Raw genomic sequence first — 494,828 nt, 5'->3', positions numbered from 1 at the left:
ATTTTTATAAAACGAGTAAGAATAAATAGAAACACATGATTATAGGGCAATTTATATTTAGACAGAATTTCAGTACTTTTAGGGATTTAAACATTCGCATTTGCCCCTTTGTTAATACATATTGCCATAATATGTGCGTAAAAAGTAACATCTCCTCATTCCCTCAACTCATGGGTAATTCTTATAAAACGACTAAGAATACCAAGAGACACATGGTTTAAGGGTGATGCATTTCTAAAATTCCACACAATTTCAGTATTTTTAGGGATTTAAACATTCGCCGCGGATCCTTTTGTTAATGCATATTCCCATATGTGCGTAAAAAGTAACATCCCAATCCCTCTATTCATGGGTAATTGTTAAAAAACTAATAAGATTATCATGAGAGACATGATGTTAGGGTGATGCATTTCTATATTTAGACAGAATTTCAGTACTTTTAGGGATTTAAACATTCGCATTTGCCCCTTTGTTAATACATATTGCCATAATATGTGCGTAAAAAGTAACATCTCCTCATTCCCTCAACTCATGGGTAATTCTTATAAAACGACTAAGAATACCAAGAGACACATGGTTTAAGGGTGATGCATTTCTAAAATTCCATACAATTTCAGTATTTTCAGGGATTTAAGCATTCGCCGCGGCCCCTTTGTTAATTCATATTGCTATATGTGCCTAAAAAGTAGAAAATAGGTTTTTTGACCTAGGATCGCAAGGTATTTTCGACCATCTAAATGACGTCTTAAAACATCTTTTTGACCAACCAGAAGACATTGTGATTAGGGTAGAATGCCCTATTGCTGGCACCCCCCCAGTTATTGGCACTCTGTAATAAACTGTGTGATATTAAGAGACAGAGAAGCGTTGCATTGTTGATGCTTCTGTATTTAGAAGCAAAGGAGTTTACATAATATATATCAGCAGTACCGTCCACCTTACACCATTTGAGAAGTGACTGTGGACCATATAACCAAGTGATGCATTTTCTTTGGAGAAATTGGAGGTTTTCTTAGCGGAAAATTAAGAATATAACTTCATTTGGATGCATTTTTTTTATCAATATCAACCTATTAAATAGTATGAAACTTAGATATTTGTAATGATAGTAATACCTCAATGAGTGTGTTTTTTACTTAGAGCCTGTTATCGTAATTAAAATTGATTTTTATGGGGTGCCAATCACTGGTATGTGAATTTTGTTCGGCAAATTCATTGTACTGCTAGTACATATAAATGAGCTCATTTTCCCCGTTAATCAACTATCATCTATCACAAAAACAATGTCTTAAGTCTTTCGTCATTGAATCTCATCGTTCACTGGCATTGGAAGAAAAGTCGCACTCACACCTGTCAGGGGCAGAAATTTACCAATGGTATGTGTAACCGCACTGTGGGGCAAAAGAAGGTAGGAATTGTATGCAGCAGTTGCAAGAAGTTGTATCACCAAAATTGTGTCCCAAAAACGCACCAAATGCATCTTCCAGATGATACCAATTACAATCTATTTGTTTGTCATGAATGCTATGAGTTTCCAGAGGACAGCACTTACCAAAGTAATCTATAGATGTTTTGAAGAGACAAAACAAATATTAATCTAAATACATTAATAAACATGTAAAGTTCTACTGTTTCGGTCAAAAAATAATTTGTTTTGAGCGTAAAATGATTAAAACGTAAATTTTTAAAGTTACATCATTGGATTTTCATTTAATTATATTTTACCACCTCTCACTGTTTTAATATACTTACAGGTAAGATAATGATCAATTCAGTAGCTGAAAAAGGCTATATTTCTTTAGCCCTTTCCGTGCGGCTGGACGTGAATTCACGTCCAGCGATTCCTAGCTAATGGCGGCCCGACGTGAATTCACGTCCCATACCCGGCAGCTTTAATAGCGGCACCACTGCATCCAAGTCATTCGGAGGGGCTCTTGCGGGCTCACAGCTATCAGTTACACTCCTACCATCGCTTGGGGAAGGTCAGTTCCTCTTGCTGGGGTGAATATTACGGTCGAAGACGCTTTCACTTGGAGGTACATAAACATTTTTTTTCCTTGTTCTATTTCATTTTCTGTTGTAAATATGCGTGATTTGCCTTTTATTTACCTAATTGTGTGTTGATATATGTGTTATAGATATGTATTTTGATAACTAGGTTTATGTTTTTCAAGTTAAAAGAAAATGAAAATTTTCAGTTAATTTTTTTTTGACTTTTACGGCGATAAATTGTCGTTATCCAAAATATTCTTCGAATATTCTTCACTAACTAGCGATGAAGCATTGAATGCATTTTTTATCATTTATTGTGCATAGATCCTATTTTTATTTAAAACACCCATGTACCGTGTATTCATTATTTCTTCTTATTACTCCCTACACAAGATACTCCAGCACCAAATAGTCGATTGCAGAATTCAGGAGCTGTAAATATCCCGATCCTGTGTTTTGATCTTCTTTGTTTCCTTCGTCTCCCTTCAATTAATGAATCATTATGTTATACTTTTTTTACTTCAAAATATTTTTTTGCGAAATGTAGCTATTTTCTATTTTTGCTCAAGTAACATTTTCATTTATTTTATTTTTCAAATGACAGTTATGCGCTCCTAAATTTTTATATTTAATCCTCGGACCAGTGCATTACAAATTCATGCATAAATTGTTAATTTTTCTTCGTAAACTCGTACCTATTACTAGTAAATATAAGCATATAATGCCTTCATTACTGAAGGTTGAAAGTGCTGTTGCTGTTATTTGTGATTAATTACCACTATCATAATGCTGTAAACATAAAAAATAAGGCACGATATCAAAGAACATTTTGGTATTCTTGTTAAAATTTTGCGGTACTCGCTTGCTGCGTAACAAAAGATCTTTGTTCATTGCGAATGAAAATAACTTTGTGTTCTTGGTATCTGCATAATCAGGAAATCAAGAAAAAGAATTATCCGTGGAAATGTTGTCATTCCCGTTAGAGATTTGGCTGTTCAGGAAAGGATGTTTTGAAAGTTGGAGTTGAAGTGGTCGCTAGCAATATGTTTAGTAGTCTTCGACATTTCACTCTTTTCAGATACCTTTCACTCTCTCCATATATTCTGTTGTTTGATCAATTTCCCGGGTGCCGCGCGACCTTCTTGGCCCTGCTTTCGGAAGTATAGCAGACACAAAGAGGGTTTATTGCCACGTGAAAAGCATTAGGGATGAGGGTGTTGGGGCGGAAGAACCCTCGAGCAGGACAGCGTCAGAGGATATTTTCTTATTATGAAGCAGAGTTCAATGGTCTACCGACTGGCTCGGGGATTCCCTCTGAGAATATTTCGGAATGCATGTCATCTCCCGGAGATAAATAGCTCTGCCCATGCTCTGTGTAAAACGGAACGGTCGTTGGTCTCCGGGTACCTGCAGGTCCGACCCTTATAATCCTCCACAGGCAAACACCCTACCCCGGCCTATGACAATGGGAGTGGAGTAGATCTGAGTTATTCTTCGGCATTTAATAGCATAGCGATACAAGCTTAATGTTTTATAATTAATGCTATACATACCATATTTAGAAAGTTTTTTTAAAATGATGGAAAACGACACCAAACTCGCCATAGTTTTTTAAAAATAAAAAAAGATCATTTTGCTATATTCGCTAATTTATTCATTCATCATTGAACCAATATGTTACTAAAATCAGGTCTTTCTTTTTTTAATCGAGATCTTATAAATAGTGGGAAATTATATTATTATCCAATATGTTTTTTTAGTCCATAATAGTATACCATTGTACTATGCTTTCATTTATCATGTTTCAGAATGGTTAAAACTCGGGGAGGAAAAAAAAAGAGGTGTGGAGCAATCCACCCTTAGGGAGAGTCCTCAACCCTCGACTTCTCAAGTCAGTCCCCCCCCGTACTCCTGATCCTCATTTATTTATCTGATCCACGGAGGAACTCCGGAGGCTGCTAGAAGAGGAAGATGATAGTGACGAAGACGATAGTATCTTCTCCGGTGAAACGGTTTACAGCGGGAGTGATGACGATGATTCGGAGGAGGAAGAGGATCCCTCGCAGGGTAATGACTTACTATCCCCAGATTCAGGCCTCCCGAGCACCTCTTCGCAAGCCACCACTGCCAGACTAAGACAGACCACCTACACCTGGACTTCTGACAGACCGACAATAGACCCCATTCCATTTACCCAGACCCCTGGTATGACTGCTTCACCTCAAGGAGACCAACTTTTTTAATCTTTTACTGACTGACAGTATCCTCGAATTGACTGTGAGAGAGACAAATAGATTTGCCGACGAGCTGAAGGCGCAGAATGTAGCCCCGAAAGCAAGGATTGTTAAATGGAAATCCTTGACGAAAGAGGAGTTCCTTATATTTTTAGGCGTCCTGTACCACATGGGAACAATCCGATTAAATAGGATATCGGACTTCTGGAGCAAGGACTTCCTATTTAACTTTCCTTGCTTTCGGGGATGCATGAGCCGTGACAGGTTCTCGGGTATTTTGCAATGTTTGACTTTGTGAAAAACCCAGAACCTGGTCAGCCTCAGCCAAATGACCGACTATATAAAATTCGCCCCCCAATAGACCTCTTTCATGACTCAATAAGAAATGCCGTGACTCCGATGCAAAAACTTTGCGTTGATGAGTCAATGCTTCTCTGGAGGGGGCGACTTGTTTTCCGAATGTTTTTGAAGGGGAAGAAACATAAATACGGAATCAAAATTTATATGCTAACGGAACCTTCCGGTTTAGTTCTCAGATTTATCGTTTACACAGGATCTAGTGACGCTGATGTAGGAGGCCGAGGCCACGTTGACACTGTTGTGAATAAGCTAATGGAGGGTCACCTTGATGCTGGCCATTCATTATTTATGGATAATTATTACAACAGTGTCAATTTGGCCCACCAACTACTGGAGCGGAAGACCTATTGTACCGGAACTTTGAGAACTAATCGGAAGGGTAATCCTCCCCAAATTAATTCAAAAAAATTAAAGAAGGGGGAAATTGTGAATGCCTACACTGATGACGGTGTCTGCGTCATGAAGTGGAAAGACAAGAGAGAAGTACTGATGATCAGTTCGCAGTATAGTTGCGAAATGATCGATGTCCCCCGCCGAAGGGGAGGGAGAACCATACCCAAACCTGAGGCAATTGCAAGATACAACGAGGCAATGGGGGGCATTGATCACACTGATCAGATGATGTCCTATTATCCAATTGAGCAAAAAACTCTCAAGTGGTACAAGAAGTTGGGCATTCACATCTTCCACCTTCTCCTCCTCAATAGCTATTATTTGTATAAGAAATTACATCCCAGATATTCATTTTATGACTTTCGGTAATCAAATCTTTACTTTCACCTGCCCTTTCACTCGCCCTTCAGGCCCTTCCCCTTCAGTCCCTTCCAGAGGCGTAGGCTTATCAAGGCATTTCCCTCACACCCTTCCAATTGACGAAAAAAGCAAGAGGAACAGAACGGTGCAAAGCAGGTGCCGGGAATGCCAGAAGAAGGGGATAAGAAAAGACACAACGTTCTTTTGCCCTGCTTGTGAGGGACACCCTCCCCTCTGCGTCGACACATGTTTCATGGCCTTCCATGAAAATATGCGATTATAAATATTTGTACATAATAATTTCAATGATGGAAACTGTATTTTTTTATTTGTGTATAATTAATATGTTTTCTTGCTCTGCAGTCTGATGAAGTTGTAATTTCTGTACTATTTTTACGTTTTTCAATTTGTAAATACATAGCATAAGGATTTTGTGTTAATTTGGAATTTGTGCGATTGCATTTTGTGTATATTATTTATATGTTTAGTGCTATGTAAAAATAAATTATACTTGTTTTAAAAGTTTTTTTTTCATTTATAAATCCTGCTAGAAACTGTGTTAGTTCTTTCTGCAAAATTTCGTAACGAAATTTAAAAAATATTAAATTCAAATGTCAAAATAGCATACAACATATTTCATTCTATTATTTCACAGAACATAAGAACGAGTGCGGGAAATAGCTACTTAGCCGTTGTAGTTTTAGCAGATCGCGTTTTTAGCAGAAAAATATCAGCATTTGCAAAATAAAAGTATGACTATGGAATTTTAAATCAAAATAAAAATAAGACTTCATATTGCATTATTATATTCGAAAGGCTTTGCATATTTTCCCAGCAATAGGGGTAGCTAAAAACTTAGGAGAGATATATGGTCGTAAAGGGGCGTTGATACTAGCCTGCATAACTCAAAGCGGCCTCAAGCGTATGGCTGAGGACGTGAATTCACGTCCGTTGAAAAAATTCAAATTTTTAGCACTAAATTTTTTTTTTTTTAATTCCTGAAGAATAATTGTTTCTTAGGTACAGTATTCCTGAAAAACCCAAAAAAATGCATTCAGTCAGGGAAAAGCCATACAAAAAATAGCCTCAGCGTTGAAAGGGTTAATACATTATAACTTAAAAGAAATTGTGCCAACATAAGCAGTGCATGAAAATTCTGGTGTGCCAATAACTGGAAAACTGTGTGCCAATAATTGGATAAAGGGTGCCAATAACTGGGATTATTGGACTTTTTAAACAATTATTTTTAGTAAATAGCTGTATGTAGAATATAATTCGCTGATATTGGGAAACTAAGGCAACATGTCTCTCAGATTTAAGGCAGTTATAAATAAACTGAAGTTGTGATACAACGGTCACAAGAGTTAATTTTCTTCGACGAGGCCCTTAAAATGCCAGTAACTGGATAGTATGTATACCCTAGGTCACGGTGGAGGGAAGGAAATAAGTTTTTTGACCAGGGATCGCAAGGTTTTTTTTGACCATCTAAATGATGTCTTTTTGACCTTGGTGTTCTCCCTGGGTAGCGGCAGTGGTCAACAACATCTGATTTTGAAAAAAATAAGATCGAGACCCTGATATAAGCTGGCAACTTTCCCGCAAAGGAAAATTTATAGGGAATATGTATTATTAATATGAGATCGAGAGGATTTTCTGACCATTTACATGACGTTTTTTGACGTCTTTCCGACCTCTTTTGAAGACTTCTTATTCGACATTTTCTAGACCATTTCAAAACCAAACGTAGACCATGTTAATGATGAAGTAAATACATTTTGAAATAACAAGTAATCTTCATTAAATGGATTCCAGAATGTCCTAGAACTGCTAAGCCAACTACTTAAAAAACTTTTGCTCATCATTTTTACTGGTCATTATTTTTCTTTTTAAAACCAAAGTAAAACCATTGACCATATCATGACCTATAAGATGCCTAGAAAACGTCTTTTTGACCTTAGTGTTCTCCCAGGGTGAACTCACCGATTTTTTTCGTTATCCAATTTATTGTCAGCAAGAAGTCTCAAACAGACTGGTAAGTATTCCCACAGTGTTCCAGAGCAATGCAAAACACACTAGCATGTTACATTATGTTGATGAACGCTCTCTACTGCCTAGATAGGATGTTCTCAAATGTTCGTAAACGCTTCAAAATTCTGAAGCTGTCACTCACACTAAATGACACAATGGATGTACTAGTATGTACTTCCATGCTTGCACTAAATACATTCTGGCACCAGAACAGAGTTTTTAGTTTTTGCCTAGCTAATTTCAATATTATGTGGATATCTATACAATATTATTGGATGAAAATTAGTTATTAGCTAATATCCAAGTTGGATATAATATAGATGGCATTTGATGGAAACTTCGGATATTATGTGGATATCTAAGCAATATTATTGGATTAAAAGTTGGAAATTGTTTGGATGTTATAATAATAATAATAAATATTTTATTGGTCCCGTTGATATGTAGTGACATATATAGGCCCCGTCAATAAAGTGACAGTACATGTATAAAGAAATTTAAACAAAATACAGCAATATTACATGTCTTTATACAAGTATTCTTTTACATTGTAAAAACAATTGTCAAGTAAATATTCTTTTAATTTATATTTAAAACATTCTAGTCTTTGCACATTTTTTATTCCATCTGGTAAATTGTTAAACAATTTGCATCCCATATATGCAGGCCCTTTGCTGAACAGAGAAAGGTTGTGAGTACTAGTTATATAATTAGATTTTTTTCTCGTATCATGATTATGAACATTTTCATTTGTCTTCAAGTTAAATTTACCTCCAAAGTTTTTTACCAATAATATTGACTCATACATGTAAATACAAGACAGAGGCATAATCTTCAGTTTTTTAAATAGGTCTCTACAACTGTCTCTTCGTCTTGCATTACAAATAATTCGTACGGCCCACTTTTGTAATTTGAAGATTCGTTCGGATTTAGGGGAATTTCCCCATGCTACAATGCCATATTTCAGTCTACTATATATGTGAGCATAATATAGCGTGATGGCTGTGTCAGTATTTGTTAATATTATCATTCTTCTGATCAAGTAGCAACCAGAGGCAATTGAAGAGGCAAGATAGTCAATATGACTGTCCCAACTGAGGCTTTCATTTAAATACAAGCCTAGGAATTTAGTATCTGTGGTACGTCTAAGACTACTGTCCATAAACTTAATGTATGGACTATGGTCAATTTTTTTCTGAAATGGATGAAATAACGTATAGGATGATTTAGTCTTATTTATTACAACCTTATTCAGGGAACACCATCTCTCCATATTTGAGACAGCCTCCTGAGCTGGTAGAACAACATTTCCTGCCTGCTTTATCAAATGATTGGTATCATCTGCATACATAAATACTTCACCATTTAACGAGTTAGGTAGGTCATTAATATAAACCAAAAATAGCAGTGGTCCCAGGATGGAGCCTTGGGGAACCCCTCTGACAACTTCCCGGTAGGAGGAAGACCATTTTTTCATATTACTACTAGAAATAGTTACACATTGCATTCTCTTTGACAGGAAAGATTGTATTAAATCTGCTGCAATACCTCTTAGCCCATAGCAGTGAAGTTTATGAAGAAGAATCACATGGTCAACCGAGTCAAAAGCTTTCTTAAGATCGTAGGATATGCAGAGTGTGTGAACGTGCTTGTCTAGACCATCAAGTACAGAATCAAGAAATTTGTAAAAAGCAAGCTCAGCAGAATGCCCTTTTAAGAAGCCAAATTGGGACTTAGATAAGACACTATTTTTTATTAGAAATTCCATTATTCTGTTAGCAATTATAGTTTCAAATATTTTAGAGAATACAGAGATTTTTGATATAGGGCGATAATTATCCATTACCTCGTGATCCCCATTTTTGTATAGAGGCATGACAACTGAAAATTTCAATTTCTCGGGAAATACACCTGAAGACAGAGAAGCATTGATAATGTGGGTAATGGGAGCTAAAATATATTTACTGCAGTTCCCCTTAAGGAGTGAGCATGGCACCTCATCCCAGCCAGCTGAAAATTTTTTGCTAATTTTGTTTATAATTTGTTCCACTTCTTTTTCACAGGTTGGATAGAGATAAATGTTTTTGGCTACTGATGTGACTATGTTTTGGCCTCTAGGTGATTGGGGAGCAAGATTTGTGGGCAAGGAATTTTCAAGGGAGCTAAGAAAATGGTGATTAAGATGGTTGGCTATATCACTGTGTTTAGACACCAGTTCCTCATCAACAAGGACTGAGTCAATAAAATTTTTTCTCTGTGATTTACCAGAGTAGTTGTTGATGATTTTCCAAGCTGATTTGGATTTGTTTTCAGAAGAAGAAATGGAGTTAACGTTGAAATTTCTTTTAGTATCAGTTATTAATTTGGAGTAGAACTTTTTACAATTTGAATACTGGTGTTTTATTCTATTATCATTAGTATCTCTAAATCTTGACCAAAGGAATTTTAATTCCTTTGATATACGAGAAATCTCTGGGGTTACCCAAGATTTATTATGGAGCTTTCTTGATTTGGTTGCTTGTAGAGGAAAGCAGCCATTGAAAATAGTGAGAAAAATATTGAGAAGAGTGTCAAACTTTTCATTGACAGAATTAGTGCCATACACTAATTCCCAATTGGTTTTTTGCAAAATATTACAAAATTCATCCTTTGCTTCTTTTGTAAAGTACCTTTTTTTAGGGCGAGTTTCACTGTTGGTTGAGGAATTTGTAGCAACTGGTATATTAACAGATATTATTAAGGCTTTGTGATCAGAAAGATGGGATTCTATCACAGTACCACTATATTGAAGGTCAGATTTGTGAATATGTTATCTATTATTGTTGAAGATTTAGACGTTTCTCTAGTAGGTAGGAAAATGGTTTGTTTTAGATCAAATGACGAGACTAAATCCACTAGATTATCCCTCACATTGTCATTCTGATCTAGATGAATATTAAAATCCCCACACACAATCATGAAGTTGGTTGTACATAAAGATATCTCTAAAACCTTAGCTAAATTATTTAAAAATAGCTGTTGATCACCTGTTGGTGATCTATATACACTCATTATGTAGACATGTTGCTTATTGATGAGGAGATCAACTACACAGCATTCAAAATCCTTATCCAAACATAAATTACCAATTATCTTGCAGTCATTGGAACATAATCCATTACGGACAAAGATAAGGACACCACCACATTTGAAATTTTGCCTACAGTATGCTGCGGCAATATAAAAACCATCAATGTTCACACTAATGAGTTCCTCCGGCCTGAGCCAATGTTCAGTAATACACACTACATCAGCATAATTCTCATTTATTAATAACTCTAAACAATCTATTTTATTTCTCAAACACTGAATATTAAGAGTCATCACTTTTATGGGCTGTTCTAGTCAGAATGAGGCACTTTGTTTGGACAGAACACCAGCTGCAGAACCATTTACTTTACTTAACATAAGGTTTCTATTAAATTAAAATTTTTCAATTGCAGCATTCTCTGGCCACAGACTAGCATCTAGGACTTGGTTTAACTTAGAAAAATCGACAATAATTTTGAATGAGGCATAGGGACCCCTGGCATTTAGAGTCTCTACATTTACGGTAGAATTCAGTTTTTGTTCAAGATAATCTTTAATTTCCTTATCTTTGGTTAGTGGTTCTAGCCTCCAAACGTGGATATACGCCTTCCTCTCCAACGCCTTAAAGGGACAGCCCGAACTGGCGTTTGCAGTTCCGAACTTTTTTGGCCTCCGCCGATTTCTTTTGCTCTCGTACACAGTGTACTCCAAGTCGTTGTTTTTCTCCTTATTTATGTCCTCCCGCAAAGAGGTTCCATTAGGGGATGGAGATGATGCCCCCAATTTTTCAGAAGCGGCGTTGTTTGTCTCATCAGTAGACTGCATCGGAATCTTTCGCGCAGATGTCGAAAGCACAAATGCATTTTCCCTGGATGTAATTGGGTCAGCCGATGTCTTTAGGTTTTCTTTTGATTGGTAATCTACTCTCAGCATGGAAGAGTAAATCTTCTTAGTGTCACTATTTTCAGATGCCACATTCGAGGGGCAGCGATCGTCAAAAGATACGGATTTTACGATCTTTTGCTTAGTGCCAGACTGGTTGCCACTATTGTTTTTTAAAACACGAATCTCATCTTTGAGTTGCCGTATTTGATTGTCTTGAGCTGAAATGGTATCACAGCACTGTGAAACCTTAGACACTGCAATGTTATAGTTGGATATTATAGATATTGTATGGTTATCAATTGCTACTAGGGAGGTAACCATTCACAGACTGTATTTTTGGGCCATTTATGTATTATGAACCGTTCAATTAAGTTGTTTATGAGGCATTTCCCAGCTGTTCTTGAGCTGTTTTCCAGCTGTTCATCAAGCATTCTCTAACCGTACGGTAGCATTCACAATAATACCATCTCAAGTAAAAACTTTTCCCTTGAAATAGAGCTGATGTTCTTGAGCTGTTTTCCAGCTGTTCATCAAGCATTCTCTAACTGTACGGTAGCATTCACAATAATACCATCTCAAGTAAAAACTTTTCCCTTGAAATAGAGCTGATTCTGGGCTGAAACTCCACTGAATGTGTGAAAACTGCCTTGGAACAACCTTGTAACTGCACTGCACTGCCTTGTCCTCAACAAGAAAAAGGGCACTCTACTGAAATTCTGATGCCATTCTCCCTTGCAAGTCCATTGCATTTGAACTGCTTCTCCCTTGCTGCACATGAGCTCTACTGACACTGAACTGGACGGTAGGCTCATAGGCCAGGCCAACTTAATAACTCCACCGATTCTCTCTTGCCAAATACCTTTACTGCCTTGCCACAGAGCTGCTGCAGCATTTGGGTATCCCCTCTCCCTCATGAATTTGAACTGCTACACCCTAGCTGCACGTGTGCTACCCTTCGTAAGTTTTGCCAACATACGGAACCCATCTACCGGACATATAAGCGACCCCTGTTTTCAGCGGCAATGTATTTTTTTAATTTAGCTTTTGGCAACACATATATCTTTTCCCGCGCGTAAAGCTGTCGGTTGCCGTTATTTCTCTCCCAGTGAGAAATGGTTAGTGGAATCCACGTGGAACCCACGTGGAGATGTAACGTGGATACCACGTGTTTTTGGTCGTGGAACCCACGTGGAAATTTGGTGGAAAAATTAAAACAGCAGTAGGTGCTGTCCTAAAACCATTAAAACCTCAACCACTCTATATCTAAACCTTCTATATATGTGTCTACGATTTTTCATGTGCTCTCATAGCTGCCTTTCCACGAATTATATAAAAAAATAGAATAAGCAATACATTTTCACATAACTAGCGAGGTTTCAGGATGATAAATGACGCATTGTCACCAGAGAGTTAAGTTCCACAAATTAGAAATTCTGTTTAACATTTTATGCTAATCACCACAAATCCACTTGAAATCAACGTGGACTCCACGTGGGTCCAACCACTCAATATCCACCACCACCATATATCCACGAGTCAACGTGGATTCCACCACCCATTTCTCACTGGGCTCAAGTTGCTAGGAGCGAAAGATGAGTGGTGAGCGTGGGTTTTGGCTTGAAAAGATTGATGGTATAATTATTTTCCTAGTACTTCGACGGTTGTTAACGGCAAGAATTAATCGAAGTTAAGGTGAAGGGGAGAACGAGGTCGGTGCTGGTGACTGCAGTCAAAATTGGAGGTAAGCGTTTTAACTTCTCTGATGGCATGTTTAATCCTTCCATGTTTAGCTATGAGAACGTTGACGTTGATTTCGTGTTTTAATCCAGGCAGGTTTAAGGATTTCGAGCTCCTTTTTTGGGGTTCATGCCGCCAATAACAAATTCTTCTTTCAACGCCTTGGTGACTGCCGTCGACTTTTCCTGCCTCATGGATACCCCGGATGAGAAGGAGAATACACCGACCTGTCATCAATGCCGTGCCTTCCGTTTGTCATCCTGCGGAGTCCCTAACGGACTCTATGAGCTCGAGCGGGTTTTCGAAGAAATAAGGAATGCGGGAGGGTATTGCTATAGTGCAATGTAAATTTACTGCTTACACTTATTAGTTACTGCTGATAGTTTTAGAAGCTTGCATGGTTTTCTTTTGGAGTTCACACATAGCCTAAGTAACGAGTCATTGCTTCGTTTTTTAATTGAACTATGATGCAAAGTGCATGCTTCCTCAGTGATAATTTAAGTTTTGCTTTCTATATTTTGAATGCTTCACATTAATGCACCATATAACTAATAAGCCAAGTAAACTAGAGTTATTTTAAATGTGCAATTTTGCTAATTTGATTTTGAGTTAAGTCGTTTGGGACTCTCATCAGTCATGTTTCTTTTCTATTGCAGGAGCATCTCCGTGACCTCTTTCATTTAGAAAATTTTTGTATGTGCTTTTAACAGTTATTAATTTATTGATGTATTTTCATGTTCTAATAAAATGTGTCTTCAAAAATGTTGTGGTCATTGCAGTAATAACTATTGTTGATCGCAATCACCTGTACACCCTATTTCTTTTATCATGCATGCAAAATTGTGGGAGAAACCTGTTATGTGATCATCCACTGTTGGCTGGGTTACTCAAGTTGTTAATTTACTGTGTTTCATATGATTTGACGAGGGAATTTTAATGGATTGGGCAGGGGAATTGTATTCAGCCAAACAAGGGAGTTTCAGCCTGACATGCAAGGGAGTTTCACTCTAGCTAGCCAATGGAGTTTCAGTCTAGCTGGCCAAGGGAGGTTCAGTCTAGCTGGTAACCAAGGGAGTTTCAGTCTAGTTTGTAGCCAAGGGAGTTTCAGTGTAGCTAGCTGTTGTATATCTATTTTATTTATGTTGCTAAGTGTCTCTAGTAACTTGCCTCTTGGCAACTGTTTTGTTTGTGTTGCTAATTACCTGATTGTTATGCCAAGGAGGCTGATGTGGTGCAATAGTAAATATCCATATATACAGATGGAATTAATAAATAATGAGTTGCATCCAGATTATGTAATAACTCAGATACTTGATTTACCACATATTTGGCGACGAGGATAAACTTTAATATTTTGTGAGAAGTTTCTAATACCTGAACATAACCAAGATGAGTAATCCAGTCGGAAGTAGTGTGAAAGTTTTCGGGAATATCGGAACTATGCCTGAATTCAACACAAAGGGTGATTGGAATATGTACCATGAACGCTTGGAAATGTATTTTTTAGCAAATGGTATTGAGGAGGAGCGTAAAGTGGCAGTGCTGTTGACTGTTATTGGTGAAGAGGCTTTCAGAACGGTACGTAACCTATGTGATCCAGTATCTCCAACAACAAAAACTTATGAGCAGTTATGTTTAATATTGAGAAATCAGTTTTCACCGTTTGTATCAGTTTATCGCAAATGGATTGAGTTTTACAAGATGCAACAAAATTCACCTGAGTCGGTGGTGGAGTGGTTTGTGCGTTTAAAACAACAGGCGATGGACTGTAAATTTGGAAATGAGCTGAATAATATTTTAAAAGACAAATTCATCTCTGGACTGTTTCCTGGGCCTATTCTGGATAGAATTTGCGAGGAAGAAGAAACTAAAACACTACAGCAAATCGTAGACATTGCTATAAAGAAGGAAGGCTGTATGAAAGAGGCAAAATCAGAATTTTTTGTTAACAAACTTTCGGAAGGCAGAGCAGCTAGGGTAGTTTCTAAAGAGAAAATTGAAGCTGGAGTGCAAGTTAGAAGTGATAATTCTTTAAAACAACAGGTAAATTTTGCAAAAGTTTGTTATGCTTGTGGCGAAGCTAATCATGATTTTACAAAATGTAAATATAAGGCTTATAAATGTAAGAAGTGTGGTAAAATCGGTCACTTGGCAAAGGTTTGTAAAAGGAATAATGGTAAAGAAACTAATTTCATTGATACTAATCAAACATCAGGATATTCAAATAGTGAAGAATTTTCAAGCTATGAAAGTATTGAATTATTTAATGTTACTAATGTGAATATTAATCCTATATTGGTACATGTTGATATTGGAGGTACACCTATTGAAATGGAAATTGATACAGGTTCTGGAATCTCTATAATTCCTGAAAACATTTATAAAACTTTATTTACCAGATTTATACTGCTTCCAACTGGTGTTAAACTCCAAACTTATGTGGGTTCAGAAATCATTCCCATAGGTAAATTTGTTAGTTCAATTACGTTTAATGGTTTGATAAGGAAAGGTACATTCACTGTGGTTAAAAAGGGTGTCAGACCATTACTTGGTAGGGATTTAATACGTTTATTCAAGGTAAATGTTTTTGAAATTTGCAATGTAAATTTTAATGAGAAGAAAGATGAATTGATAAAAGAGTTTAAGGATTTATTTGAGAAAAGTTTAGGTTGCTACAAGTTGAGAAAAATACAATTGACTTTAAAAGAGGGTGTAAAACCAATTTTTTGTAAGCCACGGCAAGTTCCTATTTCATTTAAAGCTAAGGTTGAGAAGGAACTTGACAGGCTAGTTTCTGAAGGTTGTATTACCAAGGTAGATAATAATGAATGGGGAACACCATTAGTTCCAGTTCTTAAACCTAATTTTAATGTTCGGTTATGTGCTGATTACAAGGTTACAATTAATCGTTATCTTGATGATGTTAATCATGTCATGCCCAGAGTGGAGGAAATATTTCAAGCAGTTCAAGGTGGAAAGAAATTTTCAAAACTTGATATGTCAAATGCTTATAATCAATTAGAGCTAGGGGAAGAAACAAAACCTTTGTTGGCATGGAGTACACATTAAGGTATTTATATTCCTAATAGATTGCCATTTGGTGTGAAGCCAGCTTGTGCTATTTTTCAAAAAGAGTTGGAAAAAGTGTTGCAGGGTTTGGATGGTGTAAAAAATTTCTTGGATGATGTCATAGTCACTGGTAAAAGTGATGAAGAACATTTACATAACTTGAGGTTAGTTTTTTTCAGGCTTAGAGAAGCTGGATTTCGATTGAATTTTGATAAATGTAAATTTTTTGAAACAGAAATTTCATACTTAGGTCATATTATTGATGCTGCGGGAATTAGGAAGGATCCTTGCAAGGTGAAAGCTATAGTTAAGGCGGCCAGGCCTACTAATGTGACTGAGGTTAGATCTTTCGTTGGTACCTGCAATCACTATGGGAAATTTGTTCCTAATATGTCAAAAGTATTAGGTCCATTGTATAAATTGTTGCAAAAAGGAGTAAAATATGAATGGAATGATGATTGTGAGAGAGCTTTCATTCAAGTTAAAAGAATTATGTCATCAGATGTGATATTAGTACATTATAATCCTGATTTACCAGTAAAATTGATTTGCGATGCCAGCAGTAAGGGAATTGCTGGGGTGTTGGTGCATATTTTTGAGAATGGTGAGGAAAAACCTATATGCTTTGTGTCAAGAGTTCTATCACCTGCTGAAATGAATTATTCTGTAATTCACAAAGAAGCCTTAGCAATTTATTGGTCAATAAAAAAATTTTCTCAATACTTGTTGGGAAGAAAATTCATTTTGGAGACAGATCACAGGCCTTTGATAGCATTATTTGGTGAACATAAAGGTATTCCACAAATGGGAGCTAATCGGTTGCAGAGGTGGGCATTGTTTCTGTCTGAATATGACTATACAATAAAATACATTAAAGGCAGCAGTAATTTGGCAGATGCATTCTCTCGACTACCAGTTGATGAAAATGACATTAAGGATGAAACTGAGAATTTTGTGAATGATTATATAAACTTAGTTAGTAATTGTGTACCTATTGATAATGATCAAATAAGAATTGCTACAAAAAAAGACAAGGTTCTTAGTAAGGTTTTGTATTACATTAAGTCAGGATGGTTAGATAATTGCGATTCATTGGAATTGAAGCCTTATTTTGTACGGAAAAATGAATTGTGTATTGAAAATGGAGCAATCATGTGGGGTTATAGAATAGTCATTCCAGAGAAGTTTAAAATTCAGTTATTAACTGAGCTGCATTCTACTCATATGGGAATGTCAAAGATGAAAAATTTAGCCAGAGGTTATTTTTGGTGGCCAAATTTAGATGATGAAATTGAAAAATTTTGTAAAAGTTGTAATGTTTGTATGTCAAATAGCATAAACCCAAAGAAATGTGAAGTGATCAATTGGCCAGAAACTAAAGAGGTATTTGATCGAATTCATGCAGATTTCCTAGGTCCAATTAAAGGTAAGCAGTATCTCATTGTAACAGACAGCTTTTCAAAATGGCCTGAGGTATATGAAATGGCAAAGCTAGATTCAGAAACAACTATTGAAAAATTGAGAGACATATTTGCAAGGTTTGGAATACCAAAATTGCTAGTGAGTGACAATGGAAGGCAGTTTGTTTCACAAGAATTTGCAAACTTTTGTGCTGTGAATAAAATTAAACATGTTACTTCTGCTCCATTTCATCCAGCAACCAATGGTGCTGCTGAAAATGCTGTTAAGACTTTCAAATATTCTTTATGTAAACTGTTAAGTGATGATAAACACAAAGGTTGTTCATTAAATACACTGATAAATAGATTTTTGTTTAGCTATAGAAATACTCCACACTGGATAACCAATGAAAGTCCTTCTTATAGGATGTTCAATAGGAAAGTTAGAAGTAGATTTGATTATCTGAAAGAAACTACATTAGATTGCAAACCTTCTCGGAAACCAAGTGGTAGGGAGGTATACTTTGATGTAGGAGAAATTGTTTATGCTAGAGATTATCGGATTGCTAACAGAAGAGTATGGCAAAAATGTAGGGTGGAAGAAGTGTTGGGCTGCAGAAATTATATTGTTAAACTTGAAAATGAAGATTTAATATGGCGTAGACATGCTGATCAGATGATTAAAACGTGCGAGTTCAATTCAGGTTTGGAGCAAGGGCATGTTATGAATAGTGACTTCGAAGAAATTAACACTAAAAATGAGTTGTACAAGGAACCTTTTTATGGTAGAATTGAACCTTATTCAAGTCCAATTGATTGTGAAACTAATGACAAAGTGATGAACCCAATTGAGAGTGAAAGTGGTAGAATATTATTGAAACCTGTTGATGTTAAGGGTAATGAAGGTCCAAGTAAAGATTTGGATTGCAGGATTGAGAAAAATATTGGGTGTAAAAATAATGAAGAGATGACAACAACAAGTAGACCAAAAAGACTTATAAAACCACCAGATAGGTTAAATTTGTAATGCATAATTGTATTGTTATGTAATATGTAATTGTGATTTAAGGGTGTAAATTGAAATGTTATTGTAAATTTAATTGGAACTTGATGTGGGAGTGTTGTATATCTATTTTATTTATGTTGCTAAGTGTCTCTAGTAACTTGCCTCTTGGCAACTGTTTTGTTTGTGTTGCTAATTACCTGATTGTTATGCCAAGGAGGCTGATGTGGTGCAATAGTAAATATCCATATATATAGATGGAATTAATAAATAATGAGTTGCATCCAGATTAATAACTCAGATACTTGATGGGAGTTTCAGTTTAGTCGGCCAAGGGAGTTTCATTGGAATAGCTGGAGTTCTTAATTGCACTGCTACTGCACTGCCATCCCTCTTCCAAACTCCACTGGTTTTGTTTCAATTTCAATACAGTTTCAGCATAGAAGCAAGGCAGTGAGTTACAAGGTAGTTTCCGCCCAGTTTCAGCCAAGTTTCAAGGGAGAAATTTTTACTTGAGATTGATGATTAACTTCCTGGAGTGTAGGTCTGAGAATGGCGAACAAAATTGTTTGCCAAAGTTTCGATATATTCTTTATATCTTATTCAGGGCTATGGTATGATAATGGCTAGATGAAATTTAAATGTAAGATTATAACAATGTTTTCTTTGCAATAAAATAGTATAAAATATAAAAAGTATTAAATTTTGAAATACAAAATTCTCGTCTATTTTCCATTCCTGTACAATTTAATTCTTTTTTTATTTTCTATCATTGTAAAATTTTGTCATAATCTTTCATGCCGCTATGTATTAATTTGATGTAACCATTATCATTCATAGCCATGTAGAAAATATAAGGAGTACATGTATCAAAACTTTGGCAAACAATTTTGCATTTCATTCTGAGACTTATATCATCATTAAAAAATCAAGGTCATGAAATTTTCAATCAAAGGTTGATTTAATAGCACCAATTTTTGATCGGGGAAACTGTTGAAGATCTGTTTACAAACCGCGTAGTTGGCTGAACTGAGATGTTGCATGCCAATGAAACTGCACTGCTCAGGGGAAGAGTTCTTGAGTCATTTGGAAAGCATTTTCAAGCTTCTTTTGGGATTATTTGCAGTACTTTTCATTTTAATGCAAGCTTTGGGTTGTATTCGAGGTCCTACAATCACCACTTCATTTGCTTTGCTCTAATTATTCAGCGTTCAGCTACTGAATCCACTAGGATACATTGCATGAACGGTTCAGCTATTATATAAACTGGTAGAGTTCAGTAGATGTTCAGTCCAGCTACCGAACCCGGTTAAATACAATATGTTTTCGGCTCAGTTATCAAACCCAGTTAAATACGGTATATTTTCGGCTGAGCTACCGAACTCGGTTAAATTCAGTATGCATTCGGTTCAGCTACCGAACCCAGTTGCGTGTTTCAAAAAGCAGCTTAGTTACCGAAACCGGTTGTTAAAATTTTCAGCTGGGCAGGCTTAACGACCACATCCAAAATCCTTATAGCTGAATGCTTATTTAACTTCACAATAGAAATTACGTTACCGACAGAGTGTTTTCCTCAACATCAGATGCTCCCTTAGTTTTCAAACTCTCAGCTAAAGCATCTTCCACAACAGCACTTTCAAGACGTTGTTCCCTCAGTGATGGTGCCTCCCTGGTCTACTTCGAAGCAGTAAAGGACATCGAGGAAGACCCTTGGGATATGGCACCATCCATCAGTTTTAGCCGTTCAGTAGTTTTCCTGACTTCTCATCGAGGCACGAGCTTTCATGTAGGTACCACATCTTCAGCCAGGCAATACCGGATGAACACCTTAAAATAGAGATAATTTCATTAGTACACAGACAAACAACTGTATTTCAAGTGAAGATTAACCTTCGTCCGATAAGGATGTCGTGAAAGAAGGCTTAAATGATTCGCTGTGCACACAACGGTAGTTAGAATGCCCAGCATCAATGTCAAATGCTAACCCAGTCACGGGTCATGTTTTTCTTCCTTTTAAGTAGTCATTTATTCATCCAGTGCTCCATATCCTTCCACAATAATTGTAAGTACCAAAATAATTCATTTAATACCCACGAAAAATCAAGTTCTTCTTGTAACAACACCTAAGAATACCAGGATATGCGCCGTGTACTGCATTATAATGCAGTACACGGCGCATAGCGTTATAGCGCTATAGCGTTGGTGTGCGAGAATTTCAAAAGCATTTAAGTCTGTGGTAAGACATTTATTGAGAAATAATTAGAACTATTAATTATTGAAGCAATAACACAAACAGTATTAAAATCAACCTGCAAATACACGATCGCTCGTATAATTTTTTCAAGACACCAACACCAATTCGTCCACCGATCGATGCTTACATGAAATCTCTTTGTAATTCACTTTTAAGGCGATTGAAATTACCAATTTACTAGCATATCCCTGAATAATCCCGGAGATCAAAATGAAAGAAATAGATAAAAACCCACCTAGGAATTTTTGTCGGCTGGAATTCGTTTCTTGGAATGGCCATGGAAGAATCTTCCGTGGAATGGCAAGTATCACTAAATATCTTCCAGATGCATAGGAATATGTCTATTTTATGAAAGTATTTCTACTGCTTAATCCACAAAAAATACCGAAATTTTCAATACTGAAGGTAATTACTTAAAAGATATTTGAAGAAATGATACATACTTCAAAACAAATTGTGATGAAGAAGCATCCTTCGAAAGATTCTGAAGAATTTATTATCATATAAAGCATTTATTTATTCAAAAATGATAGATGAGTGTTAACTGTCTCAGTTCCACGATGGTTCTACGTATCTACGTCCTTTGGAAAATAGAAAACGCTTCGTTACGTACTTGGGTGTCGTACGTATATTTTTCTCGGAATCGCTGTGATCGCAGTGAATGCGGAAAAAAATACGAATCTCTTATTTCATTGGCCGTGTAAGTTCAAAATGTCGCCGCCAGGGGGGTAAGATGAGTTTCAGTACTCATTTGTTTTTAGTTCATTATGTCGCCTTAAGGTGGCGTAAGGGGACATAAAAGCGGGCATTTCAAAACCTCATTTGTTTTCAGTTAACAATGTTGCCACAGGGGCGCTGTTCCCTAATGATAGATTCCTCGGATTTCATATTGTTGGCATGGGTAGGTTTTGGGTGGCGTTGAGTAGGGTTGGGTTGGGTTGGGTTGGGTTGGGTTGGGTTGGGTTGGGTTGGGTTGGGTTGGGTTGGGTTGGGTTGGGTTGGGTTGGGTTGGGTTGGGTTGGGTTGGGTTGGGTTGGGTTGGGTTGGGTTGGGTTGGGTTGGGTTGGGTTGGGTTGGGTTGGGTTGTAGTAAAGGAAATTCATATTTAATGCCTCTTTTTTAATGTCGCTGAAGCATTTTGAAGAGTAATTTATGTTTTATGGTACTGATTTTGAAAAATAGATGGCAGCACTCGTACGTATAAGTTGAGTCTGTGCCCGTCAGGTGGCAGCACTTTCGTGCATCCACTCCGCAACTCTATGATTGGCGGTATATGTGTAGCTATGTATCCATTCCCAAGCTGTACGGCATATGGAAGGCATTTATATGAAAATGGCGATCCATATGATTTGAATTTTCTAATATATCCAAATAGTGACAAGGATTTTATGATAACTATCTTTGAATGACTCTCGTTTCGAAGGAATTGATTGTCATGGCAAGTCCTCGGTCTAAACCATCCAAATAATTTTTTATCCCTTCATTTTTTCGCAGTTTAAATAGTTAGTATTGCATGATCCGTAAACTGTTTCGCACATTCACTCGTCAATTGGCCTAGTGATTATGACTTTATTGTGAGTGTGAGTATTATTTTAATGAGTGATTCCTATATTTTCCTTCTGTGAACTTGTATCTTATAAATGGTAATGCGTTTCGGTGAACCTAAAATTCCAGCGACTTAACAATCCAATATTGATAAGTGATATTATTTTGAAGATATAGTCACTTTTTACTTCTTGGAATAGTTTTCTGCCAGCCTCTCGAAAACCTGGGTTAAAAACCAAACACGATTGGCGTTTGTGTTTCATGGAAAATATAATTATGTGAAAAGAAAGTGATTACAAATAGTGATACACTATTCCAATTCAAAGAAATCAGTTTCTGTCGGTAGTATTTAATTGATATGTTTGAAAACCCCACCTGTTCGGTTGGGATTTAATGATGGGAATTCATGTTTAATGCCTCTTTTAGAATGTCGTCTTAAGTAAGTATGTCGTCTCTACTTAAATGAAGCTGGTGGCACCTACACTACCACCTTAAATAGAGAGCCAACTTAAGTAGTCACTTTAGTTACTAGTGTAGACCCGGCACAAGGCCCTTGTATTCCTATCTTTTATACTACGCATGTGTCGACCATGGTCACAACCATGGCCCACAACAAAGCTTTCCCATTTACACACCACAATGGTTTTATCATAATTTCCCGTGTACACAGCGCGTATACCGGCCGTACCATTGTTTCATAAAACGTCATGCAAAAGGCGCAGATCGTCTTTCAGCTGACATTTTTCGTTGGTATGTCTCGCTCGACTGCACGTTGAGGAAGCGATAAATATAATTGATAAATTAATCTAGCATAGCAAAAATCTGTTGCAAGGATTTAAGGAAGTATTTAACAGGTGATGGTAGGAGATATTGAAAAAAAAATCTTTTCCCTGTCAGATGATAGCTGATTTGATGTTTGTAACATATCCACACAGTGACTAGGATTTTTGATAACTTTCTTTGAATGACTCTCCTTTTGATGGAATTCATTGTCATGACAATTCCTCGGACTAAACCATCCAAACATTATTTCAACCATTTTCGTATACTGTTTTGCACTTTCACTCGTCGTGTGGCCTAGTGTTTATGACCTTCATTTTAATTATTTTATAGAGTGTTTCCTATAATTTCCTTCTGTGAACATGTATCTTATAAATGGTAATACTTTCAGTGAACCTTAAATGCCAGACTTGCAATCCAATCCATCGTTTTTATCCGTATGTTTCGAAGTTTATGTTCAATATAGTTATTATTTTGTTCGTAAACAAAACGGCAACGTATGTGTTTTGGTTTGTGTTTACGGAACATTGTGCTTGCGAACGTTGAAGTTGTGAAATAGGCAGAGCGGTAAAATAGGCTTTAAATATTTGTTGATATAATTAAAATGAGCTGAAATCCATCGTTTATTTACCGCATCAATGGGTATTAATTGAAATGTATTAATTTTACCATCGGCTTTGCCGACAGAGGTTACAGCTGCGGAAGTCTGGTTATAATAACTAAGGAAGTGCTATATTGCCCGATGTGTTAACTTGCATCGCGAATGCATTAGTATTCCAATTGATTCTTTGACCAATTTCCCATGCTAAATCTCATTCAGTTTGAATTGCAGCTTGCGATAATGGGAGATACACCACTGATCGAAGATGTTTCCAAAGAGAGTGAACGTGTCCATCTACTTTTTATGCAGTTCGGTGTACTTCGGAAGATTTTAGCGAACTTATCAGCTAGAGATCTTGGAAGAGCGTCTCTAGTTAACCATGCTTGGAATAACGTTTGCCGACTTATTCGACGAGAGCGTAGGTGTCTGCATTGGTTTGAGTGGTTCAGTCCCAATGTTAGGGGTAAATGGACAAGGACCTCCCCGAGGTCGATAATAAATGAGGAAATGGGGAGAGTCTATTGTGTTCCACATTTATGTTTATTCTTTTCGTCAGAACTAATCAACTCGATTGATTATGGAGAAGAAGAAAACAAAGAGATAAATTTGAAAAGATGTAGATCTCGGCCGTCATATCATTGTCCATCATCTGCGGAAGGTGTACCTCATGGTTAGTATATAATGCAATACTTGTCATTTTATGAGGTTTCTTTTTCACCTGTTTATAAGAATAAATTATCTATATCTATGTAATTGAGATTTCATCCACCTCGGTTGCCTGTATTTATTGCTAAACGAAGTGAAATGCAGAATGTCGTCTCAGAATGAGCCATCTCGATGTTCATAAGACTCATCTCTCGACCGCGCAGGGATATGATTGTGGTAGAGGGGCTGTGTTCTTTTTGGGACTTCTCCCCCATACCTCCCTGAATAGATATCGTTATGAATTTTTATTTACTATGGAGTCCCGAGGCTTCATCCCAAGCAAAGTGCCTTGTATCTGCTAATATTGCCTGAAATTAGGGATTCTAGCAGTAAAGTAAAAATATTGTAGTCCTCATCATTTTATTGTGTATATATAAGTTCTCTTAATATTTTATTTATTCTTTGGTTGTTCAGGAATGTTATGAAATACCCTCAGCATTGCCAGTTTCAACTCGTAGAGGTGGTTATGAAAGACACCTTTATGCCAAAATTACCTCTAAATTGGCCACTTTTTTATGCACTATTTCTGTTATTTTTTCTCGCACTATTCCAGTATTTTAAACTGCAAATTGGTTTATGTTGACTGAATAATATTATCTCAACAGTGATTGAACATCTAATGAAAATGATGCCTAACACCTGCACCACCCTTGGACTAAGAGCCTATGGGACCGTGGGGACTGCCTGGGACATGAGCAACACAGTGGAATTGAAAGACAAAACATCTTTTTCAGTACTTTTGGTTCCTGATATACCTGGTGTCAATTTCATTCCATTTTTTGTCCAAAGTGAAGATTTTATCAATTTGAAGTCTTCCAAGGTATTGCTTATTCTAAATTTTAATTTTGTTATTCTGTATAATTCTAGAAAAGCTTTCTATATGTGTTGTGTCAAACATACTATCTCTGGATATGTTCTATTTGCAATAATCCCTAAATTACATGACTCTTTTTCTAATAATTTTTTAGTCATTTCCCTATTAAAAATGCCTCAATTGAGAGACTTGCTACACAATCATCTTGGATTAAAAAAATTGTATCACAGGCTTGCATGAGGGGCCATTCCACTCCAAATGATCCAGTAAATAGTAGACTTGACACCCAAGGCTCTTGGATGTTAATAAAATTTTGTATGCAAAATATATATGTATTTAGATAAGAATAAACCCTAAATTTCAGCTCATTCTGGCAAATAGCTCCAGAGATGTGGTAGTTTAAAGTTTTAGTCTATTCCAATTTAAAGCATTGTGTGCATGCTGAATGAGAGCGCATGAATTCTAGTTTTTACATGACAAATCAACAATTTTGAAGCTAGAGGCTTCTAAATTGATTCAATTGTTCAAAATTTAATGGAGAAACATATGATACTAAAAAATTGAATCATAACCCTCTATCACAATAAAAATTGATCTCAAAAACATATATTTTACACAAATGTGATTTGTGTAAAATACGTGCATTGATACAGAAAAAACTTGTAGCAAAAATCTCTCTCCAGATACACCTAAACAATTATTATTACTGAAAAAAGCATAAAAATTATCTTCAAAATGGTGTAAAAATATGAGGGGTTTTGAGTTATAACATTTTTATTACACAATGAAGTTTAAAATAAAATGTTTAAAAGCCGAAATGCAATTCAACGAAAAGAACTTGGGTAATTAAATAAAATTTATATTTATGTGGTTTAAAAGTGAAAAATATTTAGTCACAAAGACTTTCCATTGTGTTAAATGATAATAAAATAATGCACTATTTATTTTGAATTAATTAAAAAAATAAGGATGTTGGAATTAAAGATGAGTTGGCAAAAAAAATTAGACTAAAACTTCAACACATCTGGATCTAATTGTCAGAATGAGCTGAAATTTAGGATTTATTCTTATCTATACCAATATAATTTTAGTACAAATTTTCATGACAATGTGTGACTAGTGGATGTCAACCCCTGGATGACTTGACCTGGAATGGCCCTGAGTTATGCTCATATTGATTATTTTCAGATTTATTTAAGGAATAAGTAGACTGAATAGATTCAAAAAATACTTTTTTAAATATGTGTTAGCCTATATTTTTTTTACTCCAGCTTCCAACTCATCCCACGCCTCACCATTTACTCAGTGTACATGATAAAAAGGAATTGCGACAGTGGATAGGCTTGCCTCACTCCTCAGCCAACGCTCGTCCTCCCAGATTCTGCATCCTGTATGCTTTATTGCTCAGTCTGGATAGTGGGGTAGCCAGGAATTTCAATTAAGGGGGGGGGGGGTCCAACACCAGTGAGGAAAATTTTTCAAAACAGGGTACTAAGTAAAGGGTTTTAAGTTTATTTTTCATGATTGAAAATTCTTCATTTGTCAAGGAAATCTTTTGTAAATCATGATTTTTCAATATTTTGTTTTCTTTTGTAAAGGAAAAAATTGTTTTTTTATAATTTGGGGGGTAGGAAGGTTGAATCCAGACCTCCCCCCTGGCTACACCAATGAGTCCGGGAAATATACAAATAGGGTAGTTTCCTTCATCAAAGAAAACAAAAGGCATTAATTGCGATTCGTTACCCACCATTAGTGTATTCATAATATACAAATTATTTGGTTTTAGAAATACCGGTTTAGACGAATGGCAATGGTCAATTTTAACCTGATTTGAAAAAGGACAGATTGGCGCACATGCGATTCCATTTCGCGTGACGTCACAGGGACCTAGTTTCTACATGAGAGGATAGGAGTTTTACATCGTCTGAGATTACCGATGCATGCATGAGTCACAGAGCTCAGGGAAACATCTCTTAATAATCACTTATTAAAATTATCTAAGGTCGGAAAGTTTCCTACGTTTGATAAGGTAGTTATAATCCATATCTAAGCCAAGCGCTACCTGCTAACAGGGTACTCAGCTATCTGCTAACAGCCTGTGTTGTATCAGCGCTCAAGCCTAGCCTCAAGGTCACCTCATAGGGCGGCGGCGGGAACCAGAAATACGTCACACGGACTTTTTCCCATCATTCCTACTTAGCCGTCGCATTTTCGCGCGCTTGAAAATTTTCACTTTTCGTTTAGTTGCAAAAAATGGATATCGTCATTCAAAAATCTAAGAGCATGAAATGCGTTCTCCAGGAGTTATAACCTTTCGATTTAGGCAATAAAAAAATAATATGAAACCACCCTATTGCACCAATTTAAGCCTCTTCTTGACAATATGTATTAACTTTATTCATTCCACTCCATCAAGTGCTTTTTTTCAAAATCCACGAAGCAGGTATACACATTGTAGATATATTCTAGGTTCCTCTGAACTGGGGACCTGCTTACCGCTGTTATATATTGAGTTGACTTTCCTTTTATGAAATCAAACGGATCTTCGCTTAAATTGCCTGTGCCTCCATTCATTTGTTTCATATCCTCAGACCACTTTTGCCAGGCATGATATTAGGCTAATACATAGTCCTATAATCTCTGCATTCTGCAGATTTGTATGTGAAAGGTTATCCTCCTTTCATTGAGTTTTATGAGAAGTGTAAAATTCTTCCAAGACCTTGAATACACCGTGGATGGAGGAAGATTATTCCGGGTGGGTGTCTATCAGTGCTGAGTAGCATGTGGCTGGGAGGGGTTGGTATTTTTCCTCACTGTTGGCTAATATTCATGATTCCAGAGGGACACAAATTTATGGTGTATGGTTAAGGGCAGGGAGGATGTTCTCGTTGGTATTCCTATACTCAAAGGTTCACTAAAGAAGCTCAGAATGGGAGAGTAGTCCAAGGGTGTGGTACATGTACTCTCTGAGGAAAAGTGAGAGAGATCTCCGATTCCTCTCAACCAATCAAAAACTAATAAGGTGTTTGTAGACCAATTTTTACACTGATATCATGGTAATAATGAGATACAATTAGCCCTTTGAGCTCGACCTTATAGCAGCTTTTATGCATCATCGTTATTTTCATTGTAATTTCTGAAAATGCCATGCAAAAACTGACATGACCATGAACTTTTGCTTGCCTGGCCATTAAAAGTTTACCTTAGGTCTTTGATTGTACATATGTTTTCTGATTATAAAAACATTGATGATGACCCTTAAATTAATGTAAATTTTAAGCCTCAAGTGTTAAAAACTGCCTGAAAAATGGGGAACATTTCTAAAACAATTTTATAGCATTCTTTACGTAGCTAATAACTTGTTTTCTCATTTTCCAGGGTGACCTTTTCTCTCTGTGTTATGAAATTATGTTTTTTTAATTAAGGAAATTAAACTATGGTTTTAAATGATCAGATAAATCCATAAATGCACTTTTGTATTCATAAGTTTTTCTTTTACATGATTTTCAGATTTTATCTGATGAAGAGTTGGAGAGCTTGACAGGAATTCCTTGCCAGGAGCAAATTAGGAGCCTAATTTTTTTCTGTGACCAATCGTCTTCTGCTGCAGAGGATGCTGCGGGATTGATTATTCAGACTCTGCTGAAGAGGTAACCTCTTAATTTTAAAATTTTCAGGAAAAATAAAATTAATTTTCATAGAAACAACACCACCAAGTTTTTAAATTTTTAAAAATATTTACACCTATATTGAGCCACAAAGGTAAATGAGACCTCTGATAAGTCATCCCTCAGAGCTAGAGGAAACTTCTTCATTGTTAGATTGAAGGTTTTGACATTGATGGTTTGAACTTCGTATTTTTTGGGATGTTTTCTGTGTCAGTTGGGTTGTGGACACAAAGACACTTCCCCAACTGATATGGAAGAAAACCTGGGAAAAATGCAGAGATCAAGCCTCTTCATTGCCTTTATCATCAGTTAGCCTTTTTAAAGTGGATGCAGCAAGAGGATAATCAAGAAGCAGGGTTGGGAAGGAGGAGTGGTAGGGGCGAAAGAGCACGAGGCATGGTCTGCCCCGTCAAGTGGGTATTGTATGAAAGTGATTTGACTCAAATGAAGGGACTGACCGTTTCCTCGGCTTACAGGCGTTGTGAATGTAACCGTCCTCATATCTTTCAGATCGTCGTTGTCGTACCGAAATTATAACTTGATTGTGGATCAGCACCGCCACATGCAACATTTGCAGTACATATTTTAAATATACTTACTGGTGAAAAATACTTGCTTTTAGAAGTACTTGAAAGGTGTTGCTTCATATTACCCTCAGAACATGAGTTAGTTACCTAATTCATATTAGGTGATTGGCTGTTTGTTAGGGAAATCTCATCGCTATTCTATTCAAAATTTGATATGTACTTCATGAAAACTTATTCATTGATGTCCTATAGAATTCAAGAAAAAATGTAAATGAGAGACTTTTGAAGTAGCAAATGGCATAGAACACTAAGCTGAGGACATCAACTTGAACATTAATTGGTTTTGTCAGTATATTATGAGCATTAGGCCCTGAGAGGAGTGGAAGGTCAATCAAAATATATTTTTCAGTATTTTTCCATTGATCAGATTGTAAACAAAATTATTGGTTACTTTTATAATTCTATAACAGAAAAAACATTTCTTTAGACCTACACCAGTAGCCAATATCACTTCAATTGTGCCTTCATCTCAACATAAAAAAAAATAAAAATTAAGACAGCTTCATTAAGCCATAAAAAAGAAAAAATCCTTAACCCCTCAAGCGTGACATTAAATGCCAGTGGTTGTTCTCTCAGTGTGCGCGACGCAACATCTGCGTCTTTTGAATACCATGCCTAAAGCGTGTATGACACACCGTATGCGTTCGAAAGTTTCATTAGGTATTCCTATCCCTTAATCTTCCATATTGTAACAACATGAGGTCGCTGGGTGATTACGAGAGCGAGGGCACGAGCGGTAAATAAGGGTTGGAAGGAGACGGAACCCGTGTGCGGTAAAGTTTACCTAGCCAAGGCCGGCGTAAGCGAGGAAGGCGGAAAGGAAATCAGCTGTGCGACAGGCGATGGAGGGGAAGGGAGAAGAGAGTGAGGCAATAGAGGGGAAGAAGGAGACCGGTTGCCGCAACGAGGAGAGGAGTTCTCTCTCTCAACCGCTGATTGCCGAGGAGTAAGGAGGTTGGTGGCATGCTATGCCGGCTGCTAGACAAACAGGCGGCGAGACGACCGGGCAGTACCCACAACCAACTTCACGGTTCCTCCAGAGACCTCAGCCGGGGTCACCTCACCTGCAACAGCCTGGGGCCTCCCAAACTCCAGCCAATACCATCGGACCTTCCAGCCTACGTTGGTAAACTCTATCGCACTGGGTCATTGAAATTGATTACAGAACTGGGGTGAAGCATGGGTTTTCCGTCCTTTAAACTTTGTTGGGTCGCAATGGCACTTTGCTTATGTTTCCGTGCTTTAGCTCTCGTAATAACCTGCAACCGAGCTCAGCCCCATAATTTGGTTAGTTTTGTTCAATGAGGGGATTATTTGTGGCATTGTTTCTTTTTGTTGTTACGTATGATATCTGTTGGATCAATAAATGGTTATGCTAAAACTTAGAGTCTTGTGCATCCGCTCCTATTCCTACCACGTGCTCCAAGAGAACCTATTTCACGGCCCACCGCCGGCAATGCTAGCCCGGCATATTAATTGTAGTTTATTGTACCGGAGGGAACGTGCCCGTACGGTTACAATATATGTACTTTCAGTGAGGGTATATGTGAGACAAATCTGCCTGATTTCATTCTGTGCCTCTTAATTGCCTCTGTTTGTGTGCTTGTATTTTTTTAGAATATTTTTTCCAGCTGATGCCAGGATGCTTCCTCTAGGAGAGGCGTTTGGTGGACACTCATGGAACTTATGCTCCGATTTATGTGCTTTCTTAGAGATTGTGTGTTCTATGTTGGGACGCTGAATGCCTTCCTCTGTGGTTCATTATCATCTGCTCTTCTGCCTCATCTTTTCCTTTCTCTTTCATCGTGGCAATGATAGTGAAGGCTTGGACCATCCAGGCATTGTCACTCAATAGTTCTCGGAACCTAGAAGACCTGCCAGCATCTGATATCTTATTTATGACGTTGGACGCTAAGGGTTGGAGTTTTTTCACGCCTATGTTTGCTTTGGTGGTTTTATTTTTTTCGGCCTTGGGCCCCTTCCGTATCTAAAACCCCTCCTTAGTTGACCATGCCTTCTAGCTCTCGTGAGTGGTCCAATGAGCCTGTGCTTGACGCTCTGGAATAAAAGAATGTTCAGAATGTTATGATATGACTTTGGAAGTTTAAATTGGATACTTGGATATTTAGTTGAAGAAAAATATCGCCTATTCGTGTAAAAAGTATCCTTGGAATTGCAGTTATTTTTTGATGATGAAATGATTACAATTATAGTGACTGCGACAAACCACTACGTGGCATAGTTTCTTGAAAATTTACAAAGAAAATTCCAAAGCAAAAAAATTGCGCTTTCAAGGGTGGGTTCCCACAACTCTGGTGGAAATAATATTATTTCTAGGTTTGCTCATATCGATGGAAATAAATAAGAAACCAAGCTTCAGAATGTATTTTATCGGAAAACATGTATTCGAAACTCAATTTTTTCTCAATCTAATAGGAAAGGAAAGGTCATTGCTCACCAACTTTCTCTGTTTTGTAGATAGAAAGAGGAAGGAAGTTGTGAAAAACCACTATAACATTTCGCCCATTAGTGAATATTTGAATCTTAGAGAACAAAATTATAGCAGGACAGAATTTAGAACATCACAAAGGGCAGCTCTCGGCTACCGATACGGAATGTGCTCGATCGACCAGATGGCATTTTGTACAACAAAACCCACAAACTGAAACATATAGGGTTGAAAGAAGAAAGTGTGTAGTGAGTGAGAAAAACATAAAGAGATATGAGACAAGATACAGATGTAAAACTTCCCAGGAACCTGTGTAGGACCCTGTTTTGAGAAACACCACAGACTGTTCAACTACTAAACACGGCATACAGGGAGCAGACAAAAGTAAACGGCTCTGAAAATTGTAAGTACGTATTAATAATAATCAAGTTCAAACAATTTTTTAGATAATACAATTTTTTGAAATTTTTGTGGTGATCTATTAAGGCGCTAAAAATATTTTAATTAATGTTTGCACTAAAGCTTCAGTGCCTCCGAATTAAAGAACCCTGTGCGATTTAAATACCTACGATTAAAGCACCCTATAGGAACGGAATAGCAAGGACACTCATGCTGCGTCGTGCACGCTTGAGGGGTTAATAATGTAGCTTTTAAGATATCCCTAAATTCATTTTTATGTTTGAAGTTTCTTCATCTGTGTAATATCAACATTTATACTGTTACATATGGTTGCAGTTTATCATTCCATCATGTATGCTGTGTAGCTAATCAAACTCTCCGTGTTATGCTGGCTATTGCTTATTTTTCCTTCCCGACAACCAGGAGTTCCACGGTGCTCATGTCTCATCCAAACCCAGATCCCCTGAACTTGTGCAAAGTGCCCAAAAAACTGGAAGCAGAAACTTTCCAAGTACATGTACAACTGCATAAACCATCTTATCTTCCAAAGCCACCAAAAATCTACATTGTAAGATAGCCTAAGTGGTTTTAGCTTCTGGTTTGGTGAATCTGGCATCTTGTCCTGGTCAAAGCAAATGATTTATGCGAAGTGAATTTTTTTTCAATCGAAGTGGATCGCTCTTATAAAAACTGATTTCAAAGCATTTCAGCTGTAATTTACCGCAATTTAACGATTGTGCTTACACATTACTATTAATGTACATCACTATTGGCTATACATATATTAGAAGATCTGAGCAGTTAAGGTTGAGAAGAATTATTTCTCATGATCCTTTTTATCTGTACTTATTGGTTTATAATGTGCTGTATTTCTCTGAATATAGTCCCCCTTAGACCCGTGCTGGGCCGCCAGGACATACGGATGTAATCCGGTGCACCCTCCAGCCTGGAAATCATTGGTGCCCCCCGGTAGTACTCCCTGTGCATAGTGCTGGCGCCCTCTGGCTATGGTCTTCCAGCACCCTAACCCTAAGGGGTCTAACACAGGCCTGGTCCCCCTCTGAATGTCACCCCCCCCCCCCAATTTTTATTCAGCTTCAGTTTTGGGAAAAAAAATTTAAAAATGCAAAGGAATATAGTGCCCTCCTCTACTTTTACCACAGGAATTTTTGAAAAAAACAGGGGACTATATTCAGATAAATACAGTATTTGAGTCATTCCATCAAAATTCAAGACATGATTTACCCCACTAGGGTCTGACGTCATGAAATTTGTGACAATTTTCAATTACATATTTTATTTCTCTCCTTTTCATAGTGAATGTAACTGAAGAGTATAAAATTCAATTCAAGGTTCATTTACTCATTGTCTAGCTATGGACTGGTCATATATGCTTTCTTTTTTGCCAAATTTATAGAATGGACTGCAAGATGGCTGTGGGAGGTGGATTAGGGGATGAATTTTTTACCAATGCATCACATCCACATCCCATTTTAATGGGTCTGGCTGTATCTGGGGCTTCAGTTCGAACTCTTTCTGCTGTGATTCCACAGGATATTACAAAGGAAGTCAAAATTCGAGAAATTTTGGAACAGGTAAAATACATTTTGGATTTTGAATTGAATATTCTAGAGATGGGTCGAATAGCAGATTTCTCAAACTTGAATATCGAATTCGAATATTAAATCATTGCTCGAATATTCGAATACCTCGAATACTAAACGATGAATGCAGGAATGTTTGGCTAGGTTGCCTATGCAGCAGGAAACCCAAGATTTTGGCGAGTAATTGTGATTTCCTTTAAAGGATTCAAACAGGAGTTTAGCTGAATTTAGGAATATTTTAATTTTATGGATACAATAGGGTGGTGTCTTATTATTTTTTTATTGCCTAAATCGAAATATTATTACTCCTGGAGTACGCATTTCATGCCCATAGATTTTCGAATGACGATATCTATTTTTCCCGATTAACCCTCGAACGCCCAGAGATTTTTTTTCGTATAAATGTATTAATTTTGAGTCATTTCTATTTAAATAGACTTCATGCGATGGAATACATATAATTTTTGATGATTAATAATATTATTTTGACATAAATATGGGTTGCGTATACGCAACCGTGGGCGTTCCCCATGTCAGCGAGTGTCAAACTCCATACTCTAAAATAGGCAACATATACCAGTTGTAAATATTTATTTTTCATTAAATAAATTTCAACCATACAAACTAATTGCAGCATTTATTTATATATATTTGTGACACAAATATTTTCAAATTGTTCATAAAATAAACCAGTAATTAATTCTAATGATACAAAATACATATAATTTCTAAGAACTCTTCACAAAAAGGTGGTACTTTTCAAAACAATACACGCACAAACCGACATTGCACTTCTTGCAAGATGTTTGACATATTGTCTTACAAAATTCTCCTGCACATTTACGTCTTCTCTTATCACCATTCACGATTACAAAATGGCCAATCAAGTCAAATCGCAGTTCTTCTGTAGCGGCTCTATTTCTTACATTCCCTCGTTTTCCTTTCTGGTAAGGCTTGCCATATTTCAGAAGGTAATGTTGGACAATGCTTCTCCTAAAGTGAACTTGCGTCAAAGCCTGCCCTGAATGCCGCATTGAAACCCACGCATTCTGGACCGCAGCATCAATGATCCAAGTTAGAATTGGCCAGTACCATTTTTTCCCTCTGATAGCGATTCGACAATTGCTTATATTTTCGTCCATTCTATCAGTCCCTCCCATGAAAGTATTATACTCTCGAATCATGTGTGGCCGTTGTATTTCAATGCGTTTACCTAGTTTTTTGCACCAGCGTTTCACTTTTTCTGCAGGGTGAATACCATGGCACGTTGAATCAACAGTAACCATGGAATTATCTACCCACTTGCACACGATTACGCCCGAGTTTGTCTCACAACGATATGCATAACTTCCCCGAATCATCGTTTTCATTTCACCCTTGGATGGTAATGGGCAGTCTTTAGGGATTCTATTTTCTCTTAGAGTTCCCGTACCACCATATCCCCGGTTTTTTAGTTTTTGTAGGAGAGGAACACTAGTAAAAAGGTTGTCAAAATATAGACTAATAGGCAGGCCTTTTGCTTGCTCAGGTAGACGGTCTAGCATTACCATCATCGGTGCAGCACATTTCCCAAACTCTGTTTCATATTCATTATTCCCAAAAGGATTCTTACCTTGATACACATCGAAATCAATTAGATAGCCAGTTTTTGTATTCAGACACCATGTCTTGTACCCGAAACGGATAGGTTTTCCGCGAATAAATTGCTTACAAGAATGTCGGCCATAATATGCAATCATGCACTCGTCATAATCAATTTCTCGTACCGGTCTAAAATGTTTGCGGCAATTTAGGCTAAACTTCTCTAGAATAGGGCGCAATTTCCACATTTTGTCACCTGTAATTGGACTATTGTTATCCGCACAATGCAAGAATCTACATATTTCTAGGAAGCGATTCCGTCGCATAGCCCCAGCAACCATTTCACAACGGGTATCACCGCTTTCTTCCCAAAACATTCTCTTATTGGGTAAACGGTGATAACTCGAAAGCAAAAAAAATTCCAATAAAAACTTTGAGCTCATCTTTCTCGATATTTGGATGTGGCAAATTTAGGAAGAGCGCATATTTATTGCTCTCGGTCACTAAATGGTCCAAAATATCACTATCAAAAAATAATTCAAACATTTCCACGCATGATTTATTACTAAACTCGGAGTAATTTTGTTCCGGAAAAGGGGGCAAGAAATCGCGGATGTCTTTTTCCTCCCAAACAACGTCCTTTTGATCATGAACACATTTTCTTTTCTTTTTGTAAATATTTCTTCTGTCACTCAAAGACAAATTATGTGCAGCAGTTGACTCACTCGGCGTTGCGGATGTGTAATTCTGCTCTCCACAAATGACGGCAGGCACAGTCCCATATCAGGTAAAAGGTTGCCAGGTATCCTGCATAAAACAACCTCAGCACCTGCACCCAATTGTCGACCAGATAAATTGTCAACTTTGCCGGCGTCATCTTCTTCTGCGGAATCTTCATCAGACGCGACGTTGCATTCCGGAGGATCTATGTAAATGGCCTCTAAATCACCATCACTATCATCAGCTTCAAGGATATCAAGGGCTTCTTTCAATGTAATATCACTGAAAATTATAACTAATGCATAATGATACTCGTCACTGCCTTTAATAATGCAAATCAATAATACTTATTTTTCAAAAGATCATAAGAAATGTATGAAGTAAATAATCCATCAATAATTGGGGAGAACCTATAAATAATTTACTTCCAATATATGCACAAAAATATTTCTTTGTTGTGTTAAACATATAAACAAATATATGCATCATAGCTGTGAAACTTATCTTAAAAACGACATAATAATTTAAAAAATCGCCGATATTTGAGAAAAATTCTTATCGCTACCATTACCGCCCGTGGTTGCGTATACGCAACCGCATGAATCAAGACCAATTATTTTGAACATATAGTCATTAATTTGCCAAAAAATGATATAGTTAGTATCATTATAGTATCCGTCAACAAATTATTGCAAAATATGTGCCGGAAAATACAAGGAATAAAAATTAGACTTCTACTTACACGAAGCGTACATCCATATTGAGCGTAGACTGCACCGCGAGCTATGTCTGCCACCTTTTCTGCCGTTTGCTGGACTGGTTGCCGAAAGAAATCATTGGAACACGTAGATAGAACACTTACGCACAATGTAGTAGTTTCATTAGCTGATAAGAATTACGTTGTGGCGTCAGGGACTGTATTCGCGACATTGTAACTTCGGTTGCGTATACGCAACCGTGGGCGCTCGAGGGTTAAACGAAAAGTGAAAATTTTCAAGCGCGTGAAAATGCTACGGCTAAGTATGAATGCTGGGAAAACTCCCGTGTGACGTCGTTCTCGTTCCCGCTGCCGCAAGTGAGGTGACCTTGGGGCAAGGCTTTGAGCGCTGATACGATGCAGGATGCTAGCAGGTAGCAGAGTACCCTGCTAGATGGTGCCTTGACGAACCCTGTGCGATCTGGTGCCTTTTGTTTGATTTCAAAGAAGCGGAAAGCGTCAGAGGAGTGGCTGGAGGCTGACGGATGGAGGGGTGGGGGATTTTGAGAATTGTGCTATGTAGTTACAATCCCACGGCTCTGAGGTTCTCCTGGTGGGGGAAACTGGGGATTTTCGGATTTTTTTCACCCGATCATTTTCGGTTCCCCACGTCGAACTCTTTTCATTGCTCCAATCCGCGAATTCGATGTAGTTCGTAAACTTGCCTATAACGGTGCTGCATGCACTAAACGACTCGTTCTTTACATTATTCCGAGTCGACTACCAACGACGTGCGTGCGACAGTGTATGGCGTGAAATTCAAAGTATTCGAGGTATTCGAGAGCGTACTTTAGCATAATTATTCGAGCACTCGAATACCGAATACTTTCTAGTATTCGAGGTATTCAAGTATTCGTGGATACTATTCGCGCATCTCTAGAATATTCACTTCTGTAGGTTTTGAGTAAAGTGGTTTGCTATTGAGAACTCATTAGACTTAAGTTGTGTTCAAACAACGTAATCTGGATGAGATTGACATCATGTAACTTCCCTTTTTGAATTCCATTTTTTTAAATAATTTTCCTGAAAAGTGGTATTCTGTGAATTTAAAATTTTTTTAGCGGCCAATAAAGCAGGAGCTTTGCACTATCTAGAGCTTCACAAATAAAATTATGAAGGCTGCATATGTACTATATGTATATCGATAAAAAGAAAAATGTTTGTGGTCATCAATATCAGCTAATTCAAACCACAGTGGATGCTCGTTTTACAGAGTGTACAGAGTATGTAGTGTGTCAATCATGTTTTAATCAGAGATTTGCAGTGTACCATCGAAAGGCCTATGATCAAAGTGTTAATAAATATAGATAGATATAGTGAGGCCAAGATATCACATCATGTACTTGATAAGCTATTAGACCAGTGCATAAATAGAAAGTAATCGGGGTCATGCTTTTTTCTGGTGATGGCAGAAATAATAACTCCGAAAAGATAGTTAATGACCTTTATTTTGCTAGCCAATTAACATCTAAGCATCATGAATACAATGAAGAAGGGTATTGAGGGGCTTCATCCTTTACTTTTGGACAAAATGTGCACCCTATTAAGTGAGTGATTTTCCAGGGATTGTGTGTGCTTATTGTATGTACTGAGCTTCCACTATTTATATTTTTATGTTGACTTCTTGGCTACTATTCTCCAAAATTGGTTTACTATGAAATATGGAATTGTGACTTAACTTCTAAATTTTTATAGTTTATGTATTTTTATCATGATTTTTTTTCTTACTTCCAGCTTAAATCGTGTGGTCTACCATCAGAAAACAGTGTTGCATTCATGTTTTCGTGCATGGGACGTTGTGTGGGGAGGCCAAGGAGAGAGAAAGGTTTGGAATCAACCTTATTTAGGGAGTATTTCCCCACAGTTCCCCTGTTAGGGTTTTTTGGGTCAGGAGAAATAGGTTTTGACTTCATAATGCCAAATGATTATCAAGATGCATCAAAGAATGTGAGTAGTACCAAGGAACCATTACTTAAGAAGCCAAGAGCCAGTGAAGTAGAAATTATGCACCAGTACTCTACTATTTTGGTTTTGATGCATCTTGGCAGAGGACCTTGATTTTTTATAATTTCCTCGAAGTGATACAGCTGCAAACATTTTTGAAAATATTCATGGAAGACCTTTCTTGTTGTGGAGATCACTTAAGAATGTAGCTGACAAGACCGCCCAAAGGCACTGCGGCACGTTCGACCAAACTCTCTTTGGGGCTCTTTCACTCACCTGATGTATGCAGAAAATGTTTTAAGGACTCCATCAGCACTCCCTGAAAATGTGGGCCTATACCAAAGTGCAGATTAAAATCTTATTAGCCATTAGAGTCATCCAGAAAAGAAGCCCTAAGTTGCTCATACTACTTCTTAAATCCTCATGTTTCTATGATTACATTCATGTGTTCTGCGTTGTATGAAGTACATTCAAAGTGATTGAAAGTTTAGGTGTAATCTTCTAATGAAACTATTTGGAGCTCAGCATTGTGCGTATGGGTTCATTTATTTATAAATATAATTTTAGAATGCATTTCTATTTCTAATTTAGATTAACCCCGCAGTTGTTTGATTATTATGTAAAAATGAGGGCATTCTTGCAATGGGGAACTTGCTTAAACTTTTTTTATTTCACAGGCGGACAACAAATTATTTTCTGAATTCAACAAAGAAAACCACATGTAAATCTGAGTTTTCCTTTGCGAGATATTCAATGATAGATATAACGAATTTTAAAGCATGCCGAAAACTGCCTCCCCCCAAGGCACTGCTGACGTCATCTGTGCAGAAACATCGCCCAAAGCAGACCACTGCTGGGTTAATAGCGCACCAATACGGGTGATTCAAGAGTGCCTACTCAACCCAAGTGTGTCCACCAATGATTTTTAATTGAGTAGGTGATAATTTAATGGTATACAGTTGATATTTCACTTAAATAAAGAGAAATAGGTTGTTCAAATCCCAAAATTTCATCTTGCTTTTACAGTGCCCACTACATACATCCACCCAACTCCCTAGCATTGTAATTAGCCAGCAAGATGAGTTCCAGGTGTGTTCGAGGTAACACCTGGCTGTAGAAATATCACAACCAAGATGCCTAATAAACTATTTATTAGTTTTCTTAAAAATGCAAGAAGGAGAAGCTTGTGGCTGAGGCTTTCGCAGAAATCCAGGGGATTTTTCAAAGAAAACTGCGATTCGTCTGTGAATATCATATCAACACACGTACTGACGTACACTCAATTTATGTGAAAAGCCAACCTACTATGAATATGTTGTTAAAAATACTACGGATTAACTTGATATTATGAAAATGACTTTTTAACGTGCGAGTTTAGGCCCAAATTGGTGGAATTTCCTCTGTGCCAGAAAGGTCAGTCTTTTGGGAAAGAGATAAAAATTTGTTTGACCAATATTTGTTTGCAAATGAATTAATTATTTTTGCAAAGGTCTTCAACGTGGCACTCGTCTCCATTTCTGAGTAATATACATTTCTTAAGGGTATTGGCCTAAACAAGCGAAGTAAATTTGCTATTGTGACCAAACCGTAAGAGGATTTGTGTTATAAGTCTCTTGAAAATCTATTGAAGCTGTGATGAAATGCATAAAAAAGACTTGAAACTACTTAGAACTGTGTTGTAGTGATGGGCACTGTGCAAGTGAGTCAGTTCAAATGTGCGACTTGGCTGATTTAGCTGTGAGGTGAGAGAGTCTTATTTGGTGAGTCACAGCTCCCTCTGCTCATGACTCTCTCTGGGCTCACTGTGGGCTCAAGTGCTGAAATTTTGCGAGGGGAAATCAGACGCACGGCTCTCACGACTCCCTCCCTCTGTGCTTGTTGGAGTCATGAGTGGCAGGACTCGGACTCCATGTGCACATGACTCCCGCATACATTGTGCATGTTAGAGTGGGAGGCTCATCGCACGTTTGGAGAGTCAAGGGAGCACATCGTCTCCTGTATATTCCTCTTAAGCATTATTTGTCAAAACTCAGTAACGGAAATTTCTAATTTACAAACATACTAAATTATGCTAAATTTTTAGTTAAGTTGTAATGAGTTGCATCCCTATAGCTTTAATCAGTGGCATAGGTAGCGGGGTTCCCACTCAACCATGAAAACCTTAAAACCGTGAATTTCGTCTACCATGAAAAAACCTGGAAAAAGCCGTTAATTTCGCCATGAAACCGTAAAAATATCTCAATCTTGATAATAATACCATGATTGACTGATCAAATTCCATATGTTAATCATATTTCATGGTCAGGCATACGCAGACTCTTAGTCTACGCATTTCTCTACACACGAATATTCGAAGTGTAATAATTGGTCCGTACTATATGACGATACATTGACCGATATTTTCCATTTTAATGGCGGAAGTCTGTTATTTTGTCTAAGCGTTTCAATTTCAGTGATAGCTTGTGATGGACTTGTATTAAAAAAAGGACGAATGAAATAACTTACATTTCTAATGGACCCAGAATGAACCATTTACGAAAATTATCTGATTTGTAACTCGAAGTTCGGTTCCCACAAAAAATTCGGGCTCATGCCATATGCTTCAAAAATATGAGTTTGCCATTGGAATTTTACTTGAGGAAACATTTCTACGGCAAATAGGCTTTCAATTAATGGCAATAGCTCTCAATAGACTACGCTCACCTCGTTTGAATTTATGTGAATAATAACGTGAAAGTGAAAATAACGTGTTTCAGCAGGTATTTATTTTGTCTTCATATATTTAAAACAAAGTGCGTTATAATTATATGAAATTGATTTTTTCATTTATTACATTCTATAAACAATTTTAATAAATATTTTCCCCGATCTCAGAAAGATTGGGTAAGTGACATTTCGTTAATGCGCGGTAATAACAACGTGTGCAAAAAACAATCTCTCGGCGAGGAATTAAAAAGGACTTCCAATGTTCAGACGGAAGAAGATCCTAAGGGCATTCGCATATTAAAGGAGGCCACATGGCCTGGCCATGTGGTATTCTGTGTCTAGGCAAGAACGCGGTTGGGTTGGGCCTTTAGTTGGCCCTGAATTTTCCAAACGTTGACGTCATAACAGATCACTTTTCATTGCTGCGTTTACATTCACGGCGTATGTCGCATACGCTAATTTTTAGTTAATATACCAGTGATTGTCCTGTTGCTGACTTACAAACGGACCATGAATTTGACGACATTGAGACTGTGAAAACCTGAAAAAACTGTGAAAACTTGGAAAAAAAACCGTGAAAACCTGGAAAAAACCGTGAATTTCATTATTTAGGTGGAGTGGGAACCCTGGCTGGGTATGTATGGGCTTCGTTAGGTTGGTAGCTCAGTTCCCAATGAAAGAATCTTTTCTAAATCTTGGCAAATTATCTCTGCAAGACAAAATAAACTTTCAGAGGAGAGTTTCCCAGGTTTTGTTTCTAAATGCTAGTATGTGATACATTTGGAATAAATATTTCAATAGTGTTGTAGGAAATTTTGCATTTCAAATGTTCACTCAAAAATCCCCCCTCACCACCTTCCCCTCCTTTTCTTCCTCCCCCTCTCACCCCCACAACCCAGAAATGCTTTGCTCAGTCGCACTGTGCGAGCACACTGAAGTGTGCTGTGAGTGGTGAGGCACCTCACCAAAAGGAGTCATTTATGACATCACTACTGTGTTGAACTCCCTTGCTCCTACGGCAGGGGCTATTGACTCTGAACCCTGGATATTGAGACATTCATGCATAATTAAACCGATTGTTATCCTCCGATATTACGAATTTCTTTTACGTTGTGATTTTCCGCCAACATATAGCAATAATTTGTCATAACAAATTCCATGAGGGTCATGGCATCAATTACTATCCAAACTAGTGGCAATGTTATCATGCATTTTTCTGATAACTGAAATATACGAGATAAAAGCTTGTATTTCATCATCCTAATGTCGCATTTTAATACCCCAGGTAATAATCGTGACACAATAGCAATAGGAAAACTAACCTGAAAATAATTGCATATAAAAAAGTGACGATTAGGGCTAAATCCTCCCTCAAAACAATGTTTGCAGCTTGTACTCAGTGTATTTCCTCCCAACAGTAGTTTTGGCACATATGACATCACGCCTGGCTTGGCAGAGCTTGGTTGTCTTCGCTCAGTGGTCAGCTCAGAGAAATTTTGCTCAAGTTTTAAAGTGTATTTTTTTATTTCTTTTGACAAAGAATTGAGAAACAAGGTGTTTTACCAAGCTAATATATCCGTTTTACCTTTTCAAAATAGTTTTCACAGCAATTGACGACCTATGCAAGTTCCCTATTAACTTTTAGAGGTCCACCCTAATCAGGGGCACCAGTAGATGCCAGGAAGCAAACACAAGGCTTGAACTCCCTGGTTTGGGACCCATGTCTGCCAGAGTTTGAGTTCAAACCCAGCCAGATTAAGGAGTTCCTGTTCGGGGCTGTTTGCTTTGCATTCACCTTCCTAGCTAAGCTATTGGCTCTCTGCCTTAACTGCCTTGAACAACCCCAGTCTTTCCAGTGTTATACATGTGAATGAATGAAAAGTGATTGTGAATGGAAAAAGAAATGCTGTGAGACCTATTCTCAAAAATTCAGGGCAATTAGATAAGGCTTAAATGAGCAAATATCAATGAGAAAATCCATTGCATATTTGACTGTAAGTTGATTGTCGCTCCAAGTTTGCTTGGTATTGGACAAGATTAATGTATCACATTTTATGGTGTCTCGCAGTTGTGGTTAAGAAATTTGGCATAAATACTCTGACATTATTCTGCTAAACTATTGCCACTGACAAATATTTGCCACCAATTTTAGTCAATTTTGGCCAAATTATTTAGCGTTTCTGAAATCAATGTTTGTAGCTCAGTAAAAAAAATTGATTGAATCTTACGTCAACGTTTAACTAATAACTATTATTCTCTCCTCTTAATATCTTTTTTCATCAGGAGCAACATTTCAAGAATGATTAAAATGGACTAGACACTTACAAAATCTTCCAACTAAAGAATGAAATAATGATGCATTTTTCTATAATTTCTAAAGTTTTGTCTGGATAATGTCAAGTTTTCTTCTTTCTCTCTCGCACTCTTGGGTATTTATTAATGGAAACCATGTTAAATTAATATTTCTGCTTTTCAACAAATATAAAAAATTTATTCATCCTAACCAATGTATTCCATTTCACATAAAAAGTTTTAACAAAACAATTATTTTTAAAATTACAGTTATAACACTCTATCACAGTATCTCATAGTTAATAATACTTAAGCCACAGTGGGAAGTCTAGAGCCTTGCTCCTTGAAATCTGAAGCTTAATTAACAAAAAAAATTCCTTAAAACTTAAATATTTTTGTGGCATAGAGTGGTGCCCAAGGAAAGCGGCATCACTGCCAATATCTCCAGTGTCAGAGATGTGACTACTTAAAAAAGAAATATCATTTATGCTGTCCCCAGCATTGTTATTATTTCCGTATTAAGCTACCCTCTTTGACATTTTTTTGTTATTTTCTTCATCATATTTTCATTGGCAATATTTTATGCATTCACTTTGCCTGGTTTATTTCTCTCTTTTTTGGGGTTTAAGGATGTGCTGCATTTTTTCCTATTTCATATATTAACATAAATTAAGGCCTAGCTTCGAAAAATAGAGTAAAATGCCATAAAAACATAATGTGCCAAATTTTGATATGCTGAGTTATACTAGAATTTAATTTACTTGAATACAAAGTGCCAAATATCATTTAAAATTGTCTAGGACAAATTATATTGTGTCCCATAGAATACCTACTGTCTGCGAAAGCGCATCAATCTGCACAAAAACACTCAAATCACTGAACCCACAGCAGCCCATCTCTCATAAACAGGTAAGTTATGGGACTACACATGCAAGCCTTAATAATATGCAGCTAAGTACTGTGCTTGTAAAAACTTAATAACTAAGGGAAAGGAATTTTAAGAATTCATCTTAAAACCTTTCCTGATTATCTTCTCTGGTAACTTTATACCACCAAGGGGCCTTTAAGACCTATTTACTAAACTATTTTTAACAGCTTAATCATTAGCAAGTAAAAGTACAATAAACATAGGTCATGGATATCCTATTTTTTAAATATTTATGCCTGGCTGTGCTGGACCAAATTACGGAAGCAACCTTTGAGAAGGGATATTTTCATTACTAGTTTTATAATTCCTCACTTCCTTTCATCTTGGCAGCTCATAAGCTGTTGTGAGGTAAATGACTATTCACTTATTGAGAAAAACTTATAGAAATTAGTAACTTCAAAATGTAACCTATTAGCATACCATGGTAAACAAATTGTATTTATGCAAAGAAATTATTGCATAAATATTAGCAAAAGACATGAATGTTTCCAATATTGCAGTGTATTGGGATCCTAAATTACACTTATAAACTTTTCCAACATAAATATTTATATTTCTTGACATCTTCATAAAAGTTGTTATATTAATCCACTTCTAGCTTCCTAAAACTTCCAGAAATCCCCGTTATTACATCAAGATCTTCATCATCAGCCAAATCTCCCAGAGCTGCTACCACTCCTTTACTGTCTTTTGCTAAGGTAATATTCATGTCTTCCAAGGCTTGAATGGACTCTCGATGTTTAACCATGACTCTTTTGAAGTCAGCTGAAACAAATTATGGATGTTTGTATGAAGTCCATGCTCCAAAATTCAAGGGTTCATATCACGTAAAACCTTTGTCTAAGGATGCTACATTTAGTAATTCACAATAAAATCTTCATTTTCGATTATACTAAGGGCATAATTTTGTAGATAAGAGACAAGCATGGATAAACAGAAAAAGTCGGAAGTGATACAGACGTTTGATTTTTAGTATTGACCATTTTTCAACCATTTCAATTATAGCATTAAAAAAATTAATCTACCATCCACGTCATATATACCTACACCTCCTTTTATTGATATTTAACTCTTAAATAATTTGTAGTAGTCTACTCTGAAATATGTGCATGCAGTAAATTGAAAGGAGAGAAAAAGCATGTATAATCTGCAAATGAGATGCTGACATATAAAATACACTGTACAGACATACCTATCATATCCGAGATGGGTGTTATTCCTCCATATTCCCTTGGTAATATTTTTGGATCAATGTGTTCTTTCAAGTCGTCTATTGTGTTGTGGAACTGAAATGAAAATTAAATCGAAGTAATACACTGAAAAACGTGGATGGAAGCTGATGGCATTCTTCTCATGATTTAACTCAATCAGTGATTCTAACCAAGAGTCAGTTTGGTGAGGGTAGAGCTCACTCCCAACTGAGTCACAAGCATGTAAATTTCATGTGCATATTTAGGGAATGGGGGACTATTCCTTTCCTTGAGCCACCTTGCACTTAGAGGATTTTGGTTTAGGGGTATTGGAAAGCTTCACCCAAGACTCGAATCTGGGATCCTTTGATCAGTGGCCCAATGCCTGTTAGCTTCCTGCTATATTTGTTATCCATGAAATCCAAAAGATGCTGAATTAGAAAGCATTTTAGACTATGCTGGTGTTCTTGCCTCTGATGAGCTACAAGGCTCCACTTTAAGCCAAATCAGATGTGATAAAAAACTAGACTTTAGGGCATAATGAATAACTATGGGGAAAATGTGGAATTTTGAGGTAAAATGGCATATAATCACTTGGTAAATACATACACAATTTCTGAGTGAAAAATTTTGCTGTTCAGAGGTCTTTTTCATATCTGAATCCGCATTCAGACTTTGATATTGGTTTTATAATTGTAAATCTAAAATGAGGTTCGTCACGGTAGGTTATTCTCTGAGCTTTATGTATGGGAAGGGACCAGGGCTATGACTTTGTGATAAGGAGAATTTTGTTAAACTTCCGCTTTATGGAGGTTTGGTTTTGGGGGTTTTACTGTAAATGTGGGCACCTTTCTTAGGCAGATAAAGGATAGAAAGTACATGTAAATTTAATGTTTTTATAAAGTGCCTGAAATTGTTTCAAATATATGATTGATATATTGTATTAGAGACTCAGACTCATTGTTAATATACTCACTTTTACCCTTTTCTTCAATTTTTCACTGAGAATTGAAATGACAAATTCAATCAGTTTATTTGCAAAGCTCGGAATATTTATAAAATGTGTCTCCTTGTGTCTCATTGGAGTTGAGTTCTGTAATGAAAAGAGCAATACTTGTCATTTTTCATTTACTAATATGCAGAGAGAGGAAGAAACATTTCTGTTTTTGTAGATATTCATAGTATGTGCAAATAATTAATGATTAATGGGAACTCTCGGTAGAGAAACAAACATTCTTCAATCAATTTCAAGAATTAGAAAATTAAAAATGACCGGCAATTTTTTACAAATACTTAATTTACTCTTCACGATCCCTTTCAATACATTTTGTACTAACTTCTTGAAGTTAAAAGTTACTGGCAATTTTCCTCGTAGGTTTCCGTGCTTGTTCCGCATCAACTCATTTTTGGTGGACAATAGTTTCGGGCGCATTCCAGCTCCCGTCTTCGGGTCCAAATGATTTACAGGGCTGCAATCCTTCATATATAAGGCTAGTCAGGTACCCGTTGATTTGAATTCAGTTGTTGGAAGAGCCGTTTGAATGATGAAGCTAACGGATAGCCGTCCTCCCTATTGAAGTTCTTTTCATGACTTGCTATTTCTATAGCTTTGAACGTAGGTTTTCACAGCGAGGGTAATCGTTGCTAATGGCTTCCGGGTGCAGCTGCGTGTTGCGCTTTGTCTTGCGAGCTTTCGCATCCGTTACAGGGCGCATCATCAGGCGATGAATCATCAGCCTTCATCGCCTGATGATGCGCCCTATAACGGATGCGAAAGCTCACAAGACAAAGCGCAACACGCAGCTGCACCCGGAAGCCATTACCAACGTTGCTATTTTTATTTTTTAAAAAGAACTTCTTATGTAAAGGATTGCAGCTCTGCAGATCATTTGGACCCGAAGACGGGCGCTGGAACGCACCCGAAACTGTTATCCGCCAAAAATGAGTTGATGCGGAATAAATCCGTAAACTAATCATCAATTTAATCACTGCAGAAGCCTCCGTTATAATTTTCCTCATATACTTCAATTTCACTTCATGACTGGTTTCATTACATATGGTATTACCTTCATAATATTGAAACCGTTCATGAAGTGAAAAAAGTATTTGTTTGAAAATTGCTTGTATGTAACAATTAATTTACTAATTTATTGCAATTCTCCTAGATGCAGCTTAAAACAATCTCTCATGACAATTAATTGAAAAGGTGATAAAACTATATATCAGAGAAATTTCATTTGTTCTTAGCAGTTACAATCTAATTGTATGTACTAGGTACTGCATGGAGTTTATTGGGATTAAACCGTTTACTATTGATAATTTACAGTTACATATATAGTCTACCTGAATGCATTTTGTGATTCTTCGTAGTTCACTAAAAGACCACATGCTGAGATGACTCATCTGGAGACCACTTTCATCATTTATGTATACAAATCCTTTAATTTGTGATTCTTCTTCATCCATGAGAACCTCAACCACAACACTATGTGTTCTTATCACATCAGTTGCACTGTATTTGTACGAGTCTAAACGGCCTGTAATTGGTGTATTTTTATTAGGATTTACCAATATCTCATTTTTTTCAGAATCCACAAAACATAAAAATCAGTCAGCCATACCTGGAGATGACAAAATCACTTTGTAGCCATTCTTATCTCGCTGTGGTAAGGGAACTAGGTATCTGAAAGTAAATACAGAGTTAAAGGATTATTTGCAGATTTTCTGGTTGAGATTTGGCATTTAATGATTTTAAAAAATAACTTCACAAAGAATAGAGTGTGATGATGCACTCATTTCTGTTATGGCATTTTATTCATTTTGCAACTTTTTTTATACATATCGTGCAGCCATATGTGGCAACTTACCCGCTGTCTAAGATGTCATTGACCACTTTGTCATCAACACTGAGTCCACGAAACCATGTAGGGTATGCTTGCCTTATGGTCAGGTAGCGTTCTAAAATCTCTTGCGTTTGAGGTATGCTAAATTTTTTAGTCCTTAGAAATCTCAGGAGGAAAACTGAATCTGAAATCCAAGGAAGAAATTCAGATGAAAGTTTCATGGTTCATCATCAATTTTATCACAAAATTATTCTTGTATAAAAAAATCACTGCATGAAAAACTTGTCATGGTTATTGATTGATATAGGTCCTTTCTTTACCGGCCATAGCAAGAAAAATAATTGGGTGGCTCTTTTACAGTGGGGGCATGGTGGTGGCTTACATTACACTTGTCATTGGGTCCCATAAATGTTGGGGGTATTTGAACCCTGTGACAGTGCCCTTACTATGTCCTTGCTTTTTGAGGATCGATTCAGATAAGATAATCAGTCCCTCGTAGAATACTTATTGAATATTTTAAGTATGCTTTATAGGCTGTGCGAGCTCCTGCCCTTAGGTAACTGTCTAAAAGAAAGGGAACTCCTCTGCAGCCTAACAGAGGTGAGGGACTTCTTGGCAGTCAACCCATAAAATCCAGAATGATTTTTTTCCCATTCCAGCATTGCAGTTTTTTTTAATGTCATTAATGGAGGGTAAAATGCAAGGACTTTGCTATTTGAAGATTTTATAGTGATTGATTATTCCCCCTTTATTGGTTTAATCACATTGAATTAGTAGTGAATTGTTCAAGGCCTCGTAACATTGCATGCAGTTAATATAGTAAGCTTTGGTTTAGTCATTTCTTAGTATATATCTGACTTCTGGATTCATCTGGCCTCTATTTTATTGCTGAAAATCAATATCTTCCTGCTATTATAAATTGAAATCAATGAAAAACTCTTTCTCTTATTGAGTATTAAAGTGAGAACATTCTTTGTGATTAACAACCAAGAAAATGATTTTTACCATAGGGGTGTTCAAGTAGGGTAAAATCTCTCTCTCAGCCCAAAAACGTTGTCCTCTCCAGTTTGGATGTTAATACAGTGACTGACTAGATGTTTAATTATATATTACTTGTGATATCTTTGGTGTTTCCTGTATCATTTGCATGTTTTTAGTTCTTGACATGTAGAAATATCATTGCAAATGAATTAAAGATGAATTTTCTCTCATTTGAATTACTGTGGTTATAGTGACCTTTAAGGTCACAATCCATTCCTAAACAATTGGTTCAGGGTACCTGTGACATCAGTGTGAAACCAATACTTCATAATTTCATGTATGATGTTAAAGTTTTTGACTAAAATGTTATTGACATTATAAACAGTTTGCGAACCAATTTTTTTCTTGGTAACCATCTTGATAAAGCTGTCATGAATTGAAGTGAACCTATTCAGTATAACATTTCATTAAAATACTTTACCTGTGCGACATGATTTGATTAATGGATGAGAATGAATCCAGGTACGAAGTTGAGTCAAGGCAGCTTCTCGTGTGGCGTCATCTTCTCGCAGTTCTGTCTGTGCAACTGAACGGAAGTCCTCACTTAACCTCCATTCGTATGCTGCTTCAGCTTCTTTTCCAAAAAAATCCGTGTTCAGTGAACCTGAATCATTTCCATTTTCCAAACCCATGTTTTCAGCGAGTTGGATATTCAGTGGATTTCAAAATACCTATATAAAAGAATTAGTAGTCAGTGAAAATAACCCAATCAGACTTTTTAATTATATATATGTACTTATAGCTAAGAAGATAATATTTTGCTTCATTTAATGCTATGAATTTGATTTTTTGTGGCCGTAACCCTTTTTCTGCCACCGGGGCGATATATTGGCCCTTGCTGGTGGTGTGAAAATTGCCACGGGCCGATAAATCTTTACTCTTTTTATTTCCTGATTGTGGCCTTTTGTATGGCAATGGCTGCCGTCCCATTTACACACGTATGCTTATCTCTACTGCTTACTAAGATGGTTTCACTGTAAATAATAAAATTAAGTAGCTGAAATAATTTAAAATCTGAAATGTCGCAAATTCTGGAAAATAGCCTTGGCAGTGTTCGCACATCCCACCTGAAATGGGCTGGCATTAAAAGGGTTTACAGAACTGAACCCAATGAAATCACTCAGTGCTTCAACCCAAATGTTGGCTTTGGGTAAGTTAAGGTAGAGTTAACTCCAGACATAGCCACAGGTATGTGAATAACTCACATTTAGGATAGGGGGGCCAGTTCCTTTCCCTGTGCCACGTTGCTCTTAGAGGATTTTAAAAGTGGTATTGTAAGAAGGCTTCACCTGGCCTTTGAATCAGGGTACTAGATGCAAGTGCTCTTTCTCCACACCCAATGGAGATAAAATCTTCATTACTCATGAGGAAGGCTCAATTTTTTTTCCTCTATAAAGTTCTAATAGCTCTCAAAAATTGTATATTCTTGTGTACAGTATGACTTATTATTGATTATATTTTTAGTGCTGACACCCTTACTTTACTGATGGTTACATGGATGACAATGATTCCCTAAATAGATACGTGCCCATAGACAGATTTAGTGGGGGGGACACTTGTCCTCCCTCCTCAGACGCCTAAAAAATAGACAACATTTTTAATAAGGTTATCATTACATTCGTTTTGTTTTGTGTATAGCAGAGCCTCAACTTATTTAATTTCATAAAAAGCAATTACTTCCATATTAAAATAAAGTACATTTGTACAAATAAGTAAATTGGTACAGTAATTGTTGGGTCATTTTTAATTTCAAATATGTGAAGACGGCCCTGTAACCCAAAAGTGTTGTAAAAACATTGCGCTGTAACCAACATGGAGTTGCTGCAACGTAATCGAAATGTTGCAAAATCAGTCAAAAGTCCTCTCTTCCACATTTTTGCAGTGTAATGGCAACATATTCGCAACCTCTGGTGAGACATAATGGCAAAACTCGTGCAACGCACTTGAAACATTTATACAACTCCTGCAACATTTATGCAACTCTTTAAAATAATACTCACAATATGCCTTTTAAGAAAAAAATATATTTATTTATGACATGACAAATTTTACTTATAGATATTCTTCAAGATTCGCAGAGCACAAAACCACACCAAAAAATGCAAGTGTGGAGGGAAAGAGCTAAAGTAGCAACGCGTTCGATGTTTCGATCATAGGCGGATCTAGGGTGGGGGGTGCCGGGGCACGTGCCCCCGCATACCCTTAAAAATATGTAAGATCTTTAATATGGACCTATAATCATTGTGCTCATTTTTGTATTACGAGGTATCCTTGTGCCCCCTGGAACAAAATCTTGGATGTGGCCTTGCTTGTGCCCCCCCAGAAAGAAATCCTGGATCCACCCCTGGTTTCGAATATGCAAATATCGATATTTTTGATGCACCGAATATACGTAACGATATCGTGCCATCTTTCCGTTCTTTATCTCATTTGCAGGGTTTCTGTGTACATTGCGCCCCTGCTCATATGCTTCAAAATTTTCTAAGTGTGACAAAATTGTCTTAAGGCCAAAAATTTTATTCTTGTGAGAGGCAAATTGCTTCAGAAGATGAAAATACACTTTAAAAACCACATATTTGAATATATGTTTGGGGAAAACTATGTCCAAATAACACTCCGCTAAGTGACTGGCAACATGTCGCAACCTAGTGAATATTCCACCCTCACTTACAATCAGTGTCTTACGAATAGGATGAATGAGATTTAAATATGTATATCCTCAGGCTAACATATTACGCTATAAAATTTTTCAGACCAAATGAGTGTATCAGCGACGTAATTAAGATGTTGCAGAAATGTTGCCAAAAGCCTAGCTGCTTCCTGCAACCTTGTGCAACCCTTTTGCAACGTTTGCACAACACATTGTGTTTACCGGGGGTTGGTATGTCGGACCCTTTGTGCCCCTCTGAAAAAATCCTGAATCCGGCCTTGCCTGTTGGACCCTTGTGCTACCCCAGAAAGAAATTCAGGAATGGCCTCTGTATGTGACTATTAGTATTTGTGGATTAGAATGCACTTCCAGAGGCAATTGTAGTGCTAGTTTGCTATTGACACCAAAGCAGTCTTCCTGCATGTACACTTGTCTTCTTTTACATGTTTTTATTATGGTGAAGATCCAAGAGGTAAATATTTGTTTAGGATGTTTTATAAATGTAATTTAAAAGAATAACTCTAATAGTTCAACTAATATAGCATTTTTACCAACTAATTAGTTAGTTATAATTATGAATTAACTAATGATTAGTTTTCTCAGAGGCCTCAGGAGGAAGAGAAAATTTTCTCTCTCTTAAGAGATTATGTTGAAGTAGCAGAAATGGAATCCGCTGGGAATCTACTCTGGTGCAATGGTTTGAAGCGTGTGTATCATAGAGGTACTAATTGTCAGAAAAGAGTCTCAAAAACTTGTGTGTTGTCTTATGCCTAACTTTACTATTGCCGTGGTCGCCGTTTTTTTATTGCCATCGATTGTGATCGTTTGAAAAATGAATGGACCCTTTTTTTTTTCTTTTTTTATCCGCCGCGTGCGTCTCGAGTTATTCGCGGCGAAAAAAAATTTACGGTCTTAACCCTTTCGCAGATAAGTTGATGACGTCACGAACTCATGCTGAATGGATAATCACTTATTAGCTACTCCCCTGTCTTGCATAAAGGCCTCGTGTGCTTCGTTGTTTTTTTACTCTTGTGAAAGATTCTCTCCCACGAAGAAAGGTTCTACCTGAACAAGTAGATGAACCAGAACTCTATAATGACGTCATTAACGTCTGAAAAGTGGTCGGCTAATATCGTATTTTATATTTACGAGAAAACGGTGGAATGAGGATTTTCTTCGTCGTAATTTAGGTATCTTTCCCTTCCATCTACCAAACTCATATAATGGATTGTGAAAGGTTACTCGGGATTTCCACCGGGTCATGTTCTCCAACTACATATCTTGGCCGACGTTTCGATGAACGAGTTGTCCACCGTCAGCAGGGCATCTGGGAAAGCCTGCGATCATTCTTCTTAAATTATAATGGATCGTTAATTCGGGTCTGAGTGATAAATTTCTTTGAATTTGGGAACTCTATGGAAAAGACGAATTCTATTCGAATGGCGCCGCTTAAATAACTCGCAGACTGGTGACATTAGAAAATCTTTGTTAGTAGAGGCGGCTTGCTCTGGCTATTGTCGGCTCTTTGAGGATTTGAAGATCTCGGCTACCGCTTTCCCGCAATAATCAAGTCCAACATTTCATCCTTTTGGCATAACATGCCATTAAGAGATGAAACCTTATTGAAACAAAATGTATCCGTGATCGACGCCTAAGCCTATTCGAGGGTTCCTAGAATTCACGTGATTCTTCGTAAATTCATTTTCCCTGTCTAGGCCGCAGCCCAGGGAGAGATGGGGGCTAACCAGTGGCGCAGCGAGGGGGGGGGGTTTAGGGGATAAATCCCCCCCCCCCCCCCCGACCTCCAGAAGGCCGTAAAACTCACCATTTTGAACCTTTTATCTGTAAAATTTCTAGGGGAGGGCCCCCGCACCTTACGCTTACCCTGGCGGGTATTCCACACCCTCTGACACCCCAGTGTTTTGCGCCTGAAACCCCCCCCCCCTAGCCTTAATTCCTAGCTGCGCCTCTGGGGCTAACAATCAGTGGGCGCTAAAACTTATCAATCAATTCTAAAGAAAAAAAATGAATAAATTGAATTGAATCTATTCCTTCAATTTTCGACCTTCAATCAGAATTTAACGTTGCCAATTCCTTTTCCAGATAAATCCTCTGCATGGTTTGTTGTGAGACCAATAATTTCCTTGGCCCCCGAACAGATGTTTGAATAATTCGTACAAAAAGAATTGTGAAATCTAATATGAGCCACTCATATATATTGAATCAGTCAGCACGTTTTTAGACCTTTATAATTACTTAAACCCATAGTCATCGGAATATCGTAGCGAATGAATCGGAGGCAGTCGAAATATTTTGAGGGAAGGGTCGAGCTACTTTCCTGAGTGTGCCGAAAAAGTGACCTGCATAGAGGGCTCATCATTTGCTTGAGACCTGTAAAAATAACTTTCGCCGTGCTCACCCATTTGGTTATTTGTGTTCAACTTATAGGAAGGATATGGAGCCGGCCGCGGCGATGCGGGTGGATTTGATACCGTTTTCGCACTGCTCGGAACGTATTTTAGCGCGAGCGGTCTAATTAATGTGACGTTTAAAATGCCGGAGAAAGCGCGCGCACACTAATGATGAATGATTAGCAGGAACTTCTTGATTTAACCCCACGTTAAGATAAACTGGATCGGTTTAATGGGGCAAGAGGTGTTCCTATAGCATTTCATAGTGGTTTCAGTATTTTATTGCTCAAATGAACTCTTTATTTTTCTATTTTTAGTGGTGTAAAAAATAAAGAAACGACATTGTAGTGGCCCTGAGGCAGAAGAAATAAGATCTATTCAATCATTTAAGTTTTTGAAAGACTAACACTTACTTGGCCTATTGTGTTAAATTAGGAACATTAGTTAACTTTTTTCTTGTTTGAATCCGTAGTTACATTTATTTTGTATCAAGGAAAGCGCCTCTATTCGAGGTAGAATATCGACCGTGAAATTATATTTCTGCTCAACCTTGACCAGTGAGATCGACTTTATCTAGTCCACGGTCTTAGCCGTTACCTTGCTTTGCAAATACGGCATCTGTCGACAGAAAAACGCCTCTCTTGCAGTGCAAATGGCTCACTCTTTCCAGCTCTCTATTATTAGCTGCGTTATCAACGACTCGTTCTGGCTATAAGTGGAGCCCAATTTCGCATCTCCTGTTGTAGTTTTCAGCCCTTTCGATGGCGCGATGTAAATGTGCTTAAGTAAAAGCTGTGGCATAACTAGGAATATGCTTTGGGAAGGGATAGGGGAACCGGAGGAGACGACCCCACCCCAGACAACGGGAGCACGGATAATTTTTGAAAAATGACACGATTGGAAACATTTGCGCAGCGAGGGGGGGTTTTGGGGGAGCCCAGAGCTCAGATATTTTTTTTAGTTTAATTCATTTTACATTATCGGATCAATATTAATTATAGAATAGTGTAAGGATTAATATAATATCCCTCGGAGAGCAGTAAAACTCACCATTTTTAACCATTTTTCTTAAACATTTTCTGGGGGAGTGCCCCCGCACCTCCCGCCAAACCTGGCGGGTATTCTTTACCCCCCAGACTCCTATTACAACATGTTGGCACTTAAAATCTGGCTTTCCCTCGAAATTCCACGGGAAATCGTTATAATAGGGAAAACATTAGTGTACCTACTGCAAAATCCTCTGAGGCTTTGGGGGGGGGGGCTTTAATCCCCTCGATACGTGCGTGCTGGATAGAAGTAAAGGTATACTGGATTAAGCATTACCTAACCGTTTGAGAGCCAACGTTTTGGCATCCCTAAGACATATCGATTGCGGAGACCCAGGGGACTAATGATGTCATAGACACAGTGTACCAAGAATAACTTCTGATTTGAACTGAAGTGTATGATTGAGGAAATATTCTCTTTGCATTAAAACCGGTATGCACTTCTCGAATCACTCACTCTGCCCATTCTCGTGGCTCGCAAAAGTACGTCCCTTCAAAAATTATGCTGAGCATTGTCCCTCCCTGATATGCACTCGCGGTCAGGCTCTCTCATAAGAGTGAACGGAATTTTTTGAAAAATGACACGCCAGGAAACAGTGGTACAGCGAGGGGGGTAGGGTTTTGGGGGATAACCCCCCCCCCCAGAGCTCAGAACGGCGCAAACGCGGACCATCTCCTTCGCGTGTCTTCTGGCTCTTGGTACTGTATGAAGATAAATTTATTGGTACGGACGAAAATAAATTTTCACCTAAAGTTAAGGCTGCGGAAGTTATTTATTTTTTAATTATGTTATTTCAAGAAAATGGGTTAGACGTTTAGAAACAAACATTCCTCTTTGGCGAATGGAGGGTTGGGGCTGCGGTCCAATTTATCACGATGGCCCCTGTTCCTTACGCGTTTTCCTGGGAGGGGAACAGAATTCTCTGGGCGAAAGTGGTAAAGTTATCGAATAGTTTTGGTTATGCCCTCTGCAGTGGCGGATCCAGGATAGCGACAAAGGGGGGGTCTAGGGTTAACCTCCCAGCAGTAGTAGGGGTGCGAACAAAATTACCATTTCATCCAATGTAAATTGGATACCTCAGGGGAGGGCTAGTTCCTCTGTGGGTATATCTGGCCCTTTGTAAGAATGTCTTTACTGTCTGCCACGGTAAATGATTTGTCTCATTCCTCCAGTGAATCCTATCCGTTTGCTCCTATGCATCTACGAAGGCAGGCTGCTTTGTTTTCAACTACCGTTTTGAGAAAATGATTTATTTTTATTTTTCTAGCCGAACAAAAATAACTTTAGTGAGTGCCTCTCAATTACTCTTCTAGGAAACCTGAAACGTTTGATTTATTTTAATTTATACTCTGTATACAGGGAAATTAGTGTGGGGGAAAGTAGTGCATGATGTACTTGACATTGGATAGTAAATTTTGCGCACGAAGGGGACCCAGCCACTCATAACGGAAAGAATAAGAGACAACCGACCGCGACGTTTCCCAACGCAATCCCTCGTTGAAGATTTTTCCCTGGTGATAGCGGCATCTGCTAGACGTATTCCGGGAGATCGATTATCATGCTTACTTGAATTTCTAGGCAGAGATTTCATCCAGCCTATCAGAGCGTATACCCGAAATATCTTTCTCTTAATTGGTAATAGTTTCGGCGTCGGTAATCTGCTAAAACCAGAGGCACCATTCCGTACGCCACGAATTGTAACGGAACGCTCCAAATACATAGAATCACGTCATGAATCACGAATTCAGTTGTGTTCCACATTTCATGTTTTGCTGACCGAAGAAATAAGATCCATACGAACTCAGAGAGCTGGCCAATTTTCTATTGTGCTCCTCCCTCAGTTAAATTGTGAAACAGAGGCTTCAACGAGAAGGTAGGTATGCTAATATGTTTCACTTGAATGAGAACATTAAATTTACGAAGGAATGGAATGCCGTGATAAATTTCTGCGGGAAATTGATATCAATTCAGATATTTGGGAATGAGGATGTCATCAAAAGCAACTATATTTATACCAATAATTACAAATATTTTAAAATGTTCCATTTAAAATTACTTTATCCCTTGGATTAGTAAAAATATATCTGTATTAACACTTTCTGATGAGAAATCACTTGGATAAAAAATCCGAGTGAGTAAACGATTGAAGTTCAAAGTAAATTAAAAGTACTTAAGTGGATATCGCCATCAATTTCGTATTTTGAAACTCACAGGCATCAGCGGTTGCGAGCTAGTCCTCCAACCATTTCCATTTGCATTCGCTGTGTTGGACGAACGAGAATAGACAACGATAAGGTGTATGAAAATTCTACCATTGGTGCCATGAATGGCTATTTAAACGCAGTTATAGTTATGACGGGTCGATGTGTCGGTACTTCTAAATTTAGGATTCTATAATAACAATTAAAATACTCAATAACCAAAGCCACTGCCACACAAAACCTCTCGCCGCTTCACCTCGGAGGGCAGAAAAGCTGTTGTAACCATGCATCATCAATTTCAGAGAATTAGTTATGCCTGCTATTGCACTTCTTGCTACTCAAAATCACCTGTGAAATCCGTAACTTAAGTAACTACTGGTAAAATTATACTATCGCATCATGGCTATCCATTCCTGTTTTTAACAATGCACAGATACGTTTCACAAATGCAAAGATATATTCATTATTAAAATTTTGCCGTAAATTTCGATAGGTTTCACTTGCGTAGATGACGGCTGCATTGTGCAGGCTCTTATGCATACTCAAGCCACATTGGGCTTTGTATGTCCAGTAGTTTCTACTTCACGGATATTAAATGTTATCACATGCAGCATTGAAGGAGGTTTCCGCTATCATCTGCTGAGGAGGTTGCATCCATGACTGGTAGAAGTTCAAAACATCTCCGTTTCCGCGGGATATGCACACGTAGGTACCGATGACGTGCGCAAGTGGCGTGAAATGGGACCAGATTTTCGTAGCCCCTGCATTCAATTTTTTTCTAAAGCGCATGTTTCCTGGTACGTATTTCTCCTTCGTTTCATTTCGGCCAATTTCTGGAAAATCTTTGTTACTGCTGGGATTCGAACCCAGTCCCACGGGATGGGAAGGTATGTAATTCTTTCGGTGTTACTTATACTTTTACTTTACATTTATGTTTAGACACTCTACACTAGACGTACTGGCTCTGCAGTTTATGGCGAAGGTGGATTCTGGCAAAGTTCTAGGCCATTACGAGAGGGAGAGGGGTAGTTGTAATCCCCTACAGGAGTTGTAATACAAAAACGTGCCCCATCCAGCAGGAAACCCCCCCTCCCCCCCCCCCCCCCCCCCCCCGAAAAAGTTGTGACAATGCCCTTAGCATAGCTCACCCCGAACTAACAAGTTGCAAGCGTGTGATTTTCGCTCACTCATGGAAGGGTAACAGTTCGTTGCTCAATTCTGCTCCACTCTTAAGTCGTTTGTTCGGTAACTTATTAAAAAACCTGGGTCCTTACACACAAACTAGGGGTGAAATGAGGAGGTAGTTATCTTGTTCACTACCTCTCGCCTCGCATATGTGATGTGCAATACCTGGTATTCTGTGGTAGTTTGAGCAGGCGACTGGAAGCTAGAGTTATTTAACGAAGTTATCATAACGGCATGCCTACTATAACTGAAACATACGATCCATACCATAAAGCCAGTTCTCTGTGCTGATGATACCTTAACTTTATCATTTCAGTCCCCTCATTTGATAATTTGATACGCACTTATCAGCTTGTACCCAGATATACAAGAATAGCCATGAGAAAAAATTCCCCTGGATCGGGAATCGAACCACGGACCTTTGGCTTTCCGGGCCAATGCGCAGACCACTACGCTATCCAGGTTCTTTAATTCCCATGGCAATTATACCGAGGGTCATGGTACTAGGTGTTAGGCCCTCGCGGTCCATCAAGGATGGCAACGCGAGGGAGAAAGAACTTCCAAGAAGCCACAGCCGGTTGAGAGCCTCAAACCTGCGCTAAAGCCGCGCAAAGCGGTATGTGTAATATTTCGAACCCTGCCGCGAGAACGGCGGTGAAATATACAAGAATTGCCATGAGAAAAAATTCCCCTGGACCGGGAATGGAACCACGGACCTTTAACCTTTTCGTTTTTCGGGTTCATTCCGACAGTTTCGGGCGCGTTCCAGCTCCCTTCTTCGGGTCCAAAAATACCCGAAGGATCACCAATTTATTGAACAGTTTAAGACCAGTTGATCTAGATCCAAGAGCAGCACCCTTGGTCCTTATAAAACACCTTCGGACCTTATTTGGACCCGAAACCGGAAGCTGGAACGCGTCCGAAACTGTCGTCCGCAAAATATGAGCCAACGCGGAATGAACCCAAAAGAAATCACCAATTAACTCACCGCGGAAGCCTCCGTAATGACCTATTTAATAAATTGCCTTCATAATTGATAAGGATTGACTGTTACAGGACTTTTGCAAAAAAATTGAAAGTGTTTTTGTAAAACAAATTGTTTTACTCTGTGGATGAATTTATGCTGTGATCCCAATTTAATATATCCTTATATGTACTGAATTTTCCTGTGCATTTTAAATATCTCTTGGATTAAATAAATAAATTTGTGCCATCGGGAAGGGTATGAAAGTAAGGGTGAAACACAGTGTCGACATTAGCCTGCTCTTAACGAAAGGCGCCAAGGGGACCACGGCTTAACGTCCCATCCGACGGACGGAGTGTTGCACTTGAAATGTACTCCACGCAACCTTTAAGCAGGAATCGGACAGTCTTTGAAAAAGCTCCACCGCCGCCGGGATTTGGACCCGATCCCACTTGGTGGGAGGTTATACAATACTTTCGGCGTTAATTCCACTGCCTGCAAGACATTTTTACTTTCTTTCTTATTTAGGACAAAAGTGCCGTTTAGATGGCTTTTTCAAGTATCATTAACATTTTTTACTGAGTTAGCATAATAAAAACTTGCATTGGAGACCCACCGAGATAATTACTATCTTTTCTATTTTTTCCAGGAGTTACGGGTGGGGGCGGCCGCCCCATACTTTCAATCTGCCCCTGTTTAGATCTGACATAAACTAAATATTAAAATTGGTATCGATGTTTTCCTCCTCAAGTAAAAAATATAATTTAAACTTTTTCCGAAAATCGAAATAAACGGCTAAAAAAATGGGTGTTTCGAAAATGGGTTTTTCGTATGCGTGAAATTCACGGCCCCAAATTATTCGGGAAGGAATCAATGTTAACAGGTGTGTGACGACTTATATTTTTGATAAATACCTACTTTGAAGTATCCGGGTATGTAAAAATATAATGCTAATGTATTTATGAATGATTTATAGTTTAACAATCAAAATTGATGCATTTTAATTACTGTTATTTTAAATATTACCAGAGAGGAGTATAGAGAGTAGACAGGAGTCCTCGATATTACGTAGGTACATTTTACCGATATTACTATGTACTTTTGAGCATATTGCATCGAAAATTCGGGACGTTATTCTTCCAGTTTAGAGTGAAAAAATGTTTCAAATATCTCGGTATTTCAGGAAGTAAACATGCGTCCTGATTTTCGACAAAATCTGAGAGGCCGAGGGTCAACTGCAGTCCGAGTTTGCGCGCAATGACCCACCTCTTCATTAAATTCATTTGTGTCAATGTCAGTATTGTAATAAAAGAAATACTTCAAAGAGAATAAACGGAGCTGTGACGTGTAACTAAGGGGGGATAAGGTGGATAGATCCCCCTTAAAGCCTCAGAGAAATAAAAAAAATTAAAACTATTGTCTAGTTTTGGCATGTAATAACTGTATCTACTAATTAGTGCCAAAATGATGCCAAATGTATTTCCAGGCATGTCATTTTTTAAACAATTTCCCGGACCTCCCGTTGTCTGGGGGATTCCCCCCCAGACCCTCCTCTCCCCAAAGCATATTTATATAGTTACACTACTGTAGCGGAGAATATCATTTTAGCCAGTTTTTGTGCTCTTTATTCATTAAGTGTTTAAATGCGTTAGCCAGATTACCAAAGTAGTGACCCCTAAGACAGTAGGACTCTCATCTGTGTATTGATTGGAGGTGCAGATGACGGTCAACTTGTTTGATAGCATGATGATGGCAATGTCTCTGATACCCGGGAGTTAGATGTTACTTTGAGATGCATGTGGATAAAGGTTAAAACATATGTAACAGGAGTTGTTATCTGACGAGCAGCCTGACATTGGTCATACGACTAGTTGCAACGGGAAGGTATGTTGTAATTTCTACTCTTGAGATTTGTGTTGAGGAAACGAGAGAACAGCGCCTAGTATTAAAAGCTACAGACACATTCTACGAACGATTCTCACAGCCAACCAACAATTCTCACAATCGAAGAATGCAAACCGCACACCACCCGAAATTTTTGGAAGATAAGGTATTGGAAGCTCCCTCCCCTTGTATACGCGCCCTCCGAAATGCATCACCTCAAGGCAAACGCAAAAATGATGTATGGTTGCTGCACCCAGATAGCTCCTCGCCTCGAAAAACGATATTCAACTTATGAGTCGGCCCCTTCCCGCCCGAAAACTATTTTTTTGGCTTAGGCCTTATAAGTGAAGACCGATGGTCGAAGCATGAGCGTACGTATGGGGGGGAGGGGCAGCCTTAGAAGCCAAGCCCCACTCTAGAAGCAAAAGCAAATTTATTTCAAAAGGAAATTTTTGAACAATTTTTCTTAAATCCAAGAAAAGTGATATTAGTATTTAAAAAAACATGTAATTAAAATAAAAATATTTTTTTCCGAGCAAACAATTTAAAAAAATTAGTAAAGCGCTGTTATAATTTTCTTGAATTTTGGTTTAATAACCTTTTCTGAGTTACAACTTGAACGACCACGGCTTTCCCCCCTCTACTTTTGATTCTGGGTACGCCCTTGGGTCGATGATTAGATTAAAATCATTTACTGATTAACTTATCTCAATATTCGATGGCTTACGGTTTCGAATGAAAATTTCCAGATAGTGATCAAAAGTATGGTCTCTCTATCACAAATACTCCGACCTCTCGAAAAACTGGAGCCAAAGCCATACTTTCCGTGTCGGTGACCCTTCACACTCAATCACCTCATTCAAGGAATGCACTACTATTAATTTGAAATGTACGCATGGGCGTGTCTTAGGTGGGAGCTTATCACCCACACATTATCTCCAAGGACGCTAAAGTGGCCTTGAAAATCCAAACAATCTTATATGAAAAATAAATTTTTATCCCAAAAACAAAAGAGAATTAATACTCGGAAGCTATAGCTTACAAATTGTAGATAATAAACTACAATGAGTAAAGGGTAACACCTACAGAAAACATGACACTACAATGGGTAAAGTGTATAAATTTTCAAATTTGTATTTCCTTTGAAACTTTCTTCATTACCATTAATATAAAGGACTACATTTATTGGGAGGAGTGCGCTCATAAACTCTCTTCGGACCCACGCGAAAAAATCACGCACGTATGAAGGGCGTGCATCGATCTACCAATCGAAGACAACTGACAAACACAATGAAAGAGGTAATTTTTACGAATGTGGATCTAAACCTAATTTCAAGTGCATACCTACGTCTTGCCACTGCACTCGAGCGTATGATCTCTAGGTTGCGACCTGGAACGTATCGTCGGTTAAAGGACGGTTGCTTGAAGTCGGAAGGTCGAAATCTATGAGAAATGAGGACAACTGTAGGAAAATGGTGTAAATGGAAACCGAATAGAATTTTCAATTTTCAAGGTCAGATAAAATTCATGGATTTATCTCGGAGTGGATATTATCGCAGATTCAATTGATCGATGAATAAAAAAGGTATTGTGGTTGATGAAGTTTTTGCCACTTACTTCGGTGCATTAATTTAGTGTATTTTCTTGAGCAATCTTGGGAAGGAAATAATCGCTTTCATTGTAAAATTCTGTACATAAAAGAAAATAAACGATGAAGCTAACTCTTAGATATTTTTTTTCCTCTGTTCTGTATAAAGTTGTGATATCAACTGCGAGATAATAAAAATTTCGCGACAAAAAATTAACAACGTCGTCAAAACTTAAGATGAATTCGTCATACATCGGCGATCATCAATTCTAAATGGATGTTTCCTAACGTATGTGCAGTTAAAGTTGCCGACAGTAAGCCATGGGATGCTAAGAAAGGTATCGAAAGAAGTTCGTCAATTCAATTTTCAACTCCCAAAGCTAGAACCCTAACCGGGAAGAGTGGTTTACTTGGAGGGAGATACATTCCGAAGGGGGTTAATTTATAGGGGGCACACTGAATAATCGATTTCCGACAACATTTCCAGCAAATACACTAAAATTACTATTTGTCTAATATGCCACTTAAATATACACCCATAGGTTCTTGAAATGGTAATGTTACGGCAAAGGCAAATTTGCATTTAATGATGAAACAATTTCATTTACAAAACCTTATCTTATATAATAAGAAAAGCTATCAGTCGTAAATAATCCCGTGGTAACCTTTTACCCTGTCCATTAGGTCCTGCTATTGGGCCTCATTCCAATAAGCTGCCCTCCGATTTCAAATTAATGGTGATACAGGTTATAATTGTTTCCCCTAATTAAGTCCCTAAAACCTACTCTCTTGCCTGAGATCAACCACTAATCGTTTCTTAGATGCTGGACATTGGACGCTGATTTCTAATTTAAAGTGCATAAGCCATAAGACGGAAAATGCCGGGTCCACTGGGCGTGGAGAAGGTCACGCGTATAGGCCGTCGTACCAAAATCACAAGATCACGAATGAATTTGAATCTCAAATAACTCTTTGGTAGAGGTCCTGGTTTGGAGGACCCAATCATTTCGCGATATAGGGTACACGTAGACCATCGATAATTATCGTAATAACTGACTAAAGGTATATTTTTTTAGCATTCCGGAAAATGTCGCTAATAAGGTCATCAAAATGGCAATACATGCATTGGAAAGGCTTTTTCATCCACTTATTAGTCAGAGATTTTTGCGGATCATTCTTCTTGCGTTTCTTACATTCCATCTTCTATATTATTTCTACTGTATAGATACCTTTTTCTCAACTTATACGCAACCAAACTCTACAAATGAGGTACCAAAATGCACAGAATTTAACAGAGAACATGCGACGGCATATCTTACTTCCTAAATATTGCTAATGTTTCCTAAAATTGGTTTTTAAATAATAATTAAAAAAAAAACAAAAAAAAACGAAAACCAGTAAATATTCCTGACGTTAACGGCGCACAAACTGATACATTTGTTCATTTGCAACAATATCTCGCATTCTTTAAATAACTTTTATAAAAATGCGGCTGATTCCACATTCAAGTCTCCTGTTGATTCGTAAATATGAGTCATCGTGTGCGTTTAACAGAGGATAGGGTAATTACTTCCAATGTTGTGTTTAAAAACTCCTCAACCGTCCTCTGACCTCAATTTGTACATGAACATTCCAATTAAATTTGTACATAAGACCCTGCCTTTTTTTCTACATTTTAAAATTAGAAATTCGCCTATCCCTCTGTGGACCTGCATTGAAAAGAGCGGGGGAAGCCCGCTGGGAGCGGGCGCATCACGCTCGCGTTATGTTATTCTTTATGCTAATTGTTTTCCATGTCAGTTATTCCATTTCCTTTAGAACAGGGTTTCTCTACTTAGTATCTCGAATTAAGAAAGAGATACTAGGCTGTCTAATTTTTTACGCATCGTTTTATTTTTATCTTTTGCGAACGTGACGTAGCATGCGCAACTTTCTTAACCGTTATCCCGCTATCGCTTGCACCCGTACGCCCTCCTTTTCCCACCCACGCTATCCATTCATCTCCCTTCGGGAATTTTTGTTATCTCTTTACCTTTCGAATATCATTTCGCTTCAACGTAGCAAATTTTTCACTGAGTGGCATTCTACTTTCTCTCTTCCCGTTGCCAACTGCCAATGATGAACTCTGCCCAGCTCCAAGTTGATTTAGCAAGCAGGATGATTTTTGGATGGCGAAATGGTAAGTGCACGATAGTCTTGCAAAGGCGTGGGTGTCATTGATTCTCTTTAATTCATTTTTAACTGACAAGTCGTTAACTAATATAATGGATAAAGTTTTCGTAATCGATTCGTGTATTTTCCTCGAGGCTCTGAAACACAAAATCACCGCTATTTTTCCGGAATCGTAATTTGCTATGGGGCGGGTAATCGACATTAATTGAATGCTGAGGGAGGTATGAAAAATATGCTTCATTGAAAGGACCAGATTGCCCTATAAATGCTGATGCAAAAAAACTATCTCTGCACTGATACATACTGACAATTTGATTGACTGATTTTCATTTTTAATATGTTTTTTCATCGATAGGAAAACATAAAGCAATGTAATTTCTAAAATTGTATATTGAATCCCGCTTAGAAACAAAGTTAAGTTCTGTGAAACTTACTAATAAATGTATTTCCGCTTTATTAAAACACGCTTACGTGTAATTCAAACAGGCGATCAGGTCCTCCACGTTTTTTTGGTACTGTATTTTATGAAAATCGAGGAAATTTTCCGTAGAATTCCAAATTCTACGGAAAGATTGGGAATTGTTCTTGACGCTTTTTCTTCTGGTCGAACTGGGCTGATTTTTACTTTTTTTGAGGTCATATTTTACATAGCGGGACCTCCAAAATACAAGGAATCTCTTAAAATTTTCCGCGGGACTAAATAATTTCTGTTTGCCGTTGCGCGCCAAAGGGGTATGGGTTGCCCCTGACCCCGTAAAGGGGGAGCGCTAAAATTGAATCTTGAAATTCGTTGACACTTGAAGCTTTTAGTGTTGGGGGAGGAAGGAGGCTACCATATTGATAGTAAATTGACTTTGGTTCGCCACTTGTTGGGAGGGTATTTGCCTCTACTCGAATACAAATCCCAGAGGAGGCGGAGATCGATGCGGGAGTGCTCGATGTGGAGGGCACTTCACAATCAGCACTCCGTCCATCGGAGCGGATATTAAGCTGTGGTCTATTTGGCGCCTTTCGTTAAGAGCAGGCTATTACTGACGCCAGGTTTCTCTCCAACCTTCCTTCCTTCCCCTGAACTATGGCGCAAATGGCCTAAGTTGTTGATCACATACAGTTAATATCGAGCCATGCGTTTGCCTCTTTCCTTAAAGAAGGGTGGTTTGATAACTATTTTTATCAATTATTTTCTGAGTGAAGTGTTTTGGAAAAAATGATAGCCCCATAAAAATATCAGATTTTATTTCTTCCTGGTTGAAACCATGAATGTTACTCTTTATATGCAGTTTAAAATCGAATAGTTTGCATCCTCAACCGTTCTTCTTCCCGATTAAAAAAAAACTATCGCATTTTCAAGTGTCAAAGACATGCTTTTAGTAGATTCAAACTCCCGAGAGCTTTTCAGGCCCTGTGGGTAGTGTAGGTAATTTCTCCTCTCTGGTAATAGTAAGCGGGTCACCATTTATTCCTGGGGCCCGTGCCTTCCCGTCTCAGGAAATCTACATTTGCTCCTAGCCTCTCTCGGCTGCCGGCCCACGAAGAAATTGTCACCAGATATGTGCGCAAGTTTTTTCCACAGATACAGCTTACATTTGTAATTTTCAACCATGACTCCACAGGTTAATTATTCCGCATTCGCGCATTTATTACGTATTGGTACATGCCTATGAACGCCTCAGAACAGAATGGCTGCTCTGTTCATGAATTTCAAAAACTTGCCGGACCAAGTGTTTGCTCTCTCGGGGTCTTGTGATGGCAGTGACGCACTTATACATCGATTGGAAAAAAGCGAGTCGGCACCCCCTTTCTCCTTTTCTCTAAGTTAAGGCATCAGTGATTCCTCGGATGAGGTTCGACTTTCTCTTTCACTTGTAGACCAGCTTTCTCTTGCTGGGTCGCTGCGTCACTTTTGGGGAGGAATCATGAAATATCCTGCTACCTGAGTGATAGAATCTTGATTGATGCCATTGCTTATGAAGAAACCCTTAATAATTTATTCCTGATACCTGAATTTATTTTGGATGAAGACCACATGGATTTAAATTCAACAAAACATGTTATTTATCTATCCCGAATTCCTTAGGACATGAAATTGGAATATAAAGAGGAGCGAAAATAGTTAGCTTTATAGGCTAAGGAACATGACCACAGGAATTTATTTGCCGTTTACTTGTGATTTTAAATTCTAAAAGGCATATTATTATTATGGTATTAATTGTATGTACTAAAATACTAACTAAGGTTGGGTCTAACGGACGATCTCATCACATTCTCAGAAGCAGAACATAAAATACTCCAACCCTTTAAATTATTATTATACTCTGTCAGCATCAGAAATGCGTTGCTTAATTAATTTTTTTGGAGATGAAAACCATTTTAGCGCGATTCGGGCGGCGGAGTGGGGTCAGTTACTAACTGATTTAACACACCTGTATTTTGTGATTAATAATTAGCCTTGAATATACAAGATCCGGTAAATAGTTGATTTTGACATTTCTTGGCGGAATCAGAGAAAATATTAAAATATTGCCTTTTCCCGTTAAAAAAATTTCGGAGGACTTTTTTTTCCAGAGTGTCTCAGGACTCTTAGTATTTATATTGTACAAAAGGGGACGTCCCTCTAAAACACTGAAAGTATGCTACTAAAGTGAATCACGATTAATTCAGAGGAGTTTTTTTTAGAGGTTTCGTTAAGTTTTTATGGTAATCAACTTCAAGCTTAATTTTAAAATCCGTCAAATCATCAATAACCAATGAGAACGTGGAAAATAAGTCGCAAGACTGGAATCACCTCTGCTGGGCCACGTATGTTGGCACAAGCGACGTATGTAGAATGAGCGCGCGTTTAAAATTTAGATAATTGGTTAAAATATGAGATACTGCCAAGAGAAACTTACCAATTTATTACAAAGGTGACACTGCTACAAAGGGCGATTCCTCGGCATGGCCTATCTGGGGTTCTCGGACGATGGTGATATTATTTTTCTAAAGAGTGACGGCCACTGGTGTCTTCTTTGCGGGAGAGCAACCGAACGTCTGCTCGATCTCCACGCGCTACTTTATGCTCTCATCTCGAGCACTCGTTCCGTTCTTAAGTCTCAGCTCCTTCTACCTCTTCCGCTGCTTGTTCCTCTCTATTAACTCCATCCCTCTCACCTGTGACCCAGAAAAACGAGAAACTCGCGTCACCTCTGGTTGCGGGGAGTGCGGACACGACAGCCCACTTTCTCCCTCACTGCGGTGGTTCCTGAAGTATCCATCGATTCATTAAAAGGATTTAATGTTTAAAAAATCTATGAAATACCTGTAACAACTATACGGGAAGAAAATCAAATATGCTTAAATATTCAAGAAATATGCTTTAATATAAATAAGAAAGGCTTATAGTGATTCAAGGGTCCACCTTTATCAAAATACTTTCTAAAATGAAAGAAAGCTAAATGCCAGTTAAAATACAGGCATTTCTCCATGTTTTTTTGTCGAGAAAATATCATTTTACGCGGTCTTTCAAGAAGATACTTTAATTTTTGAGCCTATTGCGCGAATAGGATTTCTTCTTTTAATAATTAGAAGACTTGTGCTTAGATGGCGGCACTCTCTTCTAATTGTGAGAGAAAATAAATTGCTCATGGATCATGAACGTCAAATGTATAGTATTGTTCATATATTGTTTAAAGTGGATCATTTAATTTTTTATTGTCAGGTAAAGTTTGCTATTATTTCTTAAAGTTAAGTGTTGTGCGATTTTTATCCTTTGCATTTGCTAGCGGGTCGGAAACATCAAGTGCCATGCATGAGATTTTCATTTATTCAAATATTATTTGGTAAAATTGAGTCACCTTAGTTTTTTAAGGTGTTAATTTCGTGTACTCGTGTATTTATCCCTCTGTAAATTATAGTCCACTGTTGACAGAAGTTGTTGGTTACTGACAACATCGGTCTGTGAAAATTGACATTTGACGTTTTCTTCAAGGTGTTCAGACCCAGTGTTATTCTTTAAGTACTACGAAAAATTTCAAGAATTTCATATGGGACAGCGATGGCAGGAGAGAATAGTAGTAGATGCCCTCACGTCATCAGCATTGGAGACTTAAATTTGTCCGAGATTGAGAAGAAACGTGAGGTGAGTGAAGCAGTCTACTTTTTTATATCCCTTGCAAGCCATATTAGGTTTTTGGATAGAGGTAGGCCGCTTTTAATTTCCTCTGTTTAAGTGTACATTGAGGGATTAATATGATGGTTCTGCTGTGGCTGCATGCCATTCGTTGGAAGTAGTAATTTATGTGTGTGAACCTTATCCCGTTCACGTTAATCATTAGATCCACGGTAATATATGAATAGACACTGTTCATTGAATTACGAATTAATTAAAATACTCTAATGCTCCTCTACGATAATAATCTCAGAGGAGGAACTTCACATTTTAATAGTGAGGTTTAAAAATCAGATTTCTTGTCAGGGTAAGTAATATTGCCGCGCTGTTATATCTATAATGTTTTCATTTACCCCTTACTAATGAGAAAATTAAGTATTCGTTCTTTGTAATTTCGTTTGGGTTCTTATGCCGCTTTCTTTTATTAAGAAATCATTAGTATTCTTTCTTTTTTACTTCTTTCGTTTTCATTCAGATTCTAATCTACTTTATAATTAATACTGTGGTGAGAGTCGAGCCCTCAGAAAAAATTTTTGTCCGCATGCATCTGTATTTTTTTTAAGGAATCAGGGGTAGTTGTGGAACAAGGTGATATTAAACAGGTTTTTTTTTGTTTTACTATCAATTGTTACTAAATGTAAAACTATTTACTGAACTGAGTAACTGAAGCATTCCCAAGATCAGATGGAGTAGGAAGAAAAATATTAAGAAATAATTTTGGAGGCTTTTGGATAACTTTCGGAAAGAGTATGGTTGAGTGATATTGAATAGATGAGAAAAGTTTTGCTGATGAAGTACTCAGTACATTTCTCAGTTTTTAGTGTCTATCACCTTTGAGTATGGATGTCAGCTGTCAGCAGTTCTTGACTGTCCCCTTGATATGAAAACAAATTTTCTTAACTAGAGATCCCCTTTTGGTTTGAGAATGTGCCCCTCTTACCATCCAACAAGGGGAGGTATTGAAGTGACAAAGCAAAAAGAGAATTTGTAATATGCTGGAGGATTGTGCTGTTGGATAAGGGAAGTTGTTATCTGGTGAAAAAGAAAATAGGCTGTTCTAAGAAATATGGTTTAGTGGGTTCAGATATGAATAGGGGAGGAAGAGCTTGAGAATAGGTGTAGCAAACATGTTGGGGATCTGTTTGTCACTAGGAAAAGGTGTGAGACTGAAGACAAAAGAAATAGTAGAAGATGAAGATAATCCCTTGCTGTTTTTATTCAAATGTAATTAGAAATCGTATGATGGAGGGAGAATCTGGAACAATAATCGTAATTTTAAGTATACTTGGTCTAGCAACGGTGATACCTTTACAGAGTCACCCGCAATGCACAAGTTATGCAAAAATTCCACAGAAAAAGTCATTTGCCTTGACGGGTTCGAACCCGAATCCCCCAATTTTCTATTTGAGTGATTTGGCTAGTTGAGATACCAGAGCATCATTCCCCTCTAGAAATTTGTAGATTTCCACAGAAGGGAATGACGCGTAGGTATCTTAACGGGCTAAAGCACTCAACTGGAAATTGGGGGATCTGGTCAAGGCAAATGATTTTTTTTCCCTGTGGAATTTTCGCTCAATTAGTGTAAGTCCGAGTGCTGCGAAAGTGGTGCTGAGGAAGCTGTAAGGAGATAAATGAAGGTCCTTTTATGGCATCCTTTCAATATTATTTCATTTCTACCCTTGGCACATTAACATTTAAATTTTAAAACTCAAAAATTATTCACCAATTGTGTAATCACTCTCACAATTGCTGGCAAATTTTTCAAATATGTATCACAGGAGTATGAGCTAGCCTATCAATTTTGTTCTCTGTCTTCCCTGGTGTTCTTTTCGTCAAAACGTAAATATTGCCGCCAAAAAATGGAAACGTTTTTCTTGACATAACCACTGGAAATATCTCAATCCCCGTCTTATCAGAAGCCCAAATGTCAGCAGAGTTTAGGCGACTCATTTACGTACATCAGCTAAATAAAGAAGGCCAAATAATGCCCTAATTTCAATAGTATCTGTCTCTTCAGCATCTTGATCTAAGGTATAATGATCTCATATGGATTGAATAAGGATATTTGTATTTTCTGTGATTGTTGCAATAGTTACATCATCAAAAAAACTAGCCAGCAAGCTAAAATGCAATCAGCATTTTTAGCTTGACCCCAAGAAGTTTTGAAAATATGTTATGTGCTCTTTTTCAAATGTTTTTAGGGGGTGAAATTGTTACCCACTTGGTTACTTTGTCTTTACCGAGTAGTTGAGCTGAAGCACTAGTCTCAGATTCACTATAGTTCTCCTTACTGCTGTCCATTTCCTGTTTATCTCCAAACTGCATTCCCTTTCCTGGATTTTGTCCTCCTCATCTTCCAACTCCGCTTTGAAGGACTCTGGTTCAGATGGTTCAAGACACTGAGTAAGCAACCAAGTGATTTCTTTGGTAGAGAAGGCTATTCGAGTTATCCACCGGGTAATCTCCTTCATGGCTGCCGACATTACGGGGTATGAGTGGTACTCCATCTTCATGGCTGAGTGTCATTTCTCGGAAGGTGTTCGCCTTATATAGCGTGCCGGGATATCAGGTTCCCTCTGATTGGTCCTTGGTATTAGCCAATTGGATTTTATTCAGTATGGGTTTCCATACTTACTGAGGGAGTAACCGCCATCTCTATTGAAGTTCTTGTCCGTCAGCCGGATCTCTATGGCCTCCTTCGTAATCCTTTCCCAATAATTCTTTTCTCGAGAGATGATCTTCACATCTTCCCAATGAATGGCGTGGTTTTGGTTGATGCCGTGTTCGGCCACTGCAGATTTTTCCGGTTGACATAGCCTGAAATGCCTTTGATGTTCCTTTATTCTCGTGGCAATTGTCCTGCCAGTTTCACCCACGTAAACTTCTCCACATTCACAGGGAATCTGGTATATCCCGGGAGTTGCGAGGCCACAGGGATCCTTGGCTCTAACTAGTTGGTCCCTAAGCTTAGTACAGGGCCGGAAGAAGGATTCAATTCAGTATCTTTTCAAAATTCTGGAGATTTTGCCGGAAACCGTGGGCACGTATGGCATTCCGGCTCTTGCCACCAGTTCCTGACGTTCTTCATCCTCACGGGCGCCTTCTCGATCACTGAAGGCCCTTTTAAGGGCCGAAGATACCCCCTTGTTGTAGCCATTTAGGCGGAAGGTCTTTTTAAGATGATTTATGCTTGAGCTTCAATGAGATGTAATATAACTATGTTATCACTGTACAGGCAACTGTACTGTTACTTTACAACATAGCAATCAAGAATCTATAAGTGAAGGGAATAGCGTCCAAAATGGAAAACTGAGTGCACTCTTTCGTGTGAGTCACTCGCTTAGTGGTTCAACCTGAAGGTAGGTTTGGACAGATGAGGGAAGAGCTCACTTCACTGTGAGAGTATGGCATTGAAATTTTCCTCAGTTTAAACAAAAAGACTTTGCACATGTTTTACAACCTGTTTTTAAGTTGACTCTTGAGTGGATAATATGATGTAAAGGTGATAATATGAGAGGTAAATATTTACCCCTGGTAGATGCATAGCTTCAACAGTTACAGTTGGGTAAAGTATGTTAAGTTTTGCCACATGGAAATGTCACAGTTGTGAATGAAGCATGCAGACAAACATAAGAACACTTTAACAATCTTGAATCTCATTTTTGAAGGGATATCGTGCATATTTTAATGAAATGTAGAGGGAATATTAGACAAGAAAATCATCCCAAAGGAGGTGTAGGTTGAGGCTGTGATGCCATCATCAAAGTTTGCCCTAAAGGCACATCCTGTACATAGGGCAATGCAAATTACTATTGCTTTAAGAAAAATATGAGTAAATATTTTAAGAGCTACTATGGTGTTGGATAGTTGCATACATAAAATATGATTTTTAACCTAAATTATTAGTCCATAGCCTCTCCTGAAGTTTTATTATGTAAATTACTTCTTCAAACATTGTGAAAATTGAAACTTAGATTCTCGGAAAATGGTTTTTGAAATCCATTCACTGATATTTTATTGCCTGCCATGAAGTCATGTTTGTTAACCATTTTTAGCAATATTATTTAAAAAGCCTTTCCATCTTCAGATTCTAAAATGTGAGGATTGCACATGGGAGGGGCCAAACCTTTGGCTTTGCCTGTATAAAGACTGCCTGAGGGTTGGCTGTGGTGAGGCGCAGAATGATCACAGTATCAAGCATAACAAGGTATGTTATTCTCAATGTATTTTTGCTTATGTGCTATTGCTAAAGTGAATAATTTGTTTATACATAAATGTTTTTAGAACATATCTACTAGTTCATGAGTTTTTTTAAAAGCTGTATTCAGGCTATCTCTGACAGTGTGGAAGTGGGTCACTCTGGTCTTCACTGATTAGTTGTATAAAATTTTGGATTCAATTTGGTTGTCTGAGCTGTTTTAAGTATTCTACATTCATAATCAGAGTTGAAGTAATTATCGCCTTGTAATTTCAACTTTTAAAAACTAGGCCAAAAACTCAAAATTGTTTGAACAACCTCCTACGTTACTAACTGCAACAAAAGTAACATATTGAAATTAGCATGTCATATACTTTATCTTTAAGAGGTAAATATATCAGTGTTGATGTAATGCTAGAGTTTAATGGGTGTGAAAAATGTCTTTTTTCCCGAGCACAGTAAAGGTATTTAACAAAATGTGGTAAATCTAATTCATTTAAGTAGTTTTCTCAATTGAACTACTTTTGATATACATTTGGTGAACATGATTTTCAGTTTACGAATTCAACCATCAATTGGTGGTGAATGAAAGTGTTCGCTCAAACGTTTTAAGTGAAATAAATTTTTTTTCATGCATAGTGCCCACTCTCTTAATTCATAATTCTAGACCTGAAAAACATCTGCAGGCACGGAGGTCCACAAAATCCAATTCTCCAGTCACCACACCACCCCAATCCTTTGAGGTTGCATACTAGGCTTAGATTGCTTGAGCAATAAAAACTTATATCTTTCAGGGCGACTTGGAGAACATTATCTTAGAAAGTCATAATGTTTCTATATCTGTCAGAAATAATAAAATAAGGGAGATATGTATGTATATTGGTGAATGGATATGTATAGGAGTTAGTTTTTCTCTGAAACAGTGAAAGACTTTAATGATTGGGAGGACTTACTCTTCACTGGTGCGTTGATAATAAACTGAAATTCAACACTGAAAAGTCACATATTGTTCAATTTGGTTGTAAAAGTCATCTGGAAAGTATTTTAATTAAAATTGATAGAAAGTCCATGGAGAATGTTACTTCAACTAAATTTTTAGGTTCATATATAAGTGGTAATATGTCCTGGGTTAAGAATATCGAATATTTAGCCAATAAACTTAGCTCTATTTGCTACCTTTTATGCCACCTCCGAAACTCTGTTAATGCAGATATCTTACTGTATATTAAGGTGTTTTATTCCCTGATGTCGTATAACATAATTTTTTGGGGCTCATCACACCACGCATCCAAAATATTTGCAATACAAAAAAGGGCAATTAGAATTAATTTAAAAAGAATCTTATGATGCTCCCTCTAGCCCCATCTTTAAAACTTTGAAGATCCTCCCATTACCATGTGTCTATTTATTATATCTGCTAATATTTACACGTAAAAATATGGACATGTTTGAAATTTACTCCAGTTTTCGTAATTATGAAACCAGAAATAGGCAAAGCCTTCGCTATAATACAGTGAGGACAAATAGAACTGAATTAGGTCCAAGAGAAATGGGACTCCGAACATACAATAAACTTCCGCACCATTTAAAAAATCAATGTGAGTCATTGGTATCTTTTAAGAGGAAGTTGAAGGCATTCCTGCTTGAAAAGAATTATTATTCTGTTACGGAATTCCTGACGGATTCCACAATCTAGTGCTTCATTTTCATGTTTTGAAAATACATATTTTAAAAATATATTAAATGTGAAAATACATACTTGTACATAACATTTCAACTATATGTTTCTAATCTACTAAATTGTATGAATCTCCTCTATTTTTTTTACGTGTCTTATATCTTTTTGTAGATCCTTGGACAAATTAAATTATTATTATTATTATTATCAATCAAGTATCTCTTCCATGCACTTCTTTTGCAAATGGCTAGTGTCCTCCCCCACCAGCCTATTGAGGAAGCTTTAGGTGTTGCATGTTGATGTATTTTCAAAAGTGGAAATACATAACTGTGTATTAGTTTGTTAATTATGTAGTATTTAGGCTTTGTAACAAAGTATGTTGAAATCCAACGAAGAATACTATTTCCTGTGACTCTTGATTGCAGTTGATGCCCACTCATAGCTTGAATCTCAACTTATCAACCATGAGGGTGTGGTGTTATATTTGTGAGCAGGAAATTTTCTTGGATAATAATGATCCACCTGTACCTTGGTCGGGGCATCATGCTGTCAGTGCAAATCCAGCCTCACATTATGCATTTCTGCATTCATCGCGATCGAGCAATGGGTGCATTGGAAATGCTGGTGGAGTGCCATGTGATAGTGAATCTAGTGACTCGGATGAAAGTGGTGATGATAATTCTAAACCAAGAGGTAGGTTGATTTTCATTCCATTAATGGTTAATTTTGAGAGCTTTTGAGTATCACACTTTTAGTGTACGTTTTCTGTCCAGAAACTGGTGCTGTAGCTGAAACATGTGGGGAAAGGGTGTTGAAGGTATCCTAATAAACTTCACAAAAGAGAGTTCACTTTTGAGATAGGCACCAGCATATATTAACATAAAAAGAAATAACTACAAAATATACTGACAACAAAAGAGGGTTGGATAGGTATGGGTGTATAAGGCCAGTCCCTGCAAATGACTGGTGATCTCCATTAAAGCAGGGTTTATTTGGCTCCCCAACGATTTATTGAGCTCTCCTGTTTTAAGTCTTCTAAGCTCGTTAAATAAGTGAATTCAAATTGCTATTCAGAATCTTAATTTACTCAAAGATGTTCATCTGGGGATATGTGTAACTATGCTATTGAAGAAGGGAAATTCTGACTCAAGTCCCCTCAGCACTATTTTTCTTTAATATTTTTAAAATTATTTTTCTTTCCTTTATACTCCAAGATGAAATTACTCATAGCTTTAATTGACCTGGTTATCTGAAGTTAGCATTCTCCCTCATTTACTGTAGGATTGACTGGACTGCAGAACATTGGCAACACGTGCTACATGAATTCAGCTCTTCAGGCTCTATCGAACACACCACCCCTTACGCAATTCTTCCTAGAGTGCAGTGGCTCTGTGGCACGGGCAGAAAAGAAGCCTCCTGGACTATCACGGAATTATCTCCGTCTTATTCAGGAAATGTGGCACAAGCGCAGGCCTGGCTATGTGGTACCATCTGGCATCCTATATGGAATCCGAAATGTAAGTACGTAGGATCAAGTGAAAAGTATGCATGCAGTACACTCATGTAATTAAATACAGTGGAACCCTGATCTATCGTTCCCGCATTGATCGTTTTCCCGCATCCATCGTTCGCCGTTCCTGGTCCCAAATAAAGTTCCATACAGACAATGTAATTTTTTCCTGCATCTATCGTTCCCCGAAGAATCGTTTTCCCACATTGATCATTTGAAGATCGCAGTTCCGACGTATAATTTTCCCGCATCCATTGTTTGACAAAAATGAGACTAAATATATACGTGTCATTTATGGCTAATAATGACAGGCTCATAGTTTGAATCTTCCCCAGGAGATGACACTACCATAGGGAGAAGCTTAGTGCCGTGGGATAGTAACATTGGCGCATTTCCCAAGATCCGTTATCCCACTCCATTTGTAATTCGCTTCCCCCCTCTGATGCTTTCCTTTTCCCCTAAATCAAACAAAAGATTCCAGCTCGCGCAAAGATTGTATTACGAAGATCTTAGCTTCGAAAGAAAATATCAAGGTACTTGAGAACTAAAGAAACCTTTTTCAAGCTTCTCCCTTTCTCACCCTTTGATTTTTTTAGCCGACTCACTTCAAAGTTCCCTGTTTCTGGAGGTCAACTACTGCATGAATCACCAATTAGCCCTAAAGGTGTCCAACAATGAATTTCAGCAATTGCTATTATACTTTTATTAGAGTGAAATAATAGTAATGCGCATGTAATTTAAAGAAGAACAGGACCAAACACGACGTATTTCTAACGTTATTTAAGCATTTTAAGTCAGGAAATAGTTGGAATAATATGAAGGTGATTTTTGGCGAAACTCGATATCCTCGTGGCTGAGCTTCTTGGCAGTTGATGCGGCATTTTTTCCGAAAACAAGATATCAGGTTATTATCAGTCATCAATTTACGTGTTATACTATAAGTCTCAAGTACTTGTCCGAGCTACTGACGAAGGGATATCTTCTCAGGATATTTTGTTTCTCCCTATTAGCAATCTGAATTCATCTGCTCATCTGGCGCTATGTTAATCAGAAAATAATGGGTAAGTTGCCTTATCTTTAGGGCAAAAAATTTCATGGTGCAGTCATATGGTCATGCTTAACCCTCTGCAGTATGCTCTGCGTTAGTGCCTAACTTCACCTCGTACGAGTGGTTCCGTACTTTCCTGGGTGGATGGACTTCAAACTTGCGAGTGTTTTCCGTGTGTGGGTTTAATAAAGTCAGGTTTCATTTTTATTAGTTTTATTTTTATTAGTCTTCGGATCATGGCCCTTCCGAAGAAACAAAAGAGAACTTTAAAAGATGGACTGAAAATAATTGAAAATGAAGAAAAGAATCCGGGCTTGAAGTGCGTAAATATTGCAGAACGCCTCGTTTTGTCCGCTAGCATATGACAGTAGGGGTGGGGGTAGAGGGAGCTACCTGGTGAAAATAATAAGTGGGATGAAGCCGAGGATCAAGTGGGCGTGCCGCTGACGATTAACGTAACATTGTTCACGCTTTACCTATTACATCAATTATATGAAAAATATATTTATTAGAAAGGAACATTTCAAATAATCCTGCATTCATCGTTTTTTTCACCCATCCCCCTGAAAAACCATAGATCGAGGTTCCACTGTAGTCATATGACTAAACATTTTGGAGGGTTGTATTAACTAAATTGGCAAATATTTTATCCTAAAGTTTAAAATTAAATAATCAGTATTTTTTATCAATTTGATTTACCTTAAAGTTTGCTTGAACAGATAATTTTTTGGATTATAGTTGCGATGCACCAATTTTAATATTTGTTTTGAATTTTAGGTCCACCCTATGTTTAGAGGTTATCAGCAACATGACACTCAGGAATTTTTACGTTGTTTTATGGATCAGCTTCACGAAGAATTGAAAGAGCCAGTAGTTGAGCGACCTGGAATTGATGGAAAGGGACTTCACAATAGGATGGGTAAGTTGAGGCTCATGAAGTAATGCATTGCTATTTCCTATCTTCTTCTCATAAAATCATCTGTTGACTCTAAATTTCATCAATATTTTCTCCGTAACTTAGCAATTGAAATATTGAATAGCTTCATTGGAACTGCTTACTTGATCTTATCAACTTAAAACTGCAATGAAGTTGATCAATTTTTGAAATAAAATAGTTTTATGAGACTGATCCCTGATCTCTGAGACCCCCTGATTTATGATATATTTTCCTTAATCCCTTTGCCTAATCATTGTCATACTACATCACTTAATAGCCTGCTGTATCTCCTTTTAGCTCTGTAAATGACTGGAGTTGGCTAGTGATGTTGAATTAGCCCAATATGCTAGAGCTGCTATTTAGGTTTTGAATGGCTTCTAATGATACGGAGGGCTAAAAATGTGGACTTTGGCTTTAGTCTTAACTCTGCAAAACCCTTCAACTGTGGAAAATAAAATTATTGCTCCTCATAAGGTTAACTGTTTAAATTTTTAAACCTTTTGCACCGGACGTTGGGTGGAGCTGACAGGCATTTTCATGCATAAAAGACCTGACGTCGGGTATAGTTGTCACAGATTTTTTAACGCAAACAACCGGATGTCGTCTCTGGCTGATGCGAGGGAATGGTAGTGACTGCTGAGGTAGCAATTGTTGGATGCATTCAGGCCTGGCCTGAGACCCAGCTTAGAGAGTTCTTAGGACCACACCTTGGCAATTAAGCCTGACCTTACCACTCCATGACTATCCACACCACAGGAATTCGTTGCGAAGTGGTTATATTGTCAATAGTTTTTTCAATGATATAATTTGTTGCATGTAACAATTTTTTTCTTTGAAATGAATTCTTTGTTTTTTCTGTGCATAAGCAATTTTTAAACGAAATTTTAGGGCTAAAAATATCGGACTTCCGGACTTCTAGCCTTATTACTTTGTACGTACAATCTTTGTTGTTATCAACACTAGAAATCCGTTTCAAATTCCTTGATGCCATCACTGTCATGCATTTGTCTATTTTTCTCAGGTGATGGCACTTGCAGTCCATACGAGGACGTGAGTGATGAGGAGGGTGAGGATGAGGAGGAGAGTCGGGAGGAGGAGGCGGCGGAAGGATCGAAGAAAGGCAGCTGCGGTGGGCGCATGAGGGGGGACGGCATGCCGGGGATGTTAGGAGATGGCTCGGCAAGGGGTGAAGCATCCAGTCAGTCTGAGGGCGAAGAGTATGAGACGTGCGACTCGGGTGTCAGCGAGCAGAGCTCGTTGAGTGACGAGGGAGAGAGGCACCATGGGGGGGGAGGGCAGTCGGATTGCAAGCACAAGTAAGCCCCATGTCAAGCACAAGTTGACCCCATGCCATCAGTTGGAATTTTTTTACTTTGAGTGTAAACCAAGGCTGTAGCTAGCAGAGGAGGGGCCAGGGGGTTGGAACCCCCTGTACCCTAACTCCTATCCCCCCAAATTTTTCTCCTGGCTATGGCCCTGGTGTGAAGATAATAAAAGTGACCCATATGCATGCAGTAAAACCTTGTTAAAGCAAAATTGAAGGGAGACTCAAAAATATGGACTTCAAATTGGACAAGTTTGAGTTAAACATACTCTCCAAGAATTGGCTAATAACATTCAGATGTTTCTGGCAAATATTGTTCTGCTCTATATAAATTTACCGATTAGTATTAAGTATTGGGTAGTTGACCAAATATATCTTTTTTCGAATAATGAAACTAGACTTGTAGCAACTGGAGATTTCGTTGGTGGAGGCTTCTGTGTGTATTTTTATGGTATGTAGTGGCATGCCGCATTCCATGCGGTTGGTCTCTGCAGTGTGCATTGGTCACCAATAATTAATTGAGCTCTAAATTTTTGGAAATGGAAGACTATGTGATAATATTGATATTTTTATTTATTTTATTTTAATAAAGAGGTACACATTCAGCAATACTGCCAATTTAAAGTGCACTTATAACTACAAATATTAAATAATTAAAGAATAATTAATTGTTACAAATTTAAATAGAATAAAAAAGAAAAACAAACCTTTATCCGGCTATCTAGTCATTTATGCGATAAATATGTCAATGCCCGTTGAGTAAAATTTAAAAGTGTCAGACCAAACGGATCAATATCACCGGGGAGAGTATTTGTTAAAAAGGAAAGCCTATGGATAAGTGAGCGCTTAATTACAGATAGCCTGGGTGTAGGAATGTGGAGTAAAGAAGTAGATCGGGTGTGGCGGGAAGGTACTCTAATGTTGAGGAAGGAAACAATGTCAGGACTGTCGAAGTGGGAGTTAAGGGTATTATAAATGAATTTGATGTCTGATTGAAGTCGGAGAAGGGATAGACTACGGACTGATAAAGAGGATAATATATATGAATTTCTGTTAAACTTCCCTGCCTCACTAAGTTACCATATTTAACGGCTTATAAGACGCATCTTAATAGAAAAAAAAACGTAAGAACCACCTGCGTCTTGATTGTGAAGGTTGGACCTCTATGGCTCCAACCTTAAATACTAGAGATGTGCGAATAGTATCCGCGAATACTCGAATACCTCGAATATTAGAAAGTATTCGATATTCGAGGTTTCGAATAGTTATGCGAAAAGTACCGCCTCGAATATCTCGAATACTTTGAATTTCGCGTCATACACTGTCGCACGCACGTCGTTGGTAGTTGACTCGGAAAAATGTAGAGAACTGTAGTCATTTAGTGCTCGCAGCGCCGTTTTACGCAAGTTGACGAATTACATCAAATTCGTGGATTTTAGTGGTGAAAAGAGTTCGACGAGGGGAACCGAAAATGGTCGGGTGAAAAAATCCGAAAATCCCCGATTCCCCCCACCAGGAGAACCTCAGTGCCGTGGGATAGCAACCTTAGGGCATTTCCCATGATCCGCTATCCCCCTCCATTCAGCACTCGCCTCACCCACTCTGACGCTTTCCTCTTCTCCGAAATCAAACAAAAGGTCCCAGCTCGCGCAGGGATCGCATTACGAAGACACCTGCTTCGAAAAAAATATCGTGTTACGAGAACAATAAAAACGTGTTTCACGCCCTCCCCCATTTTCTCACCCACTGACCTTTTTCTGGCTACCTGCTTCGAAGTTCCCCATTTCTGGAGGTCAACTGCTGTGTGAGTACCGTGGGATACTTACATTAGCGCATTTCCCAAGATCCGGTATCCCTCTCCATTCAGCACTAGCCCACCCCTCTGAGGATTTCCTCTTCTTCGAAATAAAAAAAAGGTCACAGCTCGCGCAGGGATCATATTACGAAGACCTTACCTTCGAAAAAATACCGGGTTGCACGAGAACAATAGAAACGTGTTTCCGGCCCTCCCTTTTCTCCCCCACTGACCTTTTTTTTTCCTACCAGCTTCGAAGTTCTCCATTTCTGTGGAGGTCAACCGCTGAATGAGTCATCTATTAGCACAAAAGGTGTCTAAGAATGACTTTCGTCAATTGATGTTACACCTTTATTGAATTGAAATATTAGTAATGTGCGCGTAATTTCAAAAAGAATAAGACCAAACACGACGTATTTCTGAGTTTATTTAAGCATTTTACGCAAAGAAATATATGTGAAAATACGACGGAGACTTAGCATTCTGGCGAAACTCGATAGGAGCAGCAGAGCTTCTCGGAAGTTGATGCGGTATTTTTTTCCGAAAGTATATATCAAGTTACAATTAATGAGTGGTGCTATAAATCTTTATTGTTACAGTCCCAGACAAAGGGACATTTTCACAGAATATTTGGTTTCTCCCTGGTAGCAATTCCAATTCATCTTCTTATCTCGTGAGAACTCCCAAAGATGGACTGAAAATAATTGAAGAAAATCCGGTGGAAAAGAGCTTGTATTTTGCAAAATGCCTCAGATTGTCAGCTAGCACTTGGCAGCAGAAGTGGGGGTAAAGCGATGTTAGTTGAATTAATTATATGCCCAATTGTTTCCATAAAATTAAAATATTCATTAATCAGCTAAATTCCTGTTCGAATCATTTAAAGTAAATCAAAATTACTCCCCAAAATCTTGTGTTGCCTGCTGCATAGGCAACCGAGTCAAACATTCCGGCATTCATCATTTAGTATTCGAGGTATTCGAAATTCGAGGTATTCGAATATTCGAGCAATGATTTAATATTCGAATTCGAGAAATCTGCTATTCGACCCATCTCTATTAAATACTGACTCCATTTATTTTACTTATATATATTTATTATTCAATTGAAGAATGTTGTAGTTGTTATTGTTATTTTTAACCCTTTCGTGCTTGGCTCCTTCACGGAAAGTACCGTATAAGCGCGTGTAAGAGGCGCACCTTTTTTCCCAGACATTGCAGCCGAAAATGGGGGTGCGCCTTTTACACAAACTTCTTATCTCCCCCGCTCCCCTTCACCGGTCGCAAGTCCAAGGGGAACTGAGTGGCCTTGGTTTTCAGCGTGAGTCAGTCATCTGAAACCCTGGGTCAAAATCAAACGGCAGGCAGGGGAGTTTATCCCTTAGTGACGTATTTTTAAAATGCTCCTGTTTGAATTTCTTGCAAGCATCGCGCCGTCACGTCGGTACCCCAGAGGTGAACATTGAAAAGATCGCGTGGGGTTTTTCGCTCCGGAGCGCTCGCTAAATTTGCTGCCACGAGTGGGAATCCCGCGGCATTTATACTGCATAGTGTAATCGCTTATCAAATGTATAGAAACGCGTTGTTTTGAAGGACATATCTGGTTAATAGTCAACATCTGTCTTGCCGAGCAATTTCCATTACGTTGAGCACCTGATTTTTCAAAAATCATCTTCAGACGCTAATATGAGGATTTTTGCAACTGAAAATTATATTGGTGTCTAAACCTGCGGTTTAAAAAATTCGAACGAGTGTGTTCATTGTTGGACTAAATGGTGGATAGAAGAAATCGGAAATGCTTATAAGTGAAGAGTGCTGAAGGCGAGGTCGAGGGGAAGGAGCGCGCTCCCTCCCCACCGTATTTCAAGCTACGAGGCTATGAGCGAAGGAGCAAGGGAAGAACACGTCCGATCTTGCATGTGACGTCGTTGCCTTTAATGCGAAGGGGCGAAGGCGCAGCAATGTGATATACGCAGTTTGCGTTGCCTGAAGTTTCCAGTCCGTCTCGTCTTGTTTGAATGCGCTTATGTTACGCTTGTTTCTTCCGAAATTGTGCTGTTTGGACTATGTTGAATATTAGTAGCCTTGTTTTAGCTATAAATCTTTGTGTCAATCAATTAGAGCTCAAAAAACTTAAATGCTGTCAGATATACATCGCGTTAGGTCAAATTCTTTTTAGAACCTCGTGCGTGTCTTACGATTGCTGAAAGATATCGAGATATCTCCGAGCTCAAAAGGTGACTCACCTAGCATTTGACCTCCAGAAACTCGGAAAATTGAACCTGGTAGACCGAAAAAGGTCAGTTGGTGAGATAGGGTAGGGATGAAACACGTTTCAATTGTTCCCCTGTAACTTGAAATTTTCCTATTTTCCTGTGGAGTCTCGGAAAGGAAAAAAATGGCAGAGGCATTGGCTGATGGAGGGCCGAGTGTAGTTCCGTCAGGCCCCTTGCACGCACACCGATTTTGGACAGCCAGTAAAATATCGGCCGATATATTACCGGCGAAGCGATGCTTGCACGCACGCCAGATTTTTACCGGTCAAACGATAAGTTGCTATGTTTTTTAGCCGGCGCCGGCGATCCACAGTGACAATGGCCAGCAGCTAACCCGCATTTTGCCGGTGCCGGCGCGTGGTCGGTACGTGTGCAAGCTCCAATGCTCTTCCATTGTTCACGATTGGAATGTGGACGGCCGATATTTTACCCGCCGTCCAAAATCGGTGTGTGTGCAAGGGGCCTTAAATCTACGACGTGGTTATTATCCTACGGCGCTGAGATTGCCCCGATTGTTGTCCAATATCTTGGGAAGGTTCATGCTATGTGCCTGTCGTGTTTTGCCTTAAAATTTTCCACGGCTGCAATTCTATTGCAATACTTCTGCGAGAGCTTTTAAACAAAATTGTTCGTGAGTAGGACAAGCAACGTAGAGCGATGGCGTATGCAAAGAGAGGATCGGAACTCTTTCTACTCCCTCTTATGCCGCTATTACCGCCGCAGTTATCAAAATTTCCTCTTTCAAATAGCACTAAAAGAGGAAATTTCGATTACTGTCGAAATTCCAGGCATACATCTGCAACACCGCATGATAGGATAAAAAAAATGCCGCAAAATTTTTTCTTTATAGCTTCGATCCTCAAAATAGGGGTGCGCCTCTTACACGTGTGCGCCTCTTACACAAGCTTATACGGTAGATTTTGGCTGTACAGAGGCTTTGAGCATTTATTTTTCGCTCGGTACGGAGTTGTTTCTCGGGAAGGAATTGTCCAGGTAGTCGCTTACTCCTCTTAATGACCTGCCTAGTGGGGTGCCGGACCCTTTCCTTGGCAACTGGGCAAATATAATCCTCGACCCTTTTCCCGAAGGCAGCCAACATGGTGTACTTTTGCGGTCAGTTTATAGTTACTAGTGCAATTTTAATTTTTTTAAATTGTTACTATTGCAGCAAATGTCAGCTCATCAATGAATATTTTTCATTTTTCAATGCCTATAGAGCTTTTAACACACTCAATGCTGAGAAAATTTATCATAACATACCGCCACGCGGAAAAAATATTTTGCAATAATATCAGATATTGTGTCTTCCTTAATCGTATACAATCATACATAGTTGAAAATCATTAAAATTTTCACTATTAATAAAAAAAATATTAAATATAATAAAATTATAATAAATATATTATAATAAAAAGAAGGCAAAAAATCTGCTGCAAGCAAACGACATGTATCCAGTCACAGGAGAAGACACACAGAGACGCTGGGCACAATGGCAGGGTCTAGTAGAAGACGCGGAGGCAGATGGCGGGCCGAGAAACCTAACGAGACCGATGCCTTGTATTCCGCGCCCTAGGCTAGCGCGGGATGCCTTGAATTCAAGGCATCCGCATTGAGTGTGTTAAACAAAGTTCTACGATTATTTTAAGGGTTTTCAGCAAAAGGTCATTATATCATAGGCCAACAAATACTTTACCTTTCTATAATAATTTATCACTCCTATAAATTGGCTAGTAAGTTTAAAAATAACAGTTAAACATCTAACCTTAGCATCTACAAAATTTGTTCTAGGTGATGATGAACTCCGTTAATATGAACGCTAGATTTCCGTTCAAAATTTGGAACTGATCAGCTGAACATCCAGAATGTAATTCTTGACATTGATTTTTAATAAATGCATCATGTACGTTTTTAGTTATTCTAACTTATAAACAAATAAGTGACCATGAGCACCTTCCTTGAGTGGGACATTATGTGCCGGAATGGGCCGAGATAATCCCCACACGGACAATAAGAAAGGGTCGGACCTCTCGCCCCTAGGGACCCTAATGGAGCTTGGGACCCACTTGGAATGCTTGCCCGCAAAGCCGTGAAAACACGGCCTTCGGCCTTAAGCGTCGAAAAATTCAAGCCGTGGAAACACGACCTTCGGCCTTTAGCGTAGGAAAATTCAAGCCGTGGAAACACGGTCTTCGTAGGGAAAATGCTATTAAATTGTGTTATTTATCGTTTATTTACTATATTACTATATTATGACTATCATTTTGCTCACCTCTTCGATATCGAAGGAGTTGGGAGCGAGAAACGACCTTGATCGTAATTATATGTTTAATGCCTCGCTTTGATTTATATGATTGTGTAAGATCTAAAAGGGACTGACTTAAGTTGTTGGGGTGCCGTGCCTTCCCGCTGTCTTTTTTCCTTGTGCTTGCCATCCTGAAATGATGGTGTGTCTTATATGCCATTTTGCCTCACACAAAACATTTCATTCTATGTTTATCCATATTATTCTCCATCCAACGGTATGCCTTCAGTGTTAAATGGTAGAAGCAGCATGTTAGTAGCTTTGTATTGTTTTTATTTCCTTGTTACTTCATTTTATTAAAATACCCTCTGTATTTCTCGCCAGTACCCCAAAAATAAGGATAGCGCTAAGAGGGTTAAGGAGGGATCTCCCCACGAGTAAAGGGAATGAGCAATTTTTTACAATGCTGTTCCAAAGTAAAACCCAGAGATGGATGGTTTTTAACATCTCGAAACCATTTACAATGCCAGTAGTTGAAAGTGTTCTTCTAATATTTTGGTGGGGGAGCCCAGGACCACACCCCTAAATTGGGGGAAATTGTTACCCTACAATATGCTGGTTTCTTTTCACCTCCAAGTATCTGCTCTTACCCACAAATTTCTTTAATCTTTCACTGTTCAGCATATTTCTCTGTCCACTAATATGTGCCAATTATGTATATTTCAGGTTGTCCAGATCTCCCTCCCCCCCTACTAACGAGAGGGTTCGCTCCAAGTTGGCAGCAACTGCACACTGTCAGTCAATTAAAGGTACTTACGAGTGTTTAATGAATATTGTTAAGGCTGAAGGCCAGGATTTATTTCTCCACTCACCACTGTCCCCTTTCTCTTTCCAAGTTTATAGAAATCACTGCTGGGTTGATAAAGGTCAGGGTAATTAGGGGAAAGTCTAGGGAAGTTATCCGTTGCATTATTGAAAATTTATGTCATTACAAAATAAACAAAAGAATTGCAGTTCTATTACCTGGCCAAGGGATTACATTTTTGTGGCTTTCATTTTTCTGAAATTAGTTTTACAAGTTACAGTTTTTCTGTGTTAATTGTGAATGCATTAGTTTTAAAAAGCATTTGGATACATTTATGAAAGAATTTTTATTTTTATTGACTAGTTCTCTTCAAAAAATGTTATATAATAGTCGAGGGGGGAAAATGAAGAATTTAGGCATGGGCAAACAAAGGAAAAGTCAGGGAATTAGCACATGGGAATCTGGTAACAACCCTGAACTGAAATGCTTGAAGATTCCGATAGTTGGTTTAACCTTCATTGTAATGCTCACATCCACTGTTATCTGCTTTATCAAAATATTTGAAGGAATAAATGGTATGTGGTTGGTTGTACAGGTCTGTTTAAGGTGGAAAACAAAGATGAAGCCTGTCATTGACATATTCTGGCTCAAGGAAGAGTGCATTATGATGTGCATATTCCTTTGGAGAAAGGTGGGCACAGAGTAGTATGGACAATGGCTTTAGGCCAAGTATCCACTGCCCCTTATTTATTCAAATGAATTCACTTCAGGATTTGGATTGATTGATAGTTAATCTAATTTTAAGTTTGACCTAATTTATTCTTTAAGTCAACCATAAATTTTGTCCCACAGGTGCATCTCAAGGGTCCCCGACAAGGTCAGCCCGCAAAAAGCAATTAAAATACCGAAGCATTATCTCTGATGTGTTTGATGGTAAAGTTCTTAGTTCTGTGCAGTGCTTGACTTGTGACAGGGTACGTATACATCATTTTAATATATGCACTGTGTCAGCTCGTGAGGTTATGTGTATGAACTCATTTGAAATATTACTTTTAGATATCCACACGTGTGGAGACCTTTCAAGACTTGAGCCTGCCAATCCCCAGTCGGGATCACATCCACATGCTACACCAAGGTTCTTTAACTCCTCAGAAGGGAGTTTCTGCTTGTGCTGATGTGTATGGTGCCAATCAGGTATTCAGTCTCAGACATATCTATTTTCATTTGTATTCTTCATTGGTTTGTATATTTTACTGGGTTTTATTTTACAGATCTTTTTACTGAAAGACATTGTGAAATATGGTATTCATGTCTACTGTTTCAATTTGATATTATGTTTAGTGCTATCCCAGCAAACAGTAAAGATGAAGATCTCATGTATATGACATAAGGTTATGTTCTGCATTTCTCCTTCCAAGCTTAATCGGTTCCCATGGATTCTCTGATGGTGAAGAGCGTGTTACTTGTATAAATGTTGGAAGGAGATGTAGAGAAAGTTCCCCTGTGTGAAACCTGTGAGACCTTTGCCCAACTTGTGGAAGAGTTCATTCCATTCTGTCTCTTTTCTCTTCCCATTTCTGAATAATGGCTTGTGAAAATTTGATGTGAGGATGCTGCTTACCAGGGAGAGGATTAAAATGTGGGAAATGTGATGATATATGCTAGGTATTACCAATGCTGTTGATAAAATTTTTGTGTTTCACTGAACTATTGAAGAATCTTTGGGTATATAGTGATATGCATTTTAGAAATGAATGTTGAATAGTGATATGGAATTGAAGTAGTGGATGCAGTATGACAACTTAATTGCCTTATCAACTGAAATAACTGAAGCAATTCCCTTCAGAGCATTCAATTTATCTTTGATATCCTTTTACGCATTAATGTTAGAGTAATTCATACTTATTAGATCAATTGAGTAAAGTTTTTGAAATTGTTAAAAATATCATCAAAATCAGAATAAAGATTTAGGCAAAGAAAATTATGCCTAATACATATAGCCAATATAAGAGCTAGTAACATTTTAATTTCTTGCTCGAATATCACAAATATGTCATTAATCAAGAAATTTGATTTTTCAACCATTTGAGTTATCCATTACTAGTTTGTGTCAAGATGATCTGAATGCTATAGAGTGCAGGGACATATATTACACACATTATTTACCGTGGAAATGAGTATCAGAAAAAGAGAATGTTGATTTCACTGAAGACTTATCTTCACATATTTCCTCCTTGTTTTAACCAGGGCTGGCTGCTTTGGGTATTGGATTGGATACGCAGGTGGTTTCTTGGCCCTACTGTCTCTCTTCATGATTGTCTTGCTGCCTTCTTCAGTGCGGATGAACTCAAGGGAGATAACATGTATAGGTAATTCAGTGTCATCAAAACCTTTCTTTAGCTTTCTCATGAATTAGCCATGTACTTTGATTTTATAAATTTTAATATTGTCCTGATTTCAGCTGTGAAAAATGCAACAAACTGAGAAATGGTGTTAAATATTCAAAAGTTCTTGAACTTCCTGAAATCCTGTGTATCCACTTGAAAAGATTCAGGCATGAGTTGATGTTCAGTTCGAAAATAAGTAGCTACGTATCATTTCCCCTGGAAGGACTTGACATGCGACCATACTTACATAAAGGTTAGTATTTTTATTCTTTCTCTCTTGTTTTCTTCAGTGCATTTTATTGCTACCTTGAAAATTTATTTTTTGGTGATACTGCACTCTCCATGTTTTTATGAAGTAAAATATTCTTCAAATGATATTTTTTTAACCAAGTAGCTTGAGAATGCCTCGGAAAAGCGTTCTCTCCTAGAAGACCTTGCTAATCAAAGTGTAATGCTTCCCTTTGAGCATTCTAAGCATGAGTAAATTTTACCTTACTCTTCTGCCTCCTCGAATCATTTTTCTTACACCCGTTAAGCCATTTACCATAACCATTCAGGGTGTGGAGAAAGTTGGCAAAGACCCGTATAGATCAGGTAGATGGAATTGAAGTGAGGTCGATAAAAAGAAAATTGCACTGATAATAATATATTTAGATACTTTTCCACAAAAAAAGCCACAAGTCTGCTTTATGCAAGTAAAATGATTGTACAACCTAATGCAGTAACATTTCCAAAAGTTAGTGTGCATCTATGCTCCACTCACTTGTTGAATGACTGGGGAGAATTTCAGGAAAAAAACTCAGGAGGATTTGCGAACAATGCATAAGAACTTAGACCGTTGGGGAAGAGTCATGCGTCACTGAGAGTGGATGAGTTCCCCTTGCAACTGGGCTAGAATACCGGGAGTCAAACACCAAGATGAGGTGCCACAGTGGATTAAAACTCTGAGGTCAGGAGCCTAGTGTCCACGCTTGCAACGATTGGAGCTCTATCTTTCCGGCTACCAGTCCTGATGACATATATCTTTTCTTCTCTAGATTCTGAATTTAGGCTACCTTTTTAAGGAAATAGCTAGTCAATGCTGCAAACCTGGACTGTAAGTTCAGACATTCAAACTGGCAGTGTTTGCATCTTTATTGGCCTTCATAGAAGGACCATCATATCAGCTTTTGATGAAATATCAATTCATAATGTATTTTCTTCTTAAAAAAAAAAAAAGACATTGAATTCTCATTATAGATCATTATGGTTACAGTAGACTCTCGTTATTACGAAGTTCACGGGGCCGAAAAATCGGAGGTTCGTAATAACGAAGTTCGTAAGAACGTTTCTTTTAAGAATCGTCGAAAGAAATAGTGTATTATAAACGCTATTAAATTACGCGGAAATATATATAAACAAGAAAATCCGTTTCAGTTTTTCAACAGAAGACTGCGCCATGACGCAATCGAAGGTTGATATCTTCCCGAACACATGAACTCCGATGTTCAAACTAGATGCGCCCCAAGACCTTGTTCCAAGGTTGATAAAATTACAGTCCAGCCACCGAGAGTTGTGCAGTAACAGACAATGGGCTGGGTAGGGGGTATGGGAGCCAGGTAAGAAAGGGAAACGCTTGCAAAGTGTTCCATGAAGAAAATAACCGGAAGGGACGACGAGCGTGAAGGACCTAGAGGGATAATTACTTGTTCTTGTGATTCGAAGAATGGGCTTATTTTGGTTGGTCAGGCTCATTTCGGTGCTCGAATATGCATTTGACAACGTTGTATGACTAGACGAGGGTGTGAGGTGCGTTTGGGGGACAGCGATTGGCTTTAAACCGTGCTGACGCAGGATTATCCACCCCTCCTATTGTGCCGTAATCGGACACCCCTCGCCAGCCGGACTGCATGTAAGTTATCGAGGAGTACGGTTATCCTGCGGGATGCAACACTGCATTACACGTATGCGCTAACTCACGATTGTGGCGACCTGATCCATCGGGGCCTGCGATGCATGCGGAGCCGAGAAAATGTCTCCCCGCGGTAACGAAGAACGGGCGAAACGCTGAACAGTTCCTAAATTCACACCAGATTCAATGATACCTTATTCAGATGGTGATTACAGTGAGAGTTTCACAGCGCCAAACCGCGTAGTATCGGCCAAATCGAAAGGCGCCAAATTTGAAATTTGAAAGTTTTGAATGCTCGTATCTCTGAAAATTCGTACATCGAATGTGCATAGGAAGAGGATTGACTGTACATCCAATTTACTAACGGTTATGAGTGGGTCACCACGACTTCACAGGAATGAAGGCTGTTATATGATGTAGCGCGTAAACTGAATAAAGAACCATAATTGACGCTCTTAAGCATAGTACACGAGAATAACGTGGCGCGATCATTAAAACTTAAGTGTTGTGAATATCCACCTAAATGCCGTGACTTGTGCGTGTAACTTCGTAATAAAGTTCATATTGTAACCGCCGGGACCGGGACTTAGGTTCGTAATTTCGTAAAAACGAAAATTTCGTAATAACGTTTCTTTTACTATAGCTTGGATAGGCCTTTTCGACGGGACCAACGATTTGCTTCGTAATAACGAGAACTTCGTAACAACGTTGTTCATATTAACGAGAGTCTACTGTATTGGGTTGAAGCTGTAGTGTGCTCCCTGTCACACTTATTTTTAACCCCTTAACTGGGGAGAGTGACTATAGTCGCAAGCGGACTCCGCTCCCCATGTGGGGAGCGCGACTATAGTCGCACATGATGTCGCGTCGCAATGTTATGCGGAGAAGGCGTGAATATTCATTCTTTATGCATCATTGCATGTTTTTTGCTTTGTCAGAGGTTCTCTACCAATATATTTTAAGTATATTGCCATTTTTGTACAATAGCTTTACTATAATTTTTTTTTCGAAAACGGCATCTCCAAAAATCGGTGGATTTGCTCCCCACCAGGTGAAAGATAAGGAAATTTCTGCCCCCAACCAAGGGGTTAATACCACTTATATACGCTGGAGGTGCAGCTTTAGTTTTAGTTTGATTTACATTTCTTTTAAACTTTTGATGGAGAAGAATAATCTTCCCTTTGTCTGCTCTACCTTTTCGATTAGTCAGAAAGTTAAATAAATCACAGAATTAATATGTATTTTGACTCGGTATTAATTGTATTTACTAGGAGGATACAGTTTATGAATGCTCACATATTATTCAAGAAAGTACAGGATGAAAAAATATTTTAAAAAATGTGTTTGTCTAGAGAATATTATCAGCAATGCTCATGCACTGATCATAATATTTTTAAAATGTGTAAGAAATTTTATATTCATTTTCAGTTTGAACAGTTTTTACGATCACCTGCCAGTTCTTTAGGAGTCGGGAAAGATGTTCGTGCATATCCTTGTGTAGACACTCCTTGGCCATTACAGATTGTTTTTAGAGCCCAGCGAATTGCTCCATTACTGTTGTCATTTAGAAGGAAAGTGCTTTTTAGGTATTCAAGTTCCCTGGAGCCTGTGAATGTGGTTTTGGATTATGAAACATATCATGGCATAGCCTCACCAATGACCATCTTTTTAATTTTGAAAAGACCAATTGCTCCACAAGACATCAATGTGTTGAGATAAGACTCGCGAAAGAGTCTATGGAGATTAAATTTAATATGTAGCAATAACACAAACTGTTACTGTGGATTTGCCTTAAGTCCCACCTGGAGACCCATCTTTTATTTAATTAAGAAAAAGATGTGCTCTGCAACAGTCTAAGTAAACAACAGCAACTAACTTTCGAGTTCAAAAATGTCATTTTGCACCCTTCAGACTGTGAGAGACTTCATTAATACAAGCCACCAGAAAGTATAAAATCATGCCCAAAATTATTGTCCCCCCCATTTAAGAAAAAGATGCATATTGAATATCTGCATTTTCATGACCCTCGTAATAAAATGTGAATGTATAAAAATGTGAACAACATCAATTTGTTTAGGTGTAAATTAAAAAGGCTATTACTGAACGATATGTATTACTCTTGACTATTACCTTAATAATTGCGTTTAAACCTTTGTATATAGATTTTGAGAACAGATAATTATCTTCTTTGAATTGTGTATGTACATACTAATGATTTTCACGTGCCTTTTATCTTGTATATTTCAAATGTACTTGGTCTTTGGGCAAAAAAAATATGTGGGTGTAGCATTGCTTGGTGGAGTATAGAAGTTGTTCGTTTGGGCCATGTTGGGCTAAGTTGAGTGAACAAGGTTAGCAGTTTCTTGGTTACCCCACCCTACATTTGGTTGGAATTTTGTCGTGTAAAAAGCCATGAAAAAACATGAATTTGCAGTGTAACCTGCAATTGACACATTTTGCGGAGGAGGATTTTACAGTATTAATTGAAGTTGGTGGCAATGCTTCGTAAATTAGAAGCAATATTAGTAATTGCATTCGTACTTTAATAGTTGGCCTTCTTCAAGTGTATTTAATCATCTAATTCTGTGTCTAATTTATTTTTGTGAATCCAGATTGTACTTCAGAGGTCACAACTTATGATTTATCATCAGTCATATGTCACCATGGAACAGCAGGTGGTGGGCACTACACGTGCTATTCCCTGAACTGTATTAGTGATCAATGGTTTGAGTTTGATGACCAGTATGTCACTGAAGTTTCTCCTGAAGTAGTACAAAACTGTGAAGCCTATGTCCTCTTTTACAAGTAAGTTCTGTGTTTCCTGAAGTTGTTTTTAAATTATGATACTGCGGAAGCTTAAAATATAGTACTTGTACTGTGTTTCTAACATATAACTTATCATGCCCATTCTAATAGATATGTTAAACATGTGGTTGTTTTGACTATTTACAATGGTTTTAATATTTTTAAATATTTAGAAATTTCCTCCATCATTTAATGAAAAAAAAAAACAAGTCCAGGTCAATGACTTCCAATTTGGAAAGACAAAGGCTGTAGTGGCCTAGGGTGCAGCTCTCTTCCATGACAATAATTTCCATGGCTTCTTGGACCCATATTTATTTACTCAAAAGCTTCTTTATGTAAACAAGTCTGTATCTCTTGCCACTACGAATTCTGTAATTGTAAAGGAAAAGATGCTCCTTTCTCCTAACCTGACAGTGGTTGATGCTGTAATCTGTCACTTACTGTATGCCTAGTTCCTAATACTAATGAAGATAATAGAAGAACTTGAGCAATTAAACCAGCGACCTATGGGAAACCTTGAATTGTACATGCTCATGTGGTATTGTTTTGCTGGGCTTTTTTGTGTGTGTTTGCATATAATAACTGGGGATTGGTCGGTTCCACTTCTTCCGGTTCTGGATCAGTTTTTAGCTTTGGTTCTCAGTCCCCATTCTCATTTCTACTTCTTGTTTCTCTGGATTCCAGGGATTAATGGAAATGAAAAGCACATCAACTGAATCATCAACCCTCCCTCTATTCGAGTTATTAACAAAGGATAAGATTCCTTGTGTACACTAGGATGTTGACCAGAGGCATGCATGGAAATACCAGAATCTTACTAATGGCTTTAGTAGTTGATAGGTTACCATTGACTTAATCCCTATATGAACATAATAAGAAGAGTAATTTATATTTTGTGCTTGCTATTTTATTTTCTCTATTGCTTTGGAGTTCCACTTATATTTTTAGTCCTATTTAAGCATTAAAAAATGGTGTGATCCCTTTTATGAAAAAAATTAGAAATTCAAACAACCCTGTCAAACTTAATCTTTTTAAAGCAGGGCTCACTCTCAGCCACTCTGGGCCATCTGACTTTAGCCTCTAGTGGCGGGTACTTGCTGTTGCTGGCATTTAGTGTGTACTTTACAGGTGAGAAAATTTAGGGAAAAGTCAGGTAATTTGAAATGGTCAGGTTAAGACCTGACCATTTCAAATTCCCTAAAATTTACGAAACAGTCTGGGGAAATCAAAGTTCTGTTGGGGAATAGTCAGGGAAATTTAATTTGGGAATCTTGTAACGAACCTGTTGAATCTACATACTTGGCATCTTAAATGCTTGCATTGGGCCACATGCCGGAGCGGCCACCACAGCTCAGGCCCCATTGTTTCCTTTGTTCCTGGGTAGTGGAAAAATGTGGTAGCCACTTGTGATCGCGCGATTACTAGCAGCCACTTATGACCACAACTAGAAGATGACAGTGGAATCCTGTGGTGCTCATTTATGGCCTAGTGTGCTCTCTGCCTAAGGTCACTGACTTCTAATTGGACTGCACAATTATAACTTTCCATTTATTTCACCTTTACCAGTATTCAGTTTCTTAACAGTAGTCTTGCATTTCAGGAAATCATCTGAAGAGGTGAACAGGCTCCGCTTACGAACCGTGGAACTGATGGAACTGTCCAAAAATGAGCCTGGTCTGATGGAATTCTATGTCTCCAAACAATGGGTGAATCGATTCAACACTTTTGCTGAACCTGGACCAATAGATAATTCTGATTTCCTCTGTGCTCATGGAGGAGTGCATCCCTCCAAAGCTCCTTATGTCTTTGATCTCTGTACACCTATCTCGCAGAGTGTTTGGGAATACCTCTATGAGACGTAAGTTACTTTTATTTGTAAGTTGTTATAGGAAATGTATCGAGACAGGCTTTTAATGATGGTTAAAATGTCGTAATTACATTAATTTAATGATAAGATGAATGAATCCACAGAGAAAATTAATTAGAAAATACAGGAGAGGGATGCATGGAAATGATATCTCTATTGCTAGTGGCAGGTGGAGTCATGGCGAAAATAAGCAATGACCTTTGATGAGAATCCATTCAGTGGTAAGATAGTGTTTGGAAAATTGATGAATTAAGGAATGCAACATAATGTTGAAGACTTATAAGAAGATGATTACTTTACTGTATGGCTGTTAAACAACCCTTTCCTGCTGGCGCGTACAATAGGAAACATTTTCCGAGCTATGAGTAGCATAAGAATATTTGAAATCTGTCTGTGCAGAGTTCTTTTTTTGGGGTGGAGTTACCCTGGTATTTTCGTCCCTCAGATTTGGGACCCAACTCCTGCGCCTGTCCCTTACCCTGGCCCTCTAACCCTACCTTAGCGGGAATCCAGGGTCAACTTATTGTGTTACCAGTGTTTTTTTAAAACTATATACAGTGGAACCTCGATCTGTCGTTTTTCAGGGGGATGGATGAAAGAAACGATGAATGGGGGAAAACGATCGATGCGGGAAAGTTTGTCCGGGCTGCCTATGTCCCAGGATCCGCTGGATTTTTGCAAATTATGATATTCATTGATGGATTCAAACGAGATTTTAGCTGATTACAGGAATATTATTACTTTATGGAAACAATTAGGTCATATTGTTGATTCGACTTATCTCTCTTTCTAATATCCTAAGGGAACTAGCCGCCTTGCTAAAAAAATGTTTGCACTCCACTCGGAATTTTCACTGCTATTATGCATTTCGGTCTGATGTAAAAATTCTTGTCCATCAAATGCCATTTCAATTACATGTATTTACGAGAGAAAGGTGCGTGTTATGCCTCAAACAACTGATTTCGCCGTCGCAGTGATTGGTTATGAGATGGATCAAGAAGGCCAAAAATAGTTTATTATTTGAAATGTTCCTTTCTAGCAATTAAATTTTTAATGTGATTGAGGCAATGTGGCGTTAATCGTCAGCGGCACGCCCACCTGATCCTCGGCTTCATCCCACTTCTTGTTTTCACCAGGGATCTCGCTCTGCCCCCACCCCTGCCGTCATGTGCTACCGGACATACCGAGGCGTTCTGCAATATTCACGCGCATCTAGCCCGGATTCTTTTCTTCATCATGAATTATTTTCAGTCCATCTTTTAAAGTTCTCACTTGTGTCTTCGGAAGGGCCATGGTCCGAAGATGAATAAGAATAAAACTAATGAAAATGAAACCGGACTCCATTGAACCCACACGGAAAACACTCGCTAGTTTTAAGTCAATCCACCCCGGAAAGTATGGAACCACTCGTACGAGGTGAAGTCCGGCACTAATGCTTTCGCGTAGGGGGTAGGCAGAGCTTACTGCAGAGGGTGAAGCATGACCATATGACTGCGCAATGAAATTTTTTATCCTATAGAGAAGGCAACTTACCCACTCATTTCTAACAATAAGTAGCGTAGCTCTAGATGAGCAGATGAATTCAGATTGCTAGTAGGGAGAAACAAAATATCCTGAGAAGACATCGCTTCGTTAGCACCTCAGACAAGTGAGACTTGTAGCGTAACTAGTAAATTGTAACCAGACGCCCTGTTTTCGAAAAAAATCCGCATCAACTGCCGTGAAGCTCTCAATCAGCTGCGAGGATATCGATATTCGCCAGAAATCACCATCGTATTATTCCAACTATTTCCTTGCTTAAAATGGTTAAATAACGTTAGAAATATGTCGTAGTTGGTATCATTCTTTTTTGAATTACGTGCACATCACTAATATCTCAATCTAATAAAAATATACTACTAATTGCCGAAAATCATTTTTACACACCTTTTGGGCTAATCGGTGATTCATGCAGCAGTTGACCTCCAGAGGTGGGGATCTTTGAAGCGAGTCAGCGGTCGAGAAAGGGGGAGGCGTGAAAAAGGTTTCTTCTGTTCTCGAGTAACTTGATATTTTCTTTCGAAGCTAAGGTCGTCGTAATACGATCCCTGCTCGAGCTGGGACCTTTTTTTATTTCGGCGAAGAAGAAAGCTTCAACCGGGGGGAGGCAAGTGCTGAATGGAGGGGGATACCGGATCTTGGGAAATGCGCTAATGTAACTATCCCGCGGCACTCTGCTTCTCCCTATCGCATTTCAATCTCCTGGGTAAGATTCAAACTATGTGTCTGTTGTTATTAGCCATAAATAACACGTTGTAAACACTTCGTCTCATTTTTATCAAACGATGAATGCGGGAAAATTATTCGACAGGATCGGGATCTTCAAACGATAAATGCGGGAAAACGATACTTCGGGGAACGATAGATGCGGGAAAAAATTACATTGTCTTTATGGAACTTAATTTGGGACCAGGAGCGGCGAAGGATGAATGCGGGAAAACGATGAATGCGGGAACGATAAATCGGGGTTCCACTGTATTGCATTTGATTTTCAATAATTTACGCTTCTATAAGAATTACTAACATTTTGCTAAGAATTGTGGAATTTTAAACGGATTTATAGCATTAATAACGACAAAGTTAGTGAACATAAGGTACTAAGATCGACATCATGTGAACATAAGGGACTAAGAGGATGATCGTAAATGTGTGGGAGGGTCAGGCTTAATTGCTGAGGAGTGGCCCTAAGAACTCTCTAAGCTGGGTCTCAGACCAGGCCTGAATGCATCCGACAATTGCTACCTCAGCAGTCACTATCATTCCCTCACGTCGGCTAGAGCTAATGTTAGGTCGTTTCCCTTGAAAAATCCCAGACGGCTATACCTGACTGTATGTCTTCTGCATATGAAAATGCCTGTCGGCTCCACCCAACGTTTGGTGCAAAAGGGGTAAATGCTATAAAGTGGAAAAAAAGTCAAGAATTGAGAACAAAATTGGTGACATAATAATGGAACAGGCTGAGACTCAGAATTTGTCCTGCAAAAAAACTAGTAGAATCACATAATTTCCAATTTTATTGATCTTAATCTCTTGCTTTTAACTAGTAATTATGCAAGCCTAAGTATTCATTTTCACTTAGGTATTTTTGATTTTTAATATCAGTCAGTATTACATTCAATATATGATTTTAATTTATCCTGGTGAATATTTCTGACAAATATTTGTCGGGTTTGCAGCCAGGTTAATGCTTTTATACAAGCTGACATTTCGGGAGACGACTTGTCTCCCATCCTCAAGGCTGTGTTACTTTATGGAAGTCGGAAGTTACTTTTTTTTTTACTTAAACGTCGGCTTGTATAAAAGCATTAACCTGGCTGCAAACTCGAGAAATATTTGTCAGAAATATTACATTTTACTAACATTATCATACTGAGGTTGATCAAATCATTCAAAAACAGATTTGTTTCCAATGAATTGAAAGTTATGCATAAAAAATTCTGGCAAACTAATATGGAAACAAGCAGTCACATTTCTGTAGCAAAATTCTGCCAAATTAGTATAAAAAATTTGACCACAAATATTGAATTTTTGAATTCTTTTAACTTGGCAAGATCTTATGGTGAATACAGGTAAAAATACAGCTTTTGTAATACAGAAGAAAGCCTGCTATTATATATTTGGATTATAAAAAAAATCTCTTTAAAGTGAGTGATTGACTATGCACCATAAAAATCCATTTATTTAACAATGATAAGAAACTAGATATTGCAAGGCTAAGAAGTACCTGTGTCAGTATTAGTAGGCAATTACAATATCCTATTATTCTTTTTAGAGCAATGCACTTCTAATTAAGTTGAACATATATATGGATTGGTGTTTTTTATTTATGTTTTGTCGAATGTCCTTTCTTTTAATACATCAGAGCCTTCTCCATGCCTTCAGAATACAAGTTTAATATTGTTTAACGAGTAATTTTTTATTTTTAAGGAAAAGGAGTTGTTGCTAATGTTGTGAGAATCATATTTCAGAATTCATCCACAATTATTTAGGGCTGTAGGGTTTTATGATTTCATTATTTACAGGTTTGGGGGGGGCCCTGCCTGCAATAGACTTTATGAATGTTCCACTTGCCAAGCAGAACAGGAAGCCCTGCAATGTCGAATTGAGCAAGAATTAGAGGAGTTTTTGCAGCTTAAGAAGGACTTTCAAGTGAGTAAATTCTGAATGAATTACTTGTATCAGTGAACACTGTGACTGTGACATCATTTCACAATTTGCTCATTTAATGCCTTGGGATATTTCTGCAATTCTTTCATTTAGGCTGAAGAGTCACCAACATTAATATATGCAATAGCTATGAGCTGGTTTCGGCAGTGGCATGGCTTTGTGAAGGGCAAGGAACCTGAACCTCCGGGTGCAATTGATAATACATCCATAATAACCACTAAGAATGGTGTTCAAGTTCTTAAATTAGGTGAGAACATTTTCTTTAGACGTTTAGATTTTGAGATAGAAAGTAAAATAAGAGAACTAACACTAGAGATTGGTAAATTTTGCTTTAATATAATTTTTAACCTTTTGCAATCGTAGGCTTTGGTTCTCTAAACTCTAATTGCTTACTAACAACAAAGAAATCTTTGTACCCCTCATTGCCAGTATAATCCTGTATATTTGTTTCATAATAGAATAAAAAGCTTGTGATAGACATTTTATAAAAAAGCTGTGATATTTAAGTTTTACGTGTTATTAACAATAACCCAAAGCTGAGTGCAGTCATGCTTAAATTATCGAGCTTTTGACAATCTAACATCAACCTTATATTTGCGGACACATGGTGATATTTTTTCTCCTCTTCATTCCTGTCCTTCGAACCTCTTCTTTTGAATCATTTTGATTTGTTATCACTGTGACATTTTATTTAGGTTCCCTTGCACCATGAGCTGTTTTTACCAGTTTGATGATCCCTGTTTGAAGTTTGGAAGAGTCCACTAGAGTTTGAAGTCCCTGGCAGAAAAAAAATACTGTCTAGTAGTACTAACTTGGTGCTAAATGGGCAATAACTCTCTACTGTTCACTTTGTAAGGGAGAGCAACAACAAATCACTGCGATCTAGGAGAGAGACACCTTTCTTCCCTGCTGGTCGAAAAGGGAATAGGGTGGTTACCTAAAAATTTTTTATTGCCTAAATCGAAAGATTATTACTCCTGGAGTACGTATTTCACGCTTTTAGATTGTTAAATGACGATATCTATTTTTTGCAATCAAATGAAAATGAAAATTTTCAAGCGCGCGAAAACGCGACGGGTAAGTATGAATGCCGGGAAAAACTCCGTGTGACGTCGTTCTGGTTCCCGCTGCCGCAACTGAGACGACCTTGAGGCGAGGTTCTGAGCTCTGATACGACACAGGATGCTAGCGGGTAGCAGAGTACCATGCTAGCCGGTAGCGCTTGGCTTTATTAAGGATTATTATTACCTTATCAAACGAAGAAAACTTTCCGAACTTAGCCAGTTTTAATAGGTGATTATTAAGAGATGTTTCCCTAAGCTCCTCATGCATGCATTGGTAACCTCAGACGATGTAAAACTCCTATCTACTCGTATGGAAACTAGGTCCCTGTGACGTCAAGTGGAGTGGCATGGCATGGGCGCCAATCTGGCCTTTTTCAAATGAGGATAAAATTGACCCTTGCCATTCGTCTAAACCGGTATTTCTAAAACAAAATAATTTGTATATGATGAATACACTAATGGTGGGTAACGAATCGCAATCAATACCTTTCGTTTTCTTTGATGAAGGAAACTACCCTATGGAAACTCATTGAGGAAGGAGTACTAATGAGCTATGGGACTTTTCTAATAGGGAGGAGATGTGTCATATCTCTGTTTTTGCATATCCATGGGTTCAACAAAATTATTAGGTGTTATCCTCACTGACAACCTTGACTGGTCATCACATATTGATTATATAATGAATAAACTATCCACTGGCATATTTATTATAAGAAAGCTGGCTGAAGTAACTACCATTGATACTCTGAAGATGATATATTATGCCAAAATATATCCTCACCTAACTTATGGCATCATCTTTTGGGGTAATGCTAGCTGCTGCCACAAAGTTTTCTCTATGCAGAAACGTGCAGTGAAAGCCATGGCCAGAGTTTCTATGCGAGCACCTGGCTTACCTCTTTACAATGATCTGAAAATACTAACATTCCCATCACTGTACATACTCAACTGTGCCTCTTTTGTTAAGAATAACCCTGAATACTTTCCAAAAAATAGTTCTCTCCATAATCACGCTACCAGAACCACCAATGACATTCACCTCAAAGACTACCATAGCACTTTCTGCCAAAAAGGACCCCTTTTCTCCCTATCAAAAATATACAACAGGCTACCGTATGATATTAAATGTCTTCCACCTACACCATTCAAGAATGCTTTGAAGAAATATTTAATGGAAAATAACTATTATAGCCTGAAGGATTTTATGTTGAGCTTGGAGTAATCTTTGCCCATCAACCACTAAAATTGTAACTTTTTTTCTTTTATCTGTAAAAATTGTAAATGTTATATCACTTCATTTATTTGTAACTATTACTTTAATTATTTACTTTATTTTGACGACTTCCAATGTCACCGGAACATGTGATCTCTAGGAACAATAAAAAATTATTATTATTATTATAATTATTATTAGAGTACATCAGAATAGAGATGAAAACCACAATCAGTAGATGATTTTTTTGTAACAGTAAATAACTTTTTTACTGTTATTTTAACTATAATTTTCCATAACATAACAGTAAAACATACATATTACAAATTCTATGGGACTTGGGAGAGGGTGAGTGCTTCATAAGAGGTTATACAGAGGGTGATTGTGTTGCATGCGTCTGGTCGACAGCCTCCAATGCCTTGTGTATTGGGAGATCTTAACCTTTGTTAAATATTTGGATAGGGGTTGGAGGTTTTCTTTGGTTGGTATGATTTTCATTTCTTTTAACCGCTGGAATTCAAGTATATATATATACCCCATACAGAAATTCCCTCTTTTGCCTCTAAAATAGTCATAATATGTACATTCATTCTGATATTTCCATGCATACCTTTGGTCCACCGAGTCTAACTCGGGAAGCTCACTCATGATTGGGCATAGGGCATTCCTTTGCATTAGGTTGTCTTAAGGCTACCAAATTATTTCACTGACTAAGCTGGCATCTTTGGATTAGTACTATCAGACTCTAAATAATTATTGTATGAAATAATTTTGTGGGATAAAGACTGAATAAATACCTGATAACACCCTGTTAGCCCCCTACTAGATTCACTCTCCACAATCGTCTGGAAGATGCTGAATTAGAAGGCATTGTAGTCTATTCTGTCGTTCCTTCTTCTGTTAAAGTGCACCCATAATAGCAACGCCCAATTAGATGTGTGGAAACGAGGCTGAGGGACACATTAATGATTAACTCTAAGGATAATGTGGAAATTGGAAATGAAATTCCTTATAAATACATGGTAATGTAATTTCTTAGTGAATAATTTTGCTATAAAGAGGTTATTTTCGCATTACGAGGAGTTTTCGTAAAATAGAGGATTATTACAGGTGGATTTTCTCCATTCATTGTTAATGGGATAGATTTGGGAATGTGGCTATGATTTTATGGCAAGGTTTTCATAAATTTTTAGTGTGTGTAGGTTTATTATACAGGGATAGTTACTGTTATAATATTTGGAATTCCCTCAGCAATCTTGGCTAGGAGAGATGTCTGAATGTTTTGATTCTTGTTTTGCAAAAGGGACATAGGAGGTAGGGAAGAAAGGCTGTCGAATAGTCACTTCTCTGGATTTGCAAAAGTCATGAGTGTTTTAGAGTTAGTGCTTTGTTCAGATGCGATTTACCATTATTGTTATTACCATTGCTAGAATGTTTGCAGCCCTGAAAATCATAATAAAGTGATTAAACTGCATCAGTTTAATTTAATGGAAAAGTTATTATTGTGAAGTGAAATGTCCTACTTGCCTTAGATATTCCTTTATGAATAGCTTGTGTGTTTACATATATCATTTAGGATAAAGCTTATTTAGTTAAGTGTATCAATGTATTTTTAACGAATAGAAAAAGTAGATTCAGATAGAAGTCTTTAACATCTAATTTTTGCTGACAAAAAATGGAATGAAGCATGAATGCAGCAGACCTGTGCTTGGGAAGAAATGCCTTTTAAAGCCACTTCATTCTTGGGCCCTTATCCCTTTGGGTGCACAGGAATGGTATTTCTTCAACTGCTGAGTGGAGGCACCCCCTCATTAAAGTCCCTTTGCAGGTCTAGACTACTTGTTGACAAACATGAAAGAAAGCACCTTCCTCTATGTTCAGTGTGTTTGCTGTTACTGATTGTAGGGCCATGGTTTGGTGGTGAGCTCTAAAAAGTTTTTCCTTCCTGGTGGTAACTTTTTTTCTGTTCAGAACCATCATTTTGGATGTTGTGTAGCATTTTTTGGTCTTGTAATCTGCTTCTGTTTTTTTATGTGATATGATACCTATATGTATAGGCTTTCACCAATGATGATGAGACACACCATACACATTTAGAGTAGGTAACCTGTGATGATGCATTCTCTTCACATGCTGAGAAAGAGTTTATATTATCTTTTCTTCTTTTCAGTTTCAGATTATGCGCAGTTGTCTGAAGAACAGTGGCGCTTCTTTCACAGAATATATGGTGGAGGGCCTGAGGTGATGGTTCGACAGGGTGGCCTGATTGGTAGAAGCGTGCCTCCAATTGTAGGTACTCCAGGAGCTGCTAAATTCAATGGAAATAACAGCTTCATCCCGGCAGCATCATCCTTGTCAGACACAAGTTCAGGGATTGTCATCACAGGAAGTTTCACTGGAAGCCTTGATTCTGCATCCTCATTAAAGCAAACTCATACCAATAAAGCTCACAGTACAGAAAACATTCATCATCACTCTCAACCAATTGTAAGTACCAGTAGTTCCGTATTTCTCATAGGGATTGTTCACATATTTTTTTAAATTATCTATTGTGATGTAACCTACAAAAATAAAAATGCCTGTATTTTATCTGATGTCCAATCAGTTGTCCACTTCTCAAGCTATTTGCCTCAACAAGGGTATGTCCTTAACCCTTTCACGGAGAAGTTATGTACGATGTATAGAACTGTAGTGTGTAGAAGGTACATTCTTAGGAATCTGTGGTGATCTATAGGCAAGATGACAGTTTCACCAGTCTAACATCAACTTTAACCGTAAGAACTGTGCTGCAGCTCCGGTAAAACTGTTGTCACACCCAAACCCTATTAAATAGGTTTGTAGAAAATATCCTCAACACCTGGGTAAGCTTTCACACCTTAAGTGCTCAGGGTATTGGATGATGTTCACTTCTCACTAGTTGAATGTGTAAACATCTGCAAATCATAGTTAAACCTAGATTTTGTAGTTACTCATATTTTCTTATTTACAGATGCCAATACCACGTCCTCAGTCATTAGTGACGGCAGTGGGTGCGTGCAATTTCCAGAATGCAGTTGGTCTTCCAGGACGTAGCCTAAGCCTGAGTTCGGAAGGAGACAGTAATGTCTTGAATGCTGCCAAGAAGGTGCGGAGGAAAAGGCGAGACTCGAGTTCGGGTGGTTTTGGAGAGGTGTTGGAGATGACACAAAGCCAAAGTACAAGCAGTTGGAGTCCCTCGTATTCAGTGACAAGTGAGGAGGGGAAGGCAGGAGTAGATGCGATGAAAGGGGAGGGGCCAGAGGGAAAGGTAGATGCTGGAGAGGTGGCTGATGGGGGGGCAGCAGCAAGGCAGGCTGGAGTGAGCCATGATGTCGATGGCCATGCAGCTGAGCCCATGATTGTGAACTAAGGAATGAATGAATTTGCAATGTTTACATCTGTTTTCCATAGTGTGTTGAGTGAAATTTTGGAAGTTCTTGTTGTCAATTTCTACACATTGCAGTCTCTGTTGAGTGTTTCATTTCCCAGTGGTCTACCACTAGCCTTAACTGCACTGCTGTTGTTTCTGTTAGTGTAGGTTGACGTTTTGTTTTTATTTAATGTATATATAAAAGTGCATTGGTGATAAAGTGTATGTGTGTGTGTGTGTATATGTATGCTTGCCAATTTGGGTTTAAAAAATGTCATTATTACCTGACGATACATTACTCATTTCATTATCATTGTATGGTAATCAAAGTTATTAGATAACAGTTCATTTTAGGATTGCATTCCATTAAATTACTGTTGGTTCATGCATATGTGGTAATATGTAAATGGTTTGGTGAATTATATTACAGGCTTGACGTAAAAAATTGTAACAGGTTAAGAATTTTCATCAATGTTATTGTTGTTTAACATTATTTGAATGTTTTGTTAAGTTTCTTGCATAGTTTTTATTTAATTTTTTTACATTTACAGCTTTTGGGATTGTCTGTTACATAAAAAAGAAAAATACAATTATTCATCTGTCATTAAATACTTAGACGTTTAATGAACATTTAAAAGCAGCAACTCAACTCACTATGTTTAGTGAAAGACTTTGGACTGAGAGGGACAAATGGGGATTTAATTGCAGGTTTTAATAGCCAAATGGAAATCCAAAGGAGCATTTTTCTGAGATTTAATGCGTACTGCATTATGTGATGAGAAATAATGAATGCCCAAAGCAGTCAATGTTTTGTGATATTTGCCAAAATACTTCAGTATTGACTTCCTTACAATGTACAAGCAAATGTTATCTAAGTGCCCAACTTTTATTATAAACTTGACCAAATAACTAAGTGGTAGCGGACAATACAAGATTGAATGTGACATGCAGATCATTAAATGTGAAGTAATGTACATTTAATATCTATGTGATACCTTCTTAAATTTGTCTTGCCTACAATCTTGGATTTTTCGAATACTTTGAAGGAATAAACACAAATACAAAATGGTGAATTTTTATTTCTCAAATACATGATGTTAAAATTAAACACGATATAAAGCAAAATGTTGGCTTACTTAACATTAAATATTCAAATGTACTATGAAAAAATCACTTTGGCTTGCAAAAACTTCCTCCCCCTCGTGCTTTCTTTGCTGAGCCCTTCTTTTCATCCACCTGCGAAGAAGTACACAGTAAAGGTTAAGTAAATGGGGTTCCCTTAGAGGCATTTGACTACAAGGATATAAACATACTTCAACATTGTTAGCATCAAAAGTGACATCACATAAGAATTGGAAAATACTCCATGAGTACTTACCTTCCTCTTATTCTGAGGAGTACTACCAGCAGGAGGAGCAATGGTTTTAAAAAAGGTGTCCAATCTACCTTGAGTACCACTTCCTTTAGCTTTTAAGAGCTTTTTTGCTCCATTGCGCACACGGTCTTCGCTGAATCCTTTGGAACCACACAGGTATTTGACGAGACCTTCTTCATCTGGGCTTTCCCACTTCAGCTGCAATATTATGGAGGACAGTATGAGCAACAATATTTTTTGGCCGTTGTTATTTTTCTAAAAAGATCATTGACAATCAATCACCTCAATGCTATCTGCATTGGTCACTTCTGGTTTCTGGAATAATGATCTTGCTTGCTGATAAATCCAGTCTGATGGAGGGGGATACTTGGTTTTATCAATTTTTTCAAGCACAGTTTCCAAATTTCGATGAGTGCGAATCAATTCAATAGCTCGCTTGGGTCCTATTCCCCTAATGCTGTCACAGTAATCACACCCCAGAAGTATGCAAAGATCGATGAACTGAAAAACAAGCACACAAGATCCATCCACATCAAAGAAAGAAATCATATTTCCAAACAGCTGAAGGTGAAGCAAGTAGTGAACAACTAGGCAGTCTGAAGTGACCTGGTGATAAATAAATCTTACAGACTTCATGCCTTTCGATGATTTGAATTCATTCACACCTCCAGTAAAGCTCATTTTTATATCCTTATGAAAATTGTCTAGTAATCTATCCTTCAATTAAACTATTAAATAAACAAGCTTCTCAAAAGTACGTACAGGCATCCCCCGAGTTACGTATGTCACGACATACGTAAATCCGTACTTACGTAAGCGATAACCGTATTTCAAATGATTACGTTAATTTTCGAATGCGAGCGCGAAGAAGTAGATATTCGCTCGTACAACCTATGGTAGAAAAAATATCGAATAGTTATAGAGTTTTTTACGTGCTAAAAATAACAAAGTGACCCATTTTTGTCATTCCTCGAAGGAAATTTCATTAATTTCTGTAGAAAAATCGCTTATAAATCCCAAGTCAGCAATCAACGTGAAAATTTGCAGTTCTAGCGATGGATGTGGTGGCGTATGTGGTTGCGCTCATTCCTGTACGATACAACTTGTTATACAGCAATCTCTGAAGCGCCAACGCAAAGGTTCGACTTACGTAAATTTCGACTTACGCATAGTCTGCCGGAACGCATCTCTTACGTAACTCAGGGGATGCCTGTAATTAACTTCAGAGCTTGGATTTCATTAAAAAAATTTTAGCCTTCAACAATGCATACAACCCATGCTCAACAGATTTTGGGAAGTTGATTTTAATTTTCACAAGAAATTCAAAGATATGGGAGAACATTTTGAATACAGTGACAAATATACTTAGCCTGGCGATCAATATTTGAGTGATACCCCAACCTTTGCCATTTTTAATTGACTTTCAGCCTCACCTACCTAACCAGGTGAACCTAAAATAGATGACACGAGGAAAACCTGAAGTCATCCATGAGCCAACAAACTAACAGCTTTTGGATATGGCCAGAGAATTTGTCTGGGGATGGGGAAAGGAACTATCCATTCTCTGATACGTCTGGACACTTCAAAAAGAGCCATTTCTTCCTGGATATTTTTTATTTAGCCTTCTCAGAACGTGAATTAAACCTAATTTCTGATGAAATTTATGAATAATATTGAAAGAGGTAGCCAGCACTATGTGAAGGAAAGCTGCCACAATTATGATTTGTGAAATAATTACGGGGAACACGAGTTTCCTGGGGCGAGGGTACCCCCACGTCCTAAACCCCTCTAGCTATTCTCTTCAACAATTGCTTGGTAAGACAGCTATTCTCTTTTGCGCCACAATATGGAATGGCTATGCCTACAGCATATTCAGTAGGCCCCACAGAAATTGACTGATTAATGATTTTTGAATTTATAGAGTAACTGATAAGAAAGATTGGGAGACCAACTGGGAGTTCTTGGTTCAAATCTTGGGCATGTCTAAGAATTTCCATATTAAATCTTTTCCTTGGTGTTTTTAGCTTGGCAATGGAGCATGAGGTAGCAGTGGTGCCAACTCCATGGGGCCTGAGGGGGCCCGAGCTCCCTCAAAAATTCGTTACGGGTGCGAGGAAAAAATGTGTCAGGCTTGTCGATTTTCCCCGGAGTGTCCAGATATCGAGTTTCGAGATATCAGGGTTCTAATGTTGACCATATGACTCTTCTAAAATGCTCAAAAAAACTTAAAACTCATACTTATAAAATTACCCGGGGCAAGATCCCCGGTTTGGACCCCCCCAATATTTTTTGTAAGTCGACATCCCTGTGAGGTAGTAAATTAAATCAATTGTGAAGAAATATGTAACTTTATCGACCAAGTCGATTTTTTTGATGACACTTGTTATTTCATAACATTTCCTTGAAAAGATATTGTAAACCAGAAAAAAAAATTTCATGCTTCATATATTCTTCACTACAAGTTTTAAGTATATACAAGGTGCAACAAGATTAGTGCCAAATATCACCATCAAATTTTCTCCACAGGGAAAATTGTTAGGTGATGCAGGGATAAGGAGGAAGAGAACAATGCTCATGGTTAGATAGCGGTACCTCCACAGTATAAGTACTCAAAAATTGCCCTCTGGATCAACCCCTCTCATCTAGGAACCCAACAGTACGAATGCGCTCAGCTGTGAAAAGCTGGAGCAATGCTCACCTCCGAAGCTTGGAGGCAAGCATTTGTGCTCCAGCTTCTGTCAGCTGAGCGCATTCATATTCTTGGGCTCCTAGATGAGGGAGGGAGTTTGTGGGCGATTTTTGAGCGCTTTTGCAGTGGAAGTATCGATAGAAGAAATACAGTCCTATGCTGCACTGAAGAAAGAAACTTGAGAAAGGGGATTATTTTTATAGTATTCTACCGATTAAGGTAGATTTCCATGGAGTCCTAAAGAAGTTATATGCGAGCCTCCCTTTCCTTCCAGCACTGCCGTCTTCAATTCTCTCTAAGGCCTACTCCCTTTCAATCTATCTAATAATCCTATTCTCTTCCTTCTCCTCCCTCGTTTACCAAATATTCTACACTCTAACACAGTTTTCAACATCCTCTCCCCACTAAGTACTCCCAGCATCCATACCTTGTCTCCTCCTTTTCTCACCTAAAAGTTGCCTCTCCTCACCCACCATGTCCAGCACTTCGTCGTTCTTCCTCCTCTCTGTCCATTTCACCTTCTCCATACCCAAATCCTGAATGCCTCCAATCATCTCTCGTCCTCCTTCCTTAAGTGTCCATGTATCAGCACCATAGAGAGCTGCACTCTAGATCAAACTCTTCACTAACCTTTTCTTTAAACTCTTACATAACGATCCTCTCCGAAGCTCCTTCTCATTCATGAACGCCTCCTTTGCTAATGCAATTTGTTTCCCGATGTCCTTACTACTGTATCCTTTTTCCTCTTATGTGCTGCTTAAATAGTTGAATTGCTCAACTTCCTCAAATTTTTCCCTACCTACTTATATCTTGAGTCTCAAACAGGGATGGGCGGATCCAGGATTTTAATCGGATCCGGATTCTTGATTTTCGGAGCAGGATCTTTCGGATTGGATCCAAATGCATTTTCAAATTCCTGTTGCTGAGATTTCCCCGGTGATTGTTCAATCTCTTGGGTAGAGTCACACTATGTGCCACTCATATTTTGTTATTTTTATTTTCCACGGCTGAAATTCTCCTACGACCTCTGCAAGAGCTTTCAAACAAAACGGTTCATGAGTAGGACAAGAATCGCATGCAACGGCGCATTCGAAGATAGAATCGGAACTCTTTCCACCATTATTCATTGCATTCACTGAAGCTATTATTTAAAATTTCGGATCCAGATCCGATGTCTTCCGCGACTTTGGATCTGATGTACCCAATGAAGGGTGATATCCACGGATATTTGGATCCGAGGTATCCGATCTGACCATCCCAAGTCTCAAATTCCTCGCTCACTATGCTTTACAAAACCACACTACCTTGATCTTCTTATGATTAATCCTCATCCCACATTCCTCGCACCGCTCGTGTAACGCATCCACTAGAGCCTGCAGTCCCCTTGCTGACTGGCTAATGAGCGCCTGATCATCTGCGAACCTTACTGATTCAAACAAGATTCCTCCCACTTTCACTCCAGCTTCCAACTCGCCCAATGCTTCTCTTACCATATCCTCAGCCTATATGTAAAACAGCAGTGACTATTAAGGAAAACCTCTTCTCACCTGTCTCATTCCTCCCACTTTCACTCCAGTTTCCAACAGCTGTCTCTGACACTCTTTCTAAAAAGACTTCTTTTGAAAGAAAAAGGTTTTGAAAAAACTTTTTATTTGATACAGGTAAGTTTTGTACAATTTTGTACACATGTACTCAGGCACCCTAGATGCCAGTGACAGGTTTGATAATTTGACATAAATGTCATTTCATCCCCTGGTTCCACCTGAATGTAAGCTATACACTGTAAGCTACTGTAATTCTGCTCATCACAATCACAACGCTTGCCTAATGCATCTACTAAAGGCCATAACTGACTGGCTAATCAAAGCCTGATCATCCGCAAACCTCAATGATTTAAACATCATTCCACCCACTTTTCCTCCAGTTTCATCTCATGCTTCTTCTACCATCTCCTCAGCATGCACCTTGAAAATCAGCAGCAATACATGACACCCTTGCCTCACTCCTCGACCAATGCTTGCCCACCCAGATTCTCCATCCGCTACCCTCACTTGTGCAGTCTGGGCCATATACAAATTAAGAATCAGTCGCTTATCCCTCCAATCTACACCTATTCTCTTGATAATATCCAATAACTTTACCCAGTTCACCCTATCAAATGCTTTTTCAAAATCCACCAAACAGGCATACATGTCCTGGTCGTATTCTAGGCTCCTCTACACTAGGGACCTCATTATCGCTATTGCATCACTAGTTGACTTCCCTTTTCTAAAACCAAACTGATCTTTGCCCAAGTACTCATTTGCCCTTGCCTCCATTAATCTTTTCAATATCCTAAGTACCACTTTTGCCGCATGCGATATTAGGCTAATAGTCCCATAATCTCCGCATTCAACAGCTTTCTTCTTTTTCGGAAGCGGAATTAAAACAATCTTCACAAAATCCTTTGGCCAACATACCTCCTCATAGATCCTGCATACTAGCTCAAAAAACCTTTTCCTACTATCCCTCCCTAGATTCTTCAGCAGCTCACATGGGATACTGTCCACTCCCACTGCTTTCCTAGCCTTCATATCACAAAGTGCTTTCTCTATTTCCGAATCTAATATCCCTGGCTCAAGATTATCCTTCTCCACTGCACTTTCCTCCTCTAGAGTCAATCTCTCTGGTCTGTTCATTCCGTCATACAGGTCCTCCACGTCTTCCTTCCATCTACTCTGTACCTCTTCTCGCTCGCTTAGCATCCTTCCATCTTTAGCCTCAATTCTAGGCATGGTTTGCCCTCTTTTGCTGCCTGATAGTGATTAACTTTGACGTAATACCTGCCTCCTCCTCCATCCTTTTGGAACTTCTCCATTTCCTCACACAGCCTTTTCTGCCAAGCTTCCCTTGCCCTCTTAGTGTCACGCCGTAATCAATTATTTAGTTCCCTATACATTCTTTTGCCCTCCTCTGTGTCCAAGTTCTTACACTTCCTTCTCTCTTCCATTTCATTTACCATTGCCTATGTAACCCAAGGCTCCTTTATCCTTCTGCTGTCAACGTAGCCAAATGACTTCTCCACTGCTTTGAATATTACCATTTTAATATTATCCCACCCTTCCTCTAGTCTGTGTACTTCCAATCTCCCGTCTGCTAATGTCCACTAGCTCCTGATATCCTCTCCTCATTGTCCCCTTCAGCAGTCTTTTAAAAATCTCACGTTGTATTTCATGACCACTAGGTTGTGGTCTGAATCCGCATATGCTGCAGGGAAGCTGCGCGAGTTTTTCACACTATCCCTAAACCTCTGTCTTACCACAATGTAGTCTATCTGATATCTCCCTATATCCTCTGGACTTTTCCATCTGTTCACTGTTCATCTACTTCTTCCTCCCTATGATTACTAGCGGGCATATAAACTTTAACCACCATGAGGTAGGTGGGTTGCGCCTCGGTTTCTACCACCAGAATCCTATCGCTTACCTGGTCTATACCGACCACAAGCTTATCCATCTTCCCGTTTAATACTAAAGCTACCCCTCCTCACACGCTTTCCTCCCCACCACTATATATAACCCTAAAACCATCACTCCAATAGTCCCCCCCATCCTTCCACCTCACTTCACATAATCCTAAGATATCTATTCTCCCTTTTGATATTTTCTAACTTCCCCGCCCTCATTATTGTCCTCACATTCCACATCCCTGCATTTATAGCTGACTTCTTCTTCCCCATCTTCTTGGTTTTTTATTCTTCCTTCTTCATTGTAGCTGCATCTGATGATGATAAGTCTCTGCAAGGATCTTGCATGTTGACGTCCCCAAGGATCTTGCCGACCTTTCTCAAGTGAACGATACCCCCCCTTTGAGAACTTCAGATTAGATTCAGAGGCTCATTTGGTTGGTATATTCCATGTTTTCAGGGAATAGATAGTTGGTAGGGTTTCCCACTTGCATTACACAAGTGTTTTTAACTGACACCATCACGTGCAGGGGTTCAGCTAGGAATTAGGGCTGGGGGGTTTAGGTGCAACAAATACCAGGGTGTGTGGGGGTATGGAATACCCACCAGGATAAGCGGTATGAGTGATATTAATAAATATCAGAATTGTAAGATAAATGGTTGAAATTGGTGAGTTTTACAGCTTTCTGAGGGATAATTTATTAAACCTTAAACTATTCTATTAGTTATATCAATCAAATTAAGTAAAATGGATTAAACTTAAAAAATTTCCACCGCAACAAGGCTATAGTCCATGGGAAAGGGAGAAAGGGGATAGGCTGGGGTAATTCATAAAATGCTCCATGTAAACCTACTTTAACTGGTAGAATTGCAATGACCACAGCAACTTTTTAAAGACAACATGCATTAAATCATTTGCATAGCCTTCGCACAATAATAAAATGTTATTTGTAATTTTCAGCAGAATAGTTCTAAGTTTACTTCTTTATTGCTGATGTTTTGCCCTGATTGGTCGGTGAACAAAAATATTTATTCATGCAATCTCGGCAACAATACCATAAACTTTATTATGCAATGTACTTTCAATTATGAGTCAATAGATTTGAGTTGAAGTCTTACTATTCATTTATGCCATTACCAGTGTCTTCCAATGGGAATATAAGTTCGCATTAAGAAATTAACAAGCATGTTGTGACATGGCAAGTCTTTGGCAAAACATGCTGTTTGCAGGTGAAAATACAATGGATTACTCAAGAGATAGAATTAAGTCTCTAATAGAGGAAATGACTCGCATAAAAAGTCTGTTCCTTCTTCAAAAATACTGTAACATGATCAATAGATACCTCATCTTGATTTAGCTCCAGGCCTTGCAACACACGATTTAAATGGAATTCCTGGACAGGAACTTTCCTCGCTTCACTGAAAGTAAGGTGTCTTACAAGAACATTAGATCCAAAAGTTAATGCATCCATATCCTCTGTTGCGGTGGCAAAAACTTTGCCACCCTTCACTAATTCTGCACACTGAGCTTCGGCTTCACAAGGAGCCTGAAAATAAAGCAGCCATTAGTACTTGATTAAACAGGATTCCATATGCACCAACGTGAATAATAAGAAAGCTTACATCAACATATGGTATACCCATCAATGACAAAAGCTCTTTGCACTCCTGGGCATGTGTCTTGGTCACTTTGACGAGGCGACGGTTGAATTTATCCACCTGCTCTAAATCACCTGCCAATGAGACGAAATAGTAGTAAATATCATAAAATTATAGTTCCAAATTACGGGAGATTTGTGAGCAAAATATTACCAGACTCTTCAGCTTTCTCGAGAGCTTTCTGAGCTTCTTCTCTTTTTTCCTGTCTCTTCGACAATTCCCCGGACTTTAAAGAAGGAGGTTTGCCATCAAATACATACACTGGCTTGATTCCATTCTCGACCATACGTATTGTACGGTAGAAAGTTCCCATTAAATGACTACAAGAAATAAACAGATGAAGACATTGCTCAGTAAGTAATCTGGTACAAACTTGTATAATACTTTATTCAGCCTAAATATGCACTAAGTAATCGAACCTCGTAGTTTCTCCGTCTGCCGATGTTAATTGAGATCCTTCACTTCGAACGGCTATAAGAAACTGATATAAGCTCATGGACGCATCAATTGCAATTTTCCTTCCTAATGACAGAGGAATCATAAGACATAAAATATCTAAAACATTCACAACAAAGAAGAAACAACTTAAGTGAAAAATACACACCAAAGTAATTCTTGATATCGCTTTCTTTAACCGCTATTGGGGCTATATCAGCGATTAATTTGGACAACCCTAAAATACCCATTGTAATGGTAACTCAGTACGTAGAGAGAATAAATGCAGAGACGGTTGCTGATTTCTCCGGGACCTCAAAGAAACAACACACCTCCCAAACTCAGTCAATTCATCGACAATTCACAAACACAGCAGCACAATAGATCATGACAACCTAATGAAACTGCCGGGCTGCCGGGCTACTGCTTTCGGCGGGAATAAGAATGCTAGTCAAAACACACTTTCTATCATTACTCGCCGTAAAGATTCAAAGTTTTCCATTCCAGCCACAAAGAATTAAATTACTTATCTTTTAAATTCGTATTTGTAGGGAATTTTAGTGTCATGTCTCATAAAATAAAATTTGTAATGATTTATTTTCACTTGAATTTCGTTCGTAAACAAAAATTGTTCGAGAGAACAAACGAATTTTTGCATGCGCTCGCACCCCGTTGTAAACGGATGTAAACATGGCCACGAGGAAGGTCGACGTGATACGAACTATTGGCGATGATGATGAAGTACCGGATTATTCAGAAGATTCTGATAACGAAGCTGAGGTAAATATTTGGGCCAAATCCTATTTGAAATTTTTCTTTGTAGCTTCAAACCGAGGAATTTTTCAAATGAACGTTGCTGCTGGTGAAATCGTCGGTCTTTGGATCTACATTAGCTTGTAACCTGCTATACATAATTTAATAGGTGTATTTTTCGTTTGTCAATTTGTGAATAATTTATTTATCCCTGATAAATCTTAGTTTCAGCCCAGCAAGCAAAAAAATAAGAAGAATGCCGATTTCGATACAGCTTTCAAATTTGTCAGCAGCGCTAATGAATATAACCGCGATGTATGGGATGATATTACCAAGTATATAAAACGGAAAGTTAAATACAAGGTTGACGATAAGATCAAGGCTATAAGAAGTAAAAGAAAGGAAGAGGTATGTAATTTAGCTGTTGTTAAACTATAGGATGAAAATAAGCCGGCGTTGATGTCTCCCTTGACCTGCACTTGGAGTATCTGAATATGAATAATTTATATTTTAGGAGTCCGCTTGCCATAAAACTGAAGAGAATTTGAATGGAAACGAATCTCCTTCGGATAATGAAGATTCTGACGATGACATTTCTCTGTCTGAAGACGAGCTAAAGAAAGGTAGGAGCACATTTCTTGTTGAAATCGTTTTGTTATAAAGTTTCGACCGTGAAATTATAATTTAGAGCTCGGTGCATATTTATGTCACTCTATTGGAAAAATACTCCTGTATCAAGTGTTGCCATGAATACGTATATCTGCCAAACTATGGAGATCAAGGAATTTTGGCATAATATATTTACAATGATGTGTTGATTAAAAGTAAAGTAACAAAAATGGTGAAGTATTGTCTAAAAAAATTCCTACTTAATTTGGAATGAACAATTTTCCTTACAATCAAAGGGAGCTGCCAAAGTTGGGAAAGACTGGGAGTTGGCAAAGACTGGAAAGAGAGACAACCTCGCTGTCCAGTCTTTGCCAACCTATTTATTGAGGTTGAAAAGGAAAAGTCTTTAGATGCAGGGTGAAGTAAATCAAAGCTCTTTCTTTGATACTTGGAAGACGTGTTCTTCATTGAGCCTCATGGATATGGAGAATTTGAGAAGATCCTGACTCACCTGAGAAGCTGGTATCCTGCTATTCGATTGACAATAGAAGTGGAAGAAGGTAGATTGCTCCATTTTCTTGGCATCCACGTATCTAGGAAGGAAGATATAACCCTGGTGTGATGAGCCTTCCAGAAGAAAAGTCATTGGAATCAATATTTGAACATCTTACATTATTTTTCAAGCTATGCAAATCGATGGAAACTGATAGGGGTATATTTCAGTAGTGTCACAAAGATTCTTTCTTATGATTCTTGACCTCGAATTCTCATCGTAGTTACCAGATGTAATGGAGAAGCATACATTCCAATGCCATGTAGAATTTCTCCTGATATCATGGTTCCCCTTTCTCTTGGGCTACAACCTTGTCACGGTGGAAAGGCTTGCATGTTCCTATGACTCCTAGAGCTGCACTGGTGGGATTAATTCTAAATTATTCCCAGTAGGGCCACCCATGCCAGGAGGGTTGAAGGGTAGCAGCCACACGAAAAGCAGTCCAAGTGATGGTGTCACGAGAAGAACACTGTTGGAATGGAAGTGGGAAACCCTACCAACTACCTCTTCCCTGAAAACATGGATTACAACCAAATGAGCCTGGGAACCTCATCGACCGGGACCCCTTCGCAAAGAGCGGTTGTTGGTCATGGCAGCGAGGTCTGCAAGGTCCTCGGGGTCGTCAACATAAGAAATCCTTGCAGAGACTTATCATCATCACCAGCAGCAGTAGCAATGAAGAAAAGAAGACCAAGAAGATGGAGAAGAAGAAGTCAGCTATAAATGTAGGGATGTGGAATGTGAGGGTGGGGAAGTTAGAAAATATCAAAAGGGAAATGGATAAAGGGAGGATAGATATCTTAGGATTATGTGGGGTGAGGTGGAGGGATGGGAGGGACTATTGGAGTGATGGTTATAGGGTTATATATAGTGGTTGGGGGGGAAGCCAGCGAGGGGTAGCTTTAGTATTTTACGGGAAGATGGGTAAGAGTGTGGAAGGTATAGACCGGGTAAGCGATAGGATTCTGGTGGTTGAAATTGAGGTGTGGGCCACCAACCTTGTGGTGCTTCAAGTTTACATGCCCACTAGCAATCATAGGGAGGAAGAAGTAGATGAGGTGTATGAACAGCTTAAGAAAATAATTAGAGACGCCCCAGGTAAGAAAAATCTGGTAGTGATGGGAGACTGAAAATCAGTTTGGTTTTAAAAAAGAGAAGTCAACTCGTTATGCAATTGCAATAATGTGGTCTCTAGTGGAGAGGAACCCAGAATATCACGAGGACATATATGTCTGGTTTGTGGATTTTGAAAAAGCATTTGATAGGGTGAACTGGATAAAGTTAATGGATATCCTCAAGAGAATAGGTGTAGATTGGAGGGATAGACGACTAATTCGTAATCTGTATATGGCCCAGACTGAGGGTAGTCGATGGAGAATCTGGGTGGGCAAGCATTAGCCAAGGTGTGAGGCAAGACTGTCCTCTATCGCCGCTGCTTTTTAACGTATACGCTGAGGAGATGGTAAGAGAAGCGTGGGACGAGTTGGCAACTGGAGTGAGAGTAGGAGGAATGTTGTTTAAATCGGTAAGGTTCGCGGATGATCAGGTGCTGATTAGCCAGTTAGCTAGGGGTCTGCAGGCTCTAGTGGATGCATTAGATGAGCGGTGCGAGGAGTGCAGGATGAGGATTAATCACAAGAAGAGTAAGGTTATGCGATTTTCTAAAGTATCGCAAGCGAGGAATTTGAGACTCGAGATAAAAGTAGGTGGGGAAAAACTTGAGCGGGCTGAGCAATTCAACTATTTCAGCAGCACATTAGAGGAAAACAGACACAGTAGCAAGGACATCAGGAAGCAAATGGCACTAGCAAAGGAGGCATTCATGAACAGGAAGGAGCTTCTTAGAAGATCGTAATGCAAGAGTTTAAAGAAAAGGTTAATAGTGAAGAGTTTGATCGGGAGTGTAACTCTCTATGGTGCGGAAACATGGACACTTAGGAAAGAAGACGAGAGAAGATTGAAGTCAATCGAGATATGGGTATGGAGAAGGTGAAATGGACGGAGAGGAAAAGGAATGACGAAGTGCTGGATATGGTTGGCGAGGAGAGGCAGCTTTTAGATGAACTACGGAGGAGACAAACTGTATGGATGGAGCGAATCCTTAGCGGGGAGGGGATGTTGAAAATGGTGTTAGAGGGTAGAATGTTGGGGAAAAGAGGGAGGGGAAGGAAAAGAATAGGATTTTTAGATGATTGAAAGGGGGTAGGCCTTACAGTGAATTGAAGAAGGCTGTGCTGGAAGGAAAGGGAGGCTCCCAAATCACTTCTTTAGTACTCCATGGAACCTACCTTAAACAGTGGAATACTATAATAATAATAATCATGGTTGAATATATTGTTCTGGAAATAATTTTCCAGTTAGGAAATAGATGTGGGTGATAAGTTGTCAATATCTTGAATATTCTTTTCTTTGGTCTATTATCATTCCCACTCTAATATGGATAGTCTATTCATTAGCAACCCTTCAGCATCAAAGCACTGAGTGTCTTTTCATGTCACAGCATCTAGATGCCCAGTATTTTTATGAGTTATTTGAGGAAAATAGGAGGTTTGATGGTTGATTGTGATTTAATTTAGCTTGCTAACATCTCCATGAGAATTATCCTTCTGCAAAGAAAGAGAAACAGCCATAGACATAAACTAATCTCGCCCCTTATTTTTCAGATTCAATTCGTATTAAGGAAAGAGCTCTTAAAAATAGCCAGCGCCTTTCCAAAAAGGATCAATCTACCATTCCAGAGGAAAAAGAGGAAGAAGATGAATCTAATGAATTCTTTGATGATGCTCCTCCTTTTGATGAGAATGCATCATTTTACGAAATGAACCTATCTCGTCCCCTTCTCAAGGTAATTGCAAACTTGTTAAGCTAGAGTTCAGTAAGTGACTAAGTGAAATAATGGAATGAAGTATGGAATATCATGCATTAGGGTTTTGTGAATGCTAACGGTATTTCTTCTGAAGAAATTTATTACTCATCTATATTCTGCTTGAGGTGTAACTTATTTGAAATCAAGGTTTTTTTTATTATTCACTCTCTCAGGAACTAAATTATTTCAGTTTTTCAATGATATTGACTTTAGAAACTCCATGTTATATGAATAGCTTTCATCTTATAAAATGAAAGCATGCATCCGTTAAATGTAATACTTCATGTTACTCCAGACAGTTACAAACCAAATTAGGGAAGATGGCAGATATTCGTGGTTATTTTACGCCAAAGTAGAATATGTTTACATTTATTACAATTGACTTGCAATGTGTGAAGAGAAAGGGGTTGTGGGATGATGTAAAAGTGAACTCTTGAAATGATTCATCCATTATTTTTTGAAAGATTATTAGATAAACTTAAGACCAAGGATGGGAAGTTTTATATCACATGTGGTGATTGTTCATCTCTACTCTTGGTGTTAGGTGCTTTCTCATCATAAAATTGGTATGTTGTGACTTTCTTAATTTTTTACTCAATTAAGTTTATTTATTTATCATGTATTTTACTGTCAAAATCTGGGTTGTACAAATATGTTTGATAATTTTGGCTGCTGAAAATTTAATTTTGAACCAGCTGAAATTTATGAGGTAATCTTGAGGATTAATTTCTAAAAACGACCCTTTTTCATGAAAAGGAACCCCTAAGTTGGTAAAAATTGCTGTTAGTTGGAAGTGCCTCCTAAATCAGTTTTCTTATTTGCAGCACCAATGGCACGATTAAAAATCACAGAAAATCATTCTAGTAACATAATGCAAACTAAAATTTCCAATAATTAATTAATACTTTGAAATTATTTACATCTAGATGGAATTTGAAAAAGAATTATTGACTCTCAAGTTAGACAAATTTTTTCCCCTGGAGTTGGTGTCCCTTTCTTTTCTCGATAGATTTTTTCACCAGTTTTATTTATTGTGATATATCATGTAAAATTGATGTCTGTCTTTTTGTAATGTGAGGGCAACCAAATATTGTTGAAGTCTTCTGTCAAAAGCAAGGGAATTGTCATATGGATTGATGATGCTGGTTTTTTACCCAAGTAGCTACATAGCCCACAAGATTTTTCAGTGGCTGATAATATGAACCACAACGAATAGAAATGCAATTGACATCCTATTGGAATTGAATTCATTAGCTTATCAAGCATATTTTTTATTGGATCTCCAAGGGTGGCATTTTTTCCCTGTTATAGGCTTTAAATTTTATCTATAGATTATCAATGTATGGTTATTGCAGAGAGTGGTGTGTTAAATTATTTTTTGCTGCTAAATAATTATGTTTTTCTGGCAAATATTAATCATCATCATTAGTCAACAATCCTAAGATTGGTTTGACGCAGCTCTCCATTCCTCTCTCCCATCCGCTAACCTTTTCATAGCGATGCATTTCTTCTCTTTACATCCTTTATAACCTGTCTTATGTAACTCATTCGGGGCCGTCCCTTGCCCTTCTTCCCTTTTAATTGTCCTTCAACGATTGTCTTCATTAGGCCATCATGCCTCAAAATGTGGCCAACTGAGTTACAACTAGTTGGCCACAAATATTAATGTCAAAGTTCATACAAGCTAATAACAAAAAATCATTTTAAGCATAAATTTAAGATTTAATCATGCATATTATATGATTGATTACTGTTCACCAATTAATATTAGTGAATTTCAATGAATGAAATGCTGTTTTGGCATTTATTTAGGTTTTCCTTGAATATCTTTATCCTGTTGCAGTTTTTATTTTGTGAACACCTTCAAATGTTGACCATTTTTCTATTTAGGCTATTTCATCAATGAATTTTTCGCATCCAACTCCAATCCAAGCATGTGCCATTCCAGTGGCACTTTTGGGTCGTGATATATGTGCATGTGCTGCCACAGGAACTGGAAAGACTGCTGCATACATGCTTCCTACTTTGGAGAGGCTCCTCTATAAACCTAGAAATGGGCCTGCTGTTACACGAGTTCTAGTTTTAGTCCCAACAAGAGAGCTTGGTGTACAGGTATTTAAACTCTCTTTCCCTGTTAAGTTTGTTAACCATTTTTTGAAATGATGAATGTTTCTGAATACCTTTGCATGAATTTCAAGTGAGATATACCTTTAATGAGTTCATTTCTTTTCTAAATAACTTTTGGCGGCATACTTCCATATGCAAGCATCGAATTGCAGTTAAATGCTGTAAAGGTTACAGCAATGAAAATACATATGGCGTACACGTGTTTGAAGGGTTGCCTATCCTTAAACACATATTTTATTCCTTGTCCTCCTTAATGTTTTATAAAATATGCTGATATTCCACCCATGTGTAACTATATCCTAGCTATATTACTATTATTTCCCCATTATGTGCTCTGATCTTCCAACTGGAATATGTTGGTGGACTTCAAACTGTTGTCTCTTCATTCTAAAATTGATAATACCTGGGAACTATTAATAAACATGCTCCCCATCACTCAAATAACCTAACCCTACAGTCCAACTGCTGAGAGTTGTCCGATGACAGGTAGAAGGGTCTAGTTCGGGGTAGGGGGCAAGTTTGCCTGGTAAGAAAGGGAAATGCCCACGTCACATGTAAACAAAAGGCCTCCATGAAGAAAGGAGCCGGAAGGAACAACTAGCGTTAACCCTTTCACTCCCAAGCATTTTTCAATATCCATACCCAAAATTCCCAAGGGTTTTTTTATGAAATTGTTAGTACTTTTTGTAAAAATTCTTATGGATTTATTTTAGGCTTTATAGACATGAAAAAAATCACACATATGTAGAAATAAATGATGTGTTCAAAAATGTTAATTATCATTATATATAATTTTCAGTTTTGCAATAATAAATTTATAAACTTAATACTTTTAAAAATGTTTACGAAAAACACAACTTTATGGCTTATTTATTCATAGTATTGTTTTTATTTTGCAATTATTGAAAACTGTATTTAATTAAGAATTTAGTTTATGACAGATCTACTTAATTTTTTATGCATAAACAGAAAAAATGTTGCCATAAAAATTTAATTGTTTAAATCTTTCTCAATCACTTTCGACCAGTGCCTAAGCCAGTCTTCTGTAAAAAACAATGAAATATGTATATACTCATATATATAGGCCTTAATTAATACAAATTATTGTTAGTTTAAATTATAGCCAAAGGAATTGTTTAAATGTTAACATTGCATTTATTTATACATATGAATGACTTATATATGCAATGCTTTTTCTATAAAAACGAAGGATAACATATATGATGAAAATTGTTTCACGGAGGATTTTTCATTATTTGTTCAAGTTATTTATGTAATAAGTACATAGGTACACTTTTGATTAGTTTATAAAAATATCACGTAGGAATAAATTTTTCCTTTTGTTCACAGTCACTCTTTCAGCACTTATGCTTATGCAAACGCTCCCCATGCAAACCCCTGTTGTATCTGATGCACACTGTTCTGGATCTTCTTCTTTGTTCCTTTGTGCTGCAGACACAGCATCTGTATTCTAATGTCCCACCCAGTTTCCTTATTCTTTCTCCTTATTCTTTTCCTTTCATCTAAATATACATAGAGCATCAAGTCTGAAGAGTCCATACCTCCCATATACTTGTTATATTCCAAAATTACTTCAGTTTTCACAGTTTTTTTCTCGCAGCCTTGTCTCAATTTTGTCACTTCACTATGCTTTGTAGTCGCCTTGCTTGAAAGAAGGATCACAGGTCCTCATTGAGAATTTTTTTCCCTAAATGCACTGGCTAGAATACACCCGGAACGGCAAAACATTTTTTCCCCGATGGTGAACTTCTTTTTGAAAAATACGGGCAGAAATTTTCGTTTATTTGTAATAGTTCCGGTAATATATGTTCCCATTTGGTAAAGTTTGTTCACGAAGGGAACTGACATAAAAAAATTGTCCACAAAAACATGGTAGCCTTAGTATAAATAATTGTTCATCTGAAGGAGTTTCAATACCACTGTATACCCCAGCCCATGTTCCAGCCATTATGGGTGATATTTTCGGGAAAAATATCACACACCACTCAAGAAAGGCGCTAGACTTTTATGTGCAGATTTCGCAGCAACGATGAACTTTGACGAAAATTCAAATGACTCAATGCACAGAAAACACAACGCGAAGAAACGTATCCAAACCTCTGATACACGCGAGCTGATGCAAACATAAGCCGTCGGGACTCCGCATGCAAACCATTAGATTAGTAACGCATGACGTTAGATGACGCATTCTCAGGAGTTGCCCACAAAGTAGGTGTTAGCAAAGCAGTGATACAATGAATCACTTACGTAGATAAGGAAGATTAGGATAAAAAACTGTGAAGCCATCACTTTCACGGCGACGTTATCGGCCACTTGCTGAGGTTCGCTGAAAACATTTTATTCCCGCGCTACGCACGATAATCTTACTGTGTACTCTTCCTGTAAACAAGAAGTATGGTGCCGTGTGAATAAAATTTAGTAATTTGATTCGGATAAGAAGATTCCTTTGAAATGTATGTCGATACCGAAGAAGGATTTGATTGTAATGAGGAGACGCCAAAATATAATTGCAGCGGGCGAGAGATTAGAGGTTGGATAAAATGTTACGTCGTGGAGAGTACGAAGTCATAGGTACCAATGTATTACATGAATAAAGACGCACGTGATGTAGTCAAGTGAATACAATAAATCACGCGTAAAAGCGTGCAAAAGCTTGTTGAGAATATCATAAGGTCATAAGTCAGCCGCCGCGGCAATTTACGAGAGGAAAAAAAGAAGTTCAATAAGCTGTCAGTGTACATAAAAAATTATAGTCAAAGAACATTTAAATTAGAAAATTATTAAAATTTATCCTCTATATTACTTATAAACGAAAATTATAAACGAAAACTAGCATCAACGACGGACAAATTTTCTAATTTCGCATTGTTATAAAGTGGCGTAAGAATTTCGAAATACGAGTTACATTTTACAAAGAGTTGCCGAAATAACGGCCATTAAAATGTTAAAAGTATAAATTAAATTATATTAAAAATACTTAAGGATAGAAAAATATGTATACATTCATTATAAAAATAAATTAAATAATTAAACATTATAGTTTATGTGAAATATTGTTCTAAGCAAGCGGCCGATATATCGGCCGCTTGGGCGTATTGGGTAGGAAGGCCACGGCCGATATATCGGCCGCTTGGGAGTGAAAGGGTTAAGCACCCAAAGGAAAAATTCTTTTTTTTTTTGTGATTTGACGAAAGGGCTTTTTTTGGTGGTTCAGGCTTGTTTCGGTGCTTCAAATGCATGTGACAATCTTGTATGACTAGCCGAGGGTGTGAGGTGTGTATGGGGGGCTGCGATTGGCCACAAACTGTGCTGGCGCAGGGTTCTCCACCCCTCATTTTGCACTGTCTTCGGATAACCCTCGCTGGCCGGGCTGTTGTATGTGGCATTCTAGTTTCTATAACAGCTACCCTGGCAAAATAATGGTGTAACAAATAATGTGCAATATGTAATGGCTGTGCGATTTTACCATTTTCTACTCACAAAGTTACATTCAATATGTTGGTTTGTAGTTTAGATGTATTTTTAGTTGTTTAGTTTTATAGCTTTGTTGGTTTATAATTGGTAGGTACATTTATTACACCAAGAACTCAATTAATATGACAAATGTACCATATGCATGTGATATGTGTGAGATACCGATTTTGAGGCATATGAATTGTGTACACTGAATGTACAAACAAGATACAAATTCTGTTTATTTTATTTTACAGTAGACTCTCGTTAATATGAACAACGTTATTACGAAGTTCTCTTTTTACGAAGCAAATTGTTGGTCGCGACGAAAAGGCCTATCCAAGCTATAGGAAAAGAAATGTTATTACAAAAATTTTGTTTTTACGAAATTACGAATCTCAGTACCGGTCCCGGCGGTTACGAAATGAACTTTATTACGAAGTTCCATGCATAAGCTATGGCATTTAGATGGATATTCACTACCCTAAGTTTTAATAATCACGCCACGTTTAAGTTCTCGTCGTGTACTGTGACCAAGAGCATCATTTATGGTTCTTTCTTCACCATACATGCAACGTCATATAATAAGCTTCATTCCTAGGGAATCATGGTGATAGACTCATTACATCTCGTAAATTTATACGTAAAAATATAACTTGTAAAAATATACTGTTAAGGTCTGTTCACTTTATCTTTGCGGGTGAGCTGGTGTGGCTTAACCGAGTTGGGGTGAGAGGAGGGAAAGTTTATCTACACGTGACTTTCCCTCTCCCAATCAGCAGACAGTAGGCGTGGCCTAGCACTTCGGAATTTCAGTCGCTCTCAGACCTCCGTCGCGTCAACTTCGTGAATCTGCTAGCATCCAACTTATAACTTACTGTTCCTTATTCTTCCACCTCAATCCTTTTCCTTCGCCTTTCCAGAAAATTTTTATTCACCTTCTGCATTCCCATCAGCACCGACTCCCTCCCTCCACCTATTCCCTCTCAGTACTTTTCCGATCCCTTTAATACCAAACCCTAACCCTTTTCCTCAACTCCGTATTTACTTTTGGGTATTGCAACCTATATAGTTTTGTATACCTCTGATTTAAAAGAGTAACATCCGAGCGTGTTTATTGAAGGCTCCGAGAGTGACTCCGAAAATATGGACACTAACGGGAGGGAAGACGAGGAGGTTGATTTATTAGCCACACCACTCCAGCAATAAGTTACAAAATAAATTATTTAATAAAATACCCGTCGTGCTACTTTTCTCCATTCTTTTTGCATCCTCATCATCACGAATTCCCTTGTAATCCCCGTTTATCAGAATGTTACGCTTATGTATGCCTTTCACCAGCGGTCTCGCATTTAGCAGACAATATGCTGGCTTCTGAGATAGGATTATCCTCAATCCCTTCTAAACAAGTAGCTATACATTGTATGCATTGTTTCGCCGCCGGGCCCAAAATATCTGTGGCCACGTATGAGTCACACCTTTTCAGTGTGACACTAGGGCACCTGTGTACATTTGGCAACGTTAAGGTCGCTCCTGCTCTCTCTCTCTCGGTACTACCCCTTCCCCTTCAGCGAGGCCCCTCCCCCTTCAGCGAGGCCCTCCGATAGTGTCCGGGATCTCACGAAAGCTGACCCGCAGAGATAAAATGAACAGATAATAGTGTGGCATTTTTTTAGTGTTGCCCCCCCCCCCCCCAAAATTTCTGGTACCCCCCCCCCCAGAAATTCCTCGAACTTCCTCCGAACTTATCCGCAGAACTTCTCCCGCCAAGAACTTTTCGCGCTAAGGTTTTTTCGCGCAAAGGATTTTTCGCGCCAAAGGACCCTGTAGCAAAATCCTGTCTCTGCAAAATCCTGTCTCTGAAAACCCTGCCTCTGGAAACTCAGCCTCTGAAACAGCCCCGAAACAACCCCGAACCAACCTACCTGCAATGCAAGACTTATATAGGACTACTGCGGAGAAATACTTACTCCTTGGCAAGCAAGGGGAAATCGGTGCTAAGGCCTTAGTATTGCACTTGGAGGGAGAAGTTTTACCATTGTCCTATCACAACTCTCTCTCCCTCCAACACCTCACCCCAGTATCTCCTTCCCCTCCATGTGTTCCAATGAATATCCCTCTGATTCAACTGATGTCTCCAACCCAGAAGTTGAGGGGAAAATTCTGGCTGGTATGCTGTTGTCTCAAAACCAGGGAATGGTGTTTTGCGGAGCGGCCGTTTCTGCAGGGGCAGTGACGCATCAGTGGAGCAGTAGTTGAATTCGCCTGGCTACCCCTCCACTCCCTGGAAGAATCCCTCCCCTCAAATCCTGTCTTGTCCTGAACAGGCAATCTCTCTTCTGCTCGTGGCCTGGTCGGAGACACATGTCTAGTGAGGCATGGCAAATTTAGAGCAATTATTCTGCGGGTATTTAGCTGGTAATGTTTCCTTTGGGATCATGAATTACTATCATTGTTTTCTGTAATACTTGTGATTTTGAATACTCTACTTTTGAATAGATATCGAACGATAATAACTCGTAAATTGTTTTTTGGAATTTTTGTCTTGTGAGCTGATTTTCTTGTTTGTGGAGTCTTTCCCTGATCCAGCCTGTGACCGACGATTGGAGTATTTCCCTATGTCTTGGCTTACATGAACAATCAACTAGATTTACGACGTAACGTCACAATAGTTCTCTTCGTACGCACATTCGATTTACGAACTTTCAGAGATGCCAGCATTCAAAAATTTCAAATTTTGAATTTGGCACCTTTTGATTGGCCGTTGCTACGCGGTGCGGCGTAGAGGAAATCGTACCCTGTGCATAATCTGAACAAAGTATCATTGAATCCGGTGTGAAGTTAGGAACTGTTCAGCCCATTGTTCCTTGCCGCGGAGAGCGACTTTTTTCAGTTGTGGCTGCATTGCACACCCAGCTAGATCAGGCACGGCACAATAGGAGGTGTGGATAAACCTGCGCCAGCACGGTTTGCAGCCAATCGCTGTCCCCCAAACGCACCTCACACCATTGCCCAGTCATACAGCGTTGTCAAATGCATAGAGAGCAGCGAAATAAGCCTAATCCACTAAAACGTCTCCTTTCTTCACGGAGCCCCTTGTAGGCGTTTCACTTTCTTACCTGGCAACGCTGCCACGACCTGGATCATTCTACCTGTCATCGGACAACTCTCAGTGGCCCTTGATTACGTCATGCCTCATGTCGAAACTGAAACGAATTTTCCTGTTTATATATATTTCCTCCTAATTTAATCGCATTTTTCACATGCGGCTTTTTCCGACGATTCCTAAAAGAAACGTTCATACGAACTTCGTTTTTACGAGCGTCCTGTTTTTTGGTCCCGTGAACTTCGTAATAACGAGGGTCTACTGTATTCCCAAACCACTGACTACAGCTCATGATGGCCATTTTATATTGGGGTATTCAACAAATTTAACAATGCACAAACAACCATGCCTTGGGTGGGGGAAACCCATCAAGGCAGGTCTCGAACCCGCAACCTCTTGTTTGGCAGGCGAGGACTTTACCCCATTACCACCAAAGCCAGCAACTCCGCCACCACTGAAGTGGGTTACTCTCAAAAGACCACAATTTTACCACAGACAAGCCTACTCCAGTATTCATGCACCAGATATTACACAATTGGTACCCTATTTTACTCAGTATGAATTATCATTTGGATACGCAACTGTTTGGAAAAAATCCCTAGCATGCAATAACAATATAATAAAGAATTATAATAAAGAATATTTGCGGCATAGCCCTGAAGAAATTAGGATTCGTCAAGCGTATTGTGGGAATATTTTCGGATGAGAAAGTGAAAGAAAGGTACTATTTCGCTCTCGTCCGACCGCACCTTGAATATGCAGCAAGCGTATGGAATCTGGTGCAGAAAGACTTAATCCGCGAACTGAATAAAATACAAAGGAAGGCTGCGCGTTTCGTCAAAAACTGCTACGGGCATACAGACAGCGTTACCCAGATGTTAAGCGAATTAGGCTGGGAGCCATTGGAGACTCGGAGGCTGCACGCTAGGCTTAGATTGCTTGAACAATTGAGAATGGATATCTTTAAGAGCGACACAGAGAACATAATATTAGAGCCACACTATATTTCCAGGTCCGATAGAAGCGATAAATTAAGAGAGATGTTTTGCCGAACGGATAGATATGGGAATTCGTTTTTCCCCCGAACCATAAAGGACTTTAATAAATGCTAGTGCCAACCACGTTAGAGTTCTTCATTTTTTTTTTTTTTTTTTTTTAAAGCTGGAAACGGCTGGTGTCCTAACACCCCCTGCCACACGCCTTCTAGGCGGCTTGCGGGGTATTATATAGATGTAGATGTAGATGAATAAGTCCTGATTTGTACTTTTGATGATAGTGCTGTCTCATAAGAATTCAACATAGAATTTCAATTTATTTTGGGGCCAAAATTAATAGATTACATTTTCAATATTAATTCTTTGTAAATACTTCATCTCTCACCCATTAGTGGACAGTAGAAAATTCTGGTTTTTATATTAACTAGATGGGTCGAATAGCAGATTTCTCGAACTCAAATATCGAATACGAATATTAAATCATTGCTCGAATATTCGAATACCCCGGATACTAGAATTGCGCAAAGCATATTAGACGTAGGTACGTTTCGTCTTCTATTTCACTTGATGAATGTATAAATTAAAAGGTATACAGTGGAACCTCGATCTATCGTTTTTCAAGGGGATGGACGAAAAAACGATGAATGCGGGAATGTTTGACTAGGTTGCCTATGCAACAGGAAACCCAGGATTTTTTGTAGTAATTGTGATTTCCTTTAAAGGATTCAAACAGGAATTTAGCTGATTAATGGAATATTTTATTTTAAAGTAACAATTTGGGCATATAGTTGATTCAACTAACATCTCTTTCAAATATCCTAAGGGGACACACCACCTTGCGAAAAAATGATTGCATGCCGCCTCGGCATTTACACTGCTACGATGGATTTCTGTCTGATGTAAACATTCATATCTCCCAAACACCATTTCAGTGGCATGCCCATCTGATAACCGGCTTCATCCACCTTCTTATTTTCAACAGGTAGCTCGCTTTACCCCCATTCCTACTGTCAAGTGCTAGCAGACAATCCGAGGCGTTTTGCAAATTACACGTGCTTCTTCACCGGATTTTCTTCTGCAATTATTTTCAGTCCATCTTTGGAAGTTCTCACAAGATAAGCAGACGAATTCCAACTGCTAGCCGGGAGAAACCGAAAATCCTGGGAAAATATCCCTTCGTCTGTGACTGTGACAATAGAGATTTATAGCATAGCTAATAAATTGTAACTTCATATATGTGTTCGGAAAAAATACCGTATCAACTTCCGAGAAGCTCAGCTGCGAGTATATCGAGTTTCGCCAGAACGCTAAGTCTCCGTTATATTTTGACATTTATTTCATGCGTAAAATGCTTAAATAAAGTCAGAAATATGTCGTGTTTGGTCTTATTATTTTTTTTAATTACGTGCACATAACCAATATTTAAATCCGATAAAGGTGTAATATTAATTGCCGAAAGTCATTGTTAGACATCTTTTGGGCTAATAGATGACTCATGCAGCAGTTGACCTCCAGAAATGGGGAACTTCTAAGCAGGTGGGCAGAAAAAGGTCAGTGGGGTAGAAAGAGGGAAGGGTGAAACACGATTCTGTTACTCTCCTGTAACTTGATACTTTCTTTTGAAGCTTTTGATTTATGGACTTCGTAATACAAACCCTGCGCGAGCTGGGGCCTTTTGTTTGATTTTGGAGAAGAGGAAAGCTTCAGAGGAAGGGCTGATGGATGGAGGGGGTAGGGGATTTTGGGAATTGTGCCATGTAGTTACTATTCCACGGTACTGAGGTCCTTCTGGTGGAGGTTTTCAGATTTTTTAACCTGATCAGTTTGGGTTCACCATGTCAAACTCTATTCACCGCTCTAATCCGTGAATTTGATGTAGTTTGTCAACTTGCCTAAAACGGTGCTGCATGCACTAAACGACTTAATTTCTCTACATTTTTCCGAGTCAACTGCCAACGACGTGCGTGTGACAGTGTGTGGCGTGAATTTCAAAGTATTCGAGGTCGTACCGTAAGCGTAATTATTCGAGGTCTTGAATATCGAATACTTTCCAGTATTCGCGGATACTATTCGCACATCTCTAATATTAACCAATTTCATTAATTGAGTTAATTTTTACCATTTATTTTATATTTTAAAAAAGGGATTTCGTAAAACTGTCGCCTTAGTTAATGTGAAATAAATACATGAATTTATTTTTCCCTCGATTGACTGAAGTATAATTTGAATAGTACACCATTATTATTCCATTGTGTACAGAATCAGTAACTTTGTGGTGTAGCAGCCCAAACTGTGTAACAACTGTTGCTTTACTATTTAAAGTGTCTACATTACATATTTTGCACATGTTAGCACCAATTGTGACACTTAAGCTTTTAGTTACACATATTGTACACATTGGTACAGGTTACCCTTATCTATTATATACTATATAAGTGCACCATGTTTCTACTTTAATACTACCTTTTTTAGGTTAGCATTATTGTACGCACTTTACATAGTTATGCAACAGTTATTACTGAAAGCCTAGGCAGATTGGTCCAATTCACCACTAAGTTACTGAGACTGTACATACTGAAATAATAAAGCTGTACTCTTTTGTGACAGATATTGTCTTCCATAAATTGCCATTTTAGGAGATTAGTGGTACCTCTCTTAGTTACCACGACTCTACACAGATGTCACCACAAATTTTTGCCAGGGTCCTCATCTGAATCTATTTGATTCTCTCAAGTACAATATCAGTATGCATGTTTGAATTATTTTCAAAAGTTAGGCCTCTGAGTATGCATCTGAATTTAGGCTAATGAAGTTTTTATCTGATATTTAATGAACTTCAATGTTGTCTGTTATAGGTTTATCAGGTGACACGACAACTGTCACAGTTTACCAGTGTTGAAGTTGGTTTATCTGTTGGTGGTCTTGATGTCAAAGTACAGGTAAGAGTAGCCTTAAATATTTCCAATACTGATTGCGTATACTTTTATTTGTTGGATTATCTCTTAAAAATTTTGGCTTGTTATGTTGGTGAATAGCATATCGCTGTAAGTTTTCTGTCTTAAAACATATTTTAATTGGGAAAATATTAATTTTAGTGGCAGAATTTTATTTCCTAATATTTTATGAGTTAATTTGCTGCTGGTTTTAATGACCTTGTTGTTATGATATAGTACCCAGCGATATACATAATTATTACCAATAATTTTTCATTAGTGTAAGTAACCGAATATGGATTTTTATAGGAAGGAGTTTTGAGGAAAAACCCAGATATTGTTATTGCTACACCTGGTAGACTCATTGACCACCTACAGAACACTCCTACATTCTCATTGGAAAGCATAGAAATTCTGGTATTGGATGAAGCTGACAGGTAATTTTATGCATGTCCTATTTGTGAGATAAATAACAAGATAGTTTTAATAGAAGCCCTAAATAGCAAAGTTGGCAAATATTCTGTTCCTTTCTGTAAAATTTATGGGTGTGGAAATGAATTTTCTTGGTGGAGATCTTTTCCAATTTTATCAAGGAACGAGCAGGAAAACGTAAGTGAATTGATGTTCCTGTGTTCCACTAATCCAACGGATGCTCCTTCTTTTTGTCCATTTTAGCATTTTAACCTTCAACTTAGTTGTGCTCACGGAAAAGTGGAAGAGGGGGTTTATATATTATTATGGAATATGAGGGGTCCCTCTGCCTCCCTCTCCCTTTTATTATCTCCCCTGAAACATCTTTGAGTAAAATAAAGAAAATAAAATGAAGGCTTCATGCATGCTACTTTAGTTCAGTGATCATTTTGAAACATTTATCTCCATTGAATAGTAAGGGTAAACTGCTAAGTGGTAAGTGCTTTATGGATTCCTATGAGTGGATCACCTCAAGTGTTACATGAAGCTTTGGCAGTTTATGGTGGACATGGATGTTCTCGAGCTGGTTTGTTTTCAACATGTCTATCATGGGTCTTAAGACTGTGATTTTAATGAAAGATTCACAGTCATGTTGTTTGCTTGTCCAACTTATATTTCAAATGTTCGTTTTATTTCCAGAATGTTAGATGAAAACTTCGCAGAGCAAATGAAAGAAATTGTCCGGCAGTGCTCTCGCACTAGGCAGACTCTCCTATTCTCTGCTACAATGACTGAAGAAGTGAAGGATTTGGCTAGTATGTCACTGTCTCGTCCAGTTAGGCTATTTGTTGATAGCACAGGAGATGTTGCATTGAATCTTCGTCAAGAGTTCATTAGGTATGGCTTCATGAAATTCTTTTTTTATCGCTTTGATGTAAGTTAATGCTTAATCATTTGACCTTTATGTTCTCTAGTGATCTTGTTTTGAATTTGGTTGGAAACTAAAAGGGTAATATAAGAAAGAATAGCAATATTATTGGATTCTATTATCCTTACCATGCGTCTCAATAGTTTGAATGAATGCAAAGCCTTAGTTTGCTTTAGTTGGATTAATTTTAACATATAATCATTATCAGTTCTGGTATTTATATTGACGTGCATTTTTGTAATGGCATATTTGCATATTGTATTGGCATAGTTATCATTAAATCTTTGGAAAGTCTCGTCACAATAATAATCAGCAATTAATAACAATAGTTAAAATTATATGATTTATATTCATTGGAAGTTTAGGGTATGGCTTGTTTGCAAACTCAAAGAAAGGCATTTCCTGAGTTTTTCAAGTGTTGACTTTGAATCTATGTCTTACTTAATGACAAATGGTAACGAAATGATTAAAAATGATTCTGCTCATTGCATAGATTAGAATGTAAGCTCCAAAAATTTGAAATATTGGCTCAGAATAGCTTGCTGAAAAAGTCTGTGTCCACACTCTGATCATGTCAAGTATTGAACTGCCTCAGTATTTTATAAACTATTTTAATTTTCAATATAAATTAAATCACTGCTGATGCCTCATTACAGGAATCATCATTTACTCTCTATTGCACCACTTGCATTCTATTGTTGAATGCAAATTACAGTTTCATGTTTGGATGGAGAGACAGTTTTTTTTGTCTCATTTTTACAGAAGAAAGAAAATTCATAGGCATTAAATTATGGAGTAATTCTACTTTTTCTTTACTAAAATACCAAAATGCATTATGTATTTTTCATGCCCATCTGTTGTTCAACATATGGATAGATATTGATAGAAAATTGAGTGTAACATTGAATTTCTCTCACAGAATTAGGAATGGCCATGAGGGAGACAGAGAAGCTATTCTTGCCGCTCTAGTGCTGAGGACGTTCAGAGACCACACCATGGTTTTTGTGCAGACCAAAAAACAAGCTCATAGGATACACATCATTCTGGGTTTATTAGGTGTCAAGGTATGTTATACTGGAGGTTAATGTGGGAGCTTTTACAGTAGAACCTCTGTTATACGACCATCAGTTATATGATGACCTCACTTATATGCCGATTTTTTTTTGGTCCGGCGAATAACCCCATATGAACCCATGTATTTCCAACCTCAGTTATGAAACTTTTCACTTATACGACGACCTCTGTTAAGAAACGCATTTTTCCAGTCCAATTAGATGAAATACCTTACTTATACAACTTTTCAGATAACTGCTCTACAAGAAGGATGTGGTACGCGCGCCGTTTTAGTCACAGGAATGGGAGTAGTATGTGCTCATTACATAGATATGTCAATGAAGTATTAATAATGAGCGATGCTGTTTATTAAATATTTATTTTAACTGCAGTAGATGATCGTTAATCCGGAATATCTATCTCTAACGGAAGACTGCCTAGAATTTTCCTAGGTTATGTTTTCTGTCGCCCCAGCGAAATAACGCCTAAATGAGCCGTTAAAAATCCTCGCATACGAAAATTTTGGCTTCCAAGGTCATCCAAAAAAGATTATCGTATTTTCAGTATGGACGTAAGTCGATGGTGATTCAACATGATGGTAAAAACAGCATGCATGGTCTCATTCCGCGGGCTAATACCACATCCGCGGGACGAATTGAGCCGGGGGAAAGTGGGTTACGTGGCACTCAGATCAAAACTGACCCAACTTGTATCTCAGTGGGTTTAAATGAAACATTGTTGGATCTTGAGTAGCTATTAGCTTGAGACTGCCTGTTGGCAAGCGTTTATTTTTTAACTGGAAGAGAGTTAGTACAAATGCCCTCGGAGAATAACTCACATCGTCAGCAGTCATGTAATCATTAAAGTCAAATTCAAAATGCGAAAGATAAGGCAGTTCCTTTCGACTCAGGAAAGACTTATAACCATTATATTGAAGTACAAAAAGTGTCCGGTGTTGTTATCAGATATGGGGAATCAAAATATTATGTGAAGATGAGTCATGCGACTTGTGAGTCGAAGTTCCCGACGCTGAATTCGCAGAAGAATGCCGACAGAGAAGCTATACCCGTGGTAGATTCAATCTACTAATGCTAAAATTTCATGGGAAAATTCTTTTTTAGTGCGTAAACATTATTGAGAGGGGAGATTTTTCCAGGCTCTTAATCTATTTTTGTTCATTCATCACTGACGGCAGTTGCGCGATTATTTCAAATGCTCACTTAAAAGAAGTGATCTAAGTACCGGAAAAGTCTTAGTCACGGAATATCCCAGGTACCAGTGACGTCACTAGGAATATGCTTTGGGGGTGACGGTAGTACCTGGGGGGGCGGCTACACCACCCCCCTCCTCGAGGCAACGGGGATTCCCAGAAAATTAAAAAAAAGGCATGCCTATAAATATGCTTTACATCATTTTGGTGCTTAAAATTTAAATTTAAGTAGATGCAGTTGCTGCATATCAAAGCTAGACTTTTTGTTTTACATTTTTTAAAATTTCTCTGAGGCTTTGGAGGGGGATCTATCCCCTCATCCTCCCACCACAATTACGCCACTGCTGGGTGCTCCATATTGTCTATGGCATGGTATTTAGAGGGAGGAAACCGACAGCTGGGGTCATTTTCGCAATGAGGTAAGGGAGGGAGTATAGAAACCCTGTGTTGGAATTAGCCAGGTTGTAACAATAGGCTTAACCAGGGCTTAACATCCCATCTGCCGGACAGTGTGTTGCACCGGAAGTTCCGTCCACACTACTATCAAGCAGGGATACAGCCATCCCTGAAAACGTTCTGCCTCTGCCAGGACATTAACCTGGGTCCATAGGGTGTGAAGCCTTCGTGATGCATTAGTGAAATTTTGCTCCCTAATTACGGGGTTAATTTGGATGACTTTCCTCAGGTATTCTTTCATTTCTCATTGCTGCAATCTCCAATTCTTGGGTTTGCCTATAGGTGGTAAAACGAATTTCCTGAAAACTGCTTTTAACTCTCTTTTTTCAAACATTTTTCAACTTTTTTCAAAAATTGGCTTCTCTGTGAACATTTAGTATCACCATTCCGAAATTTTTCCAGTCTGATAGCCTTGTGGCTTGGTGCCAGAAATGTTAGACATTTAACCGTGGGTAATGTTGTTGAGGAATGCAAAATTATGTTTCTCTTAAAGTAACACATCATCTGTGGTGTTGCTTGTGAGTAAATAAGATTATTAGGCTTCAATTTCTTGCCTCCAAATGAGTAATTGCATCCTGGAAACAAACCGGCCCCTAAAGGAAAGGATTTCATGCTAAATACCGAAAAACCTCACACATGAAACTTCCTCACTTATGAAACTTTTTTTTTGGGTACTGTAATTAGTTCTACTGTAATTAGTTTAGATAGAGGTTATGGTGCAGACTGAGCATAGATGTTGGAAGTACAGTAAATACCCTTAAAATTGGTTCTTACTAACCTGAATTTCTCAAACTTTCTCATGTGCAATATCCCTTATTTAAATATTGATAGGTTTCTTAAGTTATGCATGGATCCACTCTGTGGCTAAAATATCATTGTAGACGTATTCCATCTGATTGACCAATCCATGAACCAGTTCAACAGCAAGATGTTGTCATAGATGGTTGACTGTCATCATTCTCCCTTCTTTTCTTCCCACTGCTCACTCTGGAATCATTGGGACATTTCAAGGAACCGCTGTGGGTGGCCCACAGTTCTCATAGAACTATCCCTTACTCTTGGAAGGGATATTTTAAATATAATAACCTTGCTAACCTGTATACTAACAATTATATGATAAATGTTACTCTTTATACAATTTACTGTCTGCAAAATAATTTCATAGGCATTAAGGTTGCCTTTAATTTTATATCCACAGGTATATGATTGTCTATTCACTTGTTTGACTATATTCTTGATTACTTGATTGACTTCTTGATTACTTGATTGACTATATTCAGACATATACGGTTTTTAAAATTTTCGATCTTCTTTTACATTTTTTCAAGATTTAAAATTCATTTATTCACTCTCAGGTTGGTGAATTACATGGTAACCTTACCCAACCCCAAAGACTTGACGCATTGAAAAGATTTCGAGAGGAGCAATTAGACGTCTTGGTAGCCACTGATGTAGCAGCCCGGGGCCTTGACATTAGGGGAGTGAAAACGGTGAGTTACTTATGTTTTAGTATTCATCTTAAAATCCATAATTTTCCACTATATTTGAGTTAATTTTTTTACTTGTGAAGTTGGTCACCATTAAGCACTTGCAGTTGTTGGTTGAAAATTCAATTAAACGCTATTACGAAATTTTTGTTAATACGAAATTACGAATCTCAGTTCCGGTCCTGGTGGCTACAGAAAGAACTGTTTCAAAGTTCAATGGATAAGGAACAGCATTCAGGAAACCCACTCATTTACTGCGTGCACTGAGGCAAGAACCGGTTAAAGGGACTAGTCGCTGGTAGCCAATTGGATTGCCTCTACCATGGGCAATTGGGCTCAGGGAAACTCTATAGTGTACAGAAACTCTGCGAGCACTATAGATCAGTAATCGTTCATTAACACAAAATTGTAATGGACTGTTGCATTCTGCAGGATAACCACACTTTTCAATGTCTTGCATAGGTTTATCAACTTACGAACAAGGTCTCAGAATGTATCTTGTTCGTATGTCAAGGGCTTACAGTATTCGAGAAGATATCAACCCTCATTTGCGTCGTGCAGCAACCCAGAAGTTTGTGTTTCACACACGGATGTTGTTGATAGTGGATGGTCATGAAAGTGGGAATATGATAAGAAACTGAAGTGTTTGAAGGGCAAGAGCTAGGCAGTCAAAAATTGTTTTCCCTATGATCACTTTTCAAGCAGATGACCTCAAAGCAAAACAAGAATTTTATGATACTATTTTGAAAGAAATATACCTCCTTAGTTGCAAATAATTCCAGAGAGTGCAATTAATGCTTATTTCATATAAAATATTAGAAGCAATTGTCATATCAGTGGTACCATTCGTCAATTTCATTTCTAAAAGAAAAGTTATTCCGAATCTCCAGTGTTTCCACCTGGTAAACTTCGTAAAATCGAGTCTATTGTATAATGAGAGTCTACTTGAAGACAAAGGACTTTCTTCTAAAATTCTATTAAAATCTCCTTTCCTCTTGGCAGGCACAATAATGTGCTGAGCTGAATTAACTATGAGCTGAGCATCCAAATTCAAACAAAATGGAAATAAAATAACATACCCAACTAATGCACACTCATGCCCTCATACTCATGGTGCATATTCCTCTTTTTGTAGACTTGTGCTGGGCCACTGTCTCTCAAGAGGAAGCAGGCATGGTAGTAGGAAGGGTTGACGTGAAGCATTGGAATGTGAGAATAAAGGCAGATGTGAACGGTGGAGGGAAGGAGGTGGTGTGGGATTTTTTTTTTTTTTTTTGAGGGATCGATTTGATAGATGGGTATTCTGAAGAATCGTGAATCAAATGTCAAGTAATCATTTGTGCACTCTAATTTTAGTGAGGACTATTGTGTGAGGATTGGCTCCCATCAGAACCAACCTTAACCAATAATGTTTCCATTTGAATGGAATGCATAGATTATTATTAATGCACTGTGCTATTTTTTGTCTAAGCCTTGTCTTTTGTCCTTTCAAGGTTATAAATTTTGTACTTCCGGCAACTTTAGAGCACTATGTCCACAGAGTTGGCCGAACAGCCCGTGCTGGTAGATTTGGAATATCAGTATCTCTGGCTGGTGAAGGTGAACGTCGTTTAGTTAAGGAGGTTGTGCGCCGTGCACGCAATCCTGTGAAAAGTCGTGCAATTCCTCTTGGTAAGTAAACCTTGTTTTTATAAAATGAATTTTTATTCTATGTCAATATAAAGTTTTTGTAAGCGTGAAAAAATAAAATTGTACCTTGGCAGTGTAGTTGTAGTTTCATCTATTCAGGTGTGTATTCTGTAAAACAATTTATGCTATCATTGCTTCAGTGACCTTTGCAAGGGGTCATTCCATGCCAGTTCAACTTCACCGTGGCACCTACAGAATCAGATTTTGATGAAAGTAGATGGGTCAGAATTCAACCTCGTGTTCTCTCTGTGGATCACTGATTTTACCCCAATTTAGCTAATAGGGTGGTTTCCTATTATTTTTTTATTGCCTTAATCGAAAGATTATTACTCCTGGAGTACGTATTTCACGCTTTTAGATTTTTAAATGACGATATCTATTTTTCGCGATTAAATGAAAAGTGAAAAATTCCAAGCGCGCGAAAACGAGACGCTCAAGTATGAATGCTGGGAAATATCTCCGTACGTCGTATTTCTGGTTCCCCCTCCCGCCCGGTGAGGTGACCTTGAGGCGAGGCTTAGCGCTGATACGTCGCAGGCTGCCAGCGGGTAGCTGAGTACCTTGCTGAATGGTAGCGCTTGGCTTAAAAAAGGTTTATTAATACCTTATCAAACGAAGAAAACTTTCCGACCTTAGCCAGTTTTAGTAAGTGATTATTAAGACATGTTTCCCTGAGCTCTGTGCCTCATGCATGCATTGGTAACCTCAGACGATGTATAACTCCTATCCTCTCGTGTAGAAACTAGGTCCCTGTGACGTCACGTGGAGTGGAATCGCATGGGCGCCAATCTGGCCTTTTTCAAATGAGGATAAAATTTGACCCTTGCCATTCGTCTAAACCGGTATTTCAAAAACCAAATAATTTGTGTATTATGAATACACTAATGGTGGGTAACGAATCGCAATCAATGCCTTTCGTTTTCTTTGATGAAGGAAACTACCCTATTGTCTTTACTTATTAGAAAATGAAAAATTCCAGTCTCTGTGTAATACATGTAATTGTTTACAAAATATTGCAACGTTCTAAATCTGCAATTTTGAATTTTAAAGGCCTTTATTCATGTAAAGAATGCAATTTCATATATCGAAGGCCTTGAATTGAAAAATATAATCATTGGATTTTTTTGCGTTTTAAATATTTTAATATTGTCTATAACTGTATTTAAAAAAATTAATTCTTGTGTTATGCTTGTTTTTTTTTTTGCTTTTTGTCCTCTAACAAATGTATTGGTACCTGGCCACTATAAAATGGCAACACTGCTGTATTTGGTTGTCTATCTTTAAAGTAAAAAGAAAGTTAAAAATTAAATGTTCAAATAATTTTTTGGCAATGTACAGTGAGTCCTCGTTTAACGTCACCTATTGTTCCTGAAATATGTGACGATAAACGAAATGACGTTAATCGAAGCATAATATCCCATTAAAACAATGTAAAAATTGAATATCAGTTCCTAGACCTCACAATTCCTATGCGAAAAAATTTTGGCGTACCATATCTGGGTCATTTTTTACGATGGGAATGCCAAACTATGGCATAAATGCGAGTTCCTGTCTTCATCGACGACAATAGCAGCAGTGACTTAAATCCTTCTCCATTTTTGTATCTTCCCGCATTTGCTTTTCGGCTTCGCTATAGTGCGGTCCAGTGAATGCTACCAAACGCTACAGACCGGGGATCCGGTGCTCCAGTCCATAGGCCCTACCCTCGCTACGAGAATTTCTTTTCGGACCAGTAAGGAGCGAAATCAAAATGGTGGAAATGAGCGAGGGCGGGCAAACTGGGATTATGAAATCGAAGAGATGGTTTTAATTGCGAATTGAGGCGGGCGGGCGTCGCCTGGGCATCATCATCGCTGAACCAAAATTATTGGGAACATTGTTCTCTTGGACATTGTCATGGAAATGTCTCTGATGCTAAAATTTGCCAAAACCGTAATCGCAATTAACAATATACACACCGTTTTACACTTTGAATAGACTGACCGTATTACCGCCCACGAAACAAACAACCTGTAACGCCTGCCACTTCGCCTTTTTTCTCGCGCGAAATTTAAAATACGTGACGTTATCGCGAGACGAAGGGACGATAAACGAATCAGCGTCGTAAAATTTTCGTGACGTTATTGCGAAATGACGTTAAACGGGGTGACGTAGAACGAGGACTCACTGTATGTAGCTACCTTTCAATTATTTGAAATAATTTTCGTTACAAATCATTTCAAATAATTTATTTTAACCATATTAAATTAACTAGGCTGCTTGACATTGATGCCATGATAATTGTGATAATTATTGATAAAAAAATATCCTCTGCAAGAAAATTTGTAACGTTGCCATGCGTGTTTAGAAAATAAAAGTTGCTAAGTATACTTCTAAAGTCCCCTGAGGCAATTCAGGTTTCTCAAAGTTTCTCATCTCTCTTCTTTTGCTATAATTTTATATTTCTCTGAAAAAAGTTTTTTGTACAGATGTATGATGTTCTAGCGTCAATTTTAAATTAGAATGAAGTGAGGAAATATTGAGATTAAATAATAATAATACTTATTTTATAGATATACTGGAGAAGTACAAAAAAAGAATTTCTTCTTTAGAAGAAGATGTAAAGGCTATCTTAGATGAAGAAGAATCAGAACGACAATTACAGAAAGCCGAGGGTCAAGCAAAAAAAGTTGAGAAGATGCTTCAAGAGAAGGGTGAAGTTTTGGAAAGGACACGCACATGGTTCCAAACTCAGAAGGAAAGGAAAGAAGAAAAAGGTAGGAGATGCTCCTTGTTAGGGAGCTGATACATTTAATTTCAATCCAGTTGTGTCAAGAATTTTACAATCCATTTTTGGTTTGCATTTTTTCATTGCTCATTAACTTTTTTTATCAAAATAATACGATGGAAAACCATCATGTACCATGTACTTATTAAGTTTAAGTTCATGCATTATTGCATGGAAAAAACCTCCCATATCAAATATCTATAAATACAAAACCCTCCATAAAGATCACAAATGGGCTCTATTTAGGAAAATGGCCTCGTTCGCAATATTTTTCTCATAGAGATTTTTTTTACTTTTGAGCATTTATTCAAATTCACTTCCAAATTCCACATTATTGTAAGAGATTCTCTATGTTGTGTTCAACGTCTGATTGGGCATTGTCATAAGCTGTGCAGCATATCAGAGGCAGGAATGCTAACATGGGCTTATTCGTAAATGCCTTCAACTTAACCAACTTTCGGCTTAACATGGATATCAAATCTGGCAGAGAGCTAGCAGTATGTTATCAGATATTTAATTATTCTAATTAACCCTAATGCAAAGGAAACCTGTTCTTGTGTACTTTTGACATTTGAGGCCATCGAACAGAGGTAAATGGTAAACTTCAAATTATCCTAGTTGCATGTTATCTGTGTATGAGTTCCACCCTCCATAAATTTTTTCCACCATCTTTCTGATCGATGAAATGAACAAACACACCAGGATAATCTCGTATTTTAACCCTTTGGCTGCTGGGAACATGATTTTAGCCACCAGCCTGTGTGGGAGAGAACCCAGAAATATTTTTCACTCTAGCCGGGCCGAGTGTCTCACAATGAGTGAACCCTTATAATCCGGTGCAACCCTTCTTTCTTTCTTACCAATGGATGGGCCTGCATTTGGGTGCTTGTTGTAGGCATATTAACAGTGTGGAGTGGGAAGGAAACAATACAAAATTAGCAGTACTGAAGGCAAGCCCTGCCGTGAGGGATGGGCAGGGAGAGTTGAGCTGCATTAGCGATCCCTGCAGTGAGGGAAAGTGCTCTTGGGCTCTGCCCATTTAGAAGTAAAAAATTTGGGAAACTGCCGTAGGTAGCCGAGCAATGGTCAAATGTTAAAAAACGTTTTTCCCGCAGTCAGCGTACAAAATGTTTAAAAACATTACACCAATCTAAGGGTCAATGCAAGGATACATGAGGATTATTATTTCCGTTAGAATTCCCTTTGTAAAATGTAATTATTTTCTTTACTTGCTGACAAGGAATGTATCAAGTTTATTTGGATGTCTGCTCGTATTGCAGAAGATGATGAGTGGCAAAAAATAATATTGATTAATTTTAGAAGATTTCTTCAAGGGATCATGAATTAATAAAATGTTATCTACGATATTTAAATGTATTTTTCGTATCAAAAATGCGCAATCATTGCTGCGGGATTTTATGAGGTTGAATACACTACATGGGAACTGGAGATTGGGCCACATTCAGGCATGTATACGCCACCACCATTTAAGGTCAAACGGGAGGGGAGGAGAGCAGTGGAAGTGAAGGTAGTGGGGAAATGGAAGCGGAGACCAAGGGAGTAGAGATTGCATGAGTCACAGCTATGTGCTTGCCTGTGTAGGCAGTTTGCTGGAGTATATGGAACATTGGGAATGACATTGACGATGATATAATTGCTGCTCAAAAGATCGAAGGTTGTGTGCAGAAAGCTTTCAATAAGTCATTGAAGCAATCTGAAATAACAGGCTATGGGCATAAATAATGATGTATGCATATTACGATTAGGTAAATTATGAACGTCATCAAACATTAAAGTGAAAGTTTGGATTGTCCTTGTTTTCTGATAATTTGTACCTCCTCTCCCCATCATTAGCCAGATAATGGGGAATGATGGGATATTCTATACTTTCTGAAAAAGTGCATCTGATTGGCATTGTATGGGCAAAATTTCTAATGTGTAGATGGAGTCATTGGAAAAAATTCTATAATTTTTTCACTTGGGTTGCATAAACTCTTAGGATGTTTGCGTGGCCCATCAAAAATCAGGTTGGAAGAGTTGTTTCTCCGAATCACCGATCCTCCTCCTTTGTGATTATTAGCAAAAGTGAAGATGCTCCCTTTGGTCTAGGCATCAACAGGCCCTGGACTGGAGGCATTCACAGGAAAACCAGAATTCTTGCCATTTTGAATTATTTTCATTGGGAAGGGTGCAGAAAGTCAGGGTTTCCAGGAGTTGGCTCCAAATCATTTTAGTCCCCACACCTCGGTGCAAATTGTCAGCTTTCCAGTTTTCGTGGAACTGGTCATGTCAGACTTATTCATATCTTCAATGAACGTCCCAACAAGAGGTTACTGCAGCTGCTTTATTTGTAACTCAGCTCTTTCTTCTTTTGTGACTTTCCTCATCCTATGACAATCCAATCCAATAAGAGGTACTTTTGTGGTTAAAATCAGTAAGAAGTCACCATTTTTCAGGTCCTGTAGTGTTTATTGTGTGAAGGTTATACATACTACGCTTTTGCAATTGGGCAATTGATGGTTTGCTCAGTCTGCGTATTCTGTAGTTCTTTTAAAGCATTTTGAATTGGGTTAGGAAGTATTTTAAGAGTTCTTACTATGAATTACTATTTATCTTGATCTCCATCCTTATTCCTAACCTGGAAGACTCCACCCCTGTAAATCAAGAAGTCCAAGTTGTCTCTTATATGTGAATTGATTGTTACTTTAATTTTAGAAAATTTTGGTGGAAATTTACAGTTTCAAATTGCTACAATATTATTTATCAAATTCAGTATGAATATCAAACTTCTTGATGCAGATTTATTTCTCTCAGTGAATAAATGAATGAAACAATATTTCAGTAATGCCAGGGGCTTAAAAACTTTTAAAAAATTTTTGTTGAAAAAAAAGCTCCTCTTGTTGATAATGATGTCAAAGGCTAGAATTGATCATTTGGTAATTGGTGTCAAAAGGAAATAATGTTGTTTAGGAATGCTTGTTTGTTTGAAATTTTCAAACTTAATTTTTCTCTTGTTGTTTTAGCTAAACTATCGTTGACTGTGAACAATACAGAGAAAAAGAAAAAAGGGAAGCGTAAGGGTGATATGGGTGGCAGTGATGATGACGACAGCGATGAGAAGCAGAAGAGAGGTGTGAGGGGTGGCAAGAAGAACAAAGCGAAGGCAGAGAAGAGAGCCAAGGGTGGGGGGAAGGATCCGTCAGAAATCAATGCCCTCAAGGAGCTGGAAAAAGTTGCTGCCCTGCAAGTGCGTTTGGCTAAACGTATGAACAAACCAAGTCGCATGCGTGCAGTCGCAGATTACGGTAACAACTCCAAGGAAACCAAGAGTAAATTTTCAGGTATGCTATCATTAAGATCTATTTATATTGGATTGTGGGGAGTAACTTTATTCCCTTCATCTCCCATGGCTTTCTCTGTATGTAATCATTGTAAAATCATGTTCAGCTTGAGAACAGTGATTACTGAGCTTTCAAAAATCAGAGAATTCCTTTTTAAAAATATTATATCTTGAGTATCTTTTGATAGTGGTGTGAAAAGAACCCTTCTCATAATAATTATTAAGAAGTAACATCGATGCTAGTTTTGTCTAATATACCCTCACATATCCTCTACGATTATTTCACATGTAATTATTAGACTTTCCATGCAAAATCAAAGTTAAGATATTCATTAATTATGATTAAAAGATACATAAAAAATTGGTGATGTAGGTGTCACGCTACCTAATGACTTCTATTGTAAGATGACAAATTGCATTAATTTTTATTTGTTGCCTATCTTAAGCCTTGTGACAACTTTTATCAGAACTGCTCATACATCTGGTCCATCTTAGTTCCTCCATAGAGCATTGACCCTTCTGAAGTTGATGACATTATTAGAATTGAGCTGCTGGAAAAATATTCCTGTTGGAAGTATTTGTCTTACCTGTTTTGGGCCTATTGCTTAGCATTAATGTTTTGTTGTTTGTTTTCTGATGAATAATTTTCTGAAATATTCCTGTTGGCTGGATGAGGTGATTCCATGTATTTAAGTTGTAGACCAGGGTAAAAAATTATTATTATTCCTGCATATATTTTCAAGAAGCAAGAAATCTGATGGAAATACGTGTCTTTGCAGGTAAAAGAAAATCATCCTTTGCAGAAGACTTGACTGATGTCAGCCGCAAGAACGTGAAACGCATCAGATATGAGTAAGTTTTTTCTATTTTTACTATCTAAAATCTCCATTCAGTTTTGTTTTTCTTTAATGCAGTAAAATCTCAAATTAACAATGTCAAAAGGGCCCAAATTCCCATCTATGTAAGTTTAAGGGTATGTAAAGAAGAGATTGTCTTATTGTGTTGCATGCATTAGTCATCCAATTGGCTTATGATTCCCTTAAAAATTAACTACAGCGAGTCCTCGTTTGACGTCACTTACCGTTCCTGAAAAATGTGACGATAAACGAAATGACGTTAATCGAAACATAATATCCCATAAGAAACAATGTTAAAAGTGAATATCGGCTCCTAGACCTCACAATTCCTTGGCGAATAAATTTTAGCGTATCATATCTGAGGCATTTTTTACGATGGGAATGCCAAACTATGGCATAAATACGGAGTTCCTGTCTTCATCGACGACAATAGCAGTAGTGACGTACATCCTTCTCCATTTTTCTATCTTCCCGCATTTGCTCTTCGGCTTCGCTATCGTGGTCGCCCGGGCGAGCGTCGCCTGGGCATCATCATATCTGAAACATCGTCGCAGTTACAGGAACCAAAATTATTGTGAACACGGCAAAAAAAGTGACGACAAAAACTCCGAGTTCTACACGGAAAAATGCCTTGAAATAACTTTTTAGGTTCCTGAAAACCATTATGTCAAGTAAAACCTTGCGCACATACCTAAGAATTCATTTAGCAGAAAATTTGCTAAAACCGTAATTGCAATTAACAATAAACGCACCACTTTTTACACTTCGTTTACACTGACTGTTTTACCGCCTGCAAAACGAACGACCTTTAACGCCCGCCACTTCACGTTTTTTCTCGCGCGATATTTAAAAGACTTGACGTTATCGTGAAGCGAAGGTGCGATAAACGAATGACGATCACAAAATTTTCGTGACGTTATCGCGAAATGAAGTTAAACGGGGTGATGCAGAACGAGAACTCACTGTAATGGCTAAATGAATATTTTTATGTGAGGCGATGGGCTGTCGGCACCATGCTGTTGTTGGCCAATACAGTCGGATCCGGATTTAACGTCTTCGCATTTAACGTTTTTCCGCATTTAGCGTTTATTTTTTGCGGTCCCGATTCATTCCCTATTAGAACAATGTAAAAATAATCCGTATTTAGTGTTTCCGCATTTTGCGTTTTTCCGCATTTATGGTCGTAAAAATTTTTCCCGCGCAAGATTTTTTTGCCCGATTTAACGTTTTTTCATGACGGTTCGTGCAAATGATTATCCAAATCTTCGAATTTCTGCTCGTCAACAAGAAGAGTCCCATTGAAGTTTACTAAGAGTCGATAGAATACCGGGGAACGCTTCTTCAACTGCTTTCTTCCGCGAATGCAGCGCTGGGACCTTCAACTCGCTAGCTGGGTGATTTGTCTTCTCGTAATGTTTTGCCCCCCTTCTAGTCCAAACACCGGGCACTTTTTGGATCAGATCCCATGTAATGGAGCAAAGTTATCCCTTAATAACCTCAAATTACCTTATCCTTCAATTTTCGAATTTGACTTCGATGATACGTGCGACTGAAGACACGAGTTTTTCTCCGAGGGCCGCTACAATGGCGGTTTTCTCGTAATGTTTTCAATTGATGGCTCGTAATGTCAATGACGGTTTTCTCGTAATGTTTTCACTTGATGGCTTATGCCCCTTTCAATTATACTCTCTACGGGTAGTCCATTTTTAGCCCAATATTTTCCAGTCATCTACTTTCTCTTTTCAAAAGAGGAGACACAATATCATTTGCGCAGTTCACCAGGTGATTCTTTCTATAGATTTCTGTTTCCACAGAGGAACAGAGAAAGAACCGAGGAAGCGTTTCCCCTGTCATGTTCGTGAAAGAAAGCATTTTCCCTACGGAACAACATTGTTTCACATCGTAATTTAGATGTCCCGAAGCCCATTTACCGACATGCGCCTGGTTGATATCGCTGTCGACTCAAAGATATTTATCTGGGGCTATTTTATGTCAAAGACCCATCTGGCAGTCCCCGGAGACAACACTTACCCTGAGAAATAAACTCAAGGCTTGGAAGCATTGGAAAAAACACCCCAGCCCCCTGTCCCGCGCCTTGTTCGTTACGCTACGGCGCCATGCTAGCTTCCTCATTCGCCGAGACTACAAAACCCACACACAGGACATTTCTGTCGGAATTCGTGACAATCCGAAGCGATTCTGGACGCTCATTAATGCCAAAAGAAAGTCACACAGAATCCCTGCCTCTGTGTCCTGCAATGGAAATATTTCTAATAGTGATGAACGCCCGGAGGTGTTCAATGAGTATTTTTGTGCAAACTTCAACTCTGCCACTCCAACACTCCCTCTCCCGAAGCTTCAACCCGTATGCCACCAGTCCCTTTCATCCATCTCCACCGATCCCAAAGAAGTTCTGTCCTTCCTTACGGCTCTGCCCTCCTCGAAGGCCACCGGGTCCGACAATATCGGCTCCCTCTTTCTCTCTCGCACCGCTAACACCCTTTGCATCCCTATATCCATCCTCTTCAATAGGTTCTTCTCCGTTGGCACGTTCCCTGAACAATGGAAGAGAGCAAATGTCACACCAATTTTAAAATCTGGCCCCGAAGGAATCGTGGAAAATTATCGTCCGATTTCCATTCTCCCTGTTCTGTCCATTATTTTTGAGAGAATCATACATAGCCGTCTTCTTCACTTCTCCCTCCCCTACATTTCTCCCCATCAGCATGGTTTCCTTCCCGGCGGGTCGTGTCTCTCTAACCTTGCGGTACTGCACCACCATATTACCAAATCTTTCGAGTCTAACTCACAGCTCGATGTTTGCTACGTAGACTTCTCCAAAGCTTTCGACACCGTTAACCACACATTACTAATACATAAACTTAAACACCGTTACAATATACATTCGAAGTTTCTATCTCTGATCAACAGCTTCCTCAGCTCACGTTACCAACGGGTATTGATTGACGGCATCTCATCCTCTTACTTACGAGTTAAATCTGGTGTACCGCAGGGAAGCGTCCTCGGTCCCCTCCTATTCGCACTCTTCATTGACGATATTACGGATGGTATCAGCCCTTTTGGCTGCAATGTTCTGTTGTACGCGGACGATTGCAAGATTTTTAAAAGAGTGGATCGCCCCACCGACTCACATTCCCTTCAATCGGCACTCAATTTTATCACCGATTGGTGCTCGACTTGGCTGATGCGGGTCAACCCCTCCAAATCGGTGATGATGACATTCACGTTGAAAAACAATCCCCTGAAGCACTCCTACTGCCTTTTAAATAAGCCTATCCCCCTTGTAACCTCCCACTGCGACCTAGGTGTGATTTTTGACGATAAATTAAAATTTCATGATCATATTTCGCTGATCGTGAGGAGAGCAATGGCCATTGTTGGTATGATTTATAGAATAACAGACCTTCACGACCCTACCGCATTAAGAACAGTTTTTTTGCGGTTGTATTCTCCCCATACTTGAATACTGCTCACCAGTCTGGTCTACCGCCTGCCCCACTACTCTAAGCTTGCTCAACCGTCCTTTAAACTTCTTTCTTGCAGTAGTCCCCCATCGAATCCCCACACTCAGATATTACGCCCGTGACGCTATCCTTTCCTCCCTCAGGATACCTAACATAACAAGCCGCCGTTTCTTATCAGATCTCATGTTTCTACATAAAGTCTTTAGTGGTCCTCTACGGACAAACGAAATTCTCCCTCTTTTCCGATTTCATATTCCTCCTCGCCCCTTACGAAACAACTCTCTGCTTCACATTCCGCGATTCCGTCTCTCCATCTCTCAACGCTCTCTGTTCTTCCGAATCCCCTCCTTGTTTAACTCCATCACTTCGAAAATCCCTTCCCTGGACCTATTTTCCTCTGCTACTAGTTACAAAGCCACCTTAAAATACCATCTCAATAATTCACCATTGTCTAATCAATAGTGCCCCTTCTCACGTTTAAAAATTTTGTTTACTGTTACTTTTCATTTACTGTGCTATTGTTTGTTATCTTTTATATATTATTTATTTAGGAACAGCCAATGTAAAGGCCTTTGTGCCGTTTTTGGTGATGAAATAAATAAATAAAGAGAATGACAATCGGAGTTTTGACGAATCATCACGGTCCATGGCTCTAAATAAATTGCTCGTTCCGGGAAAAATCACCGCATAATCACGGTAAAAAAAGATCGCGGAAAAATACGAAAATCCAGCAGGATTGCCCTTGGTGGTTGACTCCGACATCATAACTCGGACGAAGTTGCCAAACTCTAGAGGCACTGACAATTTTTCTGATGAAATCCAGTTTTGTTGAAGATTAAACCTTTTCACTTAACTTAAAGTTTAGCTAATCGCTATTCAAGGTCCAACCAAATTTCATTAAAAGCTGCAGAGAAACAAGGTGAGTCGGAGTCAAGGTGATCAGCGCGCCGCGTGAGCAACTTCTCCGGGCTCCATTCGACCTGCATGAGGCCGCGGATATATGACAACGAATCTGGTGTCATCATCGAGTTGAATCACCATCGACTTGTAGGCATACTAGAAATAAGATTCTCCTTTTTTGGATGACCTCGAAATCCAAAATGTGCACACAGGAGGCTTTTTAAAGGCTCATAAATCCCTCGTTTCGCGGAGGCTACAGAAAACTAGTTTTAAAGTATACCGGGATTTAAGTTTTAAAGGATCCGGGTTCGAATCCCGGTCAAGGCGAATAATTTTTTCTCTGTGGATCTTTCGCACGCTGCAGAAAACGTTAAGTTGACAAAATTCCAATAAACCTCCCTTTTACTAGTTATTCGGTAGTTTAGAATTTGGGATTAGCGATCTTCTGTTGTCCTTTTATTTAACTCATCTTTATTGTTGCAATGACGATTTTTTAGGACATACTTACACCTTTTCTTATTGTATTAGAAATGCTATACACCCATGTCTCGTATAGCGCAAGGGATGCGTTCTTTGGGGTCTTTGCGCTATACGAATTTGCGTTATACGAGAGCGTTTTAACATTGGGAAGATAGGGATGCGTTCCTGGTAGCATAGGTCTTGGGTATTGAATTTCCTCTAAAACATCTATATTCCCATAAAAAGCCTTAGAAAACATTATTTATAAAATGTTTATAGTTTAAAACATCTTTAAAGATAGTATGCACGTATTCAAAGACTTTTATTCACGTTAAAAAAAAATTCTTACGTGCTTTTGAAATTCCCTCCTGTCGTGCGGGTAGGCTAACATCTGCTATCTCAGGGGATCGTAATGTGTTGCCGGCAGTAGACGATTTTTCAAACTAGTCTAAAAACAACTATTATGTCACTCAGGCTCTTTTGTCGCTCATCGAAATGACAGGAAAATGCTACTTTGAACGCCATTTCATAGCTAGCGGAGTTTATGAATGATAAATCATTTTAATTTGAAGTCATCCGAGTCATTAGCAGCTACGTGAAACAGTCTTTAAATGCCTTAAAACCTGACCCAGGTTTTCCTTCCCTGAAAATGAATGAACGAGATTGCATTCTTTTCCAAAACAATATCGTCTCGTCAACACTAAAAACTGGTTGAGGGGGAAAGGAGCCACTTTCAATCACAGCTTGGAGTTCATCAGAAAATGCTGTGGTGACTGCGCTATCAACACTTGCAGATTCACCTGATATCGCCGCACTGAAAATACCTGCTTGCCGTTTAAATTCTGGAACCAACCGGAGCTTTCACTAAATGTCTCGGAGCGATTACCACTCTCGTCTTTTTGTCCTGATTCACTATTAATTTTCCGTATGTGTAGACCGCTTGGTTGAAGTTGGTGCCGCTGAGGTCACTTATGTTTTAACTTCGTCTTTATTCAGAATAAGGCATCGTGCGTTTAAACTTCTGCGAAATATCGCTTTGACGCTCTCCATTTTCAAAGCAATTGACCTCTTTCAATTCCTCTTCTAGGTTTATAGTTTTTCTTGATAAATTCTTGATTTTTCTACACGCATTCCTATTTTTTACCATATTCTCTTGGTTTTTACTCTGTATGGCTCTATCTATATCACCTTCCACTGCTGAACTGTATTCCTGAGACGCAGAAGGCCTGCGACTGCGGGGAGGGAACGAAGCCATTGTGTTTGAGACTATAGCGGACCCTTTTATGTGTTGATGCTATAAATGCGCCACTCGGCCACCGCTTCTTTTCTCCCCCGTGAATACCGATGACCTTGAAGGCTTTAGCGTAGACCCTCTACCTGGAAGTCAATCGCCCGATAACCTATGACGGCAAAGATACGTCTCAAACCGTATTGCTGAAAAAAAATCATTTCCACTAGCCCCATGCTTATGATCTAAATGATCTAAATTAACTCATTCTGTTAAGGAGACGAGATAAATTACTTCGGTAGGCCGGCCAATGGATTTCGATTAATATATAAACTAAAAAGAAGATTTGAGGCAAGCAATGATATTAATATGCGTAAAATGATAGAAATTTCGTGTGTACTTAGTGCAAGTTCACGTTTTATCACGAGAGCGTTTAAGATTTTTGATTAGGCTACACTGCGTTGCAATGTTTCCCCGAGGAACGAATTTGCGCTATATCGAAATTGCGCTAATCGAAATTGCGCTATACGAGACATGGGTGTAGTCACCTACATGTCACTTTTACAGAAAAAATTTTAAAATTTCATCAAGACGACTGAAATATGAGTAAAAATGGAATCACTAATGTCCATAATGATATTCCGTGTGGAAATACTTTTAAGTTGATGTACATTATAATTTTCTTAAAATATTTCATTAAAACAATTGTCATCCTCTCATTACCTACCTATTTCTACGACCCATTTTTTTAGCTGATTCCTGAAAAGTATTTTCCAACCCTCACTGGGCAGAGAACATTTAACCAATGAATTTTTTGCTGCATGCAGCACCTTTTAGTTACTTAAAATAATTTATTTTATTCATAAAAAGCCATTCCAATCATTACAGACCCTAAAACCTGAAAAAAATGGCATGTCCTCATTTAATGTTTGTCCGCATTTAGTGTTTTAAATTTTGTCCCCCCTGAAAAACCTTAAATCAGGATTCCACTGTATTTAAAAGTTGAGGTTTACTTTGAAAGGCTTAAAACTTGTACTGGTTTAACCATTACTTTTTTAGTATATGAAGTAATATCTATATTTATTTATAAGGGTAAAAACTTTTCAACCATTTATTCAATGCACGGTATAACAATAAATGTAATGGTACCAAAATCATAAAAATAGCTAAAAAGATTGGTTTTTATAAGTGTTCAAACTCAATTTTCTATACTTTTGGTACCAACAGTAATTCATATTTTTATTGGCTTTGATGGCTTTATGATGGCAGAGATGTCCAAGCTGAGGAAAATTTTGCCCCAATACTGTCCAAATCAGCAAAATCTCTTGTAAATTACTCTAAACTCATGCAAAAAAAATTTAAATTTTGATGGTGGAAAATTTTTCCATTTCTTGTTTACATCTTTCACTTCTTCTTTCTAGGGCCAACAAGAAACAGAGGGAAGACATGAGACCACGATCTAAGTTTGATAAAAATAAAAAAGTCTCAAAAGTATCAAAAAAGAAAGGCTTTGCCAAGAAGAGATAATGAATTTTGTAAATAATAAGGTGAAATAAATTTTATTCTCAAAAACTCACTTATTGGAAAATGCACATGTTGGTAATAGTACCTCATGAGAAGTCCGTAACTCATCCAATGCTGAGTGCAACACTGTGACAGACTACATATATCGGCTAACTGTGGTCAACACTGGAACCTAATCAGGAAAGCTCAACCTGCCAGAATGATAAGAAAAAGGTTCAAATGAAAGGGTTATAGATATGTATTATTTTTGAATCTGGTGAATTATGGTATCTTCATAATGCAAGCTGAAAGGACACTATGTTAATGGCTGGTTATGAAACCAGAAACAAGTAAAGTAATTTATTTGCTATTGATGACATGTTTTTGACATAGTAATATCCTTTCTGCACTGAATTGTTGAGGCCTTTACTTTGTAGAATTCCATATTTAATGTTTGGAAGGAAATTTCTTTTTGTAGAAAAGCTAAGAAATATCCTTTCTTCCTATGTTACACAAATGAAGCCATTTTTCATTTTTGCAAATGGCTGTTGTGTAGGAAAGGAAGTGATAAATAGTATTCATCATTGAAGCATTCGCACCTTGGAGGAGAATTCAAGGGAGCAGAAAATTTTGGGAAACTGGCCAGAAGACTCCTTACCCTAAATTGAGAGAAATACCATAGCAAATACAAATCGAATTCTTTGACAGTGTATCCTATTAAGCCACAATAGGGTAGTTTCCTTCATGAAAGAAAACAAAAGGCATTGATTGCGATTCATTACCCACCATTAGTGTATTCATAATGTACAAATTATTTGGTTTTAGAAATACCGGTTTAGACGAATGGCAATGGTCAATTTTATCCTCATTTGAAAAAGGCCATTGGCGCCCATGCGATGCCACTCCAGGTGACGTCACATGGACCTAGTTTCTACACGAGTAGATAGGAGTTTTATATCGTCTGAGATTAACAATGCATGCATGAGGCACAGAGCTCAGGGAAACATATAATAATCACATATTAAAACTGGCTAAGGTCAGAAAGTTTTCTTCGTTTGATAAGGTATTAATAATCCTTATTTAAGCCAAGTGCTACCAGCTAGCAGGGTACTCTGCTACCAGCTAGCAGGGTACTCTGCTACCTGCTAGCATCCTGCATTGTATCAGCACTCAAAGCCTCACCCCAAGGTCACCTCACTTGCGGCAGTGGGAACCAGAATGATGTCACACGGAGTGTTTCCCAGCATTCATACTTAGCTGGCGCATTTTCGCGCGCTTCAAAATTTTCACTTTTCATTTAATCGCGAAAAATAGATATCGTCGTCATTTAAAAATCTAAAAGCGTGAAATAAGTACTCCAGGAGTAATAATCTTTTGATTTAGGCAATAAAAAAATAATACGAAGCCACCCTATTTTTTTAGATATGAACTTTCTTTCAAAGCTTACCCCAGCATAGGTAAGAACAGAAGATGCACTCGAAAATACTGGAAAGAATTAATTTGTTAAGTGAGCAGTTCCAGGATAACCTAAATGGTCACTGTAGCTTTAGACTATGGTCTATCTACATATATCAGTTAATGAAAGAAATGTTTTCTTGAAAATTCTGTCACTGCTTGGCTGGGATGTGCAGCTATTTTACAGCTTTAGTATACACAGGCAAGTATGTAACTCTCTTTTATTCTGCCTCCTATGTATTTCTGCTGTTCCGTTGCTATCACGGCTACCCATTATTCATACTTGCTCTCTGTAAATATTTTTGGTCAATCAAGAGTTAATAAAATCTAGAAGTGTATCTCCTGAAGCAAATTAAAATAGGAACAATGTCTTTGGGAGTTATCGGAATGTGATTTTGAGTACTTCACCAGGTTTTCAGCCAACATAGGGGAGAGACAAGTTGGAATGTATGTCTCATTAATAGTATTCCGGTTTCATGTCTAAACTTCAAATTATGGCCATGGTTACAGTCAAGGTCAGGAAGTAGAGCCCTGCGAAGCACCTCCCAAACTTTCACTCGGCTGGTGGTGAAATTGAATGTATACACTTAGATGTACCTGATGTAGCTATATGCTCGACGTCTCACTCGCATCGAGTCCATGGTCAACCACGTGGTATAAATGGATTCGGGCGATTCGGTAGCTCCTGGGGAATTTGCTTACTTCGTTCTGGTTAATCTGTGACCAGATGGAGTAATCTGAGAAGGTGTGAAGAGTGGGGTATGCTTTCTTGGGTGGCCTGACATGTATGACTGTATGCAATGATTCATTATTGAGCCCAACTGTACTCTGCTGTAGGTTTCAGATTTCTTTGCCAGTTTTTGGGCTCTTTGCCCATTTCTCCATCAAAAATGTGGAATGGTAAATGACTTATGAGCAGCCAACCAACTGTGGTCAATCATGGTAGCCGTTTTACAGGACTCAAAGAAGCTGCTCCCCACCCCTCCAAAAAAATTTAGTTGATATATTTCATTCATGACCTGTAGCAAGCAGATATGGTCAAGGTTCTTAAACCTCCAGCAAAATGTCGGAAGATAGTCTTAAAAGTGCCTCCTCCAAATGAATCTCAAAATGCAACCTTCCCTCCGAATAAATCCCCTAAAATATTTTCTCGCTATTCCCTAGTCCAGAGGGGCAATGTAGAATACTGATTATGCCCATGGCTAGCTATGCCAATCGTTCAAAAAAGTGCAGTGCAGTCATATGACATTGTTAAAGTCATGGAGAAGGCCCTATTTCTTAACAATGTTACGTCATGTGGGAAGGACCCTATTCCAATGAAGTAAATGCTTATAAAATCTGTTACCTGAGAAGCATCATCCGTAGGCTATGGGTCCTTTCATAATCTCTCAGAGAGCCATGAGAGAAAGAAATAATTGCCCCTTCCTAACCAGTAGTGCCTCTTTCATGTTGGTTATAGCAGTTCAACAGTCAATGACAATACCATATGGTTCTACTATGTTAATACTGAAGCAACCCCACTCCAAGAAATCTTCTCAGCATTCAGTATATTTGGGTGACGATGATATAGATTTTCCAGATGCTTTTTCAGCAAATACCATCCAGTGAAAGGGCTTTGGGTACTTCAGCTCCCCGGAACTTTTTCACTTAACTCACATTACATCTGCTGAGGATACCACTCTAACATAGAGACATATTCTCACACAGTCTATTTTTCAATATCGTGTCCTTTCATAATGTCTGTCAATAGGCAACAATGAGAATAAATTACATCATCAAGCGAACGAAATGAGTAACTGATTTTTAAACGTAAGGTGGTAAGGTTTTCTGATGCGTGTGAATCAGTGTTAATTGACAAAAAAAAGTCAGTGTAGGCAGCCCGCATACCATTTACGCTCCATTCGAAGCAAATTTAAATTTCTGGCTAAGTGCCAGGCTCAGAGCAAATTAATTAGGTACTAAGCAGTATTTTTTGAGTATGTATTCGGAATTATTTCACGCGTGTCGTGGTCATAAAAATATTAATCGCCTGAATGGTAGACTTCCCTCACCAAAAGTTTCTTTTCGGGCTAGTTGTCGTGGATTCATCGTACGTTGTTTTTAATGGGATGGAATCTCTTGAACAGATCTCTAGTACAGATGAGATAAGGCCGGGATAAAACATTACATAATAAGTGGAAAAACTCATTATTTTTTATATAGACTCACGATTAGTACTTCTAATGTGGGAATAAGTAATTTTCTCGGAGTGAAATTCTTTAAGTTAAGTCTTCGGACACCCTTGTGGATGCCGTGTGTAATGACCGTCCTGTGAAACACTGACGTGATAGCGAACTGACTTTCTGTAATAAATAACCGAGACGTGAGGTTTGCTCTGTCAATCTCCCACTGGTGATAAAAGTTATCGCTACTTGGGTATTCAGTCAAATGAGCTAATACGCGAGGCTTCGTCGTAGAGCACACTCTCAGTGTCATATCGGAATTGAACTTGAGGTCATACCATTTTTAACCATTATGACAATGGTAATCAACCTCACAATTCTATCTTATATCGGTCTATTGGACTAAACTGTTTAATTTAAAATGATGATGGTTGTTCTTTCGTGGTACTTTGTTACAGGGTAAACTGTACGAATTTCAAGGTTTAATGGCCCCAGTTTTCACTCCCTTCTCGAAAGAAGATTATTCACTAAACTTGGGCGTGATACCGGCTTATGCGAAGTACCTAGCTGAAAATGGCATTAAGGGAATTCTCGGTAAGTCAACGCCCACGAAAGTGCATGAAATTCTTCATAGCTACCCCTATGAAAAAATTGTATAAACCTGTATAAAATTTGTATACATTTTTATACAATTGTAATGATAATGTATAAGAATGTATACAAATTTTATATAGGTATATACAATTTTTTCATAGGGGAATGGTGTGATTTTCCAATTTTTCCTGTTGCAGTTTTTTATTCCCAATTTTCTTGCTAAGATTTAATTACAGCTGCACAATCATGTTCATGAAAATCTCTGGTGAACGTTGCATAGAATTTATCTGGCGTCTGGAATTAAAATTACAATGTAGGAGGTATCATATATTTTGTATCTATGGCTCACATCAGATTTCTAATCACATGCTCATATTATATTTGTTTTTCATATCATTCATCACTATATGGCCATAGGTGGATCTAGGGGGGGGAGGGGGCACGGGGGCCCGTGCCCCTCCAGATCCTTAAAAAATATGTAAGATTTTTGACGTCCCACGGTCCCATTGTAATTGCACTCGTTTTGTATTACGAGATATCCTTGTGTCCCTCCCCCCCCCCAGAAAGAAATCCTGGATCCGCCCCTGACTATGGCCATTTGATAAGTGTATATGTGTTGTAGTTATTTTCAAAAGAAATGCAGTGAACTTAGCATTGCTCTGTTGGTTCATTTAAATTGAGGAATAATGGAACAGTGCTTTATAACTATAAAAGAATAATCTTAGGAGCTTGCTTTCATAGCCTACCATTTTTTCCTTGGAGTGGCGTGTGGCATTTAGTGACCACCCTATAATAGCACACAGCTTTTTGCAAGAAACTTGGCCCTTGGTAAAAGAAATGGTGACAGCAGGTTATTGAAGGAGGTGGTCCGTCAAAAGAATAGGACTTCATAGATACGCTGAGGAGATGGTAAGAGAAGCGTGGGACGAGTTGGAAGCTGGAGTGAAAGTGGGAGGAATGATGTTAAAATCTGTAAGGTTTGCGGATGATCAGGCGCTGATAAGCTAGTCAGCGAGGGGACTAGTGGATGCGTGAGACGAGCAGTGTGAGGAGTACGGGATGAGGATGAATCACAAGAAGACTAAGGTTATTCGGTTTTGTAAAGTATCGCAAAGGAGGAATGTGAGACTCGAGATAAAAGTAGGTGGGGAAAAACTTGAGTAGGTAGAGCAATTCAACTACTTGGGCAGCACATTAGAGGAAAACGGACACAGTAGCAAGGACATCAGGAAGCGAATTGCACTAGCAAAAGAGGCATTCATGAACATGAAGACATTCTGAGAGGATCGTTATGCAAGAGTTTAAAGAAAAGGTTAGCGAAGAGTTTGATCTGGAGACTAGCTCTCTACAGTGTGGAAACATGGACACTTTAGAAGGAGTGTGAGAGAAGACTGGAGGCATTCGAGATGTGCGTGTGGAGAAGAATGGAGAAGGTGAAGTGGACAGAGAGGAGGTGTAGCGATGAAGTGCAGGATATGGTGAGTGAGGAGAGGCAGCTTCTGGATTAGATACGAAGGAGACAGAAGGTTTGGATGGAGCGAGTTCTTAGTGGGGAGGGGATGTTGAAAACTGTGTTGGAGGGTAGAATGGTAGGTAAATGAGGGAGGGGAAGGGAGAGAATAGGATTTTTAGATAATTTGAAAGGGAGTACGCCTTACAGTGAATTGAAGTAGGCAGTGCAGGAAGTAAAGGTAGACCTTGGTAGAATGCTATAATAATGAAGTTGTTTCTAGGTGTAAGACTCAACATTTGCTACCAAAAGGAAATATGTCCACATGGTGTTATTAGCATGACAACGCCTTTAATATTGTGTACTCGAGGACTAGTTCCCTTTTTGCTACAAACAGCTGCCTGCTAGCCATGGCAGACACTTGAACTATCATCCATTTCACCTGACTTGCATCCTGTAACCCTTGTATTCCTATCCATGACACCTATTCTACATCTATATCTACACAATACCCTGTGAGCCACCTCTAGGGTGTTTGGCAGGGGGCGACCAATCATCAGCATGCAGCATGCATTTGGACTCCCACATGCACACCACACCGTCCAAAAAACGTCCCTAACGTATACTAACAAACTATACTTCTATATGCTGTTAGAAATAATAATTGAATTAAGAAACATAAAACTTTTTCATCTGAGAAGCACCACATGGCGCAGTGTAACATGAACATTGCTGGTGTGGCAATGGATTATTGCAGAATAAGGAATGCAGAAGACTCGATCTGGGCTCCTACCAAAAAAAGCCTATTCATCGTTACTTCCAATTAACATAAAAAAATGGACAATCATCAATAAAGTGAAGATATGTATATGTACCAAATTAAAAATGAACTTTTGGAATCTGATTATGTCATGGCGAAGGACAACAGCATCCAAAGAATAAGAAAACTGGAATTATGTAGTAAAAACAATGTTTTTCATCATTCAGATAAATTTTTACAAAATAATTTTTTGTATATTGATTGCTCTCCATGGAATGTCCTAAAACATTCTTGTTTACAGCAGAAAAAAACATATCCTCAATACAAAAAATCTCTAGCCAACTCTTTAAATATTTTACTTACTTCATTAGCATATACATGTTCCAAATGCCCAATCTAATGAAACAAAAATATTTTTTTTTAATTATAAAAGTGGTGAATATGAGTTTACAAGGTTTTTTCCCTCTTATAAAGTCAGAAAAATTGGACATGATGCCTTTCTGCAGTTAGCTGGTTGTATATTCTGTTTTTTGTTGCCATTATTTTAAGCTGTTTACAGTTCTGTTTGAAGTCTAGGTGGACTTTCAAAGGTATCAGGCATTCAGTTTTAAAAAAATACAGTACACTTCCGATTATCCAGGCTAATGATGGGGAGAGATGGCACCATAGATTAGAAAACATGGATAATAAAAGCATGTATAAAAAAAGGAAAAGAAAATGAAGTAGAAGTGGAGAAGAAGAAGAAATGGGAAAAAGGAAAAAATTGGAGGAAGATGAAAGAAAGATGAGAAAAGTAAGAAGGTAAGAAATACACAGAGAAAGGAGGAAAGAAAAATTAAATGAGAATTGGGGAGTAAACAGATAGATGAAAGTAGGGAGGTGGTAGGAGAAGTGAGATGCATAAAATGCTGTAGGGATCCAAGAATAGGCTTGTAAGCATTTGGATTCTTTATGACGTTGTTGAGCCAGATTTTTAATTCAAGAGGTGCATGCTGCGGAAGGGGGCAATGCAGAGAAGGCAATAGATGCCGCAGAAACTAACAGAAAATTTGAAAATAATTTCATTGTATGTTATGTGTAACAGCATTTTTTTATGAATGAAGAGATGAAGAGAAGAGAAGGAAAACCAGAAACTAAAGCTGCTAGATTACTGTGAAACAGGATTTGCTGCCATGTTGTTTTAAGCGATGAAAAAGATGGAGAAATTAGATGGGTATAATAATATAGTATTTCTTTAGCAACTCAGTTATTTTGTGTGTTCTATTGCCATAAAATATTATACAGTAACAAAGTATAAAACTGAAGAGGAGATAAATGTATAAATGATGATTAAGGTTGGCTATATATTAGTTCTTGGAGAATATTGGATTCTCTCAGCAGACCATGATTTTCCAAGGTATTTGATGATTGTGAAAAAGTGGATCCAATCTTTCGAGCTAATTCTGGTAGGCAAGGAATCAAGATATGAATGATAAGAATAGGAACAGCAAGAGGTATAGCCGGATAGAAAAAGGGTAATATGTATATCTATGTATCAAGATTTCAAATATTGTGAGATTGGAGTTGCATACTTTGTATCGTCAAGACCCTCTTCTTATGTATCCTTTTTCATTCTCTTCTCTTCTTTATTTACTCATCATTTTGAACCATATTCTGACTAAGCACATGTATTAACTGGAATTCATGAGACTGATCAATCCAGCAATAGTTTTTTGTACTTCACTCTTTGTTCCTATATTATATGTGGGTTGCATGGTGAACAAGTTTTAAACAAATATTTTTATTTTTAATTAGTGAATGGTACCAGTGGTGAGGGCATGTCTATGAATGTTGAGGAGAGGCAAAAGGTAACAGAGGCATGGAAAGAGGCTGCATCAAGTACACACCATAATATTATGGTTCAAGTTGGTGGGGCTCCTCTTCCTGATGTTCTGAAACTGGTCAGTCATGATTAGACAGTTTAATTTGTAGGGGATGATTTATGTACTATCTTCTCAAAATAGTTCTATTTCTTCCGTTGTGTAGCTTGTAGGTTCTATCCTAATCCTTGTCTCAATGTTATAGGCTGAACATGCTGACAGATGTGGGGTTGATAGTCTACTCTGTCTTCCTGATTTATTCAACAAACCGAGTAGTGTGAAGGAACTGTTGGAATATTTGCAACTTGTCAGTAATGCTGCTCCTAAGACTCCAATTTTATACTACCATATCCCTGCATTCACTGGAGTAAATGGTAAAATTATTTGGGTATAGCTACCTTGCATGTGTATCTTTAACTTAAGTGTGGGGAAGTTGAAGTACCTATTACATATGTATTTCCTTATGGTATTACTCATTATATGATTCTACTGAGAATTTTGCGCATAAGTTATGGAATAGTATGCAAGGCAACCACATGAAATGTAAGTTTACCAGGTTATTTTAATCAATGAATCATCTACTTTTGCTTTTCAATACCAAACTTGAGGATCATGAATGAAGTTTATGAAATTGGGAAGGATCAGGATGTCACGTCATAAGTTCATTTGCCTTCATAACTTACTCTTTTTAATGTGGTTTGTAGGTTTCTTTTTATGTTTAAGTTAGACACATTAATTATGTACTCCCATGGTTTTGCTTTTGTTCTTCCAGTCATTTTTTAGTCCTTTCTAATAGTATAAATACAATAGAAATTTAAAAACTCTTTGGATTATTGAGTTGTGAAAAATTTTGCTTTAAGAATTTGCAATGAGGGTGGAAAATGGAGTTGAGGAGAGGCAAATGCTTGTGACACTGGCTCACTGTCAGGACAGAAATGATATGTAACTACTGATTTGCCATAATCACTAGAAAACTAAATAATGGGAATTGAGTTCAACAGATTCATGCTTCAATTGGTGGAAGTTAGACATATATTTAAATAAATAAAAGATCGTAGCACTTTTCCTCAAAAATTTTTAATGCGTACAATGTGTTTCGGTTCACTGAGCCATCATCTGGTACAGGACACTTCAAAACATTTGAAAATCCCTTTTATACCCTTGAGAAAGGAGGGGGAGGTAGGGGAGGATTTGACATCTTTGAGGAAGGGGGTGGGAACGGGCGTACAGAGTAGAGACAGTGGGAAAAGATACAACTACGGGGATGTGGAGAACCCACATTAATGAGTCTATCAATGGTAGGTTAAATGTTGAAAGTTACTTTCAATTAGAAATTGAAAATAAATTCAATTTTTTTCCTAGATTTTTTGAGAAATACAGTACTTTTTCCTGATTTTTGGCATACGTCCAACTACATGAAATTAGGTTTTATTTTTATATTTTAGCTCTTTAATTTGTACTAAGGTTTCAAAAATCTAAAGCATTGCTTCCTTTACAGTGCTGATTACTGAATTGTTCTCAGAAGCGCATAGGAGTAATATGGTACCAAGATTTGCTGGTGCAAAGTTTACCTACACTAATCTTGAAGATGGAGCCACTAGTTTACGTGTTGGCAGTGAATTAAGTGGCCATTCTCCTTACAGTGTGTTTCTAGGGAGTGATGAGGTGTGTGTTGATTATTTTATATAGTCTCTCTCTTATGCTTGTCCATAGAAATAAATTGGTTAATACAGCATACTCCTGATTATCCGGGCTTATAATGGGGAGAGGTGGCATGAATAATAGGATTAAATATCATGTAATTTCCATAATTTTTGTAAATGAAAAAAAATAATTTTTACTCTTGCATATTGTTCGTTATTTTAGGTTGCTATGTTGAATCATTCACAGCTATGTATCTTTTCCTGATCTGATCTTTTTAGCATTGATAGTGTGATTGTACTTGTATTCCTACTGCTCCATGTAGCTGGTTTCCGAAAACTGCACACCCATGTCTGTGAGAACACAGATTCAGAAAATTGATTTGCGCAAGTTCATCAAAACCACTGCGCAACGTTGGAAACTACGCTGTCAGGCACCACGCCGCGTAGTCGTGCCTCGTGCAAGTTGCCCGGTATGCAACTGCTGCATCACGTGGTTCCGTGATCCCTGATCCCAATCACACACCGTGATGTTTACATAACTTTTGTATGAAGATTTTCACAGCGTCTTTTATCAATGTTGGTGGTTGCTTTCGGAAATGCTGCTTAGGTAACATTATCTGCTCGACGCTTCACTCCTAGTGGGAGCATTTTCAAGAGAATGGGAGGGAAACCATTCTCGTCCCGATCTTGTATAGGTTTCGTTAACCCATTGTTGACCTGATTTGAATTTTCACAGAAGGTGATGGCCGTTGGTCATTAGATTGGGCCAGGAACCCTCTCCATATTATGCGGCTGAGGTTAAGTCCATCCTCACTATCGAAATTGTTTGGCCTTCTCGCTATCTCGATGCATTCACGTATAAAACATAGATGATATTCTTCCATCTTCGCCAATACCCATGTAGTGTTAAACATTATTTTATGCCCAGGGCTGGAGGCGTAATGTTCAGCAACCGCTGATGCATCCCACTGATGTAGTTTCAATGCTCTTTCATGCTCTATAAGCCTTTGGGAGATAGAACGCTTGCTCGGTCCCACGTAGCTTCTGCTGCAGCAGCGGGGAACCTCATACACTCCCATGGATTGAAGGGGAAGATGGCTATCCGTCGTTGAAGGTAGGATATATTTTTAATTTTCTTCACCGTGCAGAAGCGAGTCTTGATGTTGCCTTTTTTAAGGATTCTATCGGTGACTCCGGAAATGTATGGAAGTTTAGCGTATGCTAATGGCTTCTTCCCCTTATGGTCGTCAACTTGAAGCGGGTGTCTTTCCTTCATCACTCTTTTTATGAAAGTGACACTCTAACCATTACCTTTCAGTGCCCACATAAGGTGTCGTATTTCACTTCGGATATTCTCTGCATCACACACGATTTTGCTCATATGTACTGTTATTCCTTGTACCCTTGCATTAAAATGCAAGTATCCTGGTGCTTTTGTATTCGATTTATTTTTATAAAGATCGCGGAAATTTTTGAAGAAGTGTAAAGCTCATGCACGGATAAGCCGCAACACCAATGAACCACAGCCGGATAAGCGGGAGTCTGCTGTAATTGAATATAATTGTGTCAACTCTAGGATTTTTGTATACATTTTACTATTTCAGACTATGCTGGGTGCATTTGCATTAGGATTTAATTCTGCTATCGGCACAACATTCAACATCCTACCTGAATTAGGAAAATGCATCCTATCTTCTTCAACTAAGAATAATTTTGTTCAAGGTCAAGAACATCAGTGGAGACTCACTCAAGCAGTGAGAGCTATCACTAAGCATGGTATGTCAGCTGTTTTCCTCTTTTCTATTTGGATTGGTTTTGTTTACTGTTGATTATATTAAATTTTAGTTTAGCTATTGATTTTGCATATCACATGTACAATTTCCCTCCAAAAAATTTTCTTAGGTATGATTTGTTGAAGTATCATATCAATATAAATTTGAATTCAGGTTTCTCAGGTTTTTCACTTGGTCAAGTCTTAATTCCAGAAAAGAAACTCGACTAGCTTGTGCCATAACCTAATATGGATGACCTCCAATTGAGAATGAATTTGGAGGAGTGGGGCTCAAATACCACTCAAGGCATAGGCATGTTTAGGGGAGGGGCACGGGGGCATGCCATGCCCCCCCCCCCCCCCCCTCCTGCAGACGCTTAAGAAATAGGCAAGATTTTTAATACTGTTATCATTACGTTGGTTTGGTTTAGTGTATAACGGAGCCTCGGTCATTTGATTTCATATTAATAACTTTCATATTAAAATGAAGAGAAAATATTTTGTACAGTTCATATGTTGTTTTTAATCTCAAATATGAGAATACCATTTGGCTGTGCCCCCCAGAAAAGAATTCTGGATCTACCCCTGACTCAAGGCAAACAAATTTTCCTCTGTAGGCCAAGTATTGACCTTAGAAACCATCATTCTTACATTATCCTTTGGAACATAGGGGCATGGGAACACGTACTCCCCCAAATGAAAATAAACAATATTATTGGTACAAATATTAATGAATTTTATATTTCTATATAAAAGTTATAAATATGTAATTTAAATCTTAGAGTATTTTCCTAGAGCAATTGTTGCATGTAGTTTTTAATCCCAAATATGAGATAACCATTTGCCCGTCAGACCCTGGTGCCCCTCCCCAGAAAAAATACTTTATCCACCCCGCTTATTCGATCCTTGCTTAGGAAAACACAAAGTCCTATTTCAATTCAAATTTGGAACTCAAAAAATGGAACAATTCTAAATATTTGTTCTTGATGAACAGTCAGGGCATATTATATATATATTACATATTTTCCATATTATTTCCTCTCTCCTTCAGCCCAAGCTTGAACAATAATGATGGAGGTGTATACTATTTCTATGTTTTGCTTTGGCACCTGGGAAATTAATATGTATTTGTCCTAGAAGTTTTTCCATATTCACTGCTGCCAATTTGGAAGTCCTTTTCCTATTGCTCTAAATTGCATATATGATTCAAATCTGCGGTTCTTCAATTTACCTCAATATTTTTTTATTGCGATTCTAATTAAAATTAATTTTGCGAAGAAAATCATTATTCTTAAGTAATTTTTTCCATCCTAGGAAAGGAAAATCCCATATTTCCATGATTTAAATGCTTCCTTCTACACCATTTAATTAGTCATTACTGTAGTATAGTTACAAATTTTTTCAGAAATTAGTTTCTTTTTTTGTGCACTGAAGGGAAATGGGTACCAACAATGAAAGCAGCCATGAATCTCCGTACAAAAATCAATGTCGGTCCTCCAAGGCCTCCATTAAAATGCATAACCCTGGCCCAAGAGGATGAAATGAAGTTGGAGTTAGCAAGAATCCTTTCGGATTGATGAGGTATGTTTCATGTGTTATCGTATTTTATATTCTCCCTTCTTTTTTGAAGCCAAACGTATTTGTGTTATTATTGTATTACATATTTGTGCAAGAATTTCAAAATTGAATTAAAAAGTATTCTAGTATAAATAAGCAGAAAAATAGGAAATTTGCTGAAGAAAAAACCATGGCAATTTGAAATGCTGGAATAGAACAAGACTATGTCAAATGATCTGGTCTGCACAAGTCATCATTTTAGGCAGAGGTGACTCACAGAGAAAATTCTCCTTTTCCTTTATTTCTGCCGTAAAAACCTGATGTAGGCATTTTTTTCCTTTATTTCCATCGACTAGTTGTCAGGAGGATTAGCACCTGAGATGCTGAAGTTTCTAGATATTGTACTATGTGCAGTCAATTTGAAAGTGATTATTTATGTTTGAGCCAAACCTGCAATGGTCAAATTACTGCCCCATCTTCTTAATCTATTTTGATTCATTGTTGTGTGACTTCCATGGAATCAATTGGAAAATATGCCTTCATTGGATTATTTATGCCAGAAGTTGAGGAATAGCAGAATGTTCATTGCGGGTTGCCTGCTACCCACAATAACACCTTGTGTGGGCTCATCATCTAATCATATGGGTGTGTTATGATGCTAGGCAATTTTGTGGGTATATTCAGATCAACTGACTCCAATTTCAGTTTAGTCAGATCATGGCAAATTTCATCTTTTGGTTTGTGTGTGCTCCGATGAATCTGGCCACACACAAAACGACTTATTCCATGCAATCCATTGGATATTATTCTTGCATTGACATTGCTGTTGAAATTTCCGATGTTGGTAAGATGATGAAAAACCACGGTAGGGCTCTTCATGATCTTTTGTGCTTCTTAACCCTTTTGCACCGAATGTCGGGTGGAGCTCACGAGCAGAATTCATATGCAGATGACCCAATGTTGGGTAATGCTGTCGTGGATTTTTCAACGCAAGCATCCAGATGTTCATTACAACTGACACGGGAGAGGGGAAGTGACCGCTGAGGTAGCAATTGCCAGTTGCCCTCAGGCCCTGCCTGAGATCCAGCTTAGCGAGACCCGAGGGCCATTCCTCAGCTATTAAGCCCGACCCTCCCATTCATTTATGGTCACCCATTATGAAGTGGTTATACTGTCAATGGTTTTTGCAATGATACATTTTGTTGCATACCACAATTTTTGACACTTTAAAATGAATTTTTTGTTTTATTCTATGATTAAGCAATTTTAAAAGAAATTTTTGTTTTACAAATAACAGATTTGTGGAGTAAGCAATTTTTAAACCAAATTTTAGCATTAAAAATAACGGACTTCAGGACTTGTAGTCGTAGTACCTTGTGTTCACTAACTTTGTTGTTATCAATGCTAGAAATCCATCTAAAATTCCACAATGCTTAAAAAAATGTTAGTAATTCTTATAGAAGCATAAATTATTGAAAATCATAGGCAATATTTTATTTAAAAAAAAACACTCGTAACACAATAAGTTGACTTAGGCTAATATAGGGTTAGAGGGTCTAGTCCAATGGCCGGTGTAAGGGGTGAGCGCGCGTTGAGTGCGGTTCCAAATCAGAGGGAAGAGAATATCTGCGGTAAGTCCACCCAAAAAAAGAGCTTGCACAGAGAGGTTTAAAATATTCTTCTGATACACGTAGCACGGAAAACATTTTCCTCTCATGGATGCTGGTAGGAAATGGCTAAATGAAGAAAAGTATACGTACATAGTGAAAGTCAATTTTTTTATTTAACATAATAAATGCTGAAATAATACAGTAAAAAAATTTGGTCAACAATGAAATAAATAACTTGATACATTTGTATAAAAAATTTGTTAGGCATCTCACTTGAAAACATTAACTGTTTTCTTGGAAAATCTCTGGTGAACTAGTGGGAGCAACTTGTAATAAAAGCTGGATAGCTCTAGTAATAGGCCCTGAAACAAACAAGAAATAGGCTCATTACTAAAATAACTTATTTAATCAAAATAGACAAATGCTTCAAACAAATCACAAAATCTTCTTCTTTATGGCAACCCATGACTAGTGTTTAATGTGTACCTTATTGAATTGAATCACTCTAAAATGTCATCAACCTTTATTTTTATTTTATTTCTGATAAGGACAATCAAGAAGACACAATAAACTAACACTGCAATACTGATATTAATTTTTTTCTGAGATATAATAAATTTATACAATTACTATTTTATCATAGATGAACTAATCACTAATTGGATAAGGTAGGCTAAAATGCCAAAAACTCCTCACATTGTGTCTTTTATTTTAGCAGTACCAATTGCTGTGACTTATCATCGCATCATGCAAAGTCAATAACAAGCATTTATGGGATATGTAGTTTACAGGAAAAATCTGAAGAAAACATCATGATATAATGAGGAAAAGTATGGCCTATGATATGATGATAATGACAATAAGATTCCTATTCTAATTTCATGAATTGTCAAATAAAAAACTATTCTTCAATCGGTTATCATCAGCCATATTAATTTCTCATCCCTTACCTAAGGAAGTTAGTCCTGTTGCTGAGGCAGAAAAATATATTAAAGAGGTTTATTTTTATTGTAAACAAGAAAGAGGACTTCGATAGGTGTCACCATTATACCTAAAATATTATTCCAGAGAAGTGCCTAAAATACTATGAAAAGCACTGACACACTTGTGATTTGTTTGTTACTTTGAACTTAAAAGAGGAAATGTATATATCATTAAATAAAAGATATATTATTTTGTATCAAAACCGTGATATCTTTAATGAAACCCTACACGAAGAACATTCCCCGCTCAAATTTTTCTTTGCAGAATTTCTCCAAGAAGATTTCTCTCATTCAAGAAATAATTCCTCTCTCTTTTTGAGAGGATTTTAGTATTTTTTTTAATGCTTAATTTGAAACTTTCCTTTTGCTTAAACATTACCAAGATACATAGTATGCAAAAGGAAATGAGTGATGAGTCTTCACTCATCAACATTGCAGACATTTTTGAAAACCGATTAAAATGCGACCGAAGCGGCAACAGAAATTAACCTTCTGTGGGATAGAATTGGGCCTCCTCAATGCATTCCCCTGGAAAGAGACTATGAATGAGGGAGTCAAGGACTAATATGTCAATTCTTGCTAGTTTGTGACGTCGTTGCCTTCAAAAGGAAGCCAGGCGAGCTACGTGATACATGCAGTGGGCGTTTCCAGTCTATCTCCACTTGTTTGAGGGAGCTAATGATATGCTTGTTTCTTAGAAATTTGTGCTGTTTCGGCAATGTTGAATATTAGTACAGTCTAGTTGTAACTAGAAAACTTAGTGACAATCAAATAGAGATGAAAAAACAGAGCGTTTGGTCTCATTCTTTTTTAAATCTCATGCATGATATCCTATTGCCAAAGCTATCGAGACATCTTCATTCAAAGGCATTCACATAGCATTTGTCCTCCAGAAACAGGGAATTGAAGCAGGTAGGCCGCAAAAGGTCAGTTGGTGAGATGGAGTCGCGATGAAGCACGCTTCGATTGCTCTCATGTAACTTGATATTTTCCTTCGATGACAATGATTTATGGTCTGCGAGATCTCGGAAATAAAAAAAAAACATTAGAGGCACAGGCTGATGGAGGACCAGGGGTGGTTTTCTGAAATCTGCGCCATAGTTACTCTTGAGGTGGTTATTATCCTAAGATGTTGAGATTCCCCCGATGATTGTTCAATCTGTTGGGAGGAGCTGCCCTATGTGCCTATCATAATTTGCCTTTTTTAAATTCTGCTGCATAACCCCTATGAGAGATTTTAAACAAAATGGTTCATAAGTAGGACAAGCATTGTAGTTCGATGGCACATGTGAAGAGAGGATCAGAACTCTCTCCACTTTCTTTATGTGACACTGCATTCACTGAAGCATTAATTTAAAATTTTGGACCTACATCCGATGTCTTCAGCAAATTTGGGTCCGAAGTATTCAGTGAGAAGCAATATCTGCTGTAATTTGGATCCGAGGTATCCGATTCCGATCATCCCTAGTATCAAATATTCAATATTCTACCGAGAATCACCATACTTACCTCATTGGTGACAACTTATGACTGCTTCTCTGTATGCAAGATTCTCTTATTACACCTTGCAGCTTAATGATTAAAATGACACACACAATTTAAACAGACCAGATCCCAAAAAAAAGGCATTACAAACACCTTTTGTCACATAAGCATGCCTAAATTACTTAAATACCTGGTCCTGTCCTGGTCCAAAGTTCTATTTAATAGTCTATTTTTTCTATGATTCTGTTGCAAAAAGTAGCACTAATGACCAAAATACTATGTACCTATAGGTATGTTCTGTTACTTTCAAGCATTTTCAAAGTGTAATTGGTATTTTTAATGTAAATATTTATAAAAAAGACAGTCATACTTACTCATCCATTTCAATTCCACTTTGTAATACACAAAAGGCACATAGACTGTTAGTCCCAAAATAATGAATCCAATAGCATAGAGGAATTCTGGTCTTGGGTCAGCTGCCACAGGAGCAATTATCAAGTAAATCGATGACAGTAGAACTATGATTGGCAGTATGATAGGAACCTGTAGCCAAAGAAACTCATTGATAGAAACTGCGCATTTAAGTAGGTATGCATGCATTACTGGTACATGTATACTGATATTCATTTTTACCTTGTAAGGTCTTGGAAGTGATCTTTTGGTCCACCTCATGACTAGTAAAGCTACCATGGCTAAACCATAGAATATCCATGCAGTAAAACTGAAGAAATCAATCAGGGCTATAATATCTCCGGAGAGCATCATGAAGAAACCCAAAGTTGCCTATTTACAGGAGAATAAAATGAGAAAAATTATTTATAATAATTAACATGTGTCTTGTGTGTATCAACATAACTCATAATCACAAATACACAATAGCAAGATGTAAGCAGTGAACAAATGACCAGTCATTCTATTGTCATATTTAATACAGCACACAGGTTTAAAATTCTCAGGATCCAACTTTTAAGTCCCAATGGCCATCTAACAGTGAAAGAGGGGAGCCAAGTTGTCCGTATGTTTGGGGCCCAGTCAAGAGAGTTTCAGGGATTCATGGAAAGGAGAATGAAAGGTAACAATCATGTCAACTGATGTAGTCCAGTAGTTGGATAGACACTTACTTCAATTGATATAGTCAGCACTGAATGTCGTCGAACTTCACTCAGGATTTAAACCCTAAATACATGGAGTTATCATCACTCCAAATTGGAGTAAACATTTGTATTTCACAAACCATTAAAATAGCTATGCATCATCCATTCTTCTAACATTTCAAAAGAACCAGTGTTCCTAAGCATTAACCCTTTCGCCCCAAGCCTTGTTAAGGAAAATGCTTTCCTAGGTATGGGCACCATGCAAAACTTAAGCTTCTCCATAGGAATTCTCTGGTGGTGTAGAATCATGCAGGAATGCTTATCGCTCAGCTCATGGAGATCTCAACCCTTCCCCCATTTACTAGTCTCAATCCTTCAATGGAGTGGCGACGTTTTTCTATGCAAAAATAGGTGTTTAGTAAGAGCTTGTAAATATTTTTTGTACTTCCCTGTAACTTTAGTTTAAAAATAAGTTCCTTGTATTTTGTTGAGCTATTGATATTTAAAACTAAATTTTAGCATTAACATCAACTGATGCAATAATTTTCAATTTTTTTATTTCCGCAAGAACAGGAAAGCCATATTTACCATTATTTTTTCTGGCCTTTGGACTTGCATTATAAAATTATAATAATTACTTATTTTTGGGGCGTCTGTATTTATTTTTGTGCTAATTTTTTATCTTTTCCTGATAAAAGGGTTCACAATTTTCTGTTACATTAAAAAAATGTTTGTGTTTGATGATTTATCATACGTGGATTTACTCATAATCCTAAGTGGCACCCCAGCCACAAGAAACTGGTTTTGCAATACAAGCATTTTGACTGATGTTGATGAACAGGCATTGAGTTATTCATGATTAATTTCTAAGGAAAACTTAAATATTAGTTGTAAGATTTGAGAAAAAAGTAAACATGACACATATGATAGTGTGAAATAAGATGACACTAAAAATTTGAATTATGTATATAGACTGCCTATTTTTTTCCAATTGCATTTGTAAAATCGTGCATGTATGTGTTGGGCGACCAGGTGCTTCGATATGAAAAAGAGCAGCACCCTATGAAAAAGGAGGACTAAGGGAGAAAAAGTAGGGCACTTGAAAAATAACGACTATTTCATAATTAAGAATAATAAAAATTTATTAGCACTATGCTTCAATATATTTTTCTGTGGATCTAATTTTTTCAAGCAATTAATTTGGCATTTTGAACTGAAAACTATTAAATTCCATACAAGAATATGTTTTTAATTGTAATTGACCATTACGAGTCCATTTACTGAGGCAGTATTTAATTTTTGCTATCATTAGTGCACTAAGAGAGTATTTGCATTTTGACCTGGTATGCTGAGGAAATATTCGGAAATTTTGAGGTGTTCTTAATGGCTATCAACAGATTTACTATAAATTTATCTAATTATAATGACTAAAATGGAAAAGGCTTTCTGATACTTAAAAATCTGCCGGGGCACTGTGCGAAGATCTAAAAAGGAGGACATGTTCGGATTAACCCGGACATCTGGTTACCCTATGTATGACTCATTTTTCTGCGTTGAGTTCAATGATAGAAGTAGCAGAAAGCAAAGAGGCCATTTGCATGTTAACATTTTTTAGCAATGTTTAGATTATTTTTTCATAGAACCACTATCAATACAATCAGTTACCTGCAGATTTATTCAGCTAAAGGTATGGAAATGAGCCAGGAGGGTTGACTCCAGTTCTCAAAGAAAAGAGGACCCAAACCCTTACTAAAGCAACCGTTGACATACATTATTTCACAAAGGAAAAACTGTTTTGGCTCTAGCCAACATTTGGAACAAAAAATTTAAGGATATTCCACCAATATTCAATATTTGCTGCTTTTTTTTTTGTAAAACTTACATTAAATATTAATGCTGGAGCAGGTGTCAATCTTTTAACATGCACGAATGAAAGGGCATCTACTAAATGACCATCACGGCTGGCAACGTAACATATCCTTCCAGCTGTGAACTGAGATCCATTTGCAGCTCCAAAAGTTGACATGACTACTGATAATGGCATAAGAAAGGCTGCAACTCCTAAAACTGCTTTACCAAAGTCCTGAAAATGAAACATTAAAATGAGAGTAGTGTATATTTATCGTTAACTTTTCCATTATAATTAACTAAGGGTGATGGGCGGGTGATACCACTTTTTTGTCGGTTCTCGGTTTTGCTCCAACATGTGATAGGATTCATAACATCACTTGCTTTGACTTTTATTACATAAAAGATGCTCTAGAAAGTTTTCACATTGAGTTATGCCCAGATTACTATGGTACTGTTTCTTTTTGGCTTCACAGCTAATTTTGGTTCTAAGATAAAGAAGTGGTGGAACCAAGAACCTAAGAACTGACTGGACCCATCCCTTACAATAATGTAAGAAAGCATTTAAAAATTTAGAAAGTGCATGGCATCATAGTAGGGTGAAAGGAAACAAAGGGTGCAAATGTTGGTTCCAGGTGGGGAAAGGTCTAGTCTCGCCATTTTGGGATCATTCATGGGACCATAGGACTTGGACCAAACTCCCTGGTCCACAAAGCCATGTAAGCATGACATTTGTAGCAAAAGGGAAACATATGCAGTATTTTGTGATACAATCATAGAGTTTTAAGAAATACTTATGATCTTGAAATAATGTGTTTGGAGATCATTGGCATAAAATACTTTCAATTCAAAATCAGACGGTCCCTGAGAAAATCAAAATTTCATAGAACTCTACGAGAAATGTGAAATGCATTTTTCATAAAAAAGCATAAGAAATAAGACTATACCTATACATATTTTCTTGCGATTCTGAAATTAGGTAACTTCTGATATTTTCCTCAGAATTTTGTAATATATTTTTCAGGCATTCGTAATCTGTTCATACCTAACACTAATGCATCACAAAAATCTAAGAGATATCTGAACTTTACTAGCATAATCTGAGACCCAAAAGTCTCATCCCATGTAGCATTGCAATATACCTAATAGAAATACTATAAGGGTGAAAATGGAGAAATCATACCTCAGTAGAACTTCAAATTAAACAGGTCAATCAAATGGAAATACGAACTATACCTTATATATATGTTTCAGGCACTTTAGATCATACATTATAGAGGATCACAAAATGTGTGCCAAAGATCTACTGCTTTAGGCACTAATTTTAGACTTTGTAATAGCACAAGGTGAAAGAAAAATGATGAGGCCATTGTAGCAAATTTTATCAATTTTCATTCTGTATTTTTCTGTTGCTTTGCTAGATGCCACAGCTAGCAATCCTTTTAAGACTTCCATTAGTAATAACAATGTACATTCACATTCAAAATTACACTGATGGCATAGATTATAATTGGAGGTGTTCGAGCTATATTCACCAGATATTTGCAGTGTATTCTAGTGTTTATTTCATTGAGTGCGAGCTCTTTCTGTCCATGAACTATAATACATAGTTATTCCTTACCACTGCTGCAGTATTGGTGACAGCTAGATGTTCTGGAGCAATAACCGACAAGTAGGCAATATTGATCAGCAAATACGCTGTAGCCACGAGGGGAATCCCAGAGATGATGGCTCTTGGCAAATTTCTGTGAACAGATTTATTTTCTTCATTTTATAATTCAATGCAGCCAGAAGGTTTCTAATTCAAAAAGTATTTTTAGTTTGTAACCTAAATGCAATTTTTTATGACAAACACCATCGAATCACATCAAAATTGTAAACCTAGCGTACTAACCGAAAGGGATTTTTCAGCTCTTCCGTGACAAAGTTCAGGTTGTTCCTTGAAGCAGAAATTAAAAATTTTTAGAATAGCAAATGTAACCCATACTTAATAAGTAAAATCAATAGACAATCAAATAATAAGCTCATACCAGCCATCATAGGCAAAAAGACCACTGTAAAATGCACTTGCAATGCCACCTACTGTAGTTGTGCCTCCAAATCCACGACTTATGTGTTCAGTGTGTCCTTGAAGTAAAGAGAGACAGACTTAAAACTTATATATCCTCTTTTCCCATTAAATTAACTGCAATATTGGATAAACTCTATTAGCTACATTAGCCAGTACAACACTAATGATGCAGTCAGAAGGTGACAACATGTCATTCATTATGCAACTATCATTGTTCTGAATCCACACTTATACTTTCCAAACTGACCTGGGCTTCAACATACTAGTGCCATCTCATGGGCACCCGAATACATGTAAGGTTGAAGGGGTGTAATGGAGAAGGGTTGGGAATCACGAGGTGATGAATTTTTAAGGAAGGAATATGAGTCATTGATGTGAAAGACTGATAAGGCAGCCAGGGCTGTTAACAGTTTTGAGGTGGGTTACAAGGGGGAATGAGGAACAAATGATCATTGCATTAAAAAAATGTGGCCTTTTACCAGAGTCAATTGCTTTAAAAATTCAGTTAGCACCCTCATCATTTGCATGAAATTTTTAAAATTAAAATCATTGAATTAGGTACTTAAAATTACTTCAAAGTGGTTCACAAAGTTTGAACTTTTATTACCATGGCTGTCAATTGAGTGTATTGATGGCTCTTAACAATAATCTTCATTGAGGCATTGCAGGTATAGCCAACAATTTTACAAATCAACAACGGCCATAAACTGGCTTTATTTCAAGCAATGATTCATAGATAGTTAATTCCACCAACATACAGGAACCTTAGCAGGCCGGCAAATATACTTTTTTATGCCAAGGAGAAGTACTCAGATATAGATAAGGAGGGGTGTACAAACATTTATGTGGCGAATGTCATGTAGTTTACTGAGGTGAAAGTGGTAGATAACACAGGTCAACAGTGGTTTTGGTGCCGGAGCTTTTAAAGCTGATTTCGAGTATAATTGGGGTGCTGAATCCAAATATGATATTAGTTTTTGCCTATCAGCTCTAGTTTTCAAGATACAGATATGTTGTTACTTAAGTAAAAAAAATTTGATATGATGATATTAGATAATTACATAGATGATAAAACCCACAAAATATAAAGATTTGATTTTTATATAGGAATGTTAAATCACCTACAATTACAATAGTTTTACCATACAATTGAATACAAATAGTAAATTTTTTTACTGAAATAAAACACTTTAAAGAAAAAAAGACGTAAAAACGTCACTCAACACTTCGGAAGCTTCTTTTGCTCAATTTTCTTGCGTGCACTTTGTTAAAACAGTCTCGTTTTAAGCACCAGCAGTAATCTGCCATCATATGGTTATCTCATCTTCCTTAGTAGCGATCTTCCATTGTTTTGATTTCCTGGTGAAATCTTTCACCTTGTTTTTCACTTGTGTCGCCTAAATTTTCAAGAAAACAGTCTAAGTGACTGTGTAGGTAGTGAACTTTTATGCTCATATTACATCCAAGTGATTTAAAGTTAGTGAGCATATTGTTTACCAGCTCGAGATAATTCTCTCGTTTGTGATTTCCCAGAAAAATTTTTACTACCTCAACAAATGAAAGCCAACAGTTTTTTTTCAATCTCATTCATTGACTTGACAAAATCAGGATCCTTTGTAAGTTGTCTGATTTGTGGCCCATCAAAAATACCAGCTTTAAGTTTTTCTATACTTATCTGCGGCATTTTTATCCTTATGTAGCCGAAGCATGGTCCATCCTTTTCAAGAGCCTTTACAAATTGCTTCATTTGGCCTAGTTTAACATGAAGGGGCGGTAAGGTGATTTTCTCCCGTTCAACTAAAGACTCAGCAATAATGTTTTTACCCAACAATTAAGTTTTCTCTCTTTGACCACTCCTTCTTAATCCAGTGGTTTGTCTGTTCCTGCTAGCACAGAGGCACAAGAAACAAGGATATTTTGTGTTGCTAAATTGCTGTCCAAGAAGAAAGTGCAACATTTTTTAATCTACACAAATCACCTAGCGATGTCCCTGGTATTTTATCTTCTGTAAGACCAATACTATTTTATCATATTCTTCTTTCATTTCAGTTGAATGAGCGATTGGTATTGAGCCAAACTTGTTAACATTGTGAAGAACACATTTTAAACTACACTTGGAGCTATCAATGAACAAACGTCAATTACTAGCTTCATATTGCGGTAGTCCCATTCCTTTCAGAAGACCTCTAACGTCTAAACAAAATGTAAGATTGTCTTCTTGAGTAAAGATGGGTCGCAGATCCTATTCCCTTGTGCGATAAAAATTAATTTTTGTACCTTGTTCCATAAAATTCTTTTCATGCATCCTTGAAGCTAGTAGTTCAGATGCTTCCTTCGATAAGTTCAATTTTCTAACAAGGTCGCTTAGTTCATCTTGATTAAATAGTTGAGGATTTGTTGATACTGCCTGGTAGTAACTATCACTATCGTCAATAGAATCAGGAATGTGTTCACATAGCTCATATTCATCCTCACATACATCTGGTAATGTCTGAAATATTAGGATCGGGATTTCTTCTGAATGAGGTACCGGGCGTCTAGCTGAAGGCAAATCTGGATATTTCCACTTGAGGCGATTGTTTCGATTAATTCCGGAAACATTTACCATGCAAAAATAACAGTCGTCAATATGGTTTGTAGGTTCTCTCCAAACCATTGTCACACCAAACTTTAAGCTTTTCCTTTTTCCTGTAATCTAATACCACTGATGTTCTGTACATGATTTACACACAACATGCGGTGCCCACTTTTTACCTTGATCACCATGCTGAACACCAAAATATCCCAGGTATGCACGTTTCACAAAGTCTGTAATGTTTTTCCTATTTTCTTTTAAAGTATATTCCCCACAAATATAACAAAACACATCACAATTATTTACACAGCTTCTTCGAATTGAGCTCATTTTTAGAGGTTGCTTTGCAATAACTTTGAGAATTTGACCATTTGTTTTCAGAAATCCCCTTACTCCTTACCTACTCCCGCCTCTCCATTTTCAAAGACACGCTCTCTTTTTACCCTACCCCCCTTTTTTAACTCTCCTCTTCTTTTCTGTGATTCTACCCACGTGTCGTTATTCTACAGTTATGACTAGGATCCTTTTCCACCGTAGGTTTCCCATATCCCTTAGTTGTATCTTTTCCCACTGTCTCCACTCTCTCCCCCTTCTTCAAACATGCCAAATCCTCCCCAACCCCTTTCTCAAAGGTATAAAGGTTATTTTCAAAGTAAATACTGCAGAGTGATTATGAATTAGTTTATCTATAGATTGATTTAAATTTGAAAAATATTTTCTGATATAAATCAAATATTTGAAAGAGTCTAATCATAAAATGCACCGTATCTTAAAAAGTAGAGCTGTTACATAAAAACGGATATCATATTTGGATTCAGTACCACACATATTGTTAATATCAGCTCAGAAACTCCCGGCACCAAAAAAAAAAATTTTTTTTGTTGGCCTGTGTAATTTATGGAGTGAGTGAAGGATCGTAGGATTACTTTATGATAATGGTGGAGGAATTTCATTTTGTGGAAACTCATCTAGTTTTAGCCATTTGAGTGAGTTTCATTTGTGATGGCCAGTTGCATTTCACATCTGCATTGCCAGGGCACAATCAGTACACATTTTGAAAGGTATTATTTTGAACAATGCTAATGATTGGAAGAGCCAACCTACCATGGTCTAAAAGGTAGTTTGTGTATAGCAACAGCATAGTGAGAAATGTGTGTCATATTCAATATTTGAGCAGAATAAAAATAATAGGGGTAAAGAACAAAGATTGAAAACAGAAGCAATACTATTTTGTCTTTTAGCACACCTAGGGAGAGCATGTAGGCTCCCCCAGCAACGATGACTGCTATGGCGGCCAGCTTAGCTACTGTGAAGCTCACCTGCACCCTTGTCGCCAGTTTGACACTGTAGCAGTTAATAAAGCAGATTACACCTGGAAGAGAAATGAAGAAATAACTAAAATTGCATCTGTAGAGGCATTGCATTGAATGCTTTGACTTGGCCATGTGAATGGTGTTGAAATTCACATTAATTGCCAAGGGGCAAAAATTCACTTGGACCGGGAATCAAACCACAGACCTTTGGTATTCCAGGCCACTGAGCAGATCACTATACTATCCAATTTCCATGATTTATTTGGTTCCTCGATTCTATTTGTGGAATTGCAATTGGAATCAAGGAACCTGGGCCCATGGTGTGAAAGTGCCTGTTGATCCTGAGCAAGGTCCAACAGGCAATAAAAAGGTTAAGCATACCCAATGAAATTTTGCACACCTTCTCTATAAGGAATAACGGCCAACATGCATCAAAGAAAATCAGTAGATAATTCTCCAATTAAAAGGACAATGACACAAATGTCCTGCTCGCCATTTTAGAAGAGGCTCCATTGAGAAGCATTGCAAATATGTATACATAATTTTCTCAAAAATACAAAACATGCATGTTGAAAGCCACCAGATTTTGGTACATTAAATTATAGTTTTTCATGTCGAAGCAGTTTGCATGTAGCTTTATCATACAGAGAAGATCTCTGACTCACCATATTATCCTGCAATGAAGAATGCCACTCAACAAAATCGTTAAAATTGTATGTAAGTGCATACAATCCAAGACAGCATTTGAAAATGATCATACAATTCTATGTAGCTCATGACAAAATAAAATTTTCATGTTAGTATGATTAATGAATATAACAAATTTACATGGAAGTTTTACTAATCACTACAGCCCATCCTTCCCTCATTGAACTTCCATCTTTTAACCATAATTCTGCCTCTTCCCTATCATTCTGTCAATGATCCCAGTTCTCCCCAATCTCTGCTTACCCAACAACCTTCCCTCCAACATGAATTACAACTTCTCCACCTCAGGCATTTCACTAATTGGCTTGCCTCAATTTCTAATCATATAAAAGCCATCGCATTGACCCACCCAAGAGACATTTCTTCTATGAATCAAATAATTTCTTCAATGAAGAAATGTCTCTCAGGTTTGTGCAGGTGTAAGAATAATGAAGGCAGCTGACGTTTTGGGTTCCGTCTCATTACCCATTCTCAAGGTTACTGAATAAAATTTGAAGTGATCGTAGAAACTCTGCATCAGGAGGGGTGGGATAGGTTGTGCCCTGATTGTTGCGGTGGAGGACCCTGGAGCAGTGTAGACTTGTCTCTGGTGATTATAATTCTTTTCAAAGTTCAATTCCAAGGGCTGCTGATCGAATAACCAGCAGTATCTCTGTTGTCATTTTTCTTTTCCAGTCGTATCTCTAATGCTCATTTTGTTAATCGATCCCAAAATTGATTGGATTGCCATAAAACTGTGGAGTCATCCCACCTTATTTTATGGTCTTGACTCAGGCTATGCTCGACAATAGCTAATTTTTTCATGAATGGGTAAAAAGACGTAGCCCGAACCGTCGTGCTCATTTTAATTCTGCAGCATTCAGCTTCAGATTTAAAATGAGCAGTGTCTCTCCCTAATATATACTCCTGTTTTTTATTTCAGAGAAGCCATTAGATTCCACTTCCAAGATCTCTCATCACTCATTATTTGAAGAAGTATGAAAACCCTCCAACTAACCTTTTCTGTTATTATTAAGAAGTTTAGAGAGATATTTTTCAAGCCCACCTTTGCTTGACTAGCTACCACAAGTGAATTTTCTATTTCAACATTGAAAATCCCCTGCCTCAGGTTTTCCTCATACACATCACTTATTCTTCATCCATTTTTGTCTTTTCTAGTACATATCTTCTTTCACAAATAGGTAAACACACACTAATCTCTAGTTGTTGGTATTCCCTTCTTCCATATCTTTTTTGAGCTTTCACAATTCTTTATTTAATATTCTGCCTTTTTCATCATTAGATAGTGTTCAAATTCCCCACCCACTGTTACTAAACTGCATGATTTTTTACATAATTAACAAACATCTGTCTATCTGGTATCTCCAGGACTCCCATGAATACTTGTTCCCTCCAAACAGTACATATCATCAGATTAATTCATAACTAGCACAGTGATAGATGATATTTCCATCAATATAGTATTGAAAATAGAAAGTTGGGAGTTAGAAGTCAAACATTTATATAAATTTAAAATGCTGCAGAATTGTAAAGCACACCTACCTATGCAAACTGCAGCAAGGCATTTTCGACAAATGTCCAGGTAGGGGCTTTCACATCCATCTTGAATGCTGAAATCATCACTTTTGAAAAAAGCAACAATATACTCTGCTGAGCTGAGACTAAGGGCAGCCAAGGATGATGGCTTCATTAACACCACAGTAAGCCAATCAAACATGAAGGCTGGAAGAGGACCCCAGAATGGGTGCAGATCTGCGAATGCAGCCATGAAGTAAGCATGCTCACCACCAGATAATGGAATCATTGTCCCCAACTCCGCATAAGATAAGGCACCTGTAAATAATAAAAGGAAGATTTAGATGTGAAAATCGTAATAAGTAATACTACTCAGCTAATGCATTAAGGAATGCACAAATGTGCAGAGTAAAAATTATTTTACCACCAAACAACAAAAATTACAGACCCTACACTCCATAGTAAATTAGTCTGGATATCCTGAACATTACATAGTAATTTAATTAGCCATAAATGCCTAGATAGTCTAGGGAAATGTGTGGGAGATAGACTAAAGTCATATGCGGTAAGAGTTGAATACTATGAGGTAACAACATTAGCCTTGAACTAACTTTTAGCCTTCACAAGGGAAAGTTTTTCCTATTTCTTTGCAACTCCATAGCTCTTAAGAGCTTCCAACCTCATCATAGTCAACACTATTTTGAGGCAGAACATGTCGACATTTTAAAAGTTATTGTTTATGGTATCAACATCAACCTGGGCTCTGCTTCATTTTATGTTCTCACGAAATCTTGCAGTGATTTCTGGGTGACGAGCCAGGAAGCCTCGTATCCGTTCTCGGCCAGGCCTATTATATTTAAATCGTTTTTCTTTCACAACTTCTTTTTCTAGGGTTGCTTATCTACATACCAGCACAAGCTTCACTTGCTGTATAGGAGCAACCCTATTCTTCATATACCGTATTTACTCGTGAGAGCCATGCCCTCGTGTATCCCGCACACTCCCTTTTTTGGGCTGGCTCGTGAGGAAAAAATACTCCCAGCACCTTTTGGGTGCAGTCTAATATAGGTACTCGTGATTCATTGCTAAATCGATAAATTTACGTTTCAGTGATTTTAATAATGTTAGAAATGTAATTCTTACGAATGTTTCCTAGTTCAATGCTAAACTCTGAAGAAATAAACGAAAAGAATTTTAGGGAAAATGTTACGCGGCTTACATTAAAATTTGGAGGATTCCTGTAAGCCACGCACCCCCTTTTTTCACCGGTATTTCCGGATAAAAAGGTGTGCACCTTTCTAAGGGTAAATATGGTAAAATCAAATCCTCAGCTAAAAAGGGGTTGATTTTATGGGGAGAAACACCACTCAACTACCCATATTCTCTTTCTGAGAGGACGGTTTCCATGTTTCAGGGGATTTAAATTTTTAACACTACGACGAATTGTTGTTAGAAGAACACCAGCTACAGAGATACATCTCTGTAGCTTTTCTAAATATGTAACATTCTGCCACTTTTGACCTGTTGCAATGCACATTTCAAATATTCCTCAGCCTACTTGTGACACATGGTTGGTCCGGTCTTCTTCACATAGGTACGAACCATGGCCAATGGCACTTTTCCCTATAAAAACAAGCATTTCCATTTTCAGGTGAATTTTAAAACAACTGAAATTAATAAGAATGAAAAAAGAAGTGACATAACTTCAGAATTTTACTAATTTGATTCACGAAATAAGCAAGTGATGAAGTCTCTCAGATAGTAAGATAAAGCATAAGTTTTTCTCATATTCTTCAATTAGGTGAAATGCGGTGTTTCATATAAACATGAATTTTAGTTAAAGCATGCCGCAGATATTGCGCTTGATGGTGCACACACCACAATCCAGTGCCTGCGCAGAGACCTCTTACAGTAATTCCAGAGTAATTCGCTAGGCATAAGGGGAGGATATATAAGGCACGGAACTGCTGGAGTGGTCCACTTTATGGTAGCCTTGCTCCCTACAGCCAGTGGCACAGCATTTTGGGGGATAAAACCCCCTCCCAGAACTCTGAGAAATTTTAAAATGTAATCCATTTTACTTAATTGGATAAATATTACTTATAGAATAGTGTAATGATTAATAAAATATCCCTCAGAAAGATGTAAAACTCATCGATTTGAAACATTTATCTTTTATATTTAAATTTCTCCCGCACCTCCCGTATTCCATAACCCCCAGAATAAGTTGCTCCCAAAACCCCTCCTAGCCTTAATTCTTAGCTACGCCCTTCCTACAGCTATCTGACTTCGAAGGTCAGAAAAGTAAAACTAAAAACAATGAAAGTGCAAGGGGCTTTGCGAGGCTAGTGACGACGTAAATGCACGCTAACACCGACGCCGAGTTTTTCCCCAACATTCCTTCCTCTAGTTCAAGGTGGGAGCACAGCAGCCGAAAATGGGACAAAAAATTGAAACCATCCGCATTATTACTGAGAGGATGAAAAAAAGTACATTAAACATGCCTTTAGATGTAGTTTAATCAAAATTTGATAACCTCCATGAACAGTGGCGCCGACTCCATGGGGCCTGAGGGGGCCCGAGCCCCCTCAAAGATTCGTTTGGGGGGGCGGAGCCCCCTCAAATTATAAAATAATTAATTTATATTATGCTTTGTGAAATCACAAAAATATATTGGTAATTTTTATTTCCCATGTTTGACGATAGTTACCTTTAAAAATAAATTCAACAATGTGTTAAAACAAATAATGATAAGGTTAAGCAAAACTGAATCGAGTGGTGTGAATCATGATAGTCCCACACGGAAAATAGATATCTATATTTTGTCTATTTTCATCTACGGATAGATGTATATCTAATAGATGCCTATTAGACATCTATTAGATGTGCAGGTGACAATGGCTGGTTTAGGATCCACCTCCGAAAGTGTGTTTTAAAACGCGTTTCTTGAGCTATGGAAGCGATTAAACATTTGATTAAGGGACATTTTTTTTGGTCCCTTACTCGAGTGATTACGGACTTAAAAAATTTTGCGACGCGTAGAACCATGCCTGGCGACTATGCCAACCTTATCTATATTTTGTCTATTTTCATCTACGGATAGATGTATATCTAATAGTTGCCTATTAGACATATTAGATGTGCAGGTGACAATGGCTGGTTTTGGATCCATCTCCGAAAGTGTGTTTTAAAACGCGTTTCTTGAGCTATGGAAGCGATTAAACATTTGATTAAGGGACATTTTTTTTGGTCCCTTACTAATAAATATAAAACTACAACAGCGTGTTTTATCTTTAAACTTTAAGTATTGATGTGAAGGTTGACGATTTGGAAATCTAGGAAAGAATGTTGAGTTAGTTTCTTCGAGTGATTACGGACTTAAAAAATTTTGCGACGCGTAGAACCATGCCTGGCGACTATGCCAACCTTATCTATATTTTGTCTATTTTCATCTACGGATAGATGTATATCTAATAGTTGCCTATTAGACATCTATTAGATGTGCAGGTGACAATGGCTGGTTTTGGATCCATCTCCGAAAGTGTGTTTTAAAACGCGATTCTTGAGCTATGGAAGCGATTTAACATTTGATTAAGGGACATTTTTTTTGGTCCCTTACTCGAGTGATTACGGACTTGAAAAATTTTGCGACGCGTAGAACCATGCCTGGCGACTATGCCAACTGTATCTATATTTTGTCTATTTTTATCTACGGGTAGATGTATATATAATAGTTGCCTATTAGACATCTCCCACACGGAAAATAGATATCTATAGATATCTATATATTGTCTATTTTCATCTATGAATAGACGTATATCTAATAGATATCTATTAGACATCTATTAGATGTGCAGGTGACAAGGGGCGATTTTGGATACATCTCCGAAAGTGTGTTTTAAAACGCGATTCATGAGCTATGGAAGCGATATAACGTTTGATTCAGGGACAAATTTTTTGGTCCCTTACTCGAGTGATTACGGACTTAAAAAATTTTGCGCCGCGTAGAACGATGCGTGGCGACTATGCCAACTGTATCTACCTATATATTGTCTATTTTCATCTATGAATAGATGTATGATTCCATTGAATGGGCCTTAGTTTGGCTGTAATTAATTTATTTCCGAGTGTTATTTTAACAATTGTTATAATATTTCAAAAAAGCACAATTTCTTCAACAAGATCTGCTGGTGTAGTGGTGAGCGCATTTGGCTACGGAGTGGGGAACACAAGTTCAATGCCATGTCGCGGTAATTTTTTTGTAGTTTTCATTTTGATCATACGGCGACAATTTTTTCATTAATGTTAATTGCATCAAGCATAGGCATGAGAATTTTTTTTATAGATATAGATAAGTATAAAACAGATAATTAAATATCTAATAGACAACTACAGTAGACATCTAATAGACATCTACAGTAGATGTCTAATAGACATCTACAGTAGATGTCTAATAGACATCTACCGTAGATATCTATTAGAACTGCTGCTATTTTGACAATAATATATCTAATAGATATCTATGATAGATGTCTATTAGATAACTATTTATCTATCTGTAGATATCTATTAGATAATTAATAGATGTTTATTTTCTGTGTGGGAGTGTTTCGGTGCTGCGACTCACTTTGCATTTAACCTCTTCCCGGGGCAAGACCTCCGATATGGGCCCCCCCAATATTTTTTATAAGTCGGCGCCCCTGTCCATGAACGTTAAATTCCATTGAAACAAAATAATCTTTCGGGAGGGAAAACCACGAGAAGTCGGGCAACAATAGAATCAGTACGCGGGGTACAGTCAAGCCCGCGCTGGACCCCTTCTCAGGGCGGTGGACGGCCTTGGCCAGAGAGCGCCAGCACTATGCAGGAGGGGTCCACCGGGGGGGGCGCCAAAGATTTCCATGCTGTAGGGCGCACCGGGATACGTCCCGGCGGCCCAGCACGGGTCTGGGTACAGCCGTAAACATCAATACAGCCATAATGACCGGCGAAAAATTATACAAAACACCTGCAAACAGACTCATCGTTCAAAGTAAAATAATAAGTCATCGTCGGAATCGGCGATCTTCCTATACGCGGTTAGATTGGCGGGATGGGTTATCACGTGACTCGAGATTTCCATCTCAATCTTGGTCGCGCAAACCGGAAATCGCTCGTGTACATTTTTACTCATTCCTTCACGGCACAAATAGACAGTACTTAGTTGTCGGTCGCCTCCTCCAAACAACAAATAACACGCCAAACTATGAATGCGTCTTTCATAGAGGATTTCTCGGCGAGGGCGAGGTTATCCTCTTAATCTCCTTTGTAAAAGCCGTCGAAGCGAAGGCCTGCAATTTTTATTTTCAGAGTCGAGTGAAGTTGAATGAAATTCGATCCTATCCGTTTGGGGTGTCTTCCGAGGAAATCCCCGTCAGGAGAATTACGAACACGGAAGTCCTATACATGTTGGTGCATTTTCCTCGAAATTCCATGGAGGACGGGAAATGCGGTTGGTGGCGTAAATTGACAAGGGAGAACGAACTAGTTGGTATGCGAAGGGGGAACAACGGGTCATCTGATACCATGTGGTTGGGGCTTTTCGTACGAAGGAATGTTTGCATGTCGACAAGGCAGGCGCATCAAGTCTGAGCCTAGAGGCCTTGTTGAGTTTCCTTGGTTCGTAAATCACGCATGTGATTACGTAATCGCCACGGATGCGATCGTATAGAAAATACTCTTCGGTTTGAACGCTTTGGGTCCGGTATTTCCGGAGGAAATTAAGGGCCGTATTTTAAGACGTTCCTAGAGGAACGACTCTTCCTGTATGACGCGTTACTAGGGGGAAGTCAACCTCTAAGCGTTTTTGAAACGTACCTCTTCATATGTAGGACCAACACTATCTACAAGCATACCGATGCTCTCCCTACTATTTTGAGCATGGCTCAGACCATGCTACTAAATTGTAGGAACGGTTCCAAGGCCTAATATGGCGGAATGCGTTGATCACCTCCGGATTTTGGCTTTTTTTAAAGACACATGTCGCAATATGCGATCAAAATGTAGTTAAAGTGTCGCTTTTTTAACCTGACGATGTTTATTTATTTCATCATATATGCCTGTAATAAGGAAACGTATAAAAAGAACGAAAAAAGTGAAGTCCGTAATAGCAATGAAGTAAACAACCATTGCAATAACATGGACGCAGAATTTGCTAGGCACGTGGTGGAAGAGCCGTATATTTATGTTGGAACAATGCACCTAAGGGATAGGCAGAATCCCATTGAGTATTATTCAGAAGTCTCGGGTCAATGCAACTAGAGGCAACAATGTTGGCGAAACTGAGGGGTGCCCTCAAAGACGCGAAATTCCAATACACATAATCAGTAATGAGGATAAGCTGATGATTGAGCCGCGAAAAATCAAAGCAGAATTTTTCCACAGAGCGCTAAACCTTAATGGGCCCTGGGGTAGGTACTACCACGGGTGGTAATGTCGGAAGGGGTTTTAATCCCAAACATGTGAAGTATATTTACGGGTTGCCTATCACCAAGGGAAAATTGACATTCTTTTTCCTTGCAAATTAATTATTATAATATATGTAAACATGGATGGTTGTACGTGTAAACATGTGGTTGGAGCTGATAATTGGCTTAAATGAAATTTAGAAGTGTATCTCTTAAAGCCAATCAACCCCCTTAGTGCCGTTGGAAGATATATCGGCTATTGCTTCTCAGCCGAAAAGTATATCGGCTTTGTAGTACTTAATTGTTCAAATTATTAATTATGCAGCGACTAAACTCTTGAATAAAAAATCACGTTTAATTAATCAGGAAAATTTACATAACAGGCAAGAGTAAAATTAAAAAAAGAGCATGTTGACTTACGACGAAAAACGACATACCAGAATTTTTTTCTCGACGATGTCACAATTTATTTAAATACCTTTGTGCAACTCCAAGTAGGTAGCACTAAGAGGCTAATGATAGGAATTAATATCTGCGAAAGCTGTATTTTTGTGGGCTAGGCGTCAAACCATCATCAGGGTGGATAATGTCTTCAGAACCGAGAAGAGTCTCTTATGTAAACATTTTTCATGCTTCAGTCTTCATAAAAATAAAAATTTCTAACTTTTTAGAGAAGTCTTTGACGTCTTTCAGATATTTTTTGTGCAAGCTTGCAAATTGAGCGATCCTTCCTAGTTCGCTCTAATTAGGCGATGAAACCAGACCTACATCAACGCCACCCCTATGCACGTAATGTAACTGGTTCACAGCTTGCTACGAACAACGCGAAAGCTACTGGACGCATTTGATTTGCAGACATACCAAGTGGATTATCCATTGTGCGCTTGCGAAATTGTTTAGTTCCGACTAAATGAGAAACGTGGGTACCAGAAAAAATGTTTCTCGACGTAAATTGTATCCATCACGAAGTCCTGCACAGCCTTGAATGTGGCGAAGATGAGATGCAATCGATTAATCATAATTTTTTCACAGCTGTAAAAAATAGCTAAAAGTGAGGGAAGATTAGGTCACTAGAAGGGGCGGATTCAGTCACAAATTTGGGGGTGGGGGGTCATGACCTGGATCCGGGGAGTATGGCATACCCTCAGGAGAGAGGGGCATTTTTAACAGTGCGAAATGCTACGCTCTGCTATTAATACAGCTCAAACTTCTCTCACGTTTGGGACTTGCAGCCTTGCATTTGCATACGCACTCCCTTTACTCTACTGCATGGATAAAATATAAAAATCGATAAAAATTTAACATTTTTGATAAAATTTGGGGGGGGGGGGGTCATAACCCCTGTGATTCCCCCCCACAATCCACCCCTAGTCCCTGTGGGGTAGATTTTGTCTAGGAATACCTTATCTCCCTCGTTGTTCATGATATTTGAAATTGATTATTACTAAAAACTTAAACGATAAAAAAAGCGATGCATCATGCGCTTGAGTCAACATAAGAGTAAAGTGACGACTAATGACAGGGGGAAAAACGAAATAATGCAAGGAAAGCCATGCAACCACGCAATTCGGAAAATATTTTGGCCGATGCGCTTCACAACGGACTAACTCAATAATGTTGACTTTATGCCCGGTAATTGGGGAATTTCACTCTGCAGCCGGATATGACTAACGGAAACACGTCTTGAGCACCACTTCCGACGACGCGCATCAATCAAGACAGACGAGGATGGGTGACAAAACAGCTTTCAGCGGAAGGAGAAAATTACATTCATGCCAACCCAAAATAGCGGGATCACAAAAGAGCAGGCCAAACCTCCAAATTTGATTTCTTCCAATCTGGAAATTGATCTTTGCCCCTTATTATACAATTGTCATTAAATTAATATACTCGCATTTTACAAGTTTATATGTACTTTTAGCTATACTTATGTATAGTTTATATATACTTTTTGCTGCGTTTCGTTCTCTTTTTTTCAGATTTTTGTACATAATTAAAAGCTCATTCAAACATTTTCATTATATTCTTGTCCTCGATTATATCTCTGAAAGACAGGGCCGGCCTTAGGGCGGGGCGACCGGCCCGGGCCCCGCGTTCGTGAAAAAAAATTAAAATATACGATAGTTTCGAAAACGCAATTTCAACTATTACTGCATTGTTAAGTCCGTGCTAGAAAAAAAATAATATCATCTTTTTTCATTTTACAGTAATTGCTTTAGGCTTACAACCAGTGGCGGATACAGATGGGGGGTGCAAGGGCGCGCCCCCCCCCCTCCCTTGCGGGTCCGCCTGTATTGGCGAACATTGCAAAACCACAATTGTAACTTTTTATATCATAAGATGGCATTGCCTTTTACATGTTTATAATCACTTTAAATAAAATTTTCATATACTTTGCCTGTGACTTGATCATCTTTTATTACGATAAAAGTAAAGACAACTCAAGATATGTTGCGCCCCCCCCTTGAGTTATTTCTGTATCCGCCACTGCTTACAACTAATTAACTTTCATAATCTAACTTATAAAAATACGTACCTATTGAAAAAGCGCGCTTTTTATGTTTATTTTACGTTATAATTTTATGAATAAATATAATTATAAATTTAATTTCTATTATACTATTTTGAACTCAACTGCGTGATGGTATCATAACGGCGTAATTTCGAAGTCTGAATTTGGGAGGGGAACACATACTTAGCCAAAGAGTGGTAGGGATACAAAATGCTCGAGTGTGTACATGGGGTATAGAGTTTAATATTTTAAGTGAAGGGCCCCGCACTGAAGGTTCGCCCCTAGCCCCGCACCTGCTAGGGCCGTCCCTGCTGAAAGATACCAAGTTCAAATTCTTGCAGTACCTATATCTTGCTAAAACTTGTAGAAAAAAATTTCTCTTCATCACAAAAAAATGTATCGTCTTGAAAAATATTATTTTTTTCTTACAACGAAATGTGACAAGCGCCAGTTAAAAAACTGATTCTCCTTCAGTGCGGATGGATGCAAAAATGGGGATAGATTGAATAGGGTTTACGAAATTGAATTATTCAACCATCTTAATACAAACGTAAATTGAGAAATTGTCTTCGGTGACGCTTGATGGTTAGGCACTTGCTGTCTAACTCAGAAACCGAGAAAGATTTATTTGAACAGGTGCAACGCAGGAGATTTGAATGTAGAAATAATCAGACTAGCGCCGAGATTGGAATAATGGGTTCCCAAAACTTTGAATGAGTATCGAGAGTCCATTTTAGTACCGATCTTTCACAGAATTCTTCAAACGTAATCCTGATGCGCTATTGGGAGAGGCAATGTGAAATTGGATAGCGTGATCCATCCGTTGGACGAGGCATTTAACTCAGGCCCTTTGCTCAAACGCAGCTTAATTTTCGATCATTCACACTTCATTGAGTACTAACAGAAATAATGACCCCAATTTGAAAATCAATAACGAGGAGTATATAAATTTGATACTACAAGAAATCCTAAAATATGCTGTAATACGGAATAACAATCATTTTACATAATACTGCAATTCATACGAGCCAATTATATACTTATCGTAGCAGGTCGAATAAAATACTGTAAGTAAATATAATTTGCGAACGATGCGTGGGCGAAGGAGCCACAAATAGTCGAAATAATTTTATTAAGAATTAATTTCATTTAATAAGTCGAAGTATTTAACGCAATTAATACCTATTTCAGAACTTTGCGAATAAATTGATCCGAGAAAGTGTAATGTTCTTAAGTTAAAAACGACGGGCGATGCTCACGACAGGTGAGCTCTTGAGTAAGTCGAATAGCGATGTTGACAGATCAGTATTTCCAATATACACCTTTAAATTATGGAATTTTTTTAACGATTGATTTATAACCGAGATATTATACTCAACGGCCCCGCTTGGCTCTATATCTCTTTACAAAAATAACAAGGATATTATTCAATTTATATAATATACAATTCCTAACAAATATTGGACACAAAAAAGTAAAAATTTTACGTTTCAAGGTGTGGCTGTATAGTGTATTAATACAGAATTTAATTTCCAATCTGTCATTATTTACCCATACTAATCATATTTTATATATTACCCTCTCTCCTGAGACAATTCACCGAAGCAGTTAATGACGGATAAGGTTTGCCCAGTGAATTCCATTAATGCGGAAGGTGCATCATAAATCCATTACGTTTTATGGATGATATATGACTATTCCTTAAATAGACATTCTTAAGAGGCAAAGACGATTATTTTTTTCACTTATAAATCCGGAAGGGCAAAAAATACTTACAAACCCGACTGCAAGAGTTGGTTATATTTTGTAACTATATAAGGCTAGTTAAAAATACCGCATGAAAATTAATTAATTACAGCCAAACTAAGGCCCATTCAATGGAACCACTACCAGTTCAGAGATGTGTCCACCATTCCGAATGCCATAAAAAATACGGCATTGAAAAAGACGAAGCAAGGTACGTGGTCTCCCCTTGATAGCCGTATCCAATGCAAACTCAGAAAATTCAAATGACGATGTCACAAGGAAAGATAAAATTTCAAACAATAAGCTTCCTCATCCTGGGTTGAGGCGCCCATTGTCATCTGCCCAATGACAAGCAATTAACCATAAGTTTGTTTGTCTGTGTTTAACCACGGGAAAAAATACTGAAAAGGAAAAAGTAATTTTGAGAAGCTTTCATCTTTATTGTCCCTCTCTAATACAAGTACAAAATGAATCGTGGTAAAACCTAATATATTCATCTATACAGGGGTGCAGCTTGGAATTAAGGCTGGGGGGTTTAGGTGCAACTAATACCGGGGTGTGAGGGGGTATAATATACCCACCAGGATAAGCGGTAGGTGCGAGATTAATAAATTGCGGAATTTTAAAGATAAATGGTTCAAAATGGTGAGTTTTACGGCTTTCTGGGGGATATTTTATTCATCCTGACACTATTATATTAGTAATATCTATCCAATTAAGTAAAATGGATTAAACTCACAAATTTCTCTTGAGCTCTGTGGGGGGGGGGGGGGGTTATCCCCCAAACCCCCCCCCCCTCGCTGCGCCACTGCATCTAAAAATCATTCTTCACCTGATCTGATGTAAACATTATCTTGGAGTGGACTAACCTGGGAAATCCAACTCAATGAGCAAACGATGGTCCCAAATGATCGAGGATTTCTATCGCGTTTTCGTAACCTTACATTCCAATACCGATTTGTGAAAACATTTATATTTTCACCACGTAGAAAAAACAATTTGTTTTGGCCGGGATTCGAACTAGGAACCAACGAGCTTGCATCAAATGCTCTCACCTCTATCCCTATCCCTATCTGCTCTAATGAAGATCTGAGATAAAAATGATCAAAGCTAATGATTTTGCGTCCATTACAATTTAGCACTTGGTGTGTAACTTGCGAATTACAACATAAAGGTTACCGGTGCTTAGCCCGCGGTTGTCTCCTAAGATAAGGTTATCATGGTCAGGGGCGCAGCTAGGAATTAAGGCTGGGGGGGGGGGGGGGGTGTTTCAGGCGCAACTAATACTGGGGGGCCTTGGGGCATGGCATACCCGACAGGATAAGCGGGAGGTACGGAGGCCCTCCGCCAGAAAAAAATTAAGATAAATGGTTCAAAATGGTTAGTTTTACGGCCTTCTGAGGGATATTTTATTAATCCTCACACTATTCTACGAGTAATGTTAATTCCAATTAAATAAAATAAATTCACCTTAAAAATTTCTATGAGCTCTTGCGGAGGGTGGGGGGAGGTTATCCCCTTAACGCCCCCCCGTCGCTGCGCCACTGATCATGGTCTCTATAGACCACGCATATAAGCTACAGGTCAGGAGCAGTGGGCGAGCTAACTTTTTGGAACCCCGAATTCAGGACCAAATAAATAGATTACTAAGTAAATTCCATGCAAATTACGAGTATTACTCGGTAAATTCCGACTGGTTTCAATAGTCCCTCATCAGTGATTTTCAATAAGGGAAATACTTTTATCGATAAGGGAAATACGCTATTTCCTTTTATGATAATCACGTGAATATTGATAACGGCCGGAGTTTAGTAAAAAAAAGTTGTGTGGGATTCACAAAGTTTTAAAATATTCATGTAACCAGCTGCAGGTCACCAGAATACATACGAAGAAATACCCACAGATCCATTAATTTTGGGCAGGAGTGACATTTACTGAACCGAATAAGCCCGTCCTCGTTCTTCACCATCACCGCTTGGCTAACGATCTTCCTCCTTGCAATTACATGTCCTTGAACAAGCCATTGCTTCTCATCAACAACTCCAGCCACGTGATCTGCATCCTAATTTCCTCCGCGTTTCGTTCAAACCGTCCTTGGCCCACGGACACCCCCTTCCCTCGAGCACCTTCCTCTTCTCCTTCCCTGCCCCTCCCGGCCGACCACAGATTCGTGCGGCGCGAGGTTAGATAACCTCCTGGACGTTGACTATGTTTTATTAATTAGGACAGGAAAGCGGACTTGGTGCGATGATGAGACGCAGCCATGTCAACGCGCTGATCGGAATGTACAGTACCATGCGTGCGAGTCATCATGAATAATCACAGGCAATGGGTTAGGTTGCAAGATGCAAAAGAAACTACCAAGTGTAAGACACGAATAAATAAAATTACACACTCCAAAAGTAATAGCTAAATTATATGCCGACAATGCAACATTATCTGTCATGAATTTTTCATTTATTAATGTCAGGGATATAAAAAATGGCAGTATTAATTTGAAGTGCATGCATTAAATATCAAACATTTAACGACAAGGAGCTCCTTAAAACTATCAATTCTGTAGAATCAACCCTGTAATTTAGCCACTGAGGTTGATGCACTTCGAATGTTTCAAATTTTCTATTCTATAATTGTTAACGCTCCTTCGATTTCTTAAAAAAAAAAGAAAGGCAATCATGTTTACTTTCGTAAATATTAAGCCATAAGAACGGAGAGGAAAAGGAACAAGGAAGTGCTGGATATGGTTGGCGAGGAGAGGCAGCTTTTAGATGAGGTACGGAGGAGACAGAATGTATGGATGGAGCGAATACTTAGCGGGGAGGGGATGCTGAGAAAGGTGTTAGAGGGTAGAATGTTAGGGAAACGAGGGAGGGGAAGGAAAAGAATAGGATTTCTAGTTAGACTGAAAGGGAGTAGGCCTTACAGTGAATTGAAGAAGGCAGTGCTGGAAGGAAAGGGAGGCTCCCAGATCACTCCTTTAGTACTCCATGGAAACCTACCTTAATCGGTAGAATACTATAATAATAAAAATAAAGCCATAAGAAGATGCATTTGCCACATTTTCAATGTTGGCACCATCTGAATCATCCACCCTCCATCCATAGTGGAAAGCAGGTGCTGAGGAATTTTGAATTAGCTATCATCCGACAATGACGAATGCTTTTCGAAACAATCCTAATTGCGCTGTTAGGCGGCCGCATTCAACCATGGTAACTTTCAATTTTGATTCATTTTACCATTGTATATTCCTTGTAATGAATTCTATTATTATTATTTTATAATAGATACACATGTAGAAAAGAAAAATAATAGGTAAATATAGAAATTTTGGTTAAACCACTGGAAAATATAAACACTTTCATGAAATGGCATAACTTGCGCTATGAGCACGCTCACACCTCACCTACTTCAAAAAGAGCTACTCATTTTTATTACCTCACCATAGGCAGATATGGTAATTTGTACTCTGCATAAATACTTAAGCAGTAATATTTGCATAAGGGTGATTGCTTTTACATAGATTGCCAGGTTAAATACCACGAATTTTCTTGTTTTTGCTCGCATCAATGTAAAAAGCCCAGACAACTGTGTATAAGTATGTTGCTCATGATGAAGCTGAAGGATTGATCGGATATTAAGGCTGGGCGGTTGAGGCAGGAGGAACCTAGTGAAACCGTTTCTGATTTAACTTCAGCTGCATGGGTCGTTTTTGTATTTAATTGTTGGGAAAGAGGCGATACGGTTTTATTTTCACTGGATCAAAAGCTAATAATGACTATTCTTGCGTTTGCTTGGGGGATATTATAATTCGACCACACGAATTAAATGTAATATCAGGCGTCAATCTGTGAAATATTCAGACAATCATCCTAAAAAACAATACCTAATAGCAAATTTCGTAATACTAGATTTAGAAATCCATGTTTGGACCAGTAATTGTGAGTATCGAAACTTCTCAAATGAAAATGAAAGCATAAAAACTGCGAGGAATATTTGTGCATTTGCCAACGCTCATAACGGTCTCTTTCAACTTCTGTTAGAAGTGATACTAGGGAACGACCTTGCCAGTAAAATTCCTTTCTTTATACGCAGCTCTGGTACAGGTAAATTATACTTTTAAAATTTTCATTTTTTAGGTTAAAAAAAGCATAATATAATAAGCCGCTGTCCGGAGATACAAGAAGCTGGACAGAAATTACATCCCTCAGTATTGCGATTTCTCTCGATTTTCTTTCGGAATAATTTCAATAAACAGCGAGACGGAAATTAGCTTGTACATACAAAATGGACCTTATCTTCAGCAGAAGAGGAAACTTAAGGGATCGGACTTTTATCCAAACTTCAACAAAGACTTATGTTTAGTTTTCACGGATTACTTTTTCATTTCACTCCGAGGGCAGCATTATCAAAATCGCTTCATAAAGGGTTACACAAACGGTGAATTTAGTTATTGCACCAGTCCTCTTCAATATGCTAGGTGACTGAATTTGAGATATAATTGGACGAAAATCAATTATTTTTCAACTTGAAGGATGTGAGGTGACTTAGGGAAGATTTATCTCCGAGGATATGCTATTATTACTTAGTAGCGCGAGAGAATCATTACAGAAGTAAAATAATAAGACGTCTTTGCTTTTGTAGCATGTCTGTAGCTAGAAAAAATTTCGGGGGGAAATTTATTGGAGAGGAGGTATATTTTAATTGGGTCATTAGGAGGGAGTTCACTCAAGAACGAAGATCACAAAAATGTCGGAGGGTTGAGTTAGAACTCCCTCCTGCCCGCCCGCAACGGCATTGGTTTATAACAGACAGAACATTGATTTTTTTATATTTTAATAGTTAATTTTTGTCACCGAACATAAATAAAGAGTATCAGTACATTCATAGGATGACACAGAATCACTGAATATTTTACGTGTTGGCGTAAGTGATGGTGTCTGCCGATGGGGTTCACATACCCTGGCCTACCCCAAACCGAAGTGAAGGCACAGTTTTATCTTTACACAAATGTACATATGACCTCTAACGATTTGATCGGTGGATCATTCTTCGTCATAGAATGGTCCTCCAAGAGCGTTAGAACATTAATTGCGTAAGCTTGGTTTCGCTGTTAGTAGGGCCCGCCCGCCTTTGTGACGGTGCGGGATTCCTCGTCCCTTCCCTTCCTTTCCTATCCTTCCCTTGGAGGTGTCGTCGGGCTCTCATCGCGGCGATGCCTCCCATCCTTATCCTTCCTCTGTCCTTCCCCTCTCGAGGTGGCACGGGCGTATAAGTCTTGGACTTGGTTCCCGGCCCTCGAGAGCGTATCCTTTGCGGGGCCCGTTCTGGGTTTCCCGAAGCCACTGTACATATGACCGCGGTCATTTGGATAAACAAGAGTAGTGTATGCATCGCTAAGACATATACAAATGAAAAAGCGGCCCTCAGGAAATGAGCAAACGCTTTTAATCCTGGAGGGGTGGTGGAGGGTCCGTGGGGGCTCGCCCCCAAACCAGCTGTACATATGATCTATCTAACGATTTGATCGTTGGATTATTCTTCCTCATAGGATAATCCTCTAAAATCGCATGCACAGCAATGGTTTTCCTGGTTTCGCTGATGGTAGGACCCGCCCGCCTTTGTGACGGTGCGGGATTACTTGTCCCATCCCTTCCTTTCCTATCGTCGTCGTCGTCGGGTTCCTATCGCGGCGGCGCCTCCTTCCTTTTTCCTTCCAATCCTCCCCCCTTCCGAGGTGCAGAGGTAATAAGCTAACGCTTCCAGACCCTGCCCCCAGAAGAGTAACCGGCGAGCCCGCCCTAGGGTTTCGTATCCACTGTACATACGATCTAGGGATTTGATCGTTGGATTATTCTTCCTAATAGGATAATCCTCTAAAATCGCTGGCATATTAATGGCTTTGCCTGGTTTCGCTATTTAGTCGGGCCCTTTTCGCTTCCATAGCGTTAAGGTGTTTTTCCCCGTCCCATCCCTTCCAACCGTTTCCCTACCCCAGAGGCGTCGTCGGGCTCCTATAGCGGCGGCGCCTCTATCCTTTTTCCTTCCTCTCCTCCCCCTCCCCGGGTGGTCGGGAGTATAAGTCACGGACTTGGTTCTTGGCCGCGGTGTGTTGTATCTTCGAAGGGCTCCCCTGAGCCCTCATTTCTTGTACATATGTCTCCTGATGAAGCATGTTTCCGCATTAGAGTGAGAATTGGATATTAGCAGTGGCAAAAAATACAGGAGTGGAAGCATTCGACATGGAGTGCTACCGTAGAATTATGAAGATAAAATGGATCGAGTGAACAAGTATTGAGTATGTGCTGAGATGAGAGGGAGAAAAGAAAAGTCTACAAAAAATCTCAGGAAGAAGACAGGATAACTTAGTCGGCCACATTAACAGATATGATAGCCTGCTGAAGATAACCGTCGAAGGACACGAGGATGAGAAGAAGAGCTAGGGACGGCCCCAAATCAGTTACATACGATAGGTTATTAACGGGGCTTGCCAGTATTTCAAATAGTACTGTAATGCCCAGCGTACGCAAATACGTCTTTAAAATACATTATAGTAATTTGTATTTGGTATTTCAAATACACTACCTGAATTTATCGTGTAATTTGTATTTCAAAAACATATTTTTGGTATTTTCCCACTATAAAATAAAAATACAATTGTAAATAATTTTGAAGTAATTCTGATAACACTTCTGTAACATTATGCGTCAATGATTACTTTGTTTCCGTTACAATCGTTTTCTTCAAGTCTGCAACTATCCATAACGTGCCAAGGCAGATTATATTTTTTAAAGTTCTCTTAGTTTTCATACGAAAATATTTTGTATTTTAAAAGGTATTTGAAATACTATTTTTTACTTTGTTTTTTATTTAATTCCCAAGACAAAGGTATTTTGCATTTCATATACATTTGGAGCTGTAATTTGTATTTCAAATACTCCTTAATCTGTATTTTGCCCAGCCCTGCATACAAGTAGCAGATTCAAAATACAAAATGTAAAATACAAAATATAACCAAACGAATATATTTTGTATTTTAAAAGGTATTTAAAATACAATTTTTTAGTTTGTTTTTTAAATACCCAAGTCAAAGGTATTTTGTATTTTGCATTTAAAATACATGTGAAGCGGTATTTTTTATTCTAGATAATCCTCGGCCTGTCTTTTGACCAGCCCTGGTTATTAAGAATATAAAATAGAATGAATACGTCACTATAAAAAGGCTAGCAAAAGGAGAGAGAGAGGAGTTGAGGGCTGCGTCCAACCAACCTTATGATTTTTAGTTGATATGATGACAATGTCACGTCTTTTTTTTCAACATAACACCAAATTAAAAATTATATATCTGTCAGTCCAGAATCATTATCTCCCAGATTAGTTTAGGACAGCATGCAAATTATAATTTCTTAGCTGCAAGCCTGTCATCACATAACATAAGGAATGCAACGGAACAGAAGCGTAAAAAGAAGAGCCCCTCATTTCTAATGGCTTCATAAATCGCTCGAACGGGCAGCTGTGCGCCCCTCCCGCCACAGCATTCTCCCCGCTACACTTCTAGTGTTTCTTGCAAGCTTCTGCGGCCCTATACTCAATGGAATCCGTTTAAAAATGAAAGCGGGATTATTTAAAGGAGGGACTTTAAGGCTGCCTCTTACTTGCGACAGCTACAAATCAGACTTCAATCCGATGCCAGCAATTCGTAGAACTGCTCGTTATCTAGCAAGCGTACGATGACGTCGTTCCGCAATGACTTTAAATTGCCTTCCACAGACTATTATTATTTTTAATACCATTACTTGTCCGTATTTCTTAATTATCTGTCCATCAGTGGAATCAAAGGGCCTGCTCAAGTTTGAAACGCAATCTCGGTTATCTCCCAGCAACGTAACGTTACCAAGTTATGTTTAGTCGATATTCCAGATAGAAAATTTTACAAATGAAATCAATACAACAGACAAGATTGTTTCCGAATCGATTGGAATCCTTTTTGAGAATTTACACCTAAAAATTTAACCACTTCCACAAAAGCAACATATGTGTTATTATGTCTTGTTCACAAAACTACACTCTCCGGTAAAACAATATCACTTACGATGTAAATTGGCATTAGTGCCGCAATATGCCAAATAAAACCACAGTTGTCTTTCATTAGTTAACCTTTCGCGGAATACATAGAGGTCATTTGAGTAATTCGTAACGATTTCCGCCTTCTACACTATACTATAACATACTCATTGCCTTCATTAAAGAGGTTAACGACCATGCCGGAGAAGAGATAACTCGAATGAGGTCAAGGTTTAACATCTGATCCCTTGAGAAGTCAATATGGGCGGGAATTCCTTTCTGAGCCACTGAAACTCTGGGAAAGCTTTACATTATTCGATAAAAACGTGATTTTTTTCGGTGACTCGGGTGTTATGCCTCACTGGAGAGGCAGTCACGGCAAAAATAAAGTTGCAAGTAATGAGCAAAGTTGTCTCCCAAGCCTTAAGGCCATGAAATGAAATAGCTGCGAGGAGGTAATTGCGCGATTAGAGAAAGAGCGAACGGTAAATGAAATAATCCAGACGTATGTCCTGGTGCTTAAGATAGGCAATTCCTGAGACTTATTTTAAAGGTGACATGAGGGGACTGAACGATTCTATCCCGGGCCACGTAGGGTTTTACTGCAGCTCAAAAAAGGTCGATATTGTCCCCCACGATGACAATCTAAATTTGGCATCGCCTCTATAGAGAGACATTTCCATGGCATCCCCATCATATCAGGCATAATTTCTTCCGTGAAATTGGCCCCTTATGCAATGACAGCTGTCCTTAGTATAGGCAACGGAAGAAAGCATTCAAAAGCAATTTTTCCTATGACGCTGAGAGTTTTCTATCACTCACACTTTCAAGTAATTGCGCTAAAAAATGAAAATCACGTTTGCCGTTATTTTGGCCATCGTTGATTAGCTTGATAGTAATGGGTATTTTAAGGGTTGGCTTGTTAGTGATACAACTGAATTTATAATCGATACAGAGGAGTACTGCAGTAAAAGTGACCTGTTTGTTTCGAGTTAGTCATCACGCGGCTTTTATTGAATTTCGAAAACTAACGCTCAAAGGTACCCTGCGAAACCGAAATACTAAGATGATGAGAACTACTACCAACTGCTGCAGAGAGAAAGTGATAGGATTCCGCATCGTAAGTTGGAGAATAGGGTTGACCGGGGCTATTTCGACCATTTCAGAATCATAGCGCGGTAAAACAGAGATGTAATGATTTTCAGAACTGCTGACAGAACTGACTGACATATTATAAATTTACAACTCGAATTTGGCTCTGCAGTGGCGGATACAGATGGGGGCGCGCGCCCCTCCCTTACGGGTCCACCCGTATTGCCAAACATTGCAGAACCACAATTGTGACTTTTTTATATCATAAGATGGCACTGTCTTTTATATGTGTATTTGCATATAATGTATGTATATATAATCACTTTCATTAAAATTTTCTTTTACTCTACCTATGACTTCATTATTTTTTATTGCGATAAATTTAAAGGCAGCTCAAGATATCTTTTGCTCTCCTACCCTTGAGTGTTTTCTGTATCCGCCGCTGACGCTCTGTGACATCACAGCTATTGAAATTGATAAACCTCTGCTAATATGGTAAAACGGTATGAGTTACGTTCCTATTAACTCCGAAACGTCAAAAATGACGTTACAATTCTGATAATTTTAAGCAATAAAAATTAAATTATTATAATGGCTACAAACTTTTTGAAAGTATTAGTAGCGTAAAAATCGTCGGCCTTGAGTGGATGTCCCCATGGATGCTATGCAGCGTTTCACGATAGCTTTTTGCAATATTTTTCTTCCTTGCATTAGTGATATTCATTAGTAATTTCATAGTTCGGAAATGCATGCTGAATGAGATATAAACCAATAGAGGTTGAATGATATATAGGCCAATGCGCCGAACTAATTAAGAGTGATCTATGTAGCCCCGCAGACCTTTCTTAAATTAATTGGTTAATTAGTCATATGTAGATCGAAACAACTGACAACTCAACTGACCAATGTGAGAATGGAGATTTCCTCGGTGTGCTTTGAACTTCATTTTCATTTACACCCGCGTTGGCTAATGTGGCGATGACAAGTTTCGTCTTCGTCCAGCGTCTTTGATTTGAAGACGCTGGCAGTATTGCCAACGAAACTGTGGTCATCGCCACAGCACCCTATGCGGTTGTAACCGGAAATGAAGAAGTGTAACAGTTGACCATTGACGTTTTGCAATTTAAAACCAATGCACGGCAGAATCATAAAAAAATCAAGGAATAGGTACATTCTTAAGTAAGAATGCCAAAACTTATTTGAGTAGAGCATAAAGTTACCTTAGTACCTGAAAGTAGTACCTTAGTAGTTACCTTGATTTGAGAATCTGATTTATTAGTACTGATAGCTTCTGTAAAATTTGACTTGCTAAAAACTCTATCGACTGACCTAAATAATAAAAACAGTAGCACTTATTTCAGCTCTGAATTTTTGCAGCGGTAGTAGATGATAATAAAATCGAAATAAACATCCTACATCAGGAAACTAAGGGCACAAATGGAGCTTCATTCTCGAAACTGTAACTGTATTTTTTCCGGCATCTGAAAAATAATACGGAAATAGAAAGAAACTGCAAACTTCATTCGGACAGCAAAAAGCGAGTCCACCGCGATCATTTATCAAATTACAATTATTAAAAATATTAAAATAATAACCCTATTTTTATTTACACTAATTATTCAAATATTACATAAGTTAAATAAATTCTGCAATGATTGCTAAAAGTGGTAACCGTTGAAAAAATTCTGTTTATAGACTATATTAAAGTAACTACGCAACTTATGCAGTACTATGTAAGTGTGAAAAGACTTGCTGACTATTTCATTCCATTTCTGTCTCTTTTCGCATACCATAAAATCCTTAGCCGACTAATGATTTCCGATTTTCCATTAAGTTGTTCATACATTCACCGAAAGTACAATTTTATCTTGAATACTGGAATTAGAGGTTGCAAAATTTTTTGCGAAGGTGAAATGAAAACACTGAAAACGGAAAAAAAACCTCTCCTGAACATTATCTCAGAATACTAATATTAGCCATTATTTAATTCCATTAAATAAACTTTGATTAATATTTTAAATAAGTTTCATTGATAGAATGAAAGGGAATAGGCCCTGCTGTGAATTGAAGAGGGAGGTTAAATTTGTGAGAGAGAATCTGCCACGGTAATTTGAAAAATACTTCATGTAAAGATACCCTATCAGGGTGAATACGTTTAATAATATATCATGCTGAAACAATAGCAATTAAATTGTCAGGAAAAAAATTGCTAGAGGGACCTGACCGTCTCTAAGGCATTTTTCGAACTAAAAATATAAAATTAAAGATTTTGGTATGTAATTATATCAGGAGAAATGAAGGAAGTCATAGGAAAAACGACTTTCTTAGGTTAAGGAGAGTATAGAATTATCAGAGAGAGGAATTTGCAAGTAATCGTGTACAAAACGAAAAAAAGATACGAAAATTTCTCTCAAATACAAGGAGGAAATTTTCAATAAATAAATGAAATTGTTATTAGTGTAAACTTATCTATCTGAATTGTTTTTTCAAGAACGGGAAACATAAATCTTACAATGCCCATTCTCATAGTTTACGAAAAGCGGTAAATATTCTTCAAGGAGAACCACTATTAATTGTTCCAAGCATAAATACGCATTTTTAGAATTAATAACTCTTCTAGGAAAACAACCGAATAATTGCCACCCGTAGATAAGAATCCCGCATATCTTTGAATTCATTTCTCTTGAATAAAGAGAAATCATTGTACGGACTTAAAGGTGAAAAGTTAAGACCATTTCAAGAAGTTCAGAGGGTATTATCGACATAAAACAGCGATAAGTCGTTAATTTGAATTCTCTGGAATGTCCTCCTCACCCCCACAGTAATGTCTGGATCCGCCGTAGCGAGAGCCAATTAGAGCCTTGGTACCAGTACGCGGGTCTCCCTTGTTCCTTCACCTTTCAATAATCTCTAAAAAGTTTCCTCTCTGGAAAAAACCAAGGCCCCGGAAGCCAGGGATTTTTGCCACCCTTCCTCATCCTCTTCGCATCGGCGGCCCTTGAAATTCTCCTGAATCATGGAAGTTTCTTCACATCTCAGTTTCCTCATATATAGAGATACAATAGCTGACGTTTTTAGTAATTTGAAGACGTCCTTTAAAGCTTGCAATGCAGCAGAATTTGAGGGATGTTTATGACTGGTTTTTATTGCCAGTCCTTTGAATATAACGGGAAGAGTGACTGGTAAGATACATTTCGAAATACGAGATAAAGTTTTCGCCGAAGTTTTACGCGCTCTGTCACGGAAACGCAGATAAAAGGTGATGGTTTCAAAGGAGAGCGGCGTGGTAGTGGGCCTCAGATAAGACTCACGGATCGGATATCTATACGTAAATAACCGGGTGAGAGATGAGAGAAAAATGTGCAAGTTAAGGATGAAGAGAGAAAACATTAGCGACAGGATGGGAAGGAATTTCAATTATTCTGTTGGCCACGAATTTATCCATTTTAATTCCAACGGTAGACAAGTTTTTTTTGTAAATCGTGTGGTATACGCTCATTCTTGTCAAATAATAAATAGATTTATTTTTGCCGCATATTCTAAGACTGACCATAAAAATCTCTGCGGAGTTCTCCAGTTACAACAATACCTGCAACAAAAGACATTGTGACAGCAAGGAAAAAAATGGGGACAATTAACTGCAACATACGATTTAATTATGTTCCTTTCCAACTTATTAAAGTTAATCCGTAACAGGTAAGTAGTACTAGGAGAGTGATAGCAATCGTTTCGGAGTCACGCAGGAAATGCTAATTTTCGAACACTTTGTGAGGCAAAGTGTCTCAGTTTCTACAGCCTATCAGACTGACATATATATAAATATCTTTAATATCTGACGTTTTTAGTGATTCAAAGACGTCGTTTGAATCAGGAAATGAAGCATATTTTGAGGGATGGTTACAACTGCATGAGATGAAGAGCAAGGGACAAACCTGAATGAGTTACATATGCCAGATTATTATGGATATTAAAGAGAAGAAATATGTTACTATCACAAGGTTAGATAGGGGAGATGAATGAAGGGCTGCGTCAAACCAATCTTAAGATTTTTTATTTGAGATGATGGCGATGACGCACGTCTTTTTAAACGTAGCAGTAACTCCAAAATGCTTAATCTATCCGTCCAGAATCATTATCTCCCAGTTTAGTCCCGGATAGTATGGGAAATAAAATTTCTTCCATGCGTGCATATTACATATTATCAAAAAAATATCTCTACAGTTAAAAAAAATCTAACTGAATAATTTTGGTAATGTGCATTATTAAGGGTTCCATAAATGAGGGAATAATTCATTGAAATAATGAGAATCCCTGATCCCGGCAGAGAATTAATGACTCGATCCCAAAGTGATCACGTATCCAGATGGAGATTTTTCAAAGACTTCAGGGCCATGGGCAATCAATGGAATCACACTGGCTCGCGATGCTATTTTTGTCCAAAAAGAGTACCTTATCGCACTAAAATGCTTCGATTACTTATGAGCTCGATTCGTGATGACGGAAGAGACCTTATCAAAGATCATAAATGAGAAAAAACGAACGTAGCTTATATCTGCGTCAACGTCCATCGATGACCAGGCCCTTGGCGCAAACGAAATCGTCATCCCGGAATGCATAAAAATGTCGTATTTTGAAGACCGAAAAATCCTCCTAATGGACATTTCACCTTCATGCTACTTTGATGCTAACGATTCTCGCCCAGAAGAGATCACACCGCTGAGGGATATAGAGACAGATATGAGATAAAATTCTTCGTTATCAGAGGTGACCAAGAGAGTGTTTCACGGCGCCGAGTAGTAGTCGAAACGTCGACTTCCGCAGCGGCTGATAAGCATTCTTCGAGTTCTTCCGGTGCTGCTGCGTGGGTAAATATTCATGACGAGAGTTTTTTTTTCAACCGTTACAGAAGGCTTCTTCTTGCTAATTAAGTCTGGACCTTAAGACGCCTTCTGTGACGGAGGAGAAAACGTCCGCCATGAATACTGACAACCGCAACTTCGACGGAAGAACAAGAAGAATTAAATTAATGGATGAGGGCAATACTTCGTGGGAATTTTGAAGATTAAAATTGTTATTTTCACGCAAATTAAGAAGGAAAAAACTAAGAAAAATCAACGTAAAAGAAAATAAGTGTACTGTATTGTAAATGAAAATTAAATCCACAAGTTGACTCGACAAAGGACATGACTGTCGGTAAAAATCTGCACCCCCTTGTCACAACCGTCACAACCAACAATAGACAAAAAACACAACACAAACGAAAAGTTCGCTCTATCCATTGACAGGCAAAGGAGCGCAAAAAGATCTTGCCGCCAACTATGGTAAATGAAACTCTGAGCCACTGAACATTTGAAAAATTGAGCCATTTTGATATTTGCCGCAGATGCCAAAAATCACTCTTTCTAATATTCACTTTAAGGTGTACCTATTCGCCGCCTATTTCGCAATTCTGTCCGCAATGCAATGCTTTATGCTCTTCTAAAAACTTTATGGAGACAACGGGACAAATTAGTTGGCCACATTGTGAGGCATGATGGCCTGATGAAAACTATCGTAGGACAGCTAAACGGGATTAAGGGCAAGGGATGACTCCGAATGAGTCACATAGAACACGTTATGAAGGATGAAAAAGAGAAGAAATACCTCACTGTTGAAACGGCTAGCAGATAGGAGAGTGGAATAGACAACTGCATAACTGCATCATACCAATCTTATGATTGCTGACTTTTGATGATCCGTAATGCAGCCTCGCCACATCGCTTGCAAGTTCTCCTCGCCGTAGAAGTCGCGAGGTATTCATGTATTCAATGATTAAGGTTTTCCTGGACTGCTGCAAGAATTTATTTTCGTTTTTATCTAAAATTCGGTGCCAATTCAATAACTTCGAGATGAGGTGGCTCAATGAACAACGAAATTCAAACAAAACCTATCTCGAACAATGTGGAATCAGACTCAATGTTTACCTGGAATTTTCAGGGAAAATTATATCGATACGATGATATCATTTAACATATCGGGGCTGGTGGATATTTTTTTAAATCAATAATTAAATCCCTTTCTTCAGTCAAAATTTCATCACAAGCACAATTTTTCATAACTTATCGGAGGGTGGCCGATATTTTTAAACTAATAATTTTTTTACCTTTTTCAAGTCAACTTTTCATCGTCAGGACTTCATAGGTTTTTAATTTTATTTCTGAAGCCCTGATAATGATTTAGGTAGATCCGAAACGTAGGTTAGAAGAAACGGAAGTGAATTATGAAATAAAAAATACCGACCAACCTCGTAGAACTAAGAATATATTATTAAATTACCACTGGCCAAGAGAAAGCACATCACTTATATTTATATGGACCGAGAACCTGGAGTAATAGAAGAAAATGTGTAATAAAAATACCAGAAAAACCGAAAACAGTAAGGTACCTCCAATAAAATTAATAAAAGAATCAATTTCATGAACATCATAACACCTATAACTACGTGATTACATGTTAATATCATAAATTTAGCACACTAATGGCGAAATGAAGGATGATTTCCACTGAAATTCCACCTCAAAGATGATTTTAACATAAGAAGTTTATAATGGTTGAGCCATCAAGCTTGCGTACTGTGTCTCTGTGCATTCTAGTCGTAAACAACGGTGGTAGCCAAGCGCAGAGATAAGCAATCATATCACACAATTATTCCTCATAGACAAAAGCAATAGCGCGTGACGCAACGAGCAAAAACATAAGAGAATCCGTTATTTCCACTTTTTTAACACTGTCTTACGTCCTTGGAAGTCAAAGAGAACATAGAATTATCACATACATAGAGGAGTATGCAACAAAGACCAATGGTACGACGAAGAAAAAATAAAGGCCACGTCACAGAGATGGTAGCAATTTATATCAGCTGAGCAAAAGATTAAATGAAAGCGAAAACTGCACTCCAGCTATTGTATTTTACTACATACTGCAAACGCGCACGTATGACATCGCAACTGTGACAAGGCTGTAATAAAAAATACCCAAAGGTTGCGGATGACAATTTCAGCTAGCATAATGTGCAACATAAATGCTTCGAAGGCCTCACATACGGTCTACGTAAGGCCACACAATCTTAACGGTTGTATTTTCACCTTTACGATAAGAATTTTCATATTACAATAACTTACTAGTGACAAGAGAAATGGCAAACAAGAGCTCACCCATATCGACCTCCGAATTTATGGATATATATATATTTTTTTAAATGTATTTACATGATTCCCCAAGTCTGCAATTTCATTAAATGGGGAGGAAAATGCAATTAAAATTTCTTAGTAAAATATTCATGTCGACGTCAAATACTTGAAGTGACATATTTTTTTTATTAATCAATTTAACTGAGTGGCATCTCAGTCATTCAAGCGTGACCCTTATAGAGAGAGGGTAATTATTTTGGCTGCCGATAACCACGGGGAGTCACAAGTAGCGGGGACGGCTAAGATTGATGCTGTGTTAATATCAACTGAGAAATGAAAGTTGGTAAAATGTTTTTATTACAGGCTTCAGGCTATATTACCAGTATAGCCTGAAGTAATACGAACTTGAGTTCTGATTTATTTCAAGCGCTATCCAAGCTTAGCAGTTTATTTCACGGAGTAAAGGTGGAAGCTTCTCCAAGCAGTAAAGCAATCGCTTCACTCACACGAAAGTGAAGCTTAAGGTAGCCCTGGAAGGCTGGAAATGCTGACTTACTCAATATGTATTTGGGTACAGAATTAAAACACAATATATTAAACGCAAATAATTGTCGTTGATAATATACGTTTACGTATTAATCAAGATTGTAATCCATCACATGTACGTAAAATTAATACGGCTGACATGTCACGTCAAAAAACATATATAATGAACTGCGCAAATATGATCGATCGAAATATCAGATTATCAAGGAATGCCCTATGTAAATCTATTAATATACTTTCCGGCTTTGAATGTTTATAATGGCGGTTGATTTATGCAACTATCTAGCGCAGTAGCATTATCCCGTACAGGAATTTCAAATTAATCCCACGCACATACCGATATTTTCCTCCATTAACGAGGGCAGTTTTCTCCGCTGATGACGCAAAAGTGGGCGAGAAGGAAGTAATGGAACCACACGACTAAGAGAATACGGCCACGCTCATATTTTCCCCGCGAAAATGTTTACGTCATCATTCGCGGAATAAAGTAAGAGCGATACCTCGTAAGCTCGACGGAAGTCTGGGTTCACTATCAAAGATCCACGATTCATTCGATTATTGGCGCAACGTAAGATTGCCAAAGGAGTACACCTTTCCCTCAATATTTGCTTTAGACGAAATATATCACATTTTCTTTATCGTAGAGATAAAGCGCTTACAATACCGACTGTCATCTGCCATGCCTTGAAACGACAACATAAACATCAGAAGTTGAATGCAGTGAGTTTTGTGAATGAGTGGAGTTAATTTACCAATTACATCCACTTTTGATATTATATACAACTAATGCAGTTTCGTTTTGCCGAATTATTATTTAGAATTTGATTAATTCTCAGAGCTCCGTGACGAATGCTTAAAGGAGGATCTGTTAGATGTCTGATGGAATTTTATGACGTACGAATGTGACCACAGTACATAAATAAGAGCTTTTGATATTAATCAACAAATATTAAGTATAACATTATTTTCAATAGGAGCGATAAAGTAAGAAGTAGAGCTAGAGTTATTTATATTAAAAAAAGATTCTGATCACGGTTTGGCAATCGTATAAGATTAAAATTCTGCAATGATTTTCACTTCTGTTACGAATTATAAAAGTAAGTTGGTGCATCAGGACTACAGGTGTAATATCATATTTAGAGAAATATCTCGTTAATACAGGTCCATTTAACCCTGGGCTTGTTTCTCCACTCATAAATTCAACGTATCGAGGTAATACTCTCTCCTTCCCGCATCTAACCTCCATCTTCCAAATTAGTGTTTGCCAATGGTATCCACTATTGTGGAATACGAAGTAATGCTCAAGAAATTTGGATAAACAATCGTAGTGAGGAAAAATACAAATAGTAAAAACATAAAAAGCGAAAGCCAAATACGAAACTTCATTCGGAAAACAATTTAACTTCAAGTATACATAATTTCATAAAACAGGTATAGGAACGCTATGCTTTCTTTTTGAATAAGGTAAGCATGATTATTTAAAAATTTATATCTATAAAACAATTAAGGACCTCAAAAATGAAATGGAAGGAATAAAATCGCAATTATCCTGAAAATACCGCAACCACTTCCTCAAATATGTCCCTAATATGGGCACTAGGGCGGATCGCAAAAATCGATTTTTTTCAAATCCATCTGGCCCAATGAAAAAAAGTTGTGGGACCGATCAAAAATAAGGCCTGAAAATTTTGAGACCTGTACGTGAACCCCTGACCCTCGCTCAAATGCAATTTAGGGGGGGAGGGTCAAAATTCGAAAAATACAATATTTTATGGTCATTCCCTATAGATTTTGCCGAGTTACTGCCCTTTAAGGGCAAAAATTTCGTGCATTTTGACGTATCTGCCACCGTTTAGCCACAAAATGCCTAATTTGAGTCCGCGTCCGCGAAGAAAATATTCCAACGCCCACGCAGTGTCGCGGATACCAGAGCCGCAGGCCGATCCCTTCCCCTCCACGCTCGCTTCTCCCCCTCCCACGCCTCTAACACAGCAAAATTCATCCCGCGCATGCTGCTAGGAGGTCGTTTATCTTTCATAATATAAATCAGAAGATGGTAGACGGTAAAAAACGATGCGTAGTGAGACGACTTGTCCCTTATTTGGCGCCTCGTCGGCGTTAAACAAATCGATGTTACCAACTTTTAGAGAAGTGATGAAATAATTTTAGACCTACGCACGCAAGAAAGGAGACTACGGTCTATGAAGACGCCTCTCGAGTGGCTATGAAGGTGTGCGAACTATGGTGACGCGCTTCTCTTCCATTATGAATGTGACTAAATAGATTTAGCGGTACCACAGGAAGTACTAAAACTTACGGAAAATCTAATACTACTAATAGGCCATAAGTAGGGTTTTATTGAAGTATAAGACTCAAACAGTTTTTAAGGAACATTTTAAATTATGCGATATTTTTGCGTGTAAGTGCATGGAGGAGCATAAGGTTCCCCCAATGAGAAGTATTTTGAGAGGCAATCTGACGAAAAGAAAGATGATGGCTGCTGGATTGAACCCTAAAGAAATTCGACAACTTAGGAAAAAAGGGAATCGTAGGCGAGCTATGAGTCATCATCGTCAATTCTTGCACGGGAAAATAGTATCAAAAGTTTTCTTCATCAATTCATCCGAAGAAAATTAAAATGGCGAGAAATTAGCCGATTTGTATCTCTACTTTCCTCATGAAATAAACATTAAGGACTATAACCTCAAATTGGAACTTCTTCGGGGAAAATGCGTCTGCCAACTGTGATAGAGGTATATGCAAGAACCAAGCAACAGCAATGATCGTTCCCGCAACTTTAGCTGACGCAAAAGTCATAACTTCGTAAGATATATCAAAGCTAGTGTACCGGAATTACTTACGTAGACAGAAAAAGATGCTAATTACTGTGAATAAGAAAAGAGAGGTGTCATCAAAGGGTCTCATTTTATTGGAATGAAAGACTATACTCTTGTCTGATGAAAAAAGGGAAGAGGACTTATCAATACAAGTTTATAGGGGAATGTGTGGTGTTAGTTGAAGAAACAGGGTCCCACTTTTGGAGGTTTGCCTCTCCCGTGGAGGATTGGCAAAAGTTATAAAATCTGCGATTATCGATTCCTTTCCGAGTGAAAATTAGATACACAGAATTAAAAAGGATTTGATTATGATGGTACCAAGCGAATACCGCCCAAAAAGGAGGCATCATCCCTTTGTTATAAGCATAATTCCAACATCCCTTGCAGTGTGGGTAGACTCTTCTCGGGATTCCCACCGGGTTAATTTTTCCATAATGGCCAACATTTCAAGCTCCGACTGGGGGCTCATCCTAAGAGATAAATTTTGTTGAACCCCAAAAAGAGTTTACCCACATCATTCGCCGGGAAAGCATCAAATCGTATTTCATCCCTTACAGTGGTCTATTTGCTAATTGCACAATGCTGACTTGGATTTGCGACATAAACGTTGGGAGGGTAATCTAGGGACCCAATATGCGTTTCCGCAAGGATACGTTTGGCGACCAATCCGAGATATTTTTTAATTGCTGGATTTTAATATCGACGTAAAGTACTACCCGCTGATGATATATTGGAGAGAGACTCCGGTTCCTTCGGCTATATCCGAGCATAGCACTGTGGAATTTAAAAATCTATTGATGAAAGTTCAAATTTAAATTTCAATATTCCTTTTATTATACATACGGACGAGAGATTCGCGAAAGAATTTACCAAAACTTTGTTGACAGCAGCGAAAGACAAGGAATGACAATAACATAAAAAATACAGAGTGGAAAGCAGGTAATTGAATAATTCCTTCGTGATTGTTCCTCACTGGACGATGCTGATACATCTAATATTAGTAAGACTAACGAAGAAAGACGCACTTGGTGTGAATTTTGCTGCATCTAGGGCGTTCGAGAGGGGAGCGGGGAGGGTACGCCGGCGGCCTTCACCCTTATTCATCCATTTAGTCACAGCTGTCGGACAATACCGGAATAGAAGTGCATAACCAAAGTTCCCAAACCTTCATTGCCACTCGAGAGGCATCTTCAAGACCGTAGTCTCCTTTCCTGCGCGCGCAGGTCTAAAATTATTTCATCACTTCTCTAAAAGTTGGTAACATCGATTTGTTTAACGCCGACGAGGCGCCAAATAAGGGACAAGTCGTCTCACTACGCATCGCTTTTTACCGTCTACCATCTTCTGATTTATATTATGAAAGATAAACGACCTCCTAGCAGCATGCGCGGGATGAATTTTGCTGTGTTAGAGGCGTGGGAGGGGGAGAAGCGAGCGTGGAGGGGAAGGGATCGGCCTGCGGCTCTGGTATCCGCGACACTGCGTGGGCGTTGGAATATTTTCTTCGCGGACGCGGACTCAAATTAGGCATTTTGTGGCTAAACGGTGGCAGATACGTCAAAATGCACGAAATTTTTGCCCTTAAAGGGCAGTAACTCGGCAAAATCTATAGGGAATGACCATAAAATATTGTATTTTTCGAATTTTGACCCTCCCCCCCTAAATTGCATTTGAGCGAGGGTCAGGGGTTCACGTACAGGTCTCAAAATTTTCAGGCATTATTTTTGATCGGTCCCACAACTTTTTTTCATTGGGCCAGATGGATTTGAAAAAAATCGATTTTTGCGATCCGCCCTAATGGGCACGCCAATATGCTGTTCATATTTCGTGGGCTTGGAATCATAATATCAATAATCCAGGATTTTTTAATGCCGTTTTACATGAGGTAAGATGCATGCAGTTATTCATGTAGTTCACCTTGCCTAAAAAATAATAGACCGGGCTCGAATTAAAGAATTTCATTTTTCACTTGTTGACATTTGTCAATGAGCATAGTGCTATTTTCACGGCGCGGAATTTCAGGATATATTTCAAGAAACGCAATAATGGCACGTGTAAAACGACATACTGATATGGAAGCATTGAATGGCCAGCATTTGGTAAAATCATGGGTTATTTCGTTCATCTACATCAAATTTCCTCATTTAGTAATGTTGACTAGACGTCAACGATTCAATACTTGAATGCAACATCCGAAATTCCAAAGCCGTGCATAAAAGAAGTAACTTTGCTCGCAGTAACGGGTGCGAATTTACAAACACCAGTGGTAAAATTCGCCAAGACAAAATCATTTGGCTAAGCCGGGATCCCGAATTTCACCCTTCGACGCAAATAAGAAGATTTAACAGATCGGCTCTTCAGTACTACCTACAACTGCTTATCGAATTCCAATCTTAGGTTATAAGCGGGCTTTCTTTCTTCTTGCATATTCGAGTTAGAATAGGGACCCATGAGTTTCGATTCTGGTTTGAGAGAAATCTTTGAAAATTCTAGGAAGTAAACCAATCCGAGGATTGTAGTTTCATGCATGCTTGCACTACAAGGTGAATATTTATAGCGTTAATTATCATGTTGCCATAATTATCATGCGCTGATAAATATCGTTAGTTGTTTATTTTCATTATGGATAGATGTCGTAAAAATTGATGACCGCTAGCTCCCCACCCTATTCAACCAACATAACGTCTGAATTCTGCGCCTGTGTCCGATCACGGTCTCAGTGCGCGTGTAGAATTCACCATTTAACTCACAATCAGTCTCCAACCCAAAGAAATTGATGGGGAGGCGGCATAACTAGCGAAAAAGGAACTGGCCAAATTCCTAGCCCCAGGAAAGCAAAGGGGGGATGAATTCTTGACACGCGTCTGAAACATGGACGAGACAGGCATCCGTAATGACCAGGACCATGTGCACGGAAGTCGTTATATAATCCAAAAGAAGAGTGCATAACTCCGTAATACTCGGAATACTAAATGCCTGGTATATTTTTTTCCACGTAAGCCAGTCGGCGAGCATAATCTCATGCATCAGTGTACATTTAAGTTGCCTCGTGTACATTTAAGTTGCCTCGTGTACATTTAAATTACCTCGTGTAAAACAGCCTTCAGGAAACCAAGATTTTTCGGTGTGATGATTCCGTGGAATTGTAGAATAAAATCCGATCTACGCTAATACCAACTTCATTTATGGACAAGGCCGCATCCAGAAATTTCTTCTGGGGTGGGTGGGGGGGGGGGGGGGGAGAAGGGCCTGACAGGCAAACGGTCTTCTTATATTTGACATAAAAAGCAACATGCAGCAATCACTATGCGAAATATTCTCTTTATTTTAATATGAAGGTTAAATTACATGATTAAGGCTCTGTAAAGTACAACACTAAACGAACGTAATGATAACCGTATTAAAAAGCCTGTCTATTCTTTTAAGCCTCTAGGGGGGGGGGGGGGTAATACGTGCCCCTTTGCCTCCCCTAAATCCGCCTATGTTTACGGATGAACAGCTTCGTATGCCAGGACACGAAATAGTTATGACAGCTAACGCCTCTAGTTATTCAGCATCCTCCGCTATAGGAATGGCTCAGAATTCTCTCTCACGTTACATCATACGCACCCTTAGGTATTCCACAATTCCTTGCCACTCAATTATTGCCCAATCATTCCCGTAAACGACTGTTCACCTGACCTTAAACGATTATGAAGTAGGCGAATGATCATCACATATCGGCCGTAAATCAGCTCCTATCTGTTAACTGACAAGAGGATCGAATTTCTTAAGAAATTAGCAGACGCATATACGAAGCAGCAACACCTGAGTAAATAAGGAAACCTTTGGAGGGCCCACTAACCGGGAACAGGAGGAGTAAACGGTGTTCCGTTGTCGCATTCTGGCCCCGTGAAATCCTGCTTCCGACGCTGTTACCGCGATATTTCTCATGTGATTGATTTACCGCAGACACGCCACGACTCCAATAAGCTTTATGCGCACAAATTTGTCACGCCTCACCAGAATCTTGGGCAATTTTGTCTTCTCGTCACCCCTTATAGTCCTATTGTATTTTCTAGTCCCTCTTGCGATCCCAACCCTTGCACATTCTCGGATGACAATTCTACGGTTAACAATCAACTTATTTAACCCTATGGTTGGGCTGGATGGGTGAGAGCAGTGCTCACTATGGCAGTGAGGGTAGAGCTCACTCCGGAATGAGCCACGGGTATTTCAGTATCACACAATCTGGGTAGGAGGCAATTCCTTTCCCTATGCCGCCTCGAACTTCTAGGATAATGGGTGGGATGCCCAAAGGCTTCACCCGGGATTTGAATCTGAGACCTTTCGATAAATTGACTGTTAGGGCCCCCGCGCACTGGCAACTTTTACAAAGCAACTATTTAGTTGCTTTGAGGAAGTCCCTATGGAACACACGGCAGTTGCGGCAACTAAAAAGTTGCCCGTGCGCGGGGCTACAGTCAATTTCGTGTGTTTCATTTGAACATCCACAAAGCAACTAAATAGTTGCTTTGAAAAAGTTGCCAGTGCGCGGGGGCCCTTACTGGCTATGAAACCACGCTCCATGGTAACAAACGAGAGGGTTAAAATATAACCGACGCGGGTACGCAATCATGTATTCCATACACTCATTGACAGTGTTGGAAGAAGCAAACATAATAAAGAAAGCTTGATCACATTATAGAAAGAAAGACTGTCTCACAATTATTCCAAAAATTTCACTAATGCAACGTAATTTTTGAATGCCAAAAGGGAATCCTTTAAACACTTCAAAAACAAATTTTCTCGGACTTTCTGCCTAAAAGTGAAATTTCAACAATAAATAGCAATGCGTGTACTACCAATTCTGCACAAACATATATATAATCTATATATATAAAAGAAAGTCGAAAATCGTGTTAGTTAGAACACTTATAACTCGAGAACGGCTGCACCGATTTCAATGAGATTTGGTTCTTTGGATTCGTCTCAGGCGGGGTTAACATATAGGCCATTAAAAAAAGGATAATTTCACACAAAAAATTCATCTCTTTCCTATGGACATGCTTTTAGGAGTTATAGTAACACAACAATTGATAAGTCGGTCAAAACCTCAGAGTAAGGATGGGGAGAGTGCGCTTTGGCTACTGCGCATGTAGTCAAGATGGTGTCACGTGACGGTGGGAAGGAAGCTCAGAGGGATGGGGAGAGTGCGCTTTGGCTACTGCGCACGCAGTCAAGATGGTGTCACGTGACATTGAAACGTTGGATACCGTATCGCCGTAAGATAAACAAACATACGAATTTCCGACAAGGTGAGTAGTTTTTAAAGTAAAACCGTGATCTTAGAGTGAATGATAATTATTTCCTTTCTCGATGTATTTCATTTGTTATACTGAATATATCTGGGGCGTTTAGATTCTTTTCTCCCCTTAATTTCTAAAATACCGTAGCGTCAGCATGGCAATGTTTTGCTATGCATTGAGTTGTAAACAATGTTTCGCGAAAGGAAGTGGAATTCATTTTCATTGATAATTTCTTTAGATTGATTCTTCATAGTGTCAGTGTTCATACAATTTCCGTACCCTTCTAGCCTCAACGGTATTCCTTTTATAATGGAATTTGTGTGTAGTGTGTTTGGAATGTTTGACACGCCTTGAAATGGGGATATTTTAACCTTTTGATTATTCCTTTAAAATGTGGGCTTTTACTTAGATATTTGTTACGGCTGACTTGTATTAACTATAAAAAGTGTCTCTTTAGGTTTCCTGCAAGTGAAGAAGAAGGAAATCATCGATGAGGAATGTAAAAGGAGCATATTTCGTGCCCAGCAAGTGCACCAAAATGTGTTTTATCAAAAAAGTTTATCATTAAAATATGCATTTATCTCCAAATAAAAGTGGAAAACATCAAGTGCATTGTTTAGTCCAGAAGGAATCCTATTAAACTTGAAAAATGTATTATTTTAATGCTTTGGTGGATATGCAAATACTGTAGACTAGTAACAGTGGGAATAGTTTAAAACTATGCATTCTTCTACTTTCCATGGTGAAATAATTTTACTATCATTATATAAATTACATGTTTAATATTATAAATACAGCCAAATCTTGGAACGTTTTATTCTTGACGCAATGTATGAGCTGCGAGTCGTAAAGTAAGCTCCTAGTGTAGAAAAAGGTATATTTTACTTAAGTAGTTGTTGGGGATCTTACGCAAAATTTGAATTTAGACTGCTATTTCTGATATTCTTTTGAAAAATTTAATTGTTGACCATTTTAGATGCTGAAAGCATACAAAAGAAAAACAAAGCTTTACGACATAAATTTCGTAGTTGAAAATTTAAATCATATGTGAGAGAAAAATGGAAATTAATTGTAGATATAATTCAATAATTACTTTTTCTAAGAGTCTTTGTTACTATTTTCGAAGTAATTGAGCCCGATTGTATTTATTTAGTCCTCATTGTATCACCGTAATACGGTAACTTCATGCCACCCGTGCTACGGTAGATTTAAATTTCCCGCACTTCTTCCCACCGTCACGTGGTAACCATGTTGACTACAAGGATCTGCTACTGCGCAGCCTGAAAGCGCCCTCTACCCCAATCCTTACTCTGAGGTCAAAACTACAAATTAAATAATTTGTTTTGTTTTTACCACTTTAATAACTGAATTTAGTAACAATATAACATTTTAATTACTAAATATATTCAAAATATTAATTAAATTGAAATTACATTTTTTAAATTTAATTCGAGCTGATTGTAAGCCCAGCCGTGGCCCAGCTCGAGTTGACACTTCACTACCGTGTTTGTAAACAAATCTCCAAGCAATTGTTGACAAACGGTAATGTCCGTGTTCCAGTCGAGGAATCGAGTAGTTTTAACTCATTTCCTTGGAATGATTGCAAATTAGTTTCAGTGAGCTCATCAGCAAAGAGTTCCAGAATATGATTGAACACCAAAAGAATCAAAGATGGTTGATTTAGCGAGCAAGAACGAAGATGTGGATGACTAAAACGAGGTAAATTCAAATAGTTCGTACTCTGCATGGATTCGAATCTTTTAAATGTGTGACAAACGAAGACGAAATCACCAACTATCTATCTGAATATTTTAAGTCCTTGGACGTACCTGGCTTACCAAGGCACGATTTACAGAAAAATGTAGTTTCTGTGCTCATGATCTTACGAAGCCTAAACCAACCATAACTATCCAACGGAACGTGTTTGATCATTAAAATGATTGGTGATGAATGTGATTCACGCAACTTTACTCAAAGGAAAATTCAAAGGTTAGGAAGTCCTCATTCCGTAGATTCCATGATCTCAAGTCATATGCCCTTTTGAGCTTAAATGTATTCAATTTACAATTCGTGTTGCATTTGTGATAACGATTAAAAAATCGCATGGTCATTCTTTCAGTTTTTGTGTTGTTTGTGCTCGTGTGCTAATGAAAACCCACGATTTTCTCATGGTCAATTTAGCGTGCTATGTTCACGAGTCGATAAACCATCCTCTGTATTTCTTCCTTCGCTTCAAGTGATAGGGGGTTTTGGGCGTAGCTAATACCACGGGTCTGTAGGGTATAGAAAACTCGCTAAGGTAAGCGGGAAGTGTGGGGGCACTTCCCCCAGACATTTTTTAAGATAAATGGTTCAAAATAGTGGGTTTTGTGGCTGTGTGAATAGTTAAATATGTTTTGTTTGTTAGTCATCTGTCCCCCAAATATTAATAACAAAATCTTTCATAAAATAATTCTCTAAGCTCTTGGTGGGGGGTTTATCCCCCAAAACCTCCCCTCGCTGCGTCACTGCTTTGCTTCGCTATATTTATTTAGCTTCATCCGCTTCATCTTGCGCCTGATAACAAAACAAAAACTGTTGTTTCTCAGAAGGTGCTTGACGCAAGACATTAAACCCGAATGTGTAGGGCTCACCGTGGTGCGTTTACGCATGCAGTACGTTTACGCAGTGCATTTTTTCCAAACAGAGATACTAAAACTGGCGCGCCTTAAGTCATTTAATGCGAATGCTGCTTCATAGGGGCTTTTCTTGCACGATTTTGAGCATCAGTCAAGCGTCGGTCTGGGGTCGTGTCAACCTGCCCCCTGAATGGGCCAAGTGTATGCAACAGACTTGGACCTAAAAACATTTTTTTACAGCTAATAACGAAAATAGCCAACAACTGAATGCGTATAATTTTTATTTCATGAACTGCTTTATTAAACCACAATGCCCAAAATTTCTTAAGCTTAAACTTAAGAAAATTTGTTGAAAAAAATCCGCGTAAACGTGCTCCGATTCACCCTATGTAGATTCAATAAAGAAAATGTCTTTCTGACAAGCAATTTTGGTACTCATTTACGTAGTTTTATTGAATTTGTATCCTTATTTTATTATAATAAATTAAACATGATTAAAAACGATACAGCCGCTCCTGATTTATGAATGGTGTAAGTAAACTGTAAGTTCATTGATTGTTAGGCGGTACGAAGTTCGCCGGGTCAGCTAGTAGAGAATAAATGCAGTACAAGCATTTTGGTGACACTTTGACCGATACTCTTTATTTTTCCACAGTGAAGAGAGATGATCTATAATAAGCGCATACTACAAAGCATAATCGTACATCATCAAAAACTAAGAAGATTTGCACGTTTTAGAGATAAAAATATCTATACTGCAGATCATAAATAAAACGCTTGCTTTGGTGACAGTTTTTGATAAAATAAAAAAACGATGGCGATCAATAAGCAAAACCCGGATTGTGAATGTGTTTACGCATGAAAAATGTTTAAATTAGTAATTACCATGATATTACGACACGCTGGTATTATTAATGAATATACATAATTTAAAAACGGAAAACGTGTCAAATAATAAACAATCATTTGGTGCAGTCTTGTGAATTTTCTTTTACAAGGTAAACAGCATTCGAAAACCCGCATGACTTTTCCAGATTGCTCTGTCCATGGTCGGCTTTTCACGCTCACCGAGTATTTGTCACAACTAACAGAAAAAAAACAGATACAGTCTCGATTTGGCCCAATATTCACTATTCAACTGAGCCATGATTCTTCCTGAAACTGGTCTCCGGAAAACTACCTCTGGTGCCAATCGCTACTTATTTTGGGCTGGCATTCCTTCAACATACATTTTCTTTACCAACACAAAGGCTTTATATCTTCAAAACTACTTTACATTTCTATTACGTAACGCGATCACAGCCTTTATTACATAATACTATCCCACAGTAAATCAATTTCTTTGAGCGGGCTAATCATCTGCATGGAAGTATGGCTATTTAGCTAGTTCAAAAATACGTATAAGAATATCGGATTTCAGAAGAATCAAATCGACACATGCATTCCGGATACGACTAATTGTAAGCTATGAACCCTTCTTTCGGATTATAACGACTTCCGACGAACATCTCACGCGTCACTATGAATGCCTCAGTCGTCTATGTTTCAGACGCGTGACTAGAATCCATCCCTTTTTTGCCTTTCTTGGTTTAGGCATTTGGCCAGCTCCTTTTTCGCCAGTTCTGCTGCCAACCTGTCGATTCATTTGGGTTGAAGGCCGTCTCAAATTGTTAATTCAACACCCAGACAGTGTAGCGCGCTGAAACTGAGCTATTAATACAAACATTAATTGGCTAAATATGTGGCCCATACTGCCTCTGAAGTCCTAGGATTAGTGTAGGAATGCATTTTGCAATGATCTGTGCAATGATCTGTGCTGAAAATTTCAAGTCGATCCGACAATGGGAAATGGATTTTTAATCGATTTCAAGATTCCATCGATGAGCCTGACAAACAGACGAGAAGCAAGTTACGAAAAGGCGTGTAAAAATATGGCAATTCAAGAAGCAGGGCTTGGGGGTCCCCGACTTCCTCCCAAAGTTGGATCCTTCCCTACTTGGACAAACATTCTGGACGACGCCGTAAGACAAAGGATGGCAAGCGATAACTGAAGAAGAAAAAGAGACCACGGTTTCACCATAATACTCACAAACGGAATACACGTTCAATTATGACGTCAAACACCTGAATGACCAAGAATACGTGTCAACCGATGGTCCTTCCACGCAGGAAAAATTAACCATACGTCTAAGTCATATTCTTACCGTTAATTAATAATTTTTCACAATCTCTGTAGTACAGTATAGAAATTCCAGTTATTAGATAAGAAATCACAAGATCCGCCCTATTAAAAAATTTCGTCAATACTGCCCGCCGAGGTTTGGAAGGAAAAAGCCTAGCTTGGAAAAAAAACAATTTTAACAGTACCATGACAATGGATATAGGTATTCTCATGATATATTCTACATTAAGGGCCCCCGCGCACTGGTAACTTTTACAAAGCAACTATTTAGTTGCTCTGAGGAAGTCCCTATGGAACACACGGCAGTTGCGGCAACTAAAAAGTTGCCCGTGCGCGGGGCCACAGTCAATTACGTGTGTTTCATTTGAACATCCACAAAGCAACTAAATAGTTGCTTTGTAAAAGTTGCCAGTGCGCGGGGGCCCTAATTGAGTGGTCCTCGACTCCGCCAACATTATATAATCGTCAAGACTTCATTTTCTACTCCCTTCATCAGTGGCGTAGCCAGGGGGCGTCCGGACACCCCTTAGCTACGCGACTACGCCCCCCCCCCCCGAAATATAAAAGCACAATTAATTATCTCCGTAAAATATAGCCAAATATTGAAAAATCATGAATTTACAAAATATTTTTTTAACAAATGAAGTTTTTTTCGATTATGAAAAGCGTTTAGATTAGTTAAAAACCCTCTACTTAATAGCCTGCTTTTCAAAAATTTTCCCCCTGATTTTGGACACCCCACCCCCACCCCCCCGAACGAAATTCCCGGCTACGCCACTGCTCTTCATACTTCAAGCATGCATACTCCACTTGAACAAAATCGTTACCTCAGTAACTATATTGGTTCACTAATTGGGGGAAAATATCTATTTCAGAGGGCCATCTCAACTTGAATGTTTCCGTAGCTATTTTTGCTTGTATTGTATTCGTCGATGGAACGTCCCACGTCCTACGAAGCCCGCTGTTCATTCTTCTTCAAAATCTAATTATCATATGGGTGGAGGACCTCTTTTTTCACCCTTGTTCTAAAATATATCCTTTCGCCTTGAAGCGCCAATCCAGCAAAGTATACTCAAAAGTAAACCCCAAGCGAAGTCCTAGAAGAAGAGATGCATGCCATAGTACATAATGATGAATAACGGGCCAATTTTCATTTTCATTCTCATTTTCGAGACGAAGATGGGCAAGCGCCATTTATTTGATATTTAAAAGCGTAAGGTTAAGCAACTGACGCTTAAACTTTAAAATGCGGTATAAAGTAATGGAGAGGGTGAAATTATCTAAACCTATTGCATTTATTTTAACAATGAAAATATTCTATATAAGGGCGTACCCAGGATCAAAACTAGGGGAGGGGGGCAAGCCATGGTTGTTCAAGTTGTAAGTAAGATTTAAGCATGGAAAAGGAGAATGAAATCAACATTTTAAGGAAACTGTAACAGCTCTTTATTAGTTCTTAAAATTATTTGCTTGAAAAAATATCATTTTCCTTAAAAAAAATTGCGATTTATGCTTCTATAGGAGGGCAGCTGCCCCCTCCTTCCCCTCGCTGGGTACGCCCATGCTTCTATACTCAAATCATCTTTTACACCCTAATTACGTAAACCAAATCTCGCATGTGCAGAGACTGAACTACTTAACAAAAAATCGGCCGATGGTATAGGGCGAAATAAAGTAAAAGGATTCTAACCGACTTCTCCACAAAATTAATTCAATACACGAGAACAACCGGACCGTGTGCTGAATACTCACGGGTAAGCGTATTGAATAACTCAAAAAAAAGACAATACTGCAATATTGGCCGAGACTACATGATCGACCGTATATTGTTAGCATAAATGTCGTGACTTTCGAAACACCAGATGATGACATCAAATAAAATATTACAATAAAGTTTACAACACATACATAGCAGTCAGCTTTACGCATCATTTCCGCTCGAAAGGCCACACTTATTCTTATCACGTGATGCATTTCTTGTGAAAGAATTACCCCATCATCTGAGAAAATATTGAGGTGACATTTCTTACCTGGGATAATGGTAAATGTTGACGAGGGTGTACTGTACAGATAATGAAATTTTCCTAATGATGGCCTTAGTTTTAAACAAATAATTCGCAGCGAATAATTGGTCTAAAACTAAATTTGTCCCACCCCTCGAACGGGAGTATGAGTTTTCTAAACAGCTGCGATGAAACTTTGCACATAAATAACAAGAGTTTCAACTCAACTCTAGGCCATTAGCGAAAACTTCCCATTAATATATCCGAACCTCAGAATTCTCTGAACTGAACACGCTGCACCAGTGCGCAACTCTCATGGCAGCGGTGGCGCGAGCTTGTCACCTGAACCGAACTTGGCCTAAAAACCTCAGTCACGTGCACTCTCCATTACTATTCCATGAATTTTTTTCGCTCTCCATCACAAAAAGGAAGGTAGATTTTTTCAGCGCATTCCCGTTATAAATGGATCTGCTCATATTTTAAGTTTCTGCGACCACTCGGTGCTGAAATCCATGTAAGCACCATATTTTTACTTTTTGTTCATTTTTTAGTGTTTTTGCGTGTCCACCCGACAGCAAGAAGTTTTATCCATAATAATACTCGTGTGATTCACTTTCAAACATATGTATAATAATGCGTATGTAATTTCATATGTATAAAAATATGCGTAATGAATAAAAATTAAATAAATGTTTTTATTTATGTAAATATGTCAACTTCCACCAATTGAAGCCTAAATCTGTTGAACTTAAATGTTTTTATAATAATAATGTCACAAGTTTATATCTCTATATTCATAGATTACTTTTTTCGAAGGAATCGATTGAAGGGACCGGCAATGCAAGATCATACACTTAATTTCCTTGTAATAAATTAAAGACTTTTTTAAGAGGATTGATAGGGAGCGTATTGGACTTGGATACCGGACAATCAAAAGGATCCTGGTTAAAATCCACGCGAAGGCCTAGAACATCCCCAAAAAATCCTTGGGGCGCGAGGTGGCCCAGGGAAAGAAACAACACCCCTACAAACTTGTGATATTAACACGCCCGTGGCTCATCGGCCTAGTCTGGGATGACTTTTGCCCACATCTATCCAAGCAAATGTTAATGACTAACAAGCAAGTGGATGTATTGAGAGAGTTGAGAATCCACCTCTGACCTACCTAATAGCTGTCAACCTAAGCGAGCTTCCCGTTGAACCAACGACCGCTGAAAAAATCTCCGCGCACGATTGACCTTGGGACGATTAGCTTGCTACCTCAAATATCGTGCGAGCAATAAGCGGAACGCCATCGATAAAGGTTCGTGCCGCTCTTTTTACTCCTAGGCGACGTTAAATCGTCGTGATGGGGCCTTAAACAAGGGGAAATGCGCCGAAAAATAATAATACCTATAATAATTTTTATTACTCCACATTATTTTAAAACAATTTTATTTTTAAATGGAAATTACATGACGTGGCGATCCAGATTACGGACCGTAACATTCAAAACAACAATTTTATTATTTTAGTATTAGACACCCATCGCGGAGAGCGGAAAATACGCCTCCTATTATATACATTCGCGGTATTATTTCGGTAGAGTTCGATTAAGTTCAACAACTGGAGATAAAATCCTGCAATTCACATATTCATTAATCCATTCCTTTCTCAATGAGTAATATTTGCTGCGAAATATTTAGGAATTTGTTTTTTCCCCATCTTCAAATGTTGTTAAATATTTTACCGTAAATGGGTGCAAACGCAAGTGAACAGTATTTTAAATATAAGGATGTAAAATATCTTATTTTAGAAAAAACGATGTAAAAACTCTATAGTAGCCTCAAAGATACACGGCCTAGTCTGGGATGCTTGTTGAAGTAAAAGCCTAACTTCGTGCATTGTTCTTTGATAGAAGTCACGGTTTCAATGTCACTAATACGCCGTATGACATGGGCCACTTCACTTTCATTAAAAATATTTATGGACAAGGAAAAAATTAGAATACTTTTAGGGGAATTTTCTGCAATATTTATGAAAAGATTGCATAAGAAAGCTGAGTATTGTACCTCAGAAAGGTATTTTCTCTCACATTCAGTTGAGTATTTTTTGAGCGCCTTACAGACATTTCAAAGTAGGTACTATAGCCACGGTCACGATGCGCTACGCATTTTAGGGGGAATGTGGAAAGCCAGATATATGGAAAATTTAAAATAAACAACTTAATTTTCAACAGGTTTCCATGATAGCTGATATTTTACCTTGGGATGCAATCACATGTAAATGATCTATCATTTATCAATCATATTTAATTTATGAATATAATAATTAGAAAATGTAAATAACGATGCTATAAAATATTAGCTGTCAGAATAGCCTTTGCTAGAACGTTTTCACACTAGCTCTATAAAAAAATACACCAAAAGAAGAGGAAATTGTTCTAATCATATGGCAATTGAAACTTGGATGTTCCCCACCAGGGGCGGATCCAGGATTTCTTTCTGGGGGGGGGGGGGGGGGGCAGGTAATACAAAACGGACACAATGATGATGAGACCGTATTAAAAATCTTGCATATTTTTTTAAGGGTCTGGGTGGGGGGCACATGCCCCCCACCTTTGTTTCCGACAATTAAATCCAACCGTATGTACTGCCATCTCGTATGCGCCGTACGCATGCAAGGCGCAAGAAGGAGGCAGACTAGTTCAAGTTCGCTCCTCGAGGGGAAGGAGAAGACCCAACCTTTAGCTTGGCGGTTAACCTCTTGCAGAACGATTTCTCTCCCAGGTATACGACGCTGAGTAAATCGATACATTAGATAGCTTCTAGACTCGCGGTTCAGGGTAGGTACTACGCATGACCACCGTTTCCTCAAGTCGAGCCTCGTCGGCGTTCACCACTAGTCCAACGTGAGCGATTACCGCCCTTACGTGAGAGGCGAGAGTGCGCGCGAGAGAATGACTAGCAGATTTATACCTGGTCATTATCTTGGGGGACTTCAAAGAGGTCACGCGGAGGGAGAAATCGATCTTGTGGCCCGAAAAAGGGAGACCGGCAAAGAAACATGATTGCACACACGGTAGGCCGGTAGGGGCTCCCATAGCTCGCCGTTATCCCGTTATCACCATAAGCCAAAAGTAATACATACATGTGTTCAATGGGGTCGTCCACTCAGACCCGAAAATTATTATTTTTTAATTCGGCAGATGGAGAGGGAAGATAAGTAAATGCGAAAAAAACAATCTTCCTTCTTTCAGCCAAACAAGATAGAAGCAAAGTTCCCGCCCACTTTTCACGAGTTTGTGACGACATACAATATCTGGCTCATTTACTCGTTCAGGGAGAAATTTTTACTTAGCGAGGAAATCGCTATCGAGAGAGTAACAAACACCTGACCACGCGAATAGATGCGCGAGGCCTAGGAGTAGCACAGACGAGGTGACACGATCGGAATGAGTACCTATATATTTTAACTCACCTGCGGTAGGATTGAGGATGTCGATATTTCGCCGCGAATATCTCGAGAAGTAGGCGACGGATAGAAAAATAGGGGTCTATTAAACACTAATTTAAAGCGCAATCTACAATAAAGAAAATCATTGAACGAGCCCATCACTGAAAAAAGACGGGAAAAATTTGTCGGCCACATTACGAGGCATGATGGCCCAATGAACACAATCATCGAAAGGCAGGTGGGTAAGAAGAAGGGCGAGGGATGGTCCTAAATGAGTTAGTAGGACAGGATATTAACGATGTAAAAGAGGAGGAATACTTCAGCATGAAACTAAAGCAGTATTTACGAAAATACTATACGAGAGCGGAATAGATGGTTCCGCCAAAGCAATCTTAGGAATGTTGACTTATGACGACGATCAATTATTTCTCAAAATTGTGGAGCGAGTAGGGGAAAGTTTCAGGAGTCCTCGACGTCTCGTTCTCTGGTTGCATCACTTCGATTGTGACCTCAATGCCGTCGCAAAGAATCGAGGCATTGCCCCGACCGCTATCTCCAACACTGCCCACCTGACATTTCCGCAAATTTCGAATATGGTCCCAAGGCCTCACGGCCTCTCTTTTTTTTTGGAGACGAAGGATTTCAATGCATTATTAAGTTTTGAATATTGGTTTGAATCTACACAAAAAATTGTTTCCCATTTTGAGAACTTGAATGGTGTGCACAGGCCAGACGAAGTCGCGGAACATACTTCGATACGAAGAAGTCGATTAAGAGCACGAAGATGGAAATTTAGCAATTAATCAACTCACTCAGTGAATCGTCCCAAAAGTTGGTTTGAATAGGTGAGGGTAGAGCTTACCCAGGACTACGCTACAAGTGTGTGAATTTCACGCATAGGGGATCCTAGACGACGCCGCACGTGGCGGATTTTAATTTGGAGTATTCCAACGGTTCACCCGGGATAAGACCCTCATGGATCCTTCGGCCAGGACCCCACCGCTCTACTCCGTGGGTTACCACTCTATATGGTCACGAGTCTCGTGCCCCATCCCCCCCCCCCCCCACCCCCGAGACGCTTAAAAGATTGACAAGATTATTAATACGGTCCCGTTATCATTACTTTCGTTTTACTTTGTGTTACGGAATTTGGAGATGAAGAGTATATTTTGTACAATAATACTTGTATATATAGCAATATATATATAATTAATACTGTAAATGCGTATAGTAATAGTTGTTCTTAAACTCAAATATGAGAAGATTATTTGTCTTTCAGACCCATGATGACCCCCCAGAAAAAAATCTTGGATCTGCCCTCGCTGCGCTACCCCCTTCCTCATGATACCCATAACTTTCACTAATACACCTGGGAAATCCAACTACTGTTACTGATTAATGTCCTGAAGTCAGACATCCTGAAATACGTCTGAAAGTGTTTTCCCCAACTCTAACTACCCGACTCTACTAAAAGGCCCACTAAAATGTAAATACAATATCCATTTACAATAATCGTCTGCAATGTAGTAAAACTACCTCAATTTACTTAAACTAGCAAAGAAAATACAAAAAAACTAGCATCCAATACAGCCCCGCGTCCATCTATAGCCCAGATCCTCGGCTCTAACTGGAATGCCCTTCCCGCAAACGCCCGCGCCTAGTTATGGCAAACACCTCTCAATCGATGGGTTGCAAACCCAGTCATAAAAAAACTATAATTCTGGAAATAAAAAATTGCTACCTTCCTGGCGACTCGGACATTCCCAATAACATTTCTTCAGACTTTCATAGATTCATCAAATCTTCTATATTATTTCTACTGTATAGATACCTTTTTCTCAACTTATACGCAATCAAACTCTACAAATGAGGTACCAAAATGCACAGAATTTATTAGAGAACATGCGACGGCATATCTGACTTCCTACATATTGCTATTGTTTCCTAAAATTGGTTTTTAAATAATAATAAAAAAATGCACACAAAAAAAAACAAAAAAACCGTAAATATTCCTGACGCTAACGGCGCACAAACTGATACATTTTTTCATTTGCAACAATATTTCGCATTCTTTAAATAACTTTTATCAAAATGCGGCTGATTCCACATTCAAGACTCCTGTTGATATGTAAGTATGAGTCATCATGTGTGTTTAATAGAGGATAGTGTAATTACCTCCAATGCTGTGTTTAAAGAGGTCCTCTGACCTCAATTTGTACATGAACATTCCAATTAAATTTGTACATAAGACCCTACCTTTTTTTCTACATTTTAAAATTAGAAACGCGCCTATCCCTCTGTGGACCTGCATTGAAAAGAGCGGGGGAAGCCCGCTGGGAGCGAGCGCATCACGCTCGTAATTCTTAAATGGGAGTGTTTCAGTAATGTCGAAAGTGAAATAAAACATCTTCGCTCCCATTTTTACTTCGCAAGGGTAAATAACTTATATATTTATGGAGTCCAAAAGAATGGGCAAGATCAAAATTCGGGACGTGGTGGATGAGTTGAAAGGAAATGGGCCGAAAGATATGGAGTACGACCAAGTCTCCATTTGGAGATTTTCACGAAATGGGGAACATGCACAATTTTTTAAAAGTACTGGAATAAGAAGGCCTCTACCTTAAATGTACTCGCCGAAAATTTCGCACATGAATAATGCTTTTTAGCTGAATTATGAGTCTTTAAAAATTGATCAGAAAATCAGCTGCCATAAGGAAGTCGACCGTGAGGTATTTTGCTTTCTTAAATCCCCTTTCTTAAGTCATTTGTCCTTTTAGGAACTACTGCAAAGCTCGACGAAGATTTTACTTCGATATCTTGCGTTCAAGGCTCTACCACTCTACTCTCTTAGCGAAGTGAATGGTGTACCGTGCGATGACGTCAGAAGGCGTTTCAGGTCACGTGACTTCAAGCGATATTCGAGCATTTTTCATTAGCATTTATTGACGTTTGTGGAGTACTAGGAGATTTTTTGCTTATATATTTGAGCTCGTGAGAAAATTTTCTATTCAATGAGACTAACTAGCATGATGAACAAATTTCATGCATGTTCCCGATAGAAACACCGGGGCACATTAGTGAGATTTGAGACTTTTATAAGGCTAAATGTTTGAAATAAAAACGTAAGTACATGCACCGTAGCTATTTGTAAAACGATATAATTTTTTTCCAGTCAGGAGGGCCAATTCTAACAATGCTCTTGACTCGCGCGCCAAACCATTGAGTGGAAAAAAAAGATATCGATAATACTCATTGCCTCATAGAAGCCATGTGTTTTTATTGACAAAATATAGTGAACAAAACTATTATTTTCTGTTTTCAATTTTTTCCTAGAAGGCATGAAAAACTGAGCAGAAAAAGTGGAAAAATATAAAGTCTCACGAGTTTTTAGACAATTCAAGGCCGAATTTATTTTTCCGGCGTCAGATTTTCACGAGTAGGTACGTCTGTAACCTTCATAAAGAGACATGATGTAGCTATGTAAAATCAATTTTTCTTGCAATTATTGAGTGACAGATTACCATTGTAACAAGAGGCTTATATGAATAATAATATAGCTCTGATGAGGGGTTTGTAAAGTGAGAGAATAAAGAAACGTTGAGTGAAAATTCTGAAAGGGAGCATCACGCTTCATGGGACGAAAGCGTAAATGCAGAAGGATAATAATACGAAAGAGGATTCTTTCCCAAAAATAATAAAGATCGGCTGACAAATAAAACTATTTGCAATTTCTACAGTAGTTTTAAGTGCTTGATAAATTTTCAAATGCCGAGTCGTCAAAAAGGCTGTCATTTCAAGAGTACATGTGTTTTAGATACTAAGAGAAGAAATTAATTTTTAATTAGTTTCATTAGAAATTAATTTCATTAATAGCAACGAAATAAAAAGTGACAGCGTGAATCCCCTTAGTACGTAGGTAGTTCTTATCAAGGAATGAATCCAAAATGATACGCAATACATCCTCAAGTACACTTCACAAGAGCTCAAATCAGTTTTTATCACTCCTCGTCAAATAAAAGATAATGTAATTGAAGGCGATCAAAGAGAAGTTAGCCGACTTTGTATAACTTATGCACATTAATTATCTTTGACTTATGGAAATTAAGAGATATGGAGATAATTAAATCGATAAGGTGACGGAGAAACCATCAGCTTAAAATTGGTAAGAAACATCTCCAACCATTACGACAGAATTTTGAAAGGGACTTCACTCCATCTAACGTGTGGACGGCTGAATTGCCCTCCAAACACAACTCAAGTAGAGATCAAGTTCAAGGGAACTCCATAGAGGAGGCTCAATTCCATCCCACTGACGGTTAATTTCTGTCGCCACTTCGATCGCATTTTAATCGGCTTTCAAAAATGTCCGCGGCGCGGTGATGAGTGCAATGCTATCCACTTTTTTCCAATATGTTGAAGTATAGTGATTGTAATTGCGAGGAATAGCATTGAAGAGCTAAGAAATTTGATGAATAACATCATCATGAACGTAAATTTTCAAAAATTTATATTCATGATGATGGTATTACATTCACGTGATGGATGTATTTCATTCACGTGACATTGGTAGAAAATGGGATCTTTCTACAGTGTCTTTCAATATATTATGTAAATTTTAGATTGTAATAGATTGAGTTGGAGATATGAAAAAAGAAACCCGCATTTCTCCGTTTTCCCATCCGTCGCCGACTCCTTATTCCACAATGCTTCAAACAATGTAAGTTATTTTTATCCAATTGTAAGTGTAAATTCTCAGAAATCATAATCAATAATTATTTATAAAAAACACTGGTGACACAAAAAGTTGACCACCGACTCCCGCTAATTGTAAGAAGGGGTTCGACGGTGGAGTAAGTGGCAGGGACAATGGCCGGCCTCCCCGTTGAGTTGGGTCCCAAATCGGAGGGACAAGTGTACCCGGGCAACTCACCCCCAAAAAAGAGCTCCGTACACGGAGATTAAAAATATTCTTATGCTACTCGTAGCATGGAAACTTTTTGCTTTAGTCGGCTCCGGCAGGAAAGGGTTAAGCTAATCGGAATTAAAAGTTGGTCGCTTGACCCTTTGGCAGATATGCTGATGGCGTCACCAGCTACCCCCGAGCGGGTCACGACCCGTGTGAACAAAAAGGACGTACTCAATGGTCACATATGAGTTCTGTATTAAAATTACACCTATATGTGAAAATTACCGTCATGAACTCAACGCCTCATAGCTATTCGCGAAAAGTCCGCGTCTCAAGTAATAGGGCTTAGGCCGGCGACTTTAGCCGCGAGAACTACGGAAATGATCGAAGATTGAAAAATAAGGGTCTCTTAATTTTTTTTAAACTATCATAATGGACGGAAACATAATTGATGAACAAGATCATTGTATGGTCACATAACCTCGGACACTAACACGAATAAGATGCTTATTGTTAGAGGTAAAAATACTATGAATTTTCTACTGTCTTTCAAAATGCACTTCTTTTTGTCGATGACGAGATTATTTGAATGTTTTACAGGGCGGTTTAGATTTTAGGCACGCAGTATGAGTTTGGTGCCCACTGCCCTGCCCGGGGGAAAAGCATAGCTCGTCGACGGAATCGGACGAACGGCAGCGGTCGACGCGACGCGCATCCTTCCTGAAAAAGCGAAGGAAGTGGTCGAAAGGCGGACCAAATAGGCAGAAAGCCGAGTATGTGACGGTCTCTTTACCTCTGTAAATATATGCTAAAAAGTGCATACATTGGTAAGAGAGTTTTGTGATAGTTTAAGTACGCATTTACGGCTTGATGAGTGACCTCGGATTTGCTCATTCAACTCTCCGAAATACACGAGGAGAGGCAGACGTCAGCACTACCCCAAAAATTTCAAGGAAAAAATATTTTTATTGCAATAAAGACGGTATTAAGAGACGCATCACAGTCGCTAGACCGGTCGTATTTTTCCCTTTTTCCTGAAGTATTCCTAGTTTTAATCTTACTCCATCATCTTGAAAATTGCCTTGCCAACGTTCATAATCATACAAAAATTTAACAAGAAAGTACTGAATTATAATTTTCGTACTTGAGATACAGGCAAATTTTGATAAAGGTCTCCTCAAGTACTCAAAACTTTCAAGGTGGTAGCATACAGTTAAGTTTTCCACCCTCGTTGTAATGAATGAAAAAAACGCCCCATTTCCTATGTATTTCTCTGCGCCTCCAGATGCAATCTAACAAGGAAAGAATACACACCGGATTGAAATATAGACGGAAAAGTTGACAAAATTTCACTAAAGTACCGGTTGAGAGGGCGTGATTCGTCCTCTAAACTAAAACAATTCAGTCAAAGAAGCTTGTTCAAAGGATTTTCCGCGCGATATATAAACTGCATGGTTAATTAAGAAATGATGCATGTGCATTACATTACGTTACCTGAAGATGAGAGTTTGCGGAATCTGAAAACTGAATTGCGTCATCTCATGTATAGGAACGCACTTACAATTCAGATCGAAAATTATGACAATCGTCATTAATTATCTTGAACTGCGCGCGATTCGCAATAGCAAACATACACGATGAATTAATAGCAACATCCTAGAAGGGCAAGAAATGCTCTGACCGACTCTGAAGGCTGCTATACGCGGTGAATGATCATGCGAATGATCATGCTGAATGATCACGTGTTCATTCACAGGATCATGCGAGCAAAATAGAACATGTTCTAATTTTCACTGCATGATCATGCGCATGAAGGTTCATTCGCGAATTGTTCCGTCATACACGGTGAATGATCATGCGCATGATCATGCTGAATGATCATGCGAATGAAATCATTCGCCGTGTATAGCGGCCTTTAAACAACGGTGCAATTTGTGACGCTAACTCCTGAAGAACGAGCTTGGGTGCCTATTCCCTCCAAACGCAGAGATTTGTAGCTGTTAATCGACCGTAGATGTAAAGACATTTCATCACGGTGCGAAATGATTTCTTTCTCATGTCCTCAATGAATGGAATTTAATTCATACGCAGTATACTCAGTAGTGCGTTTCTTAGGATCAAGTAGCCCGCACTTAAGATTTCCGCCTTCGTTATAATGAATAAAAAAACTTCGCATGTCCTCTGTATTTCTTTACGCCTCCAGATGCAATCTCACAGGAGAAGAATACGCACGGGATTGATACATAGACGGAAAAAATTATAAACATTTTCTAATACGATTGAACTTCGAATAAATTCGAACATGTAAAATTAGTGCAAAGTGGACATTACGAAAACCTTATATTGGGTGCTTCCCAATCACCTTACGCAGATTAGCTCACATCGCAAGAGATTGAAACACACGCGCAGACTGAAACAGACGATTGGAACGCATCTGCGCTGGTGTGTTTAGAAATGGTGGACCAATCGGCGGCAAAAGTTGAATGTTCAAATGACTCGTCGCTTCTGACCTGACCTTCGCCACATAAATTATGAAGAAGGATCATAATTGTTCGCCTATTTCATTTTTTATTTAGTAAATGCAGTAGTGAGTGCTAATTGAAAGAAAATAATGGAATGATCTCTACTTTAGTTTACTTAATAGTTACCTCTCCCGTACCGCTACAGTGCCGGTAGGTAGGTACACTTCATTTCGCATATCTGGATTAAAGATACAACTTACATTCACATCACGCAGGTAAAGCCGTAAAAACTTTTAACACCGTACAATAAATCTGCCGACTCTATAGTAATTTTGCAGCACGGAATTACAATTAATGGAATGCAAATAACGCTACATGAACGTTAAAGGAAACTTCGTCTATAATATGCCCAGCTTATTGGGTATCCATCTAAGTTAATGAAATGAATCTTCTTAAGAATCTAAGCAATGTAACATTTTGGGTTAGCTTAAATTTCCCATTCCTAATTTTTTGATGAGGACAATTACTCGAGAAAATCTAGTAGCCTCTTTCTATCGTCCTTTGTACTAATTTCAGTCATTACGTTTGACGAAGAAAATATTATATTTACCAAAATACGAGGTTGAATTTATCTAAGAAATGTAGGGAAAATTATTGTTTATTATTCTCAAATCATCATCATATTTATCTTTGAGATGGTGGAGTTCATTTTCCGACAGCAATATACTCTCCCGCCATCCTGCACCGTGGTTCGTCTGCTAGGGTTTCCATCTGTTTAGCGCAGATGACGTCACAGCTCTGATTGGAACACGCCCTGATCTAAACAGTTTAAAACAGATCAGCGCAGATACGCGATTGGAAAGCACCCATTATTTTATACAATGATTAGTACTTGATCACGTAAGGTGCACGGAGTTGACAACGTGGACGAATGCCGCTTCGCCGTATTGGTCCAAACAGGATGATCAAAAGCAGAAAACTCCGACGACTGGCTTGGGACCTCCCACTGACAACTGTTCAGTGCCTTATCAGACCTTAAGAATCGGCTAATTGTTTGTAGAAAGATCAAAGTGAATGTGGAAATTTTCCCAAAGGTCTGCTCTCCCGGATTCTGATGCCACATCACTGTACCTAGCACGCCATTCTTTTTCGATGGCTTACAAATCTTTTGGTTACCTTCCAAACTATTTCACTAAAGGAAATGACCTATATTTTTCGACTAAAACTGAGCCAAAACAGAGATAAAAGAGCTACAGTTCCTATTTAAAGATAACTCCACCCTCGAGAGACAGATTGGTTGGGACAGACATCAGGAGCAGCGCCCTATAACTCAAGAGCCCTGAGGAATACTGGAATGATAAGTCCGTGAATTATTTAGCGGGAGATGGCCAATCACAAGAATATCACAAAGAAGTAGGTGCACCTACTCGGTGAAGGATTACAGGTAATTCCGACAAAAATATTTATTGGAAATACTCCGAAAAATAAATCTCATTCATTCATTTTTTCCTATAAATAACGGATTAACGGATGACGTGAGGTCGAGGAGTAGCTTATTGTTAAGAGGAGGCGACCCACTCGGCAGGAGTCGTCGACGACATCAACACTTTTGCGAAATGGTTAAGCCGTAGTTTTTTCGTCGCGAATATCTCGATAAGGAGGCGACGGATCGCAGAAGGGAAAAACACGGATTCCTTTATTTTTCACTCTCTATCAAGATCGACATTTTCAAAAATGCTAAACGAGCCCATTGACTCAGGTCCCCAAGACCTAAGAATTTACCAAAGACCAGGGAAGCTTTAATCGCTCCCATCATTTTGCTATGTTTCATCGGTGTTCACCATGTTTATGTTGTGGATGGTATTAACATAAAGGCAACATACGAAGTGAAGTACCTGGGAGTTACGATAACCTCGAACCTCACATGGGGAACAAATATAAGGAATATTTGCGGCATAGCCCTGAAGAAATTAGGACTCTTCAAAAGTATTGTGGGAAAATTTTCGGACTGAAAAAGTAAAAGAAAGGTGCTATTTCGCACTCGTCCGACCGTACCTTGAATATGCAGCGAGTGTATGCGATCCGGTGCAGAAAGACTTAATCCGCGAACTGAATAAAATACAAAGGAAGGCTGCGCGTTTCGTCAAAAACTGCTAATGGCGTAGAGACAGCGTTACCCAGATGTTTAGCGAATTAGGCTGGGAGCCGCTGGAGACTCGGAGGCTGCGCGCTAGGCTTACAATTAGATTCCTTGAACAATTGAGAATGGATGTCTTAAAGAGCGACACGGAGAACATAATATTAGAGCCACACTATATTTCCAGGTCCGATAGAAGCGATAAATTAAGAGAGATGTTTTGCCGAACGGATGGATATGGGAATTCGTTTTCCCCCCGAACCATTAAGGACTTAAATAAATGCCGGTCCTAACTTCGTTAGAAAACTTCATTTTTATGTGTAAACGGCTGGTGTCCTAACATCCCCTGCCACACGCCTTTTAGGCAGCTTGCGGGGTATAATGTAGAAGTAGATCTGACGAAGGGGGAAAAAGACTGGACAAAGGTCTTATGCAAATAGCTCTTCCTGTCTATATATTTTAAAGTAAGTGTTTACAAAAAGTGCAGCAAACATGAAAAACTATTTAAACTATTAGTTGCCGTATCTGACTATCAAAAGTTGTACTTTCTAATATATTGATTCCTCAAAGAGGGTTCCTACTTAATAGTTAACGGCCCGTCATCTAAATGCGATTACCAGTCGAAGAGTAAATATTCCATCCGTTGAAAAACTTTTTCTCTAAAACTATAGGGGAATTCGTCCGAGGTCACGGCACGGAAGGTCTTCATAGCGAATTTTGGTACGAATTCCTCTCGGGTCAATGAATAGGACTTCGGCAAGAGGGCAAGCACCCATTGATTAATTTGAATTGCCATAAGCTGGCTTGTCTTCGTATTAAATCGTTCATTTAGAGACTCAAGATTATCCCTCGGGTAAGATCATTTGTTTACGAAGGGAGAAAGTTACAGTAATTCACACGCGTGCAAACATATGTGACCTACATAGCGACCGCTCCGTGACTCTTCCTCTACATGATACCACCTGAGACAATTTCTTTCACTCGATAAATGAAAAGCATCCTCACAGGATCCGAAAACACATCCCGACACACAACCAAAATTTGGAAAACCCAAATCACGAGACAAGATGTGTAAATTCGTCAGCGGAAAATGTGACGACGTTCATGAGGAACAACGTTACAGGCAATAAAGCATGTTTCAAAACAATAAGGAGGCAATCACTCAGTCCATCCTGGAATATGCTTCTTCTAGCACAATACTACTCTGAAAGGGATAAAGTCATAAATGTATTGCCTTAATAATCAGATTACGGTGGTACTATTTACTTTCTCTTCCAGAGCACAGGATGCCGCTACAAAGAAAAAATAGTCGAGGGAATGAAGTTCCGAACATTTTACACGAAAAATAACCCCCGACGCGCATTTACTTATCAATTAGCGATCGAAAAAGTTTCTCTCGACAGATTTCTTAAACACAAGATTTTATCTTCGGAATTAACATGCACACTATAGCCCACTGCTCTTCATATTACCTGCGATTTGCAGCGCGTAGCAAAAGAATATCGGGATGATTGTGTATTTGATTTCTCCGCCGTTAACGCGCCAAATTTGAATTACTTACATTTACGCACGCATTTACAACAGCGATATTTGAAGAAGATGAGAAGTTATAAAAAGTGAAATAACGCACATTTCAGTAGTCGCATATACACTAACATTCATTAAATAAAAAACCTTAACTATAGCAGCGAAGAGGGTGAAATTTTATACGATCAAAAACTTAAACACTATACGCGTCAAAGAGATGATATGAACTTTAAGGAAAACAGATACTTCATCAGCCCGATGCTATAAAGTAATATACTCGAGTTTATACAATATATTTTATTTTTTAATCTCCCATTAAAATATTACCTTCCTCGAATAACACGCGACAGGGTTCTTATTTATTCGCATTTATACTTACCCATTATGCAAAGGACCGCGCACGCCACCCACACAATCAAACTTGCAGGAACTGATCCAGCTCTTCGGAGAAGAGAACCCGGTGTCACGAAAATTCCTGAACCTACAGGGGAACATAACACAAAAGTACACGTTAGGTAGTGTTAAGTTTTTAAAGCTTGAGTTCCGAAAATGACTCATCATTGAAATGAATAATTGTCGAATTAAGAGAGAAGATGATTAAACTCACCGATCATAGTCCCGACGATAATAGCTATTCCACTCAGCAATCCAACTTGTCGTTTCATATTAACCGCCGAAGACGCCGTATTTTTACTGTCACGTGGGTCGGGTGCAGTCGGCGACGAGGGGTTTGTGGTTTTATGGGACACTTCATATTTCTTCCCATGTCTTCTAGGACTGATATCATTTTCTATTTCATTCATAACTGCAAGCAAAATGCAGAAGTAACTGTCAGCAATTTGCAGAGGATATTGCGTACGCCAAAAAACTTCTGATCATGAAATTCTCCAATATTTAACTATCCCTTTCACTGATAAATCAATTATTGAGGGGGGACTGTAGAGCTTCGAATGAATCCATGGGTTAAATATGGAAAATAGATACCATATGGCTAAATGAGTTAAAATTAATTTATAAGATAGTACTGGAGTAAATGATACTTAGAATTGATGCAAGAAGAATAACTCAAACTGGCGTCGTAGAACGGGGCAAAAATTTAAGCACTCGAGAAAATAATATCCTCAGGCCCACGTGTCCCCTACCTACTTAGGGGAAGTCCGTCTGCGCAGGGAGCAATTCCTCTGTTTCTCCAATATTCTTTCTTTTTCGTGAATGCAAGTCCGTATATCCGCAACTGTAGGAAAAACTGCACAAATAACACCTCTGTTTCACTCTGGAGTTTATATTCTTCGCTGCACACAATCAATGTTAAAACCTCTACCAATAATATTTTACATCCGGAAAACTCATTCACTGATCAGTCGGTCGTTGGGCTGTCGACGTCGTGCGCCTGCGTTCTCGCCGTCCAAACGACTTCGCATGCGAAGCAAGAGTGAGCTGTGGTGCTTGGTGAGGCGGGTGGAGCCGCGAAACGCGGCGGCATTATCACAATCCGTAGGGGAACGCACTGCTGAAGTTTTGGGGAAGGGGGAAGGGACCGCGATCAAAGGAAATGCCAATATCTCTTGGTAAATCTCCTCGCACGTGAAACGCAGTATTAAGAAGTCGTGATCAGCCCTGGTGAGCGAGAAATAATTCAACGAACGACTCCTAATGTTCAATGCCGAGAAAAAAATCATTGACTGCGTAAGTTCCCCGTTAACGCACAGCAGTTACCTGCAAAAAAAGTCATGCAGCTATTGTCCATTTTGCAGCCATTGTAAGGTGGCGCCCGGCGCTTTTGTTGAGGAGACCATAGGAGCGTAAGGATATACGATCGTTGTGTAGGAGGGCAGGATACCAACACGATGGAAATAGCCTGGATTCAATCGATAAATGGCAATTTCTTTTACCCCACAACAAATAGTTTGCATCACTAACCTTACTGGCAGCAAAATAAATAATACCATTGAATGGCAATAACATATATCACTACGTAATGAATGTAATTAATCACCGTATAAGGTTATGCCGATCGTCAATGGGTAAAGCCTTGAGGCAATCGGGGATATGCGGGGAGATGGTAATTTCTGAGCAAGACTAATTGCTCGCCTCGATTGCAATTAATAATACGAAGGTCGAATACCTTAGAATGCTTAATAAAAACACCACCAAACAAAGAATACATTACCACACATACGAGCCGCACTTACAGCAGAAGTGGAATTGGCCGACTCATGGGATTGATAAAAATTTAATAGACAGAGGCCTCATTCCATGTTCTACTGGACAATTTTATATCACATTAATCCTAAATTCCCTCTCTAAGCCACTAATAGCAGCGACGAAATGAGTGATTCATTTCCATATTGAAATCTAACCTCAATATATAAGCAGATTTTTCCTCGACTTAACATCAACAAACCGCCCCTGAAATTTGATATGTGAAAATAGCAACCAACGTTTATCGAACACTTACGCGGCCCCACAGAGATTGGAAGAGAACCAAATAACCGTCCATTCGGTTCGCGTACGCCTCTATTTGCTTGCCGCATTTCGCTAGGCAGTTGTTTGTGAAGAAATTGCATGATCCCTGGGTGACCTGCTGCACCCCGTCTACCTCCGTCTGCAGCGAAGAGAATGATGCATAGGGAAAACAAACTAAGGGACTATTGAGGGTGAGATCATATTACATGTTTTTCCCTATCGAATTTGGTTGCAATCCATTAAAAATACGTATTAATACTTCTATTTCTTATGCAGAACTGTGCGAATCTGATAGCTAGCCCTCCTCTTGCTATCTGGCTGTGGGTGTCAAAACTTTTTGAGGAACTCATTACCAGAGTATGAATGCAGTATTCATCGTGAGTACCGAAGGCTGCACAAGTATTAATGTTATGATGCACTCAGGACTTGAACAAATTACTGGCATTATTTATAAACAAACGGACTTGATCAAAATGTTCAGGTTTAAGTAGTGTAAAATGAGCTTAGGTATTCGTCATATAGCTACGGAACCAGCTAATCTCAGCCAAAAGTATTTCGCAATGGACAAAAAGAAGAGTCCATTGCTAAGGAACAAAACCAAGTCAATTACCGGACACACTTCAGATTCAGTGAGTGTATTATCGAATATTAGTGGAACTATTTTCTCATTTCCTCTGAATCATATGTTTGAAGTTCTTTTCATTTCTCTTAGGAATGTAGCGTGGAGAGTAACAGCCTGTCTGCAGAATCGAACAATGAGCTGTTCACAAAAACTCCAACAAGAGCAACTCAAGGTAGCTAGTTTAATTTTTGTGTTACATTTCTTAACAGGATTCCCAGTTCACAACCATGATAAGATTTTGAATACTTACTCTTACTTTTAAGAAAAAATGAATTTCCCTCGTATTGAAAAGCCTATCCAATTTGGTTATAGATGCTTGTATAATGTTGTAGGTGACCACTTATGTTATGGGGAGTATTGTGACCCATTTATGTGTCAATTAATGAAGTATGGATTCATAGCTATTGTTTTTTAATGCTTCCGGTGGTCGTGTTTATGGTTGTATGATAATTGCTATTCGTATAAAAATGCTCATCATCCTTCATCTTCTGGCCTCTTATGGAGTAGTTAATGTATGAACACTTAGAGACAATTAGTCATGCATGCCTTACCCGTATCAAACTTCCATGGATTCCTTTAATCTTTATTTTATCGCTAATCCATGGGTCTGAAATCTCTGCTATCACTATCAAGATATATTTCTTCTTTGCTATTTCAATGGAGTTCCCCAATAGTCTTTGGTTATAATTCATTCAGATTCATTGCATTTGTATTTCCTTTCAGTTTCCATTTTGGAAATACAAATTGTTTGCATAAGAATGTTTAAGTTTCTTTTTTTCTCCTCTTGAAAGGGGATATTCTCAACATCTGTTCAGTTCTGTCAGGTTAAATTCCCTCTTGGTGATTACAGTAGGGATAAACTATAACGTCTTCTATTAATTTTATTTGTATTTCATGATCTTATTCTCTTTGCTTCAGAATTCCCACTCACCTCTTTTTTTCTTAAGTTGGTTTCATTATCCTCCCTTATTCTCTTCTCCTTCCTTTGTACCTTTCTCACTCCATGGCTGTGTTATACGCACGTTACATAGCTTATCTATTCACTTTTATTATCACACAACACAGGAGGATACCAGCAGCAACAGCAGGTGATACCAACTTAGGAAACGAAAGCCAGAATCAGATGATCATTTTTTCTGTCTGTCATAGTGATAACTCCAGCCATAGCTTTTCAGAGACCAGAAAACTGATCACATTTTTCTGAATCACACGGTCGTTCCACCGTCCCTTTTTCCACTGCTACTTCCATCGCATTCTCTATTTACAGGTGTCACTCTGTTACAAGTCAAATATGGTGTTCCAATCACTGTTTTAGGCTGTGTTTTCTGATTGGCTGAAAGAGGGTTCAAACAATTGTTTCAGCAGTGGAGAAAGGGACATGTGTTGTAGTTCTTGACCGCATTTACTTATTTAAAACTGATGGGGATGGGCTAGCTAGGCTTGGTCAACATGTCAACTTTTCACCAACCTTTTCCTCTTTTATTCAAGCATCATCAAAACTGAGAACAATATCAACAATAACTATACAGAAATAACTGTGAAATAAAAATATGCAAACATTTTTGTACTTTAAAGTTTTTGGTCCTGTAGTCTAGGTAACTAGGTTACAAGGAAACATCAAAAAATTTAAATTGTAATTTTTAGACATCTTTTGCTTTCTGCACGTTACAAAAGAAATAAATAGTACATAGTAGTCTACTGGGTGGTGGGTTAAAGTGTTTGTGGATGTGCTGTGGGTTAATTAGGCAAGGGGTTAGTTTATGACAATTGGCTTTCTCTTTGTGATAGGACCAGTCCTACTGATAATTTTCCTTCTCTTGCCATACTCATTCAATCTTGAGTTCTGATTATACATTACAAGGAGTCAATATAACCCCTTGGGAGTCATAGAAACAGGGGCAGATCTAGCTATGGGGGGCAGGCACACCCTCTTTAAGTTTTCTTTTTCACAGTAATACCAGTCCTTTCATGTTACAATGAGCATATTCAACATTCCTCAATCCCTGGTGCTAATACAAAATTCCAGCTTGTTTCTCCACTCCATGAGCTTCTGCCCTCTTCCAGAAAATCCCTTATCCATTATTAAGATTTGGGTTGATGAAACTTGGATCCGAATTTTTATTGACTTTCTTACTGCAATTCATTGATTTTGTAATATAAATATTCATCACAAAGTGATCAAATTTATGTTTTTAAAAATGAAAGTATCTTATTATAAGTGGCTAAAAAAATATTATGAAGGGTTCTAACAAGCTCTGATTTGTTTTTCTTTTGCTTTCCTTATACCTGTAGTGTCTTGTTATCATTGTAAATTTACAGGAGGAAGAGGAAAGAGAGATCGTCGGAGTTCAGAATGGGAAATCTTGGAAGGTTTAAGGGATGGACAGCGATTTGAATGGAAACCAAATGTTTTTGAGGGCTATCTTCATAAGAAGAGAAAATGGCCCTTAAAAGGGTGGCATAAGGTATAAATAAATTCTGTATTGTGCTTTCATTAATTATCCAATTGAATTACGTTTATTTGGTAAAATGCACTTGAAAATGAACCAGAATGAATTTGAAGGCTGAATAAAATTCTGTGCAGGGAAAGGGCCAAATTTTATGATAATGCATCTTTGTATTCCATCAAGGGTACAAGTGAGATTTGACATTAACATGCGTCCACAACTTTGAAATCTGTTCTATTCACTACATTACTTACACTAAATTCTCCATTCCACAAATTCAAAGGGACTGGAAAAAATGATAACCTCATTGTAAGGGGGTTTGGTATACGGATGCATTTTGCAGGTTGCATCTTAGCAGGAGGGGCATAGAGTTTGCGGTGATTGTCAAAGTTAGCCATGAATACAGCACCTATAGTAGGCACCTATGGTGGAAGGTTTTTCGATGGGACAAGAAATTCCTACCGGGATAAAATATAAGCATGTCCATAACGTGTAAAATCCCTTGTATGACTGATTGAGTGACTCACTCACTGATGGATAAGAATTCCTTTCATCGCTGAGGTGCCTCCTTTGTCTTTTTCCTTCCTCTCCACCCCCCTTCTGAGATGACTGACTGTATAGGTCTTCAGAACTTGGCCCCTACCCTCATGGTTTATCCTCATGGGGTCCTCCCTGGGATCCCAACTGATGATGGATACAAATTCTCAACTTCTTCCTGAAGATTTAGGAAGCTGAAATTTTAAGGGAGTCTGAAGATTATTGGAAGGAAATATTGAAACCCTGACTTCCAGCAACCTTCCCTTGGAAAAAATTCAAAATGGTGCAAATTCTGGATTTTCCTTGCCCACCTATAGGTCACAGCCTTGTGTAATTGGGGGATCTCAACCTACGTTAATTATTTGGATTGGGGATAGGTTGGTGATCCATAACATGGGAATTGGCATGCTTGTTATTTTCATTAAACCTTGGAATCCAGAGAAACAAGTTTGAACCTGAACTTCAATAAGCCACTTGATCATCAAGGATGTATGTGACCCCATTGACAGAATATGGGAATTTTTCCAATGACTCCAGATACTGCCGCAGAATAGAAATTTTGCGTGAAAATTGCAAATACTGTGATAATTCGCCTCCTCCTCCTCAAAAGTATTCAAAATGCTTTCATTCTGGTCATTCCATGCATGCCTGCTGTCAATGACATCTAATGCTGAAAGTATGCACTCTATCCCACATTCATTCATGGGTGTTGAGGTGTCTTTAGGCAACAAAATTTCTTCACTGACCAAGCTGAGATCTTTAGATGATGTACCCGCAACCTCTAATGTATGATTGTTATGAGATAAAGAGCGATACCTTTTACCATACTGTTATCCCCCTACCAGATTCAATATCCATGGTTAGCAAAAGATGAAGAAATGGAATGCGTCTAAGGTTACGCTCGCATTGCTGCTTCTGGTAAGCTGCGCAGCTTGAGGGTATGCCCAATCAGCTGTGTGAAAATAAAGCTTCAGGCCACAAAAAAAGGGAGATAAATATTTAATATCTTTGGATAATTTAAAATTTGGTATTGAAATCGCAGATAAACGCAGGTTAAGATAAATTCTTACTGAAGGCTGTGTGTGGACTTTGTTACAGGGATGTTTCTTAATGATAGAGGATTGTTATGGGAAGTTTTTCTCTGTGCTTTATGATAGGAAGATCCTGGGGTGGAGGCTAAAGTTTAGTTATAAGGAGGTTTTTGTAAAATTTTGGAGGTTTATGGAGGTTCTTAATAAAGGGTTTTACGGTGTATGTATTTGATATATCTGTAAGTTTTGTCATCTCCGCTAGAAACATGCATAACTATTTTATTATTCTTATTATTTTCAGAGGTATTTTGTCCTTGATAAAGGAATTCTCGTATATGCGAAGAACCCAAGTGGAATTGCCCGAGGAAAGCTACATGGCTCAGTGGATGTTGGCCTCTCAGTGGTTACCACAAAAGAAATTAGGCGAAGGATGGATATTGATGCTGAAGAATGTATTTACCACTTAAAGGTACATAAAATAACAAAGCAAGTTATCCTCGGAAGATTACGGTCTTCTTACCTGGTAATGCCTGTCAACTAACATTGAATGGATTCAAAGAGGAGATTGTCTTTTTCTTGAGAGATATCTAGTAAGTTATTGAATTGCAACATAAAAATATAAGTTGACCTAAATTACTCACTGTATTGAAATGACTTGGAGAAAGAGGTTTATATGGTAGATGAATGTTACCTTGTAATCAAATTGCAACATGAAAAAGCAAAATTATTCAAATATGAGACTGAAAAACTTTTCTTTTTTGTTGCTGATTCAGTAAATGTTTAAAGGGTCAGAAGAAAATGTCTTAGAAAAAGTATGGTTTGTATCTGCATTCAATCCATGAATAACATGTATAACATAGGAGGGCCGAGGGGATCATGATAGTGTTGATAATGTGCTTGGCTGATGATCGAAGGATCCGTGGGTCAAATCCTAGTCTACCGGACACCACCAAACAAAATCCTTAAAGTTTGAGGTGGCTACAGGAAAGGAACTGCCCCCCCCCCCCCCCTTAACTGGAATGCGTGAAATTCGCTAGCTTGTGGCTTACTCTGTGGTAAACTCTACCCACACTTATCCCAAGCACTCTTCAATGAATAGGGGTTGAATCCGGTTGAATGAGTCAGAACAGGATTAATGTATATAAAATTTGTGGGATAAAATATATTCATCTTTCCCTTTTTGTTTCGTAGGCCAAGTCTTCAGAGTCCTTTACAAGGTGGGTGGAGATGCTGAGAAAGCATAGGCTGTTCAGACAGCATTTATTAACGTACGGTGAACGCAGCATGCATCAGGCTTCAGTTTCTCCTACTGCAGCATACGACCAGTGTCGTACTTCACCAAAAGAACTGACTGTAACCACCAGTGATTTTGATTCAGCGAACACAAATGCTCTGAAGTCATCACCAACTCCTTTCTCTGGATCCTTATCCCAGAATGTTGAGCACCTGGAACCTCGGGAATCTGATATTGATGCTGCATCTACTACGACAGGTGAAATCATCTTCTAGCCACATCTTAATGGATTTCCATGTCACATGTAAAATTTCAATTAAATTTGACCCATTGGATCTCATTGAAGGTGGAGGACCAGCAACTAATGCAGTTTCTGGCTCTCCGGGCGAGAGGCATTTGGGCAAAGGTGCTGGAGGTATGCTTCTCGGAGCAGGAGGGGGAGGTAGCCAACTAGCAGCATGGGTGGTGGACTCTGCACCTCCTTTGGAAGCTCTGGCTAGGGAGCTGGCCCTCACCAGGCACAACCTTCACAGTCTTACTCGAATACTTGCCTCAATTAGTAGCATCCCATCTAATGATACTGAGGTAGTAAATCCCTTTACCTTGATGCATTGAGATTTCATGCTTTGTGTGAGTTGCTCCCTTAGACCTATTTCTGTTTAGTACTGCTTGGTTTTTGCATTTAATGACTTATATCCACTATTTTGAGCCATCCATTGAATTTGGATAAATGTAATTGAATTTTTCTGTCCTTTTAAACTTATCACTCTGCTTGCTTGAATTCCAATCCATTTCGTATTTAGTGAGTAAATTAGGATGAACTTTTTGAAGTAAAAATTATATATATAATGAGAGGGTAATCATTCCTCCCTCGTGACTGGCCATGTTTTGCCATTTTTGGTGATATTTTACTTCTCTAAAACTTGCATTATTATATTGAAATTTTCTAAGTATATAGAGTAGAATGTTGTCAACATTTACCTGTTTCTCAACAATGAAATATTTTCATCTGAGAAAATACTGAGGTAACATTTTCCAATTAGAGGTACAGGCAAATTTTTGCTAGGATCTACTTAATTTGCCCTGAAAATTTTAAGATAGTAGCCCAAAATTCAAGTAAAATAAATTACAAAAAAACACCAGTTGGGTGTTCTCTTAAGACAGTAACTGTATTATTCAGGAAAGAATGATGATTGTCAAAGTTTTTTTTTGTGTCGATGAATGCATGGTGAATTGCCATGGTCATGGAGTGCATGCTCTCATGCAAATGGTTGACTTAAGGGTTTTCCTGTGCCATTTATTGATTCACTTCCTTGCCTGGTGGTGAGGTAATGAGATCATTCCATTGCTAAGGGTTGTAATTGGTTTCCTAGAAATGATTATCTTATAGCCTAGCCATTGCAAGTGGTTTGGAAAGGTTTAAGAGTAATTACTTAATAAATTTGATCATCTATCTGAATGGAGAGAGAGGAAAGACAATTCAAATTATTAAAACATTTTTGATAAATTTATTCTCAAGTATGTTAATTTATTCTCTGTTCCATGTTCTTTTTCTCTCCATCTTTTGCACCTATTTTGCTGAGAAAGCTGTTGTTTTGAGGTAGAAAAGGGTGGTAAAGAGGAGTGTGGGAAAGAGAGATTGGGGGAATCATTAGAGGGAATCATCCTCTTCATCACAAGCTACTTTCAGAATCATATGTTAAATTTCCTTCCTTCTGTCAAGACATTTCCCTCCGTTTAGTCTAGACAGTTATGTTTCTCTTTTCTTTAATTATAAATTATAGATTATTTAACTAAAAGCTGGTATAGAGCGTTCCACATTTAGTTGACAGTATGGGCTCTTATGGAGAATCGTTTCCCATGTTAATCTCCATAAGGCCAGGAGCGCGGTGTTGTCAATAACAACACGAAAATTAATGTTGCGTTATGCACTGATTAAAAATTTTATTCTAAAGTAGAAATAGATGCTGCATTTATTGGTGCCAATAGTTTTTCGATAAAAATTATAACAAAAGCTTTAAAAAACATTTCCTTACGTTTCCGTCAGAAACGTGTATTTTTTTACTTTATCTTCTTCTCGCAGTTTCTGCCTGACCGTTGTCTGTATTGAATTGAATCTTCTGCAAATAATTCTTCACACTATTTTCTCTTTGAAGGCCATCATAAATTGTACAAATATTGAGTTAAAATGCTGTTATGCCAAAGAAACACCCTTTAGGACAAGAAAATTTTGATTTTTGCAAGGTAAAAAGTAGTCGCTTACTAACTTACGTTTCTTACGTCGTAGGTCCCTATATGCTGCGTATCAAATATGAAGAAAACTACAAAGTTATTTTTGGTGAAAAAATTATTAACTTATATCAGTTCTGAAGTGAGTTACAATGTTTTGATCTTAAGAAAAAATATTACGGCGCCGCTTGGCCGGGCTTCTTGCTTTTCTTGCGCGCAGGGGGAAAATTCTCGGGCGGAAAAGGAGTTCTTTGTCAATGTATACTATGAAATGTATTAATCTATTCGTTTGATATCCTAAACAGAGAATACTCATACGTCGTAACAGCAGTGTTTTTATCTGAATACATTGATACACGAAAGTAAGCAAGCGGCTTGGAAATAAGACGCTTTCGCCTTGGGTGTTTCGGTCCCATCGCGGAAACCAAGAACGAGAATATCTCATAATCGGTGCGAAACACTACCCCATCCAGTGCACGCCTTTTACAAAAGGGGGCTTGGGTTTTTTCTGAGTTCCTTTCATAGGGTACCATAAAACCTGCACCAGAATCGACCCTAGCCGAAGGGGCTGTGGGAAGAATTTACGAAGGCGTTCAGTTTGTCATTGCATTTTTTTGGAGTGAACAATTGTTGTGTGGTCTGCTGAATTTGAGAATTGTGAAGTGTGTTTTACACTCATCTCTGCTGTAACACGCCCAATCAATATGTCCGATACAAAGAAGAGGAGAAAAGGTGAGAAGCTCATAAGCCGCGAAAGACAGATGGTGCTCAAAGTCTTCTCGTACTTCAGGAAATCTCTCAGCATTAGTGAGGCCTGCCGAGAAGCTTCGAAGGCTACTGGGTGTTCGGAGTCCACTGTTCACAAAGTGAGAAAGGAAAGCTCCCGTGGTCCATTACTCTTTCAAAAACTAAAGAAATTAGACGGCCTTACAAAAATTCGAGAGCAGTGATTTTCGACGATTTTGAGAGATCGGGAATTAGAAGGAAGGTACATGAATCCTTCGTGAAAAATATTCCTCCGACTTTAAAATCCATCTTAAACTCGGTAAATATGGATAATATTCTCCCAGATTACAAAAGGACAACACTATATCGTCTTCTTTTGGACATAGGCTTCGTGTACGAACGCAGGGGGAAAAGAATCATCCTTATCGAAAGGGATGATATTATTTGTTGGTGGCACAATTCATTATATAAGACAGCTAAAAAAAGGTCGCGAACACAGGAGGAGTGTATTCACAGCGAAAGTTGGATTAATGTTGGACAAATAGTGAACATTAGTTTGCGAAACAAACAATTAGAATATCCGCGTCAAGCTTTCCTTGCTGGACTTAATACTGGGCTTGGCCCTCACTTCCCGAGGATGTCGATTTGCAGTTATACACACAGGAACGGAAAATGGGTTCATAAAAGGAGCATCGTATGTGTTTCTGTATAAAAAGAACTCAATGGATGAGCATAAAGAAGTGGGTGGCGAGTGTTACGAGAGATGGTTGGAGCACTCACTTCTTGCAAACTTACCCGAAGGATCAATTATAGTGGTAGATAATGCCTCTTATTACTCAAGGAAATTGGAATCCTTGCCTACTACAATGTGGAGGAAAAAGAACATGAGGAGGAAAATAAACAAGAGGAAATTAGCTTCGAAGATGTCACCCTGAAAAGAGATCTTTAATTTACAATAAATCAAGTACGGGAAAATTATAAAAAATTAAAGATTGATGATGTCTTACACAACATCGCCTTTCATGTAATACTAGCCATAGCCAAAAAATATTGCATAATATGGAAGGAATAGACATTTTGTCTCATTCAGGAGTGGCGATAATTTTTATTAACCTTCAATTTATTGTTATTTTTTTACATTACTAATTATTCATTATTCATCTTGTGCATTGAATAAGTACATACATAAAATAACAAAAGACTTTTCCTTTTATATTGCAGCAAAGGTATTGTGATTTACGCTAAAAAATTCCTTAATTTACGCAGTCTTTCGTGCGATCCCTAACTCCTTTTTGAACTAAACCGTTTTGGTGCCATAATATGTGTGGTTGCATAAGCTGTTAGAATGCCTGCCGGCGGAGCGGAAGCTTGGCAACACTGTTATCCATAAGGCCCGTACTGTCAACTAAATGTGGAACGCTCTATAGCACTTTTCCACAATATTTTAATGCATGCTAAGAATTTTGGCTCACAGAGCCATCCTCTGGTACAAGGTGTTGTATTACTTATGAAGTCGCTACTTATTCTCGCCTCTCCACTTCTAACAACATGCGGCCTCTCTTTTTAACTTACCCTCCTTTTTTAATCATCTCCACCCCCTCACACTCACCCCCCCTGGGCCTTCCCGTTTTCTGTGGTTCTTCCCACGCGTCATTATTCAACAGTTATGACTAGAGTCCTCCACCTAGGGTTTCACATATCTCCTTAGTTGTATCTTTTCTCACTGTCTCCTCTCTGTAAACCTATTTCCCACTCCTTCTTCAACCATATCAAATCCTTCCCCCACCCCTTTCTCAAAGTTATAAAAGTGATGTTCATATGTAATACAGTGTCTTGTACTAGAAGATGGCTGTGTGAGCCGAAACTCGCCGTACGCATTAAAATACTGTGGAAAAGTGCTACCTGCTTTTATTGAAATATGTCGAACTCCCACCATATAATGCCTGAATCTGTTGAACTTATTTAGATTATTTTGTAAAAATAGCAGAGAGGAATCTTGATGGAACTTTTTCTAGGGATTTTATTTTCAGTATTTATCTTGTGATAGACAGAATGTAGTTTTCCTAATGATGTGAATGCTTGTTAGCATAGATATATCTCTTTCCTGTTTGGGTCATGTTTCTCCTTTAGTACATTGTGTATTTGTTTTTGGCCCTCTGCTGGGTAAAGGATTGCATAGTTGGTGATAATGCAATGCTAGTGTCATCTATTGAAATGTCAGCCAGAATGCAACCCTTGATCTAATGGAAAACTCTTAAACTTTTTTCAGCTAATTTACTGCAAAGCAATGCATTTAACTCTTTAAAACTAATCGCTAAGGCTGTTCAAGTCTTGACTTTTAGAGATTTGAGTGACTTGTAAAGTAATATGCTGAATGCAATGTACTAAAGTAATATGTATTCCCTTACATTTGTGTGACAATTTCATGTGAGTCATACCAAAACATATTGAGAAATTTTGTAGTTTTAGACCTAGGGTGTAGAGGATTGCAGAGCCTTGACTCTGGTGTAGGGCTTACTAACAATGGTCACAAAGTTTTCAACGTATGAACGTAGGCAACTTATAGCTTGAGTACATGCCCAATGAGTTAAAACAAGATGTTGATGTTTTTATTCAGACCGAATCTAATTGTAAGCGTTACAATTGCATAACATGATTTCCATGATCAAAATTCCTTATCTAGCTTAAAGATATCAAGTCATTTTCAATGGTGACCCTCATTTTACTCTGTGTTCTGTATGCATGCTGGGGATACCTCCCTCTTCTACAAACCATGTTTTCATCTTCCCTCCCCTATGTTCTTTACCTTCCCTTTTTTTGACATGGATTTAGAAGTCCTCATATGTTAGGGAACCATTTCTTTTAGATACATTGAAGCATACAGGAGTAACGTGGATTGAACTTTTGATTAAATTTTGTGTCAGTTTTAAGTTGACCTTACCCATAAAAAATAAAAGTACATTTAATGTAGTCTACGAAATGAATAATCAATTGTTTGATGAAATCTTGAAGTTATATTTTTTAAATGTCTGTAAATGATGATTATCTTGATGTTAGCTTAAGTTTTCATATATCAGGGTTCCCACTCAACTGTGAATGTGATGTGAATTTCATCTGCCGTGAAAAAAACCTAGGAAAAGCCGTGAATTTCGTCAATGAACTTTAAAAATCTCTCAAATTTGATTGTAGAACTACGATTGATTGATCAAAAGAAAAATCGATTCTTCGATCATGATTCAAGGCCGAGTCACGTGCAAACGCTGTCCACCCATTTATCTGCACACGTGTATTCGAAGCGCAATTATTATTCCATATGCTATGACGACACATTGGCCTTAAGCCTGTAATAGGGTAGTTTCCTTCATCAAAGAAAACGAAAGGCATTGATTGCGATTCATTACCCACCATTACTGTATTCATAATATACAAATTATTTCGTTTTAGAAATACCGGTTTAGACGAATGGCAATGGTCCATTTTTATCCTCATTTGAAAAGGGCCAGATTGGCGCCCATGCGATGCCACTCCACGTGACATCACGGGACCTAGTTTCTATACGAGTAGATAGGAGTTATACATCGTGTGAGATTACCAATGCATGCATGAGGCACAGAGCTCAGGGAAACATGTCTTAATAATCACTTATTAAAACTGGCTAAGGTCGGAAAGTTTTCTTCGTTTAATAAGGTATTAATAATCCTTATTTAAGCCAAGCACTACCAGCCAGCAGGGTACTCAGCTACCCGCTAGCAGCCTGCGTCGTATCAGCGCTCAACTCACCTCAAGGTCACCTCACAAGGCGGCAGCGGGAGCCAGAAATATGTCACACGGAGAGATTTCCCGACATTCATACTGGCGCGTCGCATTTTCCCGCGGTAGAAAATTTTCACTTTTCATTTAATCGTGAAAAATAGATATCGTCATTTAAAAATCTAAAAGCGTGAAATACGTACTCCAGGAGTAATAATCTTTTGATTTAGGCAATAAAAAAATAATAAGAAACCACCTAATTGAAGAAATTTCTGAGTGTCCAGGGATTTCGTCTGTGGCAGCATCAGTTATCGCCTCCGTCATTCATGATGCCATGAAGGAAGCTTGAAAGAGTCTTGCAATCCCTGAAGTCTTTTAACATTCGTAAAGCAAACATATCCCTTGTGCTGGTGGGGTTCTGTAAGGTTGGGAATGAAAAATGTGGCAATTTAGAAATTTTTGCATATGGTCGTTATGCATTATGTTATCTTTTAGTATGTAAGCCATTAGACTTTTTTAAATTTTTAGACCAAGGGCGTCTTTATATCTATCCCTGCTACTGCCAAGAACCACTGTGAAGTGATAGTTTTGTGTCATCTTAGATATTTTTGATGTTACATATTTTTATATTAATTTTAATGGTCATGGTGAATGTGTATTTTAGATTATCCATATTAATAGCTAATCAATAGATATGTTTAAATCGTTAATTTTGTAGGCATAAATTTATTTTATTAGTGTGAATAGTAATTCTTCTTGATTCTTTTCTTTACCTCCTGTGTTTTCAGGGAAATTGGCCAAAAGTGAGTGTTTGTTTTAACCATTCATATTTTAATTAGCACTCCTTAAACAATTATAATAACCTTGATGGTGATGAATTATTGGCATTTCAAGTTATGCATGTTAGTTTCAGTAGTTTCAGTAATAAGCATTTTAAATGGATCTCAGTAAAAATTTACTTTTTCAAACTTTCATATTCATGTATAGGTAGAATTTCACATTCATTCTTGGTCAACATGTGAATTGCTGGTGTTTTGGTAGCTTACCAAAAGTTATTATTGAACATCACTTAAAACACCTTCGACAGTAAATAATTGAGCTGCCAAAATATCATTCTAATTTAAGGGATCTTCCGATTAGTAATTGACTCAAAAACCTTGAAATCTTACGTCAGGTGTATCTCCATTTCCATAGAATCAGCTCTGTCAAATAATTCTTATCTAAATAACTGAATTGAGATATGTAAGCCTGAAATTAATGTGTAAGAATCATGTTATTTTTTATTAACTTTGGTTTACTGCTGTTGAAAACAGCTTCAGTTAGAAACAAGCCATTATTCATCAGCCTTAATATTAGTAAAGGTTTTCCAATTTCTTTTCTGGAAACTTCATCTTCCCCATTATTATTTGATTGATGCTTCATTAATTTTACGGCTTCACATATCACCTGAGACATATTGAAAATTCATTTCCTCATTCTTACTAAAATGTCACTCACTCAAGGTACTCATTTAAAAATATTTTACCCTTGCAATGACAAAAAGTTACATAAGAGGTAATATAATTGACTAAAATCAGTAATATGTATTTACACCATTTGCTCCTTTAAGCATGTATAAATTAGGGTTATAATTTTGGTGGAATAGATTTTGTATGATTGCCACTATGGGGTTGAATATTGCTTTCAGTATCACTTTGATATGCATGGTTATAATGCAGTAGTAGTCATTACTCTGCTATTTATTATTTTTCATAAGCTACACTGGTTTTGCCTAATCCCCCCCACAGGAAAAATATCCCATAACCCGTCAACGCCCACGGGTGCCATATGGCACCCAGTGCAGTGTCAAGCCTATACTCCTGCAATGCATTTACTATGTAAATTTAAGCATATATTTCAGTGCACTTACTTAGTGGAAGGTTTCCTCTATTATCCAGTCAGTCTGGATTGTGTTCATTATGTTGAGCTCCTATGTATCATATTTTATAAAAGTGACATATGTGTGAATTTAAAAAAACTTTGGGAGCTGACGGGTTAACATCAGTTGATCACTAGCAGTCAGGGTTAATCTGAATTTTCTAACTCTTTTATACGTACTATCAATTACCAGTGAACTATATTTAATTGAAAACTTTTGTATGAGGGCTGTCTTGAATACCGTATAAGCGTGTGTAAGAGGCGCACCCCTATTTTGAGCATCGAAGCTATGAAGAAAAAAATTTTCCGGCATTTTTTTAATACTATCGCGCGGTGTTGCAGACGTATATTAGATAACTGTCGAAATTCCAGTACGCCTGGAATTTCAACAGTTATCGAATTTTCCTCTTTCAATATTGATTGAATGAGGAAATTTTGATAACTGCGGCGGTAATAGCGGCATAAGAGGGAGTAGAAAGAATTTCGATCCTCTCTTCGCATACGCCGTTGCTCTACGATGCTTGTCCAATTCACGAACAATTTTGTTTAAATGCTTTCGCAGGAGTATTGCAATAGAATTGCAGCCGTGGAAAATTTTAAGGCAATACACGACAGGCACATAGCATGAACCTTCCCAAGAGCTTGGACAACAATCGGGGCAATCTCAGCGTCGTAGGATAATAACCATGTCGTAGATTTAATGGAGCCACATTCAGCCCTCCATTAGCCAATGCCTCTGCCGTTTTTTTCCTTTCCGAGACCCCACAGGAAAGTAGGAAAACATCAAGCTAAAGGGAAACGTGTTTCATCCCTACCCTGTCTTACCAACTGACCTTGATCGATCTCTCAGTTTATGGAGGCCAAATGCTTGGTGAGTCATCTACTGAGCCCGAAGATATCTCGATAGCTTTGAATAATTGTAAGACACGCACGAGGTTTAAAAAAAGGAAGAGATCTAACGCGACGCATATATGACAGAATTTAAGTTTTTTAAGCTCTAATTGTTTGACACAAAGATTTATAGTTACAACAAGGCTACTAATATTCAAAATAGTCCAAACAGGACAATTTCAGAAGAAACAAGCGTAGCATAAACGCATTCAAACAAGACGAGACGGACTGGAAACTTTAGGCAACGCAAACTGCGTATATCACATTGCTGCGCCTTCGCCCCTTCGCTTTGAAGGCAACGACGTCACATGCAAGATCGGACGTGTTCTTCCCATGCTCTTTCACTCATAGCCTCGTAGCTTGAAATACGGAGGGGAGGGAGCACGCTCCTTCCCCTCCGTATTCCTTCCGCGCTCTTCACTGATAAGCATTTCTGATTTCTTCCATCCACAATTTAGTCCAACAATGAACACACTCGTTCGAATTTTTTAAAGCGCAGGTTTTGATACCAATATAATTTTCAGTTGCAATAATCCTCATATTAGCGTCTGAAGATGATTTTTGGAAAATCAGGCCCTCAGCGTAATGGAAATTACTCGGCAAGACAGATATTGACTATTAAACAGGTATGTCCTTCAAAACTACGCATTTCTCTACGTTTGATAAGCGATTACTATATGCAGTATAAATGCCGCGGGATGCCCACTCGTGGCAGTAAATTTAGCGTGCCCTCCGGAGCAAAAAACCCTGCGCGATCTTCCATGTTCACCTCTGGGGTACCCATGTGACGGCGTGATGCTTACAACAAAAGCAAACAGGAGCATTTTTTAAAGTACGTCACTAAGGGAGAAGCTCCCCTGCCTGCCGCTTGTTTTTGACCTAGGGTTTCAGATGACTGTGTCACACTGGAGACCAAGGCCACTCAGTTCCCCTTAGACTTACGACCGGTGAAGGGGTGGGGGGGGGGAAGATAAGAAGTTTGTGTAAGAGGCGGAACCTCATTTTTGGCTGCAATTTCTGGGAAAAAAGGTGCGCCTCTTACACGCGCTTATACGGTGGACCATAAAAGTGAACTTCATCGATGTTGCAAATACTTGAAACACTATTAAATTTCTTGATCAACTCTGAGCTTGATTTGATTACAGGTGTGTTATTTTTGCTCAGCAAGTTACAACTCCTGCTTACCGGCTGACTTTGAAAATTTTTAGCTAGAGTGGTAGTGTGTAACTAATTCGGTAAATCCCATTTTCGCAGAGGATGAGAAAGCAATTATCATGAGAAATTGCCTACTGTTTTATCTTTTATCTTGATTTAATTCAGTCAAAAACTTATTTTGAATAATTTGTATGAAAAATGCTTAGAGAATTGAGTTGAATTATAATTTTGAAAGTCCCTGGCAAGTAAATGCTTCCATATTAATGTTATCAACTTAATAATTTGCTTGGTAGTTGTTATTTTTATTTAAAGGAGTTCAAAAGCTGTCACAAATCAATCGGTAAGGAAATTTGTCTGATCATATTCTTGACTGAAGATTTCTAAAATTACACATTTTGTGTGAGAAAGCAAAATTTTTAAAGCTGTTGGCTTAAAAATATATTTAGAGGTGACTGTGATGGATTTAAAAATCTACAAATATTGGCTGTGTTGACTAAGGGTAACCTGAAGGCACAAATCAGACACTGGATTCTCCGTGAAACAGCATAGGTGAATCTGAAACCTTCAAAGAAAATGATGCAATCGTTACAATGCCAGTAATGTGTGGAAATGTTACATCTAATACGTAGCTTCCTATAAATTGATAATTAACGTCAGGACCTCTAGAGTTATTTATTCCTTAATATGAAATGGTTGATTTTTTTACCCACTACTTCCTAAACAAAGCTTGTTTTAACAAGTGGTGTTGTTTAAATATGCAAAGCCTGGGAATGGCCAGGAGGAGGTTAGAAACATGTGCAAGAGGTTGGGAATCCGTTGTCTCATGTTCCTACAGAGATCCAGTGTTAATGTTTATGCTCATGGGTGTGCAGAGCACTAGGTTTAAATTGATGATGCTGCATGAACTTTTTTAACATAGCCGTAGGTTTTTAAACATTTATTCCTAATTTTTATGCACAATTTATTCATATGCATTAGTATTTGTATCCATTTTATTCAATTGCTTGTTTATTGTTGAAAAATTTCCAATCAAATGCATAGCACATAAGTCTACATTTTTCTCAGCTGTCATTATGAGTAATTCAGTACACATTCATTTATAGAACAGGGTGGCCAGCAACTGGGAACGCTGGGAATTGTGCATGAATTTTTAGTCCCTGGATTTATACATGAATTACTCGTATATTTTTGCTCCAACCTGGAATTTCAAAATCTTTTATTTCAAACGAATGGGTGTTGAACTGGCAAAATTTCACGTAAAGCTTTGCCAGCTCAACACCCATTTTCTGGCCTAAAGGTCTGTTTACACGATACATTAACACATACAAGTTAATGTACTGTGTAAACAGGGCTTAAAATGTGTTTGTCATCATTTTAAGTGCAGTAGGTTACTGTCGGCATCAAAATGATGTGCCGCTGTACTTTGCAAATTTATGTCTAGACTTCAGTGAGTGCCATAACAATGACTAATACATCATTTTAAAGGAAATTTTATTCTCAATTCTGATTTATTTTTTATTTTATGAAAAATTAAAAAATCAAGACACGCTAGTGAAATAAATGACTCGGCGCATCATAATATTAGCAGTTTTGTCAACTTCATGAACTTTGTAACTCAACCCAGGGAAAACTGCTACGTCTAGAACATTCATCTTCCAAAAGAAGTGGCAAAAATTAGTTTAGATTAATAAAATGGCTCTTGCGTATTTTTAAAATGCATATGTTGTTGTAAAATAATGAAAATGTTTAAACATTATCTAGTCCTACAGTTTACCCCGAAAGAAAAAATAAAATTGATAGAAACACTTCTTGATTTATTTGCAATTTTTCTATGATGCGAAAATAAATTATATTTATGTAGTTTAGATTACATATGGGCATTTAAAAAATATGCCAGAGCGAATGAATGCTGCGTTGCCACGTCTTTTGTGCGTAACTTTGCTTCCTGGTAACCGGCACTGGCCTGGCTCAGCCCCGTTTGGCAACATGACATCAATGGAAGTTATTAATATTCGTCAATATAGTCATCATCATCATCATCAATAGTTATCAATTTTCTTTTTTCTTTTGGGGTAAACTGTAGGACTAGATAATGTTTAAACATTTTCATTATTTTACAACAAAATATGCATTTAAAAAATACGCAAAAGCCATTTTAGTTATCTACATAAATTTTTGCCACTTATTTTGGAAGATGAATGTTGTAGACATAGTAGTTTTCCCTTGGTTGAGTTACTAAGTTCATGAAGTTGACAAAACTGCTAATTTTATGGTGCGCGGAGTCATTTATTGCACTTGCATGTCTTGATATCTGAATTTTTCGTAAAATAAAAAATAAATCAGAATTGAGAATAAAATTTCCTTTAAAATGACGTATTACTCATTGTTATGGCACGTACTGAAGTCTTGATAAAAATTTGCAAAGTATAGTGGCACATCATTTTGACGCCGACAGTAGTACAAGTTTTAAAGCCGCATCAAAACGTCGAATGTTACACAACAACAGAACCAAAATGTCTAGCAGTCTTGACTCAATTAAGATTCAAAAGCATGAAGAATGGAATACCAGGTGATGTTAGCATCTACTTAAGAGGGTCTAAGTAGCTTCTTGGGTTGCATTGAATAAATTTAAATTTGACGTACAATGTGTGTCAACTGACCTATTCCATGTCCTTGTAAATGCATAAATATAATATTTTCTTAGAAGTATTGAAGGAATCTTGGGTGTTTTAAAGTTCCTATCCATTACAGTGATCGCATAAGATTAACATGCTGTTTTGTAAAATTTCTCTGGAAAACGAGGAATACCTAATGCATGAATTCTTCTGCTTTGATTGGTTGGACACCCTGTAGAATTAATGCATGTCTTGCATTTTAGGAGGAGTATCACATTGAATGTTTTGGTGCTTGGTTTTATTCTTTGCCATCTTAATTTTAAAATCACTGTTATTTTTTACGTGAAGAATGAAGATGTATTCGTGGCTAAAATTACTCACTGGAACTCGGTCTTATGCCCCTTAAGTACTGTCCCTGATAGAAAAATCTTACCGCCTAGAAATCTTTGTCCAGTCCAGCCATGTTCCAAAATGGCGATTCAAGCTTTTGTTGCACACTTGTTAGTTTGAGTATTAATATTTCTCATGCTCCTCATATGTTGATTTCATCACTTCTGGTTCTTTAAACAAATGGTCGAGTTTACGAAATACTCAGTTACGTATTGTCTGGTGACCAATTGTTGTGGTTGTAAGATGCCGTGGTTACTAACTGTCTGTTTACAAGATGTTGTGAAATAGCCATCTAAGTATTAATGTTGAGCCACTTTGACTATTTGACTGCTTTCAAAGTTTGCGAGGCTTGTTAATAATGAAATTATTCTAAAAATTGTGTGATGACTAATGTACCAATTTGTGGTTATTTTATATTTGTGTTTGCAGTGAGTAAAGAATTCCCTCAGTAGCCATTGTGAGCTAGTACTTAGCCCATTAAAGCCTTGAGCATCATAGTATAGACAAAAAATGGCAGAGCTGGCCTTATCCCCCCTTAACTGGAAGTGGGGGATTAAGGTGTGAGGGAGCTCACTTCTTCAGTTGCTCAGTGGATGGACAAGCAATCGTCTCCTGGGTGGTTGTATATCTAGTACTCCATGCTAGCAGAGTAGACATTATGAAAGGTGGCAAGACTACTGCAATCTATCATGATCACATGCCATATTTTCCATATTAATTGATAACATTTTATTTTAAGATTAAACTTGATTAAAAAATTAATAAACTTTAAGAATTATAATTTTAGACCTCATTGCCCTTGATTTTATATATTTTCCATACTTGCTTTCGCTTGCTGGGGGCTCCGCCCCACCAGATCGCAAAAAGCCTGCAGCCTATTATGGTAAATTTGCTAGGTGTTACATTTTTGTCTGCCGTTAGTTTGCAGTGAGAAAAATGGCATCTTGATGATCATCTTTCAGCACACTCAGGGTTCACACCAACAAACTTCAGATTTCAATATCCTTGGGCAGTTTTCAAATGAGTAACATATTTGGAAATTAGCTATTTTTAATTTAAACTATAGAATTGTTTCCTAAACTCATTAAAATCCCTGATTGAAAAGTTTGAAGTGGAAGTTTATTAATTTAAAGGCTTGTATGAAGTGTTGTACTAGGGGAATGTTCTGTAGAATCTGGGAGTTGGACTCTCAATCATTGCAAGTGCAGTCTAGTACTAGCATATTCCTAATTAGCATTAACTTTACCACCATCTCTCAGTGCTTGAATTAAATTTGCCAGCTAGTGGCCCATGCATGAATGCTTGTGTCACCCTTAATTATGAATTATTACCCAAGCTGCTGATGGCAATCACTACGTATAAAATATTTGCACATCCTTCTGGGTACAAATCTTGGTATTATAGATGTTGGTGTCAATTTATCAACTTTTGAATAAAAATTTGCTACTTTAGTAACCAACAGATTTATATTGGTGGTTGCATCTTTTGCCTACACTATCTTGCCTAAATGAATAAAAGCTTGCATTTTTTACTTGACATGTGCTAAGATAACCCAAAGCTTGCATGCTGAGTGCTTGAAGTTTCTAATTACTTTTCCAAGGCATGCTAAACTAATTAGTTGCCAATCATAATTATGTTTATTCTCTCAGTCCATGCATTATCAAAAAATCTATAATCTGTTTTGGAGGGTTTCATTCAATTATGTTATTGCTTTTAATTTATGTTCTTATGCTGAAGTGCTGTGGTGGTTTGTGATATTGGCTTTAAACTTAATGTGGTTTGAATTTTTAAATTGTACCAATGGTGGAACGTCTGATTTTAGTCTTAATCAGTTTCTCCATGAGGAATGAATAGAGGATACCACATTGTGAAGTCCTAATTTTCTGTGTAATTGTTTCCAGTGCTCCAATCCATAATGAAAAATCAGTTAAATTCCATAAAAACCCATCAACATATAGTTTTTTTTATTAAGCATTGGCTAAAGTGCAAACTCAACTAGTTCTTACCTGATGTAAGCCTTTGATGGATTGAGAACTAATATCATGTAGTTTTTCCTGGTTAGTTTTGAGTTAGCTTCCCAATTATAAATAAAATTACTCATTATTGTCACAATTTTTATTCAATATTTTAATACTAAATTTTGTCAACAAACTACAGATTCAGTGACCCAATAAACACGAAGAGGAGGCAAAACTATGCCAAAACTTTCCTAGGAAGGCCCTTTTTGAGCATCTTTGATTGGACGGATGGGAAATATGATTCATCTTTGAAGGAAATCCCTAATTAATGAAAATAAAATAAGCCCCTGAATTAAGCCCCAAAAAATCCTATCTCATTCAATTTCCAATTGATATCTCCAATTTCAACTTGTCATTCAATTCGACACAGGTTAATGAAATCTGATGGCGATAAAATATCATATTTGATTTTATATAACTTAAAGAAAAATATTAGGGTGGTGAGAGTGATAATATCCTGAACAATATTTTTGCCCAAATGAGGGACACACTAATGTGTACAAAATCAAACAAATGGATATGGGTGGAAGTGAAGGAAAGCCATACTAGCTTGTTGGAGTCACATGTATGGGGACTGAGGTTATTGTTGTGCTGTGAACTCATCTTTTGAATGGTCATGTTATCTGTTTCCTGTTCATCTTACAGGAACTTTTGAAATTAGACGTTCTACCTTAACAGTACAGGTGACATTGAGGTGCATTGAATGAAGTCCACTAATTATATAACGTGGTCCAGGAATGATTTATTGGTGATTTTTTTTCTTCAAAGTCTCATAAGCTGTGCATGATAGAGGTCATTTTAATTTTTGGGCAACAAAAATTGGGTAATGGAAATTTATATCTATATGTAAATTTTGCTTCCTTATGCTACTGATGGCCTACTTATCCCTAACATATCTGTTCACTGTTTAATAATGCCTCACAACAGCAAGTCGCGGGTACTGAGTGCAATTCGCCCAGTGTGAAGAAAGACCGCAGGAAATTTGGACTGAGGCGGAAGAAGGGCTCCAAGGGGAGTGCTGCCGATTTGAACTTGGGCTCTAGTCCCGGGGGGCGTCCGACTCCACCACCCCTCACGGGAACCACGCCACAACCTCCTCAGCAAATGACTCCACCCTTGCAGTCATCTGCACCCCCTGTCGCTGTTAATGAGGTGGATACTACAATCTTCACTTACTCTGTGAGAAGTAAATCTGTCTTGTAATGCAGAATACATGATTTTCCATTAACTGCAAATGTGACTGTCCTACATTTGCTGCTATTATGAATCAATGAGTGAATGAATGATTCTGCTTCATGCATATCCAGTTGCTTGCTAGGTTTTAAATAATGGACAAATAATATTTCATTTAAGAAAACTTTAAAATTGTACTATAGTAGAACCATGGTGAACCAAATAGATTTATGGGCTGCATCAGTGGTATTTCAATATCTCTAGTGTATATATGCTCTAATGCAAACTTAAATGCATTTAACGTAAAGGCATCGATGTTAAGATAAAACAATGAATAAGGGTGTTAATTTTAGATTTCTGTAGAATTGCAAGGACATTGATGGAATAATTAACTCTATGTATACCTTCTCACCTGGTTATTACATTAATGTGCTATATATAATTGGTAGAGATGGGTCGAATAGCAGATTTCTCAAACTTGAATATCGAATTCGAATATTAAATCATTGCTCGAATATTCGAATACCTTGAATACTAGAATTGCGCAATGCATATAAAACATACGTATTTTCTTCTATTTTCCTTGATAAATGAATAAATAAAAAGATATCCAGTGGAACCTCGATCTATCGTCTTTCAGGGGGGACGAAAAAAACAATGAATGCGGAAATGTTTGACTAGGTTGCCTATGCAGCAGGAAACCCAGGATTTTGGCGAGTAATTGAGATTTCCTTTCAAGGATTCAAACCGGAATTTAGCTGATTAATGGAATATTTTAATTTTATGGGAACAATTTGGGCTTATAGTTGATTCAACTAACATCTCTTTCAAATATCCTAAGGGGACACATCACCTCGCGAAAAAAAGATTGCATGCCGTCTCGGCTTTTACACTGCTACGATAGATTTCTGTCTGATGTATATATTCTTATCTACCAAACGCCATTTCAGCGGCACGCCCATCTGATACTCTGGTTCATCCAACTTCTTATTTTCAACAGGTAGCTCGCTTTACCCCCACTCCTACTGTCAAGTGCTAGCGGATAATTCGAGGCATTTTACAAAATACACTCGCTTCTCCACCGGATTTTCTTCAATTATTTTCAGTCCATCTTTGGAAGTTCTCTCGAGATAAGCAGATACGAATTGCTAGCAGGGAGAAACCAAATATCTTGAGAAAATATCCCTTCGTCTGCAACTGTGACAATAGAGATTTATATCATAACTCATAAATTGTAACTTGATACATATATGTTTTCGAAAAAAATACTGCATCAACTTCCGAGAAGCTCATTTGCGAGGATATCGAGTTTCGTCAGAATGCTAAGTCTCCATCGTATTTTGAAATTTATTTCTTTGCGTAAAATGCTTAAATAAAGTTAGAAATACGTCGTGTTTGGTCTCATTATTTTTGAAATTACGTGCACATTACTAATATTTCAATCGAATAAAGGTGTAATATCAATTGACTAAAGTCATTGTTAGGCAACTTTTGTGGTAATAGATGACTCATGCAGCGGTTGACCTCCAGAAATGGGGAACTTCAAAGCAGGGAGGCAGAAAAAGGTCAGTGGGGGAGAAAGAAGGAAGGGTGAAACACGATTCTATTACTCTCCTGTAACTTGATATTTTCTTTTGAAGCTTTTGAATTATGGTCTTCGTAATACGAACCCTGCGTGAGCTGGGGCCTTTTGTTTGATTTCGGAGAGGAGGAAAGCGTCGGAGGAGGGGCCGAGGGCTGATGGATGGAGGGGGTAGCGAATTTTGGGAATTGTGCAATGTAGTTACTATCCCACGGCACTGAGGTTCTCCTGGTGGGGGGAATCGGGGATTTTCGGATTTTTTCACCAGATCATTTTCAATTCCCCACGTCGAACTCTTTTCACCGCTCTGATCCACGAATTTGATGTAATTCGTCAACTTGCCTAAAATGGCGCTGCGTGCACTAAACGACTACAGTTCTCTACAATTTTCCGAGTCAGCTACCAACAACGTGCATGCGACAGTGTATGATGCGAAATTCAAAGTATTCGAGGTATTCGAGACGGTACCTTTAGCATAACTATTCGAGACCTCGAATATCGAATGCTTTCTAGTATTCGAGGTATTCGAGTATTCGCGGATACTATTTGCACATCTCTAATAATGGGTGATTACTGTTGTCAAGGCAGTTTCATCATTTCTCTCTAAAATGCAGTAGATTCCAGTTAATGGGGACACTGGTTATTTGGGGAAGCCTCTTAATTGGAGTAGATCTTGAAGTACAGAACACAAGGAAGCGTAATTGGCCCCCTTTTGTTCAATATATTCATAAATGACCTATGCTCTCGAATTAGTGGTAAAATATTAGGGATGTACGAGTAGTACTTTTTGATCTCAAGTCGAGTATTGAGTCGAGTTGAAAACTAATCGTGAGTGTTGAGTCGAGTATGGCAATTGTGAACCAGTCTCTACAGCAATGCGTGTTCCAACATATTCTCATTTTTCCTATACCCACTATTCTATTCTGAAGGTTAAATTTGAACTATAAGGGAAAAGATAATGAGGAACGTTGATGTAAATCATGTCAGAATTAGGAGATGAATGAAAGTTAACGTGTCTTAAGCAGTTCCATAAGCACAATTGAAATGAATTAACCTGTAATAATATATCGTCAATTTAATTTATATATGTCTCCAACTACTCAGAAGAGCCCTCAGAAAAGGCATTTTCACAACTGTAATTAAGGTTACATACACATGAATCATGTAATATTGGATCCTTTCAAATTCTCATGCAGGAAAACCAATTGATCTACATGCTCAGGCAGCAGTTTTTGATGTCTCCAAGATACTGTATTACGTAAAGAAAATTGTCTTTTGCAACACACTAGTGTGGCTGGAAAAGTACTTTTTCACCAAAGTTGGAAGATTTGGGAACTTTGGGAATTTTTAAAAGTTATATAAACAATTTTTATGGATCTTGAATCTTCGTGGAATTTTTAGTAGACGAAGCGAACGAAATATAGAACTTAAGCTTTGCAGACCAAAATTTTTTTCTTCTTTATTTCTACTTCATTTAATCCGCCGTAGAAACTCTTTGTTTTGTAAGTTCAAGAAGGAAACCAAGCACAATAAAGAATTAATCGAAAATTAACATCGGAAGTACATAGTATTGAAAATGGCTAAAAGATGGCACCCACTTGTAACATCAAACACCTATAAAAGCCGACATTGTCCACTAAAACCTAAAAGTAGCATTTTTTTAATAGAAATAATAACAATTTTTACGTATTCTCTCAACATTTGAGTAAAGAAAGTAGGGTAGGGTACAAAAGTATTGCATAAGAAAAAGTGTGCAGTACGGCTGTCCATTCTGATAACTCTGCCAGGTTGGAAGACTGTCGGCCACAGTGGCTTACATAAAGGTATTCGGCACCCAAGTCAACTACTATAGTGGTTGACTGCTACGTGTACAAAAAGCTGAATCTCCTAGGCCAAGGGACTAGAATGGCTTATCAGATTTAAAAACGATATTGTTACATGAGTTGCCTGATAGTGCCTCCTGTCAACAGATTTTTGAACTTACTGACTTCGACAGCTGTGTAACCGAAACTACTCGACTCGACTTGAGATTCATAACACTACTCAAAGCACCCAAATCGAGTACTAACTACTCGACTCAACTTGAATTTTCGATTACTCACATGTCCCTATAAAATATTCGAAGGGCAGGGTATTTTCAACGACCCTGTCATCTATCACTAAATTAGCGATCACTCTGACTTTGAAATTCCATCATTGGATTCAAGCAATATTCAAGTGCGTAGCCAAGAGTAGGAACTCAATCTGAGCAAATTCACAGCGGTATCTTTCTTGTGCAGGTTTTCCTACTATCCCCAGGTATATGCTTTGGATGGTGTTAACTTAAAGGTTACAGAGGAAGTGAAATATCTGGGAATGACGATAACTTCAAAACTATTGTGGCGAACACATGTAAGAAATATTTATGGAATGAAGTTAGGATGTGTAATGTGGGAAGAATTTTGGATGAGAAAATAAAAGAGAGGTACATACTATTTTGCACTCCTCCAGCCACACCTTGAATATGCAGTGAGTAGTGGGGCTAAGTGCACCAGTCCATATACCGTATTTCTCCGAATATAGTCCCCCTCTGAATATAGTCCCCCCCCCTAATTTTGAGGCTTCAGTTTCGGGAAAAGTTAAAAAAATGCGTTCGAATATAGTCCCCCCTTTACTTTTACCACAGGCATTTTTGGAAAAAAAGGGGGGACTATATTCAGACATATACGGTATGCTCCAATTAACCGGAATCTACTGTACTAACAAAAGTCTACTAACTAGATCCATATGCATGTCATGAGCTTATTAGGTGAATAATGGCATATTTATGCATAAACAATTTTGATTACATATTTAGAATGGTGGAATGCTTGCATTTTTTCTGCCCATGCATTATTTATGGTGGGTAAATAAAACTTACTAATCTTCCACTTGCATTTAAAAGTATGTACATATATATGGTTCCAGGGCTCTTTCCTGTACATAATGTAGACGTTGCTTATGAAGTATCATTATTCACTACATATTTTTTAAAATTTCAATGTTTATAGCTTGTTTCATCAGGAGCAGTCTTACGAGTAGGGAAATATTTTTATGCATATATGTATAAAATTTTGGCATTTGCTGAAGAAGCACTGATTTAGTGTTACTTAGGGTATTTGACTTTGCCTGATAGCGTGTAGTTGTTTGCCAAGTAATGGAAGGTATAGGCAATGAATAGAAAAAAACATTTCAGGATTTTGGTATGTTAAATATGGGTGAAGATTTAAATGTCAGTTGTTGTTTCAAATGATTTGCATTTTTATGTCCGTTGTATAAGTGAAGAAATGCCAGATTCACTAGTTCTACACTTGGACAAAACACTCACCAGCTCATGTCTAGATTTGCTTAACAATTGAGTGAAATTGGGTTGGCAGTAACTTGTTGGGAAATCAATCCTTATCTAAAATCAGTGTGTTATCCCTTGCTGTCTCAGCGATTTTGCCCAGAGTCCGGTCACAGTGGCAAGCCGAAGGGATTTGAGTTTGACCAAACGTTGGATTCCATCCATAACTTTACCCTTTAACACATGGATGAATGTTTTTCATACATTGTTCATAATTTATAAATATTGTGACTAATAGGGTAGTTTCCTTCATCAAAGAAAACGAAAGGCATTGATTGCGATTCGTTACCCACCATTAGTGTATTCATAATACATAAATTATTTGGTTTTTGAAATACCGGTTTTGACGAATGGCAAGGGTCAAATTTTATCCTCATTTGAAAAAGGCCAGATTGGCGCCAATGCGATTCCACTCCGCATGACGTCACAGGGACCTAGTTTCTACACGAGAGGATAGGAGTTATACATCGTCTGAGGTTACCAATGCATGCATGAGGCACAGAGCTCAGGGAAACATGTCTTAATAATCACCTATTAAAACTGGCTAGGTTCGGAAAGTTTTCTTCGTTTGATAAGGTATTAATAAACCTTTTTTAAGCCAAGCGCTACCTTGCAGCAAGGTACTCAGCTATCCGCTAGCATCCTGCGACGTATCAGCGCTAAGCCTCGCCTCAAGGTCACCTCACCGGGCGGGAGGGGGAACCAGAAATACGACGCACGGAGATATTTCCCGTCATTCATACTTAAGCGTCGCGTTTTCGCGCGCTTGAAAATTTTCACTTTTCATTTAATCGCGAAAAATAGATGTTGTCATTTAAAAATCTTAAAGCGTGAAATACGTACTCCAGGAGTAATAATCTTTCTATTAAAGCAAAAAAAAAATAATAGGAAACCACCCTATTATGAACCTCCAGGATGAGAACTACATTTTTCCTTTAAAAGAAATATTATTTATATTGTAAACTCCATTGATGTCACACAAAAGAGGTAAGTTGGAGGGTCTGAGGCAGTCGGGCCAAGCATGAAAGGGGTGGGATGTGGAGGGGAATATCGCGTGCACCTGAGAAAAGGGGAAAGAATGAAAAAAGAGAAGAGGGTAATTTTGTGACTAGAATTCTTATGGGTAATGAGAGCCTTCGACTCAACACTACGATTTACAGAACAATTTAATCATAACCACCCAGGTGGAGCATGTGCTACAACAGAAAATAAAAAATATGGCGTAGATTCAGATACAGAAAAAATTTAACAAAAAGATTTTCCTTGAATTAAATGACATGAAAAACACTTCGTCCCCAGGATCTTCACGCTATTCTAATGAGAGGAATTCTCTAAAGAGCTCTTGTTTGCATTTGGAGGGTGATTGAAACCACTGTTGATTATGGCATCATCTTCTTTATGGAGGAGCAAAATCACCATATGCACTTCAAACTGTGAAATGCACAAATTTACACAATTACTGAAAACATAGAAGGAATTAAGCATTGCTAGCATTTAGTGTGGAAAATAAATGTGAAGTGAAATTTGAATCTATCTTTCGACCATTTCAAATCACAGAAGAGTTGATTTGCAAAGTGACTTGGTGCCGAAGAACCCTGCTGTGCTAAACAGCACCCACATGATGACATAAATGCTCGATCAACTGTAAAGTCACATTTAATTTCAGTGGGTAAACAATCACTTTCTTGTAATAACAAATACATCTTATACTCAATAATTTTGCTCCACAATGAGTGTAAAAACTACCTGTATTGCTAGAATATTACATGAACTATCAACAAACGTATGGCATTTGTCCATTTCTGCCACTGAAAAAGAACTACAGCATTTGATATTCCCAGTTTTTTCAGAAATTTGACGCACAATGATTGACAGCATACCATTTTGTAGTCTTTCCTGACACTGTTTATACTGATTGGTGTCAACGGCTTTTGGTATCAGCTGCACAATAGGCTTTACCACTCGAGCTTTCATGGCCATTGCAAGGTGCATCATCAGGCGATGAATAAGAAATTGGAAGACGGTTGTCAATTAATATACTAGTCAACCCCTGTCCTTGAGCGGTGAGCAAACTATCCCCTATTGTGGTGTGGTGAACAGGTGAATCATTGCTGAAACCATATGGGAAACATCTGCACCATTGTTTCTTTTGGAAGATTCTCTTCCACGTCTGGCTGAGTTTAACTCTGTCCACTCGTTAAAATTCTGGGGGCATTTCTCAATTTCTATTGCCTTGTGAATTAGTCATCTGTGATAAAATTTTTCTTGGGCTAACACCTGCATTTCGTCAATTAAAATATTATGTCCTTCTTCAGAGTAAACATGCTCAGCTGGCCGACTACTCCATATCATGATGTAATACAGCCCTTTTGTGTTCTTTTAATCTGAAAGTAACTGAACACCCTGTCTGCCTGACGTACGATTTCCCACAAGAGCAGAGGTGAGTTGATGAGAGACCTGTTTCCTTCCACCAAGGACCAACTACATCCCTTGAACGTCGAAGGCATATACAAAATCCTGCGCTCTTCAAATGTGCAAATTCTTACATCAGGCAGACAGGGTGTTCCATCCAGGTCATATATCTGCTTTTCAATCAAATACTTAATATGTTTATTTCACATAAAATTCTCTTTCCTGTAATTGGTTTTCTTATGAATATTTCACAATGTAAGTGTTTCCCAGATATTCAATGTAAAATTCAAGGAAAGTTTAAGGGCCCTAAAACTTTTTTACATAGACTTTTTGAAGTCTGCATATTTCCTGCGAAGGTTTTGCATGTATGTAATCGGAATTTCATAGGCTTTACACATATTTATCCCATCAGTTTCTTAATAAAATATTTTCCTACGACTCAATTCATTGTTTCTAAGAAAGGAATGAGCATGTCTCTGCAGAAATATTCCCTCTCCCCAATTGTTTATTCTTATTCCCACTCCAGCAGACCCCAAAAAAGGTTACCAGAAATCAAGGGTGTTCTTGTTGAAAGATATTATTCAGAGTGTTTGAAGTTCATATAGGAAGCATAACTTTCAGACTTTGTGCTGTTTTGGAATATAACTGGTATTGCTTGAGAGGTTTTAATTATCTTTGGAATCATCATTTGGTCAAAATGCCCGTGCACAATTGGCATCTATTAAAATCCTCACCCCAGTCTACTTGTTCACTCCATCTCAGGTGACAGCAAGTATTACCACCACCTACATACCTGTATATGAAATTTGTCTCTGTCAATTGTCTCATCCAAAGCTACTTTGCTGCCAAGTTTGCGAAACCACTGGTTCTTGATGTACTACTAGTGCTTTATATTTTGCTGTATAGCAGAGTTGATACTGCAGTATCAATAAACAAAATAAAAAGGCAAAAATGTGCTGTCTGCGTGGAAAAATGTTGCTCACATGACTGCTTGTTTTGATAGTAGCTCCTCTTGCTTCAAGCAATATTTCATTGAGTCGCTCCCCTCATGTCTACCCGCATTAAGCAAAATATTGTTTACGTTTGGTTGCCATGTAGCTTACACATGGCAGACAAATTTCTTTCTTCTGGTGGTTAGGAACCAACTCTGCTTATTGTCAACGGAAAGCTCTGCACATACCAGTGACTTCGTGCACACTCTTGCACATTGTTATAGATTTACACTACAGGAAAAATTGTCTGCTAAAAAAAAACATTTGATATGGCTGAAACCCTAATAAAAAAAATTGTATAAACCTGTATAAAATTTGTGTACATTCTTATACAATTGCCATGACAATGTATAAGAATGTATACAAATTTTATACAGGTTTATACAATTTTTTCATAGGGGAATTTATACCCCGATCTTCCAATTTTTGGTTGGTATGCTACCAATTTGGTAATAGCTTTGTTTGGTAACTGTAGCCTATCATACCAGCAGTCAGGATATCTGGTTGGATTTCTGTTCAAGTCAAATAATTTTGTCCCATCAAAGTTCTTCCTTTGGTGTTTATACTTATTTTGGTTATGAATCAGAACATACCTTTCATGTTGAAGTAATGGTTTTACTGTTGTTCTGTTAGAAAAGCATTTTTAGAAATGAGAAGAAACGACCATTATAGCATTATATATTGTTTGATAATTTTAGTAATTCATGGGCATTCAAATGTCTCCTGACTTGATGCTCATGTAATGTAATAAACAAATAAAAGCTTAATTTGGAGTGTGTGCGTATTCATAAATTCAGTACTCAGTGTACATATGTATTTTTTAGACCTTTAATGCCCACCTTAAACTGCCTTATATGCATTTTATAAATATGTAGTACAAATGTGTTTATGCTAATATTTCGGTGTACTTCATATGATTTCCATCAGTAATGAATTTTTTCTATGTAGTTTGACTTTAATTAATTGTAATTTAATTTTTTGTCATGGGTAACCTATTCAATAGTGTATACTTTAGGTTATGCCAACCAATTTTGTACACATTTTGTTGGCATTAATTCAATTATGATTACTGCTCACCCTTTATTTATGGATGTGAGTTAATATTATAAGATATTTTCTAAACTTAATTACTATTTAAACATTTAAATAGCTTGTGCTTTAGTAGTGGTTTATATTCTATCCTGCTTGCTATTTAGGGTGTAGTAACATCCGCATCTGAAGGACTTCATCCATTGTCTTCTTTGAGTGGCAGCCATCCATCCCTCCCATCAGCTACTCTGGCCGTTGTCCGCCCTATCAGCCTCTCGGGTACATCATCTTCACCTGTGCCAGTACCATCTTCCAACATACCCTCATCCACCATTCCTCCAGCTTCTGAGCACTACCTGTCTCTGCCTTCCTCATCCACAGGAGGAAGCATAACACCTTCAGACAATCAGCTCCGAGAGGACTATATCATCTTAGCAAATGATGGTTAGTTGAATTATTAGATCCTACTAAAGTAATTTATGTATTGGGCACTTTTGGCATGGTAGCTATCCTTAAATTTTGATTGGTTCAAAAATCCTATGGTTTCCATTTACTTCCCCTAAGTTGAGGGTTTTTTATTTTTTATTTTGCATGGGTTTACTCTCCTAAATAATATTAATCACTCTTCCTTGGTCCTATTTAAGCTAGTTATCTTATCCTCCCTTTGTTATTTAAAGATTTTCACATAATAATGTTCATGTAGTAAAAGTCTATTATTAAATGTGCTGTTTAATACCACCAAACTATCCCACTCCCTTGTTAACCCTCCTATTCTCTTACCCTTCCTATCCTCCCTTCCTGCGACTGTATATAACCATCTCAGACAATACCGACATTCAGGTCTATAAAACTACCACATTTTCCTCTCACAACTTGTATTTCTGCAACTTGCGTTCTTGAAACAGTTAATTAACCTTCCTTATAAACATGCAAATTTCCCCAGTTCATTTATATTATCAACATGCGAGTAGTTAAAATTCCTGTCATGGTTTTTGCTGTTATGTTCATGATGAGTGCTGCTATCTGGGTTCTCCAGCCGCGTTTGTCTGTAGCGAGTGACGACAGATTCAAAAGCCATCCTGCTTTCATGTTCTGGTTGAAGGTGAGAAGCTCATTATTTCGCCGCCTTATTTGGTGCATTCCGTCGTTCCACTGAGCGCTGGTTGGCTAGCGCACTCTTCTACGGGTTACTGATGGGGTGGCCATAGTCTCTGTTAAAGTTTTCTATTTTATGGATTGCCAAGCCTTCTCTAATCTGCCTTGAATGGAAGCGGCTCACCATTACCGCTAATTTGTTAGTAAAAAAAAACAGTAAGAAACATTAAGTAAAGGTGCCCTTTGTGCCTTTTACTAAGAGAAAGCTTGAGCCACCACTGGGTTTCTCGATACCTATCCTTCACTTCTCTTCTCTCATTGTGCAGATGAACACAGCCATTTGTTAGCCTCTCCAAATATGTACATTGGAAGTAAAAATCAATGCCGTAATGTAATTTTTTTGTCTTTGTGCCTTGACCTTATACTTCTGCAAATAGCGTGTAAGTTGCTGTGCCTCTCTCATTACGTAGTAAACTGCTTACATGCAGATCGAGTGTTAGTCAGCAAACAGTACTCAGCATTTGCATGCAATTTTTTGGCTGTCAAGGTTTCACAAACTTGAAATCACTGTTTAATAGGCCACCAGATGCTGAAGTACAATTTTTACATTCTTTTACTACATATTCATGAATTTTTATACTACTCTTCATTTTTGCCGTATCCTCTAGTGTATGATGCCAGATTTCTCATTTGCTTGGGTTACTAGAGAATTAGTGACTGTGTATGTATTGTAAAAATTGTGAACACTTATGTGTAGTTCTTGTTTTTTGTGATTCTATCTTTTTGTCAGGAACTGAAGGAGTTGCTGTAATAGTATTGGAATGGAGTCAATTCGATGCATACATTTGAAGATGCGTAAGCTATCTAAGTAAGACATCAAGCATAGAGCTGAAATTTGTATTTTTTTGTGCTGTTGTGAGCATATTTGCAGTATATTTTCTAACATATTCACCTATGCAATGAAGAGATATGTGTGAAATATGAGTATGTACTGCTTATTAACTGTCTTAATAAGCTCCAGCCATCAGCGTTTTAGAAAAAGTTTATTGGGAAGATGCTAAATGTATTTTTCATTTGCTATGCAGTACTTCATTTAAGTAACACTGCTTGGACTTTATGTGTCTGTTAGGAAATACCTTGAAGGAGCCCATCCTAACTGATATAAGCCGAATTGCGTTAAGTTATATGTAGTCAAAATACTTGGAAATAATGGTATTAAGACCCTTAATTACTTTTAAAGAAGTTTATCTATGTGCAATCAAATTACATGCCACCTCAATTGGCTGGGTATGATAGGAAACTTCAATTGTCTGTGGAAATTATTGCCTATCTATCAATCAATGCATGCAACTCTCATTTTATTGCTTCTATTGGACCTAAATTGTTTTCTATTTATCATTGAAAGATGCCTGTTCACATTTGCTCTAACATTATTCATGTAAAAGCTGCGTAACACGTGTTGTATGCTAGAGCCTTTTTTAATGAATGTTCGACTTTTACTTGATATTCATACGCTGCTCTGTTAAAATCTTTCTGCTTAAGATCCCAAATGCTTGGTGCATATTAAAAGTGTGACCTGACCAGTACAAAGTATCATCTCTCTTCGACTTCTTTTTGCCACTGGACCATCCAACTTTACATTTGATTTATCCTAATCTCTAGAGAGTTCTACTAAAAATCTTTCTGTTATGTGTTTCCCACCAAAGGTTCAAAGATAATATAAATCCCAGATATTCACATGTTGCCTTTATGTGGAGTCTGTTTACAACAGTGGTGATTGTGAGACATCTTACATTAGAAGTGCTTGAATTTATTGGAAATTAGGACTAGCCCCCACTCTTTGCTCCCCACATATCCAATGAAAGAGAACATCAGTAAAAGTGGGTGTATTAAAACGGTTAAAAATAGATTTTATGATGGCAGCAAAATGGTGAAAGGGTCCCAAGAGAATTAAAAAAAGCGAATGAAGCAGTAGAGCACACAGTGTTAGAGTTAAAATGTAATAACCATGTAGTAAATGTGAGAATTATGTCGAAAATGGAGCGAGATCGGGTCCCATCCCTGATTACATGATAATTACAGCATCGGAGCATTGATGAGTGCAAGAAGAATGAAAGCTGGACTACAAATAGTGAATTATTTCGTTTAATATGTGGTTTGACCATTTCTTCTAATATGGAAAAAAACATCTGTATGCCTATCTCTTTCAGATTGTATGACTTACATTTAGCATTAGGTGGCACAGAATCAGTGTGAAGAATGTCTGAGAAATTAAATAGTTTTCTGCAAAGGATAGAACGGTTTGAATGGTAATATATTGTTACAGGGATTAGTATATTGATCCAGGATTTCTTTCTGGTGGGAAGGAGGCACAAGCAAGGCCGTATCCAGGATTTTTCTGGGGGGGGCACTAGGATACCTCGTAATACAAAACGAACATAATGATAATGGGACCGTATTAAAAATCTTGCCTATTTTTTAAGGGCACACCCCCCCCCCCCCCCCCTAGATCCACCTATGTATTTTTACATAGTTACCATCTGCTGCTCAAGTTTAGGTAGTCATTCCTGTGGTGAAGAAGGTTGAGCAGAACCATGCATGTAGACACGAAGTATCTGTTGCCTAAATTGCTTGCAATAATGGACATTCATGTTGGAACAGAACAAGAAAAATTTAAGCTCCTGTTCATCAAAGTAATTTGCATTAAAATGGTTGTTCTTCCATACTTTGGAAGGGTGTTTCATATCCATTCCTAGCGGGCAATTTTTGTTACTTTGAAACTACTAAGGAACAGGGTGAGTCGGACTCTTTCGACCCAGCATTTTTGTTCACTTTAGCCTTGCAGATGTCTGTACTGCCAATGGTGAAGTCAATTTATTATTATTATTTCTTTAATTTTGCTCACTTGTAGAGAAACGTTAGAACTCACGATTTTTAAGAGTTGTTGTATCCATGCAGGTTGAATTTTGTCAAAAGAGGGAACCTAGATAAAGTGGTAAACATGTGTTTCTAAGAAATTATGAAAACATTATGCACCTCTGTTGTTGCATGTATTGCATATAGCTGTGACATTCACTCAAAATAGCAACTTTTATAAATCAGATAACTTCTTTTCTTACTTGTAAGCAATATGTCTTCAGTTCCACATACCTATGTAGTACCATTGCATTATTTTGCATGTGTTCTTATTGAATGGTGAAGAAATTATCATAAATATAACAAGTAGGATGTTTCTCCCCCTCCAAGCTTTTATGTTGTCATGCTCATTGTAGTTCAATACTCTATTACGTTGCAGGCCTTTGTTTTATTAAAGCATGTGATATTAACTATCTCACTGGTCATTTACAATTTGATGGAAGAAAAGTGTTAACTACCTATATGGTGGAAAACCATGTATTTGTTTACTCTTGTACTATCATTTACAATAATATCAACATATTATTTTTATATCTATATATATATATATACACCCACGTGTCCTATTTTACTGATGGGGCCAGGTCAGTGAAAACTTGGGAGATTGACTCTTGAGGCAATCTGGATCCTTTGCTTTTATGCATCAACCTAAGATTTGGCAGTAATTAGCCACATGGACATGAAGATACAACCACTGCCACTTCCTTTGCTTATTTCCTCTCAGTGAAAAAATCTGCATATAAATAAATGTATTAACTTAGAGTCGTCATTGTAAAACATGTGCTTCAAAGTTGTTCCTATAAGTTGTCTGCTACCAAATGCTTACTATTCATAAATTATTTTGTGATTTGTAGGCATGGGTACTGTTATTGTCCTGGATCAACCTCATATAAAAGAAAAGTACCCATCTGCATAAGATTGTCCTATCTATGAGTTTATTGGCGTGCATGTTACCCCTTCTTGAACTTCCAGAAAAAATCCCAAAATCTTTTAGCTACTGATTGTAAAATTTTCATTTCCAGATGGAATTATTCTAAACATTTATTTACCTCCATGACAGTATAGTTTTTCCCCTAAACTGAATTATCAACAAACAGAATGATGGAGATATGATTGCAAACTTATTTTATCTGTTCCACCATTTTTCTCTGACATTTAATAAATATAATTTAAACTCAGTTAGTGAGTAGGATTCATTCCATCTTGCCTTTCCTGAACTAGTTGCAGTGAGACTATCTCGTAATTAAGTGTCATCATTGAAATATTCAGCCTGAATTTACTTATTAAGAAAAATATTACCTTCACGGTCAATTTTTTCTCTCTTCAATTCCCATTTTCAGGCCGAGAATTTCATGTAATTCACCTTTCTATTAAATTTTTAGTAACAATGGAAAGCATATTTTTTTGACATATTTGACATAGACATAAGTTTTCATTAATTTATCCACAGATAAATAGTCTATCCACAGATAAATAGTCATTTGCCAAGAATTAAAAGGAGGACTAGTTGCTCAAAAGATTTTTTTAGTTGATGTGGCCACATTATGTTTCTCTGAGAATGAAGTGGTAGATCTACAATAAAACATTGTTCTTGAAAAATCAAATAATTTGACATATTATTTTGCCTGTGAGAATTTTTTGCAAAATGGTACAGTGTTATTACCAGTGTCATTTATTTCACTTTGCTGAAGATGGGTGAGTGCAATATGTACCAAAAATTTAAAGGAGGTGATGGAGATAGGTTTAAGTACTTATCAAGTGTATCTTGAAAGTCTTATTCACTTAAGATTTTTTTCATAATTTATTTGAGAACTCAGCAATTTTGGCGGATATCTTGTATTAATGTGAAGCTGACTCTAGATACTGAATGTGGATTGTTTTTTCCATAGTTCACAGTAGTTTATGGAGTTTACTGCGATCCCTCCAAAGCGAGCAAGAGCGATTGAGGCAGGCATTGGAAGCTGATGCGGGTGCTTTGTTAGCTCATTCTGGTGCTGCTCTCGTTGCTGGTCTACGCACCTCATTGGCTCAGGCACTTCAGCAAAATGCTGAGCTCCGTATGAGGTTAGGTGGTGAAGACAGTGCTGCTGCTTCCGATGTTGTTGATTCTCTGCAGCCAGGAGAAAATAATGGAGTGCCATTGCTCCATACACCAACTGCATCTGTGAGCATTGTAACAATTGTTTCATATTATGGGATGGTTTCCTTTTTGTTTTTTATTCAAAATCTAGAGAGAGGGAATCTTCTCAAAGATGATGTTCCCTTCCCCCAGGAATATAAGGCCTAGGCTTGTAAATTTGGTTGCAGTGGAGCTGATAGCCTTGGCTAATGCTGCACCTAGCCTTAGTAGCTTCATAAAAATGAATAAGATGAAGTGCAAAACTTATGAAAAATATTTAAACTGACTGATTGCTATTCATGCTTATGAAATTTTGTAGCATAGTTTTCTTGTACTAATACATACAGGCATCCCCCGAGTTACGTAAGAGATGCGTTCCGGCAGACTATGCGTAAGTCGAAATTTACGTAAGTCGAACCTTTGCGTTGGCGCTTCAGAGATTGCTGTATAACAAGTTGTATCGTAAAGAAATGAGCGCAACCACATCCATCGCTAGAACTGCAAATTTTCACGTTGATTGCTGACTTGGGATTTATAAGCGATTTTTCTACAGAAATTAATGAAATTTCCTTCGAGGAATGACAAAAATGGGTCACTTTGTTATTTTTAGCACGTAAAAAATTCTATAACTATTCGATATTTTTTCTACCATAGGTTGTACGAGCGAATATCTACTTCTTCGCGCTCGCATTCGAAAATTAACGTAATCATTTGAAATACGGTTATCGCTTACGTAAGTACGGATTTACGTAAGTCGAGACATACGTAACTCGGGGGATGCCTGTACATGAAAATTTCACCAAGACCGCATGATATAGTTCATGATTGAAAAATCTAATGATATCTGTGTTTGCATCATAGTTCTAATTAATGTATGACCAGGTAGTTAGCCACAAATTTGCATCAGGGGGTGGTGGATAGTATGTATGAGTTGCTTACACCGATATTTTTCATCAATTTGAACCAATGGTTAAACTGTACATTTCATTAAATCAGCTAAATATTTAGTTTGCGTAATGTTGAAAGTTAAATTTATCATTGATTTTTGGCTGTCTTCAAGAAATGTTATACAGTGGAGCCTGTATATAACGAAGTTGAGGTTTCCTCCAGAAGTTTACTTTTTTATGACCGATCTTCATTAAATGTGGGTCCGCTCTTGTTAACTTTGAATTGAACTTGAAACCAATGTTACTGCAGTAATATTGTGGCACTTTTTTAATTATCTCACACTGAGAAAGAAAAAAAATGTCTTTAAGTCCTTAGAAAAAAAGAGCTACCTTCCAAATCGACTGAGAAAACTGCTACCTTCTCCATTTCAGAGTTTGCTGACACCGCCTACTTCATAAGTATTTCTCACCAAAGATGCTCAAATGAACATACCAATTCGTCTATCTTTCTTGCAGTTAAAATAGTAAACAGGGAAATGGTTTCATGTTTTGTTTCCTCCTACATATGGACATTCTAGAAATTTGCCTGTTTTAATTGGGAAACATGCATCGTACTTTAGAATGCGTGCCTGAGATATCTTTCGGGACAAGTCACCCATTGGATAAACGAGGTCATCTTTTTGCTTGGACAAGGCCTCCTGTCATATACTGTCAGAGTTGTGGTTAAACTTGGTGTGGGGATACTGAATTCTCATAAATGTGCAATGTGTTTCACTCCCGTGTTGGTATAATAAATTAGTTGCTCTCATGATTTTTAGGCTTCCGCCTTGTTGTTTCACGTCTGATGACGACAGTATCGCCGGCATCTTCATGTCTGTAGTGGAGTTTCATGGCAAATAGGCCTGAAAACGTATGCCAAAGTGGTAGAAGCAATATTCCATTTCCATTGACCCTTAAACTTTAACTCATCATTTTTGTGACGGCATAAATCATTATAGGTAAGTTTTCACGTAATTGAACATGGTTTTCAATGGCTTGGAACTGACATTACTTAAACTAGCTGTAACTGAGTATGGATGTAGCTGACTAGAAGACGGCTTTGAGTATTTTACGCAAATTTTGGATGTCAGAGGCACAAAGCTGGCGACTGCAACTTTATTTGGGCACTTATATATATAATTTTAATGGTTTTCAAGGAAAGCCACGGTCTTTACCAAAGTTAATAGCTATTAGAATGGCAAAGCCGAAGAGGTTTCAGCATAGTTGCGTTGACAGTAGTTATTTTTCGTAAAAAAGTACTTCACAAGCATCAAGGCGAGACATTACTATGTCCCTAATTTGTTTTTCTTTAATTATAAATGGTTTTCAAGGCATGACAGGGCCCGTTTAGAAGTTAATTGCAATTAAAACGGTGAAGCTTAAGAGGTTTCATCACGGTATTGTTGACAGTATTTATTGGTAGTTAAATTAGGTAAAATATTTACTCATTAGGATAAAAGCTGGTATTTGAAGCATTCTAACTATATTTTTAAGTAATAATAAATGGTTATCATGAGCTTATAGCCCTTTAAACATCAATAATTATTAATAATAAATGCGAGACGATAAGCAGACGAATCCCGGCGGCCATATTACTTGTAGCGAGTAGCATGCCATGGACCTCACTAGACTTTTGCAGCGGGTGATCGTGGCGGTGCTCTGCCGCTACAGTGGCTACGTCATCATCTGATGACGTATCTAGAAGTAGTGAGGTTTCTGGATACGGGCCTAAAACAGTCATTTTTCAGTTCCACCACTTAGACATATGTATTTATACTGGCACATTTTGCCTCGATCTCCAATTCTACTGGATGAAGATGCTGGTGGGTGGGAAAACTATTCTCATCAGATATTTAACAATGAGGTGGAAACCGGAAAATCATGAGAGCATGTGCTACTCATCGCAAGTAATTAATTAGTTACCTGTCAACACTAATCCCTGCTGATGGGAATAAGTGAAGTTCCTCTAATCAAGCCCATCAAAAACACCTCAAAACATTGGAAAATGGTTTTATCCATGATAATTAATTTTAAGATCGCTGAGTATTTGAGCCCTTTCATTCAAACGTCACATTCGAACTGGAATGGTAACTGCAGTCATACAGCGGGACACAACCCTTGAAACTCGATTGCTGGAAAATGATGCAGTTGAGTCTATGAAGAGTGTCCCCTCCCATCCTTTCATGGTTTTTTTTCCACCTCTTTGTCTGAGCCTGTGCTCTCAGCCCTCCACAGAATCTTTCTCTCTCACCCCACTATTTCTGAGGTAAGATACCCCTCGCTCAAGATACGTAAGTTCAGCTTGTTATATTCCGGACGTCAAAATAATATCTTTGATTGACTCACCACCCTAACAACTTGAATGTAGCATTTAGTAGTACCGTATTTTCCGGCGTATAAGACGACTTTCTAGCACCTAAAATCTTTTTTAAAAAGTCGGGGTCGTCTTATACGCCGGGAATGTGGCAGCAAGGAGGAGGGGTGGCCGCACTGAACAAACACTTCACACATTTGCGGCCACAGCATTTCACAGATTTAAGGCCACTGTATCCTGGTGTACTAGATTCTTAGAAAGGCACAATTTGGTACTGAGGCAAAAGACAAAAATTGCACCGAAATTACCTGCAGATCTTGATGCCAAATTAAATAACTTCCATCGATACGTAATAAAACAGCGCAATAAACATGGCTATGCGTTAAATAGTATCGAAAATATGGATGAAACCTCAATGAATTTTGATATGGTTGGAAATAAGACTGTCCATCTAAAAGGTGAAAAAACTATTTTAATTAAAACAACAGGACATGAGAAGTCCAGTTTTACAGTGGTACTAGCTTGCACAGCTGATGGCGCCAAACTGAGACCAATGGTTATTTTTAAAAGAAAAACAATGCCGAAACTCAAGTTCCCTGTTGGTTGTTTTGTACATGTGAATGAAAAAGGCTGGATGGATGAAGAAGGGGTAAAGCTATGGCTTGATAACGTATGGAGCAGGCGACCAGGTGGACTTATTAAAAAACGTAGCCTACTGGTGTGGGATATGTTCAGGGCTCATTTAACTCCCAGCACCAAGGAAAGGCTTGCGAGACTAAATACAGATTCAGCAGTTATTCCTGCAGGATTCACATCATTGGTACAGCCACTGGATGTGTGCCTAAACAAGCCGTTTAAAGATCGCATTCGAGAACAGTGGAATGAGTGGATGGTTAGCGGTGAGAAGTCATTCACAAAAGGAGGAAACATGCGTGCTCCACAGTTGGATGTTTTGTGCACATTTGTTATAAAAGCCTGGAATGACATTGATGCAAAAACAGTAATCAAGCCTTTCAAAAAGTGTGGCATATCAAATTCGTTAGATGGTATGGAGGACGACTACTTGTGGCAAAATGAAGAGGAAGTCGAAGCTGAGACCACACCATCTGATACGGAATTTGATCCATATGATGATTGCCTTACAAATGTAGAACAAGACGTTATTGATGTACTGATGATATCAAATGACGAACAGGAGGATTTTAAAGGTTTTTAAATGGAAACTGCGTTGCTGACTCGCAGTGACTTGCGAGCTCTCTCTATCGTTTGTTAACTTCCTTGTATCAGACTGCTTTAGGAAAAGTTTAATCCACTTGCACTGTTTTAGTTTTATATGTTTTATGAGGAACTGACTTATGTTTATTAGTGACCGTTTTCATGCTATCATGTCATGCCATGATGTCATAAGCATATTAATTAAAAATTTCTATATTGAAATCAAATCTGATGTTTTTTATTTGCCGGTAGTGTGCGTTGGAAAAGGGGTAGTCTTATACGGAGAGTATAGCACGAATTATATATTTTAACAAAAAAGTTGGGGGTCGTCTTATACGCCCAGTCGTCTTATACGCCGGAAAATACGGTACTTTTTAACTCATCTTTATGTAATAGTTAGTTAGCATGGCCCAAGCAATCTGTGAACATTTTGCTACTTCTTTGATTTAGAGGAGTTAGGAGATGCATATTTCGGGTGAGTCTTGCTGTGCACAAGACATGGGTTGGTTTTTTGCATGTTCTTATGGTCTGAGAAAAGGAATTCAGATGGTAAGGATAGATTTCTGGTCGTCAATCCATGCACGATTTTTAAGTAAACCACGCATTGCATTTCATTCATCATCTAGCCGCCAATAAGCTACATCAGTAAGCTTTATTTTGATAATTTTAGAAGTCAAGGGTGGGAGAAGGTGCAAAGTTTGATTAGAGGGGAGTGAAACAGGGAGCAGGAGGTAAGAAAAACATAAAACAGAGGGGCTATATGTAATACAAGGAGGGGAAGGAAGTGGGCTGAATTGAATAGTCAACCCTATTTTGGAAAAAGCAACTTTAAGCTGGTTAGGACCTAGGAAGAGGGATTTTGGATGTTTAGAGGTTTTTTATTGGGGGCCACTTACACCCCAGATCATCAATATTATCTCTGCATATTTAGATTGGTGGATATTTTTTCGATGAGCTCCTTAAGTGTCATGCTCATAAGATTTTCCAATTTTTTGCAGATCTTATAATCTACCTGATTAAGTACTAGATGAAATTTCATACAACATTTTTTGCAACATTGGTCTTATTCCTCTTATCGTCTGTGTCCATGAAAATTTCAAATTTTGTATTTTAACTTAACACTTCCTTTTTCCTCCTCCAAACTGAACAATATCAAAAGTCTGTCTACACAATTGTGTTTTTCGGTAATGCAGAACAATATGTAGAAGAAAACCGCCATAGACTGTCAAACACAGGAAGGGTCAACAGTGGAGTTGGGGAGGGGTGGTTAGCAAGAGAGGTTGAAAGTTGCCTGGTGCATTACAGACATAGGTTTTGTCCAGCCCATGTCAGGGATGGGAGTTCATGTTCTTTGAGTCTGAGAAGAGGAATTCCAAGGCAAATGGTAGATTTTTCCTTGAGCATTTGTATGCAAAAATAATTGATATTGATCAAGCTCTCAGCATCTGGAAACTAATATATATTACTTTGCCACAATGTTTTATGACAGCAAAAAAGGGGTTAAAATATAAAACATATCTTGCTGAGGGACCAACTTCGTTATAAGTGGGACTCCTTTCAGTATGACTTTGTTAAAAGTGAGATTTTCTGCATGGCACAAAGGCCTTTCTTGACTTGGTTCATTTTAAGTGGGGTCCACTGTATATAAATAAAGTGGATTGTCTGAGTGTAGATGCTCCTGTGCCTCAGCAGATGTATCATGGATATTCACCTTCAGGGGGGTCTGTAGCTATCAGAGATCCCCTAGCTAAGTGCCTAACTATGATCCATCCCATAACTTGTTATGATAGAGATTATCAGATTTAATGTTGATCCTTGATGTGTCGAGTTATCTATGAATATAGATGATTTTTCTAATGCACCAGAAAAAGTGTTTATCGTATTTGTAATTGTGTATTCTTTGGAGACCATATTTTTCTGCTTTTTTGTATTGAAATACATCTGAACATAACTTTAAGTGTATACATCGTATGTATATATGGCCCTAATTATTTTATAGTTTATTGGAGCCAAAAAGAACCAAAGTATATCATTGCATAGACTTTTTAGCCTAAAATTAAATTTTACATAAGAAAAGAATATTTTTGTTTACTTTGGCTTTTATTTGCTTTGGGTGGATATTTACTTAATCCTCTGTTCAATTTGTGGGGTAATAGAAGGTATTATGATAACTTTTGATCAATAAGATTCATTATAGACAGCTAAGTATTTGTTATACTGATCACTATACATGTAATCTTGATAGTGGATTTTTTTTCGTGTAAGCCTCAGCGGTCATCTCTACATCAGTCCCTCTCATACAGCAGCTCAGAGTTTCATGATGCTCGAGAATATCAGAATGGGGATGAGTCAGACAGTACATCTTCTGGAGCAACTTTTAGCAGTGAAGATGAAGATGATGATGCAGGAAGCGTCACAAGTGAAAATAGTGACATTGGAGTCGTAGAATATTCCTCAGCAATGGGTTTGTTGCATTTTATTTTCTAATTGGAATTGATTTGGAATTTTTTAGATAATTTTAAATAGGTCCAGTGCTTTCAATGAAATCTGTGGCATGTGTTGGAAAGCTTCATTTTATAATGGATATCAAATGATTTGGACATTGCTACCATTATTAAAAAAACAGACATTGTTATTTATTATCACCTTTATGTTAACTCCCTTCATTCATCTGTTGGATACAAATAGTCAGTCGTTTGCTAACTTTTTGATTTTCAACTTAGCATAAATGTGAAAAATTTACCTGAAGGCCGTTTTATAGGGGGCAGGTACTTGCACAATCTGAGGTGTGTACGAAGGCACAGTCAAAATTGCATCATGTATAATGGCGGATTGCTAGAACACATGCGAGATTGTGTGGACGTGAGATGGCAAAATAGACCCTGTTCCAATTTTGTTCATGCATTCGTGCAATTCCGCGCCATTTAGGAAATTAATGCAATTCTAGCCTGTGCAATTCCGTGCCCGTGTAAAACAGCCTTAAGAGTAATGATAAACTTAATAATAATGGTCATGTATGATTCAGTCACCAAATTTTCAAATAATGATTTCTGATAGGTAATATGTTATCTTTAATCAGTTGATGTTTAAGTCTCGATCAACCTGAGGGCATGGTTTTATATTTACGTATGACACATGATGTAACTGTGAGAGCTAGGAAACTAATATTTAGGGGTTTACATGTATTTGTATGGCATTATGTGTTCCATGAATTGCCATGGGAAAATTTTTTCCTGTACTGGGAATCAAACCATGGACCTAACCAAATTTTGTTGACCTTTAGCTTTTTATATTGACATTCTGCTTTCTTATGGTCAGAATAGTTATGTTTATTAAAATTTTAATGCACATATCTCCATGACTATGAGGAGTTGGCATGCGAGGAGGTCATAATGTTTGGGGGATACTATCTCAAGTTAACCCACTCTCCTCCAGATTCAGTGAGTCGCCATCCACACCCAATTAAATCCCCCTCACCAGAAATTATTTCTTTCTCCAAGAAAGCTCTGTCTTTGAGTGGTTACTATTTATGTATTTGCATTATTCATCTTCAAACTTAGTGGTGGGATATTCCAACTGTGTTGTATAAATGGAGTTGAAATTCACAGTACATATTGATCTCACGGATGAGTGAAACACAAAACTTCAATGATCACTAAACATGTGTATAAGTTTCATTTTCAGCTTTAAAAGAATGGTCATATTTCCCCGTACTTCACTCAGCTTGTTTGGCTGAAGGTCAAATTGAAAAGAAAAGACCTTCATGGTTCTTGTCTGTATGGTCGTTTTAACCCTTTCGTGCTGAATTTCGGGTGGAGCCAATGGGCATTTTCATGCATAGAAGACCTGACGTCAGGTATAGCTGTCATGAATTTTTTAGCGCAAACAACTGGACGTCGGCTCTAGCTGACATGAGGGAAGGGAAGTGACCACTGAGGTAGCCATTGTCAGATGCATTCAGGCCTGGCCTGAGATACAGCTTAGCGAGTCCTTAGGGCCACTCCTTGGCAATTTAGCCCGACCCTCCCTCTCATTTATGATCATCCTTAATGGAGGAATCTGTTGCGAAGTGATTATATTGTCAATGGTTTTTGCAATGTTATAGTATTCATGAACTTTGCTGTTATCAATGCTAGAAACCTGTTTTAAATTCCTCAAAGCTTAAAAAAAAATTGTAGTAATTCTTAAAGAACCATAAATTATTGAAAATCAAATGCAATATTTAGTTTAAAAAAAACACTGGTAACACAATAAGTTGACCATGGACTAGCACTAAGATAGGGTTAGAGGATCTAGTCCAGTGGCTAGGGTAAGGGGTGAGCGCGTGTTGAGTGGGGTCCCAAATCGGTGGGACAAGAATACCTCGGTAACTCCACCCAAAAGAAGAGCTCCATACGGAGAGGTTTAAAATATTCTTATGATTCTCGTAGCACGGAAAACTTTTTCCAATTGTAGGCACCGGCAGGAAAGGGTTAAAAACCTTAAACCTATATATCTGACATATTTGTTTCCTATTAGTGATGAAAAGCCAATGTTATGGCAGGAATGGATCATGGTTACTTTATCTTTGCCCAAATGCAGGACTAAAACCTATCAAAAATCCTTTTATTATTATTATTATTTTTTGTTGCTGGGATAAGGTTAATGAACAGTATTCCCCATGAAATCAGAGATTCTACTTCAATATTTATTCTCAATAAAAGACCCTTTCATTACCTCTTAGCTCTGGAAAGTAAATAATTACGTTTTATTTCACATCGTGTGCATTATTATTATCTTTTGTAAAATATGTGTCCGCCTCTATTATACTTTTTCAGTATATACTGTTTTGAGCTCTTGGTCTAATGTATCAATTGTTATGTTTTTTGTGGACACTGCAAGTCCAAGGAGATTAGAGTATTTTTCTTCTTCCTCTTTTTCATATTCCAGAGGTGATTGTATCTTTAAATTTTATATTTTCGACACAAAAATTTAATTTCCATGTGACCATGGTTTCTATGTCATAGCATCTTCCTCAGGTGCATAATGCAATAAAAATGTTCACCTAAGTACAAAAAACTGTTGTGGTGAGGGTTTGGATCTATGTATGTGGGAGTGGGATGTGGTGGAACCATGATGGTAGAGAGATTAAAATTTTATGCGGAAAATACAATATTAAAAGTCATTTGAGATGAGTTCTAAGTTCCACTAAGTTAAGCCTGAAACTATAAACAGAAGTGGTGTGCTGTGGTGCAGAAGACTATGCTGTGGTGCAGAAACCCAAGATCCATGGCTTAATTCCCAGTCCAAGGGAATTTTTCTCATGGCAATTTATGTGAATTTAAACTTTGTGTCTTTTTAATTTGTTAGTGTAGTGTGGGCTAATCTTGATCAACTATGTTTTTATTGTGGTCAAGGTAATTGTTGAATGTGTTAAATGATTTATGTGAAATTACAGTTGTCAGCCATAGCAGTGATAAATCTCCAGAAGCCAAAGTATTGTGTGATCGAGCAGATCAAGATTCTCCATGCTCTGAGTGGACAACTGTAGGGACAGAGCTTGAAATGTTGGAGGGTGCTCCTCAATACTTTTATCGAGAGAGACTCCCTGCCCCAAGGCCACCCTTGGATGGTCTGCCCTCTGTTTGGAACCTCTTATGCCAAAATATAGGCAAAGATCTGTCCAAAGTGTCCATGCCAGTTGCTCTTAATGAGCCTCTGAACATGCTGCAGGTATTTTATCTTTGCATTCTAAATATTAGGTTAAAATTCATTTCAACTTCATTGCTCTTAATTTTTTGTCCTAAGTATGGTGCAAATACAGGGTATCACTTTCAATGCACTTTCACCTCGATGTAGGTGTATAATTTTACTTTGATCATATTGCTATGATTTCTAATAGCATCAGGACATTTAGCAATGAAGGATGTAGTGTAGTTGGTACCATTTGACCTATTTGTTTCTGAGATTTCTTTTGCATACATGCAAAATTTTTCATAAATACTAGTGTCATTCTTCAAATGTTTGTATTGGTAATTTTTATTTTTTTCAGTAAGCAATTTCTTATAGTTTGTCCGCAATGGACTCTGCTACAGTCATCACACCTTATCATCTAGAAAACATATCATCATCTTAATTTGGTCTTTAGAGTGGAAAAGCTAGATTATGTTACTAGATTATGTAAACTCATTTTTAAAACACCTTGAGATAATGGTTGTGGTCTCAGTCTGCACATGGGCCCATAGCAGGAAAAGTGATCTATTAAAAAATTTTGTATGAGAAACTTTCGAGTATTTAATGGTAGTATTTTGTGTTTGCTGGTAATTTTTTCAATCAATATTGATCTAAAAAGAAGAGAGGAGAACCAGAGCAGAACTTACTGCAACATATTCGCTCTACTCCCATACCTATTCATTCGCAAAATATCTCTCGTAATTTATTGTTACTCTCAGGCCTGGAAATATAGTAGGGTTCTCTTGTGATGTTCTGCGAGTCACTGTGAAAGATATCTATTCTCAGTTGCTTAAGTGATCTAAGCCTAGCATGCAGCCTCTGAGTCTCCAGTGACTCCCAGTCTAATTTGTTTAACATATGTGAAATGCTTTCTGTATGCCCATTGCAGTTTTTGACAAATTGTGCAGCTATACTTTGTATTTTACATAGTTCACGGATTAAGTCTTTCTGTGGCAGATACCATTTGCTCGCTGCATATTCAAGGTGTGCTGCACGAGCACAAAATAGCATCTCTTTTACTTTTTCCTCTTAAAATCTTCCCACGACAAGCTTGATGAATGCTACCTTCCTCAAGGCTCTGTCACAAATATTTCTTATATCTCTTCCCCATGATAGGTTCGAAGTTATCGCAACTCCCAGGTACTTCACTTCATCTGTTGCCTCTATGTTAACACCATCCACAATGTATGCATGGGGATAGTTGAATGATGTATGCAAAAAATGTCCTGCCATGCATTAAGTTCTGGTCTCCACTCTTAGCTCCTCAAATGAATGTCGTTTAAATCCAGTGATGGAATTTAAAGTCAAAATTATCACTAATTTTGTGATAGATGACAGTTTCATCAGCAAATTAATTATTTTACTGCTAATGTGGATATAATGAATAAAAGGGATTAGACAACCATATAGGATACCTGATGTCACTGTAACTGCATCAGAGCTAATTCCATCAATATCTTACTTTTTGCCTACGATCACTCAGAAAGTCGCTTATCCAGTTTACTACCTTTTCATTTAACCCGCGTAACTGTAATTGGTATGAAAATTTTTTGTGAGACACTATGTCGAAAGCTTTCTTTAAATCTAGATATAATACATCAACTTGTCTTAATGATTCACCAGATTTAAGAAAGCTCCTCTTTTGAAAAGGGCAAGCAGAGGAATGGGCAATCATGTGGCTATTTTAAGAGCGGCTCACCATTAGGCCACACTCGTCCAGAAACACCTTGTATCTCAAGAGATCTAGGTTTAAATGAAACAAGGATAGAAATTGAATAAATATATCAGTGAAACGGTACTAAGAGAAATACTTTCTTCTTCAATGGAGTGAGAGTTTAGAAAAAATTTGTCAGTGCCTCAGGTTCCAAGGCACTCTTGATGATTTGTTATATTTCCCCTCACTCTTCTCTTTTATCTTTAGAAGGCAAATTATTGTCCATTGACTATCACGAGTGATGCTTTATCCAATATCAATAATAGAATTTTTATATGGATGTCAATTTAGTCATATAAATCTCTTTCTCTTGTGATGGTAAATAGCAGCAGGTAAATGACCTTTGATGCTTAAAATTTCTAATAGCACCCCACATCTCGTAATTTGGAGTATGTGATATCTTCATTAAGATGTCACATGATGTTTTTCCCCTGAGAAAGAATATGCACACTCACCAATCGAAGAAATGTTGGGAGAAGCACTACCTCGGCTCTCCCATTGGATCCGAAGTTGGATGAATGAAAGATAGGATGTTAGGGCAAATTACACAATGAATTTTTAGCTTCCTCTTTTGAAAAGGGTAAGCAGAGAAATGGGTAAATCTTTTGCTATTTGAACAGTGCCAGATCACTGGGCAACCCTTAATCAGAAATGCATGAGGTTTCAGTTAGGAGTGAGGGGAGCCATAGGAGAGTGGAATGGGCGAGGATATCTCCTCTAAGGGACATGGGAAGGTAGCTCACGCCAGCATCGTAGAGACGTGAGGTGAATAACGGTGTAAGTTTTCTGTTGCACGGAAAGAGGAAGGTTATTGAATGATATTTATTTTGGTTTGCAATGGGTTTGTTGGCAACACTCCTCTTCCATCTATTCATTTGAATGAGTACTCAAGGTTATATTTCTTGCTTCTTTCTACTCAAAATATCTGCATTCTAAATTTTTAGAATGCAATATTACTGGTGCAAATATAGGAGTATTTGGGGTAGTGATCTTCTCTCATCTGCTTGGTACTAAAGGGGCCCTTCTAGTGCCATGCTAGATGCAAAAAGAGGAGGAAAAAGGTTCTTTTTTTACATTTTTATTCTCTATAGTCATAATTTAAGACATTAGCAATTTATCATAATTGTTAAGAAGTTGGTCCTGTGCTGTTGCACCCCTGTTCACTTATTTGTTCATTCATTTATTTAAAAATACTCCAGAAAACAGCTCATCATGATCTTCATATCAGGGGTTCAAACAACCTACAATATATGGCTCATAAACCCATGCCCTGTTTATGGGCAATCTACCTTGGCAGTACTCAAACCTGTGATCTTCAATTTGGTAGGCGAGGACTTAAGCCCACTGCTACTGAGGCAGGCAATAAAGTTCGACCATTCTAATTGATGCATACTCAAGGCCGTAGCTAGGGGGGTTTCTTAGAGTTCAAATCCTTCTTTCGAACTTTTTGGGATGTACAGTCATTAATGAACCCCTTCCAAATTATCCCCTACCCTTGTTGGCTAGACAGCTACTAACAAGTGCAAAATGAGGTGTCATAATTTGGAACTATGTCTTTAGAGATATCGTAGGTTCATGATAAAAAACTAGAGATGGGTGGAATAGCAGATTTCTCGAGCTCGAATATCGAATTGGAATACATATTAAATAATGGCTGGGATACCTCGAATTTTGAACACCTCGAATTTCAAATACCTCGAATACTAAACGATGAATGCGGGAATGTTTGACTAGGTTTGCAGCGGGAAACCCAAGATTTTGGCGAGTGTTTATGATTTCCTTTAAAGGATTAAAACAGGAATTTAGCTGATTAATGGAATATTTTAATTTTATGGAAACAATCTGGGCATATAGTTGATTCAACTAACATCTCTTTCAAATATTCTGACGGGGACACACCACCTCGCAAAAAAATGATTGCATGCCATCTTGGCATGTATACTGCTACATTGGATTTCTGTCTGATGTATCTTCTTATCTACCAAACGCCATTTCAGTGGCACGCCCATCTGATACTCGGCTTCATCCAACTTCTTATTTTCAAAAGGTAGCTCGCTTTACCCCCACTCCTGCTGACAAGTGCTAGCAGGCGTTTTGCAAAATACACGTGCTTCTTCACCGGATTTTCTTCTGCAATTATTTTCAGTCCATCTTTGGAAGTTCTCACAAGATAAGCAGACGAATTTGAACTGCTAGCCGGGAGAAACCGAATATCCTGAGAAAATATCCCTTCGCCTGTGACTGTGACAATAGAGATTTATAGCATAACTCATAAATTGTAACTTGATATATGTTTTCGGAAAAAAAATACCGCATCAACTTCCGAGAAGCTCAGTTGCGAGGATATCAAGTTTTGCAGAATGCTAAGTCTCCATCGTATTTTGACATTTATTTCCTTCTGTAAAAAACTTAAATAAAGTCAGAACTACGTCGCTTTTGGTCTTATTTTTTTTTTGATTACGCGATTAAAGAGATTTTCTAAATTTCCTTTACTGTCATCATTAATGTCATCACCTCACAATAATTCTTGGCTAAAGGCTGAATTTATTGTCAAGAAAACAATTGGATTCAACATCACTCCAGAAAATTAAAGATATTTACTTAGCAATTTGTTTACATCTTCTTCAGAGACTCTGTGAAGAACTGGAGTACAGTGAACTTTTGGATGCAGCCAGTGAAGAGAAGAATCCAGTGGAACGAATGGTCCTTGTGGCTGCATTTGCAGTGTCATCGTATGCATCATCATTGTCACGAGCTGCTAGCAAGCCTTTTAATCCCATCCTAGGGGAAACCTATGAATGTGTTCGTCCTGACCGAGGCTTCCGCTTCTTAGCTGAACAGGTATTTTATTGTTTTTGACTTTATGACTATGTATATTTCATTGCATTAATTTCTCCTCTCCTTAGAACATTACTTCTATCTCTAGGTATGAACTTTATCTCTACAAAAAAATGTGTGGTAGATACTTAATTTATGTATAGATGTGTTGTTGTTACAATCAAACCTCCCTATTCCAACTTACTGGTTCTGAAAAAATTATGAATTCATATCGCATGCATTTGTAGTGTGACCAAACATCTTAGTTTATTCAAGTACATACATACCGTATAAGCGCGTGTAAGAGTCGCACCTTTTTTCCCAGATATTGCAGCCGAAAATGGGGGTGCGCCTCTTACACAAACTTCTAATCTCCCCCCCCCCCTCCCCTTCCCCGGTCGCAAGTCCAAGGGGAACTGAGTGGCCTTGATTTTCAGCGTGAGTCAGTCGTCTGAAACCCTGGGTCAAAATCAAGCGGCAGGCAGGAGAGTTTCTCCCTTAGTGACGTATTTTTAAAATGCTCCTGTTTGAATTTCTTGCAAGCATCGCGCCGTCACGTCGGTATCCCAGAGGTGAACATTGAAAAGATCGCGAGGGGTGATTAGCTCCGGAGCGCGCGCTAAATTTATTGCCACGAGTGGGCATCCCGCGGCATTTATACTGCATATAGTAATATTGGTGTCAAAACCTGCGGTTGAAAAAATTCGAACGAGTGTGCTCATTGTTGGACTAAATGGTGGATTGAATAAATCGGAAATGCTTGTAAGTGAAGAGCGCTGAAGGAGAGATCGAGGGGAAGAGGGCTCCCTCCCCTCCGTATTTAAAGCTACTAGCGAAGGAGCAAGGGAAGAACACGTCCGATCTTGCATGTGACGTCGTTGCCTTTAAAGCGAAGGGGCGAAGGCGCAGCAATGTGATATACGCAGTTTGCGTTGCCTGAGTTTCCAGTCCGTCTCGTCTTGTTTGAATGCGCTTATGCTACGCTTGTTTCTTCCGAAATAGTGCTGTTTGGACTATGTTGAATATTAGTAGCCTTATTTTAACTATAAATCTTTGTGTCAATCAATTAGAGCTCAAAAAACTTAAATGCTGTAAGATATACGTCGCGTTAGGTCTAATTCTTTTTAGAACTTCGTGCGTGTCATACAATTGCAGAAAGATATATCGAGATATCTTCGAGCTCAGAAGGTGACTCACGTAGCATTTGACCTCCAGAAACTCGGGGAATTGAACCTGGTAGACCGAAAAAGGTCAGTTGGTGGAATGGGGTAGGGATGAAACACGTTTCCATTGTTCCCCTGTGACTTGATATTTTCCTGTGGAGTCTCGGAAAGGAAAAAAACGGCAGAGGCATTAGCTGATGGAGAGCCGAGTGTAGTTCCATTAGGCCCCTTGCACTCACACCGATTTTGGACGGCCAGTAAAATATTGGCCGATATTTTACCGGCGAAGCGATGCTTGCACACACGCCGGATTTTTACCGGTCAAACGATATGTTGCTAAGTTTTTGAGCCGGCGTCGGCGATCCACAGTGACAATAGCCGGCAGCTAACCGGCATTTTGCCGGTGCCGGCGTGTGGTCGGTACGTGTGCAAGCTCCAATGCTCTCCCATTGTTCACTATTGGAATGTGGACGGCCGATATTTTACCGGCCGTCCAAAATCGGTGGGTGTGCAAGGGGCCTTAAATCTACGACGTGGTTATTATCCTACGGCGCTGAGATTGCCCCGATTGTTGTTCAATCTCTTGGGAAAGCTCATGCCATTTGCCTGTCGTGTTTTGCCTTAAAATTTTCCACGGCTGCGATTCTATTGCAATACTCCTGCGAGAGCTTTTAAACAAAATTGTTCGTGAGTAGGACAAGCAACGTAGAGCGATGGCGTAGGCAAAGAGAGGATCGGAACTCTTTCTACTCCCTCTTATGCCGCCGCAGTTATTAAAATTTCCTCTTTCAAATAGTACTGAAAGAGGACATTTTGATAACTGTCGAAATCCCACGCATACGTCTGCAACACCGCACGATAGGATAAAAAAATGTCGCAAAATTTTTTTTCTTCATAGCTTCGATCCTCAAAATAGGGGTGCGCCTCTTACACGTGTGCGCCTCTTACACAAGCTTATACGGTATATCCCTTTTATACAAAGTTGTCTTATGTATAGTAAAATTTGCAATATTCACATTCTATTGCTGTTTCATTCATCTACGTCATCAATCTATCTGAAAATAAATGTGACAACTCTGTCCCATACCGATTTGGAGCAATTGGGAGTAGCAGGGTCTCTGGATGTAGCATGCAACAGAACGCTCCACTGCAAGTTCAACACGGTTTCTGGATGCGGTCCATTAAATAGACAAGGAACATTTTTCTTTGTCCACTTAAGCCGGATTATGACCCCCTCCCTTTTTTACAAGTGATTTCGAGTTTACTGCAGTAATTCTTTACTGTTGAACTATAGGGACTAGAGGGAAAATGGCTAGTGAGCAGTGCAAATTGATGTGTACAAAAAATAAGTTTTTTAAACCTCTGACTGCTAAATACTGTCAGTTTCCTGATATTTATAGGTAACCATTATAGTTCAGCATTGCCCCTGTCTAATTTAAGTACTTAGTGTGTAGTTAGAAGAAAATAATTGTGCTTATGATGGCTCATTTTGTGTGACGAATGAGTCTCATTACGATTTCATTATCATCAGGTTAGTCACCATCCACCCATAAGTGCATGCCATGCAGAATCTCCAAATTTTATATTTTGGCAAGATGCGCGGATAAAAACAAAATTTTGGGGAAAGTCAATGGAATTTCAACCTACAGGTATGTATACAAAAAAGCTATTATGGAGAGTTAGCTATGACACATTTTGTATCCTTATTTGAAATTCAAATTGTTGCTCATATTTCACTTACTGCATAGGTAATGTGAATGTACAGTTACCAAGATTCGGAGATCACTACAGATGGAACAAGGTTACCACATGTGTCCACAATTTATTTGGTGGTCAAAGATGGGTCGATCAATATGGTGAGCTTAGGATTCAGTTGGTGAAAGGGGCTGGCAGCTATTCCTGTAAACTGACATTTGCCAAGGTGAGTTTTAACTTATTTCTTAGCAATGTGTAATTGGATTTGGATGTTCAAAAGAGATGATCACAAAGTGGGATGATGAGCAATCAATACAAAACACATGGTTATAAATTTGTTAAAACGTATTAAATTTATTTATCTATAATGGAAATGGAATACATTTGGTTTTTAATAATAAAAACTGAAGGGCATTAAAGGGTTAAAAAGCATAGTAGAGTACAGCAAAAATGAGCATGAGATCCAGATTATTATTATAAAAGTGTTCTACCGATTAAGGTAGGTTTCCATCGAGTACTAAAGAAGTGATTTGGGAGCCTCCCTTTCCGTCCAGCACTGCCTTCTTCAATTCACTGTAAAGCCTAATCCCTTTCAATCTATCTAAAATTTCTATTCTCTTCCTTCCTCTCCCTCGTTTCCCTAACATTCTACCCTCTAACACAGTTTTTAACATCCCCTGCCCTCTGAGTACTCCTTCCATCCATAACTTCTGTCTCCTCCGTATCCCATCTAAAAGCTGCCTCTCCTCACCAACCATATCCAGCACTTTGTCGTTCCTTTTCCTCTCCGCCCATTTCACCTTCTACATCCTTCTCCATACCCACATCTCGAATGCCTCCAATCTTCTCTCCTTTTCTTTCCTCAGTGTCCACATTTCCGCACCGTAGAGAGCTACACTCCAGATCAAACTCTTCTATAACCTTTTCTTTAAACTTTTGCATAACGATCCTCTCAGAAGCTTCTTCCTGTTCATGAAAGCCTCCTTTGATAGTGCTATTCGCTTCCTGATGTCCTTACTACTGTATCCGTTTCCCTCTAACGTACTGCCTAAATAGTTGAATTGCTCTACCTGCTCAAGTTTTTCCCTGCCTACTTTTATCTTGAGTCTCACATTCCTTGCTCACAATGCTTTACAAAACAGCATTTCCTTAGTCTTCTTGTGACTAATCCTCATCCCATACTCCTCGCACCAGTTGACTAAGGCATCCACTTGAGCCTGCAGTCTCCTCGCTGACTGGCTAATCAGTGCCTGATCATCCGCGAACCTTACCGATTTAAACATCAATCCTCCCACATTCACTCCAACTTACAACTCGTCCTACGCTTCTCTTACCATCTCCACAGCATATACGTTAAGAAGCAGCGGCGATAGAGGACAGCCTTGCCTCACTCCCAGCTTTGCCTCCAGCTTGCCCACCCAGATTTTCCATCCGCCACCCTCACTTGGAGTCTGGGCCATATACAGATTATCAATTAGTCGTCTATCCCACCAATCTACTCCTATTCTCTTGAGGATATCCATTAATTTTACCCAGTTCACCCTATCAAATGCTTTTTCAAAATCCACGAAACAGGCATATGTGCCCTGGTCATATTCTTGGTTCCTCTCCACGATGGACCTCATTATTGCTATTGTGTCACGAGTTGTGATCCAGATTATGAGTGCTCAAAGCTATCATTATTGTGATCCTTGTAATACTGTTGCTAGAACAATTCCTTGGAAGACCAAAAATGTATGGTGTGATTTGAGCACTTTTTGTGGAATAAGGCTAGTCTGTAATCTTGATTTATTTAGCTTTGAGAGGAAGCAGTAAGCATGAAGGGCAAGGGAATGTGGAACTTCAAGAAGTGCCATCTAATTGTCACTTGAGTGATGTACATATACCGTGGCGAGTTGTAGCTTCTTAGTGTATGCCTTTTTCCTCATTTGGAGGCCAGTGTTCATCCTTTATTCAGTTCACCTCTTCCTCCTTCCTTGTGTAATCTTTTCATTATGTTTACCATCCCAGATTGTTTTTACCATCCCGAATTGTGTTTACCACTCAGGCAAACCCAGCCCAGGCTGAAATTTCAGACTTGTTCGAAAGTGAACTCACTTGGCCCCTTTCTCAGACCGGTCCAATGAGACCACTCTGTTGATCAACGTGGACCAAGTCAGTCAGACCAATCTCTTCTTGGTTAGCAAACTTGGTGTGTGTTTTAGTGGTTGCATATAAATGAATTAGCAAGTTTGACATAAAGTGCCGTTATCTTGGAGTTGAAAAAAATTATGTTGACTTATAGTATTCCTAAGCTTGTGATAGCAAATAATATACCATTTTCCTCCTATAAAATTTATCAAATTTGCTTAGAAGTTTAAATTTCAAATTGTTATTACTAGTCTCCCATATGCTCAAGCTAATGATATGGTAAGATGATGGGATGACTGGTAAGGGTGCAGATATTGCTAAATGTCTACTCGTAAAATGTGCTGAGGGTGTTTTACCCTGCCTTGCTTGAATATTGCCGTACATACTCCTTTTGCTGGACTGAGTGCATTCTGAGATCGAATGCTAAAGTGTAGAACACTTTTTTCTAAATTACTTATTAGAGAAACTATTCAGTCAACTGTGGTCAATGAGGAGAAGGAGCTGAGTTCCATCAAAAGCGTGTCTAAGTGCAGAATTATTTAAATTCACCCTCAATTCCATTGCAAGTAGGTCAAAAGGTGACTTTTCAGAAAGAAAAAGAGGGAATTAGATCCTAGGTATAATTAAAGCCAAGCATTTTATCATAAGATAGAATATAAAGAATCAGATCAAGGTACACTGCCACATAATTAAAAATTTATCTTACCAACCAAGCAGTGGTATCACCTGTCATAATTGTGACTATGATTATTGTATGTATTTGGGAATCTAAGGCAAGTAACATTCATACTAGTGACCCAATTGAAAATGTTTTACTGCTATTTGCTGAGAATGAGGACAATGCCACACCTCAGAATGACACTGATGGAAATCAGTATGAAACTAAATAGTGTGGTAGAAATGTAAAACCTAACCTATGCCCGTTGTAAAATGGGAGGCATTTCTGTATGCAAGCTAGGATATTGTTGTTGGTTTTGCCACTAGATAGGTGGCAGCAGTATTCACCATGTATACCACCTATATATCTCAAATTCTGAAGTTATAAAATAAATGCATTCCAATAATTTCAGAGTCTCATTAACGACAAGTACTGAAACAATTACCTGCCTCTTTATATATTTAGATACTGAATTATATGGAGGCCAAGAATAGGCATATCATTAAACTAATAAAGAATTTTTAAAATTTTATATGTGATGAATACAATTAAAATAGTAAAAAAGCTCATCTATTTCATCTGAAGTGCTGAGACTAGAGTATTGCACAATTCTAATGAATGGGTGAATACTAAATATGAAGAAATTAAAATTTTATTTAAATTAGTAACTTTGAAGATTTTTTTATTTGTTTTTAGGCTAGTTATTGGTCTGCCAAAAGGCATGAAGTTTTTGGTTCAATTATTGATGGCCATGGTAAGGTTCTCCGGAAGCTGCATGGAAAATGGAGTCAAGGAATGTTTTGTGGAAATACCCCTAATGCAAGAAATATATGGAAACCATGTGAGTCAGAAATTTTTTCTTCTCTTAATTCTCAGTTAATTGTATAGTTACTTTAAGTAAGTGGAAAATACTGTTATTTTTTTGGTCATACATATATTTGACTAATTCCCCTATTATCCTCACACATCTTAATACTGAGTAAACTCAATGTCTTTTACGGTGTGTCTGACAGTGTTGAGTCTACTGTGGATGCATAATTGATGGATGCCCAGAACCATAAAATCATGATCATTGAAACAATAGGATATTAAAGGCTAATATTGAGATGGCATCACCTGATTGTGAAGCAAATATCAGTGCTAAACATACTTTTAAAACTTAGATTGCTCTATTTTTCTTTAGTTGCGTATGTTTAAGCTTCTCAGAGATTCACTGGAGTGCCATTTAAAGTTTGTTGTGCAACTTCTTTCTGGAAGTAGTAACTAGTTAGGGATTGGATATAAGACATTCTTTTTTGCAACCTCAATGAATTTTAAGAATATCATAACTTTTGAAACTTTGAACAATTTAATCCATGTCGTAAGCTTTGTGCTCCTGGCTTTTACTACCTAGTGCATTAAACTTCAGCATCGTTGATTATTTTTCTCCAGGTCCTTTGCCAGAAGATAGTGAACTATACTACGGATTCACCAGGTTTGCTATGTCTCTTAATGAAATGGAATATGGCCAGTCTGATGTAATAGCTCCAACAGATACGAGACATCGTCCTGATCAGAGACTTCTTGAGCAAGGTGACATTGCAGCTGCTGAGGAGATCAAAGCACAGTTGGAAGCTCAGCAGCGGGAGAGGAGGAGGCAAAATGAGCAGGAGGGAAAGATACATGAGCCCAGATGGTTCAGGTTGGATTCTTTTGATAATACATACATCAGATAACATGATTTGAGGTTGTATTGATGAAAAAAACTAATCTGTTACCAATGTTTTGGAATTCAATTCATTCACTCATCAGGGCTATGTGAAAAGGTAACACAAAGGTACTACAAACATATTGTTTCCAAAATACTGTTTGCACCAATGTTCCACTCACCAGTTGGGTGAACCGTAAAGATTTCTGGAAAAAACTCTTGAGGTTTGACACACAATGCACCAGAACTGTAATCCTTGCCAGAAGACCTTTTAGTCAGAGAGACCTGACAAGGACAGTATGCAATGGGGCTCGAAGAATGAGTCTAACAGCAAGACCTAGTTCACTAGCAGCCAGAATGTGGAAGTGAAGAACCTCATGTCCACACTTGCAAGGATCGAGTTCTATCACTCAGGTTCACAGTCAAGGCAACAGCTCTCCCTCCCTCTCTAGAGTCCAATTAAAGGCTACCTTTATTCAGGAATGGTAAGTCAACATGGCAGACTAGGTAACTGATGCCAAGGATGTGCCGAAAGTCATTGTTGGGGAGGTCGTGCGACTCTCGTTAGAGTCGAGATGGTTGCAAAATTTTTCACACATTCTTTTAATTCATTGCATGAGCATTAATGATATTGTTCTCTGGTTTAATACATTTTTAAATCTTTTTCATACCGATGAGCATTGATGCATACATAATTTTGGAAATAAGCATATCATACCACACACACACACTTAATCCATAAGATCATCATAATTACTTAATCTTTTCTGCTATTTTAACTCTGTATCAATGTGACATAGGCTCTGATGAGGGTAAAGGGGGATACTGAAACCCTGATTTTTTTCAAAGAACCCATAAAATAACATGTAAAAGTGAATTTTATCTGGACATTTCAATGGATTTAGTTTCACTACTCTTGGGTGGAATGCACCATATTTTTAGGAGGATAGAAAAAATCATTTTACTTGGCATAGAGAACTCTCCTTTCTTCAGTAAATATTACTCTGTCAATCTGTTACTGAAATTATTGTCACTCTCCCCCTGTCTAATTGGCGTAACAAATTACAAGTAATTAAATACTGAAGAAAATCCTTACAATGACGTATGGATATTTATAACTCTGTTTATAACTCTAGACTCTCCCAAATTTTATCTTGATTTAAGTTCCAGCAAGCAATCACATTTTCAAGGATATTCTTTCATGTACTGAAAGTGATTGAATGGGAAAATAAAAACAATTATGTATTAATTTTATAATCTACCATTTAAGTTCATCAAATCATGAAAATGTTTGAGCTTAGCTGAGAATTCAACGAGAACAATGCAGAACTGGAGGGAAACATTTTCTTGACTTCAATGAGTATCCTTTCTTTGTAAAATAGAGCTTCAAGCCAAATTGTGGTTCACCTTTGACTTGTAGAGAGAAGGATGAAGTATAAGAAATAGTTACTGCATCTCATTAAATTCTTAACATTTGTAACCAGACGTGATTACCAATTACAATGAGAAAGGAACTAAGTTCAGTTACTTTTCATAAGATCATTGATAGGTATTTTATATTTAAGCATGATACTTGAAAGCATGGAAAAAGTTGTTTTAAGCTATGATTTTATCATATCAGTTTAAGTATTAACATACATACTGTGTAGTAAGGATTATAAACCACCCCTCATATTATGCCTATAATGCTGAGCCATCTTATGTTTACTCTACAGGAAGGTTAATGGAAATGGAGGTAGCATGGAAGAAGTGTGGGAAACAAACCATAGATACTGGGAAATTCGGAAGAATCCAGGTTTCAAAGCTATTCACTTTGAGCCATTATGGTAATTGTGGTGCTGATTGACCTGTTACTCTATATATTTATATTTATTCGCATTCCAATCTTGAGGATTCATGGTAAATTATTTCTATTTTGGGGTTTTCTGTGAAGGGTATATTGGAAGTATGTCAATGAAATATAATTCTCATCACGTAATAACAGCCTCATCTGCATACTTTAGGTGTTGCAATTAAGCCAAAATCATCAGTCATGTCATACACTAAATTCTTTTCAATTTAAAACATAAATACAATTGCAATCAAATCCATTCATAATTCATAGTTATGCCTCATTTGGAATTGCGCTATAAACACATCAAATATTATACCCTACATTTTCTGCAAGAGTAAGTACAAATGAACTCAGTTTGAATTGCCTATCGATTGATGGAAAAAATGCATGAATGTACATAGAATTAGCTAATTTCATTGTTGAGGCATATGATTGTCATTACCTCTTTATGTAAGCACACAAAAACTCAGTTAATGACTGGAAATCTTCTCTTTGCATTTGGAGCGATGTCTTATCACATTATTTTCAGTTTTAGGAAAAGGTTATTGACAATAAGGCTTTTTTTTAAACAAATCATGGCATTAGTGTTTAAAATATCATGGCTGTTATTGATTGGGGTTGGAAGTATTTTGCTCAACCAAAATGCTTTTTCTGTAGAAAAAGTGAAGACACGGTACAATGACGAGTATAACATTATTAAGGAATGAATATAGCTCTCACATGCTGTGAATGTTTTAGTGTAGACAATACTTCAATTGTGATAGTTATGTTGTTAATTTTTTAAATAGGAACTTGTTACTGCTTTTTATGCTAATGGATATCATGGGTGTGTAATAGAGTTGACTCTTTTTTCCAAGATATCAGATATGGATATATCCTCTTTGTTACACATAAATAATTATTTAACCCTTCTCCTACTTTTCTTTCTTATATCTTTTGCTATGTGATAAAGTGCCTATAATTGTATTACTTTAAGAATTCAAAAATATTTATTTAAATGTGTATTTATAAAAATGAGCCAACACTTATCTGGTATGGTTCATTTGGTTGTGACTTAACACCATGGGGCTATCTACAAGTTGCTGTTGAATATTGTGTAAGCTTTTTTGATTTGATAGATGATGAGTCGAGTGCCTGCACCCCAATTCTTTCAGTATTGAAAGAGATGTTATGATGTAAAGTCAAATATATAGTTTATTGACATATGTTCAGTAATACTTGTTGCATTGAAAATTGAGTTTCATTGGTTGAAATGAAATCATATTAATGTATTCATTACTATTTCCAGGGCTGTTATCCAAAATTTTACTTTTTGAAATAAATTGTCCAGAGTGGACAGTTAATCCTTCTCATGTTACTTATATGAAAATGCTTGTACATAATTTATTCAGTTGAGTCCAACTATTAGGAATAAAATAATCAGTATTTTATTATGTACTTAATGGAGGTGGATGAGTTAAATTAAAGGTGTAAATGTTTTTGTCATGTGCTTTATGTGCTCATGATTTTACATAAATGTATATATTGTGCTTAAGGCAAAAATACAACTTATTGCCCAATGCTCTCCAAAATTATTTTTCATTTTGATGTTGGCCACATTGTCACTTTCTATACCTTGTTTGTGCTGTTGTTGTGAAGAGGAGTATGGAAGTTTAGATTAACAGAATCTCTAAACTCAATGAGAATTATTGGAATTTACAGGGAAATAGATGACAGAGCTATGAAAGCTTTATAAATCTGTAACTCCTATGATAAGAGCTCAAATGTCATTTCATTTCTGAGGTACTACTAAGTATTTTTGGTTACACTGGTCAAAACAGTTTTTTTTTACATTCATTAAAATATAACTTGTACAATGCATTTGGCATCCTAAAAAGGAATTGATAATAAAACAATTGCCCCAAGTCACGCTACTTTATAGCCTCACTACCATATAGAAGCATGCTCCAAATGTAAGTCCTGATAAATTGCTTTGTGGATTCAACGCTTATATTTTCAGCTGTAAGAAGACTTTCTCTTTGCTTGGGCTATTCTACTGATTATTTCCTACTTGCTTCATTTATTCTTGGTCACTTGGCCCTGCAAGTAGTAGAACTCCTCAACAGTGGCGGCTCGTGAGTCAAATGCTCGGGGGGGCACACTTCACCAGGGGATCAAAATTTTTAAATATTTTGTGTATTTTAGTGAGTTTTTATGGCTATCTAGGTATTAAATTTGTTTAATTTAAAATAATATAATTTAAATATTTATAATAATAAAATTTAAACCAAAACAATGTATTCTGCGACTCTGCAGCACTAAGTAGACGCCAGACTATAATGCTGCCAGCCGTAGCGGCGATGTCATCTCACTAGATACTTTGCTACGTGCATGCTTGGACGGCGTCCCAAGACTTACATAAGGCACAAGCTTAGATGCGTCATAGCACCAGCAGCTCCCACCACTACCACTCTTCATATAACTGCATGGCGATGGATTGGGATGTTCTGGCCAGCACCCCGCGGCTACAAATGCGAACTTCTCGCGCTATTTTTGCGTGTTTTTTTACTACATTTTCGATGTATGCAATTGAAAAAACACTTTGGTTAATTAGATGTATAATTATAATGGAATGGATATTTATTTTTTTCTTTTTCAAATCTTCCGTCCGAGAGTCCTTACGGGAAAGCCACCACTGCTCCTCAACTTAATGATTTCCTAGTTTCAGGTTTACTTGTGTTTACTATGCAGTGATTTTCAGCTTAAATCTAGTCATTATGTTTTCTGTTGTTAATAGAATTTTTTACAGTTTTCTCTCTGTTTCTGCTATGACTCCTATGTCATTAGCAAAGAGCAGCATGCTAATTTTTTCATGGTGGATTTTTGCTCCCGGGACTTTCTCAATTTTTGGTTGATAGCTTTCTCAGGAATCACATTGAAAATTGCTGGAGACAGATCACACCCTTGTCTCCCTTCTTTCCTTATTCTTGGGTCTTCACTGCTGAATGCAGTTTTTATCAGAGCTGCTTGGTTTTTATATAACTTGTGGCTAATTCTTCAGAGATTATAAAACACTCCAATTTCAAATTTCACTCGAAAGCCTTATCTGAGTCCACAATTGCCATGAATGTCGGTACATATATTCTTTTCCATTCTCTTCTCTTAGAGCAGCTAAAGGACCATAATGGCTTTCCTTGTGCCATTGTTTTTTCTGAAATCCAAATTAGTCATCATTCAGGAAACTCCTCTGTTTTCCATTTCATTCTCCTGTACATTATTCTTGTTAATATCTTTGGTGCATGAGTCATATGGTCGAAGGTTTGCTGGGAGGTCGTAAACCGCTCCTTCGACCTCATACCCTGGTCACTGCTCTCCTCCTTTACCCCCGAAGATGGAGTGGACTTCCTGTACGCCGTCATTGAAAGTGCCGTTAAGGATTTTGTACCTATTGTTCAACCTAAATCTAAGAAATTCCCCTCCTGGTTTAAAGCTGAGACCCTGCATGCTCTCAGAAACAAAAATCAAGCGTGGTACCTCTACAAGACGACTCCGAACGAACATACTTGTCGCTCTTACACTGAGCTTTGTCGATTTTCTAAAGCTCTCATCCGTTGTGACCACAAGGAATATGCGCATAGTGTCTGCTCATCTATCACCACCACCCCTAAAAAATTCTGGTCTTTTGTGAATCGCCGCCGCAATCATTCTCGAATTCCGGACAATGTTTGTTATGAAAACAGTAACGCTGAGGGCCCTAATAGACCAAACTTGTTTGCTAAATTCTTTTCAGATCGTCTAATGCCTGCATCCAATGTCCCTTCTTTCCCTGACCACTCCCTCACAGCTTGCTGTACCCACTGTCTTTCCCGCATTGAGACCGATCCACAGGAAGTCTTTCACTTTCTCTCCAAAATACCCCTCCATCATTCACCAGGCCCTAATGGCCTCAGTCCTATCTTTATACGTAACTGCGCCTCCTCCCTCGCGATACCTATGAGTCTTCTGTTAAATCGCTGCTTCACGCTCGTTGTCTTTCCGCATCAGTGGAAAATGGCGAACATTATACCAATCCATAAAACTGGTCCTAAATGTGAAGTCGCTAATTACCGCCTGATTTCCTTACTTCCTATCCTATCCTCTGTCGCTGAGAGGATTATACTCAACAGATTACATTACTTTACATCCCCTAACCTCTCGAAAAATCAGCATGGTTTCCTTCCTAATCGTTCCTGTCTTACTAACCTATGTATCTGTATTCCATCACCATGCCATCAACTCAATAGCAAAAAATTCTCAACTCGACGCCATATTCCTTGATTTCTCCAGAGCCTTCGATTCACTTGACCATACCCTCCTCTTTCACAAGCTTAGTCATCGATTCAACGTGCATGGAACCTTTCTCAATCTCGTCAAATCCTTCCTTACCAATAGATTCCAAAGAGTTATATTTTCTGGCACCTCGTCCTACTGGACGATATCCGGTCCCCGGTAATATCAGGTGTTCCTCAAGGTAGTGTCCTGGGGCCATATTTATTTAGCCTATTCATTGATGACCTAGCCACACTTTTGCCTCCATCCCAGACACATGCTCTTTTTTACGCGGACGACTGTAAGCTATTTAAGCAAATTCAAACTCCCTCGGACTGCAAAGTCCTTCAAGATTCTTTAAACCTGAGTGCAAAATGGTGCAATACTTGGAACCTAAATTTAAATTTCAGTAAATGCAACTCCCTTTCGATTTCTCTTAAAAAAGTCCCTATTATTTTTCAATATTCAATTAATTCTGAGCCTCTTCAACGTGTTTCAGCTGTGAAGGATTTAGGCGTCATTACCGACACCAAACTTAACTTCTCGGAACACATTCATTTAATCAAGAGCAAAGCTATGTCACTTTTAGGTCTCCTCTACCGCTATACAGAAATAACCGATCCCACAGCTTTAAAATCATATTTCTCGGCATTTATCCTTCCAGTCACCGGATAATTCTCTCCCATATGGTCCATCGCAGCCCCCTCTAACCTCACCTCTCTTGACAGTATAACAAGCTTCTTCGCCAGAATCGTAAGAGAGAGACGCAGAGTTCCCCACTTACGTGACATGTTCACCAGCTCACTCTTATCTTCCCTATTAATGACTGATCTCTCCCAACAAAGGATTAAAACAGACTTAAAACTTATTCACAATATTCTAAATTCACACATTGATTGTCCTCATTTGCTTTCATCCATTAATTTCAGAGTGCCTTGCCGACCCACTCGTACACATTCCTTACTCCATACGCCTATCCCTAGACTATCCCTCGTTAAGCGCTCACTCTAACACCGACTTTGCTCCTTGCTCAATTCATTGCCAGACAATATTGACCAGTTTATTCTGCCCTTAAACTCATTTATCAAACTTGCCACGTCCCATTCCTCGGCTAATAAATAAACCTCCCTCTCCACCTCCCTTTCCTCGTGCCTTCTATTTTGTTCTTTACTATCTTATGCCATTGCTCTCTGTTCAAATATTTTATGTTAAAATTTAATGTTTGTTACTGCGTCACTATAAATTGGCAGAAATGCTGTATGTGAGTAACTCCTTAAATTAAAAAAAAAATATATAGTCTAATGGTTCTAAAATCTTCACAGATCAATTTTTAAAACTCTTAATACAGTAATATGTCCCATAAAGGTGACTTGTAGTTTTCTATGGCATTGTTTAGACAACTCTATTTCCCTTAGGTTTCATTCTGTCTAAATTTATCCTGCGACAACAGCTTCAGTAGTATTCCAACCAGAGCCTTAAGGTCGATTACTAATTGGGTATTTTCTGTTGACTTGTGTATAGAATACATTGGCACCACTTTTCTAACTAGGACAGGGTAGAGGTGGCACAGGCAGCAGATTTCAAGGGGCAGCAAAATTTGAAGTTTATTTTAAAAAGTTATTTATTTTTTGATATTCGGGGGGAAAAATGAATTCCCATATCTATCTGTTCAGCCAAATATCTCTCTCAATTTATCGCTTCTGTGTGACCTGGAAATATAGTAGAGCTCTAATATTATGTTCTCGTGTTTCTCTTAAAGATATCTATTCTCAATTGTTCAAGCAATCTAAGCTTAGTTCACAGCCCTCTAAGTCTCAAGCGACTCCAGCCTAATGCACTTAGCATCTGGGTTACATTGTCTGTAAACCCTTAGCAGTTTTTAACATACCGCGCAGCCTTCCTTTCTATTTAATCATGCATGGATGTATTATATTTTAGTGTTGGCAGAGGGAGGGAGCGAGGGGGGATCGAGGGAGGGGGGCTGCATGGTGATATTTGACTCCTCTGACAAAACTTCTAGTTCCAGCCCCGATGAAAGGTGTTCGATGTTGTTTTCTTCTTTCCAGTAGAATGGTGTTCCACGAATGGCGAAGGTTCGTAAACATGTTTAACATTCTGAATTACCACAAAGTATTGCCTTTATGCATTAATATAATTGTACATAATTGCTTACATAACTAATGGGGTTTCTGTACCTGAAAAGCTTTACATGGTGCATGTTTTTTATGGCCTTGTTTCTATTCAGCAGCAAAAAATATGCAAGAGAATATGTATTTCATTATTTGTCAAATAAAAGAATATTTTTTGTCAACCAGTGTAATCAATGTATTTGCAAAATATTTTACTTTGATTTTTGGACTAGCCAGCTTAGTTTTTTATTCCATCCTGGTCAAACTTTATTTCTAAAATAGTTATGCCAAATACTGCAATTTTAGTAGGTATCAAAGGATTTTTTATGGTATGGGCAGTTATGAATTAAACATTTTCACATTTGAAGTTTTACATGCTCCTCCATCGAAAAAGAAAAACGACATTTAATGGAAACTTTCCAGATGAACGGCTTCCGGCGAGAAAACATCTTGAAGATTTTCCACAAAATGAAACGTAAGCAGTTGCTGATGGCCCCGAAAAGGACCAATGAAGAGAGCCCTACTACAGGAAAGGCGAGAGCACACGCTATCCTACCTTACGTCGCCGGTACCACGGAAAACATCGTGAGAGCCCTCCAAAAACACAACATCATGACCAGATTCAAATGCGTCACCAAAATGTCGAATATCCTCGTCAACACGAAAGACTACCACCCTAAAGACATCTTTGGAGGAGTATACCAGATTAAATGCAGCTGCGGTGATTCCTACATCGGCCAAACATCACGAGCACTGAAATGCCGAGTCCAAGAGCTCAGAAGGGCCGTAAAAAATAGACATTTCACCCAGTCAGCGGTGGTGGAACACCAATGGAGTGGACCGACACACAATATTGACTGACAACGCCTCTCTTTTGAACAAAGAAGGCCACTACTACCCGAGAATAATCAGGGAGGCAATTGAAATCGCCAAAACAACAAAGAACTTCAACCATGAAGACGGCTACAATCTCGCCAGCGCGTGGAAAAGGGTCTCCATCCACTCCACCTTCTTCATTCTTTTCCATTCCCACATCTCATAAGCCTCCAATTTTTCTTGTCCTCCTTTCTAAGTGTCCATATTTCTGCATCCAAAAGAGTTACACTTCAGATCAGACTCTTCACTAGCTTTTTCTTTAAACTCATTGATAATGATCCTCTCACAAGCTCCTTGTTACTCATAAATATGTACCTCCTTTGGTAATGCTATTCTCTTCCTGATATCCTTTCTGCTGAATCTGTTTTCCTCTATTATAGTGCCCGAATAGTTGAATTGCTCTACTTGCTCCAGTATTTGCCCACCTACTTTTATCTTGAGTGTCACATTCCGAGGTCATGATGCTTCACTAAGCTGCATAACTTTGGTCTTCTTGGCATTAATCCTCATGCCATATCTCTTGCAACAATGTCCCATGTATACTCTAGAGCCTGTAGACCTCTCGCTGACTCACTCATCAATGTGTGGTCTTCTGAGAACCTCACTAATTTAAACATCATTCCTCCCACTTTTACCCCAGATTCCAACTCAATCCCAATCCCATACCTCCCTCACCATCTTCTCAGTGTACACATTAAAAAGCAATGGTGATAGTGGACTGCCTTGCCTGACTCCTCTGCCAATGATTGCCCACCCTGATTATCCCTCTGCTACCCTCATTTTCATAGTATGGGCCAAGAACAGATTGTGAATGAGTCACCTATCCCTCCAATCTATCAATATTTTCTTTCGAATGTCCATTAACTACTACTCATACATCAGAAACACATCTCTGTGATATGTCTCAGAGACTACTCTGTGAAGTCGCTGAGACAGCTCTATGTCCCCTTTAGTATTGTTTCAGTGATGGCTCCGATACATCTCTGAGACATTCAAGACTTGTTGGAGACATCTCAGAGACATTATGTGCTATACAGTGGCGCAGCAAGGGGGGGGGGGGGGTTTGGGGGGTAAACCCCCCCCCCCCCCCAGAGCTAAGAGAAATTTTTACTTTTTTTCACTTTTAATCCATTTTACTTAATTGGATTGAATAGAATAGTGTAAGGATGAATAAAATATTCCTCAGAAAGCCGTAAAACTCACCATTTTGAACCATTTATCTTCAAAACTCAGCAATTTATTAATCTCACACCTACCAGTTATCCTGGGGGGTATTCCATACCCCCAAATACTCCGGTATTAGTTGCTTCTAAACCCCCCCAGCATTACTTAATTCCTAGCTGCGCCTATGGTGCTATATGTGGGTATATGTCCTCTCCGTAAAATACTGTTTCAAAATCCATGAATTAGTATTAATGAGAAATTTTAAATTGACCTTTTAAAGTTATGCATCCATTGGTAGGCACATTGGGTTCATTCAGGGGGTGAGCAGTGAGAGTGCTACTATGACAGCTATGGAATTTCTCCCTGAATGCAATAGCTATATGCAGCAGCTCAATGTTAAGTCATTTCTAGGAGTAATATTTTCAGCCACCACTTGTCTATGAGCACTTGCCAGTGATTGGCGGGAGTTCAAGAATCAGTTCTAGGTGGCTAATGATGTGTTGCTAGAGGATCTGAAAGAATCTCTGTGGCAGCATTTCAGATTTTCCATTTAGGGAGGCTGTAATTATACTTCGTATCTGTAGGTTCCTGTTATTAGTGAGAGATCCGAGTGGTCTATCTCCCGGAATTATCTCATTGATGAGTGAATGTGATAGCCAAGAAAGGAGAGATGGATCTTAGCAGTTTCACAACCATTTATAGGGGGGGGGGTCCAGAAATTTAACAATATAATCACCTCCCCCTTTGATGACCTTATCAGCTGTGTTGGGAGGAACTGAAGGGGGGAGGGTGTGGCAGGAAGGCTGTCACTGTTGTAATTTCAGGTAAGTAAATAGCAAGGAATAGCAGTCAGGGAATTCAAACGCTCCGATTTTCACCCCCGCACCAAATGAACCTCCTCTACTTATATGAACTTCCCTTTCCAAAAAATCTGGTTTCAGCCTTGAGAAGAGGAGGAAAAGGAAAACTACCTCATATTTCCATTAGTACCTAGGCATCTTTGGAGAGGAGAAAAGAGGATTTTGATACGTAACTTCATTTCTTTCCACCTTATTGGTATAGACTCTCGTACGAATGAAAGCAACGGAGGGTAATGACACGGGAAAATGTGGACCGGAAAGTGCAAGGTGTTATATATTGCCTATTGTATATTTTTGTAAAGGAAGTTACAGCTCATATATTTATGAAATATGAACAGAGTAGTGGAAAATATGCGACATTGCCATCATCCAGTCATCAGCCGGTTGGCTATACCGGTTTGTTGGATTGACTAATCATTCTCGGGTGTAAGTGTTGAAGGAAATTTAAAATTATGATACTGTGCCTTTTAGATCAACGGCTACACGTTAGTACAATTACTGGAAATCACTGGAAACATTTTAGTTCAGTCGTCCATCATTCAAAAGTTGCCTACTATGTTGGTGCGGATTGATACAACCCGCAGGAAGTAGTCCGGTGATGAGATTTGCGGTGATTCGGTTGCCATGCTGATAAAGGACTCTTCAAGGCATGGAGCAAGAGTGAGTTAGCTGTGACCATCTACTCAAAAGTAATTCCAAGTTTTCTAGTTTTTATTCACCCCGAAGTTGTCAAAAGTCATTCACCATTCCGTCATCAACTAAAGGCGTGCCCAAAGGGTGGCGTCCGTCCGTTCAGGTAAATATAATGACAAAAATCTAATTTCTTGGTTTTGTTTCTGAACGAATCAGTGTAGTAAGATGGCATTCTCGAGGATTAACAAATAGGTGTGTGCGCAGTATTGAGTGAAATATGTACACAAATGGACATTCAGTTTTCTTTATTACGCCAATTATAAGCTTGTGCTACTTTTCTCGAGGATAGCGAGTAGCGAAGTTTTGAAAATTGTTGATTTCTATGTAGGTGTCTGCCGTTATTATTTTTGCGGTTGGTGTGTACTCCTGATTCCGTTTTATCACTTCGGGGATATCATTATTCGAGCTTTGGGTATACTTTCCTTAGTTTTTGGTGGTTATTTTTTCTTTGTGTGTGTTTACTTAAGTTGCTTGATCGATAAGATATGTTACAACGTAGGCCGCGGTGACTGAAGGAAGTTAAACAAGCTAGTGAATCATAATTACACCGTAATCGTGTACTTTTAATCGGCGAATATGGTGGCATTATTTTTTTCTCTCAGGGATTACCTTTTATTGATTTTTGGTTGTTACAATTATTTTCCTTAATCGTTAAATTTGAACAGAAAGGCTTAGCTTTCACAAAACGTTGGAGGTATCCCAAGTGCTAAGGATAAATCGCTTCCTTTGTCTTACCAGGGCGATTTTTGAAAACTGAAAGGGCTTAGATTGGTTAAGTCAATATTTCTCTGGCTATAGGTTTTATATCATTCACTTATTGGGTATGGAGGGCTGTAGTGATGCTCTTTAATTATATTTTGATGACACCGATCTCCTTAATGTGATATTGTTTAACATCAATCTTAGTGAATTATCCAAGAGCCTTGTTATTTCATCATAGCTCACGTTTAAATTTATTTCGGCGTGTTGGATAAGCTTACACGGGATTGCGAGCTATATTTGAACTAATGTTTCATGTGATTTACGAACTGAGTTTGTATTGTTGGTATTTTGCTGTATTAAAATAGAAACACATAGTTATAGGGTATTTTATGGCGTATGACTAATTCTGAGGCGACCAAGTTGCAACTTTCATGTGTAATTCTGTAACCTTCGATCTTGTCCTGGGGACACGAGTTTATTATTCAAATTTTAGCATCGAATCCATCTACAAGCGACGTAACGTAGAACTTCGGTTTTTGAAAGGATAATAAGTATTTTTTTGTGATAATTTTATTTGTTTCCCATAAATGCTAATTTTAGTTGTTTGGTTTGTGTTACATACCATGCTAATAGGTCAAATTCAACGTGTACATCATTTCTGTTTCAAGATATTTTCTGATTGTAGTTTTAGGAAATGCCTGAGAATGAGTCAGAGAATTTTTATCATTGTTTGAGTTGATTTCTATTATTAGGCATTGAGGAGAGAGATGTGCTTATTTACCTAAGGTTCATGGGTACATCGGGATTATTCGAGCTCCAAGGCTTATACCGGCGCAATTTTCTCTTCAAAACATTTCTCAATGGAAAGTACTTAAGTTATACTTGATTGATCGTGAGTTATCTGATGGGTAATATGTGACGTTGCTAGAGAAGCTTAAATAGAATTTGTGGAGCGATATACATTGCTAAATATTTCCATGCAAATGTAGAATTATTGGTTATGGCTTTCAATGGTGGATGTGCTGGAAAATTTGTATGGAACGTAATAAATTTTGCAGAAGACCGGGGAAAAATGTGGAGGAAGCTCAATTTAGGCAATTCTGATTTAAAATTTCATCATGTTGTGTGATTTGAAGTGTACTAGATATTCTCATGCATTTCATTAGACATACTGAAATAAGAAGATGCTGTTATGAAATATTATTGTATATTGGCTGAAAGTTTTTAGATTGTTAATGACTTGATAGTTCTGAGAGATAATAGTTGAAGTATATTCCTCGATTGTGTTCTATTCTTAGTATAGTTGATATTTTTAATGTCATTGCTACAATATCATTGTAATTGTTCATTAACTTCAATATTGGATAGATTAGTGTCTCGCAAAAAGGTGATGATCCCTGATTTGGGGAAGAGAAATAAGGCGTGTTAACTATGTAAGAGGCTACAGAAAACTTCTTGGCATCAGTTACCTGAGGACACTAGCAGGATAGGTGGTGAAACTTACATATTGCATACAACTTTTTAAACTTTTGAGCTTTAAAAATATCACATTCAATATATATAAGAGCTAGTATGTTTTAAGTTCATGCTAGCATTTAAGTCTCGACCCTAATTCCTAAAGTAGTCTTATTTATTTTTAAATGTATCCGGAGAGAATCCCTACTTCCTCTCAGATTATTTTTGAGGGGTGGGGATGTTGTTTGCTTACACAAGAAAAATGTCTATAACCGGCCCTGAATATCTCCCACTACTTGTCCACCTTGCAAAAATTAAACACCTTGTTGGTGTGCGGGAAAGGGGAGAGTTTCACCACAGGGACCAAACCCCAGCTTCTCGTATGTAATAGCCAAATCACTTATAAACACTTGCACACACACACTCACAAATACAAGCAACCAAAATAAGAGCCTTTGTGAGGGCTGGAGAGACCCTGCTAAGGATGCCTGGTTGTTGGTTGATGTAAGTACGCAAGCACTCTGAAAACAGTCACACACATATTCACTCACCCACAGATGGTTTCAACATTCCGGGGCAAAATAGCTCCATGAAGAGAATAGTAGATGGTCTCATTGCTGCTTCCATTACTGCTAGCATTAGGTATAATTTTAATCAAACTGCAATTGAGAATTGTTACTTAAGATTATCCACAAGTTGAACATGCGCCTGTCATCCCAGGGAGAGCTTCAAACTTCCCTTCTCCATGACCTGACTTGGTAGACTTACAGGGTGCGTTCTGAAAGTAATACGATTATTTTTCAAAAGCAATTTATTGAACAGGTTTGCACAAAAGTTTCAATTCTTCAAAGAACTGCTCTTGGGCTTCTACATATTTTTTCCAGCGACTCTACCATGACCAGTACGCGTCCAGGATGGCTTCTTCAGGGACCTCTCGCAAGGTCCTCGTCATGGCTGATTGTCTCTCTGGTATGGGAAAATTTTGGGTTCTTTTCAGGGTCGTCTTATTTGGAGGTTACAGAAAGAAGTCTGCTGCGGGGACTTCAGATCTATAGGGGGATGGAACAGCATTTGAACTTCATGCTTTGCCAGACTTGTAGCCCATTCCTTTGATTTTTAATGATGCTGCATCCATTTAGAAAGCAAAAATGACCATTATGATGAGCTGTGGAAAAAGTACATATTCAAATGCCTATTCTGTTATCATTAATAAGGCTAGAATCTTGGAAGTTCTTTATTTTGAAGTGACTTCAAATTAATTTCAATAATTAGCTAGAATTAATTTTTCAGTTGTCAGAATTTCTTGTACATACTATTTATTTCATTTTACAGCCTTTACTTTTTTGTCTTGTCCTCGAGTTGATTTTGTGGTTTAAAATCTCACCTCCTACTTATTTACCCCATTAATGTTAGGGTTATCCATTCTTTTCTCCCTCCTGCCGTTTTTCTTCCTATTACTTCCTCTGCCGTCGTTAAAATTTTCCTCTTCACCACAATCCACATCGTGTACGCATCATCATGTCTTGCGACTTTTAAGGTATCGATTGTCCCTTTTCTGTTATCAGTTAAACTTATTTTTGATCATCAGTATGCTAACGGGGATCAATAAGTGTAGCGTCCTGAAGTCAAGAAACTTTTGGTAGACTATAAGATTGTCATGATAAAATTAATTATGTGAAATGCAACGTGACATTATGACTCAGAGTCGAGATATTAAGTAGACCGAGATCAAAATGTGTAAAAACGCAACCCTCTCCACGGAGTGACGTCACGTTCACTGTCTCTCCGAGGGAAATTCCGACGAGAGGAGAGCCGCTCCTGGCCGCCGGCATTTGTTGGTGCTAAAGTTTCGTCGAACTATAATTGGGGAGGGTTTACAAGCCGAATTCAGTCATCGGCTATAAACTCTGCCTTTTCCCTAAGAGCCTCCTTGATTTCATGGTATCATTCTAAGCGAATTCCTTTCTCACCTGCTGCTTCCATTACCAGATAGATCGTAAGCCCGCCAACGAGCGACCCTTGCGGACGCATTCTTTTCTCAAGCCTCGCCCACGTACCTCTTTCAAGCATAATTATCTCGAGACTAGTTCAGCTATGGTATGCCGAAGGCTCAATGAAGAGCGGGCGAATGAACCAGCAGAGCAAATACCTCTATCTCTCTACACTCTCGACCTAGCGCCGCCAGAATAACCGTGACAGTGAGAGTTAATAGAATTGTGTGATGTCTTTGAGTGGGGGTTCTATGATGCTCCTGAATTTCAAAAATATGTACACAGATCGCCGCGATTCCTTCAAAGCATACACATCCTCGAATCAATTGGTACTTAATCACTGAAACCGCGGCAGTTTGGCCCAGAGTTGAGAAGAATGCTGAAAGATTGGTCTTTGGAAATCGGAGATAAATAAGTATTAAGAGGGATAAGTGAGATGAATTGGTGATGTTCAATTAGTTGAAAAGTATTCATATACAGGTGATGATTAATCGCAGTGGTGATTCTATAAATGTGATTGAAGCACAAGAGATGTGCCAAATGGGCGCTTTCTATGAATAGGAAATTCCCACTCTTTTATTTCCTGCTTCGTATTCCAGGATCAGTCGAAGATATTTTCGTTAAATATAGTAAAGACGGATTGTAGGGCTATGGACATTCCTATAGGCACGCTGCCTATTACCGTAAAAAATATTTTTTTTTCCTGGGAACCGGGAATGGGAAATGCGCGAGTAGTTATATTTATCGTTTCTCTGGAAGCGATTGACTGCAATTTGGTCCAATAGTATCCAATCAGAAAATTTTCGCATAAAATCTTTCCCCGTACGAAAGAACTCGTTAAGTACTGTAGTTCTTGGGGGAAATCATATCCACTCTCTTACTTGTCCCCCTGGTTTCAAGTTCGCAGTGACCCGTTCATCCTTATGGGGGCCCCATGAATAGACCAGAAGTACGCATTTAGTGCTAGTTTTTGGGAAAGGCAATTTACCGAAATATTCCTCCATTAGAATTAATTTAATTTATATTAACGTTGAAAATAACGATACGCGACGAATATTATAGGATTTAAGACTATGTATTTCTCGGAAATTTATATTTTTCCTCTACACGGATGAGGAGCTTCCTCTCGACTGATATAATAGGCTGAAATGTGTATACAAGCGTTTGATTACATGCGGACTTTGCACTACCGATTAAACCATTTTTACGCCCTGGAATTTTGGCGAGCTAATGGAATGAATTTAGTTTTTAAACCACTATAATCGGTATCTGAAAGTTCCGATGAATCAAGTTTAATTGCTCTTCTCCCTTTCTTGACAAAGTCTTTTGCAATCGCTGTGATGGACCGAAGTTCCACAGAATATTTTTTTTCGCGAAACTATGCTATGGATCCTCCCATTTCCACTGTCACACCCGACATTAGAATAGGGCGATTTCCTATTATTTTTATTACCTAATCGAAAGATTATTACTCCTGGAGTACATATTTCACGCTTTTAGATTTTTAAATGACGATATCTACTTTTCGCGGTTAAATGAAAAGTGAAAGTTTTCCAGCCCGCTAAAACGCGACGGCTAACAGTAAGTATGAATGCTGGGAAAAGCCCGTGTGACGTCTGGCTGCTGCTGTGTGAGGCCGCCTGGGTGCGAGGCTATGAACGCCGCTACGATGCAGGCTGCTTGCTGCCGGGCATGGCGGTAGCGTAGAGTACCCTGCTAGCAGGTAGCGCTTGGCTTAAATAAGGATTATTAATACCCTATGAAACGAAGGAAACTTTCCGACATTTGGCAATTTTAATAGGTGATTATTAAGAGATGTTTCCCTGAGCTCTGTGCCTCATGCATGCATTGGTAGATGTAAAACTCGTATCTACTCGCATAGCATTCAGGTCCCTGAGACGTCACATGGAGTGGCATCGCATGGGCGCCAATCTGGCCTTTTTCAAATGAGTTTAAAATGGACCATTAACATTCGTCTAAACTGGAATTTATAAAACCAAATAATTTGTATATTATGAATACACTAATGTTGGGTAACGAATCGCTATCAATGCCTTTCGTTTTCTCTGTTGGAGGAAACTACCCTATTTGGTAACACCTGCCTCAATTTCTTATTCTCCTTAAGAGCCCACCGTAGTTATTCCGTGTCATTATTTTGCTGTCTTGAAGCAAGAGAGGAGAGCTAATCCGACTGACCGGTATTTTTCTATCAAAGCATCACTTGTTTTGCCTGCCTCTCGTATCCTGATAGTGATAGCATGGAAATCGTGGCGAACTGTCTCTAGTCGAATATTTCCCTTCCTCCCAGATTTCCAAAACTCAGCAGGCCTTTTCTGACCCATTTGTGATAATGGCCTCTGTTTTTTTCATCGACTATGCCTTCAGCCGTCTATGCCATTGGCCATCGACTAATGGTTCCTCCGCCTTAAGGGTCGATTTCTCAACACTAGCACATGAGAGTGCCCTTCTCGAATGCTTATCCCTGTAATCCCTCCGTGCCTCCCCACAGTAAAGCGTTGTCCATCCTGCAGAACTAGAGTAGTATCCTGTATTTGAGGATGTTCCTATCATGTGATTTAGGACCTCAATGGCTTCCTGTACTCTTAAAGGACTGGAATAAAATACTTCAAATCTTTCAGACTTGCTAGTGAGATGATGATGAGCGGAACGAAATTCGGTTTGTGGGAAATTTTCAAAAATGCGGCCTATTTCATAGCTCCAATGCTGATCGAGATCCCGAAAGCGGAATGAGATTTTCGTAATTAACTAGCGATTAATCGGGCTTATTCTCCTAACTGTATTCCTCCGGGTTGGGTAACTGTTTCCACCTGTGGCCAGCTAAGTTGAAACAAAAGTAAGAGGAGAAAATACCTTTAAAATGTTTGCATTCAATAGTTGATTGTTCAGTTTTAAAAATAATTATATAATGAAAAGCAATAAATGCATACCAGATATTCTTTGCGCAAGCGTATTGATGCCACCATCCCACAGGAGAATGCAAGACGAATACTCGGCAAGAATAGGAAATCCCGGTTCTAGACGAATTTTTCCGGCTGTCATGACGGGCAACAAAAGAATCAGTAGTAGGCCGCAGATGGCCCTCTATAGAGAGGCCCGCAGACCGCTGTTTCCCCGTGTGAATCTTTTCTAAAGTAAACCTTGAGTGTCGCTTGTTGAATGGCTGAGTGATGTCATCGCTTGCGTCGGAAAAAAAAATAGCGCCAGACGGGAAGTCCTCCATATCAATGCCCTTGACCCACCTGTGTATCGCAGCTGGTGTCCGAATGATATTATTTCACTCGTTAAGATGTGGTCGACCAAAATTGGATCGGTAAAGGCTGAAGCAGCCAGTGCATTTGAGGAAACTGCTATGTGAGATATAGCTTCTTTAAGATAACGTGCATCGGTGGCTAAATATGTTAAATTTTCGACGTTTCATCTCATATTTGTTTCAAACTCACCCGGGTGTCGGACTCGGTGTAATAAAATACACAATACCAGTATTAGATGGAAATATACTCTTCAGTAGGATGTATTGGTGTATATTAAATAAAACAGCTATGCCTATATCATATATTTATGTGAAATTAAAAAGGCTATTTTATTGGATACGTAGCAATTTCACTAGCTAACGCCTGAAGCTATTGATTGTATCGGTGTATATTAAACACTCATAATTTATATAGTTCTGCATGCGTAATAAAGTAGCTAATTTTTCATAGTTTCTTTTATTTAGGTAATCCTTTAGTTTCAGTTGTCAACTAACCAATTTGCATACCTACCTCTACTTAATCATTCATTCATCGGCCGAATTTTATTGTTTTTAGGAAGAGTTCTTCTTTAGTCAATTTTCTCTTGAATTTAGGTATCCATTTAGATATCAAGATATCTAAGTAATATTGGAGCTTTATCACTTGACTTTCATTTATCTTCATACCTTCTCAAAACTAACCTCTGATGAGATCATGTTTTATCCCTTTTCCTTGTTTTTTTTTTCTTCTTCTAAGTATATCCGTAGATGAAGTTGATATCGTTCATCCGGTGGTGCTTAAACTACGTATCGACTTAATGTAGAGGGTCGTTTAAAAATCTACGCCAGATAACAATATTGAATATTTGAGAAGCGGGTTCAAGTAAAATTTTCATGTATCAAAAAGATCAGTCAATGACATTTCGAATGAAAGATCAAAATAAAAACACTAAAAAGAGCAGTCGTGGAATCCGGCATAACTATGTAACGCAATAAGACAAACGCAGAAGACATTGAGAATAAACCTCAATGAACAAGGCATCATTGGAGCGTTGAACTTCCGGAACGGCGCATTAGGTATTTCAAATTCCCAGACTACTTATCCTATGTAAGCTTACTATATAATCGAGTTTATTCTTGTTTTCAAATTGGAAGACTCATGCATAAAGGCAAACGTTGCATGTCAAAGAGGAGAGGTGGAGAAAAATATTTTGGTTTGTATCTGAAGGAGGCGAGAGACAGGCAGGGAAAAAGTTTTAGTGCTTACGAATTCGATTTTAAAAAATATTCTTTGGTTTGAGATATCAGTGTATTTTAAAGACATGGACACCCATAATTCAGTGTTTATGTGAACAAAACTAATTTTATTAGTTTGTTTTCTCCCTCGGGTATTATTTAAGCTACAGCTATCTACTAACATTTTTAAGGGAGGTTTAAAAAATTCACGTAAAACTCAGTTCATGCAACATCTCAGTTACGTTGCTCGTCCCATTTCGTTTCCGGAAATTCTTGTGTGCACACTCTGTTCCTATATGAAAACTTTCAATTCTTCGCCGTCGTGTTTGTTTTGTGCATTTCGAAAATCTGTGCTATTACTGGCTAGCGGCTTAGCTAAGTTGGATGTTTCATCGGCGGATGTTTGACGTTTTCGGAATTTGTCGCCTTGTGTGGAAATGTCGGGATCGAAGGTTAGTTTTCTAGTTACAAGCCGATGGCGATGGTGTGAGGGAAGGGAGAGAAACGTCTGCTCGTGGCGAACTTCGGCTCTTGCGATCGAGGACAAGGGTGATGGAGCCGTCCCTAAAGTAGCTCCGAAGGTCTCTGCTTAGACGAAAGAAAATTGGGTGTCTTTTCTGTGCTCTGAGGTCATTTTTGAAACGAGTTCGGGAAAATCCGAGAAAAATATGAGAAAACAAAGCATCGCTCCAGTTTTTCCATCAAATCCAGAGGTGAAACGGTCATTAGTTGCTCCGTATCCTCCGAGATGTACAGCCTGGAGCACATTGCCCCCTCACTTTTATTTTGACGGCCCTAGCCATGGCACTGTTGTACCATAGCTTAACCGGAACGCGGGAATTGCGCTTTCATTGATATTCTTATGGCATACTTCAATGAGGTTAAACTAATATGTCTTCTCGTACACCACATCATATGTGCCAATTCAATTTCATTTTAAATATATATGCATTAGGGAACGTATAAGTATTATTTAAGACGGAATTTTACGCAATAATTATGTACCAGAAAAAAGATTTTCGTCGCTTCCTACAGTTACCTTAGGCAGAGAAACATGAACAGTTACTTATGTTTGCACGGCTCATATCATGGGTCAATTCTCATTAAAAATATTAATGCAGTATTGTATCTTAGGGGACAAATAACCAGAAAAATGGTGCCAGACTAATCAAAGAATATTCCGATCGACGTGTTTCTTTAAACGACGTGCTAATGTATTGAATAAAATACATAAAACGCTTCATTAGCCATCAGTATCGATTACTTGATAACTCGAATAATTGTTATATCGAAATTTACGGTACTAAGCTTATAGTACGTAATAGTAGTAGCCCAAAGAACGTTTTATAGAAAATTTTCATGATATCCACAAAAGGACGTAAAAAAAACAGGCGAACAGGCGTACTAATTTCCAACAGATGAGAATCAAAGTTCCTGTATTCCGACCCATTCCGATCTGTACATAGAGGATTTTACGGTTGCTCCTCTAGTCCTACTTGAGCTGTAGCTGCCTATTAGCACCGTTTGAGGTATTACCCGTGCTCTCACCAGTAGTCAAGATTTTTCCTCGCTGAAACAAACCGTCCGCTTGTAAGTTGCACCATTGATTAAATATGGCATTTCAGGAACGTAAGTCAGCATCATATCAAGGGAGGACTGATGGGGCTTCAGCACTGCTCCTCATCCCCTCATATTTTCAGGTTTTTTTTTCCTGGGGGAACGGTATTGTTAAGTGATCAACACGAAACGATGTTGAGCATGAATATCCCACTATACCTTGCATAAAAATAACTGAAAGGTATTGATAGGGGGAAGCGACGAGTGGATGTCCCGAGAAATTAGAAAAAAATTGATACCATTGAAAACGGAGTTTTTTCTTGAAACTTATAGTTGGTGGCATGCACGTATGTGTGAAGAATATCCGGCCGAGCTTACGCTTTGTCAAGATGTGTTGCTTATCCTTCCGAAAGTAGATATTTGCCCTTTCCTACAGTCCCCCATCTATCATATAACCGGTAGATGCGTTGCCGAGGTAAAATATTGGTCCCAGCAGCAACACTTGTTCATGATGGAGTTTGCCTCGGACCATTCACTTGCCTCGTGATTCGCGCACAGAATACAATAACTGTCTTAAAATTATGTCTTGAAGGGTTCCTCGGATGAAAATATAAAAGGTATGACGTTGTTGGGACCGACATCCTCAATTGCTAAGAGATATGTATGCGCTCGAAGCCTACAGCTGCCTTAATCCGCTCCTGACGTGTTCTGAGCTGTTTCTGGTGCAGTGTGAAAGTTTCCATCGAAGTTAAATTTTCTTCTTCGTTAACTTTATTCGTTATTATGAGGCGAAGGCTGTCGTCACCTGATTATAAGATAGTAACTTTGATACCCCTTGTTGTATGTAATACACGTTGAAAATTTTAGGACTCGGAAATTATTGTGAATTATTTTGTGCATGATGACGGTGGTGTTGCTAGATAGGGGTTTATAGTATGGGAATGCGTTTTTGGAAATTCCATGCCTCGGAGACTGTTTCCACAATTTGTCAAGAGAGAGGCTTATGAAGCCAGAACGGATTTCCTTGGGAAGTATGCCATTGGTCTATTTATTTACAAATTTCCTTGTTATTTTTATTGAATGATGAATATGGAAAATTCACGCCGTGTTATTAAGGAGCTGACGTTTGTTCGAATGTCAGAAACAGAGTTACGTGTAGAGTTCTCTCTCTCTCCATTTCTCATTTACTCTATCCACTGGGAAATCCGAAAAATGCTCGCCGTCTGCTTTCACTGGAAAAACATGCCATTTCTAAAGGGGTTGCACTCAGCTGTTTTTCTCTTCAAAGGCTTACTCAGTTCAAGTACGGTTGTCATTTGCTTGTCATTACTCGAATCCCAAAATACTCCAGCCCCAGGCCTCTTGAGGAAAACTTTCTCGTTGACAACAATAAAATAGCATCTTTATCATGTCAGTATTATCCTTAGTTAAACCATCCCGAACTTCCAGTTCCAAAATATCCAATCCGGTCCAATTTCCTTTCATCCCGATGTACGGCAAGCGAGACCTTTGAGAGCTCGGCATTCATGCTTTTCAAATTTTTAATAATAACTCCTTATTTATGTTGGCATGATTTTTAGGAAGTCAATTTTATCGGGGTAGGGTGACATTCTCGATGCTATTGAAGCATTGTTCTTGTAACTCCTGAACGATTTTACCAGCGCTAAAATTTCTAGCAGTTGATATTTAGGATGCTCATTGCGTTTGTGAGCTCTCACACTTGCTAATGTTTTCTCTCGCCTGGGGCAGCGTTGCGGTAGTATTGCCTACCTTGTGACAGTGCTCCGGGTTTAGAATAAAATTTTTACTTTCACCTTCGAAATATTGCCCTTTAAATCGTCACGTGCGACAACCAGCTGATGCTAAGTGTCGTAAAAATGTTTTCCCGGACTATGTGTCACTCTCGATGCCGAAAATGTTGACACTCTTTTAAAGTTTTCTTTTAGTAGGTTAGAAAGCCATTTGAACCTGGCCTAATATTTTGGAATTTCGATGGATGTTCTTACTCTTCGAACTTATTGTAACCTAACGGTTCTACGTATTTATTGGTGCCCCTTGTTTTCTAAAGTGAGAATAAATATAAAATCCGTTTCTTGCTTTATGAATTTTGGAAGAGAAGTTAAATGGGTTCGTGGATATAGTCATAGGAAATGGTTTATAGACTGAAAAAAATGAGGTACGGGAAGAGGGCTGGCCGGGGTAATCTATCAAACGCCACTTGTGAAAATATCCTAGTCACTACGTTGGCCGTTATAATTGGTATAATCGCAAAGCATTGGACTCGTATGTTCCCTGGAAAAATTGGATATTGTAGAATTTTTTATCCTTTAATAAGATATAAATTTATGAACCTTCATTTTCTGTTAGTGTGCAAAATCCTCATTCGATGTTTACTTCCGAGAGCTTTCGATGAACGTCAATGAAAATCCATCCCTGTTGAATAATTTATAGAAAAAATACTGATCGAAAAATGCTAGTTAGAATGTTGAAGAAGTAGTAAGTGTTATAAGCCTACACTAATTTTACTGATTATTTCTGTCAGCTATACATTATATCCAGACTGAACTTCATAAATTAGCTTTTGTGAAACTACCGATAATGGTTCAAAACTAACATTACTGTCGGCGTCAAAATGATGTGCCGCTGTACTTAGCAAACTTATATCTGGACTTTAGTGCATGCTATACTAATGAATAATATGTCACTTTAAAGGAAATTTTATTCTTGATTCTAATTTATTTTTTATTTTATAAAAAATTAAAAAATGTAGACACGCGAGTGCAATAAATGACTACGCGCACCATAAAATTAGCCGTTTTGTCAACTTCATGTACTTTGTAACTCAACCTAGGGAAAACTACTTCGTCTACAACATTCATCTTCCACAATATGTTGCAAACATTAATGTAGATTAATAAAGTGGCCTTTGCGTATTTTGAAAACGCATATTTTGTTGTAAAATAACGAAAATGCTTAAACACTATCTAGTCCTACAGTATACCCCGAAACAAAAAATAAAATCGACGGAAACACTTCTGAATTTATTTGCAATTTTTCTATGATCCGAAGTGATATAGCTGGGTTGCGGCGTAGGTATTCGTTGGGACGCACAGTGTAGAGCACCTTATGAGCTTAAAGCAGAGGTTTGTCTAACAGTATTTTTGACGTCTTAGTGTTTTTTAATCGAAAAGATCAGCCAATATTTTACATGTGTCGCAAGTGATTTGTTTTCGCGTTAATTTCGTTTATTTTTATCGTCATTTTAGGGAAGCTTTGTGTGTGTGTTTTTTTTTAATTTTTGACTCCAAACTATCCAAGGCTATGCTGTAGAGTATATCAAAAGGTTTTCGTAGAAAACAACTGAAAGTAGCTGGTGCTAATCGAAAATTTTAATTTAACTCTTTATTTTCATGTTTTTTATTCTCGTTGATTTTAAAAGAATTTTCGCTCCTAGTAGCTCTAGTGGTGATAATATCCATTGAAGAGCGGGATAGGTTATGATCTATGTAGATAATCTTTTATCGTCCAACCAATTGCCGTGTATGTCTTAGAAATCAGTCATTAGTTTTATTGAGAGTTAACACTTTTTAGAGTGATTAAATATTTAGAAATAGCACCTTTATTCCCTGCTGCCAATTGTCGCGGAGGTTCTGTTTAACTTTTATTTGTCGAACTAGATATTTGACTCCAATGATGGGAGTGACTTGTGAGTCATTGAGAGGGAGAGAATGAAAAGCGACGCCAGTCGAATTCTCCGTGGCCGGTAATAACCGGATTTTTTCTCTTTCGCGGCCAGTTATTTTGCAGTCATCCTCTACCTGAGTTTCGTTTTCTCATCTTCGCACCCGGTGGAACCCAGTTTTTTTTATGCCCTACCTCGTCCGTTTCGATTCATTCTTATTATCGTAAATGGACAAGGCTTGAAAACAAGACCGTGGCTCTCACTTTGACCTTCCTTTCCCTCCCGTTGTCGTGTCTGGCGGTTTTGAGTCAAGCGCGCAGTGGATATACTTCAGTAACTCGCCGTTGGTGGCGTTGGCCTTAGGGGGGAATTCGTATTGGTTCGCTTCGTGTGGTGTTTAGATCAGCTTAGAGCTTACGCGGAGTCCGAAGTCCAAGTCGAGGATCGTCTTGATTTCCTACTTCGTCGTCATATTTCTTCGTCGTTGAGAACGTGTCACCATTATAGATCTCTCTCACCATCTCTTGCTCTCCGTGCGATTTAGGCTGTAGTTCATTCTACACGTTCACCGCGAGTCTACTTTTGGATGAAAGTGCGATCGAGTGGGAATTAATTTCCCACTCAAGTTCGCCTCGTGCAAGTCTTAGTCTGCTAAGCATTTTCTTTTCTTAACTTATTTACCTCTTCGTGTAGCGTATTGATAAGACAACTTCGTGTTGTAACTTTCCATATCTATCGTTCTTTCCCGGGAACATACTAAACGCTGACTTAAAAAAGATGCAGAAACAAGGTAATGAAATAATCTTCATTTGCGTCAGCTTTGAGATCCATAGTTCTTTCTTGAATGAGGAAATTTGGATAATAGACGTATTTTTCAACTCCTTCTAATGAATAGACATTTTGTTATTTCCAAGATTATTTAAGACATTTCTTTTGTTGATGTACTTTACATCTATTGGCATAAGTATTTTTTGTAATTTGTGAGATGAATTAGATATGTGAATTATTTTCTTTGTAAAAGTGGAAAATGTTTCCAAGTTAAAATGTCAATTTATTATCATGCTGAAATTTTAAAATTCTGCAATATTTTAAATTTTTTATTTCCAGGGTAGCATCTCGGGGCGCCTTCTGGAGAGCCCTTCGGCTGGTTTTGCACTTTACGAGACCAATTGGAGGCTGGTGCTGAACGGGGAGCCCCCTTGGCTCACCCTGCGCATCCGCTGACATCTGTGTTGTAGTGTTGTTCATAGATACCCTTGCTCCCTTTGATGTTGGTGCTGATCATTTTTACTGCAAAGAGGATCCTCTGTTGTGCCTAGTCAAGTATAACAATACATAAACAGGTAATAATCACATAAATTGTTCAAGGTAGTTTATTATATTTTCAAACTAAGTTGACTTTCATGGGAAACAGTGATGTATAATTTGTAGTTTATATGTGTATTTCAATGAGAAGTGTTACATCTTACTGAACTATTTCTAATTTGAAGAATTCTGAAAAGCTATGATATATTTTATTTTCAGCTCGCACTAGCATTTTAAAATTCCATTTGCTATAAATATTGGCCTTCAGTCATAGTTTGATCGAAATTGACCAATATGCAGCTCATTGGCAAGCAGTTGGAGGAAGAGCCAAGGATCCATGTATTGGACCCTGGAACTGATGTTTGGAATGTCATCCGAAGCATTGCAGATTCTGGGGTATGTTATTTGTTGAAGCTCTACATGTAGGGGTCAGTATTGACTTTTTTACTGCAGTGAGGATTTTGTTAATTTTAATTCTTTTTTTTGTGAAATTTCAATATTTTTTTCTCACAGGCTAACAAATATGCTTTCTATCCAAAGATATATTAAAGGAAAATTAATGGGTTCTTTCACCAATTATATTGTGTTCATTAATTTAAAATTTGAAATACTTCTGAATTACTTTGGTGAATTAAGATTTTAGGCCACGGTGAATGACACCATTTTAGAAAATAAACTTGTGGTAGAAGTAGTTCCAATATGGTATTCCTCCTACAATTTTATTGATGTATGCATTTTTTATTTTATCTTTAATATCTCTACCTTACTTCATTTTTGGTTTAGCATATCTAAATTATGCTTCGCAGTTAGACATTGCCCACCTGGCTACTGTACTTTATCAGTGCCTAGAAAATGTAACCTTACTTCACATTCTTTTATAATCCTTTTAGGTTCAAGAGGATGCGTTCTATGTCTGTGATATGGATGACATTGTGAAGAAGTATGAAGTGTGGAAACAAAAACTTCCTCGTGTGTACCCTCACTACGGTAATTCCATTTTGCGTAGATGAAATTCTAGTGGAGGGACTATCAAGGATCTAATTTATGATACTAATCTGTCTGTAATTTTTGTTTCAGCTGTGAAATGCAATGATAACCCACTTGTTCTTCAAGTGCTTGCTGCTCTTGGAATTGGCTTTGACTGTGCTTCAAAGGTAAATCAATTTTATAAAATTAGCCCTGAATTATGTATAATACAAAAGTATTGTTGTTACTATAAGAATGTAGACCTTTGGAGGTTGTAAATGATTCATAATTCATTTATTTCCGTGTAATTAGCATATTTAGACCATTTAGTCTTCTCTACTAGTAGTATTGTAGATTAATCTCTGTGACAAGTCTGAACTTAAGTAGATGTATATGAATTTGAAAATGAATTAATGGGTAGTAACTTATTTTTCTGTCCGTCCATATCTTTCATTGTGTTTGTTTGAGGGGACTGGGATCTTTGTTGAGTTATATCTTTATGTATCTTCATTTGATGGAGATAATTTTATATGTTTAATTTTTATATTTATACTTAAATTTATATCTTTACCTTTATGTCTTAGGTCTCAGAATTATATTATGAGGATACTTTAAGATGATGTATTGAACCCTCTATTTTCATTCCTGTGCCTGGAATGAGAAGTAATCTTCTCCAAATGCTGTTTTACTCTTTCTCCTTGCTTTTGAATGAGGAAAAAATTTATTTCAGTTCTGTCGAATGACATACAATCCCGAATTATTGTAGTTTGTTGACTTTCCTCTTCTCCCCAAGTCTTGAATATTCACTTATGCCATACCAAATCCTCCTGCCACATCCTAATTACTGAAACTGCATCATCACGCATGTTGTCTACATCTTGCTGAAAAATATTGTATTGAAAACACACATGCTTTCCTCATTGCCAAATATGGTGACTTTTCCTTAGAATATATTGTTTGAATATAAATTAAGAAATAATTTGAACGAGATATGCTAGTTTTTTTTTTTAGCTTGCATTCATTTCCTTTCTCAGCAGTTTTTTCCCTTAGTGTGTTTTAAGTAGGAATGTATTTTATTCATTTACAAAATCAATACACCTATTTGGATGGTGGTTTAATTCTATTTGCCGAATTTAATTGATATTGTTGACCCAAGTAGCAAATACTTGGTCAATTTGGGTGGAATGATCCATTTATTTATCTTTCTTGTTTAACTTTAGTTCATAAAATTTCCCTGGTAAGACGAAAGGTTTGGGCATCTTAAATCATTACCTTGTTTCATTTATAAGTGCTTGTTATTCATATTTCATTGTGGATTATGAATTAATGTTTTTTTATATTGTGATCAGTACGTTTTACAACAGTTATTTTTAAGTGTTCTTGTTATGAATTAAGGAGGAATGCATCATACAAGGTAGCTCTAGTTTCAACCTTAAATGTTAGAAGAAAAGTTGAATATATTTGTATTGGCACTTGCTGCTGGTAAAGGATGTTTGATAAAATTTCTATGCATAGGCATAGCTGATAGTTTTAATTTAGATATAATTCTCAATTTTTGTTGATAATAACCTATTTTTTTAATTTTATTAGTCACCCTTACTAATCTGCAGTTGCTTGATTGATTTAGGTTCTATATCAGTTCTTTAGTAAAGAGTTAACCCAATTTTGGAGCACATTTCACTAATTCAGTTAATTGCTTGTTCACCAAGGATGCTGCAACTCTAGGATCAGTGACATATGATTGGAACTGTATGCATGTGAAAGCTTCCTGTTTCGTAGTTGAGGACCAAAAGTGTACTGTATGAGTGCTGCGAGTAGAAAAGGCTATGCTTTTATGTTCCATGAAATATATGGAAGACCCAGCATCCTATGGCAATTTTCTTTAATTTTAAAAATTAAAGTATCTTGGGTGAGTTATTCATAATGTAATGCTGAGATTTGGGTTACTGTAATAGAGATTCAGATGAATAGCATGTGAATTGATTAATGATGTAGTAATGAGGTGACTGGCTATTGAATTAAATTTAGAGATGTACTTCTCCTTTGTAATCATAGTCATGAAATTGGTTTATGTAATATTAGGAGCTATTTTATGTTTATAATGGAGACAACTTAAAGTTACTTTTGGTAATGCCTTTCAGATTTCTTACTTTTTCTTTGCTGTTGCATTATTTTGGCGAGTTCTATAAAGTCTGTGTTAATGGGTCTATTTTTATGTAAAGTTATTCAAAGATAATTATTTTGTACAATATTGTCTGTCTCTCTAGTTCAATGCGTGATAATTTCATCAATGTTATTATCATCATCAGTAACACAATCAACATTTTAGGTGTTCAAAGTGTTTAATTAGCTTCTACCATAAATAAGGCGTATAATCAAGGGCAAAAGGTTGACAGCAGAATTTGTATATGCAGGTGTTTGGTATATTTCTGATCAGTAAATTAATAAGTCAGGATTTCTGTGAATTACTGAGAGATGCAATTTTCATTTCAATATGTGAATTATCAAAACATGAATACAGCAGACTCCCGATTATCCGGCTGAGTTTTATGCAGGTCGCTGATTACCCATGCATGAGGTCACGGTCCTCCGAAGTTTTCCATGATCTTTATAAAAAAATAAAATCAGACGAAAAAGCACCAAGATATTAGCATTTTTTAAAGTACAATGCTACTGCGGGCTAATTGTTTCCATTAGAATCCCCTTCTTGAAGTGGAATTGTTTTATCTATTTGCTGACACGGAATGTTTCAAGTTTACTTGGACCTCTGCTCCAGCATTGTAGATGACGATCAGCTAATTTTAGAAGATTCTTCAATGGTAAATCATTCGTAAATTCAGAGAAATGTTACTTATGATCTCCGATTGTATATTTTATGTCGCAAATGCACAATTATTGCCGTGGCCTCGCATGCAGTTGAATACGGCCCAAGGTAACTGGAGATTTTGTCACACTCAGGCCTGTTTACACAATCCCACTCAACCTTGAATAAGCCGTGAGTTTCATCTGCCGTGAAAAAACCTGGAAATAGCCGTGAATCTCATCATAAAACTTAGAAATCTCTCAAACTTGATTGTAGAACTACGATAGACAGATTGAAAGAAAAATCGATATTTCGATCATGTTTCAAGGCCGAGTCACGTGCAGATACTGTTCACGCATTCATCTGCACACGTGTATTCAAAGCGCAATTATTAATTGGTCCGTGTGCCATGACAGCACATTGACCTTAAGCCTGCGATTGGAAGACATTAACCCTGCTAAAAATCAGGCACTTCTTCACTTCCGTGCCACCCTGCTCTCTCCATTTTCCCACTCACACCCTTTAGCCGGACCTGAATTTTGCTAGCTACAGGTGACGTCATGGGAGATGGCACTTTCATTGCTGCGTTTGCATTCAAGGCATCTGTTGTGTTTGTTACATTTTTAGTTAATGTCGGGCCGATGATTGTTACGTGATCAATATTTCTGCCTAAAATTCTTGATCTACAAACCGTGAATTTGATGATATTTAGACAGTGTAAACCTGGAAAAAGCAGTGAATTTTATAATTTAGTTATAGTGGGGACCCTGATTACCAATGAAGGCCAAACTGCATAGGAATGGAATAGTAGGAGTGAAAGCTGCAGGGAAAGTGGAAGTAGAGATAGCATGAGTCATAGCCAGGCACTCCCCTGATACAAGATTACAAGAAATAAAAGTAAAGATTGGATAATCCGTGTTTTCCAATTATTCGTGCCGCCTCCCCCCATCATTAGCCCATATAATTGAGAGAGTACTATATATGGTGTTGAATGAATTCATTGGAACTTCATTCTGATTTTTCATATCCCAGTACCCAAGTTTTTTCAGTTTGACGTAGAGGGAATATCTCTTGACTGGGAATGGGAGCATGGCACTGCTCAGAATGAATTGATGTGAAAATTTCATTTGGAAGCACCATGTTGGTTCCACCCTTATGCTATTTGCATTAATATGGCAAGGGTAGAGTGAACTCCTTTTTTTTTTAATGTGATGCAAGATTGTTTGAGATGGTGAATTTGGCTTAAGATGGCTGCATTTAACTTAATGATGACAAATTTGTGAAGGAATATAGGACAGATTCAATTCAGTTTTAATGTACTTAGGTTCCAATCAATTGCCCCAGATTAGGTGACATGTCAGAGCAAGTATTGATGTACATCGTACTGCCAGTCAAAATTAGAGGTGGCTTGATTCGTTCTATTAATATCTATTATATTTCCTTAACCTAGGAAATTGGGATAACGATGACATTTTCTGTGAAAAACATGGTAATATTTGTGTCAATGAATTTGAACAATGTAGTTTAAATTGTATTTTAATTGGGGATGGTCGGATCGGATTCATCAGATTCAAATATCAGCGGATATTGCTCTTCACCGAATACATCAGTTCCAAAGTCGCGGAAGACATTGAATCTGGATCAGAAATTTTATATTAATGCTTCAGTGAATGCAGTGTCCCATTAGAATGGAAAGAGTTCCCATAATCTCTTCACATACTCCAATACACTGCGATGCGTGTCCTACTCATGAACCATTCTGTTTAAAAGCAGGTGTTACGTAACAGAATTTCAGCCGTGGATAATTGTGAGGCAAAATACGACAGGCACATATAATGAATCTACGCTAGAGATTGAACAACCTAAGGAGAAGGCTCAGCGCCAAAGGATAAGAACCACGTCAAAAGTAACTTCGTTGCAGATTTCACAAAACCACTAACCAGCTCCCTCGGCCCATGCCTCTGACTTTTTTTTCATCCCTTAGGAACAAGTGAAGAAGGATGTGAAAGAGAAGAAATATGTAGGTGTGAAAAGATTAGCTGATAGGAGAACTGAGTAGAGAGCTGTGTTAAACCAATCCTAGGATTGTTGACCAGTGATGATGATGATGAGACCGAACCGACCACAAATAATTTGATTTGATGGTAAATATCAAGTGAAATGAGAACTTAATTCATCCCACCCCCAGCTCAGCGACTGACCTCTCTCAGCCTACCTGCTTCAAATTCACTCCTTTTCTGGAGGCAACTGTTATGTGAATCACCTATTGGACCCTTTAGTGTCTAATAATAGATTTCGGCAATTGGATGACATGCACAAGATTCACAAAAGAATGAGACTTAACAATGCATTTCTAACAGTATTTATGTTTTTTAAGCTCTAATTGATTGATTCAAAGCTTTCTAGTTACAACAGGGCCATGCCAATTCTTGGCACTGCAAATGGCACACATGAGCACACTCTTACAAGATGAGATAGACTGGGAACACAAACTGCATACATATATCACATAGCTCGCCTGGCTTCTCCTTGAAGCCAACGATGTTACTAAGTTGCAAGATTGGACGTGTTGGTCCCCTGACTCCCTGTTCCTTCCCCTCCACTTCTCCTTTAAGTGCTTCTGCTAACCCAACTCCTCTCTGTGGTTGTCTCGTTCTGTTCAAGTTCTCCGCAGTTGACCTCTATATCCCATCTATATGCAAAACAGTTCCTCTGTATTCCCCCTCCTGCCATTTCCAGTGAGATAGACTTCAGCACCATTGGCATATTATGAGATACTAAGTATAACTGTTTATATCCTGAGTGTGTAATAACTTGAAAGCTTATAAAAATTATTTTTAATCAGTAAAAATATTAATATCCATATGGCAAAAATAATAGCATTCCTTGGAATGTACGGGCCCAGAAGAAACTTGAATAATTGCTTTGTTTGATAACAGGCAATTAACAATGCATTTGGATCGGACAATGTCCAAAGATCCGACTCTAGAAATCAAGGATTCGGTCTGGATCAGGAACCTAAAAAATCCTGGATCCGTGCATCCCTTATCAGTATTTTTCACTATTATAAGATAATTTAGTGTACTTAACCTCTACAGGTTAATTTCATGGATATTCTTAAAAAAGGAATAAGTTTACTAATTTTCCTTGTTTAGAACATATTTTGTATTTCACTGTGTTCGGGGTAGCCTTGATCACAATCTAAATTCGATTGTGGTCTGATGTGTAACAACATTAGGGTGCTAATTATCCATTGTAGAGGAGGAGGGAGCTAATTTGGGTAATCAAAAAAAGGTGGAGAAGCTAATCTTGGTAATTTTCTTATACTTAGGAACTTAGCTTCTACATTTTGTTCAGGGTTTTCCCTGCATCTTTGGCACTCATTTAATTGAAATGCAAGTTTTTTGAGATTGGAAAGGTAGAAATTTAAGAATATATGAGAGAGCAGAAGGACAAATTGGGGGATTGAACTAATTGGTAGAAATGCCACTGTTGGTTAATAATGCACTGAGTAATTGGTGTAGATCCGAATGGTATTCTCAATTTCTTGTTAAAATATATGTACATATTCTATATCTTTATGGCTATAGCGTTATTGAAATGTATTTAGTTTTAAGAGTAGCATCTTAATGGCACTTTAATTCTGCCATATTGCTGCTTAAACCTCTCTTTTGGTTGCAAACCAAGAAGCAATTTTATCAGTAATGGACATGGTTGGAGTTTGCCCAACAATTGAGCTGGATGTGAGAAATAATAACTTGGGAGTTATGCTATGTACATTAATAGAAAGATTGTCCATATAAAGTGAAAGTGTTTTGATTTTTTCATGCTTTTGGTACTATGAATAGCTGTGTAAATTTGCATTTTTCTCATTACAGCTAAAATTTTCCTGTTATTTATTGTCCTGAAACCCATGAAATGTATGTGTGTGGTGTGTTAATTTAATATAATGTCGTGGTATCAGCCAGAATTAAACAATATTGGTGGCCTCGTTTGTATGTGAACATTATTTGTTTGCATGGTGTGAGAAATTATTTCTAATGATCTAGTGGGTTATTTTTTATACCAGTTAATATAGCATGCCCACTTGTCTATTATTTTCCATGGGTGCTTTACTGTTGGTTAATACGAGCATATTATTAATTTAGTTTTTTTTTCTGGCTCAGGTTGAAATGACCCAGGTGTTGAAGATGGGTGTTGATTCAAATCGTATCATTTTTGCCAACCCAGCAAAGCCAGCCTCTCACATCAGACATGCTGCTTCATTAGGTGTGCAGTTGATGACCTTTGATAATGAAGTTGAACTGCACAAGATCAGAACACTTTACTCTACAGCAAGGTAACCTGCAACTTGTTTCATCATTTGTTATTCACTCTGCAAATCTTGTGTATCTTTTTTGGCCAGTGTTCATTACAGGCTCTGAATTTTTATGAGCCATGATAATGTACAGATATGATCAATGATGTTTAATTTAATGATTGTAATACACTGCATGTGGAAATATTTAACATAGTTTGTAGTCTTTGTTGTATGGATGGCATTAATATTGTTAAACTGAACTGACCTAAGTGTGCTGGCTCTCGAAAATCTGGGTTCCCTTGATGATCATCATATTTTCCTCGAATGGCAATGAAAATTTTTGCCAAGACTGCTTGTACTGTAAATACTTGAGTAATTGATCCAGATAAAATCAACCTGCAAGCTTTTATCAAGTTTTACCGTGTAAACACGTGTAAGAGACTCAATTTATTCCAAGAAATTGCAGCAAAAAATTGGGGTGCGTCTTGTACACATTTCCTATCTTCCCTCACCCCCCTTCCCTGGTCGCGAGCCCAAGGGGAACTGAGTGGCCTTGGTTTTCAGCATGGGTTGGTCATCTGATACAAGTGGGAGGCAGGAGAGTTTCTCTATTAGTGACATATTTTTACAATGCTCCTGTTTCCATTCCTTACTCATAAGCATTGTGCCGTCGCATCGGTACCTCAGAGGTGAACAGAGAAGATTGGGCAAGATTTTTTCTCCGAAGGGAATGCTAAATTTACTGCTATGTCTGGGTATCCGGTGACATTTCTACTGCAAATAGTAATCACATATCTTAGAGAAACGTAATTTTGGAGGGCAATACCTGGTTAATAGTAAACATCTGTCTTGTCGAGTAATTTCCATTATGGGCCTGATTTTTCAAAAATCATCTTCAGACGCTAATATGAGGATTATTTCAATTGAAAATTATATTGGTGTTAAAACCTGCGATTTAAAAAGATCAAACGAGTGTGTACATTGTTGGACTAAATGGCAGATAGAAGAAATCGGAAATGCTTGTAAGTGAAGAGCGCTGAAGGAGAGGTAGAGGGGAAGGAGCATGTTCCCTCCATCTTACAAGCAATAAGACTACGAGTGAAGGAGCAAGGGACGAACTGGTCCGATCTTGCATGTGACATCGTTGCCCTCAAAGCAAAGCCGGGCAAGCTCCTTGTTTCTTCCAAAATTGTGCTGTTTGGACTATGTCGAATATTAATAGCCTTTCTTGATTGAAGCTTTCGCGGCTCGTGATGATTAAAAATAAGTCACATACGGGTGTATGCCGCGTGTCGTACTGGAGATTGCCCCGACATTTCGCGACCAACTGCTGGTCACTATTTCAAGAGAATTCCCTTGAAAAAGTGACTAGCAGTCGGTCTCAAAACGTCGGGGCAATCTCCAGTACGACATGCAGCATACACCCGTATGTGAATTATTTTTAATACTTAGTAGCCTTGTTGTAACTATAAAGCTTTGTGTCAGTCAATCACAGCTTAAAAAACTTAAAAGACTGTCAAAGATGCATTGTGTTAGGTCTCACTCTTTTTTGAACGTCCTGTATATCATATAATTGCTGAAAGCTCAGGCTCAGTAAGTGACTCTCCTATCATTTATCCTCCAGAAACTGGGGGAATTGTAGCTGGTAGACCAAAAGAGGTCAGTTGGTGAGATGGGGTGAGAATGAAACACATTTATATTGTTCCCATGTAACTTGATATTTTCCTTTGAAGCTAATGATTTATGGTTGATGTGGTCTCGGTAAGGAAAAATACCTTGGAGGCATGGGCTGATGGAGGGCTGAGGGTGGTTTTATGAAATCTACGCCATGGTTATTATCTTACGGCGCTGAGGTTCCCCTGATTGTTGTTCAACCTCTTAGTAAGATTCACGCTATGTGCCTGTTGTGTTTTGCCTTAAAATTTTCCACGGCTGAAATTCTATTGCAATACTCCTACGAGAGCTTTTAAACAAAATTGTTCTAGAGTAGGACAAGTGTCGCAGTGGTGTGTGCAAAGAAAGGATCGGAACTCTTTCTACTCCCTCTTATGGGACGTTGCATTCATGAAAGCACTGATTTCAAATTTCTGATTCAGATTCAATTTCTTCAACGAATTTGGATCCGAAGTATATGGTGAAAGGCATTATCCGTGGACTTTTGGATCCAAGGTATTGATTCCTACCATCCCTAGCATCATAAGGTTAAGATTACAAGTGAATATCTACTTTCTCCAAGCCCCATGTATATAATGTAAATGTTGCTGAAAAATTCCTTCAAATTTTTAGCATTGAAAGTGGAAATTTTGATAACTGTTGGAAGTCCAGACATAAGTATGCAACACCACGCGATAGGATAAAAATACCACAAATTTTTTTCTAATGCTCCAATACTCAAAGTAGGGGTGTGTCTCTTACACGCGTTTATACATTATTTTTACCATCTATTTGGTTGTTCAACTATTAATCATCTCTAGCACTAAAGGTGTATGGTATGATATTTGGCAATAATTAATTTAGAGCAGTTTGGAAGTACCTTTTTCCTCTGTAGTACAGTCCTGTTTTCCATAACATTTTTTGACTTTGTCACTCTGCTATTTTAGGGTGGTTCTTCGTATTCGATGTGATTCAGAAGTTGCGCAATGCCCTTTGGGAATGAAATTTGGTTGTGAGGCAACAATGGAAGCCCCAAGACTTCTGGCTTTGGCTAAATCTCTTGGGCTCCATGTGGAAGGAATATCATTCCATGTGGGATCTGGATGTGGTGATCCTCCTGTTTTCCGCCGTGCCATAGCAAGGGCCCGTGCTCTCTTTGATCATGCAGAGTCCACTTTGGGCATGAAGTTAACACTTCTAGATATTGGGGGTGGATTTCCTGGAAATAAGGGTTCATCTATTGATGATGTGAGTAACATATTCTATTTTTAATATCTAGTTGCATTCTATTCTTATTGTTTACCTTACATAGTTTAAGTGTTAGTGCATAGTCTTTATGCTATGTTATAGCTATGTTGGCTGCCAGTATATGCTGGGTGCAATGGAATTTGAGATTAGAGAATGGTTAGATGACCATTTTTTAAATATGGATAGTATCTTAGCTCCTACATTATTTTTCATAGGAATGGTCATTATTCATTATTAGAACTAATAAGCTCTGGTAATAAGGATGATTTAACGTTACGTCGTGTTGTTTCTCACTGATTGCTTGAAAATCAAATTACAGATAGCTGATGTGGTGAATGGAGCTCTGGATGAGTTTTTTCCTGACGGTTGTGGGGTTCATGTGATTGCTGAACCTGGGCGATTTTTTGTCGCCTCAGCATATACCTTGGCAACTCATATCCACTCTTTGAGGGAACCCCCTCCACAATCTCCATCTATTTTGCCACCCAGTGTTGCTGAGAGTTTGAGTTCCTCAAGGAACAGTCTACCTGAGAAGAATGAAGTTGCTGGTAAAGAAGGAGAAAAAATAACCAAACAGCAGCCATCCATCATGTATTACATTAATGATGGTGTTTATGGTAGTTTTGGAAACTTACTCTATGACCATGCTCATGTGACTCCTATTCCATTGAAGGTAATCAGCTTAAGTCCTTTTCTCTAAATTTATTTCAAGAAATTTAGTTCATGGCCATTTAATAATTTTAGATTTGAGTTTTTACCTGAAAGGGAAAAGCCAGGGGAGTTGAAATGGGCCTGGAAGAAGTCAGGAAATCTTATCCATTGCTCAAGGGAAAATTTATGCCATGGCAAGCTAATCAAAAGAACTGCTGCACAGTGGCTAGCTGAGGGCCTTTTTTTAATGATTTTTATTTGACTCACATTGACGTTACAAGTTAGTGATTTTCTGTGCTCAGCCACGGAATAAATCATCCTGGCATACAGTACCTACAGAGCAGTCTGTGCGAATTTCAATGAAAAACTTTCAGATTAAATATTAGGGGTGATGGGGGATAACAAATCTTGCACAATGCAAAATACCTGGGGGCTAAATAATGCTTCATTCCTGAGATAAAAGTTATCAAATTTAATAAAAATCCAATGGCACTTTTTTGGCCTTAGTAAGGAGGTGTGGTCAATTTGTGTAGGTGTTATGTCACTGCTGTCATTCTGAGGGCTCTATGTCTGCCATTGCGGCATGATTTCGGCATCGGCAGCATCAACAGGGGACAGGAGGCCTCAGCACAATGGTGGTAGTGAAGTATTTAAATGATGCTTTATCGCGAACATCTACAGTGCTATTACTCATACATTTACAGGTTCTATTTTGTTGAATGATGGTGTGATGGGATAAATAGTACACTTTGCGATAATTCCACAATATTTATTTAAACATCACCAAGTTCAATGCTTTTTCCAATTTCCTTTTGGATGTTTATGTAGTGGTTAACGTGCTAACATGGAATATGCTTGTGTGTTTATTAAATAGTAAGGAATTAGGAACAGCATGTTTTTCATTTCTTCTGCGAAGTTATATTCCTCAAACATGCAATTCCCATACCTTATTACCTATGGAACCCTTGGAAGCTCAAGTTTCCCACAGAGCTCTGTCTGTTTCAAAATGAAAGTGATGCGAATTTAAAAGCTTTTATCTCTGTCACAAATACTTACATGAAGACAAAACAAGCATAAATAGAAAGTTTATACTATTAGAGGTATAATAGACATATTTGGACCAAGGTCAAAATATATCAACTATGTGAAGGCCTGCTGTAAATAATGGTTTCTGAACTTTTAATTTTTCTTTAAACAGTAGTAATACTGGGTACATTTATGGTTTGTCCTGTTATTGATGATGATTGGTGGATAAACTAAAATGAATAAATAAATTTTCATTTGACTGATGAAATCGAGAATATTTTCCACAATTCTAGTTAATATTTTGTTATTCAATCAGGTCAACATTGTATTTAGTTAATTTTATAGTTAATATCTAGTTTGCATTCAGATTAATTTATTAAAATTGGAAGATATGATCTTGGAAAGAAAACAGTAATTATTTTGTCGAAAACCTTCAAACTTCTCATTTTGTTGTATGAATTATTAGCTAAACTTTTCACCTGTCAAGTAATAGTCTTTTCTGTTATATTCCTATGAAAAATTGATACTAAAGTAGTATATTTCTTTTGCATGGAAGCCGGTAAACAGTGGCAGCAAGTTAATCCTAAGCTCTATTTGGGGACCTACATGTGATGGCCTGGATTGCGTTTGTGAAGAGGCACTTCTACCACGCCTAACAGTTGGTGATTGGATTGTTTTTGAGGATATGGGCGCATATACCCTCGTGTCAGCTGGTCCCTTCAATGGGTTTCCTGTCCCAAATGTTCTGACGGTGTCTTCTGAAGCTGTCAAGTAAGGAATGATTTCTTGAGTGCTATTTTTAGTCAAATTTTTGTTTTTACAGGGACTAGAAGTGCTTATTTAGAGCTGATCAAATTATGGTAGTAATGAAATTAACCGATCCATCGCTAGTCCTTATATTTCCACAGGAAAGAAAGATGCCTCAGTTGCTTGACTGGCTAAAGCACTCAACCAGAAATTGAGGAATCCGGGTTTGAATCAATTGAAAACTGTGCTACTCGTATGGAGGGCTGGGCAAAATACAGATAGAGGAGTATTTAAAGTACAAAATACAGTTCCAAATATATTTGATATGAAAAATACCTTAGACGTGGGTATTTGAAAATAAACTTCTAAGTAGTATTTTAAATACCTTTTAATGTACACAATACATTTGAATGGAAACTAGAAGACCTTTAAAAAATATACAGAACACTTCTGATTACAGTAGAAATTGTTTAGTACGTTTCTGAAGGGACCACAAAAAATGAACGTACTAACCAGGAAAACGTGCTAACGAGGAAAGTAAATAGTAGCAGTTGGGGTAATTGCAATCTGTGGAAAAGTCGTCATAATTACAATTACTATCGGTAGTTCTCGTAGGATCACCTTCCTGAACTCTTTTCACATTTAAAATCAAGAAAATGAGCCCTACATTGAAAAACAATACCATGTGAATAAAAATCACAATGTTTAATGGAATACCATTAAATCCAGCAGCTTTAAAGCAACTGGTGATGTTTTCTTTGGTTACGGAATCCCATGCACATTTGACAAAGTGCATGGCATGAATAACATCAATTTTTTTTTCTTCTTATTTTGACCTCGTTTAACTCATGGTAAAATAGTTCTCAGAGTATAGGTCAATAGAGTATAGGTATGTGATGCAAAAAAGGTTTTAGCCTACGTTTCAGTTTATTTTAAACTATCATCAGGGCTTAGCTTTGCACATATTTATTGATGATATGTTTAAAATGAACTGAAACATTGGCTAAAACTTTTTTGCATCACATACATTGGCCTATAATCCGAGAACTATTTTACCATGAATAACATCTATCTTCCACTCAGCTGATTGAAGGTTTGTCAGCCTCTTTTGCACAAGTAATTTTCTGTATTTTAGCTTGAAACACTGGATGATGCCTTGATCAAGGGGCTCAAGGTGACTCGTTGTGTTTGCTGGAAAGAATTCCACCCGAATGTTCCTTAGGTAACTGGTATCGATGGAATGAGAAGCGCATTGATTGATAAAAAGTAAAATCTTTCTATTATTTCCTCCCAGTTTGGCATCAAACCCACGCAAAAAGGTTTCAAAAATAGAGGTTGTCATCCACGCTAGCGTTGTGTTCAAGTGTTAGCTATGTGCTGACAGGGGAAAGTTCGAACGTTCTTGAAACTCCTTGGGTGTTTTGATTTTCCAATAAGTGGGGGCATCATATTGTCAGTCCCACTCTCATTGTGGCTCAACAAAACTGTCAGCTTCTCTTTGTTTAATTTTCCACTGTGGCATTTTTCTCCTTTAAATGTGTACGTTCGATCTGGTAATAAAGTAATAAGTACAGCACTTTAATTGGCCTTGTAAATATCATCGGGGCTGTCACCTTCTAGTAACTTTGGCAGGCTTCTATTTTTCAAAGTTTCAACAACATCAAGGTTAACACTGGCTGCCACACCTCACACACATGTATAAACTAATCCATGTCTCTTTTTAAAACCATCGATCCAGCCATTGTAGGCATGGAAATTTTTAATGCCCATTTTCACAGCCAAATGTGTTGCCTTTTCTTTAATAATGGAACCATTGAACGGCACATTCGAACTTCGCACTTATTTGCACCATTTAAGAACAACATCTTCCAATTCTGGAAATTTCCCATCACGAATGCATTTTCGCTTTTGATTTAGGATTTTTTCGCGGTTTCTTACAATCTTGCTTAATGTGGATGCAGGAATGTTTAATCTTCGCGCTAATTCCACTCGCTTTAAGAGCGGATTTCGGTCCACTTCCTCGAGAATTTCAATCTTTTAAAGTTGTAATCTGCTTCACTATTCATTTTCTCTCCATTTCAATTGTAATTTAACCCTTTTGAGACGGCGGAGTTTTCCTCTTAGCATGACTACTGTACTGAGCCCCAAGAGACTCTTCTTTCTCGTGATACGGAGCATTTTTGGAGGACATTCGTTAAGAAGGGTCTTGCGGAACGTTTTTCGACCCCTCCCCACTGGGACTCCGCATTATCTCGGACTTCTAGAGTAGTTGTGCTCCCTCCTTTCCGGGTTTGCGACCATACATGCGGCATTGGTTCGTGGTCAACTTGCATGTATTGCTTATACGTATTTAGCAAATGCTTAATTGTTGCTTGCACGTAAATTTCAGACTTTGAATTGAATTCCTCATTTTTTTCTGAGCATTGTCAAATTTTAAAGGAAGTTCTAAGGTCAATATTAATGCATTTAATGCAGCAACGATTTTCATGTTGATGTTTATACATAACTCGAGATATAAGTAAATATTTATCGTAGAATTTCGTTTAAAAATTTTAAACGCAGCTCAAAAGACAAATAATTCAATTCTTAGTTTATTTTTTATGAGAAGTGAACTAATATTTATTTTGAAAACTGACTGGATAAACAATTGTACGACCGCTGTCCCTTACCACTAAGAGGGGTAATAAAAGGCGAGGGGTCCTGGTACCTGCTCCCGGATTCCGAGGGTAAATCCTAAACCCCACAGGGTTAGGTCCCGAGACAAAGACGAGGTAAACCTGCGATTGCCCTAAAAGGGGGAGAGCTAGAAAACTTATATATACAGCTTTCGTGGTCCTGGCCAGGAAATTCTCACACGTAAATGTACACCCATCGTCTCCCGGGTCAGGAAACGTCCACATGTATATATACGTGTATAGTAGAGAAAAGGTTAATTAACCTGGCTATGATAACTCGTGCAGTAGCAATAACTGCCCGCTCGCAAAATTTGTGCGGAGTATGGAACTCCAAAGGCAACAGAAGGTGAGGAGCTTGGGGTGGGGAAAATTGGGGCTTCTCATTGCCTACAGTTTTGCATAGTCAGACATTCCCGAAAAATGGCCGCATTTTATTATTCATGATGTCACAAGAATTGAGAAATGCATTTGGATAAATCACAGTCTTTGAAAGAGAGATGTGGAATGAATGTGAGAATGTCAGTGGCTGATAATAATAAATTAAATCATGAATTTGGAGGTTTTCAACCCTTAAGGAGATACTGGAGAAGGAATTGCAGGTTGCATCATGGCAAGCAATTGAGCATACTAACCAGGAAAGTGCAACTTTTTATAATGTACTAACCAAATATTTTTACCTACTTTGTTCGAATGGTCCTGGGACCGAGAGAAATCGCCGTACTTAGGAGGAAAATGTACTAAGGAAGAATGTACAAACCAAGTACCACTGTATATGGGCCAATGACGAGGAGGAGTGACACGAACAATCGGAAAACATGAATAATCCAAATGTTCACTTTAATTTCTTGTAATTTTCATCATTTACCTAAATTAAACAATCAGTTATTATTTACGCACATTTTCTGCTATTTTAGGTTGCTTTCCAGAATCATTAAGAGTTTTCTCGTGATCTTTTTAGTGGTCATAACGTGACAACCATTCCAACTGCTCCGTGTAATACCTGGTTTCTGTAAACCACGTATCCATAGCTGCGAGTTCACAGACTCAGAAAAATGGTTTGTGCGAATGCTTTGAAACCACTGCGCAACGCCAGAAACAACACTGTCATGCACCACGCCGCATAGTCACATCTCGTGCAAGTTCCCTAACATGCAACTGCTGTGAATCGCGTATTCGTGATCACTGAGTGCAATTGCACACTGCGGTGCTTGGAAAAAAGGAGCTCGCAACTCCCGTGAAGGCAATGGGTGCGAGATCACACCATCGCACAGCACCGATTATAGTAAACCACGGATTCGGCAAATTGATTACGCAGGCGGTGAGTGCCTGGCTTTGACTCATGGTATCTCTACTTCCACTTCCCTTGCTGCCTTTAATTGTACTATTCCCTTCTTCTCCAGTATGACCTTGGCTAGTCACGGCTTAAACATGCCAGTGTGTGACGAAATCTCCTTAGGCCATATTCAACTGCATGCAAAGCCATGGCAATAATTGCACATTTGCAATATGAAGTACAGTACACTCCAGATTTTACGGGCTAATGATGGGGAGAGACGGCACGAATAATTGGAAAACACGGATAACCCGAACTTTCACTTAAATGTCATGCAATGTTCATAATTCACATGTCCATAATTTCAACCAGTGATTGGCTGTAAACCATGGTTGAAGGCTCGTATATCTGAAATTTTGTAAATGGAATGTGCGGAGGAAGACTGCACGTCCAATTTACGAGCAGTTACGAGTGGGTCGCCATGACTCCACAGCAATGAAGCTTACTATATGATGTTGCATGTAAACTGAACAAAGAACCATAATTGACTCTCTTGGGCACAGTACACGTGAAGAACTTAAACGTGGCACGATTATTAAAAACTTATCGTAGTGAATAATCACCTAAATGCCGTTGCTTATGCGTGGAACTTTGTGATAAAGTTCATTTTGTAACTGCCAGGACTGGGACTGATATTACTAGGACGGTAATTTCGTAAAAATGAAAATTACGTAATAACGTTTCTTTTACTACAGCTGGGATGGGCCTTTTCGTCAGGACCAAGGATTTGCTTCGTAATAATGTTCTTCGTATTAACGAGAGTCTACTGTATCTTGCAATCAAGGCTCTACCGCTCAGCTCTCTTAGGCCGTTTTCCAATCCACGTAGTATGTACTCATTCCCTCGCTCCCTTTCTCCCTTGCACCCTGTTCCCTTACAAATGCTCTACTGGCGCCATAAAGTGTGAACGGAAATAATGCAAACTATTGGCAGTAACGAAATGTGAAGTGCAGGGTCGAGTTAGGACATCTTGTGGTTGATTTAAGAATTAATTTCACCCTACTACTCGGTTTATTTACGTTTGTAATTTAGACTGCTTAGTATTTTGACTTTTCTGGATTGGACGCTCTCTCTTCACATAATAAACAAAAAATTACAACTCCAGTTCAAGATTTCCGAGTTTTCCATTGCCGCCATTTTGACGTCCACTTCCTACGAGGGGAAGGTAGTGAGGGAGCATCCGCGCTCCCTTGCTCACTTACCCTTCGTTCCCTTGCGCCCTCGCCGATTGGATCCACCCTTGCTGTCGTCACATCCGTAAGTTGACGATCGAAAAGTGCACGAAGGGTGAATAATTGCGAATTGGAAAACGGCCTTAGCGAAGTGAATGGTGCACTGTGCGATGACGTCAGAAGGCGTTTCAGGTCACGTGATTTCAAGTGATATTCAAGCACTTTTAATTAGCATTTACTGACGTTTGTGGAGTACTAGGAGAGTTTTGGCTTATATATTTGGACTCTAGAGAAAATAGTTTATTCAATGAGACACCAGCATGATGAACAAATTTCATGCATGTTCCCCATTGGCACTTCCTTATCTTCTTGTGTTAAAAGTCAGTAAGCACAAACTACAGGACTACATAAAGGGGGATTTACTGTTGCCAATTTCTAATTTCTTATTGTTAAGTTTGTTACCAAGCCATTCCTTGAGAGAGGCATTTCCATTGACTAGTAAGGTAGTTTTGATTCATCATTGTAAACCATTGAAATAATTTTATTATCCTTTCTCTGTTGCAGACAAATGCTCGAGAATAAGTTGCCAATCACTGGTGAGCTCTTTGAGAAAGTACTTGATATCCCATTGTATTCCACAATGGGCAATGCCTGGCCATCATTTTATGGCGAAAGTGACCTGATCTTCTGTGGTAAAGGAGGAAAGCAAGATCCTGAATGGAAACCTGAGGGAATTCTAGAGAAAGTAGGGAATGATTCCCTTGCTCAAGGGGAGAATGATTCTATCAATGGGAACAGAGCTGCAAAGGGTGGGCCGTGCGTTGTTGGGCTGGGACGGGGTGTAGTGGGCACTGATGGTGGGCTTGAATCACACCATGTTCACCTGCATCACCTGTCTCTCCCTTCTTCTGGTCTGCCAATTCAGTTAGTTGAAGTAAGTCCAGTGGTTAACTGACAGTATGATTTGCAAAATTTTGCCAGATTTTTGCTTTGGCTCCCTACATGATACACATTACTTTCAGTTTAAAAACATTGTCAAGGTGGAAGGACATTACTTGATTCATTTTGAAAATTGGTAATGGGTATATTACGCGCACATGCAATGTCAAATAATTTTAGCTCTTTCAAATTTTTCATGTAATATCTGAAGTTTTTTATAGGGAAAAACAGTCTTATAAAAGGATTTAGAACATTTAAATCATTTAGGTTTTGAAAGTGGGTTCTGAATAACTGTTAATTAGGATGAAAATCACCTCTGTTACCTGGTTGTAGATAACATTTCTTTGTGAACATGACTGTTTGTGAAATTTGCTCATGACATAGAAATACATGTTTCATAAAATCTGAAGGAAATTGGTGAGGAATGTATTAAGCAATGATTGGCTCATGTGTAGTTTTTCTGAGTAATGTTATTAAGGCCACTTATTCATTGTTCATACTGTTATAATTGGTTTGGTAATTTTCATGAAAATGAATTCTTATTTAAAAGTTTGGACAAAATGAAAAAATTGAATTCAATATTTCATGGATGCTTTTTACATATCAACTGGAAGAGCATTTTAACTTGTGTTCATTGGGCTTTAATGCTGAAGTTCATTACGACTGCCTTATTTCTGTTTTAAGCTCCAAATACTGAGGTTAAGATTGCAGTGCCTAATTGTTGATGGTACATTTTTGCTTGATTATTTTTATGGAAGAATGAAATTCTTTGATTCAACTAGAGGAATTTAATTACTGGTTTTGAGTATATAATATTAACTATGTCGTGCTGGTAAGTTGGGACCTTTAATTTGTTTTTGAGTATTCTTTCAGGGGTTATCACTGGATTAAGATGGGAATCGGTCACATTCCATGAGCATGTTACTTAAGAGTTAATGAAAACGGTTGCACTGTGACATCATTTGTGTAGCCATCACAGAGCTAGAGATCACAGCTCTTAATACCTTGAAACTCATTCATGCAGAAACAACTGTAGAAACCATGCCTAAATAAATATGAAGAGACAATTGAATCTTTTATTTGAAGTTACCTATCCTTCTCTTTCAGGTATGTACCCTTGAAATTAAATTAAGTTCATAAAATTCTAGAAAACTTGTGTTATGGAAGTTTTTGTAATTAAGATTTCTACATTGAAAATCAACTATGTAATTGTTATTTTCTATGCAAAACTTAACTTTCAATGAGTGAATGGGGCTGAAACAGGTTTTCCTGCTTTTAATTTCAGTACCTTAATTTTATTGCCATCAGTCTGGGTTCCAACCTTGAGTATTCAATCGACCCATTTGAAACAAATATTTCTGGGTTGGGATTTGTTGAAAAGCAAAAATGAATAACCATAGTCCCTAGTGCTTGGATATTTTGAGTCTCATTCTTCAGGGTAGCTTATGCTTAATCTTTATTTCCACCTGGCTGTACTCCTTGTGGAATTCCGACTTGGTCGCTTACCAATCTTGTAGCAAGTCATACCTTGCTAAGGTTTAGGAAGTATTTACTCTATCTTTCAGTTTTTTATTTTCACATGGTTAACTTCATTTTTCAAAATTTACCTCCAATCTGTTGTAAACTGAAAAAATTTGTTTCAAAACATCAACGTAATTATGTGATTCATAGGTACAATAAAAGTATTACGCCCATCATTGACACACTGGGGAATCTCAATCAGGTAGTCAAGAAATACAGAGAATTTCGTTAAGTTTTCTTTCTAATTGGCCTAGTTTTCCTTGTCATTCTTGATTATCATCTTTTTCTGCTTGATTCTCTGTTGAAATACTTCATTTGGTACAAATTTATCCCCCAGTAATTCTGTAAGTTTATCTCAACAGAATATTTCACCCATTGTAAATAGTTAATCATCATAATATGACTCATTTATCTGCATTGAATACTCATTTATTGCTAGAATTAAGAGGGCAATTTTAATATTAGTTGAAATGCATCCCATTTTCATATACAGCGGACTCCTGATTGTCCATCCGTGATAAAAAATAAAATCTGACGCAAAATCACCAGAATGTCTGCACTGTTAGGATACACCAGCCTTATTATTTCCATTAGAATCCCGTTTGTAAAACGGATGCGATTTTGTGCTAGCTGCATTCATGGAAGCCCTGTATTCCTTTTTCCAAGACTCATATTTCTAGGTCTTACATGGAGCTGTAGGAATATGAGTACCTGCACTCATGTTGTCATCACAAAAAAAATCGTGGGGCCGCGCCGAAAGCTCTCAGTAAGCCCAGAAAGCAATCTTAAATAACAGGAAATGTTCGTAAATAATAATAAATCATTCGATTTACCTTTATTATCAACATCTAAAAAATAAGGCAGTTTTTGCAAGTGAAAACTTTTTATTTTAAAAATTTTGGACGTTGATTGATGTTAATAAATGTACACGAAGCCTATGCTACTAACTGGATCAGGAATATGAATTCGGAAAAGCCAAGTTACTAGCTGAAATTCAAGAAAATATTTTTTATAACTATGTATGTATTGCTATGAACAAAATCGACTAACTATTGTCAATGCTAAACGTAGCGATCCTTTCTGCTTCAGAATATATATTCATGCATGAGGAACGAGCAAATTCAAAACTTTCTCTCCCTATTTCCCTCTCCTTCGTTAACAGGGTGGCGGCGACAATTTTAAGGTGACGGTCACGCGAGTTCAGAGTCTTTACCTATCTGAAAAATAATGCCTAATGTGCAACAAGAAGTTTTCACTTTAAAAATTTTTCTCCACGTGTTTCCTTTTCTATATTTCCACAGTACATAATTGTAAACACTTCACACTTATAAATGGGTAACTGGCATGAATTTTTTTTTATTTCGCAGGTGGACAGAAAATTTTTCTGAATTCAACAAAGAAAACCACATGTAAATCTGAGGTTTTCTTCGCAAGATATTCAATGATAAATATAACGAATTTTATAGTGTGCCAAAAACTCCCTTCCCCCCCCAAGCCACTGCCGACAAAGCCTCGATGACGTCAAAGGTGCCTGAACATCACACGAAGCAATTGTTGTGATTGTTTGTAATAGTTGCCAGCAGTTGTGAGAGCTTCGTTTGCGAGACGTGTTGATTATTTTCCATTTAAAGATAAATATCCGACGATAGAAGCTCAGAAGCCCTCATATTTTGTATTATTTATAATATTAATATCTGAGTAAGGACATAAAATATAAAACTGGAGCAGTTTAACCAAAAATTTTATAATACCTAAATAACATCGTTGTAGGAGTCTGAGTCACGGCCGTTGGGAGGGGGATACGTTAATTGTAAGTTGATGTTATCGACAGCATATCATTCATTAAAGTATGTAATTAGAATAATTTTGATGTTAACTGATGTGTGCTATGCTTATATATACAATAACCTCATCCATTTATTCATAGGTACCGGAGAATTCGTCGTTTAGGACTTCCTGTTCTTGTATAATTATGAGGTGAATTCCAGTCAATGCAACTTTTGCTTGCTGATTGGAGACATCTAGGAACATTTTTGGTGCCAAAATAGGTAGTGTTATTTTCAACTTGACATATCCCGTTAAGCTACTGCTAATAATCACAGTGCCAGTGGTTGTAATGCACAAAGTTTGACAAAGTTGAAAAATATCAGCCAAGAGTTATCAGTGTTCCATCGTGATTGAATTGTAAAAAGTGCTATTACGCTATCGATAAATTTCTAACAGTAGAATAAACATCGTCAGTGGCGCGTTAACCACTGTTGTTCACCGTAGATATGAATTTTCACAATCAAGCTATTAAAATCAAGACTGTGTGAAGTTGGTTATTCTATTACTTAAACGAATATTAGTGAGAAGTCACTTGAGTGGGCTAATTTAAGGCTTTAAATAAGTGAATAAATTGTTGTTTTCATCATAACGAGCTCTGTTATTGTAAGTTGTACGTGATGAATATGAGAATGGTAGTAACTTCCAGTTTTTGATAGTTGTATTTGCCTATTTCCCACTATATTTTTATTGTATATGCTTGTACATCGTTCATGGATTTACGTATATTAATGAAATAGGTTGTTGCTTGTGTGTGTGGGTTGGCAGCGGAACCAATTCGCGATCTCACATATGGATTGAGTGCAGACTTGCTGTGAATTCGTACCGTGGGACGGATAGGAGTACCTTCTCCGCAAATACGGCGTTGCCAGATTCAACAGCACAGCTCTTAAACTTACGGTCGTTATCCTCCAGTATTACAAGTTTCTTTTACAATTCGATTTGCCGCTGATGTATAGCAATGATTTGTCATAGCAAATTCCATGAGGGTCGTAGAATCAATTTTTGGTGTCATAAAAATAGGCCGGCCTCCTAACACCCCCTGCCACATGCCTTTTAGGCTGCTTGCGGGGTATTATGTAGATGTGGATGAATTTCAGGTGTATTATTCGAATGAGCGGCAGCGTTATCATCCATTTTTCTGATAACTAAAACATACAAAGTGAAACGCTTATACTTCATCATCCCAATGTTACATTATTAATACCCCAAGTAATAATCGTGGCACAGTAGCAATGAGTAGCTAAATAATTCCTCAAAACAAATTTTATAGCATGCGCTCAGCGTATTTCCCAACTCCCTATGGTTGTTTAGGCACCTATGACGTCACGCCTGGCCTCGGCAACGCTCAGATGTCTTCGCACAGTGGTCGGCTCAGAGAAATTTTTCTCAATTTTAAAGTCAATTTTTTAAATTATTTTGATGATGAATGGATAAACAAGATATTTTTGGGAGCTAATATATTCATTTTACTTCTTCAAAACAGTTTTTAGAGCTATCGACGGCCCATGCAAGTTCCCCATTAATTTTATGGCACAACATTCGAATAAGCCACTCAAATTGAACGTATACAAAGAAAATGAATTACCGTATAAGCGCGTGTAAGAGGCGCACCTTTTTTCCCAGAAATTGCAGCCGGAAATGAGGGTGCGCCTCTTACACAAACTTCTTATCTTCCCCCGGTCGCAAGTCTAAGGCGAATTGAGTGGCCTTGGTTTTCAGTGTGAGTCAGTCATCTGTAATCCTAGGCCAAAAACAAGCGGCAGGCAGGGGAGTTTCTCCCTTAGTGACGTATTTTTAAAATGCTACTGTTCGCTTTTCTTGTAAGCATCGCGCCGTCACGTCGGTACCCCAGAGGTGAACATGGAAAAGATCGCGCGGGGGTTTTTCGCTCCGGAGGGCGCGCTTAATTTACTGCCATGAGTGGGCATCCCGCGGCATATATACTGCATATAGTAATCGGTTATCAAACGTAGAGAAACGCGTATTTTTGAATGACATACCTGGTCAATAGTCAATATCTGTCTTGCCGAGTAATTTCCATTACGCTGAGGACCTGATTTTCCAAAAATCATCTTCAGACGCTAATATGAGGATTATTGCAACTGAAAATTATATTGGTGCCAAAACCTGCGCTCTAAAAAATTCGAACGAGTGTATTCATTGTTGGACTAAATTGTGGATGGAAGAAATCAGAAATGCTTACAAGTGAAGAGCGCGGAAGGAGAGGTCCAGGGGAAGGAGCGCGATCCCTCCGTCTTCGAAGCAAGCAACGAAATACGGAGGGTAAGGAGCGCTCTCCCTCCCCTCCGTATTTCAAGCTATGAGCGAAGGAGCACGGGAAGAACACGTCTGAACTTGCATGTGACGTCGTTGCCTTCAAAGCGAAGGGGCGAAGGCGAAGCAATGTGATATACGCAGTTTGCGTTGGCTAAAGTTTCCAGTCCGTCTTGTCTTGTTTGAATGCGCTTATGCTACGCTTGTTTCTTCCGAAATTGTCCTGTTTCGACTATTTTGAATATTAGTAGCCTTATTGTAACTATAAATCTTTGTGTCAAACAAATTAGAGCTTAAAAAACTTAAATTCTGTCAGATATGCGTCGCGTTATTAGATCTCTTTCTTTTTTTGAACCTCGTGCGTGTCATAAAATTATTGAAAGCTATCGAGATATCTTCGGGCTCAGTAGATGACTCACCTAGCATTTGGCCTCCATAAACTGGGGGATCGATCAAGGTCAGTTGGTGAGACGGGGTAGGGATGAAACACGTTTCGATTGTTCCCCTGTAACTTGATGTTTTCCTATTTTCCTGTGGGGTCTCGGAAAGGAAAAAAAAACGGCAGAGGCATTGGCTGATGGAGGGCCGAGTGTGGTTCCGTTAAATCTACGACGTGGTTATTATCCTACGGCGCTGAGATTGCCCCGATTGTTGTCCAAGCTCTTGGGAAGGTTCATGCTATGTGCCTGTCGTGTTTTGCCTTAAAATTTTCCACGGCTGCAGTTCTATTGCAATACTCCTGCGAGAGCATTTAAACAAAATTGTTCGTGAATAGGACAAGCATCGTAGAGCAACGGCTATGCGAAGAGAGGATCGGAACTCTTTCTACTCCCTCTTATGCCGCTATTATCAAAATTTCCTCTTTCAATTAATATTGAAAGAGGAAAGTTCGATAACTGTCGAAATTCCAGGCGTACGTCTGCAACACCGCGCGATAGTATTAAAAAAATGCCGCAAATTTTTTTTCTTCATAGCTCCGATGCTCAAAATAGGGGTGCGCCACTGCACGTGTGCGCCTCTTACACACGCTTATACGGTATATGTATTATACTAACCTTCACTATTCTTGTATCGAGTACACACTCCTGCACGCGTATGGACTGGTGACGGTAATGCAAGTCTAATGGTTTGTACCCCTCCATAAGTACTGTGTATATACAGAATATACACAATTATACATATCTGTAGTAGCCGTGACGGTGAAGTGAGTCCAATGTTTTTTACCCATCTACAAAAGTTCTCGATGCGTCATAAGAAGTTTTCACTTTTACCCATCGACAAAAGTGTATTTACAGAATATACAATTACACATATATTTAGTTGCAGTGATGATGATGTGAGTCCAATGGTTTGTACCCCTCCACAAATACTGTATATATAGCGAATATATTGTGTATATACAGAGTATACATAATTATATGAGTATGTAGTAGCGGTGACGGTGTTGCGAGTCCAATGTCTTTTACCCATCTACAAAAGTGCTCAACGTGCCATAAGGAATTTTCACTTCAAAAATAAAAGTTAAAGTTTGGATTATCCGTGTTTTCCGATTATTTGTACGGTCTCTCCCCATCATTAGCCCGGATAATTGGGAATGTGCTGTATATAACTGGTGATAAATTGTCGAAGCCATTGCTGTTTTAGTTGTGGTCAGGGGACACTATGCTAAATGCCTATACATACATATAAGGCTATTCCAATCATAACTTTGGAAATTTGATCAATCTGTGGTTTTGTCTCACTTCTCTGGGGTCCTTTCCTTCCATTTGCAAACTAGATTTTATAACACGTATGCGTTTTATTGACGTTCATACAGAAACTTCTTCGTTGTGCTTACCAGATAAAAAAGTATGCAAATCTTGCCAGCAGGGGCAAAGTCTTGGCTGAGAGAGGGGAGGAGGTGGAGGGGAAGTCTAGTATGTGGTGCCTTACCTCATTAGGGCCGCGGTGCAGGGTAGCACCCTGGGGGGTGGATTGCATTGCGATGGAAGATATGTCGTAAATGCTTAGAGATATGTCAAAACAAACAGAAATTTGGCCTTAAGGATTTTACACTTACGTTTCACATGGGGTAGCACTTTTTCGGCCCCAAAAAACTCAATTGAGGGTCCTCTATAAGTGGGGCATGGGTTTAGGGGTGTGCAAGACTCGACCACCCGAGAGTCTCGACGGTCGAGACGAGAATTTTATTTCTCGGCATTGTCAGGACGAGACTCGCTGCGGTGAGAGTCTCGCCTGGGTCGAGAGTCTTGACGTGATTCGAGAAGCCTCGCCCCATCAAGATTTCTCAACACCCGTCGAGACTCCCGGCTCCTCGAAAAAAAATAACAAATACTATTTTAGAAATTGAAAATAATTTAACATAAAGATTATTTTAAGACATCCTATATATTTCCAAAACTAAAAATAGTTGTAATATGAAATAGACATTGATAACTTAAGCATATTTTATTATTTAACTAACCAAAATTGACTGGTAACCATGAACCTTAGTTACCATAAATAAACATTGCAAAAAGATATATAAAATTCTATAGAATGAGACTATGATCTCTTCTTTTTTGTTAATTTACAAGTGAATGTTTCTTTTTTATTATATTACTATAATAAGAAACGTTGATGTAACCCTATAGCATGCCTATGTATCAAAATTATATGCTCAATTTCATAGCCCTGATAATGGTTTGTAAATAAACGGAAACGTCGGCAAAATTTTAATTTAAAGACCTACACTCCGAGATTCAAATTTTATGTTAAATATTGAGGTCAGGAAAAAATTTTTTCCAAATCCCTCGTTGGGAACTCTATTAGCATCGTGCACACTCTTTAAAAAATTGGATTCAAAGGGTAAATCATTAAATAAAATATTTTTATTATGTGAATAAATCCATAAAAGTCGCAAGGAATACCTTATTAAACTCTATCATTGACTGATTGTGGTATTCATCGGAAATTCTCGCCTTACCTGGGATTCTCCACCGGTGTTGAGAAATCTCAAGGAGGCGAGACTTCTTGACTCTCGTCAAGACTCTCGACCCAGGTGAGACTCTCGCCGCGCTGAGAGTCTCGTGCCGACAATGTCGAGAAATGAAATTCTTGTCTCGACCGCCAAGACGAGACTCTCGCACAGCACTACATGGTTTATTTTTATTTTATTTTATTTTATTCTCCAACCACCGGATACAGCTCTTATTGGCCATTTTATACCGGGGTGTTCAACAAATGTAACAAGTAAACGTACATAAACAATCATGCCCTGGACCGGGGAAACCTACCCAGGCGGGACTCGAACCCGCGACCTCTTGTTTGGCAGGCGAGAACGTTACCCCGCCGGCATCGAGGGTTGCAGTTATTTTAAAGTAACCAAATTTTAGCATGTGAATATAAACCTCATTTGTACTATTTTGGGACTAGGGAAACATAACTTTTCTCAATTCTGAAAGATAAGGGCCACCCTTGCAGGGGTGCAGCTAGGAATAAAGGCTAGGGGGGGTTACAGGCACAACTAATTCTGGGGTATCTGGGGGTGTAGTATAGTCAGGGTAAGCGGGAGGTGAGGGGGGCTCCACCATATAAAAATAAAGATAAGTGGTTCAAAATGGTGAGTTTTACGGCATTCTGAGAGATATTTTATTAATCCTTACACTATTCTGTAAGTAATATCAATCCAACTAAGTTAAATAGACTTAAAAATTTCTCTAAGCTCTAGGGGGGGTGTTTATCCCCCAAACCCCCCCCCTCGCTGCAACCTAATGCGCGTGCATACGGTGGCTTCATCAATTCATCCACCTAAAAGCATATCAGTTACACTTATTCTCTAGTTTTGCATGTTTTTTTGCTAATTGCCTAAAACCTAAACTCCGCTCAAAAAAGACATGTTGCAGATATTTTAAATATCGAAGACATTTTCTAGGCATCTGATAGACATAGGCGGATCTAGGGGGCACGTGCCCCTCCCCCCAGACCCTTAAAAAAATATGAAAGATTTTTAATACGGTCCCATTATCATGGCGTTCATTTTGTATTACGAGGTAACCTTCTGTCCCCCAGAACGAAATCCTGGATACGGCCTTGCTTGTCCCCCCCCTCCCCCCCCCCCAGAAAGAAATCCTGGATCTGCCCCTGCTAGTAGATATTCAATATATGCTCTAGATATCTAGAAGATATTTTGTGCAATATGGCTGATTATTGTGAACCATTGAGTGGAGGTTATAATATAATATGTGATGCACCTATGATGACAATTTTTTTTGGAAAATTTACTGGTAAGCTGTGGGCCCACTCATAATTATTATTGTAATTAAGTTCTTATAACTATTATTGTAGTTAAAGCTAAATTCAGCAACAGCAGCCTTAAAGCAGAATATTTGAAAGAGAATTTTTAGAGAGGTAGTACATAATAGATTACTTCCCCTAGGGTATGCCCACTGACATACAGGAATTAATGCAGTCCAAATAAAAAAGGAAACATCTTACGACCATGGAATTTCATATAGAAAATTAGCCAATAGTCTAGTTTCATTGAATTGCCAATTTTTGTAGGATCTTCACCAAACTTAGTATTATTATCATTGTAGTATTCTAACTATTATGGCAGATCTCCATGGAGTACTAAAGAAGTAATCTGGGAGCCTCCCTTTCTGTCCAGCACTGCCCTCTTCAAATCACTTCACCTACTCCCTTTTAATCTAACTAAATATCCTATTCTCTTCCTTCCCCTCCATCGTTTACCTTACAGTCCGCCATCTAACGCCATTTTCAACATCCCCTTCCCGCTAAGCACTAACTCCATCCAAACCTTCTGTCTCCTCCGGATCTCATCTAAAAGCTGCCTCTCCTCGCCCACCATGTCCAGCAGTTCGTCATATCTCCTCCTTTCTGTCCATTTCACCTTAATAATGCTCCATTCTTCTCCATAACCACATCTTGAATGCCTCGAGTCTTCTCTCATCCTCCTTCCTAAGTGTCCACGTTTCTGCACTGTAAAGCACTACACTCCAGATCAGACTCATAACTAACCTTTACTTAAAATTCTGACATAGCGAACCTCTCAGAAGCTCCTTCCTGTTCATGAACGCATCCTTTGCTAATGCAATTCGCCTCCTGATGTCCTTACGATTGTGTCCGTTTTCCTCTAATATACTGCCTAAATAGTTGAATTGCTTTAACTGCTCTAGTTTTTCCCCACCCACCATTATCTTGAATCTTACATTCCTCGCTCGTAATGCTTAACAAAACTGCATTACTTTGGTCTTCTTGTGATTAATCCTCATCCCATACTCCTCGCACCGCTTATCTAACACATCCATTAGAGCCTGCAGTCCCCTCACGCACGGGCTAATGAGTGCCTGATCACTAATGAACCTTACCGACATCATTCCTCCTACTTTCACTCCAGCTTCCAACTCGTCCCACGCTTCTCTTACCATCTCCTCAGCGTATATGTTGAAAAGTAGTGGCGATAGAGGACAACCTTGTCTCATTTCTCGGCAAATGCTTGCCCACCCATATTCTCCATCCGCTACCCTCACTTGCGAGGTCTGGGCCATATACAGATTACGAATCAGTCACCTGTCCCTACTATCTATACCTATTCTCTTGAGAATTAACCTCACCCAGTTGACCTTATCAAATATTTTTTCAAAATCCACAAAACAGATGTACACGTCCTGGTCATATGTATTATAGATTTCTCTCCACAAGAGACCTCATCATTGCTATTGCATAACCAGTTGACTTCCCTTTTCTAAAACCGAACGGATCTTCACCCAAATACTCGTTTGCCCTCACCTCCATTCTCTTGTTCAGTATCCTCAGTGCCACTTTTGCTGCTTGCGATATTAGGCTAATAGTCCTATAATCTCCAAATTCCACAGCTTTCTTCTTTTTTGGCAAGAGAATTAGGACCTTCTTCACCAAATCCTCCAGCCAGTATTCTTCCTCATAGATCGTGCATACTATTTCGATAAACCTTTTCTTACTCTCCCTCCCTAAATTCTTCAGGAGCTCACACGGGATATAGTCCACGCCCACTGATTTCCTAGTTTTCATATCACCAAGTGCTCTCTCTATTTCTGAGTCTAAGATACCCAGCTCAAGCCCCTATTCCTTCTGTCGTGCAGATCCTCCATGTATTCCCTCCATCTACTCTGTACGACTTCTCACTTTGTTAGCATTCTCCCATCTTTTGCCGTAATTTTAGGCACGGGTAGTCCTCTTTTGCTGCTTGATAGCGACTTAATTTTGGCATACTTCTCCATCCTTCTGGAACTCTTCCCTTTCCTCACTCTTCCTTTTCCACCAAACATCCCTTGCCCTCTTAGTTTCACGTCATAATCATTTATTTAGCTCCCTATATGTACATTGTTATGCTCTGCTCTGTGTCCAAGTTCTTCCACTTCCTTCTCTCTTCCATTTCTTTACTATTTCCACTGTAACCCAGGGCTTCTTCATCCTTCTACTGTCAACAGAGCCAATTGACTTCTCCTCTGCTTTGACTATTTCCATTTTAATACTATCCCACCCTTCCTGTACAGTGTGTGTACTTCCACTCTCCTGTATACTAATGTCCACCAGTTCCTGATATTCTCTCCTCATAGTTCCCTTCAGTTTTTCTACATTCTATTTCCTCGTCTTCTAACTTTCATAAGTCTTTAATTCTTACGTTTCATGAGCACTAATTTGTCCAGGGAAGCTGCATGAATTTTTCACACTATTCCTAAACCTCTGTCTTACCATAATGTAGTCTATCTGATATCTCCCCCGCCCTCTGGACTTTTCCATGTGTACCTTCACCCTCTATGATGATTGAACCACAGGTTTGTGATAAATAATAGGGTGGTTTCTTATTTTTTTAATGGTCTAAATGAAAGTTCATTACTCCTGGAGTACATATTTCACGCTTTTAGATTAAAATGATGATTTCTATTTTTCACGATCAAATGAAAAGTGAAAATTTTTAAGCGCGCGAAAACATGATGGCTAAGTATGAATGCTGGGAAAAGCCCGTTTGACATCATTCTGACGTTTGACATCTGCTGCTGTGTGTGGCCACCTTAGTGCGAGGCTAAGAGCACCGATAGGATGTAGGCTGCTAGAAGGTACATAGCGCAGTAGTACCCTGCTAGCAGGTAGTGCTTGGCTTAAATAAGGATTACTAATACCCTATCAAACAAAGGTAACTTTTGACCATTGGCAATTTTAATAGGTGATTATTAAGAAATGTTTCCCTGAGCTCTGTGCCACATGCATGCATTGGTAATCTCAGACGATGTAAAACTCCTGACTACTCGTGTAGCTTCTAGGTCCCTGTGACGTCAAGTGGAGTGGCATCGCATGGGCACCAATCTTGCCTTTTTCAAATGAGGTTAAGACTGACCGTTAACATTTGTCTAAACTGGGATTTCTGAAACCAAATAATTTGTATATTATGAATACACTAATGGTGGGTAACGAATTACAATCAATGCCTTTGGTTTTTTTGATGAAGAAAACTACCCAATTTGTTTAATAATTTGTTCCTTAGTATATATAACTTATTCCACACTCTAAACAATCTTAGGGGAGCAGTGGTGCAGTGAGGGGGGTTTTAGGGGATAAAACCCCCCCCAGAGCTCAGCGAAATTTTTAAGGTTAATCCATTTTACTTAATTACGTAATTGGATTGATATTACTAATAGAATAGTGTAAGGATGAATAAAATATCCCTCGGCTATGACAGCCGTAAAAGTCACCATTTTGAACCATTTAAAACTCTACCTCGCACCTACCGCTTGGGTATACCTCCTACCTGCAGGTGGGTATACCCGTGGCCACCTTTAATACCATGTGTTAAAGGAAGCCATGGTATTCCACACACCCACTATATTTGTTGCACCTAAACCTCCCAGCATTAATTCCTAGTTACGCCCCTGTAGGGAAGGGCGAAAGCACTTTAAAGTACAATTGAAAATTGACTAATACACCGCAAGGGTGTACCCAGGATCAAAACTAGGGGGGGCAAGCCATGGTTGTTCAAGTTGTAGGTTAGATTTAAGTAGGGCCGGCCCTAGCAGGTGCGGGGCTAGGGGCGAACCTTCAGTGCGGGGCCCTTCACTTAAAATATTAAACTCTATACCCCATCTACAAACTCGAGCATATTGAATCCCTGCCACTCTCTGGCTAAGTATGTGTTCCCCTCCCAAATTCAGACTTCGTAATCACGCCGTTATGATACCTTGATTCCAAACTATCGTATATTTTAATTTTTTTTCACGAACGCGGGGCCCCCCAAAGCGCGGGGCCTGGGGCGGTCGCCCCGCCCTAAGGCCGGCCCTGGATTTAAGCATGGAAAAGGTGAATGAAATCAACATTTTAAGGAAACTCTAACGGCTCTTTATTATTTTTTAAAATTATTTGCTTGAAAAAATTATTATTTTCCTTAAAGACATTAGCGATTTTTGCTTCTAGGGGGAAGGGGGGCAGCTGCCCAAGTAATACAGTACTTATTACTGGATGGGTAATTTTTATGCAGCAGCAGTCACCATGGACGAGAAAAGACAATCGAAAACTTGCCAGATTTTGGGGAGGTGCGCTGGCTTTGGATTGAATTGGTTGCGTAAGTGGCAGACGTTAACAAAGGGAACCACCATTTTTCGCTCGTTTATATTGACGATTAATGTAAATTTACTTAAGTATGTATCATAATTGGGTGTGTTGTATTTATTTCGGTATTTACGCGAACCGTCAATCTTTTTCCATGGAAATAGAATATTTATTAGAATTATAATTGGCACTATGCCAAGAAAATTGAGACATTTGTCTTACTCATCAATTCTTGGCCTTAACCACGGCCTTAACCTCTGGATAATTTGTTCGCTCCCCTCTTCAAAACTTTTACCGCCCATGAGGAACAACTGACGTACGAAATATCGCATGTCGCCGGTACCGGGGTCCACCGGGTCGAGGCAACGAATGCGTTGTAAACAGGACTGCCTGATGAACAGTTTTAAGTCATTTTTGATTAACGATTTATATTAGGACTGATTGAGTTTTTTTGTATTTTTTATGATTAATCTTGGAAGGTAGTATTGCAGTATTTTCGCATATGTACGCAGACAGTGAAATTGCAACATAATGCTGAGGTTAAAATTTTACGTCCGCAGCACAAGGTTTTTTGTGCTGCCTTTGCTGTTGCTTCCTTTGTGGTTTAGTGGGTCTCATGGATTGTTTGAATTAATAACCAGTGCTGTTAGCAGAGGATTTCAATCCATAGGAAGTTTATATTGTAAGGGTGTTACTTGCTGTGACTTTCATTTGAATGATGATGGTAAGTTTATTTTTACACAGATATTTTGTCTAATTCCATATTCATAGATGTTTTTTCTCGATTTTCTATTTATTTTTCCTGTCCTAACTTCTGGGGAAGACCTCAAAATAACGCATTACCTTCAGAGTCCTTTTTTGTCTTTATCATTACCTTAAGTAAAACTTTTGGAACCAAGAATCACTTTTTCTCATCGTTTCTTGGTCGCGATTGAATGCCATTCATATTTGTTAATCTTACTTTGGAATGGCCGCGCGGAACTCGACAATAGTGATCCCATTACGATTGAGATCAATGTGTTTGATGTTCTGGATAGTTAACGCAAGATCTCCATGATATTACCTTGATTGATCTTGGAATCGTATTTTTGTCTAGTATTTGGATGAATTCAGTTGCTGTTCATTTCAATTATCGATCATGGAAAGTGATTGTATGCTCATAGGGTTGAAACATTCATCCGGTTAGACGTGATGGTCGTTATGCCCATAATAATACTTTGTTAAACTCTCATTTGTGAAGGTAGGTGCATTCCCTATGTTAGATAAGAGGTTATCATGACATAATGCCCATATAGATTTGAATCCCTTTTTTCCCTTTATTGGTGAGTTGGTACTGATCCTTGTAGAGAAGGAGCTCTTGCAGCTGCCAAAATTATTTAGATTTTTATAATTTCAATGTAAACATTGTATTTAAGCATCACATTTATAGTATTGCGTCCCAGTAATTGTTTTTATTTATTTTTAGTTGAGGATCGTCTGAATATTCTACTGAGAACGAAGCTATATGGACAGCACATTGCCAAGTCACTTGTTCTTGAGGCAGTTTCAAGTCATCGTCGTCACAAGCCTCAGAAAGCTCTTGGGATGGGATTGCATGGATGGACAGGCACTGGGAAAAATTATGTCAGTCAGATGATTGCAGAAAGCCTTTATAAGGAAGGAATGCATTCTCCATTAGTGCATGTTTATGCTGGCCGAGCTACTTTTCCTATCGATGCAGAAGTAGATCAGTACAAGGTAAATACAAAAACTAATGTGCACATGCAGCTACTCGCACATCAGTGACGTAGCCAGGGGGGGGTCCAGACCCCCCCCCAAAAATATACAAACACAATTATTTTCTTCATAAAAGGAAACAAAATATTGAAAAATCAGGAATTTACAAAATAGTTCTTTAATAAATGAAGTTTTTTCGATTATGAAAAGTGTTAAAATTAGTTAAAAACCCATTACTTAGTACTCTGTTTTTCAAAAAATTTCCCCCCTGGTTTTGAACCCCCCTCCCCCCGAACGAAATTCCTGGCTATGCTATTGTCGTACATCCCTAGTATATTAAGATGATGTGACATATTTGAATTTCTATCGTTGGAATTTGGACTGAGAATAGAATTTCATCTGACGAAACACATTTTCTAGTAGATCAATAGTGGTGGCACAAACCTTGTTGTGATGCTTTTTCCCCATATTGTACATACTACTACGTATTACTTCCAAATTCTTATCTTTCATGAATGAATGGTATGAGGAATTGGGTGGGTTGAAAAATACGTAGATATTTGTTTAAATATTCCATTAGGAAAACTTGCATTTTGTAGTTGGAGGTAAAAGGCATTAAAAAGATAAAAATAATTTAATCTCTTCTACTTGCTTCATTGTTGAATTTAATAAAGGTTTTCAAAAATAAAAATTTTCTAAATTTTTAAGGTACATAAGTACTTAAAGAGGTCGATGTTAATCCGACTTCAATTATCTCAAGTTTTTGATGCAGTAATATGTAATAAGAAAATATGTTCTAAGGGTTCCAAGGAATTTTCTGCTGGTATTTCTTGTCAATAAAGGACATATTCAGGATATTGGCCATTGGTAGGGTTATAAAAGCAAGGCAAACCACTCTAAGATGGTTATAAGAAATACATACATATTTTGCTCCAAATGTTAAACTTTGAAGTTCTAGTTGTATTCAGATTATAAATTGGAATAGAGTATCATGTATTCTGACCCAGTCTTGTGGAGAGTGAGTTATATGAAAAAAACCAATTCATGCTCATATGCATGTTATCAACACTACACATATAATATAAAAAAATATTGCTTAAAACAAAGACACTGAAAGGAACTGTCTGATCAGTGAAAAGAATATGTACTGTGAGAAAATATGGCAAATATGAGAATAAAATGGCAAAAAATATTGCAACACCAAGAATTGAACAGCTTAACTATTGTTGAGAATGTATGAGGTCAAGAGTGCCATATAAAGTGGACTTTTAATTAGTGAAACTAGGTTATTATGGGTATGGGAAGGAAAACTATGAAGTTTTATTCCTTGCAATACCATGGAAAAACTCCTTAATGCCACTACCTTGGTGGTTTTGTTCTTTTTCACTGCTTTTTTAAAAAGATGTTTGTTGTTTCAAGGTATCCATTAGTGTATTTAATGAAATTTTAAATCGTTGATTTTTTGCAATAGTTTTTTCATTATTTCCATAATAATGAGTATCTATTTATAGTTGTTAATAATAAATTGATATATTTTGTAGAAGGATCTTCTTGGGTGGATCAGCAGAAATGTGTCTCGGTGTGGTCAATCATTATTTATCTTTGATGAGGCCGACAAGATGCCAGCAACACTGCTTGATGTTGTGAAACCATTTTTGGATTATCATGCAGTGATAGGTGGCATTGATTACAGGTTTGCTTGCTTTACATATTCAAAAGCTAAAATAGGAGTACAGTGGAACCCCGATCTATCGTTCCCGCATTGATCGTTTTCCCGCATTCATCGTTCGCCGTTCCTGGTCCCAAATAAAGTTCCATAAAGACAATGTATTTTTTTCCTGCATCCATCGTTCCCCGAAGTATCGTTTTCCTTCATTGATCGTTTGAAGATTGCGGTCCCGTCGTATAATTTTCCCACATCCATCGTTTAACGAAAATGAGACGAAGTGTTTACAACATGTTATTTGTGGCTAATAACGACAGATACATAGTTTGAATCGTCCCCAGGAGATTGAAATGCTATAGGGAGAAGCTGAGTTCCATGGGATAGTTACATTACCTAGCGCATTTCTCAAGATCCACTATCCCCCTCCATTCAGCACTCTCCTCCCCCTCTCTGAAGCTTTCCTCTTCTCCAAAAAAAAAAAAACAAAAAGGTCCCAGCTCGTGCAGGTATTGTATTACGAAGACCTTACAATTAGCTTCGAAAAAAAATATCAAGTTGCACAAGAACAATAGAATCGTGTTTCACGCCTCTCCGATTCTCGCCCATTGAATTTTTTCAGCATATGAATCACCTATTAGCCCAAAAGGTGTCTAGCAATGAATTTTTGGCAATTGGTATTATGCTTTTATTAGATTGAAATATTAGTAATGTGCACGTAATTCCAAAAAGAATAACACTAAACACGGCGCATTTCTAACGGTATTTAAGCATTTAAATGGTTGGAACAATACGATGGTAATTTCTGGCGAATCTTGACATCCTCGCACTGATTGTGAGCTTCTCGGCAGTTGATGCTGCATTTTTTTTCGAAAACAGGCTTCAGGTTACAATTTACGAATTATGCTACAAGTCTCACTTGTCAGAGTTGCTAACAAAGCGATGTCTTCTCATGATATTTTGTTTCTCCCTACTGGCAATCTGAATTAATATGCTCATCTAGAGCTACGCTACTTATTGTTAGAATTGAGTGGGTAAGTTGCCTTCTCTATAGGAAAAAACTATCATTGCGCAGTCATATGGTCATACTTCACCAGGGACGCCGACTTACAAAAAATATTGGGGCGGGGGGGCAAACCGGGGATCTTTCCCCGGGAAATTTTATAAGTAGTGAGTTTTAAGTTTTTGAAGCATTTTAGAAGAGTCATATGATCAACATTAGAACACTGAGAACTCGAATCTCGATATCTGGACACTCCGGGGAAAATCGGCAAGCCTGACACCCATAACAAATTAATGAGGGGGCTCGGGCCCCCTCAAGCCCCATGAAGTCGGCGCCACTGTATTTCACCCTCTGCAATAAGCTCTGCTTACGCTGTAAGTGATGCCATTAGTGTCGAACTTCTCCGTGGTTGCGTACGAGTGGTGCCGTACTTTCCAGGGTGAGTTGACTTATAACCAGCGAGTGTTTTCCGTGTGGGTTCAATCAAGTCCGGTTTCATTTTTAATAGTTTTATTTTTATTCGCCTTCAGACCATGGCCCTTCCAAAGAAACAAGAGAAAACTTAAAAGGAAGGACTGAAATTAATTGCAGATGAAGAAAAGAATCCGGGCTAGAAGCGCGTGAATATTGCAGAGCGCCTCGGGTTGTCCGCTAGCACATGACGGCAGGGGTGGGGGTAGAGCGAGATACTTGGTGAAAACAAGAAGTGGGATGAAGCCAAGGATCAGGTGGGCGTGCCACTGACGATTAACGCAACATTGTTAACGCTTTACTCGTTGCCTCAATCATATTATAAATTTAATTGTTAGAAAGGAACATTTCAAATAATAAACTATTTTTGGCCTTTTTCATCCATCTCGCAGCCAATCACTGCGTCGGCGAAAGCGGTTTTTTTTAGACATAACATGCACATTGCTCTCGTAAATACGTGTACTTGAAATGGCATTTGATGGATAAGAATTTTTAAATCAGACAAATCCATGTTAGCAGTGGAAATTTCGAGTGCAGAACAAACGTTTTTTAGCAAGGTGGCGTGTTCCTTTTGGATATTTGAAAGAGATATAAGTCGAATCAACAATATGACCTACGTGTTTCAATAAAGTAATAATATTCCTGTAATCAGCTAAAATCATGTTTGAATCCATTTATGAATATCATAATTCGCAAAAATCCATAGTTTCCTGGGACATAGGCAACCTAGCCAAACATTCCCGCATTCATCGTTTTTTTCATCCATCCCCCTGAAAAACGATAGATCGAGGTTCCACTGTACTTAAATATTATTTTTGCATGAGTTCAAGTATGTAAACCTCCAGATTTGTAATTTTTATCCATTATCATGTCAGTAAAATGAATTAACATGGTATGTATAGAAGAAAACAGAGTGCAGATAAAATTGAATGTGAATTCCATTTATTGTTGAAAATAAAATGCTATCTCACAATTAAAATATCAAGTCTGGGTGAAAGAATCGGATAAAGAGTCGGGGTTTTGGGAGGAGTAAGGCACTCTTTGGGGTACATTGAAGAAGATTTAAAAAATCTTGAGCCTGCTTCGCATAGTATGCTGTGAAAATAATGTGATTGAAACTGCTATTACTGATCTTATCTTTTGCCTGCCTTTGTGAAAAGGCTTTGGGATTCAATTCATTATTAATGCAAAGCTTTAAGATAAGAATTTACTGCATTAACTGCTCCATGCTATATTCTGTGCGTGTCTGTATCATAGTGAAAACTCTTCAATTTTCATCAACTCTTCATTTGATGAATGCAAAATGATTGTATTGTAGTTTATGTAAAAAATTATTATGGAATAAATAAGTAACTATTTATATCTCATGAGGTTCATAATATGGTGTGTCATTATGTAAAGTAATATCTGGCTTTTGTATTTTAGGCATGCCATCTTTTTATTTCTCTCCAATTCTGGTGGATCTCCAATCGGAACTAGGATGCTCGAATTACACGAGGAGGGAATCCTAAGGGATGACATGAAATTTGAAGATTTTCATGGTGCAATTGCTTCTAGTTTATTTAATCAACATGGTATGTTACTTCGATGACTACTCATTTTCGTATGATGTTGCAAATGGAATGGTAACGGAAGGAGGGTTTCCATTAATGCTATGAATGAAAACTGTCCTCTTCAAGGTTATTTAGTGTATATCATAATCATTGTTTAATGATTTTTACCGTGTTCTTGTGAATTATACATAAAAAAATAGTCATGCATAGTTTATGTGCAAATACTCTGAAACTCCTTAAAACCAATATGAACTACACCCATGTCTCGTATAGCGCAAGGGATGCGTTCCTTGGGGTCTTTGCGCTATACGAATTTGCGTTATACGAGAGCGTTTTAACATAGGGAAGATAGGGATGCGTTCCTGGTAGCATAGGTCTTGGGTATTGAATTTCCTCTAAAACATCTATATTCCCATAAAAAGCCTTAGAAAACATTATTTCTATAAATATTTATAGTTTAAAACATCTTTAAAGATAGTATTCACGCATTCAAAGACTTTTATTCACGTTAAAAAAAATTCTTACGTGCTTTCGAAATTCCATCCTGTCGTGCGGGTGGGCTAACATCTGCTATCTCAGGGGATCGTAATGCGTTGCCGGCAGTTGATGATTTTTCAAACTAGTCTAAAAACAACTATGTGTCACCCAGGCCCTTTTGTTGCTCATCGAAATGACAGGAAAATACTACTTTAAATGCCATTTCATAGCTAGCGGAGTTTATGAATGATAAATCATTTTAATTTGAAGTCCTCCGAGTCATTAGCAGCTACGTGAAACAGTCTTTAAATGCCTTGAAACCTGACCCAGGTTTTCCTTCCCTGAAAATGAATGAACGAGAATGCATTCTTTTCCAAAAGAATATCGTCTCATCAACACTAAAAACTAGTTGAGGGGGAAAGGAGCCACTTTCAATAACAGCTTGGAGTTCATCAGAAAATGTTGTGGTGGCTGCGCTATCAACACTTGCAGATTCACCTGATATCGCCGCACTGAAAATACCTGCTTGCCGTTTAAATTCTGGAACCAACCGGAGCTTTCACTTAATGTCTCGGAGCGATTACCACTCTCGTCTTTTTGTACTGATTCACCATGAACTTTCCGTACGTGTAGACCGCTTGGTTGAAGTTGGTGCGGCTGAGGTCACTGATATTTTAGCTTCGTCTTTATTCAGAATAAGGCATCGTGAGTTTAAACTTCCGCGTAATATCGCTTTGACGCTCTCCATTTTCAAAGCAATTAACCTCTCTCAAGTCCTCTTCTAGGTTAATGGTTTTTCCTGATAAATTCTTGACTTTTCTACACGCATCCCTATTTTTTGCCATATTTTCTTGGTTTTTACTCTGTATGGCTCTATCTAAATCACCTTCTTCTGCTGAACTGTATTCCTGAGACGCAGAAGGGCTATGACTGCGGGGAGGGAACGAAGCCATTGTGTTTAAGACTATAGCGGACCCTTTTATGTGTTGATGCTATTCATGCGCAACTCGGTCACCGCTTCATTTCTCCCCCGTGAATACCGATGACCTTGAAGGCTTCAGCGTAGACTCTCTACCTGGAAGTCAATCGCCCGGTAACCTACGACGGCAAAAATACGTCTCAAACCGTATTGCTGAAAAAAAACTCATTTCCACTAGCCCCACGCTTAATTAACGATCTAAATTATTTATTATCATTCTGTTAAGGAGACGAGATAAATCTTCGGTAGGCCGGCTATCTAGACCCAATGACGAGTAATACTTTTGGCAATTGCGCAGCAATGAATTTCGATTAATATATAAACAAAAAAGAAGATTTGAGGCAAGAAATAATATTAATATGCGTATATTGATAGAAATTTCGTGTGTACTTAGCGCAAGTTCACGTTTTATCACGAGAGCGTTTAAGATTTTTGATTAGGCTACACTGCGTTGCAATGTTTCCCCGAGGAACGAATTTGCGCTATATCGAAATTGCGCTAATCGAAATTGCGCTATACGAGACATGGGTGTACCTGAAAATCACTCTAAATGTTTCCATGTAGCTTCCGTGAAAGCTCTAGGTTCTCACTAGGTAAACCTACACAAGACCTGTCTAATATTGGGAAATGCAAATAATAAGAGGATTAGAAGGATGCAAAAAGGACTTTATGAAGGAGATGGGCAAAGGGTGAGCTTTCTTGAGAGCCCGGATACTCTCGGAAGCCTTTGCTAATGGGGTAGGGGTAGTACCGAGAGAAAGAAGAGAAGCAAACGTAACGTTGATTAATGTAAATAGCCACCCTAGTTTGTCACTGAAAATGAATGAGTCATGGGTGGCCGTAGGTATTTTACTGCCACAATCTACCTTTTCATTTGGAAGGTATTGAGGACATTCCTTTCACAGAATCCCATGACATTGTCAGCTACCAAGCTGAATAAAGCACCGTTGGCGAAAGGCATACTTAAAGACATACAAGGAGAACGCGTGAGGTTTGGCAACACTGCTCCACGAGCAGATTCATGATGTTAACTCGACAAAGGTCTGAGAGCATCTGACTGAGGCCACGTCTGCTGTTTGCTGAATGGCAAAGGGAAAGTCACTTGTCGAGAAACTTTCCTTCTCCTCACCCTCACTTGCTTTAGCCATACCAGCTCACCTGCAAAGATAAAATGAACAGAGTATAGACCATCTCTAGGGGCATCAGATTTTTCAATGAATTCCACCTTGAAAATGTTATAGCGGAAGGAAAATTCATGCTTATTAGCAGTGATGTAGTATAGGAGTTCCTTTGTGTTGACTTGGGTGTATCTTATTTGAGCCAAAGGTTTCTTCTTCACTTAGTGATTTGCTCTCTCATCTCAATTTTTTTCTTTGCTCTTATGTAGGTATTCAAGGAGACATGAAATTTTATTTTAATTGGAAGCCTGTGACCCTGTGCATGGCCCACTGATAGTCACCTTTAAATGGGATTTTTAATGCAAAATTGGGCATGATAGGATTTTTTTCAATGGGAGACTGAGAGTGTAATGGATTTTTACGTGGTTTTTGTGAAAATATGATGGATGGTATTCACTGTGAATACTGGGGTCATTCACACATACTCGAAATCGTATTTCATATGAAGAATTTGGTAGATGTTAGGGAAAGATGAATTAATACAAACAAATTAATCTTCCTCATGCAGCCCTTGTCTTGTAAGTTTTAAATGAAAAGAAAACTTGAAAGTTGATGCTCAGTTACGTCAGTAGAGTTCTGGTTCATATACTTGTTCAGGAGAACCACTCATCACGAGAACATTAATGTAGGCAAATAATTAAATATTTTTTTCATACTACTGAAGTTCCCGTTATTTTCTGAACACACTTTGTGTGTCTATATACTTCCAATGTATTTACTCTCTTATTAAAAATGTCTTTTAATTTTGAAAATATGAAAATTTTTCATGAACAAAATAGGCAGCTTCTAAAGTAACCATAGCTAAAAATTACCGAAATCCAGAAAAATAAAGTCAACATTAAGGGCATGTAAACAGATTGGGCTATATTTTCATATTTTGAAATTTTTGAAGTTTGCATGCAACACACATCAGCAAAGCCTTGTAGTAACTTTTGACTGTTCTAGTTAGAATTATATATCAGTATTTGACTGTTGTAGTTAGAATTATATACCAGTAGCATGGACTGTAACTGTAATTTAATGCTGAAAGACGTCATACATTTACTTTAGTTAATAAATATTGGCTAATTTTTATTTCTTTATTATAGTTACATATTAATAAGAACCAGTCTTAATTCGCTGTCTTCACTGGAGCTTGTTAGTTTAATGATGGAGCTATGTTATCCTCTATTAATTAAATGCTAATATGTTTAGTTGATGTTTATATAAACAATAATAATGAGTTATTTAAGTTTTGAATCAATTTAGTTTCTGACTGTTACCCCTGGAATATGCACAGTCCATTAATATAGTTATTATATATAAAATGTTTTGGAAAATATGAAATGCACGTGGCACGTAATATAAATAGTTCAAGTCAATATCGATAAACACCGAGACACACAAAAGAAACACTCACATTGAATAAATAAACTCGAAGCTATTGAAGCACTTTAGGCTTCTTCCTCAGCTGAAGTATGAATGGTGAGGAAAGGAGAGGGTTGGAAAAGGGAAAAGAGGGGTAAGGGGAGAGGTGTATGGGGAGGGGGAGTTAGGAATAGAAGTTAGGATGCGACGTTCAGACCCGGAAAGCTATTGGCTTGAAAGTGCCAAATGCAAGCCAATTCGAGGGTGTGGAGGTTGAGGGCGGAGTCGGTGGGAGGGAGGGAGGCAATAATGGATACTTTGTAGCATTGATTGAAAATGGAATCATGTGAAAGACAATGTGTAGGAACTGGTAGAGAGGAGTGGGGGGACGATGGACAACAGGAGGCGCGATGGTTGTTAATTCTGAGATTGAGAGGGGTAGTGCATTGGCCAATATAGAAAGCAGGGCAGAAATTACAATGAAGAAGGTAAATGATGTTGGTGGAAGTACAAGTAGTGGAGGGGAAAATCGGTAGGCATTTAAGCTTGGGGAGAAAAGAGGCAGGGGGTGGAGAGAATATCTTGCAGGTTTTACACCTGGGACGATTGCAAGGTGAGGGTGTGGAGATAGTGACTGACTGCGACTTTTGGAGAGGGCGGGTGGCTTTAAATATGGTGTTTAAATTCGGTGGTCTCTTAAATGTTATCCGAGGAGTGGAAGGGAAAATCTGAGAGGTGGACTTGTGTTTGGAAAGGATGGGGTACAAGTCCTTCAATATGTTTTGTAGCAAATGAGCACCAGGAAAGTAGGTTGTGAGCAGAGAAGGAGAGCAATGTTTGTCTACGCGGGGTTTATTGTGAATAGCCGGTTTTTTTCTTATTTTGTTCATCAAGAGTTTTTCGGGGTAGCCGCAGTGAAGAAGAGAGGTGTGGAGTTTGGAGAGGAATTTTTGAAGGTCTTCGGGGTTATTACAGATTCTGTGTCCCCGGACAGAGAGGGAATAAGGGATGGAACGTTTGGTGTGTGGTGGATGGCAACTGCTGTAGTGAAGGTATTGTTGTTTGTTAGTAGCTTTGATGTGAACCGATGTTTTGAATTTGTTATTATCTAAAAGGTGTATGTCCACATATAAGAAGTTGATATTGGTTTTGGAGATGGAAGAGGTGAAAGAGACTGAGGCAGAAGCGTTAAGTGAAGAAACAAAGGTATTGAGAGAGTCGATGTCATGAGGCCAGAGAATGAAAATGTCATCAATGTATCTGAGCCAAAGAAGAGGTTTTAGAGCGTAATTGGTGAGGAAATTTTCTTCAAACAGGCCAAGGAAAAGATTTGCATATTTATTTATTCAATGTTATTATATATAAAATGTATATTATGTATTACTGTAGTTATTGCACGAAGATAATGAGCTCTTATTTTAAAGGTAGATTTATGTTAACTTAGAGACAAAATAATACCCAGAGTATACAGTCTACAGCAGGGTGGGCCATAGAATAACTGTACTTGGTCTTGCAGATCAGGTGTGAGATCCGAAATTGTTTAAAAATTGGATAATGTTAACCACCAACACTGGAGTCAAAAAATTTGATTTTTTTAATTTTTAAATCTTTGATGTAAGAGGGAGTTAAGAGTAGGATGGAGTTGCAAGTGTTGTTACCAAATCTTAGTTCTGAGTAGTCAATGCGCACGTAGCAAAGAGCTGTATATGCATAATAATAATAATGTATGTATGTGAAGTTGAGATTTGAACTGTTGTAATGTCAAATTTAAGTGTATGAATCAAAATCAACATTTTAAAGAAAGTAGGTATAACCATGAGTAAGGTGTCATCATTTAAATTATTTTCTTCCTTCGGATCATTGAGACAGTTAGAAGAAATGTCATTAGAAAAAATATTGAATTTACCCTGAACTTAGATTCAAAATATAGCAAAATAATTTACATTGGGAAACTATGCATGCATCTTATCTACATGAGCTGGAGTGCCTTGATGATTCAATTTGAGGGAAAAATAGCTATTTTTCATTTATTGCCTCAGGAATGAGTCAGTTTTGATGAAAATTTCTTGGGTCTTGTGTGTATCTAAGGCAATGTGAGGCCACAAGTCTACAAACATTTTTTGGAATGCGGGTTGCCTACCCTGGTAATATTTTTAATTTGCATGTTATGGAAATTCATATATTCAATCAAATAAGCTAATAATTTTATTTGGATAGTGCTGGAAATTTGTGTCATCATTTGTTAAGATGAAATGACAGTTTTTATTATACATTGGTCTTCAAAGTTCAAGAGAGATTGAATTGTTGAAAAATAGAAATGGACGCTGTGAATGTAAATATGTACAGAGCATTGGTAATTGAAGGAAGAGAATTTTTACAGTTCAACACAAAAATTGAAAGGCTGATATATAATTGTGATGTAGATGCATGCCTTTTATGTGCCAATATAATTGCCTCTAGATGCCAACAGTTGATAATTTTTTGAAAAATAGGGTGAATTTTAGAAACAAACTCGTATAGAGACCAAGCCGTTATAACTGCAGGTATTACGGTGAAAATCAAGGTTAGCTATAAATTCCGGCATTAGTCAAAAGAAATTTATTGCTCATTTTCTTTAATGTACGGTTTTCTGATGCCTGCGAATTAACAATGAATTATCCACAGAGAGAACTTGCATATCACTCAAGCATCCCCTGAAGCAAATTTCTGTCTATGTGCTTAGGGAGAGCATCCTCTGGTCAGGCAGGCAGCTGTACGTCCTAGTGGGCCTCTCAATGAAGAATTCTTCTGAGAAAGATGGATCGGGGACTAGGTGCATAGTGGGACTCCTTTACACTTTCAATGGCTGGGGGGTTGTTGACAATTTCCTTATACATATTACCTAATTGGTGCTAGGTATCTAATTTATTTCCTTTTGCATGTGTAGTTGTGAAATCTGGATTTTTGCGGCTTTGGGAGAGCATCCTCTGGTCAGGCAGGCAGCTGTCCATCCTAGTGGGCCTCTCAGCGAAGGGTTCTTCTGAGGGAGGTGGGTGGGAGGACTGCATGGCGCATAGTGGGACTCCTTTACACTCTCAATGGTTGAGGGGTTGTTGAAAGTTTCCCTATACATATTCCCCTATGGGTCCAAGGCATTTAATTTCTTTCCTTTTGCATGTGTAGTTGTGAAATCTGGATTGAGGTGGCTTTCTGTAATATGTCAGGTCACCATAGAAGTTGGATACCCTTGGGCGATGAACTTTTTATGTTCATGGACTCATGGAATCACACCATTCTCCTGGCAACAGCATCATAGATCTGATTTAATATCCCATTTGTTGGTCATTCTTCATTAGGCAAGATAATAGATCTCTTGTCTCCTAGATTTTTTAAAATTTCTTTTCTACATATTTTTTTAAACCCATTCGATTTTTCACTTAACAAGCTGGTCATTTTTAAGTAGGCTACCATTTATACATACATTGGTGATTTGAAATTGCATTCAAAGAATAATTAAGTAGACTAATCTTTTTGAGTATCTTGTATGCTGCATTTTTATTTTAAAGTTGCTTGTGAATTACATTATTTCAGGAATAGCCAAGACAGTTTATTTCCTATGAAGTGCTGCTAAATTTCAATCAATTTTAGTTGAGCCTTTCTCAGATAAAATCTGTACCTGTCAAAGTGATGCATCCCACCAAATATTTTGCACAATTGCTCATTGATGAAAGTATATTAGCAATTCATCAGGAATATCCTGTCTTAGTTATTCCTTTAGCGATTCTTACAGCCTTAGGTAGCCTACATTTTTTCTTGCAAGAATCCTTTTTCATGCCATTCGATCATCAAATGTGGTGCATTATTTGAGGATCGTGTACCTTTTTGTGTGTTTTTTTTCTATAATTCATATAAAATGTCTCCTTGAGATAATATGAAAATTAATAGAATAGTAATTTTATCTGCTTTATATTTCTTATGAAAGTGTCAAAATGTGTCAAAAACTTGGGCAATGTGATACACATTTTCCTACTTTTGTTAAATACCCTCTTTTTGGAATAACTGTGATGGTTGCTATGATGTCGTGCGTATGGAGATAGAAATGTAAGTCATTGATTTTCCTTTTCTAGGTGGCTTCTTTAGAGGTGACATTATTCGTGGTGATGGGATAGACTTCCACATTCCTTTTTTACCACTAGAAGAAAAACATGTTCGACTGTGTGCAGAGCATCAGTTTAGGCTTAGGAATTATTATTATCCTACAGAGAAAATGATTCGGTGAGTAGCTCAATGGCAGATGTACTTATGTTAAATGGGATGTCTTAAAATCACATTCAGCTTTATGATCTGGCTTTCATCAGCTCACATCATCTTTAAATGAAATGATGTTCAACAAAGTGTTCTGTCTGTTTCTTGAAAAATAGTTCAATTTCATCATTGAAATTCTTACACTTGCCACGAATGTGCATCACTTATGGTAAAAAAATTGTGAATATATCACAAATTATTGTGGTACAGGCTGAAAATCCAGTTTTTTATCCGTTATAGATGTATATGGGGAAATCAGGAAGGTTGGTGGCATGGTACTGTTGTGTGAGGGTTATTGTATTTTTCCAACCTTCAATCCCAGTGAGAAATGGGTGGTGGAATCCACGTGGAACCCACGTGGAGATGTAACGTGGATACCACGTGTTTTTGGTCGTGGAATCAACGTGGAACCCATGTGGAAATTTGGTGGAAAAATTAAAACAGCAGTTGGTGCTGTCCTAAAACCATTAAAACCTCAACCACTCTATATCTAAACCTTCTATATATGTGTCTACGATTTTTCATGTGCTCTCATGGCTGCCTTTCCACGAATTATATAAAAATAGAATGTGCGATACATTTTCACATAACTAGCGTGGTTTCAGGATGATAAATGACGCAATGTCACCAGAGTGTTAAGTTCCACAAATTAGAAATTCTGTTTAACATTTTATGATAATCACCACAAATCCACTTGAAATCAACGTGGATTCCACGTGGGTCCAACCACTCAATATCCACCACCACCAAATATCCACCACTCAACGTGGATTCCACGTGGGTTCCACGTGGATTCCACCACCCATTTCTCACTGGGATGGCACATAGAACTTCGGATATCCGCTGTCAGTCCTTCTCAAAGATTAAGGCTCAGTCTCCCCCTTAACTGATGGAATGAGTGTCATACAATGCATTTTTTAATATTATATCTCACCAAAATTTCCCTCCTAATATTTTTTGTTGTGCCATACATTGCCCCTTTGAGTAGTACTGCATGTAACAATGAGAATGGGAAGCAAATTTTTTTCTATATGCATATACCTGTCCATTAGTCGTGCGAATTATGCTTTATGATTTGGTCACTCTGAATATTAAAGCATTTTCTTTCTTTGAGGCCTGTATTTTTGCGGTGGATTTTCTGTGTGAAAGGAAAGTTTAATGAATTCTATGATATTTAATTAGGCATGCTTACATGATATTATATGAGTTTCATTCTTAAAGGAAACTTATATTCTATATTATTTATTACACTTGTGTGCCTGGTATTAGTTCATTATTTTAGAAAACTTAAAATCAATAAATAAAAAGTACTTACCCCAAATGAATAAACCCAAGACTGTCGCTGCAGTCAGTTACTGAGCATGTGTAGCCTTCCTTCTTCATGAACCTTTGTATTGTGCTGTACATTTGATGATAACGCAATATTCTTTGTCCAGCAATATTGTTAACTTAATGTTCAGAATGATTTCAAAGGTGCTTTTGGTTTTGTTGAAAATGCATTGGAATAAATCATGTTTTTCATTTTTTTAAACAAATTTCAATGGATAAATTTTTTTTGCCAGTTTTTAAGTTACCTTAGGTAAAATGTTTTGTACAAGTGATATCAATTTTATAACATTTATGAGAACATAAATGTTGACAGAAATCATGTTTTTGCTTCCAGTGTTCCATGTTATGAAATTTGTATTTGTGTGATCTCTAGCAATATAATTTTACCTGTTTGAATTTATTAATAAACACCTTCATAGTTATGTGATTCATATTTTTTCAGGGAGGTGCTGGATAACATGCAGTATGGCCCAGAGAGTATTCCTATCTTTTCTATGACTGGATGTAAGCATGTAAAAGCCTTGGTAACGAGTGCTATCTCCAGGCTGAAGTTGGAACTTTAAATCAGGTTATACCTCTCACATACAAATGTGTGAAAAAAGTATTATTGTGATATGTGAATGGGAGTGTAAGAAATTAAGTGACTGAAGTCCTCAGTGAAATTTTGTAATAAAGACTAAGACAGTTTTTCATCTTGACTTTGACAGGTAACATTTTTCCTTTCATAATTCATTCATTTTTCATTTTCCTTAATATTTTGTAACATAGTGTTTGATCTCAAGGGTTGACTTTGCTGTTATGTATTGGAAGTGCTGAGATTTCTTAAACCTCAGCTTATTTTTTATGCTATTTGCAATGTTACATGGACGAATCGAAGTCATTATTGTATTTCGAACTACATTATTGAGTCAAAAGTAGACTCAACTCTTCATTATTTGGCTCCAAATCATTTGTTTTACAGATTATCCATGCTTGACTTGAGTACATATATATATATATATCATTGTTTTAATAAAAAAATACCCGTTTTTCAAAGTTCGAGCAAAGCACCAACTTTGGAAATCCGTAGCTTTGAAAAAAATCGTTTAAGTGTAACCAAATTGTAGTAGTAGTTAAATGCACATCTTTGGCATAAATGATTTGAGCTGCAATGACTTGTCTGATGAAAACGAAGGGCTATTATCAATTTGTAAAATTTGGGCCAAACAGAAGTTAGGCATCTTTGAGTTTTGATCTTGGTGTCTTTGTAATCCATATGTCCTTAGTGTTAATGATTTATAATTGTTAATTAAGCCAGCAAGTGCATATAATTTGTATCAATTGATGTTTATATTGACCAAAGGGAGTTTTTTAAGCAGACGATTGGTTAAGATGTGGCATAGGGATAAGGAAAGTACTGAAAGGGAAAAAATTGTAACGTGACTCTTTAGCAAGAGGGTTTTAACTAAGTGATGATTCTCAAATCAGTGATGATAAATTATGAATAAATGAGTTACTTGCTTCTGGTGGCAATGACAAAATACATTCCAAAATCCCATAGCAGATATTATGTTTTTTATAGAACTTAATAATTTAATATAGAAAAAAACTAATACCATCCTTTGTTGCAGTGAATTGCTTGAGTATTGAGCAAAAATTTCTGTATGTAATTTTAAAAATGACCAGTTATGATGATATGGGGATGCTTTTTGAGGTACCCTGCATTATTCTACACCATTTCTAATGCTAGAGGGAACTATTCTAGGAAACTAAGTATGTATTAAGGGAAGGTAACAAGGGAACTGACATTGCTACTTTCCATCTGGGGACTGCTGTCATCAAATTTTAAAAGACAAGTGCAAACCTTAGGAGGTAAGGAGGGTGACAGGGAAATAGCGGAGATAAGGAATGTGTTAGAAGTGACTGGATAGGGTTAAATAGAATGTACATTTACGTAAACCTAGGTTAAGTAGCTAACCTTGGGTTGGTATGAATGGACTTCTGGTCCATGGGGAATGGTGTAAAAAACAAGGTTAGTAGCAGTGATTACTTCCAGTGCTTCCTAGTTCTGCAGTTGTAAGCTATCGAATGAACACCCAGCCATCTAGTGCCAACTTATTTATCTAATTATTATATCCTGTCTAATCCAAAATGCAACATTATGTAGTTGTGTGGAATTGTTATATTGAAAAAGTTTCGTATGATTAGTGGCATAGTGATAGCATCAGACCATGCCAGCCAGCAGTGGTGGATCTATGAGGATCTATCCCTATAGCCCCCTATTGGGTCAAAACATACACTAAATAAAATCAAAATTTTTGGAGGTTGCCAATTTGTACAAAAGTATTTAGTCATATTTTCCGATATATTTAGATAAATTTACATACTTCAACGAATTGAAATAAAAATTAGTTCTAAACTCAGAGCCTATTTACATGCTTTCGGTATGTTACAATCCAGTGGTAGGTCCGGAGAGGGACTAGGAGGGGCTACACCCCTGCCTTGGGTATCTCCAGTTTACAAAAGAGAGAATGGTAATTTTGTTTGGACCCCCACTACTGTTGGTAGGTTACCCCCACTTAGCCCTCCCCCCTTGTCCCTATCGATCCACCACTGCCAGCCGGCAAGGTACATGCATAATGAAAATGGCCTCATATGAGGGGCTAGGTGATGCAGCCCTTAGACTTCAATGGTACAAATGCTTATGCGGACTGGTTAGCTTAGTAAGTGAATTTGAAAATTTTTTGATCGTGACAAAATAAGATAGGGAAAGTCACTACTCTCCTAAACATCCTTGGTGGGCCAGCATTATCTCTCTTTTCAATTTTTGGGCACATGGAAGCTGAGAGGAAAAACTGCTCAGTGGTGAAAAAGGCATTCTAGGGATATGTGGCACTAAAAAGCAACGAGACGTTTGAACGGTATGTGTTCAATCTGTGCATTGAGGAGGAATGGGAGACCTTGAAACAATTATTTGTAGGCTGTCGGATGCTTCTATTGAATTGTGCATTTTCGAGAGTGGAGTCTCAACAAGTGTTGCATTAAGGCGTCGTCATTGGCATAAGAGGAGAAGCAGTTCAAGAAGTCTAATTTGGAAGAATTGTCACTCTCTAGGAAATGTGTGGCATGAAGAGATAAAGGTGAATGGTAAAATAATGCTAAGGAAACTGGAATTTTGGGCGCAGGTTAATGTTTTGCCTATTCCTTCCATCTCTTCATTCTCAACCATAATGTCTCCATTTCTGTCCCTAACGGTATTACATCTTCCATGGTTCCATCAATATTTTCATTGAAGTGGTTTCTCATGTACAATAGGCAGCTTCTTCTTTTCCATGTACATGATTGTTTTGTATGGCTTTGCTGATATTTTTCATGCACTTTCCTGCAGCCTTTCTCACTTAGTGGGTTTCTGTTATTAAGATTTTGCATTTTTATTCTTACTTCAATAAGGAGATGGACAAGTAGAGGCCATGGAAAAGTAGAGGCTGCCTATAGGATAGTGAGGAACCACTTTAAGGAAATAGTAAGATGTATTACCCTTAGGGACAAAAACGGAGAACTATTGATGGAAAACGAAGACAAAGGGAAGAGATGGAAGGAATATCTGGAAGATTTTTACAAAGGAAGCAGCCTAAGAACGAATGCTATCGAAAACAAGGGAAGTAGATGCCGAGGACATGGGAGCCCCAATTTTAAGATCAGAGTTTGATGCGGCTGTAAGAGACCTTAGGATAAATAAAACGTCTGGCATTGATGATATTCCCGCAGAGCTAATTAAAAATGCAGGAGAGAAGACGTTGAACCAGCTATACAAAATCATAAGTGAAATGTATTCCACAGGTGAGATACCAAAGGACTTCAAGAGAACATTATAATCCCTATTCCTAAGAAGAAAAGAGCGGAGAAGTGCGAAGATTTTAGGACCATAAGCCTAACTACACATGCGTTGAAGATACTGACAAGGATCATCTATAGAAGAATAGAACGAAGAGCAGAAGAGTTCTTGGATGAGGACCGATTTGGATTTAGAAAAAACAGAGGCACAAGGGAGGCAATATTGGCCCTTAGACTGCTCATAGAGAAGAGAATGGAAAAGAACAAGCCAACGTTCGTGGACTTAGAGAAGGCATTTGACAACGTGGATTGGAGCAAAATGCTTGGTATCCTAAAGGAAATTGGGGTTCTTTACAATGACAGAAGAATCATTCACAGTTTACACAAAAACCAAATAGCGGTGATAAAATCAGGGCCCAGCTGTGAAGAAGCAAGAATTAGGAAAGGAGTGCGACAAGGCTGTTGTCACCAAGGCATTGTCACCCGTAATTTTCAACGTTTACATTGAGAAAGCCATTAATGAAATCAAAGAAAAGGCATTGGGAGTGAATATCCATGGTGAAAAAATTAGCATGCTAAGATTTGCCGATGACATAGCTGTTATAGCAGAAACAGAGAAGGATTTGAAAAATATTCTGGTTAATATGGGTAGGGGAATGAGTAAATATCAACTGAAAATAAGCACGAAGAAAACCAAGATAGTATGCAGCAGAAGAGAAGAAGTCAAGACTAACATTAAAATAGAGAAGCAAAAACTGATAGAGGTTTATGAATTCAGTTATTTGGGAAGCAAGATAACTAGTGACGGGAGAAGTAAGAAAGAAATTATTAGCAGAATAGCTCAGGCAAAGAGAGCATTCCACCGAAAGAGAGACCTGCTTACAGCGGGAAACTTAAATATGGAAGTAAAGAAACAATTTATAAGAACCTACATTTGGAGTATGCTCCTATACGGAAGTGAGGCATGGACAATGACCACCGCGGAGAAAGCAAGGATAGAGGCCTTCGAAATGTGGTGCTACAGAAGAATGATGAAGATCAAATGGATCGACCGAGTTAGTAACAAGGAAGTTCTAAGAAGAGTAGGAGAGAAGAGAAGCCTCATGAAAACCTTAACAAGAAGATGGAACAACCTTATAGGCCACATCTTGAGACATGATGGCCTGATGAAGACGATCGTCGAAGGACAAGTGGAAGGCAAGAACGGAAAAGGAAGACCTCGAACAAAATATATGGAACAAGTAAAGAGAGATGTGAAGGAGAAGAAATACGTAGGTGTGAAAAGATTAGCTAATAAGAGAACTGAGTGGAGAGCTGCGTCATACCAATCCTAGGATTGTTGACCAGTGATGATGAAGGAGATGGACTTCCTGTGTGATCTATGGCTTTTTCTTGGTGATTTTTTTCTCCTCTCTATTTCTCTATCAGGTTCCTGTACAGTAGTCTATTTATAATATTTTTTCAGCTCTCCTCCACTGATTTATGAGACGCATACTCAAACATTTTGTTCTCCATATGATCTTGAAATGCCAGATTATGTGAAGCCTCCTTCAATTTTTCTACTTGCTAAATAATTTGCTCTGTTTTCTTCAGTTTTCTAATTTTATGTAACGTTTCATCATTTCTAAGCTATGGTTACTGTCAATATCTGCTGTGGGTTAGCTTTGTCACCCCTTCACCTGGTTCCTGAACCTTTGTTTCTGTAGAATGTAGTCGAATTGGAAAATTCCAAGGTCTTCTCGCATTATCTCTGTACATCTTCTTTCGCTTTGATTTTTTAATGGTGTGATGGCAACCACAAGCTTGGGTTTGGTACAGAATTTAAAGAGTCTTCCTCCACTTTCATTCCAATATCCTAATGTAGGTATATTTTCTGTTAATTCTTCCATTTTGACCTCTTCCAATAGTAACATTCCTGCTACCTTGAGTGGTAAGATTTGTTTTATCTCTTATTTGCGTGATTACTTCTGAAATATTTAGGTAGACATCCTCCACTTCTTCTTCCTCATTATCTGTCATAGTCAGGTAAATAGGCACTAAAATAGTTAAGGGTTTGCTTTCTCATTTCATCATTACTATCCTTTAATTTAACTGTAGGAGTAGCTTTTTAACGTGCATCCTGGTTGAAATTCAACAACATCATTTTCAGAAGATGATGCTTTTACACTGAAACATGAATCAGATTAATATTCATAGTGTAGAAAATTGCACCTCATTATTTCAGTATTATTCTTCTCATCACCCTAGGCCAGCAGATGATATCATCTTCTAAAGATGGTGTTTTTATATTGAAACCTTGGCTGGGTTAAAATTTATTTAGTTTAATATTGGACCTTTTTATTTCAGCATGGAGTAATTTCACTCCATTTGGAAAGAATCTTCAGATTTTAAAGGTATAATAGTTGTCAACCTCCTATTACCAAGTCCATTTTCACATGTTACTGTATCATTTCAATGACCTTTCCCAAGAATAGAGCAATGCAAACTCAGAGTGCCATTGACTTATGTCCGTGACTGCTACTCCATAAGTAAATGGGCATGTAGTATTATTGTAGGTTGTACCACCATCTGCAACCTTTTAGGCACACATGGTGGATGCATTGCTGTAGTTGGGCCGGTATGGCATACCCCTTTAAATCCAATCTCGTTATAAGCATACCAGTTAAACTACCTTTTTAGATCTTTAAAAAATAGCCCTGCTGTAAATGGTCCATAGGATTTCAGAAAGAAAAATCTGAAATGATTATTTACTCGTTCAGAGTTATCTCGTGGCACAACTTGGAACTAATGTGAGAGTTTGAGTTTGACATTTCAATCGTGGCCGGTTGTATCTACATCTACATAATACCCTGCAAGCCGCCTAAAAGGCATGTGGCAGGGGGTGTTAGGACACCAGCCATTTACACATAATAAATGAGGTGCTCTCACGAAGTTGGGACTAGCATTTATTAAAGTCCCTCATGGTTCGAGGGAAAAACGAATTCCCATATCTATCCATTCGGCAAAATATCTCTTCTTTTATCGCTTTTATCAGACCTGGAAATATAGTGTGGCTCTAATATTATGTTCTCCGTGTCGCTCTGAAAGATATCTATTCCCAATTGTTCAAGCAATAAGCCTAGCGTGCAGCCTCCGAGTCTCCAGCGGCTCCCAGCCTAATTCGCTTAACATCTGAGTTATGTTGTCTGTATTCCAGTAGCAGTTTTTGACGAAACACGCAGCCTTCCTTTGTATTTTATTCAGTTCATGGATTAAGTCTTTCTGCACCGGATCCCATACGATCGCTGCATATTCAAGGTGGGGTCGGACGAGTGCAAAATAGCACCTTTCTTTTACTTTCACATCCGAAAATCTTCCCGCAATACGCTTGACGAATCCTAATTTCTTCAAGGCTATGCCGAAAATATTCCTTATATGTGTTCCCCATGAGAGGTTAGAGGTTATCCTAACCCAGGTACTTCTCTTCGTCTGTTGCCTTTATGCTAATACCATCCACAGCATAATCATGGTTATAGTTGGACGAATTCCACAAGAAATGTACCGATATGCATTTGCACAGATTAAGTTTGAGTCCCCACTCTTGGCTCCACAAATGAACGTTGTTGTATAATACATGTTCAGCTATTGGCAATTTTTGGTGAGTAACGCCTAATTTTTTTTCCGAACTACAGCACTGTGTGGATGTAAGCTTAGCCTCAAGTTCAGGACACATGCTTTCATTCATGTCTTTTAAATCTGCTGAAATAATACAATCTCAGCATGATCATCTTTGTCATAAAAATAATAGCATTTGATCTGTTGTATGCAAAGCTCAGTGTGTTCTTGCCCTAGATGATTAATTGTTTATGTTAGTACCCATTGCAACTACCATTCATGACTGATTATTTAACATGCATTAAACCAATCAGAGAAGTTAATTGAGCGGCATCATGCTGTCATCCATGGACCATTTGAAGAAGAGTGGTCGAATTCATTCTATGAGTGGAGTCCCCTTTGCTCAAGGGGGATCCAGGTTTTTTTCTGAGGGGGGAACCAGGACAGGCAGATGGTCTTCTCGTATTTGCGATTAAACACAATATGCAACGATAACTCTACGAAACATACTATTAAATTTAATATAAAAGTTATTAATATGTATGCATTTATAACTTTTATATTAAAATATAATTTTTTAAAAATATTTGTATTAAAAATCTCGTCTACCTTTTGAGCGTGTGGGTGGGGGGGTGCCCCCCCCCCCCCCCCCCTAAATCCATCCATGCCTATGCTCTAGCAGAGGTAAATAATGCATATAAACAATTTTTGATCAAATCGTTCGTATTGCATCCTACAATACCAATGGCTACCCGCAAGTACTTGACATCTACTTCCTCAGGCTGAAAATCTATTTCTCTATACGAGCGGAACTATTCAGACGTTCCGCGCATCGGGGGGGGGGCGTTTCGTCCACGGCTTGTTTCAAGGTTGTTCCGATTCACGGTTTTTCTCTTCTTATAACCTGGTCAAGAACGCACAATAAGTGTACATAGCCTCATGCTCCACAGAGCAAACGTATTACATACGTAATTAGAAGTTGTTGCAAGATTAGGCACCTCATATCTTCCTTTGGGATATGGAACGACAGGAACGAGCCGAAGATAATGAACTCCGCTCAGTAAGCTAGACGTATGTAATTATCTGTTGTGTACTGATGCAAGTCATTCTCAGCGAGGGATGTTATCTATTAGTATGATCAAACAAAAGTCCAGTATGTAAGTCAGACTAGGACACCGAGAACTAGACGATAATCAATGTGGTTATCCATGACGTTGTTTCCAATATGAGCAAGTCTAAGATATTAATAATTGGAGCTGGGGCTGCAGGATTGTGTGCAGCAAGGCACGCGACCGCCAGTGGAAAATACGAGTGTACCATATTCGAGCAAACTGGTTCCATCGGAGGGACTTGGGTTTACACAGACGAAATCCACCAAGATAAATTCGGAAACTCCATTCATTCGAGCATGTACAGGAATTTAAAGTAAGTCAAACCACAGGGCATGCTACTCGTCAATGTCATCTATTACTACCAGTCAGTAAGTGCATTTTTAGTATGATTCTCAGAAAGTATGCGGCCGACGTAAAGTTATTTATGAAACATCTGAATTGTCAGCTCGAGAGAGTTGTTACCGTAATCGTTTGTAATTACGTCAGACGGAACTCGTGCATTTGTTCGTCATTTGTTTTTCGTTTTTAATATCGCGGGATTTTTTAATTCCATTGGCACTGCATGAAATTTAAAGGCTTTCCCATTTTCTATGATATAGTATACAAAGCCATGATTGTAACTTACAGGACGAATTTGCCGAAGGAAGTAATGCAATTTCTGGATTTTCCATTCCCCGAGTGCGATAAATCATTTTTGCACCATTCAGATGTCTGCCGATACTTGAAGAAGTATGCCGAAAAAAATAGATTGCGTGATCACATCCAGGTATTTATCGAAAAAATATCTATTTTATTTTAAAATGCTTACGTGTTATTATTTCTTAATATGTCAATTTTAACAAATACTTTAATTTTTCAGTTTTTTAAAAAGGTCAAGGAAGTACGACCAGAAAATGGAAATGGTGCCATAAAATGGCTTGTGAAAGTGGTTGACTTACCTTCTGGAGAACTGCATGATCACATATTTGATTATGTAATGGTCTGCACTGGGTAATAAATATTTATTTCATTCATAACCATGCAAAATATACAAAAGAGAACATATCCATTGAACTATTATTAATTAGCCACGAACATAATTAGCCATTTATAAACAAGTGGTGACTCCTTAATGGCTAAAACATTTACAGCCACCACAATTAAATCGTCATTGCCAATGGTAGGTGCTACTAATTCTAGAATACTTATCCTGGTTTATATGATAGGTTAACAATTGTTCTTCACTTGGGTCCTTACATTACACTATAGTGTATATGCACTACACTTATATTCATTACATTGAATTTACTGCAACCAAACTGATAGTCACCCACGTAATGATACTCTTGCCTTCATTTGTCCGTAATTAATCCTTAATACCACTTTAAACACATGGAACATTAATGGCTAATGGCCGTATAGCCTCAGATTTCTAAAGCTTTTTTTTTGTAATAGAATCAAAACTATATCTTCATTATATCGCTCCTGCCATGGCCTCGACTCATACATACTGAATACTAGTTCAAAACCCCTTCTCCTCCTAGTGTTCCATGGCTTCTTCAGAATCTTAGACATCATTTTATTCACACCCATTACTTTTCTTACTTCCATATCCAGAAGGGGTCTCTATTTATGTTTGCATTTTGAATCCCCCGTCAGTGATCATCCTCAAACAGGGGCGGATCCAGGATTTCTTTCTGGGAGGGGCACAAGCAAGGCCGTACCCAGGATTTTGTTCAGGGGGGGGCACAAGGATACCTTGTTATACCAAACGAACGAAATTATAATGGGACCGTATTAAAAATCTATCATAATTTTAAGGGTCTGGGGGGGGCACGTGCCCCCCCCCCCTGGATCCGCCTATGTCCTCAAACACTGCTCTTTCCTTTCTCTATGGCTTGTTGTTACAGATCATCTATACATTCTTTTCTCAGATTTGAACCTCTTCTCTTTCTCTTAACATTTTTGCGGCCTTTGCCTCATTGCACCTGCACCTCTGTCATTCTAAAACCTCCATTTCTTCACTTTTCCTTTTCCTCCCAGTCGGCCTGATTTTCCTCCTGATGTAATCTATTTTTTATTTCCCTACCCATCCTCTCAGTGCCATTTTTTTTCATCTCCATTTCTTCCCCATTTTCCTTATCATTTCCACCATACCTAGTTCAATATTTTTTCAACAGTTTCTTAATCCTTCTGCTGTCAATGCATGCAATCAACATCTCTGCCACCGCTTTCACTTTTCCTATGTTAACTCTTTCCCACCCTTTATATGTTGACTGCGTGTCCCCTATGTCACATAGTGTTTTCTAATATTTCATGGTATTCCCTTTGCTAAATCCCTGTCAGAGCTTTTTTATTCCACTTCCGTACTGTTTTTTTTATCTTTTTCACCCTATGTTACATCTCACTGCTACTATATGTTGCCTGAATCAACAGAGGCCACAAGAAAGAAGCATGCACAAGGTTATAATAAGGATTAGATGGATGTGGTGGCCAGTGCGTTGGCTTCCCACTGTGTAGGCTTGGGTTCAGTTCTTGGTGATGGCAGAGATTTTTAAAAGTGTCCTAATTCCTGCTTGGGTGGTTTGTGGGGGCCTTTCTAGTACAGCTCTTCATCTTTAGGATGGGATAATATACTGTGGCTCTTCTGATGCCTTTGATGAAGAGAAGGCTAATGCTAGTGCTGAGTTTCCCTCTTGCTGAGCTGAGCTGTTGGTTGTCTCCTCCAAATACCAAACCATACAAATTTGTCATCCAATTTGTTAACCTCTGCCTTTACGTCATTCAATCTATTGGATATCCTCATGTATCCCTGGGGCTCCTCCTCCATATCCATGAGTATTTCCTGAAGCTGTTCGTGTACCTCACACACTTCTTCTTTTCTTTGATTGCACCTGGACCACCACAAAGTTGAGCTTCAATTTCCACCTCCAATGTCCTACTGCTTACCTTTTCAGTGCTAGCAACTCTCTGCCCAAGTTTCCTATTAACACGTTCCCTGCTGTGGACTTTTAGACAAAGTCGCCCATTGCGCCGACGTGTTTTTTCTTTCGTTTTAATCATTGGATCCTTTCCATTTGAGTTTTTGTGCGCATTCGGCTAGCTGGGACCAACAGCGTGCTATGAGCGGCCAATAGAAAGGCTCATTCTTTGATCATAATGACCAAAGCAAAGTGATGATGAAGTACATGTTTCGGTCATTATGACTGAAGCGGCGCTGAACATGTTAAAAATCAAATGATTCTCCTCAATGACTTTCATCCATGCCACTGTATATCAACCATTACCTTTGAATCCATAGTAATCTTTCGTCTCTTTCCATCTCACCTCATGCAGCCCCAACTATCTTTTCTCTCTTTTCCTCCTCTTCCAAAGTGATATATGAAGGCATATATGCTCTCATCATGGTTCCTAACATTACAAATGCTATACATGCATTGGTGATTTCTTCTTCTCCATCTTCTTGCTCTATTTCCATGCTCCTACTTTGGATGGTGCTGTTATGTATGTACTTTCAAGTAATTTGCACGATAGAGGTGAATATTAGGGTTTTGCATCCCCTTTTGCCTTGAATTAAACTGTAACTGAAGCACGAGTACAGCAGTTGAGAGATCCAGGTTTGAATACCAGCTAAACCAAATAATTTTTTCATGCTGAATTCATCCTTGCTGATCCCATCATTAAACTTTCCTGTGGCTTCAATTGAATTTATGATTCATATTTTTGGTTTACCTCTATTTAGAGGTAAAAATTCTCATATTGTTATTGGTTTGAACCATGACATCCTCAATACCAGCATACAGATCTTAATAAGTTTTGCTCTTTATCTGCAAACTTTGAGCAATTTGAAATTTTTAATTGACATTAATTGAATTTTAAAAATATGCATGCAAAATTAGCTCAGATCATGTTCTGAATCCATCTGAAGTCGAATCCATTATAAAGTGGGGGTATATTGTACACATATACTTAGACTCATTGACTTTTCAATTAGTATTAAGGGCTCTGTTTTTATTTCTATGTAGTTAGCATTTGTACTTCTTTCCAGGCACTATAGTGAACCAAGAAATCCGGTGATTCCAGGCATTGAGAGTTTCCGAGGAATTGTCATGCACAGTCATGAGTATAGAATACCAGATCCTTTTCGAAACAAAAGATTAGCTGTGCTAGGAGCCTCTACCTCTGGAGTTGACATATCTATAGAAGTGTCAAGTGTGGCTAAAGAGGTTAGTCCAAGAGAAAATAATTCAATGCAATTAACTGATTCCTGTAGAAGAAATTAGTTTAAATTTGCATTCTAAATGCTCAAATTATCTTCTTTTTAATTTCAAATCATCTCCTGTATCCAATTCACACTCAATTTCCCAATCGCCAATCTTAATTTTTTCCATCTAGGTAAGTTTCATACCTTCTTCTGCAGCATGCCCATGTGGAATAAAGGGTCTTCCTAATCAGTATAACACTACCTGATCAACCTTCTTTTTGTAAGGGTACCAGATTTGCAAAGCTATCTGTATCTTCGTCCCTCTCACATAATGCTTTATCCTTCACCCAACCTCCTCACGCTTAGCTAGATATTTTTAGGAGTTTTCTGTCTATAAGGATGTGGCTTATTTTTTAAATTATTCTTGGATTCTGGATTTCAACCACTTAAAATGTGCTATAGATTCTGATAGATGCTATAGTTTCAATGTGCTAAAAAAAGTCATGTTGATTTTTTAAAAACATTTTGAGGATGCTCAAGAGTACTACCCAGACGGCACAGAACCCTCCGTATCTAATTCGTATGTACATAGTACCCATTGACTACGGGGATACTGTGCCGCTCCGTCGCTTTTCGTCAATGGATAATTTCCATTCGCGGCCTGTTGACGAAGCGCGTACGCAGCATGTGAATGTCCGCTACGAAGCACGTACGATAGGATACGAAGCGCGCAGGAACACAGCACTCAGGCTAATCTCAATCGATTAGGTCGAAAATTAGATATATCGTAACTCGCACGATCGAAAAATGTATCGAACGCAACACAATCGATAGCTACCGACTGTAGCGAGAACCTTAATACGAATCATTATGAATTGTAAGTTCTCAACAGGTATTTAATACTATATCATGGTATTTAGAATTCATGATACAGTATTATTTACCTATTGAGAACTTACAAAACTTATTCGGCCACTTAAATAACTGCGAAAAATGAGATTCTCAAGGCTAATTCACGCATCCCCAGCATTCTTAGGTGGCTCGTACTTACTTGGACACCTTGAGATGTTAATAAGAGTAAATTCTTATTAATTTTGACACTAAATAAGACATCACATAGCCCACGAGCATTAAAAAGATTACCCTAAAGCCTGACGAAATAAAATTTTTAAATAAAAATTGCCGATGAAACAGGATTGCTGACACATCTGCTATTAGTATAATCGAATTCATCAAAATGCAAGCAAAAATTAACGTATAGTTCAGTCTCAGCTACTAAAACTTACCCATATCAGGCGCTAAAGTATTTGAAAAATTATTTGGGATGAGTAAAAGTCTCTAGGTCACTGCAGTAAATGTATCAACCTATTAAAAATATGAAAGTCCTGCCAAATCACCAGCATAAACACTTGTAAAATAAAACATGGTATCTCTTAGATCACACCTCCGATTTTATACTTACTTTGCATGAAGTCACCACCACAAGAAATTTTAAAGAGGCAGGAAAGAAAAAACCCACAGAAATACAATACATATATTATGTATTTTCTATTGTCAATCACGATAATATTTCCAATTTTCTCTTCTATCCCACATCAAATTTAGCGAAACAATTACTCTTATTCTCTTTCGAATAGAAAATTATTTAAAAGAGGACTGGTCGATACATAAAAACTATCTTCAATACTTTCTCCGATGAACGTCCACTATCACAGCATCAACTTGCACAAATCAAATCCACATCCACAAATATGTCACTTCTGCCACAATGTCTGTATTATGTATTTTCTATTGTCAACCACAATAATATTTCCAATTTTCTCTTCTATCCCATATCTAATTTAGCGAAACAATTACTCTTATTCTCTTTCGAATAGAAAAGTATTTAAAAGAGGACTGGTCGATACATAAAAAACTATCTTCAATACTTTCTCCGATGAACGTCCACTATCACAGCATCAACTTGCACAAATCAAATCCACATCCACAAATATGTCACTTCTGCCACAATGTCTGTCTTCTTGGCGACAGGTAACAGTGAAGCAATGGTACCAGTACCTTCCTCCAATCTGGGTACCTTCAATTCAGCAAGAATTTTCTCCTCGTCTTCTAGTCCAAGGCCACAGATTATTTTCTGATATCACAAGGTGCGATGTGAAGCTCACACACCTAAAATTAATAAATAATAAAATACCATGTAACTTATTAGGTCAAATCATTTCCAATTTTTGGTATTTCTGCATGTGAAATCAAATTACTAGGCTCGTAAATATAGTAAATATTTGTATGCCTGATATTTTTATTGTTTTAAACTATAGCATAAGATAATTTGAAATGATGAAAGCCGACGTGTAATACACCATAGGGCAAGCTAAGAAACAATATTCGATCCTATAAACTCGGCAGCTTATTCCTAGTTTCTCCTTTAACCACACGTTTACTGAATGAATTAATACAAAAAAGACAACTAAAATGCAAGAATTTTCAAAAGAATTGCTGTTACAATATTTTGAATGACCATCTTTAGTACTGAATAGTACTATAGTACTTCAGTACTGAATAGTTCGGGATGTTGATGCATCAACATCCCGAAGCCACTTCTAACTTAAAATTACATCCAAATAATTACAGCGAGAAAGAATACATACCTCACAGTTTTTCGTAGGGGTGAAATGTTTTCTTCTTATCGCCCAAATGCACTTCTTCTTCAACTCAGGATCTTTTGGAAAGCTATAAACTTGAACCATGTCCCGGAGTTTCCATTACATCCCGACAATACACACACGAAAGGCATTTTTAACAAAAATATCTCACAAACACGTTTCTGAAGCCCAGTGAATGAAATTAAAGAATAAGGGAAACTTCACCATTACCAGACACTCTATTTTTCACAAACTTAACCACAAAAATCCCTGAAATGTGGTGAGACGTGACGTAAACGATGCGATCTCCAACGGCTTCTGCCAGCTTGTGAAGGCATGTGATCTTTCTAGGGGGATATGGCACGATGGCACCACCCGCGAAAGAAAATAGTCCCAGACCGAATACAGTTTTATCGATGAGATACAATTTTATCGATGCATATGAATTTGCCAGCCGTCTTGCATCTTTTTTCGTCATTAAAGGAAATAAAGAAACAAAACCTTTTAAGTAACTTCCTAAGAGCGATTTTTGTATCTTGATGGTCCACCCTCGTATTCAAGTACGAAAACTTCCTGTGCCGTCTGGGTAATTATAGGAAAAATTAATTTCCTCTAACAGACCTTATTAGTATGGTCCAAGGTACAAATTTCTTCCAAGCAATAATGGCAGAACGTCAATTATTTGCAAAAAATTGGAGCCCTCAACTGCTCTCATTCACTCTGCTCATCTGGATGTCATGTGATTTTACTATTTTCCCTTCAAGATAAATGCTCAACATTATGTAATTTTTTCTATGCCGGACCCCCCCCCCCCAGAATATAAAAACACAATTATTTTCCTTCATAAAAGAAAACGAAATATTGAAAAATCATGAATTTAAAAATATCTCTTTAACAAATGAAGTTTTTAGGTTATGGAAAGTGTTAAAATTAGTTAAAAACCCATTATGTAGTACCCATTTTTTTTTTAATTTCTCCCCTGAGAAAACTCCTGACTATGCCACTGTTTCAATTAGTCATAATAAAGGCTGATAGTCATGATGACTATAGTTGCTATTTGTACCGAGTTATTTTGCTGGTTAAGCCAATAGGTATTTCTGCGACATAGTGAATTGGTAGGCATTTAAAATTTAATGTATTATGGTCAGAAAAATCTTTAATAAAAAACAATGGGTTTTGAATGTGATCAGTTCAAATTTAAAATGAAAATGAGCTCATTTTTTCTGTTTATAGGTGTGAAGCTATGCCCTCGTAAATGTTTTTGTCTTCAGTTCTTACATTTATTCTGGTCATAATATTTTCTTTTTTTCAATTTATCATTATCTTCTTTCAGGTTTTTTTGTGTCATAGGCTGCCTCATAAAATGAAATTTGAATTGCCTGATAATGTTAAACAGTTGCCAAGCATTGTATCTGCTTTTGAAGGAGGATTTGTTCTTGAAGATGGAAGGAAATGTGAGGCTGATATGGTTTTGTTTTGCACTGGTATGTATCTGGTAAAAATCTTTACCTCGGTGGGTGCATGTAAGAAGGTGTTGCTTTCTCTATTTTGGTAATTGCTAGCTACTGCAGCTGATAACTTATTAGGTTGTCAACATTCATTTTTATCAAATCAGAGATTTTTGTAGTTTTTCATGTCTGCCTGCACTTATTACTGTATTTTTCAATGGGAGGTTCTTGTGGGAAATATTAGGCTTTTTCATACTTCTTTAGAATATTAATTATATTTTTTTGATTTGTTTCAGGTTACCAGTACAACTTTCCTTTCCTAAGCAGTGATTGTAAAATTCAAGTTATTGATAATCGTGTTGTACCTCTTTACAAACACATTATAAATATTGAATATCCAACAATGTGTTTCATAGGTCTTCCATTTATTGTTCTTCCTTTTGTGATGTTTGATTATCAGGTAATTTTCATCTCTTACTTCCCTTATAACATGAAGTCATATTTTAAATGTAATACAAATGTTTGGTATGAGTTCTAAATTATGCAGTTTTAGGTATTTTACTGGATAAGATAGATTTTCAGTTAATGCTTTGCAAATCACTCCAACACGCCCGACTCTCAAATTGAGCTTTCCTCTTTAATTCACCATAAGGCCCATTCCATCTGATAGTCTCACCATAAACCCTATTTTCTTCCTTCCCCTTCCCAACTCACCTTTTATATACGATATCCATTTCTCTCTGTCTTCCATTCTTACATTCATTCTAGATGTGATGAATGGGTTTCTTATCTTTCTGCTTTCTATGTAACCTATAGGGTAGTTTCCTTCATCAAAGAAAACGAAAGGCATTGATTGCGATTCGTTACCCACCATTAGTGTATTCATAATGCATATATAAATTATTTGGTTTCAGAAATCCCAGTTCAGACGAATGGCAATGGTCAATTTTAACCGCATTTGAAAAAGGCCAGATTGGCGCCCATGCGATGCCACTCCATGTAACGTCACAGGGACATAGTTTCTTTATGACTAGACATCGTCTGAGATCAGGCCCGTCGCTAGCTGATCTGGCGCCCGCGGCGAACTGGGATCGTGCGCCCCCCCACCCCGTAACATTGATATATCTGCAATCGGGAGAGTTGAAAATATAATTGAAAACATTTTATCGTAATAAAGATATTTTATCGATTATGAAAGTAAAACATACAAGGATATTTAAAAAAATTTTTTCGCCAGCGAACACGGTGCGTCCCCAACTTGCTGCACCCAGGGCCAAATTCCCTGGTTGCCCCGCCCTCACGACGGGCCTGTCTGAGATTACCAATGCATGCATGAGGCACAGAGCTCAGGGAAGCATCTCTTAGCACATTCCGTGCTGACCGTTTTTTGAAGAAAATGCCCTTTTGAATGTGGCTGACTTTTTGGCAAAAATTTGTATTTTTTTAATTATTATTTTACGACGTGATCTTATGATTTTTGATGCCTGGTACATGTTTTCACACTTTTTTTCCAAAAATAACCCTTCATTTGTTAAAAATTTGAAATTAAAATTTTCTAAGTATCCTGTCAAACTTGTGATACCTTCCCGCAACACACCTAAATGTTTCCCATATTTCTTTGCTCTTTGTCAGTACTGTAGCGAAAACCCGTTCAGACTTTATCACTTTCTGGAAAATACTAATGGAAATAGTAATGCAGCTAACATCATTTTTTTAATCTGGAAATGATGAATTTAAATACAATTTTAAATGCTTTATTGCAGTAAAGAAAATATTGCGAGTATTACCAATATTTCCAGCAAAAGTGTTGCTCCCTATGATGGAAAAATTATACTGAACGATATGATTTTATAATGATATACATTGGTTTTTAAATGAAAAGGAAAATTTGTATAAACGAAGAATTCTTCCAATGAAACATATTGTTTTACAAATCAGAAATTGACCAGCATAATTAGAATAATTTTTCAGTTACTAAATACTATGCATAAAATAATATCATTTTTTTAAATAAACATTGAAATAGAAAATATAAAAGGTATGCATTAAAAAAAAAATTTTTCCTGCTGAATAAATAATTTTCTGCATCACAAATTCTCCTGTGATACTTCTGGAAACAGTCAAGACACAATCGAGGATCAGCTAGGCAGGTGGGGCTATAATATGATGTGTCCTGGCGGACATTCTTCTTGAAGTACTGCCTACATATCTTCTGTTTTCGTCTTTTCTGTCTTTCGTGTTTTTCATATAATCGGGGAAATGTCCTAATAAGCCCTTATTTTTTGGTTGAGGTGGGCTAGGAGGACTATCTCCTCAAAGGGATCAAAGGTACAGATATTGTCATTAGAGATTCTATAATTGGAATTAGAAAGTCGATGAGAGGAATTTTCCAAAAATTTTCTTTGAATAAAAAATAACGGTTCAGCAACAGTAATTTCAGTAGTTGGATTCCTAATTTTTAGTACCATTTGATGAATTTCCTTTCAATGGGAAAGTCAGACATCATTTGATAAACCCTTTGCTTCCGTCAACATTTAGAACTTTATTGCGTACCTGTAGCGCTTTCCCCTCATATATTCACTACATCCCAGCATAGCTCTCCATGGAACCATAGACTCTTCCAAACTTAGGTCACGTGAGCGGGTCACTACTTTGTCCATTGTTTCCTTGAATGCGTCTATATGGGGCTAATTTTGAATAATCAGTCCGTCAGAGGAGTGTTAGTGTCAGAGAACGTAGATAAGTTCTCGTTGATTTGAAGGGCTTGGAGAATTGACATGAATTGATCAAGCAACTTCTCTCTCCTGAAGCAATGCAAGTCATATTAAGATTGAGATTTTCAATTATTGGAGATACGGGAAATTTTGATAATTCTTGTATGAAAAATAAGGCCAAAAAGTGAATTGTTGTAAAAACCTACCCCCAAAGACGTCCTTGCAGAGCAAAACCGGGTAAAATAGAAAAACACAGAAAAAATCGAAAAAAAAAATTTTTTCGGAGCTTTCCGCATGGCAAACAGGCAAAGAGTGGTGACTGACCCTCTCCCATACCCTAATACCAGTGGCTGGCGCTCAGGGCGGAATATAACGCAAAAGGTAGTCATGACGATGCGTCTACGTCATCAGCCACTCGGTAGTGGCTGCCATGACGTAGGCGCTACGTCATGAGCACGGAACGTGTTAATAATCACCTTTTAAAAGTGCCTAAGGTCGAAATGTTTCCTTTGTTTGAAAGGGTATTAATAATCTTTATTTAAGCCAAGCGCTACCTGTTAGCAGCCTGCATCGTATCAGCACTGAAAGCCTCGCCCCAAGGTCACCTCACACGGCAACAGCTGGAACTAGAATGACGTCATACGGGGTTTTCCCAGCATTCATACTTAGCCATCGCGTTTTCGCGCACTTGAAATTTTTCACTTTTCATTTAATCGCAAAAAATAGATATTGTCATTAAAAAATCTAAAAGCGAGAAATATGTACTCCAGGAGTAATAATCTTTAGATTCAGGCAATAAAAAATAATAGGAAGCCACCCTATTGTCTTCTTCTCTGATTTTCTAATTTCTCTTTCAATTCTCCCACCCTTCCTCTGAAGTCTCAATACCCTTCTCTCCTGAATAGTATTCGTAACTACCTCATGGCTTCGCCTTCTCTTTGACCTTATCAGAGTTTCTAGTTTCCATATCCTGGTTCTTCATTGGTTTTTGAGCCTTGTGTTACATCTCATTAGCACTTGGTTGTGGAACCACTCTACATCTGCCGCTAGAAAGCTGTGAAGTCTATCACAATTATCCTAAACCGCTATCCTAACAGGATATAGGTACCTACCGTAAGTACCGGAGGTACCTTTCTTTCACCTTTACTGATGTCAGAATCATGTGTAATTGGCAAATAGCTTGCTTCCCTTACAGACTTCACTACTGTCTCCCCACGGTAATATCTCATTCCTTGTCCAAATTCTGTAATTTCATTCCCATCCCTCCATCCCCTACTGTCATACTGAAAATATTGTGAATCGGGAAACCCAGGTTGTCAAAAAATCATGTTACACTACATGACTAGTGTAACAAAGGGTTTGGATTGTGTAGTGGTACACATATGCCATGACCGAGAAAGGCAAAGCTAGTTTGATTTTTAGTCCCATGAATTTTTACCAATGGTAACCAGTTTGAATTTCTCTGCTGTTGAGATTACAGGGCTGAAATATAATGCATTTACCTTTGGGCACGGCTTTAACACAGGTCAAAGGCCCTCAACCGGTTGTGTATTCGTGGAATTTGTTCTCAGTCGTGTTACCATCTTGGTAGGGGTTTAACATATAGTACCATGAGTTTCAGTAAAATTACCATTGCAATTCAGGAGCCTGCTGGCTCCTGAATTCCATGGATAGCATAGTCATCTTTACAGTAGCCTGGAAAGCAAAAGGTCTGTGGTTCAATGCTGGTCCAGGGTAATTTTTTCCCATAGCAGTTAATGTGAAGGACTGCGATTTTTATCATACATTCTGGTTGCTTAAGACGTATCTTTAATGAAGGCATATTATTTTCAAGTAAAAGGATGAGTTCGAAGTTATGTAAATAATAGGATGAATATTTGGGGTCAAGTGAAGAAAAAAGTGACAAATAAGGCTAACAGTTAGAAAAGTGTGAAGTGATATTTATTCAAAAATATGAAATTGTGTTTTTTTAGTCTTTGCTTCCTGTGGCATTCTTTATTCTCTGTTTTTTTTTTTTTTAAAGGTCCAGTTCTTTATCAAAACTCTTGACCTACCCGTGATTCTACCATCCAAAGAAGAGATGGAAAAAGATTCTGCTGAAGATTTAAAAAAAAGAATTGATCTTGGCATGCCCTCAAGATATGCTCATAAATTGGATTATATGCAGTGGGAATACTTTGAGTATTTAGCCAAATCTGCTGACATTCCGAAACCACCTGTATTATTAAGAAAAATTTATGAAGATGTTAGGAAAACAATAAAAACTGATGTCATGAATTTCAAAACATATAGGTATGAAATTGTAGATAATGCTAACTTTAGAAAATTTCAGTTATGTTCCTAAATCTAAAATTTTAAGGTCAAATACCTGTGATTATTATTTTTGATATTATCATCATACATATTTCAAATCAACATGTATCCACATTTTGTGCATGTTTGAGGTTATCTATAATCCACATTGGTGGTCATGCGAATTCTTTGAGAGTATGTTGTTTTGGTTGGGCTTTGAATCTATCTTGGAAAATGTTGTCTATGATGGGGAAATATGAAAATAACTCTCATCATTTGTGGTTAATACATTGGTAAATTTTGAGATGAGAGAGTAAGATCAGTGATTAACAGTTGCCTTGATTTTATTGGATTTTTACTATTTCATGCACAGTCTTTATTGATATTATAATATTGGAATTTGTTTCCTGTGATGGAATAAGTAGGTACATAATATTTCTTTGGTTCTCTTTTGCATACTGTGCGAGCTAGACATGGTTTGTGTGGTCTCTTTTATTACCATCAGGTGACATAGAGGTTGCACTCATTGCATTTCTCAAAAATTTTTATGTTGTATAATAAACTTACAATTTGTTGGCCTTCATAACTTTTGGGAAACATATTTGTGATGATTGTGTTCTCAGAAATTTTTCTGTCTTATCAATGTGTGGAAATAATAAATAAGAGCTGGAAAACACAGAATTAGTTGAAAAAAGGTTTTCCATTACTCTCTCTTCTGCGTTTGTTTGGCATACAGTTTGTTAAACGTAAGTTGTACCTACCTATATTTAAATCCAAAATATCCAAGCCTCCAATTTGAGGGGCACCACCTTTACCGCATATCGATTGTGCTTGCATGTGCCAGTTTTCGAAAGCGGGCATATTCCTTTTAGGTTCACTTTGCCCTTCTTTTTCTATTTCATCATTGGAAGAAATTAGTAATGGCATACACTATTGCATTTTTGAATTTTCAGTAATGGCACAGAATCTTTATCTGAGATGGCAGCTCTGGGTAATAAAAAAATGGCAATGACTAGAACATGAATCAATTTAAAATTATTTTTATTAAAATTGAGAAATGTGTAATTTTTGTGGCAGGATAATACATTTCATTAGAAAAGTTGTCTATTCAACCCAGTTATTAATAACGAAAAACTAATCTGAGGGCATCCACATGGTACCTATTTCATGTGATACTTTGATATCCACTATCATAATTATTTTTCACTATTATATCACTATTATAATTATCACTTTTAAAAGACACACCTCATTTTACATCGACATATCAAATTATTTAGTGAAGTATTCTACTGGTCAAGGCAAGTTTACTTGGAGTGTTTGACAAGTTAGCTGAGCTACCCCGGATTAGACCTGTCTCTTGAATTCACTGATAAGGCCTACTCCCTCTCATTCTTAAATAAATCATATTCTCTTCCTTTCCTTCCCTTGCTTGCATAAAATTCTTCCCTCTGACACAGGTGTTAACACCCCCTCCCCTCTCAGTACACCTCCATCCAAACCTTCTCTCTTGTAGAGGTTTTTTCTCCTCACCCACCATATCCAGCTCCTCATCATTCCTTATCCCATTTTCATCACTTCAGCTTCTCCATTCTCTTCTAAATCCACTGGTACAGTGTAATTTAATACAGAGAGTTGTCATGAGATGGTGCATGTGGAATGAAGTTGGATGCAGGGAGGAGATGGTTGCACGTCAGCTATCATGAAGCAAGTTAGTCATGCGGTGAGTCTTATTTCAGCACCCTACGGAACATCTTACACCCATATCTCAAAGGCCTCCAGTCTTTTCTCATCTTCCTTCTCAAGTATTCTCATTTCTCCACCATATTGCGCTGCATTTCACATCAAACTCTTCAATACTCTTTTCTTTATACTTTTACATAAAAATACCCTCATCAGCTCTTTTCTGTTCGTGAATGCCTCCTTTGCTGAAGCAGTTCTCTTCCTGATGCCCTTAGAAGAAAGCAAAAATTTTGAAATTATCAGCTAACACAGTGAAAGTTTCACAAGATTTATTTCTATGGTCAGGTAGCTTAGGTGATAGCGAAGTGAATTTTCACGTTCGTGCATTGATATTTTTATTGAAAAACTCATCTATTTTTTAAGCCTCTGGGAGGGAGCCCTCCCCCCCCCCTAATTCTGCCTATGTATAGTAAGCCACTGGTATGAAGCAATTTGAAAATTCAAAGAATTTCAATATTGCAGGATCAATAGCATGAACCCTCCTTCTGACATAAGTAGAAATGTAAAGCGCTTAAATTGAGTTGATCGGCCAGCACAACATTATTTGGTAATGGATGTGTATTAGCCTTCCAAGTTTCTTAACCTACTAAACTTTAATTGGTTCTGTGAATTTGGGAATCAGAACATGCATCATCATCATGCAAAAGTCATCTGAATCATATTTTTCCCCTGGTGAGCTTGGAATATCAGGTATTCATCCTCAAATCAGGCTTAATAAGTTTTTATCGCTTATAATCCACCCTTAGTCATCAAGCTAACCCCATCCTAACATCCGTTCACAGTTCAGAAGCTAGGTGACAGTGGCATTTACCCATACTTTTTAATGCTACTTGGTTATCTCGCACTTGGGCACTTTCCCTCACCATAAACATCGCTTATAAGAGCTTACCTCTACCAGGCCAGCTCTCGTAGCACCAGGGGGTGCCTCCTGCACAGGGGGTATTTTCTGCACTGGCTGGCAGCTAAAATCGTGAACTTCCGCAGCCCAAGGATTAATTGCACTAAGATAGTCAAAGAGGCCTGTTTACCCCTCTCCAGTCTTCCTATCAAAAATTGGGCTTTTCTACCACAATTGAATTATAACCGGCAACTCTGGGTTAGGAAAATTTTCAACCCAGAGGTAGTAACTTAAATTTTTTTGGAGTTTAAGTTATACTCTATAAGAGACCCAATACTATTTTTTCCAGAAGAGGATATTTATGAACAAAATTGAAGGTCACCCCATTTGTAAGTGGCTGATTCATTTGATTTTCAGTGTTCCCATGGTAGTCTTTGCTATCTTTACTCCCTCAGGTTTTTCTTTACTAGTGATATACTTTGCTTTGCCTGTGAACGCTCCTTTTTCTCGTCCTCATTCCGTACTGTTGTTGGTGATACTTGGTATTTTGGGTAAAAAAAGTTATGGAAATGAACATAGTAGTAATTAGTTATAAGAGAAAAAATTTGCCCAACAAGGAGTATGTGTGTGTGTGCTAGAGATTCAATTTTTACACTAATACATATCCCTCTGCTGGAAACTGAATTCTGTCTTTAAGTCAGAGGTGTCCATGAATAGAGGTTTTATTGTATTATGTAACATAACGATGTACTTTTTTGGAGCTTTACTTAGTCGTTTGACTGGAAGTTCCTTTTATGAGCTTAATCATGGTATGGAATCATCTTTTTGTTTTTTCTTTTTTTCCTTATGACCCTCTTTTCCTTTTTGATTTTCATGAGTGCCAATTCCATGGTTAGGATTACTAGGGATAACGTAACCCCTATGCCGAAAAGTATTACTGAAAAAAATGTATCTCCAATTGAAGCTGGCAGAAAGACTGATTTCCCGTCACATATTGTACGCTGTGGCTCAATGAAGCGCTTCTTTACATTCTGTAGTATTCCTGTTGACCACAGTTTCATTAGGCTGAAAAAAGAATAAAGTAGACATTAGAGTTCAGTGAGGAAGTGCCTGCACAATTTGTGCCAATGAGAAACCTAGGCTCTATGTGAGTTAAGCTCAAAGCCTATCAGTCAAAACAAACAATGAGTACCATATTTTGTCACCACCCCAAAGGTCTTTTCATCTTTAATTCAACAAGTACATAGAATCTATAATTGCCAAAGTGTAATATCTCAGGCTTGCAGACTCAACTGGCACACTATTTTTCTTTTTAGTGGCTAAATTAGTGATTGAAATTGAGATACTGTAGTACAAACTTTTCTGACTTCATTTAACGAGCATGCACAGCAACATTTTGTGATTTTAGGGATCCAATACTGAAAACTAATGCCTTCATTGGTCTTTCCAAAGACATCCACATTGATCATCGGATTCACATATTTTTACCCTGCATTCTCTCGTAATTTGGCTGGAAATACTTTTATGAACAAGGTTGGAGGTTTCTTTAGTTTTTTCCTATCTATTCTGTCCTTGAGCAAGGATTAATCGGAAGAATTTTCAAGTGGTGTTGAAGATGAAAAAAATGGGGGCACTTGTGAGGTTTCTATTAGGTTTCCATCCATCAAGAACTAATCTACCAAGCTTAGCAACTGTTAAAAAAATTGTAGTGCAGAATAGAGACCATATATGCTCTTTAATGAAAGCTGTGGTGGTCTATCGATCATCCTGAAAACAGATGAGATATGCTGTTCATTATGTAGAAATATACTCGAAAATTGAGGGAAAAGTGTGTTATTTTCTTTGATCCTTTTATTTTAGAAATTAGAGGGTCGCATGTTAGAACAGGAAACCTCATAAAATATAAAGAGGGAAACAAAAAGACCCAGAAATAGTGAATCAAAATAATCTATAGATCAATTGAGTATCCTGCGATAAAGGAAGAAGTTCACCATATTAGCGGACATTAAACAGTTAAGAAAGCAAGATATAAAATTGATAATTATCAGAAAAAGGAACTAATTTAGTGGGAAAATACAAAAAATATGTGAATGGAAGGACTAAAGGTAAAGAGAAAGTGGCATGAATGTAATAGGATAAGCAGCTGATGTTTTTTTCAAGAAGCGGAGAAGGTGAGTGGAAATAGCCCTTTCTTACTGATAAGGAGGATATACATTTTGAAATGGATTGGGAAAATTGAATAAATGAGACTTTGGGCAAGTGATTGGGTCGGTGTGGTGGCTAGAATGTTGGCTGTCCATACCATGGGCCTGGGTTCAAACCTTACCGGGAGCAAAGATTTTTCAGAGACTGCCAATTCTCTACTTCAGTGCTTTGCGAAAGACATTTCAAGTACAGCACTCCGCTCGTGGGATGGGGCATTAATGAGTGGTCCCCTTGGCACCTTTCATTAAAAGTAGGCTAATGCCTACACTGGATTTCTTTCCACCTTAGGTTCCCTAACCTTCCCTTTGGGGCAAATTACCTTAGTTGGCGGTCGTCTCCTCCAAGTATCATACCATGAAGTGATACTTTCAGAGGAAATCCCGGTCAGGGAATAAAAGGAAGATGCACGACTTTACTGCTGAATGATTTCTCTTAAGACTAATGAAAGGGCCTGATAAAAAGTGAACTTGGGTGCTTGATTACTTGCTTAAGTTTTTTAAACAAGCATTATTTTTTCCTCCTCCTCACTCCTGTTTTTAAGATGAAAAAACCGTAGCTGCATCAAACTTCATTCATAGTCAAAGGAACCTTTTGTGGTACTTTTTTGATGGTAAAATCATCCTCAACCAATCCAAAATATTGTAAATAAGAAAGTTAAGCTGATGCTAGCACAAAAGAAATTTTTTTGCCAAAGTAATAGAATCCAAATTTACAGCGGACATTCAAAACATTTCAGGTAATGTGACTTTGTGCCTTGAGTTGAAGTTGTTAAATATTGATTACATATTAGGGTGAAAGTTAGGGACCAAGTTTAAATATGCTCTGGCGACATATAGCTATGATGGAAAAGTGCAGCCTGCAGTACAAAATGGCAACTGCAGTAGCATTCATAGCTTCCTTCAAAGTTGTATGGCATGGGGAGATAGAGGTGTTGTGATTATCAGCTATGGACCTCATTTGCCATGACTTTTGGTCATATTTGGTGAAAAATCATTTGGAGGGTTTAGATAGAAAGAACTTCCAAACTGCACTTTTGGATAGGTAATGATAATTAATTATGTGCTTGGTTTCAGGGTTGTACATTTAGAGATGGATTAAGAAGACCAGCTAGTTGAATTATTTGTAACATATTGGATAATCTTATGAAGCTGTTGTATAGCATGTGCCAACTATTGAACCGGATGACTTGGTGACGCTCCCTACTGTACTTCCTAGGGTGTGATATCTAAGGTAAATTTGAGGGAAATTCCCATATGAATGGGTAGCTGATAAATACAGCAGCTTGAAAAATAGGGATAAAGAACTAGAGATCTTTGAGGACTTTCAAGTGATGGGAGGGGTTAAGGCAGACTAGAGGCGAACATATTTTAAAAGTTGAATTCATAATCGTTGTATTGAAAACATACTGAAATTGATTATGTATATATGTAGTATAAACACATAATTACTGATAATTGAAAATATCCTTTATTGGAGAATATTTCTGCAGGCCAAAACTGCTTGCAATTTTCAGCACATCTCCTGGTAATTCTGCTATCTTGCAGGCTGCATCACGAGGCAACATTTCTTCTCCTTGTAAGTTAGCTTCTAACTTAAACTCCTCACCTTTATCTTTCTGCAAAAAAATAATGGAAAAATTGTGCATCTATCATCTCTAAATCATAAAAAAGGTTGCAATATCAAATGCTATCTGATATTTGCCACTGGATTGAATTACCTCTAAATTATCTTCAATAGCTCCAACTTTGATTCCAGCAAGTATGAGAAGAGACTCAAGACTCTCTCCCAGGAAAGCATACTTTTGATTCTGGCTCACTTTTAGAAGACCTTCAATAGGATACTTTAATAAGCTAGATGGATTTATTTGGATTTTCTTCTTCCACAGAATGCCCATCGAGGAATTCTTGGGAGCATTCTGAAAGTTTTTGTTGTTATTTTTAAGTACATCAGTTACAGTAGATCCATTGAATAATATTAAAAAAATAAATTGTTACATGTAATACATTGCTGAACAATCCAGCTCAACTCTGTATGAAGACATGACTAGCATTATGCGGTATGAAGACATGACTAGCATTTTAAATAGATGCAATTGAGGATAGCTCTAAAATAATTGATGAAACCAAAAAGTAAATTTACTATGATGGATTAAAAATGCTTGCAGAAAAGTTCCATGGTGTCCTACCAATACCTCATGCGAAGAATAATATTTATTTTATTCGCTTTATCTACAACCTTGTATTATAGGAAATGCCTGCACATTCATTTGGATACTTTAGCTGCACTGGTCAGAGTAACTTACAATTACTCCTGGTAGGACCACCCATGCAATATGTACAGGGGTAAGGGTAGGAACCAGTTCATAGGTGATCCGTGTGTTGCTGTCTTATTAAAATCACTGCTAGAACGGATTTGCGAAGCCCAACAAATTATTTCTCCCCTCAGCAGAACGAAATGAGCTGTGGAAGAATAGAGAAGGCACTCCAAGATATAAAGTTTAGTGAAGTGGTATCGTGGAAAGCATCCCATCTGAGAAGAAAGATTTCATGCTTTCCCGGCGAATAGACTTAGTCAAGAGTTCTCAGGATCGCCACCGGGTCTGGAACTGCATAACTGCCGACGTTTCGATGTCCGACTCGGTCATCATCCTCAGGGCTGAGTGTCAAGTGAGAATTTTCACTTGCTTATATACAGTCACTCTGGTGGTCAGGTGACTGCTAATTGGCTGTCGTCAGTGGCACGCTCTGATTGGCTGGCGTGATGGTCTTGCCTAGCCTTTTGGATAGTCTTGAGCACAGGTTTCCAAGTGTTGTTCAATGCATATCCGGAATCTCTGTTGACGGTATTCTTGGCCAGTCTAATTTCAATAGACTCTTTGATGAGTCGATCCCAAAAGCCATTGGATCGGCAGAGCATCTTGATGTCATCAAACTTAACTGTATTTCTGCATTCCATCCAATGCTCTGTGATGTGTTGACTTTTCGGGCTGTCCTAGGTGCAGGTGGCACTCGTGTTCTTTGAGCCGCGTATCTATAGTGCGGCCCGTCTCACCAATGTATATCTTCCTGCACCCACATGGCACTTGGTAAATGCCAGGAGTCTTCAATCCAATCAGATCTTTTGCTTTGACGAGGACGGATCGCGGATCTTTTTTGGTGGTTTGTGGATGCCTGTATGTTGAATCTCTTCAGAATTCTCACCAATTTCCCCGACACGCCTTCGCAGCTGGTTCGTCTCTTTCTCCATCTTCTCTCCTTGAGTTGGTCTAGGATAAGGACCTTTTTAGGGCCTTAGAAATTTGTCTCTCATCATATCCATTCTGCTGGAAGGTTTTTCGAAGGCGCTTTAGTTCTGGTGCCAGGCTATCTTTGTCCGAGATGGATACGGCTCGATGAATCAGGCTTTTCATTACTGCCATTCTCTGCTAAGGGTGGTGGTGACTACATCCATATAAGTAAAGGTCGGTGTGGGTGGGTTTTCGGTAAACGCTCATCTTTAGGTAAATTTAAAATTTAGCCACCACTTGTATTCCGAATTAACTTAAAATTGGGGAGTAACTGCTCTTTCACTTGTAAACATCGAAAAATCCTTCGCCGCTGATAGGAGTGAACGCGAGCCTGGATGGTAACCGTGATGCAAATGACAATATTAACATTGGTGTATATATGGGTATATATTTACATATTTTTCACATGATGATGAGGAGAAATAAATATTGGAGTATTATGCTCAAAATGCTCCAAAAATTTTATTATTACTATATGTGCTGTGTAAGTTTACTGAATGACTCAGATGTTCCTCTCTCTTCCTCGCACGATATGTTAGTCACCGGAAAAATCCTTAAATTCCTCTCCACTTTCTTCAATGGTGGAATTGTTTGGCTGTGGAAAGGGAAGGGCCTTCCTACCTCTGAAATCGTGCTTTGGGCTCTGAGCGAGGGCTAAAGTAGTCAAGTTGCACCATTTGCACAACCCGATCAAGTCAAATAGATCCCCAGTGGACAAGGAACACGTAAGCAGTACGCGAAGGTCGACTCCGGAGAATAACAGAGATGGCTGTGCCAAGTATGTGGACTGACTTTTGAAAGTGACTGTACATAAAGGTATGAATTCAGAATTTTTTAGTCACTAGGTGTATGTGAGCTGGGTAAAATAGTGTTTATAGTGTTACTACTAAGAAATGGTGAAGAGAAATTGAACATTGGGGTATGACCTGCTTTATTAGATCATACCTATTGATGTAGGTTTAAAACCTCCATCTTCTGGGATGGTTAAAAGTTTCCATTTGTTTAATAAGAGTAGCCTCTCACCTTCATCAACCACCTGTCCCAACTCCCATTGAGGATACCCATTTCCCAATCTGGAGATTTTGCCAGATCATCAATATTTCTTACTTCAGGGATAAATCGATGAACAGCATGTATAGATGTCAATTTTGCTGAGTACCCAGTGCTTGCGATTGTGAAGAGGATGGAGCCACTTAATATAATTAACCGAGTTGATGACCTTGAATCTTCTGAAGATGAATCTGTAAAGAAGTGGCATTGGTTAGTGATTCTTTAAATGCTTGTTTAGTATTATGGCAATGTTTTGAAGGCCTTTTAGACATAGAACATTGACCATTCATATCCACCAGTGTTATTACTTCATTGAGACTGATGTGACATCTGATATTACCCTTGACAGTCATCTTCAGAAATAGAACTGGGGAAAAAAATCACCTATACCTTGCCAGTATTTTTCATCGATGTCCTTGGTATACAAAAATTGACCATATGGATCTACGAACTGCAAAACTGACTTTGGCACCCTTTAAAACCTATGGTTCGACACGTTGGTCATCGTGATGGCCCGACGTAAGTCTATGACCTTTGACCCCCATTGTGATCCTCGGAGGTCAAAATATCAACAATACGGATCTATGAATTGCCTAACCAACTTTGGAACCCCTCAAAACCTATGGTTTGACACGTTGGTTGTCATGATGGCCCGACTTTTAACTCTATGACCTTTGACCCCCATTGTGACCCTTGGAGGTAAATTAGTGAATAATACGGGTATTTGGACAATACCAATGACTTGGGCGCCCTATAAAACCCATGGATCGACACCTTTGTTGGTATGCTATTCTTTTTGCCACCCTTATGACCTTGACGGTGACTTTACTGGGTCAACAGTTGAATTTTTGTAAATAAAAGTGTTATTTTTGGGTTTCACGTGACTTAAACCAAGATGACATTTCAAACTTAAGAAATGACATCTTGGTCAATGAAATTCAGGCATTTTTCTATCTCGATTTTTTTAACATTGAAATCCCATAAGGCAAATTCAAATTTATGGTTTGGACTCAAATTGTGAGGTCAATAGGTCAAAATTGTAAAATTTTGCTTACACTCAACAAAACTTAGGACCTTTCCCCATACGTGTGCCAATTTTCATGAACATTGCTCGATGGAAAGTTACTAAAATTATAGATCAAAAATGACACACGACCCTTGGGACAGTCTGTTTACTTGGGTGAACAACTAAGGATATTGTAAAAGTCAAATTATAATTGAAGTACATAATATGGCAAGCCACAATGGGAAGTGAAGATTTCCAATAGGAATGGAAAATGAGTAGGAGATGGGTTTTTATGTTTGCATGTAGAGATGACAATTTACTCTTTAAAGTAAAGAAGAAACCTACATGTTAGATGAGTGGTATTGTATATTAAAGTCAAGCCTTTACAAGTTATATTGCATTGAAATAGATTTTGTGAATATATACATATATTACCTTGGTCAATGATTTGATTCCTGGAATATTTCCTCCTTGAAAGAGTATTTTCTCCTTTTTGTCCAGTTTTTTTATTTTTTTGCTTAGAGTACAAATGTTTATTTTTTACTATTCCATACAAAAGTCTCGACATTTTTTGAAAGAATGCTATTAGAAGGAAGCATGTGATGAGGAAAGTCCACAAATTCTTTGTGAAAGGGCGGAAGTAAAGATCAATCTGATATGGTGATGGCGAAGAATTAACAAAAAGGCGGCTCCTATAAAACAATAGCAATGATGGTTGATAGATAGTGAATTAAAACTCCATATCTGTAGTTGATGGAAATATTAATTTTGGATGAACATGCATAAAACGATTATGATATAAATGTTTGAAATTTATTGTTAGAATTAAATTAAACCCAAACAATATAGTTATACATTTTTTGGTATTATTTCAAATCTATTTTTAATCTTCCATGTGTGGAAGAATATCTCTGGTTATATGATTGATGATGCATTGAAAATTATGTATTTTTTTATCACCAAAGTGATATTTACCTGTTAAATCATTTTAATGTAAAATAGTGTTCTCTTGATGATGCAAATTAAAAGCCAAGAGTAGTAATAGTAATGTCATTAATTTCTAAAAACTACTTAGGTACCCTCCTATGGAAAATATTGAATGCTCAAAGTTTGGCTTGTTAATATTTTCAAGCAACTATTCTTTACTTTTCCAATTTACACTTGAACTATACCTGAGATTAAAGTGACCCCTTTTCATTTTCAGTAAATATTTTTAATTCTTGCTTGTGTAAACCATGTTTTGCCTTGTGTTAATTTTCATGGAAAAAGGAATTCGCTTTTATAAAATTTTATGCTCACTGGCTCCTATTGGCTTCTGCATAATCACTTAATTTTGCTGATAACGGCATGAGAAAAAGTCTACGGTTCTAATGTCATGCTTATATGGATAAAATATGTATTGTAATTTGATATTATTGTCATAAAATCCCATTGTGATTTGTGTATTTTTATCAATGTTTCCCCCTGGCTTAATTGAAATTGAATATGTATTGCATAAACCCTATTTATTTATTTAATTATTCATTTTATTCATCTTACCCCTTAAATGACATTTTTACAATCATGTTTAAAATAAAATCCGAACCAGGAATATCCCTCTCCCTTGCGCGAAAATTCCACAGAGAAAAAATCGTTTGCCTTGAACGAGAATTGAACTGGGGTCTATAATTATTTCATCACATTTCATGTGTATGCATCTCAAGTAATGATGCCAATTTGAAAATGTTGCCCACAGCTATGTAAAGGTTGCCATCCACTGATCTGCATAAAGGAGACTTGGATGCCTTAATTGAAATGCTTCAAGTAGTTATTTTTACACTTATTTCAATTAAAAATCTTAAAATATGTATGCATCCATTTAAGGGTAAATTATAAGTACCCGTAAATTACCTTTGAAACATCAGTGGTGCAGTTAGGTCAATCACTGGCAATCTCCATTTACTTTCAGATATTCCACACAAAGCAATATCTGCCCTTTTTGAAGCCAGGTATCCAACTACACCAGTCCAGTTATTTCCAAGTTCCTTGATTTTTCCATATGAATATCCAGGTATATATGCCAGAGAGTACCTAAAGTTTAGGAAGTTAGAATGGACAATTTTCTTTCTTTACACTTAACAAGGTTAAGTTAATCCTTTGGTAGTTTAATTGTGTATTTAGCATTTTATTTGTACATATTTTCTGACAACTAATACTGAAATACCTCTACTCGCTGCTGAAGCACAGTGAATTGATTAATAATATACAGTTAAAGATTAATAATCGAAATACTTGTGACCAGACGCATTCCGGATTAACGATACTTCTGGTGAATAGATCAGTTACTGGACGTAGGCAACACTGTAATACAGAAAATATATTTTTTTCGCAAGGTGCATCGGCATCAGCGGTAATGATGAATTGTTGAGTAAAGGAAAAAATCAGTTAATGAGAAAAACACAATCAATTAAAAAATTTATGCTTAAAGACGTGATTATATAAGATTCAAAACATATAAAAAGTTCTTCTCAAATCACGATGGTAGCTAATTTGTGAAAGTAATCTGGATGAGACCACCTGTATGTGAAAGGAAAATAGCACAGCATTTTTCTAATCGAACTAGAACATCAGTATATTGCCCCTCCATTTTAGTCAGCCCGTGTAGCAAATCCATGTCATTTTCCGGAGTGTCCAGGGACCGGGAGAATCGGGGCTTAAGCCTGATTTCTTAGTACCTGAAATTATGCTTGAATTATTCATGAATATTTGCTCCACCTTCGAATGGAAAATATTTTATCAAATTCATTTATTTCAAATTCATTTCGCGTAACATTTTGCCATTTCAACACCCATTTTCTGGTCTAAAAAGTGACTGTCTTAATTTCAAGTGCAACAGGATAGTAGAATTTTTACAGCCACATCGAAACGTGGAATATGTCAGAAAAGACAACGGAATTTAATTCCTGTCTTTCTTCCTTCTAGATTTAGTAATAGGGTAGTTTCCTTCATCCAAGGAAACAAAAGGCATTGATTGCAATTCGTTGGCCACCATTAGTGTATTTATTATATAAAAATTATTTGGTTTTTAGAAATTCCAAGTCAGACGAATGGCAATGGTCAATTTTAACCACATTTGAAAAAGGCCAGATTGGCGCACATGCGATGCCACTCCACGTGACGTCAAAGAGACCTAGATTCTCTATGACTAGTTGGGAGTTTTACATCATCTGAGATTACCAATGTATGCATGAGGCACAGAGCTCAGGGAAACATCTCTTATTAATCACCTATTTAAACTGCCTATGGTTGGAAAGTTTCCTTCTTTTGATAAAGATTTTGATATCTAGCAGGGTACTCTGCTACCTGCTAGCAGCCTGCATCGCAGCGGTGCACATATCCTCGCCCCAAGGTCACCTCACACGGTGGCAGCAGGAATCAGAATGATGTCACATGGGCTTTTCCCAGCATTCATATTCAGCCGTCTCATTTTCGCACACTTGAAAATTTTCACTTTTCATTTAATTGCAAAAAATAGATATTGTCATTTAAAAATCTAAAAGCGTGGAATGCGTACTCCAGGAGTAATTATCTTTCTATTTAGGTAATAAAAAATAATAGGAAACCACCCTATTGTCAAGTTTTAGAATTTTATTGTAAATATAAAAAAAAACAGTATAATGTTATTGCGACTGTAATAAGGAAAAAATATCCATAATAAAAAATAACAAAAAATTACAATAATTAAATATAAATGACTGGACTTGAGTGGACTTATTCCAAGCCAACACGTTGTAAGTCAAAATTAAGAATTTTTGTGACTCTGTTGCTCCTCTGTTTAGAATGTAAGTTTCTGCTATCACAAACAACACACTACACTCGCAACATAAACATATGAAAAAAAAATTCATTGTTATGTCCACTGACTGGTTGGGGTAAAGATTGCTTTCCAGGTACAGCTCAAGCGCGCCTAAGGTGCGTCATCATGAATAAATATTTTGTTGAACCCAATTTAAATTTACACTTTATGAAAACATAAATTAATCTATAAAACTCTGTAAAATATGGTGAATGTCTTGAGGTCACTAATGAGAAATCCATAAATTAAATGTAAACTTTCTGTTACTTAGGGTAAGTCTTTAAATTAGGAACGTAAAATAATACATAAATATAATATTATTTGAAAGTATTTAAGTAATTTTGGGTGTTTTCTAATTCTAATCTATCCCAGTAATCACACAAGATTAAGTTTTCCTGGGTATCACACAATTACTTGTACCACTTCTTTTTTACAGAGTGCAACCCGGCTTTCAATGAATTATCATCATCTTCAGGTACAAATTATGATTTGTAAAATCATAATTTCCGCTTGAAGATGATGATAATTCATTGGAACCCGGGTCGCGCTCTGTAAAAAAGAAGTGGTATAAGTAACTGTCTGATATCCAGGAAAACTTATAATGGAATATCACAAAGTTAATCAAGAGTTAGTGAATTTTGTTTACACAAGATTAATCTGGAATTTTGTAAATTTTCCCTGGAAAACCTGGAACCATGCATTAATTTTTCTTCTTTAATTGGCTGGACACCTTGTTTTCACGGACTTCTTGGTAATTATTAAATTCTCCTGTTGAAGGTAATCTCACTTCAAATACACTACCGTAAATAACAACTTATCGTGAATTTCAAGTCTTAAATTTAATATTAGAAGTCGCAGCTAATCTTACAAGTACGAATATTGTTTTATTTGTATTTATTGTTTTTGGAATATTAATCCTACATTTCTATGTTAGTATTTGTATACCTGTACTTACGTAAAGTTTATGGAGTCCATAATTGTTTTGAATACTTCTCCAAAAAAACCTCCTGTTACTTCCAGGGTGCCCTTGGAGTTTCGACGGAAATCAGTTATATATTGTCTCATCTGTAAAATTTAAGTGAAGTTTATGATATTAATGAGCGGAAAAAATCTAATTGGTCTGATTAGAAACATCATTACTGTGAATAAATGATATTAATGAAATTTAATTTTCCATTAGCCAATGTCAGAGAAAATTTTAGTTTGAAAAAAATATTTAAGTAGCTGGTGGAGTTAGAAGATCATTATAATGTATTTTATCTCTACTCATCTGAGAATGGGCTTGATTTACCATTTTGAGCATTAGAAATGATGAATAAATGCCATGAGCAAAGAGGAAAATTTCTACAAGGACAATATTTTCCATTTGGAAAGTTAAAATGCTTTAATACATATTCTCATTGTGCACAAAATAAAATATGGCAATGACAATCCTCGATTGTAGATCACAAGTCTTTGACAATCTATTGTTATAAATGAAGCGTTTTTATCTCACTAACGACTCAGTTTCTTCAAGAGAATTGGATTATTTCTGCTTACTCCAACAGTTATGGCTTTGAGGCGTATTCCTTCCAAGTTGGATCGTTTCACGTATTTATAGGGTAGTTTTTCTGCCCTTAGTGTCCATAGCCTGGAGGGTGGTATCTGAGTTTCAGGATTGGATGTAACACGTGGTACAATAGTTGAAGGTTCTTCTACATCAATTGGACTCCAGTCACCCACGTGAATTATCCTCAGTGGCTTATTTAGTGCTACGTGGTAAACCTCCCATAACTAAGCGTAAAGAAAGCATCCATTTTTTGAAATAATGAACAAGGCAAGGTTTCACTTAAGACCTTTATTATTTCATATTTGAAGCTCTCGCAAAATATTGGTTTGACTTTTTTGAATGCGTCATTGGTAATAATGATACTAAGGCTGTAAAAAGCATGTTTAATGATTTTCCTGGGTTCAAAATTTTACGTCAGTGAGTGAATTATTGAATTTAATTAAATGCTAAATTTGAAATAATGGATTTAGAATCACATTTTGAATTAGAAATTTGTAATGTTCAAATTAACATATTTATGTAAATGTGTTTCATAGTTGATATTATTTTCCTTTTAAATATATCTGGAAATATTTTAAATGCCACTTAAATATTGCCCACCTTCACTGCCTGTGATGGATGTAAAACTCCAAAATGAACATTGCTATCAGTGTAGATACCAAGTTGTTGGAGCAGTTCTTCCAAATAGTTCTGCTTATTCATTGGAGTTAAAATGAGCCAATTATATCGAGAACGGAAGAGCCTGAGATCTGAAAACTAGAAAAGAGAGTTATTAATCCTTGTTTTTGCTAATTTATAGGCAAAATAATTTGCTTTTTGGTTCAAATATTATAAAGATTGGCCATGACATTCTCGAAAATAATAACTATTTTCTGCAAGGTCTGTGCATCTTTCTAAAACATCTAAACGTAATCTTGACTTTAAAAAATTAACGAAATAAATAGTCATAGTTTTATTTTCCTTCTATTGATGAATGTTATTTAGTATTTTTCGAGACCTATTATCTTGAGGTTCAAGAAACTAATGGAGAAGCTACTTATTTTTCACTAATAAATTTATGCTCTCAAATGATTAATTGTAAAAATGGTGACTTTTTAATTCCTCCTTTTACTTCCTCAGTTTTGTTCAAAATTCTTTGCTCTACTATTTAGCATTCCTTGGGGACAAATAATGGCTCAAGGTGTTTTTCATCGCCTAATTTTACAAGATTTTTAAAGGTGATTTTGATGTATGACGTTAATAAAATGAAATATGTAGCAAAATATGTTTAAATTTAACAATGTGTAAAAATGAAATATGTTCAAATATCCTATTTTAATGCTACCAAGATAATATATTTTCCAATTGTGATAAAATTGAAAACGTATGCCGTGGATTTATGGAGTCTTGTAGAGATAAGGCTCATGGAATAATAAAATATTACTCCCAGGAGTCAATCAGGCAAAATCAACCATCATTGGATTATTTTTACATTTTGAAGGAATATTTGTTATGCGGGGAAAAGACGAAAAATGCCATGCATGAATTGAATAATAAATTTTCATGACTTTTCAAATTAAAGGTGGACCATCTTTGTTGAAAATTCTCAAAATATAGAGGCACTTATCGTGGCAAATGTTTAGAGGGAAGGAGACTCAATTTCTTCGTACAATGCAGGTTATTATTGCATGGTTATAACTGTAAATTAAAAAATGGAAACCTCTGATTTCAAAAGTTTATGACAAGAATTTGATGGCATGCCTTTGTAAAGGGTATAATGAGTCTTGTCTCCACAAATATAATTCCTATGTCAATATAATTGTAATTTCCATTATTTATCATCACGGTGATGTATTTGAATAATACATTTATGCATGAGTCGAAAGGCCTTATTATTTTTATTAAGTTTAGACGAGTAATTTATTGAGAAAGCAAGAAAAGAAGCTTGAACATGTGTTCAATATCAGTCGATGTAGCCTACTTGATAGTAGCTAATCATGCTTCTTTATTGTTTCTTTGATGCATAAAAAAATAATTAAAAAAATTCTCTGCTGTCAAGAAAACAGGAATGAGCTCAAATTGGTCTTTTCTATGAATGCCGGTTTGTTGTTATCAGGCCGGTTTGTTGTTAGTTATGTGAGAAGTGATTTGAATTTTACTTTGGACGCTATCGAGGCTTATGAGATTTCCGTCTATAATGTATGAGTACATAAATTTCTGCCTATTAAAAGTAACATGTTATTTGGTTATCAATTATCTTGTTGCACTGTCAATTTTAAGTTCTGAATGATTGTACAGATAAAATTACTCGTTTCAGATGAGCTCCCACACTTGTAGATGACCCGTCATACATTACTGTCAAGAGTGTTGCAAATCCTCCAGGAGGCTTCGCCATTATCGGAAGCTTGTGATATCCATGAGGTGGAAGGTCAATTACTGTGATACTGATGTCATTGCTTATAAGATATTTCACTAAGTATATCCATCCACTGGAAAGTTCAGTAGACCACCATCCTGTTCATGGAGGAATGTGAAATAAAGGTGTGAATTAAGAATCTTTCTAATCGCATTTAAAAGTATATGCTACTGATTAAATTACTACTTATGACTGGAATATAGGAAAATGTCACAAAGGAATGAGAAAAGTGATAAGAAATTAAATTATTAAATTAATATCATGTTAAACCACATCAAAATCCGAGGAACAAAGGATATTAGAATAGTTAAATACAGATAATTACTAGAGTAATGTGAAAGCTGATGTGCGAATGTAAAGAAGAGATATTGAAAATGAATTTCCTAATCCTGTTAGTTTATTTGCAATTTAGAAGCTAATTTAATGATATAATTTATGTGAAACAGCGTTAAATGGTTAGAAAATCTTTCTCTTTCTGGGAAAAGTGGGCAAACCACCAAAGTTTTAAACAACTTTGAGTGCGTTTTTTCTATCTTTATTATATTTTGGTTATTTTCACTCAAGGATTTATTTGTTTGCACACGTTAGTGAAAATGGATGCTACATATTTTCATGCATATAGTTTATTGAAAAAAAATTCTCACCCGATTTCAGGTCAGCATAAATCAGGACCTTGGATTGCTGTCTTAGCAAGCAGTATTGTCTCAGAAACTCTCCAAATATCCCCGAGTCTAAGCTGTAGCTTAGTTTTTGGGAAGAAGTTTCTCCGCAGATGAAGAAAATGAAGAAGATGGAGGCCATCATCTTGCTCGTTTTCTTCATAACTGTTAACCTGAGGAGTGAAAACAGCTTCAGCCTTCGATTGATTAGTAACATAAAATTAATGTTATACATCCCTTTTGTAAATGTGGTTAAATGCCAGTTTTAAGGAACTTTTTGCAATTGAAGGAATGCTCTAGATATGCATTAAATGGTTAAATTTTGAAGCCTATCGTTTCATATGTGCTGTCATTGATGTGTTTTGGGATGAGCATATTTTTCAAATCCTTGGAGCTCCTGTGAAAAATGCCATACTCTGGGTATGCCTGAATGTTTCCATCCTAAAATATTGGTTTATCCGATTCGACACGGTTAAGTTTCACTTCTCTTGCTGAATTTTTTAACTATTATGAAAATACGCTCTGTTGCTAGTGCAATAGCTTTCTTAATTTTGTGTGCAAATAATTTCATATATAGCGAGAACTTAAACAAATTTGAAGCAACCAGCAAGAATTACAGGAGTATACAGGAGTCTTTTAAAGTCTATAGGCCCTTCCAGTGTAGACAAGGCGAACTGAAAACTGTATTTGAATATTCAATTCATTTACAATAATAATACTCCAAAAACATACGATGCTAACAGACACTCATTTCTTGCATCAATCCTTCTGTTTCATGTTGTTTTTTTATATTAATATGATTTTTTGGTTCTACTCGTTAGCTTTATTATGTTTCACCAATGGTATACAGTAAATTTTTCAGACGTTTAAGGAATTAAGGAAAGTTTCCTAGGAATATTCTCAATGATAGTTGGGGCAGAGAATTATTTTAAATTTTTTCTAGGTGCTGATTTTAGTCTTGACCCGCAGTATAATTTCCCTTCCATTCGTCAAAGTATCGTTTATGAAAGTTTTATGCATTAATTAATTTAAATATTTTCCTTCAATTTTCGCTAAATGGTATTAAAATCACCTATAAGTCTCTGAATCATTATCTTCCTATTGAATTGAACCCTGCCTTCTGGATATTACCAGTCATACTCGCATGTCTTGGATAATGTTGTTGCTGGATGAACCGCTGTAGTTGATTGTAAAATCATCGACAAAATTGGTGACTGATGAAGATATAATGGTTCAGCTATCATAGCGGGTAATAATCCCAACAGACCATTTGCTGTGCCTTTCTTATAGATAACTCCTAACCTTCAAAACCTCGGGAAATTTTCAATTATTGTTTGTCCAGTTACAAATCCTGATCAGGCAATACGTCACATTTCACACAACTCGATGGTGTGTCATGGCTTGAGGGGAATCATTTTCTTGCGGTCCCTTTCTAATTAGCTCTCTTTCAAGTAACTGTGGATCCTATACAGTTGTTTTTAGGTTTTTGTTTAATTTTTATAATCGCATTTCATCGTGATGAATCTTTTTTCATTACACAGGTCCTCTGTGCCTGAGATATATATCTCCCTGAATTTACAGAGGTCTTATAGAATATTTTGAGCTTTTATGTTACATCCCTCATAATAGATTTATTGCTGTTTCTTTCATCTTGATGTCCATATTCAATTTTTCTTATTCCATTCAAATTTCATTTCTGTCATTGATGAATAAATTTCTCATAAACCTAGCCGTTAGTTCGGTTTCTTTTCATTCTAACATATCTCAAGTTTATAATCTTCTGAGTTATCTTTTTATTTTTGTAGCGTGCTCCATAGAAGGCTATATCTATTCATACTAGTGTTGCAAAAAAATAGAGTAAAATACATAGAAGTTGGCTACATTCGCTTTCGAGAACCAGTTGAACTGCATCCTTCGCTTAACTTGTTTTAAATTCTTTGGCTATTTTAATAATCGAATCAATGGTGTTACCTTTCTTTCATTGCCTCACAACCTAACATACTCTCTTAGCACTCATCATCTTTGTGCTTCTCAACATCTCAACAATCCTAAGATTAGTTTGACGCTGCCCTCCAATCCGCTCTCCTATCTGCTAGTCAAAATATCTCAAAATACAGCAGACTCCCTATTATCCGGCTGCGGTTTATCCGGGTTGCGGATTATCCATGAATAATTTTTCACTCTCGCTCAATTTTTTCCGCGATTTTATAAAAAAAAATAAAATCGGGCGCAAAATCATCGGAATTACGGCATTAATTCTAGGATACACTAGGCCTATTATTTCCGTTAGAATCCCCTTCGTAAAACGGCAGCGATCGCGCGCTAGCTGCATTCATGGGAGCACCGTGTTCCTGTTTTCCAAGCCTTGCAGCGCGCGACCGCGTTCCGTGATCACGGATACACGTCCCACAGCAGTTGCAACCCGGGCAACTTGTGCGAGAGGCGACTACGTGGCGTGGTGCCTGGCAGTGTAGTTTCGAAACCAGGCCTTACATGGAGCATTAATAACACGAGTACAACCACGTTATCACCGCTAGAAAGATCGTAAACTAGCGAAGAAAGCTATCATTGAGTCCGGGAAGCACTCCAAAATAACAGAATACCTGCATAAATAATAATATATTGTTTTTTAGGTAAATTAAGGACATTGCAAGACATTTAAGTGAGAGTTTGGGTTATCCATGTTTCCCGATTATTCGTGCCGTCTCTCCTAATCATTAGCCCGGATAATCGGGAGTGTACTGTATATATGCCTCTGCCATGTTACAATATAGTGACACTTTTTATCTCTTTTAAATCCTTTATGACCTGTCCTGTGTAATTCATTCGGGGCCGACCCTTGCCCCTCTACCCTTCCACGGAAGTTTTCATCAGACCATGATATAACTCATAATGTGGCCAACTAAGTTGTCTCGTCTTCTCCTTAAGGGTTTTAGAAGACTACTCTTGTCTCCCACTCATCTTATCAATTCCTCATTATTAGGTTGGTTCATTTTATCTTCGTCATTCTTCGGACAGTTAGAATGCTTCCACTCTTGACTTCTATGCTGCTGTCAACGTCCACGCCTCGCTTCCATAGAGAAACATGCTCCATATGTAGCATCTGATGAATTGATTCCTTAATTATACGGTTTTATTCTTAGCTGTAAGAAGATTTTTCTTTTAGAAAGCCCTCCTCTCCTATGCAATTTTGCTTACTATTTCTTTCGTGCTTCATCCATAGTTGGTTATTCGGCTTCCGAGGTTACAAAACTCTTTCACCTCTTCAATATTTTGTTTTCCTTCTTTAATGTTTGCCCCAGCCTCCTATCTTTTGCTGCATAATAATATTTTAGTCTTATTTTCGTTGATTTTTATCTGATATATGGCGATTACCCTTTCCACATTTGTCAATATCTTCTTCAAATCATTCTCTGTCTCGGCTAGCACGGCTATGTCGTCAGCAAATCGCAGCATACAGAATGGAGAGAGACCACCCAGCTGGAAGCCTTTTTCGAATATATTCGCCGTGAAAGCATCAGATCTTACTTCGCAGCATACTATTTCATTTCCTGTGCACATTTATACCTGAAGTCTTCTCTTTGATATCATTGATGGCTTTCTCGATGGAAACATTAAAAATTAAAGTGAACGGTGCACATCCTAATTCACTGCTTTTTCTATTCTTGCATCTGCACAGTCGAGTCCACAATTTATCATAGCTACTTGATTTTTATTCAAACTGTTCACAATTCTACGATAATTTTAGAGCACTCATTTATTTCAGAATGCTAAGCATTGAATTCCATTACGTCCTATTAGGGGCCTTCTCCAAGTTGACAAATGTTATGAACGTCGATTTATTCTTCTCCACTCTCTCTCCTTGGAGCCAAAATTGCCCCTCTTGTGCCCTTATTTTCCAGAAATTAAAATTAGTCCTCATCCAGGAATTCCTCTGCTATTCGTTCTAATATCCTGTATATGATTCTCATCAGTATATTCGACCCCTGTGTTGTCAGGTTTATGGAATTAAACCTTCATAATTCGCTTCTCTTTTTGAGAATAGGAATCATGATGTTCTTCCCGAAGTCACCTGGTACATCTCCTGATGAATACATATCGCAGATGGTTTTGTGCATTTGAGTTAAACACTTCTTTGATAAGCTCTTCTAGAATATAATCAATTCCTGGAGCCTTATTCTTTTGCAGTTATTTTAATACAGCGTCAAATTCCAATCTTTAGATGCTGGCTCCCATGTCATCCCTTTCTACTTTATTCTACTCTTCGATAATTTCGGAATATTTTACTTGAGAGAAATCCATCTTGTCTGATATTTAAAAAATTGGAGAAGCTGCGACCCCTCGGTATAATAATGTGGTGGTTTCCTATTGCCTTCCACATCGCATTACTACATCCGCTAAATAAAATATTACCACGCCGGGAGTGAAATGAGGGTCTCTGTACGGACCACTGTGGTCTCCACCATCACTCGTATGAAAAATACCTGCTGTCCTCTCCCCCGGGAGGCATAATTGTTAGCGGCCTACCGTCGCCAAGTCACGGCATCTTCACAGGCTTAATGCATCATTTAGAAGGCCTATATTATGCAGGGTTAAAACCATACCACCTCGGAATGCCGCCGCTTTTTGTCCGCGACTGCTTATTCGACGAGTAAACTCACTTATATCGAAGCTAATCTCTGTATCTCGAGGTTGGCCCTCCATCCGCAACTCGGTGGTTCAAAGCTCAGCCGCGAGCTCTCAGCACTGCACTCTAAATTTAGCCGTTGGTACCTTCATGTTAGGTTCCTCGAGTTTCATAAACATAGCGTCAGGTGATGACTTCTTCACCGAGTTTTGTCATGTGGTACTCCAAGATACTGTCTCTTTCACCTTTGTTCAGCGTTTGTCCTACTTGCTGATGTTCATGGAATAGTTTACAACTTTAATTCTTTTTTTATTTCCGCATTTTCCTTGGATGTTTTCTTTGGATGCTACTTTGCTGTCATGTAACAACCGAAGAATTTCCTTCCTTCCTTACATTCACCGTCACATTTAACATATCTAGAAAGTGCTTTATCCTCTCCCATCACACTTTCCAACGGTTGGTGATTCTGATCCAAAAAATTGCCTACACGTTGCAAGTGTTTTCAAATACTGTTTGGTTGATTTCGATTCTAATTCACTCGAGCAGTCTTGCTGACTCCGTAGCAAATGCATTATGTAGTTTTTTCATCCAAACTATGAGTCATTTAATTAGGGAATTAATATAAATGAGATTATGATTGAAATACCTTTTTCCGCGGGTTCGCTCTTATAGTAAAAAATCGTCAGTGTACATCGACTATCTATTAATAAAAAAATACGCCACGGCCGCCTTACCTCCCTGAAGGCTACCACGAATTCTTCAACAATATAGGTACTCAATGGTGATAGGCCTAATCGTGTTGTTAAAGAAGTTATACAGCCAGAAGTTAGCAAAATGAAGGGCCCGGATGAATTGTTGTCTGTATTTCAGATAAGTAGTTAAAAGTGCAATGCTGTACTTAGTGAAAAAACGATTAAGTTACTTTTACTTTGCTGCTTGTTAATAAACCTAAAAAGTGCTAGTAGTGCTTAACTAGTGCTCATAGTGCTCTATACAGAATAAAAACTTTCTTTCAAACTTCCAAGCAAAGAATATCAGTATAACCTGCTCATTTTCTTTGTAATACAAGGGATACAAATGGTTTATCTTATCACCTTATCAATTTTTAAAAATAAAGGCTTAATGTTAAGGCATGAAATTTCATCTACAAATATAAAACCTCTTACTTTACTCATAAAACAGTTTCTAATTTTGCAAATATACTACGTACAATTTTCAATTAAAGCTGACCTTTAACTTGAATTTTCTCGGAAGCAACTTTTCACTCGTACACCAGTCACTTATATCCCCAGGATCCTATGGTCCTCATGTAAAAACCAGGAAAATGATCTCGTAACTACTTGCACATGCACTGGTTCTAATTCTTTATTTTGCACCGTATCACTACTGTTTCTCCTTTCAAGTATTTAGTGTTTCAGTCAATGCTTTGATGCCGGAACCATGTGCCCAATTAGTTCACCGAGTTGCGATAACGTTGGGGTCGAGAGCGCTAGACTTCACTTCTGTAAGTATATTCTAGTTTCAACTTAAACCCAGAGACCGGGCTACACCTATCGCAGTCATTATTTGTCGATGTGGGCGATGCATTCTCACGATTCTCATCCAAGGATTGGAGAATGTACCGCTGCTATGTACTAGATGGCAGTAATGCTTTCCATTACTGAATTCGTTAAATTTTTTTCTTGACACTTGTGGGTGTGGCAGAAGTCGTCCAAATTATCTATGCTGCAAATGGCTGCCGCTCTTCGTCTTTGGTTCCCTCCAAACTAGGTGAATCTACGAATGCCGAAAAGAGACAAAATATCTAAAAATAAGCGATTTTAATCTCACCTGGTGAATACTATTGATGACTTTTTCTCGGGTTCTCAGCCAGGTTAATTGTTTCATCTAAGCCGACGTTTCGAGAGACGACTTGTATCCCATCTTCAAGGCCGTGTTAATCTATGGAAGTCCAATTTCATTTCATTGGAATGTGAAATTGGACTTCCAAAGAGTAACACGGCCTTGAAGATGGGAGACAAGTCGTCTCTCGAAACGTCGGCTTATATGAAAGAATTAACTTGGCTGAGAACCCGAGAAAAAAATCATAAATAGACAAAATATCTCTTTCTTTAGAACATCTATATGTAGGCTTAACTTTCGCTCAAAGTTCGAGTCTATGAGAACTGTCTGCCAATTTAGAAGCTGATTCAATCTATCACTTTTTCCATTGCGTCATAGTCACTTCTATTGCATTGGATCCAAGTCCATTTAAGAATTCCTTGTCTCATTTTTATGAGACAATTGGCTTAACTATTCCCTCAGTCATATGCATGCCCATCGTTTTTCTTACCCGCTCCGAATTTTGGCAGTATTCCCTCTCCTCATCAAAACATTTCCTCCGTTAAAGAAGCACACGTAATCTAATGGCAAGGTAAAACGGAGTATGAAAAATAGTCAGTGACGTACTTACCCTGAAACGAAAAAAAAGATTCAAAGTAAAGTGAAGTTGCTGAAGATATAGCTTTCTTAGTAAACTAGTTGGTGTTGGTCTCGTTATGTGATGAATCATATAAAACATAAAAGATCACTTTTCGTTTAGAATTTTAGTATATCACCACGTGTGATTGGGACCATGATGCTTCGAAGTTGTAAATTATAACTGTATATTACACTTGCCGGTAGTGATAATAAAAATTAAGTTGATTGTTTTCGTGTACACCGTTTTTTCTTGAATTCACTCTCTTATTCAAGGCGCTCGCTCGTTGAGATTAAAAACTTTCAGTTTTGCGTAGGTTGCTCACCAGATTTCATCTACTTAAGCCTCCAGATCTGTCTTGATATTTATCTCATGTTTCACGAGCCTTGATTCACACTGCCCCAAAAGTTGGCTGCCTCACTCGGCGCAAGCTTGGAGCTCTCCATTAAAATTCATCATTTTTCCATCATTACCCGCTGATTCCATTACTCAGGAAAGAAGAGGGGATTCCAGTCAGCTGAGAAGTTTTTACACCTGCCATTTGTCTCGCAAAACCCCTTGCATAGAATTTGTCTCTCCATTCCAAAATCACCAACCTTCCGCCTTCCTCGTCAGTTGTTAAGGGAGAAAAACACGCAATATTTCGGCTATTGTGCGGCTTTAGAAAAGGCCGAAGAAGATTACCTGTAATTACTTCCATTCTTGGATGGACGCACATTTCGTTTTGAAATGCATTTCTTCGAAAAGAGCTGTCACTAGAGTTCTCGAAAGTCTACGTAATGGGTAAATTATTGAGGAAGCGCTCAGTGTGAACGTCTTGGTCCTTGGGAATAAAAGGTCATTGAAACGGTTTAAATGAAAGAAAATCGGTGAAACGCTGGAAACAGGGCCATCGCTCATAGAAAATGATTTGCAATCACCAGTTATTTATGATTACTATACTGTAAATCACAAAGTTAAAAATGTTTACTCACAAATCTATATTTTCGTAATAAAATAAATTCTAAGCTTTGATTAGTTCTTGAGAACATATTCTTAAGATTTCGATAGAGTATTACAAAAAATTAAGTCAACTCATGCGCGATGTATGAAATTCTACCAATATCCTAACTAGGTGTGAATAGCAATATTGTACTAGTCTCTTAGTGTTTATGTCTATAAAAATTGTTTTTGCATTATATTTAGAGTATTTTTGTTTCAGAATGGTTTTTAAACATTATATTTTCAAATAGATAATTTCATATGTATAAACGAATTATGCATCTAATTGTAAGCCAAATTAGCCTCCCGAAATTTGAAATAAATTTATACGTTTCTATCCTCAAAAAGTGTCCAATTTTTTGCAATTTCAACGATAAAGAGGAATTTATTGACGCATAAGAGTTTATGTGAATGTTTTATTAACCTGCTAAGTCTGATTGATAGCTACCGATTATACTTGCTTTAACTTTTCATTGATTTCAAACTACCTCTCTTGGGCGTTATCTCTTAGGCCGTCTCTTATTCCCCTTGCATGATTTCGTTAAGTCTTTTTATTCGTTTTGTTGTCCTTTATCGAAAGAGCCGAATGGAATCCAAGTGTTTCATACCGTGGCGCTTAACGTATCACACTTGCTTACGCTGAGAAATTTTATCTTTCTCAAATAAATACAGCTTCATGTGATTAATTTTATATTCATAGGCTATATAAGCTATTTTTCATTTAAAACTTATGAATATCCAATGTGACCTGATTAAAACTTGAGTAGATTTTCTTAAAAAAATGCAGCCGCTGGCCTTTAAATCTTTTTATTTTGTCTTGAGGTTGAGGTGGACTATGACGCAAGTTGCGCCACAACTGGATTGCTTGCTGTGGAGAGCCTCTTTCGTCGTGAAGTCAGCCAAATATATTTTTTATACTAGTCGACTTAGTTTTTGTTACATATCCTTACATTTTTATTGTAAAAAACCAAGCCGTTGTTTTTTTCCTATACGATGGGACATTGCTTCTGGTGTTTGAAAGAAGAAGATCTAATCCCTCACATAAGAGAAAAACATTTTCGCTGTGATGACGGATTTTTTTATTGGTGCCTTTGTATAAATTATATGGATTTAAGTCAGATAGAGAAATTTGCTGTTTCCTTAAATTTTGGTTCTGAATGACCACTTTCATCCTTGTTATTGGGGGAATTTATGTAACTGGAAAACTTAAGGTACGTTGCACGGCTGATTCATCAATTTTGGATGCAGCGGCAAAAATACAAACCATTATCGAGATTGCATTATTTGTGTTACAGATAAATCATTCTTTTGCTAACAACGTAAAAAAATGTTGGAAAGAGGGAATTTCGTATTCACTGCTGGGAGCACGAGGCAATAAACGAGCGGAAAAATACGACAAAAGCATTGCGCAGTCTCTTCGAACGAGGAATTCTTCTCGGCTGCGGTCTACACAGCGAAAATCGAAGAGGACAAACACATTAGTTCGTAACTGAGGTGGATATATCGGAGGTAAGGGGGAAATGTTTTCGAAGCAAAAAGAAGACGACAGCGGAAGGCAACATTCGTCTTTTCCCGTTCTCCCCTGGGGGTCCCCCGCTCCGTTCGCGACCCCTTCCCCCTCACCCTGCTCACCACGTCGTGTGTAGATGTTTATTCGGGGGAAGGGAGGAGTGTTGAGGGTAAGGGCAGAACAGGAAAGGGGGAAGAAAGGTGGGATGTTTTTGCCTGTTTGCTTTCGTATCTTGGGAAAAAATTGAGGGCGGGGCAAGACGCCTCCGGAAAAATCCTCATGCCACCACCCTTGCCGTTAAAAATACGCAGAATTTCCTCCCCACCCCCCTGCCGCAAGAGGCAAAGGGTGGCCATGAGTGGGGGAGGGGCAGAATTCGTAAGCGGGCCAAACTGTTGGCCCCACCTTAAAATCTTCCCTTACCTCAATCCTTCGCCTCACAACGAACCTTACCCACACCTCCTGTCATCATCAAGTGCCCTCCGCTATTAGTGTCTCATCTTTTTCATTGGGTTTTAAACCCAATTTTTGGGGAAATGTATGTTTTAACCAATTGCTAAAGATTCCTAGTGTGAGGCAGGTGCACTATCGCCTTATAGCTAATCCCTATGTATGGCCTCAGGGTGGTGCTAGCTGTACTTGGGAAAATTTTTGCACTTCACAAGTTTAAAGTACTTATCTCAATTTGTATCGGCAACAAACTTCAAGCAATAAAGTCTGTGGAATCAGTGTGGCCCAATAACGTTAGAAATACCTGTGCTGAGAGGTCTAACATTCGGTTAAGGATAAGGTATTGCGCCCTAACTCATTCGTTCTTTGTTGCGAAGTAAAATATACCCTGTCATTTATGAGGTTTGCGATTTCTCTCTTTGCGTGCGGTGCGGTACTTTGCGGCGGTTTGTGGTCAATATCTGTTGTCCCGCAACCTTTGGAAACACGAAAAAAAATTAGATTACAGTAATGAACACACCAACTCTGATTTCATTTTCTATCCTGTTTCACTGATATTTTTATTTAAGATCTGTTTTAAAAATAATTTTTCCTTTTATACCATAATAAAGAGCTGAAGATGTATAATGTCCTAAGTCGTACATGTACCTTATGAATGAAATTCTACCTGATTTTTTTAAAGCAATTTTTTATTTACCGGTGAAATTTGGAGTTATTTTGCTCCATCACTATTTTCGGTTCATTTTCTGCGCAATTTTGTTCTTTTATTTAAGTGTAGTATTTTCTTTCTATTGATTGTTTGATCCCTGTGATACTTTGGATTCACATTTTTTCACCGGGGTATTGTTTCCTATGCGTATTGTTTTACAGTACCCCAGCAATCAGTGAAAAGGATTAGTTCAGCAATTCGTCTGCCCGAGGTAAATTCTCTTCTTCCTCATCGCTAGCGGCCCTGGGGGTGCGTGTTATTTTTTTTATTTTTTTTTTCTCGCATTCATGAGATGGATGGAGAATTTTGTGGGAATGCTCCGGGGAAATCCCTTGCTCGCTTGCGATAGCATCCAATGGTTTAAGGTGGTTGAACCATTTTTATGAAAAGGTGCAAGTTTTTATGAAATCTAACAGACGTGTTTTATTTTTGATATGTCAATCTAATGGTAAAAATTCACTGTGTACCCACCTCTTCTACACATTTTAAATTAAATTTTATCACATACAGGTAAATAAGGAGATGGAATGTGAAATTCTATATTTTTTAAATGTAGACGAAAAATTAAGATACCTGAAATTAATTTTGATGTTAATGGTTACTAAGAGAATCTGACGAAATTACAGATTGGAAAAACCGTGTGTAAACGTTGCTTACGACTCAGAGCAAAGCCAATTGATGCTGTTTCAGGAAAGATAAAGTAATTAATATTTAGTTATTCCATCACCACCAATACTGCAAAATTAGTGATAACCAGCTTGTCAATACCATTTCAACCTCCTTAAGAGGGTATACTAATCACTCTCGACTGTTTTTTTTATCTTGGTATACTTTTTTTTATCAATCAATCAATTTGAAGTTTTCATGGTGCAAAGATCAAACTTTTTAATTATTACTCCGCATTCTATTGTTAAAATTTGACCTCATTATTTTCTCCGAAGAACACTTTTCATACTCGAGGACTGATATATTTCAGTTGGGGCCTGCACTATATTTCCTGAAATTTTCAAGATGGTAGCGTGGTTTTTGGGCACATAATTCGTCACAAACTACGACAAAATACGACTGCTCGATCGGGAGCGATGCGTCCTCTTAGAGAAGTGACTGTATTGCCGCTTCTCTCCGCGCCGTCCGTTGGTCGTCGGGTCGCGGAACAAAAGGATTTGATCGCATCCTCTCGAGCCTCAAACCAGTCTTGCCTCCGCTCTATCGCGACCTGGCGGCCCAGACAATAAGCCGCATTGTCGAACGCGCGCTGAGACGAGCCGCGATTATCCGCGCTACCCTAGGGGGTGAAGGGGGGGCGGGTGTGGTTCTTTGGAGCGGGGATGCCGCGGTGTGAGCGCGGAAGGGAAGCCGAGTCAAATATTCTCATGGTGCATGTCAAAAGGCTTCGCTACACCCTCCTTCACCTCAATTAAGCCTGAATCACACGATCACTTTTTATCGTCGTGAAAGTTATCACTATCGCGATCACTTTTCCCGTCGCGAAAAGCGATCGCTCCAGTGATCATTTTTCTGTATCACACGGTCTCTCCCGCCGTCGCTTTTCGCATCAATTCCGATATCACAGCTCGTTGTCATAGGACCCGTATTACGAAAATATATAGCGTGTTTGTTTATCTATGTCGTTCCCACAATTGTCAAACGTTGCGCTGCAATCACACCATACGGTACATTGATTGGAAATTCTGCCATTCTCCCCTAAAAGTATCGTCTTCGTAACCAATGTCCTTCCTGGAACGCGCGAGTATCTTTCAGCTGCTCGTCTTCACTTGAGCATCTTCTGATCAAGAAATTTGAATGCTATAAAGTGTAGGTAGGCCGTTATGGTTAGCGAAGTATTCAAGTTGAAGCTCTATTTTAAATAAAACAACTTTATAAATTTTAAATAAATGTAGTTGTAGACTACAAATATGTCTATGAGAAATTTCAATTTTTTTATTTTTAAAATGAAATAAATTTTACCAAGTGACGCCTCAAACCATTGATTATATTGAAGATGTATGACAACGTTCGCCATTGCTTTATAAGCGGCATCAGCCTTTTGTATTGCTGTAGCAACGCCTTTTTCTCTCAAGATGGAGAGAAAAGGGCCTAGGGTCAGGCGCGCCCATACTCTGAAATATATTTTTAGAAAGATTCTCCCTTGTGACCAGAATATCAAGTGGATCACCATTTCCTGTATTTTTCAGTGTTTAAATTTTCAAGGTTAAAACAGACACGCGCGTTGCGCATATTAGAGACGAGCGCACGTTATTCGCTGATGAACTAGAGTGGGCTTTTATTTTTTTGCCGTTCCTCCGTTCCGTTTGGACTGTTATAAAAGATCTTATGGCCGGCGATATCAATCGATACAGCTCTCCCCCTTCTCTCGTTGTTTTGTGCCATGTGCCCAAAGATACAACAAGCGGCATATTTTGTGTTATTATCGGACGGTGAGGGAGATAAGAAAAATATTTCATTTATTTTAAAGGCAAAAACCACGCCATAATGTGTGCTTTCCTTTCGTTTTGTCGTTGTGTGCGGCTGCTTCAACCGCCCAATCCCGTTGCCTTGACCGCGTGTGCAGTGTGTGCATGTCCCGGGTGCAGCGCTCAGCCCCGCTCTTCGGGCGCATCCGCCCACACCGAGGGTGGCGCGGCGTCTGGTGGCGATGGAGCGGGTGGGTGCTGCGGCGTGGAAATCGATTCTGGCGCCCGAACTCCTCCCACACCGCTTAAATCCCGATACAAAAGTTGCGACCAATACTTCGGTGCCGTCGGTTGGAGACCGTGCGCCAGACGAAAACATTGGGACCGAGGCGGTCGGGCGGGCTGGTCCGTCGTCCCAGGCCATCATCCAACCTCCTACCTCCCCAACGCGATTATTTTGGCACAGTTTGAGGCACAGCGGCTTGATGAAAACAATCGCAGAAAGGTAGGAGGGAGGGAAGAAGGGCAACGGAAGGCCATGAATGAGTTACGTAGGACAGGTAACAAAGGATGTAAAATAGAAGAAATACGTCACTGTGAAAAGGCTAGCGGAAAGAAGAGGGGAGTAGAAAACTGCGTCAAACCAATCTTAGGATTGTTGACTTATGGTGATAAATATCTAACATAAGAAGAATCTCGAAATCCATTTCATTCATTCCCTCCCGAATCTACCCTTTTCACAACGTGATTATTTTGACGTGGAATGGTAGTTGGTTAAATGGCGTTTTTTTCTCTATCTTCTGTGCATGTGTACTAGGCAATAACATACCACGTCGAAACCTAGGTCGTACATTAAATATTTCTGTGGAATTGCAAAGTTTTCTTTACTTTTCATTGTGTTGAATGGTAGGGTTAACAGGTCTAAGTTGACAGTTATAGCAGTGGCTCATAACGACATCTAGCTGCTATTGTTTACGCAGAAGCGTACCAAGAGTATCCATACGCAACGTGCTAACATAGGTTGACAAATAAAGTAAGTGGCTGTTAGGAAGAAGAAATAATTTCTTCTTCTCTTCTTAATAAGTAGTCAAATTAATTCATAGCTTACCCTTGATCTCTAATGAGATGGGGAAAGCAATTTGTAATCGTGTTCGGCGCCAAAAATATCATAATTACCTACCCCTGCATTAATTAATTAGGAGTTTCAATGTGTCATACCAGTAGCCATCACCTCCTTTTATTTCAAATTCTCCTCTTCATATTTTTCATTAAGCCTGAATCACACGATCATTTTTTTTCGTCGCGAAAGTGATCACTATCGCGATCACTAGGCGAAATGATCGTCGCCGGCAATTGTTTTTCGCGATCGCGATGAGGATTCCCATCGCTATTTTTCATCACTCGTCCGGTCGCTTTTTCCGTCGCTAAAACCGTCCCTAAACCCCATATCAGCCAATCGGAACGCATGACCGTATGGTGTGATTGCAGCGACAATTGTGGGAACGACATAGATAAACAAACACGCTATATATTTTCGTAATACGGGTTCTATGACAACGAGCTGTGATATCGGAAAGGATGCGAAAAGCGACGGCGGGAGTGAACGTGTGATTCAGAAAAATGATCACTGGAGCAATTGCTTTTCGCGACGGGAAAAGTGATCTCGATAGTGATCAATTTCGCGACGAAAAAAAATGATCGTGTGATTCAGGCTTTAGATTTGTGATTAATCTTCTCTCTTTCCGATCTCGTTTCCTTAACCCAACCCCGGTTTCATAGTCTTTTACTATTAATAGTTAACGGATTAAGGTTAGTTCAACTGGAAAAAAGACGCAAGTACTGCTGTTCATCGATCCTGGCCCTGTCATTCTCTCATTATTTATTTTCTCACGTTGTATCTCTCTCGTCCTCATCCTCGCAACCTGCTCTCTTTCTACCACTTCTCCGCTTACTTTATACATATCCTCCCTATATCATGGATAACTGCATTATTTTACCCCTAAGTGTACCGTTCATCGCCCCTCCCTGCCTATTCTACATCTCAATCAACACTGTCGCCCTCCTTGCCCACTCTTTAGCCTTCTTTCCACTCATCAAACCACAAGGTGGACTTTTATTTTCAAAACGTATAAACTTCTCGGAACTCTATTTTTCAATTGTTTATCCACAATTTACGGGAGATATCCTTGTACGAAAACTCCAAAGGCCACATCTTTCTTCTCCACAGGATACTTCGTAGTCATAACGGTTTATGAGATTAGGAAATTCTAGCGCATTAATTCTGACTACGCTGCAAATTCACCTCTTAGCCAATCATCCTAATTAGGTTCTATTATTACTTCACGAAATGCTATCGCGTATTCCCGATGGTTAATTTATTTCTTAATTGCCATTTCGCTGAATTATCCCAGTGAAGGAATTTTGATTTATTCTAATAGATAATTTCTGATTCCCATAAATAAAACTAATCCAGAAAACTAGGAGTTCAGCATAAATCCTTCAGAGATAAATAATTTTGTACTCTTACTCTCTAAAATTTTAGATAATAATACAATATACATACGTGTCTGTATAAATTCTAAAAATATGTTATTAAAAGAGGTGCTGCGAAGGATCGATCCACCAAATTATGGAGAAATATTTCAACCGCAATTATTTTTTAATTAATATTGAATCATCCTTCAGTTGGCTCTTTGGTGGCGCAGAATTTTCGAAAACGGTGTGTTATAAATTTTCAGACAGAATAGTACTGTTTACAGCTTTTGGAGGAGTTCAATGCATTTTAATGGTATAGCCTTTTTACATAATTTGATTCCGTTATGATTCCTTTTTTCGTTATTTTAAGAAGAAAATAATTTCTAATTATTGAATAACGGTTTTTTATGAGTTTTGCTAATTGTGGTTGACTTATGGCGGCTGATACAGTACTTTGTATCTGTACTTCTTTTGCAGCAGTTGAGTTTTACTAGCATGTGGTTGGATTTCGAATGCCGTTAAGTCTTCGAGATTCTAACTCGAGTTATTTAGTGAAAAGGATAGCCTTCTTGGGCTTGTATTATATTATGTCTAATCTAAAAAAAAGTTTGAAATGTTTCTTCCTAAAATTCAATACGCAGCGAAAATCATTCCATTCCACTCTGCAGGTGCAGTTTATCTCTTGGTGTCATTCTTAACGTATTATTTGCTTCCCTTTTGTCTGCAACAACTCTTTCTTCATTTTTGTCTTGCTGTGCTCTTCCAAAGCTCTGCCATCTCATCTCAATTGTCACTTTTTCTCCGAGTTTCTATGGCAATGGCCTCCATTAACTTGCTGTTTGCTTTTGCTGCTTCTTTCTTAACAATCGACTTCCCGACATTGCTGTGGCGTTTTGAATAACCCATAAAAACGTAATTTGAGAAGGTAGAGGAAGAGTAATAAAAATAACTAGGTAGTAAATGGGGAAAGAAACATTTTACATTTATTCAGCGCTTTTAAACGCCATTGCTCGACTTAGAGACTTCAGGTACTTGGCGGAAGTAGGTTGTTTGCTGTGAATTTTAATTGCTTGGAAATCCGCCACTGTCCCGAGATGGTAGACGCAGGCAATTGACGAGGAAGGAACGCGGGCGCGGAGTGACGAGTAGCTCGCGAGACGTTTTATTTTAGTTATAATGCCTCCGTCGACGTCCTAGAGCGGGGCTTGATTGAAATTTCAATTTCCCCCTGAAAAATGAGATCAATTTGAATGCTCGTTACATAATCGAATTTTCGCAAAGGCGGGAGGGATGGGAGCAAGCAAAGGATTTATGTGCTCGCGCAGAAGTTAGTCGGGGGGTGGGAGGGGTGAACAGGGGCGTGGCGTGATTCCGTGGGATGGGGAGGAGGGGTCGCAGGTGGGGAGGTGCGGGGCGTGGCAGCCTCATAGGGAAGGCGTAGAAGGGACGCTGTTCTGTTGTTTAGGGCGTGGTTGCCTCCCGCAGTGTTCAATCACTAGACGTTCGTCTCGCGCGTTTATTAAATACTAATAGTACAATGTGAATGCTTGAATTCTGTGAGTAATGTGTGTTCGGAGGGAATGATTTATAAAGTTTTCCCCGAGTATTTTTCACCTGAGAGTTTTTGGGTGTTATTTTTAAAGCTGATGCTTCACGAGGAGTTTTAAGAGCTCTTGAGCTCTTTAAGTGTTGATTTCATTGAGGTTGCGTATTCCGACTTCAATTAAGCCAATGATCTGCTAATGGATATGGAAACTAAGTTAAGTATCGTTATTCTGTGACATAGCTGATATTAGTTTAATGCCATTAATGATCTACCGAGTAATTCACGTTTTATACCGCATTGGCAAGGATCACCGTATTAGTCTGCTGAAATTTTATATTTCTGAAAAGTAATTTGGAGAAAATATAGCGTAGAAAGCCCAATTTCTTTATTGAAAGCCGATGAAGTACCACAGGCTGCGAATATTTTGACAATTTAATCATGGGCTATTTCTTACAAATTTTTTTCTTGGTTATGATTCTTTCAGACTAGGAGAATAGAAACTTTTTTCCTTTACGAAGCAATTAGCGCATTTACTCCCATGCTTCTGAAGTGTTAGACAATTGTTCATAGTCCAACATATGAAAGTACCCAAAGTGAAGGGGTGGACTGGTTACCCTTGGGCCCCGGCGGCAATGTGGTCAAAGGGCCTCAAAGCACACAAAAGAGTGGAGACCAACGGAGCGCGCAGGGTTTGAGTGAAAAATGTGATAACCGTAGAGTTGAAATGTGAAAATGAGACCGAAGAGGGAGGGGGATGGGGAATTCATCCCCGATGTTCATTTGCGCATTGTGAGAGCATTGACGAATGCGAGAAGAAAGAGAGATAGACAAGCCAGGTAACCACTGCAGGGGTCTCGCGTGTTCTTTAATTCCACAGCACTTGCAGGGTCCAAGGAAAATGGGAGGCATTGAAAGAGCCCAGAGCTTCCCGCGGCCGCCCGAGACCTTGGACCCGGGGTCCTTGCAAGACACCTATCATTCACCTCATGATTTTTTAGGAGCTGCTTTATCCACTCAAGTTTAATCTCAGGAAAAAGTGACCCTGGACACGGGCCACCCTCCACGCTCGCGATGAGTGAGCTTGAACGTCACTCTTTGCCACTGCTTGTCAAGGTTTTGTTTTTGCTAGAAATTATATTTTAGTTGGCCGTTTAAGGCGCGGCTTAGACTGGAGAAACTGTTGAAATATAATAAAAAAATAAATAAAAATAAATCGCAGAGGCAACAATATTACAAGATAATATCGAATAGCAAAATTACTAACTTCATATTCTAGTAGTTTTTATGAGTATATATCTCTGACCAATATCTTGCGTTTTGGAGCATTGATTTATCAGATTGATCCATCCGCTTTAATTATTCCAACGTATTTGTTTTGGTCTCACGTGGTTTATTTTATAGAGGCTTATGAAGATTAGTCTTTCTATGCTTTCCCATAATTATTTATTATTGCAACCTTTTTCTTCCTCAGACACGACAACTCAAAAGGGTTTTTGCCATATGCACCAGTCTTCTCCAGCTTTATTTGTTTTCATGTAACAACACCTATTATTTTCAGACCGTTTATGACTTAATATCTCTTATTTTTTCTAGCCTATGGTAATTACCCCGTCTGGTACTCACCTGTAAATTTTCTTTGGAAATCTCATATCTGCCACGTGAGCAATGCGTGTTACCTATCCAACCTTCGGATTCGTTTTGATTTTACAAAGCTCACAAATAACTCTATTTTTTTCGCTACCCCACGTTACGGCCATTGGAGTTGTTTTCTCGTCACAGTTCAGCTAATTAAATTTTACATTTCCTTTAGTTATTCATAGGGCCACATACTGAGTTCGTTCAAAATTATGTTGCGCTGTTTTCTTAAAAAAAAAACTTCCAGTCACTCTACATATTTCTTAAGCCTGATACACACGATAATTTTGTTCGCCCCTTTCTTTTCAGCGATCGCTCCAATGATAGCGGAAAAATGGCCGTATCACGCAATCATTTTTCGCGATGCTTCCAGGGATATAAATCCCATTCCTTTTATGACGTCCGCTGTGCTCTGAGGAATACCTCAATAAACGATTTTATGAATCACCTAGCGAAAAACTTTAAATCCAGGCTCGGGGCTACTAAAAATACACTCCTTACAGACATTTGGAATGACGATCCAGAAATTCCCACCACATATATGCTGCCTCTGCAAATTACTCTTCTATGAGTCTGTCCTATATCTTTCCTTCTTCTATAATTAGTTGTGTATTTAATTTTTTATAGTATTATTCAAATACAAATGTGTCATCAATATTGTTAATGGAAAAAAAATCTCAAAAAAAATTTAAAAAATAATAGCGAAAACAATGAAAACAAATCAATGGATAAAAATAAATAATAATAAATTGAAAAAAATGAATATTAAAAGAATAATAAAATATTATCGAAAAAAATATATACAGGTTTATTCAGGTATATATTCAATGAAAAAATATAGGTTATTTTGTTGGACCCTTTCTAAATATTCAACAACTGTTTAGTATGTAAGTTTCTTCTAACTCAAACACCACACTACCCCAAAAAACACAAAAAAAATGCGCAAAAGTAAATTGTTATGTAATTTGGCTGGTTGTAGTAAACATGGTTTACCGGTACGGCGTAAACGCGCCTTCGGCGCGTCAATTTATGTGAGTCCACCACTCGGCACGTCCCTTTTTCCGTCGCTGAAAACATCGCCGGTACTGTCTTTCATCCTATTAGAATGTACGACAGCTAGCAAGGATTGTAAGGCCGCGCTTGGCTTTTAATAAAAGGCAGTCGTATATACGAAAAAAACTGAAATAAGCGATGGAGACTATCACTCTAGGGTACTAAAATTGATCTTGGCTTTATTCTCTTGCTTTCTCGCAATGCTTTTGTTAAGTATCAATCAACATCTATGACCGTATTTTAAGACGTTCCTAGAGGAACGACTCTTCCTGTATGACGCGTTACTGGGGAGAAATCAACGTCCAATCGTTTTTTAAACGTACCTCTTTCTTTGTAGGACCAACTCTATCTACAAGCATACTGATTCTCTCCCTACTCTTTTGAGCATGGCTCAGACCACCCTACTAAATTGTAGGAACAGTTCCAAGGCCTAATATGGCGGGATGCGCCGATCACCTCCGGATTTTGGCATTTTCTTAAAGGCTCATGTCGCAGTATGTGTCCATCAAGTGATTAAGTAGCAATGGCCGATCGCTGATGATTCTCCAATGCTTTATTATCTACAAAGTCGTTCTCATTCCGTATTCATTTCGATGTTCCCTTATTTCCTCGGCATTCATGGTACAAATCAACGGCCCTTTAGCGGCCGCGAAGGGAAAGGGGAGATTTAGCTGGTGTGGTGGGTGCGGAGTGGATTACGGCGCAGAGGGTGGGGAGGTGGTGTCGGGAGGAGAAAGAGAGATGGGCTGAGTCGTTCTTTTCAAAGATTCGATCTTTATGAATCAAGCCACTAGGGTGATTAAATCACATCGCTCTTTTGATTCTCAACAAATCGTAGACTTATTAATCCACGATCACGACTTTCCCTATGGTTAATGGGAACTAAAAGATGGAAAATAATCATAGGACTCGAGTAAATGAAATGATCGAATGATTGATGGCTGATCACCAATATTAACTGCGGGTATCCATTCTTTTAAAGAAAGTAAAAAGTAACATCAATGGAGATGAAGGAAGAATCTGTGGTGGATAATTGAGTGCTATTTTAAAATTATAATCCCTGCTATAAATTATAATTTTCTTGAACTGGGCAAAGGTTCTTGCGAGTTGTAAGACTAATTTAATAGATGATTTTCGTCAAGGTAAATGAACAACAGTTTATAGCGAGTTTGAAAATGGACATGGTATGAGAAAACGATCTGGTAAGTTTTACTCTGGGTACCCTAATGCGTTGATTATGCAGCCAGAAATAATATTATTATTATCGTCATTGAAGCAAATCCTCGCTTACGGTCCTACTAAAGTCGAATAACTGTAAAATTGTATTTGGAAAATATCCTCTTACAAACGAACCATTTCAGAAACAATTTCAATTGATTAAAAAAAATCATAAAAGCTACATCATTTAGCTAATATTATATTTAATTTTGGCTTTAGAGCGCGCAAATCACTCCATTTCTTTTGATACCAAACATTTTTCTGTACAGATATCATGTAATTACCTAATGAGAAAACCCAGGAGTTCACCATTAGAGCTTAACCAGTAGTTGTAGCGATGAGTTTGATGAAACCGGAAGTCTAAATGATCGATGATCGACTTCCTTTCGCTCAGTGACTCATAACTCTCTTGATTCACTCGGCGATTCAGTCACTTTGAACGAATCAATCGCGAGCGACCCACCACGAGAGAGGAGGGTTGGTTGAGATGGAGGTGGACCAACGTTTTAAAGGGACAGCGGCGGGGGAGGAGACGGCCTCGAGGGAGGGGGTGGGAGACACAGGCGCCGCCTCGGATGAGCGGGGTGTGGAGTGTTTTGCTTTCCCATTCACTCCACGGGCGGCAAGATACAGGTGCGAAACCGAATAGCCCAGGGTGGGGAAAACCCTTGGCGCCCGAGCGGACGCATTCTTCCCTCTCGACTGGTGTTAATTTGTCTTTTTTTGGTGACGAATTACTCGTCAAAAAAGTGGGAAATCATCCAGAAAATTTCGGAGACTATAGAGTGAACCATTGCAAACATTTTCCTGTTTCTCAAATACACTTAAAAATTACATCCGAGGAAATACTGAGCTAAAAATTTACGTTCGAGATACAGGCACATGTCTATCAGGGTCTACTCTATATATTCTTAAAATATCAAGGTGATGACTAAGTTTTGTGTGATTTATCCGCCAACAAAAAATGCAAATCGAGCGGGAGGTATGTATCCTTTAAAGTCAGCATGCAGGTCGCTTTTATTACGTCGTGTAGGCTAGGGCTCTCTCGCCTAATCCTTTTTCTACTCTGTCAAAAGGTGGATTTTGAATTTCATATTGGTTCCTTTTCTTTTCGGTCTCCATTTGTGTTTCAAAAATATTATTTAATGGAAAGATTCACGTTTAGAACATATCGATTAATGATGGCCACACTCTTCAGTGATCAAGGGAAGGGAATGGTAGGAAAAAAAAGAAAATTGACAAATGACGCTCATAAACCCACTCACACACCTCACGGATTTGCTCTGATGAACATGTTTCCACTGAGATATTACTCATATCTCGGAGATATCACGGAGACTCACGCACTCAGGTTTTAGAAGATTTTTTTACGCCAGTGATCACAATGTTACAATAAAACTATTGAATGTAAAACTGGAAAAAACATGTCTCAAACATGCTCACTCACGCACCTTGTAGAGTTGTTCGAGGAACAAATATGCGTGGATGCGTGTACTCAGAGTACGGTCTTAGGGAATTATTTTACTCAGCGTTTAGAACAATTCATTTTTCGTACTCGTTCGAATATACCGATCGGGGGAATTTCTGGGAGCTATTAGATAGATTTTAGTACTTGTTGGTTAGTATATTGCCTGCTTTTAAATGAATAAGCTATTCGCAAGGGTTCGTTACGTGTGGTGGTCAGAGGACAAAGGGGCCTTGCTCATGTGAAAACAAATGAAAATAATTTGCTGCAATAGATCGTATGTATCGCAGCTTTGAAGGGGGACATTGCGAACAGTGGTTCTTCAATCGGTTGGCACTAATCAATGGTCCTCTAGCGATTTTCTGCGTCAGCCGAACAACATGGACGATCTCGTACTTCCCCTCCACCCTCCATTCTACCCCTATCCTCTAGTTCCTATTTTTCCAGGCCTCGGAGGCAGAGTGGTACGACACAGACATGCAACAGGCAAAGAACGGTTAAGATACGGTTTAGGTAGTGTTGGGAGAGTGTATATCATGTGTGCGGATGAAAGTTAATATTCTTAGTAATATAGGGTAGGATTCTTCTGGCCGATAGAAACGTAGCAGTGGGGTTTGTCGTGGTGTCGCGGAGGGTGGGCGTACGTAAATGTTTGTGAAAAAGGATGTTTTGGAGGTATGATGATCTTATTCCGCCTATTAATTAATTAATTCTTATCCTAAAAAATGTATTCCCCTCGGATTGTTATCCGATGTGAATTTTATCTGTGCCCTCAGAATAAATAACAATCATTCTTAAAATTCATAATTCACCTGAAATAACCGGGACCTACAAAATAAATGTCACCGAAAGAGTTGAATTTAACGCAGGAAAATAAAATAAGAATAGAATATACGATCATAGTGTAAAGTTAATAATTACAAGATTTAATGCACGCCAACATAATGAAATGTGGACGCGAACAAACTATCACGATGTTATGTTCGGATCATGAAAGGAAAAATGATGAAATAATACATATATTTTTCTTTATCGAATTTAGGATGTCCTTTTCACGCAATGAACTTGTTACCCCTCCGCCAAGGAGACCGGCAAATATCACTTCCCCCGTTCACCAAGAACAAGAGAGGTTGTTCACAGCGCCATAGCAACGCCAGAAAGTCAATAGTTAAGAAACAAGCAGCAAAAGCAATCAATTGAGTACATTACCATGACAAAACAAAAAAATCTAATAGGTTAGATGAAAGAGCAGAGGCTATTGCAGAGTACTGCGAGATGAAGTTTTTAGTTACCCAGTATTGTCTCTATAATCATTTTTATCATAAAAATCGTAAAATAAATATTGACAATTTACTAGATTTTAACATTGTGGAAGTAAAGGGCGAGTAGATCAGAGAAATGACCAGGAGTGGGGGATGTCGGGTAGGCGGAGGCAAGGGGATTTCTTCGGGGGGGGGGGGGGTGGGGGGGGGGGGACGGCGGGAGTTGCCTCCACATGCACGCGTCAATTGTGTTCGGGACGGGACTCACGCGATGGGCAATGGACTCTTTAGTCTTAGCGGTGGCGGGACGAAGTATCGAAGGGGAGAGAAAAAAAGGCACGGGGGGAGGACGACGGATACTAAATGAAAGGCCGTGCACTTAATGACGTCGTTGGGTGGGGTAATGGGAATCAGTTGCCTATCGATATGTGGGCCCGCGCATGCGCACCGCGCAAGGCGGGGTCCAAAGTGGTTCGAGAAGATTTGGGGGGCGGTGGTCCGAGGGGGTATGGGTGAGGGGTGAGACAGGGTTGGTGTGGGGTGGGGTGGTCCATTTAAAGGACACGTCCCTCAAAGGATGTGCCAAAGGGTCATACAATATCCATGATTGTGCTTTTTCTAATTGGGCAACGGGTGCGAATCCCGAAGCTTCGAGAGTTCGATTGGCACATGAGATTTTCTATTCACAGGGGAAAGGTGCAGACATTTGACAATACGGACATTTCTAATGGATGATATAGGTTTGTAGAGTTGAAACCCTTTTAAAGTAGTATTTTTCTCTGCACGATCACTTACACTTACAATTAGTTATAAAAAAACTCGTAACTTTAGGATAGTGAATAATCGAAAAGAAAATTACCAGGCTTATTTTCATTTCTGGCATAATATCTCTCCAAATTTATGAATTTTATTCCGCGAGTTTCATCCCATTTTAACTCATCTCTGAGGACTCTAAATTAAAATTCGGACTCATCGCGAGTTTTATCTTTACTTCCTCACTCAAAGTATATCCCGTTACCTATCCTCTCCTTAGACTGGACGTTTCTTCTACCCTCATTATTCTCAATCAAAAAAATTAACGACATGTTTCGGTTTTCCCAAACTTGATGCATCAATAACGAAATTACTGAACTTGCATCAGCGTATTCCCTCGTTTAAAATGCATCTTAATTCCGGTGGAGCACCTGAACACACTTCACTACCAGCATACGCCGGGAAAGCATCAGATCTTTTTTACATCTTAGTTGATTTATAAGAACCTACATTTGGAGCATGCTCTTATACGGAAGTGAGATATGGACGATGACCGCAGCGGAGAAAGCGAGGATAGAGGCCTTCGAAATGTGGTGCTACAGAAGAATGATGAAGATCAAATGGATCGACCGAGTTAGTAACGAGCAAGTCCTAAGAAGAGTAGGAGAGAAGAGAATTCTCATGAAAACCTTAACAAGAAGACGGACCAACCTTATAGGCCACATCTTGAGACATGATGGCCTGACGAAGACAATCGTCGAAGGACAAGTGGAAGGTAAGAACGGAAAAGGAAGGCCTCGAACAAAATATATGGAACAAGTAAAGAAGGATGTGAAAGAGAAAAAATACGTAAGTTTGAAAAGATTAGCTGATAGGAGAACTGAGTGGAGAGCTGCGTCAAACCAACCCTAGGATTGCTGACCAGTGATGACGATGATGAATTCATTTAATGTATTTAGTCGCCCAGTGTTTCCGTCTGAACGTTGACTCAAATTGGCGAGAGTGTAGCTCATTCATTCTATTCAGCACTCTCGGTAAAGAGGGGCAATTTCATAACATGGACCACCGATAGTTTTTAGGAGCGTTCATAGTCTTCATCAGGATTTGAGGCCGGCACCATTAAGCCTGGATCACACGATCATTTTCTTTCGCCGCGAAAAGTGATCACTCGAGCGATCGCTTTTCGCGACCGGAAAAGTGATCGCTTGAGTGGTCATTTTTCTGAATCACACGGTCCCTCCCGCCGTCGCTTTTCGCATCATTTCCGATATCACAGCTCGTTGTCATAGGACTCGCATCACGAAGATATTTAGCGTGTTTATATTTACCTATGTCGTTCCCACGATTGTCAAATGCACTGCACTGTAATCGCTCCATACGGGCATGCGTTCTGATTGGCTGATATTTCAGTGACGGTTTCAGCGACGGAAAAAGACGACGAGACGAGTGATTCAATGAAAAAAGTGATGGGAATCATCATTATTGGAGTGATCGCGAAAAACAATTGCCAGCGACGATCATTTTGGAGTGATCGCTGAAGTAACCAATCGAAAATGACGGAAAAAATAATCGTGTGATTAAGGCTTTAGATAATTAGAAATAAGCGCTCAACCCCTAACGTCACCACCATAGGTTAACTTTCTTTTGTCAAATACTCATTGATTATTGATTTATGATTATTCTCATGATTTTTTTCGAGTATAATCATTAGCGCGTGTGAATAAATAGAAACCAAACAGGTATGAACATTTGGTGACTAATTGTGTACCTAAATTTTAATCCGCGGCCGCCGGATAATTTCTTGCGGCTCCTAGAGGCTAAAAAAATATTATACAGCAACTAAAAAAATATAAAAAAATATCGATACACTCCTAAAAAATAAAATATGTCCAGAAATCGCATTGATCGATTGAACTTTTTAGCCAATAAAGATTATTGCACTTTGAAATTATATATTTTTTTAAACTTATATTTGATGTGGTGGTAAAGTGAGGCACTGTGGCCCTCCGAAGGATGTGAAATCGATGTTTGGCCCTTACATTCTAAAAGGTTGAAGACCCCTGACTTAGTGGATCGGTTGGCGTACTAGAAGAGCGATACATCTCCATATTACCCAGAAAGCCACCTCAATAGGCGTGTGGCGGGGGGTGCTAGGATACCAGCCGATTAAAGAAAAAGGAAATTCTCTATCGAAGTTCCACCTAGAAGTTATTCAAGTCCTTTATTGTTCGCGGGAAAAAGGAATTCCCATACCTACCTGCTCGACAAAATATCTCTCTTAATTTATTTATCTTTCGGACCTGAAAATATAATGGGGTTCTAATGTGATGTGCCACGTGTCGTACTTAAAGATATATATCCTCGTTTGCTCAAGCAATCTAGGCCAGGCACGCAGCATCTGACTCTCTAGCGCCTCCCACTCTAATTCGTTTAACATCTGTGTAATGCTTTCTGTACGCCCGTGGCAGTTTTTGACGAATCGCATAGCTTTTCTTTTAATTTTATCAATTTCGCGGATTAAGCGTTTCTGCGCCGGATTCCATATCCTCGCTGCTTATTTAAGGTTTGACTGGACGAGTGTGAAATAACTCCTCTCTTTTACTTTTTCGTCCGAAAATCTTCGCACAACACTCTTTACGAATCCTTACTTCTTCGGGGCTGTGCCACAAATATATATTGTACGTGTTCCTCACTATACGAAATTATTGTTGCCCCCAGATACTTCATATTCAGCCTTTATGTTGACGTCGTCCACAGCGTATACCTGGGAATCCTTGGACGACCTACGCAAGAAATATACCGCCGTGCATTTACTCAGATTAAGTTCCGATAATGAAGTACCAAGCCGAATGGGATTTTTGCCGAGGCCTTAAGCCGCATTCGTGAGCCCACGGACACACCTGTGCACCCCAGTGGGGAGAGCAGGAAGGGAATCTAGGAGGGGAAGGGCCGGGAAGATCCATCGCCTCGAACCCTTTGGTTGGCGTGCAATCGCGAACTTGCATTTGTCGCATCCCCACCCTTCCGCTAGTGGGACCGCCGCGCCGCACAGTGGTCCAGAATACTGAAAAGAGCGGCGCGGTAACCTATCGTCGTTATAACTTAACCTATAACCTTCGTATTCATTTGTACGAGTAATTAATTTATATTGGTGCTCCGTTTTTTCTTATATTTACACCGGACTTTGCGAAACAGCAATTTTTCATTGATATTCATTGCGAAAATTCCTCCAAAAAACGAATAATTCATTCGTTTTCTGTGCAAGTGTTTGCACATCTGACTCTTTTATCAGATTTTCATACTTCGGGCAATTTTAAGCTGTTTACAAAAATTCTTTGTGCCAACTACTGTTCTTGCAACGTGCTGCCATTCTGTCTCGTAAATTCTTCTCTCTCAGTTAATGAAAGGTTTTCTTCTTTCGCACTCAATCAGAGGCCATTGAAGAATTCCAATGTCTAATAGGACATTGAACTTTGTTTCATTATATTTAATAAATTCACCTTTGTAAGAAATATTCTTAAGAAGGATATAGATCTAATGAAATGGCTAAAAAGTTTTCACGGACGTAGAGAATGTTTATTCTTGTAGATAGGCATGCAAAAATTTAAAAGGCTCACATTACTTTGTGAATTTTTGCGAGCTAATTGCCGATCATTGAAGGAGAAGAGAGCGAATGAATTGCAAGACGTTTATTTTAGTATGGTAATTGAGGCTGCTACTAAATTCTTTAGATTATTAGAGACTCATTCCGTGAATTTCAAAAATGACGTGAAAAAATGATGTACTTATTTTGATTTATGTTGGTTCTGATGTATTAAATTAGATGCTATTTCTGATTTTTTAAAATTGGGATCCATCTCTTTATCGCTGTTTTTCATTCGGATCGTTTTATGGGTACCCATTCTTATGCTATTGGGTGAAGAAAAATCACAATGCACACAATCACCGTGAATCAATACAGACAAGCATATTCGTACTCACAGATTTGGCTCATGGGATTTAAGATGCCGAGCTCCAAAGTAAATCGTAAAACGAGTTTGTTGGCTGAAGGATTTACGGGAGAAAATAGTTAGTCAATATTGACTCATGCGCAATTGAGACCCAGATTACGTTGGAGCTTGTACTTAATGCCATGTGGACCACATTTCATCCCGATATCCTCCAAATGCTGTTTACGTCCCGTTTGATCAGAGTTGGACCCGTTTGCCTTTCGTCGTAACTAACTTACCCGTACCCGTAAGGCACCTTCCGCTGAGTTTAATGGTTGGACCATCCATTGATCACTCCAGAAGACATTAATACCAGTAATTTGAAAGCGTCAGGGTTGCCCTTATCAATGATAAGATAACTGTATTTACCTGCTTAGGCTTAAAACCGAATTCTGGCATATGAAATTTTTTTCCCATTTCTCCGTCTTTCTAACGTTATTTTAAGAAAAATTATGAAAAGAAAAGAAAAATTTATGCCATCCGAGACGTTTTTATCACCTTTAATCGAAACATTACTTTGAATATATAATCGGTTCTACACTAATACTACGGATCCCATTCATTAAATTGAAAGAGAGTTAAATGAAATAGCGACACTAACTGCATTCTATAAATATCTCCATGACTGAGGGGCAGGCCTTAGATTTTTGCTGCAGGGAAAATGAAGTCTGCCGGTTCATGTAAGTCAACGAGCATGCAGCAAGTAGCGTCCATCCTGCAGCATTGTTGTTTTACACCTAGTTTTTCGCAGCCAGAAAATTTATTTTCCAGGGGATGCGAAGCACTCTGTACGAGGAAAGAATGTGAAGTAACCAAGGAAGAAAATAGGGTTTATGGATGGAATTTAAGGTCTTTCTTTGAGTTGGAGAGGGAAGTTCAATTTTGGAAGGTTTACAGAATGGGGTGAATCATGTAGTACCTCCAATTCCTCCACCTAAGCACGCTAATACCCTCTATGTATTCTATCCCATCCGGTATGATCTTTAATCATATCGTAAATTAATGATTGAATAAGACATTGAACAATTTTCCACTGTATTTATTGGGAATCGGCGCGTTTAGTTGTACATCATGTACATGTTTCAACATGTTTCGTTGTATACTACAGCATTATCCATTAGGTACAACCTATACGACAAAGTTATCATAGTGCTCATGACGATATTGAAGTATTCCACGAAACGCGCAGGGCGCACTTTATCACTGTGCACTCGATAATGTTTCAGTATTCAGTGAACGCGTCGTGCGCCAATAAAGTTTGTGGAATATTGTAAAATGTCTTATTTTAATCAATATCAAGAATTTCCACCTCATCGGGCCGCTTGTGTGTGCAACCAACAACTAGGTATCCTTAGCAGGGTCTCTCCAGCTCTGTGAAGAACCCCATCTCTTATGAATGCCGCATGGAAGCCCCAAAAATTCAAGGTTCGCCTCTCAGTCTCAAAGTTTATTGGAAATGGTCGCGTGCTAACGTTTCTCTTAAGCTTTCAAAGGTAACCAATAGACTGCCGAACTCTGCAACGGGCACCACTCTGGTCCCCCGCCAGTGCCCACTGCTAAGAGTACCTCTCTCAGTTCTTCCCGACTTATCTTCTATTTTCTGCGGCGTCCTCCTATGCGAAAGGCCACTTTTGCCGCCATTCCGTCTTCGATTACCTTACAAAGTGAAATTCTGCTTCTCCAGGTCATCGATGGACTCCTGACCTGATCGTTAACGCTGGCCAAACTTGTCGTCCTTCCAGGCAGAGAGCCCACATTGCTGAATTAATGCATACCACTCAGCAGAAGCTTTCTTTCCTTCGATTGATGCAATATGAAATGAAAAACTCAAATGGCCGTGTAATATTTCCTCATATTCTTCCACTTTGCGGAAACGAATGACTGTGTTGGTGTGCGGAAAGGGAAGAGTTTCACCGCTGGGACCAAACCCCAGCCTATCAACTGGAACGTCCAAACTCACTTACGCGCTACTGCACACACATTTACGCACACATGAAACCAAACTGCGCTGAAAGGACCCAAACTAAGGCTTCCTGGTTAATAACTCGGTTGATGGGGATCTTTAAAAGGCAGGAGAGATCCTGCTAAGGGTGCCTAGTTGCTAGGTGATGGTTGCACACACAAGCATTCAGATCAATTCAAAGTTTTATGTCCGGGTAGGCGGATTTCCCGAAAACTTTTCATAGATTTTAATCTCCTTAGACTCATTATTTTAGAACTCGGTATCCTCTACTAAAAACCGTGCGGAAGTAATCGAAAATTATAAATTATACGCAGATGCTCGATTTTTAAATTCTTGATGAAGAATTTGCTGTAAATCAGCAATGAAAAACATCGTGAAAATTTACTAACCTAACGATTTCCAAGGGCTGTTATTTACATATCCGACTTGTTCCTGTGGAGTTATTTACCGTAGGTTAAAAAACCAAATGCTACATGCCAACTACTGTACAACAGTCACCGGCGACTTCGCTTCTCTGGGTCACCGATGAACGCCTTCTTGGCTGAAACGCTGGTGAAACTTTCCCTGATAAACAAATTCGGAAAAATTAGGGATATGCAATCGATTCTCCAGCACTTTTGGCAGGAGTAGTCCGACTAAATTCAGCGAAACATGCCATTCCTGATCCAAGTTACGCGGTAGAGAACATGGAATGGAATGAATAACTTAATTTCTTATTGTGGCTTAATTTCTTGATACCACCCCACAGAAGCTTTCTTTTCTCCGACTAAGTTTCATACCAGTTTCTTGAACCGGGTGTTACTGTGCCACCTTTATTGTGTTTCATTGCTAGGAGGTGCCCACTCCTCAATGCGCTCATTCTGCTCCTCTCCCTCCGTCCTCCTATTTTTGCATTAGCTTTTTCTCTTTGGTGCTGCCGAATGTTCGGAATACGTGAGGTATCAACTCGGAATAAAATCAGGAAAGCGCAATGTGTATACTAGCTCATTTACTTGAAGAAGAATGTTTTAACTTCTGGGAAAATGGTCATGAGCGAACGTGTCATAGAACTCAAATAGTTTGATTAGTTCATGCCATTCCTTGAAAGTTTTTTTCACGTAGATTAGCCCATGTCCGCCCACCTTGACCATATGGCTACATCCTACCATTCCGAGCATATGAGGATCTTGTAGGAACCCGCACTCCTTTTTGTTGTCGAATTGCAACAATCATGCTGTTGAAGCTTGTAATAACGTAATCCTTGTATTAGTTTATTTTTGAAGCCGATCGAAATGAGACCAATGACGGAAAGAGCCGGCTGCGAAACGGGAATTCAATATGGGCGCCTACTGTCTGCGAATTATATGCAAGTATCATAAGAGTAAACAGGCAATGACATTGACTAGATTATTTTTGCTTTTCTTCATCCAAAAATGTACTTGCCCTAAAGATTCGTCCTTTCTATCACTCGTAGGAGCTGAAAAAAGTTTGTATCTGACCTCGTTGCCACGCAGTGGAGGTGCCTATGTGGCTACGGGCCATTTTGAAGAAACAAGTTGATTTATCCCTAAAATATTTCACTGTATTAATAAAGACGACTATTGAAGAAACCTACCTAAATATCTTCTCAATTGCAAGAAGGAAGTTTCTGGGCGGAAATGGATTAAATAAAAAAAAAGTTTAAATATCTGCTGATAATGTGCTGCAATTTCCGATTTGCTTTCTCAATGATGACCAATTAGTTCGCAGAATTGCGAAACTGACCTGCCCGCTCGTTCCCATCGTCGGCACTCACTCATAAACGCTCCTCTCCGCTCCCCACTCCAGCTCTTTTCGCCTCGCCGCCGTCTTCCCTTTGCTGTCCTCTCCTGTGAGAAGGGCCCCTCTCTCGCTGCCTCCGACCCGCGCGCCCCTTCTCCCGAGACGAGTGCCTCCTTCACCCACCTCTCTCCACCCGACGTTGAAGTCCACGGCTGCATGTCCCTGTCTCTTTGCGACTAGCGTCTCTTTTTGTTCTCTGAGTGATCTCTTGAGCCTTTGCTCCACCTTTTCATGTCGACTGCGACCCCATCCAGAAATGAGCGTGGGATAGCAAATAAATTTACGTTGTCACTTCGTTGGCTCATGGTGTTCCGCCCGCAACTAACTTCCGTGTTCACGACTTCCCGCGAGAGCGCACGTTATTTCTACTGCAGAGATCTCTGTAGATTTCCGATTTAGCGCTTTGATTTAAATACTGGGAAAGAGGCAAAATTGGCCATGTATTTTGAGAAATAAGCGTTTAATTGCCAAAAATTCTGACGTAGGGTCCTTTTTAGGGTGTTTTTTGAAGCCAGATTGCCTTTTTCAAATAGCTTTTTCCATAGTATTGCAGTCCTAAGGATTATATATGCTGCAGTCCTCCATTTCTCCTTTCCCAAGCAATTTCCTTTAGTTCTCTGATGACTTTCTAGCGTGTGCTCTTCGCTACCTGCCCAAGTACTAATCTATTCCATTTACCTGAGCACCCTGCCTTCCATGCTTTACTTTTCAGTAATTGCTTTCCTCTATTATGTTTCTCACGTATTCATTGTCTCATGTCACGGCCTATCCACTGAGTCCTTCTTTGACGCATCGTCTCCAAAAATCCCTTTATATTTCTATTCTTCTTTACGTCTCCCCGTCTTCCACCCTGTCGGTCCATTTGATTTTTAGCACCCGCGGCCAGCAACAGGTCTCGAAGACTTCATTCGCTTCTGAACAGATTTTCCAATGGTTCATACTTATGGTCTGTTGAGTGCATTTCGTATACATGCATCTTTCCCCTAACTGTTTCCCTGTCTCCAGTATTATGATCTTGTAGCGGCGTTTTTGTCACGAATGCCGATTTATGCGACGCTTGATGTCTGCTGTGCGTCTTTCATCCCAAGTGATGGTGCTTTTCAGGCAGGTGAACAATTACTTTTGCTCCAATCTGTCTCATTTGAGGAGAACGCCGGCCACTGCTTCCTCTCTCCCACGTGCAAGTGTCTAGGTATTTATTCTTATTGATTTTCATGCTGCGTTACTTAAAAACTTCTTCAATCACGATTGGTTAATGTTTTTAGACCTAACTAGCATCCTGCTACGATGATGAATTCATCAGGGGAGAGTAGAATGTTGATTTCAAATCAGTTCCTCTGAATTCCTTTGATTCCTTGTTATCCTCTTTTCTTCTTTACTTCCTCAATGATCATATTGAAGACTGTTGGCGATAAGCTAATACATAAACCGATCTCTTTGTTAATTTTTGCTGGTATATGCTTGCGTGCTTTGCTCTTATGCGTGCGTATTGTGGTTATCTGGTCACGGTATATCATTCTTCTGTCGTTGTAGACGAAACCAACGTTTTTCCATAGTGCAGAGAATCTTATTTCATTCATTACAAATTCCTTCTCCAAATCCATGAAGGCAATATGGAGTGGCTTGATTTTGTGAATAAGCAGGCGGAATTTCCACCCTTTTTCTTCTACTCCTCCTGATTGCAATCCGGTTTATTGAGAGGATTAATGCGAATATTCCTTTGCTTATTCAGCCAATTACCCTAATAAGCGTTTTGAAATCATGTTACACTAGACTGAATACCAACATGCAATACTCCTTTGATATTTTCATATTATTACAACCGAATAACTGAACTAATTATTCGATGATTTTTTCCTTGGAGAAATACTTCTGAAAATAATTTGAGGTACAAGATATTAAAAGATTATATCCGTTAAGCAATATTTTATTGGTTTTTATTGCGATTCAATGAGAAAAGTTCAAGAGCTTCTTTTACTGGATCTTGTTTCTTAATTTCTCATGCGAGGAAATCTGCTGTTGAATTGAAATGCTGCTGAAATTGTTGCGCTGTTGGACTGTCTTCTTCTACTCAAAATGCTACGAAATTCATAACGTATTTTGAATTTGTATGAAAATAACTGTGTAGCGGTCATTACTTAACTACCTGTTCCGATTACGAGAAGGAAAATTCGTTAATTTAGGTTTCTTTTTGTGCGAAAAGTTTCGGAGGGGTCTTAGTCTGAAATGTACTGGGCTTCTTTGAAAAGGTTATCGAGATATTGCGTGCGGTAATTTTATACGAGCGTTTTGTGTGCTAGCATTTGCATGCGCTCACGTGACGTCGGTAAATTTGCCATGCTTACGACGGCACTGGAGTGCTAAAATCCGTGGGGCCGAAATCCGAGCTGGACGACGCCATTCACGACGCCACTTACAGGAGATAAGCCCGCGGTTCGTGCTTGTAATTAGGAAAGCTTAAGGCATGAGACATTGAGAGCATGCGGGTCTCTTATCGGCGTGAGATCCTTGCCAGATGCCCTCTCATTAATTTTACTACTGTTTCTCCGGATTATATGTCTGAGAGAAATCTCAGTATTTGTATAGTTGCAATACCCTAGCTCCTTATATTCATAAATTAATGAGATCTTACCGAGTATTGAAATTTTGGAGAAATTCTTGATACTTCACAGAATGAAGGGAATAAGTGCTTCATGGGCTGTCGAAAATGTGCATTGCCTGTTGGGATCATTATATTTCAGGTTGCCATGCAATGCCACACTCGATTAGGTTATGGCAGCATTTAGTAGTAATATATATGAGATGTTTTAATTCCTATTTGCTCACGTAAATTAAACATAAGAAATGTTTTAAAGCATTTGTAGCGAGATCATTCGGCTGCACTTATCTGGAAATCGTGCACTACCCGAATTGCAGTGCTCTACCCATGTAATGTTTTTGTTGAATTACACGGCCATTAATTATTCACTGCCATAATTTATACATTTTTTTGAACTCCGTGCATCATTCAAGTGTGCAGCCGATATATTTTAAAATTACTGCATTTAAAATTAAAAAATGTGCCATCCATCTAGCACTGCAACACTGAGCATCCCATTAGAATATATGTACAAACTATCCCCCGTAAGATCCATCTTTTTATTCTTTCTATATAACTAAATGTTTTTGTGTGCCCACCATAGGGAAAGAAGTTTTATTTATTTATGATGCTCGTGTGAGTAAATTTCAAACGTGTGTGGAATGAAGTAGTATATTACATATATATATATATATATATATATATAAATATGTGGCCGATCGAGGGGAACGAACAAAAATTGTACTACTAAAACATAGACACACGTAAAAAAAGGGACACTCACAAATAAACGTTCAGACGTTTCAGCGGATTGATCCGCTATCCTCAATGCTGAAGGTGAACTGCTGCAGGCAGGGTAAGTTCCTCCAGTCGCCCTCCTTGGTGAGGTAGTGGGGGTGGAAGAAGGGGAAGGGGAGAGGGGGGGAAAAGGGAGGGTAGGGTTTGTTTTGGCTTTTAGTGGGCGATGTTTAGCCCGGGCGTTTCAAACGCCTTTTCAACCCAGATGTGGGCCATCTCCCTCGTCCTCACCCATCTTTCATAAAAGACTCCTATCATTTCCTAAGCATACTTAACTCAACCCCTATCCCTACCGGTACCAATCTCCTAATGGCGACAATTGACGTCGTTTCACTTTATACTTCCATTCCCCACCACGAAGGCCTCAATGCCCTCAACTACTTTCTTGCCCAACGCCCTCAGCCTCACTCTCCCTCCACCAACTTCATCACCCAATTAGCTGAACTGATTCTAAACAAAAACGCCTTCAACTTCAACGACACCATCTACCTACAGAAGCGAGGAGTCCCGATGGGAACCAGAATGGCCCCAGCCTACGCAAACCTCTACATGGGTCACCTGGAAAACTCTTATTTAAATTCCCAAACCCTTAAGCCTCTCCTGTGGGTCCGCTTCATCGATGATATTTTTTTACTATGGGCCCATGGGCGTGACTCGCTAGACACTTTCATTGCATCCCTCAACTCCACCTCATCCGTTTCTTTCACTTCATCAATTTCTGCTTCCTCCCTTACCTTCCTTGACATAAACATCCGCCTTGAAAACAATACCTTCAGCACCTCCATCCACAAAAAACCCACCAACCATGAACAATACTTGCACTACACCAGTTGCCATCCACCTCACACCAAACACGCAATCCCCTACTCCCTATCAGTCCGTGCCCATCGCATCTGCAACAATTCACCATCTCTTCAAAGAGCCACACAGAACCTCCATCATGCTCTCCTCAAACGAAAGTATCCAGAACCCCTGCTTAAAAAGAAAATACTCTCTCCCTCCGAACAGTACACCCCACGCACCAAAAAAGAACAAACCAGGAAACTGAATCTCACCACCACATTCTTCCCGGGCTCTCAAAAAATTAAAAAAATATTAAAAGATCTGTACCCTATCATCAGAAAAAACAAAATCACGGCTGCTCTTCTTCCATCCTGCCCCTCCATTGCCTACAGAAGAGCACCTAACTTAGGTAATATTTTAAAATCCACCCGCCCCCTCCTACGGCACGCTCTGCCCCCACCTTCCTCCCTGACTCCATGCAACCGCCCCCGTTGCAAATGCTGCCCCCTGCTACGCCCCACCACTTCACCTGTCATCAATAGATCCTCCTCCACACCGTCTTGCACTTCCTTCAACGTTGTATACAGGCTATTTTGTAATTTTTGCCCCGCGTACTACATAGGAGAATGTACCACACCCATATCCATCCGTATGAACAACCACAGGCACTCCTACAAAACTCCCCCCTTTCATGAACCCATCCCCATTCACACTTCCTCACACAACAGTACCTTCGACCAATGTTTTTCCCTAACCTTCATTGAAGTTTTGCCAGAGAGGGCAACTATCATCGAGGTGAGGACGAGGGAGATGGCCCACATCTGGGTTGAAAAGGCGTTTGAAACGCCCGGGCTAAACATCGCCCACTAAAAGCCAAAACAAACCCTACCCTCCCTTTTCCCCCCCTCTCCCCTTCCCCTTCTTCCACCCCCACTACCTCACCAAGGAGGGCGACTGGAGGAACTTACCCTGCCTGCAGCAGTTCACCTTCAGCATTGAGGATAGCGGATCAATCCGCTGAAACGTCTGAACGTTTATTTGTGAGTGTCCCTTTTTTTACGTGTGTCTATGTTTTAGTAGTACAATTTTTGTTCGTTCCCCTCGATCGGCCACATATTTATATTATCGCTTAGTGCGCTTTCATCAAGATTTTATATATATATATATATATATATATATATACACAATGTATTGGAAAATCCGAAATGCACGTGGCACGTAATATAAATAGTTTAAGTTAATGTCAATACACACAGAGACACAAAAAAGAAACACTCACATTGAATAAATAAACTTGTGAAGCTATCGAAGCACTTTCGGCTTCTTCGTCAGCTGAAGAATGAATGGTGAGGAAAGGAGAGGGTTGGAAAAGGGAAAAGAGGGGTAAGGGGAGAGGTGTATGGGGAGGAATAGACACAAAATAAAAAAAGGAAACACTCACACGAAAATTTGTTATCTTGAATGGTTTTGGATGCATAGACTATTTTTAATTATTTCCATTTTCTCATATAAGCACGGTACCAGACTTAAAATTCTCTGAAGAATGTCGTGTTTCAGAAAAAAAGGCTCGCACAGTTGTAGTATCCGCTAGTTTTTACTCGGTTCTCTATTTTCGTTTTGTCCCGAGCGATTTCATCCGCACTAATCCCTAGCGGGGTAATTTCTCGTAGACCCCATCTACATACATCCCTCCGCACCGCCGCCGCCGCCGTCGGCGTGGTGTACTGCGAGCCCCGCCCCCGCTTTATGAACGACGACACCAGGTGTTTCCAAAGCCCCGCGCTCCTAGAATAAGACAAAGGCGAGTGCATTTTATGGCGTGCTGGTTCGAGGCAGCGCAATAAAAAAGCCATGCCCCGGGCGGCCCTCTCCTCCCGAACCCACGGCGCGGCGTGCACATGCAGCTCGATGAGCACTTCGGGGCCCGCTCCTCTCTCAAACCGAAGGGAGCTCTCGTCTACGCCATCGCTTTATTCCCAGTCGCAGTATACTCACTCCAACGCGAGCGCATATACCAGCGAGTGCCGCCGGTAGGGTAATTCGACGTAACACGCTAGACAACTGGTGCTCCATAAAAAATGGTGATAAAAGGAAGTGCCCTATCTGAATGGAAAAAGTAATGAAATTACAGCGCTCACTGTGGAAGGTGTGTCATTCCTCTGGATTTTTCGACCACGAAGATGAAGTATGGTTTCGTCATTGCCACGAAAAAAAGTTTCACTCTGAGATTTCAGAAAAACAAGGCTTTGGTATCTTCACAGTCCAACATCCTGCGCGACCTGTCCATTTTATCTGGTTTTCTGTCCGTGTCTCGTTTTGAATTTTATATTGCAATTCTGTCATGAGGGGCCGAAATGTTTAGTGCAAAGAATGACAAAATATTGGTTATTATCTCCATGCTCTGTCACCCAGCGTAGTATTATATTTTCGCTTGGAAATTTGATGTATTGTTAACTCTGTATAATCTTTTTCTATTAGTGTACCAACATTAATTTTCGTTGATTTCATTTTACCTTTGGGCGTATGGGCATCTCTGGGCAATAAGCTTCTGGTTTCCTTTCTTGCTCATTCCTTGCTGAAACTAAGAGGGCCAGGGAGGCTTGGTGGAAAAGGCAGTGAGAGGAAAATTAAGGCTAAAGATGGGTGGTTGCTAACCGAGCGAGAAGAGGTACAGAGTAGATGGAAGGAATACGTGGAGGATCTGTACGACGGAAGAAACAGGCCGGAGAGATTGAGTTTAGATAAGGAAACTGCAGTGGAGGAGGATAATCTTGGGCCGGGGATATTAGATTCGGAAATAGAGAGAGCACTTCGTGATATGAAGGCTAGGAAAGCAGTAGGCGTGGACAATATCCCGTTTGAGCTTCTAAAGAATCTAGGGAAGGATAGTAAGAAAAGGTTTTTCGAACTAGTGCGCAGGATCTATGAGGAGGGGTTTTGGCCGGAGGATTTCGTGAAGACGGTTTTCATTCCGTTTCCGAAAAAGAAGAAAGCAGTGGAATGCGGAGATTATAGAACTATCGGCCTAATATCGCATGCGGCGAAAGTGGTACTGAGGATATTGAACAGACGAATGGAGGCAAGGGCAAACGGGTATTTGGGCGAAGATCAATTTGGTTTCAGAAAAGGGAAGTCAACTCGTGATGCAATAGCAATAATGAGGTCCCTCGTGGAGAGGAACCTAGAATATGACCAGGACGTATATGCCTGTTTCGTGGATTTTGAGAAAGCGTTTGATAGGGTGAACTGGGTTAAGTTAATGGATATTCTCAAGAGAATAGGTGTAGATTGGAGGGATAGACGACTGATTCGTAATCTTTATATGGCCCAGACTGCGCAAGTGAGGGTAGCGGGCGAGGAATCTGGGTGGGCAAGCATTGGCCGAGGTGTAAGGCAAGGCTGTCCTCTATCGCCGCTGCTTTTTAACGTATACGCTGAGGAGATGGTAAAGGATGCGTGGGACGAGTTGGAAGCTGGAGTGAAAGTGAGTGGAATGATGTTGAAATCGGTAAGGTTCGCGGATGATCAGGCGCTGATTAGCCAGTCAGCGAGGGGACTACAGGCTCTAGTGGATGCGTTAGACGTGCGGTGCGAGGAGTATGGGATGAGGATTAATCACAAGAAGACTAAGGTAATGCGGTTTTGTAAAGTATCGCGAGCGAGGAATGTGAGACTCAAGATAAAAGTAGGTGGGGAAAAACTTGAACAGGTAGAGCAGTTTAACTATTTGGGCAGCACATTAGAGGAAAACGGATACAGTAGTAAGGGCATCAGGAAGAGAATAGCATTAGCGAAGGAGGCGTTAATGAACAGGAAGGAGCTTCTGAGAGGATCGTTGTGTAAGAGTTTAAAGGAAAGGTTAGTGAAGAGTTTGATCTGGAGTGTAGCTCTCTACGGTGCGGAAACGTGGACACTGAGGAAAGAAGACGAGAGAAGATTGGAGGCATTCGAGATGTGGGTATGTAGAAGAATGGAGAGGGTTAAATGGACGGAGAGGAAAAGGAACGACGAAGTGCTGGATATGGTTGGCGAGGAGAGGCAGCTTTTAGATGAGATGCGGAGGAGACTGAAGGTATGGATGGAGTTAGTGCTTAGTTGGGAGGGGATGTTGAAAAAGGTGTTAGAGGGTAGAATGTTAGGGAAACGAGGGAGGGGAAGGAAAAGAATAGGAATGCCTCTGAATATTGAGGTATTTTTTTCTTCAGCTGAGCCCTGTCATATCTTATCTGAAATCATGAAGAGGTTTGTGCGATAATTACACTTTAAGGAATGATTAGAAATGCATCATGGAAGCATCATCCTACAAGGATTAGTTATTGCTAAAATCTATGAACGTCTGTAGTTGACGTCGTAAAGTAACTATCCCGGCTGCTCCGCAGTTCTTCGAAACGAAGTTTTTAATTAATCGTCAGCAAGTAGTTAGAACAAGATGCTTCAGGAGTAAAAATCAATTTTGATTTTTTTTCCGTAGTCTTTATCATGTTTCAACTAATTTCAAATGTCAACATAGGCGGATCTAGGAGGAGGGCACGTGCCGCCCCCCAGACCCTTTAAAAAATTTGCAACATTTTTAATGCGGTCCCATAATCATTACGCTCGTTTTGTATTACGAGGTATCCCTGTGCCCCTCCAGAACAAAATCCTGGATACGGCCTTGCTTGTCTCCCCCCCCCCCCCCCAGAAAGAAATACTGTATCTACCTCTGAATGTCACCTACCATTACCTGAACAAGAGTTAGAAGAAATATTAACATAAGAAATATTTTTTTTATGCCGCTAATATATTAGAATTTTTCAAATCGCTTTTTCGTTTTTTAATTGAAAGGGAAATTTTTCATCTTTTGGTTTTTCAGATGTTAGGGGCGCGTTAAAACTATATTTTCACTTTCAAGAACTCAAATGTGGACCCTGGTAGGTATTCGCAATCAAGACCATGGTGGTCGAAAGAGGGAATTGAGGCTCAAAATGCGATTAAGCATTTTTTTAATGGTGCTTAAGCAATGATAAAGTGCCAAGACACCACAGAAAATTCCTTATCCTCCATTAGTTAAGCACCTTATGTATATATCTGCAGGAGCTCCTATCTTTTTGTCAGGATATTTATCCTCACTTATTTCTGTAGAGTTAATTCAGGTTAATCTGGTGTAATTCCGTCACATTTTTAATTAAACCTTACCGGCACTTTTCCTCAAACTCTTTAATGCACCTGACCAGTCAATATATTTAGTATATTCGCCGACATTAACGCAAGATCTATTGAAACCGGTCGTACGAATGACAGCGTTTGTGGAAAATTGCAATTAAGTTTTAATTTACACTACGCTCATGCCAATATTTTTTATGAATCGTACTTCGTATTTGAAAAAGTGGCATCTTGTTTCCGGATAAGTCAACTGAATAAATTACTTGATTCATTCATTGACATCAGATTATTATCGGTGGCGGCGGGGCCAACTCCTCACCTGCCAGACAAGAGGTTGCGGATTCGAGTCCCGCCTGGTTTCTCTTATTCAGGGTTGTTCAGTCATGTGTGATTGTTGGATTTTTTGCTTACTATATAAATATGAGATATAAAATGGTCAATTTGAGCTGTATTCGGTGGTTTGGGAATAAAATAAAACACATTCAATACATACCCATCTATTTCATTAATTTGTAAGGCATGCTTTTAAAAGTAATAGGTATATTTAAAGTAACTCTCTTAAAATATCATTAAACATTTATTTTTATTTTTTTATTTTAAATAAATATAACCACATACAGCATATGCCATTTTATAGTGGCCAGGTAACAATACATAAATTAGAGGACGAACGCTATATAACATGTAGAAAACAATAATTACATTTACAAAAACAAAAGGACAACAAGAAACTGCAGTGACAGACTACTTCGGTGACAGATAGGATAGGGAAAGGCTTATGAAGGATTTCAATGGAAGTGCAAAGGGGTCGATGTGTGGAGGGAGTGAGTTCAACACAGAAGTAATGCGGTAGAAAAACGAACGTTTAGTGAGTGAAAGTCTAGGAATGGGCATGTGGATTAGGGGATGAGAACGGGTAGGGCGGGGTGGAACTTTAAAATTGATAAAAGAGAGCAATGCTGGGCAGTCGATGGTGGAATTGAGAATCTTATAAATGAGTTTTAAATCAGCTGTGAGCCTATGGGTAGTGAGATTAGGGATGAAGAGGTAGGAGAGAATATCATTAGTGGACATGTTGCGTAAATGCGGTATTCTATTTTTTACTATATTGGCAAAGAAACTGCTGACACAGTCCAGGGATGAGAGGTTGGTTTGTGAAGAGATAGACCAGATGGGACAATAGTAGGTAAGAATTGGAAGAATGATAGATGAAAAAAAAGTTCGAAGTGCCTGGGGGTCTTTAATTTCAGTGAAACGGAACAGGAGTCCTAAGAGGGACATTGCTTTAGACTTGATGGATTGTATGTGCGGAGAAAAATTTAATTTATCATCAGTGATAATGCCTAGGTCCTTAGATGTTGAAACACGTTTCAGCGAGTGATTAAAAATACTGTAGTCAAATTGATGAGTTATCTTCTTTAGGGAAATGGACATCACACTACATTTATCTGGGTTTAATGCAAGATTCCAGAAATTACACCAATTCGATGTCTGACGTAAGGCATCTTGTAGGTCTTGGCAATCAGATGGTTTTTGAAATTCATATTTGACTGCTGAATTATTCAGAGAATTTTTGCGCCTTATGGTGTTCGGGTGACGCCCGTGATTATCATCGTGGACTATATTCTCGTAAAAAATCTGATGACACGATTGAGCACCCAATATGGGTTTTCTTCGACGTCCTCTCTACATCCCCTTTACTGGGCAGATGTCGATTGAAGGATGAGAGCGCCTGTTTGAGTTTGCGAATTGCTGGGCATGCCTAGAAACGTCGTTGCAGAAGGCTATTCCCTTGTGTCCAAATCTGCGCAAAATCATGTATTTAGTTTATTTGATGGACTGCCGGGTGTAAAAAAAAAATTCTTTCCCATGGTTAAGGAAGCTCTGTCTGGTTTTCTGTCATCATAATGTCTTATTCAAGAAATTAATTTTTGCATTCGTTTCTTAATTCATTCATTGAACTTAAATTCGATCACTGAATTACGAAATGACACCTCGTAACAAGTCATTAAAGGCTTTGCAGGACCTTATCGTATTATTCCTTAGAGTCTTATTATTACTTTCGTATAAAAATATTGTTCTCTTATTTATTTAATTTGTTAAAGAGTATCTTTTGGGTCCTTATGGAAAAATACATAAATTCAATTTAGAAGAGGCATCAAAGTTTTTTCATTTATTTAAGATTCAGTGTACTCTAGTAATTACTTAGTATTTAACCTGAGAGTAGAATCGTTAGGGATTACGAAATATGAGCGGCATGATAAAATGTCTTTAATGGTGAGTGACTGGAGGAGTGAATCTGGCTTTGTTCCTCCAAGTCATTTGTTTAGGCCGAATTGGCTTAGGTTGATCTCGGTTTGGCAAGAATCTTGTCAGTTTTTTGGCAAAGATTGGTGGAAGAAGAAATGGCCATGCCTGAATATTTTTGTTTTGCTCTCTTAGATTTTTATTTTCTGGACGACTGTGAATGTTCTCAGCGCCAATCTTCTTCAACATTTTCGCTGTTACTTTGTGTCCCCAAAACAGAGCGTTGTTCATCCTATCGTTGTACTAATGCCAGTGTATGGAGCAGCCATGGTAAAGCTACAGCCAGTTATTCGAGGTGAACGATATTCGAAGTGCGTATGCACAGTAGTTATGGTGTAGACCTTATCGATGCAATGTCGCGTTCTCTAATATTATGCTCGACTGCGAATCCTTAACAGAATGAATGAAGTTATACAACGAACATGACGCCTTAGCGTTGAAACGCGTCGTGTGTACTAAATATCGGTGAAAAATTACAAAGGTTCCATATTTTCATTCAAATGAATTTTCTCCACATGGAAGCCGAATCGATCATTTCCCTTACAACTTATTGACCTTTCTGTACGCAATAGAAATTTTTCTCGTGGAGAAATCTTTCTACTAATAATTTGTAAGTTCCATTGGTAATCTAGAGAAATATTTTTGATTGCCGATTTTGACCCGAGTTAGTCCTTCGTATTTTATTTGGGGTTTGAATAGTCTCTGATTTCGGGAGGCTGATGCTAAAATTGCTTTTCCCTTGATTAGATGAATAATTGATCAACATGATGAATTGCTGTTCGACAGATGTATGGTATGGTATTATAAGGAGGCGACCGACAGCTAAGGTCATTTGCGCCATGAGGGTAGGGTAGATAAGGAAGGGTGGAGAGAAACCCGGCGTCGGCATTAGCCTGCTCTTAACGAAAGGCGCCAAGGGGACCATGGCGTAACGTCCCATCCGACGGACGGAGTGTTGCGCTTGAAATGTCCTCCACACAAACTTCAAGCTGGGATCGGGCAGTCTCTGAAAATTCTCTGCCGCTTCAACAGATGTAATTATATTTTCAGGAAAAGCGATATTTTATATGCAACAGCACACTATGTAACATTTTCTTTTCTTAGCATACCCACTATCAGTGTATTTGACATTCTTCTGTGGAATTGAAACATTCCACCAGGGCTAATTTCACAAAATCGAGGTTCGTTTTTTACTTTTTATTTTTGACAAAGTATTTGTTACTTGTGATCTTGATGGAATATTAACTTGCTAAATGTAATGTATCCTAAATCTGCGCTTCATATAGGAGTCAAGCTGTGAAAAACATGAATTTTAAAGCTTTTACACGCCTTTGGAAAGTTTTATGGAGTTAAAAAGAATAATTCAAAACTTTTTCAATCCAACTTTTGAGTGAGGGCTCAGCGGGGTTTCAATTAGCGGCAGCTGGTATAATTACTTCTTGGAAGTCGATCTGGCGAGGCTTCTCGAGGGAAGCCCTTTTTTTATGTATTTCTGCGCGTTCAAGAGTACGAATACAAATCCTGAAGATTCGTTGGAAGAGGTCGCTGCATGTGAGCGGCTGGTCCCTTCCACTTACCGTATTGTCTCTTGTACCACCCGCACCTTTAGTCGCAGTGTTTTAAATTGGGTGTGCCTCACACACGAGAATGTGCGGGTCACCCGAGCATTTTAATTTTGAATGCTATCGATAGGAAAACACATTACGTCGACGAAATCAGCAAGTTGCGGGAGAGCAATTTCTTCCTTCCTTTAACCTTTCCCTGATGGTTGCGGCAGGGGCACAGCTAGGAATTAAGGCTTGATGGGGTTGCAGGCGCAACTAATACTGGGGTGCCTGGGGGTGTGGTATACCCGCCAGGGTAAGCGGGAGGTGCGGGGACCCTCCGCCAGAAAAAAAATCGGATAAATGGTTCAAAATGCTGAGTTTTACGGCCTTCTGAGGGGTATTTCGTTAATCCTCACACGATTCTTTAGACAATATTAATCCAATTAAGTAAAATAGATTTAACTTAAAAATTTCTCTGAGCTCCGGGGGGGAGGGGTTTATCCCCTAAAACCCCCCCTCGCTGCGCCAATGGGTTGCTGCCCTTCTAGGTATTGCCCACCCGCCACAGCCGCAGTCTTCGGCGATTATTCGTGCGCATTGTGCGCCAGCAAGTTTGTGAGGCTGGTCGCCAACATTTGTAGAATCGAATTCGTTGCTTCTGGGTAGAAAAGTGCGGTAGAAAGAGTGGAATACTGTTGCATTTTAATGATGTAAATTCTCTTGTTTTCCCATTAATTAATCCTACAGGTTATCTTTTAACGATTTTTTTTTCAAAATTATGAGAGGATCGTTATCTCACTATTTAAAGAAAGGTTAGTAAAGATTCTAACTCGGAGTGTAGCGCTTTAAGGTGCGAAAACATGGACACTAATGAAGTAGGACGAGAAAAGGCTGGAGGTGTTCAAGAGCTGGGTCTCTCGAAGTTAGTGTTTATTTTATGGTGGCATTAATGGCCGTCTACCGACGATTTTTTAGTACAGTATTGACGGAGCTGCACTCATGTTGCGTCATTTGAACAGGAACTTTCGGCGTCGCTAATGGATCTTAGCCGAAAACTCAAAGTTTGAAAGAGACCCGTGGCTATGAGTTCTTCAATTATTTTTTTCAGCGGGAGAGCTGACGCATATATTGGTACTTCTCAACTGTAGACCTTGTACGTAGACGGAGCATTACGACATAAAAGTGACGGAGGGATGGATCACGTGCTGGTTGCCATATGTCAACGGTACGCATTGCGGAGCAGTACTGATTGTGAGATGATTTCATCGCTGAAACGAAACCGTTTAAACTTGACCTTGCTGCTTTATTTTTGTCTGATCAACCGCCACGTTCGAGTTCCTCTGCATGCATTCTGCTGTGCAATCCCATCGAGAACGAGATTATTACTTAGTGGCGTCGCCGGAATTAGGCGGGAGCAAGCGTTGCTTGCAGTCGTGCCCCAGCACTTGGCACGATGACGGTAAGCGCCGCGAATTTCGCTGCCAGCGAGGTGCGCAACTGCCTCGGCTTGGGTGGATTGAATTGCCCTTGAACGCGATCGGCCGATGCCCGTCATTCGCCTCATAAATCGCCATCCTGTGTTAAATGTGTCTTGGAGAGCGCGAGCAATTGAGCAAGCTGACTCATGTCATGAGATAATGACCGAGCGAAAATAACTGAGTCAGCTTATGGTAAGGGGAGCAGGGAGAGTATCGCGTAAAAACCTGCGGTGGGTAAGGATCAAGGGAGGGTCAATGAAACTGAGGTAACTGTGTACATAAAGCCTGTTTGCGTTTTTAATTGTCACAAATCTCATCCCTTTGAATCTTTACCATTTAGCTCATCAACAAATGAGACATCGCTGAAAGTTTTAGCCGTAGAAATAGCATGACATGTCGGAGAAGTTGAGAAAGGTAACACGTTAGTTAATGAACGGGTAGGGACGAGAGGGCAATTATTATTATTATAGTATTCTACGGATTAAGGGTTAATATAATGCAAAAAATCTTGAAGCATTGAAGGAAAGACATAATGCTCTCCTGGCGTGCGATCTGTGTGAAGTTTTCTCGAGTACACCGCCGCGGCGCGCCGGGTGAGTTGGATACAGATCATGGGCGTACCCAGCGAGGGGCAGGAGGGGGCAGCTGCCCCCCACCCCTCCAAAAAGCAAAAATCGCAAATGTCTTTAAGGAAAATGATATTTTTTCAAGCAAATAATTTTAAAAACTAATAAAGAGCTGTTACAGTTTCCTTAAAATGTTGATTTCATTCACCTCTTCCATGCTTTAATCATACCTACAACTTGAACAACCAACGCTTGCATGGCATGAGGCCAGAGTTGATCCCCCCCCCCAATTTTTATCCTGGATACACCCTTGATACGGATGGCCGACGTTTCGATGACGTCTGTATACTTTAGGGGTGGCGCACGGGCCCGACGGGTACCTGCGCCGGTCCCATAACTCTGCCACCCTCCGCCTGGCGTTGAGTGACGAGTCAAATTGGTGGTGTTTACTTATTTTTTTTCATGAGCCTAAGTTCAAAACTCATCTCTACTACATTTACTTTACACTCCTACTGCTGCACTGGATGTCTGATATCTTCATTTTGCATTTTTTCAGTCTCAAATCAAGTGATGCTATTGCCTCCGGTAAATCAGTCTAAATTGATGCCAAGATGCCTTAGCTTTATGTTTATCATTAATGTAAACTTGTATACAATCTCGAACTCATATAATCTCGGCGTAACTCATGTAGTCTCATCTCAAGGATACTCGTCAAAAGTGGTCAAGCGAGCATTGAAAAATATAGAAAAGGAGTGGGTAGCCCCGCCATGTTATGAATGTATTTTTGTTCTGAAATTACCACAGAGTGAAGAGACAGCTTGAGAGAAACTCTCTGGGGGCGAGTAATGCTTGGCAAATAACTCAACGTCTCTTGGTCAAGAGTCATTAGTCTTCCAGCCTTTTCTCATTAATTGTCTATTATTCCTGTTCCCTCTGGCCTCATGCCATCGGAACATTTTGCGTAGAAAATGCCAGGGATAAATGTATATGTCACTTTCTTTCTATTTAAAGCATTCCCTTGTAATAGTTTTAATAAAAATATCTATGCCACTTACTCCAACTACTATTTGGAGCCTTGCTTTGGTTGCCTGACCACGAATTTAGCTCCCCATTAGACCCCGTTAAAGCTCTTCACGGGATTCCCTTGGCTGTGTTTTCGCTGCGTGGTATTCTCAAACTGCGGCGAAATATGTTTCTGATATGTTTATTGTGAATTGGAAACTTCGGGGAAGTAAGGGAAAGGTAGTATTTACAGTTGGTGATGGTAAGAGGTTCTTTAATTCCTTGATGTTGAGAATTATGTTAGATAAATAGAAAATTTAGTGCAGAGAGTGTTATTGCTATTAATGCCGGGATTCTACTGCAGAATGAAATCGAGACAAGATATATGCGCTACCGCATTATTACCACGTGTTTCCATCAAAGCCTGCTTCGGCAAGCAGCTTTCTTCTTTTGCTAAAATCATTTTACGAATTTTCGGTCTCCTTGACTTTATTGACTTATTAGTTCGTATAGAAGACACATGGAGGGAAGATTGGCTCACTGGCATAGCGTTCGACTACTGTCTTTAAGGGGTCCTTGGTTCATACCACGGCTAAGGTCTTTGGCGTCCCCTGCACAAAACCTGTGCAGTAATTGGTGAAGCTGAGAGAGAGCAATGTCCGAGGTATGTAATGCAGTCGTGAAGGAGGTGCAGATGTACCAGGAAGTGAAAGAGTTTGGATGGACCAGCGGGGAGGAAGTAGGAGAAAGGCGGGTGAGAGAGGTGAGGGATAGGAGCAAGTGAAGGGCCGGAGGTGGAATGTGGAGGGAGTGGGTGACGTTTTCCCGGGTACCCCTCCAGGTGAGTTAGCTAACTTGAGTGACTCGATGCCCTGAGGATCAAGGCAAAGTTAAGCCATCAAAACGTGGGCCATACCTCACCATCTCATTCGGTTATGTTCACGAGAAAACTTCACACATATCATACGCCAGGAAAGCCTAGTCTTACCTTAGAAGGAAGCTCTTCGTCCAGGGGATCGTTCCCTCAGACCCGATATCGCAATTCGGTAAAAAAAATTCGGCGAATGGAAGCGAAATTTAAGCTGTAACAAAAATTATTCCTCATTCAGACATTCTTTCGCATCTATGAAACGAAAAAAAATCCCTTGCAAGGATGTAACGTACAGTTTTCTGTCTATGCACTTGTATACTTTCAAAATTTCGTACGCTTTGCTTTTTCGATGTGGTTGACCACCCGGTAATTAATCTTTGTCAATTACGCAGGATAACTCTGAATAAGTTAGTAACTCTTAACGATATAATGATGGATGAATAATTTAAAGAGGAATTTAGGGCAGGATGAACGTTCATCGTGACGCAGATAGTCAATATGAGGCGTCTATTCAAGCTATCTTTTGGAATACATAGGAATATAGATTATCTTAAGGAAACGATATTCATTCAATGACAACAATACATTTTACCCATCAATTTTACCAATAATTTATTCCGTCACACATAAATATTGGCGGCATTAATTTATATGAGGGCAGGCAACTTAAAAAGGAGATGGAACAACTTTATTTTTGCCGCATCATGAGATAAAATGGTCAGATGAAAGCAATCGTTAAGTTCAAGGGTAAGGGACGAAGAGCAAAGTAAAGTCTCGGATGAATGTACATATATATGAATACAACGCATAGAGTAGGTGATGAAGGATGTAAAACGGAAGAATTACACGAATGTTGGAAGATAAGTTTTAAGAGTCTTGTTAAGAATGTAGCTCTCTATGGTGCGAAAACGTGGGCACTTGAGAAAGAGGACGAGAAAAGACGGGAGGCCTTCAGGACGCGGGTGTGGAGAATAACGGAGAAGGTAAAATGGACGGAGAGGAGGAGGAACGATGAAGTGCAGGACATGGTTGGTGAAGAGAGGAAACTTCTAAAAGAGATACAGTGGAGGCAGAAGGTTTGGATGGACGGAGTACTGAGCGAAGAGGAAATTTTAAAGGCCGTGTTAGATGGAAGATTGTTAGGTAAGCGAGGGAAGGGAAAGGAGAGAGTAGGATTTATAGATAGAAAAAAGGGAGTAGGATCTTCGTTATTAAAATGTCACTCTTCCTTCGTACTATTAAGGATAGCAACGTTGTCTCAATTGATAGGATTAATGGCGTCACTCGCTAGGATGACTCATTGCATGTTTTTTTCCATAAATCTAACCTTGCATGTATTTGCTCTAGGAATAACTAACCATTATAAGTTTTTTTATGAATAAGCATGTATATTTTGCTAGTATGCGTAATATTTCTATGACCGTGCGGTGTGCATGTGGCGGTCCTCTTGCATGCTGCATGTTGGTGATTGGTCACCCCCTGCCAAACACCCTAGAGGTGGCTCGCAGGGTATTATGAAGATGTAGATGTTATGTGAAGAGACAGGTCAAATCTACCCTGACTCAACTAACTCGCAAAACACTCCTTGTAAATCTACCTTAACCGGTTGAATACTTTATGAAGAAAAGACTTGCTGATAAGAGAATTGAGTGGTGAGCTGTGTAAACTATATATTCGGATTGCAATATATTGATGATTAATTTAATGTAGCGAAAAAATGGCACACACGTGCTTGTGTGTATTCGGTGTCCGTCCGTGAGTGCAAGGTGTCCGCACTTGCTTCCGGAAAGGGGTCACGGCCACGGAGACTGCTTTCGCCGACATTGGGTGTGACGGCAGCGCTTAAAATAAGCTCACCACCACCCACCACGCCCCCCACTCCCCCCCCCTCTCTCTCTCTCTCCGGGGTGAACGTCGCGCTGAATCGGTTTTGCTGTCTCCCCCCCTTCCCTACGTCACTGTATCTCCTCCAACTCCGCCCCCGGATATTAAGAAACCCGCGCGCGTGCCCCCTCCCCCCTCTTTTTCGTCGTGCGCACGCTGCGTCATGCGACTAAGGGTTCTCACATGTGTCCCAGTCTTCTGCAGCATTGACACCTGTCTCGGGTGGGATGTATTCGTAGAAATCAGGAAGAGAGGTCCGCTAAGTTCATTTTTCATTGGAACTCTGGGTCCTTGCCATTTGAATATACGTGTCCCGTCCATTATTTGCTTTACTAACGTGAAAAATTGATGAAGATTTTGCGATCGTATTTACGGGCTTCCACTGCGTTGCTTGATATCTGATGGCGACAGTTGACAGACAGCCTAAAATCCCGCCAATTCCTTCTTAATTTTTCTGTCGATCGTTTTTCCAGTTATTTATCTCGATATTAACGGGTGGAAAGTCTTTGTGCATTCCTATCATAACAATATTAAAAATAACGATGCATCGATCTGGTACAATAGCTGCTGGAAACCTGAAAAAATAATTAAATTAGGCCCGCAGGACGAAAATTACGTTTATGGAAACATTATATATTTATCAAGTTTTATGACTCGATCGTGTTTTACTTGAGAAATGAAAGTAGATTTTTGCTATCGCTCAAATATACTGTACACCTACTGTAAATCAGCCGAAAAAGACTATCCGACGAAGATGATACATTATGCAGGCGAATGATGTACTGAAAGTACGATGTACTACCACTAAACCAGCTCGGCGTCCCGAGAGCAACGATAGGTCCTATTATTCTGTCCTGACTTTCACCGCTAACTTTGCTTGAGATAGAAATTCAAGAGATGTAATCGTATTTTATTGCAGAAATTTCGGAATATATAAAAATTAATTATACAAAAAATAATTATCATATGCTTCAATGTGCTGAAGAGTGCCGAAATAATTAGTGTTAGGTAGGTATACAGGGAGAACTTACGTGCAGCTATCACCTCTCTAAATTTTACTCTGTTTTTAAGGTTATTATTGCTTTATGTTTTGGATGATCATCTTCTCTTCAAATATGTAAGTTGAAGTTAATGCTGCAATTGTATTGAAATATTTATGAACATCCTTAGATGGGCGTATTGTTGCTATCGCAATGAAAAACGTGACTTTTTTGTGACTTTTCATTTATTATCATTGTGAGTATGCACGCTTCGCCGTATTTTTTCAGTGGGTTTTTATTTCGAGGAGGAAAGTGAAACGGGGCAAAAAATCTCATTCATAGAAAAGGCTATGAAAAGTACTGATTACGTCAAGGAGGGTATTGTATCATTAGCCAATTTCCTTGTTTGGTCTTCATATCATCACGTTTGTTACGCCATCTCAGGACACGTTTTACTGTCTGTAATGACCATGTAGCTGAAGAAAGATTTATTGTTTTCCCGGCAAATTGACCGCGTGAAGAGTTCTCGGGATCGCCACCGAGTCAAGAACTGTATTACTGCCGAGGCTACGTTTCTATCCACTATGTATTTATGTGCTTTCTCTATTTTCTCTAAATACTATTGTACTAGAATATTATAATATATTCACATTGTAGCAGAAAATTTCAAATTGCATATTTTATTCAAAAGTAATATTGAATTTAACTTTTAAGTATCCTTAAGTGCATCTCTATCAAAACAGGCCACTTTCTTCGCCATACAATATGAAACAAGCGCTCTTTGTAGTGAGAGTTAAAACAAGTTGTCTGTCAGCTCCTGATACTACCCACAGATATTGATTGACCTGGCTAAAATTATTCATATGCTACTGATTAGTCTTCTTACAATATTTTATTTATATCGCACGTTTATTATAATAACGGAAATAATGAAAGGTAGGATAAGAAACTGGAAAGCACTAAAATTACACAATATTTTCTTTGGTCACCTCTGTAAACTATTGTTAAATTAGTTATTTTTTCTCGGAAACAGACTTTTTGAGGGGATCCTCCGAGACATGGAATAAAATCGTATCAAAGTTTAATTTTCCTATGTCTTTTATGTTTACGTAAAAAATAAACCTGGTGTCGAGGATAAACAATTTTCATGCATGCAAGAAATGAATGTAAAAATTTGCAATTCTCTTATCGTTTATTTCCTCAGATTCAAATTACATTAAGGTCTGAATAGGCGTCGTAAATTTTGCTGATAATTTTCCATTTATATTTGTATGCCAATTGTTAAATTTGAGAAGGCTTTGCCGAAGTTAGAGCGCACATACTTTCGTCGTTTTCCTCGTGGTCACACCATTGTGCAAAGTGAGGCTCAATTTAGAATGAGATTATTCCTAGGTGATAATTGGGATGGATTGGTCAAATCTGTGATCAATCATGCCAAAGATTTTTCATAGAATTTCAGTGATATGTCAACAACGTACAAATGCATAAAGGAAGGAAATTCTTTTTTTCCTGGAATTTATATTTTCTTCTGCAAACATTGAACTTCACTATTTTGTCTCAGGCTATTTCAAAAGTATATGTGATCACTTCATTGCTGTTTTTGATTTTATTGATGTTTACTAAATCACCAACCCACGTGATCTCCGGATGGAATTCGACATTCACTAACGATTTTTGCCGGCCGTCATTAAAATTCTCTTTGAAATATAATTGAGCGTGTCAGTCCTTTGCCTTGCTGAAACTCATTAAAATGCATTGCATATTCCTGAAATATTTGTTTCGACATTAAAATATACCCCATTGCGAGCCAAAGCTACGCTTGCCTGATTTTGAGATCACGGTTTTTCGTTTACTCTTTCTCTCTGGTTGGAAATGTGGAGTAAAAAAAAAGGGCTCGCCCAATGGTTTTCAATTTCGCCCGAGTGAAGGTGTTTGTTTGTCACCTTGCACTCTCCTCCCAGCTGGTCCCCCTCCCCCGCACTCCCTCACTCGTCATAAATACACCCCCGCGGCGACTTAACCATCCCACCCCCTCCCCCACCACCACCCCTGGCCGCGCTGACGTGCCTCCCCCCCATACCTCCCCATTACCCCTTTCCTCGGCCCTCACACTTGAAGGGAAGAAACTTCGGAGTCTCTCCTTACCTCTCCCCACCCCCTCCGCCCCTTAATATTCCACTCTACTCATGACAGGCCGCAGGAGTCATTGAACTAACTGCATGCGGCGTTGCCGATTCTCGCTACTCCCTACCACCCCCCTCCTCTTCTCGGTATCGAGCCCCCCTTCCTCCATCTGTTCATCTAAAACCTCTCGCTCTCCTTTTCCAACCACCTCCACTCTTATCACTCTCATCCTCTCCCCTTGCCCTTCCTTGGCGGTCGTCGTCCTCCCCCCCCCCCTCAGGGTGCACCCACGCCCCCTTCCTCCCTCCACCCGCACCTCTCCTTCACGAGCGCTAGATAGGCTTAAATTTTTAATGCTTCACATTCGCCCTCGCACCGACAATGCATTGCTTTCATCGAAGAAACAAAAATTAACTGTCCCAGTAGTTAAACCTCCTTCTGGAATAAGCCCTCACGAAAAGCCACTCACGCTAATTCTAGTAAATTGTATTCTTACTAGAATCTCGTCCTGCCTCACATTATTTTATTCATTTAAAGAGAAAAAAAAGATTTCAAGAAAATCGTTTATCTGTAAAGACATGTATAATTTTTGGCAATTGAGTTATGTATTATTTGTGCCTGGTGCCTGTAGGAAAAACTTTACAGTGGAACAACATTTTGTAAATAAATACCAACTCTCTAAACTGATAATTTAGGATGTAATTGCCTCCTTTATCCAATATCATGACCCAATAAGTTTCGTGTTAAATCATCATAAAAAGCTTACGTATTATTAAAAAAGCCCAGGAAAATTTGTGAATGGGGTATGAATGTATCTATTGTATCATGGTTTATTTGCTCTGTATATCTGTACAGTTTAAACTGGTGACATATCGTACTTATTCCGCTCAAGTGGTAAATGTAGTTATTTTGCCTCAATATCAATCTTTAGATTCCCATTATAGCTATTATAAAAGTAGCTATTTCACTTTTGTCCTCTAAACTGATTTATATTTTCCTTTTTATACATTATTTGGAATACTTGTGGTTAACCGAGGAATAAGAAGAAAGAGAATAATGTATTTGATATCGAATCAAAGGGAGTAGGCTTTATTGTGAATTGAAGAGTACAGTCCATGAAGGGAGGGGAGTCTGCCAGAATACTTCTTAAATACTCCATGTAAACCTGACTTAATCAGAAGAACACTTTAATAATGAATATTCAATTCCGGTTTCAAATACCTACCATGCCTATTACATTAAATCCTGTTCAAAATCAAACAAAACCAAGCTTTCAAATTCATTTATTGAATCAAATCAATGGCGTGAGGTGAAAAGTTGTGGAACATTATGATATAAAGGGTTATTCTCCCAAAAACGTACATTTTCTACAGGCGAGATTAAAAAAAATAAATTATGTTTATATAAGAACAAAAATTGTTAAATTACAGTTTGCCATTCATACAAGCTAATGACGAAAGTGACAGAGATCGGTAGTAATATTTACACTGTTTTTTTTTAATTTTTACTCCTTTGTTATTTACGGACATGATGTATATGCCCATGGACTAGGCAAAGGAGAAATATTGTGTTTTTCTCACGAGAAAAAGTCTGGTTTATTTGCCATTGGACATTCTGTAACCAGTCATGTGTATCATCCAGTGGCGGATACAGAAAAAACTCAAGGGGGGGGGGGGGGGGGCGCAACATATCTTGAGTTGTCTTTACTTTTATCGTAATGAAAGATCACAGTCAAGTCATAGCCTAAGTATAAGAAATTTTTATTTAAAGTGATTATAAACATGTAAAAGACAATGCCATCTTATGATATAAAAAAGTTACAATTGTGGTTTTGCAATGTTCGGCAATACGGGCGGACCTGCAAGGGGGGGGGGGGCGCGCCCCCCATCTATATCCGCCACTGGTATCATCATGTCCGTTACCATTTTTCATGTCCGTGGACTGAAGAGTTCACGGACATGACGATTCCCTCCAAATGAAGTTATTGTCGGAACTGACCATATGTTAGGACACTGTCCTTACTACATTGCATCTTACAGCCGTAAAAGACATCTCAATTGTATTTAGTAAAAGGTGCAGGGTTACTTCTTTATACTTGTCCACGGACTTGACTGATGATCTTGGCTCTTTCAACAAACTGAACCAAATTTTTTCTTCCAGCATTAAAACAATCACTAAATCAAGCACAAACTCAAATAACCCAATATAGCTGACAATCTCCTTCTCTACACACTTATTGTTCAGGGCTTACACCATTTCCTATGAAAAATTCCCTTTTTTCTGTGTGACCACGAACATTGCTTTTTTTGGGTAGGATAAATGTTTCTTTTATTTTATACAAAATATTATGAAACAAAAGCAACCCAAAAATACTATTTGGGAATATTTTTGTAACATGTTTAATGATAGATTTTATAATAAATTATTAGGGAAGGTTGTAAATACAATAAATATCTCTTTGAAAATATACATGGGACTGTTCACGGACATGACGAATCATAGTCTATGAACATTAAGTTTGGGAAATATAATTTTCTTTACTTATTTGTCAGTAAAAGCAATGAAAGGGTACACAAAGTAATAAGCCAGTTTAGTTTTGTTTTAATATTATTGTTTTTTTATGGCAGCCCAAGGACATAATTTTGTACGATTATGGGAAAATGACCCTAAAAATGCATAGGATGAGGTATATGTCCACTTTAATGTTCATTCGTACGACCGGTTTCGACGCATACATTTTGCCTTAAATCCCTCCTCCGCCCTTCCTACTGTCTATGGTTAGACTAGCTATGAAAACTCCCGCAACCCGGAGCAATGATGTGTACCCGAAGATGGCGGATGAATGCGTTGAAACTAGTTTTACGAGTGAACATCAAAGTGTGCATACACTAAATCCTTTGCATATTTAATTTTGCATGTATCGAAGTTTGAATACTTCTTATTTTGACGTGTTCATTTCCCATGCCTCCACTCGCTCTTTCGCCCTCGCTGACCCCTCTCCCCCCTCCTCCATTCCTCAATCTTTCATCGCCCCCTCCCACCCCCTCAAACCTTTTCCCATTCCCTCTATTCCCTCCTCCAATACCTCCCTCCCTCCCTTTCACCTCCACGCCGCTGTCCTCGCGAGCGCAGTGAAAAACATTCGAGTGCGGTTGGGAGACTCCACTGCGCGTCCATCGTCCTAACCCCCGCGATGGCGGACTCCGTAGCCGGTGTAGCGCCTTGCAGAGGGGCGAAAAAAGTTTTACATTAATCAGCGAAGCGCACACAATTTTCCCCTCGGATGTCCAATTGCGATGCCCAAAAGATTGGGGAGCACCGAAGAAAAGCATCGATTGCGTGACTGGCTACGTATATGTGATGGTAACAGGCTTAATGTCATGCAATTTTCTCCCTATTTTATCATAAAAGTGTCAATTTTAAGCTACTGGCTGTAGAGGCCAACTTCTAGTGTTTCAAATTATAATTAAATTTAATGTAATTGGCCAAATTCAGTTAATTTGCTTCGGCTGAAAGTGACTAAAAATTATGTAGCCGAAGAAAAAAATTATGGCTACCAAGGCATATCGATGGCTAAGTTCTAACAACACGTACTTCAACATTTGGCTGGTTTGAGACAGGTATCTTAAACAAAAGGTAATGACATTAAAAAAATAAAATTCAACCAAAAAACAACTCTTAGTTTGCAAATGTATGCTTATTTTTCAATGTTATGAATTTTTTTCGTTTTTTAATGTCAGTCTACAACTAAAAATGTAAATAGTTTCTTTGGCTCTCCTGAAAAGTTACTATATCTGAGATACGTGTTGCTAGAACTTAGCCATCGACGTATGTATTTAAAATATTCAACAATGATATTGATTCTTCCTGATAAAATTATCAGCATTCACGTGGGTGTAAGAAGAAGATTTATGGCGATAATTTCCCAAAATGATAACGCCCGCATATTGAATAGAGCGAGTGAAATTCAACGTTGCTGCCAATATTCAATGGAGCCAACTTTCAAAGGTTCAACCTTTCTGAGTGGGGATTGGAGTGGGGTGAAAACTGATTGGGCCAAGGGTTGAACGTTTCGTTAATGATTACGTGAGTGAGTTCGCGGGCACGCATTGGGGGATAGCGCCAGAATAATGTTTTCGTTTTCGCAGCAAAACCCCATTTGTTGGAAAAATATTTACAATGTAAGCAAAAATATTTCGAACGAAAACAAATGATTAAGTAATGCTACAAAACAACACTTGGAGCCTGGGGCGTATGGTTCCTTATTTGCTGTGACAACAAATGCTTGCCGCCGTAGTGTGCCCATTATAAAGCGCTGATTTGATTGCTGGCATCATCAGTGTAATTAATGCATGCATACTGAGTATTTGGTTTTCTCACATGAGAAAAACAACCGCGTACCAATGTTATCCACTTAAAAAAAAAGTGGGCCGTAGATTGTTTCTCATAGTTCTGAAACGCTTTCAGCCATGGATGCAAGAGAATAACACAATGATTTAACTATTTGCCATCAACATCTGTTTTTTGGTCGATCAAAATATTATATGTTTTTAGTTTATGCGTTTAATAAATAAAACGAATGTAGCTCTGCAAACACCACTTGTTCCAACGTCCGTGAATTCCAGCTGGATTTTATGCTTAAAAAGGAATTTTGTTGGGGTAACCCTAGAGTGGTAACAAGAGACGCTTCACTTGGAGAATTGAGTTCTATAAACATTTATCAACAATTTTCAGTTCTTGGCAAGAAATAAGTGGTCTTCACCCACTCAACAATTCAACCTGAAAGCTACTTTGGAGGGATGAGGTGGGGAGCTCACCCCGTATTGAGCTGCAGGCGTGTGGGTTTCAAAGATTCAGGGTAATGGCCACAGATTCTTTCTTTGTGCAACATAGCTCTTCAAGGTTTTTGCCTGGAGGTTTCCTAAGGTTTCTCCTGGTTTTCGTGACTAGAACCCTTAGAGATGAAGCTGAGCACGTAACCTCCTTAGAAAGCATGCTCCCCCGTGTTATTTTCATGAAAAATTGATATTTTTTACATGCTATTGATATACAGTAACTTATTGCAATGAATCAGCTATGGTTCAAAAATATCTAACTTTTCATGCCTTACTTGTTTTAGATTTGGATTTAAAAAATCCGCGTTATTATTCTGAGTCCAAAGGCGATGCTTGCCTATTTGTCGAAAAAAGTATGCCTACCACCCTTGCAGTTGAAAGTGCGCTTTGTTAAAAGCCAGTTATGAGATATTCATTTATGAGAATCGCGCTAAATATATGTGAAGTCCTGTGTTGTATGGGTGTTATATTACTGGTGTTAGGTAACATTGCCAGCAAATACATAAGGTATTATTTTTTTCTTTTACGATAACCACAAAGTGTAGCGATTTCATGCTGCATGTCGCTGAAAATCTTTCCCCGCCAAACACCTTTTAGCTATCTCACAAGACATTATTTAGCTGTACATAGATGTAAAAACAGCTAAATAAATGAGAAACTTAAATATATGCATTCTGAGCACCCTTAACATTACATAATTTTATAAATTTTACTATAAATAACAGCTAAATAAACGAAGAATTTAAATATATGCATTCTGAGAACCCTTAACATTACATAATTTTATAATTTTTACTTTTAATCGCATAACCGAGCATAAATGGATTTTTTTGTTTTTTAGTTGTTATTTCTCGTCAGAACATCCGTATAAGAAGTTTCCGTTTTTCCTCGGAGGAAGAAAGAAGTGGAGTTTGGACGCTAAATCGGGAATGATGAGGAAGAGGCGGGAGATACCGAGGGAATGGTGGGAAGGTTTGGAAATTTTGAAAGGAGAGGGAGGTTTTTCCTTCCGAGTGTGGTGTGTGCCCCTCTTAATCCCCCCCCTTCCCCCGTTGCCCTGGGGGCGGTGGGGGTTTGGGGAAGAGGTGTGTCGCGCGCGGAGGCACCTCCCGGCCGCGTCTCATCGCGCGCGCCCCATCGAAAGTTCTCTCCTCGGAAGAGCCCCTTCTTTTGTTTCGTTACGTCTTCCTCGGACGAACAAAAGACGAGACAACGTCGAGAGGGTGAAAAATTTATCACCAGACGGTTTGTTTCTCTATCTCTGCGCCTCGTCCCTTTCTCTCTTCCTCGGCTCCTCCCTCTCAGTCCTCCTTTTACCTCGTGTTTGCATTTTCTGCCTCATGAAATAAACAGCAAACATTCAATTTTGAATGCGCACCCGCCTCGCGCGTCACTCGCTCCGTTACCCACGGATTCTTCGCAATCGATATTCACCAACAACGAGGACTCAAATTGGTGTCTGCCAAGACAGTGATTGTGGGTCACTTCAAGTATGCCAGAATAGTCTACGAAGGGTTTGCTAAAGATTCAGTAGTAACACTGGATTATCAATAAAAACCTAATATAACTACTCTCTTCTTCAAGTTCGTAGAACGTTGCGGAAGCCCGCATAAAGATTGTGAAAATCAAGATATACTTTTGAGCGGCAATGCTGGCGGCAAATCTTACGGCATAATATTTTACGCGATGTACACTGTGGGATATGGCTTTGTATCCATTTAAACGGGCACAAAAACTTTTTCGAACGCGTCCGAAGCCATACGGATCCTGAGAGAAAATATTTGGTGACGGCTGATTAATTTCTATCGAGATACTATTTTTTATGATTTTAGCGTGAAACTAATATGATGTGGGCAATTTTATGAGGAAATTGGGCTCCACTATCCTGGAAGGTATATAACACTCAAAGAGAATAATTCTGTGTAGTTAAATTCTTCCAAGTACCTATACATCTCCCCCCCTGACTGACTGATTTAATTTCATTTCTCTATGGAAAATTCTGCGCAGATATTCACGTCTCAACCCTTCTGACTGAAGTGATTGAAATGGAGTCCCGGGATTTATGTTTAAATATGTTTCATTTAAGTATCTTTGAGTAATTACCTTCTTGACTGATCCCGTGCATTTACCATAAAATAAATAATCTAAAAATGATAATCTAAAAATTCCGGAGAAACGTCGAAAAGCCGATACATTTTTGAAATTTCGTAGCCACTCCGATTTGATCTACGTGAAAATATTTGACCCGCTCCTCATCAATGCTCCGCTCAAAATGGACTTTTTATTTGTTCGATTAGGTACATGATTTTAATTAGAATTTGAAAGTTTCGTGAATTGATACGTGCTTATGATATTACATGCCATTTTCGTGCGGTATCACGCGTAGACCGTATCGAAGTTAAGGAAAATTTAAATTTCTTGTAGAATTTCTATTGAAGATGCCATCAAAATTGCGAAGGCGTGAACCGAAAAAGGACTACCAAAAGACATTCCAATAATCGTGTAATTTTGACTCAATAACTATCGCTTTTCGTGGAGTTGGAAATTATGCTGGCAGTGTGAGGGAGCGGAAAAAGGTTTCCCCCTGTCCCCAGTCATTGCAGACCTTTACTCGGAAGAATTTGAAAGGAAAGTTCTGGATACTCATAACTAGAAGCTAAACTGCTCGGTCGATACGTCAATGACACTTTCGTTGTATGGCCTCATGGGATTTAAGAACTACGAAAATTCCTTTTGCACCCGAAGAAGCCAGAATACATGCATTACATTTACAATGGAATTAGAGTAAAACATCCAACTTCCTGTTTTGGATTCTCTAACATTTAAGAAGGCGGATGGCAGTTTAGGGCATTCAGTTTATCGCAAGAAAACCCATACCGACCGATACTTAAATGTCTTGTCCCAGCATCATCCTTCCTAAAAAGTATCAGTCATTCGCACCCTTTTCCACGGAGCACATGCCATCTCAGACGCAGATTCACTCTCGGGAGAAAAGCAAGCCTTCTGACAACGCTGCAAATATGACTACCGAAAAATCATTCAAAACATATCACGCGAAGAAAACGTCAAACGTGACGCTGCCGGGCATACCTACCTCTATGTAGGTATATAATAAGCAGATGGCCTGTAAAACAGAGAGATTTAAAATTGCATTCTTCCCTCGTACTAATAAGGATAGCAACGATATTAGTGTCTCCATTAATAAAATGTGTGACCTCACTCGCTGGGACGACTCATTGCATATTTTTGTTTTTCTATAGTTCTAACCTTGCATGCATTTGCTATGGGAATTACTAACCTTTGGCAAGTTTTGCCTTTGCATGAATGTAGACGTATACTTTGAAATAATGCGCTATATTTTTATGGCCATGTGTCGTGCATGTGGGGGTCTCCTAGCATGCTGGTGATTAATGAATCCTTGCTAAACTCCCTAGAGGTGGCTCGCAGGGTATTACGCTACGCTATTTCACCAAACGTAGCCGATGCCTAACAAAAATTAGAGTTCTCTCCAAGCGCGACATCTTGACCAGATACCGATGCGGAAAGAAGCCCCCTGGCCTCCTTCGAAATAAAAAAAGATCTTTAATGAAAATTTCTGTGGTTTTGAACCGAGTAAGGTTCTCCATTTCTCCTTCCAACGATTCGACGGGCGAGTTGCACATTCGCCGGGAAAAACCAGGCATAACATAAAAAGATCGTCTCAAATCGGATACTTACGTGTGAGTTTAGGAAATTGAATATAGCTGTGGAAAAAAGTAAAGCATCTAGATCTTTGAAATGTAGGACGGAAGAACATTTAGGAACAACCGAAAAGAAAAACTTTCACCTTTCCGCTGTTGCGTAGCACACGTTTTCAAAACCTTTTCACGTAATCAGTTGTAACGGTTGTAAGATCATCGCCAGAGGAGTATTTCCCTTGGAAAAGAAGGAAAGCTATAAAAAAGCGAAAAACACAGAGAAATTCAACAATGATGACGGTCATCCGCTAGCAGGAAGGCTGGTGAAACTGAATTGTTTGTTCTGAAGTTGACGCCCTAAGATGAATCCGCGCAGCAAAAACTCGAGGAGAATACGGTCTTTCTCATTAAATATTTTCCTGATATCTTGGAGAGTATCTTCTAAAAAAACCTTTTTCTTATAGCTAATTGGTAGAAAATGAAATGACTCCTTAACTTTGTTCTTATTTTTGTTAAGTTGTAGTTTTAATGAGTGATAATGTAGTTATAATGAGTTCCCATTTGAATTGCATAAAATTTGAATTTGCATACAATTTGAATTGCATATGCATAAAATTTGCCCACCTTCGTATGCGGTCATTTTTATGTACATCTGCAGGGAAAAGATTGTTCTCGTCGTCTAGCATCAATAAATTCCTTACCCTGGGATTCCCTGCGAAGCTTCTATAATATTCCCAATTATTATTTGATAAATATTTACTCACGATTCATACCCGAGTTTATGTATTATTTATTATTGTAAATCATCAAGAAATCCCTAATAAAAATTGCGACCAGAGTTGCTGTTTCGTTCGAATGCGGGTGTTGTACGTATTCGCATAGGCTTAGTCATTTTCTCCGTGGGCGTGAGCTAGATCCATGTCAGTGCACGCTCCGCGCATTGTGTCATTCAATCCATCGCCGTTGCATGCGAGCGACGTGGTTTTCGGTTCGAAGGTCGCTCTCTAGCGAGCGAGCGAGCGAGCAGCCAAGGGACCGTGGTGCACCTGCAATTGAAAAGGCGCGGGGGATAAACCCGTGGAGTGAATGTATCGCCTCGACTTGGCTTCATTTGCGCGAGCCTTTTGTGCCCGCTGCTGGTGACGACGCCAACAGGCACGCTGCCGGGCTTCGCTCCCGTGTGCTTCCCCGGGAAGAGCGCGTCAATTAACCGGGGCGAAAACCAGGGGCCCGGGTCGGGGCGCCTCCTCGCCCCATTCAAAGCTCCTCCTGTCTTTTGAAAGGAGAAAAAAATAAATAATTCCGTCGCGCTCCGATGCCACGCCACCCCGTATGCCTGCCTCACACCCTCGCCTCTGCTCCGCTCATCTCCCCTGACGGGAGGTGGGAAACATCGAGCCAGAGCCAGGTTGATTTGCCCCGAGTTTTACCTTATTTTGTGACGTGGATAAATAAATTTTTTAAAATTATCACTTCCTTCTAATTTGCCTGCATTTGATTTCTCTCTTAAAAAAAAAGTCCTTTGTTGGTGGAAATTTGAATCGACGAGGGACCTCTAAACATCTTGGGTGGGCTTTAGAAATTCGCATTTTTTGGATCAATTGTGTAAATTATGAGTGACAGTCTTGAAAACAAGTTTGTAAGCTTATTTATGAAATATAAAAATTGTTTGCCATTTTAAAGGGCTTGCTGATGAGAACTAATGGATTTCTTGTTCAGTTGCTCTAAATGGCTTCTTTTTTTGGTATGGGGCAGGTTTAAGTTCTCGCTTTCCATTTATCAACCGTGCCCGTCACCTCCATTAAATAAGTGCAGCAACAGAGCTGTGTTGAAATCTACTCGAGAAGAAGCTGTTTCTATTCAAATGCACTTAGTCATAATTGCATGAATGTGACATCATGGCTGTTCGGCAATGGTCCCTCCCAATTCTGGAGGGAATTTAGTTCGTGAGGCATAACTGGAAGTCTCTCAGTCGCCTGCTGCCATTTTCGACTATGAGCATTACAGTGTTAAGTTTATCGTCTCATTGTGTTTGAGATAAATATTCTCTAATGATTGCAGCTGAAGTCAAGGAGATACTTCATCTAAACTCTTTCATTTTGGATTGCTTCAATCACCCCTAATAGCCACTTCGATACAGGGATGATCCCTCGTCGTACAAGGTAAGGGTCTATCATTGAATAGCCACCCTAAATTTATTTCATGACTGCTTATATGCGTTTAAGTATTTATTATATAACATTGATCAGTGCATGATGGTATTTTGGTATTGTCTATTATTTCTCAATCAACGTCTCGTGAGCCACATCGAAAAAAAACTTCTTACATCGTAATTACGTGACTAGTGTTGACATGGCCTTCTCCAACCTATATTCGACCCTTTGTTTTGCTGAGCTATGAGGGAGTGAAATCAACAGAATTGGTGCTGCTTGCATATTTATTTCATCTAATGCTTTTCTTTATTCACATTTTTTGTTCCCTTCATGCTTCGACGAGTTTATCCTTTCCCTTGATTCGTTTCAAGATAAAGGATAAACTCGTAGAAATGACAATTATGAACTCACAGATCCGTTTCATGAGAACTACAAACCTGACCTAATTATTTAACTTTTTATTTATCTTCATCGCCCAGAAAACATCACATTGAAGGCCTTTTCGTCGGGGAATATAACGTGAACAGCCTGGAACGGTAACATACAACCTTGCCCCAGATAGGGACCACTTACCCAGGCGGAACTCGGACGCGCCACCGTCGGTTTGGTAGGCGAGGACCACCCCGCCGCCACCGATGCAGGTAAATTCTGTTTTCATAGTGATGGTTTGATGGTAGGAAATTATATTATAAGTTTAAGGAAATGACAATTATGAACTCACAGGTAAGCATAAAGCCACCGAGTGCGTCCACCGGGTTGCGGATGGTGGTTCGACCTTTAGATATTGAGGTTAGCTGCGAGATGAGCGAGTTTACTTGTAAAATAATCAGTCGTGGACAAAAAGTGACAGCAATCTGAAGGCTTACTGATCTATCCTTGGGTAAGGTAAGCCATTTATATAATACCGAAACCTGTGAAGATGCGGTGACTTGGCGACCGGAGGCCGCTAACTATTATGCCCTGCATCAGTGCTCTCAGGATAGGGTAGCAGCTCTTCTTCCTATGTGTTGAAGTGGAGACCATATCGGTGGGTAGAGCGACGCTCATTTCTACGGGCGTGGTAACATGTAGAGTCGAATTCAAAAGTATTGCAACGAATTGAGCAACCATATGAATTGAGCAACTCGTGCTAGACAAACAAACCACCTCCAGAATTTAAATTTACCTTCTCTCATGAATTGGCCTATCTTTTTGTCTAGCATGAGCTGCGTTCAATCCATTTTGCCCCATGAGTTTGACTCCAGTGTCGCTAGCGCCGTCGCATCTGCACGAGCTTCCGGATTTCATGCGCCTTCGATGATAGTCGTTGTGGGGCGAGAAATCGAAGAAGAAGAATGAGACGGAAGGTTGGGGAAGGCGAAGGATGAGGCGAATATGTGACGATGCAATGAAAGGTATCGATGACCATGGCTTGGGAATGTCGATCAAATTCAGTATAGTCTTATGATTTTTTATATTTATAATGATTAAATAATAATAATATATATATATATATATATATTATTATATAATATATTATAATAATTATATATATATAATTATATATAATATAATAATATAATATAATAATTATATATATATATATATATATATATATATATATATATAATTATTATATTATAATAATTAATTGATTTTTATAATGATTAATTAATAAATATAAATAATAATAATTTATATTTGATCCGATAAAGTCCAGAAATGCTCTTTTTAAGATTATATCGGGCAGTCTTTTACGTCGAAGCCATCGTAATGGGAGTCATCCTATAGCAGTTTTCTTGATTGTAACCTGAGGTCCATTTTTTTCAAATAAAATCCAATTAGAGGTCATTCAACCGCAGCCAGTAGTCAACTCTGGTTTAACCCTGTTGCATTGATGTTGCATGCTCGGCTGGAAAAATCTACGGCCGTTACCCTGTCGTAGATGAGTTAATAACGTCACGAGCTCTTGCTTCTCAGACACTCCTCGCTCTTCTCCACTCGTTGTTGTGGTTCGTTGTTGCTTACTCCTTTTTACGCGTTCCTTTTATGTTAAACTTACCAGTGAATGGCTGAATCTGGAAGATTTTTTTCATTTCATTTCATAATTTGTCTTCCTCTTTCATCTACTGGATTCAATGCATCTATAAAGTAATGCATAAGTTGGATCATAATTATTAATTAAATCATCCATAGAATCTTAATGATATTAAATCAAAGTTTTCTTTCATTGGCAACAAAGATGTCAAGATTTGCTTTCATTAGATTGCTTAATTGTCTTTATAGCTTCAAATGGACTAAGTAATATTGATTTTGAATATAAATTATCTTACTATCAACAAAATAATATGTGGCAAACAGTTTCGTGAATAAATGTCATTGAAAAACAGCTTGGTAGCATATAAGGGGAGAAAAGAAGCGTGACCTAAGCGGCGTGCGGTTGCACTGCAAGGTTTGCTCGGGTTGCGCAGTCAAATCTTGGACGATCGCCATTACGAAAGCGGAAGTGCTGTTTGGATGCATTTGGAGAGCCGCTGGCCTCCATCACTGTCGCTGTCCCTAGACGAAGCCATTAGGGCTTCAGCCGCCCTCTCTCGCTCCCTGCATCCCCACAAGCGCATCCATTCCCGGAACTCTCTCTACGAAACGACATGCTATCTGCAAACGTGCATTTGCACCTCTCCACTGCACTCTGGGAGAGAGGCTCCCGCTCCCAACCACGCCCACCCGCTCCCTCCCTCCCCACCTCTCCCTGTTGCTGACCGCCCTCTTCTCTTCTCCAGTGATAAAAGTACACACTGTGCACTTTCTGTGGCTTATCCTTTCACATACTGCCTGTGCTCTCCCCAATCCTCTGTCGTGTTAGCACCATGGACTTTTTATGTTACCAGCGCCCTTAACTATAAATTTAGTAACTAATGAATGATTGTGAAGTAGACGTACCGATAAAGGTGTAATTAATGTAAATATAGGACAACTAAATACTGGAATATGTGAATGGACTCTGTTATTTGGGAAGCAAAATTACTTACGATGGAAGAAGCAGGAAAGAAATTATTGGTGATAGTCCAGGTGAAAAGAGCTTTCCACCAACAGAAAGACATAATAACATCGGGAAATGAAATACTTAAAGAAGGGAAACAATTTATCTGAACTTACATTTGGATTATGTTACTGTACGTAAGTGAGACATGAGCAAAGACAGCAGCGGAGAAGTCGAGGTTTAGGCTTTTTAAATGTGGTGCTGGAGAAGAATGATGAGGATCAAATAGATCGGCCGATTAATGTGCAAGTCCCAAGAAGAGTATAAGGGAAGAGAAGCTTGATGAAATCTTTAATTGGAAGGCGGAACAAATTAATCGGCTTTATCTTGAGGTATGACGAAGACAATCGTCGAGGGACAAGTGAACGGCAGGAACGGATTCGGACGACTTCGAATAAAATATATGAAGCAGGTAAATAAGGATGAGAAAGACAAGAAATACTTAAATGTGAAAAGAGTAGCCGATGTGAACATCGAATGGAGAGCTGCATGAAATCAATCTTAGGATTCTTAGCCATTTTTGATGATGAAATAAGTAAATACATTTTTCCATGTATATTTTCTTCAATTCTGTTTTCCATAATGTTTTCATAATGTCAAGAAAATGTCTTACCTTGGATTTTTAGGGATAAAGTTTACATTTAATGCCTTATATTTTGGATTTTCAAGTTTACTTTTGCGACCCATGAAAATCGTGCGTGGGCGCTTGGGCACCAGACTGTTCTCACTGTAGACACACGCAGCACGCAATGTCAGCTCATTCTGCTTTTTCGAGTAAAAAAAGGAGACCCATTTGGGAATGCGCATAAAAAATTTTTTTGCGAGGCCATGTTCGTGCAACTTTCTCATCCGTGCACCATCAAGTTTTTCGTGTGTGCATTTGCGATTGCACTCCCTTAAATAATTTCAGATGTGAGGTAAAATCCACATAGAAATCTTGTATGATATGCAGCGCGATGGGGCGGAAGTTATTAATATTAGATAAATAATACATTGTAATATTTCCACTGAATTTCAAATTTCCACTGAACTTCGGTGGAATATTGCATTTTATTATTTATCTAGCTCATAGAATTCGATTGTTTGATTGGGATATAATTTATAATTTTTTTGTTCCCATTAGGGTAGAGGTTAGAAAATCGCTCGTCGTATGCTTATTACGACTTAAGATTTGCTTCACGTTAGTAAATTTGGATACAGGTATTCTTGAACTCTTCTTCGAAAGTTAATATTTTTATAGATTCTCGAATGATTGGAATGCCATCCTCAATTTCCGCCGTGCACGAAAAAAATGCCATTTAAGGAGTGCAGTCGCTTTTGGCTCATTTGGATTCCAACTACGAAAGAGGAGGGGAATTCAAATGTTGAGTGAAACGAACCACTCTTCATGGCGTGAGGAATTCCACGGAGAAGCGGCGCGTAGCTCGCTTGCACAACCGCCGAATGCAGTTCCACGGAAGAAGGCGTGAGTGCGGTATTTGAGAATTCTGGCCACTGCGTTGCCGACTCAGGGGTTGGGTTTGGAAGGAGCTATAAACGGCTTCTTCGATATTGGTGTGGGGGAGGGGGTAGTTGGAGTCCATCCCCTGGCCTGACTAGTGGCCGTTGAGTTCGAAAATATTCTGGAAATGGCAGGAAGGTTCTCGTGCATTGGATTCGATCGTGGCGAGAATGTGGGTGCTCGGGAAGGTTTACCGTGCACTTAGATCACAACTTCACGAGTCGCTCATAATTTATGCTTCAAGTCGCTTAAGACTTTTAAACATTTTAGTTATTAAACGTTCGATTGATTGCGATCGCATCACTGATTTCGATATTGGAATCAATGGCAAAGCCATATACTTATCATAGGTAGCTTGTCAATTTTCACTCATTTACATGTTTCTTAAGTTTTAGGGAAAAAACATGGCAGAATGAATCAGTTAAGTCATATCTTTCACTTTTGACAATTTTTCTCCCTGATACTCGCGAGATGGCACGGGAAAACTGCCTTCATGAGATCGTTAAATGCAGAAATAAAGGGAAATACAATTATGAACTACGAGCTGTTTGTCACCCAAAATAACAAGTATCTATTTAAGCTGGAAATTCAAGCCTAGAAGTAAGGATATGGTTCATCAGGACCTATTTCTGGAGTATGCTTCTCTATGATAGTGTGATAAGGACGATGACACCAGCAGTGAGACATTGTGATTTAGAAGAAAGATCAAAATCGAATGACCGAGGTAACGTCGAGGAAGTCCAGAGAAGAGTAGGAAAGAAGAGAAGTCTCGTGAAAATCTTGATGGAATGACGAAACAACGTAATTGCCAATATCTTGAGGCATGATGGCGTGAAGAAGATAATCGTCGAGGGATAAGTGGATGGAAAGAACGGAAAAGGAGCCCCTCAGAAAATATATACGGAAATTATAATGTAGGATTTCCAAGATAATAAAATACGTGAATAGATTGGACAATCGAGTGGAGAGCGGCATCAAAATAACCAATGGATTTATAAACAGTGATGATGGTGTGATATTTCTCTACGGACGAACGACTTAACCCCTTCCAATTCGATTAATTTTCCGAATATCGTGCTTCTATTCTCTATTTATTTTTTTCTGTGGTTCTCTTTTATATGTTTGGTAATGAAATGATATTTTGTAATTTGTAATATACGTATAACCGTGAAATAAAATGTGATTATTAAACATGGAGAATGCTATCGCTACTCGAAAAGAATCATTTTAATCCTTCCTATGCATCATGCTTCATGGAATATGAATTGTTTACGTATACTCAGTATGTTTTAACATTTTCAAGCTTTCAAAATAATTATATTGTTCCTCTAAACAGAGCTAAAATTATGAAAATCCGATGACGAGATACACTCGTCCTTGCGCGGTTTGGCGTCGAAAGTTCATGACGAGTTAGACGCGTCATTACAGCGCAAGGGGTTAACCTGGGCGCAGATGAGCGCAATGGAGACACGGAGCTAGGAGGCGCAGTCGGGTTTTGGGCTATCTGAACCACAACCCTCTGAATGTGTGTGTCCTTCCGTCTATCCTCCTTATCGCTTCTGGGGCTCCATCAAATGCTGCGCCGGGAGAGAAATGGTGCGAGAATTTGGGAGAGTGAGACAGACATTTACACACACAAACACACACACAAAGGATTGTGAGGGGAGGGGTGTTGGCCGCAGTCGGCGGTGAGAGCTGCATGAAAAGGGCTCTTGGGAAAATATTTTCGGTCGTCCGGAAGAGGTGGAGGGAGTAATGGGAGGGAAGGCCAAAGGGAGTGGAAAAAGAAATAGATTCGCCGAGGAGAGAGGTTTGTTTTTCTTTCTTTTTTTTATCGCTCTGTTTTTCGCGCGACTGAAAGGTTTTGTGCATCCCACATCCCCCTCCTTCCTTTGCTGACCCACTCCGGAACTTTCAGTCGAATGGCAATCCGCGGAGAGAAACTTCAATGCGGCAGATCCTCGCTCCGGGAAATTCCCTCGCCTTTATTTTCCCTCCCGCCACCGCCGCTTTTCCCCCGAATTCTCGTCGCGGTATCCCTGTTCCCCTTTTCTTCTGTCGCAACCATCAATTTCAACTCTTTTATCTCAACTTTATGATGAGGAAATTTCATGAATGCAGAAATTTAGTTTGGAATTGCCCTCATTTTAACTGTCTCATTCGTTATTGTATAAAATTTTCTGTTTGGTCTTTTCAATTTATCACGATACGTCTAATTATTTAATGTGATCATTATCAAGATGTCTTTGCGGGTAATTGGATCCTTACAGAGTAAGAGAAAAAGGCTTGTGGCGTTTTGTTTTTAAATTTGGCCGAAGTTTATCGATCTGACGGCAGTTTGTCATCTTAAAATTTTTGCCATGGAGAGTTTTCTTCGATTAAGTCCTTGAAGTAAATTGTCGGAAGGGACTAATATAGGTAGAGAATTTATATAAAAATAGATGCGATGGAAAATTCCATATCACCATTCTCCACTTAACCTTGATATTGGCATTTGGTGATTAAACCATGGTTGGTTGAAGAAAAATAGTGCTGCATGAACCACTGGTTTTAGTTGATTTAGTTGATATGATTGGCAAAAAAAGATATAGTAGATAGCAGCGATGGGTGAAAGGTATCCAAATTGCTATGTTCCTGTCTATAGTGTCTGATTCAATAGCTCTGTGAATTTTAATCCACGTGTTTCTCCATACATCTGGACAGCACATATGCGTACATTTTGATATCTATAACAAATACGGATGTTGTAACCAATCTTTTCTTGTAAATTGCTCGAACGTTTCTTCTGCTGAACGTTATATCTTTGGAGGATTTCGTGATGATAATGCAAATATTTATTTTTTGGTGCCGTAAAATTGGAAGTAGTATTCAATGTAGAGTATCCTAATCTTCCATTTCGATTTTTTCTTCATCCCGATGCATTGTTTATGAACTTTTTTCCTCTTCTTCCACAGCTTACCGCACATTTTTCCCTTTATCAGGGACTCCACCACCTCTCAAGCCGTAGCCATACTATCCTCTGCCGCAAATATATATCATACCTATTTCCCCTAGCTGTCAAAGGTCTATCCACAAGTTTTCTCCTTTCAAACCTTTGAAACTTCATTATTTTTTTTTTTACCCTCATCTCGAACATCTGTGATTCATTTCTAGTCTGCTTCCTCAAGGCCCAGCTAATTTTGTTATTATTTTATTGTTAGAATATTCATCAATATTTTAGTTGCACTTTTATACATGGTCTCCATTCTCATGCAAATATTTAAAAAATCCTAGTGCTGCCTTTGCATAAGTAATTCTCTTTTCAATGTATTTAGTACTGTCTACATTTTCTAGGTAGTGTATTGAAAGCAAACTCTATTTGATGTATGACTTTTTACACCTCGTAAGTGTTTCTTGGAAAATTCTACACAAGTCCTTAAAGTTCCTTGGAAAATCCTACGAAGTCTGATCCAATTTTTATTTGAATAATAATCTACGGAACGCTTGGTATAATTTAACATGTGATTGAATTTTGTTTGTGTCTCTTTTCGATTGAAATCAGGAAAAAAATATCGTGGGCTTTTATGAAAGGACCCAGAGTGACGCTTGGAAAATTGACTTCTCTCGTGAAAAACCAGCATAATAAAATTAATATCCCGATACTGAAAATGTTCCTCAGTTCAGGAAAAAAACTTATAAGCTCAAAATAGGGACTTTATTATTTCCTAACCGATAATTAAACTTATTATTTTGAATATAAATGCTTTTTACATTTGAAAATGTAAAAATATTAACAAATGGACTCGAAGTCTGAATGTCGGTCGCCGTAGCTATCTAGAATTCGCCTAGCAGTTAAAATCCTCTTTTCATGCGATTAAAGAGCCGTTGTGAGAAATCCATGAACTTTCGTATTATTCAGATGAATTGATTTTGATCATGCTGTACGAGTGCTCTTGAATAGTAGCATAAATTACACCAAGTGTTGACAGCATAAAACCCGCAGCTTATAGTCAGGGTTCAAGTCAAATCCCTAGTTGAACGGTATGTTATCTACATCTACATAAAACCCTGTGAGCCACCTCTAGGGTGTTTGGCAGGGGGTGATCAACCACCACAATGCAATTGGATTCCCACATGCACACCACACGGTCCAAAAAACGTCACGTATACTAGCAAATTATACTACCATATGCTGTTAGCAATAAAAATAAAATGAAGAAACATGCATTAAGTTTTACATAGGTTGGTAGGCTACACTACAAGTTATGGAATCTATTTATGAATTCTATCGCTGCCGTTGAAATCTCTTATTGATCGTGGAAAAAAAGACATTCTGAATCTGTCTGTTCTAAAATCTATCCCTCTTACTTTATTTATATGCTCTGATCTTCCGTAGTATGTTGGCGTCCGTAAGATATGG

General features: G+C 38.3%; 12 protein-coding genes and 4 long non-coding RNA genes across 37 annotated transcripts; 10 read left to right on the top strand and 6 right to left on the bottom strand.

Annotated features, from left to right (window-relative positions):
* Positions 1-20,140: 20,140 nt before the first annotated feature.
* On the bottom strand, positions 20,141-21,425 carry LOC124154977. The gene is made up of 3 exons (XR_006864080.1): positions 21,228-21,425; positions 21,020-21,125; positions 20,141-20,357 (listed from the first exon to the last, which is right to left on the bottom strand). It is a non-coding gene; the product is annotated as an uncharacterized LOC124154977 (long non-coding RNA).
* Positions 21,426-23,065: 1,640 nt separating this feature from the next.
* LOC124155521 (F-box only protein 22-like) lies at positions 23,066-39,462 on the top strand. Of its 4 annotated transcripts, none has more exons than XM_046529414.1 (6): positions 23,066-23,183; positions 23,942-24,380; positions 25,021-25,235; positions 28,740-28,879; positions 33,750-33,927; positions 38,729-39,462. In XM_046529414.1, exons 2-6 carry the CDS (start codon positions 23,951-23,953, stop codon positions 39,050-39,052), a joined length of 1,287 nt encoding a protein of 428 aa, XP_046385370.1. In that variant the 5' UTR covers positions 23,066-23,183; positions 23,942-23,950; the 3' UTR covers positions 39,053-39,462. The 4 variants fall into 4 exon arrangements, with proteins under 4 accessions (XP_046385370.1, XP_046385367.1, XP_046385366.1 ...); XM_046529411.1 differs by lacking the exon at positions 23,066-23,183 and adding an exon at positions 23,210-23,487; XM_046529412.1 differs by lacking the exon at positions 23,066-23,183 and adding an exon at positions 23,534-23,676.
* A 4,651-nt stretch (positions 39,463-44,113) lies between these two features.
* On the bottom strand, positions 44,114-69,247 carry LOC124155519 (clavesin-1). The gene is made up of 8 exons (XM_046529409.1): positions 68,932-69,247; positions 50,360-50,609; positions 48,922-49,081; positions 48,676-48,737; positions 48,398-48,591; positions 47,031-47,147; positions 46,057-46,150; positions 44,114-45,629 (listed from the first exon to the last, which is right to left on the bottom strand). The coding sequence occupies exons 2-8, from the start codon at positions 50,568-50,570 to the stop codon at positions 45,448-45,450; spliced, it is 1,020 nt and encodes a 339-aa protein (XP_046385365.1). The 5' UTR covers positions 50,571-50,609; positions 68,932-69,247; the 3' UTR covers positions 44,114-45,447.
* LOC124155516 (ubiquitin carboxyl-terminal hydrolase 20) lies at positions 65,939-107,883 on the top strand. 4 transcript variants are annotated; one of them, XM_046529403.1, is made up of 18 exons: positions 65,939-66,047; positions 70,008-70,157; positions 74,275-74,394; positions 76,489-76,756; positions 77,345-77,580; positions 79,399-79,540; positions 80,580-80,874; positions 87,918-88,000; positions 88,849-88,970; positions 89,053-89,190; positions 90,244-90,365; positions 90,458-90,636; positions 94,887-95,079; positions 96,680-96,937; positions 101,008-101,134; positions 101,246-101,399; positions 105,600-105,916; positions 106,419-107,883. In XM_046529403.1, the coding sequence occupies exons 2-18, from the start codon at positions 70,074-70,076 to the stop codon at positions 106,815-106,817; spliced, it is 3,237 nt and encodes a 1,078-aa protein (XP_046385359.1). In that variant the 5' UTR covers positions 65,939-66,047; positions 70,008-70,073; the 3' UTR covers positions 106,818-107,883. The 4 variants fall into 4 exon arrangements, with proteins under 4 accessions (XP_046385359.1, XP_046385362.1, XP_046385358.1 ...); XM_046529402.1 differs by lacking the exon at positions 65,939-66,047 and adding an exon at positions 69,608-69,737; XM_046529404.1 differs by lacking the exon at positions 65,939-66,047 and adding an exon at positions 69,807-69,858.
* LOC124155518 (flap endonuclease 1) lies at positions 107,877-116,858 on the bottom strand. Its single transcript, XM_046529408.1, has 8 exons — positions 116,590-116,858; positions 116,405-116,507; positions 116,139-116,305; positions 115,950-116,059; positions 115,670-115,873; positions 108,475-108,693; positions 108,196-108,390; positions 107,877-108,053 (listed from the first exon to the last, which is right to left on the bottom strand). Exons 1-8 carry the CDS (start codon positions 116,669-116,671, stop codon positions 107,988-107,990), a joined length of 1,146 nt encoding a protein of 381 aa, XP_046385364.1. The 5' UTR covers positions 116,672-116,858; the 3' UTR covers positions 107,877-107,987.
* A 209-nt stretch (positions 116,859-117,067) lies between these two features.
* On the top strand, positions 117,068-155,682 carry LOC124155517 (probable ATP-dependent RNA helicase DDX27). Its single transcript, XM_046529407.1, has 15 exons — positions 117,068-117,200; positions 117,399-117,581; positions 117,688-117,796; positions 120,999-121,180; positions 123,092-123,313; positions 133,759-133,842; positions 134,146-134,273; positions 134,947-135,144; positions 136,095-136,239; positions 139,250-139,384; positions 140,875-141,052; positions 143,623-143,826; positions 146,861-147,178; positions 147,957-148,029; positions 155,528-155,682. The coding sequence occupies exons 1-15, from the start codon at positions 117,111-117,113 to the stop codon at positions 155,631-155,633; spliced, it is 2,355 nt and encodes a 784-aa protein (XP_046385363.1). The 5' UTR covers positions 117,068-117,110; the 3' UTR covers positions 155,634-155,682.
* On the bottom strand, positions 155,085-158,796 carry LOC124155520. Its single transcript, XR_006864197.1, has 3 exons — positions 158,410-158,796; positions 155,716-155,821; positions 155,085-155,523 (listed from the first exon to the last, which is right to left on the bottom strand). It is a non-coding gene; the product is annotated as an uncharacterized LOC124155520 (long non-coding RNA).
* A 355-nt stretch (positions 158,797-159,151) lies between these two features.
* Positions 159,152-171,656, top strand: LOC124155514 (N-acetylneuraminate lyase B-like). 3 transcript variants are annotated; one of them, XM_046529401.1, is made up of 8 exons: positions 159,152-159,587; positions 159,685-159,820; positions 163,825-163,970; positions 164,095-164,263; positions 165,388-165,554; positions 167,137-167,308; positions 168,738-168,884; positions 171,186-171,656. In XM_046529401.1, exons 1-7 carry the CDS (start codon positions 159,579-159,581, stop codon positions 168,878-168,880), a joined length of 942 nt encoding a protein of 313 aa, XP_046385357.1. In that variant the 5' UTR covers positions 159,152-159,578; the 3' UTR covers positions 168,881-168,884; positions 171,186-171,656. The 3 variants fall into 3 exon arrangements, with proteins under 3 accessions (XP_046385357.1, XP_046385356.1, XP_046385355.1); XM_046529400.1 differs by having other exon boundaries at positions 159,679-159,820; positions 171,189-171,656; XM_046529399.1 differs by having other exon boundaries at positions 159,679-159,820.
* LOC124155513 (b(0,+)-type amino acid transporter 1-like) lies at positions 170,618-243,587 on the bottom strand. Of its 4 annotated transcripts, none has more exons than XM_046529394.1 (12): positions 243,488-243,587; positions 241,637-241,834; positions 241,409-241,510; positions 184,090-184,380; positions 181,773-181,898; positions 177,911-178,007; positions 177,775-177,819; positions 177,502-177,625; positions 175,915-176,115; positions 173,572-173,721; positions 173,313-173,481; positions 170,618-170,832 (listed from the first exon to the last, which is right to left on the bottom strand). In XM_046529394.1, exons 1-12 carry the CDS (start codon positions 243,561-243,563, stop codon positions 170,753-170,755), a joined length of 1,659 nt encoding a protein of 552 aa, XP_046385350.1. In that variant the 5' UTR covers positions 243,564-243,587; the 3' UTR covers positions 170,618-170,752. The 4 variants fall into 4 exon arrangements, with proteins under 4 accessions (XP_046385350.1, XP_046385351.1, XP_046385353.1 ...); XM_046529395.1 differs by lacking the exon at positions 243,488-243,587 and adding an exon at positions 242,070-242,850; XM_046529397.1 differs by lacking the exon at positions 243,488-243,587 and adding an exon at positions 242,172-242,850.
* On the top strand, positions 219,587-220,366 carry LOC124155515. Its single transcript, XR_006864196.1, has 2 exons — positions 219,587-219,768; positions 220,217-220,366. It is a non-coding gene; the product is annotated as an uncharacterized LOC124155515 (long non-coding RNA).
* Positions 243,588-243,592: 5 nt separating the features above from the next.
* Positions 243,593-307,175, top strand: LOC124155511 (oxysterol-binding protein-related protein 3-like). Of its 5 annotated transcripts, none has more exons than XM_046529392.1 (19): positions 243,593-243,686; positions 243,772-244,124; positions 244,208-244,289; positions 246,437-246,582; positions 248,434-248,601; positions 249,324-249,624; positions 249,713-249,951; positions 256,860-256,874; positions 265,985-266,209; positions 275,777-276,053; positions 281,510-281,784; positions 288,460-288,658; positions 291,632-291,906; positions 296,249-296,461; positions 299,132-299,249; positions 299,349-299,521; positions 302,780-302,924; positions 303,515-303,764; positions 305,486-307,175. In XM_046529392.1, the coding sequence occupies exons 2-19, from the start codon at positions 243,993-243,995 to the stop codon at positions 305,598-305,600; spliced, it is 3,348 nt and encodes a 1,115-aa protein (XP_046385348.1). In that variant the 5' UTR covers positions 243,593-243,686; positions 243,772-243,992; the 3' UTR covers positions 305,601-307,175. The 5 variants fall into 5 exon arrangements, with proteins under 5 accessions (XP_046385348.1, XP_046385346.1, XP_046385345.1 ...); XM_046529390.1 differs by having other exon boundaries at positions 265,985-266,236; positions 288,466-288,658; XM_046529389.1 differs by having other exon boundaries at positions 265,985-266,236.
* Positions 307,176-315,546: 8,371 nt separating this feature from the next.
* Positions 315,547-351,371, top strand: LOC124155510 (ornithine decarboxylase-like). Of its 3 annotated transcripts, none has more exons than XM_046529386.1 (10): positions 315,547-315,716; positions 330,594-330,829; positions 331,011-331,187; positions 331,682-331,778; positions 331,869-331,945; positions 338,727-338,899; positions 341,461-341,761; positions 342,081-342,434; positions 343,995-344,209; positions 349,930-351,371. In XM_046529386.1, exons 3-10 carry the CDS (start codon positions 331,086-331,088, stop codon positions 350,318-350,320), a joined length of 1,710 nt encoding a protein of 569 aa, XP_046385342.1. In that variant the 5' UTR covers positions 315,547-315,716; positions 330,594-330,829; positions 331,011-331,085; the 3' UTR covers positions 350,321-351,371. The 3 variants fall into 3 exon arrangements, with proteins under 3 accessions (XP_046385342.1, XP_046385343.1, XP_046385344.1); XM_046529387.1 differs by lacking the exon at positions 315,547-315,716 and adding an exon at positions 329,888-330,276; XM_046529388.1 differs by lacking the exons at positions 315,547-315,716; positions 330,594-330,829; positions 331,011-331,187; positions 331,682-331,778; positions 331,869-331,945 and adding an exon at positions 333,511-333,666.
* Positions 351,372-364,833: 13,462 nt separating this feature from the next.
* Positions 364,834-381,207, top strand: LOC124155509 (torsin-1A-like). Of its 3 annotated transcripts, none has more exons than XM_046529383.1 (7): positions 364,834-365,233; positions 365,975-366,246; positions 367,767-367,918; positions 370,788-370,936; positions 377,823-377,924; positions 379,003-379,150; positions 380,952-381,207. In XM_046529383.1, the coding sequence occupies exons 1-7, from the start codon at positions 365,041-365,043 to the stop codon at positions 381,070-381,072; spliced, it is 1,137 nt and encodes a 378-aa protein (XP_046385339.1). In that variant the 5' UTR covers positions 364,834-365,040; the 3' UTR covers positions 381,073-381,207. The 3 variants fall into 3 exon arrangements, with proteins under 3 accessions (XP_046385339.1, XP_046385340.1, XP_046385341.1); XM_046529385.1 differs by lacking the exon at positions 364,834-365,233 and adding an exon at positions 365,654-365,749; XM_046529384.1 differs by lacking the exon at positions 377,823-377,924 and having other exon boundaries at positions 364,836-365,233.
* Positions 381,130-402,988, top strand: LOC124155508 (flavin-containing monooxygenase FMO GS-OX4-like). Of its 3 annotated transcripts, none has more exons than XM_046529381.1 (7): positions 381,130-381,216; positions 389,656-389,794; positions 389,888-390,018; positions 393,056-393,233; positions 397,187-397,337; positions 397,598-397,761; positions 402,039-402,988. In XM_046529381.1, the coding sequence occupies exons 2-7, from the start codon at positions 389,678-389,680 to the stop codon at positions 402,357-402,359; spliced, it is 1,062 nt and encodes a 353-aa protein (XP_046385337.1). In that variant the 5' UTR covers positions 381,130-381,216; positions 389,656-389,677; the 3' UTR covers positions 402,360-402,988. The 3 variants fall into 3 exon arrangements, with proteins under 3 accessions (XP_046385337.1, XP_046385335.1, XP_046385336.1); XM_046529379.1 differs by lacking the exon at positions 381,130-381,216 and adding an exon at positions 388,635-389,341; XM_046529380.1 differs by lacking the exon at positions 381,130-381,216 and adding an exon at positions 389,306-389,396.
* A 5,549-nt stretch (positions 402,989-408,537) lies between these two features.
* On the bottom strand, positions 408,538-409,256 carry LOC124154925. The gene is made up of 2 exons (XM_046528700.1): positions 408,811-409,256; positions 408,538-408,708 (listed from the first exon to the last, which is right to left on the bottom strand). The coding sequence occupies exons 1-2, from the start codon at positions 408,985-408,987 to the stop codon at positions 408,538-408,540; spliced, it is 348 nt and encodes a 115-aa protein (XP_046384656.1). The 5' UTR covers positions 408,988-409,256.
* Positions 409,257-411,033: 1,777 nt separating this feature from the next.
* LOC124155507 lies at positions 411,034-421,200 on the top strand. Its single transcript, XR_006864195.1, has 4 exons — positions 411,034-411,639; positions 414,384-414,485; positions 420,116-420,339; positions 420,869-421,200. It is a non-coding gene; the product is annotated as an uncharacterized LOC124155507 (long non-coding RNA).
* Positions 421,201-494,828: the final 73,628 nt, after the last annotated feature.

This window comes from Ischnura elegans, chromosome 3 (genome assembly GCF_921293095.1).
Source record: "Ischnura elegans chromosome 3, ioIscEleg1.1, whole genome shotgun sequence".
Taxonomy (NCBI): Eukaryota; Metazoa; Arthropoda; class Insecta; order Odonata; family Coenagrionidae; genus Ischnura; species Ischnura elegans.
This window is presented reverse-complemented; position numbering and strand designations above follow the sequence as displayed.

Excerpts from the sequence above, each read along its gene's own strand:
- LOC124155521 (XM_046529410.1), top strand. The coding sequence starts at position 23,912 with ATGCTAAATCTCATTCAGTTTGAATTGCAGCTTGCGATAATGGGAGAT. Across the intron at positions 28,880-33,749 it reads ATTCAGACTCTGCTGAAGAG|AATGGACTGCAAGATGGCTG; the intron begins GTAACCTCTTAA and ends CCAAATTTATAG. Across the intron at positions 33,928-38,728 it reads TTCGAGAAATTTTGGAACAG|CTTAAATCGTGTGGTCTACC; the intron begins GTAAAATACATT and ends TCTTACTTCCAG.
- LOC124155516 (XM_046529403.1), top strand. The coding sequence starts at position 70,074 with ATGGCAGGAGAGAATAGTAGTAGATGCCCTCACGTCATCAGCATTGGA. Across the intron at positions 74,395-76,488 it reads ACAGTATCAAGCATAACAAG|TTGATGCCCACTCATAGCTT; the intron begins GTATGTTATTCT and ends TCTTGATTGCAG. Across the intron at positions 77,581-79,398 it reads TCCTATATGGAATCCGAAAT|GTCCACCCTATGTTTAGAGG; the intron begins GTAAGTACGTAG and ends TTTGAATTTTAG.
- LOC124155511 (XM_046529389.1), top strand. The coding sequence starts at position 243,993 with ATGAGCTTAGGTATTCGTCATATAGCTACGGAACCAGCTAATCTCAGC. Across the intron at positions 299,522-302,779 it reads GTAAACTGACATTTGCCAAG|GCTAGTTATTGGTCTGCCAA; the intron begins GTGAGTTTTAAC and ends ATTTGTTTTTAG. Across the intron at positions 303,765-305,485 it reads CATGAGCCCAGATGGTTCAG|GAAGGTTAATGGAAATGGAG; the intron begins GTTGGATTCTTT and ends TTTACTCTACAG.
- LOC124154925 (XM_046528700.1), bottom strand. The coding sequence starts at position 408,987 with ATGGGCATTCTGTGGAAGAAGAAAATCCAAATAAATCCATCTAGCTTA. Across the intron at positions 408,709-408,810 it reads CTATTGAAGATAATTTAGAG|AAAGATAAAGGTGAGGAGTT; the intron begins GTAATTCAATCC and ends ATTTTTTTGCAG.
- LOC124155509 (XM_046529383.1), top strand. The coding sequence starts at position 365,041 with ATGCTGAGGTTAAAATTTTACGTCCGCAGCACAAGGTTTTTTGTGCTG. Across the intron at positions 366,247-367,766 it reads CAGAAGTAGATCAGTACAAG|AAGGATCTTCTTGGGTGGAT; the intron begins GTAAATACAAAA and ends TATATTTTGTAG. Across the intron at positions 377,925-379,002 it reads GAAGGGTTCTTCTGAGGGAG|GTGGCTTCTTTAGAGGTGAC; the intron begins GTGGGTGGGAGG and ends TTCCTTTTCTAG.
- LOC124155513 (XM_046529394.1), bottom strand. The coding sequence starts at position 243,563 with ATGCGGCAAGCAAATAGAGGCGTACGCGAACCGAATGGACGGTTATTT. Across the intron at positions 178,008-181,772 it reads AGCCTACATGCTCTCCCTAG|GACACACTGAACACATAAGT; the intron begins GTGTGCTAAAAG and ends CTTTACTTCAAG. Across the intron at positions 177,626-177,774 it reads GAGCTGAAAAATCCCTTTCG|AAATTTGCCAAGAGCCATCA; the intron begins GTTAGTACGCTA and ends ATCTGTTCACAG.
- LOC124155519 (XM_046529409.1), bottom strand. The coding sequence starts at position 50,570 with ATGGGTTTGGAAAATGGAAATGATTCAGGTTCACTGAACACGGATTTT. Across the intron at positions 46,151-47,030 it reads AATTGAAGAAAAGGGTAAAA|TTCCACAACACAATAGACGA; the intron begins GTGAGTATATTA and ends TTTTCATTTCAG. Across the intron at positions 45,630-46,056 it reads ACCCATCTCGGATATGATAG|CTGACTTCAAAAGAGTCATG; the intron begins GTATGTCTGTAC and ends AATTTGTTTCAG.
- LOC124155510 (XM_046529386.1), top strand. The coding sequence starts at position 331,086 with ATGCAGCTCATTGGCAAGCAGTTGGAGGAAGAGCCAAGGATCCATGTA. Across the intron at positions 331,188-331,681 it reads GAAGCATTGCAGATTCTGGG|GTTCAAGAGGATGCGTTCTA; the intron begins GTATGTTATTTG and ends TAATCCTTTTAG. Across the intron at positions 344,210-349,929 it reads GTGTCTTCTGAAGCTGTCAA|ACAAATGCTCGAGAATAAGT; the intron begins GTAAGGAATGAT and ends TCTCTGTTGCAG.
- LOC124155514 (XM_046529400.1), top strand. Across the intron at positions 165,555-167,136 it reads TGTTTCTAGGGAGTGATGAG|ACTATGCTGGGTGCATTTGC; the intron begins GTGTGTGTTGAT and ends TTACTATTTCAG. Across the intron at positions 167,309-168,737 it reads GAGAGCTATCACTAAGCATG|GGAAATGGGTACCAACAATG; the intron begins GTATGTCAGCTG and ends TGTGCACTGAAG.
- LOC124155508 (XM_046529379.1), top strand. The coding sequence starts at position 389,142 with ATGAGCAAGTCTAAGATATTAATAATTGGAGCTGGGGCTGCAGGATTG. Across the intron at positions 389,342-389,655 it reads AGCATGTACAGGAATTTAAA|GACGAATTTGCCGAAGGAAG; the intron begins GTAAGTCAAACC and ends TGTAACTTACAG. Across the intron at positions 397,338-397,597 it reads TATGGTTTTGTTTTGCACTG|GTTACCAGTACAACTTTCCT; the intron begins GTATGTATCTGG and ends GATTTGTTTCAG.
- LOC124155518 (XM_046529408.1), bottom strand. The coding sequence starts at position 116,671 with ATGGGTATTTTAGGGTTGTCCAAATTAATCGCTGATATAGCCCCAATA. Across the intron at positions 116,508-116,589 it reads CGATATCAAGAATTACTTTG|GAAGGAAAATTGCAATTGAT; the intron begins GTGTGTATTTTT and ends CTCTGTCATTAG. Across the intron at positions 108,054-108,195 it reads CTCCTCAGAATAAGAGGAAG|GTGGATGAAAAGAAGGGCTC; the intron begins GTAAGTACTCAT and ends ACTTCTTCGCAG.
- LOC124155517 (XM_046529407.1), top strand. The coding sequence starts at position 117,111 with ATGGCCACGAGGAAGGTCGACGTGATACGAACTATTGGCGATGATGAT. Across the intron at positions 134,274-134,946 it reads GTATTGGATGAAGCTGACAG|AATGTTAGATGAAAACTTCG; the intron begins GTAATTTTATGC and ends TTTTATTTCCAG. Across the intron at positions 136,240-139,249 it reads TGGGTTTATTAGGTGTCAAG|GTTGGTGAATTACATGGTAA; the intron begins GTATGTTATACT and ends ATTCACTCTCAG.